This window comes from Heloderma suspectum, chromosome 5 (genome assembly GCF_057233095.1).
Source record: "Heloderma suspectum isolate Gila_16-S chromosome 5, 16-S_ref, whole genome shotgun sequence".
In the NCBI taxonomy this organism is placed as follows: domain Eukaryota; kingdom Metazoa; phylum Chordata; class Lepidosauria; order Squamata; family Helodermatidae; genus Heloderma; species Heloderma suspectum.
In genome coordinates, this window is record NC_139462.1 from 24,266,362 (window position 1) to 24,843,077 (window position 576,716).

Sequence of the window (576,716 nt, forward strand, 5' to 3'; positions counted from 1 at the left end):
AGCAAAAGCTGGTTTGAAACTCAACATTAAAAAAAATTAAGATCATGGCATGTGGCCCCATCACTTCCTGGCATATGGAAGGGGAAGAAATGGAAGCAGTGACAGATGTTATTTTCTTGGGTTCCAAGATCACCGCAGACGGTGACTGTAGCCATGAAATTAAAAGATGCTTTCTCCTTAGGAGGAAAGCTATGGCACACCTAGACAGCATAGCAAGAAGCAGAGACATCACCTTGCCGACAAAGGTTTGTATAATCAAAGCTATGGTTTTCCCAGTAGCAACGTATGGCTGTGAAAGCTGGACTATAATGAAGGCTGAGCACCGAAGAATCGATGCTTTCGAGCTATGGTGCTGGAGAAGACTCTTATGAGTCCCCTGGACTGCAAGGAGGTCAAATCAGTCAATCCTAAAGGAAATCAACCCTGAGTGCTCATTGGAAGGACAGATACTGAAGCTGAAGCTCAAATATTTTGGCCACCTAATGCGAAGAGAAAACTCCCTGGAAAAGACCCTGATGCTGGGAAAGATTGAAGGCAAAAGGAGAAGGGGACGGCAGAGGATGAGATGGCTAGATAGCATCACCGATGAAATGAATATGGACTTGAGCACACTCTGGGAGAGAGCGGAGGACAGGCAGGCCTGGCGTGCTATGGTCCATGGGGTCACGAAGAGTCGGACACGACTGAACGACTGAACAACAACAACAAAGAGAAACAGCGGGGGCATATGTGCCCTGTTGGATTCTGTCCTTAGCTAACAAAGCATAACTCCTATGTAGGCATTTGCCTGCATCCCAATTACAGCTAAAAGGTAGATGGGACATCCACAAGCACCCACACCCCTCTCCCAAATATCTCTGCGCCCCCAGCTACATTATAGACCTTAGCGTGTTGAGCACAAAGGTTTCCAGGGGCGCAATCCTATGCATGTTTAGCCAGACAAAAGTCCTACAACTCCCAGCATTCCCCAGCCAGCATAGCTGGGAATTGTAGGACTTTTGTCTGTCTAAACATGCATATATGGACTTGAGCACACTCCGGGAGAGAGCGGAGGACAGGAAGGCCTGGCGGGCTACGGTCCATGGGGTCACGAAGAGTCGGACACGACTGAACGACTGAACAACAGCCCCTTCGGAAGCTTTAATGAGCTTCCGTCGTGCATTAAAAACGTGGTTGTTCAGGCAAGCATTTGGGGTGGGTTAGGGTATTTTAGAAAATGTTTTTATGGTAGAATTTTATTGTTTTAAACTGTTTTATTGTACGTTGTACATCGCCCAGAGTGTCTGGGTGACCAGCCAGATGGGCGATTAATAAATTTAACAATAAAATGAATAAAAAACGGCCCCAACCTTTGCTAGGCGGGGTGCGTGCGTGCGTGCGTCTTCAGAGGAGGCGTCATCATGCCCTGGCAACCGGTCCAGTTTCGCTTCCCTCCCCAGCCACCCCTTTCCCTCTGCAGTGAGGCTCTTCCTCGACGCCCGCCGCGGCACTTTCCGTTTCCTAGGAAGACGCGCCTCCGCCTCCGCCCCGTGCTACGTTTCGAAAGCCACCCAAACAAGCAAAGGGAAGCCCGGAGGGCCCACGCCGCGCCTGGCTCCTCCCCTCGCCCCGACGCCGGCTCGCGGGCAGCGCGGCGAACGGACTCCGCTCCGGCTCCCGAGAGGAGCCCCGCCGCCGCCCCGCGCCCCGCCAGCCGCGAGCGCCCCTTTCCCTCCCGGCTTGCGCGCCCGGCGGTGGCAGCCCGCCCGTGTTGCCTCCCGCAGAGGCAGGGCAAGGTTAGGCTGGGCTGCGGGGATCAGGGACCGAGGCGGGCGCGCCGCGTCGGCTTCCGCCGGAGGGGCTCTCCCTGGGACTGGGGCGCCCGTGGTGAAGGCAGCTGCCCGCGGACAAGATGCCCAGGCGGGCCAGCCGCCGGGCGCCCAGGGGCGAGGTGGGCACCCCGCTGGACCCCCGCGTGGGCTCGCCGCCCGGAGCCTCGCTGCTGCTGTTCCCCCAGGGGGGCCGCCACCCCAGACTCCTCGAGGAGGCGGACGCCGGCGCCATCCGCCAGATCCGCTGCAAACACGGCTGCCTGGCCATAGTGAAGACGAACAGGACTGTGGTGGTTTTTGGCAGAGCGGAGGAGGACGGAGGGCGCGGCCAGAGCCCCCCCGGGCGTCCCAGTGAGTAGCTGATTCCCAAAAGCGGGGGGCTGAGGGGGACCTCCGGAGGTCACCTTCCTTATCCAGCGCCCTACAGCTTTGCACTCCTTGCTTGACTAACCCCCGAGGGCCTGGGTCATGGGGTTGCTAGCCCCCCCCCCCCCGCACACACACCTGGGCAGCCCGTGCCTTCCTGGCATGGGAGGGAGCCCGAACACGTCTCCAATGAAGCGTTTCGCATCTCAAATAGTAAAGTAGGCTACGGTGGGTTCTATGATGGGCCATAGAATGTACAGGCTAGAGCGGTGTTCCCAAAACATTTAATAGCTGAGGCATATTACTTTCTGACTTAAAATTGGAGGGGTGCTACACTCTTGCAACTGAGAAGGTCTACCTTTAGAGTGTTAAAGAGTAAGAAATACACCTGCCCTCAGAGGAACCGAGACAATGTGTTTGGGAGTGTTCCAAGTGTCGCTTCAGTCCGGAGTCTCATGCAGAGACATAACAGGAAGCCTCCTCTGGAGGGAGGCCGTTTTGGCCCTTCTTTGCATCAGGGTGCTTGAATTATGATAGAGACACTTTGGAGAACGACCTGCGCCCAACAGAAGCTGAGGCACAGGAAGATGTGGGGTGGGGGGGGGGTGTCATGCTCACAGGAGCCTTTAATTCATTTGCTTTTTGTAATCCTGGGACAGAGCGTCTTTTTTGGACCACAGTGGCTTTCCAAGTGTTCTTGGAAGACTCTTCCCTCTGAAGCCTATTTTTGTTGTCGTCATTGTCATCAGGGGTTCCTCAATCAGTAATGGCTGACAACTGCAGCCTTCCGCAACCTGGTGCCTTCCAGATATTTTGGACTACAACTCCCATCATCCCTAACCAGTGGCCTAACCAGTGGCCGTGTGGGCTGGTTGGATTTCGAGTCTAATATCATATGGAGGGCACCAGGTTTGGGGAAGGCTAAAGGTATAATTCTCATTGCGGGTGCAAGAGGCCCTGGGTTCAAATCCCAGACAAGTACAGCCAGGGGAGGGTAGTCTGGCTGTACCTTTGAGGATAGCTTCATAGCTTAGTGGTAGAGCAGGTGGCTGTTTGGTGCTGCAGTAGAGCGCCAGTTTGCACGTGGAAGGTCCCAGGTTACATAGTTACATAGCATCTCCAGTTACATAGTTCAGGTAGCAGGTGATGGGAAAGACCCTTTCCTGAGACCCTAGAGAATTGCTGCCTGTCAGACAGACAACCTAGTGCCCTTCAGTTGTTCTGGGCTACATTTCTCTTAAGCCTCAGCCAGCATGGTATGAACCTAGCGGTACACTACAATCATCATCTTCAGATGCCTTCTCCGAGGGAGGTTCGGATGATGGCGAGGGAGAGGGCCTTTTCGGTCATGGCCCTGCAATTATGGAACATGGTCACCCTTTTGGCACCAGGTTAAGACTTTCCTCTACTTCCAGGCATTTGACAGCATATGATAAGGTTCTAACCAGTCATGGGATTGTTGATTGTTTTAAATTATTTGTGTATGTAAATGGCTTTTATATTGTGTTTTATATTGTATTTGTAAGGTTTAAATTTTTGTAAACCGCCAAAGAACTTTGGCTATTGGGCAGTATAGAAATGTAATAAATAAATACTGTAATCTAAAATATCTAGAGGGCATTGAGTTGTATACCCCTGTTGTACATGGTTGCTTTCCACTTGGGGTATTATTATTATTTTATTTCATTTCATTTCTATACCACCCAATAGCCAAAGCTCTCTGGGCAGTTTACAACAACTCATGAAAAATGCAAACCACAACATTATTCAATGTTGTGTACACCCCTGTAGTCCCCTTGATGTGGGATCCTTTGTTTTTGACCTCTCCTTTCTTTGCCACAGTGACACCTGAGGTGATGCAACCTGTTCCTTTTGGATTTTTGTGGGGTTTTACCAGTGGAGGTTAGTGGCTCTGATGTCAGTCGGGCAGTGAATCTGCTCCAGGTTTTAGTCAGGTCCAAATATCGCACCTTGGATGGCTCCTTGAGAGTTCTGAATGGTTCTGACTGAAACCTGGAGCAGATTCACCACCCCACTGACATCAGAGCCACCAGCCTCCACTGGTTTTTACACTCCCTTCGTAACTGGCCATTTTGTCCTTTTGAATAAACTGTACTTTGTTCTTAAAATGAAATTCTGGAGTGGTTTGGAGGCTTCTGAAGCTCTTCAGCATCCTAGTTTCTGTTATCTGCAATGAGAAGTTTGCTTTGCCATCAGGTCAGTTTCAGTTTCCTTTCTACAGCCAGGGCTCACTTTGAACTCATGTCCCCTTATCCACAGACTTGTGTAATAAAAGTAATGATTTTTTTTTTTAAAGGTCAGAAAGCAGACAAGCCCTGTGGTCACAAACATTATATTGAGGGGGCTGAAGGAAGCAAGGAATCCTTGCGGAACAGCTAAAACAGAAATAAATATAGCCTAATAAGTTCAGAGTTAATTGTATTAAATATTGATAAAAGAAACGTTACTGTTACAACCATTTTTTAAAGGACTTAATGCTTGTCAGTTATCCCAGTACCTTTGTTCTCATTGGCCATAACATTATTTTTTATTGATGGATTTATTTATTTATTTATTACATTTCTATACCGCCCCATAGCCGAGGCTCTCTGGCCGGTTTACAAAGATTAAAAACATTAAATTACAGTAAAAACATTAAAATACAGTGTAAAAGTTTAAAAACTCATTACATAAAACACACAAACAAACAGTATAACCAAAGACAACAGCTATTTAAATACTTATTATTATTATTATTTATTAGCGGGTGGAATCAAGTTTATGTCTTAATAGTAAAACAATTGCAATGACAAAACGTTGCCGTGTGGAGTGCTCCTTTTCAAGGTTCTGGGCAGCCATGCCTTCTTCCAGGATACTCTATTTCATTCCCCCTTCACATTAGTTTTCCCTTATTTTCCCACCCCAACAGTCTTCATTCTGTGGCCACTGAGCATGCTCAGTCCTCACTAGGCTGTTTTGCGATTCTGCAAACCTCAGGGTATCCCTGAGCATGCTGATACTTTCCTCATGTTTGTGGATGGAGCTGTTTTGGCTACACAGTGGCCCGCACTCATAGAATTTAGTTCACTGTTAGTATTTTGGATAAAATGAGAGTACTGCTAGCATGGTTTTCCTTGTGTCTCCAGAGGGAAAAAAAAGTGCTACAACTCCTAGCATTCCCCAGCCAGCCAAACTAGCTGGGGAATGCTGGATATTGTAGGACTTTTTCCCATCTAAATATGCCTAGGATTGTGCTCTAAGGTTCTCATCATGCTAAATTTTGTGCCCAATATCAGTTTCTGCTCTTGACAGGGGCCATCATGGAATACACGCAGCCCTGCCTTAGCATCATTATGTATAAAAATCATATTGATATATTTATTTATTATTTGATTTTTACACCCAGCCTTTCCATTCACTGGAATTCCTAGAGCAGCTTACAAACTGAAATATATATAATAAAAATTCATGTAACAACAGTAAAATCATAGCAGAGTTTGTCTTCCTTTTGCCTTGCAGAGCACATCAAATTAAGAAAGAATGCCAAGGTGGATTTACTGGACTGTGAAGCATCTCATCTGCTTATTCTCTCAACAGAAGGGAAACTTTCTGAGCACAGTTTTGCATCTGGAGGTGTTAAATCAGAGCCAAGGTAGGAAAACAACAGAATGAAATTTAACAGGAATAAATACCAAGTTCTGCAACTAGGAAAAAGAAACCAAATGCACAGTTACAAGATGGGGGACACTTGCCTCAAAAATACTACGAGCAAGAAGGATCTTGGAATTGTTGCAGATCACAAGCTGAATATGAGTCAACAATGTGATGTGGCTGCAAAAAAGGCAAATGCTATTTTGGGATGCATTAATAGAAGTATAGCTGTGTCCAGTTCTGGGCACCACACTTTAAGAAGAATGCAGACAAACTGGAGAGGTTTCAGAGGAGGGCAGCGAAGATGATCAGGAGACTGGAAACAAAGCCCTATGAAGAGAGACTGAAAGAACTGGGCATGTTTAGCCTTGAGAAGAGAAGACTGAGGGGAGATATGATAGCGCTTTTCAAGTACTTCAAAGGTTGTCACAGAGAGGAAGGCCAGGATCTCTTCTCCATCATCCCACAGTGCAGGACATGGAATAACGGGCTCAAGTTACAGGAAGGCAGATTCCAGCTGAACATCAGGAACATCCTGACTGTTAGAGCAATACACAATGGAACCAATTACCTAGGGAGGTAGTGGGCTCTCCCACACTGGAGGCATTCAAGATGAGGCTGGACAGCCATCCGTCAGGGATGCTCTGAGTTGGATTCCTGCATTGAGCAGGAGGTTGGACTCAGTGGTCTAATAGGCCCCTTCTAACCATACTATTCTGTGAAAACTTCCATTATATGAGGGTGGCAAAGCAGTGGTTTGTTGTGCCAGAATATCCAAGGGCTTCTTCACATGGAGCTTTTATCCTGCTATTGAGATTGGTTACTCACAGAAGTTTGCTGGTCCTTCAGATGATGTCGTCACCCTCCAGGGCATCTCCTGCACTAAATGATTTTCATTCCATTTTTTAAAAGATCGGAGATAATGAGCTATCAAATTACAGTGTTTGAGTTCTGCTTGAGTTCCCTCCGTGAAAAGAGGAAAACGTGCAATAAGAGGAGCTAGACCACAGCGCCATCTAGCAGCTGTATAATGAAACATATGGAAGACTCAGATAAGGGGGAAAAGTGGGTGGGGGGAAGGAAACACATGTAAAGGGAGTTCGTCGTGATCTTGCATTTAAAACGGAAGCAGTAAGCCCCTTTTAAATGTGGGATTTTAGGCTGGTGTAGAGATGCTCCAAGACTCATGGGTGAGGGGTAGCCATGCATCAGCTAGGGTTGCACTGATTCCATTAATTTTGTATAGAAAGGCAGGATACAAATGCTTCTAATCATGACCAGCCCAAGTCATTTAGCTATGTGAGGCTGAGCTGCAAGTCGTCCCAGTTATTTTGGCACCTGAAGCTAGGGATGTCAGAGGAATCCGCAACGGATTCAAATGAGTTCGGATTTCTATGAATCTGACCTGCGGATTCTGCAGCAGACTGGCTTTTTCTGAGTCTGTAACAAATGATTAGCATATGGCTGAACACAACATGGGAGCTAAGCTCATCTGCTCCCATGTTCATCTTGACATACTGGTAGCAGAATAAAAACACAGAATGACTTTGTGATCCACACATTTCAGAGATTTTTTTTTTAATGCTTGAATTGCTTGCCCAAATCATACATGAGAAATGTGAAATGTTAAATGTTTGATTAACCATATTTGTATGCATTTTTGTTGGTATAAACAGGCTACTGAAAGAATTGGGAGACAAATGGATCATTGAAATTGCATGTGGCGACCATCATTCCTTGGCACTTTCAAAAGGTACTAAGCATCTTCATACAGCCGTTTGTTTGTTTGAACATATGTACCCTTGCCCAGGGGTAGGTAACCTTTTTGGCCCAGCTGGCACATTTGTCATTTTGTTTTTGGACCTGAGGGTGCATTTGTGCCAAGGTCATTTGGGCCTGTGGGCGCTTAATTTCAGGATTCTCTTTTCTGGGGACCCCTCTGTTGGATTCTCTTTTATTACCTCCTTGCTTGAACTGCCCCATTTTTCGTCCCCCACCCCTTGTTGGATTCTCTCTTTTATTGCTCCCCCTTGCTTGGATTCTTTCTTTTATTGCCTCCTCTTCCTCCTCCTCTGGAATTTCTTTCAAGGTCACTTCCTCCTGCACCCAAAATGTCTTCCCTGCTGCCAGCGCAACCCTTCTCCCTGCCACTGCTGCCATTGCACTCATCTCCTCCTGTTCCCTCCCACCACAACCCTTTCCTGCCATAGTTGCTGCCACCACGGAGGAGAAAGGAAGGGCTCCAAAAGAGTCTGGAGGGCACACTGGGGGTTGTGGCAGGTGGGAGCGCGCACGCGAGGACCGCAAAAAGAGCCTGCCCCATACTGAGACCAACGGAGGTAAACCTTCATGGCTATATTTAAAAAGTTGCATACAGCGATTCAACTTCCTTTTGTATGTCATGTTAAGGAGGAGAGCTCTTCGCCTGGGGTCAAAATGAATACGGCCAACTTGGAGTGGGAACAAAGGTCAGCTCCATTATGGAACCACAGCTGGTGCTGGCTCTTGTAGGCCTTCCTTTGGCTAAGATTGCAGCTGGATCAGCTCACAGCCTGGCCCTCTCTGTGTTTGGGACTGTCTGTTCTTGGGGAAAGAATGCTTTTGGACAGCTGGGCCTCGGAGACACAGAAGGTGAGCAGAAGTGCAGTAAGTGTTGTGGCATAGCTATCGGAGACATACTCGTAAAATGTTATAAAACAGACCATTGGTCCGTCCAACCCAGCCTGCCCACCAGTGTATTGGACTACAACCCCCATCATCCTCATCACATTGGCTGAGGATTATGGAAGTTGTAGTCCAGCACATCTGCAGGATACCCAGTTGGGGAATGGTGATTTAGCCCAATACTGTCTTCCTTGACTGACATGAGCTATTTAAGGTCTCAGGCAGCTGTTGGGTTTTTTTAGCTTTGCTCCGAGAACCCTGGAGATGCCAGAAGTTGAGCATGGGGCTTTCTTCCTGTAAAACACTTGCTCTACCACTGTACTATGGCCTCTGCTGATGATGACAGGAAGGAAAGAGGAGAGAGAGCCAAAGCTGGCTACCATCCACTGGGGAGAGCTTCTCCACAGCTGGCTACCATTGGAAGAAGTCATGAGCAAAAGAGGATAGGGACCAGATCTGGAGAACAGAGCCTGTGTTCCATTCTTGGTGCTTGCACCACCAAGAATGACTTGGCTGTGGTACAGTTTCATGCCCCACTGTCTGGCATCTGTTAAAGCTGACCAAGAGACATGTTACTTTTTGAAAAGGTTGTGATAAGAGTTATTTCTCAAATGGTGGACAAATTCACAATCACTAAAGTCAGATGACATCTTGCCAGTGCGTTTAGATTCTTGGTGAATCCAGTACGAGACAGGGTCATATTTTTCGTCATACAGTTGGCCCTCCGACATTTGATTTCCTTTAGCTTCCCCGGTATTGCAGCTGATTTAGGGCCGGGGTTGTTCATTTGTTTTTATGGAGAGGGGGATAGGTCTGGGAACCATGACTGTCAGGGCCGGCCCTAGTACTAGGTAGAGGGAAGCAGCAGCCTAGGCAGCAGATGCTTTGGACTGGGGCTGCAGCCACCCCGACTGTTCCCATCCTCCTGAGCTGGTACCCTGGGGGTGGCAATACTTGCTGGCTGCTGCTGGCTTGAGTTGTCTGTCAGTCTTCCCTAGTTTCGTTCTCCCAATGCGTCATAGACAGTGCTGTTAGGAAAGGCCCCTGTCAAATCAAGCAGACAGAGAGGCAGCTAGCTCACGCTATGTGTAACCCTGTCAAAACTGACTAATGCAGGACACAAGCTGCGTATTTCAAAGTCTCTACCCTTTGTGGGTCTAAAATCCTAAAGTTGCTTCAAAAGATATCCAGACAGACCAAATATTCAAACATAAGTGTACTTTGTCACAGATTGTGGAAATAAATAACTTCCAACAGGGATTCATAAAACAGTAAATTTCCAAGTTCTTCGGTACCTCCAAGAGGGTCCACTCCACACACAGAGAACATGGTGCAAGGTGGGGACCCACAAGAGGAGCAACAACAAAAATGCCATAAACATCCTCAGCGCACTATAGGTCCTTTTCTCCCTCTGGGATGCTGAAAAGAGCCCCTCTTACTGGTACTGCAGCTTGGGCCTGTACTTGTAAAATTAGGGACAAGTCTCAGTCAGCAAATCTTAGGCCTTCATCCATATGTGGAGTTTCTTCTGCCGGCTGGGCCGACTGAGTTATTTTGTCCCCTCCGTCTGCTACACCATAAGCCAAACCATCCATCACACTAGTTTAATAATAGCTTAAATAAAAGATAAATGATGGCCTGTAGGCCTCAGCACAGCAATTAATTTACTCTTTTCTAACAAAGTATCCCCCCCTTCTCTTCTCTCACAGGGGTGGGCAACTTGTGGCCCTGGAGATGTTTTGGCCTACATCTCCCATCTGCCCTAGCCAATAGTGTGGGATCATGGGAGTTATAGGCCAAAACATCTCGAGGGCCACAAGTTGCCCACCCCTGCTCGATAACATCACAGATAACAGCTCCTATGAAGGAGAACCTATTTAGTTCCTTATCTGGGGCCCCAACACAAACCTGTAAAATTAGGGACAAATCTCAGTCAGTAAATTCTAGGTTGATGGGCCTTCTCCCTTTTGTGGAATTTTGTCTGCCGCCGGCTGGGCTGATTGAGATATTTTGCCTCCTCCTTATAGGTGATGACATGGGTCAGCTTCAAAAGGGTCATTCATACATGTGTGTGCCATGCCACCTGCCCTGTGCCCCCTATGCTAGTTTGCTATCCTCAGCTGCAGTGGAGGACACTGTCCTGTCACCAGTGTTGAAATAACATTCACCTGTCCGGTCTGTATATGGAATGGGGAGGAGGAACGCCATCTTGTCTCAGGCAGCAAAGTCTCTTGGGCTGGCCCTGATGACCCGAGCAACTCCCCTGTGAAGAAAGGTTACAACAGCTGGGATTGTTTAGCTTAGAAAAAAGGCGAGTAAAGGGAGACATGAAAGAGCTGTACAGAATTATGCATGGTGTGAAGAAAGCGGATAGGAAGACGTTTTTCTCCCTCTCTCATAATGCTACAACCCAGGGGCATCCCCTGAAGCTGATTGGTAGGAGATTCAGGACAGATAAAAGGAAGGGCTTCTTCACACAGCGTGGAGTTAAACTATGGAATTCACTTCTACAAGGTGTAGTGATGGCCACCAATTTGGAAGGCTTTAAAAGGGGGATTTGGACAAATTCATGGAGGATAGGACTATCAGTGGCCACAAGTCCTGATGGCTATATGCTGTCTCCAGTATCAGAGGCAGGATGCCTATATACACCAGTTGCTGGGGAACATGGGTGGGAGGGTGCTGTTGCACTCATGTCCTGCTTGTGGGTTTCCTGAGGGGAGCTGGTTGGCCTCAGTGTGAACAGACTACTGGATTAGTTGGACCTTGGTCTGATCCAGCACGGTTCTTCTTATGTTCTTATAACTGTTCTTTGCCTATAAGCATTGTTCACAATAATCTCCCGCTGATATAACTGATTATAGTGAATTCATAGGTAGGTATGACATGAGCCAAGTGTGCCCTCCCCTGGTGAAAGGGAAGTACAACTGCAGATTTTAGGTCTTGAAACTGTGGTGGTGGCTTTTGCCACATGGGGGCGAGTGCTTCTACAATTTTGCCATGGAAGACAGACTCAGATGAGTTAAAAATGCACTGTTGGAAAGCTATACAGAGGAACGTTGTAAACTCATTCACTGTTTCTTCAGGATTATAAGAATCAACATAGTCTTCAGATAAAGAGCGTGTGTGCTAAATACAGAATGCAAGCATAATTGCGGCATTTGTTTGAATGGGCACAAGGAATCCCATTTTGTATTATATACAGATAAATAAATCATTTCTAGCTGTGTGATGATGAGTTATTTTGCTATCTGTTGTTTTTACAGGATCTATTAACAACCTCTCAGTGTGGATTCATATCACTTTTCATTCTCCTTTCAGATAGATACTCCCCTACATATGTGAAGGCCTTAGAGCATAAGAAGACAGTGTTCATTTCATGTGGTAGAGACCACACTGCAGTTCTCTCAAAGGTTTGCCTGGTTGTTTCCTTTTAAATTCAGTTTAGTATTTTAAAAAAATTATTATACACCCTCTTTCTCTGAGAGCTTTTTAAAGAAGGCCTTTATGCCCATGTTCATTGCCACGTTCTGCAGCAGTGAGTTCCATAGGTTGTATTGTTATATTGTGGTTTTAATGTTCTATATATTTTAAATTGTTTTATTGTGTGCCATTTGGTTTTAATTTTTGTGAACTGCCCAGATAGCATAACCATTTATGCTCTCTGGGCAGAACATAACCAGAGAGCATAACCAACTGCCATAACCGCTTCCATTTGTTTGCCTTATATCAGCCGCCGCTCAGGCCAGAACAAAACTTGCAAGAGAGACTGCATGGCTGTCATTCTTTGTTCTTTCCATCCTCTTCCTGCGAAAGTCTGGTAGAACACAGTGAACGATGTGGATTCATCATGCTGTGTGTTTTCCTCCCCCAGCTTCACATCATTGGCTAGGAGGGGCAGCTGATGATGTTGTGTCCCACATTGTGTTTTACCAGACATTATTGGGGAAAGGGAGCGATGGTGACACCATGTCTCTTGTGACATCCAGTTCACACTCAGGTTCAGTGGATGGCCTTGGGATTTTAATTCCAAGAGAATAAATGCCTTTGCCCTATTTGCTATATCTGGGATTGTGTCTATTTCGTAATTCTACACGTGCTCAGAACAACCTCTTTGGTGTAGAATTCGGCATCTCAACAGTCTCTTTCTTCCTCTTAAAAAACAAAACAAAGAACAAATCGGGTTTCTAGTCCTTGTGGCTGCGGAGATAGGATTGAAAATGCATGGGCAATATCTGGTAAAATTTCAGAAGCCAGAGGAGAACAAAGGAAGATGTCAAATAATCAAGGATAAAGTTCAGTGGCCTGTTGTATGTATTCACTTATATATATGTACAGCACCCATGTGATGCATAGTGGCTTACAGCATTACAAAGCCAAACACAGACAGGCCCCCACGTAGCTTAGAATCTAAAGCAGGGGAAAATAACAGTAAGAAGGGTGAGTAGAAGAGATGGTATGGCACAACCTTTCCCAACCTTCCCTTCCAGAAGTTTTGGACTTCCTCCCAGAATTCCTGACCATTGGCCATACTAGCTGGGGCTGATGGGAGTTAGTCCAAAGTAACTGGAGGGCATCAGGGTGGGGAAGGCAGGTATGGAAGAATGCAGGCAAATGAATAAGGTATACTTACTTAACGCTTGGTTACAGTAGGAAGTGACTAGGGGGTTCACCACATGAGGCTTTTTATTTCGCAATTTACTGTGGTTTCTGTTTCTGCATTGTAAGCAAGATAAAGATCAGCTCTTTACACAGGCAAGTTCTCCGCAGCCTCGGGGCAAAGAGCAAGCAGTGAATCTGTGGGTCTCCCAAGGGAGTCATCTCTCTCTCTGCAAAGCACTGCAGTGGGAGGCTTCGTTGCTGCCAGCTGTTTACATGGGGGGTTGCCATCTTCTTCCTCCCTCAGCCAGCTCCGCACTCACTTTGAGCCTCTCCTAGCCTGGCCCAGAAAACTCTCATCCCAGGTCAACAGAAAGACATGCTGGAGGAGGGGGGTGGGGAAGGGCAATTGTGATTTTCCTGCTCGGCCCAATGGCTTCTTTGTCCCAGGCTGTGGTTATTGCGGAATCACACATTTACACACAGCCATTAAAGCAGATTTACATTCAAATAGTGGATTATCTCAGGGTAGGGTTTTCTTGTGCGATAAAGATCTAAAAAAGCTAGATGTGCCCTGAAGGTTGACAATCGTATAAACCTTTCTTGTCCCCACTCTATCGCATGAAATGTTTGCACTGAAGTATGACACGTTTTTCCTCTTCCCCACCAAGGACGGACTAGTCTGCACCTTTGGAGCTGGCAGCCATGGACAGCTTGGCCACAACTCCACACGCAACGAGCTCATTCCACGGCTGGTGGCAGAGCTGTTTGGGGCTCGAGTGTCTCAGGTCGCCTGTGGAAGGTAAGAAATCTCCAGCTTTCCAAAGTGTTTTCTGGCAGCCTCCCCCAACCTGGCGCTCTCCAGATTGGACTGCAGTGTTGGACTGCAAAATTCTAGCTGGGAATGATGGGAATTGCACTCCAAGACATCTGGAGGGCACCAGTTTGAGGAAATGTTTTATGGTGTCAAGGAGAAAACATCCACAGCACTAAGGAAACCACAGAATACGTACAAACCCTTTGCCTTTTGTGCTCAAAGCAATTTTTTGGTTTAAGTTTGTGAGGGCCTGGTTGAGTCAATGACGCTTCCATATAATCTACTTTTCATTCTGTGAACAGATGGCATACTCTTGTCTACATCCCAGACCTGGGGGAAGTCTACTCATTCGGATCTGGAGCAGAAGGGCAGCTTGGACAGGGGGATAAATGTGACCGACGGATACCCCTTCCTCTAGGCTTGACTGTAAATGGCACAAAATTCAACCGAGGTAAATTCATGGTTAATATCGCCACATGCTGAACTTTGTGATCAGCTGGAAATCGAACAAATTCTGATAGAAATCAAGCAATAGTAGACAGGGGGCCAACAGAGACATCAGGGGATAGGACTGGGCTGGAAAAAAAAACATAAAATGTGTTTGGCTTATGTCTGTGTTGCTCATAAATTTATGTAGTATTCTTGTGTTCGGGCAAAATGTGGGCAGGGAGCATTTACAGTGTAGCATGGTTCCAATAAGTTATTCCAGTGACACAGTGTGAGCTCTCTCTCAGCTGTATTTAACTTTGCTACATTTCCTAGTCAAAATTTTATAAAGAAGACTTTCTAAAGATATAGGATGGCTGATTGAATAGTCACCTTTTTTACTATCTGTCACAGAAGGAAATGCTTCAGAGGAAGCGGTTAAAATCGTTGCTGGAGAGGACCAAAGTATTGTGCTTCTTTTAAAAGCAGAGGTAAGCAAAAAATTGGGGTATGCTTTCAAGAATATAGCTCATAATACCAAATGCCAGAATTCTTGGTTTTTTTTTTAATTATTTATTTATTTATTAAATTTATTAATTGCCCATCTAGCTGGTCACCCAGCCACTCTGGGCGATGTACTACAATAAAAACAGTTCATACAATAAAATTCAACATTAAAAACATCACATTTCTAAAATTACCCTAGCCCACTCCAAATGCCTGCCTGAACAACCACGTTTTTAATGCGTGGCGGAAGCTCATTAAAGAGGGGGAATGGCGGAGTTCCCTAGGGAGGGAGTTCCACAGAGTGAGGGCCACCACAGAGAAGGCCCTCTCCCTTGTCCTCACCAGCCTAGCTGTCCTGGCTGATGGGACAGAGAGAAGGCCATCCGAGGCTGATCTTGTTGAGCGGCCTGTCTGGTGTTGCTGGAGGTGCTCCTTGAGATATGCTGGGCCGGAACCATATAGGGTTTTAAAGGTCAAAACCAACACCTTGAATTTGGCCCAGAAAACAACTGGTAGCCAGTTTAGTTCCTTTAGCACTGGAGTGATGTGATCTCACCGGCGGCTGCCTTTAATTAGGCGAGCCACCACATTCTGTACCAGCTGCAGCTTTCAAACCATCTTCAAGGGTAACCCCACGTAGAGAGCATTACAGTAGTCTAAACGAGAGGAGACCAGGGCATGTACTACCAATGGGAGCAGATGGTCGGGAAGGTAGGGGCGCAGCCGCCATATCAGATGGAGTTGGTACAGCGCTTTCCAGCTCACAGCTGAAACCTGAGCCTCCATGGACAGCTGGGAGTTTAGGATGACCCCCAAGCTGCAGACCTGGTCTTTCAAGGGTAACCATACCCCATTCAACACCAGGTCAGCATCCCCCAACCTCCTCTTGTCTCCCACCAAAAGTACCTCGGTCTTGTCAGGGTTCAGCTTCAGCTTGTTCCTCCCCATCCAGCCACTCACCATCTCCAGACATTTGGACAGGGATTCTACGGCCAACCTTGGTGAAGATCTGAATGAGAGGTAGAGCTGTGTGTCATCTGCATATAGATGACACCGCACCCCAAACCTCCTGATGATAGCCCCCAGCGGCTTCACATAGATGTTAAATAGCATCGGGGAGAGGATGAAACCCTGTGGCACCCCACAAGTGAGCGGCCATGGGTCCGAAACCTCCTTTCCCAGTGCTAGCCTCTGGTACCTGCCAGAGAGAAAGGACCGGAACCACTGTAATACAGTGTCTGCAATGCCCAACTCCTCCAGGCGGTCCAGAAGGATACCATGGTCAACGGTATCAAAAGCCTCTGAGAGGTCGAGGAGAACAAGGAAGAAGCATTCGCCCCTATCCAGAGCCCTCCTCCTCATATCATCCACCAAGGCCGTTTCTGTCCCGTGCCCAAGCCTGAAGCCCGACTGAAATGGATCTAGATAATCGGCTTCTTCCAAGTGTGCCTTCAACAGCATTGCCACCTCTCGCTCAATCACCTTGCCCCAAAATGGCAGATTTGAGACTGGGCGAAAGTTGTTCAGAACTTGGGGATCCAAGAAAGGTTTTTTTAAAAGCAGTCTTATCACTGCCTCCTTGAGGGCTGATGGCATCAGTCCCTCCTCAAGGGAGGCGTTCACCACCGCCCTGATCCCATCACCCAGCCTCTCCCTGCAGCTCATAATGAGCCAAGATGAGCAAGGATCAAGTAAGCAGGTAGTCGGCCTTACAGATGAAAGCACCTTGTCCACTTCATCAGAAGGAAGAAGCTGGAACCAATCCCACAAAACCGGTGTGCCACAGACCGCCTCCTGCTCACTAACTGTATCCACAGCGCACGGAATAATCCTAATCCGATCAATTTTATCTGCAAAGTGCCTTGCCAAGGCCTCACAGGAGGCCTTAGAATGCTCCAGTGGTTCCAGAGCAACTGGACCGACCAGGCTCCGGACCACTTGGAACAGCCTCCTGGGACAGCACTCTGCAGACGCGATAGAGGCAGCATAATATTCCTTTTTTGCTGCCTTCACCACCACATGATAGGCTGAAGATACAGCTCTAGCCCGTGTCTGATCATCTTTGGAGCGAGACTTCCGCCACTGGCGCTCTAGCCATCTCACTTCCTGTTTCAGAGCTCGTAACTGTGGATTGAACCATGGTGCAGTCCAAGCCCTGTTCAGGGGGAGAGGGTGTTTTGGAGCCACCCGATCTAATGCCCCAGTGATTGCGGCATTCCACCCACCCACCAGGGTCTCGACCGAGTGGCCGTTGGTGTGCTCCAGAGAATCCCCAAGCGCATTCAGGAATCCATTCGGATCCATAAGACGCCTGGGGCGGACCATTTTAATGGGTCCACCCCTGCAGAGGGGTTGTGGAACCGAGAAGTCCAACGTCACCAGATAGTGATCTGACCATGACAAGGGGGTGGTGGATATACCCCCAACTTCCAGATTACTCCCCGCTTCTCCAGAAACAAACATAAGGTCTAGCGCATGACCGGCTTACATGGGTGGGCCCAGGTGGAATATGGTGCAGCTCCCAGGAAGCCATGGTCTCCATGAAGTCCCGAGGTGCGCCTGTCAGGACGGCACCCGAATGTACGTTGAAGTCCCCCAACACCAATAAGTTAGGGGACTGCACATGCCCATCAGAGACCACCTCAAGCACCTCGGCCAGGAAGTCAGTCATGCAGTGGGGTGGACGGTACACGAGCAGAATCCCCAGACTGCCCTTCGGGCCCAACCTCCAGTACATGCACTCAGCAACCTTGGTCTCCTGGAGAGGGGGTCTGGTGAAGACCAAGGACTCTCTGTAGATAACAGCCACTCCCCCTCCCCGATCCCCAGCCCTCGGCTGCTGTGCACACGAAAATCCGGCTGGGCACATGGCCACAAGAGTTGGAGCAGTGGCCTCGGCCAGCCAGGTCTCTGTAATACACGCCAGGTCTGCATCCTGATCCAGGATCATGTCATGGACAAGGGAGGTTTTCTGGGTAACAGACCTGGCATTGCAGAGCAGCAAACGAAGGCCAGAAGATGGAGTCACGCCTCCCCCAGCCATCCTTTGGCTCTGGACAGGCCCGGAGCAGGGGACAGATACTACGCATCTCTCCCTTGTTCCCCTTACTTGGCATGGCCTGTCCTAGTGCTCCGCCAGTGCCTGCCGCCCAGCCTCGGTATGTTCTGGCCCCCAACACTCCCCCCACTGCCTCCATCAGGTGGACACATGCCCCCTTGCTCCCGCCCATCAGGCAGGCTACCCACCCCTAAAATACAACAGGCTACCCCCCCCCCCCAATTTAAAACAATTTAAAAATCCCCTTTAAAAATACTGCTAGGCAGGAGTCTGAGGCGGTGGCAGCAGGCACGACAGCAGGAGGCACGCCTCTTCCCTGGTGGTGGTGGTGGTGGTGGTGGTGGTGGTGGTGGTGGTGGTGGTGGTGGCGGCGGCGGCGGCGGCGGCTTCTCCTGCAGGCCCTGGCTCTCCCAGGCCACCTCAGCCAGCCAGCTTATGTAGCCCCTCCAGGGAGGGGCAGGTGGAATAGTCAGCACAGCTGGCTCAGTACCTGGGGGCCTGGTCCTGCAGGGACTGGCAGTCCACCAGGCAGAAGTCCACGGGGAAGGACTGGTGTTGGTGATGGCGGCAGCAGCAGGTCCAGCAGCAGCAGGCAAGCCTCTTCCCTCGTGATGGTGATGGCGACAGCGGCGGCGGCGGCTTCTCCTGCAGGCCCTGGTTGTGGTTTCTTGTGTGTAGTTATTACAAAAAGCCAAAGCTTCCTTTGATTGCTTCCAAACTTGATACCGTTGCTACCTCCAGTAATAGAAGCAATGTGCCTATGCACACCAGTGGCTGGGGAACATGGGCGGGAGGGTGCTGTTGCACTCATGTCCTGCTTGTGGTTTCTTGGTCGACAGCTGGCTGGCCACTGTGTGAACAGAATGCTGGACTGGATGGACCCTTGGTCTGATCCAGCAGGGCTCTTCTTACGTTCTTAAACTTGGCCTTGCCATGGGAGGAATGGAACATATATCCAAGTCCCTGGGCCCGTGGAGAACACTCCTTTGCCATTTGTTAGCAGCTAGACATTGCTGTCTTGCTCCCAGTGCTGCCTCCAGGTTTTTGAGGGCCCTTGGGCACCCTCAAATATCCTCCCTGCCTCAGCGAGTCTCCCTTCTCACTGCCATTGTCACTAGCTGCTCTGGCTGCTCATCCTCTTTCTCCTCATTGCTCACTCTCTGTCTGTCTGTCAAGCAGGCAACTGGGCCAGAGTGAGAGGCAGGTAAACGAGCAGTGAAGGGGAGGAGCAACTCCAAGAGGCTCTTGTAAGTGGGCCCGTGCTGGAGTATGGGCCCTCAGCAGGTGCCCAACCATGCCTATCCTTAATGCTGGCTCTGCTGCCCCTGTGCAACCCAGGGGTGCATCCAGGGTTCTGAAATGAAGGTCTTGCTGGCTATCCAATTAGCAAATTGGTGTCTCAACCATATTTGGTCCTTCATGTGATGCTCCCTGTTAAAGGAATAGTACCGTGATATTCAGTTCATACACAATGGTTCTCCATCCTGGTTTTTTAAAAGACTAAAGTAGTCTTCTGTATTGAAGTTGGACAGAAGAGGAATGTCCAGCCTCCGAATAAAACTCATCAGAAATTGATAGATCTATGGTGACGTTGTGTTGCTTGTCACTGTTCACATAACATCTAAGGCCCTCCTTCAGGTGCCTCCTCCGAGGGAGGCTTGGAGGGTGGCAACAAGGGAGAGGGCCTTCTCAGTGGTGGCCCCCCAATTCTGGAATGATCTCCCTGACGAGGCCCGCCTGGCACCAACATTGTTATCTTTTCAGTGCCAGCTTAAAACTGCCCTCTTCTCTCAGGTATTTGGCAGTATATAATGAGTTTAATCAAGTCCCAGATTGCCTTTTGATTGATTGTTTATAAATTGTTTTTAGATGCTGTTGTCACTCCGTGTGCTGTCTGTTTATATGTTTTTTTTGTAAATGGTTTTACACTGTGTATAATTTATTTTAAAAGGTTTTTAATCTTTGTGAACCACCCAGAGAGCTTTGGCTATGGGGTGGTATAGAAATGTAAATAATGATGATGAAAATGATAATAATGATAATAACAGGCAACATCCAAGACATGTCTATGATGATCATCCAGATACATTCTGTGTAGCAATATTGATGGACACAGTGTCTGAGGGAGACTTCCCCAACCTGGTGCCCTCTAGATGTTTTGGGCTACAGCTCCCAACATCGTTGACCACTGACCACGCTGGCTGGGGTTGATGGGAGTTGAAGTCCAACGTGCCTAGAGGACACCAGGTTGGAGAAGGCTAGTCTGCGAGAAGAAGCACATTTCCCCAGCTACCATGTACACTCAGGCCTGGGCAAATGCGGTCTACCTCCAGCAGGAGTGCAATTTGAGTGAAGACAACTGGGCATTTATTGTACTCAAAATCAGTTTCCTATTTCCCACAGACCACCTTATCTTCCCGCAGTGTGTTTCGGAAGCCAATTTCTTTATGGGCTCCTAATGCCATAATCTCTACATTGTCCTGGTGGCATCGCTGACATGCAAGGTGACACATTCGCTCACAGATTCTCCTGGGACCCTGGTTCAATCGCAGACCACCAGAGAACATGTTTTATTAAGCCTTTGAAATCATGTTCGTGTTTTTCTTTGTTTTGTACAGAATTCATATGCAAATTTAAACCGAATGCTTACCAGAGTGGAAGAAGAAAAGGTCAAAAAGTGGCTTTCTAATTTGGATACCAAATGTTGGAAGAACATACAGCAGTAAGTACTGCTACCACCCTGCTGGATTTCTGCAGCTGATGCCAACACAACAGTTTTAAGGGATCAGTTCAAAGTATGCTCCTGTGTTATTTGAACCTTTGTGGGATAGTCTGACAAACCCCAAACCAAAGACAATGATGTGATATCCAGTCTATGCATAACAGGATGGAGTGATTGCCCTTACAGCGAGTGGGATGTAGCCTGACAGGGACTCCTGGAAATCTGATGTTCTGAGGTTGAGGCCTAGCTGAGTGAACTACCACTTCTTTGTGTTCTCAGACCTGAGAGCACTCTCCTGGCACAGAAGGGAATGGGGCACGCTACATCACATCCTGCGATTGACAGGGACGAATGAGGCCTCTCAACTGGCCAAGTAGACCAGGCCTGGTATAACTTCTAGGTCTTCTGTCCTTGCCTGGTCAACAAAGCCTCCCTGAATCCTCAGCACAGCTGAATCCTCAGCAGTGGTGCAGCTAGGGCTGAACCTCAGGACCAACGTCCAGGGCCCCACAGCCCAGGTGACCCCCAGATAACTTCAGGAGGTTCAGGGGCCACCCCCCCCCAGATCCTTCTGTGGGACGCACAGCCTGCCACCCCAGTGTTTGCTGAAAATGGGGGCGGGGGGGCAGGAATAGGAAATAAAATAAATAAAAACAAAATAGGGTTCATAGCTGCTGCAGAGTCCCAAGAGGATCAACATTAGCTTGCAAACAAGGTAATTTGATCCTTTTGGTGCGCCATAGCAGTTCCAGATGTCAGTTTGTTTGCAAAAAAGGGGGCTGTTAAAGGTTTTTTTGTGTCCCCACTAAACTTCAGGGGGTGGCAGGGGCCGAACTGGGAGGCTCCTGTGGTTGCCTACCCCTGTTTTAAAATTACCAACCCTTGCACCACTGATCTCCAGCTTCAGCCAGCTATCGCAGGGACCCTGAGCTGAAGAATAAGCACACCATGGGGGCTTCCAGACGAAGTTTTATTGCGCTGTTCCACTGCCTTATTTCACAGAATTTTACAAGGGGGTCCTTCCACTCACAACCCTCCTGTGTTTTCCCACCACTTCTTCCGACTTCTTTCTTACCACAGAAAATCCCTTAAGGAAAAAAAGACTGAATAGCTGCTCAATGGCTTTTGATCGATAGCACTGGAACCCCTCTGTCTGAAAGCACCCCGTGTCTGGATTTCGACATGTCTGTCCTTGATGGAGATTTGCTGGGTGAGGGGAGAATGGAGAAGACAGCCAAGCTGCTGTCTGTTCTCCCCAACCCCAGTATGATGCTTTATAGAAGGGTGGGACTACTCGCCTTGCAAAGTGTGTATGCACAGGGAAGCACTAAACCTGCTTAGTTAGCCTCAAAGCAGGAGCCCCTTGTCAGTTTCACCTCAGAACTAAACTATGTTCTACATTAAGTGCAGCTGATCCTCACCATTTTGTTTACTTTAGTGTAAGTGCACAGGGGGCCTGATCTGAATCAGGACCACCGTGCTCAGATAGAGGAAGTTTATATCTTCTCACCCAGCCACTCCCCCCTCCCCCCAATTTGCTTCACACACACACCCCCAGGGACTAACCCCCCCACAACAACCTGCATTTCTTTGCTTAGTCCCCAAGGTGGTGGTAGGGGAAGTGGCAGGGGGCGGGATGTTTAAACTTCCCCTGCTCACACATAGTGGTCCTGATCTAGATCAGGTCCGTGCACACTTACACTAAAGTAAACACAATGGTAAGGATCAGGAGAACTCGACAATTTTAGCATCGCACGCACTTAAACTCCCTGTTGCAAACCCAGATCAATTCTCAGTGCCGAGGCTGACAGACCACTTTGTTCCTTTCCAACAAACAGGGATGTGAAGCTGATCTTCTCATCAGCGGCTTGCATCAATGGAAGCTTTCTGGAAAAGAGGTAAATGGTGCTCCTTTGAGGACCAGTCTATTCTCTCAAGAGGTTTATAAACTGGGGAGAACATGCAGAGCAAGGCTGTTAGAGGGATGTGTGTAACGGTCAGCTCTGAAGCCCAGGCTAATCGTTGCAAAAGGGCTCCACTGACTTCTACATTCTTGTGGTCCTCACTGGGTTCTCTTCCCACCCAAATATAACCAAACGTGTTGACAATCAAAGGAAAGTGTTGTGATTTTGATCAGTCCTTTTCTTTCCAGCAGAGAGAAACATTTCAAAACATCTTGGACAGTTGCAGATGTGGATATGTCCGCTGTGTTTCTTTTCTGTGAGAAGATTGCTGCTAAGCCCAAAGTCTTCACAGCGGTAAGACACAACACTGAAATCTCACATGGCATTTTTGTCCTCAGGCCGTGGCTTCCAAACAAACCATTAAGAGCAGCCCCGCTCTTAAGGCTACAAGAAGCTTATAAGGAAGCCACTACAACCACAGTTCCCACTATCATGCGGGGATACAAGAGAGCATTGGGCTTGTTCTAGGCCAGGCCAGCAGTTCTGAAGGGGCAGGACCGACACCTTCAGGAAGTCAGCTGGAAAGGTAGACAGATCAAAAGAATGGAGGAGAACTAGAGGCAAGCGAATTGCGAAATAGCTACCGAGGAAGAAGCAGCCAAATTGGAGCCCCTGAAGTGCTTCAGTTGTTTCTCAGACAAAGCAGGTAAAGCTCAGGGTGTGAAGGCTGAATGGGAGCTGGCTGTTGAATGGGAGCCAGGGAGCTGGAGCCACTGAAATTCAGAGCCAGGGAACACATCAAGAATCAGAACAAGCCAGAGCCAGGAAATGTGCTGAGTCAGCACCCCAGGAAGAACAGAAGCTTTTATAACCCTTCCTGTTGAGGACAGCCAATGCCAGCTTGGGTGGATGGAGTCACTCCAGTACCTGGGAAAACTTTCTTGATTTGAGCCTTCCCCAAGCTCACCCGCTCCAGATGTGTTGGACTAAATCACCCATCATTCTGGAGAACACCAGGTTGGGGAAGCCTGCTTTATTGTCCTCTAGGGAGATGGTCTGGGAGTGGTAACTGTGATAGTCTGTTGCATAAAAGCACCAAAGATTCTTGTGACACCTTCACAGACTTACATATTTACCTTTTGTGGACTGCAGCTCCCTTCACCAGGTGCATGTAGTGCTGTTCTCCAATGGCAGGCGTCTGTATGTATACACACATTGGAATAGAGGAAATAATATAAACTGTGGGCCAAGTGGCCATGAAATGCAAACAGTACAGTCTGTGACAATTTTATGCATACTTAAGTTTAAATGTATGTTTAAACACAGTGACTGTCATTGGTGATCCAGCTTTGATGTGGCAATCAACACCTGTTTTGGAACAGGAAATCATTATCTTGATTCAAGCTTCAACGAGTAGAATCAAACTTTTTGATAAGTTATAATTCAGCAATTACATGGTGGAATTTCCCTTTGAGGTTCCTTTGTTGAAGCACGTGGCAATTTCCAAGTCAGCAGCAGAGGCTCCTGGGGGATTGAAATGTTCTCCCACTGGTTGGGGAATGTTGCCATTTTATATGTCCCATTTCTGGTGGGAGATGTTGCCACCTTTAGTACGTTGAGCTGCAGGTGCCTGGCAGGTGTGGTCCCTGTTAGCTCCTGCTGAAGAAAAAGGGAGTACAGTTTCCCTCGTTTTAGTGAACCGACCCTGCTGCTATAAAGTAAGCATTTCATTGCTGTCTTCTTCTTCTTCTTCTCCTCCTCCTCCTCCTCCTCCTCCTCCTCCTCCTCCTCCTCCTCCTCCTCTCTGGTTCAAGGTGATAAACGCCCTTAAGAAGCTCCTGCAGTCTCTCCCATCCTCCCCCGCCGCTCCTGAAGCACTCAGAGTCTTCCTCATTGTGCCCATCTTCTTACGGAGGCAGGATATGAAGTCGGATCATCTCCTTAGCCAACTAGCACAAGCCATCTGCCATCTCCCACAGAGAGACAAGCAAATTCTTGGTAAGGCGGATTCAATAGGATGGGGATGATTGGGTCACTGCAGTGAAATAATTCCCCCCCCCCCCGCAACAGATATACATGCCAAAAGGGCTTGCAAGCAGTCTTTTGAATCCTTATTTTATTTGCATCCCACCTCCATCCCAAAGTCTCTGAGTATCAAACACACAATTTAAAATGTTATTTTTAACGTTTTGAAGGGAGAACAAACACCTCCAGATAAATTGAATTTTCTAAGATACTCTGTGAACACCCATGGCAGTAATTCTGAGATGTTTGCTTGGAGAGCAGAGGTACAAGTTCCCAGCAGCCCTTGTTCCTCTGGCCAGTGACTGGGGTCGGACTGCTCCACTGCTTCTGCAGCCGTGGGGCACCTGACCATTGCAGCAGCGTTTCCTTGGGAGAGGGAGGCAGGGAATATAGAGTTCATTGGTAAATTATCCTCAGATCAATTCTGCAGTCAAATGTATCAAACACTGCAGTTAGAATATCAGTGCAATCCTGTCCATAAATTACACTGAGCACTGGGCAGGGATAAGAATACTTTAAAATTCCTATATGCCAGCACAAATAGCCCAGTGTAGAGAGTTTACACCAACAGAACCCTTATGCTGGTGGGACAACAATGGCACAAGGGAAGAAAGGGATTACTTACAGAGAATTTCCAGCACTGTCACATCAGTCCATATTCCAGAGTTCATTGGGGAAAGCCAAGAACAGTTTAAAACTAGGTTTAAGTTTGTGGTGTAGAGTTCCTTTACCATACACCAACTGAGACAGCCATCCTATGATCCCTGGGCGAGCATCCCCGGGAACATAGAATGGCTCAGAAAACCCCTTCTGAGATCAGGGACAGTGCTCCAACCTTGGAAGGGGGAGTTGGAGATCTTCCCCCTGCCCCCTTGCAGCTGACATGGAGAGAACCTCGCCTGCTGTCTCTCTGAGGTCAGAAAATTGACCTTGGGGAAGGGGAAAAAGGGGGCGTTCTGGTGGCAGGAAGGGGAAGAGACCAGAGAGGCCAGGATATCATTTATCCTGAGGCTCCTCCACTCCCTCTCCGAAGTGCCCTTGCTAGGCAGACTGAAAAGCCCATCTAGTGAAAAACTCAAAGATTAGAGGGCGGGAAGGCAAAGGTCACCTCCACCCCTCCTCCTGCCCTGCCAGCTTGTGCCCACCAGGGCATAGAAATCTCAGAAGCCTCCAAGTTCAGGGACTTCCAAGCAGCAAGGGTGCAGTCCATAGGATTGTGCCCAGAATGTTTTGTTTTCTTTGCAATCGTGAGGTTGCAAATATGTTTTAACAACAACAACCACTACATTAGATGACATATTCCATTAGATGGCATATTCTCATGATACATGATGGATCACAGGACAGAAGTTTGTAATTCTGCACTTTTGGACCAACATACGAGCCAAAACTTTGTTAAGCTTCAAAACTTGCACTTTTCCTAATTTTGCAACGGAATTCTCCAGTCAAAACATGTATACAAAAATGAAAGTAGCATTCACAAATGCAATTAGGAAAATTGCTTGCAAAAAATCTGTTTATTAGGCAAAACCATGTACAAAAATAATGTAGTAGGAGAAATGTACACCAAAATATGTACCAATTTTCATGTAAATGTTTTTCTTAAAACTTTGAGCCAATCCAAACTTAAGTAGTGTGTGCAAGCATTCAGAGAAAAGAATTACTGTTCATTTTAGAACAAGAGACTGAACGGCTTTATACATCTCCTGAAGAAGGAAGTAGACATTTTTAAAATGCGTAGAGCACAGTATTTTTTTCTTTTTTGAGCACCAGAGCCTGCCTCCCCCTTCTTTGTCCATATTCAGCCTCAAAAGAACCCTGTGAGGGACCTGACTAGGAACTGAAGCTGAAAATGTAATTTCACCAAGTAGTCACTTTCAGGGGCCGAGCTGGTGATGCAAAGCCAGGACACACCCCTCTGGGCTACCGTAGGCCATCTCTGCTAAGGATGGCTTTGGGTTTGGAGAATTTCAATAGATGCAGTTTTCAGGTCACTAATGCCATGTCTAAAGATGCATTGTTGAGAGCCTGTGATTATAACCTTCTCTGTGATTAATTTCATTGCAAACCACAGTGACACAAAAGGAGATACACGTCCACCATGAGTATTTTGCAGTCTTTGTAAGACCACCATATATAACCATCTGCTCTCCTTATAGAGTATCTGTGGTATAATCTAGAGGTCACCTTCTTCAAAGATCTAGTCGGCATGTATCAAAGGCTTGCCAGTGTGAAGTTAGCTTCTGCAATTAAATATCTGAGATGTTTAGAGGAGCTAAACCAGGAAGATGACTTCACTTACCCTCTTCAAGTCCTGCAGATGCTTTATGAGGTAGGGAGAAACCTTTGAACTGAGGGATTGTATGACAGAGATACAATACTGCCTAAATGTAGGATTGATGGGATATTTGCTAGGCACCTCCTCTATAGTTGCTTTCCCTTCCTAGTGGTGGCTGAAGAGGTGGCTGGGAACCACATCCTGAAGCTCTTTAACAGGTGGGCAACCTGCAAACCTAGGCTTGCAGCCCTTAGCCTAATTTCAGAAGCCCTCTGCTAGCAATCAGTTAAGACCTCGGCAGGAGAGATCTGTCAGAGAGAGAGAGAAGGGGGCAGCAGAAAGAGAGAGAAAGGGGTGTAGCCCTGTCCACTTTTGCCTATGGCCCTGTGTAATGCTGGCTTCTGACTCTCAGTAGATGACCCCTGAGGGAACGTGGCCCTCGACAGGTAAAAGGCTCCCCATCCCTGCTCCGTAGCATCCCTGTCAGCCCTGACTGGCCTCAGCAGAGTGGCCAGTCAGGATGGGAACAAAGTATTGCACCTTTGCCACTGATAGACATAGCCAAACCATGGCACATATGGGCTGGTCTACTTATTAGAAGAGCAAAAAAGATACTGCTTAAAATGGCGACCGTGATTTCAGAAGGAGTTCTCCATATGAATCGCTCCCATTGTATGTAGAGACTCCATGACTCCACCAGCTGCCGCCCGGCGTTCTTGGGGTGGGGTGGAAACACCATGCCATGGTGATGATCCACATATTGTGTCTTTCTACATAAGAAACTATTGATATGACTTATAATTTTTGATATCAAGACTTACTGGGATATTTTGCCAGTTCTTTCTGCATTTTGCTCTGTTTACGTGAAAAGCTCCCACTGCTTCAATTATTGTAGCATTCTTATCAAACAAAAGTACACCATTTTAAAGAAGTTAGACCAAAAATAATTCACTGCAAGGCTAGACCCCAGAACTGTTGTCCTAGTTTGCCAATTGCTAACTTGTTGGGCCACAGTACTAGGCAATCTACAAGGTATGGCAGCAGATCTCACATTTTTCTATTTGGGGTCTGCTTCTTTTTGTAGGTAATATTGGTTGGACTTGGAGCAAAGTTTTCATATTGCTGCTGAATTATAATGTATTACTTTTGTATTTGGAATGGGGCCCCCAAGCCCAATTAAATGTTGTTTTAATCCCTTGTTTATAAATGCAGGTAAATTGCAGAACTGGCTTCAGAATCCAGGGAAGCAACTTTTATATCCGTGAATTGAAAAAAATGCTGAGTCCTCCAAATACGAATCACATACTAAATGAAGAACAAGTAAGTAGTACAACATTCCAGTGGGTGACGATCCTGGGTTGTTCTTGCCAACTTGAGCTTCATTTTTCCAACACAGTTCTTCAAATAAGAGTGTACTATCCAATGTTAATCCTACATGGAGTAGACTCATTGAAATGAAAGGGACTTAAGTTTGTTGTGACTAATTTAAGCCTCATTCATTTCAATGGCTCTACTCTATGAAGAAGTAACATTGGGTACTACCAAGAAGATATAGCAACATCTTGCTGGACAAATCAAAGTTTCTTCAAATCTGTCATCTACATCGCTTGGCACAAATGACCCAAAACACAGCTGGAATAATTATTCTCAGTAAGGTGTAACTGTAGCGGAGATCCTGCTTCTCATTATGCACGTCCATATTTTGAGTATTTGTCTATGGAAATAAGTCTTGGAAACTTTATTTGTGGCATTGAAATTAACTGGGTCAGGACTTCCTGTCCAACTGAACTTTGAAACAGTGATGGATCTTTCAATGGGAAGGAATATAGGTTAGACTTCCAGGGAAATTTTGGGCCTGTAGGTGGAATATCAATTTACAAGGCAAACACGGGGGTCCCAACCCATGTTTGTCTAGTAACACTAAGGCAAGGGTGGTCATCTGAAGGAGAGAACTGGCAGGCAAGAACGAGTGATTACACTTTTTCCTTGCTCACCAGTTCTCCCATGTATATACCCCATTTTTTCTCCAGCCAGGCTCTGAGACATGAAATAGGTCCAGCCGGGAGAAAAACAAATGGGAATGGGTAGTATTTGAAAGGAAGAATTGATAGGCACAGAAAGAGTTAAGCACTGTCTCCTCCAGTCTGCCAGTTCTCCCTACCCCACTCACCTCAGCCAATGGTTAATTTAGGAACCTGCAGTTGCCAAAATAAAATGTAGTATCACTCTCAGATTCAGATTTATTCTATTGTACGCCAGACATGTTGGAGAAACATTTCAAAATACCATTTTGACATCTCAGACCCTTCACCCCAAAAGGAAAAGTAAATATTAAATTTTTTATATGGGTTGTGCTTGTGGTAGTGACATCTCTGGAACCAGTTGGCTGTGGTGCTGTAATGGCATGGAATCCTTATAAACATTCCAGCCGCTCAGGAACAAAGCTATTAGAATCTTGGTCATCAGTCCAGCAAGGCATTTTTAAGGCACTTGATCATAAAATGTGTTGTAAATTATTTTCTTTTTCACTTTTATTTTATCCAATTGGTGAGCAGATGCGGAGGAGACTGTATTTGAAGAAATGTGAGCTCAAGGTAAGGATTACGCACATTGAGTTTTATCATGCTTAGGTTTCTTCAGTGTCAAGTTAGATGGTTAGCTAAAGCTCTTCAATACCATCCTATACCAATATGTGCATATGTCCAGCAGGGAAGGTAGTGTTTTACTGGTATCTCCAGAAATTCTTCAGCCAGGAGCATAGAGCCATTCATACTTGTGAGAGTAAACTCCCTTAGCAGTTAAAGGGTTCTGCACATTGCTATTTCTGCACTTTGCTCCATCCTCGCTATACCAGAAGTGTACCACCTTTTCAGCCCCGAGGTTATGCATATCTGGGGTACACTGGGGAAGGGCAGGGGGCCACACATATGCATGCAGGCACGCACAAATGTAATTCTTCCCAATTTGGACATTTTCTCACCAAGCAGACAAAGCACAGGTCAGTTCTTTGCATGTCGACTCAGACGTCAGCCCCAGTGCAGCAGTTTTTAGGCATGCGAAACACAGCTCAGTTCTTTCCATGTTTATCCAGAGTAAGACCCAGTGCAACAGCTTTAAGGCATGCTACGCTGACTAGCAGCAGCTCTCCAAGGTTTCAGACAGGAGTCTGTCTCAGTCCTACTTTGAGATGCAGAGATTGAACCCAAGACCTTCTATGTGCAAAGGATGTGCCCTATCACTGAACTATGACTTGTGCCTCTTCTCCCTGGAGAATTATTCAGATCAAACCCTGGCTGGTGGTCTCCAGTCCTTGCTACATTGTTTACTTATATTAACCAGAATGGGAAAATTCCTCGGAGATGGGGAATAGGCATAGTTGTGCCCATTCATCAAAAAAGTTCCAAGGCAGACCTGAAGAATTTTAGGCCTATTAGGGCGCAATCCTATGCATGTTTAGACAGAGAAAAGGCCTACAACTCCCAGCACTCCCCAGCTGGCTGGGGAGTGCTGGGAGTTGTAGGCCTTTTCTCTGTCTAAACATGCATAGGATTGTGCCCTAAGTCTATTGAATATTGTGTCTAAATCATATTCAAAACATCTATTGGGTAAGTTGGAGTCCTGGGCTACTGAAAACTCCATTATTGCTGAAGAACAAGCAGGGTTTATGAAGGGTAAATCCACAATAGATCAATGTTTTGTCCTTCATCATTTGAGTCAAAAATATTAACAAAACAGCAGAAAATTGCTATTTGTTGCCAGATTTCAAGGGGGAAGTTTGGTTGCTCCTACAGTTGAGGTATTCTGGAAGAAGATTGTGCCACAATTTATTGTATGGTGCAGAGATCTGGGGCTACAGTAAGATCTCCCCTCTGGAAGTTGTGTAGAACTCCTTAAAATCTCCATTGTCTCTGCAGGCACACCTGCTCCTTTTTAAAGGGCTGAAACAGCGCCACTCTCATTAGAAACTGGTGTGCATGTCGCTCTAGCCCTGTACTGGCTGAAGCTGGTTAATATGAGTGATACCCATTTCCCCCAAAAATGTTTCCTAGAACAACAACAATCTTTGGCCCAAAGCTCCTGGGCAAATTCAATCAGTACGATTCTCCGTTCTTATGAGATTAATATGGGAGCCCTACCAAACTAGGCCTCCGAGTTGAAAAACTCGTTAAAGAAAAAATCCATCTTGATTCCAAATGGTGGGACCTATATCTAATTTCTGAAATGGCACAGTCCTCTTGGTACCCTATATAAAAAACATCTTTTGGGCTGGAGCAATATTTTATCAGTCTTATGCTGGCGCCACTCAGAAGAGCATTTGCAGCCCTAGGTTTTCAGTGTATGCCCTTGACCTGTTTAGAAGGAAATTTGATAACATTCCTGTGCACCAAAGGCTCTGCATCTATGAGTCAGGGGAAGTGGAGGACATTCAACATTATTTGTTATGATGCCCTTTATATACCTCGCTTAAACAAAAATCCCTTGAAAACATTATCTGCTCTTTAAATGACCTCCCCTTGATCAAATTTTATTCTGTTGGCTAATAATATATATTGCTGCTCTGGTTGCAGAATTTGCCCTGGCTGCAAGTAAGTTAAGAGCTAGGCACCAAAACCATAATGCAATCCAATGTGGAGCCCGTATAAATTTATTTGCATGTGTTGGCCTAGTATCTTGTTGTGGAGGTTTTGAGCAATGTCAACATGATCTTGCATTTTTATATTTTTTTTACTCTTGTATATCTGTTTACCATTTTTACCGTATTTTATCTTACTATTTTTATGGTATTCCATCTTAGCTTATTTTCCTATTTGTATTTTATTTTAAATATATCAAATTGCGATGGCTTATCACTTTTAGCGATAAAGAAATTACCTAAATATATTTTTAAAAAGTATACGCAAAAGGCAGCAGATAAAGGGTAGCATTCTTAAAGTTCCAGGGCATGGCCTGAAGGCACATGAGGCAGCCTCCTTGCTGAAGCTAAGCAGGTCTGGGTCTAGTCAGTGCTTGGAGGGGAGACCACCTGGAAACCACATGTAGCCACCTTGAGTTCCACAATGGAAGAAAGGTGGGATATAAATGTAATAAAATAAATAGTGGGAATTAAAAGTAATATTTAAAAAGCCCCCCCCACACACACACACACACACTCACGCCTGCTAAGATGAAAGTGTTATCAAACTTCTATAAAATTCTGATAGAACTAGACCCTGGGAGGATACAGCAGAAATAAGATTTAAACAAAAATAGATCTGATAAAGAATATCTTTGTGAAGTAGGCTCTTGTACTTCATTCTGTGTTCTTCAAAAATGCTTTCAGGTTGAAGGAAAAAATGATTCTTCCCTGATTGTATCATATGCTTGCTAAATTAAATCAGATCTACCAAGTGCTTAGTTGGAGATACAAAGTTGCATTATTAATATCTAGACGAGCAGGACCTGCATCAGAATGTTACAGTGTGGAATGCTTCAGATCAGTGTCCTGGCCAGCAAGCTATGCCTTCTTTCAGCATCCTCCATTCCATTTCATCAGCATTCCATAGCCACTGAGCATGCTCAGTCCTTACTGGTGCCCCCCCCCACATAAGGGCTTTCCCCCCACCCCAAAGTATTTTTTTACTTCTGCAAACCTCAGGGCTCCCCCAAGCCCCCCAATACCTCCCTCTTGTGTGTGGGTGGTGCTGTTTTGGCTACGTAAGGACAAATTTCGTGTTAGTATAGGATATGGTGGAAGCAGTATTCCCACATTCCCCATTGGCTTTTCAGTGCTGACTTTGAAAGGTATTTGTATCCTGTTCTAAATTAATTCTCTTTGTCATTTCAGTTGGCCATGGAGCTACTCGCCAAGTTCCCTTGCATCTTTGCGATGGAAGATAAGATTTCAGTGTTTCAAGCAGATTGCACAGAGCTGCAATTCTTACACTGCATGGTATGTACATCTAGAAAAGTTGTGCGAAACATGACAGCAAAACACACTGAAAAGATTTGTAACCCCAGCATGTGTGTCCTTATAGGCGAACCATGGTACGATCAGTAAGCTTCATGTAAGGAGACAACACCTGATTCAGGATACCTGGCAGTGTATAAGAAGTAAAAGTACAAACTGGTTTCAGCAATTCCTTAAAGTAAGAAACTGAATTTTATATCTCTAATCAAGCTGTGAAACATTCATTTGGGATCCAAGTGAAACTTTTGTTATTAGGCAATGTGTTCCCATGTCAGTTTTTCAAGCATTGTAACAGATGCTTGGCTGAGAGGCAGCAAAGCTGGTGGTTCATCACAATGGAGCCAGCTGTTGCTATCTCAGCGCTGCTTCAAGGAGCAGTTTTGACAAAATTACATCCACGTTCTGTTGGCGTTTCCTGCAGAGAACACAAAGGCCATGGTCCAACTAAATCTAGCGATGCTTAATCCTGTTGGAATTAGTATTAATAGAAGTAGTAGCCCCCATGCACGTGCCCCTATGCACCCGCCCAATGCAGCCCCTGATCGCCCAAAAAATTTGGAAAAAAGAAAATTCAGTAGCAGGTTGCTACACAGGCTTACTGAGGACTAATTCAGCTTGGAAACAAGCTAAATGTATCCTTAGTAAAACACTTATTTCCCCCTTTTTTGTCACTGCGGCAAGACTGGCCTTTTGGGGGCTCGGGGGGGGGGGGATTGGCTGCCCAAATTACCAAAATTGCCCCCCCTAGTAGTAACAGCATTTTTATACTGCCCATTAACAAGAAGTTCTCTTAAACTGCATCTAACTAAATGCCTGCTAATTTCAATGGCAATTAAATGTGACTAACTTTAGTTGGATTGGGGATTAAAGCATCAAGGGAAAAGCTGAGTCCAGGGACAAGCAACCTGGTGCCCTTGAAATGTAATTCCTGACCATTGGTCATGGTGGCTGGGGCTGATGGGAGTTGTAGTCAAGAACACTTAAAGGGCACTTGGTTGTCTGTCCCTGAATTACACACACACCAGGGAGCCTCAGCTGTGACATCCCAACGTGTATCTACCATGTGTTCCTGCATGTCTGAAGATGTGCATCCTCTCTTCACATTTTACTTGCTTGCCTAATGCCACTGCTGGTATGTGCTATGGCAAATACAACAGACATGGATAGTGTGTGAAGTGTAATGGTGTGTGAAGTGACGAGAACAAAGGTTGACAGAAAGTAAGAGGCTTTTAAGAGGAGAGATGATAGCTAGAAGTAAAATTTCAAGGCATCATCTTTATCCTTCATGGAAACATTCCGGAAGGCATGAGTGGGGGATATGTGCACAGCACCCATTCATATTCCAGTCTTACCTGCAAACAAGAGGCAACACACACACACTTTTAAACTGGATTTTAAAAGCAGGACCATTGCATGTAGCACACATCCTGCTGGGTCATGAGCTACTCCCACATGGATGGAACGGTGGATTTCAGCCAACTAGCAGTCTTCTTTAAAGCAAACTCTTGAGAGGTGTAAAATCGAAGTACAACATTAAGCAATATAAGAAGTCTATTTGGCTTTACAGGTGCTTTATTAAAAACAACAAATTGCTATTCAGTGCCATTTCTTTCCTATACTGATCTTTTTCACGGCACAGTGTGTTAAATCTCAGTTCTTTTGCACACATGAATTAAAGCATAGAGGAGACCTGCAAAACAACAGTGCAGCTTAATCGAAGCAAAATCCTGAGCACTACCCATTACCACTATGTCCAACATTCAACAGACAGTAACCTGAGAACTCAATAGTTAGCACACATCACACATGATCAAATGCTTGTGTGAAAGGCCCTTCTGCCAAGGAACTGTGCTGCACATAGGACAGAATGTATGTAAATAATTGCTTGTAGGCATTTGGTAACATGTGCCTTATTTCCTTGGGATACATCTGCACGCAGCTTTTCCCCAAAACCAGAAAGGTTGCATGAATGCATCTGCCACCCCACTCCCACAAGCTGACGCTATGGTAGTCACTGTCTGGTGTGCATGGCAGATGGTGATGGAACCAAGGCCCATGCCTTGTTTGCATGACCTAAAGGACATTGTTCAAATAAGACTTGCCTACATCTGCCCAGAGCTGACTGTTCCCATGGATCTGGTCTGGTGCTGACCCAAGAGTGGTAGAAGCGTCTGTGCAGGCATGTCCTAGAAGCCATGTGAATCTTCTAATACACTTGGATGCATTCTTAGTCCATTCTTCCTAGGGAATCATTTAAAATCCATGGGACAAAATATTAGAAGTATATAAAGGAAGCCCCACTACATTCTTTACTCCAAGGCCACTCCTGAGAGGCCCACAACATTTCAGCCAAACCTAGTTGTGGCGAAAGAGTTTAAGGCCCATCCAGGTCCAAAGGTGGAAGAACACATAAACTGGGATTGTAATGGGCAGCAGCAGGCTGTAGAAACACAGGCTGGTTGTACTCGTGCAGCCCTGGGGGAAGTTCTCATCCACACTGGCCGAATAAAACAGGCCAGCTAAAGACAACAGAGGGACCAGAACGGTCATCGTGGGGAGCGATGGGAACATCTTTTTCCCTCCACCTGCGCTTGTCTTCCCACTTCCCTTTGTAGAGGATAATGGTCTAGGTCTGCTCAGATTCCTTTTCCTGCTTGTCTTTGCCAATCATCCTTGCAGCCTGGGGGATCATATTAGGAATGCCGTCTATGATGGGGTAGGCAATGCCCAGCTCTTCATTAATTAATTCATTGGTGGATTCCTCATACCTAGTAAACAGAGCAAATATTTACATATGTTAGATTTACTGCTGTCCCTGGTTTAAGAACGTGAATTAAGAACAGTACTGACTGAAAGAACAAGAAGTAGCCAAATCAATCTTTCAAGATGTTGTTGCTTATCACATGTGGTATGCCAGTGACTTTCAGATTTCCTACCTTATTAGAACCCTTTCCACATTGATTTGTTTGAGGAATCCCCATGGATCTGCCACTGTGTGGTGCTGAGATTTGGAGGGGGAGGGGGTTGTTCAAGGTTACTCTTTGAGTTGCACAGAACCCTATGAGTAATGTCTGTTGGGCCTTGTCGTTGCCATGTGGAAATGGAATGTTCTAGAATATGCACATCACCTTATCGAGGGTGCATACTGCAGGAGAATATTGATCTTTTGGGGAAGCTTGCCCTACTATTACTGATCTTCTCATAAGTGAATTCCTGACAAGCTTCTGAGAAACTCCAAGATTCCTAGCAAGAAAGCTTCTGCCCAGTGAGTTGTCAGTTGCAGAGTGATCAATAATATACTCCAGATTACTTAATGTGAATTAGTTGCCCTCCAGCCAAGCTTGTCAACACCCCCCCAATAAAGGTTAGATCCCACCCCCTCAAATACTTTCACTGAATATTTACAGGAAAAATGGGGGTTCTAATCCAATTTTTTTATTCTAAGCACATTATTATCATAGTACAAAACTGATAATTAGGTGGTGCTAGTATCATGCTCTGCAAAAGATACGTTCAGGTAAACATTTTACTTCAGACTCATGGAAGAGGCAGTGGTAATTGCTTGAAAATAACTTGTTTTAAAAACAGTAACAAACAGACATTATCTTAGCAACCAGTAATCCCCATAGATGTTAACAAGGAATTGTGAATCCTGCAGCTATAAACACTGAGAAGTCTCTTATACATCCTCTTTCTTTTTTTCTCTGACTAATCTCAGACTTTCGCCCCTTCGGAAAAGCTTCCTCCTTGTGCATTCAGTTGATGGCCCAGTTTGCACATAATGAGAAGCCATGGTGGGTGAATTTCCCCACAGGGCTTCTTGTTGTGGTGGCGGCTGCCATTTTGAATATTCAGGGCACGGCAGGGACATGCCATAGCTTCTCATTACATGCGAACCTGGCAAGGGTGTGTTGTTAACAAGCCACCCGCAACCCTAAAACAGCCCATAGGTTCTGGGTGGCTTGTCAACCACCCCAACAACCCACCCTCACCGAGTTTGCACGTAACAAGAAGCCACCATGCCACAACCCACTGTAGCTAATAAGCCATGGTGGGCTGTACTCCTTTCTCCTTTCTAAGCAGCTCTTCATCAAAATCTTTTTCAAAAATGTAGGTATGGGGAGCACTTTATTTGAAGGGGCATGGGAAGGCCCCTTTAGTTAAGGTGAGTCACAGAAAAAAGCTTCTGCCATTATAACCCTCAACATTCTACTGCTTATAAAAATGGCATCTGTAGTGCTGATCACCTGAAACCTGGCATCCCTAATCTACCTGATGAGGCCTGCAATTGAGCAACATTTCAAACCAATCCGAAACAAATTGCAACAGATACAGCAAGTTAAAAAGTGCTGAAAATTGACACATTTGTACTTTGTACTTCAAGCCGTGGCTTCGCATATCATACATTTCTTTTAAATTATGGGGGAAATTACCAATGTTCTTTATTCAGGCTTGTTGAGGAGGTGTGCTTGTCATTGGTTTAGTGAAATTCTGAGCAGCAGTTTAAAAATGATCAAGGTGTTTCTGTCCCATGAAAGCCTATGGCAGCAACTGCTAGCAAAGTTATTTTGGGCATGCACAGTTTCACTCTGAAGCTAGAATGCTAGTAGTCCAGTATTTTGAATCCCTGTGTTCCTGTCAGCATTCTGAGAGTGGGGAGGGGTAGCAGGGAATTGTCGACTGAGATAAAAGTGAGGTAATTTTGAAGGCTGAGGGAATCACTCTCACTGATAGGCAGATGGCTGATGAAGAGAGGGAGGAAAAGGAAAAAGTTATGCTGGAATCCTCTGCAGGCTCACTCAGAAGAAAGCTATTCTGAACGTATAGGGACGTATCCATTTGCACACATCTACCCAGTTAATGACTTGTTTGTTTTTAGTTTATTCTTTCATTTTTGCAGAACACTGTAATAGTAAGTTTCCTTTTTAAAAACCAAGGAAATTCAATGATAAAAAACCCTGTCTGTTTAAGACCAGAATTTTAATTTTTTAAAGATAAAAAAACCTGCTGGGTTAAGACCAGAGTTAAGGCTATGTCATGTTGGCTCAAGCTCCACAAAGCCAGGAAACTGGAAGCTAAGGGTGATGCTTTAACAGACGTGCCCCATGATCAAACTGTATTGCTTACAAGCAACAAACAGGCCTGGGTCAATTCACAGGAGGATTCCTCTAGCAATAAGTAAGGTTCAGATGCTTTGTAAAGCAATACAGAATCAGGACAATGTGGAGGCATCTTTGCTAGTCCCAGGCACTCCATCTGGATGTGGGTCTGAAAGACCAAAGAAAAGTGTGGGTGCATGGCAGGTAAGTTGTAAGCAGGTACAATTTGTGGCACTGCACAACCATTATTTCCTAGCTTTGTGGAGCTTCAGCCAACATGACATAGCCTAAACTCTGGTCTTAACCCAGCAGGTTTTTTGATCTTTAAAAAATTAAAAGTTGGGGAGAAGCGTAATGCCTTATACTGGTGCCCTTTTAAAATGCCAGTGAGAAGCTGCTTTTGACTGACAAGAGAATTCCAAGGCACTTGGAATCTTTGGGCGTGAGCGAGAGAAGGAACCTGAGAGTGGTTGCTACCAACATGCCAGGCAGCCACGCACCCACCCACCCAGTGTTTTTTTGGCACGCTTGAGAAGTGGCTCTATGCACGTATTGACATACATACACAGAGGTTGTTCATACAAGGGGGATCCTGATTGGGCCAGGATCCCTCCCCTCATAAGGAGGATCTCTACACACACAAGTCAGTGTACATGTAAAGTCCTTTCCTAACTTGTGCCAAATGCATGGACAGCTACCCTGCACAGCCTCCCATTTGTGGAACAGGTGAGGAGAGTTATCTGAACCCCTCCTCCTTCTGTCAAGGATTGTGAAAGAAGAGAGGTTAGTCAAGGGAGAGAAAGAAAAGGAGAACTGAAGTTGCTTATCGTTTCAGGATTGGGTTATTAATTTGTTGTGAAGATTACTGGTTACTAAGGTAATACCTATTTGTTGTTTAATTTCAACAAAATATTGACAAACCCTTTAACAATCGTCATCTCAGTCTCTTTCCATGAGTCCGAGACATAAAATGTCTGCCTGGAACCTCTTCTCTGTCTGAGCAAAGAAAAGATTGAGGTGGCAAAAGGGGGCACTAAACTCAGTGGGCACGAGAATGTCAGAGACAAGCTTAAGAAAGGAAAACAAAAGGAAAGGCTGAGCTGCAAAGTCTGGAAGAAAGGCAGTTGATATGAAATCAAGGGGAGAGAAATGGTGAAGAGCAGGAGGAAGAAAGGAAGGTTTTAAGGAGGGGGGAGGAGAAAAGAATATGCAAGCTACGATGGCATAGGGACTACGAAGCTGAGCTGTCCAACCAAGAAGTATCGCTACCAAGAACTCATTAGCAAACGACCTTAGGAAAACTATCATATCTCAAGCTTAATTCTCTGCCTGCAATATGGGATAATGATGCTAACCTAGCTCAGTAGGTTATGGCTGTGTTGTAAACATTACCGAAATGGCGCTTCTGAAATGCTATGACTATTCCAAACTACTATTACAAGTGTGTGTGTGTGTGTGTGTGTGTGTGTGTGACTTTAAAAGCGAGTGCAGGCATGCAAGGAGAGAGAGTTATTGTGTTTGCACTTTTGCAAAAACAGGAAGGAAAGGTAGCAAGACCAAATGGGAAAGAAGCCTGTGGGAGGGAAGGGGGGAAATGGGTGCTGGTAGCAACCAGATAAGAGAGGGGAGGAAAGAAAGACTCACAGCGTTGGAAAGGGCCATTTGGGCCACCGGCTTAGGTAGGCGTGGGCACCGATATGGGTGAAGGGGGTTGGTGTTGAGGTGCAAGTAAAAAACCGGCGAGGGGTGGTAGTGATCATCAATGCCTCGAGTCCCCACGGTATCTGAAATGAAACGTGGGATTGGGAAGTAAGGCGGCCTTCTCCAAGCGGGCGCCCTCCGGCTGCGTTGGAGTGCGACTTCCATCGTCCCCAGCCTGCTGGCTGGGGACGATGGAAGTCGCACTCCAACGCAGCCGGAGGGCGCCCGCTTGGAGAAGGCTGGTGCAAGAGCTGCAAGCAGAAACTCGCGCGGGAGGGAGAGCCGGCCGGCAACGGCGAGGCAACCAAACAAGGAAGGGCGGGCGAGAGCAGCCAAGCTCATCGCCGGCTAACCTGAGCGGCTTCTTGGACAGGGGGCACACGAGGATCTCCAGGAGGGCAAGGTCGAAGGGCGGCCGGGGCTGCTGCTGGGGCTGCTGCCCTTGACCGCCGGCGGCGCCCTCGGTCTCCGCCGCTGCGCAGAGCGCCCGGCTGGCGGCGGCCGCCGCGCGCGGAGCTCCCTGCGCTTTCCCCCAGCGCGCCGCGCGAGTCAGGAGCCGGAGGCTGGGCAGGGCTTGCATGATCCGCGGCGTCTCTTTGCAGCAACCACGAGCCCCAAGCTCAGCCAGGAAGGGGAAGCCGCCTTTGTGGGACTGTTTCCTGGGCGAGGCGATCACGTCAAAACCGTCCCCGGGAGGCCGGGGGCGGCGCGTTAGGTTCCCAGTAGGCGCTGGAGCTGAGCGCTCGGCTGCAAGGAGAGCGTATTTAGGTCTGTGCGCGCTTACACCGGAGTAAGCCCGCTTGAACTCGGAGGCCCGGCTTCAGAGTAAACCGCTTGGCTAGGCTGCGGTAATCAAGCCAGACTTCCGGGTGAACCACCCGGAGAGGAGCAAGATGCAAATCTTACGCAGACTCGCTTCGGAGCAAGCCCTTTTGAACTCGGTGGCACTTCTGAGTTGAACGTGCGTGGGGCTGGGGCTTCACGGCTGCAAAGCGGTGCTCGCGTGCAGCGGATCCTGTTCATGTTTCCTCGGAACTAAGCCCCACTGTTTTCAGTGGGACTGCAACCTCACTTGGAAACTCAGTCCCGCTGAACAAAGCGGGAATCGTTTCTGGGTTGTTGTTCAGTCGTGTCCGACTCCTCGTGACCCCATGGACCACAGCACGCCAGGCCTTCCTGTCCTGCGCTCTCTCCCGGAGCGTGCTCAAGTTCATATTCATTGCATCGGTGATGCTATCTAGCCATCTCATCCTCTGCCGTCCCCTTCTCCTTTTGCCTTCAGTCTTTCCCAGCATCAGCGTCTTTTCCAGGGAGTTTTCTCTTCGCATTAGGTGGCCAAAATATTTGAGCTTCAGCTTCAGTAAACATGCCTAAAATTGGATTGCGTGAGTTTCAGAGCTTGTGATCACGCTAGCGGCAAGATCCTAAATATTGTTAGTCGGAATTCACCTGAAGTATACTCAGAATTCACCCCAAGTATACTCAGGAGTGCATCCTTAGCTCAGGAGTAAGACCTATTGAAATGAGTGGGGCTTTCTTCTGGGTAACATGGATAGGATCAGGCAGCATGATTTCCACAGAAGGGAGTCCTGCTCCCGTTGATTTCATCATTCCCATCTCAGCTAGGCGGCACTGGGTGAGTCACAGCCTCAGTTTCACCTCTGCAAAATGGGAATAACAGCAACTCATCTTGCTGAGCTGTGGTGGTGGTGCTGAAGACAAGGAAATGTTGCTCATTCACAGCCTGGAGAATAGAACTTACCATCCTGGGGCTATTCTTCCTGAGCTGGTGCTGTTCATGTATCAGAATGCAACTCCCATCATTCCCCACTGAGGTTCCATTTTGCCCCCCATGCTTTTTAGCATCTACATCAAAGCACTGGGGGAAGTTGTCCAGAAGTTTGGGTGGCAGCATCAGTACCATGCAGATGAAACTCCGCTCTGCCTCTCGATTCCATTTACTTGTCCCTGCCTGGAGGTGGTTTTGTGGTGAATGAGGGGGAACAAGCTGAGGCTTAATCCAGATGAGATGGAGGTACTGTGGATAGCGAAACCAATTATTCTGGATGGAAGTTTACAACATCTGAGATAGGGTGGAAGGACAGAATATGCAGTGTGGGAATTCTCCTGGACAATGGGTTGCCTGGGGAAGATGAGATAGTGCTTTTTACCAGCTTAGGCTGATACACCTATCTGGAGAGATGGACTTTGCCTCAGTTATCCATGTACTAGTGACATCCAGGCTGGACTACTGCACTACACTCTTCGTAGGGCTGCCTTTGAAGACGTTTTGGAAACTTCAGCTGGTGCACCACCAGGGTACCAGTAAGGGCACAGCCCCTATATTACACCCATACAGCACCAGCTTCACTTCCAAGATCAATTTCAGTGCTGGTTTTAATGTTTAAAGCTTTAAATTGCTTTGGGCATAAGTTACTTGAAGGACAGCAATCACCCTTATCAACCCAACTGCACTCTGAGGTCATCTTCTGAAGCCCCGCTGACTTGCATTCCTACCTCTGAGAACAACTAAGTCAGTAGGCACACTGCCTCTTGTGGTGCGCCGGACCCCTTCACTGCTGACCTTTAGGAGACCCCTAATAATGTATCTATGTTCAGTGGCTTTCTCCTAAACTAGTTTATTTATTTTATTTTTATACCGCCCAATAGCTGAAGCTCTCTGGGCAGTTCACAACATTTAAAACTACAAAGCATAAAACATAAAATATGAAATCTTAAAACCACACTATAACAGTACAACCGGAATAAAACCTAGCAGCAATGTGGAGATTTAAAATACAGATTTAAAACACCAAAGCTAAAAGACTAGGATGCTGAAATGCTGGGAGAATAAAGAGGTCTTCACCTAGCGTCGGAAGGAATACAACAAGTTTATTGGATTGCTGCGTGGAAATGATTTTAGCAGTCCCTGTTCAGGGACTTTTAATATTTATATTTTAGTTTTGTCTGCTGGTTCCTATCGTTTACTATTTGTATTTTGAAATGTGGGTTTGATGGAAGCTGCTTTGAGAGGGGTTTACTCTTAAAAGTGGCCTGTAATTTTAAATAAACCCACCTAAATTAAAATAAATAATCTGGCTGTCTTTTATTGGATTCTTCAGGTGTGTTTTGAAGGCGAACCAGCGATTGATGATGGAGCCCTGTCCCAAGAATTCTTCAAGATCCTCAGAAGGGAACTATGCACTCCAGAAGCACAGATATTCAGGCACTTTGAAGACTCGCAACTGATTTGGTTCTCCCGCCAGGTTTGTGTGAAGATGGCTCTTCTCTGCTATCTGTATATATGCTGTCTCCTATTAGCTATAAAAGTATAAGACTTGTCTTGCAGGGTAAGATTTGGTTTCCAACTGGGGCAAGGTAGATGCCTCTGGGTGCTTCCAAACAGGACTTAAAGGTGATTGCTAATCACCGTTACTGTTTGTCCCCACATCTGATATTCAGAGGTATACTGCCCCTGTCCATGGAGGTTCCATTTAGCTATCATGGCTAACAGCCATTGATAGATTTATCCTCTCTGAAGTTGTGTGATCCTTTTTTAAGGCCATATAGGCTAGAAGCCATCAGCTGGTATCATGTGATGGAAAGAGTAGCCTGCCCTCTCTCTTACGATGAACATTGCAAAACTACACTTTTTTAACTGCTCTGCAGTCTGGATTAGCCTATATTGCCATATGTCAGTAACAAATGGGGATACGTGCAAAGGGACTGTGTCTGGACATAAACTATGTGAGAAGCAAAATGGGAGCAGTGATTATGCCTTGAAATTTGGAGCCAGACTAGACATTCTCTAGATCTGTTTCATTCAGGCTTCAGGCCTGGGCATGGGACAGAAACACCCTTGATCGCTTTGGTGGATGATATGAAGAGGGCTTTGGATAGGGGCGAATGCTCCTTCCTTGTTCTCCTCAACCTCTCAGAGGCTTTTTATACTGTTGACCACGGTATCCTCTTGGACCGCCTGGAGAGGATGGGCATTGGAGACATCGTATTACGGTGGTTCCGGTCCTTCCTCTCCGGCAGGTACCAGAGGGTAGCCCTGGGAGAGGAGGTGTCGGACCCGTGGCCACTCACATGTGGCGTGCCACAGGGTTCCATCCTCTCCCCAGAGCTATTTAACATCTATGTGAAGCCGCTGGGGGCTATCATCAGGAGGTTTGGGTGTGGTGTCATCGATACGCGGATGACACGCAGCTCCACCTCTCGTTCAAATCTTCACCAGGGTTGGCCATGGAATCCCTGTCTAAATGTCTGGAGATGCTGAGTGGCTGGATGGGGAGAAATAAGCTGAACCTGAACCCTGACAAGACTGAGGTACTTCTGGTGGGAGACAAGAGTAGGGATGTTGACCTGGTGTTGAAAGACCAAGTCTGCAGCCTGGGGGTAATTTAGGCTCCCAGCTGTCCATGGAGGCTCAGGTGTCAACCGTGAGCCGGACAGTGTTGTACCAACTCCATTTGATACGGCGGCTGTGCCCCTACCTTCCCGACCATCTACTCCCATTGGTAGTACATGCCCTGGTCTCCTCTCGTCTAGACTACTGTAATGCTCTCTACGTGGTGTTACCCTTGAAGACGGTTCGGAAGCTGCACCTGGTGCAGAACGTGGCAACTCGCCTGATTAAAGGCAGCCGCCGGCATGATCACATCACTCCAGTGTTGAAGGAGTTGCACTGGTTACCAGTTGTTTTCCGGGCCAAATTCAAGGTGTTGGTTTTGACCTTTAAAACCCTATGTGGTTCCAGCCCAGCCTATCTCAGGGAGCGCCTCCAGCAACACCGGACAGGCTGCTTAACAAAATCAGCCTTGGATGGCCTTCTCTCTGTCCTATCAGCCAGGACAGCTAGGCTAGTGAGGATGAGGAAGAGGGCCTTCCCTGTGGTGGCCCCCACTCTGTGGAACTCCCTCCCTGTGGAACTCTGCCATGCCCCCTCTTTAATGAGCTTCCGCCACGCACTGAAAACTTGGTTATTCAGGCAGGCATTTGGGGTGGGTTAGGGTATTTTAAAATAATGTTTTAACATATAATTTTATTGTAAAACATTGTACATCGCCCAGAGTGGCCAGGTGACTGGCCAGATGGGCGATTAAGAAATTTAATAATAAATAAAATAAAAATGGTGTTAATGGTACAGCTGTAATCAAAAGCAGCTGCTTACCTAGCACCTTCTCATTACTACAGAACTTCTATATCAGAATGTACCTGCATTGTGATATCATAGGTCGGTCTCCTATTGTGTCTGTGTGCCACCAGGAGCAACTGTTTGCGTGACGGTGATTTTGCGGTTGTACAAGCAACCCCAAACAAGCAAAAACTATCGTTTCCAGAGCAGGGTAGGGGAGATCACAGAAGAACACTCCATTGACCTGTCCCGATCCAGAAACAAGCATTTGTGCTTGTTTCCAGCATTACTTCTAGAACCGCAAAAGCCCAGTTGTGCAAGTGGTTGCTCCCACTGGTGCAAAAGAAACAGCAGGAGTGCAGCAGCGGTACAGGATACTGCCCACAGTGTTTTGTGTTTCCTTGTCCCCCAGTGGTAGCAATGCAGAACATGGACGGGGGGTTGCTGCTGCACTCATGTCCTGCTTGTGGGTTTCCTGTGGGTAGCTGGTTTGCCCTTGTGGGAATAGAAGGCTGGACTAGCTGGACCCTTCAGCTGATCCAGATGGCTCTTCTTACGCTTTTATTGTGAATTTTAGCCACTGTAAGTAGACTTTACACTGTAGACTTTACAACGGTGCAAGGATCTGGTGTTTTTTACGCTAACCAGATACTGCTAGCATAAAATACGTTCCTGCTAAAATAGGTTGTGCAACAAAAATAAGGTGGGGATCCAGTGAATAGGTCTTGTAAGCAAGATACCCTGGGTTTGTCTCCCAATGGTGCCTTTGCGTTCCTATGGAGGGCCAAGAATGGAGTGGAGTGCTCCTCTGTGGGAAGGGCCACAGCTCAGTGGTAGAGCACATGCTTTGCATACAAGAGATCTCAGGTTCAGTCCCTGGTTTCTCTAGTCAAAGGGTCACAGGTAGTAGGGCTGGCAGAGACCTCTGTTGCTGCTAGTTGAAGTCTGCAGTATTATGATAGATGAACCAGTGGTTTGACGGTATTGGGCAAGTTACAAAATTATGCGTGGTGTGGAGAATGTGGAAAGGGAGACATTTTTCTCCCCCTCTCAAAATACTAACACTCAGGGTCATCCCATGAAGCTGATTGGTGGGAGACTCAGGACAGATAAAAGGAAGGACTGCTTCACACAGCGCATAGTTAGAGTATGGAATTCGCTACCACAGGATGTAGTGATGGCCACCAATTTGGATGGCTTTAAAGGGGGCTTGGACAGATTCCTGGCAGAAAGGCTATCAATGGCTACTAGTCCTAATGGCTATGTGCGACCTCCAGTACCAGAGGCAGTGAGCCTATGTACACCAGTTGCTGGGGGACATGGGTGGGAGGGTGCTGTTGTGCTCATGCCCTGCTTGTGGGTTCCTGGTCGACAGCTGGTTGGCCACTGTGTGAATAGAATGCTGGGCTAGATGGACCCTTGGTCTGATCCAGCATGGCTCTTCTTTTGTTCTTAAGTTCATGCAATGTGACTATCCTGTTTTTATGTATTTTATTGCCGTGAGTCGCCTTGGGAGTTGGGATGGCGGAGAATTCCACCACGGATTCCAGTGAGGCCGGATTCTACAGAATCCAGCCCCCCGGAATCTGTGGCGGAACGGCCTCCTGCCCCCCGCCCCCCTGCGGAATCCCCCGGGACGGCATTTACCTGGGGCGGATGCGGTTGCGGGTGCGGCTGGTCTCCTGGCTGGCCACGGCCGGTCGCAGCGTATGCAAATGGCAGTGGCTACGGCGGCCGCCATTTGCGTTCACTATTTTTCGCCGTTCTAGCCTACGTAAATATTTACGTAGGCTAGAACGGCAAAAAATAGTGAACACAAATGGTGGCCACCGTAGCCGCTGCCATTTGCGTACGTGGTTTTTTTTACTTTGCCGTGATAGGCTACGTAAATATTTACGTAGCCTATCATGGTTAAGTACAGGGACACAAACGGCAGCGGCTATGGCCGCCGCCATTTGCGTCCCTGCTGCCCAGCAACTGGATGTCCGGCTGCAGGCGGAGCTGGCTCGCGGCTCCGCGGAATCCCCATGGAGCGGAGCCGACCGGGCAGGACTCCGGGGGGAGGGACGGAGCGCCTCCCCCGCCGTCGAGGTTTCTGGGGGGAGGGACGGAGTGCCTCCCCCCCACCGCAAAGCAGATCCACGAAACAGTAAGTGACTTTCATACATCCCTACTTGGGAGGGCTTCTGTCCTGAAAGGCAGCCAAGAATTTTTTAAAAAATAAATAAATATCACCTGCGGATCAAATTGTGCTTTCAGTTGTGTCACAGCCCCCACACTCACTTGAGAATCCAGCAGGCCTATAGGATGTCTGGCCGCTCTGGTGTAGCAAATAGACAACACCCGTGGACAGAATGGACAAGCAGGGAGAATCCACTACACAGTCTTTGCAAAAGAGCAAAGCAGGGAGGGCGAAGAGAACCTGAACAAGCCACCTCCAGTCTAGAAACACAACGCTAAGCTCCATCCCAAGAGGAAGAAGCCACAAGTGGCTTCACTTTAAAAACGGCTGGAATAGTTGAGGGGGCTCAGAAACATAGCATCATGCACTTGATAACAGGACATGTTCTTTCTCCATTCAAACATCTACTCTATGCATTTTTCAATACATGCATATTGAATTTTCAAATTAGGTCCAAGCACAGGAAGACTTATATTTTCTAATCGGCCACCTGTTTGGAATGGCGCTCTATAATATGAAGATAGCTGCCTTCCCCTTCCCTCTTGCTCTGTTCAAGAAGATGGCAAATATTCAGCCGACTCTGGAAGATTTAAAAGAGCTCTCTCCTGTAGAAGGACGGTATGGAATAATAATATTCCTTGTATCTGTATACTGTGAAATAAGATTAACAATAACAGCGACCAAGTGTTCCTGCCATGTTTTATGATTTACATGGATTAGTTGGTTCTTGTACTTAAAAAACTATTTTGTATGTGAAGGTGATCATTGTAAATGGTTCAAAGAGCAATCATATGGTCCCAGGAGAGCATCCCAGGGACTATAGGATTCTTTGGAGTCCCCTCTCTGAGGCTGTAGAGACTGCTACAACCTCGGAAGGGGGATTCCAGATTCTAATCCCTCCCCTTGCAGCCGCTGTGGAAAGAACCGTGCCGGCTGGTTCCCAAGGTCGCAAAAGCAGCCTCTGATTGGTCAGAAAGGGGGTGTGTTAGTGGATGGGGAGAGGAGAGGCCAGGATATGAGCAATCCTAGCCTCTCCATTCCCAGTCCCACCCCCACCAGTGTGTCCTCGTTTGACGGGTTCAAAAAAACCCCCCATGGAAGATGGAGAGGTGAAAATTGCCTATGTTGCTCCTCCCAACCTGCAGGTCATTGGATACACAGAAGCCTCTGAGTTTGGAGGCTTCTATCTCACAAAAGTGCAGCCCGTGGGATTGCGCCCTTAATATATAAGACAGAGAACTAACACACATCAGTGACTTGAAGGGAAGGTTGTGGGGAGAGAACCAAGGGAAATGGAGGATGATTTTTGTACATCTTGCACCATTTACTATATAGTTGGGAAGGAGGGACCGGGGGGGGGGGGGGGGTTATTGTTAAAAACTTTTTTAAAAAACCTTTCAATAAACGATAAATAACCAAAACAATCCTTTTGTTTAGGACCTAAGTGCCAAGTAAGTTTGCTTAGCTGCATAGTATGTCACTGCCGAAAGCTGCAGACTTAAGCCTACTTACTAGGAAGCACATTTCATTGAAATTAATAAGTTCATATGCAATCAGATATGTTTTAGAATTGGGATAACAATGTGTTTCACTTTTCTCTTTTTTCCCTTAGTAATCTTGAGACAATTCTGGATGAACATTTTGATGACATCTTTGAAATCATGATGTTGGATTTCACAGTAAGAGATGTTGATACCCTTCTAATAGCCTCATATTTCTTATATGCATATGCGGGCAAGCAACTTTATTTTTGTGGCTGAACTGCATGTTTATATTTTAACAAATTATATCCCACTCCCTCCCCTCTCTAATACATCCTCAAAGCAGCTTGCAATAGATATCAGAAATCGTAACAATAAAAACATCTGAAATCTAACAAAACTAAAATATAGTAGCAGTACAGTTCTATAACCCCTTCATGGATCACTGCCTTGTTGTGGCGAAGGGGCTTGCGTAACTCAGTGAAGCCATAAGCTATGCCGTGCAGGGCCACCCAAGACGGACAGGTCATGGCAGAGAGTTCTGACAAAATGTGGTCCACTGGAGAAGGAAATGGCAACCCACTCCAGTATTCTTGCCAAGAAAACCCCATGGAACGTATCACAAGGCTAAAAGAGATGACGCCGGAAGATGAGCCCCTCAGGTCGGAAGGTGTCCAATATGCTACTGGGGAAGAGCAGAGGGTATTTCCAAGTAGCGCCAGAAAGAGTGAAGCGGCTGGGCCAAACCCGAAAGGACACTCAGCTGTGGATGTGTCTGGCGGTGAAAAGAAAATCCGATGCTGTAAAGAACAATATTGTTTAGGAACCTGGAATGTCAGATCAATGAATCAAGGTAAGCTGGAGGTGGTCAAACATGAGATGGCAAGATTGAACATCGACATCTTGGGAATCAGCAAACTAAAATGGACAGGCATGGGCGAATTTAATTCAGGTGACCATCATATCTACTATTGTGGGCAAGAATCCCTTAGAAGAAATGGAGTAGCACTCATAGTCAACAAAAGGGTGGGAAAAGCAGTACTGGGGTACAATCTTAAAAAAAATGATAGAATGATCTCAGTACGAATCCAAGGCAAACCATTCAACATCACAGTAATTCAAGTCTATGCCCCAACCACTGAGGCCGAAGAAGCTGAGGTTGATCGGTTCTATGAAGACCTACAACACCTTCTAGAACTAACACCAAAAAAAGATGTCCTCTTCATCATAGGGGATTGGAATGCTAAAGTAGGAAGTCAAGAAATCACCGGGATAACAGGCAGGCATGGCCTTGGTGTACAAAATGAAGCAGGACAAAAGCTAATCGAGTTTTGCCAAGAGAACATGCTGATCATAGCAAACACTCTTTTCCAACAGCACAAGAGGCGACTCTACACATGGACGTCGCCAGATGGTCAATATCGAAATCAGATTGATTATGTCCTTTGCAGCCCAAGATGGAGAAGCTCCATACAGTCAGTAAAAACAAGACCTGGAGCTGACTGTGGCTCAGATCATGAGCTGCTTCTTGCAAAATTTCGGCTTAAATTGAAGAACGTCGGGAAAACCACTAAACCGTTCAGGTATGACCTAAATCATATCCCTGATGAATATACAGTGGAGGTGAGGAATAGATTTCAGGGATTAGACCTGATAGACAGAGTGCCTGAGGAACTATGGACGGAGGTCCGTAACATTGTTCAGGAGGCAGCAACAAAATCCGTCCCAAAGAAAAAGAAATGCAAGAAAGCCAAGTGGCTGTCTGATGAGGCTTTACAAGTAGCTCACGAAAGAAGGGAAGCGAAAAGCAAGGGAGAAAGGGGAAGATATACCCAACTGAATGCAGAGTTCCAGAGAATAGCAAGGAGAGACAAGAAGGCCTTCTTAAATGAACAATGCAAAGAAATCGAGGAAAACAACAGAATGGGAAAGACTAGAGATCTCTTCAAGAAAATTGGAGATCTCAAGGGTACGTTTTGTGCAAAGACGGGCATGATAAAGGACAAAGAAGGCAGGGACCTAACAGAAGCAGATGAGATTAAGAAGAGGTGGCAAGAATACACAGAAGAACTATACAGGAAAGATCTGAATGTCCCTGATAGCCATGATAGTGCGGTCACTGAACTTGAGCCGGACATCCTCGAGAGTGAAGTCAAGTGGGCCTTAGGAAGCATTACTAACAACAAAGCTAGCGGAGATGACAGTCTCCCAGCTGAGCTATTTAAAATCCTAAAAGATGATGCTGTTAAAGTGCTGCATTCAATATGCCAACAAATCTGGAACACTCAACAGTGGCCACAAGACTGGAAAAGGTCAGTTTACATTCCAATTCCAAAGAAGGGCAACGCCAAAGAGTGTTCAAACTACCGCACAATTGCGCTCATTTCACATGCCAGCAAGGTGATGCTCAAAATCCTACAAGCTAGGCTTCAGCAGTATGCGAACCGAGAACTACCGGAAGTACAAGCTGGGTTTCGAAGAGGCAGAGGAACTAGAGATCAAATCGCCAACATTCGCTGCATCATGGAGAAAGCAAGAGAATTCCAGAAAAACGTCTATTTCTGCTTCATTGACTACGCTAAAGCCTTTGATTGTGTGGATCACAACAAACTATGGCAAATTCTTAAAGTGATGGGAGTACCAGACCACCTTACCTGTCTCCTGAGAAACCTGTACGAGGGTCAAGAAGCAACAGTAAGAACCAGACTTGGAACAACCGATTGGTTCAAAATTGGGAAAGGAGTACGACAAGGCTGCATATTGTCACCCTGCTTATTTAACTTATATGCAGAGTACATCATGAGAAATGCCGGATTGGATGAATCAGAGGTCGGAATTAAGATTGCCGGGAGAATTATCAACAACCTCCGACATGCAGACGATACCACCCTAATGGCAGAAAGCGAAGAGGATCTAAAGAGCCTCTTGTTGAGGGTGAAAGAGGAGAGTGCAAAAGCTGGTTTGAAACTCAACATTAAAAAAACGAAGATCATGTCATCTGGCCCTATCACTTCCTGGCATATAGAAGGGGAAGAAATGGAAGCAGTGACAGATTTTACTTTCTTGGGCTCCAAGATCACCGCAGATGGTGACTGTAGCCATGAAATTAAAAGACGCTTGCTCCTTGGGAGGAAAGCTATGGCCAACCTAGACAGCATAGTAAGAAGCAGAGACATCACCTTGCCGACAAAGGTCCGTCTAATCAAAGCTATGGTTTTCCCAGTAGTAATGTATGGCTGTGAGAGCTGGACTATAAGGAAGGCTGAGCGCCGAAGAATTGATGCTTTCGAACTGTGGTGCTGGAGAAGACTCTTACGAGTTCCCTGGACTGCAAGGAGGTCAAATCAGTCCATCCTAAAGGAAATCAACCCTGACTGCTCATTGGAAGGACAGATAATGAAGCTGAAGCTCCAATATTTTGGCCACCTAATGCAAAGAGAAAACTCCCTGGAAAAGACCCTGATGCTGGGAAAGACTGAAGGCAAAAGGAGAAGGGGACGGCAGAGGATGAGATGGCTAGATAGCATCACGGATGCAATGAATATGAACTTGAGCGCGCTCCGGGAGAGAGCGCAGGACAGGAAGGCCTGGCGTGCTATGGTCCATGGGGTCACGAAGAGTCGGACACGACTGAACGACTGAACAACAACAACAACAACAACAGTTCTATAAAGCTCAACATTACAGGATCAAAACCATTGTTACTAAAAGCTCAGGTGACAAGAATGGATCTGGCCTAGTAGTTATCATGGATAATTAGTATTAGGACTAATACTAATAATGGATAATAATAATGGTGGTGCCAGGTGAACCTCTTCAGGCAGGGAATTTCCAGAGTTCTTGGTTGCTGCTACCAAAAAGGCCTTCTCTTCAGTTGCCATCAACCTCACTTTTGAAGTGAGGGTTTTACAAGAAGGGTTTCAGAAGATGTTCTGAATTGCCAGGCAGGTTAATGGGGGAGGAGACATTCTTTCATATGGTTCATATGTCTGCATACATATAAGAGAATAATGGCATCTCTTAATGATCCATAGTAGTAGTAGTATTATTATTATTATTATTATTATTATTATTATTATTATACTATTGTCCCTCTTTAGATAATGGAAGAACATGAAGGATCCATAGTACAGATTGACCTGAAAGAAAATGGTGCCAACATTCCTGTCACCAAGTGCAACAGGCAAGATTCCATCGTTTTTCTTTTTTAACTAATTACAGTTATGCTGAAGCAGCATTATGTTAGAAATGGGTTCCCAATCCTATATTTCCCTTACGATGCTAATGCAGGACATCTGGATGTGGTGAGAATTCGTAGGCAGAATGGGTGGCTTAGCTCTTCCCCCATCCCGATTTCCCCCTGGATATCTTCCTCATGGTAGTTGTTAAAGTTGTTGCACTGCCCCCATCCCCAACGCCCAGCCAGGCTCTGAAATCAGTAGTAATCCTGGCTGGGGGAAAACAGCTGGGGGAGTGCAGGATTTGCAAGGGATAATTGGTGAGCCTAGGGCTAGTTAAGCACCCCGCTTCCCTCGCCACCAATGCTCCCTGTAAGTGGAGACACATATTTGCTGAGATAGAATCCATTCAAAATATAAAAACATAAATTGATATATTTTGGGGTCACAATGTGATTCCAGCGAAGTCAATGGCTAACTTAGGTCTTTGGTGAAAAAAGACCATGTCCAATCATGAGGCTTGTCAGCTAAAGCTGCTGGATAATGCTGGCCAAGGCTGGCCACTTACGTATCACCAAAGAAGAGGAAATACATCACCCAAAAAGAAGACATGGATTAGCATAACATTTTCATATGCTAATTGATGTGCAGAATTAGGAAGAATTACTAGAAGTTAAACAAAAATATCCTTGGAAAAGGGTGACAGGAGCAGAAGAACTAGAAGCCACTCTACACCAGTGGAAGCAGTGGAACTAGGGAACTGTTTCCAGGTACTTGAGGATGAGACTGGAGGACAGCCTGCAGAGGAAGAATTACAGGGGAACCTGCATGAGAGCGAGCAAGAGGATGTAGTTCAGTCAAGCAGAGGCAATGAAACCAAGGCCTACAACAACAAGAGAAGAGTAGTAGTAGTGGGAGACTCCTTGCTGCGTGTGATCGAAACCCAAGTATATCGCGAAGACCCATGGACTTGCCAGGTATGCTGTCTCCCATGAGGATGGATTAGAGACATGACTGAAGGGTTGCCTACACTCATAAAGCCCACTGACAGGTATCCCTTTCTTTTCATCCATGTGGGAACAAATGATACTGCCAAGCAGAGCTACGAAGAAATCACGTCAGACTTTGAAGCTTTGGGAAGGAAACTCAAGAACTTTGGGGCCCAGATAGTTTTCTCATCCATCCTTCCAGTAGTTAGAAGAGGGCTAGAGAGGGAAAGAAAAATACTCCGGGTGAATGACTGGCTACGAAGGTGGTGCCGACAAGAGAGATTTGGATTCTGGGATCGTGGGCTATACTTCCTGGAAGATGGACCGTTGGCAAGGGATGGGTTGCACCTCACAAAGGCTGGGAAGAATATGTTTGGCCACAGCATGAAGAACTTCATCAGGAGGACTTTAAACTGAATCCTACAGGGGAGGGAGACGTAAAGTTGGGGGTAACAATGGATGAAGGCTCGTGCACCACAACGGAGAGAACAACTCTAATAGCACCCAAAAATAGTCTTCACAAACATGTAGGAAGAAAGCCAGACTATAAAGCACATGGTCTTCAATGTCTATACACTAATGCCCAGAGTATGGGAAACAAACAGAACAAATCTGAACTCTTAATACAGGAGGGAAATTATGACTTGACAGGTGTAACTGAAACTTGGTGGGATGACTCCCATGACTGGAATACAGCAATTAAAGGCTATAACTTGTTCAAAAGGAACAGAAGGAACAGAAAAGGAGGTGGAGTTGCACTGTATGTTAAAAATACATATCTCTCCACAGAAATACAGGATGAGCTTGGTAGGCCCATCGAGAGCATCTGGGTTAAAATAAATGGAGCAAAGTATAAAAGGAGCTTGGTGGTTGGAGTCTACTACTGGCCACCCAATCAAGGAGAAGATGAGGATGAAACTTTTGAAAAGTAAATAGCCAATGTTTCAAGGAAGCATGATGTAGTAGTAATGGGGGACTTCAATTTCCCCGATATTTGTTGGGAGACAAATTCTGCAAAACATGGCCCCTCCAGGAAATTCCTGACTTGTGTTGCTGATAATTTCCTCCTGCAGAAAGTAGAGGAAGGAACTACAGGACTGGCTATCCTTGACTTGATCCTAACTAACAGAGATGACTTAGTGGATCAAGTAGCAGTTACAGGAACTCTGGGGGAAGTGACCATGGTATACTTGAGTTCTTGGTTCTAAAGAAAGCAAAAGCTGAGTGTAGCCAAATGTGTACCCTGGATTTTAGGAAAGCCAATTTTAATAAACTCAGAACAATGATCAGTAAGGTCCCATGGCAAGTGACTCTAATGAGAAAAGGAGTCCAAGATGGGTGGGAGCTTTTAAAAAGAAATTCTCAGGGCACAATTAGAAACAATTCCAACAAGAAGAAAAGGTGGAAGACAACAGAAGAAGCCAGTGTGGCTTCACAAAAAGCTTAGAGATGACCTGAAAACAAAAAAGGACACATATAGGAAGTGGAAAGAAGGCCAAGCAACAAAGGAAGAGTACAGGCAGGTAGCACAGAATTGTAGGGATGGCGTCAGGAAAGCTAAAGCTGAGAACGAGCTGAGGTTAGCAAGGGATGCCAAAAGGAACAAAAAGGCTTTCTTCAGCTACTTGCATAGTAAAAGACAGAGGAAAGAAATGGTGGTTCAGCTATTAAATAAGGATGGCAAAATGATAACAAAAGACAAGGAAAAGGCGTAAGTGCTCAATTCCTAGTTTGGCTCAGTCTTCTCCCCAAAGAGGGTTTATGAGCCCCCTGGCAAAGGTGAAGTACAGGCTGAAGGGGCAGGATTGCAGCTTGAGATCGATAGGCATATGGTCAAGAAACATCTAATTACTTTGAATGAGTTCAAATCTCCAGGGCCAGATGAACTGCATCCTAGAGTAATAAAGGAACTGTCAGAACCACTGTCTATTATCTTTGAGAAATCATGAAGGACGGGTGAAGTGCCAGATGACTGGAGGAGGGCCAATGTTGTTCCTAACTTCAAAAAGGGCAAAAAGGAGGAACTTGGGAACTACAGACCAGTCAGTCTGATATCAATCCCTGGGAAAATTCTGGAGCAGATCATAAAGCAATCCATCTGTAAGCACCTTGAAAACAATGCAGTGATTACTCGAAGCCAACATGGATTTGTCAAGAACAAATCCTGCCAGACGAATCTGATCTCATTTTTTGATCAAGTAACCTCCCTCTAAAGTCTTTGACTGTGTGGATCATAACAAATTGTGGCAGGTTCTTGGTGGTATGGGGATACAAAATCATCTTGTCTGCCTCCTGAGGAATCCGTATAACGACTAAGTAGCAACGGTAAGAACAGACTACAGAACAACGGACTGGTTTAAGATTGGGAAGGGTGCATGGCAGGGTTATATACTCTCACCCTACCTATTCATCCTGTACGCAGAACAGATCATGTGATGTGCTGGGCTTGATGAAGCCAAGGCTGGAGTTAAAATCGCTGGAAGAAACATTAACAATCTCAGATATGCAGATGATACCACTTTGATGCTGAAAGCGAGGAGGTGCTGAGAAACCTTATGACGAAGGTGAAAGAAGAAAGTGCAAAAACTCGGTTGCAGTTAAACCTCAAAAAAACCAAGGTTATGGCAACCAGCTTGATTGATAACTGGCAAATAGAGGGAGAAAACGTGGAGGCAGTGGCAGACTTTGTATTTCTAGGCGCAAAGATTACTGCAGACGCTGACTGCAGCCAGGAAATCAGAAGACGTTTACTTCTTGGGAGGAGAGCAATGACAAATCTTAATCAAATAGTTAACAGCAGAGACATCACACTGACAACAAAGGTCCACATAGTGAAAGCAATGGTATTCCCCGTAGTAACCTATGGCTGTGAGAGCTGGACCATAAGGAAGGCTGAGCGAAGGAAGATAGATGCTTTTGAACTGTGGTGCTGGAGCGTGCCTTGGACTGCAAGAAGATCAAACCAGTCCATACTCCAGGAAATAGAACCAGACTGCTCACTTGGGGGAATGATATTAAAGGCAAAACTGAAGTACTCTGGCCACATCATGAGAAGACAGGATACCCTGGAGAAGATGCTGATGCTAGGGAAAGTGGAAGGCAAAAGAAAGAGGGGCCGACCAAGGGCAAGATGGATGGATGATATTCTGGAGGTGACAGACTTGACCTTGGGGGAGCTGGGGGTGGCGACAGCCGACAGGAAGCTCTGGCATGGGCTGGTCCATGAAGACACGAAGAGTCGGAAGCGACTGAACAAATAAACAACAACCTCCTCCCTTGTGGACTGTGGGAATGCTGTGGACATAATATACCTCGACTTCAGCAAAGCTTTCAACAAAGTGCCCCATGATCTCCTGATGAGCAAACTAGCTCAATGTGGGCTAGATGAAACAACAATCAGGTGGATCCACAGTTGGCTACAGAATCGGACTCAAAGAGTGACTATCAACGGGATCTTCTCAAACTGGGGAGACCTAATGAGCGGGGTGCCACAAGGCTCAGTCCTGGGCCCAGTGCTCTTCAACATTTTTATTAATGACTTGGAGGAGTAGGTGCAAGGAATGCTGATCAAATTTGCAGATGACACAACACTGGGCGGGATAGCTAATATCCTGGAAGACAGAAACAGAATTCAAAGTGATGTTGATAGGCTGGAGTGCTGGGCAGAAAACAACAGAATGAAATGTAATAGGGATAAATGCCAAATTCTGTACCTAGGAAAAAGAAACCAAATGCAGTTACAAGATGGGGGATACTTGCTTCAAAAATACTACGAGCAAGAAGGATCTTGGAATTGTTGTAGATCACAAGCTGAATATGAGCCAACAACGTGATGTGGCTGCAAAAAAGGCAAATGCTATTTTGGGCTGCATTAATAGAAGTATAGCTTCCAAATCCTGGGAAGTACTAGTTCCCCTCGACTCAGCACTGGTTAGGCCACATCTTGAATACTGTGTCCAGTTCTGGGCGCCATACTTTAAGAAGGATGCAGACAAACTGGAGAGGGTTCAGAGGAGGGCAACAAAGATGATCCGGGGACTGGAAACAAAGCCCTATGAGGAGAGACTGAAGAAACTGGGCAAGTTTAGCCTTGAGAAGAGAAGACTGAGGGGAGATATGATAGCACTTTTCAAGGACTTGAAAGGTTGTCACAGAGAGGAAGGCCAGGATCTCTTCTCGATCATCCCAGAGTGCAGGACACGGAATAATGGGTTCAAGTTACAGGAAGCCAGATTCCGGCTGAACATCAGGAAAAACTTCCTGACTGTTAGTGCAATACAACAATAGAAGAAATTACTTAGGGAGGTGGTGGGCTCTCCCACACTGGAGGCATTCAAGACAAGGCTGGACAGCCACCTGTCAGGGATGCTTTGACTTGGATTCCTGCATTCAGCAGGGGGTTGGACTTGATGGGCTAATAGCCCCCTTCCCACCCTACTATTCTATGATTCTATTATTCTGTGATTCATGGGACATGTCGCATGAAGACCACCATAAGGCAGCCTTCCTCAACCTGATGCCCTCCAGGTGTGTTAGACTACAGCTCCCAGCATGTCCCAGCCAGTTGTAGTCCAACACATCTGGAAGGTGCCAGGCTGGGGAAGGTATGAAGTAGCTCTTGTCCATATGAGCAATACTCATAAACGTGAACCACCGTGTCAACATTAAATTATCCGTGGCTTCACTGGCCCCAGGATGACTCTGCTATAAGTGGAAGACTCATCATCAGGGCAGCGGGGCAGAGACCAAGAAAAGCCTTTAGTGAATATTAAATCAAAACTTCTTTAGGCCTTCAAATCTTTACAAGTGAGATTCACATTAGGAAAAAGAACATGGAGATCTGAAAGGCAAGCATGTTACTGGCCTGCAGATAGTAGTGATAGTAATATACGTTGTTATATACTATATATATTGTATAGTGCTTTCAGGTATTCAAACTACTTCACATACATTACTTTGTAATCTTGGCAACAACATGTAAGCTAACTCAGTATTATTGTCCCAGTGTAGGCTAAGAGAGTGATTTCCCCAAGGCCACCTAGTAAGTTTGCCACAAAGGTAAGATTCAAACCAGGAACTTCCCAAGTCCCGCTCAGTCTCTTGGGCTGAAGTCCTATACCCACTTAATTGGATTAAGTTCCATTGAACTGAATGGGCCTTACTTCTGAGTAGGCATGTATAGGTTTGTGTGGACATCTTCTCCCACCAGGTAGTAGTTATGTGGCCAAGAAGATGGGCAGAATTGCTGCCTCTTGTCCTTCTGCAGTCTTACTAGCAATAGCCTCTTGGAAAGCAAGTCATGCTGTTGTTAACTGCTGCTGTTTTATGAGCTGATGATGGATTATAAACAATAATTGCTTCGTGTTGCGTATTATTTTTAGATTGTGTGTACGCCACTTTAGGTGCTTCACAGAAATGCAGTCTATAAATGTAGTAAACAAATACATTAATATATTTACAGAAAAGAATATGTTGATGCTTACGTGAATTACCGGTTCAATGATTCAGTTGAGAAGCAGTTCGGGGATTTCATGCGTGGATTTGAAAGAGGCTGCCCAACTAAGAAGTGGAAATGCTTCCTTCCTGCTGAGCTCAGAATCATTCTGTTTGGATATACAAAATACAACTGGGAACAACTAGAAAAGGTAGAACATGCATTTTACCCATGGGTATATTAGCCACTCGGTGAAATGTGCTACAGAATGTATGTTCTGGTGCATTTCCATTGCAATCGTCAGTTTTGCTTTTTGAGGCATTAATCGTTGTCCACACCCAATGTACTTGGTGAGCCTTGTGTATCATACCATTTAGCATATGCATAGTATTACTATAATTTGTTCTTCTTTGCATTTGTGGGAGGGCTTAAGTGTGTGTGTGTGTGTGTGTGTGTGAGAGAGAGAGAGAGAGAGAGAGAGAGAGAGAGAGAGCTCACTAGATTTATGCTCAACCACTTACTGAGATAAAATATTGTTAATGTGATGAGTATGGGCAAAAATCAGAGAGAACAAGTAAGTGAAGATAGTGAAATATACAGAGTAGTGTACAATCGGTATAAAGACATTGACAGTGCAATCCTATGCATACTTACTTCGTAGTAAGCTCATTGAACATAGTGGGAACTACTACTGAGTAGCCATAGGATTGCACTGTGAAAAAGTTAAAGATATAGGAGCGGGTCTAGGCATGGCTCAGTTACATAAGCGATCCAAGCGGTCCTTTGGGGTAGCAGTGTTTTTGTGGGCACCCATGTAGCATTGCCTGGTCCAAAATCCACACTCCAGCATGCTCAGCAGCAGGGTAAGGGATCCCAGGATGCACCTCTCAGACTGTACAGAGCAGCTGCTTTGGGCAACAGAGGTCTTGAACTGGCTTTGGGGGGCACAAGGCCCCAAACTATAGACACTGCAAAACCTTAGTCTTACTAAGCTGCTAGACTTCTCAGTGAGTCTAGGCTTCTGAGACAATGAAAGCAGAGGGGCAGGGATGTCATCTGGCTTACTTGGACCTATCAATGTTAGTCAGCTGGTCTCCATATAGTTCCTTCCTTTGAAGAGAGCTGGATGGTAGCATACAGACCATATCCCTGCCAAATGTCCCTCAGTTCTTGAGCTCAGAAGCCACCCTTGAGTCCTAATAATTATACAGGTACAATCAACAGTCAGCTTAGGGTTGGCTGCAGCTTCCTGACTTGACAAGCTGACACTTGTTGGCAAACCTGGGTTTGCCAGGAAGAAATATGTGGAGCGCCCCTCCGATTCCATCTATAAAAACATAAGGATGACTGAAGTCTCTCACTGGATTATGCTGGGCAATGAATGTTGGTTTATATAAAGAGATATTGAAGGATTAACAGAGCAGGGCTATTTGTATTCTCTGTGACAGAATGCCAAGTATGCTGGTTATGATGAGTCAGATGAAACAATCAAGAATTTTTGGGCAGTGTTTCATGACCTTCCAGAGGAAAAGAAGAAGGATTTTCTAGGTAATAAATATTTCTTTAAAAAGATAACATTAGGGTGCAATCCTATGCAAGTTTAGATAGAAAAAAGTCCTACAACTCCTAGCATGCTGTAGCCAGCCGTGCTGGCTGGAGAATGCTGGGAATTGGACGTTTTTCTGTCTAAACATGCATAGGATTGCACCCTTAATCATTCATCTGATACTGTGCTACTCATTTTAAGTGCTTTTACAGGTAGGCCTTGCACAGGGAACCCTATTATTATTATTCACACAGTTCCCAACGTTCCTCCAAGGGGCCTAGGTGTATGGGAGTTATTCCATAGAATGTTAAAGTTAATAGTGAGTGATCTGCTGAAAGCCACCCAGTGAGCGTCAGCAATTCGAATCTATGTGTCCCTATGCCCAGAGAGCTTCGGCTACTGGGTGGTATAGAAATGTAATTAAAAATAAATGTCAAATCCAGCACTCGAGCCACGACATTACACCAACACATCTGGTGTGGGTCTTGTCACCGAGAGCCACGACCGCAACATTTGCTTAAGCACCTCGTGAAAAGCACGCCCCATGTTTATATCTTGCTCTTACATGGGGGCTTTTTGAACAGCTTCAGATGTTCCTACACCATTCACTTGGCTCCGTGCACAGAAGAAGTGGGCTGGCTCCAACTTCCCAGGGCATGTCCACTGCATATTTGCAGATGCGCTTCTTCTCTTTGAAACATTACAGTGTTCACCACATGGACATGTTGGAGGCTCGTCTGCTAGCTAAAGTGTAAAGCAGCCCTTCTTCCACATGCATTGTTCTTACTTGTTGTTGTTGTTGTTGTTGCTAATATACGTTCTGGCTGCGTAATGGTTGTTATCTCTTCAGCTTTCCTCACAGGCACTGATCACATTCCAGCTCAAGGGATGGAAAGGTTCACATGGACTATTGTGGATTCAAGGAAAGAAGGTGCAGACCAGTGGTATCCTGAAGCCTCCACTTGCTATCAAGTCTTGCTCCTGCCCAGATACACTGACAGAGATGTTCTTGAGAAAATGCTCCTGGGTGCTCTAGAGTACTGTGAAAAATTTGGTCTTCCCTAAAGCCTGGAAGTAGTTTCTGGTTGTACTTTTTCTGAAACTGCCATCATTTTCTATCTAACTCTTTTGTTCACTGAAAAGATCCCCACCACGACGCATGAGAGAGTAGATTCCCCCCACCCCCTTATAGCCAGTGTTGTGTAGTAGCTAGAGTATTCGACTACAAGTGTGGAGAGACCTGGGTTCAAATCCACACACACATGAAGCTCAATGACTTCACTCTTTCCCAGCCTGACCTACCTCACAGGGTTGTTGTGAGGATAAAAGGTGAATGCAGCCATGTGCATGGTCCCAAGATCCTTGGAGGGTAAATAAATTAATAACATATTTTCAAACAACACAGATTGGATTTGCCTTTATTTGGGGAAAAGGGTGATAAACTGATGCAAAGCTGCCTAAATATTATGTAAGTGCGTTGCATTTTGGGGGGGAAATTACATATACATACAAAATTCCACTTCTACATAATGGACACAATCTTGAGAAAGTTAGCATGCCTAATGGTTGGCGATCTGTCCCAATCCAAGCCAGCATACATTTCAGGAGAGCTTTAAAACTTTTGTCTATGAGTTAGCAGTTAATGGCCAAAGCTAAGCAAGGATGGGATAACTCAAATATGGACAGCAATCCTATTGGGATAGGCGGCTGCCTCCAAATTTGGAGGCGACCACCTATCCAATGCAGGGCAGGTGGCACGTGGAGGGTATCTTCTCCTCTGTTCTCTGGCTGCCCGACATTTGTGGCTAGACAGCTGATTTTGGTTGCCTAGCTGTGGGACATCAGAGCAGGGGGGGAGGCCGGATGACGCATAGGAAGCATCATACCAGCACTTCCACATTCCCCACTCCCAGGAACACCCCCTTTGGCCCCGCTCCATGCTGCTCATCCAAACATGGAGCCTGGGGACAACCCACGCCACCAACGAGGCAGCGGGGGAGGCGGTTTTCCGGGAGCTGACAGAGCGTGGGCTCGGAGGTCAGTTCCCAGAAATGGAACAATCCTATGGCCATCTAGCTGCTGTCTAACAGCCATTGGATTGCGCCTTTCATTGGTTATTTTAAAACTCTCCCTGGGTTGAACCCATGCCTTGTGATGTGTTCCATGTGTATTATGGGGGAGCTAGTGCAGTGTCATGGATATCGGACTAGGACCAGGAAGAGCTGGTTTCATACCCCCTCAGCCATTATTTCTTGACTTACGGCGCAATCCTATTCAGATAGGCGGCCGCCTCTGAACTCAGAGGCGACTGCCTATCCACAGCAGGGCAGGAGAAGCACGGAGGTGATTATCCCTTCCATGCTTCTCCTGCCCTGCATTTGTGGCTAGACGGCCGATTTCGGCCGTCTAGCCATGGGAGGACAGAGAGGGGGAGGAGGCTGCTGTACGACACATAGGATGTGTCTGTACAGGCATGTCTGCCCTCCCTGCCCTGGAACGCCCCAGACATGCCCCTTTTTGGCGGCTCCCTGCTCCTCTTGCGAGCAGAGGATAGGGCTGTTCCGCGCTGCCTTGGGGGCAGTGCAGAAGTGCGGGGAGGTCAGTTCTCCAGGAACTGACCTCAGAGCGCGGGCTCCAAGGTCAGTTCCTGGAAAACAACATATCCTACGGCCATCTAGCCACTGTCTAGCGGCCATTGGATTGCTCCATCCACCTACTTAGATGGTGTTGTACAATTCCAGGGCATGATCTGAAATTATTATTTTAGTCATTTCAATATTTACAGGCCGCCTTTCAGGACAGAAGCCCTCCCAGGGCAGCATGCAACATCAAAATGCATATAACAAGATTCACAATTTTAAAAACCTGCTGTGGTAATAAAAGCAGCAAAAGTTCCACAAAGCCACATACATCAGCATAAGATATAACCTACAGCATAATTGCAGCTATAACCCAGTCTGATAAAACGTAATCGGGGGAAGGCCAGAGTGAATGCATATGACGCAGCTACCTTGCTGAAGCTAAGCAAGTTTAGGTCAGATCAGAGTTTGGATGGGAACCTTGACTTCTATAAGAAAGGTGTGTGAGGGAGTCTAAATGTAATAAATCAGTTTAATCTGTTCTGACCTCCTTAGGGGAAGGGTGAGGTAAAAATGTAATAAATAAAATGTTCAGGGCCAGTGGTGCTGCTACGGCTGGATCTCAGGGCCAAAGTACGGGGGAGGAGGTGTTTCCAAGTGACCACCCACACAGTAGCAGGTGATGGGGGCAGAGGCCCAGTGTCAGCACCTTGGCTGGCATGGGCATGCTGGGGCTGATGCCGGTTACTGCAGCATCATTGTTTGTTAGTTTGTTTGTTTTAAACATTCTATAGAGCCTTTCTACATGAGGCTTTTATTGTGCACTCATGATTGCTCACTCATGGTAGTTTGCAGATCCTTTACATAAAGTCATCCTCCTCCAGGGCATCTCCCGTTCTTTATAACCATTTCCCAGACTTTCTTTTGATTGAGGAAAGTGTGGTATTATTTAGAAATAATGGAATGAGGGTCTCATCTAATTGTGCAGCTCCGCTATACTGCAGCACCATCTAGTGGCTGTATAATGAAATATATAGAAAGGCAGAGAAAGACACCCCCCCACACACACACACACACAATCATGTGCAAAGGAGCAAATCTTAATCCCACAAAGAATCTGGAAGCAGAAGCCTTAGTAAAGGTGAGGGCTAAAAGCCTCATGTAGAAATATCCATAGTCTGAGGTGGCTGGCCAGGCATATATATGGTTACAGATACTCATTTTTACTTTAAAATAAATATCCTTTTCTACAACAAAATGGTGTTTATTCCCAAGTTAAACGTGCTTGGCATCAGGGCAGTAGAAGCAAACTCCATTTTATTCCTGTAGTCATGAATGTGCTATGACTTCAGTGAGTTTAACATGTGAGCCTGCACATGGCCAGAGTATTTCTTTTTTAAAAATCAGGGTTGGCAAACAGTTTCTGGGGGGGGGGGGGTTGCGCTAACATATCAGGAATTTAGTAGCATTTGTGAAGCATGGAATGGCAGTCCTGGGGGGCGGGGGGGGGCAGGGACAGAAAATAAACGTGTGCTTTTTTTGGAGTAATACACATCGTTGTCTAAAGCAGGGGTGGGCAACCACTGTTCTCTCAAGAGCTGCATTCCCTTGCAGGTAATCTATTGGGGGCCACGTGTTGGTGGTGGGTAGGGCCAGTGTAAAAAAGGGTCACCCCTTTTCTCTTTCTGCCACCTCCTCCTCTCTCTCTCTCTCTCTACCATCCTGCCCCTCTCTTTCTTCCACCCCCTATTCTCTCTTCCTCTTCCCATAAAGTGGTCTGCCAGGGAAAGGACAAATTGCATCCTGCCAGAGGTCTGAACTGATAACATATAGAGGGCTTTTGAAATTAGGCTGAGGGCTGCATGAATCACTACCACTGCAGGTTGCCCACCCTGGAAACTCTAAAGGAAAGTCCTTGTAAGACCTTTAAATCCAGGTTCTAAAATGACCTGGCTGCACCACTGTTCAAGGCTCAGGTATGGGCTGGCAGCTAAGCACATGCAACGAAATGAGAGTATGAAAAGATTTTCCCCACACTACCACTCTGCATGGATAACTAGGCAAGTTTTGGGTTTGCAGTGCATCCCACCGATGTGTCCAGGAGGTACGGGGAAAGCAGTAAGCCTTAACTCTGCCCTTTGTGTGAACAGCCACAATACTGCCTGAGAACTTTGGTTATCGAACAGTCTAAAAGTGTGGTAAATAAAGCAGAAAATGATTTTGCATTTCCACTGCAAAAGGTAAAAAGAAGAGCATGGATGCTATGGATGCATTTCAATATAGCAGCTTCAGGTGGGGCACAGTAGGAACCTTTTCACCCCCGCAGTCACTGAAAGAAGACAGCCAGCCCTTGGCCAGTCTTTTTATGCCAGCTAGACCAGTTTGGATTAAAGTATACCTACATTTGTACCGCACAGGTCAGTGGTGCCAATCAATGAAATGAGATCCTTCCGAATCTGCCCTAAATCACAATCTGTTTCTGAAGTGGCTATAGTGTGATTGCATAGGTTTGTGCGTTCATAGTTCTCACAAATGGACGGGGCTTTCACAAGCTAATTTCAGAACTCATAATGTTAGCTCTCCAGTTGGTTATTCCCAAGCAAAACCCTTGGGGGCTGGTTTTGTGATGCCTAGAACAGGTCTGTATCAAATGTCTTCCCTGAATGGAAAGATTACATTTCAGAAAGAAAACATGTTTGAATTGGTATTGGCTACTCTGAGAAGCCAACATCTATCCCACACACACCTGGGATAAGAGAGGATTGCATCCACATGCCCTTCCTCTAACTTCCAGAATGCCCTGAATGTTGGCATGTTTCATTTTAGAAATTAAGCACTTGGTAAACTGCCTTCAGCCAATTAACTTCAAGCCCAGTCTCGGAGCTGGGTCAAACAATCGACGCATCTAAGGCAGCTTTCCCCAACCTGGTGCCCTCCAGATGTGTTGGCATGCAACTCCCATCATCCCCAGACAGTATGGCTCTGCTGCCTGGGAATTATGGGAGTTGGACTCCAACACATCTGGAAGGCACCAGGTTGGGGAAGGCGATCTAAGGGAGCCAGTGTGATGTAGTGGTTAAAGTGTTGGACTGGGACTCGGGAGATCCGGGTTCTAGTCCCCACTCGGCCATGAAGCTCACTGCATGACTTTGTGCCAGTCACTGACTCTCAGCCTACCCTACTTCACAGGGTTGTTGTGAAGATAAAAATGGAGAGGAGGACCATGTAAGCTGCCTTGGGTTCCTTGCAAGAGGAAAAAAGGCGGGATATAAATATAATAATAATAATAATAATAATAATGAGGAGGAGGAGGAGAAAAGAGAATGTATATCTGCATCAAAGTACCACATTCAATGTCACTTCTAAGCGAAAGGGTGTCTACATCAAGCCCAGGCTGCCTATTGTTTCTGACACCTATCTTGCTTCTTCACCCAAACACAAAAGAAAAAAGTAGTTGTCTCTCATGAACTAAACTGTCAAAAGTTGAAAAGTGCCAGAGATACAGTGAAGTCAGTATTGAAGGGAAATAAAAACATTGGAAGAGTCAACTGTTTATAATATAAAAGAACCTAATGCCCACGATTGTTGAAAATAATCATACTACAAAGTCACAAAATGTCCATTTATACAAAACAAACAAACAAACAAAACCACACCCTTACTTTATTCTTGCCAAGTAGCAATTAGATTTGGAACTCTACAGGATTCATTCAAGATTAAAGTGATTTGAGGGCTGACAGGTAATCAGTCCCTGAACACATTTCCGCAAAATCTTAATTGTGAGCCACGCTCTAAGTAAACCCAGCAATCTCTAAGGGTGAAATAAGAATCCTGCAATTTCTCAATGATGGTAATGGTACCAGACTTTTTAGGTCAGCCTTCCCCAACGTGGTGCTGTCCAGATGTTGTGGACAGCAACTCCCAGCATTCCTGACCATTGGCCATACTGACTGGAGTTTATGGGAGTTGAAGTCCAACACATCTGGAGGGCACCAGGTTGAGGAAGCCTGCTTTAGGAAGCCAATATCCAAATTCTGTCGCTTTAAGAACTCTTAAAACAATGAGACAGAATAGAAGGCTTCTATAGAAAACCATCTTCAAGGTTCAAAGGAACCCACAATCCCTCTAAACATGGGAACACCAATCTCCTCAAAGGTCCATAGAACCAGCTAGCTGTGAAAAGAGAATGCAGACCTGCCTCAAAGCGCCATGTGCGATGTCCTTTGCATGGGAAGCATATCTGGATCAAGCCACGACTGCCAATTATTTCTGGCACGTATCCCATTCCTTCACTAAAATAGCCATGCCCCGTTTCAGAGCTACACTTCTGTCATGGTGCCCTTCACAGTGCTTCTAAAGAAGAACGGATGAGGCTGGCTTGACAAGTCTGTCAGGTTGTGATTCATTTGCACAACCTTTTGCCCACCTCTTAATCCTAAATGTCAGTTTCTCATGTCTGAACGTATTAACATCCGCTTACAGTCACCCCCACCCCCACCCCCCATTAGACCCACAGCTGAGAACCGATGCTAAGATGCTGGTACCTGCTTGCCACATTTTAATACTCTCTGCACTAGATGTTAATTTCATTAATCAACATGTACTAAGCAAATTGAAAATGAGAAGGGCTACTAAAAGTCAAAAAGCGAAAGGTAGAGGGAGAACAGAAGAAGGCTTTCGCCCCTTCATTCCTTCAGCAGCTGTTTAGGTGCTACTGGTTTCCTTCCTTACTGATCTTCAGGTATTGGCCACAATCCAATACAGAGTTAGGCACATTTAAGTCTATTGAAATCAGTAAACTTAAGTGTACCTAACTCTGTTGGAATGTGGCCATTGTTTTTTTTAAGCATTGTTAAAAAGTAAGGATGTTTTAAAAAGTGATACAATGGTGCTTAACTCTACTGAGATTTTTTTTAAAAAGCAGTTAGATCTACACATGCGTGCACGCGCGCGCACACACACAGACACCCTCCAGGGGGAATAGAAGCTGAGTTAAGAAAGGGCAGTTCATCACTAAATCCCCCACCCAGCCACACTGAACAGGAAGCAATGAAAGGGACAGACCTGCAAGGAGAAAGTAGTAATTAACACTGCAGGGAATATTTGCAGAATGGAAGTTACTTCTGAGTAAACATGAAACAAGGAACACAGCTGTGAGAAGGGCATTGATGGTTAATATAGCACTGTATTGAGTACTGCGTGCAACCTCCATTTTAATCAGGGAAGGACCATAGCTCAGGGGCAGAATACATGCTTTGGATGCAGAACGTCCCTACTGATCCTATGTTTCCTTGGATCCCCTCTCAGCAACCACTTGATTGCAGACTTTGCAATGCTAGGGTGATTGTGTTTTCACCAATTACTGCTTTTGTGAATGGTCACTATGCTTATTTTGCATACATTTAAGCTTTCATTCAGTTGTCACAGACTGTAGTTTTTACATTTCATTGCCATGTGTTTCTACTATTTTTTCCTCTTCTCTACAACTGAAGAAGAGTTTTGTGGCACCTAAAAGACTAATACATTTATTATGACATAAACGTTAGCGGCAACTGAAGATAACACTTCATACATCTCTGATGAAGTGGACTCTAGCCCATAAGAGCTTACATCATAGTCAATCTGCTGGTCTTTAAGGTCCCACAAGACCCTCTTGTTGTTTTTGCTATCAGAGCTTAAATGATTATGGGTCTATTTACCAGCTGATTGCAGAAAAGCAATGCTTCTGTTAATGGTAAAGGACCTGTAGAAGCAATCGTCCTCCCATCTTTTGCCTCTCTGGAAATCCTGAGCTAGCAAGAAGACCAGCACTCATTACTGTTTCATCCATGCTGGGACGCTTCCACACTAGGAGCCTTTCTACATGAGGCATTCATTGTGCACTCATGATTCCTTATTCATGGTAGTTTGCAGGTGCTTTACTGCGACATAGTCATCCTCCAGGGCCTCTCCTGTGCTTAGCAACCATTATAGCAGGGAGGGGGGGGTTCTAACGAGGAAAGTCAGGTATATCCTGAATGGCGGCATGAACCTCTAGTGTATTTGCACAATTCCACCATACCACAGCACCACCTAGTGGTTGCGTAATGGAACATATAGAAAGGCAGAGGGGAAAACCCCCGGAAAAAAAACATGTGTAAAGGAGCCCATCTTAATCCCACAAAGTATCCAGAAGCACAAGCCTTGGTAAAGTAGCAGGTTAAAAGCCCCATGTAGAAAAGCCCTAGGTGTTTAGTGTGGAATTGTGACACATCGTTCACACTTTGTACAAAGCATCTACATGGCATTGTCATTCTTTTGGAAAACCTGGAAGAGTAGTGCAGTCTCCTCAGGCATCCCCACAATCCTTAGTGTTTCAAGGACTCTAATCTGCAACTCAAGCGGGCGCAGCCCGTATAGGGAAAGAGGCAACTCAGCACCCTCAGTTGGAGAGTCCTCACAGGGTCATGTTTTAAGAGAGGGGTGGGGAACCTGAGGCGTTCCAGATGTTGTAGGACTACAGTTCCCATCAACCTCAACCAGCATGGCCAATTATCAGGGATGATGGTGGTTGTAGTCCAACAATATCTGGAACAGGTTCCCCACCTCAGTAAGAGTTAAGCACCATGTTACACATAGTGAAAGCTGACACAATGCTATGTCAGTATTTCTATCTGTGTGAAGTTTGGATGAAGGCATTCAAATTCAGGTATTCCTCGGGGATTTTTTCATTTTTATTCTGGAGGAGGTACAGGGCCCCAAATCCAGACCTTGAAAGCTCCCCTACCCCACATGCTAGGGACCCAATCTGGAGTGGGGGCCCTGTGTCTCCTCTGGAGTAAAAATGGTGAAAAAAGACACATTTAAAGGAATGTTTGTTTTGGCCCTGTAAAACCTAGAACACACCTTATTTCTACCAGGTAGGCAAACATAATTTACAGATGAAAACAGAATTTCTATGCTTCTCAGTTTTTGCCCTGCCACTTAGCTACCAGCCTGTAAATATATGCTGTCCAATATTATTGAATCAAAAATAGAGATCTGTGAGGTCACTAAATGAGCAGCAGTTACTAAAGTCATGCCTTTGTGAACTCAATGGCTTATCCCTCCTTCACTTGCTGGGGTCAGAATGAAACACAGGCCTCTGTGAGGCTGGTGGCTTGGCCCGAATTTGGGAGAACATCCAGTTGTGAAGATTCCATTTCATTTTGAGCATGGCCCACATGTGGTGATGGAATAATGCATCGTCTTGTGTTCAGGTATGGGACAGCACAGGGTTGTTGTTTTTTTCAAAAGGAAGGAAGGGAAAGTATATTTAACAGGCAAGTTCTATCTCATCTGGGGTTGGATCTGGACTTAGTCATACTTATAAGAGACTCACTGGAATTACTAACTTGCTTCCAGTGGGTCTACCCTAAGTATGATTAAGGCTGAATCCAACCCCTGTTCTGTTTTCCAACAAAGGTATTCATATTTGTGCCTGAAAAAAAAAAGTGTACAGCATCATGAAGGAATAACCTCATAAGTGTCTACACAGGTGTCATTGTCAGATAACAAGAGAGCCAAATCTCCATCCTCCATGCTGGAAATAATGGGCAACATGATTGCAACCCCAGCAATGTTCTTGGAAGCAAGCACAATTGAATTCAGTGTGGCTCACTTTCAAGTACCCACGCACAGGACTGGGCTTTAAAGATACAGTTCTAATATGTACACTTACTTAGGAATAAACCCCGTTGAATTCAATGGGCTTACTTTATTCAGCTTCTTGGTCATCCATTCCTGTCCTCCTTCAGTAAAACTTTCACACCTTTGTCATCTAAAGCAAGGGCAGGAAGAAGGTAGACCTCCAGATGTTTTCGACTTCAACTCCCAGAAGCCCCTGCCAACCTGGGCAATGATCAGGAATGCTGGAACTTTAAGTCCAAATCATCTGCAGATCTACTTTCTGCCCACCCCTGATCTAAAGGTCTTGATACCTTGATATATTTAAATAACTTGCTATTGTTTGCCCTAATGTAGCGTGTGTGTTTTAGCAATATAATTCTCACCTTTCCTTTTCTCCTGCTTTCTGTGTATTGTTTCTGCTTATTATCTTCAGATATGGTTTAAAGCACTGCCAGACATATTGCAGTAGCTGCCGGCAATGACTTACTGACTTTGTTCACTGAAAGTCAACATAGGGAACTCTGACATACTGTCTCTGCGTGTTTATCTTTCATGACAGCGTATCAACATTAGGGCGGTATGAAGTGTTTGCTTTTCTTTAGCCTGTTTCTTCTCCTCTTCCTTTGATGCAAAATGCTAACCGAGCTTTCCAATAGCCACTTCTGAAAACTCAAACAGCGTCTCCCTGGCTCGAACTGTTTCCTCAGCGAGTTGCAACAAAAAATAACAAGAGTATCTTTTGGCACTTTAGAGGCTGATGCCGCTCCATTGTGCTGAATACTTGTGGACTACTGCCTAGTTTGTCAGATGCATGAAGGGTTATCCTCATTTGGCAAATATATACTCCTACAACAAGCCATTCCTGGCCATATCTTCCTTTCATTAAGGAGAATGGTGGCCAATTGTGGAGGATGATCTGTTGATGTTCCCAGTGGAAGAACCAGTGACATAGTCCAGGGCTGGCTCTACCATTAGGAGGAGTCAGGCAGTTGCCTAAGTAGTGGGGGCTGAGGGGGGCAGCAGCAGCCTCCCCAGCCTTTCCTCCTGAGTTCCCCACAGCAATTCCTTTCTGTTGGAGGACAGGGTTGTATGTACCATGCAGCCTGCCCTGCGCCCCTTAAGCTAGCCTGCTTCCCTCAGGTGTGGTGGAGAATGCTATCCCGTTGCCAGCTTCTGTACATGCAATAGGGGGTGCCATCTTGTCCTTTGCCTCAGGCCGCAAAATGTCTTGGTGCAGTCCTATGACACAGCTAAGAGGTGGGGGCTGATAGAAGGCCTTGATCTGTGGGAAGAACTGGTGGTTAAGAGAGGAAAAAAAAGAGTCCTGGAAACACTTTGGGGTGCAGTTACCTCTCTCTGGGGATCTGAGGTGGGTTAGTGGGTCTGTTAGGAATGCTATGCTGATTGCCCCCACCTCCGCACTGCAAGTATATTTGTACATCAGACAAATATGATAAAAACACTGTAATCTATAGTGATCTCTCTCCCCAAGAGGAAGCCAAAACGTTTTCTAAAAAATAGAGTAAAGTGTGTAACAATACGTACATGTGTAAAAGCGAGGTGGGGTTGTAAACTGGGATCTGAAAATGCCATGAAACTCAGAGGTACTGTGTATGATATTTCTAGGCAAGGCTCAAATGTATACAAATGACTTAGCCTGACCGATGCCTGCCACTTCTCGCCTGAAGACCACCCATCTCCAGGCTCTTCCCACCCCACCCCCACCCCACATACACAGCTGGGCTTACTTCTGGTTTTGGAGCCCAGCTGAGGGGGAAATTATTTTAAATGGGAGCATTTGCAAGGGGAAATGGCTGAGTGGGGGGGGCTAGAAAATATGGAGCTGGGGAATGTTGTAATTTCCTTGTGATTTGTAGTTCTACAACAATACTCAACAAAGGATATTGCTTCAGTTTAAGTGCAGAGGGTATTTCTCAGTCAAGTTATTTGCATCTTGTGCAACAGAAGAATTACTGACGTGCTTGATGGTGCAATATAAAATATTCTTAAAATATGTGATTATTTATTCCAAGTTTTTGAGGGCCCTTGGGCAAGACACCCTCAATGGGGCCCCTTCCCTCAGTGACCAGGTTCAGATGATCAGCGGGGGAAACAACACAACGTTGGTTGTTTCCCCACCCCCGTGCATGCCAGTCACGCGATCGGGATTACCCTAATTACCCTTGTTGCATCGTGGGTTGCTGAGCTGTCCAAACCTGGCACTCAGCGGGGTGTAGTAACTTTTCACCCACCCTACAACCCACGGCTTGCAGTAGGGGCTGTTGGGTGAGTGAAAAGTCACCATAGCCACACTGTGCGCCAGGTTCAGATGACATGGCAACCCATGTCATCTGAACGGGTGGTCCTGGTTATGCAACCGGCACATGCGGTGGCGGGGGAAACAACCAATGTTGCATTGTTTCCCCCACTGATCGTCTGAACACTCCCACTGAGTCTGTCTTCTCACTGCCATTGTCACCCATTGCTATTGCTTATTTTGAGAATTACTGCAGGGCAGTAATAACTTTGCATCTTGTCTGAGATGATGCCCTGCAGTAATTCTCAAAACGGCAGGCTTTCATAAGAGAGGCTCAACTAGACAGATACGAGAAGGCCAAGCACCAACTCTCCCCTTCCCTTTTTGATAGGGTTAAAAAATGAACAATAAAGGGATTCATGGGATAACAACACAACTCTTTCCTGCATGTTTTCTAAAGGGATTCCTACTGAGAATGAATCAAAGATATCACTTTAACTATGCTATGTTGATATACACACACACATCATTGTTTTCTGGGTTGTACTCTTAAAAAAAAAAAAAATTCAGCATATCAAGCATTGCTCTACAGAGATTAGCTGTTTGCAACCACAGCCTGTTGTTTGCTTGTGTGTCTCTGTACAGCCTCCAGCTTTTCCCTCTCGAAGTACTCTACATTATTATTAGTGTTATGTATCATTAATGAACTCCTGTGCAACTCAGTGCTTTATCAGCAATAACAGGACTAGTACATCAATCACTGGAAGCCATGACATCAGGAGAGCTTCTCATATTAATGCTGCACTCTCTTTCTCAACATCTATAGCAAAAGACTTTAAAATGGGAGTCCAGTTACCTCACAGGCATCTCCCTCCTAGCCTGACTGAAGGTCAGGGCCAGCCCCAAACATTTTGCTACTTGAGGTGAAGATGGCGCCCTCCCTTTCCATGTACAAAAGCTGACTAGACTGGCAGTTGAATCTTTCTTCAAGATTGGCAATGGTACAGCATCCTCTCCTACACCCGAAGGCAGCAGGCTAACTTTGGGGGCACAGGGCAGGCCTCTCAGCACACAGCTCTCTCTTCCAACACCTTGCTGCTGCCTCCCAGCATCTGCTGCCTGAAGCAACTGTCTTACCCCACCTAATGGTAGGGCTGGCCTTGCTGAAGGTTTAAGCAGCCATTGATGGGACTTCCTTCTGACCCAAGAAGACAAGACTGTTTGATTTTTTCACAACGTAATTCCCCCTTCTTAATATTGCTTTATCCACCCCGACTCCTGATCACAGCCCTTCCACATAGCATCCCTCTAGGTCAGCTGATGACTCCCTGTGGTTGCAGCACAGAAATATATTAAAATTCAAGGACAACTTAGATCAGTGGATAGGTTTGTACCTGAACTTTAAAAAAGGCCGTGATAAAACCAGCACTAAAGGCCAAAGGGGCTAAAGGCCCCTTCATGGATCACTGCCTTGTTGTGGCGAAGGGGCTTGCGTAACTCAGTGAAGCCATAAGCTATGCCGTGCAGGGCCACCCAAGACGGACAGGTCATGGCAGAGAGTTCTGACAAAATGTGGTCCACTGGAGAAGGAAATGGCAACCCACTCCAGTATTCTTGCCAAGAAAACCCCATGGAACGTATCACAAGGCTAAAAGAGATGACGCCGGAAGATGAGCCCCTCAGGTCGGAAGGTGTCCAATATGCTACTGGGGAAGAGCAGAGGGTATTTCCAAGTAGCGCCAGAAAGAGTGAAGCGGCTGGGCCAAACCCGAAAGGACACTCAGCTGTGGATGTGTCTGGCGGTGAAAAGAAAATCCGATGCTGTAAAGAACAATATTGTTTAGGAACCTGGAATGTCAGATCAATGAATCAAGGTAAGCTGGAGGTGGTCAAACATGAGATGGCAAGATTGAACATCGACACCTTGGGAATCAGCGAACTAAAATGGACAGGCATGGGCGAATTTAATGCAGGTGACCATCATATCTACTATTGTGGGCAAGAATCCCTTAGAAGAAATGGAGTAGCACTCATAGTCAACAAAAGGGTGGGAAAAGCAGTACTGGGGTACAATCTTAAAAATGATAGAATGATCTCAGTACGAATCCAAGGCAAACCATTCAACATCACAGTAATTCAAGTCTATGCCCCAACCACTGAGGCCGAAGAAGCTGAGGTTGATCGGTTCTATGAAGACCTACAACACCTTCTAGAACTAACACCAAAAAAAGACATCCTCTTCATCATAGGGGATTGGAATGCTAAAGTAGGAAGTCAAGAAATCACCGGGATAACAGGCAGGCATGGCCTTGGTGTACAAAATGAAGCAGGACAAAAGCTAATAGAGTTTTGCCAAGAGAACATGCTGATCATAGCAAACACTCTTTTCCAACAGCACAAGAGGCGACTCTACACATGGACGTCGCCAGATGGTCAATATCGAAATCAGATTGATTATGTCCTTTGCAGCCCAAGATGGAGAAGCTCCATACAGTCAGTAAAAACAAGACCTGGAGCTGACTGTGGCTCAGATCATGAGTTGCTTCTTGCAAAATTTCGGCTTAAATTGAAGAACGTTGGGAAAACCACTAAACCTTTCAGGTATGACCTAAATCATATCCCTGATGAATATACAGTGGAGGTGAGGAATAGATTTCAGGGATTAGACCTGATAGACAGAGTGCCTGAGGAACTATGGACGGAGGTCCGTAACATTGTTCAGGAGGCAGCAACGAAATCCGTCCCAAAGAAAAAGAAATGCAAGAAAGCCAAGTGGCTGTCTGATGAGGCTTTACAAGTAGCTCACGAAAGAAGGGAAGCGAAAAGCAAAGGAGAAAGGGGAAGATATACCCAACTGAATGCAGAGTTCCAGAGAATAGCAAGGAGAGACAAGAAGGCCTTCTTAAATGAACAATGCAAAGAAATCGAGGAAAACAACAGAATGGGAAAGACTAGAGATCTCTTCAAGAAAATTGGAGATCTCAAGGGAACGTTTTGTGCAAAGACGGGCATGATAAAGGACAAAGAAGGCAGGGACCTAACAGAAGCAGATGAGATTAAGAAGAGGTGGCAAGAATACACAGAAGAACTATACAGGAAAGATCTGAATGTCCCTGATAGCCATGATAGTGCGGTCACTGAACTTGAGCCGGACATCCTCGAGAGTGAAGTCAAGTGGGCCTTAGGAAGCATTAGTAACAACAAAGCTAGCGGAGATGACAGTATTCCAGCCGAGCTATTTAAAATCCTAAAAGATGATGCTGTTAAAGTGCTGCATTCAATATGCCAACAAATCTGGAACACTCAACAGTGGCCACAAGACTGGAAAAGGTCAGTTTACATTCCAATTCCAAAGAAGGGCAATGCCAAAGAGTGTTCAAACTACCGCACCATTGCACTCATTTCACATGCCAGCAAGGTGATGCTCAAAATCCTACAAGCTAGGCTTCAGCAGTATGCGAACCGAGAACTACCGGAAGTACAAGCTGGGTTTCGAAGAGGCAGAGGAACTAGAGATCAAATCGCCAACATTCGCTGCATCATGGAGAAAGCAAGAGAATTCCAGAAAAACGTCTATTTCTGCTTCATTGACTACGCTAAAGCCTTTGATTGTGTGGATCACAACAAACTGTGGCAAATTCTTAAAGTGATGGGAGTACCAGACCACCTTACCTGTCTCCTGAGAAACCTGTACGAGGGTCAAGAAGCAACAGTAAGAACCAGACATGGAACAACCGATTGGTTCAAAATTGGGAAAGGAGTACGACAAGGCTGCATATTGTCACCCTGCTTATTTAACTTATATGCAGAGTACATCATGAGAAATGCTGGGTTGGATGAATCAGAGGTCGGAATTAAGATTGCCGGGAGAATTATCAACAACCTCCGATATGCAGACGATACCACCCTAATGGCAGAAAGCGAAGAGGATCTCAAGAGCCTCTTGTTGAGGTTGAAAGAGGAGAGTGCAAAAGCTGGTTTGAAACTCAACATTAAAAAAACGAAGATCATGTCATCTGGCCCTATCACTTCCTGGCATATAGAAGGGGAAGAAATGGAAGCAGTGACAGATTTTACTTTCTTGGGCTCCAAGATCACCGCAGACGGTGACTGTAGCCATGAAATTAAAAGACGCTTGCTCCTTGGGAGGAAAGCTATGGCCAACCTAGACAGCATAGTAAGAAGCAGAGACATCACCTTGCCGACAAAGGTCCGTCTAATCAAAGCTATGGTTTTCCCAGTAGTAATGTATGGCTGTGAGAGCTGGACTATAAGGAAGGCTGAGCGCCGAAGAATTGATGCTTTCGAACTGTGGTGCTGGAGAAGACTCTTAGGAGTCCCCTGGACTGCAAGGAGGTCAAATCAGTCCATCCTAAAGGAAATCAACCCTGAGTGCTCATTGGAAGGACAGATAATGAAGCTGAAGCTCCAATATTTTGGCCACCTAATGCGAAGAGAAAACTCCCTGGAAAAGACCCTGATGCTGGGAAAGACTGAAGGCAAAAGGAGAAGGGGACGGCAGAGGATGAGATGGCTAGATAGCATCACGGATGCAATGAATATGAACTTGAGCGCGCTCCGGGAGAGAGCGCAGGACAGGAAGGCCTGGCGTGCTATGGTCCATGGGGTCACGAAGAGTCGGACACGACTGAACGACTGAACAACAACAACAACAAAGGCCAAAATCCTCAAAGGGTAGGACAAAGCCATTGTCCCAAATCCATATGAACTTGCCTGAATACAAAGATCTTCAACATAGACCCTACATACTTGATGGTGCAGTATAGATGATTTTTAAACTAGATGGGGCATTATCCAATGGGATGCAACTGCTAAAGTAAATTACATTGCCCTAGCACACGCCAATAGTGTTAGTTGGTGTGCTGATTTCCCTGGGAGATTGGCGTTCAGCGAATGCTATTGGTGTTGCACTAGAATAGTTTACACGAATGCAGCATAATTTACGTTAGTGGTCGCACAACACTAGATACTGCACATGATTATTTATTTGGTTTTTCTCCCACCTTTCTTCCATCACGGAATTCAAGGCAGAGTAAATAGGCAGAGATTTCCCAACTGTCAGTCTCCCATCCTGGAACAAAATGTCTTCAACTATTTCCTCGCCACAAATACAGCAGCAACTTAGATGGAAGGACACATTTTGATACCACCCATTTAGAACTGCAGAGGGCATTTCCTGAAATCTCAGTAAAGTTATCCTTTGAGCAAATTTAGGCAGACCAAGTAAAGAGCTTTCTGGGTCATGATGAAATGTTATCCTCACATGATGCCAGGATGCTGTTTCGACATTTGCTATTGGAGACAAATATCTCTGGACAAAAATGTGCCTAGGGTACTGTTTGAACTCTAGCTCAGCCTCAACAGCCCGCAGAAATAACTCCTAGAACAGCGATGATTAGATCAGGTAAGTGATTTTGTGGAAGCAGGTACTGGAACTGTCAGACATGAATTAAGATTGTTCATCTAAACATGGCCTTAAGAAACTGGTTTTCAAAATGTAACTTAACGCAAGTCTGTAATTAAATAACAGCGAACAGTGTAGACTTTTCCTTTCTGCTGGGAGTATTTAAGTTTCAGTTGTTACATAACAACACTGGGGGCTTCTTCACATGGAGCTTTTATCCTGCTATTGAGATGGTTACTCACGGAGGTTTGCGGGTCCTTTAGACGACGATGTCAACCTCCAGGGTGTCTCCAGCACTAAATGACCTTTATTCCGTTTTTTAAAAGATCGGAGATAATGAGCTATTAAATTACCGCACTTGAGTTCTGCTTGAGTTCCCTTGTAAAAAAGGAAAACTTCCAACAAGAGGAGCTAGGCCACAGCTATATAATGACAAATATGAAATACTCCAATAAGGGGGAAAGGAAGCACATGGAAAGGGAGTCTGTCATTATCCTGCATTTAAAACGGAAGCAGAAAGCCTATTTTAAATGCGGGATTTTAGGCTGGTGTTGAGATGCTGTAAGGAGTGCCCTGGCCTAGGGGCTACTAAAATAATCTTAATTTTTTAAAAATTCTGTAAGAACTCAGTTTTGTTACTCCATACAACCTGCATTTTTCAGCACCCTTCAGCAAGCATACAACATGGTTTTGAACAGGGCAATCCCATGCATACCTACTACTCAGATGTAGGTCCCACCAGGTTCAATGAAAGTTACTCCCAGGTAAGATAGGAAGGAAGGGTGGGTGACCTTTTCTCTCTTGGAAAAAGAGCAGCAGTGGGTGGGGAGAGCATAATTTTGCTAACATAGGGCAAGGGAGCCAGGTGATGGAGCTTGTGGGTTTCATTGAGGGCTGCCCTATCTTTCTTTCCGTAACTGGAACATTGAAATAGATGTGTCATGTAGAGTGGCCATTTTAAATAATATCCCTGCACAATAGTGCACAAAGTATGGTGATCAGAGCTGCGCAAGACCAGTGGCGAAGGCAGCAGAGGTGCTCACGCTGGTGGGTAAGGGAGCAGAGCCGTGAGGCGTAGGGCATAAAACATAAGATGTCTTATGGCGGGTCTTAATTCACAGAGCAATCTTGCTGGTGGTGGTGGTGGTGGTGGTGGGAGGTTTGAAGGCAGAGGAATGGCCTTATTGAAAGGGACAGAGAAACAGCACTCCCCACTGCCTCCTTCAGCTTTTAGCCCCTGTATTTTTACAATTTCCCTCCCATTGGTTGCAAATTATGTACTCCAGCTCCAACACTGACGTACATTTCCCCCATTTCCAGGAATGTGTTGTAGTGATGGGAAGGCTATGGGTCCTGAAAACCTCTCCTGCCCCCAACATGCCCACAGAACATCCCCTTTCTGCCTCTACCTACTTCAGAGTGCCGTTGTTGTTTGTTTGTTTATTACATTTCTATACTGCCCAATAGCCAAAGCTCTCTGGGCAGTTTACAAAGATTAAAAACATCAAAAATACAGTATACGGAGGTTAAAAGCAATTTACATAAAAACCACATCAACAGACAATATTCACAAGACAACATATATCTAAAACAACTTCAAGCAAGCAATCATAACCATAAGACAAATCCAGGATTGATTAAAAACTCATCATATGCTGCCAGATGCTTGGGAGAGAGAAAGGTCTAGATCTGGCGCCAAAAAAACAACAATGTTGGCACCAGGCGGTCCTCATCAGGGAGATCATTCCATAATTGAGGGGCCACCACTGAGAAGGCCCTCTCCCTTGTTGCTGTCTTCCAAGCTTCAGAATGCTGGAGAGATAAGGGTTGTAGATGTTTCTATGGCAGCTGGGAGGGGGTTGCGAGGCTGGATCTCTAGTTTGAGGTCAGACCACTCTCTCCACTCTTGGAGTAGGAGATCTGAAACATCCTATGCAGGGCTGGCCTCCCATAGACTGAATCCCCTGCTTTGGGTGGCAGATAGGGAGGAGCAAGAGATTGAGTGACATGGCAGTGGTGGTAACTGGAGCGTGTGGCAGCAGAAATTAGTGATGTGGGGTGGGGATTTCCAGTGCTTTATTTTTTCACAGAAAATTTTCCTTTTTGTAAGTTCTTTAGTAAAAATGAATGTATGCCAATTGCAATACAATATTAGGCAAGCCTGGCAGTTTCAAAGCTGCAATTAATGTTTTTCAGGTGATTATCCTTAGCAAGTCTGTGAGAGAATATATATATGTCTCAGGGTGAAATGGAATGACTAATCAGTGACAGCAAAACTGAAAGTGCCCCCAACAACCTTAGTGGAAGAGATTTGAACTCTGTTGAAATAGATGAGTGGTTGTCAGCATATCATGCACATTTCTTTGGGTTACTACAATTAATTAGTGTGTCAACAGTTTTCAGTACCTTTCACCCCCCCCCCCCAAATTTAAACAATGTAAAGGAATATATGCTATTTTCTTTAAATTTTTACAAGTATTCCAATTAAAAATTCCACACAATGCAACATTTAAATCACATTAAGGGCGTAATCCTATGGGTTGCGCCCTGGGTACAAGTAACTCTCTGAACTCAGAGGCTTATGTGTATCCAGTGCAGAACAGGAGGCACTCTGTGTTTCCTGCGCTGCATTTTAGCCAGATGGGTGATTTCGCCTGTACAGCAGAGGCTTCGGTGAGGGAAGGAGGCTGGGGCGGCGATATGAAAAGGCATAAGCCAGACACCCTGTCCCTGTCCCCTCCCCCAGGCACGCCCCTTTCACCCATCCCCACACTCTGTATATCGAGCGCGGAGAGGTAGCTGGCGTGGTTCTCTCCATGCTGGCTCTGAGGGGGAGGGGGCAGGGAGCCTGGTTTCCTGGGTCTGAGCCCTGACTTCGAGCTTGGTTCCAGGAAACCAAACTATCCTATGTCCCACAGACTCTGTCTAGGGGACACAGGATTGCTCCCTAAACGTGTTTTAATTTTCCTCCTTCAGCCCTTTCAGGTCAAGTACTTGTGGTGGATTGGGACAAAAATTAACATTGAGTTTTTTAGCTTTGTTTACTAAATACAAGTAAAACAAACATGCTAAATTAGATCTCTGTAGGGCATCAGAACATTTTCCTATGCAAATGACCCTAATTTGCATTGGAAAAATTTCTGATACAAATTGAAAATGTTCCTATGCAAATGACCCTGTGTAAATTAACCTAATTTGCATTGGAAATTTTTCCAGTTCAAAATTTTCTGGAAAACCCACATCACTGGCAGTAATGTGGGGTAGCTAGAGATGTACGAAACACCTACTTGGCTCCGTGCCGGGCAATCCGCGGTGGGGGGGAGGTGCTCCGTCCCTCCCCCCGGAATCCTTGACAGGGGGGAGGTGATCCGTTCCTCCCCCCCCAGAATCCTGCCCGGCCGACTCTGGCCACGGTGCCACCCGCAGCCAGACATCGGGCTGCTGGGCAGCCCTGCAGGGACACAAATGGCGGCTGTCGTAGCCGCCGCCATTTGCGTCCCTGTATTGAGCAGTGATAGGCTACGTAAATATTTACGTAGCCTATCACGGCAGGGGGGAAAAACCCAGCGTACGCAAATGGCGGTAGCCGCCGCCATTTGCGTACGCTGGGTTTCCCCCCCCCCCGCCGTGATAGGCTATGTAAATACTTACGTAGCCTATCACGGCCTCCGCAGGGACGCAAATGGCATCCCTGCGTTAGCCGTGATAGGCTACGTATTTACGTAGCCTATCACGTCTATGAAGACGAAGTGAATGGTGGCCGCAGGATGGCCGCCATTCGCAAAGCAGCGCGGACGGGAGCAGGTAAGTGCTCTGTTTCGTGTGCCTTTTGTGGGTTGAGGGCGGAGGGGACTTCGTCCCACGTGCCTTTCGTGGGTTGGGGAGTCGGGGGCTTCGTTCCGCAACGGATTTTGGGGGGCCGAATGCACTGGCATTCGGCCTCACCGAGTTCCATCACGGAATTCTCTGACATCCCTAGGGGTAGCAGCCGTGCCACTACTGATCCTATCGTTGCCTGGATCCCCTCTCTAGACTTTGCAATGCTAGGGTGATGGTGTTTTCACCAATTACTGCTTTTGTGAATGGTCACTATGCTTATTTTGCATACATTTAAGCTTTCATTCAGTTGTCACAGACTGTAGTTTTTACTTTTCATTGCCATGTGATTCTACTATTTTTTCCTTTTCTCTAAAACTGAAAAAAGTCTTGCAGCACCTAAAAGACTAATACATTTATTATGACATAAATGTTTGCGGCAACTGAAGATAACACTTCATACATCTCTGATGAAGTGGACTCCAGCCCCCGAGAGCTTACGCCATAGTCAATCTGCTGGTCTTTAAAGTCCCACAAGACCCTCTTGTTGTTTTCGCTATCAGAGCTTAAATGATTATAGGTCTATTTATGGGTTAAGATTGTATCCTTCTAGTCTGATGTGATGCAGCTGGCACACGAGAGATAAAGCTTGCTTGGGGAAACTTTATAGGCCATTAAAGCCTTCCTTCTATAATCCTTGTTCTTGAAAGAACTGCCTCTTTGCAAGCAAATTGAAAAGCCTGTGACTCTTTTCTCCTGAAACAGTTTTGGAATGGCTTAATCTTTGCCTTCACTAACACAATCTTTGTAGTTCAGAACAAATTAATATTGAATGTTATACTTTAGTGCATAAATGTATACAGAATATTCTGCATGATTCAGGTGCATGCTTTTCTAGCTTTCACTATATATCAAGGACGATCCCTATTTTCTGGATCCTGGCCTAGATAAATCACTGGCCTTATCTTTTCCTTTGAGGGTGCCTGGTTAAAATTTTATCAATGTGAGTTGCTAGAGGAGTTGTCATTCTTCAGGATTTAGCTTTTCCCCCCAGGGGGTCTAGGAGTTTATTGCATGAATGTAAATGCACGTACATGAGCAGTAGGAACCATAGAATACTGCAGCTGATGAGGTATATTTTGAACCATCAATAATGTATTTAGGCAATTGTGTTTTCACAAATATAGTTTTAGCCAAAAGAACATACATCTTCTCAGCTTTTCAATCCATAAAGGACAGCCTATTGCAGAAGAAACAAAGGCAGCATACAGAAGGAGCCTTCGGCAATATGTAATAACGTGTAGGGAGACTCTCAGGTTGTGATCCTTGGATGCAACAAACATGTCTCCATTTGTATCTGTGAAATGTTAGCAGGTATGCAGTGACATATTCTATTTGTAATCAATCAACATAGTAGGGCTTTTTGTTCCTGTTTTTATCCTTTCCTTAAACTTTTTCTCTCTCCCCTTTTTATTAATATTATTATTAAAATCATTATGAGATTATTATTATTACTATTCCTTGTTGGCTAAACCTTTAATGTTTATTAATACGCGTTAACTGATTGGTAATTTATGGCCAATGGAAATGGGACTGTTTGCTTCTATTCCTGTGCTATAAGACTGTTTGGATATTTGGTTTGTTCTTATTGAAGTTTAATATAAACTTCAATAAGAAGTTTATATTCTTTGTTTTTCTTTTGTCTTTTTTTGTCTTTTCCTTCTTTTGCTATCCTCCCTTTTTTCTTTTTCTTAGAATACTCTAATGTTGGAAACTGAAGATTCTGATTATATTGTTGGTAGTGTTTATTTCATTTATAAAAATATAATAAAAATAGATGTTAAAAAATCAACATAGTGAGGCTTACATCCTAGAAAGTAAGTTCAGTGGGACTTGCTGACAAGTAAACATGTTTAAGATCAGGCTACATTTTAAAAATGTACATGGGGCTGCCCTTGAAGCTTGTCAATTAGTTTCTCACAGCTGATCCATGGCAAACAGTCTGTGGTAAGCCAGGAACTGTGAACAAAGGTAGTAGTCAGGACCAAAGAGGAAATCAGGACTGAAGCAGGATAGAGGTGCAAGCTGTTGATTATGGTCCAAATTTGTACCCCAGTAGGTAAAGCTGAATCAGTGACAAGGGTCATAAATGGTTAGTGGAACAAATTAAATTGTTTGTTGATACAATGGTCAATATCACTCAAGGAGGCAGTGATAAGACCACTCTTAAAGAAGCCCTCCTTGGATCCCCAAGTTCTGAACAACTTTCGCCCAGTCTCAAATCTGCCATTTTGGGGCAAGGTGATTGAGCGGGTGGTAGCGATGCAGTTGAAGGCACACTTGGAAGAAACCGGTTATCTAGATCCATTTCAGTCGGGCTTCAGGCTTGGGCACAGGACAGAAACGGCCTTGGTGGATGATATGAGGAGGAGGGCTCTGGATAGGGGTGAATGCTCCTTCCTTGTTCTCCTCGACCTCTCAACGGCTTTTGATACCGTTGACCATGGTATCCTCCTGGACCGCCTGGAGGGGTTGGGCATTGGAGACACCGTATTGCGGTGGTTCCGGTCCTTCCTCTCCAGCAGGTACCAGAGGGTAGCACTGGGAGAGGAGGTGTCGGACCCATGGCCACTCACTTGTGGGGTGCCACAGGGTTCCATCCTCTCCCCGATGCTATTTAACATCTATGTGAAGCCACTGGGGGCTGTCATCAGGAGGTTTGGGGTGCGGTGTCATCAATATGTGGATGACACACAGCTCTACCTCTCATTCAAATCTTCACCAAGGTTGGCCGTAGAATCCCTGTCCAAATGTCTGGAGACGGTGAGTGGCTGGATGGGGAGGAATAAGCTGAAGCTGAACCCTGACAAGACCGAGGTACTTTTGGTGGGAGACAAGAGGAGGTTGGGGGATGTTGACCTGGTGTTGAATGGGGTACGGCTACTCTTGAAAGACCAGATCCGCAGCCTGGGGGTCATTTTGGACTCCCAGCTGTCCATGGAGGCTCAGGCGTCAGCTGTGAGCCAGACAGCACTGTATCAACTCCATCTGATACAGCGGCTGCGCCTCTTCCTTCCTGACCATCTGCTCCCATCGGTAGTATATGCCCTGGTCTCCTCTCGTTTAGACTACTGTAATGCGCTCTACGTGGGGTTACCCTTGAAGACGGTTCAGAAGCTGCAGCTGGTACAGAACGCGGCGGCTCGCCTGATTAAAGGCAGCCGCCAGCGAGATCACATCACTCCAGTGCTGAAGGAGTTGCACTGGTTACCAGTTGTTTTCCGGGCCAAATTCAAGGTGTTGGTTTTGACCTGTAAAACCCTATATGGTTCCGGCCCAGCCTATCTTAAGGAGTGCCTCCAGCAACACCAGACAGGCCGCTTAACAAGATCAGCCTCGAATGGCCTTCTCTCTGTCCCATCAGCCAGGACAGCTAAACTGGTGGGGACGAGGGAGAGGGCCTTTTCTGTGGTGGCCCACACTCTGTGGAACTCCCTCCCTAGGGAACTCCGCCATGCCCCCTCTTTAATGTGCTTCCGCCGTGCATTAAAAATGTGGTTGTTCAGGCAGGCATTTGGGGCGGACAGATAATGAAGCTGAAGCTCAAATATTTTGGCCACCTAATGCGAAGAGAAAACTCCCTGGAAAAGACCCTGATGCTGGGAAAGACTGAAGGCAAAAGGAGAAGGGGACGGCAGAGGATGAGATGGCTAGATAGCATCACCGATGCAATGAATATGGACTTGAGCACACTCTGGGAGAGAACGGAGGACAGGAAGGCCTGGCGTGCTATGGTCCATGGGGTCACGAAGAGTCGGACACGACTGAACAACAACAAGGGTATTTTAGAAAACGTTTTTATTGTAGAATTTTATTGTTTTAAACTGTTTTATTATATGCTGTACATCGCCCAGAGTGGCTGGGTGACCAGCCAGATGGGCGATTAATAAATTTAATAAATATAAATAAATAAACAAACAAACAAACAAACAATACAGAGACATTAAAGAAATAGTGTGGACTTAAATGACTATGTTAGGATATAGAGAAAAATCCATCAAGGCAGTAAAGTGTGGCCAAAAGAATAACAGCAGTTGCATATGGGAGTTGGCAAAGCAACTAATAAAGCAAATTGAATAAGAATAAAACCATTCTTTATATTACCAAGAGGCTTAAACATCTCGCTACAAGAATTCCCTCCATCCCAGCGGCGGGCAACTTCAGGAGGTCCTGAGGCTATTTTTATCCCCCAAACCACTGCTGTAGGCCACACACCCACGTGGGTGCCAAAAATAAATAAATAAATAAATACCTTGTCTGCAAGCTAACTTTGACCTTTTTGGAGCTTGGCAGCCATGACGAACACCATCCCCCTGTCCCATTAAAAAAAGAAAATATTAGGGGAAGTGGAGGCAACATGTAGTCTGTGGGCTGCATGTTGCCCAGCTCTGCTCCTGCCCATCTAATTTGAAGCATCCTAAAACATTCTCAGTTTCCTAGAGCACAATCCTATGCATGTTTAGACAGGAAAAAGTCCTACAACTCCCAGCATTCCCCACATTTTTCTGCCTAAACATGCATAGGATTGCATCTCTAATCATTCTAAACTGCGTAGCACCTTTGCATCAAGTCGATAGCTACCAAACCAGTGCAGCAAGTCTAAGAACCCTTTTGCCTCCAGTAGCAGAGATGAAAAAGCAGACAGAAAGGAGGAGAGAAATTGGGGAAAGGGCAAAAGAGACTAGTACCTCTCTTCTGAATATCTAAGCATTCTTTTTATAGTGATGAGAGATATGACCAGATCTTTATATCAGTTTGGAGCTGGGCCCTGAGGTGACCACTCCTGCCCTCAAGGTGTGCCCAAAATCTTCCCAGGGGAAAGTATCACCATCATCTTGACTGCAGTTTGCCATCATGTTCCATTGTTACACAAGTCACACTGACACATTTCATAGTCAGAACCCAAGTATGTTACAATTCAGCTGCTGTGCTTCCTGATGGTGTCATTCCCAGCCTCTTGGAAGGTATGCTGTTCTCATCCTTAACATCAGTCCAGATGCCAACATCTCAAACTGTCTGCCACTCTGCTTCAGCTAAAGTTCCATGTAGCTCGCACAGTGTGCTGGACTATTCCATTGCTGCCTGTCAACCATTTTATTTAGTTTAGTCTCCCCCAATTTAGCACCTTCCAGATGTGTCAGTTTACAACCCCCTGCAAGCATGGCCATTGGTTGTGTTGGCTGAGGTTGATGGGAGATGTAGTCCAACACATCTGGAGGGGCACTAGGTTGGGGAAGGCTGATTTAGTGCATCACGGCTATCCTGACGTTTGATGAATATAGTGTTCCCTTGGGCCTAATAGGGCCTCATTAAAATAATCCAGAAATCAGGCCCAAGGAGCAAATTGGGGTGGAAGGACAACCAAAGGATACAAAAATATACAGAGTTTAAGCAACTCTTGTTGCTCAAAAAAGGATCAACTGCAATAGGAAGTTCTGTTATTCTCCCTTCTGTCCAAGAAGGTCCAACGGCTAGCCTGGGTGGGCGGAGTCAGTCCAGGGCCAGAAGATATGTAAGTGAGAAGCAACCACCTACAGTTCAGCGGTTCACCACGTGGGGTGGCTGTACACTGATCCTACCAGCTCAAATGAGTTTGCCAGACTGGAGCCAGTTGACCAGATCATATGATTACACCAATCTTCCCTAGTTGCCAATATGTTTCTAGCTTCAATTCAAGGTTTTGACCTTTAATGCCTTAAATAATCTAAGCCCAAATTGTAACAAGAATTACATTTCTCCGTATGAACCTGCCTGACAACTTTATTCTCCTTCTGAGGGTCTGCTTTGGGACCCATGCTGTCAGAAATATGGCAAGTGGATACACAAGACAGGGCTTGTTCAGCTGCAGCACCCAAGATTTGAAACACCCTCCCAAGAGAGGTCCCATAGCTGCCTGTTTTTAGAGTGGAGGCAGTTTTAGTCCAGCGGGCTTTTATGTAGTTCCATTCCTAATATGTTCTTATGCTGTTGCTGCCTTTAGTCTGAGCTGGTATAAAGCGGCATCCTAGGTTCCTATGACATGCACCCTTTTGGGAGAGCAACCTTTTCTGTTTAACACACAGCCAGATCGCCTTGTATGTGAAATATACATACAAGGAGCCCTTAAGCCAGGCTCCTAACCAGTCTCCAGTAACGTCCTCGAATCTAGTATTATTCATTTATACACTGTCTATCCTGCTTCTGACAAATGCAAAGCTACCATGTCTGTCTGTGTGTGTGTAATGGCAGGCAATTTCCAGAGAAGCCTTTATGGTTTCCAGAGAAACTGGAAAGCAGGGCCTGACTGGACAAGCACCCCGAGTGATTCCTTGCAGCAATAATATTTTATGAGGGATCAGTGAAGCAGCAGGTGATCCTAGCATCCTTTGCAACACTGCAAGTGATCCTGGGGCTTCAAATTGTAAAATGTGTCTGGCCAGGTCTGCTGAAACGAGATACATAAGCAGATGTAACAATATGAAAGAACGGCTGGATTTGGCCTGGCTGGGGTGTGGTTCCTGGGAGGAGCCAGGAAGTAGTTGAGGGCAACACCCACTGCTTCTGGCCCGAGGACAGAGAGGCCACAGCCTGAGAGAGCTCTATAGAGGGGCCTCTTGTTTAAATAAAACTTGGAGGTTTGTTTATGAAGTGGCATCTGCTTACTTCTGTTGGATGCAATCCACCAATTTGAAACAACGGAAGTTATTGCCATCCCCCACTATTGCAAACAGATGTGGAAGAAGCATAACTGGTCAGAGATTACTTCAGCTCCATGCTGTAGGAGGTCCCTCCATCTAGCTGGTTAAGTGGCTGCTCAACCAATGTTTGGGCATAACCACTTCCACTAGGCATGTGTCATGGCAAGCAGTGGTGACACAGAAGGAACATCAGGGAGTCCAGATCAGGCCAAGCGCTCTCCTGCTGTACCACGGAAGCAAAGGACTGCTCATCCCTCTGTAAAGGGTTCTCTTATGCAAGGGTAAAATAGTGCTATGAGTATTTTGCTTCCCTGAGTGGTAAGAAGTTCTAGGGGCAGTGCTACTCAGGCTTTGGGTTTATCTGGAGGGGAGAGCAGTTAATGGAACTTCTGTAAAATTTGGTTTATTTCAAATGTACAAAGACAGCATAGGTGGCAGGATAGGTGCTGACCTTTGAAGCCCTGAACAGCTTGGGACTAGAGTATGTAAAGGAAAGTCTCCTCCCGTATGTCCCTGCTTGGACCCTGAGGTCATCTTCTGAGGCCCTTCACTGGGTGCCCCAGCGGAAGGAAGTTAGGCAGGCGGCTACAGGAGGGCCTTCTCAGTTGTGGTGTCCCATTAATGGAATGCCCTTCCCTAGGAGGCTCACCTGGCACCTACATTGTTATCTTTTGGGAGCCAGGCAAAATACCTTTTTTCTCAGGCATTTTAAAGTTTAGGTTTTTTAGATCTTATGGCTGTCCTTATATATTTCATATTTATTCCTGTGGTGCTTGTTTTATATTGCATTTTATTCTTTTAGCTTTTGTAATCTGCCCAGAGAGCATGTTATTGGGTGGATTAAAAATAAATATGCACCTCACCTCAGATCCCTAGAGAGAGGCACCTTGCACCCCAATGCTCACAATTCTCCCCACCCCCGCCGTGTCTGCTTGTCTCCCTCTTCTCTGTTCCAAAACTACTGCTTCTGTTGTCAACCCCCCACCCAGCATATTTGCAAGGACTAAAGCAGCTTTATCTGGTAGGGAAGGCTTTGTTTCAAGCAAGAACTCTCCCACCCAGCAGTTCTACTCATGAGTAAGCCTTGCTTATGCAATGTATGCAGCAGCTGCTGCTCTTTGCAAAGAACAAGAGCAGAACATTCCAGGAAGAGCTGGCCCTAAATCAAATGCCTTCCTACATTTGTTCGGTTTTTGAATACCTTATTTTTAATTGTATTTGTAGCCCAATTCATAACGTTGATGCCTGATTTGCATGCATGGTTTATCACTGCCATATAAATAAATCTGCATGCATGGATGTGATCACAATTACTCACACACATATCATTTAATGAAGGGGCACTGATGTTTCCTACGTGTTAACATAAACATAATACAACTCACCATAGTTCAACACTGGCCATGCAAGTCAGTGTTGCCAGCTCTATTAGTGAAGATAAACTGTTTGTAATATTTTTTTAAGCTGTTCTTCTATATCCTGCGCTGTTTGTTATGTTGTATTGTATTATATTCTTTTAACCCTTTGTAATCGGCCCCGTGAGCATCTGTTACTGGGTGGACTAGAAATACAGTAAAAAATAAATATAAATACATACACTGAGTAAATAGTTTAGATAGACATGACCAGTGCCCCTGAGTCTGGTGTGTATTTGCCCCCACACACACACACAACTGGGGGTGGGGTCACTTGGGTTGCCTTCCCCTGAATCTGGTTCTGGGATTAGGAAGGACGCATGTTTTTTTCACACACACCTTAGCCAAGAAGAACCAAAGGGCATGCTCTCTCCTAAACTGAATCGTGAAACAGGTGATTTGAGGGAAGAATGCTAAGGATCAACCAGATTCCAGCCATCCAGTGTTCAGTTCATAGTTGTACAAACTGATTAACATACAACTTTTCCTTGGCCGTTTAAAAACTTGAGACAGTAGGATGGCCATGTGCCCTACTCTATTTGGAGGACAGTCCTCTATTTGAAGGTGTCCTATATTTAAGGGCTTTCCACTCCAAGTCCAGCTTAAAGAACAACTATAAGAAGAGAGAACAAGGACTTTGTAGTTGCCCATCAACAGTTAGCAACTAGGAAACAGACTTCACATGGAGCTTTTATCCTGCTATTGAGAGTGGTTACTCATGGAAGTTTGCAGGTCCTTTACATGAGGTCATCAACCTCCATGGCATCTCCCACACTAAACGACCTTTATTCCATTTTTAAAAAGATCAGAGATAATGAGCAATCACTTGAGTTCTGCTTGAGTTCCCTCCTGAGAAGAAGAAAACCCACAATAAGAGGCGCTAGACCACAGCACCATCTAGTGGCAGTATAATTAAACGTATCGAAGACTCAGATAAGGAAGAAAAGGAGGGGAGAAAGGGGGGGAAGGAAATGTGTGTAAAGGAAGTCCATCGTGATCCTGAATTTAAAATGGATGCAGAAAGCCCCGTTCTAAATAAGGGATTTTAGGCTGGTGTAGAGATGCTCTAAGTAGGCACACAGATCACCTGGTCAGTCTTCCCCACTGTGGTGAGCTGTACAGTACTTCTATTTAAATTATAGCATTTTTTTCTAAATTTGCATCTCTATATATAAATTAGCATTTGCACAGTTTGTGCAAATCTGTGCCCTCTTTTGGCCTTTGTTGATGATGTATGTCCAGGCATGGCAACAAAGGAACTTTAGAGCAATCGTGACAAATCTTAGAGCCATCAAGGTATCTTAGTGCCATCATGACTAATAGCCACTGATACCCTTATCCCTCATGAATATCCTCCAGATGAAATATTTGCTAGGTGGATTAAGGAGGGTCATGGTTACTTTACTACATCAAAAATGGGAATAACTTAACAGTGACAAGTACAATCATACCCTACATCAAGGATGCAGAACCTCTTTCAACCTGAGGCTGGATTCTATTTCAGAGAAGCTCTCAGGGGCTGCATTCCCATGGTGGGTAGGGCTGAAGCTGAAAGGGGTGAGGCCAAGATACCAAAAACACACTTAGGGTGCAATCCTATGCATGTTTAGACAGAAAAAAGTCCTAAAACTCCCAGCATTCCCCAGCTGGCTTAGTAACGAAGCCTTAGGAGACGCATTTCAACCTTTAAAATGGGCAAAAAACTGCAGAAAGCCTGGAAACTAACAATTGGTGTGTGGAAGAAAGAGGGTGGGGGCCACCCTGGAGGGTTGGATTATAGCCCCAAGAGGGCCAGTTTCAGGCCTCAGGCCTGAGGTTCTTCACTACCTCTATTGAAAGAGCAAGGGGAAATCACTTTTTAAAACCAGCCCTGGGCACTACCCATAGCCCCCCCTTCACCCCAACATATATTGTGGCCTGCAAGGTGTATGATCTCCCCCCAGCCAGGCAGCAAAACCAAGTATCAAGCCACTTATGGGCCACTCTAATGGCTGATTGGCTACATTTCGGTTGGCAGGTCAGTATTTGCATAGGCTTGCTTTTTAATGGGTGGGCAACTTGTGGCCCTTCAGATCTTTTGGCCTACAACTCCTATCAGCCCTAGCCAGCATAGCCAATGGTGAGGCATGATGGGAGTTGTAGGCTAAAACATATGGAGGGTTACAAGTTGCTAACCCCTGGTTAAGATAAATACTGTTTAACTTCCTCACAGTGTGTGCAAAAGCCAAGTGTAGTCTGCATGCTAACACCGGAGTAATTCATTTTGATTAAATCATTTTGAAGAATGCTGACCAGCAAGCAATTCAACAAAAACATTAAAAAAAAAAACATTACCCAACAGAGTGAAGGCAAGGATGAAGGAAAAAGGGAACACATGCGCAATGGAGAATTTCTCATCAAGTATGTGGCTTACTATAATGGCTGGGGCATGCTGGGAGTTGTAGGCCTTTTATCTGTCCAAACATGCATAGGATTGCACCTCTTTTCTCAGCACTCTCAGATATCTACACACCTCTGGAAGGTTGTGAGTCATGTCTGGTCATGTTAACTGGCATTCACCTCCGATTAATTCCAGAGTGCTTGCCTTCTACTCTTCCCCTGCTCCTGGAGACTCTTGTTCTACTCTGGTTCACTTGCTGGTTGTCAAGCTGAACCTCTGGTACAAAATGACATTGTAAATCTGCCACATACTCTAATCAGAACTATAAACATATTTGCAATTTCCCTATGCTTTCTGCAGTCTTAACCTGTGGCTGTTTACTCAGACATAAGGCCCATTGGGTTCAATAGGCCTTATTCTCAAGGAACTATGCATGAGACTGCAGCCTTGCAGCACTCCTATACATGTTTACTCAGAACTAAGTCCCACCATGCCTATTGGGGCTTGCTCTCTAGTAACTTAGGATTGCAGCCTAAGTTATGGTTTAAACACCCCAGGACTTAAAAATGAATGAATAAATAAATACAAAGCTAAAAGATTGCCGCATACATCTTTAGTCTGTTGTACTGTAAAGTGCTCATCAGTTGCTGGGTACTATGTATGCGCTCAAGAGCACCTTTTACACTGTAAACCTAGGCATTTCTACTCAGAATTAAACCCTGTTGAGTTCAATGGGGCTTTCTCTCCAGTAAGTGGATATAGGACTGCAGCCTAGATCTCCTACCAATGCATCCCTTCTGAGTGAATACAATATAAACAGTGGGAAAGAGCCCTTTTAAAAGAGAATATACAGTATCATCAATGTAGCGCTCTCATTTAGTTCACAAGTACCGGAAACTCAAATACTGTTTTTAGTATCGGTTGCCAAAGTACCTAGGTGGAATGAGGCCTGGAGTTAGATTTAATGTTATCTGCATTTCAAACTCACCTGAAAGTGCATTTTCAGGATGACTTATAGCAGAACAACTTATAAAAACGTAAACGTGCTCACCATCCACTTTTATTGATCAACTTCTTTCGAACTCAGGGCCTGTGCTGTCCATTTCTGTACATCAAAGGTGTTAAACCTCAGGCCTGCGGACCAAATGTCAATTGAGTCCCAATCTGGGTCTCCAGGGTTCCCTTGTCTTGACCCCATTTCCTCCCCCCACTTCCAATCGGTTGATGGTTTCCTGGCTTCTGTGTGGTTTTCCCTCCATTCTAAAAAGTTAAAAGCCTTTCCTAAAGCTTAGATCCTGGCAGCAAGAGCTTTAAGCTACAATAGAGCAGAGGACAGGAAGGCCTGGCGTGCTATGGTCCATGGGGTCACGAAGAGTCGGACACGACTTAACGACTGAACAACAACAATGCTGGCATTTTAGTTCCATCCCTTTTGCATTCAGGCCTGCCCACCACTGGAATTTGCCCCCACCCCACCATCAGCAGCTTCTCCAAAACTGCATTTGGTCCTTGGGCTGAGAGAGGTTCAACACTCTTGCTATACATCATTCAGGCATGAATTCCATACATACATACATACATACATACATATATATGCAGTAAGATCAATACAATGATGAATAAATATAAGCCTTCACCTCTGACATCTGAACGTCAGCCTAGTGATTATTTCTGCGTAACCCCAAGCAAACAATACTTACTATGAACAGCTTCTTAGAGCTCCTCCATGCCTCTAAGGTTAACAGTCATCAGGCCTTCCTTCTACCAAATAGGATCCTCGCCCCGCCTCTCCTTCACGTCACCCTCTGAAAAGCAGCAATTGGTGGTGTGGGAGAAGTCTCTTTGGCTTCCCATTGGATGGGGCGGGGGGACACGTCAATCATGTAGACAGCGTTCTCTTTGCTGGGGGAAGGAAAACTTCCTTGTTATTGTGACACTCGCACAGCAGCAGGAGGAACCTGTGCCAGTGGTGTGCCCACATCTGGAAATCTCCGGGTGCAGCAGCCGGAGCAACAACTGGAGCCGGTGAGCATTCCGAAGTGGGGCTTTCTTTTCGTGGCACTGCGGCTTGGATGACTCCTGGTAAGCTTTGCAGGCTTATATGGGGAGTAGGAGTAGGATACCTTTACAGGCTTATATGGGGAGGGGAAGGTATGCTTCCTATGCTCAGCTTCCGGTGGTCGCGGAGGGGTTAGATACTGTACAATCCCATCCTAGCCACATTTATAAAGAAGCAACCCTTCTGAGGGCTGTGGAGATGGTTTCCACTAAGCAGTTTTAGCAGCCTTCCTCAATCTAGTTTCCTCTACATGTGTTGGGATACAGCTGGGGGATGATGGGAATTGTAATCCAACTCATCTGGAGAATACCAAGTTGGGAAGGCTGGGGTAATCATTTACAACTTTAATAGGGGCACAGCCCCAGCCACCTCCTAGAAACTACAGCAAGGTTGTGTTTTCATTCTGTGAATAAGGCCTTGTTGTCTTTTTAAAAATTTTGCTTCTTTTCCTTCCTCGCTGCAGCGGACAGGGGTGCGAGGAACAAGAGGGGCTCCTTTATTTAGCAGGGGGAAAGGGGTCCCTGTGCATTTATTTGGGCTCTTTCACTTTCTTTCCAAGTACTGGAGTGAAGGAGATTGACAGCAATCCTATACACCAGACTTCCTCAACCTGGTGCCCTTCAGATGTTTCAGGCTACAGCTCCCAGCACTCGTGAACACTGACCATGCCTGCAGGGGCTAAAGGGAACTGAATTCCAAAACATCTGGGGGGCACCAGGTTGATGAAGATTGCTATGCACCCTTCCCTGGACATGGTCTGAAAGCACATGAGGCAGGCACCTTGCTGAAGCTAAGCAGGTCTGAGTCTGGTCAGTGCTTGCAGGGGAGACACCCTGGAATTCCATGATGGAAGAAAGGTGGGATATAAACATGATAAAAAGTAATAATAAATACCTGGGACTAAATACCAATTGATTTCCCTGGCTTACCTCTGAGTAGACTTGTTTAGGATTTTGCTGTCTAAGACTGGGAAATAGGATGACACACCTCAGGATTTGCTTAGGACCCCCCCCCCCATCTCTCTTTCTGTAATTGTTCTTTTGTAATGGGGAGAAACATCCTAAACAATTGCTTGGGGGATTTTTGTGCAAAATTTTTATCTCCTTTTCTTTGCTTCTCAGCTACAAGATCTAATTTCATATGGCGCAATCCAGAAAGTTCTCCTGCGCAAATGCCATTCAAGCTGACGGGAGCCGTGGACCTAGTTGTGCAGGAGAACTTCTACCCCCGGATTATGCCCCCAGTGTCTTCATAGAATCATAGAATAGTAGGGTTGGAAGGGGCCTAAAAGACCATCAAGTCCAACCTCCAGCTCAATGCAAGAATCTAAGTCAGAGCATCCCTGACAGATGGCTGTCCAGCCTTGTCTTGAGTGCCTCCAGTGTGGGAGAGCCCACCACCTCCCTAAGTAATTGGTTCTAGTGTTGTATTGCTCTGACAGTCAGGAAGTTTTTCCTGATGTTCAGCCAGAATCTGGCTTCCTGTAACTTGAGCCCATTATTCCGTGTCCTGCACTCTGGCACTCTTCTAGGAAGGGCTTTTGAAAAAGCACCGACTACCTTCAAACTTTTTAAAAGACTTCTTAAATTATTTGCAGATGGTTGTTGGATTATCTTTAAAAAAAAATCCAAAAACCAAGCTGGAGTGATGGAGAAGCGATGAGTTCTCTCTTGGTGGGGAGGCGGGGTGCTGCTAGACAAATTGCTTTTTCAGGAACGTTGCCAAGGCCTTGCAGACTCATGGGGGGGGGTGCGCGCGCGCAAGAACTGCACGTACCGTACGCGCACTGTGTATCGGAAGGCAGAAATCGTCCGCCCGGGTGGCGCATCACTCCTGGAGATCCATTGTGGGGGTTGGGGGAGGGACGCTTTCTTATGGGCAGATCAACGGGGCGGCGGCGGCGGCTTGTTTTCCGGGACTTGGGAAGAGCTTGGGAAGATGACGCTGGTCCATGTCTCCCCCCCCCCCCCGGTCCTATTTCCCCGTTACCCAGCCCGAGCTCTATAGGACCAAGGAGGTGTGTGTCCCTGTCCCCTCCCACCAACAAGCCCGATTTCCAGTAGCTCCTGATGATCTCATTGCCGGCTCGCTCGCTTCACCGGCCAAGCCCCGTTTGCACATCATTTCGTCGGATTCCAACGGAAGGGGGGCATTTCAGGTTAAAGGCGCATTCCTATCTGTGCATGTTTAGACAGGAAAAAAGTCCTGCAAGTCCCAGCATTCTCCAGGCAACCATAGCTGGCTGGGGAATGCTGGGAGCTGTAGGGCTTTTTTTCTGTCTAAACGTGCCCTAAGAGCGTGGATCAGCATGGCGCCTTCCAGCTTTCGCCAACCCGAGGCCTTCCGGACGGGTTGGGACTACAACCCCCATCATCCCCGGCCAGCCTAAGCATTGAGCAGGGGGTTGGACTCGATGGTCTTGAAGGCCCCGTCCAACCCTACTATTCTATGATTCTATGAAGTGCGGGTAGGGGCCTCAGGGCGCCTATAAATAAATCCGAGCATGCCTTTTAATTGAGGCGGATTGGGAAGACGCAGTGTCTAAATTTACGCACGCCGGGAGGGTTGCCTATGATGGACGCCTTGCATCTCGAATCCGTCCCCGCCCTCTGGAAGGGTGGCCCGATCGCTTCTTGCTTTGGCCTGCGGCTGCTTCTCGAGGGACGCTGAAGCCGACGAAAGGGCATCAGACGCGCCCCCGCTGGCTGCGACCTCCACGGGGAGAGAGGCGGCGGCGGGCGCAGGGCCGCGCGCTCCCGCGCGCGCATGCCGCTTCTGTGGGCTTCGGAGCCGTGGGCGCCCGCGCTCGTACCCGCGGCTGTTGGGTGTACGTGCGCCAGCTGGCGTGTGCATGGATGCGCTGGGCATCCATCTGCTCTCCCGCCTCGGTGCGTTGTTCTGCAAGAGACCAAAGGAACGGGATGGAGCCAAGAAGTTAGCCGCTGAGAACGGTGTGGAGCTCCCCAGATCTTGTGCAGTCTGCAGACTGGCGGATGATCGTACCATTTTTTGTTTGTTTGGCTTATCCCACGACCATCCCTTGTCACGGAATTAACTGTATACATGGAGCGTTTGCCTCAGCTGGCAAATACATGCGCACAGGCGTTGTTATCAAACAGCCTTCCCGAACCTGCTGTCCTCCACGTGTTGGACTGCCGACTCCCAAGACATCTGGAGGGCATCAGGTTAAGGAAGGCTGTTGTAAAGGGCCGATCAGAAAGCCCGGGGTTAGAATCTCGCCTCTTCCATGAATCCATGAGGTGGCAAAGGTTTGCTGGCTTTTCCCTTTTAGGGGAGGGGTTGCTGGCAGACAAATTGCTATTTCAGGAACATTTCTTGGGCCTTGCCAACTCATTGTCTCTCTGTGTGGCTTTGACTTGATGCAATAATTGCATGCACCATATGTTTGTGTGAACTGGAAAGCGGAAATTATTTGAGCTCGGTGGCGCGCACATTCTGTGTGTGTTCCCCCACAGACAATATGGGGAAAAATACTGACTTTACAGGGTTGTTGTATAAGGCTTACAGCTTGATAATACACTAGAAAGCTATTATTATAAAATAATATGAAAGTGAGGCCAGGAGACCCAGCAATAGAAGAGTTGTATCACATTACTATGCAGTGGCATAGCATGGAAAACAATGGTTAGCATGTACCCATCCTTGCAGGAATGAGACAAGGGAACACGTTTCTGATGGCTGAGCTATGGTTTGGCTATAAGGTCTGAACTTTATTTAGCAATCCTATGGCCACTAGACAGCGTGGAACAGACCAGTCCTCCGCACTCGCAAGAGAAGTGCAGAGTGGCTGGAAAGGGGCATGGCTGGGGGCGTTCCGGGGCGGGGAGGGTGGACACATCACCAGCCTCCTTTCCTGCTCTGTGCTCCTGCGGCTAGACGGCAAAATCAGTTGTCTAGCCAAAAAAGCAGGGCAGGAGAAGCACGGAGGGAACGATCCCCTCCGTGCTTCTGCTGAGCTTTGGATAGGTGGTCGCCTCCGACTTCAGAGGCAGCCGCCTATCTCGATAGGATCGCGCCCTTATTAAACTTTATATCCTGCCTTGTATATACTTCCCCCCTCTTTTTGTGTGTGTATGTCCTGTTCTTTACATTTTAAAGAAGTGTTCTTAATTTTTGTGCCCATAGATTAAAATTTACCACCACTGATTAAAACTATCCTCAACCAGTTGATTAATGTATTGATTAAAGCTTGAGGCTAGAGGAGAAAGAAAAGAAGACAATTTTGTAGCAATCTGGCACCCATTCTTAAATGTTTTTCTGGGATCTGAATGTTGAAGATGGACCCCCAACTAATCAATTGGACTTTTGGTATAATAAATTTTAATTTCATATAGAAACAGACCAATTAATAAGAGATCTAATAATTTAATTATATTATCTACAGGTATACCAACAATGTATATGTGTGACTGTATTTAATATATTGTTATAAGTATTTTTCAGTGTTTGCGGGGGGGGGGGTCGAGTTGTCGATTGATGTACTTGTTATTGTCTGAAAATCCAAAGAAAAAAGAAAAAAAAAAGATTAAAGCCTGAGCCTCTACTTTAAATATTCAAATAGCTCCTGTTTGTCAAAAATACGAATTATAAAGGATAATATCTAATTTACTGTACTTTTAAACCACCCAGGAACTGAAGGTCTCTGGGCGGTGTACAGTACATTAAAACATACAGTACAAATATTAAAACAAAAAATAAAAACAGCACAGAATAAAACCATCAGCAAATAATAAAACCATTACAATGCCTTAAAATCAGCAGTCAAATAGAGTACTAAAAGCTGTTCTTAAAATGCTTGGGGAAAAAGGCCTTCACCAGGTGCTGAAAAGACCATAATGTAGGCATTAGGTGAGCCTGTTAGGGGAGAGCATTCCACTTCTGGGGTGCCACCACTGAAAAGACCCTCTCTTTTGTAGCCACCTGCCTTATCTCATTTGGCTGGGGTATCTGGAAGAGGGCCTCAGATGATGGTCTTAATGTCCGGATAGGTAAATATGGGAGGAGACTTTCCTTCAGGTAATTATAATGTAATTCATCAAAGTAAACAAGAAATTTGGATGTCCATGTCAAATTTTGAGTTGGTGTTTTAATAACATATTCTCTTCCCTGGCCCGCCCCTCATTACAATTCCAGTTGCTCTAGGTAGCTGTCAGTGAGTTCAGTCATACCCTTGTGTAGTATAGTCTGATGTCTTTACTCAGAAGATTCCGGAAGATCGCCTTCTCCCGTAGATGCCAGCCTGAACTTTTAAGATCCTTTTCAGTGGCCCTGCGCCATGTGCCCCTGCCAAATGACCTGGGGCAAAGTGGCTCTAGCAAGAGAGCCTTCTCTGTGGTGGCATCCTGATTGTGGAGTAGCATCTTCAGAGAGGCTCACCTGCTGCCATCTCTACGGTCTTTTTCTGGTTCTAGGTGACAACTTTTTAATTCACCTGGCCTTTTAAATCACCAGCATTTTAAATGAACAAAATCTGTCTTCTGACTCTATAAGCTGTATCTGATTTTGTACAATGAGCTTTTTACTTCATTGTTTTTTTTAAAAAAATGCTCCATTTTAGTGGGGGTTTTGGTATATATATATTTTTAATAATAAAAATAAGTCCCGCTCCTTACTAAGGATGCCATCCCATGCATATTTAGATGGGTAAAGAAAGTTGTACAACTCCTAGCATTCCCCAGCCAGCCATGCTAGCTATGGAATGCTGGGAATTGTAGGACTTTTTCTGTCTAAACATGAATAGGATTGCATCCTAAGGGCGCAATCCTATGGCCGCTAGTCAGCAGCTAGATGGTCATAGGATAGGTCGGTTCTCTGAGAACTGACCACCACCCCCTCCTGTGCTGCCTTGTAGGAGCACAGAGCTGCGAAAATGGGGTGTTCCTGGGGGCGTGCCAGGGAGGGGAGGGCAGAAGTGCTGTTCCAATGCTTCCTATGCGTCGGCCAGCGTCTGCCCCCCCCCCCCCGCCTTCCCGCAGCTAGACAGCTGCAATCGGCTCTCTAGCCATAAATGCAGGGCGGCTGAAACGCGGAGGGGATGATCCCCTCTGTGCCGCTCCTGCCCTGCATTGGACAGGTGGTCGCCTCCAAGTTCGGAGGTGGCTGCCTATCCCAATTGCGCCCTAAATGACTGTATACGTGTAAGAAGTGGTGGTGTTGAAACGTCATCTCATTCTTTGAGTACAAGCCATCCCAGTCCCAGAGGGATTCATATTACCAGTTCAGTTTAGTAACAAGGTGGGATAGAATTATTTATCGAAATTGTTTTCAGGAGATCAGGCAGGCCTTGGGAAAAAATATCTTATATTTCGGAGAACCCACATCATGAATTTTTAACTCCAGGGCTGCCCAAGTCTTAATAAATCTTTCACATGCACCTGGGTATGTTTTTTAATTCCCTGCAATTAATTAATAGTTGCTCATGGTGATTAATAAGGACGAACCAGTTAATGTTCTTAATGTCTACCTTCTAACAAGTCTCCTTGTTGTGGATCTTGTTTGTCTATGCTCTTTTCCTTCCGGGTCTGACTTGCAGCCAGTGTTTGGTCATTGAACTAATACTGCCTGGGTATGTATTGCGTCTTAATGATCTTTCAGTATTTAATTTGGTTCCAGTATTTAATTTGGCTTGTGCTGCTGGCGTGAGGGGAAACCTGATATAGAAGCCTGGCCTCACCCCAGGGCGCAGATGGAGGATGCTTCCGTGCACGTGTGGAACTGTTATGTGATGTAGAAGTACAACAGAAAGGGCCTTCTTCAGCAGAGTGCATCAGGACTCAAGTGCTCTCATCGTAAGGGGTCTACAGAATAGCCACCTCAAGGCTGGCTGAAGACATGCTGCTGCCTGAGGCAGAGCACCAAATGGCACCCCTACCCACCCACCCACGGTTCATAGTACCCAAAGCCAGCCAAGCTATTTTGCTACATAGAATCATAGAACAGTAGGGTTGGAAGGGGCCTACAAGGCCATCGAGTCCAACCCCCTGCTCAGTGCAGGAATCCAAGTCAGAGCATCCCTGACAGATGGCTGTCCAGCCTCATCTTGAATGCCTCCAGTGTGGGAGAGCCCACCACCTCCGTAGGTCACTGGTTCCATTGTCGTATTCCTCTAACAGGAGGTTTTTCCTGATGTTCAGCCGGAATCTGGCTTCCTGTAACTTGAGCCGACTATTCTGTGTCCTGCACTCTGGGATGATCAAGAAGAGATCCTGGCCTTCCTCTCTGTGACTACCTTTCAAGTTCTTGAAAAGCACTATCATATCTCCCCTCAGTCTTCTCTTCTCAAGGCTAAACATGCCCAGTTCTTTCAGTCTCTCTTCATAGGGCTTTGTTTCCAGTCCCCTGATCATCTTTGTTGCCCTCCTCTGAGCCCTCTCCAGTTTGTCTGCATCCTTCTTAAAGTGTGGTGCCCAGAACTGGACACAGTACTCCAGATGAGGCCTAACCAGTGCTGAGTAGACGGGCACTAGTACTTCCTGGGATTTGGAAGCGATGCTTCTATGAATGCAGCCCAAAATAGCATTTGCCTTTTTTGCAGCCACATCACATTGTTGGCTCATATTCAGCTTGTGATCGACAACAATTCCAAGATCCTTCTCGCTTGTAGTGTTGTTGAGCCATGTATCCCCCGTCTTGTAACTGTGCATTTGGTTTCTTTTTCCTAGGTGCAGAGCTTGGCATTTATCCCTATTAAATGTCATTCTGTTGTTTTCTGCCCAGCGCTCCAGTCTATCCAGAGCACTTTGAATTTTGTTTCTGTCTTCCAAAGTATTAGCTATCCCACCCAATGTTGTGTCATCTGCAAATTTGATCAGCATTCCCTGCACCTCCTCCTCCAAGTCATTCATAAAAATGTTGAAGAGCACTGGGCCCAGGACTGAGCCCTGCGGTACCCCACTCGTTACCTCTCCCCAGTTTGAGAAGGTCCCATTGATAAGCACTCTTTGAGTCCGATTCTGTAGCCAACTGTGGATCCACCGGATCGTTGTTTCATCTAGCCCACTTTGAGCTAGTTTGCTCATCAGGAGATCATGGGGCACTTTGTTGAAAGCTTTGCTGAAGTCGAGGTATATGATGTCTACAGCATTCCCATGGCCCACAAGGGAGGTTACTTGATTAAAAATGGCAGAACATCTCATAAGCACTTATTCCATCCCTGGCAGTAGAAATACTACAAAGTAAATAACTAACAGTTTGCTGCCCTTTTATGATACCTAAAAACTGCTGTCTGAGGCGACTACCTCATGGTAGGCCGGCCCTGAGCCAACTTAATGTTGATGTATGCTTGAGTCAGCTAGTACCTTTAGGGAGGAGGCCAGTGCAGCAGAGAGCTGTTTTCAGATGCAACACTAAACTGTGGTTTAAACTATGTGAACAAGACTTAAGGTCATGCATTCCCTGCCCATCCTCTGGCATTGCCACGGGGGAGAGATCAGAAGCATCACGATGCAACACAGGGAAATCACTTCACCTCCAGTTGCTCACAGGCTGCTTTGGAAAGATTAGATTGGATTATATGACACAGATTTACTGACTCTAAGGGCACAGTCCTATGCATGATGAGACAGAAAAAAGTCCTACAACTCCGAACATTTCCTAGCCAGCATGGGAAAATAGTAGGAAACATGCATAGGATTGAGCCATAAAGGACTTGATCTGACTGGATCATTTTCTATATCCCTAATGATCTTATTCCACTGCCTAGGAATTTTACTGTAATATATCCCTTATGTATGACCTCAGATCGTTTGTTTGTTTGTTATGATTGTCTTGTTTAGTTTCTGTTTTTATAAAATTTGTTATGCAATAAATATACAAGAAGCATCTTCCATTTTCAGCTATTCACAGTTTGTCATTTGAACCGGGACAAACTGCAGCTAGTTTGAACTGTGCTTTGTTCAAACAACTTAAGGTCAAACCGTGTTTTCTGATCCTCTCTAGTTCAGATAAACCATAGTTAAAACTAGTGCTGTGCCAAATCCTGCCACCTATTTCGGGATTTTTCTCTCTCCCTGTGAAAGAGGCATTGTTTTTTCTGCCTCTTTGGCAGGGAGGGGGAGAACTTCGCATAATATTTGCCTTGGGGAGGGGGACTGGGTTTCTACATACCTTTTAAGTTTGGAAGGTGGCGGAAGGATCTTCTTTCTATTTTTGTTTGTTTGTTTACTTGAAAAATGCCCCCAGCACTAGACTCTTTACAGGCAGGCTTCTCCAGCCCGGCTCCACTTCTTGAACTTCTATGAGACCACAGACCATGCCCTCTCCAATAGGCATTCAGGAAGAACTCCCGGCTTGCAGAAGCTTCTTTGCAAAGAGTCCTGGGCAAACAAATGGGACTTTTGGAGCTTTAGAAAAACTCTTATCTTGCTTGCTCTGTGTTGTTGCAAGAAAGAACAGACCTTTTTTAAAGCTCTAAAAGCCCCATTTATTCTTGCTTTGCAGAGAAGCTTCTCAAGCCCAAGAATGCTTCCTGAATGCCTATGGGAGAGGTCGTGTGGTCTCATGGGAGTTCAGAAATTGCTACTGGGCTGGAGATGCTTCTCTATAGAGTTCTGGGCTGCTGAAAGTACAGGGGGTGTTTTTAAAGTTAAAAAGAAAAATAGAAAGAAGACTCCTCAGCTACTGCCTACACTTAAAAAGGTAAGCAGAAATCCTGTCCTCCCCCAGCACACACACCCAAGGAGAAAGTTAGTCGAAATTCTCACTGCCGCAGTGTCTTTTGCCAGAGTTTTTGTTCCACTGCCCCCACGAAATGCCGAAAATGGAAGAATCAAAATTTTCAGCACAGCAGTAGTTAAAACTAACAGCAGCTCCAAGTTCAGGTGAAAGACAAACTGCAGTTAGTTGAAAAGGGAAGCCACTGCAGGGAAGGGTGGATATATCTGTGACTTGTTCATGTCTGAATCAGGCCAAGGTGTCCCATTCTACCTGATTTGACAGTGGACGCCGTTACTGCTCAAGCTGCAGCATGGGCCTCTGCTTATACTGCAACAGCCATGGTATGGGAATTCCATTGCTTTTTCTAACCCATCGCACTCCTCTTCCATGCCCCCCCATGTGATCAGTGCACACCGCCTGTTTGTGAGTGCAAAAAAAAATATTGCTAGACAGATCTTTGGTTGAGAGCAAGTGCTGAATGAGCAAACCAAGGATCTGGATTCAGGAGGTATCTCTTCCTGTATCAAAATGCTTGGCTATACTTTTGCAGACTGCTTCACAAAAATTGGCCCAACCATTTTGGGACATTGCTTGGATGGGCATCCATCTAATTTTCATGGATGTCCTCCATTTATTCACTGAGTTTCAGTAAAACGTGAACACTGAGAATGTGAAGTATCTTCCATGTAGAGGCTGGTGTGGAAGAAACAAGCAGTAAATTACATAATGAAGGCACTGTCAACAAAAACAAATTTGTTCTAGCGTTAATGTCCAATGAACAAAAGTACTGAAGTTTTATTTGCTACTGGGGCTGCTCTGCCAACTGGCAAGCAGCATTTAGGAAATGTTCACCGTGGAACGTGCTTCATTTTGAGTAGCATGTTTTCAACTTCCAGAAGGGGAGTTGTTCTAGCAACATGTGTGCCATTGCGTCAAGCACTGGAGGCCATAACGGGGTAGCTTGCACTCCGTTTTGTAAATTGTCTGATGTGATACAGTTTCTTCTTCTGGGTGCAACCTGGACATGGTCCTAAATGGCCATCAGAGCTCATGTCATATTTTGATGACTTCTTAATATTTCCCCCCAGTTTGGAATAATTAAGCAAGTTTATGAGATGGCGAGTAAACAGGTAAATATCTGTTTTCTCAGAGGGCAGCATGTTAGGCAGAGAAATCAGCTTCGTAGCTTCTCTTTGGCTGTGTGCCCTCAGCCCAACACAGTACAGCACATACTGTACTGCTGCTGTAGGGGAAGAAGATTGGAGACGTGCGATGTTGGACAGTAGGGGCTAGCAGATCTCCAAGTGAGCCTATGCAGTCTTATCTGAACAGTGACACCTTGAGATACCAGCTAGAACCCTTAAGAGGTCTGCAGCTATTTTTTAAAAAATTGCACTGGTTCCAGTTCTCGGGAATAGGAAGAATAAATAAAAGTACTGCTTACATCAGCACAACTGCTGTGGGATTATCTTGTCGGGCAAGCCTGTACCATAGTGCTGCCTTTCAGGGCCGCTTCTGAAGAGGTAACTAACTACACAATAGCAACTGACCCAGAGCACGTGGATGTTGCAAAGGTGGCTTTTCATTTCAGAGGGCTTGCAAGTGGGACTGTGATTCCTGATCTTACCTGGTTGCCTCCTGTGAGGACTTTGATGGGGAAAGCCTCATTGAGAAATGGCATGTGTTCTTCATACTCGACAAGGTACACCTATATTATATGTTTTGGTGCTTGCTTGTTTTTATTTTCTGCATTTTATATACCACCCTTCTTCCAAACCATTTGAGGGAGTTTACTGTTTAAAACAGGGGTGCAGAACCTGTGGACCATAGAATCTGCTTGGGTTCCTCCAGTGGCTGGGCTTGGATGTCAAACCTCACCCCCTGGAGGAATCTCTGCTGTTATTTCTGATTTGAGATCGGAGATAACAGTGGGAATGCGGACTGAGGGGGGACTTTGCTGGTCCTGCAAGCCAGGGGCTCTGCTTGTTTTAATCTTTAAAATAATGGGTTACAATCCATGATATGAAAGCAAAAAGGAATGGGGTGGCAATGGGGGCGGGGGTGGATAAGCAAATGTGGATACTAACTCTTTCATACCATTGCATAATGAAGCTGCATGATAACTAAATGGACTGGTCACTGCAGGTGATATTTCTGGGAGGGGAGGAGTCAAAATGGCAACTGGCCCTAGACAAGCTGACAGAGGGGGCCTTGCTGTCTCTCCTCTCCCTCTGATACAGCCAGGCAGAATGGCCACTGATGGAAACAGTTCTGCGGGGAGAGAATCCAGATGGAAGTTGTCCTCTGGTAGATAGAGACACCCTTGAGCTTTCTTGCCTTGTCATTGGATGTAGTCAGGCATTTGTACCCTCGCACAACAAAATGAAGCAGGGCAAAAGCTAATAGAGTTTTGCCAAGAGAACATGCTGATCATAGCAAACACTCTTTTCCAACAGCACAAGAGGCGACTCTACACATGGACGTCACCAGATGGTCAATATCGAAATCAGATTGATTATGTCCTTTGCAGCCAAAGATGGAGAAGCTCCATACAGTCAGTAAAAACAAGACCTGGAGCTGACTGTGGCTCAGATCATGAGCTGCTTCTTGCAAAATTTCGGCTTAAATTGAAGAACGTAGGGAAAGCCACTAAACCTTTCAGGTATGACCTAAATCATATCCCTGATGAATATACAGTGGAGGTGAGGAATAGATTTCAGGGATTAGACCTGATAGACAGAGTGCCTGAGGAACTTATGGACGGAGGTCCGTAACATTGTTCAGGAGGCAGCAACGAAATCCGTCCCAAAGAAAAAGAAATGCAAGAAAGCCAAGTGGCTGTCTGATGAGGCTTTACAAGTAGCTCACAAAAGAAGGGAAGCGAAAAGCAAAGGAGAAAGGGGAAGATATACCCAACTGAATGCAGAGTTCCAGAGAATAGCAAGGAGAGACAAGAAGGCCTTCTTAAATGAACAATGCAAAGAAATCGAGGAAAACAACAGAATGGGAAAGACTAGAGATCTCTTCAAGAAAATTGGAGATCTCAAGGGAAAGTTTTGTGCAAAGACGGGCATGATAAAGGACAAAGAAGGCAGGGACCTAACAGAAGCAGATGAGATTAAGAAGAGGTGGCAAGAATACACAGAAGAACTATACAGGAAAGATCTGAATGTCCCTGATAGCCATGATAATGCGGTCACTGAACTTGAGCCGGACATCCTCGAGAGTGAAGTCAAGTGGGCCTTAGGAAGCATTAGTAACAACAAAGCTAGCGGAGATGACAGTATTCCAGCCGAGCTATTTAAAATCCTAAAAGATGATGCTGTTAAAGTGCTGCATTCAATATGCCAACAAATCTGGAACACTCAACAGTGGCCACAAGACTGGAAAAGGTCAGTTTACATTCCAATTCCAAAGAGGGGCAACGCCAAAGAGTGTTCAAACTACTGCACAATTGCGCTCATTTCACATGCCAGCAAGGTGATGCTCAAAATCCTACAAGCTAGGCTTCAGCAGTATGCGAACCGAGAACTACCGGAAGTACAAGCTGGGTTTCGAAGAGGCAGAGGAACTAGAGATCAAATCGCCAACATTCGCTGCATCATGGAGAAAGCAAGAGAATTCCAGAAAAACGTCTATTTCTGCTTCATTGACTACGCTAAAGCCTTTGATTGTGTGGATCACAACAAACTGTGGCAAATTCTGAAAGTGATGGGAGTACCAGACCACCTTACCTGTCTCCTGAGAAACCTGTACGAGGGTCAAGTAGCAACAGTAAGAACCAGACATGGAACAACCGATTGGTTCAAAATTGGGAAAGGAGTACGACAAGGCTGCATATTGTCACCCTGCTTATTTAACTTATATGCAGAGTACATCATGAGAAACGCCGGGTTGGATGAATCACAGGTCGGAATTAAGATTGCCGGGAGAATTATCAACAACCTCCGATATGCAGACGATACCACCCTAATGGCAGAAAGCGAAGAGGATCTCAAGAGCCTCTTGTTGAGGGTGAAAGAGGAGAGTGCAAAAGCTGGTTTGAAACTCAACATTAAAAAAACTAAGATCATGTCATCTGGCCCTATCACTTCCTGGCATATAGAAGGGGAAGAAATGGAAGCAGTGACAGATTTTACTTTCTTGGGCTCCAAGATCACCGCAGACGGTGACTGTAGCCATGAAATTAAAAGACGCTTGCTCCTTGGGAGGAAAGCTATGGCAAACCTAGACAGCATAGTAAGAAGCAGAGACATCACCTTGCCGACAAAGGTCCGTCTAATCAAAGCTATGGTTTTCCCAGTAGTAATGTATGGCTGTGAGAGCTGGACTATAAGGAAGGCTGAGCGCCGAAGAATTGATGCTTTCGAACTGTGGTGCTGGAGAAGACTCTTACGAGTCCCCTGGACTGCAAGGAGGTCAAATCAGTCCATCCTAAAGGAAATCAGCCCTGAGTGCTCATTGGAAGGACAGATAATGAAGCTGAAGCTCCAATATTTTGGCTACCTAATGCGAAGAGAAAACTCCCTGGAAAAGACCCTGATGCTGGGAAAGACTGAAGGCAAAAGGAGAAGGGGACGGCAGAGGATGAGATGGCTAGATAGCATCACGGATGCAATGAATATGAACTTGAGCGCGCTCCGGGAGAGAGCGCAGGACAGGAAGGCCTGGCGTGCTATGGTCCATGGGGTCACGAAGAGTCGGACACGACTGAACGACTGAACAACAACAACAACAACATGTCTGACGAGAAATAGTTCCAGGTTACAAAGACTTATACCAAGGCACTGCCAAATCTGAGGTGTATGCTCCCATAGATTCCTCTGTGATCCTTTGCCCATGTTGAGCCTACTCATCATTGTGCACAAAGCCAAAGCTACACCTTCCCATCCTGTCTTAAACAAACTTATGCTCGCTCCATGGCTGGTAGGTTTTGCCAGCAAGCATGCTCTTGCTGAGAGCTGGTGTGATGAAGTGTTGGACTTGGACTGGGGAGATCTGAGGTCAAATCCCTGCTCAACCATAAAGCTTACTGGGAGACCTGGGGCCAGTTACCAGTCTCTCAGCCTAACCTCCCTCACTGGGTTGTTGTGAAGATAATATGAAAAACCCCTTATGCCCATACTGAACTCTTTTGAGGAAGGGTGGGATGCAAATGTGTTACATGAACTTGTGCTAGATTTATATTTCACATTAAAAATACTATTGCCACCCCTTTATTCAGGATAGATTAGACTGTGTTGGCATTTGAGTATAGCGTGCAGCCATTCTCCGCCGTGTGGTGCAATGGAGAGTCGTACACTTTGACAGAAGCATCAAGAGATGACTTCCAGGTGTGAGTGAGCCACCACAGATTAATTTTGAGGAAGAGTTTCTGTATCACCTGATGTCCACTTAAACACAGTGCTTTGTGGCAGAGGCAGTTCACACATTTGGCTTAAATGTCATCAAGTGATGTGCATACATGTGTGAAATAGCTCTTGGGTGGCTTTCTCATCAGTGGCCTCCTATGCTTGAGGAGGAGGAAGAAGAGAAGCAGCAGCAGCAATAATAATAACAATAACAATGTTTGTATACCACCTTATTTGTCAAAAAGCCATCAAGGCAGTATTAGAAGTGATAATTAAGCCAGCCTTGCTTCTGTCTTGTTGTGGCAAGAGTGTTGGACTGGGAGCTGGGAGATCCGGGTTCTAGTCCCCACTCGGCCATGGAAGCTCACTGGGTGACTTTGGGCCAGTCACACACTCTCAGCCCAACCCACCTCACAGGGTTGTTGTTGTGAGGCTAAAATGGAGAGGAGGAGGATCATGTAAGCTGCCTTGGGTTCCTTGCAAGAGAAAAAAAGGCCGGATATAAATGCAATAATAAAATAAAAATAAAAAGCTTTTACCCCAAAGTGTTTTGTTGTTTGAAAGATGCTGAGAAGATGCCTCTTCCCTTAGTTTTAAGTTCCTCCACAGATGAAAGTTGCCATCCATTATACCTCATGAGGAAGTGTCTCAGCAGTGATTACTTCATTAAAGTTTCTGTGTGAGTGTGTCTCAGCAATGACAAAACAGATTCTTTGGGCACATTAAATAAGCCCACAAACATTACTAGCCTGCGGAAAAGAAGAAAGAATTACTAGCCTGCTAAGAGGCTAGAAGCCTGTGTTTCCATCTTGGCCAGGAAAGAGGGAACCCCCTTCTTCCGTGGAAACACTGACTGCTAACCTCCTAGGCTAGTAAATAATTTTTACTTTGATCAAGCCTGCTGGAGGAGCAGGAGGCATGGTTGTCTCCTCTCCGCCAGTCTGTTGTGTTTCCATGTTGGTTATGAAGGAAGAGACTCCATGAGTTGCACCCAGGGTTAGTCATATTTAGAGTCGCCCCATTGAAATGAATGGGACTTAAGTTAGACTAGTATTGGATATAAATACATGGAATGTCTGGTCACATGTTGTTGTTGTTGTTCAGTCGTTCAGTCGTGTCCGACTCTTCGTGACCCCATGGACCATAGCACGCCAGGCCTTCCTGTCCTGCGCTCTCTCCCGGAGTGTGCTCAAGTTCATATTCATTGCATTGGTGATGCTATCTAGCCATCTCATCCTCTGCCGTCCCCTTCTCCTTTTGCCTCCAATCTTTCCCAGCATCAGGGTCTTTTCCAGAGAGTTTTCTCTTCACATTAGGTGGCCAAAATATTTGAGCTTCAGCTTCAGTATCTGTCCTTCCAATGAGCACTCAGGGTTGATTTCCTTTAGGATTGACTGATTTGACCTCCTTGCAGTCCAGGGAACTCGTAAGAGTCTTCTCCAGCACCACAGTTGGAAAGCATCAATTCTTTGGTGCTCAGCCTTCCTTATAGTCCAGCTCTCACAGCCATACATTACTACTGGGAAACCATAACTTTGATTAGACGGACCTTTGTCGGCAAGGTGATGTCTCTGCTTCTTACTATGCTGTCTAGGTTTGCCATAGCTTTCCTCCCCAGGAGCAAGCGTCTTTTAATTTCATGGCTACAGTCACCGTCTGCGGTGATCTTGGAGCCCAAGAAAGTAAAATCTGTCACTGCTTCCATTTCTTCCCCTTCTATATGCCAGGAAGTGATGGGGCCAGATGCCATGATCTTAGTTTTTTTAATGCTGAGTTTCAAACCAGCTTTTGCACTCTCCTCTTTCACCGTCAACAAGAGGCTCTTGAGATCCTCTTCGCTTTCTGCCATTAGGGTGGTATCGTCTGCATATCGGAGGTTGTTGATAATTCTCCCGGCAATCTTAATTCCGACCTGTGATTCATCCAACCCGGCGTTTCTCATGATGTACTCTGCATATAAGTTAAATAAGCAGGGTGACAATATGCAGCCTTGTCGTACTCCTTTCCCAATTTTGAACCACTCGGTTGTTCCATGTCTGGTTCTTACTGTTGCTTCTTGACCCTCGTACAGGTTTCTCAGGAGACAGGTAAGGTGGTCTGGTACTCCCATCACTTTAAGAATTTGCCAGAGTTTGTTGTGATCCACACAATCAAAGGCTTTAGCGTAGTCAGTGAAGCAGAAATAGACGTTTTTCTGGAATTCTCTTGCTTTCTCCATGATCCAGCGAACGTTGGCGATTTGATCTCTAGTTCCTCTGCCTCTTCAAAACCCAGCTTGTACTTCCGGTACTTCTCGGTTCGCATACTGCTGAAGCCTAGCTTGTAGGATTTTGAGCATCACCTTGCTGGCATGTGAAATGAGCGCAATTGTGCAGTAGTTTGAACACTCTTTGGCGTTGCCCCTCTTTGGAATTGGAATGTAAACTGACCTTTTCCAGTCTTGCGGCCACTGTTGAGTGTTCCACATTTGTTGGCATATTGAATGCAGCACTTTAACAGCATAATCTTTTAGGATTTTAAATAGCTCAGCTGGAATACTGTCATCTCCACTAGCTTTGTTGTTAGTAATGCTTCCTAAGGCCCACTTGACTTCACTCTCGAGGATGTCCGGCTCAAGTTCAGTGGCCGCACTATCATGGCTATCAGGGACATGAAGATCTTTCCTGTATAGTTCTTCTGTGTATTCTTGCCACCTCTTCTTAATCTCATCTGCTTCTGTTAGGTCCCTGCCTTCTTTGTCCTTTATCATGCCCATCTTTGCACAAAACGTTCCCTTGATATCTCCGATTTTCTTGAAGAGATCTCTAGTCTTTCCCATTCTGTTGTTTTCCTCGATTTCTTTGCATTGTTCATTTAAGAAGGCCTTCTTGTCTCTCCTTGCTTTTCTCTGGAACTCTGCATTGAGTTGGATATATCTTCCCCTTTCTCCCTTGCTTTTCGCTTCCTTTCTTTCTTCAGCTACTTGTAAAGCCTCATCAGACAGCCACTTGGCTTTCTTGCATTTCTTTTTCTTTGGGATGGATTTTGTTGCTGCCTCCTGAACAATGTTACAGACCTCCGTCCATAGTTCCTCAGGCACTCTGTCTATCAGGTCTAATCCCTGAAATCTATTCCTCACCTCCACTGTATATTCATCAGGGATATGATTTAGGTCATACCTGAATGGTTTAGTGGTTTTCCCTACGTTCTTCAATTTAAGCTGAAATTTTGCAAGAAGCAGCTCATGATCTGCTTCGGATTTTCTTTTCACCACCAGACACATCCACAGCTGAGTGTCCTTTCGGCTTTGGCCCAGCCGCTTCACTCTTTCTGGCGCTACTTGGAAATACCCTCTGCTCTTCCCCAGTAGTATATTGGACACCTTCCGACCTGAGGGTCTCATCTTCCGGCGTCATATCTTTTAGGCTTGTGATACGTTCCATGGGGTTTTCTTGGCAAGGATACTGGAGTGGGTTGCCATTTCCTTCTCCAGTGGACCACATTTTGTCAGAACTCTCTGCCATGACCTGTCCATCTTGGGTGGCCCTGCACGGCACAGCTTATGGCTTCACTGAGTTACGCAAGCCCCTTCGCCACAACAAGGCAGTGATCCATGAAGGGGCTGGTCACATATAGTTACCAGATAAGTTGTTAAATATGAGGCTACCTTAAATGCTAACAGATTTATTGTACTATGGCGTAGTGGAGAAAATGTTGGACTAGGACAGGGGTGGTCTGGGTTCAAATCCCCATTCAACCTCACTGAGTGCCCTTGGATAGTCACTCACATAGTTGTTATGAGAATAAAATTGGACCATAAATTCCATGCTCTACTTGTTGGAGGAAGCCAAAATAAAGATGATGATGATGTGATGTAAGCTTCCCTGTTCTTCATCAGATATGTACTCTAGCCTTCCCAACCTGGTGCTCTCCAGATGTTTTGGGCTACAACTCCTAGCGTTCCTGAGTATGCTGAGTGGGGTTGATGGGAGTTGAAATCAAAATAGGCTGGAGGGCACCAGGTTGAGGAAAGCTGCTCTAGACCATGAAAGTTTTACCACAATAAATCTGCCACAACAAACTTCTTTGTGTTCATTAGGTCTGTTTTTGAAAATGTGTTTTCACCACAAAGTAAATCAATTTTTAGTTGTCATGACTTCATTCCTCAGGTTGCAGGGGAAGTGTAGTTCAGTGATGGGCTATGGATCGTTGAGTAGTTTCTGCTCCTGGGTAGAATATCCTGAGAGTGTTTGTCCAACCACTCCTCATGACATATAACTTAGTAACACCCCCCTGTCAGGCCAACTGATAAATGGAGGAAAATATAGAACAACTTTTCTTTAAGAAAAGCTGATCATGGCTGTTCTTATTTATTTGTTTGTTTGTTTGCAGAGTCTTATACACGTCTACTCAGAATTCCCATTAAGTTCAATGGGGTGTACTCCCAGGAAAGTAGGTATAGGCTTGCAGCTTTGGAGATCTTTGAAAACTGCTTTGTCAACAGTCTGTCTGTCTGTGGGAATTCAGTGGAAAGGACAGTAGGGTGTGGTATATGAGTTGACTTCTGCTTATATGGTGGGTTTATTTATTTCCCAGACTTATAGAATCATAGAATCATAGAATAGTAGGGTTGGAAGGGGCCTACAAGGCCAACGAGTCCAACCCCCTGCTCAATGCAGGAATCCAAGTCAGAGCATCCCTGACAAATGGCTGTCCAGCCTCGTCTTGAAGGCCTCCAGTGTGGGAGAGCCCACCACCTCCCCAGGTAATTGGTTCCATTGTTGTATTGCTCTGACACTCAGGAAGTTTTTCCTGATGTTCAGCCGGAATCTGGCTTCCTGTAACTTGAGCCCATTATTCCGTGTCCTGCACTCTGGGATGATCAAGAAGAGATCCTGGCCTTCTTCTCTGTGACAACCTTTCAAGTACTTGAAGAGTGCTATCATATCTCCCCTCAGTCTTCTCTTCTCAAGGCTAAACATGCCCAGTTCTTTCAGTCTCTCTTCATAGGGCTTTGTTTCCAGTCCCCTGATCATCTTTGTTGCCCTCCTCTGAACCCTCTCCAGTTTGTCTGCATCCTTCTTAAAGTGTGGTGCCCAGAACTGGACACAGTACTCCAGATGAGGCCTAACCAGTGCTGAGTAGAGGGGAACTAGTACTTCCCAGGATTTGGAAGCGATGCTTCTATGAATGCAGCCCAAAATAGCATTTGCCTTTTTTGCAGCCACATCACATTGTTGGCTCATATTCAGCTTGTGATCGACAACAATTCCAAGATCCTTCTCGCTCGTAGTGTGGTTGAGCCACGTATCCCCCATCTTGTAACTGTGCATTTGTTTTCTTTTTCCTAGGTGCAGAACTTGGCATTTATCCCTATTAAATGCCATTCTGTTGTTTTCTGCCCAGCGCTCCAGACTATCCAGATCACTTTGAATTTTGTTTCTGTCTTCCAAAGTATTCGCAATCCCTCCCAATTTTGTGTCATCTGCAAATTTGATCAGCATTCCCTGCACCTCCTCCTTCAAGTCATTCATAAAAATGTTGAAGAGCACTGGGCCCAGGACTGAGCCCTGCGGTACCCCATTCGTTACCTCTCCCCAGTTTGAGAAGGTCCCATTGATAAGCACTCTTTGAGTCCGATTCTGTAGCCAACTGTGGATCCACCGGATCGTTGTTTCATCTAGCCCACTTCGAGCTAGTTTGCTCATCAGGATACCATGGGGCACTTTGTCGAAAGCTTTGCTGAAGTCGAGGTATATGATGTCTACAGCATTCCCACGGTCTACAAGGGAGGTTACTTGATCAAAAAATGAGATCAGATTTGTCTGGCAGGACTTGTTTTTGACAAATCCATGTTGGCTTCAAGTAATCACGGCATTGTTGTCAAGGTGCTTCCAGATGGATTGCTTTATGATCTGCTCCAGAATTTTCCCAGGGATTGATGTCAGACTGGACTGGTCTGTAGTTCCCAGGTTCCTCCTTTTTACCCTTTTTCAAGATAGGGACAACGTTAGCCCTCATCTGGCACTTCCCCCGTCCTCCATGATTTCTCAAAGGGAATAGACAGCGGTTTTGAGAGTTCTTCTGCCAGTTCCTTTATGACTCTAGGATGCAGTTCATCTGGCCCTGGAGACTTGAACTCATTCAAAGTAATGAGGTGTTCCTTGACCATATGCCTGTCGATCTCAAGCTGCAATCCTGCCCCTTCAGCCTGTACTTCGCCTTTGCCAGGGGGGTCATAGACCCTCTTTTGGGAGAAGACTGAGCCAAAGTAGGAATTGAGCACCTCTGCCTTTTCTTTGTCATCTGTTATCGTTTTGCCATCCTTATTTAATAGCTTAACCACCATTTCTTTCCTCTGCCTTTTACTATGCACGTAGCTGAAGAAAGCCTTTTTGTTGTTTTTAACATCCCTCGCTAACCTCAGCTCATTCTCCGCTTTAGCCTTCCTGACGCCATCCCTGTAATTCTGTGCTATCTGCCTGTACTCTTCCTTTGTTACTTGGCCTTCTTTCCACTTCCTATATGTGTCCTTTTTTGTTTTCAGGTCATCCCTAAGCTTTTTGTGAAGCCACATTGGCTTCTTCTGTTGTCTTCCACCTTTTCTTCTTGTTGGAATTGCTTGTGATTGTGCCTTGAGAATTTCCTTTTTTAAAAGCTCCCACCCATCTTGGACTCCTTTTCTCGTTAGCGTCGCTTGCCATGGGACCTTACTGATCATTGTTCTGAGTTTATGAAAATTAGCTTTCCTAAAATCCAGGGTACGCATTTGACTACACTCGGCTTTTGCTTCCCTTAGAACCAAGAACTCAAGTACAACATGGTCGCTTTCCCCCAGAGTTCCTGTAACTGCTACTTTATCCACTAAGTCATCTCTGTTGGTTAGGATCAAGTCAAGGATAGCCGATCCTCTAGTTCCTTCCTCTACTTTCTGTAGGAGGAAGTTATCCGCCACACAAGTCAGGAATTTCCTGGAGGGGCCATGTTTTGCAGAATTTGTCTCCCAACAAATAACTTAATAACTTCCAAACCTGTGGGGATATACACAGACATTTAAAGAGATTAAAATATAAACATCATAAATTTTAACGTGAAAAATTAAAACTGCTATAAAAAAACCTCAAAGAACCTCCATGTTCAGAGTCAATATACTGCTAAATACCAACTTCTGGAAATAGACCATTGGTCTGGGTGCTGTTGCCTTCATGCCCTTCTTGTGGGTTTCCTGGAAGTATCTTGTCCTGGATTTTAGGAAATAGTTGATCTTGCTTATTGGACTTGCTGGAAGACTATTGAAAAAATGCTAACCTACCTCTCTTAAAACAATATAAGATCTCTTATCACAAAATGCAAATACCAAATGTTTAATAATAAATAATGAAAAATTTGAAAATAGAAATAAGTACAAAGTAGTAATTGTATTAAAGGGAAGATACAGGTTCACAATGAATTCTGGGTAACTGGCATAAAAAATAATGGTCAAGTTGACCTGGATGGTATCCAAAGAGAAAATACTGAGTTAAAGCCCTATCACTTGGGCCAAAATGTTGTTTAAGTAATGAACAGGTGTGAGAGTGTTTTATTCTAGCTCACAACTTAGTTTTGCTTATCAGTTAATGAGCAAAAAAAAATTATGAAAAATATTATGAAAGGTATATACATCAAAAAGCTTGATCTACAGATGCCTAGAAGAATTTATAGACTTAATGACACAATCCCAGCATGGCTGTCTGGGGTATGCTGGAGTTGCAAGTCTTTTTTCTGTCTAAACATGCATAAGATTGCACCCTAAGTTTAATTAGCAAATTTTGAGTAAGGAGTTACCTTCTCAAATGTATAATTCAAAACTGATCTTGTCTAGCCTGAAAGGTGTACTTATAAGACTTTTTTGTACATTCTAATTTTTCAGGAATGTTTAATAACAATGCAGTACTTAAGACTGTGAGCCCTAATTTATGAGACAGTAGACAATATTAGCTATGAAGTAATTTCTATTAAAAATATATAATTATGTGCTGATTTAAGTTTGCAGGAGCTTCTTATTGGAAGCTCACCAGGGCTGTGTACCTGTCAGCTGAATAGCCTATTCAGTACTGAATGGAGAACTTGGTACTTAGAACGCGATCTCTCCTTTTAAAGATATTAGGACTAAAAGTCTTAAGAACAAGAAATGTTTAAGAAATTCTATTTCCTTTTTGAGCTATTAAAATCTAAGGATCTTTAGCAATGCTCTGTTTAACAACAAAAATGTTTTCATTTGCACAATATATTCTAATGTGATGCTATAAGTATATTTCTAATAAAAATGAAAAATGGATTTAAAAAAATTCCTTTCCTAAGTCTTGTTAGTACAGAACCGAAATTGAATCCACCTAAAACAATTTTTGGTGTGCGTGTTGTTTGAAGTATATTGATCAGCTATGGGAGGTTAACTGGCAGCCAAAGGCTTCCTAAATACTGGAACTATAGGTTGATAACACTCAGCAAAGACCCAAATCTGTAACAATCTGGCTGGCCACTGTTGGAAAGGATGCCAGCAATAGCAATTCTTGTTATTAGAAATGGATAGTGTCTATAATAATAGGGGATATGTGTCTGTCCATCCATCAGCGCCATAGTGCCAAGACCCTGAAATCTAGACACATGAAGCTTGGCGTACACATTGATGGGTGTGCACTTTGGGGTTATTGCGTTTTTTACATGCATTAATTAATTTTAATTAGTTTAAATATGTCCACATGGTTGAGGCAGTTATCTTCAACCCCTACGGGGAGACTTCTCTAACCAGCACATCACTTTGTGGTCTATACAGTTTAAAGTCAGGGGAGATTAGTAGGTTGAGGGACAGAGCTATATGCCTGCCCCTCCCCACTGCTGTGGGACAGCCCCACCCCTCAGGAAAGGAGTGGACAGACCCCTCCCTCAGGGGTGCCAGCAGGCATGGCTTCTCTCCCATGGGGCAGGCACAACTTGTCCAACTCTGCCAGCTGTGTAAGTCTGTTTGAAGGCTTCCCTGCATCAAACTGAGGGCTATTTCAGCCCGTGTGAAGCCAGGTCTGTTTGCTAGTAAATAATAAAAGCTGTAATAGTGCCACATGTTGAAATGCCTTCCTAAATAAAAAAAGGGCTTTTCACGACTCAGCAAAGGGCATAAAGTTTTGAAGATGGATGGGCATCCCTAGGATGGCTATTCCATGAACTGGAGGCCACAAAAAGAACCATAGTTCCCTTGCTCTCAGGATGGAGATAGTGTCAGACAGGAAATGGCTTCCTTCACTGGTGTAACTTCCTATTGCCGTCGTCTGGTCTGTAGGTGATTCCTAATTTTTGATGGTTCCTCCCTTCTTTTTTTCTCCCTCAGGAAACAATCAAGCTACATGTCTTGCTAAAACAAGAGAAGATGTTATGTTGGGGATATTGGGCTTTTGGACATCCCGGGGCAAGTAGTGCTCTCCAGGCTATTATCCCAGAGCCTCGGACCAGTGGGTTCATTCATGAGAGGAGTGTCAAAGAAGTGGCTTGTGGTGAAAACCATTCTATTTTCTTGCTGGAGGATGGGGAAGTATATACATGTGGCGTGAACACCAAGGGGCAACTAGGCCATGAAAGGGAAGGAAGCAAGCCAGGTATGTTGTTTTCTGAGCCCTTGGAACCAACCACTGTTTTTAGTTTAATGATATAACTCTACTGGATTGCATTGGATTTATGCCTGCTGTTTCTGTGTCTTTTTAATCTTGGTTTTTATGCTTTTATTGTAACATTTTTATCAATTGTACCCTGTCCTTGGAGTTTTGAATTTGAAGGATGGACTAGAACAGCTTTCCTCAACCTAGTGCCCTCAATATATTTTGGACTTCAACTCCCATCAACCCCAGGCAGCATGACCAATGGTCAGGAATCCTAGGAGTTGTACTCCAAAACATCTGGACAGCACCATGTTGGGGAAAGCTGGTATATACTGTATAACTCCACACACACCCCTGAGGCCCTTGTGATCTCGCCCCACACACCCCGGGGTTCTGTCCCTCCCTACACCTCCCTCATCATAATGCTGGGTATTTTGCTAGTATATATTTGCAAAATATGCACTACATTGCACAGGGTACCGGAGGTAATTCTTTGATCCAGCAGGACTATCAAATGTAACTCATTGCCTCTGTTCACTCAAAAGAGCGATGTACTCATGTGAGGGGTTGAACTCGACGGTCTTATAGGCCCCTTCCAACACTACTGTTCTATGATTCTACAAGTCAGGAGCTTACAGAGAAGAATCATGAGAACTTTTCTATCTGGAAGGTATGTGTTAGCAATTCAGAGGGAGCAGGGAGGCAAGCTGTTGCCATCAGCAACTCTACCCGTTGCTGCTTCACCAGTTAGCACTGGGTGCCTCCTCCATTCATGGAGATGATTTAGAAGCAACTTCTCCCTGCAGCGTGTTAATTTGGGTTTGACGTTCCCCCCAGTGGGTAAGACTGAACCAGGGACGAGGATCACAGACTCAGAATTATAACTACAGCAAACTAAACAACTTATTGATACTCAGTGCTCAATACAGGGATATTAAGGAACTAATGCTGTGAGTATAAGTGCCTACGTAAGAGTATAAAATAAAATCTACCCAGGCAGTCCAGTGCAATCAACAAGGCAGTGCAATGCGAATAAAGAACATTAATCAAGACAGCGAAATATGAATACAAAATTAGCAGCAGTTTGAATAAGAATAATTGACAGCAACTACTAATAAAACCAATACGATATATATGTATATAGCCAGGCTCTACATTGCATCTTCTTAGGGCACAACCCTATGCATGTTTAGACAGAAACAAGTCCTACAACTCCCAGCATTCCCCAGCCAGCATGGGTGGCTGGGGAATGCTGCACCCTTAATAGTTTAAAAGTATCCTAAGTTTCCTAGCCATTCTAACCACGTCACATTTTACCACCAAGAGAACGTCAGAGCTACCAATTCAGTGTGATAGGTTCAAGGGCGTCCCCTACTCCAACAACACACAGCAGAAGCAGGAACAACAGGAAGGAAGGAAGGAAGGAAGGAAGGAAGGAAGGAAGGAAGGAAAAAGGGGGGTGGCTGGAAGAGGAACTGCCCAAAGGAAGAGGAAGTAGCAACCCCCCCACTAATGGCATCTTGCTTAAGGACCCCCCTTTCCGTCAGCCAACCCTGGCCCTGTGAACAAGGAAAGGGCGAGAAGTGAGGTGAAGTGTTGTTGTTTCTGCCATTTCCACCTGCCTGGATTAGGCCTTTTGTACCTCACAGCAACCTGTATAGAACTCACTGTCATGTGAGCAGGAGACAAAGGGAAGCGAGCAAGTCTGTCACCATCATCACCTGATATGGCTTCTCCATCAGCTGGGACCATGGTCCCTCCACTCACAGGTGCCATTTTGAATAAACTTGGGAGTAGGAGAAGATGTGAAAGAAGTGAGCAAGGCAAATAGTCACCATCATCGTTTCTACCTGCTGTGGCGATTCCATCATCTGCGACCAAGTCCTTCCCTCTAGTAGCAGTTTATTTAAGACCCAAGTGCACCTTTTTAAAAAACATGGGAGGGGAGGGACTTCTAGGGTTGGTATTAGTTGATTTGGGTTCTTTTTAAAGGTGTGTTTTACTTTTAATTGATACTTGTGGTCTGAGAATTTGGAGAGGGAGCTGAACAGAACCAGATGAAGTGTGTGACACAGATTTCTTTTGAGAGAAGGGCAGTAACAGCAGCAAGAAAACATCAGTGAGTGGAAATACATTTGGCTGGACTGAGGAAACAATTAATACTTTGATGGCGAGCCTGTTGGGCATAGAGATGGATATTGATTAAATTGTTTTTTTGAAAAAAACAAATCAAACTGTTTTTCCATAGATACAAATGGATGCAGTCTTTTTATATCATAATGTTGGTCAAGTTTGTAAATGGGCATAATTTCTGAAGGAAAGCAGCCAATGTTATTTATATCTTGGATGAATCATGTCTGTGAGTTTGTACATTCAGGCAAAAACTGTTAATAATTGCTCCATCATCATAGGTAGGGTTGCTTATTTTCAGTGGTGGGCTAGTACAAATATGTGTGTGTGTATGTCCTGAGCCGACAGAACAGGCATATAAATATAAGCTGTGAGCGCTTGTAATCACATTTTATGTGGCTTGACCTAATAGGCCTCTAGCTAATCAAGGAAACTTCCGAAAGTAGCATGTAAGCTGTCCCTTAAAGCAGGGACATATGGGGCCTGTTTGGGCCTGTGGGACATTTGGAATTTTGAAATTATGTGCTGGGTACCACCACAAATTAGCTGCTGTGAGGGGTGGGGGCAATCACAAAAATCTTGGGAACTCATCCCCCCCATATGAATGCTATCTCACTCTGGCTTCTCTCTCTCTCTCTCTCTGGCTCCTCTTTGATTTCTCTTTTCTCTCTCTCACTGGCTCCTTTCTTCTCCCTACACACACACACACACACACACCCTTGAACTCGTCTCTTTCTCTCTTCCCCCCTAGTCAAGTGAATGGAGCAATCTCTCCATTCATTTGCATGGGTGAGAGGAGAAGCTGCCCTGCAAAAATTGGCTTCAGTTGAGGAGGAGGGGCCTACCCCCACCCAGGAGCCTGTTGCTGCAGGGGGTTCTGGATGGGGCTATGGGCCTCATCCCCCTGGAAGCCATTCTGGGCCAAGGCAGGCTTTTTTCCTTCCTCTTCAAGTGAATTGAGTGATTCCCTCATTCACTTGAATAGGGAGGGGGGAAAAATACTCTGCTAAAAATTGGCTTGAGACAGTGAGAAGCCCACCCATCCAGGCTGTTGCCCAAGGGTCCTTGATGGGACAGAGGGCTTCTGTCCCCTCAAGATGTTCTGGCCCAAGGCAGGCTTTTTTCCTCTCCATGCATGTAAATGGAGTGATTCCCCCATTCACTTGAATAGGGAGGGGAAAATCCCCTGCTGATAAACGGCTGGTGGGGGGCCGGAGCCTATTGCCCCAAGGTGGAGAGTGGTCTTTCCTCCCCTCCAGCTGTTCTTCAGCTGAGTGGGCTTTTCCCTCCTACACAACTGAATGGGGAAATTGCCCCATTCACTTGTGGAGGGGGAGATCCTGGCGGGCATCTCAGCCTGGCTTTGTGGGTGCAGTGGCACCTGTGGGTGTCACATTGGAGACCCTCGCTTTAGACCCTCATCATGTGTGTCAAGGGATTGGGTGTGGGAGAGGTGGTGGTGTGTGGTCCTGATCTTCCCCCGCGCATAGAGGATTGCTAATTTGACAACTATGTTAGGAAGCCTTAAGTGTTGTATAAAGGTTGTATAAAAACTCAATTTCAGAGGTTGGGAAACTGCTGGGTATCATAGGGTCAAACTGCACTTTCCATTAAAGACAGAGCGTACAACTACCCCTCTGCTTTTTAATAACTCACAAGTAAGCATGTTGGTCCCTAATATGGATTGGGAGCACTGTGCACAAGGAGGGAGTGCTCAAACTTTCCCGCCATGTGCTCCCCTCCTGATACCCGCCCCAAGGTTTAAAATGCGAGAAAAATCCTCTATTGGTGCCAATGGAGTTTTTTGTTCTTTTTTTTTTACATCCAGTATGTGTGTGCATAAAATATTGGGAGGGGAGGGGAAGTTCAAACATCTCCTTCTTGCACACAGTGGTCCTGATCCATATTGGGCACCTGCATGCTTATTTGTGAGTAATGCAAAAGTCGAAGAGCAGTTGCATGTTTTATCTTCAGTGTAACATGCAGTTTGGCCCGCCACAAGGTGCTTACTCTTATAGAAACCTCTTGTGCTAAATCCTGGCTTAGCTTTATGTGCAAACCAGGCCATTGTCAGGGAACCAAATTTTAAAGCCAATGCTGCACTCTGTACTTTTCCTATAATTCCCACAGAATTGAAGCATGCATACATACAGCACTGAAAATAACCAGCAAAAAGCCTCCTGCACTGGGTGAATGGCTACCAGTTTATTCATTGCTGGAGCCCGCAAAAGCTGATGGGGGAACCAATAGGTCCCTTTGTAGAGGCCTACAGAGCTGAAGCTCTAACTGTGTTTGTATCTGATGACCAAAGGGGGCTGCTGTAATCTATCGGAAGCCAGTCACTTGTCAGCTGAAGAAGAAAGAGACTCATTGTATGACACCTGAGGTTTCTGTGTCCTCATGTGTCTTGGCTATCTGTGGCATACGCACTGCTGCTGCAGAGAACAGCTTGAGACCCACACTTCCTTTGGCCAAAGGTGCTACTCAGGACAGCATTGTAGATCTGTCATAGGAGCATAGGAAGCTGCCTTATACTGACTCGGGCTCTTGGTCCACCTAGCCCAGTATTGTCAACACCGACTGGCAGCGGCTCTCTAGAATTTCAGGCAGGAGTTTTTCCAGCACTACTGGAGATGCTGGGGATCAAACCAGGAACCTTCTGCATGCAAAGCAGGTGTCCCACCACTGAGCTATGGCCCTCCCCACTAATGAAAATTCAGTGGAACATCCACACTCTGCCTAGTGCATCTACAAATGCATCCTAGCAAGTGTAATTAAGATAAAGAAAGGATTGCTGTAGTTCAGCAGCTAGGAAGAAAAGCATGTGAATGATTTATGAATTGAAGGATCGTCCTCATTATACTTGTCTCTGCTGTTCTTCAGGGACTAGAATTTCCATTGAAAGCCTTCAGGTCTTCCTGTAAAAATTCTGTTTGTCCCCGCCCCGCCCGCCCCACTTCTGCATAGGATCCTGTGATATTAAAGGAACAGACTGCTCGATCCGAAAGTACATTCCATCTGGAAAGGAACTAACCCATCTGCTTGTGAATCATCCCTATCTATGTAACTGCTTAAAATGGGAAACAGAGGCTGTTCTCCCGAACAGCTATTTTCAGTTTCACAAGCTTTTAACTGCAATATCAACCTCTTAGCTGAGCACCATCTGTACAAAAGCCTTTCTCCGCTTCCTGGTCTGCTCCTAGCATGCTGAGAACCTCCTTTTGGGAATCAGGGTAACTCAGTATTAAAACATGTACTTTATATGCTGAAGGTTCTTACCTCCAGTTCAAACATCTTTATCCTGAATCCTTAGAGAACTGCTCCCATCATAGTAGTCAGAATTGGTAAAACCATCACTGTCTGTTTCCCTCCAGTTTGTTGTGCAGATAAAATAGGGCAAAGACTTATTTGCTGCCCTGGGCAGAGGTAGACCTAATGGGACTAAGATACAGGAGGGTAGATTTTGGTTGGACAGCTGGGGGTGCTCTAGCTCTGAATTTCCTGCATCAAATGGGGTTAGACTAGATGACCTCTAAGTCCCCTTCTTCGTGATGATTCTATCAAGTGTCTGTTTTCAAATGTGTCTTGTATCTTGAAATATATTACAGAAATTAACAATCCCAAGTATAGTTTTAGTGGGAATTGTTTAAATCAGAAGTGGGCAACTTGTGATCTTCCAGGTGTTTTGTCCTATAACTCCCATGATCCCTCACCATTGGCTATGCTGGCTAGGGCTGATGGGAGTTGTAGGACAAAACACCTGGAGGACCACAAGTTGCCCACCTCTGAATGCCAGCCCACAAGTTGCCCACAAGTGGCCAGCCCTAAAAAAAAAGGTTGATAGTTTGGTCATAAAGTTTCCTCTCTCGAGAGCAATGGGAAGCAAATGCCAAAGGAGAATCAGCCTTCTCCTCATGCATAACTGACTTGGTAACCTTTTTAGAAATGCTTTTACCTTTTTATAAAGTGGAAACACGCTTTCTGTGATACGCTGATTATATATATTCATTCTCTCTCTCTTTTCAAAACAGTTCAGCACCCACAAGGCTGTGATCAAATATGTAAAACACAGCCAGAGTATGGCTGCCACTGAGGGCACTTTCATACATTCAAAGGGGAATTTTGGACTCGTCTTTCCTGAACGGCACCTCTCCATGCCCATGATAATCCACTTTTGAATCTGAGGGGAATTTCCAAGCAGTTTGTGATAAGGCATGAGGGTTCTGAGCAGGGGCGTTGCTAGGTTCTTAAAAGATCTGGGGCACAGGCCCATAACACAGATTTGCGAGTCTAAGCACACCCCTAATATATATATATATATCTGTGTGTGTGTGTGTGTGTGTGTGTGTGTGTGGTGTGTGCATGTGGTGTGCTTGCATGTGTGTATAGTTTACATACAAGTGCAAAAAAGGGCCACAGTTGTAGAAACTGTGATAATTATAATTTGTATAATAATAATAATTTGTATCTACCTGTGATACAGATGCTTCTGTTATCTACCAGTATATGTACAATTGTATCCATATGTATAATTATAATGTTCTAACAACAACCCTATTCTAAATAGATTATTTACGTTATTGTGTGTGTTTCCATATTGTTACAATGTCATATTAGTATAACCTGACCCACTTAAAGTTGTCTGTTTGTTCACTAATTTCCTATAGATTACATACATACATACATAAGAAGTGTGCACTGACCCCCACACCCCACTTCAACTCACACCCCAATTCAGTGTTTTGGAAAACATCCCGCTTCTGCTCTGGCCAATTTATAGTCGGACCATTTCAGCTCAGCACCAAACCTGAGTCAAGATTTGGAAAAATGAGTCTTTATGTTTCCTTCTGACTACCATGGGAAATTAAAGAAAAACTGTAACTTTTTCCTCTTGGTCAGAACTGGATGATAATTTCAGGCATAGTAGCCTCCTAGGAGGGATACCTTCTCAATGTCAGAAAAATAGGTGCAGGGTTTATATTTTGATTTTCTTTTAAAGGGAACTGCCAATAACATCTTTATTACTTGGAAGAATTGGATAAAATTTTCAGGATTCATTGCCGCATCAGAGAAGATCATGTCTGCCAAATTTCAGAATGATAGCCACAGGGATTTTTGTGCAAGGGTGGCCTTGACAGTTTGAGGTCTCCAAAAGAGGACATACTTATCTCCCTATTTTCTTTGTGGACCATTGTTCTGAAAATTACAGACAGCCTAGAGTTGTCCCTAAGTAAGAAGCCAGCAAAGTTTCAGAAGGATAGGTGCAGCACTTCATGTGGAAGGGGAGTTCTCCAATTTGGGGGAGGGAGGGAGTTGCTTTCCCTTCCCTTCACCCTTCCCCAATAGTTTTTAGGTAAGTTTGTATGAAAATGCACAGGTCATTAGAGGTGTCCCCCAGGCAAAAAACGTGCATGAAGGATATACATGCATGAAAATTTAGAAATACTAGAATTTATTTACATGTCACCAATGTTAGCAGCAGGGGAACATGGGTGGGAAGGTGCTATTGCACTCATGTTCTGCTTGTAAGTTTCCTATGGGCATCTCGTTGGCCACTGTGAACAGAATGCTGGACTAGATGGACCTTGGTCTGATGCAGCACGGCTCTTCTTATGTTCTTAAATATAGAGTGCCTCTGAGCATATGCAGAATGCTTTTCTTTCAGCACTGAGCACTTACATTCTCCCACTACCAATTCTATTCCCCTCTATGCAGCCATCCCTCCTCATCCTACCATCCTCCAGCATCTCTTCATAAAAACAGATGTCTTGTTTTGTGCAACTCTCCTCTACCTCCTCCTTGTTATGCACAAGGTCTCATTGTATCTTCCTCCCCATAACTTCATTTGTGCCAAGACTTCACCAGGATTCAGCCAATGAGTCTGTTTTCAAAACTAGGGTTAAGTTATGGAGAAGCTCTGAGCATGTACTAAGTGCCTTCCCTCACCAATGAAGCTAGAGTTCATGCAACCCCCCCCCCCCACACACACACAAATGGCAAAACATGCATAGAACTGAGCTGAAAGGGTAATCAATTCATTAGACGGAATTGGGTAGGCACTGTATTAAGCCTGAAGTACCACGTTCACAACGCAGGACTTATTTCTGAGTAAATATGCAGAACATCAAGGTGCAAATTTTTGTTACCCTACAAAAGTAACCTGTGCTGGAATCCCATGCACACTTCTCTTGAGGCAAAGCCTCATTAAACATAATGGGGCTTCTGAGTAGGCATACATAGATTATATAAATTAACAGTATTTATCTCCCCTCCACTTAAAAAACAAAGCCCAAAATCCTGTTTTTATTAAAGCTTTCTTATCATAGTAACATAGGAAGCTGCCTTATACTGAGTCATACCCTGGGTCAATACTAGCCCAGTATTGTTGACACTGAATGGCAGCAGTTGCTTTCTAGGATTTCAGGCCAGATTCTTTCCTAGCCCTACCTGGAGATGCTGGGGATTGAACCTGGGACCTTCTGCATGCCAAGCACGTGCTCTACCACTGAGCTATAGCCCTTCCTATTGCTGGATAACGGCAACTGACAAACAAAACAGCCCCAGATTTGTTTCTCTGCAACCATGTGGACCCACTTTTCTCAAAGACTTGAGTGAGAAGGAGAAAAACTAATCCTCTTGTCTGTTTGTATAAAGTCAAATACAGTTCAGAATTTCTCTTTAAGAATTCCTCAAGATAAGCTTTGGGTGGAATAAAGAAGAGAAAGAAAGAACAGGATAGGGGGAGGAAGAAGAAAAGAAGAATGGTGATTGGAAATGCATTGTGGCAGGGGGTAGAGAAAAAGCCATGTGGCTCCTTTCAGAGGGGTAGTTCTTCAGAGGAATTTGGGAGGCTATGAAGGGTTTGTAAGGATTACATGTACTTAAATTAACTTTATGAGGTGAGGGCTGAGGGCTTTTTCTAGCTTTTTTAAAACTGTAGAACCTATTTAAAAGCCTCTGCAGTTGTTCGATCATGACGCCACATAGTTCTAACCCTCCTTTTGGAATAATTTGAGTCCTACAGCTATTTAGGAGAAATTAAAATGGAGGGGGAGAAAGAAGTTTGTGGAGGCTGATTGGATCCTTTGCTGTACTGAAGCTACTAAACTTCTGCAGAAGCCAAAGTTTCCAATTTGGGTAGTAAAATCAGATGCAGTGTGAAATACCAGTATTTCACATGAGGCTTTTTTGTCCCTTTCTCCTCCGTCTTCAAAATTTCATTGCAAGCAAGCTCCCAACAGTGAGCATGGAAGAGCAGAAAAGGGGGGGGGGTTGCACTTCCAAAAAAAGCTACACCAGAGATTAGGGATAGTGACCTCCTAATGGTCACCTTAAACATCTTCTGATTAGGATCTCTAATCCCCTGTATGGCTTGACAGTTTTTTACTTTTTGTTTTAGTCTTTGAGAAAAGGAAAATTTATGCATGGCTAGCACAAAAGCCACTCGATCTAACTGTCTGAAATTTGGCAGGTTCAGTCAGCTCCATAGGGGCTGCCAGATCCCCCAATTCCATAAACTTATGTGGAAACACAAAAAAAATTACAGCTCTTTACTTTGACAGATTTTCTTGAAAAGAGCAGATTTTACCTGTGGCTAGCACAAAAGCCACTGGACCTAACTGTCTGAACTTTGTCAGGCTCAGTCACCTCCATAGGTGCTGCCGGATTCCCCAATTCCATACATGTATGTGGAAGCATTAAAAAATATAGCTCTTTGCTTTGGCAGATTTTCTTGGAAATAGCAAATTTTACCTGTGACTAGCACATAAGCCACTGGACCAAACTGCCTGAAATTTGCCAGGTTCAATAAGCTCCACTGGGGCTGTCAGGTCTCCAGATTCCATGCACTTATGTAGAAGAATGAAAAAATTATAGTTCTTTGCTTTGACAGATTTTCTTGAAAATAGCAAATTTTACCTGGACCTAACTGCCTGAAATTGGGCAGGTTCAATAAGCTCCATGGGGGATACCGGTTCTCCAAATGTCATGTATTTATCATACAAACTAAAAAAGTTATGTCCGTTTCTGTTTTCCGATGCAAGTCAATGAGAAAATGTAAAAAAAAAATGGCAATTAGGACAGCTCAAAAGATCTGGGGCACAGCTCAAAAAAGATCCGGGTCCCGGTCCCAGGTGGGCTTCTCTAACGACACCCCTGGTCCTGAGGAAAAACAGTCACCCCGCTGAGCATGCTCTGAAGTAGCTCTTTTGTTCCTGACCAAATGATACATATTCTCACATGGAGTTACAACCCCTTCTCTACTTAGGCTTCTCACCAGGCTCAGTATTGTTTCAAGATAGACAAAAGTGAACTGATTAGAGTAGAAGGGGAGAGACAGACTTTAAAGCTCTCATTAAAAAGTCCATCTCTCTCCTTCTACTCTTCCCTCTTGCACTTTGCTTTGAACGATAGGTACTGGGTAACAGGTGTTCTGTTGCTTAGTGTGTGCGGGCAATTTCTTTCTTATCTTTCCTCAGAGCAAATCAATGCTCTAGCTGATCAGCACATTATCCATGTCGCCTGTGGAGAGTCCCACAGCCTGGCCCTCAGTGACCAAGGTCAGCTCTATTCCTGGGGCGCAGGCAGCGATGGCCAGCTAGGCCTCACCACAACAGAAGACTCAGTGGCTGTACCAAGGTACCCATAACAACAATCAAATGCTGAGATTTCCTGTGTAGTTTATTCCATCCTAAACCTGCAGTGGAGGGTTTTAGATACCAGGGGTATTCGACTAACACTTTTCACATGTTGAGGGGGCTGTATGCACCAGCCATGCCCCTGACTGGTTGCACATTAGAGTAGGGGTGGACAGAAGGTAGATCTCCAGATGTTTTAGACTTCAACTCCCATAAGCCCTTGCTAGCATGGCCAATGGTCAAGAATACTGAGAGTTGAAGTCCAAACCATCTGGAGTTTTACTTTCTGCCCACCTCTTCATTAGAGCATGAGAAGAGGTCCTCTGTGTGTACCAGCACACCAAAGTATGTGTGAGGGGGGCGGGATCCTGGGCCAATTAGGATCTCTCTAGATGTGGAGAAGCTCTATGCTTGTACACAGGGCTTTTTTGATGCTAACTCGTTGCATGGCTGTTGGAAATGGTGGGGTACCCATGCGGGCCTGCAGCCCTCTCACACATTCTTTTAGCATGTGAGAGCATTTGTCTGGACACTTCTCCCCATACCATCAGAACAGCTAAGCAGGGCCTTCTCCATTGTGGCCCTCACTTTGGAGCAGGGGTAGGAAATCTTTCTGACTGAAGGCCAAATTCAATTTAGGATAAATTCTCAGGAGCTGCATTCCAGTAGTGGGCAGGGGGTCAAAGGCTCCAGGGGGGAAGGGAAGGGAAGGGAGCTGAAGGCAAAAGGGGTGGGGCCAAAACACACAAAAAACCCACCAGCATATTTTTGTTCAAAGCATGGCCATCTGGGGAATCCCGGAGGGCCAGATTTGGCCCCCAGACCTGAGGTTCCCCAATCTGCCCTAGAGGATGCCCACATCAATAGGTGCTGCCAGAGTCTGTCATTATTGGTTTTTTGAAAGGGGACTAAAGCTTATTTCAGCAGGGTTTGGGTTGAGGTATTTAAATATAAGGTGAAGGGATTAGAAGGTGCTTCACATTGTAAGTTAATGTGATTTGGATTGAGTATAAAGGCAGTGTATCAAATTTTAGTTTCAATTACATTAAAGAGGATGTGTGCTGAGAAACTTGAAGGCTTGCATAGACGCTCGTTAGTTCATGTTGAATTATTACATCCTCCTTCTCTTGCCGTATTGTTAGGCTGGTGTTGGTGATTTTTTAACAATTTTTTGGTCTGAGGATTTGATTGGCTTGTTCATTGCAGGCTGCTATTTTTATTTATTTCATTTATTTTATTTTGTGTCCGCTACACAAGTGGATGCTTGGAAAAACTTGAGATTATTTTGTTTATTTTTATCCATCCCTCCATTGTCTGCACTGAACTGCAATATTTTTAAAAGCAAAGCGTTAATATAACCATGTCTTCTTAAATTATAAAAACTAGATGGATTCTATTACTGTGTATTTCTCCTGTTATTTTTTTAATATATATATTTTGGTTCTTTAGGTTAATAAAAAAGCTGAACCAAGAGATGATACTACAAGTCTCCTGTGGCAGTTGTCACTGTCTAGCTCTTGCAGCTGGTATGGTAATATTAATGTATAATAGTTAAGCAATTGTTACTAGGGCTGCAGCGTTAATTTGAATTTTGAGATGGTCTCCCAAATTCATTGAGCCTCAAAGCATTGCATGTATATTATTTGAGTAATCCTCATAACTACCATGTAAGACAGATTGTTATTATTATCCCAATATTATCCTATATTGCAATGAAAAGCTGAGGCTGACAGAGAATGGTTTGTCTTTGGCCACCTAGTAAATTCATGACTGTGGTGGGATTTGAATCAGGGACTTCCCAATGTACCTTCTAATGCAGTCAATAGTACCTAAATTACTTAAGGATACAGTGTCTCCCCCACCCCCAGCCTCCCCTGGCAGAATGATCTTGTGTCAGTATGCTGCTGCTCTATAACAAGGGATTTGCTTTTCTAACTGCTGTTGCCTGTGTCTCCTTTTTTTCAGATGGGCAGTTCTTTGCGTGGGGACAGAACAACCATGGGCAGCTTGGGCTGGGTAAAGAATTCCCCTCCCAAGCCACTCCTCAGCGTGTCAAATCGCTGGACGGGATCCCTTTGGCTCAGGTTGCTGCTGGGGGCGCGCATAGCTTCGCCTTGTCTTTCTCAGGAGCTGTGTTTGGTTGGGGGAAGAATACCTCAGGACAGCTGGGATTGAGTGACGAACGAGGTACTTTTACCTATTTATGCATGGCAATAATGAGTCAAGAAATGGAACAGCTCCTTGCTCTTACTGCTTTTCCCCCTCATGCTTGACTGTTGCTGTTGCTCAGCAGTTGGAGGGGGTCTCTGGGCTGAAGAAGATTGCTGCCTCCTCCCCCCATTATTCTGAAAAAGCATAGCACTTGAGAAGGGAAGTCAAGAAAAAGAAAATCAGGAGATTTTCTCTTCCTTCTCTTCCCCTCACGCTTCCCCCCCCACCTCAGGTGGTATATACAGGGCAGCATCTTATGGAATCATAGGGTTGGAAGGGGCCTACAAGACCATCGAGTCCAGCCCCCTGCTCAGTGCAGGAAGCCTGATTCCCAGGCGGTCTCCCGTCCAAGTACTAACCAGGGCTGACCCCGCTTAGCTTCACACAGATGCCCTCACAGATTCAGTGGCATGGCAGGAGTAACATTTGTCTCAGCATGACCACGTTGACAGTTGCAGCCTTCCTGGTGGGGTTCAGTTTGAGAAAGATGGCCGAAACATTTGCTGCAGCACTCTCATACGTCCCTGCAGAGAAGCAGCTTCGGTCAGTGTGCTTTTGCTGGATAAGACATTACTTCTGCCATGCCACTACGTCCACAGGGATGCTTGGTTATGGAGGATTTTCAGTCTCTGAACACGGCCTTAGTTTGTAGTTCCCCCCACCCCCATCCTATTGTTCAAACGAGTCCATGTAGCTTTACAGGAAGATAGGCGCACAGATAAGTGTGTATTTCACAGGAGTTGACTATTTATGGCTATCCTTGGTTGTTAAGCTAAAAAACCATGATCACCTGATCATGCTCGTCCCCTCCTGCCTTTACTGATACCTGATGGAAGCAAGGTCTTCCACTGAGTTATGACTACTCCCCCCCCCCCCCGAGCCACGCTTTCCTTCAGAAGAGTAAGGCAGGGTGTGTACTGGCTTGTCCCTGCACTGCCAAAGTGCTCCAATTGCCTTGGAAAAGCAGTGGTTAAACCACTCCCAGCAGGGCTGGAGCCAGGGGTCGGCATCATTGGGCAGCAATTCAGCTACAAATACTCTTTCCAAAACCAAATAGTGAAACCCTGCACAGCCTATGTTAATTTTGTTAAATCCACTTCCGCAGTAGCTTGTTGATTTAAAAAAATACAATAATCTACACAGTCAGTTTTGTAGATGAGATTACTGAGTCTGAGGGACAAGGCTTGCCCAGAGCTGCCCTGCATATTTTAAAATATTTCTCAACCTTATACCTGCGATGCATCTATTTTATACCCTCTAATGCAGACCGGGAGTCTCCGTGCCATGTGAAGCTCTTAAGGATGCAAAAAGTTGTCTATATCAGCTGCGGAAATGACCACACAGCTGTCTTGACAAAGGTAAAGGCGCATCCTGCGGAAGCTTTGGCACTGGTGCAAGTGGGGCGGGGGTGGGTGGAAATGCTTGCAAGTTTGTAGTCCCATCTCACTTAGCTCCCTCCCTCCCTCCTTCTCAGGCCATGCTTCTTCTTTAAGGAAAGTAATCATTGTTATATAGTGAAGACAAATACCTCAGAGTGCATTTCCCTCACCGCTGAGCAACTGAGTGCACTGTCCCTTGGGTGTATGCCATCTGGCTTCAGCAACTTGTTATTTTTAATTTGTCAATTAGCTCTAAAATGTCATCCTTTGTTACCTCTATCTGACTTAGTTCTGCTTGTGTCCTCCACAAAGACATTGGTTTGAGTGTGGATATCTCAATATAATGCTTCCCTACCCAAAATGAAACAAAACAAAAAATACTCCCTGCAAGAAAAAAAGAAATAGTTGGGAGCTGGCCGATTAAAATCTTTCTCCCCAATGTCTGAGGTTTTTAAACTTCAAACTACAGGTAGAAGAAACTATTTTTCACTCTTCCCTCAGATATGACTCCCTGCAAATAAAATTTTAAAAAAATACATAGAGATTCTACTCCACCCGGTTTCCATGCTGTGCTTGTTTTGTTTGTTTGTTTGTTTGTTTACTTAGGAGAGTTCTTTTAGATAGGGGAGCATTAAAATTTAGATTTTTCCTACTTTCATTCTGAAGTCCATTCTTGAATAGACTCTACAACCTCATTCCTACGTCATTCTACTGTATGTGTAGGCCAGGACTATGTGCACGTGCTAGGGCAAGGGTGGGAGAACTTTGTGTACAACTGGAAGTGTCGTTGACACTTTTGTTGCAGCTAGTGGTTGGGCTGAAGAAGCAAGCAACATTAAAGCTGCTTGCCTCTACAGCCAAGCAGGCAGCTGCATCTGAGCGCCTGCTCTTCTCTAAGTAGAAATGTATCTCCTTTGCTCACCAGAGTGGAGGGGTGTTCACCTTTGGTGCGGGTTCCTGCGGCCAACTTGGCCATGATTCCTTGAATGATGAAGTCAACCCCAGAAGGGTTCTGGAGCTGATGGGCAGTGAGGTGTCCCAGATCGCTTGTGGTAGGTGAGTGATCTTATGTGCTCCTCCTTTGCCAGCATGGTGGACATCAGTGTGTGTTTGGTCAATAGCTAAATGGCAATTGGAACACTTGGAACCAAGTATCAAGCCGTCAGAGTTAGAAAATGGTGTTGCACACTCTTTCCTATATGTCATATATTCTTCGTATACAAAGCTGTTTTTAATTTGGGTGGATATTGCTGTTTTTATTCCTAAGAGCTTTCATAGCAAGAGGTTGGGACACGTGGTGACATCTGTGGAAGCTGCGAATTCAGATCTCAGCACACTCTTGGTATGACTTCCAAGCACATCTTCACAGCCATATGGGCCAGATACATTTCCCCCCAAATAATAACAGTATGTTGAAGAAATAAGGGTACCTTGAAGGCTTAAATAAGTTGAATGGGGGCGGGGGGTGGGAGAGAGAGTGGGTGGACTCTTTTCTGTTCAAATTTATACTGACTGTGTTGTAGCCTTCTTAAAAAAGCAACTACACATAGGAGAAAATATGTTAAGCGTCTCACACACTTTGTAACATTTGGGTTTTCTTACTTACAGACAGCACACTCTCGCCTTTGTGCCTTCTTCAGGAATTATCTATGCATTTGGCTGTGGGACCAGAGGCCAGCTGGGAACTGGGCACACCTGCAATCTTAAATGTCCTTCCCCAGTCAAAGGCCAATGGGCAGCTCATAATGAGCAGTTCTCTGGTAGAGCAGGTAAGTGTGACTAGAAAGGAACAGCAGCACTGAGACTTTGGATCATGCATGCTTCGTATAGTGGGAGCAGGTGAAAGCTGAGCCTGGTGAGGCTGCAAGTCAACCTGAAAATGCTGCTTTGACCTATGTCCCATTCTGTGGTTACCTGAGGCTGACAGGGTACCTGACAGAGTCAGATCTAGCAAGGAGAGTACAGTTGTGGTAGAACAGTCAGGTCTAGGCAGGCGAAATTGTGTCAGGCAGGTAGAGTCTGGTCAAGGTAAGTGCATCAGACACAGCAAGCTAAGTGAAGGCAGAAGCCCTTTTGTGTAAAGGGCAGCTGCATCAGGACCATGGATAGCTCAGAATGAGCTTTGCTGGCTGGAGCTCTCTCCTCCTAGAAACACAGGAAGATGTTGTCTCAGCAGCAAGCTAGAGCCAACTGAAACTATACATAGGCAACCATGATCTGTAGTGTAGTCTGCTCCAGCTCCTCTGGAGGAGCTGGCTAGACTATTAAAGGGCCCTTGCCTGATTCTGTCATCTCAGACTTGTGTGAGAGTGGGAAGATGGAGGTTCTGCCAGGAGTTCCTCCTCTGACTCAGAGGATGATGCAGGGCCGTGTCTTCTGGCCCCGTGCCCTGGTATACAGGACTGACTGTCCTTCCCCTAAAAGACCAGTCTGATCCTTGTCTTTGTCACAGTCTTCTCCTGAACCCTGAAATGCCACATATTGGGGGCCATGACAACAGAGAGCCTATTCACACATTTATTTTTGAGGCAGTACGTTTATGTGATGTACTGACATTACCACCTCACTTTACTGTTGGGAATGTTAAAGTGTGAAATGGGCCCCAGTTTCAGACTTTGAAAGTTGCCGCGCTGGAACGAGTGCTTGGAAACTAGCATTTCCCTCCTCCACCACCCCTGCTTAAGTGGTAGTTTGCCTGTTTTACACATGTCAGCACTGTTTGGTGCTTTTGGCTTCCTATATCAAAGTGAGGTGGTAAAGTTGGCATGTGAACACCCTATAATTTGAGATGGTAAGCGTTAATTTTGGCTCCATGAACTTTCCTGAAAGGAGGCTGGCCTCTCCAAGAACATTCCCTTCTCATTAGCAGGACATAGTATAGCAATATCATGCCTCTCCCTTTACCTCCCTCAGTTTCAGCTTGTCCAGCCAAAGATACCATTAATAGTTTCCTCCTCCCCACATCTGCCAGGTTGCAGCCACAACTGAGGCAGGTGTTAATGGCTCACTCCTTGTCTACCTATGAGATACCACCAGCTCATCTGTAGGTTTAGTGACTGAATTTAGTTTTATTAGGCCAACTCACATTTCCATCCATAATAATTTTTTTAAATGTTTGTGACCGGAGATGGAATGCTAGGACATTCACTTCTAAAGCACTACAGTGTTGTGTATTCAGACTACTATTGTGCTATCATAATTTTCTCTCTGTGCTGACAACAACACTCAGTATGGATGAAAAACCGGCCCCCAGTGTTCATGTGATTTTGACTCTTAGATCTGTTCAACTGGTGCAGGAAGTTTAAGGAGCCTTGAGGCCTGCAGCAAGATGTTTTCTTTTGCCTCCTGTTCCTTCCCACATTTCTGTGGTAGCACTTGTATATTTGGGCACACCTGGTTGGTGATGTTATCGCTGACTGTTTTCTTGCTCACTTTCATGTACATGTTTATGAGCCTTTTGCACCATTCCAGTTGTGGTTGCTGTTGTCTTTTGTGCAGATACTCAAGGGCCATAGCTCAGTGGTAGAGCCCGTGCTTTGCCTGCAGAAAGTCCCAGGTTCGATCTCTGGAATCTCTAAGAAGCCTGGAAAAGTTCCTTTGTCTGAAATCCTGGAGTGCTGCTGCCAGTCACTGTAGACAACACTGAGCAAGATGGACCCATAGTTTGATTGGTATCAAGCAGCTTCCTATGACTCTGCTTTGCTCTGCTTCACAGTATGCTAAATAAAATGGAGTCTTCAACTGCGTAAGAGTGTGCTGCCTGTATGAAGCTAGGGAGGTAACCCATTAGTTCACTGTTTTGGAGATAATAGTTAGTGCAACAAAGAGAAAGCAATGGCATAAACATATCTCAAACGAATGCATTTGGTCTCTGTGTTTGAGCTGGAAGAGACAGACACTGACCCCAAAGGGTCACTCCGATCTGGCTTTTGTAATCCTGGTTTCCAGGTGAAAAGGAAGTAGGATGTTTGTGACTGCTGAGCCATAACTAATTGGTATCAATTTTCTTCAACAGGTGCCTGTATGTATTACATTGTTAAACATATCTTCACTGGAGGAGACCAGACGTTTGTCCTTTGCTCTGAGACAGAGGTAATCTACAGTTATATTAATTGCAGGGCTGTGGGGGAGAATTCATATCTATGGACTTTGGGAATGTTATTTGCCTGCCTCTCCTCTATGAGTGGTCAGATCCAGGCCTCAAGCTCATGCACTTAATCCAGTAGAATGCAAACTTTATATCAGGGGTCACCAACTTTGGAGGGTCAAGAAGCCATTTTTGGCCAATCCCGCCCCCAGGCGCACTACAGCTGCCAGGACACCACCACTGAATTTGGCGGTGGTGGCAAAAAAGCTTGGTGGTTTGCTGCTGAAAATTGGCAGCAGACTGCTATGGAAACCTAAAATGGCAACATTTCACTTGTTTTTGAGGCAAACCAGCAATGCTTTTGCTGTCATGAATTTTGGCGGTGGGGGCCCACCCCCACTCTATCTCCAGGGTTAAGGCTGATCCCATGTTCATGCAGACATAGAATCACCTGGTTTGGGCATTCACTCCTACATGCAGCGAAGGAACTAAGTGAAAGTGGTGGGACAGTGACAGTGAACAGTCCCTGGGCAAGGTGGTTCTTGGAAATGATATATTACCTCTGTGTAGGTCATCCAGTATTATAAATGGTAAGTGTGGCTTGTTTAGGGGAGGGCGTTGCACATGGTAGGAACTCAGGCCAGATGACCTCCCTATAGGGGGAATTATTCCTGCACATTCACAAAAGCAGCAGTGAAGCCTCTGGCAGCCCTTTTAGCCCACTTTGTGAAATCATCTTTGAAACCTACATCCTCTTACAGAATTCTCTGCCAGCTGATGATTTCCGGACCATAAATCAAAGTGACTACACCTGTTCAATTAATGATGATACAATAGACATGTGGAGACAAAAGCTTTCAGAAAGGAACAATCCCAATTCAGTGAAGTATGTACACTTTTGTTGTGTTAAACATGCTGCATAGCATTTTCCATTGTAGTTTGGTATGAAATGGCCATACACATGTTCTCTGGTAGCGTGTTCCAATGTTTTCTTGGGGGAAAGGTTTGTTTCCCAACTTCAGTTTGTAAATCATCAGCCATTTGTTAAGCCTTCCTGTGACAGACTAAAGAACTGGTTGGCATTTCTAAAATAGCTGTGGGAAATAGACTACAAGTGTGTAAAGGCCAGAGGGCATTCAAGTAATTCATGTAATGGAGGAATGCACTAAAAGAAATGATTACAGATGTCAGTTCCCAAGGAAAGCAGTGCAATTTTTGGTTGGTTCTTGATTATTTGAAATAAAAAAAATATGTAGTGCTGTCATGCGTGTCAAAGGAAGAGGGTTCGATTTTCAGAAACATTTCAAGATCCTTGAGTGAGGGACAGTCAACAAGTTACCCCAGCCATGTGAAAAAGCTTCTGGGTGACAACTGCTCCATGCCAAAGGCATGATGAATACATAGAGCAGCTTGTGATGTGAACAACTCTGCATCGCATGGAATATTTTCATTCTGTCTTCTGAGGTCATCAGGAACATCTGACAGTGGTGTTGAAGCTATCTTTGCAATGGGTGGTGTGTGTGTGTGTGTGTGTGTGTGTGTGTAATCCATGTGTCAGTTAATACTTTTGAGGTGTGGAACAAAGTTCTATGTAGCAACTATCGCGGCCAGCTCTCACATGGGTCTGGCATAATTTAGGGCAGGTCAACATTCTACTAGCCCACTAGCCTGGGAGCAAAGGCAACTGAACTCATTAGAGAAAAAGAAAAGCAAACATAGTGTAAAAAAATAAAAGTGTACTGTGAACTCATAAGCAATATTCCTAATTTTTCTCTGTTTTTCCCACCACTCTAAGCAGTGAGGTTGTGCAGATCCTGTCCTCAGCCGCCTGCTGGAATGGGAGCTTTCTAGAAAAGAAGTAAGTGGCTTCAATTTGAACTGAGAAAAGCTCAGATAACTTTCTACCTGAGTCCTTGCTATAGCTAATCTTGATGGAGCAGATGTAAAGCACAGAACAGTGATCAGTAAGATCTAATTTAGTAATGGCTAACTCGGTGGCCACTACTGCAAGATATGGTGCTGGCCTCCAGTTTGGATAACTTTAAAAGGGGAATAGACAAATTCATGGAGCACAAGGCTATCAATGGTTGCTTGTTCTGATGACTATATGCTACCTCCTGTATCAGAGACAGTATGCCTATGTACACCAGTTGCTGGGGAACATGGGCGGGAGGGTGCTGTTGCACTCACGTCCAACCTGTGAGCTTCCTGTGGGCATCTAGTCGGCCACAGTGTGAACAGAATACTGGACTAGATGGACCTTGGTCTGATCCAGCAGGGCTGTTCTTATGTCTGTAGTTAGATTTGGGTCAGTGAAAAGGGCTGATTAGAACTGTGGCTTCATGACTCAGGAAGGTAGAGGCATAAAAAAAAAACCCAATTGGACTAAGTGCACCAGGAACGGCTTCTCTGCACATCCTGTTGAAATTAGTGAATGTTGCATAAAAAATGTTGTCGTTGTGGATAAGAGAAGAGGTGCTGGCTGGCTGAGTGGCTTATCTTTGCTGGTTGGTGCAGGCATAGAAAAAGCTCCTCCCTGGCTGAACTTGCATACTGCCAGAACCAATTCTTTGTGTTGACTCTGCGCCATTGCATGACATGAGCCTCCAGGAGATACACAGCTTAGAGGAGCCCTCCCAGCTTCCTTGTCTGTGTTGTTATGGCAATGGTAGCTATGCCATCAGAGGCTATGTTTAGCTCTGTATATCCTGTGAGCTTTAGCAATAAACTGGCACATATGGTATGTGATTAAAATGGAACCTCTTCCCCCAAGAGAGCATCTGCTGTTGTTGCAGCTTCTGTAATTTAGCTAGGTAGTGTGTGCCAGGGAGGAATTCTAGGTTGATGTTTGGGACTGATGTACTCTTGAAAGTTCATTTTCACCTGCAAGATATTCTAGGTGTTGCTTATGGTGGAGGTGGATGATACAGCTCCTTAAACATGTTCAAGCCACAGTGGAATTGATTTATTAGTAAAATTGCAGGTCCCTTGCCTGCTCCAGTTTATTAGATTACTGGGTGTCCTCCTGCATTAGGTTCCATCAGCTAGGAATCATAAGAAGAGCCCTGTATCAGGGTTGTAGCTGAGCCCATAGAGTCCCAAAGCAGCTCTGATTCTGCAGAGGAGAGGCAACTTGTGGGGAAGGAACTCTCTCAGACTTCAGAGGCGCAGCTGGAGGGGAAGCCCCCCCTTCTTACATCCCTGGGAGTGACAGTGAACCAGGCGTGGAAAGGGAGGGACAACCTGAACTTTTAGACGCAAGGCGCAGACGCAGGCACACGGGAGAGATTGCAGGGGCTGAGCTTTGGCGCTCAGCCCAACTGGCTCGACGTCAACGGCTGCGCCCAGAAGCATCACAGGAGAGGGGGAGATCTTCCCCTCCCACCCCTTAAGTTCAGAGAATTGCCACTTTTTTCCCAAACGGAGATCAACTGATGTCCTAACCCTTAGAACCCCTAGATGGCTGTTCCTTTGTAGTTTCTCTGAGTCTCAAGCAATTAGCATCTGTATGCCTCATTAGGATAAATAGAATTAAAGCCTTGGAAAGCAGCCCTTTTGTCTGACTGTTGATTTTGGCTATTGGAGTATTCAGTAGGCAACAGAGGAACCTTGACACCCTGATGGATCAGCAGGTTCTACCGTTAAAGTTGGCCTAAGAATAATTTTAAATAAAGTAAATTAAAAAATTAATTGAAGACCAAAGATCTATCTCAATCCCACAGCCAGGTGCTTTAAGGAAGTCAACAAGCAGGGCATGAAAGTAACACCCACCACTTGCCGTTGGGGGCTCGTGAGCAACTGGTATTCAGAGACACATGCTTCTGGACCTGCAATCTATGCATAACCCTAAAGCAGGCTATGGTTAGTCAACATGGGCAGCCAGATCCAATGGAAAGAGTGCTAGAGCCTCAGGTGCCTTGCCCAGGACATTTTATCTACCTAATTTGCCATGCAGGAGGGGAAATGTGTAGCTGGCTTCTCAACACTTGTAGCTGCTTCACCTACCAAAGTTGGATAGAAGCCTTTAGGGGGCATCTCAGGCTCTAAGCATATGGAGAAAGAGCTGTAGTCATTTACTGGCAGCATCTAATGAAGCTCATCAAAAGGGGGCATTACTGGATGCCCATAGAATTTGAATTCAGTGCCATCTAATCCAACAAGATGTGTGCGCGATTTAGTTTTTGGATCCTTTATTGGGGTGTATTGTCTACTAGTCCTTGCATATTGCAAGGCCTCTTGTGGGGGTATAATGTAAAACATATACAGGAATTTTATTTGCATACACATTGTAGTAATACATCAGTTGTGTACTTTATAGCACTTTTGCTTGACTGTGGCCAAATAGACAGACACGCTATTTTTGCACATGGCTGTGTACGTGTTTTTCCTTTACATGTTAGCTTTGGACTCGGGAGATCTGGCTTCGAACTTGCTGGGTGGCTTTGTAGATGCCATGCTCCTGACCTTTACTCCCCCCACCCCCAGCACTCTTTTAAAAAACTGGGTGTCGTGGTGGCTTACCTTGCACAGTAGTAAAGAAGCTGAGAAGTAAGAGAACATCGTTTGGATATTTAGCTCTTATTTATTTTTATTTATTCATTTATTTCTATACCACCCAATAGCCAAAGCTGTTTGGGCGGTTCACAAAAATTAAAACCAAAAAGCACACAGTAAAAACAATATAAAATATTAAAGCATTAAAACCACAATACAACAATACAACCAGAATAAAACCTAGCAGCAATGCAGAGATTTAAGATACAGATATAAAACAGCAAAGCTAAGAGACTAGAAAGCTTAAATGCTAAAATGCCTGGGAAAATAAAAAGGTCTTCACCTGGTGCCAGAAGGAATACAATGTAGGAATACAATACAATCTCTTATAATCCAGTGGCCCTGAAAAGTTACTACTAAACCAATGTAGGCCAATATTTGGATTGCATTTGAAGTGTGTGTCATACAGCATATAGCAACGCCTCTGAAATCTGGCAGGCAATAAGAATGTGCCAGTTTCGAATAGTCCTGTCAGTTCCAAGTGGCATTGCAGTTGGACAATGGTGAGAGAGAGATGCGCATTTAAATATGCACAGAATTTGGGAGTTTACTGCTCAACCTCTAATGATATATGGAGCTAATGAAGTCAATGGTGGTAAACTATCCTGCTCTTCCAGCAGCGCAGGCAGTGGAGTTGACAACATTCCTCCAAGTCATATTACTTGCCATTATTTCCTGAAATTACTAGCTGCAGTGGGGATGCTTAACTTGCTGAGGTCTCTGGAGGTGGTCGTGGGAACCGTGCCAGTGTTTATATAACCAAAATAATGCTGAATATTTGCAAGTCTTTATTTTAATCGGCCTTCCCCAATCTGGCACCCTCCAGATGTGTTGGTCTACAACTCCCATCGTTCTCCCATCATCCCCGGTCAGCATTCTGTCTCTAAACTGAGTAGTTCCATGTAGCCATTGTTAGACTTTGCAAACTACTTTTGAAGCTCAAGCAGGGGAAGTCTAGAATGCCATTGGGGGAAGCACAAGCCTCTTGCATGTGCTTTAGGGTGCAATCAAACAAGCTGAAATTGAATCCAGGCAAGACAGAGGTGCTCATCGTGAAGGGTCCTAATTCAGGTATTGAGGTATGTCAACCAGTTCTGGATGGGGTTGCACTCCCCCTGAAGGAGCAAGTGCATAGCTTGGGGGTGCTTCTTGACCCAACCTTGCTCCTGGCACCCCAGGTGGAGGCAGCGGTGAGAAGTGCCTGTTACTGACTTTGGCTGATACGCCAGCTATGCCCATGCCTGGAACATCTGGACCTGGTAACGGTGGTGCACACGCTGGTAGCCTCTGGGCTTGATTTCTGCAATGCACTGTACTTGGGGCTGCCTTTATATTTGGTTTGGAAACTTCAACTGGTACAAAACATGGCAGCCAGATTAGTTCCTGGGACATCCCGAGGAGACCATATTACACCTGTTTTAAATCCTTTACACTGGCTGCCAATTTGTTTCTGAGCAAAATATGAAGTGCTGGTTCTGACCTTTAAAGCCTTACATGGTCTAGGCCCAAGGTACCTTAGGGGGCAGCTTTTCCCCTACATCCCAGTCCGCCACCTAAGGTCCCGTGAGGGCTCTCTGCTGTGCCTGACTAATATGAGACAGGCAGTCACACACAGAGGGACCTTTTCCTTTGCCGCCCCTCAGTTATGGAATGACTTGCCCATTGAGATGTGCCCGTTGACCTCCTTGAAGGTTTTTAAGCAGGCATTAAAACTCTATTATTCAGATTTTTAGAACTCTTGTTCCTTTTGCTGACTTTTGTATACTACTTTTAAGCAGTGTTGTTTTAAGCTGTGTTTTATTGTTGGATTTTTAAAAAATTGTTTTTAGTTCAAAGTTGTTTTTAGTGATATGTTGTTTATATGTATTGTCTGTATGTTTTTATTGTAAATGGTTTTTAAACTTCGTATGTTGTATTTTAATGTTTTAACTTTTGTAAACTGCCCAGAGAACTTCAGCTATGGGGCGGTACAGAAATGTAATAAATAAATAATCCTATGCATGTTTAGACAGAAAAAAGTCCTGGCTGGCTGGGGAATGCTGGGAGTTGTAGGACTTCTTTCTGTCTAAACATGCATAGGATTGCGCCCTTAGTTGCTTTTTGGCTTCTGCTACTTCTGATAGGATTCTACTTCTACAGTTGCATTTAATCCTGGTATGAAGTTTGAACTTTAATCATTCAAATAGAGTCTGCTTAAGGAGCCCAGACAGTTTAGTTGCTGTTTGTAAATGCTTTGCATCTCTCCCTTTTTTAAAAAAAAAACTTCTTTTTTTAATAGAATAGATGAACATTTCAAAACTAGTCCCAAAATTCCGGGGATTGACTTGAATTCCACCAGAGTGATGTTTGATAAGCTAATGACGTCTCAGCATTCCATCTTGCTTGACCAGGTACAAACCTCCAGTGTTAACATTAAAAGAAATGTCTGCATTTTGCAGGGCTTTTAGGAGGAGTTGATTCTTTAAATGACATGTATGAAGAAGAAACCTTACATAGAGTAAAGCAGCCTTCTCCAACTTGGTGCCCTTCAAATGGCTTGGACTACAACTCCCACCATCCCCAGTCAGCAGGGCCAGTGGCTTTTGGGGGAGTTGTTGTTAAAGACATTTGGAGAGCACCAGGTCAAGAAGGCTGGAATTAAGTTTCAAAGCTACAATCCATTCATGAGTTTGAGTCGAACTGTCCTGGGGACTCGTTTTGGCAGAATCTGATTTTTTTTGTTCCCATATTTGCGCAGATTTCCCCCAAATGCACAAAATGTGCACTTTCGTGCTTTAGCCTATAGGGAAATGTTCATTTGGGCCTGATTTTTTATTTTTCTACATATTTTTGGATGACAAAATTTGCGCAAAATCAGGAAAGTTAAAAAAAAATGGTCCAAAAGTTAGCGGACTCCACCCAACAGGGGAAAAGCTGGTCCGCTCTGGAATCCACTGGTCGGATTAATCAAAATCCGAACTTGTTTGGTTCCGTTGCAGATTTCTCCAACATCTCTAGTTTTGGCAAAAATCAACTGTGTGCAGCGGGAGAACTATATGTTTTGTATCCAACGCATTTCTGAAATCTAGGCTTTTCCTGATGATGTTGAAATTTGAAACTGGAAGGTTTGGGAACCACATCCCCCCCATGTGGAATATGGTGTGTTCTTAGGATCCAGGTCTAAACCCTCCCAAACTTGGGCTCAGCCTCTCATTCTTTACCATAGCCCTGCAACCTTGCATGCGAGATTTACTCCCTGCCTCCCCAGAATGTACCCTGACTAGGGCGAGAAGAGCTGCCTGCAGGGACAGCTGGTGTGATGGCCTTCCCCCAGCACTGAAGCCCTCATGTTTAAGGCATAGACACTGGTAGTTTCCTCCCAGCATGCTCAGGATTGGCACCAGGAAACCTGGGAAGCAAAATAATAGTGTCTGTGCCTTAACCATGAGGCCTTGGATGCTGGTGGAGATCCCTCACACCAGCCCTTCTTGCTGATAATTCCTCTCCCTCTTGCCAGAGCATGTTCTGGGAAGGGTAGGAACCAGCAGGAAGGGCTGCAGCACAATGGCAAGCAATTACAACCTGAGATGAGTTGTCCCAGGCTTGGCGGTCCTTTTGAGCTTGCTCAGAGAAAGATCATGAGTTTTTCTTCAAATTCTGTGTGAAATTTGGGGGGGAAATTGGCCGATTTTGGGGTGGAGGGAGCGTTCGAATTTACTACTCTTCTGCAAACATGGGCCAGGAGGATGTGATTCTCAGTAAAGGAGCTCTGGGCAACAGGAGGGTGCTGAACTTTGATCCAGAACTTGTGCCTTGGGGAAAAACAGTGGTGGTGTGTGTGCATGTGGGTGGGGGGTGCAGAGTGGTAGGAAGGATGATCTGCCTCCCTTCTTCCCAAAGCTTCTCCACTGAAGATCATGCTCTCCTGGCCCTGATTACACAGGCAATGGTCAGGTTTTAAAGACATGAGGCTGAGGGTGTGTGAACATTCAGGCTCTTTTCCAAAAGCAACATACATGGAGGGACATGCTCATGTTCAACCACATGCAGGAGACACAGTCACACATGCATGGCTTCACAGGGATGGAAGCATTCAGATGCCAAGCAAAGCGGGAGAAAAGATGCTTGGAGTTCTGGAGCTTCAGGAGGGCGGTTCACAGTTTCCCCAGCGACCAGCAGAATACAGTATTTCTCTAGAAGGATTCAATGGAATCAGGGCCAGCGTCAGTGGTAGGCGTAGTTGGGCAACTGCCAAGGCCCACACCCCCAGCAGGGGCATCCTCTGTCAACCCCCAGAGCCTCCTGGCCCTGCTGCTCCTCCTGTTTGCTAATGCTACCTTCCGTGAGCATGCAAGCAGCAACCAAAGAATTTAAGAGCAGCTTCTTTTACTTGCATTGTGCTCTCCCTCTGGATAGTTGTACAAATTGGGTCCAGAGTGAGAGAGGAAGTGAGTGGGCAGCAGGACAGAAGCAGAGAGGCATCACTATGGGCAACTTTCCTAAGGGTCCCCCAAAACGTGGAGCTGGCACTGGATAGAATGGCCCCACCTTTCAGTTTCTGTGATCAGCTACAATGTCAGAGGCAGATGGCAAGTAGGGTTTGGGCAGATGCACCATTTACATGATGGTTCACTTCATAATAAAAGTAGTTTAACAGACCTTTGGGTATATGAGTGAATATAAGATTCCAGTCACACAACCCTTTCAGTTTCGCTTGATCTGATGAAAGTAATCCATCCCAACTGGGCTATGCAGTTGTGCCAGCACGCCTTCTCTCGATGACAAACTCATCATGACTTTGTAGAATTCCAAGAACATGGGTTGAGTTGCCATTTGGAGGCATGTTGAAATAGTCCTATGACCAGTTTGTCTACTTGGGTTGATGTCATGGTGCTGGAACTGAGTTGAAATGAGGTGTAGGAACTATAAGCAACACAGAACTCTGGTCTGTGCTTCATTATTATTTTCTTCTTTTCCCCCTTCCCAGATCTTGAAGAGCTTTGAAAGTTTTTTGATCCCACAGCTGCCCAGCTCCCCGCCAGATGTTGAAGCCATGAGAATCTATCTGATTCTCCCCGAATTCCCACCATTTCAAGACTCAAAGTACTATGTAACCTTAACACTTCCATTGGCAATGGCCATACTGCGCCTGGACAGAAACCCCAGTAAAGTCTTAGGTACAAGATGCACACCTCTTTTCTGGGTGTTTTGCTTCCTAGATTGCTTTGAGGAGAAAGTTATTCACAAAACATATTTATATATCAGCTATCTGAAATGCCAGGGAATTTTGCCACTTAATCTTCATCCTACGTAAGTCTTCTGTCTGCTTGCCTGGCTTCTCCTGCTAAATCCCTTTGCCAGTGTGGGTAGGAAAGGTCCCATCAGAAAGCTGAGAATGGAGAGAAGGTAATACACTGTGTTTGGGGGAAGCTGCACTACCTCACTTCCTGCTAGGAACTCCATAGAGTGGAGGTGGGGAACCTTTTTCAGCCTCAGGGCTCAATTCAATTTCTCAATTCAAGATCTCAGGGGCTGCATTCCAGTTGTGGACAGATCCAAAGACAAAGGTGGTGAATCCAAAAATACAAAAAATTCCAGCACGTTGTAAGTTAAAGATCTTAGTGCCCAGTAACTAAGCCCTAGGACAGGCGTTTCAACCTTTTAGAATGGGGAAAAACTGCACAAAAGCAAGGAAAAGCAAGGTGGTTGGAGGAAAGGGGTTGGGGTCAGGGGAAGGGGGTCTGGCCATCTGGGGAATCATAGAGGGCCAGATTTGGCCTCCTGTCCTGAGGTTTCCCACATCTGGCATAAGGGAAGACCAGTGCTCTTACCTGCTATCTAGGGATGGTGGAGAATTTCTCCCCGAAACTTCGGGGGGCCGAGCGCCAACGTGTTCGGCCCCCCGAACAAGTTTCGGGGAGAAATTCTCCGCACCCCCCCTGGGACGGGACTTACCTTTGCCGAATGTCCCTCCCGGCGGCAGGTCCAGCCGGCGGTTCGTCGGGTCTTCGTCAGGGGCAGGGGCGGCAGCCAATCTTTCGACCGGCTGCCGCCGCCATTGCAATAAAAGAAAAAAAAAAACGCCCCCGTGATAGGCTACGTGACGATTAACGTAGCCTATCACGGCTAGATCTGCAAAGTCAGCCGTGATAGGCTACGTAAATCGCCACGTAGCCTATCACGGGTGACTTAAAAAAAAAAAAAAAGCGCGTACGCAAATGGCGGCCGCCATAGGGAGCCGCCATTCGTGTTCCTTATTTAGTCGCTGTAGTCTACGTAGACTACAGAGACCAAATAAGGAACGCGAACGGTGGCTCCCTATGGGGGCCGCCATTTGCGTACGCGCTTTTTTTTTTTTTAAGTCACCCGTGATAGGCTACGTGGCGATTTACGTAGCCTATCATGGCTGACTTTGCAGATCTAGCCGTGATAGGCTACGTTAATCGTCACGTAGCCTATCACGGGGGTGTTTTTTTTTTTTAACTGTTTAGTTCGCGGCCGGGCGAGGCGAGGCGCCTCCTCCCTGGCCTGAATTTCGGCCAGGCGAGGTGGGAAGCCTCCCCCCCGGCCTGAATTTCGTCCAGGCGAGGCGGGAAGCCTCCCCCCCCCGGCCTGAACTTCGCGGGGGGAGCAACGAAGCGCCTCCCCCCCACCGCGGGAAATCTTCGAGGACAGGTAAGTGACTTTCGTCCACCCCTACTGCTATCACGGTTCCTTTGTCCTCCCCCTTCGCAATCAACAGACTCCAAGATAGGAGGCTTTAGGCTCACTAGTTTATTAGTTAACGACCAGGTTCCTTACAAATGCAAATTCTAGGAAACTCTCAGGCTCAAAGCAAACACTTACTCCACACAATTACTCCACACAATTACTCCACACAATTACGAATACCAATAGAGGAGCCAAAGTGGAAGTTAGAGAAGTTGCCGGCAGTTTGAACAAGAACTTCCCAGCCAGACTAGCTTAGGGGGGATGCCCCTCCCTTACAGTTGCTCCCTCCTACATAGGCTTTCACACATAGCCAACCTAGTGGAGAGTCTGAGCTCCACCTCTAACTTTTCCCACTTCACACTGTGACGGACTCTAGCATCCCTCTAGTCACAGCCCCTCACTCTCCTCTTCCCCCCGAGACGTGGATTCTCATGGAGGAGGAAAGGGGGCCCCCTTCAGGCCGAGCCATCTATGTGCCAAAGTCTTGAGAAGAAGGCCTTGCCATATCTGAGCTCACTAGGGATGGAGTCGCCCCCTGTTCTGGCTGTTCCCATTTTGAATCTGAGCTGCTAGCTATCTCCACATGCTCAGATTCATTCCTGACATCTGCTGTGGAATGTCGTCAATGCTTTTGTGATATCAGCAGCCATCACACCAATCCCCAGCCTGCTCTCAAACCTATTTGCACGTCTAGCAACCAACACACTTTCTACAAGGACAGGGGCAAAGAATGCTATGCTTAACAGGCTACAAATATTGATCGAATACGAAATATTAAATGTGGTTATTCAGGGGTGACTAGTATCCAATTCTCACCCACCTACTCAGCCACAAGTTATCGTTATGGCAACATTTCCTAACTCATTCCCACTGTTCAGTGGGCTGAGAAAAGTGCTTACACTGGCATTCCCCTAAGAGTCCAACAGAGGCTTGCATTTCACAATTATTTAGAGTTGTATTGAAGTTTTGACTTCTTAAAAATGATAAATCCAAATACCCTTTTCCTACCCCTTCCCAGATTCCTTCTAAATTACCATCCCTCCCAATGAAACTGAAGAAGAGTGAAAGACAAGAAGAGGGGTGGGGGAAGTATTCAAATATACCTATTTGTCAACATAAAATTGTTGATAGGGGAGGGGCAGAGAGTAATGTGGCACCAATAGATCCTTCTCCAAAGTTGTCAGTAAAGTTTTGCCAGATCTCCCGAAATTTCTCGTTCCTTTTGGGAACGGTTGCTTTCCCCCTTGCAGCCTGGTCAATCGTACCTGCAACCCATTGTATAGCACCTGGGTCAGTGGTTGCCTTCCATTGTTGTCAGATTATTAGGGTAGCCCTTGGAAATCAATGTAACCTTTCTAATCCCCACCTCCATGATACATGATTTCTGTTCTAATTTGCCTGATGTACTCTGCTGCTACTAACAGAGATCTGATCCATATGCACGCCTTTCTGGGCTGTGTTGCCGCTCGAAGCTGTAATGTGGGACTGCATTGCCAAACCACAAGTTGATGGGGTATGAATTGGCCTCCAATGTGTTTTCAGCCACATCACTGTAGATCCTCATTTTCAAGTGTTAAACTCATGGACAACATCTGAGTTCTGCACTGCAGTCCTCCTATGTGCGCTTACTTTGGAATAAGCCCCACTCATTTCCATGGGGCTTACTTTCCAGTAAACATGCCTAAGATTGGGGTGCACCTGTAGTTATGATTTTTCTTAAACAGCAAGTCTGATCCCACTGAAAAGTTGGGATTTTAGTCATGAAAAAAAGAGGGTATCAGCCATCATCGTTATTTTAACTATATTTCCTTCAATGGGATCATAAGGATACTGAAGCTAATTACTTGTGCTTTGTGTAATCTCTTTAGATAACTGGTGGTCTCAAGTATGCCCAGGATACTTTTTGAGGCTGGTAGATCTTTATAAAGGCGCTGTGGTTTACCTCTTGAATGGAAGGAAAACATTATTGATCCCTGTCTTGTACAGTAGTTACATCACAGCTGCACTGAGACTTCTGGAGAAACTTCATAAAGTAAGAAAACACACGCGTGCATGTGTGTTGCTCTGTACAGGTGTTCGGAACACATTTGCGCTGGAGGGTTGTGATTATGTTGCCATGCCTCTCTTAATGCGCCCAGCTCTGGTTCCCGCATTGGGTTTCTTGTTTGCATTTTGCCTGTATGTGAGGAATCCAGTGCAATCTAGGCTTGAATTATGCAATCTGTATATCTGAGTTCTCTGCTGCAGCAATGGTGGTTCAGGCCTTTGTATGTCTGGCTCTGTATAGCCCTTATACAAACATAAAAGCCCCCTGCCTTCAGTACACGCATGTTCCAACCATCAGCAAGAAGATGAGTTGGTTAGTAATTCCACTGCAATAACCTTACCATTCTCAGTGCCATAGTTTCATTGTTCCTAAGCTTGTTAGCTATTTCTGTACTAAATACTGCTTCTAGTTGCCTTCTGTTTTGGTTTTTATAGTGATTTGGTATGAAGAAACTGTTCATTGCATTTTTCTGTTTTTTTCAATTTTATTTTTCAAATCAGGTAAATCAGAAAGTTAAACATGTAGAATATGACAGGTTTTATATCCCAGAGATTTCCAGTCTAGTGGATATTCAGGAAGACTACCTGATGTGGTTCTTGCATCAAGCTGGAATGGTAAGAGACTTCATCTAACTGGAGTGGGGGTGGGGTGGAGGGGGAAGAATAGTCCAGGGTTGAACCTGCCATTCTGTGTGCATGCTTGTGTATTGAACCGAACACTGTCCAAATGCAAATCCTGCAGTTAAAAATAATTTCCATAAAACTTATTCTAACATGCATATTTAATCTGTTTTCAAGATTTGGATATCTGAAAAATGTGGAACATTTAGGGGTGATAGGGCATGTGTGGCAGATAACAGATAACAGGTGCAAAGTGAGGCAGGAAATTGTGTGGGGTATTGCAGTCCACGTGGGACCTTAGTATGGTTTCCAAGTTTGTTTTCAGAGTTTTCCTCATAAGAGGAAAGTGTGGTATAATGGCTAGAGTGTTGGACTGGGAGTTGGGAGATCCGGGTTCTAGTCCCCACTCAGCCATGGAAGCTCACGGGGTGACTTTGGGCCAGTCACAGACTCTCAGCCCAACCCACCTCACAGGGTTGTTGTTGTGAGGATAAAATGGAGAGGGAGGAGGATAATGTACACCATCTTGGGTTCCTTAAGGAGGAAAAAAGGCGGGATAGAAATTTAATTAATTAATTAATTAATTAAGAAAGAAAGAAAGAAAGAAAGAAAGGCTAGAAACTTCTTTATTGCCAGTGTCTCACAGTGCTACGTGGTGAGTATATATTTTGTTGTTCAGTCGTTCAGTCGTGTCCGACTCTTCGTGACCCCATGGACCATAGCACGCCAGGCCTTCCTGTCCTGCGCTCTCTCCCGGAGCGTGCTCAAGTTCATATTCATTGCATCCGTGATGCTATCTAGCCATCTCATCCTCTGCCGTCCCCTTCTCCTTTTGCCTTCAGTCTTTCCCAGCATCAGGGTCTTTTCCAGGGAGTTTTCTCTTCGCATTAGGTGGCCAAAATATTGGAGCTTCAGCTTCATTATCTGTCCTTCCAATGAGCACTCAGGGTTGATTTCCTTTAGGATGGACTGATTTGACCTCCTTGCAGTCCAGGGGACTCGTAAGAGTCTTCTCCAGCACCACAGTTCGAAAGCATCAATTCTTCGGCGCTCAGCCTTCCTTATAGTCCAGCTCTCACAGCCATACATTACTACTGGGAAAACCATAGCTTTGATTAGACGGACCTTTGTCGGCAAGGTGATGTCTCTGCTTCTTACTATGCTGTCTAGGTTTGCCATAGCTTTCCTCCCCAGGAGCAAGCGTCTTTTAATTTCATGGCTACAGTCACCGTCTGCGGTGATCTTGGAGCCCAAGAAAGTAAAATCTGTCACTGCTTCCATTTCTTCCCCTTCTATATGCCAGGAAGTGATAGGGCCAGATGACATGATCTTCGTTTTTTTAATGTTGAGTTTCAAACCAGCTTTTGCACTCTCCTCTTTCACCCTCAACAAGAGGCTCTTGAGATCCTCTTCGCTTTCTGCCATTAGGGTGGTATCGTCTGCATATCGGAGGTTGTTGATAATTCTCCCGGCAATCTTAATTCCGACCTCTGATTCATCCAACCCGGCATTTCTCATGATGTACTCTGCATATAAGTTAAATAAGCAGGGTGACAATATGCAGCCTTGTCGTACTCCTTTCCCAATTTTGAACCAATCGGTTGTTCCATCTCTGGTTCTTACTGTTGCTTCTTGACCCTCGTACAGGTTTCTCAGGAGACAGGTAAGGTGGTCTGGTACTCCCATCACTTTAAGAATTTGCCACAGTTTGTTGTGATCCACACAATCAAAGGCTTTAGCGTAGTCAATGAAGCAGAAATAGACGTTTTTCTGGAATTCTCTTGCTTTCTCCATGATGCAGCGAATGTTGGCGATTTGATCTCTAGTTCCTCTGCCTCTTCGAAACCCAGCTTGTACTTCCGGTAGTTCTCGGTTCGCATACTGCTGAAGCCTAGCTTGTAGGATTTTGAGCATCACCTTGCTGGCATGTGAAATGAGCGCAATTGTGCGGTAGTTTGAACACTCTTTGGCATTGCCCTACTTTGGAATTGGAATGTAAACTGACCTTTTCCAGTCTTGTGGCCACTGTTGAGTGTTCCAGATTTGTTGGCATATTGAATGCAGCACTTTAACAGCATCACCTTTTAGGATTTTAAATAGCTCGGCTGGAATACTGTCATCTCCGCTAGCTTTGTTGTTACTAATGCTTCCTAAGGCCCACTTGACTTCACTCTCGAGGATGTCCGGCTCAAGTTCAGTGACCGCACTATCATGGCTATCAGGGACATTCAGATCTTTCCTGTATAGTTCTTCTGTGTATTCTTGCCACCTCTTCTTAATCTCATCTGCTTCTGTTAGGTCCCTGCCTTCTTTGTCCTTGATCATGCCCATCTTTGCACAAAACATTCCCTTGAGATCTCCAATTTTCTTGAAGAGATCTCTAGTCTTTCCCATTCTGTTGTTTTCCTCGATTTCTTTGCATTGTTCATTTAAGAAGGCCTTCTTGTCTCTCCTTGCTATTCTCTGGAACTCTGCATTCAGTTGGGTATATCTTCCCCTTTCTCCTTTGCTTTTCGCTTCCCTTCTTTCGTGAGCTACTTGTAAAGCCTCATCAGACAGCCACTTGGCTTTCTTGCATTTCTTTTTCTTTGGGATGGATTTCGTTGCTGCCTCCTGAACAATGTTACGGACCTCCGTCCATAGTTCCTCAGGCACTCTGTCTATCAGGTCTAATCCCTGAAATCTATTCCTCACCTCCACTGTATATTCATCAGGGATATGATTTAGGTCATACCTGAAAGGTTTAGTGGTTTTCCCTACGTTCTTCAATTTAAGCCGAAATTTTGCAAGAAGCAGCTCATGATCTGAGCCACAGTCAGCTCCAGGTCTTGTTTTTACTGACTGTATGGAGCTTCTCCATCTTGGGCTGCAAAGGACATAATCAATCTGATTTCGATATTGACCATCTGGTGACGTCCATGTGTAGAGTCGCCTCTTGTGCTGTTGGAAAAGAGTGTTTGCTATGATCAGCATGTTCTCTTGGCAAAACTCGATTAGCTTTTGTCCTGCTTCATTTTGTACACCAAGGCCATGCCTGCCTGTTATCCCGGTGATTTCTTGACTTCCTACTTTAGCATTCCAATCCCCTATGATGAAGAGGACATCTTTTTTTGGTGTTAGTTCTAGAAGGTGTTGTAGGTCTTCATAGAACCGATCAACCTCAGCTTCTTCGGCATCAGTGGTTGGGGCATAGACTTGAATTACTGTGATGTTGAATGGTTTGCCTTGGATTCGTACTGAGATCATTCTATCATTTTTAAGATTGTACCCCAGTACTGCTTTTCCCACCCTTTTGTTGACTATGAGTGCTACTCCATTTCTTCTAAGGGATTCTTGCCCACAATAGTAGATATGATGGTCACCTGAATTAAATTCGCCCATGCCTGTCCATTTTAGTTCGCTGATTCCCAAGATGTCGATGTTCAATCTTGCCATCTCATGTTTGACCACCTCCAGCTTACCTTGATTCATTGATCTGACATTCCAGGTTCCTAAACAATATTGTTCTTTACAGCATCAGATTTTCTTTTCACCGCCAGACACATCCACAGCTGAGTGTCCTTTCGGCTTTGGCCCAGCTGCTTCACTCTTTCTGGCGCTACTTGGAAATACCCTCTGCTCTTCCCCAGTAGCATATTGGACACCTTCCGACCTGAGGGGCTCATCTTCCGGCGTCATATCTTTTAGCCTTGTGATACGTTCCATGGGGTTTTCTTGGCAAGAATACTGGAGTGGGTTGCCATTTCCTTCTCCAGTGGACCACATTTTGTCAGAACTCTCTGCCATGACCTGTCCGTCTTGGGTGGCCCTGCACGGCATAGCTTATGGCTTCACTGAGTTACGCAAGCCCCTTCGCCACAACAAGGCAGTGATCCATGAAGGGGGAGTATATATTAGCTATAGATAATAGCCAAAATAGAAAGAATTGCCCAATGGACCTTGAGAAATATATTTCTTGAACAGCGACCTCCGCCCACCCCCAATGTTGTATGGCAACTCTTCTTGTGAAACTGAGGAGGGAAGAGGGACTAGAAGTGAAGGTGGAGCGTTGTAGGCCAGTCTTCATGCTGGCTGGAAATTATGGGAGTTGTAGTCCAATACATCTGGAAGGCACCATTCATGACGGCTATTCTAGGCAGTGAGCTGCTTCCTTGAGAGGACAGGGTTGGGGAACCTCTTTCAGCCTGAGGACAGAATTCAATTTTGGAGAAGCTGTCTAGGGCTGCATTCCAGTCATGGGCGGGGCTGAAGGCAAAGGAGGTGGAGCTAAAGGCAAAGGGGGAGGGGCCAATATAAACAAATACCAGCATACTTTAGTTTAAAGCTCTTACTGCCAGGAAAGGAGAGGCATTTCAACCTTTTAGAATGCGGGGAAACACTCCAGAAAAGCCAGGAAACTATGAAGTGGTTGGGGGAAAGGGGGTGGAGCCAAGAGAATGGGGTGGGGCCATCTGAGAGCCAGATTGGGACCCCAGGAGGGCTGGATTTGGCCCCTGGGCCTGAAGTGTCCCTCCCCTGCCTTAGGAGAAGGCCTTGTCACTGGGTAGGAAAGAGCCCACAACCAGCAGAAGTGGTAAGATGGTGGTGAAATTCCCTGTCCTGAGAGGAGAGCTCTGAGCCACAGTGGGGGAAGTGACTCAAGGGTAAGTGGAGTTGTGAGGGATTTGAAAACTGAGAAAGACTTGTCCGTGAAGGAACAGGGGACCTGGAATAAAATGTAGCCAGCGCTTCTTTCCCACCTGTGCTGTGGGGGATATATGGAGCTACATCTCCACGGCGTGGTATTCTGTGGCTGTTAGTTTTGTGTGCATGTGTATGGATGTGCTGCAGTCTGGAAAGCATGAAAAAAAGCCCTGCTGAAACCATGTAGGGGGGTAGTGATTAGGGTTTTGGTCTTATACAGGGAAGACCCCGGGTCAAATCCCTGCTCAACCACAAAGTTTACTGGGTGACTTTAGGTTAGTCATTTTTTCTCAGCCTAACCAACCTCACAGGTCTGTTGGGAGGATAAAGGGAAGGAACATGTATGACCTCTTGAGTGCTTTGGAGGAAGGACAGGATAAAATTGTAAGTGACAATGATGATCTAATTAAAAGCTCACATATAATTAGTATTTCTTTCTTCTCCTCTCCCCTCTTCCCCCTGCACAGAAAGTAAGACCATCTATCATGCAGGTAAAAACTCCAATTACTCTTGCCAAAGTAGTTCTCAGCAGAAGGCCAGGCTGCCGCCATTAAATTGAACTGCTCCTCCTTTCCAGGATACTGTGACCCTGTGTTCTTACCCTTTCGTCTTTGATGCACAAGCTAAGACGAAGATGCTGCAGACGGATGCTGAACTACAGATGCAGGTATTCAACCATTTCTCCTTTCTGCCTGTCCTACCCCTCACTTCTCTGGCTGCCTTTTTCTGTGCTTGGAGTTGTGTTTTCTCATAGCTCAAATATCCTCCATGACATTGCTGGCGTAGTTTGTATGTAGTCTAGCAGTGATAAAATATCTGTAGAAAATCTTTGGTTGCTAAAATACAGGCCTTAAAAAGAACCATTTGTTCTGGGGCTAGAAAACTTACTATGCAGTCTTCTGTACTTCTGCCTATATTTGTAATAGGAAGACATGATACAAGCTGCGTCTTATGCCATTTCTCTCTAGGAAGGAATGTAGAGTTATTTACTGTAGTGCACGGTCTCCAGTGTAGTGCCAATGGGCGCCACTTCTCTTACAGGCCAGGCTAAGATGCCCACCAAGCTATTTTCCCCTTCTGCAAGTAAATGGAATGATTCCTCCTTGCCTAGAAATGATTGCCTATACAAGCCAATGAGATCACAGCATTGGCTTGTACAGGCAGCGAAAAAGCCCCCCCTGCTGAAATTCAGCAGGGTGTGTGTGAAGTCTACCCCTTACCAAGGACCCTTGCAGCAAGAGGGCCCTTGGTGGGAGGTGGACTTCATCCCCCCTCTAGCCAGTTTTTTTTTGGGGGGGGGCTTTTTCTCGCCCTGTGCAAATTAATTGAGGTCTTTTCATTCAGTTGCATTGGGATGAGGAGAGAGCGAGAGAGAAAGAAAGGGGAGCCAGAGAGAGGTAGGTAGGGAGAAAAAAAGAGGGACCAGAGAGAGAGAGAGAAAAGAGCAGCCAGAGAGATGGGCGGAAGGAAGGAAGGAAGGAAGGAAGGAAGGAAGGAAAAGAAAGAAAGAAAGAAAGAAAGAAAGGAGCCAGAGAAGGAAGGAAGGAAGGAAGGAAGGAAAGAAAAAGAAAGAAAGAAAGAAAGAAAGAAAGAAAGAAGGAAGAGCCAGAGAAGGAAGGAAGGAAGAATAAATAAAGGAAGGAAGGAGCCAGAGAAGGAAGGAAGGGAAGGAAGGGCAGAGAGAGAGGAGCCAGAGAGGAAGGGAAAGGAAGAAACAAAGGAAGAGGAGTGAGGAAGTTCCTGGTTCAAATCTCAGTTCAGCTATGTGCTCGCTTGGAATGTAGGGAGCTGCCTTATACCAGGTCAGACTATTTATCCATCTAGCTTAGCCTTCTCCAACCTGTTCTCCCAATATTGCTGAACTACAACGTCCATCATTCCTAACCATTGGTCATGCTGGCTCGGGCTGATAGGAATTCATGTTCAAAACATCTGGAGGGCACCAAGTTGGAGAAGGCTAATCTAGCCTAATATTGTTTACTCTGGGGTTGTTCACACAGCACACTAACCCAGACTCAGGGGTTGAGTCTGGGTTGTTTTGAACGTGGGTTGTTTGTTGAACCGTAGGTTCGTGTGTTATCTGAACGCAGCCAGGGTGGCTTGTTAACCATGAGGTGTGGCTTATTTTTCTTGAACAAACCACCTTGAGAACCTATGGTTTGTTGTTGGGTTGTTCAGGGTGGTTAACAAGCTACACCGCATGGTTAACAAGCCACCCCAGCTGGGTTCAGACAACATGATAACCCACCCTGCAGAAAACGTGCTGTGTTCATACAACATGCTAACCCATGGTTCAACAAACAACCCACAGTTCAAAACAACCCACGCTCAACCGCTGAGTGTGGATTAGCGGGTTGTGTGAACCAGCCCTTCTGACTAGTAGCTATTCTTTGGCATCTCAGGCAAAGGTTTTTCCTGTCACCTGCTAGCTGAACCTTTTAACTAGAGAGGGCAGGGATTGAACCTGGGACTTGTTTATGAAAAGCAGTCTCTACCACTGAGCTGTGGTCCCTTTCCCCAGGAGGTCTTGGGCAAGTCACTGTCTTTCCACTTCCGCTCTCTCATCCGTAATATGGGTCATAATACTGCCAACTCACTTTACAGAGCTGTTGCAAAGATTATAGAGATCACTTATGTGAACTGCTTTGCGCACTCTGGAAGAGCCACTGTATAAATATAACATATTATTATCAGTACAACTAAGAGCCACTCTACATGTTATGTGGGCGCTCTGTGATTTGGATTTCTTGACGTTTTTACTCTTACTTGAAAACAGCATTGGAGTTTGTGAGGGCGGAGGGGCGGGATCTGAAATTGATTGGGGTGCCGGTGCTGGGAAAAGTAGTGTTTATGTTTAACCCTTTTCCTATTGACCCCATCTAAATCCCTCCCAAGCCACTAAAGTTGCTACAGGGGCGTGTATTCATGCCTGTCTATGGCTAACAGCAGCTTTGGAAAGGGTGACTTGCATCAAAAAGCAGTACAAAGAGGAATGAGTTAAAACAGTCTTTTCCCCATCACCTCTTTTCCAGTCAAATTTGGAGCACCCTTTCCTTTACTCACAACTTCTTTTCAAGGGAAAAATGTGATCTACACATAGATAATATATAGCTTGGCTCTAATTCCCATGGTGATTAGCTCAACATGGCAAGCCTTCCTCTCACTTATTACTGTGTTTTGTGCATGTTTAAAATGTGCTTGTAGAAGAAGTGACTCTGTGGAGTGGAGGGCAATATTTTTGAGATACGGTACTGAGAACTGAATTCTCCCTTCTGTTTGGCAAGCACACATAAAGTAGACCTAGGCTGAAGTGTTTGTTCTTCCCAGTAGATGGCACTAGTACCAAGAATAGCTACCTTGCTTTGAGATAGGGATGTCAGAGAATTCCGCAACGGATCTCGGTGAGGCCGAATGCTAGTGCATTCAGCCCCCCGAAATCCGTGGTGGAACCAAGCCCCCCCCCCACGAAAGGCATGCAAAGCAGAGCACTTACCTGCTGCCATCTGTGCTGACTTGCAAATGGCGGCCGCATCAGCGGCCGCCCTTCACTTCTTCATTATAGCCGTGATAGGCTACGTAAATAATTACGTAGCCTATCACGGCTAACGCAGGGATGCCATTTGCATCCCTGTGGAGGCCGTGATAGGCTACGTAAGTATTTATGTAGCCTATCACGGCAAAAACAACAACAACAGCGGAAGCAAATGGCGACGGTTACGGCGGCCACAATATGCGTTCCCTTTTTTTTTGCCATTTTAGCCTACGTAAATATTTACGTAGGCTATTACGGCGGGGGGAAAAAGGGAACGCAAATGGTGTAGTGGCCGCCATTTGCGTTCCCTTCCCCCCCCCACCGTAATAGCCTACGTAAAAATTTACGTAGGCTAAAATGGGGGGGGGGAGGGAACGCGAATGGCGGCCACTACGCCATTTGCATTCCTTTTTTTCTTTTTGCCGTAATAGCCTACGTAAATATTTACGTAAGCTAAAACGACAAAAAAAGGGGACACAAATGGCAGCTGCCGTAGCCGCCGCCATTTGCGTCCGCTGTTTTGTTTTGTTTTTTGCCGTGATAGGCTACGTAAATATTTACGTAGCCTATCATGGCAAAATACAGCGACACAAATGGCGGTGGCTACGGCAGCCGCCATTTGTATCCCTGCAGGCTGCCCAGCGGCCGGATGTCCAGCTGTGGGCAGCCCTGGCTGGTGGCTCCACAGAATCTCCGTGGAGTGGAGCCAGCCGGACAGAATTTCAGGGACGGAGCGCCTCCCCCCCCACTGCAAATGTCACCCTTCAAAAAGGTAAGTGACTTTCGTACATATCATGTTTCTTCTTTTTATCTTTTGTTTGTTTTATCTCTTGTTGTTCACCACTCTGGAATGTGTTTAAATGTGGAGTGGTATACAAATGTTGTAAATAAATAAATAGTGGGGATCGGAGTGAAAGAAAGAAAGAAAGAAAGAAAGAAAGAAAGAAAGAAAGAAAGAAAAGTTGGGAGAGCCCTGTCATGTTGATCTTGATTTTTATATGTTTATAGGTGGCCATCAGTGGAGCCAATTTACAGAACGTTTTCATGCTTCTCACCCTGGAGCCCCTTTTGGCTCGAAGTCCTTTCCTGGTCCTTCATGTCCGTAGGAGCAACTTGGTTGGCGATGCTTTGAGAGAGTTGAGCATCCACTCAGATATTGACCTGAAAAAGCCTCTGAAGGTAAGGCCTTGTCACTTCCTCACTCAAATTAGTTTCATGAGGGGTGTGTGTGTGTGTGTGTCCTAGTTCTCACTGAGATGCTAAAACTACGCCTGGGTTTTTTTGGTCTGGGGGCTCACCGAGTTGAATGTTCATCCATACAAAATAGTTCTCTGCACATAGAGGCAAATTCTTCTTTGAGTCTGTCTGACCCTTGAGATCCTCTGTTAGTATTATTATTGTAACGTTGCTGTTCTTGTTGCTATTATTATGTCTTATTCATTATTGTTATTAATTAATTAAATCAATTTATATACTGGTTATCATATCAAAAAACACTTCTAAGCAGTATATAGAATCTGAGATTAAAATACATCATAGTAAATTTGAAAACGTATCACTTAGAATGAGAACCTTTCTCTAAGTTTCCCACTGCAAAACATATTGAGGCTTGTCCCTAATTCTCCTGAGTCCTCCTGTCCGGTGCAGGACATTGGCCTTGTTGAAATCAGCTTTGTGCCTTCTGGCAGGTGATTTTTGATGGTGAGGAGGCTGTTGATGCTGGCGGAGTCACAAAGGAATTCTTCCTCCTGCTGCTGAAAGAGCTGCTGAATCCCATCTATGGAATGTTCACCTGCTACTCAGAATCAAACTTGCTGTGGTTTTCAGATACTGTAAGTGTGGTTGGATTTTGCACACATGTGATTCAGTAGGGATTCTGCTAACCAATGCTGAGCTTGCAGGTAGCTGCCTGGGGCTGCAGGGGGATTTAGCAGCTTTCTAGATCCACACTTTGCAGATTGACTTCTAAAGCAACCTTCTTCAACCTGGTGCCCTCCAGACGTTGGCCGATGGCCATGCTGGCAAGAGATTATGAGAATTTTAACCCAACGCTCCTGGACACCACCCAGTTGGGGAAGCATGTATCTACACTTTCCTCCTGCTAAGGCAAAGGTGGGACACGGTTGGGGGATCTAGGGGCCACCAGAGCCACCCCCAACAGGTCGTACTCCTGTTGCTCCTTCCAAATTCGGTGGCAGCAAAACAAAAGGCGGTTTGACACCAGATTTTGGTGGGAAACCACTGCAGAGCAGTTAAAAGATCAAATTTAGCTTGTTCTCAAAATTTGGTCTAAATTTCGCAGCAAACGGCCAATATTTTTGCCACCGTGGCAAATGTTGGGGCCAGGGGGGCGGAGCGCGTACATCCCACGGGCCACGCATAGCTCACCCCAGGCTAATGCTTCTTTCCCTTTGTGTGCCTGAAGTGTTTTGTAGAGCACAATTGGTTCCACCTGATTGGCATCATCTGTGGATTGGCTATATACAACTTCACTGTGGTGGATCTTCACTTTCCATTGGCTCTATATAAGAAGCTCCTGAATGTGGAACCCTGCTTGGAAGACTTGAAGGAACTGTCTCCCATGGAAGGAAGGTAGAAAGTTTTACAAGTATGTTTTCCTGTCCATTTTGCAAAAATCATCAGCATAGAATTGCACAGAAAATTGAGAGAGGAGGGAAAGTGGGAGCTAGGATGTCGCCTTGTTATGGGAGAAGATCTAGCTGTCAGAAGAAGGGATTTCTGTTTTTAAATCCAAGAAAAGTTTAGTCTGGAATTCTGTTGCCCAAAACCACCATTAGGTTTACTTTGGGGAAGGAGGGATTTTACTGTACTTTTTAATTATGTCCGTAAAAACAAACAAATGCAAAACCAAAGCATGCAATTGTTCATGGTGCTTACAAAAGAGAAAATAATGGATAAGGTTGAACATCATCCTGAAACCTGTTGTTCTAATATGCAGTTAAATATTTTTCAATGTTTTTTTTAGTATGACTCTTCTCTTGACCTTCTATCAAAGAAATTTGATTAATCAAATGCAACATTTCAGATAACTTTTATACAAATGTATTCATGCTAGAAATGTTGCAGATTTTCAGTATAAAGTAATATATATTTTTACAGCTGTTAATAAACAATCCATTCCAAATCCTCCCACGTGAAAGTGTTCTTTACATATCTCAAACTATTTTTGGATCAGAATGGATTTTGTAACCTGTCATTTCTTCAGTCTTTCCTAAAATTTGGTTTCAGAAAACCAAATAATAATAGAAGAATAAGGGAAGGGTTTTTGTGTATGCATAAACAATGTTCCATCTGAGATTATTAATTTCTCTCTCTTGCCCTCTTATTTCTTTCTGTCTGTTGTTTACCGTATTGTAGGAGTCTTCAACAGCTTTTAGATTATCCTGGAGAAGATATTGAAGAAACATTCTGCCTCTATTTTACAGTAAGACCAATTAATATGTATTTAATTGGGAGAGGTTTCTTGTGTTTATGCAAACCAAAGCAACACCCATGTTGCTCATCTTGGCCCAACCCACCACTTTTCATTAAATGCACACCGTGGGTTTTAATTTTTGTGAACTGCCCAGAGATCTTCAGCTATTGGGCTTTATAAACATGAAAAAAAAAATCCAGGGGAAGTTTAGCTGCAGTTTGAAGTCCTATTGATTTCTGTGGCACTTAAGCTCATTTTATCCGCCCCCCCGCTCTGGCTTGTGCCCCGCTAGCCATGGCAGGAATATGCCATGGGGGCAGAAAGTTTGATGCATAAGCTCAATTGCGGGTATATACTTACTATACACATGCACCTTTTCCTATATCTCCTCTTCCCCTTGTCCTTCCCCCTGTCTGTGAGCATGTGGTAAAAGATACCTGCATGTCTGTTTTCATTTAAAGCTCTGGTGGTGAGATACAGAATAAAGCAATTTTGTCGTCTGTTTGGGGTGGGAAAAACAGATATGCAGAGAAAGCTACGGAGTGGCAGAGCAGAAGAACCTCATTGCCGATGGAGACAAAATTGCAGTACAGAAGGACAACAGGTGCGTTTGGTTTGGCGGTTACAGTCTGGAGAAGGCCTGCCTGCTGAAGTACTCTTTGTGTTGACCGCATGAGCAATACAGGGTCCTTCCCCATGGCCATTTTAGAAGGATCCCAACACTCTAGTTTAAGCCTCTTAAAGTAGACTCAGTATTCATCTCTTCAGACAGTAGGATGCAGATCTAAGAAATAAAAAATAGGGGGTTCCTGTGCAGGTGCTGCAGGTGAACATACATGAAACCAAATAGTAAAGTATGACTGAACGATGAGAAATGCAATAAAAAAGAAAAGGTTCTGTTATCTGCCCTTCATCCTTCCTTGTTTACTGACATTTGGCTTAGTCCCAGGGGAAATACAAGGCAATAAAATGGATCCAAAGTCCAACATGTTACACTGCATGCTTGATTCTGCAATATTTGCTGAAGAGTTACATAGACAAACATCACTCAGGACTTGGTTGTTTTTTGTAATACAATGGCATGGCTGAAAGACAAGGGAAAGCTGCATGTAGTATTCAGTTCATCTATGAGAATAGTGCTACTAGATCAGATCAAATGTCTGGCCAGATCATGCCTCTGGATAGCACACAAGCAGAGCATGAAGGCAATAGCTTCTTCTCCACCCACACACCTCTTCCCCGTTGTCCTGTTCTTCCTCCCCCAGCCACTGGTATACAATGCCAGCCTGCCTCTGAAAATGGAGGATCCATACAGCCACCAGGGCATCCCTTTCAGTGCTACAGCATCCAGGATTGTTTAAGCACTGCAGGAAGAAAATGTGGGGTTGGAATGCAAATTCTATATTGAGGTAGTCCAGATTGTAGAATGTAGTGTTTCTTGCTGCACAATCTGAATGCTTTTATGCATTTGAGAAGCCTGCCTACAACTGCTTGTTTTTTGCGCAATTCACTCCACTCGTGCTCACCCTGTGGGCAGGAGAACTAACGGACCTGCACAATTTCTGTCCCACCAAGCAACACAAACTGCCAACCACATATTGTGGCCTGCCAGGCACTTGGCAACCTGCCTGTTTCTGCAGGCCAGGCAGCAAAACCAGGAGATCTCTGGTTTTGTGAGCTACATTTGGCTTGGTGAGTTACAAGTTGCACCAGGCCTGAGCTGCAGAAGAGGGCCTTTCTGTGAACACTGGAAGGCCTGCGCCTTGCCCCACTGTGGGCTTCCAAAACGGCATGATGGAGGAGGAGAGTAGGTTTGCCTGTTTATATACTAAATGCTCAGGACAACTGCTTCTGTGTGGCAGGGCCAGCTCCAAGTTTGAGCTGGCAGTTGCCCGTGGGTGCCGTGCGCTGGTGCCAGGCCCAGCCATGTGGGTCTGTGTGTGCTTCCAAGCACCTTACAGAAATATCTCTCATTTTAAACTGTTCAAATAGTTTTAAAGTTTTTGATGTTTTTAAAGCTTTGAAATGTTTTAAGTGGCCTGAAAGGTGACTCATAAACTTATGAATGAATCAATGAACAAATCAGTGAATGTTCTGGGTAGAATTGGTGGCTTCCAGTCTCCCGTACCTCTCACAGTTGCTTCTACACAATACAAACAAACAGCAGTGTTTCTTCCAATCCCCCAGGCAGGAATTTGTCGATGCCTATGTGAATTACATCTTCAACCTTTCAGTACATGAGTGGTACTTGGCTTTCTCGACCGGGTTCCTGAAGGTGTGCGGTGGAAAGGTTCTAGAACTCTTCCAGCCCACAGAGCTGAGGGCCATGATTGTCGGAAGCAGCAACTACAACTGGAAGGAACTGGAGGAGGTAATTGGGCACACCTTTTCTTTCTTTTTGGCTTCTTAATCCTTTGGTGTTGCCCCTCTCATTTCTCTCTCAGTCAAATTGAACCTACCAGTGAAATTCTACAGATGCTTTGGGGCTGTCCCCATAAAATGGATATTGGTAGTTAGGGAGACATGGAGGTGCAAAGTCTCAAAATGATTCTTGATGTAAAATAATAATAGTCCCGTCCCCCCAATATGGTGTGGCCAGTATGTTCCAATGTGATACCTTCTTCATAAAAAAGGGAAAAGCTTCTTTTTACTTAAAGTTTATTTTTTCTTTTTCCACTGGCAGCGCAATCCTTTGCATGTTGATAGTGCCACCATATTAATTGAGGCTTGCTTTCTAGTAAGAGTATTTAGGACTACAGCCTTAAATGCAGCAGTTCATTTAGAGAGCACATGAAACTATTTTGAATCAACATGCTCCCTAAGTGAACTGCTACATTAAGGCTGCGATCCTACACACACTTACCTGGGAGTAAATCCCACTGAACTCAGTGGGGCTTACTTCTGAGTAGACACGCATAGGATAGCACTGTGAGTGGGAGAGGATTTTGAGAAATACTGCACTTTAAACACTGCTCTGTAAAACAATTTTGTAATTCCTGCTACACCTCAGAACCATGAAGCTTGGGATACATCGAACCATTTTTGGACAGTTGGTGAGAGTGTTCCTTGTGGAGCATTTAAAACCTGCCAAGTGCTTTACAAAGTTAAAAGCATATGTGGGTCTGCATTCTAAAATTATTATAATTGACCACTAGTTCTTAAAAAGCACTGTTGACATTTGTAACTATTTTACAGAACGCAGTTTACAAAGGGGATTACTCAGCGATGCACCCAACCGTGCAAATATTCTGGGAGACCTTTCATGAGTTTCCACTGGAAAAGAAGAAGAAGTTTCTCTGTAAGCATCTCTTTAATTTAGGGTAATAGTTGTTTTCCTCAGATTCTGGAACTGTAACCTGTTCTGGTGTGGTGATTCTGACAACCAGAACTGAAGGCTTGTTTTTGGTAGTGTGATATATAAAACGCATGTGATGCTTTCCACCAGAAGGTGCACTTCTCTTTCACCTGCTGCAGTGCAGTAGAGATGTGAAGGTTTTGAGTGGTAAAAACAGAATTTTTTTTGGAGGGGGGAACATCCCCCCCCACACACACAATTTCCCAAAAATCCCTGGGGGAAAAATGAAAAAAACCTTGTACTCTCACCAAATTTTTCTGCTCTCCCCCCCCCCCTCGCCCCATTTTTTCTGTTTTTCCCCCCAGGCCTTCACATCTCTATGCAGTGAAGAATGTGATCTCTGAGATGGGGAGTCCCCATCCAAATTTCACTTTGTGCTCCCCCCCTGTAGAAAACGAGCACACAGGGGAGAAGTTTTTGAAACTGGCCCTCTGTGCTGGTTTTCATCATGCAAGGAGCTGTTTTCTTTATAAGCGGGAGCCTTCAGTCAGAAGTAGCACAATCCCAGAAGGAGCGTTATCATGTGATTTTGCTGAAGGTGGAAATCCATCTGTGGAGGGAGAGATCTTGTAGGAATAGGCCAGTGGGGAAATGATGTGACTGGTGGCTGACCAGAACGATGTTACTATGGCTGACCAGAACGATGTTACTATGAATCGGAGGATGCTGAAGTGGTTTGGGCCTTCTGGACAGTGGCTGAAATCTTGTGAGGGTTCAGGATGAGGTCACAGCCCGTGGGCCCCAGAAGAAGGATGTGACGGTGAACATGAACAGCTTGTGCAGTCAGTTTACATAGGGAGAAGACTCAGCTCCCTCTGTGGCTTACCCGCTCGAATGCGGACAGGAGAACAGGCCAAGGAGGGGTCCCTCCTCCACACAGTCCTTGGAGCCAAGGTGCAGGGGCTAATTGGGGAGACGGAGACCCTGGCAAGGGGGACATTTGATTCCTTCCATTCTGCCCCAAGGCTGTGGTAAAAAATGTCCCTGGAAAAGATCTCCCTAATGGTCATATGTGCCCACTCCATTCCTGGCAATAAGGACCAGTATCTCCAAAGCAACTTTTAATGTGTGTGGGTCGCCTGTGATGGCGATTGTACCATTACCTGGCATTTTGCTGGCTTCCCTGCTGTTCTTTTCTTTCAACACCTGATTCAGTCCAGGCACTGAAGAGCAGGAACACCTGACTCAGCCTACAACCCCCTCCTACCCCCTGTAAGATCAGTGCTCTGCCTCAGCCTAGTTTTCCCCTTTCCCTGGCCATAGATCATCGGTGTTTTGGGTAGTGGCTGCTCCAAAGGGCACTCATGGCATAGGGAGCAGAAGAAAAGCTGCGGTGGTCCGTGTGGGGACAGCAGGGAGCGTGTGGGCATTTTAAACACAGAGCAGTGGAGTGTGTCTGTGTTTGTGATGAGCGGCCCTCTTTTCCTCTTCCAGTGTTTCTGACAGGCAGCGACCGCATCCCCATCTATGGCATGTCGAGTTTGCGCATTGTCATCCAGTCCACATCCAATGGGGAGCAGTACTTGCCCGTGGCTCACACCTGCTACAACCTCCTGGACCTGCCCAAGTACAGCAGCAAAGAAATCCTGAGCACACGACTGACTCAAGCCATCGACCACTACGAGGGGTTCAGCCTGGCTTGAGGGCAAGCGGCCGCCAACACAGACGCTTCTGTGCAGAAAGAAAATACTGTCTTGTTTTTATTTTTGTAAGGAAATGGGACAAAGATACTCAGTGGGAATGTGGGGGGTGGGGAGTGCCTAGGATAAAGAACCCCAGCAACTCCAGTCAACATTCTTTGGGATTTCAGCTTTGAAGTTTTCAACCTGTCGAACAAAATCTGTTGGAACGTCTTTTAGGTTTACTGGTTGACATTTTTTTAAAGCCTCTTCCCTGCCTTTCCAACTCATGTTAAAAAAAATACTTTCAGTATTTTGAGATATCTTCACCTTTTTCCAAAGATGGACTGTGATAACCCAGATGGAAAGTTTTCCTCTCTCACACCCCATATCCATAGTTGTGAAATCCCTTTCCAAGATGGAATCACACACCCCTTCCCCAAGTAATTTGGCTCCCACGTCCACAGGTAATTTTTGTGGTAAAACAGAAGTGTTTTCCATGTTTGTTTAATGGTACCAGACAACTGTGTGCTACATATAATCTGAAGATTGCTCTTTCACACAAAGATCAGTAGTGGGAGGAGGGGGGAAAGGAGTTGAGCTCCTTTACATATTTTCCCCCCGTTGATGGTGACAACAGAACACGAGAGACAAAGTAAATTTCTTCACCTTCTGTTTGGCCTGATGAATATCAGCACTTGGCACATAGGGAGATGGAAGTAAACAAAGATCTTGCAGACTGAATACTTTTATGCTATTTTTAAAGGGATGTATGCATGTTTAAATGCAGTGTTTTCCTATTTGCCAGTTTCTGTTCAGGGATGGGATGCAGACAGCAAGCCCACAGCAAAGTCCATATCCCCTTTCCCACCCTACTGTGTATGCAGTTGGAGTTCTTTGCAGAGCACTACTGCACCCTTCTACCCCACCCCCACCTGCCTACCCTAACCCTCAGCCAAATGGACGTAGCTTCCAGCATACTGCCACTAGGGATGTACGAACGTTCTGCCACGGATCTCGGGCAGGCCGAATGCCAGCGCATTCGGCCCCCCGAAATCAGTGGCGGAACGCCCCCCACGCCCCCCCCGGGACGGGACTTACGTTAGGCGGATCTTCCTGGCAGCGGCGGCTCCGGCAGCGGTTTGGCAGTGGCAGCTGCGGCGGCCGGTCTTCCGACTCGCTGGCGCTGCCGCCATTTCCAGGTAAAAAAAAAAAAACGTGATAGGCTACGTAAAGATTCACGTAGCCTATCACGGCTAGATTTTAAAAAAACACCATGATAGGCTATGTAAATGTTTATCACGGCTGATTAAAACAAAACAAAATGCGCATATGGAAATGGCGGCGCCCATGGGCGCCGCCATTTGCATTCCTTATTTTGGCACGTCTTAGTCTACGTAAACATTTACGTAGACTAAGACGGCGAAAATAAGGGGAACGCAAATAGCGTAGACGCTACGCTATTTGCGTTCCCCTTATTTTCGCCATCTTAATCTACGTAAATGTTTACATAGACTAAGACGTGCCAAAATAAGGAACGCAAATGGCGGCGCCCATGGGCGCCGCCATTTGCGTACGCGTGTTTTTTTTTTGTTTTGTTTTTAATCATCCGTGATAGGCTACGTAAACATTTACGTAGCCTATCACGGCTGAGTGCAGGGACGCAAACGGCGGCAGCTACGGCCGCTGCCATTTGCATCCCTGATAGCCAGCGGCCAGATGTCTGGCTGCTGGCGGAGCTGGCCAGCAGCTCCGCAGAATCCCTGCGGAGCGGAGCCAGCCAGCCAGGATTCCGGGGGGGGGGGAGGAACGGAGCGCCTCCCCCCCCAGCCAGGATTCTGGGGGGAGGGACGGAACGCCTCCCCCCCAGCATCAGCATAATCTGCAGAAAGGTAAGTACCTTTCGTACATCCCTAACTGCCACATACCAAGATGTTACGTTCGATAGGATGCCCATCTCTGCCTCCCATAGACAGAGCAAGGGCCCTGACAAACGTTGTTTACGCTGGGGGGCAAGGAAGCTAGTGAAGTAGTTTCCTATACCTCTTCCTGTCATCCTATCTCCCAAAAGAGCCTGTTCTTCCCCGCATATGTCCTGATGAACATCTCCCCTTTGTTTTCCAAGGTCCAGTGTCAATTTAACTTAAGACTCACTATTGGGAAATCAATTTTATTTATAAAACATAGATTTGAATCCAGTGTTAGTCCTACTTAGAGTAGACACTTTGAGTTAGTCATGACTAACTTAAGTCCCATTCATTTCAATGGGTTTTCTCTAGGTAAGACTGACACTGGGTACAACCCATAGAGGGCCGGGTCCAGCTAAAGTTGTTTGTGACTTAAGTCCCAAAGAAAGCAATGGAATGAGTTAGTTGGATCAGGACTTGGTTAGTTGGTGGAGGCAAAGGGTTAAAGCCCCACACACCATGGTCCTAGTTGAGCTTAGCCCCCTCTCTTGTCCCCCTGCTGGTTATTTGTTTTTGTTTTTAAAAAATCAGCCATTCAAGGTGGCCCTTAGTCACAATTTAACTTTGGTTGGCTTGGAGCCAAGGTATTTCTGTACGTTTTAACCATAGTATCAAACCATATTTTGCACCTTCCTGATGAATAAGCTGTGAAGACACTGGGGGCTTTTTAAAGATAAACACATTGATTTGCTACATGGGTAGTTGATCAGCCTCTTTGTACTACAGCATTCAATACAGCTCTATCAAAATGTTTATTTTCGATGTGTGTGTACATAGCCCAATATTATGCAATAAATGTAATGTTTCCTTCAGGTTTTATACCTTTATCACCTAAAGAAGTAAAAGAAATTATCAGCCCTGCTTAATAATGCCATGACCTGATGGTTAAAAAAAGAATAAGAACTGTCATGATCGAGCCCTTAGACATTTTTGTACCCGGAATAAAATGTCCCAGGAATGGGCGAGGCTGGGACATGGGAGGGAGAAACATTGTGCCCACCAGCTGTCCCCACATAAGATTTACGTGGGTCCTATGCAGGTAAAGAACTACATACAATCCAGAAAGCAACCAAATGGTTCAGACGTACCTGCATTGGATTTTATGGAATCCTGAAACCCACCCCAGATTCTACAACCTATGGCAGAGTGGAACCTTTCTACCTCCAGTGACATTTTCCAGAGCAGAACCAAGAGGTTCTGTTCAGGTCTAGCATCCAATAACTCCTCTTTGTAAGTCAGGGGCAGGGAAGCCCTTTCAGGCCAATTTCAATTTCAGAGAAACCCATAGAGGCCACATTCCAGTGGTGGGTGGGACCAAAGGCAAAAGTGGTGCAGCCAAAATTAACAACATATTTTAGAGTACACCTCTCACTGCCAGGTGCTAAGCTGTAACAGAGGCATTGCAACCTTTTAGAATGGAAAAAAACTGCATAAAAGCCAGGAAGCCACCAAATGGTTGGGGTAAGGGGTGGGGCCAGAGGAAGGGGGCGTGGCTATATGGGGAACCCAACAGGGCTGGATTGGGTCCCTGGTCCTGAGGTTCCCCACCCCTGTTCGAAACAGCCATTCTTCTGCCCTATTTAGCAATGTAATGGGGAGCTGGACAGGCAGATGGTACCATGGTTGAAACGTATATGAAGAGCAACTAATCCCAACTGCTAGTTACAGAAACTCAAATCAGGCCTCGCAGCCCATCAAAACTAGAGTGTGGACCATGGAATGAGTAGCTGGGGAGATCCCAGGACCATGATCAGCCTTGCATTTGGAAAGCCCCATGTGCCATAGGCCTAACAGTTGGGAGCGTTTCTGGAAATAGGTAAACACACCTCTTGGCAGAGAGTGACTCATCACATGGTTTCTGGCCCTTTTCCAAAGCCGATTTTACTGTGACTAATCCCAGAGTTGCATGCAATTTGCTAGCATTATTAAGGCAAGTTCCAGTGTGGGTTGAACTCTGTTCCCCCCTTAAACGCCAGTGCTGGGAAGTACAACATAATCCCAGCAAAGAGCCGCCTCCCCCTTTCTCCTAATACCCTTCCTGTTTTGACTTCTAGAGTCCAACAAGCCAGTGGCAGGTTTTACTTTAGAAAGCATCATTAATGTTCACTGCTGCAGTGAAGCGTCAATGGCACATGATGCACAGAAGTGCAGGACCACTGTGTAGCAAACTGCAACCAAACAAAAAGCATGAGAGCATGCCACATTGGCCAAGGCTATGATTACCACTGGATTTCTAAGAATAGTTTAAGAACCCTACCAGGACAAAACTCATCAGGGTTCATCCACAAATTATACTACTGCTGTCCAATGCATGTCATTCACTATGGTACAGAAAGCATCCTAATTCTTTTCACAGTGGCTACCAGTAACTTGCAGCAGGGAAGTTTTTCATGCGGCTCCCATCTCAACCATGAACATATCATCAAAGAATAGAGCGGAAAACAATCTCACCAGCTTTTTGCGGACATGGTGAATTATAGGGTGTGGTGGGGCTGGTAGACAATGGTGAGCTTAACTATGTACCCTTCGTTTTGTACCAATCCACTATTTTATATGGTGGCAAGGGATAGAAGATCTATCAGATGTTAAGCGAGGGGCCATAGCTCAGTAGGAGAACACCTGCTTTGCATGCAGAAAGACCCAGGTTCAAGACCTGTCATACCTACTTTAAAGGATCAGGTAGCAGGAGATGGAAAAGACACCTGGCTGAGATGCTGGAGAGAGCCACTGCCAGAGTTGACAATACTGGGCTAGATGAACAACCAGACTGACCTGGTATAAGGCAGCTTCCTATGTACTTTATAGGCCTCCCCAGAAAAAAAGAAAAGGGACCATCATTAGTTCCATGAGCATTACGTGTTCTCCAAGAAGCATACCTCTCTTATGTCAAATTTAAGACCTTAACTGAACATTTAAACCAGATGCCATCATGCTGCTTTTCTGGGGCAGTGCAATGTCACAGAGATCTGGCACCATTTGTGTGTTCTAGGATTATGCAAACCTTGGGATAATTAGTAGTTGTCAGAGCTTTTTAAATCAAAGGCAACTTGCTGCATGAGGAGGACTCTCTCCTGTCAGCTGTGTCTCCTACAGATGTTTTTGAATTTCTGTGGGTAACTTGCTCTCATCTCACAAACTGGGGGCCTGTAACAAGTTAAAAGCAGACCTACCTAGGTCAATTAGAACTGAAACAGGAACACGAGAGTCACTAAAACCCTCAGACTCAAACTGCACGGTGTGCAGGACATGTGGAAGATGGTGGCCATGGTGAACAGCCGTTCCCAACTTTTAGTTAACGATGATGCATGCTCTGATGTCATTGCAATTTCCCTGCAGCTCTTCCTCTCCATCAAACAACAGCCACTGAAGTGGAGCAAAGGAGAGGAAACGCAGAGTGCAATGTGTCATGGTGGCATGATATGTCTTGTGATTATTACAGGGGAGCTGTGCCTTAGTGGCAGGCAGGCAGGCAGGCAGGCAGGCCTCGTAGCAAATAGTTTGGCCCTTAGCCTCCTGGTTTACAGCCCAATCCTAATCACCATTACTCAGCCGTCTGCCCCATCAACTATGCCTTGGATCACAGTCTTAAAGCCAGGTTGCAACACCTGTAGTGCAATGTGAATGGACAAGTTCACATGTTCACGCAGCTGTTGTTCCTGTTTGCATGTTGAAGTGGATGCACATCACCTCATCCTCCACCATGCACATTACATGCCATGTCACATGCACAGTTCTTCCCCACCACCACTCAAAAGGGGAATGGCATCCACTAGTCCTGTTTGGTTCCCAAAGCACACAATCCTTACATCGCACATTAACGCAAGTGCATCAAGGGTGCACACATGCTGGGGGAGGAACAGCCATGCCTGCTTCTCCACCATGACACAAGAGTGTTAGATAGACATTTAGACTCACTGTGTCGTGTTGGATTGAATTAGTCTGCCTCATCACCGACCTTCCAGCTTGCATGCAGGAGCTAAGGATGGCACTGATGCCTATAATATGAGTAGCCTCCCCATGCCCCGATTGTAGAAGCCCTATTTTTGCTATTTTAACGTTTCAAAACTAAAGTTCACACATCACACTTGTGGCACGCTGGGCTCCAGATTTGAAGGCCCCTGTGCAACCTGTGGAAGGCGCAAGTGTGCTCTGTGCGTGTGTGGTGGTGGTGGGGGGGAGGCGCAGGCTGGGTCAGTCCCACTCCCTTACTGTAGGTTTCAATATCTGCACAGGGCTAGGATCAATGGCCTGGTGAGTTCAAGAACTAGCACTGTGCAGCACCTCGCCATGACAATTGAGCCATTCATTACCCTGCGGTGACTTACAATATAGCCTGACCACTTTGGCGATAAAGAGAAGCAGCACTTTTGATACAGCCACTGTGGGTCAAGTAGGGATGTCAGAGAATTCCGCCACGGATCTCAGTGAGGCTGAATGCCAGTGCATTCAGCCCCCCGAAATCCGTGGCGGAACGAAGCCCCCGTCCCCCCAACCCACAAAAGGCGCGCGAAACAGGACACTCACCTGGTGCCGTTCACGCTGCTTTGCGAATGGCGGCCGCCATTCACTTCTTCATTATTACCATGATCGGCTATGTAAATACTTACGTAGCCTATCACGGCTAATGCTGGGACACCATTTGCGTCCCTCCGGAGGCCGTGATAGGCTACGTAAATATTTACGTAGCCTATCACAGCAAAAAACAGGAACGCAAATGGTGGCTGACGTAGCCGCCGCCATTTGCGTTCCTTTTTTTTTTTGCCATGATAGGCTACGTAAATATATACATAGCCTATCACGGCAAAATACAGGGACGCAAATGGCGGTGGCTACAGCGGCCGCCATTTGCGTCCCTGTGCAGCCCAGCGGCTGGATGTCTGGCTGTGGGCGGCCCCGGCAGGCGGCTCTGCAGAGTCACTGCAGAGCCGGCCGGGGAGAATTTTGGGGGGAGGGACGGAGTGCCTCCCCCCCACCACGAATGTCACCCTTCGAAAAGGTAAGTGACTTTCGTACATCCCTAGGGTCAAGCCAATAATATGGGGCTTCTCTACACAGAGGGTTTTTATTTTGCAGCTTTACAGGGTCTTCTGCTTCTGTATTCTTTGTGGGATTAAGGTTGCCCCTTTTCACACACTTCTGCATTTTTTCCCCAGGAGAGTTCCTTTATCTGCAAGCTCTATATGTTTCATTATACAGCCACTAGATGGCGCTGTGTTATAGCACCACTTCCTCCTTTCACAGAGACATTCAACTCAGATTATTTAAATAGCTGCGATCTTTAAAAAAAGGGATAAAGGTCAGAAAACACAGGAGAAGGCCCTGGAGGTTGACGGCATCATGTAAAGGACCCGCAAACATCTGTGAGTAACCAATCTCAATCACAGAATAAGAGCTCCATGTGGAGAAGGTCGTGTATCCTGACCCTTAGTCCCAACCAGTGATGGGCAAACCTGACAAGCTTGATCTTGTCAATTTTTTCATTTTTCCACCACCAAGCCACTTCTGTCCCAGTTCCATGCAAACTCCCCCTTTTTCCCACACAGGCATTTGCATGTATTTTTGTCCACATTTTACAAATCGATGCATATTGGTACACATGCCCCTATTGATTAGAGCATGTTCATATACATTTTTCATTGAGCATTTTCCAAATGTGCACATGTTGTCGAACACGTTGGGGGAGAGCGTTTGCGGAATGTATTGCAAGCTCAGAACTGTACAGATTTCCAAAGGCAAACTGTGTTCAGTTCTGTGAGGTACAAGCTGGGTAATCTTGTACAGAAATGCAAACCCAACACAATTTCTACCCATCCCTAGTCCCAGCTAGAAGCCTACTTAAACAAATCCCTAACCATACAAAACTGGTAAATATCTGGTATATCCATGAATGGTGGCATGAAACCCTAGTGTATTTGCGCAATTCCATGGTGCCATTTAGTGGTTGTGTGGTGGGTCATATAGAAAAACCCTTTCTCTCTTGTGCAGGTTCAGAAGAGGCATACAGATTTTCCTGTTAAGAGGGCTTTCTCTCTATGCTCAGGGACTTTGGATAAATGAAGAAGGGTGGCTGGGCTAAGTCATGCCAAGAGTTGCTAACCTCCAAAAACCTTCTACCAGATATTTTTTTACTATACTGGGAGCCATAAACAATTTGAGGGATTGGATTTCTGGACTAGATAATAGGCAGAACCTAGATCTAATTACATTTTCAAACTTTTCTCAGTGGTATTATTTGTTTAAAATAGATCATGAAAGAGCTCAATACCTGCAAACTCTTATTTTTGCTTCTTCGAGAACCTCATTTACAAAACTACACTTCCAAACAACGTCCACAGCATTGCTGGATGGAAGATACAGGCATGTTCCAAGAAACCTACGGTTCTGTATCTGTGGCATGGGAGAGGTAGAGGATAGCTCACATTATTTTCTGTATTCCTAGGACAGATTTGGCATACTTACAGGGTAAAAGTATCTACGTGAAGATTTGCTGGTTACTGCCAGACTGCGACTCTTATGCTACACACAAAACAGCTTTGTTTGCGAAGGCTGCAAAACCTACTTGTGCGATCGCTCTGAACGCTACTGCCGTGGACCGTGCAGGTGAGTCGTTAACATGATTTCTGTTTGTGTTCTGTTATCGCATGATGTTTTAAGCTACATTGCTTGGAACGGCTGTTAGTCAAATACAATGAAACGTTCAAAACAGTGATTTTGGAGGTTAGGCCGGCAGCTACAAGGGAGAGAGGGTCTTTTCGTAGGGCTGGACTTACTCTTCCATGGAGTGATGAGATGGGAGGGGAGCAGCAGTGAGGTATTGGGAGGACAGAACTCTTATGAGCCACACAGCCTGCCCTGCAGCCGGTAAATTAGCCTGCTGCCTTCAGGCGCCATGGAGACAGCCAGCGTTCGGGGTTTTTTTTCCTCATTACATTTTTTCTGCATGAATATCCTCATTAATTTTTTCCTCATTTTTTTTCCTCATGAAATCGTATTTTATTTCAAAATAAAGTTAACAAAATAAAGGCAGTAGGAAGAAAATGAACATATGTAATAATAACTTATTTATGTGGATTTTATATTTCTGTTCATAGGATTTAATTGTGGAAGTTTTAACGTTGTAAGGCCGCCTTGAGCCCCAGTATTGGGAAAAGGGCGGGATATAAATAAATATAATAATAACAACAACCACAACAACAACAACTTAAGATCACTAAAGAAATAAAGGCATTCACTCATTATAATTATTAGTCTATAACCAATATGCTTAGGGAACATCTACAGTAAAAAGACCTAAGTAGGAGCTCAATACCTGATGAAAGAGTAAAAATACAATGTATACGACATATAAAAGGAGTGCGTGCGAGTGTATCTTTGTATGTTATTTTGTGTGTATGTGTGTATTAGTCATAAAAATATAGGCAACTGTACTTGGTTGGAATTTGATCAAAAGTTTGTAGAGCTTCAGCATAGGCAATAAATGGAAACTATGGTGCCATAATATCTTTCTTAAAGTTAGGATTCCTTGCTTGCAGCACTTGCTGAGTTAGTTTATACATAGTCATAGTCTCCCAAATTTGATTAGTCCACTGCTCTTTAGTTGGTTTCTTTGGAGACTTCCAGTTACACACTGTACATGACTTTGCAGCCGTATACAACTGCTTAAGAAGGTCTTTATGCAGGAATCCAGGATCGCTGGTTTCAAAAAGATGAAGAAACTTAGCTTTAGGAGTTACCAGTGGTGTAACCTGAAGAAATTCCTGACAGTAATCAGCAACCATGATCTAGAACTCCTGCTCTGTAGAACATTCCTGGCAAAGATTAAAGTATGAATCAATCTGACCACACCCCAACAATATTAACTATAATTCGGATGTATTAGGTGAAGCTTTGCGGGAATAACGTACCACCTACTGAGAACTTTGTATTCTGCTTCGGTTATATTAGCCTTGATTGAGAAAGATGCAAAAGAAGTTCAGATACACTGCCAATCCTCTTCTTCCAAAGACTCACCTAAGTCAATCTCCCCTGCCCGCACACAATGGCATTTGGAGGATTTTATAAATAGATGACATCAAACCTTTATCTGAGTAATAGCAGCTTCTATAAAAGATTAAAAAGAAGTAAGCGGGTGCTTGGCTGCTTTCTTAATGTGATTCAGGCTAAGAAAGTGACACAGTTGAAGATACTGATAAAAAGACAGCACAGTCTGTGTTCAGTTCTTTTCAAAACATCTGCATAGGAGAGAGGTCCCCTTTATCAAATAAATAAAATCTATAAACATTTCCTGCCATCCAAGCACAAAAACCTTGGGGATTGCTATGTGCTGCACATTCTGGATGTTGCAACACTGATATTAGTGGAGACAGATCAGGAGCCAATTTTTTCCCACCAGTGATCCCAAGTAACTATATTGTCTCTAATCACCGGAAGCTCAAAGATGCAATTAGATTGACTGCAACATCTCACCCGTATCAAGGCATCAGGAACATAGTTGCCCACTGCTTGTTGTTCTATGCATGTCCGCTGGTGCCCTGAGGAGGGATGCATCCATCCTACAAGAAATCTCAGTTGAGCAGCACCATAATTCCAAATTTCACGCTGCAAGATTTCCTTTTGTCTGGGGTCTGCTAAGAATTGCTCGCTTCAGCCTTGGCTTCCATCCTGACCAGATAAAATCTGACAATAGTTTGTTTCATTTGGCCAGAGCTGGAATAGATATATGAATGGAATTGTTTGAAATAAGTGTCTAGGCAAGATATTCATTCTTACCATAGCTATTCTAGCTGACCATGATAACTTATCCTTACCCAATTTTTGAATATCAGAGTGAATTCACATGTACAACGGCTGATAGTTGAGTTTATAGAGTTCATTTAGTGAGGGAGAGAATTGAACCCCCAAATGTCACCTAGGCTTAGTAACTCACACAAAAGGAAATTTCTTTTTTAGATTGGCTTGTGTAGCTGCAGATAGATTGCCATTAATCATCTCTGATTTATGATAGTTTGCTTGCTTTGTACCCCGAGGCGTGTCCCAAATTATCAAGCAGTGAGATTATTTCTGGTAGCGCCGTTATATAGCGGGTCATATCATCTGCAAACAAGCCCACTTTATGTTCTGTATGACCAACATGTATGTTTGAATCCACCAATTAGCACAAAAAGCAAGAGGTTCAACAGCTAAGGTGTAAAGGAGGCAATGGGCAACCTTGCCTTGTACCCCTCAGTAGCTGAAGAAAGATTCAGCGGCCCATCTGGTTGGCTTCTGGACACGGAATGGAGGGTGGTGTGCCACCATTTCCTTCATCCCAGGCAGCAAAAGGTCTTGGGGCTGGCCTTGTGGTGGACAGCCAAACTTGAACTTTTTCCCATGGCATGTTCAATTTCTGCAGGAGCTTTTCCATTACTATCTTTCGGCCATCAGACAAAGCATGTTGTGTTCGTACAGACTTCAGTGGCATTTAGAGGCGCTTTTTGGTTGGTTTTAGTTGCTGTTGTTAGCCTTGTTGCTTGCTTGCTGTTTTAGCTTTTACGTTTTTAAAATTTGGATCAAATCTCTGAATTATGTAGATATATTTTGTAGGCAGCCTTGAGGGCGCTGCTCAAAAGGCAGAGTATAATGAAACTTGCTACCACAAGATGTGGCAATGGATGCAAGCTTAAACCCCCAAGCAGGATAAAAGGGGGAAAACTAAAAATAGAGTGGCAATATATTATGTTAATATATTGGATCCAGAACCTGCCATCTGCAAGTGGAAATGACCTTTTGTGACAGAGTTCTCCCTGCGTAAGGTTCCTTCTCCTGGGATCTACACTATTGCTTTTTATCAGTATTGAAGTACACCGTTAACTGTTGGGGCACCTTACGTATTCTATAAAGCATTTTTCCAGTGTTATTTCCTGATTTTTATTCCGTATTATCCAAAATACTGCAAGAGTTGTGTGTGCTACAAGGTATAAATGCGTAAGAGGGATATAGCATCATTGTGATAGGACCATATCGATGTGACATAAGGTGTAGATCTGGCCCTGATATCTGGGGATCCCCCCTCCTCATCACACCACCCCTTACCCCATTCAGCATCATCCCCTGACCCTGTGTTGCATCTCAAGGGGGGCTGGAGAGGCTGCTGTGGGGATGACAGAGTGAGGAAGTTTGCTTCTGCCAGCGCAATTGATCCAGCATAAACCTACATCCAATCCTTTGATTTAAAAGGGCTCCCAAGGCACCTTACTAAAGAAAAGCTTTAAAACAATATAACAGCAAATTAAGAGCAGGGGGCGGGACAGAAATAAACTTTAAAAGCTGCTTTAGAAACAGCAACAATTCAGTTCATTAAAATCACTCAAATACAATAAGGAACGAAAAGGTTTTAATGGCCCATCAAAAACTAAACAAAAAACAAGCCAGTCTAATCTCTTTTAGAAGGGAGTTCTACACTTGATGCTGCCATCGAGAAGGCCCTGTCTCATGTTCCCACCAACCTAACTTCTCAGTGGTGGGATATACTGCAGGGCTTCCAAAGCAGACTATGGTCAAGTTTATATGGAAGGTTCATACGGGAGGAGATAGACTTTCAGATACCTTGGTCCGATGCTGCTTATTTCAAAAGTAAGAAATTGGCCTGTACTTTATACATCTATCATTTGATATCACAGGCCTTGATGAAGTATAATTTAGCTGTTCTTTGTTCCCACCGAAAGTGATGGGGCTCAAGTTAGTTGTGATTAACTTCAGTCCCATTTGCTTCCAATAGGACTGAGTCGCAGCTAACATTACCTGGATCAGGGCCGTCATGATTGCTTCTTAAATTGCAGAAATACTGGCAGCACCGTCACCTCGTTTGCAAAGATTGATAGAGACTTTTGCAGTCAAAAATAGGTTTTTTATTCTCTGTGTTTTATACAAAATACAATCATGTACAAAAATGTACACATAGAACATTTGTCGATCAGTTTACATTTTTAAAAAGACGCAGTGTTTCAAATGAACTTTGCTGACTTTAAGCGACGTAAACAAAGAGTCCATAAAGTTTCATCTGGTGCGTAAAGCAGATTATTGATCGGAGAAAATTGTGTAGTTGCTCTCAAACCAAGAATGAAGTCTGACAAAGGGATTTCCTACAGCTGTACGGTATGATCGGCAGTTATTGGCTTTAGCTTTCCAACTGTAATCAAGCTGTATATACATAAAACACAAAAGGCGCATTCTCTAGTAAATGTCTCCTGTGCAATTCTGATTGAAAAGACCAGTAGCTGCACAAGAGTGTAGTGCGGTCTAGCCATTTCGATAGGGCTCATGTGGAGTACTTTGTCAGGGTGGACACTGAGCCCATAGAATCCCAGAGTAGTTCTGATTCAGAGGAAGAGCAGTCGCTCCTGGGAGAGGAGCGCGCCCCTTTTCCCCAGGGCCTGCAGCTAACAGAGATTCCTCCCACCAACATTCCTAGATTAGAAAGCAGTCCAGGGAGTGACCCAGCACAGATAGCAGACTGGGTGGATGGGCGGCGCAGACGCAGAGAGTGGCACCAAATGGAGGGTGCGGAAAGGAGGCGTAGCGCCAGGTTGGCGCTCAAAGAATGGTTGCGCCCAGAAGATTCAAGGGAAAAGGGGAGGGATTCTCCCTAGTCCTTATATTCAGGGGTCTGCCAGTAATTGCCTTTCAAACAGGGACCAACTGTTCCAACTTAGGGCATAGGGATGCTGCTGCTCAGATCTAGTTGCTACCTGTAGAGTTGTTAAGTTGTAAAAGAAGAATAAAGCTTTGAAAAGAATCCCTTTGTCTGTGTCTGGACTTGGCTACTGGATTGAGAGAGCCCTCCAAGGAGCCCTTGACAGACTTCTCCTGGACTGTGCCCAACTATATATGTAGTTGCTATATATAGACAGAATAAGACAAATTGTCAATGCATGCAGGTGTCCATACAGATGGTTGGACTGGCACAAGAGATCACTGGGCACAAATGCTTTCAAGCAAGAAGTACTATAGAGCTGTTACAGAGGTGGAATGCAATTTGACATGTTACTTGCCACCGGAAATAGTTTGGATATACCCCTCTATAGTGAAGATCCAAGGATGTTTACTGATCTCCTGTAGCAAGTTTTTTCTGCCACCGCAAAACCCAAGATATTTCAGAAAACCTAGAGTACCCACAGGATAACTTCTATCTAGCATGATGACCTCAGGTGAGTCACCCAAAGGATAACCACTCACCTTCTTCAAGGACAAATAGAATTAAGTGCTCTTAAAAATAATGTGTGCCTTGCTTTTGTCAATGTCACAGGAGAAAAAGAAATGGGGAAAAAAGACTTCAGTGTGTGCTGCATTGGTTCTGTATATCATGATTTCCCTATAAAAATGTGGCAGAATTGTTTTGACAAAATTATTTGGCATGTGGAAAAGATGATACACTGTAACTCCAAGGACGTTCCACTGCCCTTTATTACGGGGCAGTGTGCCAGAGGATAGAGAAGACAAACCAATCTACATGACACAGCCTGGTATCCGTTTTATATCAGTTTAACTGCAGCAAACCATCCTGGGAACTGTACTTTGGCGAGGGCACTTCCGTATACATGTGGGGAATTGTTTAATTGAAATCTTAAACCTCAGGAAGAAGGAACAGGGATTATGACAAGAAATCAGCCCTTTCACATGGCACAATCCTTATTTGAGCCACCCCTGAATGCTAATATTCCTTACTATCTTTTGCATGGACAACAATGGCACAGTCTCCCACCACCCTTCTTCCCTCCATGGTAGCTACAAATACAGACTTCTTCTACAAATCATCTAAAACTGTGAAGAAAGGCAAACCACGACTTCTGACAGGGCTTTACTATCCCAGAAAAGCCTCACTGGACCCCTTGAAATGTTATTCTATCCCCCAGGACTGGCCCCAGAGAAAGATCAGGATCAGACCTCAGCTACTCCCTCCACCTGGTCTTCCCACCACAGAGAGAAAGGAAAGATCCAACTGGATTTCCCAAACCCTAGGAACTTAAACCCTGTTTCAAAGGGACTAAACTACTAGGGTCAGATAAGTTCCCATTCTCAAATAAGTGTCACATCTCCCTTTTAATGGTTCTCATTACCCAATAGAAAGGATAATGCAGGATGGGGTTTAAGAGCTTCAGGAACCTGCAGAAAGTTCTTGCTCTCAAACAATTAGCTAACCTCACCACAAGTACGTGCCTCAATAGGAAGCTGGCTTCTGTTCTGAGGCTTAATTGCCATCTTGTGCCAGTCAACCTATTAGGAATCTTAGCTGAGAAGAAGCTGTTACTCCCCCCTGGCCCCATGAACCCATGAAAGGTTTCATTTTGGTGATGGAAAAAACCATTCAGGCTATGCATAAATGTACACAAATTAAACCTGGAAGCCTAACAAAATGATCAAGAGAAGACGTGTTCTTTGCCCCACGTTTCTTTTAATGTAAAAAATGTTAATGATTTCACTGTTCACTCAAGAGTAAACCCGTAAACAAATTACAAGGTTTCCTTGAAAAAATAATTCTAGGAATCATTTATATTTGTAAGTGGTTCATTATCATTATTTTGCTGTGAAATAAACATCTCAACCTCATTAATTTATATTAGCGTTTTGTAATATATAAACATGCACTCAAATGGGAAATGAAGAGAGGCACACATCTGCGTCATTCCCATTCATACTGCACCACTCCACGAGTGCCATAGGAGAAAAACATTTCACATGAATACTTGAATCCAGACTCTGAAACTAGAGACAGCACACTTTTTTTTTTTAAGTCTTGCAATCAGAGATTTTGGTAAGAAAAACCATATTAAAAATGATGACCGAGATCCAAAGAGCTACTCACGTTGCAATTCTGTATTTACCTGAGAGTAAGTGCCACTGAACTCAATGGGGCTCACTTCTGAGTCAACATGTGTAGGAACATGCATATCGTTTGATGCACAGTAGTGGCTTGTGCTGGCCTAAGGGGAATTTTGGGCTATTTTTCATGTGAGCCTCTGCCACCCCCCTGACAGTTTGCCACATGGCATAAAGGGCTGCTCTTTGAGAAAAACACGTCTAAGCCCGTTAGGCTCACAGAACTCGTTTCTCCATTCTTTGGAACCAGGCCCACACTCTTTTGCATCCATTTTGATTGAAAAAATGTAATAATTGCTATTCAGTTTGGATGGGCATTAATTTAATGGGATTTTTGTACTTTGGAACCAAGTTTTAATTCAACAGATTTTCATGGATAGTGGGAAGCAGCTCTATGAACTCTGATCCGACATGATTCATTATATCAAACACATATTCAAAAACGTCCTAGGGCTAGTGCTTGGAAAGGTTTCTGCTGATTACGACTTCCTTTCGTATTAGCTGCTTGCTTCTCTAGATGAATCTTAAAGCTGTGTTTTAGACTTATCTTTCCTTCCTAAAAAAATGGCATAACAAAATAGTCAGGGAGACAAAATATTGTTTTTTCTTTGTTAAAGTACAGTTTTGGTTATGCTTTCTTACTATTTGTTTTCCATTTCTTAAAAAATATAAAATTATCTCTCTCTCTCTCTCTCTAAAGTGCATCATTGTACCTACGATTTTACATAAGCTATTTGAAAGTACAGCAACATCATCACCACATAAGTAGCTGTGGCTAAACAAAAAAACAAGAACAATCTCATCACTGGATTTGGTGGATCTGCCACATTTCTGGGGTCAACAAAAAGTTGTAAGGGAACAGCACAAACTGGTATTGCTCTTAAAGCCCTCCACATCAGAAAACCCAGTCGAGACGTTTTCACCCTTTCTAATTTATGGGGAACCTTTCCACATCTATTTGTCTGTGGAGGAACCCTTGCACATCTCCCACAAGCCACTGTGTGTCGCAGAAGGTTCTGGAAAGCATTGCAGGGGACCAGTTTGATGGGCCTCGCTATCACTCCACATAAACTAAGAGTATATTGTAGAATACACCACACTTGCAGGAGAAGAACTGGCTTTGGAGTCCTTCAGGAAAGCTTGTCTGCCATTCCTGATCTTCAGATTGAGGAACCCCTGTAAAGTTTCTAAGGAATTTCAGGGTCCCTCAGAACATCGTTTGAAAGCCACTGCTGAATGGCCCTGCTACCAAGATCCATTTCCTCAGATCCTCATCTTTTTGTCTGTTCAAACAAAAGTGGCAGTTGTGTGAAATAACTTCTCAGGAAAAGCCCCCCCCCAAGAAATAATGCTCTTTCTAAAAAAAACGGGGGGCATATTGAAGGCCAAGGTAGCACACAGAATTTCCCACTGTGTGCCAATTCAACATTCCATTGGGGTGAGCTAAAAAAGGTCACATACCAACAAATCAAAACTTCAATCAGATGTGAGATCCTGAGAATGTCTCTCGCTCTCTCCGTTTTAATCCACAGAATCATCTCAGAATGTGAGTCCCTCCCCATTAGAACAGACCAGGGCACTTCATTGGTCTGACAATGACAGACAATTATTTGGAGATTCATGACAACTCAAACAAGTTCACCTCTCTTACACTGATGCTCTGGAGAAGGCATAAGTCAGACTCTGTTAGTCTAAGCATTTCACAGGGTTGCAGGATGACTGAAACAAAAAGGGCCCTCTTGGAGCAGAGTCTTTTGCGTGTGTCAGAACCCCTCTCATGCTGGCTTGGATGGCCAGCTTGGAGACAGAACAGGCCACAAGTCTGAAGAAAGATGCGGGACTGTCCCTCCCTCCCTCCTCCTCCCCATCTTGTGTCAGCCACAGTCCAGGGAGGGCTGCTAAAAAGGCCCTCACAGTATAAGGCTCTTGCTGAGTTCTTCAAGCAATCATCCCTTTGGCTTGGTCAACTTCTTAACTCTATTGGCAAGGTCAAGGGTGCCATCATTACATGATCTTGGAACCAACATCTCTTTTGCTGATTAGGACCTCCAGCAATCTCAGCTTGGCCTTAATCTGCTTGTAATCGTTATATTCTTCAGCCATAGGAGCACGGTCTTCTTTCTGGACATTTCTGTAAGAAAAACAAAACAGAAGAGATGTGAGCAGCTTCCATTACAATATTATCCCCCAAGTTGTGGGGGCAGGGGGAGGGACACCTTTTGGACAACCACTCTCTAATGTTCTATTAGGAAAGATGGCAGCGATGACAAACTGCCTCCTGTATCAATAAAAGAAAACAGGAGGGGAAGAAGGTAGACAAGGTACCTTCCTTCTCTGTGTTATGCTGGTTCAACATAGAACCTTGGCTCCTATTTAAGAAACAAAGTGTCTAGACCTCATGGGGCAATCTTATGAATTACATCAATGTCCGACGTGACATGAAAATGGAATGGCAATATCCATTTGTATTTCAAACTGGAGGAGAAACTCCAAATTGGTTCTAGAAACAGTTCTGGGGTGCACAAGGGCTCTCTCAGAAACAAAACTTGCCTATCATAGTTCTCACATTAAATTTGCACATATATTTAGATACACTTGCGACTTTTGCAAAGGATCAGTCTCTTCAAAGGCTAACGTGAGAAATCCTGTTGAATTTCCCACCTATACGCTCAGCTGTATGGAAAAAGTACTTTTCCAACCCAACCTATGTCAGGAAGCAGCCTGGGTACACAAGAAAAGGTAACTTCTAAATGGGCCTACTTATGTCTGTTTGGCTCTCCAGGTACTTTTTGCAAAACAGATTTCTCAGCGATGACACATATGCTTGGATGAAATAAGATATACGTGAGGTGCCTTGTATAGTTACGGATGAATAAATGTTAATTTCTTGAAATGCTAAAATGTGAGGAGAGGTGCAAGATTTAATAAGCAGGAAATGAACAAAGGGCTACAAATAAGGGGACACAGTATTAAGCAAAGGTGGTATGTTCTAACATGGCAAGATGAAGGGGTGGGGATAAAAAAAGTGAGGAGACAAAGTTACCTTCCATTTTGTTGGAAGAAATTGTCCTCAAAATCTCTCAATTTTTTCCTGATCCTCTTTTTCTCTTCCCTGACTTCTTGAAGCTGTTCTACAAGTTCTGGCCTACAGAATATAACAGAAAACAAGCAGAGACCCAAACATTAAAACAAAGACAAAAAATATCATAGAAATCTCACCAAATCAACTAAAGTGATAATCATAATGCAATTGGACAATAGATGGGGATGAACTTTATCATATATCAGCTCTCATTGTTAAAAGGCATCACTGATGATATCTATCTGTCTGTCTGTCTGTCTGTCTATCTATCTACATATTGCCTTTCCTAAATTTAGTTACAAGCAACACACAGTACACAGAACATGAAGCTGACTGCCCAAAACCAAAACCTGACATACATAGAGGCGGCATGCAGATTGGATAGGCCCATATCCTGGCTGTTTCTTGAAGGAATTCTGTCATCCACTGGAGAGACAAAGCCATCGGTGTCATCTTCTAGCTGGTCCAAGAAACTTCTTACATTGAAGTCTGATTTTATGGTAACTGTGAAATCTGGCTTCACATTACTGTCTTCTTCAGAACCATCCTCTTCTTCCTGTGGAGACATTTTGACACCAGGGATTACCACTGTCTGGGTTGCCTTTGCCAGGCACATTCTCTCTGTCAGAAGCATGCAGCTTCACATTCGAAACACAAGAAAGAATTGGACAGACCAAGTACCTTCAGTTTAACATGTGGAAGGCCAGTCCACACAACATGGCCACCACGTGAAGGCTGCCTTAGCCTGCTCTCGTGGTCTGTGTAGTCCGTAGACTCAGAGAGAAGAATTGACTGAACTGCGGAATAAGCTGACGAACACAAACATTTAACCATGTAGACACACTCAAGACTTGCATGTGTATTAATGGCCCCTACATGGGAGGCCACTTTAAACGGCTCCACATAATAACCAGGCAAAGCTGATGTAATGAAGCTGCAGCTCATAACAGAGGGAACAGTCTCTACAAATCCCCCTTCGTTAGTGAGTGACAGTGCAGCAAAATCACCATGGCAGAGGAGGGGAATAAACAGGAGGTTAGTTTTTGCTTTCTTGGATTAAATCTAGCAGTTCCAGGAGGGCTTCCAAAGCAGGCAGCCTTGAGACACAGCACCAAAATCATACTTGTCATTTTAACCTGACAGTAAGGTTGTTATCTCTAAACAAAGACGTCTGTAGAAGATCTCCTAACATATCCTCTTTCCTCTATCCCTGGGCATTTGACGGCACAGGATGGGCTGTTCAATGCATGTCAAATTGTTTATGGTGGTTACTGATGCTTTGTGAGGTGGCTGAATTTTAATGGATAATGGTTTTAGTTGTTTTAAATTCTGTATGTTTTAATTCTATTGTAGCAGTTCGAAAGCAAGAAATTGCAAGTAGATAAATAGGTACCGCCTCGGCGGGAAAGGTAACAGCGTTCCGTGCACCTCGGTGTTCAGTCATGCGGGCCACATGACCACGGAAGCATCTTCGGACAGCGCTGGCTCTTCGGCTTAGAAACGGGGATGAGCACTGCACCCTAGAGTCGGACACGACTGGTTGGGGACACCTTTACCTTTACCTTTTTAAGGACCCTTGAGTCTTTTTCCTTTTGGAAAAAGGTGCCTAAGACTTCCATAAGCCTGTCCCTCTACACACATGGTCAAGGTGGCAAGGCAAGATGGAGAATGGGCAGAGTGCCAGGGGCCACTGCGGCAGCCTGGGAGTCAATGGATTCTGGAGGCCTATGGAAGCAATTCAGATCACACTCCTATCCTGGCACTGCAGTGAGAAAACAATGTCTGACACCCCCCCCCCCCCAGCTTAATGAAGAGGGAAAATGTTGTAGGAGAAATTGACATTTATGCCTTTAGAAAGGAAATGGCTTCAATTTTTGTATGACTTTGAACATGTGATGCTGATGATGAAGGCTACCACTGTGAGCTGGCTTTGGGGCTGATGGGGGAGCTCAGCTTCTCTCCTAATTGCAGCACTCTCACAGCAAACACTGCCAAGGTTTTACTCTCATCCAAAAAGACATGCAAAAGAGGCTTTTGCCAACTGGAATTCAGCGGGGGGAAAGAGCACAGTCTTAAGACAGCACCAAAAAACTCTCATCAGTCTGGGCCATTAGAACCTGGTATTAACATTCATGACCACATTTAATCTTCAAAGAACGTATTTCTGGGAACTGGAAGAAGAGAAGCTGATGGTCCTCGTAGAAGCAATGCAGACAGATGCCTCTACTGTATACCTAAAAGGACCAATATGACTTGTGCATAAAGATGTCTGAGAGGGCAGCAGCCTTCCCTGCCCTCTGATGGTGCTTAGCAAATGTTAAACATGGATAGGCAGTACTCGCTGGGGTTGGGGTGTGTGTGTGCTGCCACCAATGCTCCGACGGCCACATATGAACATGGAATCACACCACCCCAACTTTCCTTGTGCAAGTGGAAGAACAGGCTCAACTGAAGGCATTTTAAGGCAGAAAAGGGGTGAGGCCCAGTCTAGAGACTTCCACGTCCGGTTTGTTATATTTCAACCCCTGTATATTCAGAGTTACCAGCAAGGTATTGATGTACAAAACATGTTGTACGTCAAGAAGATGCTGGCATTGCCCTCTAATCATCATCACCACCACCACCACCACCACGGTGTACATAGCACATTTCAAGCGTTCAAGCAATCCTCACAACAACACTACAAGGAAGGCTTTTGTTGTCATCCCCATATGCTAAATGGGAGGGCCTGAAGATATGAAGCTGCCTTTTGAGTGAATCAGACCATTTGCTAACCCACTCCAGTAATGCCTATTACTCTGACTAGCAGTGCGACTCCAAGGACTCAGGCTACCTCCTGTGCATGAGATCCTTTCAACTGCAGATGCCAGCGACTGGACCTGGGACCCCGTGCAGGCAGAGCTTGCGCTCTACCACTGAGCTATAGCTCAGCGGTAGGCAACATGTGGCCATCCAGATGTTTTGGCCTACAACTCCCATCAGCCCTAGCCAGCATAACCAATGGTGAAGGATCATGGAAGCTGTAGGCCAAAACATCCGGAGGGCCAGAAGTTGCCCACTCCTGCTATAGCCCTTTAACACCTACTGGGTTTGTGGCAGAGGCGAGGTATCAGCTGGAAGGTGTGTTTGTTTGCTTGGCTCAAAGCTCACAATCCTGGTCACTACACTGATCAACTCTGAGGTTACACTGATTGTTTCCTATTAGGAGCCATATTAGGCGGCACCAGCATAAAAAAATGGGGGAACAAAAAATAATGCTTACTACTTTTTTGCCATATATACAACCTGTTGTCCCTTTGCAGAAGGCAAGTGCAATACATTCATAATGCAAAGGGGCATCTTTCTTTTGCTGGCACCAAGGTAAGAATCAAAAGCCTGCAGGTAAAAAAATCAGATTGCATATTAAGCCCCTTTATTTGTTTATTTATTGTCATAATTAATTAATTAATTAAATTACTATACCATCCAATAGTCAAAGCTCTCTGGGCAGTTTATGACAGCAGCTTTACTTTTCCGGACAAAATTTACATGGACCAAATTCATCACTGGTTTTAATCTTTGCTTGCAGTTAACGCCAGAAATAAATCTGGTCCAAAGTGATTGGAACTCCGGGAAAAATCAAACCATAGCACACAACTGGTGGGATAACTTTCCAAAGAAGCAAGCAATATTAATTGTTCCTTGGCTTCTAAAGATGGATTTCTCTACAAGCTCACTTACAAAGGTATAAAACCAGTAAGTATTGAACATAACAAAGAGGGGATCACTTGCAAAGGTACAATACCAATAAGTAGGACATATAAGCCTGCAGACAAGTCCACCCAAGGGTAGATCTGCACATGTTGCAGAATGTGTTGGCAATGAGGTAATAGAATGGACTAGGGGATGATCACAATTTTGAATAATCTACTATGTTAAATAGTCTTTGGAGCAGAAACTAGAGCAGTTGGGCTGGACTAGAACCTCTCTTCACAATGTGCTAGTTTTCCTCATGCAGGGAGTTATTCACGTGGAGGAAAACATTTGAAAATAAGATCCTACACCTGCTGTCTCCATTCTTACCAACTCAAGACTCTACCTTCTCATTTTGTGTAAGTGTAGATCTGGGCCAAGGCATTGGCTATGAGCCAAAGAATTCTGGAGAGAGGCAAACAGTCATGATGGCTGCAGAAACAGTTATCTTAAAAAGGAGACGACGATAAAAGGCGCAACGAATAAACTGTGCATTTTGCAAATCAAAAGGTGTTTATATGTGGAAGGCAAAAATAAAAAAGGGATGGGGGAAGCCAAGGAGGTACTGAAGGCGAAACTGTAACAGAGAAAGGCAGAATGTGGACAAAGATAGGCAGAAAAAAGCAGCAGCTACTGATTTTGTTTCCTGGATACATGTTAAAAAAATCAGCAATTAAGAATGAAAGAAGTCTATCGCTTTCATTGTTAGAGAAAGGAAGTGATGCAGGCTGAGGAAATTAGTCAGCAGTGGGGGGAGGTTGTTTGTTTTTTTCACCTTTATCTCCTTGAAGAAGGAAGCAGTTTCACCCTCGATAATTGGCTGCAGCAAAGGGCTTCTCCGCTTGCTGGAGGGGGAACCCTGTGACAGGCGTTAACAAGCAGGTTACATTATGACCCCTTCCTTCTCTCTCTCTCTCTCCCCCCTCTCAAGTCCCCTCTTCCTCACTCATTTCCAAATCAAAACCAAAATTCTTCCCAAGAATGCATTTAAACAAAAAGCATCAGTGTCATACCTAAGAAAGAATGAATGAATAAATAAATAATAATAATTAATGGCCTTCTATACACTGAGTAAAGAAAATCCGTCTAATGCAGACTTTCCCAATCTTGACACCCTCCAGATGTATTGGAGGAAAACTCCCATAATCCCCCAGCCAGCTATGCCGACTGGGGGATTATGGGAGTTGCATTCCAACACATTTGGAGGGTACCAGGCGGGGGAAGTCTGGTCTAATGGCTGCTTCTCCCATTATGTTTTTCAGATACAGGAAGACGGATATGTGACGCTGCCACGGCCAAAGCAGACATACAAAGCAAACGAACCTCAGTCCCAAGGCTCTGGTGAAAGCAAGCAGGAGTTCTGATGCACACACGGAGCTCCTAAGAAGCAGGGGCTTCCTCATGTCCAACATGTTCAAATAAAACGACATGGAGGTTTTGGATAATAAAGAAATCTGGATCGTTGAAGTGTTGGATACGTAGGGGTTTGTCACAGGTCATGTGAAAGATTGATTAGATTGATTACAGGAATATGGCTTTTCATTTTTGTTTTGTATGAAAACAATTCACCAGGGAACTTTCCTTGCTTAAGGCCTTGCTGAAATGAACGGGACTGAAGAGTGCATTTATGCTCTCGAGCAGCACCCCACCTTTCAATGGGACTTACAGAAGAGACATCTCTTGTTGGATTGTGTCCTAGGCCCATAAGAAATCTGTGCTTGCCAGGGTATATGTGACAATCCTGAGAAACCCCTGTGCCATCCCACCCATTCATCTGAATAGAATCTTTATTTAAAAAAACAAAAACACCGCTGCCAAGACACAGACTTGGTCTGGCAGCTGTGAAGAAGTGAAAATAAACACTCATTCATGAAAATAAAGGAAGAGGCTGAAAGTAAGAGGAAAGCATCTCATGTTTGTATTGGCTGGGATACAAATGGTCTGAAGGCCTAGGAAACAGCACTGGAATGAATGTACCACCAAGCACTAAAAGAGAAGCAGTAACCCAAAATGTAGGCTGCCACTCTCACTATTGCTCTCTCTTTAAAAAATCAAAAACAAATAATGTATCTAGTCCTCATGTTTGCAAGGGAAAGCTTAAATGTGTTCTCTTGACAATGAAAGGCCAGGTAGGTCCTGCAATTTATCAATCCAGGGAAGTGGCAGCTTCCTTGATTACAGGTCCTTTTCCCTTGTACTTCTATTGCTTCCCCTACAACACTGTCCTTTATTCTCAACTGGTCATTTCAGGCTCATGGCAAAGCATGGAACAAATAATGTCAACTCCCCTTTTCAAAATTAATAGTAGAAAAATGTTGCAACCAAAAATAGCACACACACCCTCAACAAATTGTGTCTAGCGTGCCAATTTTCTTCTCCTAACTGCAGAATTTGGAGTTTCTAGTTACAGACTTTAAAAAAAAGGGATCTTAGATCAGCCTAGAAGTCAGTCTGTGTTCTACATTTTGTATTACAGTAATTTTAAAGACCCATATAGGCTGGCTTTGTGGACATCTGTACAATTTAAAATACAACGGTAAAATATGTATTTAGGGCTAGGGAGGAACAAATGCCCTGGATTCTGCTCAATTGGGAACACTCTCTCTCTCTCTCTCTCTCTCTGAGCAAATTGTAGCTATTTGCTGTACTTTCTCCTCCAAGGGTCAAATGCCTGCTTGTCTGATCCCTTCAGCCAAAGGAGTCTCGAGAATGAGTGGCTTGGCAGGGCCAGAGGCTGCTGGGTCCCTCAAAGCAAGGACAGCCAAGACACGCTGATGTTCCTGGCACAGCTTCCATTACGAGCAGCCAAAACTCCTTAACTCCAGAGTGTCAATAGCAAATCAAGGGAGAGAAGGGGGAGTAAGTGTATAGGGCGAACTGTGCTGGATATTATTATGGACTGGGATTTTGCCCCCAGGGGTCAAACAATGCTCATTCAGCATATCCAGTCCTCTGAAGATATATGCACCCCTGAGATGGGCTTGAATTGCTTCCTGCCCAACAGTCACTTGCACGGCAGTACAAGACCATAACAGGGGGTTATAGCATGGACTATACTGTCCATGTGAACTGCAGGGCAATGTGAGCATAAGATCCACTTATGCCACAGTATGCCTCCATTTTTGGAAACTCCTTCCAAATGTTTGAGTCTGGCATCCAGGGACTGAAGCGGTAGCCACAGAAACCCCTTGCAGAAATACCCTATGCTATGGGATCAGCTCTCAATTCTTCCCATATGTTTCTGATGACACACACCTGATCAGCTGTTGCTGTATGGGGGAAGCTGGTTGTGACTGAGGCAATGGGGTCAATGCAGTGCACAAAAACGGGACTCTCACTCTTGCCCTGCCAGCAATGAGACTAAGCTGATTCAAGCTGAACACTGAGAAAAAGGTCCAAACTCACGATAATAGGGATGGTGTTGGCCCTTGACAGGATCTGCTTGACCAAGCGGTATCTGTCATATAGGGGCTTCATCATCTGTCGTTCATGTTTTGTTACCTGAAAAGAAGAAAACGCGCTTAGCTGAATGCAAGCAACGATGAAGGATTTTGCAAGGAGTAACAGGTTCTTTGTATCACCAACTGTTTTACTGTCCTCTGCTGAACCTCCTGTGAGACGGAAGGACTGATCTACTGTTTGAAGCAGTGCTGAAGCTAAAAACAGAGCAATTTTTCTCCCTTTCTGGTTATTAAGGCAGGCCTAGAAGCAGTTACCACTGGCCAGGATCTAAAATGGCACCACACATACACGAAGAGCAGCTGATATTTAGTCTTCCTCACCTCCTGACCCTCACATCTCACCTGACCCCCTTTGATCCCTATTGCCCCAGTTCTCCCAGGGGCCACAAATCAGTCCTTGCCATCTGAGTGATCAACCTATTTCATGACACCAACCCATGTCAAGAAAAAGCAGGATATACGTGGCATGCAGTCAGAGAATGGCAAGTGGAATTTACTCTCTGTATCTCACAGCTGCACCAATGTTCTGCAATATAACATTATACCCGTAAGTTCATATAGTTATTGCTATCTAAAATGATCATCATAGTTAATAATATAGTTCAGTTCTGCAGTTCTAAGGTTTTATTGTTACCAGCAACACCAACTTAGAAAAGAAACGACTTCCTATCTCTGAGTGCTCCGAGTCCAAGGTCCATTCTTGGCTCCATTTTATCTAAAAGCCTTGCACTGTTTATCTTTGCTGCTCTTATCATCAACTTAAAAAAACAAGTAGTTTTGTCTATCAAGAGGGAGACTTAAATGTTGAAGAGAGAGAAATCTAGTAAACTGTGAGATGTCACGGAATTATGACTTAAGAACATAAGAAGAGCCGTGCTGGATCAGACCAAGGGTCCATCTAGTTCAGCATTCTGTTTACATAGTGGCCAAACAGCTGTCAATCAGGAACTCACAAGCAGGGCATAAGCGCAACAGCACCCTCCTGCCCATGTTCCCCAGCAACTGGTGTACAGAGGCTCACTGCCTCTGGTACTGGAGGTAGCACATAGCCATCAAGACTAGGAGCCATTGATAGCCTTCTCCTCCAGGAATTTGTCCAACCCCTTTTTAAAGCCATCCAAATTGGTGGCCATCACTGCTTCTTGTGGTAGCAAATTCTAAAGTTTAGTGATGCACTGGGTGAAGAAGTCCTCCCTTTTATCTGTCCTGAATCTCCCACCAATCAGCTTCATAGAATGACCCTGGGTTCTAGTATTTTGAGAGAGGGAGAAAAATGTCTCCCTATGCACATTCTCTAAAGCATGCATAATTCTGTAGATCTCTATCATGTCTCATGTTACCCTCCTTTTTTCCAAGCTAAACAATCCCAGCTGTTGTAACCTTCTCTCACAGGGGGAGATGCTCAGCCCCTTGATCATTTAAGTTGCCCCTTTCTGCACTTTTTCCAGCTCTACAATATCCTTTTTTAGGTGTGGTGACCAGAACGGTACACAGTATTCCAAGTGTGGTCGCACCATACATTTGTATAAGGGCAGTATGATATTGGCATGACTTCTGGAATAAATTTGCAGTCTTACTCTGCATTTTATTAGTGCACCATCACTAGCTTCAATTGAGATTTAGATTATACCACCAGGAGAGCGGTGCTTGGCATTTGAGAGGAGGCAGACAAGTTAAATAACTTATTTGGAATTGTTTTCTTCCTGTTGCGACTGTAACACTCCTTGAAATCTATAAAGGAAGTGCTGACAGTAATAATCATGTTGTTAACTTTAGGCAGGCGCTGTGAAACGCTATTTCTAAGAAGGAAAAAGAAAGGCAATTGTAATGCTTAGACAATGGCCTGAATAGCACATATTTTAGGCACAATAGGAATAAAAACAAAAATAGGAATAAAATGGGCAAGAACAAAAACAGGAATAAAATGTTGTCTACAAAACAACCAATAATATGGCTCTGTTCATAACTTTGAGGTGTTTTCCTTACATGTCAAATCATCAACATAGTTTTGTAAGGTCAACACTAGAGGAAATGGAGAGGGGTCATGAGCAGCAGGCTTGTTGCCAAAGACAAGGTAAGCAAGTACACTATGCGGGGATGTGCCATTTCCACCCACTCAAAGCATACAGTACGAATTGGCTCTCAGAGACGTCAATTCTAAATTAACAGCTTGTTCCGATGAATGCTGAAACACTGGCAAATAATACCAGGCCAAGAGCGTAAGGCAAATAATATGGCACATTATACAAGGACAAGAACATGAGGAACAGAATATGAGACCAGGGCTGAAAAGCAAGTCTGGAGGTCTTCCACTAAGAAGAGTTTCCTCATCAGAAGAAACTGACTTTTTGTGAGGTAGAAGTCTAACTGTTATGTTTTGTTTCAATGACTAAAGGACGGAAGATGTTAACAGTACAAGAGAAAAATGTATGTCCTTTCCTCAGGGCTTGAGCATGAGGAAAGATACATTGTAAATTTAGTGTGCTGGTGTGTGGTCTTTTAAGGAACAGCCTGTTTCACCTGCTTTTTCTCCATGGTTTTTACATCTGAAATCTCAGATTTCTATTCAAAGTATTGTTTATGCTTTAACACATTTAAAAGCTTGCAGGGTTTAGAAAGTATGTTTTAACTGTCCCTTATGTTTTAGTGCATTTGGTATAGGAAAACAGAAGTTGTATTTATTTGCAGATTAAATAAACTTTGGTTGTTTATTGCTGAAATATGCTAGGCAGAAACAAGAAGAAATTAGAAAAAAAGTCTAAGTTTGGGCCCATACTAATAAAAAGCTCTAAATTTAACCCCATAAAGGTCAGATTAGTACAGTGTATTTGAGTTAGTTTTTTTAAGAGAGGAATTTGATGTATGCCTGTGTGCGCACAAACATAGTACATAATTAATCTTCATTTTTAAGGTGTGAAATTACAAATAACAGATGGACTCAAAGTCTTAAAAGGAACACAATCTTTCTAATAAACTTTTTTTTCCCTAAGAGAAAGAGAATACCAGAAATAATGTTTTATTGATCTCTCTGAAACTATACCATTATCAGAATGAATACACTTTTTAAGACTGTGAGAATATATTAACAATCTACAAGCAGGGACAAAACACTGCAGCAATGTATGGAGGGACAAGTCTTCACCCCAAAGCAACAGAAAAGGTCAGTAACTAGGGGTGGACCAACAGCAATCCTAAAATACTAACACACCTCTGTGCTGCTGCACTTTACCTCATGTTTAAGAAACAGGCAAACTTTCCTATATTTACTATTTGGTCATCTGGATTCACCCAACTTCGACCATGCTTGATATGAATGCTACCTGACTTACCGGTCTTCCGTGGATGCTTTCGTAATACAAGAGGGCTTTCTGAAGAGCCACTTTCTCTGCTGCTATCTGGTCTCTTGTCATATCCTGCATAAAACAAGCAAGGAAACAAAAGGGAGGGGGATGCAGAGAGAGAAAGAAAAGTTATAGCATAACTGGGAATGCTGCTGTTTTGCTCATTCATCCCAAGTCTTTCCCTGTCCCACCTCAATCTCTCCAAAAGTGCTAAATTGTGAAAAATCCTGATTTACAATACTTATTATTTAGGACTCTCAAGTTTTGTTTTTATTATTTTTTGTTTACAAAAGCAACAAAGAGTCTTGTAGCACATTAAAGACTAACAAATTAATTCTAGCATGCACTTTTGTGGACAATGTCCATTTCATCAGATGCATGAAGCATTATCCGGGAGAGAGCACAGGACAGGAAGGCTTGGTGTGCTATGGTCCATGGGGTCATGAAGAGTCGGACACGACTGAACAACAATGAAGCATTAACCTCAAATTTGACAGATTTATGTATACATGCTGGGGCTGGGAGGCAGGGGAAGATGTACACTGTGTTGTCAGAAGGAATTGAAATGCAAAATGTACAGATAAATGCAAAAAGTATAATTGTTGTCAATTCCCTCTGACAATGCAGATTACATCCCCTCTGCCCCGGCATGTGTGTATAAGGGTGCAATCCTATCGGGATAGGTGGCTGCCTCCGAACTCGGGAGGCGACTGCCTATCCAATGCAGGGCAGGAGCAGTGCAGAGGGGATCTCCTCCTTCGCACTTCAGCTGCCCTGCATTTGTGGCTAGACAGGCTGTGGGAAGTCGGAGTGGGGGACAGAGGCCAGATGACACATAGGAAACGTCAGAAAGGCACTTCTTCCCTCCCTGCCCCAGCCTGTCCCCAGGAACGCCCCATTTTTGCTGCTCTTATGAGAGCGGGGCCGATCCACGCTGCCTATGAGGCAGCGCGGGAGGGAGTGGAGGTCGGTTTCCAGGAACTGACCTATCCTTTGGCTGTCTAGCCACTTACTAGCGGCCATAAAATTGCGCCCTAAATCTGCCAATTTGAGAATGACGCCATGGATCTGCTTAAGTGGACAGTATCCATGAAAGCTTATGCCAGAATACATTTCTAAGATTTTAAGGTGCCACAAGACTCTTTGTTGTTTCTGCTGCACCAGACTAACATGGAGACTCCTCTAGAAGTTTTTTTTTTAGTTGATCAATTGTCAGATTAATGCATTAGTAAAGCAAATTTAAATCAGTATATATATTACCAAAACCTCAATATCAGTGCCTTTTCTGAGATTCTGAAAGAAGTGTGAAATCACTTCCACAGAATCTCATTAATATAACCTACCGTTCATTCATAAAAGGAATGGCCATCTTTTAATTCTTTGGTTTGCACACGAAACCAGCCTCAAACAAACACATATGCTCTTAATGTAAAGCTCTACTGATTAAATGTTGTCCTCAACAACATTTAGTTCTAGTTGATTCATCAGTCAGTTAAACTGCCTAAAGCCTGAAGTCTAATTATTATGAGTAAAGTGGGATGCTTGAGGGCTTTCAGAGAGTTCCGGCTGGCGCTCCTGTCGAAGCCCTGATCGCTCTGTGGAATACAGAGATGACGGGCGGTTGACATGATTACTCCTAAGCATCCTCTCCTGCCAGGCAGAGCCCATCCATCTCTGTGGTTTCCCTGAGAGCCGGAGGCTATGAAGCAGGCTGGGAGACAGCTTGGTCACAAGCAGCAGACATCTTGCTGTGAACCTGACTGAACACAAGTAGGAGCTCATTAACAAGCTCTGTGGTAGCCACGGCAGCAATGAAACCATTTCTCTGCCAACGCTGTGTCCTCACGGTGCTGCCTAGTGTGGAGCTTTTCCAAGTGGTTTGTGGCCTTCTCCAGTTTGGTCTGACTGGGAATGTCAAGGAACCCTTGGAGACATGCTGTGACATATTTTCTAAGCATTTTGAGGATACAGCAGCTCTTATCTGCCATGAAGTGGATGATACTATTTTGACAGGTCAATGTATGGATGTGCCCAGAGCTCTGTTTAGCCCAGTGTTATGGGATAATTTCAGCTGTTGAGGCTTGAGGATGGGGACAAGGTTCCTGGACAAGTACAGGTTACCATCCAGATGTTTAACCCTTGGCCCCCTTGGCTCATGACACTGAGCAAAGAGAGGCTGATTGGTTGGGTCTAGAGGTAGTAAATGCCTCCATGCAAGAGGGAGAGCAGTCCTGGCTACCTTGAAAGAGGTGACTCTGTGGTTCCTCCTAGAAAACCCTCCCAGGACCTGTAAGATTATAATACCCATCAGCCTTCCTGGGTAAGGTGCTAGTTGCTGGGTAGTTGCTGTGCAACTCCAAAATCCCTTGGGTGGTCTGGATCCATTTCAATCAATGCCTGGTTTTGGCACTGAATGTGCCACGGTTGCTACCTATGCCAGGAGAAAGAGAAGGAGAGTGCAACAATGCTTATTTTCCTGGACATCTAGGTAGTTTTCAGTACCATCAACCATGATGACTTTCTAGGGAGACTATCTGCTTTGGGACCGGGGGCACTATTTTGCAGTGTTTCCATTCCTACCCGGATGGCTGATTTTGGAAGGTGGTGTTGGGGAACTACTGCTCAGCTCTATGGCATTCATGCTATGCTTCTATCGCGTGCCCCATGCTCTTTCACGACTACATGAAACCACTGGGTGAGGTCGTCTGTGGATTTGGAGGGAGGCATCATCAGCATGCTTTACCATCCGGACTCAAGTGCTGTATCTGTGCCCAATAAGGGACTGGATGACAGCCAACAAACGGAATCTCCATCCAGACAAGATGGAGGTGCTGTTGGTGGGTGATTCATCTGCCCTAGATGGTGGTGTTCAGCCTGTTTTAGGTGAGACTGCACTCCCTTTGAAGGACCAGGATCACCATTTGGGGACGCTTATTGGTTCAGCTTTGTCACTAGAGGCCAAATGGCTTATGTGGCATAGGATACCTTGCACCAGCTTAGGCTGATTGGCCAACTGCAATGTCTTCTGGGCAGAAACAGCCTTGCCACGGTTATCTATGCTCTGGTAGCCTTCAGATTAGACTATTGCAATGTAGTGTATCTGAGGCTGCCTTTGAAGCCTGCTCAGAAACTACAGCGAGCAAGTTAGCAGCTTTGTTTTGAAGTGAATGGGACTGGGCATTAGGAGCTTATCTGCCAGGTTTTCAACAGCTGCGTTGACTCCTCCTGATCCCTTTCTGGCCATAATTCAAGTGCTGGAGCTAGCTTTTAAAGCCCTTCACAGCTTGGGATCAGGATACTTGAAGGATCACGTGGCTCCACATCAGCCTGCCTGTACATCGAGGACATTGTCAAAGGTCCCTTCATAGGTGCTCCTGCAGACTGAGGTATGTGACGCTCACCTGGGAAAAGCTCAACTGGCACACACGTTGCTACCTTTTGGCAAAGTCCTTTTTAGTTTCCCTGCCTTTTAAAAGAAATTCTAACCCTGAAGTGACTGGCTTTTATGCTGCTTTTATTTGCTGTTTCTTAATCTTACTGTATTTTTAAAATTTTGATTGTTTTACTTCTGTGTGTGGTTAAGCTGTCCTTGAAAAAATTTATTTGAAGGGTGGGGCAAAACTGTATATGGATAAATTAATGAATGAGCCAACAGCCTAAGAACATGTGAATGTTCATTAATGGCTGCTGTATCCCTGTTCTCACCTTCCCTCCATGTGTAGACTGAATGAGTGGAGTGGAAAAGCAGCATCACACCTGGGCCCAGCATTATGGCATGGCTGGGCACCTGCCAAGGGCCTACACCCCAGCAGGGGCCCACTGACAAGAGTCCTCTGGACTTGCTCCTCCTCTTCACCACTGAATCCTGCTTGTTCACCTGCCTCTCGCTCTGGCCCAGACAACGGTGGTGCTGAGGAGGAGGGCCAGCAGATGCCACAGCCTACTTGCTCAGTGGTGTCTGACTGAAGGGGCCCATTGAGGGTGTCTTGCCCAAGGGCTCTCAAAAACCTGGAACTGGCACTGATCTCACCCACTGGCCCTGGCCCTCACTGCCATGATCCATATGCACAGGTATTATGAACAGGGCTTACTTGAGAGAAGGGAATATTGGTATCAAGGCTGCTAGGAAACCCGTAGCGGAATCAACACCATCTTGCACACAACAGCATTTGCAACAAGCCATGAAAGCAAAAAAAACCCAAGGTCATCTCCATGGAGTGTGGACAAAACTCCATGAAATCTGCCAAAGGGCTTCCTACTATCCCTAAAAGAGCTGATAGTGCAGCAGTCACTGACACCAAAGTTCTCAGTGTTGTTATTGCACATCAGAGCTCTTTGCAACCATTATCTCAATAATCAGTTCAGCAATCCCATCAGGTGCTACTCAGCATCTTCATTATCCTTTTATAGATGATGATCTTTAGGCTCAAGTCACATATTAAGTCAACTGCTTAACCTGGGGTCATGCATCAAATCATGTCATGCAGATTAGAGACCCTTTGATATCCTTTAACTACCCTGTTTTACAAAAGGAGCAGATGTTTTGCCACACCATGGGGATGCTGCCAAAAACAATATCCCTGCAGCGATCTCTTCCTCTCCCCACTAGTCATAGATAAAAATCAATGGATGGAAAAAATTAAATAGCCTTTTTGTATCCAAACTGGATTTTAAAAAATTCCCATGCTGGCAAGTGTCTCTTTTTAAACATAACTTTGTTTGCATCAGATTCAAATTTGGTTGTGAGCATTTCAAAGCCTACTCTTAAGATGTCTTAAAACTGAACCCATGACCTATTATCAAAGCACACAAAGATTAAAGGCAGTTTTTCAATGTTAAAGAATGGAACTCAGAGGAAACTATTTCGCTTTCTAGCTCGAGCATTATAAAAATATATGACACAACAAATCATGTATTGCTTCTATTTATCAGTATGGTGTTACTAGTGGAACCAGGGACTGTTGAGTCATACAGGTATTAGGATCCAGAAAATGCCATCCTCCTATTACACTAGAATTATCCACTACGCTCATATGGGAGATCTTGGGTAGGATCCAATAGCTTGCTAACTCTCAGAATTTTTTAATCAGTTCTCAAATAATCAGTTCTGACTATTTACCAACCAAAGAACATGGAAATTTACTTCCCATCTCATGCTGAAACAAGGTCCTATCAGTAATGATCAGCTGTTGCTTCTGTTAAGTTCTGGGTACTTATCTCATTCTAAGCATTTATTCTGAGAAATAACTTCTCATTGAGTTAAATGGGACTTACTTCTTCCTAGGTACGACTTTCAAGTGTGTATAGGATTGCAGCCTTATGGCATGATCCTTTCATGTTTGATCAGAAGTCACACCAATTCTAAAGGACTTACTCTGAAGTAAATGTGCGAAGGATGACAGCCTTACAGCACAATCTAAACATGTTTACCCTACTATGTGCAATGGTACTTACTCCCTAGTAAATGTGTTCAGGGTTGCTACCTTAATCTTCAAATGAGTAATCTGGTTTAGTGTATTTTCATGTGTGCAGAGTCCAACAGAAATCCATTAATTTCTGGTCTGTAAGCAGGTAAAATTAATTCTTTAGTACAAAAAGGCATTTGGGATGCATAATCAAAGGATTTGAGCTTCACTTCTAGGTAATGTAAAAGGCTTTATATAATTGCAAACCAATAGGTTTTAAATTGTTATATCAACCAATCTCTATGCACATATTTTTTTAGAAAATGTAATGAACTACAAGATGGGAAGCTTGATTTAAAATCAATTAACTTAAATCCTGTCCTTTATTTTCCTGGGAGATTGAAATATTTCCACACTTTTGATTGTACCTTAATGTCCTCGGGCCGGTTTGCCTCAGTCCTTTTCTCCTGGAGCTTCTTCTGGATGGATTCCAGGGTTGCCTCCACTGTCGGCTTCGTTGATTTATCAGACATGTCCTGCTTCTTCTCTTCCTCCTTTTCCAGTTTAGACCCAAAACTTTTGGGGAGCGTATTGCTACGCTGGCGCATCACAGGGGCCAGGTCCTCCTCTGACATCTTCAGTTTTGACTCTAGTTTGGGAAGGAAGTAGGAACAAGTGTATTTTCAGCGACAGGCACACCGAAGACAGTCTGTAGAACTACTACGAAACAATGCCGATGAGTCCAAAGTCTATGTGAGGACTCTATGTCAAGTTTAGCCACCCACCTTTCAGCTGCTTTCGAAACTTTGCGAGGTCATTTGTCCACTTCAGCACTTCTAGGTTGGCTGCTTTGTCACTGTGTGATGGCTGTAAGGGCGAGGGGAGGGACAGAAATAGAGGAGTATTTTATAATTATTTTTTGTGAATGCAGGCAGCAGAAATTGAAGCCAAGGATTGCATTCAAGAAGTGTATTTGGTTTAATGCAAGCTGGATAACAGCCTGGGACCTGCTGACCACTAAGAGTCTCTTTGCATGTGATGTAGGGTGTGTGTGTGTGTGTTCGTGTGTGTCTGAATTAGAGATCTGCACATCCCTTTCTCCACACTTCTGGCAACTCATGCGCTCTGAGCGCCACAGATTAAAAAAATACTCTAAAATAATGAAGGATACTTCATATTAGAATTGCATCTGAAATGCAATACTTTTATCTGCAGATGTCAAAGAATGTCAAAGACCAGAAAACATGAAGAAAATGCTATCTTTTTAAAAAAGAGAGTTGTCCGTTGCACACAAAATTGTAACATTTCTAATCCAAATGAAAAGGCTCAACAGCTTGATCTTATACATATTCTACTCAGGACTTCATTGTTTGATCTGAATTCAATGTGACTTACTTTCAAGGAAGTGGTTGTAGGATTGCAGCCTGAGAATGAAAGATGGTGGCCAACTTGTGGCTCTCCAGATGTTTTGGTGTACGACTCCCATCAGCCCTAGGCAGCATAGCCAAAGGTGAGGGATGACAGGAGTTGCAGGCCAAAACCTCTGGAGGGCCACAAGTTGCCCACCCCAATCTAAAGGGCTGTCGACCATTTCTCTTGCTGTGCTACCAGCTGAACAAATTTGCCACTTAGCAATGCAATCTCTGAAGCTGTTGAGGAGAGTAACCATGTCATTTTGGCAACAGGGAAAGCATCTCAGATCCAGACAGCCTTGCCCGATCAATAAAACAAAGGCTTCCAATGACTTACTCTGTATTTCCTCTCCTCTTCAAATTTGTCTTCAAACCTCCTGATCTTTTTCTTCAGTCCTTGAATCCTACGGGTCAGCTGGGCAGGAGTCAAATCTTCTCGGTCATCTTCGTAGGACCCCAGAGAAGAGCTTCTTCTCCTGTAACGAAGGTGGCAGGATTATTGCTGAATTCATCAGTGTATTTATTTTATTTATTATTACATTTGTATCCTGCCTTTTTTCCTCTTGCAAGGAACCCAAGGCAGCTTACATAGTCTTCCTTTTCTCTATTTTATCCTCACAACAACCTTGTGAGGTAGGTTAGGCTAAGAGTCAGTGACGCATCCATAGTCACCCAGTGAGCTTCATGGCCAAGTGAGGATTAGAACCTGGATCTCCCAAGTCCCAGTCCAGCACTCTAACCACTACACCACACTGGCTCTCATATGTACTATAACAGGAAATTTTATTATTGCATTTTATTATTTATTATTTTACTGTTTCTAATCTGCACAGAGTACACTTGTTACTGGGCAGATTAAAGTTATAATAAATACATACATACATACATACATAGATAGGGTTCTACCTGACACAGAGAAAACCAAATCCCCAAGAAGTCAGTAAGATTCTACAATAGGAATCTACCTTATACCAGGTCATATTATTTGTCCATCTAACATACTTCGTTTATTTGAACTTGGCAGTAGCAATTAAGGGTCTCAGGTAGAGGTCGCTCATCTTACCTGGTATCTGATCCTATTAACTAGAGATACCAGGGATTAAACCTAAGACCTTCTGCATGTAAAGCAGGTGCTCTTACCACAAAGCGAAGTTCCCTCCCTGAAGCAAGTGGTACTTAAACAAGTCATGGCTTGCATATGAAGGGATGGTGCGAAAGATTTTAGTACTGCCCCAATGGGATTATAAAAGTGGGAGGATGAATTTCTAGCCACTAATCAGAACAGTTAACCAACGTAGCTTTTTGGTTAGTAAACTGGACTTTTTGATCTAGGATACCTGGCTTTGCATTTCAGCACTCCCACAGCGTTACTGTGTGGCTTTTGGTAAATCACGAACTCTCTGCTTCAGTTCTCTTTCTGTAAATTGGGTACAGTGACCAACTGTACAGGATGCAAAGGCAAACAGGATAGAAAGTATAAAAGGCTTTCAAAATTAAAACTACTATGTAAAATTATTAGTACTGGGGGCTGGGGAGGTACAAAAGAATTGGAAATAACCTGAAGAACCTTTGAGGGGGCTTCCTGACTTGAAGGTTTGCAGAGTGTCAGGGGCACAGAATTATAAACACAAATTGTGCTGATCCCTCTGTTGATGGCCAACCTGGGTCCAAAAATCAGCAACACCAACCTCTCATGCAAGGAAGCAGCTCTTCCTTGAGGTGCTGCTGGCTCTTTTTCCTGACATGCCAGTTGTGTACGTGCAGGGATTGTTTTCCTAACTGTGGGGGTGGGGAGAGAGCATTCAAACCTTTGATTCGCCCTCTTGCATACATTTCGGCGATGGATATAGCACGCTGCTGAGCCTGTGTTTTGTCTTTAAAGCTTGGTTTACGCACACACAGTGGAATAAAGTGGCACAATCTTGAAGGGGTGCAGTGGGCTGAACCACTTGAGACTAATAGGGACGGAAATACCATACCCACCTTCCCCAAGTAAAGTACTCCCTGTAAGAAGAAAACTAACACATCAAGGAGAAAACTTTTAGATCACCCCCTCTTTAATGTTCTAGTTTTATACTTACAGGGAGTTATTTTTACACAGCTTAAGTATTTTAAATTGTGGTGTCATCCCCACACAGCCTGGAGTGGCACATTCTACTATCATTCCCTCTAATAATGAACTCAGGTGGTGAGTGCCAAAAGAAAAGGGGCCAAAATGGCTACTGAGAAACAAGAGGCAGGTATCAGTGTACTTGGGGGAACCCCGAGGTTTGTAGAAGCACAAAGCATCTTTAAAAACAAACCTAAGAGGGCATCCTCCCCCACCAAAATTTAGTGCAATGAAGACTGAGTATAGGAAGAAGAAAGTGGAAGGAATGTCTGGCTGGAAACCTGGAGCATTCCTGTCAAGAGGGAGGAGATATTGCAAATGTTGCATTTGTCTCATTCTGCTGCACAAACGTTTTCTCCTGCAAACTGATGTCCTAGTTATGGCCTTCCGGAAGGCCTTCCTGGGGTCTTTTCAGAGTTACCACCTAGCAGCCTACCTCATGAATGAATGTGAGTTGGGAGGGGAAGGAGGCACTTCTGTGTCGTCCAGGTACTGCTGACTTTGCCCGTAGGCATAGAAACGAGGGGACAGCATTGGGTCGCTATCTTCATCCAAAAGCTGGCGAATGAGGCGGCCAGCCTGAGGGGAGAGGCGGGCTTCATCGGAATCTAAGCCATCACGCTGCCAGGAGGAGAAGGCAGGGACAGGCTCTGGAAAACAAATGGGAGGGAACAGCGAATGAGCGTTTGATGACTGTCACCTGTAGTTTAATACTAATTTATTATATTTATTGAATGCCTCATAAAACTAGTTCTCTAGGTATTGTACAGCACTTAAAAACATAATAATAAAACAACAGAAAACACACAAAAACACTGAAATCCAGGAGGAGATAAAAATAAGCACATACCAGCAGAACAATACAATATAAAAAGCTAAAACAAACCACCAGGAGTTCATACCACCGCCCAGAGACTAATAATTGATCTAAAATACTTTAAATGTTGAAATAAATTAAATGCCTGGGAGAACAAAAAGGTCTTGGCTTGGCCCCCCCAAAGTCAACAAAGTGAGTGCCAGGCAAACTTTCCTAGGGAGAGCATTCCAAAGCAGGAGGGCCACGATTGAGTCCTCTCTGTCATAGCCAGTCTCCAAACTCAGATTGAGGCAGCACTCGAAGAATGGCTTCCATAAATGACCTTAAGGCAGGGGTAGGTACATATGGAAGGAGGCATTTCATCAGGAACTGTGGTCCAAGCCACGTAGAGCTTTAAAGATCAAAACCAGCAGTTCGAATTGAGCTGAGAAATGAGCTGGAAGCCAGTGAAAGTGAGAAAGGACCAGCGTAATATGATTGTAACAGCTAGTCTTTGTTGAAATCCTCACTGCCATATTTAGCACTAGCTGAAGTTTGGAAACTGTCTTCCAAGGCAGCTCCAGGTACACTGCATTACAAAAGTCAATAGGTATAATTCGCTAGCATCACTGATACAGATTATTTCCCCAGACCTCTAGATTAAAACTCCTGAACTGGCACTAAATGTTGGCTTCTGATCCTGTTTAGAACTGGGAACACATCAGTGTAAAGTAGTCACCTGAACCAGAAACTAGCTTTTAAGAAGACTGAAAATTGGAAAAATGCATCTTAAAAGCTCCCACATTTTGAAAGATCAAATACAAAGAAACCATGAGGCTTGAATAGGCCCAACTCTAAATTAGACTGGGGCCAATCATGGAAAGAGTGTAGGGTTGGTATCGCTAATCAAAATCATGATTTTGAGTGTAGGGTTGGTATCGCTAATCCAGATGGAAGAGTTAGCTACACAAAAATGATCTAATTGTGGTGTATGATCTTTTGTAAACTGCCCAGAGAGCTTTGGCTATTGAGTAACATAGCAATGTAATAAACAAATAATTTATTCCTGCGCTCCCTCTTTGTCAGGGATGGCAGAAACAGTCAACCTGGTGCCCTTCAGATGTTTCAGATAACAATGTCCCATAAGGCTCAGCCAGCATGGCCAATGGTCAGGGATTATGGGAGTTGTAGTCAAACACAACTGGAGGGCACCAAGTTGGCTACCGCTGCTTTATGGGTCTGGTTCCTTTTGGGTTGATCTTGTGGGATGCTGATGAATGGGTGGATGGGTCCTGCCATACTTGTCCAAACCCTCCAACTCTAGTAGAATGGGATATATCAAAATTTTCAACTTGCAAAGTTGTTCCATTGTTGAATTATGTTAACCACAGACATAATTCAGCAGCCACCTTTCTAGTATCCAGTGCAATCTTCAGAGCATCCTTAAACTCATATTATTCCCTTCCTCTCCAAATGCTTGAGGTGGCCTATGCTTCTGAGAAACATAAGACTTCCATGAAAAGCTGTAAACTTCAAAACACAGTCCCACCAAAAACAACAGCGGCCTGATGCATTTCGAAAAGTTTGGGAGCAGCAGTAATGACCAACAAAACCACTCTAAGGGCACAATCCTATGCATGTTTACACAGCTGGGAAGAAATCCAACAGCTCCCAGGATGGCTGGCTGGGGAATGCTGGGAGGTGTAGGATTTTTTTCTGTCTAAATATGCATAGGATTACATCATAAGAGTCTCAAGTTCAATCCACATGCTCTTTGAAACAACAAGATTTAGGTCCTAACTAGGTGTTACTGGAAGCATGGGGATAACACTGACCAGGATCTCCCCAATAATGTTTAGCAAAAGGGAGTGGGAGCGTGACATGACTTCATTGTGTTTAACATTTTCCTTACTCCAGTTCAGTGGCCACTGCTTGCAGGTGGCGGGGGTAGAAACCCTGGACAGAATGAGCTGTACCCAATGTTAGTCTAATTTAAGCCCCATTCAGTTCAATGGGTTTACTCTAAGTAGTACTAACATTGGATACAACCCAACAAAGTCATATCACAAGTTTCTTTTACCAGACAGGCAAAGACAATGTGGGATGGTGGCAGCTCTGGATCCACTGTTCATTTAAGCCCTTACACTGGTCCTGAAGGGAGATAAAGGAGGAGCAGTGCCATAGCTTTTCAGGGAGACATTTACAGCCTTGGGGTAAGTGCAGAAAAGGCCATGCTCTGTATGCGCAGTGCTCTCTCATAATGACAGCACTTGGCCATGACTTCACCCAATAAGCACATTTTTGGGACCCCACAAATGCTAGCTTCTGATTTTTTCCTCCCATTATTGGATATAAGTTTGCTTCAAAGAAGCTCAAACACATTCAAGAAAGCACCAGAAGTGAGAGGAGAGGATTATGAGTAAATATTGTAAACAAGCAGCAACATAGTTTAATGGCTCTGACATTGATTTTTTTTCCTTTTGAGTTACCCACTATTTGCTTCCTATCCAACATTTAAAATGTGTTTGCTTCTGAAGAGCAAAGATTAAACTTCTTAATTTGTTTGGTGAGCTTTACATGCACCATTTTTGTAGCTGCCAAAAGGTCTTCTTCAAAAGAGAGCACGTTAAGAGACCTGGCAGAATACCTCAATGGTGATATACCACTATGTAAAGGAATGCCACCCCCATATAAGAGAACACTATTTTTGGATCCTCCCACAGCCTGTTCAGACCACCATGTAATACAGTACTGTCAAATCTACCCCATTCCAAAGCTTCTTCTGAACCTCTCTCCAAAATTCTCAGCTACCCTAGCACTTGTTCTTTCTCCTTTATTTGTTTTATTTTTTTTAAAAAGGATATACAAAATACCATCCTTCCTTATTGTGGAATACTAGCTGATATACCCGGCGTTGCCCGGGATGTAATTTTGTCATAGGCACTATTTGTTAGAAACACATTAAGGTAGGTTTACGCTTCTTGGAAAGGCCCCATAAGAAAGGTGAAAAGTTGAATCCACCAGACTTGATTAAAAAAGCACAACAATTATAATGAGCAGATTGAATAAAAAACACTACTAAAAATGCAAGAGACTGAATCTGTAAGCACTACTACAATATAATCCACACTGAATCTCATACCACTATTAAAATGTTCAGCAGAGGCTTCCTTGTTGGATATTGTAGGAACTGGGGAGAGAAACTAAATGCTCTCCACAGTCAGAAAAGAAACCATGAGTAAAGGGGAGGGAACAAACGGCAGCCAGCCAATCCAAGGTGAAGGAAGTCAGAGTGAATGGGAGAGAGACCAATAGAATGAAAGATGGCAAATACAATGACTGGTAGCTGAAATCAGAAACCTGGCCTGTACCATGATTGAGAGGGTGTACTTGTTAGTAAGGGAAAGTATAAACAAAGTAATAATGTAACCCAGTGACTCCTGTCATACACTCCGGCAAGTGAGAATGTGAACTAAAAGCAGCAGGAACCCTAGGGCCCAAATGGCAGGCTCAGTGGCCCCTGCAGTGTGATTAGGCCCAGGGCAGCTCCCCCTTATGCCCTGTCTTGCAGATGGCCCTGCAGCCAGCCACAAACACACAAACCCACACATAATTTTTGACACACACATACATACACACACACACACACACACACACACACATATATATATATATATATATATATATATATATATATATGATTACAGCAAAATAAAACAACCATTAACACACCCTGCCCCAAATATTTGCTTATTTGAACACCAGTTCTTTTGAAAGTCTGCAGGGCTCCAAGAATGTATGTACATTACACAGTCCAATGTAGCGCGGTATCTATCTTAGGAACATAGAAAGCTGCATTATACTGAGTCAGACCACTGGATCATCTAGCAAAGTATTGTTGATACTGACAGGCACCAGCTCTCCAGAGTTTCAGGCAGGAGTTTTTCCTGTCCTACCAGGAGATGCTGGGGATTGAACTTGGGACCTTTGCCGGTAAAGCATGTGTTCTATCACTGTGCTATGACCCTTCCCTGAGCCAAGGCCCTTATCTTGAGATTTGCTGTACCATTACAAAACCAGGTATTAACTATAGATTGACAAAGCCTCTTATGATTGTTGCTTTAGCATGCTTTCATCATGTTCTAAAAGAATCAAAGCTAACATCCCTCACTTTCTGAGTTGATACAGGAACATAGGTAGCTAAGTAGTGGTAGACATCCTTCGCATATCTAAAGGTTCCTGGTTCAATCCATGGAAACTCAAGATCAGAAATGTCATGCATCAGGGCTGGGAAAGAATATAGACATAGGTTACTGAAGAGCCCAAGCAACCCAAACTCAACAGCATAAGGCACCTCCATTTAACAACTGTTGGGAGACTACAGTGATCGAGAAAGGGTTCCCAAACGTCTTCTGACTACACCAAAGTTCAGGTCCCATGTCAGTCCTCCTGTATCCCCAAAGATGGAGACCTTCTACCTGACCAGGGGCCCACTTGTGCCTTCCCAGCATGCTCTGCTTAATCCTTCCTCTTTTCCATTGTGACATCATCAAACTCTGGGCTACCCATGCTTTTGAAGCCAAGCTTCTGTTACTCTGAAATGCTCAGACCACCAGGCATTTACTCCCATTGACATGCCTCTCCCTGAAGTTGTTCACCCCACTTCCCTGGAGACCTGCAAAGGACAAATTCAAGCAATCCCACTTTCATACAGCAGACACCAGGCTCCCATCTCAGACTAACACAGCAAAGCTTGAAGCAGCTCAAATCTGCTGGTGGACTTAATTGGTCAAATTTAAAGTACAATACACAGTGTGTTCTGGGGAGTGGGGGAAAAGTGGGAAAGGGAATAAACCAGAGTGGGAAGCCAGGGTGAACAGCATATTGGAACACACTGAAAGGGATCGTCTCATCTTGTGACTGTTCCCCACCAGATCCCATGAGGACTCTGATCTTCTGCATTTGGATAGTTTACTAAGCTGGTTTGCATGCTCCTACTTAGCTCCACAGGATTAGATGGTTTAAGATTTGTGGCTTTGAACTTGTAATTCTGAAAAGGAATTCTGGAGTCAAACATAACAAACTGCCCCGCAAAGGTAGAACTTTTTTGGAAGAGCGGAACTGCCGCAAAAGATCTTATAAGAGCTTTACAATAATGCTTTTCCTGCTTAGGAAAAAGTGCTTAGTTTGATCTTGCACTAGTAAAGTCACCAGATCTTTAGATTCCTGAAACTCATTCACTGTAATTAATTAATTGTCAACTTTTCCCTGTAATGTTATCAGCATTAAGGCTCAGCTTACATATTCTGCAGAATCTAGTAGTAGCAGATTTTCCTAGTCTATACCGCTGTAGCATGGTTGAATACTATTCCATGGACAAAGCTCCCTGCCTAAGAAAACTAGCATGTTAGGGAGAAGGATTCAGCCATGTCTACTCCTTGGTGTGTTACTTTTCAACATGCAGTGAGTTCTATCTCCCCCCTGCCCCCAACCGCCAAAACACTTCCAAATGAAAGCACACTCAAGCTTCCAAACCTTTACCTCTACAGTCTCAAGTGGTATGGTCAAAGAAAAGCTTTATCACTTGATTCTGATGAATGGGTAAACTAAACTACTCTCTGCCAATAATCTCGTGTAGCATTTTAACCAGAGCTGGGCGCAAATGGCCTCTTGAAATTCTCCACCTGACTTGTTGGCAGAGAAATTTGAGAGTCAATTTCACTGAACTTCTCCAGGGGAAGGAGAAATTCTCAACAATTTCTCCCAGGTAGGTCTCTCCATTGGCAAGGCTTGTAGCACAACTTCTTTTTTCCTAAGGGGTTTGGGGGTTTTCATGCTGCAACAGCATCAACTGTCTTGGCAGGGAGGCCTCCAGTTTGCATCCACCGCAATGTAGGTGCGGGCAGTGTTGTGTCCAGCTCCAGTGATGAGGTGGAGTTAGTGCTCTGCCAAAATCTGTCTTTCAGTTTCCTGAAAGTTTCCTCTCCTTGTGAAAGAGCCTACCATTGTTCTGCCTCATTCAGGATGTTTTATAATTTATTTCTGTGGTATTTTTGAGCTTACCTAACCACAGCTAGCCTCCCAGGCTGCCTGCACATCCTGATCTGAAAAAGCCCTATGGGAGGAATTACCTCATGGTGCCTTAAACTGGGCTTTAGCTGAAGCTGAGGAGGCTACAGGCAGCCAGAGATGATTGTACAATGAAAAACAGGACATATATACTCACTTCTCAGCCACCTCCTAAGTAAGGTAAGCCCAACAAACCCAAAACCAACCCATGAGAATTTCTTCAAAATTTCTTCACCATTGAATGGCTTTTCAGAAGCAAATTCTCTTCTATTGAATTGAATGAGAACGATCAAAAAAATGTGGGAGAAATTTTCAGCACAGCACTAATTTTAACACTCTGTCATAAATAGCTCAAATGGTTATCAAACTGGGATACTGGTTAGCATTTGGGAGTCACTTGACAGTTTCTTGAAAGAAAAATACCCTACAGTATCTGTCCTCTGCTCATCCCTCGCACTCCAACCGCAAACTCTCGTTCTCAGGTTTTGAGGTCGTATTCCTCAAGCAAAAGATCACTGTGCCTCAAAACATTCTACAGAGCCAGTGTGTCTCCATATTCCTCTCTCTGCATACAAAGGAAAGGAGAGGCAGTGGGTGCAATGTTTAGAATGCTATAAAGTGTATACCGACTATACTTACTGGCAATAAAAGCTTTAAGTTAAAATATGCTGGGTTTTGTATGTTGGCCCCACCCACCGAATGTGGCCCCTGTGAGCTTCTCTGCAATCAAATTTGGACCTTGGGATGAAAGGGGTTCAACACCTCTAGTATAAATGTTTGCAGAGAAGGAAGGGGAGTCTCACATGACAAGGGACTACAGCAGAAGCAGGGAGGAATTTGGGCTGGATTAACCATTTTGAGAAGGTCTCTACAGACTTATGGAATTTCCAACACAAGATGTGGTTATAGCAAATAGCTTACAGCTTTAAAGGCAGATTAGACAAATTCATGGAACCTCTATGTTCAGACTAGGAGACCTCTGACTGCCTGATGATGTGTACAACAAGGGATGCCTTGCCACGGATCTTCCAAGAGATATCTGGTTGGGCACTGTTCTAAACAGAATGGATGGGCTTTTGGTCTGATCCAGCATGGTAATTCCCGTGTGTTTAGTTGCTTGCGCTTACAAAATGTGCCAGCATAGGGTGAAGCAAAAGGTCAACCACAGAATGTATTCCACTGAAAATTAACCATGTGCTTCCAGCAGATTTTTTTAATTTAAAATATTTTTATACCACCTTTCGAGGCAAAGCCTCCTAGGAGCGACTTTATTTAACAATAAAATACAATATTTAAGTGAGAACAGCAGCATAAAACATTTAAAATAAAGGCAACAGTAAAAAAAAAACACTAATTCATAAAATAATGCTGGGATCCATTCATTTAAAAGCAGACTGGAACATTCAGGTCTTTAAGGCCCATTTAAAAACAGTAAGGGAGGGAACAATGTGCACATCCCGTGGTAGGCTACTGAGCAAGAATGGAGCCACCACAGAAAAGGCCCTCGCTCTTGTGCACACCAATCTAATAGATCTTACATGATTAGGGGCTCCATAGCCAATCTTAGGCCCCTGGCAGGTTCAAACAGATCCAGGTGCTCCTTCAAATTACCTTCTATTTCCTTCTATTTCACCTGGGATGCATTTATAAAAACAAGCAACTGGGGAAGAATGGCAGGGATTTCACATCTTGTAGCTCTAAAAACCGATTGTTCAGAAAGTTAGACTGAAGCCTATCACATGTTCATGCCATCTGTTCTACATGTTTGTCTGCGGGGGCATAGGTTCATGTTCAAGCATTAACTGTCTTAATAAAATAGTCCAAAACATGACAACCATGGAAGCGTGGAAGGCATTAAAAGCATTTGCATATTTACATATAGTGTGTAGTTCTCTCTAAACTCAAGAGGTCAGTCTGGATGGTTTTAGGAGTGAAAACACTGACTTATTTCCTGCTCACTAAGGAAAACAAGCCATTGATTACTGCAAGACAGTGACCTACTACAGCATATTTAAGGTTTAACTATCTTAAATATGCTGAACACACATATCCTATCTTAAATATCCTATATTACTACATGCAGATACCACCCGTGTCACAAAAATGTTACTCTCAAGAACAAAACAAATTATACATGGCATAAATTAAAAGCAAGTATATATGGCTAAACACATAAAAAGGGCAGAAAAAAACCACTACTCGCAATTTTTCAGAAACATTTGTAACAGTCCCAAATTAGTACAATTTGACAAGTTTTCCTCACTGCTTGTAAAAATGTTCATTTCTTTCTTTAAAGTGTTCTCATTTCCCCTCAGTGACATCATTAGACAGACAGCAGCAGCATCATATAATGTCATATATTATGTGATCCTTGATTGGCTGCGAATACGCATGTGACTAATCCAAGGAACAGGAACTTTGGGGGTGGGGAATGAAAAGGCAATTGCTGGAAATTATTGATATGAGTTTTGCTAAATTGATCAGATTTCTCTAGTGAAGGAAAAGCATATAAGATTTTTTGCTTTTGCTTTTTTTGTAAAAGGAGGCACCACACTTCTTCAGTTACATTAGATACAACTGGTGAAGAAGACGATGACCTTCAAACGCTCATGCCACAGCAAACACAGGTTTGTCTCAGGAAGTAAGGTTAAGATGACTAGCAGGGTTTGGGGGTGAGCAAGAGGGGCTCCAAGGGAAATGTAGAAGAGATTAAAGGGTTCTAGTTTGCAATTAAGGGCCGTGGGGACCCACCACCAAGTGAGGTGTGTGCACCTGGTTATGAATAGCTAAGAGGACAGGGAACTTAAGGGGCAACAGAGTTATAAGATTATGGCCCAAGGGCAGACAGAGAAGAGCACTATGCTAAAAAGAAGAGGGAACAGGGAGCTGCTCAGCTGAAAGAGATGGGATCTAACAGCATAAATCTGTGTGTGTCTCTGTGTGCAGGAATCAAGAATATTGGAGAACACGACTACAAGGGGAAGAAAAAGAAGGGCCGCTACATGTGGATACAAAAGATGATAAACTGTGCCACAAGGGCAGCTCATGACAAGAGATCTGAAGAGTCACATATTCTGACTCTGTGGTGTACGGATGGCGGTGGAGTTTAATCTTCTTAACTTCTACCTGTAAAAAAATCAAACCAGTATATGCAGATGTCATGCAATTCCCCCAGTGGCAGAATAGCAATCCCTTCCTCTGCATTCAATTAAAATGTCAGTGAGTGGGTCGTTTGGTATTGCCTACCTGTTCCTGTGGACTCTGATTTCCCCACAGTATCCTGCTGTGATAAGATGTTTAACACCAGGCTTATGCACTTTCACTTGCCATGGCAAGTGTACCAGCACCCTCTGGCAGCTGTGACAGGTGACCCGCCTTCCTCCTAACTCTGAAGCTGTAGAGACGTCTCCTCTGCAGCTCCAACAGTGGGTAGAAGGCTGGAGGGGGGGAGGGGCAGCTGTATGGCCAAGGCAACCCTGAGTGCGTTGGCCAAGCCAGGCCAAGCCATCAAGCGCCTCACCTCCAACACACTCTTTCCTGGTCCAGATCAGGAAAGGTTGGTGGGGGGCTTCCTTCACTATTGCTAGGTGGACGTGCTGCAAGCGCCTCTGCCAAGCAGGGACCAAGCTGGCAGGGGAAGGACAGGGGCAGGAACCTGGCAACCTCAATGACTGGCTTGGCTAGCAAACCCAGCCAAAACTGCAGATCCCTGCTTAATATTTCCACTAAGCATTTATCTCAGCTGGATTTGGGGATTTCCTACCATGAAATATAGCGCACATCTTGAGTTCTGAACCCAGGAACAAGAGTTCCAGGGAACTAACATGAGCGACACATGCAGCACAATCCTATGCCTGCTTACTAAGAAGCAAGTCCCACTGAGTTCAGTGTGGCTTACTCCCAAGTAAGTGTATATAGGATTGCGGCCAAGATTATTTTTAGCTATTGGAATGCAGACAGAAGCCTTCCAGGAACACACAATGATACGTGCTAGAAGTTATTTCTTGCCCGGCAAACATGAGAACCTTCTTCACAATCTGCAACCACATTTTGCTTTTCCAGACTACAAAGTACTTTATTCCTTCATTCCAATCCTCGTGAAATACGTCCCTGTGATTCTGTAAAAACTTCATGAGAAAAAGTTTGGACTCCTGTCCCACACAATTGGAAATGCACTGATGCTTACTGCCACACTTTTGGTTCTGTTAGCATCTCGTCAAGGTGGTGTGTGCGCGCACGCGCATGTGCGTTAATTTTTTCCAAGGGATTCTGGGTAATTCAACACACTGCTGCAAGATCTTCCATGACATGGTGAGTTGCAGACTGTGATCGCTAGAAGACATCTGTAGATCTGAATGTTTCACAACATGGAAAATCTCTAAAACTGTGTGTTGAATCAGTCTGGATGTATTCACGTCACTGGTTCAGGCCCCTGCCCAATAGCTGTCTTTCAGGAAAGGGACAGTCTATACTACAGATCATGACAAAGTGAAGAAAGGGGAAATGTGGGAAATGAAATGCTTCTAGGTCTCTTTATTTACCATAATACTGGGGAAGGGGGCGTCCCGATTTGGCAGCCCTCGTTCCAGGGCTACAAAATGATGAGATGAGACTACAGCTGACAGCACTTACTCTTCTGCCCTTACTTACATAATCCTCCTCCTCCATCATATCTAGTAGGTGTCAAACAAGGAGGGAGGATGACAAAGAAACTCCCTCTGGGAATGAATTTTGCTCACTGCTTTCACTCTTCCTGTTCTAAAAGGAAACCACATGATGCAACAAACTCAAGGAGGCAACGCAGCCTTCCCCAACCTGGTGTCCTCCAGATGCGTTGGACTACATCATCTCCCATTACCAGCTGCCAGCTGTCTGGGGATGATGGAAGTTGTAGTCCAATGCATCTGGAGGGTGCCAGGCTGGGGGAGACTGAGATAAGGTAAGGCTCATTTGCCCTCTAGCCTCCCCCCTCCCCAAACTCTTCCAATCCTATCACTGTTTTATATCCAGTCTTCAAAAGGGAGAAGAAAATGCTTTTGTTCAAATGCTGACAGTTGAATGTGGAACCCATTGACATGGGGCGAGTGTGGAACTCTTATCTGGGCCACTTTTGAAAAGATACAAACACAACTGTCCCTTTCCAGGGCATGGGTAATTAGAATATTAAGGAAATGCAACAAAAGAACGGCTGCCCAAGGGGCTCCTTTGAGCACTGCACCGAGGTGAGCTCTGGATGCCAGGGAAGAGCATCTAGTGAATTATCAGCCTGCAAAAAGAAATGTATGTCAGCTGGTGTCTTCCGTCAAGAACACCCACAGCTGCTGGCACTGCATGTTTGAATATTAGCTGCTGCATCTGACCGTGCTTTGGAAATTCTGAGCTGATACATAAATAGCATGTGTATATAAAGTGGCATCACCTCCTGTGTCTAGAAAGGCAGATGTATTGCCCATTTTGTTTCACTATTGTAGAGGCAAGACTGAATCAACCCCTTAGCCCTCAATTTCCAAATATGAAGACTCAATAACTAACTGCCCTTAACTAGACACAGGAGGAAAGGAGATTCCAATGTCTCTGAAGAAACAAATTCTGGAAGGTATTATACACCTTCTGCATTTCCAGAACAGGACCAGACACCTGCTTTTCAGTACCACGACTTCAGTTTTCTTTGTCATTTCAACTTTACAAAACTCTGGGAGCGGACAAGCAAAAATGACCATTTTACTCAAAAGACAAAATACCAACACAAACTTCCTTTTCTTGCAAAGATAAAAATGTGCTGTTCAGTACTGCAGCTTTCATGAATGTAAACAAGTGAAAGTGATTCTCCTCTCCCTGCAACCTCCTCCCCTCTCCCAGTGCTATCCAAAGGAGGCATGCATGTGTGAGCCCAGACAGATGAAAACCATTAAAAGGGCTAATGCAAAACATTTCTGCCCTGCCAAGTTGAGAAAGAGCAATCAGATCATCTGAAACACAATCAATTTAAGGTCTTTAAAGAAAAACAAAAAACAACAGAAAAACAGAATTTGACATAGGAACCCCCATCCCCAAAGGAAATCCAGGCAGTTCCATGAGATTACAAAAGTAGGAAACTAAGCAAGTTTTATTTTGTACTGATATTATCTGAGCTTGAGAAGACAGAGGGAAACCTCCTATAGCTGGACACAGAATATTGCTGCTCTGGGTTCTAGCTGGGTCACTTTGCAGGGGTGTCAGAGCAGTAACTTCTTAGCACCTCGAAGATCAGCCAAGTAAACAGTAAAAAAACAAAACAAAAACCAAACGAAAATGCTAACACATTCAATTTTTCTTTCCCCAAACTTATAATCCTGAAAAAGGATGTCCCAAAATGTCTTTTTCCAGTAGAAGTTTTTGTTTTTGTTTTTTGCATTGAAATAGGTTTGGTGTTGCTGTAGATCAGCTCTCCCCAACCTGGTGTTCTCCAGATGTTTCGGAGTTCAACTCCCATCAGTGCCTGTCAGCATGGCCAATGGCCAGGAAGGATGGGAGCAGTAGTCCAAAACATGTGCAGAGACCACACTGGGGAAGGCTGCAATAGGATATGTGGCATACTTGATTCCTGAATCTGCTGAAGATTCCCAAATAGCATGGCAGGGGTGGGCAGGGGACACACACACAAGGCATGACATGCACCCACATACAGTAAGAATTCTCTCATGGATGCCAATAAGAAGCCCACCTACCTACCTTCCCAGTTGTTGTCGCTGCACAGTGCTGTCAGGTCCAGCCGAGGTACTTCGGATACAAAGGTTTCCTCCTGGCCATCAGCCTCTTGGTTCTTCTGTAATTTGGCTTCGGGAATGTTTGGAGGCTCCTGGATCTTCATGCCTGAATTCTGCAACAATCCCGCCAAAACAAGAAACAGATACACAACAATGTTTTGCAATGTTCAGTGTAGGTGGGGTGGGGGGGAAGTACAGGCGTCAATACTTGCAAAAATAAAGTATACTTCTTCTTTTAGACAGATAACCACAAAACACCCATCTCTTCATATCCAAGCTCTTTGCTCAGTCCTCCCCCCGCTTGAATTCTAATTGGTTGCTCTTACTAGTAAAAAAAAAAATCCTCTTCTCCACACACACACAAGAACTTTCTCCTTGGCTAAAATGTCAAGTGAGCAGTCCAGGGGTCGATTCTCTCCAAAACTGCAAGCGGCTGATACAGTGTCCAGTTGCTGAATGGGATGAAAAGGGAGGGAAGCAGAGCGAGGAACACGACTTCCCCTTAAACATGCGACTTTTGAGACAACCAAGAAAACATAAAACACCACCCGAAGTAGTGTCGCGTTGCTAAGGCTCCTGTAGCAACCAAGTGTCGCTTGGAAGTAGACAGCACCACTGTCGTCCCTCTCCCTAGAGGATGCCAAGCCGCCTGACAAAGGGAGCAAGTGAGGGACGGTGTGTAAATGCTCTCCAGCAAGCAGTGCCGGCGTAGATCAATTAGTGCCAGCTAAGCTGGCCTGGCTGCACGTCCCTCAATTTCCTGTGGTTGTTTTCTAGCTGGGTGTGGGGGGAGAGCAGGACTATTTATGGAGGAGCTCTGGGATATTACAAGCCGCTGTTGCGCAAACCCAAATCATAGTGGGGCTTTGGCATTTGACAACTGGAAGATGAAGGGCCCTGGGAAATAAGCCAGAGACCAGGAACGCTTCCCATTCCACCCAGTCCTCATTCATTTCCCTCACTCCCCAATACCATTCCTAAGGGGAGAGCTACCGAGTAGGTGATCTATAATTTATAGCAGAGGGTTGCTCGCTCAGAAGACATCTGAGATCTGTCGTGCAATCGTGCACACAGAATGTACTGCTCTTCGTTCCCTCTGTCATTTGTTTCGCGTGCTTAACCTATCCGACTTTACCTTCTGAGTCCATAACAGTGCTCTCTCTTTCTCTCCAAAACGAATGAGGCAGAGACACTCAGTCCACAGAGACTGCCAAAGTACATCTAAACACATCAGTTCTCTACATGAACAAAGATCTTCACTTCTAATCTAGGGAGAAGGCGACTGGGGAGAGTGGGAGAGAAGAGAGAAAGACCTCTGCTCCCCTCTCCTTACTATTAGGAATGGATATAAAGTGCTGATGGAGGAGATAAGACAGATTAACAAGTGCTATTGTTACAAAAATAACAGCCATCAAATGTTAAATGGGAGAAAACTTTTAGCTGTGGGTATTTCTTTAGACAAAAGAGAATGCATTTGTAAATATGGGACCTCTATATACTATTGATGCAACTAGGTGTGCTGAAAATGTAACTGCCATCGGATGCATTTTCGAAACCTATAGTTAAAATTAAACCATATTGGAATAGGGTTGTTTAATGCTGTAAAAAAAAGGATGGTAGGCACTGAAATACATCACTCTCTGTCAGTAGCCTTGCATGGAGAGGGCAAAGGAACAATTCCAAGAAATCTTTATAATCGTCTGGGAAATGCATTAATCGATGGTTGAATTAATCTTGCCACAAATTGGAAGGGCACAAAATCATCCTCAGTAGAAACATGGATAGTTGATCAGATGAAGCAGTCTTGCCCGCTTCACGACGGGCAAGACAGCACTGCTTAATCCAACCCATACTGTCTGCTACTCTGACTTGAGCAAGGTTTCTAATGGCTCAGGCAGGGGTCTTTCCAAGCCCTGATACCTGGAAATACCAAGGATAAAACCTGGGACTTTCTTCAGGAAAAGCATGTGCTCTGCAGCTACTTCTTTTTCATTTTTACTCTAGAGTAGGCACAGGATCCCCAATCTGATTCTGAGAAAGTGCAGGATCCCCAATCTGAATCCCCTGAATCTGAGTAGGCGCAGGATCTCCAATCTGAATCTGAGTAGGCGCAGGATCTCCAATCTGAATCTGAGTAGGTGCAGGATCCCCAATCTGACCCTAGCATGGGGAGTTTTTAAGATCTGGATCAGGCCCCCTATTCCTAATCTGCAGCAGAAATGAAAAGAAAACATAGCAGCCAGACACATATTGAAAGTAATGTCTGTTTTGGGCCGCATAGTTAGGAAATAAATCAAGTTGCTTAAGTAAACAAAACCATGGAGGGATTCACCCCAGCAACCTCTTTCGATAAAGCATGGGAACTGTTGCTATATTTTTTAGATTAACAGTTATCTCAGTTGGGGCTGTTGAATCACATCTGTTCTTTAACTAAAGTTGATATATAGGAAAAGATTGTGTGTGTGTGTGTGTGTGTGTGTGTATATATAAATATATATACACACACCAAATTTAATAAAGTTTGGAAAATTAATCACCAATGACATGAATAATGACTTTTTTTTAAAGTTACTTCCAATTTGGCACGTGGGAGATAACAATGCATATGCTTAAACTGATCCATGTGTACTTTCAGCAGTGTCTGATACTCATTTTAAGCATATTTGCTTTTAAGTCAGTTTCGCTTACTCCAATTGAACCCACTTCCAAGTAACTGGGCTTAGAATGACAGTCTTGCAGCCCAAACTTAGGCATGTTTACTCAGAAGCAAGTCCCCCTGGCTTGCTTCCAAGTTAAGTCTGCATAGGCTTGTAGTTTGAGGATGCAATCTTACTTCGATAGGGAAGATTCTTGTTTTTGAATTATTGCAGCTCATTTCTGAGTTGCTCTTTTAAAAAAGGAAGATCATGCTCTAGGCAAATGCTCTTCTACTGACAACTGGTCAATCATGAAGGAAAAAGTGTAATGCTCCTCCAGAGCCTGAGTTAAATGGGTGGAAGTCTTGGTTGTGATTATAAATAATTAGCATTGTTTCCAGGTAGTCATCAACACGTACAACCCCCCCCCCAACCAATGAATCTTAGCAGTGCAATCCTATACGTGTTTGCTCAGAGCACCACTGTGTTTAGTAAGGATTACTTCCTAGTTAAGTATGTTTAGGATTGCAGCCTCAGTGAGAAATGAAAGGGACCCAGTGATGCTGCAGCAGAATCTAGGTTTCACTTCAGACCCGTAAAGCCACACAAGTCAAGCGGATTGCCGGAGCAATCTGGGAAGCAGGAAAATGCCATACAGAGTGTAAACAAGAAACCGCAGAAGCTCCAAAAATCTAAAGAGTAATAATGTACTGCATGCTTCCGTCTGCCAATGCAGCCACAAAGGGGGGGGGGGGAGAGAGAGAGAGAGAAAGAGAGAGAACACTATGTTCAAAACAGGAATATTTTCTTGGTTGAATTCATTCCCAGTTTTAAAAGCGACACAGGTGAAGTGTCAAAATCAACATGCCACACAATTGCTCCCCATAACTGCATATGGATTTGCTATCCTAAGCATAATCTTTTGTAAGATAGCCAGGACAGGAAGGCCTGACAGCAGCTATAGTAGTCTATAAAGAAGCTTCAGAAGTAAAAGAAATGCACAAAAAAGTTGGGGAGGGACGTCAGGAAGACAAGCAAACACTCATTAAAGCTCCCCCACACAACTGAAGGTACTCCCAGATGAGAATTTCACTGTACAATCACCCTGCCTCATTCATGGAATTTTGGGTGTGTGTGTGTGTGTGTGTGTGTGTGTGTCCAGACATCTTCCATTTGTAACCCCCCTGTGTAGTGGAGGCTGGTGGCTCCAATGTCAGTGGGGCGATGAATCTGCTCTGGGTTTCAGTCAGAATTCTAAAGGAGCTATCCAAGGTGCTTTGCACCACCCCACTGACATCAGAGCCATCAGCCTCCACTGCTCCTGTGTTTTCCCTCTGCTTCTTCCACCTTCTTTCTTGACTTACCGGTATCCTCAGTTATGGGAGAGATGAAACCACCCACTCACTCACCTATAGTGCATCCCATTATGTTCAATTAGGCTTATTTCCTGTTAAGCAGAATAGCAGCCTTAATGACTCACCTAAGCCACTGGCCTCTCATTTACTTAGGCATGGCTCTAAGGAGGTTGCTATATTGCATTTTAAACCCACCCCAATAATTTGGACTTTTACTATTTGCATTTAGCATAGCAAAATGCAAAATAATATGATCAACAACTGTTAAACGTAATAAATGTTTAACGATTTTACTCATATTTATTTATCAATGTATCTATAATCAAAGCTAGTTCTTAATAGTCTGTTGCACTCCAGTGTGACCAAGAGGCTAGGATGGGGACATGCAGATAGAAGGTTTGTTTTTCAATGGTCGGAATTCCGGGGCGGGGGGAGAGGCAGTAAGACGGTTTAGCCCACACCCCAACTGGATCCTGAACAGCCCCCTTTATTTTCTCCCATGGAAGTGAAAATGGTTGCTGTTCGCTCCTATGTGGCAAAAGAAAACATTGTGCTTGGGGATGCTGTTGCAGTGAGGGTGAACACCACTGGTGGCCCAGTCCATCAGTTAAGGAACCCCATACTGCATTATTTTAATTTTATTAATTTTATTTATTTATTACATTTCTATTCTGCCCAATAGCAGAAGCTCATTAAACCCCTATCCTCCAGTGATCCTTGCCATATACAAGCCCGCCACCCCACCAAACAAACAACCCCATCTGTCCTTGTCTTGGGGAGAAGAGAATAATGAATGCGCTGTCAGGCAACAGAAGATCCAGCATCTTCTGGAGAGACCCTTCTTTCAAGACCGCTGCGTTCAGAGGCACATTTGATGGCGATCCAAGAGAGGCCTTTTCAGTGGCTGCTCCCAGGCTGTGGAACTCCCTCCCAAGGGAGGCTAGGTTTGCTCCCTCTCTCTTGTCCTTCCACTGGTAGGCAAAAACTGCTTTATTTAAGAAGGCCTTTAGCCTGTAAGTGTGTCTGTTGGGTTAGGTGCTGGGTTTTATTTAAATTTTATTCTGAAATTGTGATGTTTGTATTGTATTTCAATGTATGTTATTGCTTTAGTCCATTTTAATTATCTGCGTAAGCCACCTTCAGTGCCAGTTTTTGGTAGAAAGGTGGGGTACAAATCAAATAAATAAGGATGGACACCCCCCCCCCCCAATGCCAGCAGTCAGAGGAGTGCAATAGGATAGAAGTCCATGGGTACAGCAACAATGACTTCATGAGGACTGAGTTGGGAGGGGGGATATGCTGCCGCAGAGGAATGCTGTGGGTCAGAGGAGCTACAAGTAGCTCCAATGGAATTGTTGTAGTATTTTATGTAATCTGCCTGAGGGCTACTTCCACATCGAAAAGCATGCAAAACAAACAATTTAAATTAATTAATTACTTAAAGAACTAAATAAAGGGTGAGCATTTTACTAGTACAGAAAATTTAGGAAGTCTCAAATAATATGAAGGCACGATGAAGGAAATATTTTGCTTGACAGAAGAAATGTGTATCTTTGATGTTGAAAGACCTGGTCTTTCAACTGTTATGACCCCAATCAATTGCACAACTCCTTATTTCCTTTTCCCCTCAGTTTAACGTATACAGCAATTTTTTTAAAAAGAGAAACATTGTGAAGTTTTTTTTTTTTTTTAAGCAAGCGCTTAAACCCTTGACTCTCAAATATTTCAACCAAAGCAGTTAAATGTAAAAGTGTCAATTCAAGGCATTTCTTTGCAATCCACCACTGCAACACCATGTTCTGTTCTCTTTGTTCCCATACCTTTAACCATGGAAGAAGCTGAAGGTTAAAGTAACACTTTAGGGACGTGATTCATCAGAGGGTAGAAAAGAACAATCTTATCCCCTTTCCCCATAAAACAAGCTGTACCAGCGTCTTAATCTGCACTTGTGTTGTCACCGCTGTAATTTAAGAGCGCCAATGATCTTTCGAAGCAATGCAATAAAATCAGGTCAAGAGTTGTTCTTTTCCTCCTCCCCGCAAAAGGAATCGGGGTAGAGAGGAACAGAGCGTGTACATCTAGAACATTTTCTTCAGTAACCAGAAGTAAACAGAACCAAAATATTCACAAAGCAGCAATCAACAAGCCATAATCCGCCATCAGTTTTGTTTACAATGTTGCAGAATTAAGCCTAGTTCTGCACCAACCTTAAAATTTCAGCCTAGAGCAGGTGCTCAACACACACAGACGCCACATTAGAACATTTTTATAACTCAGCCAACATTGCTGTATTTCGCTGTTACTGTTTAGGAGACTCCACTGTTTTGGAATAAAAGCGGATCTCTGTGAGTGTAAATTACACACGGTGGGCTGCTTGCTCATTCATTCAGCTCGTAATGCAATGAATAATCCATAAGGTCTTTCTGAAGCAGCTCTGACCCAAGGGAGATGCATTAAATTTGCAGCCACACATTCTGAACATACATGGACGGCTTCATCACTGTTTTCACAAATGTATTTTTACTTTTTGTTTCTGATGCCTCTGATATCCAAGCACCGTCATATATTTATTTGTGGCATCACCCTTTGCCCATGTGTGAATAGCTATGCGGGAACAGGGCGGGGAGGGTTGCCAGGAAAGCCAGGGGTCTTTCGACAGATGGTAAATGATGATCTAGCCTTGCCAGAAAATATGGCAGCACTCCCGGCCTGGTGCCCTCCAAATGTGTTGGACTGCAGCATGGCTGGGAATTATGGGAGTTGCAGTTCAATTCATCTAGAGGGCACCAGGCTGGGGAGGTTGAAATAGGGGGAGAGCACAACCGAACAGGCTAGCTTCAGGCTGCTAGGACTATCCAAGCCACCAAGGCTAGTGCGCACGGGGCCCCAGGGCATGGCCTTAAATTACATGAAGCAGCCTCCGTGCTGAAGCTAAGCAGGCCTGAGTCTGGTCAGTACCTAGAGGGGAGACTGCCTAGGAACCCTTGAGATCCATCAAGGAAGAAAGGCAGGATATAACAAACTACAGGGAAGGAGTTGGGAGCTTAGATTAGGGTGGGAGGAGGTGCAGCCAGTTTGTGACTTGCTCGCCCCACACTCTGAGGGAGTGGGCCCTCAGTTGACCAAAGTTCCCAGGCACAAAATGGTGCCGGTGGAACACAAATGTCTTGAGCTCCAAAGTAGGCGACTAGTACCCGACCACTGACTGCTGGGTCTTTCTACCCGTAGAACTACTGGGCAGATTGATGAACCCACCAAGGTAGATAAGTGCAGGGGAGGATGAAAGGTCAACAAAGCAGTGGAGGCTGGTGGCTCCGATGTCAGTGGGGTGGTGAATCCGCTCCGGGTTTCAGCCAGAACCAGTCAGAACTCTAAAGAAGCTATCCAAGCACCTTGGATAGCTCCATTAGAGTTTTGACTGAAACCCAGACTGCATTCACTGCCCCACTGGTATTGAAGCCACCAGCCTCCACTGGAGCAAAGGGAAGGAATGGTGTGTCTCCTAGGTGTGCTGATCAGATGGTTTCCCATCCTCTCCCCGCTGAAGCCCTTGTGTTCCATCCCACATTGTTCAGGAGGGCCACAAACCCACTGGAAAGGCTAGCGGGGAGCGCATAGGGGGCTGGAGGGGAGGAGAAACTTCTCTACCATGAACTTCCTTAAGTTAACTGATCTTAGGATCCAAGGCACTCTTTTTATCAGATTATTCTGCTTATTTTTTTCCCTTAATGTTATGTTTGCGATTTGGTTGTTCACTTTTCGTGACTTTTTTTTTTTTTTTAGTTTTGAAAGCTGCCTTGAGAATGTTCACCTGAAAAGTGGGCTTTAAATGAATATAAACAAATTGCTTCAGGAAGAAGAGAAGATCACAGCCAAATATTGAGTAAGGGTAATTCCTTCGGAAACACACTTGGATCTCTGTTCAGCAAGAAGTTCTAATGGTTCTGAGGAAAGAAGCAGGGCCAGCCAAATACATTTTCTGCTTCAGGTGGAACAGCAAATGAGTCTGCCCCCCTGCCCCCCGCGTCAAGCTTCATAGTATGCAAAGCCAGTCAAGTTATTTTGGTCCCTGACGCAGAAAATACGACAAGTGCCTATACAGAACAATAATAAATGAAAACAACTAACAAGTTGCCGCCCTTTTGTGAACCCCTAAACCAGCTGTTGGAGGCACCTGCCTCATTCTGTCTAATGGCGGGGCCGGCCCTGTTACATTACGAATTCTGCTTCCAAAATTCATATTTTCAAACAACTTGGAATTTTCCAGTAAGGGACAGACAGAATGCATGGGTGTGAGTGGGAAGGGGCCCCAGAAGAAAAACAAATGCAAGAATCACCACGGTAGATCAGCCCAAAGGTTAATTTAGTTCAGTATCCTACTGACAACAACAGCCAGCCAGATCTGCCCCCCCCCCCGCTATCCTACACACCCAGAGTGCTACGGTTATGGGTGAGGGGGAGAGCGAGAGAGAATCTCTTTGCTTTCTCCACTCCTTGTATTGTATATTCTAAGAGCAAACTGAATTGTGTGGAATTGTCAAAAATCCTGCCAGAACACTTAGGCCAGTATCCATCGGGGCTGCTCTACCTTTGCTGCGTTTGCAGGACCCACTGCTTGCACCGTGGGGCTATTGCACTTCTAAAAATAACCCTGGAAATGAGCAGAAACACTCATTTTCCGGACCGGGACAGGTCAGTGAAGCTCCCTTCTGCGAGCTCCACTGCCTTGCCCTGTTTTGGGAAGGAGCGTTCTTGCTTTGTTTCAGGTTATTTTTAGAACTGCAAAAGCCCTGTTGTGGAAGCAGTGGGTACCGCAAGTGCATGGGCACAAATAGGATACTACCCACACTTACATACTGCATTGACAGACTGGACATTGAGCTCTCAAAGCAGAGAGAGAGAGAGAGAGAGAGAGAGAGAGAGAAAACTATATGGTTTTAAAAATGGGGTTACAGGGAATTTAAAATTCAGTAGGTATTTTCATCACAGGAAAGGAATAGAATTTACCCTAAGATCTCATTATTTGGGTATTACAGGGTCAAGAAAATGTTACATTCTTTCGGGGTAGTTTTACATTCCATGGCCTTTCTAAGCCCATTGCTTAGGGGGGCTTAGGAACATACCTTTTATAACAAATGATGTTATTCAGAGTTAACAAACAAGAGAAGGCTTCCTTGCCTTTCCTCTGCCTGTTCTACCTTCAGATGAGGAAGGAGAAAACAGACAGCCAGAACTTGGAAATTTCCAGAGTTAGATCTTAGTGACTGGGTTGCATGGCTGCTGGTGGTTATATGTAGGACTTCAAAGCCTCTACACACCTTACCTTGTTTAACGGTGCTGATCTATGCACTACCCACTTTACTGGCCATTGGGGCCATCTCATGCCTCCGCGCTCTTCGTATTAGAAAACAGATCGAAAATACAACTTCCAGTGATGTGGTGACTTTTATAGATCTATGGTGCACCCACATTTGGAATTATGTATGTAGTTCTGCTCCCCCATTTCAAAAAGAATATAACAGAGCTGGGAAAGTGGAGAAAAAGGCAACCAAAGTGATCAGGCAATTGGAGCACCTTCCCTACGAGGAACGCCTAAACCAGCCTGGTGCACAAAAAAGCACAGGATTCAGTTTACTGAGAATATCCATTTTTTTTTTAAAGAGCATGTTTCTAGTCCACAGCTTGCAAAGCTGTGCTTGAAAGTGTGCAGGGAAACTTGGCAAAACTGCCAAACCCTGAAGAGTTGTAGCTAGAGACGGGTGCTACAGCACCCGGCGTGACTCCTTGTCTCTCCCCCCTTCCCCCCAGGGCTTGTGGAAGCAGAATAAGCTATGCAAAGTAAAACAGTTCATGCAAATTTGCATAATTTATACAAATTTGTATAATTTATTCAAAATTTGGATTATGTTGACACAGAATGTTCAACTGTTCTTTCCAGCACCGAGTACACCCAGTCATACTTACCTTCCTCTCTAAACTAGACCAAATGTGCAATTTTCCTTGGAGAAGAATGAAATCTTAAAGAATTCCTATCTCTATTCACACAGAAGGCAGCCAAATGCCTTTGCTTTCTAAGGAGTAATATATTAAAGGCGGCTTCCGTAAAGGCTGTAAGAAAGGAGCAATCACAAAAAGAAAGGAAAACGGAACTGACAGGGAACAAAGAGTTCTCATTCTAAACATCGGGCTGTCCTCTCCTAATCCCTAAGCCCTGAAGTGAAGGAACAAATTTCAATTTGCAGAAGGAAGTATTAAGGGGGAAAAGAAAACTTCCACCAGGATGAGGGAAAAACATATAGAAAAGAAAATAGTCATTTCACAAAAACAAAACATGGAACACAATTTATTTGCACACTGCAGCAAGCTAATAACGCATCACACGGCCCTCCTGACTAGGTGCTTTACGAATTCCAATAACAAGCCAGGCTGCTAACCAGTGCAGGCTCCAGGTTTCTCAGGGCCCTTGGGCAATGCACTCTCAATGGGCCCCCTTTCTCACTGAGTCTGTCTTCTCACCGCCATTGTCACTTGCTGCTATTGCTCCTCGTCCTCTTTCTTATCATCAGTATCATTTGCTTGCCTGAAAGGCAGAGAGCCAGTGAGCAAAGTAGGCAGTGGCATTTACTGATCCTTGTCACTTCCGCCATTGTCTTGGTCAGAGCAAGAGGCAAGTGAACAAGCAGGCTGCAATGGCGAAGAGGAGGCGCAAGTCCAGGGGGCTCCTATCAGTGGGCTCCTATCAGTGGGCCCCTGCTGGGATTTGGGCCCTTGACAGGTGCCTAACCATACCTACCTTTGATAACATACACTAACCATACACTAACCTTGCTAGTGTAGTGGCCAAGAGATTTAGCATCTGTAAACCACAAAGTCCCTGGTTCAAATCACACCTCTGCCAAGAACAGACTAAGTGATCTTGGGCAAGCTACTCTCAGCGTCACCCCCCCTTGCAACAAGGGGACAATAGGGGGCCAACTTCTAGAGCAGTGGTGGCCAACATGTGGTCCATGTGTGTCCCCTACCATCGTCCCCACACTGCTGAATTTGTCACAAATTTGACAGTAGCACAGAGGCAATTTTGGAGGAGGCAGGGAGGAATGAGCCTCTGACAGGGAGTTGGGGTGGGTGGGAACTGGCCCCTGGACCCCCGGAAGGTGCCCACTCCTGTCCTAGAGGGTTACTGTAAGGATTATTATTATTATTATATTTATTTATATCCCGCCTTTTTCCCCAGTACTGGGACTCACAGAGTTAATACATGTGAAGCTCTTTGAACAGTCTAAAGGGTTCAAAATTCTACACATTGTTATTTTTTGCAAATTGGGATCTGAGGAGCCTGGAGCCAGTATTAAAGTTATCACCACTACTCAACGTATCCTTTCACACAGAGAAGCAACCTCTTACTTTTTCCCTGAGCCTTTCTCCTGAGCCATTGCTATTTATTAATATTCTTTCCTATAGCATATAAAACATCCCCAAAACAAGCATATTTACTTGGAACAAGTCCCACACAGGATCAGCATCAGCAACGGGCATCCTTGGGCACCTAACAAGTCCTATCACCAGCCTGGCAGGGCCCAACAATGGCACCAGCCTGGCTGCCATGCTCTTTACATTTTTCTTCTGGCCTGGCATGCCAAGCAGCACCAGGTGGCTGGGACTAGCTGCCATTTAATTTCCCACCATGTTCCCAACCTTCTAGCATTACCCTGGGGCATTCTGGGAAATTTAAACAGTGGCCCCCAGCCATTGCTGCCAGGCAAGTGAACTATGGTCCACCAACAGAGGAGAGTTCCTTTGACTAGGTCCCCCTTCAAACATGGAGCCTGGTTCTACAGATTTCAACAGCACTGACTTTCAAGTATGTATAACACATCAGCTCTTAACTTTCTTATTTCACTGAGCTTCAAAGCAATCGTGTAAGGTTAAGTCACTATTATCCTGATTTTACAGCTAGGCAACTGATTTAGGGAACTAATTATTGTTGTTATTTATCCTATTTATTTCCTGACCTTCTTTCAAATTGCTCAGGGAAGCATACTTGGCTTCATCACATTTGTTTCTCCCTCAAAAACAGTGTGGAATAGGTTAGGCTGAGAGATGGTGACTTAGGCTCGGGGGCCCCCCCAGGGGCTTCCATGGCTGAAAGGTGAAGCAAACCCAGATCTGCCTGGGTTCAAGTCACACACACTATCTTTTGTACCACACTGGCTGCAACTTCCTCAAAATGTTTAGAGGGGTGGCTCTAAATCTGCAGTCTTCAGCCTAACCCCAAAAGCCCTCTGCAAGTGATGAGTTCAGACCACTGGCAGGACTTATCTGTCCTCAAGGGCCCAGCAGCCCACTAGGGAGGGAGAAGGGGGAGAAAGAAAGAAGATGGTAGAAAGCGAGAGAGAACCTTCCTGTATAGTATGCTAATAATCTAAGGTCCTCCTCCAGTGCTTCCTAGGAGGGAGGCTCAGAATGTGGAAATGAGGGAGAGGGCCTTCTAGATGGTGGCCCCTCAATTTTGGAATGAACTTCCCAGCAAGGCCCACCTGGCACCAATATTGTTATCTTTTCAGCACCAGGTTAAGATCTTCCTCTACTCTCAGGCTTTTGGCAGCACGTGATAAGGTTTTCATCAGGCCATGAGATTTCTTATTGTTGAAACATCTATAAATATAGACATTTGATACATCTATATTATATAGGTATGTGTGTCTGTACATATGTTTGCTGTCTGTTTATATATTTGTACAGAAACTCTTTTGATATTATGTACAATACTGTATTTTTAAGTATTTTAAACTCTGTAAAACACCCAGAGAATTTTGGCTATTAGATGATATAGAAATGTAATAAACAAATGAAATGAAAAGGGGGTGGTATCATCCACCTCTGGCCCTGGCCCATCCACCTCTGGCATGCTGCTCCAATAGATTAGCTCTGAGGGAATGTGCCTCTTGATGGAAAAAGGGTTCTCCACCCCTGGTTTAGAGCAAAAATCTGGCTCCGCTTTCTCAGGGCCCAAGCACAACCATCTAGCCTCTCAACTACACTGGTTCGTAAGGGCTTATTTCAAGCCCAGATCAGTGGCTATTTGTCTGTTATATTTAAGACAGTCTTCAAGGCAGCTTATTACAAATGTTAAAACGAATCTGTATTTTTTAAAAAACATCAAAAGCAGTAACTCAAAATCTTATAAATCCCTTTAAAATGGAACAGCCAAGAGGAAAGAAAAACCTAGCAGAAACACATTATTTATCTAATGCTCAAGAGAATAAAACCATTTTAACTTGGCAGCTAAAAGACAATGAAATTGTGCCACGAATTTCTCTGGGAAGGGTATTCCACAAAATGGAACACAAGCTTCTAATTATATGAAATGCCTGCCTTATTTTTGTCTTTTTTTTTGTCTGAGAGCTCAAATAAAAATAAATAAATTGATACTAACCTGAGAATGCCTTAATGAATCACCATCGCCTTTATTGTCTTTGCTGCAAAAGAGAAGAAAAGGTTTGGATTAAAAGCATTTCATAAAAGAAACAACATGCTCATTGTTTTATGCAATGACAACTACTGATAAAGTTACATTTTTAAAAAGGTGTCTGAAAGTAATAGCCTGATGGTCAAGATTTAAATAACTAAATGCAGGGAAGGGCTGTAACTCAGTGGCAGAGCCCCTGCTTTGCATGCAAAAGATCCCTGTTTTGATCCCCGGCATCTCCAGTAGTGCTGGAAAAACTCCTGCATGAAACTCTGCAGGGCGGCAGCCAGTCAGTGTCGACAATACTGGGCTAGGTGGACCAAGAGCCCGACTATGTTCCTAAATCGTAAGTTCTGACTTGTTCTTTGGCGACCCATATGGAAAATATTCCATTAGGGTGCAGAGCAGAGGAAGAGAAGGGAAGCAGGGCTATTCTGTTGGTTGTGTTAAGAGACCAGCTGCCTTTGGTTTTCCCAGCTGTCGCTTATGATAGCCATTCCATCAGGCCACAAAGCAGAGGCAGAGAAACAGGGTATCCCATCACCCTGCTGCAAAAGAAGTTGTCTTTGGCCCTCCCTCAACTATTACTTAGTGTAGTCATTCCATCAAGGTACCTAAACTGTTTCCATCCCAGCTGGTCGTTATTTATTTATTTTTAATAAGAACTGTAACTTTAAGAATGGGGGCCTAAGCTTGTTTTTCTCCTCTTCCCTCCCAATCCCTTTTCTGTTTTGTGTCATGTCTTTTATATTGAAAGCCTGAGGATAGGGGCTGCTGATATTTCTAAGCTGCTCTGGGAGCCTTTTTGGCTAAACAGCAGCATAAAAATACTTTAAACAAATAAATAAACAAAGCAAGCAAATAAATACATAAGTAAATACATAACATGTGAGAGATCAATCTCCAATTTACTAATGCTTAACAAAGTCAAATTCAAAGTCTTCCAGAAAACACTGCGAAGTTCTTCACACAATTTAAATATCCCTACATTCAAGAAAACCTTAATCCTAGGGCTCTCAAGGGGGATGCGTGCAAGCAAATGCAATCTGAAGCAAGACATTTTGAAGCTAATGAAACTGGCTTAAAAAGTCAGCAATGTAGTTTTAAAGTATAATTGGATTCTTAGGTATCGCAATTAACTGAAATGCTGGGCAAGAGTGATTTCTAAGCAAGTTACCTCTCTTCAGAAAACACTTCCATGTCATCTGGTCCTGTTCTGTCCACAGGTCTCAAGGAACCAAACGTTTCCATTGTCTGTCAAAACAACAAATATTAAGACAATTGCTATGAATCATCACTTCAAAAATTGGTACTTGAAATCATGAGTACATGATCTGTATTTATCTCTCAAGCAGTCAAGATTGCAGCATGCATTTTTTAGGGGACAAGGAGCAAAACACCGAGGATTGTGAAGGGCACAGAGGGAAGACCTATATATTGCAGGGATCCTGGGTTGCACTTGCAGCAATTTTGTGTAACACATGACCTTCTTGCACTACACCTCCCCACCCATGGGGAGAAGGAGTTAATGGGAAAGCAAAGGTGAAATCAGACAGAATTAGCTCTATATGAGCACAAAGCCACAGTCCTGACGTGCAGTGCCATTCCTTTCCCAAAATCCCTTTCTCCACAGGCATCACCTCAACACACACTCTCTCCACCACAGGTCACGACACCTTCTCCCTCAGCCTCTTGGAGAACCCATTGCTTGTTCCATGACTCTTAGACCCACTCACAAACTCCCTAACTTGGTTCATAACACTTATACTTCTATTGCAGCCTTCCCCAACCTGGTGCCCTCCAGGTGTGTTGGACTACATTTCCCATCATCCACAGCCTGTATGGCCATTGGCCATGCTGGCTGGGAATGATATGGGGTGGAACTTCAACACATCTGGAGAGCACCAGGTTGTGGAAAGCTGTAATATTGCATCCTCCTCTTCAACCTTCTCTGAAGCCCCTGGTTTCCGGGTCTTTGCATCAGGTGAGAGCAGAAGTCCTTGATCTATCCAATAGCTATGTCTGAAATGTTCCCAAGCTGCATCACCTCTTAAGTTCCGAGTTGGCAGCCCTGGAATCACTCACCCCTTCCCTTCTTTTGCTCATTTTTCGAAAGGTGTAAGAGAGGCAATTGGAATCTGTAATATATTAAGCTTAAGAAATAAGAATTTCAAGATTTGAACAGTGACAGAGCAAAAAACCCTTTGCAAACCTATGCCCCAATGGTAATAGCAAGGGCAACTTTGGAATCTAACCAAAAATAACTGGAAGGAGCTGTCTGCAGGACATTAACTCACAAACTAAATTAAAACGAATAATCCAGGTACTGAAACGTCTGTGGGAGTCCATGTCTTATGCTGCATGTATGACTCAAGAGCTTGTCTCTAGAGGAGAGCCTTCCTTGACCTAGTGCCCTCCAGATGTTTTGGACGTCACCTCCCCCAACCAACATGACCAATGGTTAGGAATGCTGGGAGTTGTAGTGTAAAACATCTGGACAGCACCAGGTTGGGAAAACTGCTAGAGGATAGGAGGCACAACCGATGCCTAAATCTGCCAAAGGAAGAAACTGGTCTTGCCTCAGCAATGTTCACATTTCATTGCTACAGAAAGTCATCTTCTGCTGTGAAGGTCAAAGAGGGATTTCTAGCAAGCTGTAGTGAAGAAGTGGCAAGTTGTGGAGAGTTTAATAATCCGGCCTTCCAGTCACACCCCCAGTCTCTTCTCCCATGCCTGCTATTTGCCAACATATGCTGAGGCAATCAATATAATTATTAAATCAAATATGTCAGATACTATATTTATTGCACTTCCAGCTCAAGAGACTCACAATTATGCTGTCTGGAATAGTAAAGGAGTAAAGCATGGGCTGTCACATGTGAGGAAAAATTACTTGTGTACAGTATGGTCTTATCAGCCTTTTAAAAGACAATTCAAGGCCTGGTCAGCCACACCTTTGCACATGCCCAAGCCACTGGTGAGGTGGTTTCATTTCCCCAGCCTGTGCTCCTCCTTTCCTCTTCTTTCGCCCATTACCCACCACTCCAACACATGCCAGGGCCCAATGACAATACAACGTTTCCAACCATTTAAAAAGTTCTTAAAATAAGGGGACAAATAACAGTTTAGTTTATCTATTGACTAGGCAGAACACGAAAAGCCACGGAACTTGCTACACCTGGAGCAAAGTGCCAAAAAAAAGAGAGGCAAACTGCATCGGCTTCGCCTGCCGAACACACTATCACACCGTGTTGCATTTCCAGGTTGCACAGTGCAGTGCTGAGCTATGTTGGCTGCACATGCAACCAAAACTGCACTCTCCATGCAGTGGACATGGCACGGTGCTTCTGGCTTTGAAACTGTAGCAAGAGGTGGTTTATGTCAGCTGTCCTGACATTCAATGGCATGGCGAGCAGATGATCATGGCAGCTGGCTGCCCTGCCAGGACACCTGCTCCTCCACCTTGCTCCTCACCTGCTCACTACTTGCAGCAGGCAAGCTCCAATACATGTGGTTGCTCTTAATGATCCACCCAACCTGCCAAGGGGATCTTGCAGTCATTTGTTCATAGCTTAGGGCTCAGATGAGCCATTCAGCACCAGCAGCCATTGAGGGCCCACAAAGAATGAACACCACTACGAGCAAAGCGTCCAAGTGGATCATCCCTCAAATCTCAATATGATGCCTGAAGGGGAATTCATAGGTTTGCTTACCAGAGGACTGTCCTGGTTCTCATTTAGTTCGGAAAGCTTGGTACTGGATTTCTGTCGCTTTGGTTTGCTCCTTTCTCCAATATATCCTGAGCTATTCTCCTGCAGTTTTTCCACCTCTTGAGCAGTCAGCATACACTCTTCAATGCTGTTGAAGCCAGAAGGAATATTCTCTTTATTGATGACCTCCCTACATAGAAAGAAGTTGCAGGGTTACAGATGGTTGTTTCAGCAAGTTCGTGAAAACAAACCAAGGAGTTGCCCTGACCAGAAATGTGCCCTTGCACAGTTCTGGGGGAAAAAAACTTGCAATTCGGGGCTTCTTTACATTTTAGTCAATAGGTGTACCAAGTCTAACTATTGGTATCTACCTCTAAGAAGCTTCAAATTCTACCTACAGTGTAGTGTAGCAACACATGGTGCAACAACCCAAGCAGGTCTGGGTGTGGTCAGTGCCTGGATGGGAGACTGCCTTGAATTCCACAGAACAAGGGTGAGGTATAAATGAAAATCCTAATATTCATACATCATCATCATCATGTAACATTAATAATAATAATACAGATGGCAGGATGAGATTAAATTTCCTTGAGGGTAGATCTTGCATAAATGAGAAGGGCACACAAGCCGACCATAAAATTAGCAACAGAAGTTAAATCCATTGCAAACAACCACAGTGTATGCTGAGCTAGTTTAATTCCTTTAATATGTATGAAATGTAAAAATCTGAATATTTGAAGGAACTCCCATCATAAAAAAAGCTTTATTCAAACAAGTGTATACCAAATCCCCAGATTTGTATTAGTTCTTCTGTCACTTGCACAGCAGAAATAAAGAATTTGCTTTATTGGATTTTCCCTCAGAAGCCTGTTTCTAATTTGTATGGATTATTACCTTAAAACATAATCTATTATGGCCTTGTAGGCCCCTTCCAACCCTACCATTCTATGATTCTATGGAATCAGATGCCATATATACATGGGGTTGATTCAGCTACAATATTCATTAAAATCTTAGCCACAAATCCCCTTGGTTATTAATTACTTAAAACACCTCCCACCCCTGGCAGGTAAACTGTGGATCAATTCTCAGGTTATGCCTCTGAATTAGTTCTTCACAGGACAAAATGTTTTGTGCATATTAGCAATTAAAAGTGTATTAGCTTTCAGTACATTGGAAAGCATACTTGGAACACAGGCATTCTGGCAGATGTTTCTGCCAAACTTTCTTAATGCAGGTTCAAGAAGTGAGGATAATTATGGTGCTTCAGCCCCAAATTTATTTGGGGAGGGGGGGTAGAGAAAAGCGAGAAGGAACTGACCCAGTGCTGACATTAAATATAATAGGGATTAGAGACTGAGCTGCAGGATCACACAATCCCTTCCTTTCTTGTCCACAGTTTTCCCCTACTTCCTCTATCCAGGTTTAGAATGTGTGACTGTTGACAATCTGATCCAATGTCTACATAGGGCCAAACTTGGAGTGACCTGATGCAGCAGATGTAACTTCCTCATTGGTTAGGGGATTAGAAGCAACCTGCTCTCCCTGCCTTCCTCTTGTGAGTGAATCCTTCCTCTCCCTTTCCTTTTTGGGGTTTACCAGCTCACCATGGTGCAGCACCAATATGAACACGAATTAACCACGTTTTGTAACCATGGTTAGAAGTGAGTCTGCAACCTTTTGAGGTTTGAGTTGGCTATTGTTAATGTAACTGGCAGTCAGGATATAGCACTGATGTGCTGTCTAGTTCTGAAAAGGGAAGGAAGGGGGGAATTTATGCACAAGAAAGGAAGCAGCGTGTGCCTCTAGACATAATGCACACGTCCCCTTAGCATCTAGGGCCTGGTGGACACCCTTATGCACTGGCACTTCTGCCTGTGTGTCATGTGGCATTTCTCAGCTTCCAATCCCCAAACTGCCAATGTGCCTGTCTCTGGACCTCTCCATTTTCTTAGGGCGACTTCCCATGTTACCAAACTTCTACACAGAGATGAAGGGGCTAACATGAAAAATGCCTTGTCTGAATATCTTCCAGGTACATTATTTTGCTGCATTTAAACTTTATTTATTCATTAATTAAATTTCTATACCACCCAATAGCCAAAGCTCTCTGGGCAGTTCACAAAACTTAACGCTTAACTACGCCATGGGTAGCTGCAGCCAATTACCGAGTCCCACCAAGAGATGCCGCAGAGAAAAACCTGTGCCTAAAAAACCTGACAGATGCATTTAAGATACATGCAAGTTTCATACCAGTTCCTACAGTGAAATGCTTTCCACATAGGAATTTTGTAACACGGCAAGTGGCCCTCTGTGAGCCCCATCCTGTGGAACTTCAAGCTCCAGGGAATGGCTCAATCAGAGCCACTCTCTGGATTAGGGAGTCTTGGCTGTGGTAGAACACTGTGTCATTTGCTGTATCGATTCTAAAGGACTTCTGGTGAACAGAAGGCAGGATGGCTTACTCTGATACTTGCATGTGTGTCTGCAGCCTAGTTCTCACTGAGGTGGTGAACGAGTGTTTGGGCTATTAAACTTCAGGTTGTGTGTGTGTGTGTATGTAGGGGGGTGGGGAGGGAGTATCATATGATTGAATGCTCCACCATACAAACCATAAAGAAATCCACACACACAGAAAAGTAGCACGTCAGGGACAAGGGTTCTGGCTGCTCCTTTGCCCTGACATGCTATTTTTCTATCTGCATGGATGATGATGATGATGATGATGATTATTATTTTGTATGCTTGAGCAATCAGTAATGTGAACACCTGTCCCCAGTCCCAAGCATTCTGAAGTTGAACAACCCAGACACTAATTTACCACCCCAGTGTATGTTTCACTATCAGAATCTTTCTTTTCTTTTTTAAAACTTGAACATCTGCCCTCCCTGAAGCAAAAGGCATAAAATGCTACACCAAAGAATGAAGGCTGGAATGTTGAAAAGTCAGGCTAGGAAACATTCAAAACACCAAGGAGAACTGACCTTCCTGTCAACTAGAATCTGATCCCATTAGATTTCATTTTAGCAAAGACAGAAATGAAACAGAAAGGAGCTCAAAATATTCAGGTCAAGTAGGACAGGAGCCCTTTTGAAAAGTGTCCAACTCCACCCCACCCCACCCCCAGTTCTGATTTTATAGGCCATGTATATACAAAGCTGTTCACATAGTAACAGCGATAAAAGATATTACAAGATCCAAATCTACAAAATCTGACTACTAGCAGAACTGCAGCAAACCAAAAGATCTGCCTTTATATTGTTGCTGAAGTCAAAAAAAAAGAAAAGAAAGGTGTATCAGAGATCTGTCTCAGGACATCTGATAGCCCACTTTGTAATGTGATTTTTCATAAGTTTATTTCATGCAATGAATCTATTATGTGGAACCAAAGGTTCCACCCGTAGCTAGACTCCATGCATATTAATGCCATCCACCCTTTCTCAGTCTAAAAGTCTCCTTGTTGTCCCATTTTATAGGTTCTGCTTAATGTCTGTAGTCAGTATTGCAAGACATGATCAGGCACAAAGAGTAAGCTTCACAAAAATTCTGGATTTTTAAGGCTTGTTAGAAATGGACCAACCTGCGGATAACACCCTCAATTAGGGCTTCTAATGAGTTCACATCATACCCAGTCAGTGGGTATGTTGTAAAAAGACAGAACTTGAGATTGAGCCATAGCTCAATGGCAGAGCTCATGCTTTTTGTGCAGACAGTCCCAGGATCAATCCACAGCGTCTCCAGTTGTGTGGTGAAGTAGCAAGTGATGAGAAAGATCTCTGCCCAAGACTTCCAAGAGCCACTGCCAGTCAGACTAGATCAGCGTTCCACAACATGGCACCCTCCAGATGTGTAGGACTACAACCCCTAGCATTTCCACCCAACATGGATGGCTGGGGATGCTGGGAGTTATAGTCCACACACCTGGAAGGCATTGCATCGAGGAAGGCTGGAATAGACAATACCAGGCTAAAAGGACCAACGGTCTGAGTCACTATAAGTCAGCTTCATTATGTTCATATGAGAAGCTGAAGCTAGAAGACACATAAAAAGGCAGAACTGCAAATGAACAGGAAAACTGCACAGGGGGCGGCAGGGAAGGAACCCAACTGCAGTGCTATATGCTGCCAAACACATACGCCAGCCCATCTCTGACCTGCGTACCTGAGAAGCCTTGCAGCATGAGGCGAACAGTGTCCTTTAGCCACCTCTGGGGATGGAAAACACCCCCCATTTCCCCAAGGAGGCTAACCATTTTGCTTCTACTGTAAAGAAAAACGTTCTGAATTTTTACTTGAGGATACCGATGTTATGTTCCCCCCAAGGACAGGAAAAGAATTAAGCGTTTCATCCACTGTGCGCTACAACAGCAACATGGTAGTGTCACTTTGCGTTCGTTGGCAGCATAGGAAGCTGTCTTGTACTGAGTCAGACCTAATGCCCAGACCAGCATCAGCACCAGACCATCAGCCCAGTTCAATGTCCCAAGCAGAGGACTCTTCCCAGCCCTTGTGTGTGCAAAAGCACCTGCTCTGCCACTAAACTCTAGCCCCCCCCCCGTGCCAAGGAGGATATCCAGGTCTACTTCCTTAGACGGAAACTTTGGGGAAGGAAGGAGGAGAGAGAAAAATCGGGTACCAGCAGGCCATCTGGTCCCTGAATAACTGGAGGGTTGAAAGGTTGTTCTTGGTGGATTTACACCAGGGGTGTTGGGCTGCTTTCAACCTGACGGTCAATTTTCATTTCAGAGAAGCTCTCAGGGGTCCATATTCCAGCGGTGGGCAGAGCCAAAGGCAAACTGGGCAGGGCTGCAGCAAAATGGGGGTTGGGCACAAAATACAAGCATATTTTAGCTTACAGGCCTTACTGCCAGTAATTAAGCCTTAGAAGAAGAGGCATTTCAACCTTTTAGAATGGGGGGGGAAACTGCACAATAGCCAGGAAACCACCAAACAGTGCTTGGAGGAAAGGGAGTAAAGCCATCTGGGGAACCCCAGAGGGCTGAACTGGGACCCCTGAACTGCCAGATTTGGCCCCCTGAAGCTGAGGTTCTGCATTCCTGATTTACATAGTACAGCCTCCAATCACCAGGTGGAAATGTGGAAACCTGCTGTCCCCAACTCGGCACCCTCCAATTCCCAAACCAGCTTATACCATGCCACGTTTGTAGGAAGCTCTCCTGCGAGACAGCCATGTGGCTCACTCACTGCCTGCTTTCCACTGTAGTAAAGACACAGCTCTTTGGTTTTAAAGACTCTGATGAATTCCACCCCTCTGCCACCACACACATTTTTTGTTCATTCGTGTTTTAACCATCACTGTAATTTTGATGTGGACTGCTTGAGCAGCCTTGAGGGTATTTTTTTAAGAAGGAAAGGAGGAATATAAAATATTTCAATGTTAACTATTAAAATAGTTCTGCTTTATAAATATATTCTTCCTCTGGAATACAGAATCACACTCTTCTTTATCTCTGTAGCAATCGCTAACCTGAGATGGGGTTTACGGGAGTGACGTGTTTTAAAATAATTGTGTGTTTTTAATTTTACTGGCATAATTACCATTTTATTTGTACTGTTAATGTATGTAGACAGTTCCCTACCTCAGTAGACGTCACCTGAAAGGCAGCCAGGGATTATTTACTTGCTTAATAAATAAGTTAAATATTTGCTCTGGAGCCCACCAGGTGGCTTCACCTTGGAAGTCTTGAAGTCTTGGTGGCTTCAGAGAATGAAATTCTGTCATTTCATACTATCTGAAAATTGCTGTGACAGATTTCTAAAAGGGAGGAAGAAATCACCATCGTACATATCTCTGTTCCTTCGGGCTTCATCCTGTTCTTTATGATGCCGCCTCCGCTGCCGGGCAGACACGTTGGAAGATGTTGACGAGGTCCCAGATTCAGAGTCTTCAGAACTTTGACCGCCAGAGCCATGAACGTCAAAAAGATGTTGCTCGACAGCTGACCGGATGGTTTTTTCTAAGTATCTTTCAAGCCAAAGTAAATAAATAAAATATATATTTTAAAACCCAACCTATAAAAATAACAGTCAATCAATATAAACCTCTGACAGAATGTTACTTAAAACAAAAATGCTGTCATTGCTTCCTGGGCAGAGTCTGAAGAATCATGATGCAGCCACCTTGCTGAAGCTCTGCAGGTCATTACTTGGGTGGATGTTGTCCTGGGAACACCATGTACATGCATGTAATGGTCACCAGTTTGGATAACTTTAAAAGGAGATGAGACATTCATGAAGGATAAAGCTATCAATGGCTACTACTCCTCATGGCTATATGCTACCTCCAGTATCAGAGGGAATATGCTTATGTACAACAGTTGCTGGGGAACATGGGCAGGAGGGTGCTGTTGCACTCAGGTCCTACTCGTGGGTTTCCCACAGCAACTGGTTGGCCGCTATGTGAACAGAACGTTGGACTAGATGGATCTTTGGTTTGATCCAACATGGCTCTTTTTATGGATGCACACCCACATCTCTTAACAGTTAAGACATATCTAATCTGTTTTAAGTGACCCTAAGTATGTACCCTTGCTTATGAACTTGAGGAGAGCCTTACGGAGTTGGTTTTATCCTCAAAGGTGGGATGTAAGTAAATTAAATAATAATAACATCTATGTGGTACAGCATTCTTTGCAAGAGAACCTGCAAAGCAGGTATAATGTAATCCACCAGAAATCAGCCAGTGGTCCATCAGCATACCACAGTCTGGATACCCCTGCACTACGTGCCTTCAAATATACAGGAAATATACAAAGTGTTTCAATCAAAATGTCTCAAGCGATGCATCTACATGACTACAGCTTTGTTTTCAGCACTATCAGTCGCTAATGAATTTTATCAAGGATAGGTTTGCCAAGTCAACAAAATAAACGTAATAAACATACTAAACATAATAATAGAAAGAACAACTAAAAACTAAAGGACAAGATATAAAGTTGTCACTTACTCTCCGGTAGCAGGGATGTTGTTATTGTTGACTTGTGACACGTGAGCACTGCATGAAAAGAAGTTAAAAGTTAGATCTAAAGAGCATAGAGAAAATCTTCGTAAAAGAACCTTAGTGTTTCATTTGGATGCTGAATTATCTGTTTGATGAATAAAAGTTCTCATTATCAGGTAGGACATAAGTTTCCAAAAAAACAGCACACATAGACCTTATACTTTGGCTGGGTTCACACATGTGTATGCACGCACTACTTGATTTGTGTACACTCGGGAAGCTGAATGAGTGAATTGACTCCACTGAGAAAGGTCATATTTGTGGTGCTTTGTCTATGACAGTGATTCACAGATACAAGTCACCACTTGGTGTTTTATTAAACAAGTGATGGAATATGTACGTGCATGTGAATCGGCCCTTTATAATCAAAGTTTTAGGGGGTAGCAATTCACCTCTCATTTCTGGAGAAGCTGCTGTGACTCACCCAAAGCAAAAGGATAGAATAGGTTACACACAATGCGCAAACAAAACTCCAGGCTCTGTCACAGTATTTACACAGAGCTTTAAAATGCACCTTTGAACACATTCAGCTCATAAAGAAGTGGATTGGCTTTTAAAAAAGAGAACAAATCTGTTAGCGTAGCTAAGCCGCATTTTACATGGCAGATGCATTTCTTACATGTTCACCTTCACGGGATCCCAGTCTATTTCTGAGCACAATTTGAAGTGCTTGTTGACTACACAGACATAGGGTTGGAAGGGGCCTACAAGACCATCGAGTCCAACCCCCTGCTCAGTACAGGAAGCCTGATTCCCAGGCGGTCTCCCATCCAAGTACTAACCAGGGCTGACCCTGCTTAGCTTCCAAGATCAGACGAGATCAAGCACATCCAGTGCGTTGCTTGCTCTTGTAAATACTGTAAAGCACCCTTCCTCAATCTGGCACCCTGCAGATGTGCTGGACTACCACTGCCAACATGCTCCAGCCAGGTCAGGAAAAGCTGTTGTAAAGCAAGAAGGAGAGGTGCATCCGTAAACTCATTAGTGTGGAACACATTGCCCCCCCCCCCGCTCCACACATATTTACAGGCATGTCACCCCTTCATGCTTTGTGCAGAACTCCCAGTGTATATGCAATAAAAGAACCTGTTGGCCTTTGGCATCAAATGGCTGTGAGAACCTCCATGTGCAGAGCCAGTATATCAGATGCTAGTAACAGACAACTTGAGAGGGCTGCAGACTTTATGACTGCTTTACCAACTTCCCACAGGAAGTGTCTTTCTGGCCATGAAAGTTGGACTGGGTGCATCCTTGGTCTGATCCAGCATGGCAGTTCTTACATTCTTAACACAGAGAACAGGCACCAGATACAGCCTGCTTGCACTGGGGGGCAGGGGGGGGAGTGTCCTCTGACAGTACATGAGGCAGAAGGCGCAACACATCCAGCTGAGCACACACAACGGTCTACGTGCAAATGAGCACATGGTTTCCCCGCACATAAGTGAAGCCATGTAGGAGACGTTGCCATGTGAGAGGAAGTACTTCGTTTGATTCATCCGCTATTCTGCGTAAATTGAACTCTGGGCACACAAAGAACCACAATAGCCCAGTTTAACTTCCCATAATTGCTCCCTGTCCAAAGCTTTGTCTTCCTAAGAATCAGATGTGCCATGATGCACAACGCTTCTCCAGATCTTAACCCAAGGCAAGATTATATTTGAGACCTCCGGAGCCCCGTCTCCCCCCTCCCCGCCGACTCAGCTTTGCAGATAACAGGGCCATGTGACATTTTACTGACGTTCACCCTGACTACAGTATTCATTAAACCAAGTTGTTATGAGCTTAGAACATTTCATTTGGCTTGATCCTCTTATCGGCAAGAGAATTAGTTAGCCCAGCTGGCTGGCCTGCTTATATGTAAATCAACACGACACGGTTACATTACAGGAGGGTCTAAGGGAAAGCGACGCTATGAAATGCAAGGCTCAGTGCGCCACCCTAACTGACACTTGCTGAACGAGAAACTGCTACTGCCAATGGCAGCTGTATTACTTTAAGCACCTTGATTTCTTAAAAACTTTCCCCTTCTGTTTCCTTGCTGGTACTTCAAAGTGGCATGCAAGCCCAGCCTGCCCACCTCCCCAGCATGTGTTGGATTGGCTCAGAAATAAGCAAGAGGCTAAGCACAGAGAAATGGGTTACTTTCATATAACGCAGGGGGGTGAGCAACCTCACAGCCTATGGTTCAACTGGGACTGAATGCTATTTAGTGCAGACCGCCAGGTCTTGTTAAAGAACGGACTAAAAATGGGTTAAGGACCTAGCTCTCATGATTTATCTAATCCCAGCCTATCCGTACGATAGCAGCGTGGGACAACAGCCTTATAGAAATACAACCAAGGTATACAAACGTATCGAAAAACCTACTACTCAAATAGCTCTTGCTCGTCCCTGTTTACAAAAAGATTGCACAAGCAAGCAAGACTTCCATCAGCTTAAGATGATGCTTCCAGGACTGCCTCATATATGAGATTTTTCTTACATGGGTGTCCATGACTGTGGCACGTGTGTGTGTACGTGGGGAATGCGCACAGCCATATACACCAATATATAGGAACACAGGACACTGCCTTATACCAGGTCAGACTATTTGTTCATCTGGCCCAGTACTGTCCACAATGCCTGCCAGCGGCTCCCCGTAATCTTGTGGCAGAAGTCTTTCCTATCAACTGCTACGTGCTCTTTTTTAAACTGGAGATGCCGAGGGGTGAACCTGGGACCTCGGGCATGCAAAGCCCCTGCTCTGTTACTGAGGTTACAGTTCCTTCCCAAAGATGTGATGCACTGTGGCTTAGGCACACAAATGTATGTTCACATATGTTCATGTATACGAATGTCCAAAGGCTATTTCACAACTATACACCAGGTGTGTTGAACCTCAGGCCTGCGGGCCAAATCTGGCCCCCCTGGTCTCCCAATTAATTGCACCGTTTATTTTTTTTCCAACCTAAAAGGCTGAAAAATTATTTGTTTACAATATTTATATACCACTCCACATCAACGATTTTGGTGCGGTGAATGAGATAAAAGAATAAAACTCCATAATTAAAACAATTAAAACATTTTAAAATAACAGATTCTGAACTTAATAGCCGCAGCTGGTCACTCAGGGAAGTCCACTCGCAATAACAATGTCTTCAGGAGGCACCGAAAGCAACACAACGTTGGTGCCTGCCTGACCTCCAAAGGCAGGGAGTTCCACAGGAAGAGGGCCACCATGCTGAAGGCTCTTTTCCTGGTGGACTCCAAGCAGGCCATAGATCCATGTGGAACCACCAGGAGCAAGCCCTCCGATGACCTCAGTGACTGGACAGGTTGGTAAAGAAGAAGGTGCTCTCTCAGGTATCCTGGTCCCAATTTGTTTAGGACTTTGTACACTAGTGTTAGTAGGGAGAAATGCCTCTTCCTAATGCTTGGTTACTGACAGTAAGAGCTTTAAGCTAAAATATGCTTGTATTTTTGATATTTTGGGTATGCCCCTTTGGCTCCGCCCCACCCATCACTGGAATGCAGCCTTCTCCGAAACTGAATTTGGCCCTCAGGCTGAAAGAGGTTCAACACCCAGGCTTTACACAGAGTGAAACCCAGACCTGCAATCAAGTGTACGCTTCACAGGGAGCAGCAACTTGATGAATGTACCTGTACGACACTTCTGATTATTTTAGAGCAAACTACCCTCTCAAGGCAGCTTCCATGAAAGATAAACAACGCAGTATACATAAACCTAAAATGGACTGGGCGCATGTGTTTGCAAGGTTACCGACTGATGAGGAAACAGAACTGGCTTGTCCTGATCTTGTGCATTATAACAGCAGCTTGACGTATCGAAATTAGCAGGTGAGGCTTTTTCACAGCACTGAGATAATGTCTGCAGATGCAGCTGTTTTTCAAAAAACACCAGAGAGAGTAAGACTGAAATGTGCTTTCCTACAGCATTTTCACCCTGCGACCAATCTGCCAACTTGTTTTGATGTGCCATATTTGCCAGGCTGCTGTTCCTGTTATCAAGAAAACTAAGCCAACTAGACAGAGTAATTGTTTACTTTTGCACATTCCTCTCACTTCTCTTTCATCAAGTAATCACATCAGATTGTGTACAACAATACCTACAGTTAAAAGCGCAGACTTGTGATCTAGGAGGGGCAAGAACTTCCGCTGGGAGACGGCAATTTCAGAACAGTGAGACGTGCACAAGGATCTTGACTACATGCATCATTCTGGCATTAGAAAATGATCCCAAAGAAATCAAGCGCAATGGGGCCCCTTGAACTAGTACACAAAGCACTCCCATAATCAGGCTATAAAATTTAATATTTCGGTTTTCTGCTAGGTTTTTAGGCTAGATATTTTCCCATTACATTATTGGCAGGTAAATGTTATCTATAACATTCTATAGTTCAAGTGCCTTCCCCAATGAATTGTCCTCCAGAGGTGTTAGATGACAACTCTCATAATCCCCAGCAAGCAGGTTGGAGAAGGCTGGGTTAAGTGATCCTTCCCTCCTCTGCTGTTTCTCCACTCTAAATTCCCACCATTTGAGAAGGCTTCCATTCCCAAATCAGGTGCAATGGTTCACTTGTATGCATTTATTTGAAACATATAGTTAGCCCACATCTCTCGCTTTGGCACTAGTGAACTACCTTAATACAAAATGGCAGCTGTTGGAGCCCTACAGGGTAACTAAGGCAAACCAATCTGCAATGAGGGATCAACAAGAAGCTGCTGGTTTTCACAGATATTTTCTCTTGGGTCCTTTTATTTAGACTTGGTTTACAGACAGGAAGGAGACGGTCTCTATTATCAGTGCCTCCTTAGGGAAATATTCTTGATATTTTCAAACATAGATGTGGTGCTGTCATAAGAAAAGTCCCAGCATCTCACGAATCTATCCTTCTTGCTCTATTAATTGGCCAACTGGTGGCATTTCTGGTGGCATGATAGCAATTACGCCATTTTTCTGGCTCAAGGATCAGTATAACTGTGGTTAAATTCCCTTTTGTAAAATACTCTCCTTCTAACTCCGCCAAGCATCTCTAAACTCCAGCACAGGACATGAATTTTCACCTGTCTGACTCATCATTTTTACCTGGGTAGCCAAAACATCCTTACCAATGCCCTCCTTGGATTACCTGAAACTGTGTTATCAAACCCAATTGATATTAACAATCTGTTGTTTCAAGTTTTCTGAAGTACGCCCTGCTTATCTAACAAACTTTGTGCTAATAATACCCAGCTTATCAAGTGGAATGCAAAGCACAGAACATTCTTCATGCACAAATACCTAGAGAGCTTCCAGACGGATGGCTCCTACTGCTAATAAATCATTGCTGTTTAGCTATAAGCTACTATCAGAATTGCAATTGATTTTACATGCCTTTTGGAAATATTTTTTGCTTTTTTCTGTGTGTACATCCCACTATGTTCCATTCACACCAGTGCCCTTAGAGCTACTCTTCTGTCTTTTTTAAGGGGTAGGGTTCTGATGTCGGTACTGACTTATCAGGTACCCATTCATTATAACTTTTGCAGTGGGTTCCATTTTTATTATCTGCTTACTTTTATTTATTAATCGATCTTTTCAGTATCTCTAAAACAATTTTCCATATATATATATTTTAAAGATATTAAAATAATTGCAAAACATCACATAATTGAAGGAGTGTTATAGCATGATACCCCTATGGAGAGAGAGACAGACAGACAGATAGACAGACAGAGTGTTAAAGATAGGGGAAATCTGCTTCCAGTAACCACCATTTAGCAATGTGTGGTTAACTGTGGTGACTAGACTTTTTTTAAATATATATTTAAACTAGCATGATAGGATTATAGTGCTATATCCCCTATAATGCTGTAATACTTTTTCTTTAAAGTAGCATTATAGGGAAATAGCGCTATAACCCTATAGTGCCAATTTTTTAAAAAAATGTTTTTAAAAAATCATCATTTGGAGCCATCACATCCTAGAAAAACAAGAGATTGTCTAAAAACTATATTACAGTCCACTGAAGGCACAATCCTATGCATATTTAGACAGAAAAAAGTCCTACAATCCCCATCATTCCCCAGCTGGCTGGGGAATGCTGGGAGTTGTAGGACTTCTTTCTGTCTAAACATGCACGGGATTGCACTCTAAGAGATTTTGTGGCACTGCTCGTATGTATGTATGTATGTATGTATTTATTTATAAATTACATTTATAAGAGCCTCGTGTGGCGCAGAGTGGTAGGTGGCAGTATTGCAACTGAAACTCTCCCGACGACCTGAGTTCGATCCCAGCAGAAGCGGGGTCCCAGGTAGCCGGCTCAGGCTGACTCAGCCTTCCATCCTTTCGAGGTCAGTAAAATGAGTACCCAGCTTGCTGGGGGAAAGGTAGTCACAACCCACTCCAGTATTCTTGCCAAGAAAACCCCATGGAACGTATCACGAGGCTAAAAGAGATGACGCCGGAAGGTGAGCCCCTCAGGTCGGAAGGTGTCCAATATACTACTGGGGAAGAGCAGAGGGTATTTCCAAGTAGCGCCAGAAAGAGTGAAGCGGCTGGGCCAAAGCCGAAAGGACACTCAGCTGTGGATATGTCTGGTGGTGAAAAGAAAATCCGATGCTGTAAAGAACAATATTGTTTAGGAACCTGGAATGTCAGATCAATGAATCAAGGTAAGCTGGAGGTGGTCAAACATGAGATGGCAAGATTGAACATTGACATCTGGGGAATCAGCGAACAAAAATGGACAGGCATGGGCGAATTTAATTCAGGTGACCATTATATCTATTACTGTGGGCGAGAATCCCTTAGAAGAAATGGAGTAGCACTCATAGTCAATAAAAGGGTGGGAAAAGCAGTACTGGGGTACAATCTCAAAAACGATAGAATGATCTCAGTACAAATCCAAGGCAAACCATTCAACATCACAGTAATTCAAGTCTATGCCCCAACCACTGAGTCTGAAGAAGTTGAGGTTGATTGGTTCTATGAAGACCTACAACACCTTCCAGAACTAACACCAAAAAAAGATGTCCTTTTCATCATAGGGGATTGGAATGCTAAAGTAGGAAGTCAAGAAATCACCGGGATAACAGGCAAGCATGGACTTGGTGTACAAAATGAAGCAGGACAAAGGCTAATCGAGTTTTGCCAAGAGAACACGCTGATCATAGCAAACACTCTTTCCCAACAGCACAAGAGGCGACTCTACACATGGACATCATCAGATGGTCAATATCAAAATCAGATTGATTATGTCCTTTGCAGCCAAAGATGGAGAAGCTCTATACAGTCAGTCAAAACAAGACCTGGAGCTGACTGTGGCTCAGATCATGAGCTGCTTCTTGCAAAATTTCGGCTTAAATTGAAGAATATAGGGAAAACCACTAAACCATTCAGGTATGACATAAATCATATCCCTTATGAATACACAGTGGAGGTGAGGAATAGATTTCAGGGATTAGACCTGATAGACAGAGTGCCTGAGGAACTATGGACGGAGGTCCGTAACATTGTTCAGGAGGCAGCAGCAACTCAATCCATCCCAAAGAAAAAGAAATGCAAGAAAGCCAAGTGGCTGTCTGATGAGGCTTTACAAGGAGCTGAGGAAAGAAGGGAAGCGAAAAGTGAGGGAGAAAGGGGAAGATATACCCAACTGAATGCAGATTTCCAGAGAATAGCAAGAAGAGACAAGAAGGCCTTCTTAAATGAACAATGCAAAGAAATCGAGGAAAACAACAGAATGGGAAAGACTAGAGATCTCTTCAAGAAAATCGGAGATATCAAGGGAACGTTTTGTGCAAAGATGGGCATGATAAAGGACAAAGAAGGCAGGGACCTAACAGAAGCAGATGAAATTAAGAAGAGGTGGAAAGAATACACAGAAGAACTATACAGGAAAGATCTGAATGTCCCTGATAGCCACGATAGTGCAGTCACTGAACTTGAGCCGGACATCCTCGAGAGTGAAGTCAAGTGGGCCTTAGGAAGCATTACTAACAACAAAGCTAGCAGAGATGACAGTATTCCAGCTGAGCTATTTAAAATCCTAAAAGATGATGCTGTTAAAGTGCTGCACTCAATATGCCAACAAATTTGGAACACTCAACAGTGGCCGCAAGACTGGAAAAGGTCAGTTTACATTCCAATTCCAAAGAAGGGCAACGCCAAAGAGTGTTCAAACTACCGTACAATTGCGCTCATTTCACATGCCAGCAAGGTGATGCTCAAAATCCTACAAGCTAGGCTTCAGCAGTATGTGAACCGAGAACTACCGGAAGTACAAGTGGGGTTTCGAAGAGGCAGAGGAACTAGAGATCAAATCGCCAACATTCGCTGCATCATGGAGAAGGCAAGAGAATTCCAGAAAAATGTCTATTTCTGCTTCATTGACTACGCTAAAGCCTTTGATTGTGTGGATCACAACAAACTCTGGCAAATTCTTAAAGAGATGGGAGTACCAGACCACCTTACCTGTCTCCTGAGAAACTGTATGAGGGCCAAGAAGCAACAGTAAGAACCGGACATGGAACAACCGATTGGTTCAAAATTGGGAAAGGAGTACGACAAAGCTGCATATTGTCACCCTGCTTATTTAACTTATATGCAGAGTACATCATGAGAAATGCCAGGTTGGATGAATCACAGGTCGGAATTAAGATTGCCGGGAGAATTATCAACAACCTCCGATATGCAGACGATACCACCCTAATGGCAGAAAGCGAAGAAGATCTAAAGAGCCTCTTGTTGAGGGTGCAAGTGGAGAGTGCAAAAGCTGGTTTGAAACTCAACATTAAAAAAACTAAGATCACGGCATCTGGCCCCATCACTTCCTGGCATATAGAAGGGGAAGAAATGGAAGCAGTGACAGATTTTATTTTCTTGGGCGCCAAGATCACCGCAAATGGTGACTGTAGCCATGAAATTAAAAGATGCTTGCTCCTTAGGAGGAAAGCTATGGCCAACCTAGACAGCATAGTAAGAAGCAGAGACATCACCTTGCCGACAAAGGTCCGTCTAATCAAAGCTATGGTTTTCCCAGTAGTAACGTATGGCTGTGAGAGCTGGACTATAAGGAAGGCTGAGCGCTGTAGAATTGATGCTTTCGAACTGTGGTGCTGGAGAAGACTCCTACAAGTCCCCTGGACTGCAAGGAGGTCAAATCAGTCAATCCTAAAGGAAATCAACCCTGAGTGCTCATTGGAAGGACAGATACTGAAGCTGAAGCTCAAATATTTTGGCCACCTAATGCGCAGACAAAACTCCCTGGAAAAGACCCTGATGCTGGGAAAGACTGACGGCAAAAGGAGAAGAGGACGGCAGAGGATGAGATGGCTAGCTGGCATCACCGATGCAATGAATATGAACTTGAGCACTCTCCAGGAGAGAGCGGAGGACAGGAAGGCCTGGTGTCCATGGGGTCACGAAGAGTTGAACACGACTTAAGGACTGAACAAAAACAAATTACATTTATATCCCGCCTTTTTCCTCTTTGAGGAACCCAAGGTGGCATATATAATCCTCCTTCTCCTCTCCATTTTAGCCTCACAACAACAACCCTGTTCATATTGGTGATGGAGCCTTCCGCAGCAATTGACTCACCTGCCTGTTTGTCACAGAGGGGTGGCTGAGCCTCCAGTTGCCATTTGGAGTACTCTCCTGAAGAGTACAGAAGAGCCAGGTAGTTGTAAGAGCTGATGCAAGGAACGATAGATGATGCAGGGATGTGAGCTAGCAACAGACCAGCTTCCCCGACTAGGAACCCTCCAGATGTGTTGGACTGTATCAATGGCCATACTGGCTGGGGATAATGTGGGTTGTACTCCAACACATCTGGAAGGCACCAGGTTGGGGAAGACTGAAAGAGGTCAAGGAAAATGGGGAGCGGGGGGCTAGGCAAGGAAGATCAAAACAGGAAGTGGCGTAGAACAACGTGGAAGACAAGGCAAAGGCAAGGAGTCAGAGTGGAAAGGTGACACAATGGGCAGAGAGAAGATCTGCAAATTATGGATGGCTGAAGTTTACGTACTGACTTTGTCAAGAAATCCATTTTCTTTTTGAGATTTACCTGCTGGTAACAAGCTCCATTTCGTGAGAAGAGGCTGGCACACACTTATTAAAACCACCTGTGTGCGTTATCATACGGCTATCTTATTCCCAGGTATTCAAGGTCAGAGCTGAATTTCTGCCAAAATTAAACTGACTGATTTCAGCTGGGTTGCAGTGAGAGGTTTTCACTCCCCACTCCCGTCCTAGAAGACAAGGCAGTTACCCAGCTCTACACTGAACGGCTCTGGAGGCTCGCCTCACACACCTCAAGGACCTGAGCGGGAGGTTAATAAAGCTAGGGGGGCTACTGTTGCCAGTTCATCTTTCTCTTCAGTATGGACTTCGTCTGCTAATTGGCTTTTGGGTCTGTGAGATTTTGGATCCTGAAATGGGCCCTGCCCTATGAGGAGACCCTTACTTCAGTAAAGTATAGGATAGGATGGGTACTGCTTTAACATCTTTGCCTGCAGCACTGCTTCAAAAGGTTTCTCCATTGTTTCTCTGGGTTTTCTCCGATTTTCTTTGATATTTGTACACTTTTCTATGTCTTTCTACCTTATTGTAAATTTACTTCACAACTATTTCAAAGTTTCTGTGTGGTTTATTGCACTTAAGCCTCCGTACTAAATTCAGAGCCTTCTGCTATGGTCTTGCTTCTGTTTAGAATGTTGGGCTTGGGGTGTGAAATAGAGGATGTCAGTGTGAACCCTTATTTCTGTGCCCCAAGTGTGTCCTGAAAGGTCTGAGTATCCCCGGACTCAGGCTCAGTTTGGATGTTAAAGGGTAGTGGCAATTTACTGGGTAATTTGTTTGCCTGCTGCCCACACTGCAGGGAGATGGGAGTTTGGGGGCAACCCCTCTTCACCCTCTTACTCCCCTTTGAGATTTCAAAGAATAGGCCAAATCTTTGGCTGCAGGCCTCTAGTTACTTCCCTGCCTTTTCAGAAGATGCTGCTGAAACTGCTTCAAGGTTAAGCAGATGAGTCTCTGCCCCCGCTGGGATCTACATAGGGCTATACTAGGAGTGAGGAACCTCAGGCCCATGGGCTGAATCCAGCCTTTCTGGGGTCCCAATCCAGTCTGTATGCTGCCCTGAGATCTTAATGATATAGGGTGGGATACAAATGTTTTAAATAAAATAAAATAAAATAATAACTAACAAATGGTTACTAGCTTCAAGCTACAGTATGCTGGCATAATCATAAAATACATTAGTATTTTTGGCCCAAACCCCTTTTGGCTTTGGCCCCATCCCCCTTTGCTTTCAGCCCTGTCCATCACTAGAATGTGGCCCTCAAGAGCTCCTCCAAAATTTAATTTGGCCCTTGGGCCATGCCCACATGGAGTGGAATGGAGAACAACACCCCAAGGGAATTTAAATCTAAAAGGAATGTTGGACAACTATGGTTCAACCCACTTCTAATGTCACAGATGCTCGTTCAGACATTGTGCTTCAATGTGTTATTTGGGACGCATCCCTCTGCTGAAATGGAGATGGGGAGGGGAAGAGAGGAGATCACAAGAACATACACAAGCCACTGTGCTCATCAAAAACTCTATTTGCAGCACCGATAACAAAGAAGAGGGGATATACATAATGTTCCTGCTAATTGGCAAGCATCAAGCATTGTGCAGTCCTTGGAATGGGGACAGCTCTTGTTTGCATCCACCCAACATGTTACATAACTGTCTGCTCTCAATCACCGTACTCTCTGTACTGTATAAAAGCTACAGCCCACATCCTCCACGTGTTTACATTAATTGCTTAGTTGTTCTAATCACATAAATAAGTCTACATCAAGGCAAGCTTGATTGGCAGGAAGTTGTCAAAGCAGGGAGGGGGGGAGGAACCATCCAGCAGAACAGCCCCTAGCACGGATTTGCCTGGGCCATTTCCCCTTTTTATTCCTGCAGCAAGGCAGGGAAGACAAATGGCAGAAGTCACTTAAGGGAGAACATCTGCCTCTTGCCACAAGAGCTCTCAAGCAGTGAAGCACCAGCCATTGGCCCACTTGCACTCATCCTTCCAGCCAAATTAACTCCTCTTGGCAAGCCACCCCAAAGCCGCATATTTCTAGTGTGCGACACTGAGCAGCAAGAATGAAAAATCAAGATAAAATGAACAAACTGCTAAATGTAATCCAGGGTACATTATAAAGCTCCGCAAGGTATCGAAAAGGAACAAACCGTGCATCAGGGCATGGTGGTGCTGCAAAGTTAGAGAGCTGCCTTACTTTAATTAATAGACACCGCTTTATTGGGCAAGCTACCTGTTCACTTCCATTCACACGGCAGTTTTCCCATCATTAGATTATCCCCACAGGTGCTGTCTCTGTATGAATACATTACAAGGACGATGCAAAGCAAGTCTGGAAAACAAACCCCAAGCCCATAATTTTCCAAGGTTGCAATTCCTTCATGTGGGTCACACAAGGCATTTGCACAGAAATTGTATTACATAAATAGCGGGCGGGGCACGGCAGGGCAGGGCAGGGCTGCGGGGGACGGACAGACATGTTGTATGAATTTTAGGCAATTAGTTAAATTTATATAAGGGCTTTTATTGCACTCTAGCTGCCAAGAGTTCCATGTGGCTTACAAGAAAGCAACATCGAGCCAGTCAATGGCCTGGGGCCAGCTACCTTAGGAAACACCTTCCTCCATGAAGAACACAGCTGGGAGACCTTTTTTATGTCCAGTGCCACAATCCTACTGGCAGTACGTAGAGTCAAAGCCAAAATTGGGTGGGCTACCCCTTTTCTCTCTCTTTTTCTGCCACTCCCTTCTCTCTCTCTCTCTCTCTCTGGTTTCCTTCTCTCTTTCTGACACCACCCCTGCTCCCTGCTCTGTGACACCCTTTGCTTCCCACCCAGCAGGCTACTGGGACAGGGACAGGTCACTCTTACCAGAGGTCTAAACTGATAGCGTGCACAGGGCTTTTGAAATTAGGACAAGGACTACATGAAATAGCAGCCCCAAGGCCACAGGTTGCCCAGTGTGATACAGAACCTCAACTTCCCTGCCCCAATCTGATCAGAGACGATACCTCCCCATTTTCATTCCAAAAGTAGACAAAGAATTTTACTGATGTCTGAAGTGTTGGCCTTGCAATCTTAGAATGTCAGAGTTCTGTTACTTATTTCATCTGCTTTTAATTAGGAGATTCTTCTGTTTTATTCTGGTTGTTTTGAACTCTGTCTTCTATTATTGTTATTATTATTGTTGTTCCTACTACAGCAGAAATACATGTGATAACAATGATTATAAATGGCATTTAAAACACTAAAACCAGACTAAAATCCATCTGTTTTGGAATGTATAGACGATGTCCTTCTAGACCTAATGAGACTCCCTTTCCTTCTTAAACTGCCTCTCCATCATTTCCATTTGTCTATCAGTCCTTCGGTCTTTCTCCATTTCCATTATGCCTTTCTACTGTAGACTTTAAAGTCTTTTGGATTAAGGCTTCTTTCAGATGGGTGGCTCCAAGCACTAATCAATTATTGCTCTTCCGTTGTAATCTACAATCAGAATTGCAATTGACTCCACACTATTGGGGATATTGCACTTTTTCTGTATGTTCACCCTGCTGTGGGTGGGAAAGGTGAAGTTCTAATTAGCCACTGGGAACAAACAAACAGAAATCTGAGCAATCCTCTGTCTGTCTGTCTGTCTGTCTGTCTGTCCGTCCGTCCATCCATCCATCTGCATGCTAAGTGCTTATTCCTTTTATCATAATTGCTCCTTACTCCCCATGGTATGTAAAGAAAAATGTATATTTTGGATCAGAAATGTAGATTGGAAGCGTTTAATTAGGGAAAAAAAAAGATGTTAAAATGTCTCTTCAGCAACTGGTATTCAGGGGTATACTGCCTCTGAACCTGAAGGCTCCTGGAGGATTATCACAGCTAATAGCAATTCACAGACTTAACATCAATGAGCTTGTCTGATGACTTTTAAAACCATCTAAAGCCCTGTGCAGATCTTTTAGAGCCCCATAGGCACACTAAACTTGTGGAGAGGAAATCAGGATTGTGCCTGCTGGCTAAAGATACGGGGGGCCGGGAGTGGGACATTTTTAAAATCCTGTTCTTTCCAGGATTTGGGGGATGGGGGGAATTTTTCCCCCTTGATTTTTTCTATTCCCGCCCCTCCTCGGCTTTCACATCTCTACTGCTGGGCACACCCCCTGATGTCAGCACATCCATGGGGCCTGCCCCAAATTTCCATAACATGCAGATGCTGGGGTGGGGCCACTGAAAGCTGAGGTGTCAGGGCATGCAGATGTGGTCCCTCTACTCCCTCCATGTCTTTACTGACTGCATGGCAGGGAATGTCTGAAGAGCAACTTCCACATCTGGTAGCAACTATTTCCATGGTTAACCACGTCTTATATGAAGAAATGCTTTCTTTGGTCTTTCCTGGTTTTACAGCCCATCACTTCCATTGACTAAGGAAGGAAGCATCCTGCCTCGAATTTGGTGGAATTTGCTTCTGGGCATACCATAAATGCATCTTTGGAAATGACAAATGATGTTTCCTTCTGCAGTGGTTTCTAACAAACAAAGCCCCATGAGAGAGTGTAGATAAACAAAGAGAAGTAAATACCTCAGATAGAAGGGAGACATAGGCCTTTCATCCTCTTGGGAACTAAAAACAAATAAGACATATTTGTCATTAGTATGTAAGTTTCTATACTCCTTTGCAAGTGAATTCCGTACTTCATCACTGAGATCAGAGTGAGAGTTGATGAGCGGGGGTGGGGGGCTGTGCTGATATCCCTGTTTTGCTTTATTCCTAAAGCACTGGCTTGCCATTTGTATGTGTGTGCGTGTGTGTGTGTGTGGGGGGGGGGGGTGTCAAGGAGAATAAAGTGTTAAATTACATTTTTCAAGGTTACAAAATCCCAGGTCATTTGCTAGTGCTCACCAAGGCAGAACTAGATAAACTACTGAACTGTCAGGAGCCACGGCCTCTGTGCAATAATACTTCAGGGACTATTTCTATAGCAACATTATAGCGTAATCTGGCATGCGCATATCCAGGATTTGGGGTAGGAGGGTTGGGGGCTTGTTGCGGCTCCACAAGTGAACACTTTGCTCCTAAAAAAGGTCAAAATCTCACTTAAAAAAATATGAGCGGGGGCTGGGGAGAAGTAAAAATAAGACAGTGTTGGAAATCATGCCACATGACTAAATTAAATACACTCATGATCTTCAATTGTGCTACATCAGTTTTACACAGGGAAGGCGTCAAATGAAATTCAAGGGAATTACACTGGTATAAAGCTGGACCATCTCAGTAGAGCATTAAGCTCCTATTAAAAAAGCACAACAAAACCAAAGCTGGCAAATGAACAGCTCCTTCGACATTTTCACCTGTGAGGCGTGCAATGGTGTACATGAAAGGGAGCCCTGGTATTCATTTGGAGTGCTCCCCTTTCACATACGAGTACAGGAAAAACCTGCATGTCTAAGGGCTTTGGATCTTGCCCATGAAAACATATCAGACCGAATGTCATTTGGCCAAACAAGGCTGGGAGAGATCCACCCTCCTGACAATCAAGAGTATGGATGCAAAAGAAGGGGTTCGCTAATATTGATTTATAGACGGAAACATCCAGCTAACTTTGCAAATGAGGTAAGTGAGGCTTCCAACTAACCTCCCCCCGCCCCATCCCACACACACACACAACTGGTGATGGTGGTGGGAGAGCCACAAAAGACCTTTCCATGGCCCTCCCTTCCATCTTGTCAACATTTCCAAAATGACTGACTAAGTTTCTGGATAATGAAAATGCAAAAATAACTGGATGATGCCTTTTTATTCCAGATGATCACAACCCTAATGACCAATGGTGTTTGACTGCTTTTCTTCTTGTGGGCCTGTCGAAAGCAAAAACTGGATTTGATTCCTCCAGGTCAAGTTTTCCTCCTCCTCCCACATACACTGAACACACCGGAGGAGGACTATCTGCTGGCGACCCCCATCCCCCAAGGTGACATGCCTGGTAGCCACCCCTCCCATTGGCTGTGTCTTTGGCATTCGTGACAAAGGCTTTTACGTACTCTGTTACACAAACTGGGAATCTTGAATGGCCCAAGGCTCCAGAATGCACAGGAGAGTTTTTTGCATATTGGGCTTGCTGTTAATTAATGCTGTATGCCCAACTGCTGAAGGGGCTCAACTAGCAAGTGTGTCTAGTGGTATGGTCCTACTAGTGCATGGATAGGCAACCTTGTGCCCTCCAGATGCTTTGGTCTACAGCTCCAATAATCCCTGATTTGTAGGAACGTATTAGATGTGACTTCTAGAGAAAATTTCTATCAAATAATATAGATGTGGTATTATACACCAGCCAGGAACTTTAGGATGTTTCCAGCAGTAACAGATAGATGCTAGAAGTGTGATGGTACAGCAATGTTTGCCCATATATGGTGGCATTGTAATCCTGTTAAGGAATATCGGAAGAAGGTAACAAACAGCATCAGATAAATTAAAGGCTATGAGTTGCAATTAACCCCAACAACTATACTCCTGGGTGATATTAAAGATCAGCTCTCTAGAGATTTAGTGGTGATCGTGATTTATATGCTAATGGCTTCAAGGATCCTCTTAGCAAAAGCTTGGTGATCAACATGCATGCTGTCTCTGGCACAATAGAAAAACAAGATTTGGATTGCCATGGTAATGAATAGAACAACAAGTTATAAGTTGCTGTGGGAGGGAAGAATGAACTCCAGACTTTCCAAGAAAGTTGGATACCATTTATCAATTATTGGAATAGGTTCTGGCCAGGTGATTTAGCAACTATAGATATACTATATGAGTTAAGGTGAAGTACTGTAACTGTCTTGAATGATTGTATTGGGAAACAGAATTTAAAAAATGATATAATGAAAAAAAAGAAAGAATCCCATCTACTCCAGGTTCCTCCGGATGACCACTGTTCAATGTTAGAAGAGTAAGCAGGTAGGAACATAATAAGAATGATCCATCTGTGATAGCTTTCACTTGCAATCACGAAAGAAGCATTTTAAGTATCATCTAGTAAACCTGCATGGGAAGGCAAGCCTAATCAACATTATCCTTTAGTTCAGGTTCACTTTCCCACAAAAATCTGGAAGAAGAAAAAATTCTATTTACAACAAGATTTGACTGTTGTTTTCCAATCTATGTTGTTATACCAGAAGGACATGTTCACCAATATCTACAGGAGCCTACCTGCACTGGAAATTATGACATGAGTGGCTGAATGAAGTCATTAATCAGGGGTCCTTCTTAGCAGTTTAATACCAGAAGGAGAAAGGCAGGGCGGGAAGAAAGCAAAGCAGGATAGTCTAGCAATGATTATAATGGCTTCAATCAATCAATCAATCAATCAATCACAGTAACAACTGTAATTTTATCACACAGAAGACTCACAAGTGCAACCATATAATAAACCAATTATGCTCAAAATGCTATTATTCAGCTGATGACTGCAATCAGGTATACAACTTTTTGCCTCTGCTCCTGCAGCTCAAGCCACTTCTGAAAGGGCTGCTGCTATGTTTTGCTCTTATCCAGGTAAGACTTTGAAGGTAAGGACAAGAAGCTTCACCATGGGCCTCCTGTGTGGTGTGAGACCCTTTTCAACATGGCACCAACCAAATGGAGCTTGTCAACTAAGCTTTTTGAGCAGTGCTGTAAGTGGCCATGCCATGAGTCAGCTTTCAGTCCCTAGGGCAAAGATGGTGAACCTCCAGCCCATGGGCCACCAGATTGGTCCTTCGGGCCTGTGGGGACTCAGGAGAGCCCCCGCTCCCAAGCCCTGTCCCCTGAAGAACTGCGGGGATTGCCTTCAGCATGCTACTCCCCTCCCCAATTGGGAGTGGCACGCTAAGATCTTCGCCCACTCTGCATCCTCACTGGAGGAGTGCTCCTCCAGCTGGGGCCTTGTTTGGGGCCTTGGGTGTGTTGCACATGGGCTTTCCCCAGCTGGGTCCCCAAAGAAAGTGCAGACTGGAGAAGCTCCAGCTCCAGCTGGATGATAATGAAAGCTCGGGGGAGGGGTGTCATTCAGCCCCCTACCGACAAACAGATTGACACCCCTGCCCTAGCGCAATATGGCATTTGATATGCCAATGCTGCAGCAGAATCAACTAGGATTCCTCCCCTCATCCATCTTGAGTTGTGTACCTGTGGAGAAGTTAAACATTGACCTTGCCTTAAAGTTGAACAATCCAGAAAGTCTACAAATGTCCTTCGAGAGGAGAAGGGTCAGAGCCCCCTCACCAATACAAATGTTTGCAAAGGGACTTGGCCACGGGAGCCATATGTTTGTTCTGTTCCCAGAAGTTAATAAGAAAAAGAAGAAAAAAAACCCAACCACCACTCTTTGCAGGCCATGTCATTCTCATCAAATATTTGGGTACTTAAAATATAATCATTTGTTTTGGTTGCTGAACTATATTTAATGGTGTTCTGCTTTGACCTCAGATAAAAGAACGCTGCACAAAAACAACTCCCAGGAATGGGGTGGGTGGGAATGCAAACAGTGGAGCCATACGGCCATGACTTTGACCTGTTCTAACCATGCTTGAGAATGAGTGGCAGAATGGGCAACTCCAGATCAGACTGCAAGTTGCAGGGGATTCTGGTTTTGGGTATTCCTCCAGATTAAAAAAAACCCTCCCTGCAACAGAAAACAAGCATGGCAGGGGTGGTGGGGGAGGTTCTATCTTAGCTCTTTGCCAGCTGTGCTGCTTTTCTGTTTCCATGTAATTTTGAATACAGGAGAGCATTTATAAACAGGATCTCCCTCTTGCAATTGGAAGTGGTACAGACTGGTCTACCGTCTTCGCATACTATCACTTCGTTCTGCTACAGGTGTGTAGCCCAGGCCTATGTATCATCTGCCAAATGAGGTTAACACTTAATACATTTGATAAAGTGTACTCAAGTCCATATAAACCGATGCCATAATAAACCTATTAGTCATTTGTCACAGGACTTTATATGTTGTTTTGCTGCAGGAAGAAAGAAAGAAAAAAGCTCAGTGGTTTAGTTGTACTGTCATATCAGGTGAACAGAGAGAGCTTGTTGATTTTGGTTTAACCTGACTGCAAACTTTGTTATGTTGAATCTTGTTTCCCCCTTATCGTTTAGGCACAGATTGGCAAACCAATCACTTTTGTAAACAGATAGCAACGCCTTGGCTTTTGCAGAAAGTCTTAGGAAGAGTTTTCTGAATTAGTTCAGGATAATAGAGGATTTTAGCTGAGCAAAAGTGATACCAGTTTAACCAACTGATTGCTGGAAGTGATGGTGCATAACAGGTGCTGATAATAATGCCTTGTAGCTGATATCAGGCAGGATTCCTGCTTCTAACAGGGGGGCATGACTTGACCCAAGAGGCGCTTTCCAAATACATGTGCTGACTCCCCCACCCCATTTGTAAGCTTAGACGAACTTATCCCAACCTGGTGCCCTCCAGATATTTTGAATAACATCACCCAGAATTCTTGACAATTAGCCATGCTGGCTAGGGTGGATGGGAGCTGAAATCCAACACATCTGGAGGGCACCATGTTGGGGAAGGTTGACCTAGAGGTGAAGGACATATGGAGAAAGTGCTGTATCTCAGTGGTAGAACACATGGTTTTCACACAAAACATTGCAGGTTTAAGCAACGGGTTAATTTGTCAATGTAATTTCCATTCAGTTTCTCAGTTTTCCGACCTTCTGTTTGGTTTGGCCCGGCCCAATTCCACACCAATGTACGAATTTTAAAAGTCTGCACAAAAACATGTATGGATTTGTATGCACACTTCTAATATATACATTTTTGCCCAGTTTTTCCAAATATACACTTTTTTGCTGATGTACGCATTCTTTGCAAGCTGTTCTCCCATAATAATGCATTGTGTTGCTATTTTCACTGTTGTGCACATTTTTGTGTGCAACTTTTTCATAACATATGGATTTTTGTGTGCATCCCTGATGTGTACTTTTTTTTTTTTGAGTGGAGAACTGTAGTACTCAATTCAGGAAAGTGCAAATTTTTGGTGCACAACCCTGTTCCAGTTCGTCCACTGGTATTACATTAAAATTGGGAAGGAACAAATATCTTACCCTTCTCTGGGTTTTAAGCTCCTGGCATCTAAAGGTAGGGCTGAAAAGGACTCCAGTCTGCATACCTGGAGAGCTGCTGCCACTCAGTGGACTATAGGGACCAATGGGCTGACTCAACATAAGACATGGTCCCAAGTGCTGTTTGTAATTACTGAACTTGCTGGAAGACCTATGGTGCACGTGTGTGTGTTCGAGACTCTGGTGCATCATAAGAACATAAGAACCACCATGCTGGATCAGAACAAGGGACCATCTAGTCCAGCATTCTCTTCACGCAATGGCCAACCAGCTGCCCATGGGAATCCCATAAGCAGGACATGAGTGCAACAGCACCCTCTCGCTCATGTTCCCCAGAAGCTGGTGTACATAGGCATGCTGCCTCTGATACTAGAAGCAGCATATAGCCACCAGGACTAGTAGCCACTGATAGCCTTATCCTCCAGGAATTTCCCTATCCCCCTTTTAAAGTCATCCAAATTGGTGGGCCTCACTACATCTTGTGGAAGTGAATTCTGTAGTTTTAACTCTGCACTGTGTGAAGTCTTTCCTTTTATCTGCCCTGAATATCCCACCAATCAGCTTTATGGGATGACCCTGGATTCTAGTATTATGAGAGAGCATCACCTCCCACTTCCTTCCTAACATGACCCTCCAGGAAAATGAGTTGCTGACCAGGACTCTACCATCCTTGCCTTGCTTTGCCCCTCACAATGCTCACTTCACCAACCTGTCAGTTATTGGGCACAATTCGAAGTGCAGTCCTTAAGCCCTAAATGGCTTGAGTCCCAGGCACCTAACACGTCAACTGTTCCCACATGAACCTGATCATTTCTTAAGATAATCTTCAGACGCCCTCCTCTGGCTGCCCCTGGACCTGCCACCACAAGTTAGGTGGGAGGAAATACTCTTTCGTGGGCCGCTTGCCTGGTGCTCAGTACTGAGTGTTGGGCATCAGGCTAAGACTTTTGAAGTATTTGCCCGGGCTTTAAATGTTGAATTGATGCTGTTGCTTTAACAAGAATTTGTTATAAGGGTGTTTTTGTTATCTCTGGATGCGGTGTTTTAGTGCCTGTTTTACTGTTGCTATTGTTTAAAACGACAACGGTGAAAGCCTTGGGGCAGTACTAATGCAGGCAGTCTGTCAGCACCAGTCATGTTGTGCTGGCGGGAATGCCTGGGACTGCAATGGGATGCCAGTACTTCATAGTGCAATCCCTTCTGCGAGCTTCAGGGACTTGTCCCATTCCAGAAGCACTAGAGCCCTGTTCAGGCCTTCAAAAAAAGGGTTAACGGCAACGCATGAAAAGGAACGCTCCCGCCCCCGCTCCTCTCCTCCATCACATCAGTCACCCTCTACATGTGGTAGAAGACTGTAATGGGGCACCTCCTGTATCTGTGGAGGTTCTTCACGCAAGCCAGTTCATGGATTTTGCAGTGTTCTGGCTCATGTGGCGAATCCCCACAGATACAGGAGGCTCCCCTCCACGAGTACAGAGCAACAAACTCAACGAAGGGGCAGGGCGGAGATGGAATGCTCATTCTCCTCAAGCATTGCTGTTAACCCTTTTCTAAATGCCTGAACAGGGCTTAGTTTGGGCTATTTCTGTGGTTGCATTATGAAGTACTACTGCCTGCTGCACTAATGGCCAGTCCCGCTAAGGCAAGGGCAGTGTCAGGGTGGACACTGAGCCCATAGAACCTCAGACCAGTTCTGATTCTGAGGAGGAACAGTCATCCATGGGAGAGGAGCGCGCTCATCCCGCCCAGGCCCTGCAGCTGGCAGAGATTCCTCCTGCTGGCATTCCAGACATAGATAGCGGTCCTGGGAGTGAAAGAGCATGGGAGGAGGGCTGGCTGGATGCTCGACGCAGACGCAAAGAGCGACGAGCTATGGAGGGCGCGGAAAGGAGGCGTAGCGCCTGTTTGGCGCGCAAGTAACTGTCGCGTCCAGAGGATTGAAGGGAAAAGGGGAGGGACTCTCCCAAGCCCATAAGTTCAGCGTCTGCAAGTGATTCTCGTTCAAACGGGGACCAACTGTTTCTAACCTGGGGCATAGGTTACTCTGCTGTTCATAGCTTAGTCGCTGGTGATAGAGTTATTAAGTTGTAAAAGGAATAAACCCTTGAAAAGAATCCTTTGTCTGTCTGGAGTTGGCTACTGGAGTAGACTGAAAGAGGCCGGCTAGGGCCCCCTGACAGGCAGCAGTAGATACTGCCCTATATATATGGGATATAATGTTTTAGAACAAACAAGCCTGCCAACCAGCCTTAGCTAGGACACAGGAATACTACTACCCACTTGGAAGGACGTTACAGGCTAGGAGCATCATACTGTTAGACTTCTAGCAGCCATTGATAGACTTCTGGAGGAGAAGTCTATCAATGGTTACTAGTCTGGATGGCTACGTGCTACCTCCAGTACCAGAGGCAGTACGCCCATGTACACCAGTTGCTGGGGAACATAGGCAGGAGGGTGGTGGGTAACAGCAGGATAACTGCATCCTTGAGTAGTTTGTTTTATGTTCCAAAAAATAAGCCTCGTTGTGTGGGGCATGTATTATAGGAGTAGGTTGCATATATTCCCCATCTCTACACATTTTATTTTACAATAAGGTAATTTATTTTATGATTATATACTGACATACATCCATTGATACATATGCTTTTTAACTGTGCAAACCTAGGCATGTCTGCTCAGAAGTTGGGCAGCCACCTAGATCAGCTATTTATGTTCATGTGATCAAATCAAAACCTAGTTATCCAGTAACTGAAGGTTCAACAGGGTGACTTCGATCATCACTATTATCTAAAAGATCTTGCAAAGCATTCTAATTAAGATAAATTCTGTATCTATGGAGACCTGCAATTTCCCCCTTTTTATCGTTATGTTCTTAATGACATGTTTACATGGAGAGTGCCATTCAGCTTCTGTTGCTTTATTTTTTAAAGATTAAAATCAAGAGGAAAGCATGTTAGACGACTGGGAAGAGACACATCTGTTTATTATTTGCAGTGTGGCAAGACTCCCTGGGTGGATAAGTTAGAAAATGGGTCAGGACGAGGTGGAGGGAATTACTGAAGTTGTACTCCAGCCAAAGCTGCACCCTTCCTTTGAATTCAACAGTAGCATGTTAATACAGACCAAACATAAGTTAAGTTGCATAATAAGAGTGTAAGGATTTGGTCACTAAGCAACCATGTATTCACTGCAGGACTGTTTCTAAAACCCTGGTTGAATGTCAAGAGTCTGTGGCTGCAATATTTTAGAAGGAATGCCGACATTGCCAAAATATATTAAAATATTATATGTCAGGAATTATATATAACTTGAGTACAAGGCCCAACATTTCATGATGTATGGTGTGGAAAAATTACAATTGCCATGTTCATTTTACATTATGCAACGAAGTACGCATTTTGTAGATACACCCTCAGTAGTAGTGGCCAAGAAGAACAATTTTTAGTAGCCTGCATGCTGACATATACCTGCGTTAGTGACTTGTGACACCTTATGGCCTAAAACAAAAACCAAACATCCCTCCTCCATTTTACCAAAAAAAAAAACCCTGGCCCCCCCAAACAAACCAGCCTGTTTCACTTTCTGGTCACTTGGAAGTGTTTTTTTACTCACCATAGGCAGCCAGCTGAGTGGCTGTTTTCAAACTTGTATTAAAATAGCACCAAGGTGCACAGAGCTTTGTTAAAACAAAGAACAACTGGGCTGAATGGGGTAGGAGGTGTTACCAAGATTGCAATCCTATACTCACCTATAGAATTGCACTGCACAGCAGCCCAATAGGACAAGGCTGCGGTCCATCTTATGCCAAAACGATCCCAAATTCCTGTAATCTGTATTGTTTGCTTATTTCTGCTTACAGCCTCAGGTGAATACTAGACTATGTTAAAAACCAACCGCTCTCCTCGTTATACGAATTGCTGATTATACTACTGTTTGAATCTGTAATGCTGAGCAAGCAAACTTAAATCTCACCAAAGTCAATGGAATTTAAGCAAGCTGTATGCCCGATGGCCACTTTGGACATTTTCACCATGGTTGGTGCAAATGCAGTTGCGCTGTACTTGAGTGAGCTTGAGTCTCTCAGAACTGTTGACTAGTAACGTCAGATGAAAGGCTTCATACATGCTAGGGTTTCCTAATCACTGCACACTCCCTTTGAACAAGTCAAACTGACAGCAACCATCCAACACCCCCACCCCTCCCCATGCTGTTTTCAGCCAAGTGAAGGTGGGAACAAGTAGATTAGGCTTGGGACGAACAAATAATAAAAAATGAGGCTGCCAATCCAGAAAGCACTTTCTTGCACATCCTACCTGATTCATGTATGTAAACAGCTTTAGCAAATTTCTGACTCCTGCCCCTTTACAAATGTGTGGCACAGCTTACTTCATTAAGCTGATCTGAAAAGCATTTAGAGGAGTGCCTGAGGTCCAAAGTAACAGCATTATTTCATTGGGCTTATCTATAAATTAGGTTATAAGATGCCAATCTGCAGTCCAAGTTAAAAACAAGTTAGGATAGTGGCACCAAAACAGCAACACCCTTTACACCCTATACAGATGATATTCCTCGAACAGAGAAGGCAATTAAAAAGCTGATAGGAGATTATGTATCAGTTTGACTGGTGCACAGGACAGAAAATCAGCCCCAGGAACAACACATTCAACATGAAATGGGCCCGAAGCCCTTTAGATTATCTCTCTTTCCCATTTAATTATTTGCAGGTGGTCATAAAGAGGCTTGCTTGGTCACGTACGCAAGTTTGCGAGTTTGGTATCAGCTCCTCCACCACCCAGACGCATATCACTACTGGAAGTTTCAACCCTAGGTTGTTTCACTGAAGCAAGCTCGCTGCACAATATAAAAGAGATACATCTGAAGAACTTTCGTTTCTCCAAACCATATTTTTATTCAGTTATTTTAATGTGTTACTTACAATACAGACTCATTCCCAAAGAGTAGCTGAGTAAGCAATTGAAGGCAAAGGGCTGTAGCTCAGTGGCAGAACACTTGCTTTGCATTTAAAAAGTTCCAGGTTCAACCCTTGGAAGGTTGTTCCAGGTTCAGCCCTCTTGGGAGGCAGGGCTGGGCAAGATTCCTGTCTGAAAGCTAGAACAGCTGCTGCTGTGAAGAGGTCTAAGCAGGTAAAAGCTGGCACTCTGAAAGCCTGGAACATTAGGTGTCATATGCTCCTAGCAACCAACTGCAACACCCACAGAGCATTCAAGGGCAGTAAGATGTACATCACCTGTCCTGTAACGATGCATTATTTAACAATTGGCCCCACTTTTTAATAACAGCAGATTTTCCCCTTTAAGAGTAGATGCAGTAGCCTTTTGGCATCATTAAAGTAATTGCTTAGGTTTACAGCCCCCAGGATTTGGCATGGGCCCAGGTACAGGGTTCAGAGTGCATGACTAATTGTATGATTAGTCAAGGCGGGCAAGAGCAAGAATGGCATTTTTTAGGGGCGGGGCAGGGGGGCAAGGAGATCACACTCTGAGCTTTCTATCTGATGGCCATGGGATTCACTTGTTCCCTTGTCTCTGCCCTAAGGACAACCGGATGACAGCTAGATTAGAGGAGAATGGCACACAAGCGGAATGTGCCACTTCAGACTGCAAGTGGGCATTTGCATGACTGGGTGCTCCTCCATACAAAAAAATTCCCCTGCACGTAAAGGACTAGCATGTCAAGGAAAACACTAGGCTAGAACCCTTATCCTAGTTTTCTGTGGGCAAGGAATTGGCAGGATTTAAAGATGTGGGTTTCTACCTGTGGCCTGAAGCAGTCCAGTCCAGGCATAAACTCACTACTTCATCTACAGCAGTCTTCCCCAGCCTGGTGCCCTCCAGGTATGTTAGACTACAACTCCCAGCATCCCCCAGCTGGGGGATACTGAGAGTTGTAATTCAACACATCTGGAGGGCACCAGGCTGGGGAAGGTTGATCTTCAGTTTGTGAGAACTAGGCTTAAGTCAAGGGGTCAAAGTCTATGCCTGGAACAAGTCAGAGCAACTTTGTGCCCCACTCCAAGCCCTTCCTCGGCTCAAATCTGGTAACTCCTGAAAATTAGATGCAAAGCTAATTCAGGAGACAAAACATTTTAGGTTAAAAAGCACCTGTTTTTAAATGGAAAGAGCAATAATGCTGCTCTACCACACCGCATGTCCAGGCTGACCTCTAAGCTAAACATTTCATTAACAAAACGAGATGAATAATTAAGATCTCTCAGTACAGGAATATGTTTTCTAAGAAACATATCCTCAGCGCAAATGAGAGCTGTGAATCAGCCCCTTGCTCTGTCAGCATCTGCACTGTTACAGATTTCCAAGGGATTAAGGATGCAATCCTATGCATGTTTTGAGAGAAATATGTCCTATAACTCCCAGCATTCCCCAGCCAGTTGGCTGGGGAATGCTGGGAGTTGTAGGACATATTTCTCTTGAAACATGCATAGGATTGTGCCCTAAATGGAGGAAGATGTTTCCCATGAACCAAAGCCATTCAGTTAAATAACTGGAGCAGCAATTCCTACAGTCAAAGATGGAACTCTCCTGACAGCACTATACTGCAAAACAAAGTTTGATCTACCTGCCAAGACGTGAGTTTCCCTGTTATCCCGAACCTTACTAGAGTAAGCATTAAGGAAAAATGTATGGACAGAAAGACATTGTTAAAATAATGCTTTTAAAAATAATTATAAGTGAAAGAAAATCCTGTAGGTCCTGAAACAGCATAAGAAACAGCAGTATCACAAGTGCATTCCTTTTATTTTGTAGATTAAAATCAGCACCAAATTTATAAAAACTAAGGCCACAAACACTTTTTCTCAGAAGCCATAAGTGGGAAATATTTGGATTGTGTTAACGTTTAAAAAGGTATCTCTCTCTAACAGATTTTGTTTGTTTGTTAAAAACTCAGCTTCAAAATAGTTTATTGTATTCTCTTTTGACAAAACCACACACTCTGTCACTCGCTCGCACACCCACTGGTGTAGAAACTATTGGCTTGTATTAAATAATGAAAAGCAACTATTTATCTGTCCCTGAGGCAACTCTTAAAAAGACAGTTGCTGGGAAAATTCTGCAGAGTAACTCTTCAAGGAGCAACCAGGCATTCCTAGCCTCCTATTCTGCTTGTACTGTGTTACATCATAATAAGTATTCTTTACAGCACTTCAATCCTAGGCATGTCTACTTGGAAGAGAAGCCCCATTTAATTAAAAAAGAGAACTTACTCCCAAGTAAATGTGCCTAAGACTGAAGTACAAAAGGCATGTAAAAGTACCTTAAGGAAAGGAAAAGCAAATACATGGTTTGAATTTCCCATTTATCAACAGACTGTCCCCCTTCTGTGCCCCTTATAAAAAGAAGTCCCTGCTCCAAAACATGAGAAACAGCCCAATACTAGGTATATTTACTCAGAAGTTCATCTGTGTTCAATAGAGCTTACTCTAAGATGGATGTGCGTAGGATTGCAGCTTAAAAATTCGATGCATTCTGTAAAAATCTGCCTAGGGCATCTGTATGCTTAAATCCTGAAAATCCAACTGTTTGCATTTCCACATGTGCCAGTCCACGACAGAGACAGGCTGAATTCTATCCTGAGCCAATCAAGGATTGGAGAATTTGAACTTGTGTCATTTACTAGAGAAATGCTGCACTAACATGAAACCTGCAATTCTATATGCACTTACCTGGGAATACGTCCCACTCAACTCACCGGAACTTACTTTTGAGTGGACATACCTAGGATTGCACAGTTAAAAATCATACTATCAATGGACGCAGATCAGTAAAATAAAACATGTAGAGATGGGGAATATATGCAACCTACTCCTATAATACATGCTTCACACAATGGGTCTTATTTTTTGGAACATAAAACAAACTGCTCAAGGATGCGGTTATTTCACTTCATTGCAGTATAACCCCAGATCTTTGAGGGGAAATAGGAGGAAACGTCAGGCAGGCATAGTAAATGAGTGGTTTGATACAGATTGCCCAGTCGCTATTCTTGCTCAGATCCCTCAATGTTATTCACAGTTATGTAAGTATAATATAAATACACGAACACAGAAAAACAGCAATTTACCTTTGAAGAGCCATGAGTTCACAAGCCATTCCTGAAAAAAGTTGACTCTGAAATGGAAACTAAGTGTTGCAGGATCTCTCTCTCCGCAGTGCGCCGTCTTCTTGGACTAGCCCAGCAAATAAAATAATAAAATAATCCCCTGCTGGCAGAGAGCAGCTTTGTAAAGTCTGCTGCGTTTCCCCTGCAAACTACCTTCTCCTTTCCTCTCTAACCAGGTTTCACTGGAGAGGCAGAGCTTTTCGGCTGCCAGTTACGCGCGCACATACACACCTTCCTTCCTGCTCGCGCTTTCTCACCCCTGGCAAGCTGCGATTGTTTACTACCCCCAGCGCAGCGAAGGGAGATGCTTTTAAGGTTCCAGCCCGCTTGAGGCTTCCCCCTTTCTGTGTCTGGGCAAAAGCACACACCCCTCCAGGCCACTTTGACCTTTTGTTCCCGAGGAAGCCGCTGGAGCATCCAGCCAATCAGAAATAGCAGCCGGCTGACAACCAGTTCAGTCTGCTCGCTTACCTCCTCCTCCTCCTCGCCTCTGGCTTTGCCATCCCGGGTAACTTGAAACTTTCCCCAACAATTCCGCCCGCCTGACAATCAAGAGGGGGAAAGCGACCAATGGGGCAGAAGGGTTGGCGCCAGGTAGGCAGGGCCAGGCTCTTAAGCATGACGAAAAGGGTTCCCTAGGCGCACAGCAGCAGCATTGGAGTAAGGGAAAGGGCGGGGATGGTCTATTGTAGGAGGCTGCGTGCGTGTGAGAGAGAGATCTGTGCTGCCTGCATTGAAAAGATCATTGATTGAGGGGTGATGGGAAAAGGGTGGGGGGTCCCACGCCTGGGGGGTGGGGTGGGGAATCCACACAAGCTATGCGCCAATAACCGGTTCCTCCCGGAAAAAGCACCCTACGTGCTCCTACCCTCGCATGCCACCGACACAGCTTAGATTTCACCAGCCGCGGGACTTTGCTGCGAAACATCTTGACATCACGTCGAGCACGTCGCTCTCGCTTATTAGCGATGTGCGGGAGGAGAAGAAAAAGAATTCCAACCCAGACCATCTTTCAGTACACTTGAGACACAGGCACCGTCTCCAGCCCCCTTAATTTATTTAAGGCATCCATCAATATCAATATAGATTTATTTGCATCAGCCACAGGCCATTGCGATTAATACATCTGAGCTGTCTGTATAGTGCCCTTCATAATATTTGTCACAGGGTGCTTTACAATGCTCCTGCTCAGAAGGCAGGTTTTAAACCTTCCTCTTTCTCTCCCACCCCCAAAACGGAAATGCATAGTCAGGCTACAATCTGGCGTGCAATTACTTGGGAGTAAGCACCATGGAACTCAGTAGATGGAGTTCATGGAACTTTACATGCAAAGGGGAGGATTGTGTAAGGCGTGATGCCAGTTTCTTACAAAGCAATGGTTCTGGCTTGTAACTCAGAGAGATATAAGCCAGATTCACTCATACATTGCAATAAGTTATCCAAGTATCTGCTCTTGGCCACTGATGATTTTATAATCGTTTTTGTTGTTATTAGGTTGGTTACATTACTTTCAAAGTCCTATTCTATAAAAACCACTATGGTTTTTACCTGATTCATCTGTTTGTAAGTGATAACAAGCAGGGTTTATTTTAATTGTTGACATTCTTGTTTATAGTGTTGGGTAAATGTTTATTGTATTGACCTGTTGTGTTACGCTGCACTTTTAAAAATGTATTTACCAAAATTTTAATAAAATGTGGGAGGGGGAAAATCACACAAATCAGGACTGCTTCAGAGGAAAAAGTAGTGACCTACTTTTTTTCTCATCACATAGCATTAGATTTTAAAAATCTAAATAAATAAAAATACATTGTCATAATTCAGTTAGCACATCTATCCCCCCACAGAGTTAGTTAATGGGCCAAACCAAAAACATGTACACATCTGAAAGTGATGGGTCAAACCTAATGATTTCGTCTCTCTTTAAAATTGGTGATGGATCTCTGACTAGAAATAATGCCTTTTGCTTTGTGGATTGGCCCAAACAAACTGCTTTACTTGACTAGGCATTTCTAGAAATTCTTGATCAAAATTATCCCCAAATATTTCATAGCCATTTTCTTTTGTGAACTGCTATGAATATTTGGTCACTTCTCAGTTTCTTCCAGCATATCTAGTATACATAAGATTCCAGATTTGCCAGCAACATACATAATAAAGCATGTGTTTGCATACATCACTGCCACAGCCAGAGACGCAAGTCATGGGGAGGTGTCTGAATGAAATACATAAAAAGCTTGTCTTTAGACATCGCTTTAAGCAATTCATTTCTGGATTAGTTTGGGACAAATGCCTTGTCAAACCGCACAGTGAGTCAACTGACATTTCTGCATTTGCCCAGAATCTTGGCAGTTCCTAAATTTGCTTCTCAGATATAAGATTCCCCTGTAATGGTTCCCAGTCCAGAGATCCACATTGCCAGTCAACTTTTGGAGTGGGGGGGTGTGCTTGGCATCAAACCCCCATTCCAATAGGACTGGCACTGTTAAAGTTGACAGCAATGGTCATCTCTTTTTATTTATTTATATTTATATCCTGCCCTTCCTTGCAAAGAGCTCAGGGTGGCTAAGAACTCGTATAAAAATAATACAACACATGAACACGGTTAAAATTGTAACTCTAAAAATTACAAATACACAGCAAAATACAATAGAAAACAGATAAAACACTAGCCTATACACCAAACGCTTGTACAAATAAATACATCTTTAACTGGCGCCTGAATGACAACGGAGTGGTGGGACAGCTAAATCTCTAATGGAAGGGAGTTCCACAGCTGGGGTGCTATCACTTTCGAAGTTATGCCACACGATAGCCCCATGGGTTACATTCCTCAAGAGCACCACAAACACAGCCTTCCCAGCCAATCTTAAATCCCGGGCTGGTTGGTACAGGGAAAGGTGGTCTTTCAAGTACCTGGGGTCCTGAGTCATTTAGGACTTCGTACACAAGTACTAACACCTTGAATTGGGCCCGGAAGTTCACTGGCAGCCAGTGCAGACATTTCAAAGCTACTGTAGTATGCTCTCATCTCACTGCACCTATCAGCACAGAGGCAGCGGCATTCTACACCAGCTGCAGCTTCCGGACCGTCTTTGAGGGAAGCCCTATGTAGAGCGTATTGCAATAGTCCAGTCAAGGAAGTCATCAAAGCATGGAGTATTGTTGCCACGTTATCCCAATCCAGGAACGTAGCTGGTCATAAGCACTCTTCGCACATCCTGTTGAATTTTACATACGCGCTCCAGGATGACTGCCCATGCATCTCTGGATGTAGGGGCATGGACCCTTTGGTTCAGATTAAAACTAACAGGGTCATCTCCTTTTTGTTCTCTGAATACCCATTCTGCCTAATGGAGAGCTCTGAGAAGCTTAGAAAGTGTACACCGCTGTTGAACTATTGACTAGTCCCCTGAAAGATATCATTTTTCGCCTGACTTGCATGGTAGGAAATGACTCTAGATGGAACTATGAAAAAAAAAAAAAGACCCCAGGCACTAGTTTAGCTGGAGTAATCTTTATCCAGTGGCTTTTAAACTATAGGTTTAGAGTGGTGGTGTGAACACAGGCCATATTCTTTCAGCAGAGTCTGCTCCTTTTGAGAACCAAGTGACCCCACCAAGGTCCAGCCAAACATCTGATACGGAAGCTTGAAATTTGCTCCTCCTGGGCTTGCCCAGCAGGAAAGGAAAACCTCCCATTTAGAACATAAACAATGAACTGTCATGCAGTTGTGGCCGCAGGAGAGCAGGGTGTGGAATGGAAGTACTTAAAAGAGGCCGACAAACAGTGAAGCCTCTCAGCTTTAATGTGCTGCTAAGCTGTTTGTTTAATGCTTCTTACTATGAAGAGACTAGCAAAGAAGGTCTCAACATAAGACTGCTTTAACTACCACATTACACAATTTGGTGAAATAAAACTCTCTCACCCCCGCCCCCCACCAAAGAGCCACACAGAAAAAGAGGCGTGTGTGGAGGGATGAAATGGAGGATTCTGCAGGAGATCACCGAACAGGAACACTCTACACTGCAACATTTTGTCGCAGATTCCACATGAAGGTGTTTATATCCTCTTTTTTTAAACTAGTACCATCTGTAGTGCTTCTACCACCACACCAGCACCAATTCTCATTGGTATGTCGGGCTGTGCCACATTGTAGGTGAGGGATGACATGAATGATGAATACTCTCCCTCCCTGCCTGACAACTAGTTTTTTTTTTTACAGGGAGAGAATAATTTTTGTATGGAGGAACATTTGGTCATGTGAGCTGCTGCCTCCCCTGAAAGTCTAAAGTGGTAGAGCCCAGATGCATGGTTACATTCCCAGATGTTTGTGGCACATGAACACAGGTCATGTAGGCATTACATAGAACTCAAAATCTACACTGACCCAGTTCTGACAAGGGGAGGCCACATTACTCCCACAGACTTTCACTGACATATTAATACCTACAAAATAGGGGCCGTAAGGGCCCTACTTTTGAGAGAAGCCAAAGCTCAGTGTGACAGAGCCCCTGGCTTTGCATGCAGAAGGTCCCAGGTTTGATCCCCGGCATCTCCAGGTAGGGTTAGGAAAGAATCTTGCTTGAAAACCTTGGAGAGCCGCTGCCAGTCAGTGTCAACAATACTGGGCTAGATGGACCCAGGGTCTGACTCGGTATAAGGCAGCTTCCTATGTTCCTAAAATAAACTTGAAAAACAGAAGCTGCAATCCCTGCTCTCCCTGAAGGATGAGCCTTCCCATGCTTCTGTGACAGCAGCAGCTATCGCCTGAAATTAAATCAGGATATATCAAGACTGGAGAGAAAGGGGTGTATGTCTGAGAAAATTGCCACTTCATTAGCCTAGCTATTATTATCTACTTGGTTAATTAGAGAGGAAATCAGAGATACACGTTCACGTGTTCTTTTTTAGTACTGGTAGCTGGTGAAGTGTGTACTTTCTTACCATGTAGACATTGCCACATTTCTAACACTGGCAAACTTCTATCCTTCCAAACTTGGATTTGCTCTACGTGGCAGTATTTTAAGACAGAACATGAACATTTACTTTTCTTTATTGCACAAGCCTCTGTGTATCTAGAACAACCCAGTCATCAGGTTTTACAGAAAAAGAAAGAGAGCAAGGGAAATGGAATTTTCCATTTAATCAAAAACAGACAAAGCACTGAAATTTCATCTGCAGGCTCTGCTTGACTCTTCCATCTCCTCTTAAAACAGCCAGGCCTTAGAGTGATAGGATGTCAAACACCACATATTTTCTTTGAAGTCACTTTATCTTCGTATTTCCTATGTTGCTTTAACACTTTAAGACTAGGAAATTCCACAGTTATTTTTCTCCTTTTCTTTTTAATGCCCTTTGCAGGTTTACCCAAACACAAAGGCCAAGTTCAGATGCAGTGGGAAAGAATTGTTTCCCATTATGAGAATGCACTGCATAATGCTTAAAGCTTCCACGTTGCCGCCCCCATCCCTTTCCCTCATTCATGAAACGAGAGGAAGAGGTTTAAAGTTTCCTTTTGGGATTTGAAACAAACTTTGCTGTAACCTCTGAATATGGGGAACTGTAGCCCCTATTCAGGCATTCGGAAGATCTAAGAGTGGAGGGAGACAAAGATGTCCAACACTGCCCCTCCATCCCTGACCTCCCTGTGTTGATGGGAAATTCTGCAGTGAGGCTGTAACACAGGGGTAGGCAACCATTTGGGCCCTTGGGCACATTTGGCAATTTGAGAAACTGTCCTAAGCACCACCAGACAATGGCTGCCTCAAGAGGCATGAAAAAGGACAAGTACCCTGCCCAAAAGACTGAGGATAAGTCGGTGTCTGAGTCACAACACACTAAATGACTCCTTTGAACCTACATTTTTCAGCACCAACTGAAACCTGTTTCAGAGCAATCCCAGCTGCTGGTGAGAAAACCTGTTAATTAAAAAAGAAGTGGGAGGAGTAGAGCACTTTGATGAGTATCAAGAAAGGTGTCTGGGGGCATACTGGTGCCTGTGGGCACCACGTTGTCTACCCCTGCTATAACACAATGATTCTCTATTATGAGTGTTCTGGGTGGCACTGAGGATTGGAACTGTGTTCAGCCAACCCTGGGTATGGCCACATTGCAGACCCTCCGCATCAACGTCAGGAGGTTGGGGGTAGACAGGAGGGGATAGAGTACATGCTTTCACGCTTAAATTTGCCAAGCAATGGAATAGGGCTTAAGATCTGTACAAATCAGTCATGTAACAAACCAGGGTCTAAAACCAGGGTCTTTCATCCTGGTCTGTTCTACCAATGTAATAGGCAATTGCTCCAAATGACAAAAGGGAGTTTTAGGGCACAAGTCGGACACGACTGAATGACTGAACAACAACCTATGTGTATTTAGACAGAAAAACGCTCTACAACTTTCAGCATTCCCCATGCTGGCTGAGGAATGCTGCGAGTTGTAGGACTTTTTTTCTGTCTCAACATGCATTAGATTGTGTCCTTAACTTTCTTTCGGTTGCACAGGAAGGAAGAGGGAAAAGGAGAGGTGGTGCATGTGCCTGAGGCTCACCACAGCACATTCTCATAATGGGAAATGATAGTTTCCCATCATGTCTGAACCAAGCCAAAGTCTCTTTAGCATGTTTTCTATCTCTCCCAAGTTTCTAATGCCTAAAAGTAAGCAAAAATAATTTTTAAAACAAGAATACTACATTTCAGCAATTCTGCAGCCATTTTTGTTTCAATTAGAGCAATACTTTAGAGTTCTCTCAGAGCCTCTAATGGTTGTATTCTTACTAGAGCTGTCACCCAATTTTTAAAAAATAATTAGGATGCAATCCTATGCATGTTTAGACAGAAAAAGTCCTACAACTCACAGCGTTCCCCAGCCAGCTATGCTGGGAGTTGTAGGGCTTTTTTTCTGTCTAAACATGCATAGGACTGTGCCCTTAGTATCACATCATTTTCAGCTGATTAATCAATTAATCAATCACTTACTTCTGAGTAGACTTTAAATTTTTTTTTTCAAAAAACATTTCTATACCACCCTTCATCAAATCAGATTCCAGAACAGCGCAGAAAAATAAATTATTTAAAACCTAATATAGTACAACAACAATCTGATGTCAGACAATCATAATAAAAGACAGCAGTCTGAGGCAGACTGAGGGTTTATACAAATTAAAATGCCTGGGTAAATAAAAACATCTTAATTTAGCCTGGTGCCAGAAAGATTGTAAACTAGGCACCAGGCATACATCTTTAGAGGTGCATAGGATTCCCCTGTAAATCTACATATAAGTAAAACCCACTAGTTCTGAAGCCAAACACATCGTTTGTATAATAATAATAATAATAATTTAAAAACACTTCCTCTTTGTGGATACCAAGGAGGTGTATAATGAGTACAAAACATGTCATACAAAAGTAAAATACAAACTAAAACAGTAAACAGAATATTTATAATAAAACAGAGGAGAGGCAGCTAAAACAACAGAACAGACTGATCAACATAACCCTACTTAAAATGTCTGGCCAAATAAAAATGTTTTGAGCTGGTACCAAGAAGATGCATGTGTCATGGAAATTAGAAGAAGCATTCCCCACCTGTGTGAGACAGAAGGAGGAGTGCCTCTTCTAAGATGGTGCTTGTCAACTGCAGTTTTTGTTAAGTACTTGTATTAAAAATAATATTTTTAAAAAATCTGTTACACACTCTTGAGTTGATTAAAAAGTTTTTGATCCATCAGTCCAACCCAACCTTCCCCAACCTGATGCCCTCCAGGTGTTCAAACCAATGGTCATTAAGGGCGCAATCCTATGGGTCGTGCTCCTGATAGATAGAGGGCTCTGGGTTTTGAGCCCTCCACCTATCCTATGCCCTACTGGCAAGATCCAGGGAAGAGGGATGCAATTTTGCCTCTGTTCCTGCATTTAAAATACAAAAAGCAGCTAGATGGCCCTCTGAGCCCATCTGTCTTATCTTTCAGGGGGAGGGAAGGGACTGGAGAGGCCATAGGATAGTGTGTATCTTAGCCTCTCCTCTCCCCACCCACTAGCACGCCCCCTTTTCTTCGTCTCCCAATTTCTCTCATGCAACCTAGTAAGAAAAGCTTTCCATGGAGGCTGGGAGGGGAATGGGGTGGGGAGGGAAGATCCACAATCGGATCTCCTCCTCTGTGCTCATAGCTCTGTCTACGAGTGCAGAGGAGTTCCGCAGCATCCCATGGCATGCCAAATGTTGTCTAGGGGCCAGAGGATTGCTCTCTCCATTGATTAAATGTTACAACCCAAGTTATTCATCAGTAAAAGCATTCTGAGCCAGCTTTTCTCTCTTTTTGGATCTCACGTGCTCTGCCAACACCCTGCAAGCCACAGACCCACCCCAGCATAGTCTAATGGTTATGCTTTTCTTCCCTACCCATTACTGGTGGACTATATTTTGGGAATACTTTATAGTCATTCTTCAGTGCTTCCTTTTACACATACAAAGAGAGGGAGAACTAGGGATGTCAGAGAATTTCGCCACGAATCTCGGGGAGGCCGAATGCCAGCGCATTCGGCCCCCCGAAATCGGTGGCGAAACGGTCTGCCACCCCCCCGCCACCCCCCCGGGATGGGACTTACCTTGGGTGAATCTCCCTGGTGGCAGCTCCGGTGGCGGCGGTTCGGCGGCGGCGGCTGCCGGTCTTCCGACCGGCTGCTGCCACCACCATTTCCAGTAAAAAACAAACAAAAAAACGTGATAGGCTACGTAGATTTACGTAGCCTATCACGGCTAGATTTTTAAAAAATACCGTGATAGGCTACGTAAATGTTTACGTAGCCTATCACGGCTGAGTAAAAAAACACAAAAAACCCTGCGTGTATGCAAATGGTGGCACCCATGGGCGCCGCCATTTGCGTTCCTTATTTTGGCACGTGTAGTCTACGTAAACATTTACGCAGACTACGGCGAAAATAAGGGGAACACAAATAGCGTAGCGTCTACACTATTTGCGTTCCCCTTATTTTCGCCGTAGTCTACGTAAATGTTTACGTAGACTATACGTGCCAAAATAAGGAACGCAAATGGCGGCCCACGGGCGCCGCCATTTGCGTATGCATGGTTTTTTGTTTTACTCAGCTGTGATAGGCTACGTAAACATTTACGTAGCCTATCACGGCTGACTGCAGGGACACAAAGGGCGGCGGCTACAGCCGCCGCCAATTGCAGACCCAGCCGGCCACGATTCGCGGCGGGAGGGATGGGGCGCCTCCCCCCCTGCCAGAATTTCGGGGGGGAGGGACGGGGCGCCTCCCCCCCGGCCAGAATTTCGGGGGGAGGGACGGGGCGCCTCCACCCCACCTCGAATCACATGTCGTCAAAAGGTAAGTGACTTTCGTACATCCCTAGGGAGAACACAGAGCCAAGACTTTCAGATGGAAGCTAAAGTAGTCCTGCCATAATCAAAATGTTCAAGCTTACTGCCATCCAGATTGCTACCAACGTTTTCTAAATTAGGTGTGGGCAGACTTCAGGGATCTGTTTTGTTTTGTTTTCTAGAACCCTGAGATCCACCAGTGGGAGCCAAATACAAAATGGGGGCTTGGGAGGCAGTATGCAGCCAATTAGCTACTGCTGTGGCTCAATGGTACAGCACATGCTTTGTATGCAGAAGGTCAGTTCAATCCCCAGCATCTCCAGACAGGATTAGGAAAGAATCCTGCTTGGAAACCTGGACAGCAGCTGCCAGTCAGTGTTGACAATACTGAGTTAGATGGACCAATGGCCTGACTCAGTATACGGCAGCTTCCTATGTTGCACCCCATGAGCCATATACTGGAATGACATCCGTACACACACACACACACCTAATTTACTACAGATCAGGGATTCTAAAACTTTGATTTAGGGGACATCTTGATTTGGGGGGGATGGAATGCCTTTTTTGCCGTTACTGTTGTTAAAATATGGGGTGCGGGAGAGATAAACTTTTGCTGATCTACTACAAATCATACAATGATCCACTAGTAGACCCAATCTACCATCTACCCATCAAGGCTGGATTAAAGTCTTTGTAAGAACTCTCATAATTGTAGCCCCCCAAGATAGATCTATACATAAATAATTACATTGTATAGGTCCCATCTATACACAGGGGTGGTGTGTGTGTGTTACCTTGAGCTAGTGGGGCACAGCTCTGGGAAGATTCTAGCCTCCAAAATATCTACTGGGAGCCACAAAACAGTAGTCCAAAGTCCCCAGATACTTCTGCACATTCATATATTTTCATTTAAACATACTGGGGGTTTTCTGTCCTTCTGACCTGTGTTGTTGCCATCAGTTGCTCTTACACAGGAGAGCTAATCAGAAATGTTGCTATGGTCGCCCAGAGAGGTCTTAACCCTTGTCTACAGGAGAGGAAACATTTTTCCAAGTAGTTTTCCATTTTTTTCTCCTATCAGTTTTCAAAAGGTTTGGAACATTGATCAATTAGGGCAGGACTTATGACTACACCCACCCTTAAGAAAACGTGGCAAGACTAAGCTCTGAAAGCCTTGCTTAGCCATTAGCCAATGAGAAAGATCATAGAATCAGAGGGTTGGAAGGGGCCTACAAGACCATTGAGTCCAAACCCCTGCTCAATGCATGAATGCATTGAGAATGCAGAAAATTCTCATTCTTATAAAATTCTCATTCTATGAAAATGATCATAGACTCATAGGGTTGGAAGGGACCTAAAAGACCATTGAGTCCAACCCCCTGTTGTTAAAGAACTCACACCATCCAGCTACAAGGAGACTACACAATGGAAATGACTGAGAACCTTTTTTTTTTTTTTTTTAATGAAGTGGCGATACAGGTTTGGGTTTCAGTGACAAATTCCACACACAGTCCTTCTATCCTATAATGTATAAACTTATCATTGAGAAGGGCAGATGGCAAGCAGCATACACCACACTCAACGAAGGGTTTAGTTTTCTTGTGGACAGATCCATGTCCAGTGTTGAAGTGGCCTCTAGAGCAAGGGGATTAACAGACACCTATCCATCAGATCACAAACAGGCATTCACAGATAAATTTCTATTATTCTCAGATATGCATGCAGACAGGAAATCTGTAGCAGAAATCATCACTGCACAAATAATGGACAAGCTAGTGACAGCTTTTCCAAATGTCAACATTGCTTTTGGAATGTATCTTCCCATTTTTGGGAGGCGGAGTGCTATTTTTCAAAGCTGAAATGTATAGAGAACTGTCTTAGGTCAACCATGGGACAGAAACAACTATCTGCACTTGCACTATTCTCAATTGAGAATGAGCTTTTGCAAAAAATGAAATTTAAAGGTTTCATCTGTGAATTCGCTAACAAAAGGTGCCACAAAGTTAATGTTTAATTTACATTTATTTAAGACATATTATACCTGTTTGAGTAAACTGCTAAATCAAACAATAATTTGCTTAAATTGAACTGAATCTTTTTGTAGGCCCCACATCTTTTCTAGGTCCTTGTGGGTTTCGTAGGCCCTAGGCACTGTGCCTATTGTGCCTAATGGATAATCCAGTCCTGCTACCTACCCATGGTCTGAATTATGTAGCAGATTCTTCTTTTCAGAAAGATGAGATACAAACATTTAGTTAGGATATAGGTGGAAGTCTGGCTTACATTGAAAAAAAAAGGTCACATCTAAGCTAGCATTCGTGCTTCATGTAGGATAATAGAGTGGGACTAATATTTGGCACTTTAAAATATTAGACCAGTTTTTAACATAACACTCACCAGTTTGGAATGGAGGCATTTGTGCCTGTAGCTGTCTGACTATAAAGTATGATGCTTATAATGCAAATCAGGGAAACATGATCCCTGTATGTGAAAAAGAGAAATAAGAAGAATGGAGAAAAATACACTAACTCGGCAAGGAAAACTTCACTTTGCCGTGGAAAGCAATTCTGAGATCACACCTCCAAAGGTGTGTGGATAGTATTGTTATATAGCTTAGTCACTAGGAGGAGCTAGAATTAGTTGCATCTGTGCCTGTTCTATTCTTGTTATGGAGAGACAATAGCATCTTATCTTGCCTCCTGACTGGTGTATCTCCTAAGCCTTCAATGACAAAAGGAAACTGCATATGGAAGTGTAAAGGGATTCATCAAAGAACAGCACATACCTTTGTCAGTTATAGATAAGGGGCAAATTAAGGAGCAAAAGCATTAGGTGATTAAACTAATATGAAATTTTTGATTGCTGTAATTTCTATACCTAAACCAGCCTTGAAAGTAAAAAACAAAAACAAAACCCTGTTACTTGCGAGGCTCTCCAATGCAATCAGAAGCCCCCTTTGTCTTCCCCTCCCTGGTCCATCCCTGCGGGGAGAGTTCATAGCATTGCAGCCTAACCACTTAAGGCAAAGGCCTTTGAAAAAGCTGGGAGGAGACAGTGCCCCACATCTACTTGTCCAGGAGTAATTACTGGAAGTAAGGGCTAAAATAAGTTAAAATATGCTGCTATTTTGGCCCCACCACCTTTGCCTCTGGACCTACCCACCACTGGAATGTGGCCCCTGAACGCTTCTCCACAATGCAATTCAGTTCTCGGGCTGAAAGAGGTTCTGCATCCCTGATTTAAACCATGTTATCTAAGCATGGATGGCAGAAACTGGCTCAGATGGAATGCTATTTTTACGTTTCAGAGAAACTGGCGTATCAGCCTCACCTCAGGAAGCCCCCCTGTGTCCTCACTTGTGAGTGTGACTCTGGTGGTTTCAACCAATTTATAGCAATTGTAATTGGCAGGTTTACCTTCCACTGGTAGCCCACTTACAGCTGCCTTGGGGGATGCTGAACAAGTTGAATAGATGCGACTTCATTTTATTTAGTTGCCCTCTACACTTCCTCTGCCTCAGTCAGCTTCTCTGCACTGATTTGTAAAGACATAGTACTTACAGTTATACAACAGGCTCCCTATGATGTCATTCTGCCTTCACTGACTTGGAATAGGGGCAAAGCATACAGTTAAACCAGGTGTGGTTCGGATTTACTGATAGCAGCCAATAAATAGCTGCTTGAACTTGTGTGTGTCCTAGGTGGAGTTGGATGAGAAACTATTGCTAATCTTGAAAAAGCAGCAGTTGGCCTTTACGAGAGATGCCACGTCTGACATAAGATGCATTTATTTTGCCCCACTGCCCTATCACCTTGTGAAATGAAGTACTGTTGTGATTTCCTGGCTTCCTTGGAGGCTGACTGGCGACATGTTTCTCCATGGGCTTTCTGGGAACATCTCAAGTTATTAAAAACTATGTCATTCAATCTGCCATGGGAACAAAATCTGGAACAGTTCACTTGACGCTTCCTTCACTTCCAGTGTCCAGACATACAGGGACACCTACTGAGGCAGTGAAACATAAACATTTTAATTTTAATAATTTCTTCGGCATACATTTCCCTTTCTATTGTCATGTCTAGGCTATGGATACGTGTGTGTGTGTGTGTGTGTGTGTGTGTCTTTAATTGCAACACAGCACAGTGAGTAAAAGTGCTCAGCCAGGAAGTTTTTGGTTCAAAATTTACCTTAGCTACAAACTCATTATATGGTCTCAGTTCAGCCCCTTGCCCCCATCTGTGCTGCATGTCCCAAGTTCAGTCCTAGGCATCTCCAGTTAAAAAGGCGAGCAGGTGATGTGAAACACCTACCTTTCCCTGAGAGGCACTGCCAATCACTGTAGACCAGGGATGCGCAACCTTTTTGGGCCAGAGGGCTGCATCAAGTGTCTGCTGGAGTGGCTTGACATTTAGAAGCCTACACAGAGTAGTAGAAGATCCTCAGGATTGAACAGCACTAATGCAAAAGAGTGTAATATTCAAGAAGCATCATGTTTTGGAGTTGATGTCTAAAACATCTGAAGGGCACCAGGTTGAGGAAGACGGCTCTAGAGAGTAGCATTGGAGTCTGTGGGGAGTATCTTTAACAGTGGAAGGAGAAATGAGTATGTTTGATCAGGTTTTAGGGTTCTAGAGCAGCCTGGATTACTCACTTTACTTCTCACATTGTTAGCCACTTTTTAACATCAGCTAACAATACAACTTTTCATGGCTTGAATTTTGAACTACAGCAAAGTTCTTTTCGAACTGCATGTTTTCCCCTTAACTGTACATTTTGTGTACATTTGCACATTTTTAGATAGCATCAGGGAACAGGTCTATCTTTTCTGGTAGATCTGGTGACTGAACAGCAATAAGACCTGCGCACCAAGTTTACCAAGACAATTATATAGCAGGTCTACCCCTCTGTTGTTTCTCATTGAGTGAACCTGGTGTCCAAACAATGGGCTTCTTCACACAGAGCTTTTATCCTGCAATATAGATTGCTCACTCACAGACGTTTGTGGGCTCTTTAGATGACGTCGTCCACCTCCTGCACTAAGGGCACAATCCTATGGCCGCTAGACAGTGGCTAGACGGCCATAGGACAGGTCGGTTTCCCACGTCCCGAGGTTGGTTCCCGGAGAACTGTCTCCCCTCCCCCTCCCCCTTGTAGGCGGCGCAGATTGTCCCTGGGCTCCGGGCTCATAAGAGCAGTGCAGAGTGGGGCAAAAGGGGGCGTTCCCAGGGGTGGGGAAAGGCGGGGAGTCTGGAAGTGCTGGTACAACATTTCCTATGCGTCGTCTAGCCTCCCCACCCTGTGCTCCGATGACCCACGGCTAGACAGCCGAAATCGGCCATCTAGCCGTGAATGCAGGGCGGCTGGAGCACAGGGGAGAGGTGGCTGCCTATCCCGACAGGAATGCTCCCTAAATGACCTTTATTCCACTTTTAAATAGATCGGAGATAACGAGGTATCAAATTACCCCATGTGTTCCACTTGAGTCCCCCCTCCCCCATGAAAAAGGGAAAGCCACAAGAAGAGGGGCTAGTTCAATGAAATATATGGAAGACTCAGATAAGGGAGAGAAGGAGGGGGGGAAGGGAAGGGGAAAAGGAAGCATGCATAAAGGGAGTCCGTTGTGATGCTGCATTTAAAACAGAAGCAGAAAGTCCCACTTTAAATGCGGGATTTTAGGCTGATGTAGAGATGCTCAATGTCTTTCCACCCACAGCTAAAACCCTCAGTTCTTTCCATGACTCCCTTTATCCCTGTGGCGGCCCTTTGGGCCAAAGGCCATTACAGGGTTGAAGGACATGGTTAATATTGGTGTGTGTGTGTGTGTCCTGCTCCGCTTGCAGCCTACTGCTAGGTTCTGCTCTACAAGCAACACACAATAGATTCAGGTAATTTCATAAGAGGTCTCTCTATTTCTACAATACATGAGAAAACACTTAACTTCTGTGGAGCTGCATGGCACAGTGTCTTAGCTCCAAGGCCAACACTAAGAGAGAGAGGGAGAGCTTCCACTGGACCTCCTGTAAGAGCTAAAAATGGCAGGTTTCTTAAAACTATGTATATCACAACAACCCGTTCAAACCCTTCATGAATTGCACTGCTGCTACAATCAAACACTAACAATGCCGGACTAAGCTGCAGAGTTGTCATACACTGCTTTAACACACACCCCTTCACAAAATGGGAACAACAACACTGGGCTACTTTGCAGAACTTGTGTAAGCCACACTTTCCCAGCCCCAGCCCTGCCTCCTGAAATATGGGATTAATAATGATGAACTTTATCTGCATACATTGTCAAGGTAATTTTTAAAATGTTTATAAACTCAGAATTTTTTTTTTAACAAGACCTGAGTTAGAAAAAACATGAACTTCTGTCTTTGCTGCTACTTTTTTTTTTTTTGGGTGGGCACACAATTGCCCAAACCCAGCTACAGGAAACTCCTGGATTTTTACATTGTTTATGAAGTTGCAATTACTTCCTAACAGGGAAAAGCCCCCAAAGGCTTAACACAGCCAGAAGGGTTAACACACCCAGATAGTGTGTATATTAACCGCAGCTGTGACTTCATTAATTGACTAAAAAGACTAAAAGATGGGAGCAGGCTAGTTTCTCACAAAATAAATAGGCAGAATAGTGGCTGCACATTTTGCCTCATGTCTTGGGTTCTACAAGGACTAGACATTTGCTTTTTTCTTGAAATGAAAGCTGGGAACCTGGAGATTATAGCTCATCTTCAGGGGGTCACTTGCCCCTCCTTGCAGATGCCCATGAGCACAGATGAAATTTGGAATAGCTGTCCTCATAATGCAACAGTTAGCTATCTCTTACTTTCCCTCATGTTCTCTTTCTGCGCTTTCCCAAGCTTTCTGGGTGAAAGCATAGGGTTTTAAACTGCTTACACGTACCAACATTAACAGCCCAATCCTATGCATGTCTACAGGATGGGTGGTAGTGGTGGAGAAGTCACAAAAAAAGTGTACATAAGGAGTGCATCTTCCTTTATGATTCTGGGACTGGCAGGGATTGTCCTTACAAGCAACACCACCCTACACGCACTTCCTAGATGGGTGATGTTCCTGTATTCTCCCCACACCTTAGCTCTCCTCACTGGTGGGCTGGGAAACAACTCATTATGTATTCTCAGTCAGGGGCCCATGCCAGGTGGAACAGGACGGGAAGTCAGTGATTTGCACAGACACAGTCAGCAAGGAAGCCAGTCGTACTACTGCCCGTTTGCCTTATGAGGCAGGTGCTCCCACAGGCTACCAAACTGAGGGCCTAACAGGCCGTGGTGCTGCCCGGCTGGGCCTCACCGCCCCTTCCAGGTCCACATTCTACCACTTGCATTGCAGCCCATCTCAACTGAGCACGATGGAATCCCACCTCCCCACCCCACCCCACCCCACCCCCAGGTTTAATTTACTGACCTTCCTTGGCTGGGCTTTGGCCTCCTGTGTTGCGGCGAACTAGAAAGTAGAGATAGACAGGGCAGGTGAGGAGAGCACAAGGTGCTGCTCCCGCTCTCAGAATGGAGCTGCTTTGGCACTGAGCCGGCTGGTCGTGCTGTTGCCTGCTAGTACCTCTTTGCCTGACAAGGAGGCGCTCCTACAGCGCAGGTTAAACCCAAGGGTGTTCTCCCCTCCCGTGTTTAATTTACTGACCTTCTCTCCTGTCTTGAGCCTTGCCCATGCGGCTGGAACGTAGAGACATACGGGGCAGGAGCTGCACAGCAGCCACTGTTACTGCTCTCAGAATGACATCATGACTGGAATGGGCGGGGGTACTTTCATCCCCTTGCCCCTATGAGCAGATGCCCAGGCTTTCTATGTTCAGAGGTTAAGCTGAACCATTAAGGTAGAAATGGAATTGACTAAGATAGCGGGGCTACCATCCAAAACAGCAACCATGCATCCAAGTTTCCATGAAATGTACTGATGCAGACACTGCTGTTGTGGGGTGGAGCATGGAAACACAGAGCACAATGATGACATCCCACAAGGTGATTCTCACACACTGGAGAGGAAAGGGGGAGGGGATTTGGCATGGGGTTGCTGTTTTTGGTGGCAGCCCTGCATTCTTTGTCAAGTCTAGCTCTGCCTTTAACTCAGGCACAAACACATAAACAGAACATGCCCCGGAATCAGGTCACGGTAATGTGGTGGGAGGGCATAGAGTACCCCCCCGCCAGCCTGCTCCAGTGGAATCTCACTAAATGAAAGAAGACAACTGAGTTTGGGGTGTGACTGGCAGGTGAAATGACTATGCGCCAGGCAAGGCAACACTCCCTTCCAGCAAGAAACATCCTTACAAAGCTGTATTATTACAGAATAGTATTGCCAGAGAGTAAGGAGCACTAAAAATGATCCATATTTTTTAAAATGTGTGTGCAGAACAAAAGCAAATAGGCATGCAGATCAAGTAGTGATTAAGCATGCTGTAGTGGGGTTCAGAGTGTCAGACTAGGATTCAAACCCTGACTCAGACCCAGGTTCAAATCCTGACTCAGCCACGAAGCTCTCACTGGGTGACCTTGGGCAGTTGCTATCTCTCAGCCTAACCCATCTCACAGGGTTGTTGTGAAGATAAAATAGAGGGGAGGGTGGAACCATATATGCTGCCTGCAGTTCCTTAGAGAAAGGCTGGGATGTAACAGTAATAAATAACTGTAACACACAAACAGAAACAAACAAACAAACAAACTTGCAACATGTTCTCTTTTTAAAGCAATGATCTCTGGGGACATCCTCTTTAACTGCACCTTCCTTGTGCAAAATTAACGCTCAAACTATCAGTTACATGCTCTCAAACATATCTTCCCCATATGTTCAGTCAAATTAACACTCCCTACTCATTAAGAACATAAGAAGGGCTGTGCTGGATCAGACCAACAGACTATCTAGTCAAGCTTTCTGTTCCCACAGTGGCCAACCAGATGCTCATGGGAAGCCCATGAGCAGGACATGAGCGCAGTAGCAGCTTCCCCTTCGTGTTCCTCAGCAACTGATATTCAGAGGCATACCGCATATGATACTGAAAGTTGCCCTTTTCACAAGATCGCCTCTCAGTGTGACAACAGGGGATCACGCAGAAGAAAATGAGTGAATATCCGGGGCACCGTTTTAGAGACAGTGTGAGAGGTTGCATTGACTTGACATGTAACACAACCCCTATAGCTCAGGGATGCAGAACAATATATTGGTGGAGGGCTGGATGTCCCGCATCAGGCATTCCATGGGCCCAAGACATTGGTGGGTGTGGGCTGAAGACATCGGTGGGCCTGGCCGCAGACACTGACTTCACTGCCCCGCCCATTTTAGCCTTTCTCTGTGCCGAGAGGAGCAGCTGCTTCTCCCAGCACTGGCTGTGTCCCTGGCTTCGTGTAGCACCTAGTGTCCCCACGGAGGTGTCACACGAAGCAACATGGCTGGTCTTCCCAGTGCCAGCCGAATTGTCTGCTGGCTCGCATCCCTGCTTTTATCTCCAATCCGAGATCGGAGATAACTTTCTCCTCCCAGTTGGAGAGACTGGCGGTAACAGCGGGGATTCCTGCAGGGGGAACCCCACCCGATGAAGGAACCCGTGGCTCTGTGGGCTGGATTTGGAAGCCTGGCAAGCTGGATTACGCATGCAGGGCAGGGGTTGTGCACCCCTGCTATAGCCGGTTGCTTTCGGAACGGCTGAGATAGGCATGTGGTGTGCACTGGTTGCCATTTGACTCCAACTGGAATATTTTAGGATGAGGGAAAGGTCATGAGAGGGCTGAGTGGTATGAATGCTGATTAATTTTTTTCCTTCTACCAATAACCAAAATCACATGAAGGCAGTAACAACTGGAAGTCATGACTACCTCACTGCCATATGCGGGCTCAGTCAACATGAGCAGGTGCTTTTTCCCCATATGCCCCAGCCCGGTTATTCATGGCATAAAAATACAACCAGGATATACAAATGCCCACCCTAATAAGAATAACTGGACTACCAAAAATAGTATATAAAAAGATCATATTAAATTTTTACTATGAGTAAATCTACTAGTGATATTTTATCACCATTTCAGGGTGGAAAATGAACCTTCCTGAGTAAATAAAAGCTGAGATGAATGACACAAGGCGTGTCTGAAAGTTATTCACTGAGCTGAAATATTCTACTGCTGCTTAAACTATTTGTGACAACTGAATACTCATTATTAAGACATTTCCATCAAGACAGCTTTGAGCAAACCAGCCTCCATATAACCGAGCATATAACTTACTGGAGCACCCATGTGTTCTAGAGCAAGTTCTTTTGATGCCGCTCACTCAGGACTTTTAACAGTATTTATAGTTTTCTCAGCCTCCCAGTCTGAGGGGCGGGGGGGCCCATACCTTAGACAATTTGGGAGAGCATCTCCAGTTTTAAAAAAAGACCCCAGGTAGCACAGCTAGCACGGAGGCCATGGAGAACTGCTGCCAGTCAGAGGATATTGGGTGTGGTTGACTAACGGTGAGGAACCAGTGGCATAACAGACCCAGAGTTCACAAGGACACTGCACCACCACTTTTTCATTAGCAGAGATGCTGACCTCACCTACCGCCCCCCTCAGAATTCCCTGTTCACTCTGAGCTGAGCTGCAATCCTTACAGTAGGTGCGGGGGGTGGGGGGAGAGATAAAGTTTCCCAGCAACAATACCTTGTTCCCTGTTGTGAAAGTATTTGGGGGGTGGCATAGCCTTGAATAGGCAATTAGCTTTACAAAAGACCTGCTCCTGGTGGAGAAAACACTGCTAGAACTGGCTTTGTTGCTCTGGATCAACACAACTACCTGCAATTTTAGACTCTCCATGGTGATGTGGCTATGGGGATTGCCATGATGAGCACCTGCACTTCAAAAATGAACCATTACACTCCCAGGAGGGACCATAACTCAGAGGTAGAACACACGCTTGGTATGAAGAACGTCCCTGATATCTCCCGTTTTAAAATTAGCATCTGACAATTGATGGGACCCTGGAGAGCAGCTACCAGTGAATAGACAATACTGGGCGAGAAGGACAAATAGACTAACCTAGTATAAGGCGGGTTCCTGTATTTATAGTGGATGGTTCAGATATACCACCAAACCATGAATGAGTCTTCAAGCCCCCTCACTCACAGCGATTCCTACCCTCTTTTCCTGGTTTGAGGCAAATTAATTTGCTCAAACTGGTAAACGATGGTTTAAGCTTCCCTTGTTCAAACTGGTAAACGACGGTTTGAGCTTGCCTTGGAAACTTGTTCTGGTATTATCTCTGAACCAGCCCAGAGTTGAATTCAGTGTGTGTGTGTTCAGTAATCTACTATATGTCTTTGGGTAGGTAACTACCACAGCAACTAGACATCCACCCTGTCCTCCCCTCTTTTTTGTATTTCCAATAAAAACACCATTATCACAACTCTCAAACTTGGAGTGCCAGATCTGTGCACGGGATCAAACAGGCTCCCTTCTGAGCACTTAAGAGATGAGTTTTAGTGAGACACAATGCTGAGCACAGGTTCCATCATTCGCTGGTAAGTGGACCCTTTCAGTCTCCAAGTCTCCAAGGAAAATCTGTTTCACCTGAAGACCCTAAGCCAGAGTGCTGAAATTGCTGAAATTGCAGACAGAAAGCTCAATCCCTCTAACCCTGGTCGCCTTTATTAAAAAATATTTTTGTTGTGTCATTGGAAGTTGCAGGTGAACTCCTTCAGCAAGTTCCACAGGGGGCTGAACATGAAAACATTTCAAAGCATTTGTAACTGTGGCTGAACTGAGGGAAGCATCAAGTAGTAAACAATGCCTCTTCAGAGCTAGTTCGGAATTGTAGGAGTTGTAGTCCAACAGATCTGGAGGGCACCAGGTTAGGGAAAGCAGTGCTAAACAATATGTTAGCATGATGTCCAAACGAGGCCAATGAATCAGACCAGCACCTAACTAGTCCAGTACTGTCTGCTCTTAGGTAGTATTCAACAGTGCAGCCATGGCAGTGCTAATGAAATTGCCTTAGTCTAAACCAACAATTGTGCAACCTAAGTAGCGCTTGCTAGGGCAATGGGAAAAAGTGGTGATTGGCTGCCAAAATTTGGCAGCCAATCGCCACTTCTTCCCATTTCCATGGCAAGCGCTGGTCATGATGCACGATCAGTGGTTTTGGATACACTACCCTTACTAGCAGCAGCTCTGCAAAAACTCCAGTTGAGGTGTTTTCAGCCCTGTTACTCGGTATCCTTTTAAATGGAGATGCTGAGAACTGGACCTGGGACATTCATCGTGCTCTGCTACCGAACCTTGGCCCTCCCCACAGAGAGCAGTCCTGCAAGTGCAGCTCTCAGTTCACAAATGAGAAGGCGGGTGGGTGGGGATTGGGAGAAGCAAATCCCGGCTCACGGGTTGTTAACATGGCTTCATTGTTTGCTCAGTATGTTGAATTGCTTTAAATGTTGTGCAACTTTTTAAAATTAAGAACAATATTTCACTTCCTGTCAACTCAGGTGCCTTTGTTATGGAAAGGTGATTTATATTTCTTTTGGAACACTAACTGGATACACCAGCCTTCCCCAATGGACATGCTGGTTGGGGATGATGGTAGTTGTAGTTGTTGCCTTGGGACTAGAGAGTAAAAGGGAAGCACACTCTAGCTTCTGACATCAGCCAGGGGATTCAGGGCTAGTGGGGGGCTGCACCACCTACTTCCTGGGAATAATGCCAAGTGGGAGACCACTCTGGCCCACCCATCGCCCTGAGAAGGAGTAGTTGCAGGGAGCTCGCTTCCCCCTCCCTACCAGAAAGAGCACTCAGCTTCAACTGACAATTGCTCTGGGAGCACAGAAATAAGGGGGAAAGAATGCTCTGGCCCCATCCATCAGTCAAAGGAACACAAAGAACACCAGCAAGGAAAGAGCAGCCTGGCCCAAGGTGCATTTAAAGGCCCTTTTGTAGCTCACCACCATGCTCTGGTGATCTCATTCCTCTTCCTTTCCCCCCTCCACTCCCCTTCCTTTGTGCATTTTGTCATTTTAGTTTGTAAGCAGGGCCTGTCTATCTCTTTTTATTGATGTGAGCCACCTTAGGAAAGCATCATTGTCTGAAAAGCAGGATAAAAATACAGCAAATAAGTATTAATAAATAATAATTCAACCCATCTGGGGGCACCAGGTTGGGGAAGACTGATACATAAAGATATAGTTAGCTTTTCATTCACTTTCTCCTTGCTGGCATCTCCTTCACCTTCGCAGATGGAAAAGCAAGCAGATCAAATCTCTTCCATTGTTCCTTGGCATGTGATAAAAGAGTACAAGTACTATTATATGTTGTTGACTGAACACGTCATGCAGTTTTAAGTATACCATCAGGTCAATGCACTTTTACATTCTCATCACATAGGAGAGTCTGTATCAAGTTTACATATGGGATTAGAAGAGGCCAATCAGCAATGCCTAACATATAATGAACTCAAGCTGGGGGAAAAGGTGCAATTCATTTGGGATGTAGCTAAGATTCAAGTTTAATGATACAGAGGCAAAGTGTCAGGGGAAGATACACCTTCTCCTATAGGTTTGTCGACTGTCTTGCCAACTTAAGAAGCTGAGATCCTTGCCAGCTAGTAAGTAATCATCTTGTGACCCAAAACAAATAAAACCGAGATGTGTTCTTTCTCTCTCCATGCTTTAGGCTCTTGTTGCATTCGTTTTTTCCAAGCTGACTCACTTAATTTTTGAGAAGTACATTTGTCTCCACCCTCCTATGCGATCAATCCCATTCTTTATTCCATCGTGGGATGTTGGCACCATGCTTGATGTTACATAACCACGTTTTTGAGAAATACATTCTTCCAAGAACAGGCAACAAAGGCTCTTGTGATATATGTTTTTAAGGTTTTTTTTTCTGTTCCAATGTTTTGATGGTTGCGATCATAGAGACGGAGTGTCCCTCCCTCTGCCTCACCAGTGCAAGGTTTCCCCTACCATACAAAACAAAGTCCAAAACCATACAAAGGTTAGGATTGTCACAAACTTCCTAACTACCAAAACAGGGTGGAACTTATGGGAGCAAGTACACTGGACTCATCATGTACGCTAGATTTAACTTGCTTAGGGTCCAACACAATGGAGGGTGCATTCACACAAGCATTTTACCAATGATTTATGGCTGCAACTACTTCTGAATATTCCCCTATTGCTCCATATATATCCTATTGCTCCATCCTATAAACCAATATGTGCTTGTTGCTAAAACTCTAGGTATAAGGTACAGCAATATACGTAAACCTTTTTTATGATGCTGCTGTAGGACTGTGTGATGAATAAACTCTTCAGTGTTGGAACATGAAGCCATATAATTTAGGTTGGGAAGTACAGTGCTGGCAAAAATAAAGTTTCGCTTTGGAAATTTTCATGCATACCCAAAAGGTGACACAGTGTACTTGCATTGGCAGATATCACAGCAATGTGTACTGTAACCACAAACTAGCAGTTTTAAGAATTCTGGCATAATACACTGAGAAGACATAAAATCCTGCTTACTTTCTCCACCTTTACCAAAGAACTCTGTGCCAGCAGAAATGCTACAGGGTGGACAACAGATAACAACTTAGAGATCATTCAAAAAACAGACAATGGGATGGAAGCCAATTTTTGTTTTTTATGGAATTAAACAGAGAGGGCTGGATCCAGAATTAGTCATACTTGAGTAGACTCATTGAAATCAATGGGGAGGGGCCACAGCTCAGTGGTAGAGCACATGAGACAACCCCTTCCGAATCCAGTTAAAAAGAAAAGAAAAAAGTATCTTGGGCAGGGGTCCTATCCAGCTTGACCACGTAAAACATTGGCAAGCTGCTGCCAGTCAAACATTAGTGAGTTAGGTAGACCAAGAAACTGATTTGGTGCAAGACAGATTCAGTGCATACATACATACATACAGATAGACAGACATAAAAAGAGAGAGAGAGAGGTGTAAAGTGGCACAACACCAAAGCAATGAGGAGGCTCTGGATCCTCTCTGGATGCAGTCAGTCAGGTTAAAATATGTAAGAAAGACTAACAACAGAGTAATTTCAAAATATATTTAGAGCTAAATGTTTTGCCGTCTGCTTTCATCAGTAGGTGTAATGTTAAATGGATACTAAGAGTGGCAGTTTGGAATGCTGGGAGTTGAAAATTCTTAAGGAGAAAAAAAAACAGAGGGATGACTGGTATAAAACTTATGAATTGTCCTCCATATTAAGGCCATAGGGACCAAGCATCTGCAAATCCAGAAATTTTCCTTTCTGTCAAGCATGTCACTGTCCTTTGTTCAATTGGAAGCACAGTCTATTTGATTTACAATCGCTTTCAATTGAGCAAACAAAGGCGCCAATTAGGGATTTCCTCCTAATGCAAATACTAGCTTCAGAAGAGGGATCCTCCTCAGGACCGCAGCAGGGGAGGAAAGGAGAGGAAAGGCATATATTCCCTCTCCATGCCTGGTCTGTTCCCATTAATCATCAGTCCCCCAGCTGATGCAATTTGCACTTTAAAAAAAAACTGCCTTAAGTTCTCAGGCAGGTTAGAGTAGCTTTTAATCAGCATGCGATACACAGCTAAACCAAGAGTCCAGCACTTTCCATAAGTACTTGGATATATTTAAAGGCTAGGTCAGGACACTTACATTTTCCAGGCATTTTTGTGATCATTTTATTGATTAACGACTGAGTAGTGCTTATTATTGAATGGTTTTAATCCACCATTTTATTTGGTGTTGGGTTTTATGCCATTTGTGTTTTTAGATTCTTTGCTGTTTTAATCTGCTGATTTTTCAATTTTGTCATTTTGTTTAATTGTTTCAATTGTATTACTGTGAGCCCTTAGAAGAATGTTATTTAAATTGAAAAGCAGGATTATAAATACTCCAAACAATTGGTCCATAATACAAAACATAGCTTTCGGTTGTTCCTTTTTAGCAATAGTTTCAGGTTAATGAACAGAGCTGCCAAAATTTTATTGATGCTAGCCAAGCTATGAAAATATTTTATTAATAGAATGTAGGAAGTGACTGCATTGCATTACAGATGTCTGAATATCTTTAAAGTTATCTGCCATCAAATTTTAATTTTTAATTTATTTCTTGCTGTTGAAACATTAAAATGAACTGATCTATTCCAAATAAATAAGTGAATACTAGCCAATGGTACCTTGGAGGTCCCAATGGCAGCCATGGAACAAATGATGGAAAACTTCTAGATACACACACACACACGCAGTGGCTGGGTTCACGTAACATGCTAATCCGTGCTTAGTGGTTGACTGTGGGTTGATGTTGAATTATGGGTTGTTGTTGAGCCATGGGTTATCGTGCTGTCTGAACGCAGTGTGTTTTCTGCAGGGTAGGTTATCACGCTGTCTGAATGGAGTGTTTTCTGGCTTGTTAATCACCCTGAACAACCCAACAACACACCATGTGTTCTCAAGGTGGCTTGTTCAAGAAAAATAAGCCACCCTGCATGGTTAATAAGCCACCCTGCAGAAAACATACTGTGAACATAAGTATGTTTTCTGCATACGTATAAGTATGTTTTCAACAACACAATAGCCCGCGGTTCAACAACAACCCACACTCAACCACTGAGTGTGGGTTAGCGTGTTGTGTGAACCTGGTCATTGTGTGCTCCTGCTGCCACATTCTCCTGCTTTCCCAAGTGCCAGGACAGAGCACCCCCAAATGACAGACACCACAGATAATAAGCAGCAGGAACAATAGCAGAAGAGCTGGCAATTAGTTGAGAGCTTGGGTGGCCTCTTGGGAGAAAAGCAGTGAAGAAAGGGAGGCAAACGGAAATGTTAGGGTCTCACAGGATAGGCAAGACTCTGCCTTCCTCAGCAAAGGGGTAAGTCAGTCATTGCTTAACAAGAACACCGGAATAACCCTCATATGGAGGCAAGTAAGTGCAGACCCTGGCATCAAGAAGAGAAAGAAGGGAGCTGTCCAGTTGGATTCTCCAACTCATGGTGCTGAACCCTGTCAGCAGTTCTGGGCTCCTTGCAGTGCTCTGTTCTAGAGCTTTGCACCACTGAGCTAGGATTGAAGACAGAAGCACTGCTACTCCAGATACCTTGCTTGTACCACATGAAGCAGCCCTTTTTGGCCCTATCAGCTCCACTTTCCAAATCACTGGGTGTGTTTTTTCTTCTTACTCCCACAGAAGTCTGAGAAGCAGTGAAACTAGCTTCTGGTCTAGTCATCTGTACTCCTAACAAACTTTAAAAACAAGCAAAATAACTCTTGACTGTTCTGGAAAGGGACATGCACACACAGTTCAAAGCAAAATGAAGTTTAAAGGTTAAAGAAAATGTTCCCAGAATTGTAGGACATTGCTATTGTGAAGCAAATCACCTCTCACTATTTCTATTCTTTCTAAAGGTCTCCTCATAAAGACAGAGCTTTACTATAGATTTGTTTCATGGTACAAAGAGGTGGCACAACCCTCGACTATGCGGACACCCTTGAAACTTGGTTCCTGTTTATTCCAGTCCTTCTATTTATTCTTAGTGTGTGTGTGTGTGTGTTACTGTGCTGGTGCTCAGGCACAGTTGGGGCTTCAAACAGCAACTTTTCAAGTCCATAGGCCGGTACCCCTTGCAGCAAGCCACTCAAAATGGTGGGCAAAACAGAGTATTTCTGTCCTCTCTGACTCCAGCCCTAGACAGCCCATTTGCTCTCCTTGACTTGGCCTAAATGTATATACATCCAGGTCTGGCCACGGTCTTTACCTGGATAGCACCCTAATTTAGGTCTTGCTTGCCTATTTGTCTCCATCTTCTTGTGTCGACCTTCTCTCTGCCTGCTGACCACTTCCTCTCATGATCCACCCTTTGGACAAGTGCCATTGCTTTTTACATTATAGTTTCATATGGCTATTTGGGCAGAGCTATAAGGTTCTGCTCCACTTGCTGAGTGTAAGCTGCCGCTGTTCAGGGTACTGCAGCTAAAAAAGGCTAAGAGGAATGAGAAGTTAAGAAACTGCAATGTTTTCATACAAGTACTCTAATAAAACCAAGATTTTTTAAAAAAGTATTTAGTTGATTTGTACCTCACCTTTCTACCAAGAAAATGGCACTCAAGGTGGCTTACGATCACAGCTAAATGAAAACTTAATTTAAGCAACAATAGAACAAATATATTAAAAACACAATTAAAAACACAACAATAACAGAATAAAAACAGCACCCATCCCAACAGACCAGTTTATATGCCAAAAGCTTGCTTGAAAAAACAGTATTTGTCTGCCAGTGGAAGGACAACAGAGAGGGACCCAACCTACCCTCCTTTGGCAGGGAATTCCACAGCCTGAAAGCAACCACTGGGAAGGCCCTTTCTTGCGTCACCACCACATGCACCTCTGAAGGCAGTGGTATCAAAAGAAGGGCCCCTCCTGCGGATCTTAAAACCTGGGCAGGCTCATACGGGAGAAGGCAGTCTTTCAAGTAGCCTAGTCCCAAGCTGTAGAGGGCTTTATAGGTCAGAACTAGCGCTCTGAATTGTGCCCAGAAACAGACCAGTTAAACGTGAAGCTAGAAGTCACATGCTCCCTGTAAACAGCCCCAAGTCAACATTCTGGCCCTAGCATTCTGGCCCAGCTGAAATGTCTGAACAGGTGTCAAAGGTAGCCCCGTGTGGTTGGCACATTAGCCTTAGCTGCACAAATGCACTTCTGGCCACTGCCGAAACCATGCAAGCTCCAACCCAATTTTGTTTTATCAGAAACATGTCTAAGAAATGGAAGCATTATTTTAAGCTACTCTTGCTTCCTTACAAACAGAAGTGCTGTCTTTAACCCCAAGAACCACAAAATCTAATTTGGCATAGGAATGGCCTCAGAGTGCATCTGACTATTCCACCATTCCTAAGACTTCGTTCCATTAAATTTGATGGAACCTCAAATCAGTAACCTTAAATCATGGGCATCTCTGAGCATATTTCTCACAGTCTGCCAATAGCATTCTAGAGCCCTAGGTATACATGTAAGCAAAACATCTTTTTCAGTACTAATGATAAACAGAACACATGCCTAATTTAATGTGGGAATGGCTGGCCGCTCAACACTTAAATTTTTCACAGCATTTGCAGGCTCTGCTGCAATGCTGCAGATCTGCTTTGTGCACCCAGCAAACACACAAATGGTTTGAAAAGATGATTAGAAAGCTACAGATTGCCTTTGATGGAAAAAGAAGAAACACTAACCTGGTGAAGAATGCAGCACTACTTATGAAGGAGATTTCATCAGCTAAATCCATCTCCTCCGAACGCAAACTGTCCATTAAATGGATGCTAACCCGGGGAATTCCATCTGACAGTCTCGGCTGCGGCACTAAACATGCCAGAGAAGATCCTTCTTGTTTGGACTTTGTGATCTAGAGAAACAAAGTAAAATGAAATATAAAATTGAGAAGGGGTAGAGAAATCTTCCCAGCTCATTTGCAGCAGGCAGGATTTAAAAAAAAATTAATATAGTGAGTTCACAGCAAAGAATGAGTCAGCAATTTCCCCCCTGCTAAATGAACAACAACAAAAACGAACCTCCTGCTAGACGGTGACTGTAAAGGTAGGAAGCCACAACAAGAAGTATCAAGCAGGAGTCTCACAGCATATTAAAGGAAAACATAAAAAATAAAGCTGGATATTTTATCAACTATGTAATATCACAGAAGGTTGAACTAAGGCTTTTTGTGTGTTCCCTTTCTACCAAAGAAATTACCACCTCATGTTATCTTCCCCAAATAAGTAGATGTGGATGATGATGATGTAGTTGGTAACATACATGGAGCTCAGACTGCCATTACAGCAATAATGTCATACAATTAGAGGTGTAAGCTATTATGTATATTATGTCACCAGGAGTATTCAACAGCTGAATAGTGGTGAGTCAACTATATTTATGGTACTGTAACAGGTAATACTGTTAAACTGTTTGATTTATAGGACTATTTTATTTGCACATTCAGACAAGTTTTTAAAAATATATAAAAATGCACATTTAGACAATTTTTTTTAAATCCTTCTAACACAAGAGCTTCAGAACAGCTTTACTGCAATAACTACGCGAGCATGGAAAGAACTAATAAAAAATAGCCTGGTTCCAGTCCTGAGGCTACTTGCATGTACAAGAGTGAACTCCAAAGGTATTATATTTATTACGTTTATATCCCATTTTAACTCCTAGGAGTTCAAGCTTAGGGATGTTATTATATTAAGAGGTATAGAAATATCAATAACAATAACAACAACAACAAAAACAACAGGTGGCATATAATATTTCTTCTCCTGTTCCCCCATTTTATCTTCATAATTGTCTGGTTACGTAGAGGGATAGTGACTGGCCCAAGGTCACCCAGTGAAGTCTATGACTGAGTGAGAATTTGAACCTGCGTCTCCTTTGTAGACAATGCTCATATATTCTGTCCACAAAGAGTTGACCCCAATATTGCAATGAACCGGGAAACTGTGCTTGCTGGAAGCTCCATCTGCATCCAATCACTCATGGACTTTTGTTCCAAGATCTTGGGGCCTGTTGTCCATGCAGCAAGTCTCCCCCCATCACTGGCTTCTTGCAGCTCTTCCAAGTCAAAGATACGGGGCGGGGGAAGAGTACCAGAAAATAAATGTGCAAAGTAGGGCAGAGATTTCCATGACAATCAGCATAGATCCTATTTGGCTTGCAGATGCCATGTGTTGACACTTAAAAAGGACTCCATCTCAAAGCCTCCATGTATGTCTATAATATATCCAAATGGCCAATACTTCCATGGAACATTAGCATTCTAATTCACCATAGCAAAATAACAGCAAGAACACCACCACCAAGTCTGCCCCCCCCCCACTTTTTTGCTCATTTATCTGATATTGTCAAATATGGTATGGAACCTAAATTGTGACTCAACTACAGAATGACCTGGTTCACATGACATGACAGCCCACCGTGGGTTAATTAACCCTTGGAGTGCCATGGCAAGCTCCAGTCAGGAGTTGCCATGGCTTATAGTGTCATCCAAACCCAGCTGGCAGGGGTAATTTGAGGGTTAAACAATCCTCGCAGGCCCCATGGTCTGTTTTAGGGTTCCACAAGCATTGTTTAACCCTCAAATAACCCCCACCGACGGCATGCACCATAGCTACCTGCAGGTAAATTAACCCACAATGGACTGTCGTGTTGTGCAAACTAGCCCAATATAAGTTACTGATCTGGGTTAACTTCCCTGGGGAACAATTTCTTTGCTGCTTATCCTATAATAGCATTAACTATTATACCAGGAAAAATTCCAAAGAGGTGGCCAAGTTAGTCTGTTGCAGCAAGAATCCTCTGGTACCCTAAAGGTTAACATATATATTGTAGCATAGATTTTTGTGGGCCTGAGCCCAAAGTGGGTTCTAGCCCACAAAACCTTATGCCATAATACACTTGTGTTAATCTTTTAGATGCCAGAAGAATCTTTGATGTTTAAACCACAATAAATTGTGCATTAATTGCTTCCTTTGCTTGTGCATACAGCATATGCACATCCATACAAGTGGACATTCCAATGGATTTCTTGAGTAGATGATAGAGGAGATCAAAGTTGTTCGGGAGCCATTGCTATCAACTGGTTATGTCTTTGTAGAAGGCATTATTCATTTCATTTCACTTCATTTATTATATTCCTATACCGCCCCATAGCTGAAGCTCTCTGTGAAGCCCCTTTTAAGTGTCTGGACATTAGCCTGGAGCTGTATCTAGTATGCTCTGACCAAGAATGGTGTCAAAGAGCAACCAGGAAAGACACAACTGAAGATTGTAGTTTAGATATGTCAGGAATCAGCGTTCCACATGATCTCTGAATGCGAACTCCCTTGTTAGCAACAGTGACAGAGCCTAAGTCTAGAAGCTGCTGGCCTATAAAGAAACAGCAAAAAGCCTTGTGACACCTTCAAGCAGCCTTCCTCAACCTCCAGATGTTTTGGACTTCAACATCCATCAGCCCCAGCCAGTATGTCTAAATGTCAGGAATCTTGGGAGTTGTATCCAAAACATATGGAGGGCATCAGGTTGGAGAAGGCTGCCTTGCAGACTAAAAAAAAATATTATGGCATAAGCTTTCGTGGACTGTTTCATCAAAGTGGACTGTAGTCCATGAAAGCTTATGGCATAATACATTTGTTCATCTTTAAGGTCCCACAAGCCTTTGTTGTTTTTGATGCAACAGTCTAACATGGCCTCCGAAAATTAAAAGGAAGTTCTTGCAGCAGGAGAAATTCAGGCCTAAAACAGGTAATCAAGAAAGACGAAGTTTCTCTTTCAAGGATGCAGTTATCCTTCAGTTACCATTGACTAGTATACTGACTAGTATCCACGGATAGCTATATCCTCCATGAATTTGTCTAATGCCCTTTTAAAGCCATCCAAGTTGGTGGCCATCACTATATCTTGTGGTAGCGAATTCCATGGTTTAATGATGCATTGTGTGAAGAAGTACTTCCTTTTCTCTGTCCTGAATCTCCCACCAGTCAGCTTCATTGAATGACCCCGGGTTCTAGTATGGCCAGAAAACTCTCAATGGTGGGGCCATTGCTGGGGTGTGTGGGCCTTGGTAGGTGCCCAACCATGCTGACCCCTGATACCGGCTTGTGCTAAGACACTCATTGAGGGACTCTCCGATATAGACACATACAGTCACATGGAAGAAGTAATTGACTCTCTTGGCAGATACAAATAGCAAAGCGAGAGATTTATCTAAACCGCTGTTGCTTCTTGATGGATGGAGCAAGGTCTGCTCAGGTTACCTCTTTTATGGAAGCTAAGTTTATACAAGTTGAGTTGGTGTCCCAATTTGAACTTTTCCTTGAGTGACCCTTCAGGGATGCTTCTTTAATTAAGACCCCGGAGCCACCAGAGGGGACGATAAAACACTGCCTTATCGCATCCATCTACCTGGGATTTCAGCTAAGGTGCATCAACAGCGACTAGACTAAGATACACCTACTGTGGCAATCCCAGACTATGTAAAAGTAATGAATCACAATGCTGATAAGTGAGCTAAAAGTCCTGCCTCTCCATTTGTTCTTGACACAGTTGACATTTTAAAGGATCCATGGCTGATGATTCAATGGCGCGTTTTGAATGTTTTTCTAAGCTTTAACACATCGTTCCAGCCAAGGTGTTAATTTGTAGGCCATTTCTGGAAGAACAGGGGATTCACGAATCAGTCTTAAACAATCATTTGCCCATTAGGAGATATTTTAGGCAACCGCAAAGCTAAGTCTGATGAGCCCCAATCCACCGTGCCCAGCTGCCCATTCCTGCGAGGCCTCCAGGAATTCTCAGTGTCTTGCCTGTTTTCACAAGGGGCAGCCAAAAGAATCAGAGCCTGCGTGACTTCAAGACAACAGCATATCTTTCTTTGAAAAGAGAATTGTTGACAAAGTGACCCATCCCCAGCAGTGCTGTGTACAGTGAAAGGGATTGCCCTGGAAGAGGGTCAGCCCAAGACATTTCTCTGCTTGAGGCAGAATACCAAGGTGTCCCCACCACTCATGTCAGGGTGCCTAGTGCCCAAGGCTGGTCAAGTTATTTTGGCACCTGAGGCAGTCAGTCCCAAAAGGGCCTCTTCCTGTCAGCATAAATGCAACAATAATAAATTAAATAAGCAACACTTTTCACAACAGCCTCACTCTAATTATAAGGTAAGCAGAAGCAGGCCAAAGGAGAAAAAAAGCTTCTGTAACCAGGCAGAGAAGCACGTTGTAGCACCACCAATGTGAGGCGAGAGTGGCTCTTCTCTGTAACCAGTTGTAAAATAGACACAAAGATTGTAAAAAGAGTCAGCAAAGGTTGGAGTGAAGAGCAAGAGTTTTCCATACAGCTGACCGAAGAAGTTATAGGGGTCCCCAACTTTTTGGGATGGTGGGCACATTTGGGATTTTGAGGGAGTGTTGTGGGTGCTCTCATAAAATGGGCTCCTGGGGGAGGAGGCATTCATAAAATAGCTGCCATGGTGCCTTCTGGGAAACACTTATTTCCCAGAAAGCAAACTGGTGAGACTATAAGAAAAGGAACTTAGCCAAGAACCTGAGTACCAGGCAGAGATGAGGTCTGAGTTTCAAAACACAAAATCATTATTTTGAATGCACAATTTTCTGCTCCAACATACATTTCACAGAAATCAAATTGATGTGGCTCAGAGACAAGTAACTTGGCCAAGACACTGAGTACAACTGGATGTAGGGTCTGAGTCCCAAATGCCAAATCACATATTTGCCTCCACAAAGCACAATAAAATACCCATTTCACAGAAGGCAAACTGGTGATGCTCAGAGATATACACACAAAAAACAGGCAACAACACACAGACACATCAGGTAAACTCACACAGAGAATGGGGGCAGAATACCCTGTAGTGCCCCCCCGGATGCTCCCTGCCACCCCACCCCCAGCCTACCCTTTTCTTTTTTCTGTGTGGCTGGGCACACTTCAAAACGAAGTGCTGGGCTGGATCACCCTCCATTTTTATTTTCTAAGGGCGCAATCCATGCATGTTTAGACAGAAAAAAGTCCTAGAATTCCCAGCATGCCCCAGCCATCCATGCTGGCTGGGGCATGCTGGGTTGTAGGTCTTTTTTCTGCCTAAACATGCATGGATTGCGCCCTAAGAATGCCTCTGGGGCCCGGAGGAATAAAAATGGTGCTTGAGGGTGGCACTTCCGTTTGCAGTACGACAGCTTCCCAATTATTATTATTTAAAAACAAATCTTTTAAGAATAAACTAAAAAAACAGGTGGGGCAGGAAGCCTAGTGGGCACTAGGACAGGTGTCTGGGGACACACTGGTCTCTATGGACACCATATTGGAGACCCCAGAGTTACAAGCACAGGCAAGAGCGCTGACGGGCGCTCTCCAAGGGCACGTCTAGACCAGGGAAAGATGCCTTGATGTAAAAGTTGGTAGAGTTACCAGAGGCCAGATAAAAAGTTGCTTTGTGAGCTGCCACTTCACTATCCCTGTTTTAAGTGCTTATTTTATGGCAGGAAGGATGCATACACAGACATCAGTTCAGGTGTTGGGAAAAAACCATTTGGATCCCGCAAATACTTTCCCCTCCCCAACTGCTATTGGGGCAAACTGCATTTTCACAGCAATAAAACATCAAGATTTTGTCACTAGGAAAGCATTTTTTTAAAAAAAAAATGCTAGCACAGGGGTGGACAACACATCCCCCCACAGCTGCATACAGCTCTGCAGACTTTTTTGCAGCCCCTGCCACCCCCACCCCCAAATTGCTGCTGCTGAATTGCTGCTGAATTTATGCAGAAAGGTGGCAAAAATGCTGCTTTTTCATTTTAAAATAAAGTGCATGTAAGCCTTGTTTTACTGCAAATTCGCATTCTCCCAGTTCTTCCAGGATTCTCTCTCCAAATAGCTAGAACCTAGTGCATCCCACTACATCTTGAATGCTGTTGTGTACCATGGCTGAGTGCCACCTGCAACTGTTAGTGCCTGTCACAGCAGTGATTACCCATGACTGTACTGGCTCATATTATGCCAGTACTTTTCCAGCTGCACTGGCTGCCAGTCCATTTCCGGGCCCGATTCAAAGTGCTGGTATTAACATTCAAAGCCCTGAACAGCTTGGGGCCAGGTTATCTGAAGGATTGCCTCCTCCCATATGTGCCTGCCCAGACCTTAAGGTCATCCTCAGCAGCCCTTCTCCGTGACCCCCTGCCAAAGGAAGTGGGGCGGGTGGCTACTAGAAGGAGGGCCTTTTCTGCTGTGGCACCCCGGCTGTGGAATGAGCTCCCTACTGAGGTTCGCCTGGCACCTACATTATATTATTTCCGGGACCAGGTGAAGACCGCTTCCCCCCCCCCAAGCATTTTAGCTTTCTAGACTTTTAGCTTTGCTGTTTTAAATCTGTATTTTAAATCACTGCCCTGCTGCTAGGTTTTATTCTGGTTTTATTCTGGTTGTATTGTTATACTGTGGTTTTAATGTTTTATATATTTTATATTGTTTTATTGTGTGCTCTTTGGTTTTAATTTTTGTGAACCAGCCAGAGAGCTTTGGCTGTTGGGTGGTATAGAAGTGAAATAAATGGATGAATAAACAAACAAACAAATAAATAACAGATGTGTGCGCCTTCAGTTTGCTTACAAACTTGCCTCAAATCCATCTCAAATTATATTTTTGTGACCTTTTTTGAAAAAATTGAGTGCATTCCAATATGCCACGTTAATGGGAGGGCCCATGTTGCCTTCAAACTTTACAAAAATACAGTCTGGATGAGGGCCAGCCTCCCACTGCCCCCCAGAGCATTGTCTTGTCATCTAGTGAATACTTTAGGTCTAGGCTGTGCCCCCTCCCTCCCCTGTGGTACAGCATACACCAAAAAATTAAATATAAAGCAGCAGTAAGCAAGCCCTGCACAGAGCTTTTTAGCACTTGGAAACAGCCTGAGTGACAAATCTATTAAACATCATTCCAACTGGAAAGACTCTGCTGGGAGCACCCGAAAGATCACAGAAAACCCATCTGCTGCTTAAACAGACTGAAGCCCAGTTTGGATCATATGGAGAATATTATCTTGGTTCTCCAATGAGAACTGTGACAGCGACACCCCAGCTGCTTTTCATGCTTTCACCTTTTGCCACTGCTGCCTAGGCCAGAAGAATAAGGAACAAACAACAGAGTTTTGTGACACTTTAGACTAATGCATTTATTCTGGCATAAGCTTTCATGAGCACTGTCCACTTCATCAGATGCAAGTAGACAGTGTCCATGAAAGCCTATGCCAGAATATATTTGTTAGCCTTTAGGGTGCCACATGACTCTCTGTTGTTTGTGCTACAACAGACTAACACAGCTACCCCTCTTTAAAATAAAAAAGGAAGTTATCAGTTGATTACAATGGTCATGGACATAATGTGGAAGATTGTCCCTGAAATGCATCTGGGCCTTTACAGTTCAAACCCAGCATCTTGTTTTAAGTTCCTTCACCAATTCAAGGCCAATGGTGATAGAAATAGCCTAAGAATTAATAACAGAGGCAAAGTGCCGGACATATCCATCATTCCTTTTCAGCGGCATCAGTTTGGGTATAAATATGGAAGAAGTCCTTAAGGAGTTTATTTTGCTCACAAAAGTAATGCCTGTGCCATAATAAAACATTACTCTGCTGAAGTCCATGTATGTACACCCAAATGGGCCAGCATGCTTTGCCGGGAAACCTGTCCTTCTCCATTTATGGTATTCTTACACTTAGCATCCCCGACACAGAATTACAGCCTAATGAAAGAATTTGGGTGCCTCGTTGACATCGTGGGCATTGATATACACTGCATGCTAAATCAGGCAGAAATGCACAGGTCTTTCAAGGGCCACAGACAGCTCACATAAACACCGTTGACTTCTGCTTCCCTTCATCCTGAAGTGACTGGAAATTAGAAAGTGGGGGAGAAAGAGAGCCACAGGGTTCAGCTATGGCCATCTGCTTCAATCTGTTGTCAATACTCATAGTGAACCCTGTGCCTCTTAGATTTGCAAATATTCCTTCTGAAATCTGGAAGGAACCCAATAGATTGTTTAGCTCAGCATTTCCAAAACTTGTGCCTTCCAGATGGACTACAACTCCCCAGATTCCTGACCACTGGCCATGGTAGCCAGAAGATGGTAGGAGTTGTAGTCCAACACATCTAGAGGGTACTTGAGGGCTGGGGAAGGCTGGTGTAGCCTATCCAACAGTCCTGCCTTGCCTTGAAACCTAATGCCTCTCCTGGTTTAATTTTCCCTGTGGTTCACTTGTACCACTTCAGATTGCAGGTGGGGGCTCTCATGCCTGAATGCTCTTCCATATTAAAAGAATTGCCTACTCATTGACAAGTGGCATGTCAGGGTTCATGGCTAGCTCCTTCTTCATGACATGCTAGGTGTGGCTATATGTGATTTCCTTCTTTACTTCCGTACAGAAGCATTCAATCAGATTAACTTCCACATGCTGTCTAAAGTAGAACAATCTAGACACAGGTTTAAATCCTCAATGATGACCAGATCCTTGTAATACCAGGCCTTGTAGACATCTAATGAAGCTGACTGGCAGTAGGGTCAGGACTGACCCACACAATATGTAATTAACGAATAGAATTCACCACTCACAATATGAGCTGACGGCCACCAGCTTAGATGCCAGTCAGTTTCCAGGCCGGATTCAAAATGTTGGTGCTGACCTTAAAGCCCTAAATGGCTTAGGACCCACCTATCTGAAGGAGTGCCTTCTTCCATACGTTCCTGCCCAATTACCAAGATCATCTTTGGAGGCTGTTCTCTCTGTGCTGCTGCCCACAATGGTGGCAGAGGTGGGGATGAAAAGACCCTTCTCTGTAGTGCTTCCCCTCTCCCAACCCCATGGCTGTGGGATGCCCTCCCCAGGTAGCCACCAGGTTAAGACCTTCCTCTTCCAGCAGGCATTTAATCTTTAATCTGCTGCTCTGATTATTAATTTTATTGCTGGCTCTTTAATATTTTAATGATTAACATTGTATTATGCTGATATTTTATAGTTGTGTTTTTTTCTTTTGCTGTTAATTTCTTGTTGTTCCTGCTTTATTATTGTAAATTGCCCTGAGGGCATTTGCCAATTGGGAGATAATTAAATTTAACAAATAAATAAATAAGGGTGCGATCCTATGCATGTTTGGACAGAAAAAAGTCCAATTCCCAGCACTGCTCTTGCTGGGGCATGCTGGGAGTTGTAGGACTTTTTTCTGTCTAAACATGCATAGGTTTGCACCCTACATGGCTTTTAAAAGGGACAATGGATCTGCTCTAAGTAGGGCTAACACTGGATACAACCGATAGTCTGACTGAGTAGAAGGCAACTTCCTATGTTCCCAAGTCTGGAATTTCAGATTCCTCAAGTGAGGCCTTCAATCAGTTAATTATAAAATATATAATAATATTTTTGAAATAAGGATTTAGTTATGATCCTTGAATAAACGCTTTTGTGGCCAGGCTAAAAACTGCAAGTATAACTCATCTAACCACATTTGACAAGACGTCTTTTCCCTATCTCTTCATCCAGGAAAATTTAATGAATAACCTCCCTGAGATGAACGCAATCAAAGTTTAAGCAAAACCCCCCACAACTGTTACCAAAGAGGGGAAACTTGAAAAACCTGCAGTTCAAAGAATTAAAGAGATTAAATAATTGCTCTCTTTTCTGCAGAGACGAGATGAAAGGAGACAGCTGTATATTTTGACAGTATGCTATTAAATTATTAGGACACCCACAAGGACATAACTGCAGCCAGAGTATTACACGGCTCGCATTCATAAGTAATCATAAGAGCTTAAAAGTATACAGGATTCATCTGAGAATACAAAAAAACAGCATTACCCAGGCAATTTTCAACTGTAATCTTTATATGTTTTGCACTATTATTGACAATGGCAGATTCATGTTTGCACAGGACCTTGGTAGCTGGGTACGTTTCTGTATGTTACGTAAGAGTCCAGACTGACAGCCCTTTCCACTTTTGTAAATCCAACACTCTCACCCCGTCCAGCCCTATTCCCTGCTGGTTTCCAAAATGGCAACGATCAGTCAGGTTTTTTGTTACTTGGCAAGAAGCCATGTCACTTCTAGGCTAGTTTTACCTTACAGTGTAAAGTTTAAGAGAAGCCTTCCTGGGAGAGCGAAAGGGGCTTCCTGCTGTTTAAATGCCAGTTTTTACAATGTCCAAACAGAAGGGTAGAAAGAAAATCTCAGCATGACCAAGAAGGTTTGAGAGCAGTGATTTTTCAAGATGTCTTTGTGCATTAACTATGCATGTGCCAGCAATGATGCAGCTAGGTAATTTTAGTCCTTGGACTGAATGGTCATGGGGGTAGAGGTGTGAGGGATTTAGGCAGCCATGTTGTGCTACTTCAGTTGTGAAGCACACAGCTAACCTTTACCTTTTCCCTACTCTCCATTGTCATTCCATGCTTTGCAACTGCCTCTACATTCCTGATACGCTAGAGCAAAACAAACAAGCAAAAAATACAAAACAGGTTGCCAACCCTAATAAAAGACGAAAAGCTCTGAGCATGTGCAAGTTTTGAATTTTAAACTCATTTAAATCATAGCACTATCATGACTACAGGAATAAAACGGAGTTTGCGTCTATTGCTAAACACATTTACTTGGGAATAAGCGATATTTTGTTGTAGGAAACTATATTTTAAAAGTAAAAATTAAAAAGGTGGTGTGTGTGTTTGTTTTAAATCAGGAGAGATCTATTAATGGATATTTTTTATGAAGCCTATCACAGCTCACTGGTAAAGATTGCGTGTTTGTATTTGAAAGAAATATTGCCTGGCAATACTGAGGAACACAAACAAACCAATCCTAGAATTGGTGATATGTGAAAGTTTGACAACCTGTTGAGGCCGAGAGGAGTGTGCATGTTCTTCTGCAAGCTTTATTGTCCGTACTAACAATCTCCCAGTTATTTTGTTTAGGCTAGAATAAATGTTAATAAAGAAAATGGGGTCTGCCAGTCTCCCCTTTTTTAATCCTTCATAACCCCGCCCAGCACAGCAATATATGTATGGAAGTTCAGGATTGCTGACAATATCATGTGACAATGATCAGGGCTAAGAAGGGCAGGGGGGAAAATCACAATTCTGCTCCAAGAACAGTTGAATTCTCCTACCACCATACATTAAGCAAATTTCCTTATATTCTCTTCATTTGTAAATTTCCTTTCATTTGTATAATTTTATGCTACCTCTCCCAGTTATGGGGAAGGACCACTGGAAATCTTATTCTCTGGCACTCTAGATTTCATCAGGCATTGCCTTCACAACCCATCAGGCCTAGAAACTTCCCGGGATTGTTATTAGGGGGATGGGAGGAATAAAAAGCCAAGAATCTCAGAATGCTGAATCACATTCCTGATACCAGAATCTGTGCTTTGGCTGGGCTAGTGCAGAACTGAATAATATACACAGATGCTCACACCTCACTTCCATGTCTAAGACTGTGACAGAAGTGTTACAGAGAAAGAATTTCAGGTAGACTGTGAACCCATGGACTAATATGTCACACTTAAATGTAAAAACAAGAGTGAAGGCAAAAGCCTTCTGAGCAGCTTTTTTAAAATGAACAACAACAAAAGGAGGGGTTCTCTTCTCCAAGATATAGGAACACAGAAATATAGGAAGCTGCCTTATACTGAGTACAGACCATTGGCCCATCTAGCCCAGTATTGTTGACACCAACTGGCAGCAGCTCTCCAGGATTTCAGGAAGGGGGTTTTCTGTCCTACCTGGAGATGCCAGGGATCGAACCTGGGACCTTCGGCATGCCAAGCAGGGGCTCTACCACTTAATTACTTCCCCTCCCCATAGTCGCTAAATTAACTACTAAGTTTTATATTTTAGTGAATTATCTCATAACTAAAGATGGCACTGCTGAAATAAATCTTAGGGAACAATCCTATGGACCCTAGACATTGTCTGAGGGGGCTACAGGATAGTGGGGTTCCCCCTCTGAGGAAGGGGGGACTGGAGATCCCTCCCCCTCCCACCTGGTGTGGAAAGAACTGTGCTGGCTGGCCTCTGAGGTCGGGATTGATCTCAGACAGTTGGAAAAGGGGGCGTACTGGTGGACAGGGAAGGGAGGAGATGGGAAAGACCAAGATACGAGCTATCCTGAGCCTCTTCCAGCCTTCTTCCCTCCTCTTCTGAAGCACTGTCGCTAGATGGGCAAAAATGGCAGTCTAGTGAAAAACTTATTCGCCTTCACTGCTCCTCCCTTCCTGCCAGCTGGATACAGTTTGGAGGCTTCCATCTCACAAGGGCATAACCCATAAGATTGTACCCTTAGTCAATTAAGTGTATGGATTTTAGTAAATTAACATCTTATGCAGGAAGGAATGCCTCTTGGTGCATGCTGTTGGTTGTTTTATACATTTTAAAGATCTTCTGCCCAATTGTAGGCAGCGTTTTTAGCTTCTTCTTTTTTAATTCAAGGATCAACTAAATGCTGGCAGCCCTACTTAAAAAAAATGTCTCCCAAAAAGGTGTATAAGGGCAGACTCTTTACAGTACGTGTAGTACATATGAACTCTATATATATGTTCACTAACCAAGGTCTTCCTTTTTTTTAGAACATATTATGGTAGATGGGAAAGGAGAGTTGACGTATGTCAGCCTTCCTCAACCTGGTGCCCTATGCTTACATCACTAAAAATCACACACCAGTGTTTGCATTATATTTTATGAATGCAATTCAATGTCTTTGTTTTACTCCAAGACAAGAAATGAGTCACAGTGAACCTTCGCATTATTGTATTGTAAAGGTAGATTACCGACCTCCCTTTCACCTTGAAAGGGATTGAGGCTTTTTGAGTAGTCCAACCAAACCCTCAAAATGTCTTGAAGGGCACTTCGAGCATTCGTCTGAATTCCTCCAAAAGCCCCTGTAGCCCCCTCCTCTCCCTTCCCCAAAACTTACCTTGGGGCAGGCGTTAGGTGCTCCCAATCCCCAGGGGAGTGTCTTTTTTCACCAGGGACTGGAAGTAGGACTATGAATCCCAGAATCCCCAGCAGGAACGTGATACTCAGCATGTTATTTCCACCAGGGAGGTTTTACTCTTCTCAACTTTGTGCTCTCATTAATGTAAAAAACGAACAAACAGACCCCCGCCCCCTAGAACCCACTCACCACAAGTTCATGTATAAAACAGGTCCCTATTTTTTGTGTACGTCTAGGGTGGGGTGGAAACCTGTACGAGGGTCAAGAAGCAACAGTAAGAACCGGACATGGAACAACCGATTGGTTCAAAATTGGGAAAGGAGCACGACAGGGCTGTATATTCTCGCCCTGCTTATTTAACTTATATGCAGAGTACATCATGAGAAACGCCGGGTTGGATGAATCACAGGTTGGAATTAAGATTGCCAGGAGAATTATCAACAACCTCCGATACGCAGACGATACCACCCTAATGGCAGAAAGCGAAGAGGATCTAAATAGCCTCTTGTTGAGGGTGAAAGAGGAGAGTGCAAAAGCTGGTTTGAAACTCAACATTAAAAAGCTAAGATCATGGCATCTGGCCCCATCACTTCCTGGCATATAGAAGGGGAAGAAATGGAAGCAGTGACAGATTTTACTTTCTTGGGCTCCAAGATTATCGCAGACGGTGACTGTAGCCATGAAATTAAAAGACGCTTGCTCCTTGGGAGGAAAGCTATGGCCAACCTAGACAGCATAGTAAGAAGCAGAGACATCACCTTGCCGACAAAGGTCCGTCTAATCAAAGCTATGGTTTTCCCAGTAGTAATGTATGGCTGTGAGAGCTGGACTATAAGGAAGGCTGAGCGCCGAAGAATTGATGCTTTCGAACTGTGGTGCTGGAGAAGACTCTTACAAGTCCCCTGGACTGCAAGGAGGTCAAATCAGTCCATCCTAAAGGAAATCAACCCTGAGTGCTCATTGGAAGGACAGATAATGAAGCTGAAGCTCCAATATTTTGGCCACCTAATGTGAAGAGAAAAGTCCCTGGAAAAGACCCTGATGCTGGGAAAGACTGAAGGCCAAAGGAGAAGGGGACGGCAGAGGATGAGATGGCTAGATAGCATCACGGATGCAATGAATATGAACTTGAGCACGCTCCGGGAGAGAGCGCAGGACAGGAAGGCCTGGCGTGCTATGGTCCATGGGGTCACGAAGAGTCGGACACGACTGAACAACTGAACAACAAAAAACCAGTAAGTTATTTCCACATTTAAAATCTAAAATTAGAGGTGTGTTTAGATAAGTTGATGCTTTCTAGCACAGGCTCAACAGAAGACTCCGTTTCCCTTCCACCCACCACTCACTTAGGGTGCACTACATGGAATGGAAAATCTGTGTTGGCCTACCACAGGGGTAGAGAACCTCTTTCAGCCTGGGGAGGAAATTCAGTTTCAGAGAAGCTTTCAGGGGTGGCAACTCCGGGCCAAAATACCAACGATACCAGCATATTTTAGCCGAGAGCTTTTACTGCCAGTAACTAGCTTTAGCAGAGGCATCTCAACCTTTCAGAATATAGAAAAAATGCTGCAAAGCTGGGAAAACCCAGAACAATGATTGGTAGTTGGGGGAAGGGGGCATGGCTATCTGGGGAGCCTGAGGGGGCTGGATTTGGTTCCCCTCTCCTGGCCTGCCATATCCCCAACCCAATTCTCCCAGCTCTGCATTCTGTACAATTCAAGTTATATAAGTTCCAGAGTTTCTCTCTCTCTCTCCTCACTCATATATACAGACATGCATATCCAGGGGTGAGGGAGGGAGGAACCACCCACTGATTGTTTTTCTATCGCACAATTCAGAGTGGGCTCTGTCTCAAGTTTCCCCAGCACTGGAAAATACTAAGTCTCTTTGTCATCTCAGATGACTGGAAGACTCAGCTGGGGAAAGAGGGCTTGTCACTTTTCCCAGCATTCTGACAGCGGTTTCCTGAATGTGACAGTCTGAAGGAGGCTTATCATTTAATAGGCACATGACCTATGTGGAGAAATAGATAGAGCTGAACGGATTTGGAAGGCAGAGGGCTTGTTTTGGGTGCTTACGAGGCATTTGGGTAAATTGAAAAACAAAATCTAAAATTTGGTACCATTTACATGTAAAACAAATGGCTTTTTGGCTGTATACATACCCTGGGCTCAGGCAGACATACAGGACAAAAAGCAGGAGCTCTGCTCCATTTGGGAACTCTTAGCTCAGACCTACACAAGGACTTTGTTCCATTTACAACAGGGGTGGGCAACATGGGTTTCCCTGCCAACCCCACACCCAATTGTTTTTACAAACAAAATGGTGTCTGGAGCACTACAGAGCACCAAGAAGGTCAAATTCAGCTTGTTTGCAGATGCCATTTTTTGGTAATGTTATTTAAAATTATTTTTTGGGTTATCCAGCAGACTGTGGGCTGTTTGGCCACGGGTGGTGGTGGTCAAGGTAGTGAAAATGGCTCCTGGACCTCCTGAAGTTGCCCAACCCTGCTTTACAAGTTTGTTGCCAGTCCCAAACAGTTTTCTCAGCTGTCCTTTTTACGTAGCCTTCCGTTTTCATTTCATCTACCCACGTTTGGCAAGTCCTGCAGGTCCAGCACCAGACACGAACATGGTGAACAAGGAGATGGGAGGAAATTGAAACAAAGTATGTGTACACAGCTAAAGAGAGGCGGAAAACCCCGTGTAGAACTAATCTATAATAATAGAGGATGTGTGTGTCTGTCTATCTGTCAGGGTCATACCACCAAGACCGTGAAACATAGACAGCTGAAACTTGGCATGTATACTTAGGGGAACCTAGGGGTGTGTGCCTCTGGGTTATTTTCGTTTTAAAACACATCGATTAATGTTAATTAATTTAAATGTGTCCATGTGGTTGAAGTAACATGTTCATCTACTAAGGGCAGACTTCTCTAACCAGTACATAGCTTTGCAGTCCACACAGTTTGAAGCCAGGGGAGATTAGAAGACCAAGGGACAGAATTATATGCCTGCCCCTCCCCTCTGCTGTGGGTCAGCCCCCCTGAAGGGAATGGAGTGGACAGACCCCTCTCTCAGGGGTCTACAGCAGTACAACATGACAGGGGCCATGCCTAGGAGTGCCAGCAGGCATGACTTCACTCAGACAGGGCAGGCAGACTGTGCCCAACTCTGATACCTGCGTACATTTGCTTGACGGCTCCACTTTATCAAACTAAGGGCTGTTCCAACCTGTGCGAAGCCAGGCCCTGTTCACTTGTTGTTCAGTCGTTAAGTCGTGTCCGACTCTTCGTGACCCCATGGACCATAGCACGCCAGGCCTTCCTGTCCTGCGCTCCCTCAAGTGTGTGCTCAAGTTCATATTCATTGTGCTCAAGTTCATATTCATTGCATCGGTGATGCTATCTAGCCATCTCGTCCTCTGCCCTCCCCTTCTCCTTTTGCCTTCAATCTTTCCCAGCATCAGGGTCTTTTCCAGGGACTTTTCTCTTCACATTAGGTGGCCAAAATATTTGAGCTTCAGCTTCAGTATCTCTCCTTCCAATGAGCACTCAGGGCTGATTTCCTTTAGGATGGACTGATTTGACCTCCCTGCAGTCCAGGGGACTTGTAAGAGTCTTCTCCAGCACCACAGTTCGAAAGCATCAATTCTTCGGCACTCAGCCTTCCTTATAGTCCAGCTCTCACAGCCATACATTACTACTGGGAAAACCATAGCTTTGATTATACGAGCCTTTGTCAGCAAGGTGATGTCTCTGCTTCTTACTAAGCTGTCTAGGTGTGACATAGCTATCCTCCCAAGGAGGAAGCGTCTTTTAATTTCATGGCTACAGTCACTGTCTGCAGGGATCTTGGAGCCCAAGAAAGTAAAATCTGTCACTGCTTCCATTTCCTCCCCTTCTATATGCCAGGAAGTGATGGGGCCAGATGCCATGATCTTAGTTTTTTTAATGTTGAGTTTCAAACCAGCTTTTGCACTCTCCTCTTTCACCCTCAACAAGAGGCTCTTTAGATCTTCTTCGCTTTCTGCCATTAGGGTGGTATCGTCTGCGTATCTGAGGTTGTTGATAATTCTCCCAGCAATCTTAATTCCGACCTGTGATTCATCCAACCCGGCGTTTCTCATGATGTACTCTGCATATAAATTAAATAAGCAGGGTGACAATAAACAGCCTTGTCGTACTCCTTTCCCAATTTTGAACCAATCGGTTGTTCCATGTCTGGTTCTTACTGTTGCTTCTTGGCCCTCGTACAGGTTTCTCAGGAGACAGGTAAGGTGGTCTAGTACTCCCATCTCTTTCAGAATTTGCCAGAGTTTGTTGTGATCCACACAATCAAAGGCTTTAGCGTAGTCAATGAAGCAGAAATAGACGTTTTTCTGGAATTCTCTTGCTTTCTCCATGATCCAGCGAACGTTGGCGATTTGATCTCTAGTTCCTCTGCCTCTTCGAAACCCCGCTTGTACTTCCGGTAGTTCTCGGTTCACATGGTGCTGAAGCCTAGCTTGTAGGATTTTGAGCATAACCTTGCTGGCATGTGAAATGAGCGCAATTGTACGGTAGTTTGAACACTCTTTGGCATTGCCCTTCTTTGGAATTGGAATGTAAACTGACCTTTTCCAGTCTTGTGGCCACTGTTGAGTGTTCCAAATTTGTTGGCGTACTGAGTGCAGCACTTCAACAGCATCATCTTTTAGGATCTTAAATAGCTCAGCTGGAATACTGTCATCTCTGCTAGCTTTGTTGTTAGTAATGCTTCCTAAGGCCCACTTGACTTCACTCTCTAGGATGTCTGGCTCAAGTTCAGTGACCGCACTATCACGGCTATCAGGGACATTCAGATCTTTCCTGTATAGTTCTTCTGTGTATTCTTTCCACCTCTTCTTAATCTCATCTGCTTCTGTTAGGTCCCTGCCTTCTTTGTCCTTTATCATGCCCATCTTCGCACAAAACGTTCCCTTGATATCTCCGATTAAATGACAAGTAAATAGTCAATAGCTATAGACAGATAATTTTAAACAAAACCAAATGGAAAAACTTCAGAATGGTGCTGGCATTCAATCTAGGATAGATCATATTTACCCAGCAACAGTGACTTGCTGTTTGGATGCTGTGACACTGTTATTTCCCCACAACCACAGAAATAGCTTGGGGAAAGGTGCCTGGGTGCTCCTGAAACAGATGCACTAATTTGGAGAGAACATTTGGATGCTGCGGTAAGGGAGCAGAATTGGGGAAATACTGGCACGTTATTCCTAAAATGTTTGTGCTAAGGGATGTAGCAGTAAAGTTGGTCCCTGTTTATAAGGTTCTAATTTCCCTGTTAAAAAAAAGAAAAGAAAACCGAAAAACACACTTGCAAAAGTGGAATCCAATTGGGACAAGCAATGTGAAAGCACAAACCTCTAGGAATACTGAACAGCTAAAAAATACCATGCAACCCATCAGAAAAATTATGGTGTGCACTTCACTCACATTGTACTATATGTTTTGAAGTCTATAGTTGCTATGTAAAGATTTATTTAAATACTTCATTGCCTTTCTACCAAAGTATCCAAGACAATGCACATAAACCATAAGAAAATTGAACAATTATAGTAATAAAGACAAAAACAACAAAACGGCAGCAACAGAATCACTAAACAGCATGAAACCTAAAACAAAACAACAACCTTAAAGAATTGAAAAGGTACAACTAGGAACCAGCAATAATGACCACTCAAAACTCTTTCTAAAAAGAAGACAAGTTCTAACTTGGCACCTAAAACATCACCAGTGAATGCGGGTCCAAGGAGGCTGTTCCAAAGGAGAACTGAATGGCGTTAAAGTAGCTCTTGATAAATAATTCTATGCAAGATCATGTTTAAATGTCTAAAAACCGGCATCTAAAACTGATGTGGAAAGAAGGGCAGGCATCTAAAATTGATGTGGGAAAAAGGAAAAAGCCAGCAAATAAGGGTTCGAACATCACTCTAAGCCACCTTGTGAATAAGCCAGCATGGGTTGGTTGTTCACTTGCTAACCCGATAAACGATAGGGCTTGATGTGGCTTGCTTTCCCCTTCATCCCCCCTCAGTCCTCTCGCCAGCTCCAGCATGTATCCCAGGCACATTTGTGGCAGAACTCCTCATTTCCTTGGTCCCTACCTCAGTTTTTGCCACTCTGGCTGGCCAGCTCTGCAGCCGTTCCTGACAACCTACGACGAAGTCATCCTGCCTGGTTCAGACAACACGATAAGCCACCATGGGTATCAACAACCCCAAAACAAGCCATGGTTTCTGCAGGATGACTTGTTTATGAAAAATAAGCCACCCTGGAGAAACTGCAGCAGGTTCGCACAACCTGACAACCCATCATGGGTGATCAGCCACAGTGGATCATGTTGTGCGAACCAGGTCAAAGAAAGAGGGACAGAGATGACAAGGTATAGCATGTTCCCCACCCACCCAAATCAGAGCAAACTGTGCTGCTGACAAATTCAGGCTGAGTGGAAGATGCCACAAAGGGCTAAAGTTACACTTCTATAAGCACATGCTGAGCTTGTCAATTCTGAGTTTGAATGGGGCACACCAACAATATTTCAAGGCTGGTCCTCTTTTCCCGAATGGCTTCTTAGCCGACAATACAAACATCAGAGGAAGACATTCTCTTCAGTCTAGAAGGGTAATCGCTTAGCTTGCGTTAATATGAAGTTCACCCAGCTCAAGGACGAAGACATCTATATGTAGCACGATTCCTCTCCGTTTTAGCATGCCTCTCTTTATACATTCAAGTGTCTACAGATCCAGTGCCCTTGGGAACAGACAGCAACAGCATAAATAGAACTAACGAGTACATAACGAATGAGTGCTCAAGTCCCGTATGCACTGCGGTGGGTGGAGCTGATAAGGCACCAATGTCAAAATTAAATTCAGATCCCAAACAAACATCGAGGCAAGAGAGGAACGGCTGAAATCTCTTGGCAACTGGCCAGAGGACTGGGTTTACGTGACGAAACATGCCAAGTGTGGGTTTATAGAACAACTTGGCTGAGATAGGTTCCAAGGAACCTTCACTGTTTGTCAGTGTTTAAAGAACAGGTGCCTGATTTATCTATTTACTCTAAAGCAATCCTTAATGAAAGCATACCCATAAAGAGAAGCATGGCCCAGTTATGAGAGAAAGCGAAGCTCTTCAGGCTAGCTGCTTGGGTAACTCTTGTACTGGGATGGGTGGGCACAAACGTTACAGCTTATCAAAACCCAAATATCTTCCCTATTAAACTATAGACCAGAAGCAAATTTTAACCCAGTTGAGTTTGTTTTGAAGGTGGAGGACCACATCTGGCAATCCAATGTGCCTATAAAGGTTTAATTTACAAAACTCTGCAGAAGGAATTTATGCTGTTTGTGGAGCTTCTGTGCTCTGACTTCTGGTAGAAAAGTGCCTGTCATTTTTTTGAACAGCTGAGGGCAATAACTCTGGCCCCAAGCACATCGGGCATCTGAGGTGCACCAGTTATTCCATGCAAAAGTAAAATGTAAAAAGGCACACGCCTTAAGCCTGCATTTACATCAAAGGCTCTGGCTTGTACTTCCAAAAGGCTTTTGACAAAGTCCCTCCTCCTGAGCAAAATTAGCAGTCATGGAATAAGGACAGGTCCTCTTATGGATCAGTAACTGGTTAAAGAACAGAAAGCAGAGAGTAGGAATAAATGGTAAATTCTCCCAATGGAGGGAAGTAAATAGTTGGCTCCCACGGGGAACTGTATTAGGACCAATGCTTTTCAACCTGTTCATAAATGATCTGGAATTAGGAGTGAGCAGTGAAGTGGCCAAGTTTGCGGATGACACCAAATTATTTAGGGTGGTTAAAACAAAAAGGGATTGTGAAGACCTCCAAAAGGATCTCTCCAAACTCGGAGAACAGGCATCTAAATGGCAAATGCACTGCAGTGAAAGCAAGTGTAAAGTGATGCACATTGGGGCAAAAAATCCCAACTTCAAGTATAACTTGATGGGGTCTGAGCTAGTGGTGACTGACCAAGGAAGAGATCTTGGGGTTGTGGTAGACGGCTCGATGAAAATGTCAACCCAGTGTGCAGCCACTGTAAAAAGGTAATCTCCATGTTAGGCATAATTAGAAAAGTAATTGAGAATAAAACACCCATAATATAATACTGCCTTTATACAAATCTATGGTGCAACCACACTGGAATACTGTGTACAGTTCTGGTCACCACACCTAAAAAATGGTATTGTAGAGCTGGAAAAAGTGCAGAAAGGGGCAACTAAAATGATCAAGGGGCTGGAGAATCTTCCCTATGAGGGAAGGTTACAACAGCTGGGATTGTTTAGCTTGGAAAAAAGGGGGGGGGTAAGGGGAGATATAGCAGAAGTCTACAAAATTATTCAAGGTGTGGAGAATGTGGATAAGGAGACATTTTTCTCCCTCTCTCAAAATACTAGAACCCGGGGTCATCTCATTAAGCTAATTAGTGGGAGATTCAGGACAGATAAAAGGGAGGACTTCTTCACACAGCACATAGTTAAACAATGGATTCGCTACTGCAGGATGTAGTGATGGCCACCAATTTGGAGGGCTTTAAAACAGGATTAGACAAATTCCTGGAGGAGAAGGTGATGGTTATACCCTACCTCCAGTATCAGAGACAATATGCCTATGTACCCCAGTTGCTGGGGAACATGGGTGGGAAGGAACTGTTGTGCTTGTGTCCTACTTGTGGCTTCCTGGCTGACAGCTGCTTGGCCAATGTGTGAACAGAATGCTGGACTAGATGGGCACTTGGCCTGATTCAGCAGGGCTGTTCTTATGTCTAGTTCTCAAGGCCAAAATACATGTGAAGTTCAGTCATGTGTAGTTTTTTCTCTGCTTTATTTCAGCCTTCCCCAAAGTGGTGGCCTCCAGATTTGTTGGACTGCATCCCCCCGAAATCCTTTCCCCACTGGGAGGGCTTTCAACTAAAATCTGCCCACCCACTGCTCTTACCCTGCACTGTCTCTTTTCCTGCACAAGGGGAAAAGCAACTGAGGGGCTGGGTTGTTGTTTTTTATATTGGGAGAAAGTGTTTTTCCACCCCATGTCAATCTTCTGCTGCAGCCTCCGTGTCTTTATTTTAAAAAGAAGAAAACATCAAATGGGGGAGGGGACATGACATGTGACTAAACGTTGCTGTCCCTCACTATTTTGTTAAACTTGTGTCTGGGCTGTACCACTTGCAGAAAGCAGATGTGGGCTCACAAGATGGAATGTTCCTCTATGGAAAAAAAGTAAAAAATAGAATAAAAATCTTCCACACAGAATAGTGACATATCACAGAGTAAGATTCTAACCTAGTTTTCTTCTTGATATGACAATTTTCTATGGGCAGAGATTTCTGAATACGGTGGAGTATTCAGTCATTTGAGCCCCACATGTAATACGAAATGGTAATGTCCGAACACAGGTTTACCACCTCAGTGTGGAGTAAGGCACTGTGACGGTCCTTAAGCCTATTTTTCCATTGGTCAGATAGGGTGGGCCACGGCCAGGGTCAGGCTCAAAGCCGTCAGTATGGTAGGGTCAGGGCTGGGGGGTTGCCGCAATTCTGTGTGAGTGCAAAATGAGTGCAATTTGTGGTAATGCCTGCAGGAGTTCAGCTTCCTTGTCATCTCAGTTCTCATTTTTTCCAAAACGTGCGTGCTTCTGGCCCTTATAACTGTCAAGGAAGTGTGAGGGAAATGCCTGCTGAGGTTTCAAAAGCCGGAGAGGGATGAGCTGAATAAGGTTTCCAGTCTCTGAGGTGGTGCTTCAAGTGCCCTGCATAGCTCCTGGCCCCTTTCAAGCTTAAATTTATTTGTTTATTTGTTTTTACCCTGCTCCTCGGCCAAAGAGGCACCCAGAACGGTTTATATATAATCAGTAAAACAAGACCATCCCTGACTGCAGGCTTACAATCTAAAAAGATATGACACGCAAGGGAAAAGGAATGGGGAGAGAAGAGGAGGGAAAGCTAAATGATGTCAGCACACATGGCAGAACATAACTGTGCAAAATAAGAGATATTTGGAAAAACTGTTTTAATTTGCATCATTTGTATAAGTTCACAGAATCCAGGTTATCTTGGTATACCATTTTTTAAACTTCAGGGCAGACATAGTCCTGGCTGTGGTGCGGTATTCCATGATATAAATCATCTCTACCCATGGTTCGCTCTTTGACCCAGGGCTTGGTTGTGGCTCCTCAGCTGAAGTGCTGGCCATAACAATGCAGGGGTTCTGGCCCAAGCGGGGAAGTTCATGGCAAGAATTTACGATCCGGCAAAACAGACAGCAAGGCAACGTCCAGGTTTCGTTAAGATGAAGCGGGTTCAAGCAAAGCAAAGTCTAGGCTCCAGGAAAGCAAAGCAAGGTAAAGCGAGAAGTGCAAAAGGCAGATAGCCCCAGGACAGCTCCATGGGGAGTTCAAGTCAGGACAGGGCTGGGAAACCTGTGGCCTACCAAATGTTGTTGGACTCCAGTTCCCATTAGCCCCAACTATCCCGGCCAATGGTGAGGGAGGATGGGAGTAGTAGTTCATCAAGATCTGGAGGGCCAGAGGTTCACCAGCTCTCAGACGGAGATTCACAGGAGTAGGGCTCGACTGTTGTTCAGGAACAGGTGAACCCAGACTGATCCTTAAAACAGAGCTAGATGGCAAGCACCACCTCCAGTGAGAGAGAGGTCACTTCCAGTTAAAAGGGCCGTGCTTCAGCCCTTTTAACTGACATCTAATTCTTCCTGACATCTGGACTCTAGGTCCATAACCCTGACATCACTCAGGCCTCAAATTCAGGACCTGTTGTGGGCTCCAGTTTTGACTGTATCACTAAACCTCAGCCACCCTGATCCCTCCAGCCCGGAATTAAGCATACCAAAGTCACCCAGTGAGCTTCACAGCCGAGTGGGGACTAGAACCCTGATCTCCTGAGTCCCAGTCCAACACTCTAACCACTACACCACACTGTACTTCAAAAGCACAGCTCCTAATCCTGAGAGGAGGAAACATGCGTAGGAGCAATCAAAACCAAAAACAGCAGTGGAAAGAACAATGCGTATTATGCCCATTTTTCTGTACCTTGTTTCTTGGAGTTGACTTTGGTGCTTCCCTTTCAACACTTGTCAGAATGATTGGAAGGGTCTGCTTGCCACTGGCTTCCTGTCATGAGAGATTATAAGTTAACAGAAATATCAGAAATGTGAAAATAGGAACAGCACACCATTTCTAAGCCTGATTTTGTTCATTTAATTTGACATGCACTTCTGTTTTATATCCATATTTTAAATGTAAATGCTTTAATATTCTCTTCTGTTTGCATTATAAACGAGTTCTTGACTCTACTTGCTACTAAGCTAAAAAAAATTAACAACCACTCTGGTCCCTATTACTGCCACTATTCATGTGTTTCATAAAAAATAAAGCAGCTATATGAAGGCAAAGCTTAATAGAAGGAACGTGACTATCTCATGCTAAGAAATGCCCATAGATATAACATAATGCCATTTGAGCAACATTTCAGTTCTGCATTTTTATTATTTTGCACAATTTATTCATGAGTGCTAATTGTGGGGAGTAGAAATATACAGGGAGTAACCATAGCTCAGTGGTAGAGCTTTGCATGCAGAAGGTCCCAGGTTCACTCTCTGGCAGTTCCAGTTTTTAAAAGAAGGTTAAGGAAGCAGGGTGATGGGAGAGAGTCCTACACGACTCCTGGGAGTGCCATTGCCAATCACTGGAGACGATATTGGGCTAGCTAGACCAGTGATCTGACCTGGTATAAGGCAGCTTCCCATGTACATTATGCAGGAGACTTAAACCCTGCTCCCAACTGTTCTAACTTGTGAAACTTCAGCAGGCATGTTCAGACACTCTCAGCATAACTTCATAGCCATATGTGCTAGAAACTTGCATTAAAAAAGAAGCAGCCGCTAAGATGGTAATCTAGGATCATGTACTGTGCATTTTTTGGTGATCCTGATAAAGACTGTGTCATCTTTAGAGTGACTACTTAAACTCCCTGCAGCACAACCCTATGCATGTTTTATAATTAAAAGTCCCACTGTGTTCAATGGGATTTACTCCCAGATAAGCATGCATGGAACTTCAGCCTTAAATAATGGATTTTGACTTCCCTGTCCATACTAGAGAAGGTGTGCTTGTGACTAGGTCATTGAGTGAGGTTCAAAACTGAGTGGGGAATTTTCACATGGTGTCCCCAGTCCTAGTCCAGTACTCTGTCACGCCACACTTGCATTCCAATGCTAACACTGTGCTCAGAGTGTTAGCATTTAGAGCTAATGCTCAGCACCAAGGAACCATGGATAGCTCTTAAAAAGGATTGCTCAAATGCAATACACTTTGGTTCCAGAGTTGTGCAAGTGTCCTGAGAAAGGTACACAACATGGTATAGCTCATAGGTCTCCAAACGTTTTGGGTTGGTGGGCACATCTGGAATTTTGAGAGTGTACTGTGGGCACTTTCAGAAAATGGCTGCCCTAGGGGGGCCTACCCACTCACAAAATGGCTGCCATGGTTGGTGTGGACAGTCACAAAACAAGCCTGGATTTGTAGGCCAGCTTCAAACCCTGGCTTCAAACTCTGGCTTATTAGAGGAAAGACAGGCCAGGGGTCCTTGTCAGGATGTAACACTAAGCTTGTCCACACTGGTAACTTTCTGGTTACTTTAGTCGCTCTTGCTTGCAGAAGGAGCCAAACAGGAGCAATCGGGCAACATTCATTAGCACCCTGCTGACTACCAATACGCCAGTATTCCCAGAAATTTTGGTTTAGCATTTTGTACTGTATTTGTTAACACACAGGGAAGAGTTATTTGGAGCCGCAACATCATTATAAAGGTATTGCAAAGGGATGTCCCTGGCTTGGCCACATTAAAAGTGACAAGACTCCCACCCTGGCAGCTGAAAAAGGATAGCCAAGGTAAAGGACACTGAAGCTTGTAAACTTTCACCTACAAGGGGTTGTCTTGTTCACTCCAACCCACTTAAGAATAACTTGCTGTCTCAAGTCCCTTTTGTTGTTGTTGTTGTTTTGCTTCCGTTATAAACAATACACTGCTCAGCAAAGTACAAAATGATCTGCAGGAAGAAAATGTTTTCTTGGAGAGGAAACGATCAAGGTTTTGTTAAGAGATGACTTCCCATGCCCTGCTCCACTTATACCACCCATATTTACTACTTTAATCCTGCTGGCGTGAATTTTGGTCTAGCAGTGGAGAAAGGATGCATGCTAGTGTAAAAGCAGAGGTGTCCAGCTCCCTGGGCAGATAGCGCTTCCTGGATCAGAAAGAATACATCAGCCTTCCCCAACCCAGTACAGTCCAGAGGTGTTGGACTGCAACTCCCAGCAAGCATGGCAATGGCCAATGGCCAGCTGGGAATGCTGGGAATTGATTGAGTCCAACAAATCTGGAGGGCACCAGTTTGGAGAAGGCTAGAATACGTCTTCTTGAAATTTGAAACCTGGGGTGTTTCTCAGCTTAGACTTGCAGCTAGAGCACATTCTGTATTTGACACGGGAATGTGACCAAGTAACCGCCAATGATCAAGGAGGGGCTGCCCTTACAACAAGAGTCTCCATATCTCAGCTCCCAACAGCTGCTTGCTGGGGCATAGAGAGTCACAACATGACCACAGTGCCCCATGTAATAAATGTTCTTATGTGCTACGGCAAGAGAGGAAGCAGGGAGAACCTACCACAGGGATACCATTTTTGGAACCACATGAATTTAACATGTGCCCTAGCGCACTGTCATATGCTCTCTACTTTAAGCCAAGCAAGTGAAATGAAAGAATGAAAGGCAAACAGTTTATGGACATACTATGTCTTTGCGGTATTCATCCTAGAGTAAAAATAGATTTAGATGACCCACAGCTACAAACTAAATACTTAAAAGCTAACTGAGCAGCACTGATAGCCCCTGGGTATATGGTTAGTCATCTCTAGCCTCTCATGGAGATCTCGGGGTCCAACCACCACATACTTGGAATCAGAAAACACCCCATAGGCTAACTGGGAAACCTGATGAAGCAGTGAGTCAGAAAGTGATGTCAGTTCAAGATCTGGTTATTATCTGAGGCCTGAACATGACAGGTGTTCTGACCAGGTGAGTGGCAAAATGTTTGGTCCTTGTGGTGAAGAAAGAAGATCCCAATTTCAAGGAGCCTTAGAGGCACAACTTAAATGCAGTTTTACGCAAAGGAATCTTGATATAGTTACTCCCAACTGCACAATGAAGGTCTTTCCCCCACTACGGTTACCTCCTGAACTAAACCACTCTGGTGGATCAATTCAGGTGGATATGGGTATTGAGAATCCTTTGCAGTCTGAGAAACTTTTGACTCTCAAAAGAGGGTAGATCATGGCCATGCTGGCTGAGAATGATGGGAGTTACAGTCCAACACATCTGGAGGGCACCAGGCTGGGGAAGGCAGAGGCAGATGAACATGTTTAACTGAGCTCCATGACTTGACAGGGCTTTGATGCTTTCTTCCAGAGAGGGTCCATGCCCCAGATAGAGAACACTTGTGAGAATTAAGACCAGTTGAGGGGGGATGAGTCACAGCAGGAATGGCCTATAGAAGTCAAATGTTCAAGCACTCCCAAAATCGAGTTTGGGGTTCAAAACAGAGCTCAAAACCAATATGCCAAGTAAGCTGCACACTATCAATCGCCCACACAGGCCCACATGCTACTGCATGGATTACATACACATCCCATCCACAGATGCTTGGAGATCTGGGTAACCTGAGGAGAGATAACACTGGGAACATTTCTACATGAAGCTTTTATTGCACACTCGTGATTGGTCACTCATGAAAGTTTGCAGGCATTTCCTGAGCTTTCTGACCTTTATCTCACCTTTTAAAAGATCAGGGATAACCTGATAAAAAATGTTAATCTGCTATATCGGCTGTGTGAAATTTAGGAGTGCACGAAAGCCACTTACCTGGTCTCGCAGCTTTTCGCGGTGGGGGGGAGGCGCTTCGCTGCTCTCCCCCCGAAGTTCAGGCCGGGGGGGGAGGCTTCCCGCCCCGCCCAGCCGAAATTCAGGCCGGGGGGGAGGCTTCCCGCCTCGCCCGGCCGAAATTCAGGCCGGGGAGGAGGCGCCTCGCCTCGCCAGGCCGCGAACTAAAAAGTTAAAAAAAACAACAACGCCCCCTGATAGGCTACGTGACGATTAACGTAGCCTATCACGGCTAGATCTGCAAAGTCAGCCATGATAGGCTACGTAAATCGTCACGTAGCCTATCACAGGTGACTTTAAAAAAAAAATAAAAAAGCGCGTACGCAAATGGCGGCCCCCATAGGGAGCCGCCATTCGCGTTCCTTATTTGGTCGCTGTAGTCTACGTAATCTTTAGGTAGACTACAACGACCAAATAAGGAACGTCAATGGCGGCTCCCTATGGGGGCCGCCATTAGCCGTATGCATTTTTTTTTTTTTTTAAGTCACTCATGATAGGCTACGTGACGATTTACATAGCCTATCATGGCTGACTTTGCAAATCTAGCCGTGATAGGCTACGTTAATCGTCACGTAGCCTATCACGGGGGCGTTTGTTTTTTTTTACTTTTATTGGAATGGCGGCGGCGGCAGCCGGTCGAAAGACCGGCTGCTGCCCCCGCCCCTGACGAAGACCCAACGAACCGCCGCCGGGACCCGCCGCCGGGAGGGACATTCGGGAAAGGTAAGTCCCGTCCCGGGGGGGGTGCGGGGGGCGAGGGGGTGCAGAGAATTTCTCCCTGAAACTTCTTCAGGGGGCCGAACACGTTGGCGCTCGGCCCCCCGAAGTTTCGGGGAGAAATTCTCCGCCATCCCTAGTGAAATTGCACAGTTCCACTATAACCACAGCGCCATCTAGTGGCTCTAAAATGAAACATATAGAACTTGCCGAGAACGGAATTCCCCAATTCAAAGCATGTGTTGTTGTTGTTCAGTTGTTAAGTCGTGTCCGACTCTTTGTGACCCCATGGATCATAGCACGCCAGGCCTTCCTGTCCCCCGCTCTCTCCCGGAGTGTGCTCAAGTTCATATTCATTGCATCAGTAATCTTATCTAGCCATCTCATCCTCTGCCGTCCCCTTCTCCTTTTGCCTTCAATCTTTCCCAGCATCAGTGACTTTTCCAGCGACTTTTCTCTTCGCATTTGGTGGCCATAATATTTGAGCTTCAGCTTCAGTATCTGTCCTTCCAAAGGAGCAGATCTTAATCCTGCAAAGAACCCGGTAAGTTGCGGGATAGACAGCCTGATGTGCTGAAGTCCTGGGCCTCAACCACAAGGTTTTAGGTTGATCACATCACTCAAACAAGCCATTACACTTGCCATGTAGTAAGCTTATATGAGAACAATCCTATAGTCCCTGGGTGAGCATCCCAGGGTGGCTTGGATTCCCCCAGCACTCAGACCTCAGAAAGCGGAGTCGGAAATCCGCCTCCCTCCCCTGGAGCTGGCGCAGAGAGAACTGCGCTGGCTGCCTCTCCAAGGCTGGAAAAGCAACCTCAGAGAGGGGGAAAAGGGGTTGTTTCAATGGGTGAGCAGCAGAGGAGACTGGAGAGGCAATTTATCCTGGGGCCCCTCCAGCCTCCTTCCCTCCCCCTCCGAAGCACCCTTGCTAGATGGGCTGAAAAAACCATCTAGAGAAAAACACAAAGATCGGATAACAGGGAGGAAAGATTGCCTCCACCACTCCTCCTGCCCTGACATCTTCAGCTTACAATCCGGCCCTATCAACGAACAGGGCATAACTGGAGTAGGGAAGGAGAGGGGGGAAACAAATGGGTTATAGAGTTCAGGGGCAAGCACTTGAAGGCACCCCAACTATTAATATTACAGGATCTTGTTGGGAAATAAGAGATATAACAACACAATTAGTGCACAATTTGCATGTTCCTATTAAGAGAGTATTAAAGAAGAAAAGGCGTTTAGAATTTAACATTATAAGAAAAAACTTAAGATCCCCAAAACTGGACAACTTCAGGAGTCTTGCAAGCTCAAGCAGACAATGCAAGTTTAATACAGTTCAAGAGTTGGCGATGTGCCCCTAAAGAGGGCTGGAAAAGGAAAAGGCCAGAACAGCTGTAATCCTCTCATATCGTTTTCCCAGTTAACACGGCTCGCATTATGATGCAGGATGTAGTGACAGCTGGCAGTAAAAGGGCTAAACAGTATGGCTGGAAGGACTGAAAGGGGGCAGGGAGGGAAGGAAATCGAAGAAGATACATCACACTTAGCCCTGTTTGGATGTAATGGCAACCTCCGGCAGCAACTCGTGGGTTGATCAACGAGGGCCCCGGCAAACATCCCACTGTGTCTGTTGCTGCCAAACAAATGTCTTCACCTGACACAGAGTAGGTTGTTCTAGGAAACTGGAAGCAGCTCACATGCAGCACACATCTCCAAAATTTGTGGGTTAATTCATTAATTTGCTTAATTAATTAACCCACAAAATGCCACCAGACACTGCTGCTACATCCAAACAGGGTCACAGCCAGATAGTCAGGGAGATGTTCCAGTTGTGATCATCACTGCAATATTTTCTGTCTGGGTTTGAAGTCCTCCTTAGATGCAAAAAGCAAACGAATTAACATTCAAAATCACAATTTTGAATGCAATAGTGAGCGTCATTACACTCAGTTGTTCATAACCTTCCCTTGATATTTTTTGTCATTCATGAAAAACAACGATGAGAGGCTACAAGCTTGAGTGAAGGACCAGTTGGGGATGGCAGGACTGCTTAACCCTTTCCCCTCAAGCTATTTTTTCTCTCCCAGTTGTTTTTCTTCCCAAAGCAGAAAAGGTCCAGGATATTTTCCCTTACTGGGAGAAAAGAAATGGTGGTCAGGGGTAGAATGTGAACAGACAAATGGTTATCAGGTAAAGCAGAGGCTGGCAACCTTCTCTCTGTTGAGGGCTACATTCCCTCACGGATAATTTGTAGCTGGCCACATGTCAGCAGTAGGCAAGGCTGAAGCCAGCAGTGGGTAGTGTCAGAGCCAAATGTGGGTGGGTCAACCCTTTTCTCTTTCTTTTTCTGCCACTCCCTTTTCTCTCTCTCCCTCTTCTTTCCCAACTAAGGATGTCTGTTGCTGGGAAATCCGTTTCTCTTCTGGCTCAACAGAGCTCTCCAGCGTGCCTGACTCGGCTTGCATTCATGGGCTGAGCCTCTTTTAGTGGGGGTTGGGGGGTTGGTGGCAAGCCATAATTTGTGCAAAGAGAGATCTGTGCAAGTTGTGGCTGAAATGTGTGCAAACTGCAGCAGAAATCTGTGTAGACTGCAGCTGAAATTTGTGCAGTTTGTGCAATTTATGCTAATTTGTGCAAACTTCAGCCATAATTTGTGTAACTTAAAAATACAAAACAAATTCCATGAACTGGCCCAACTCAATGCAGATTGAGTCAGGCTCCACAGTGGAAAGTTGGCCGAAGCCAGGGGGCAGGCCTGAACCAAGGGAATCCACCCACATCTTGATTCCTGAGCAGCAGGCTGCCAGGGGAGGTGCAGAATGCTCTTGTCAGAGATCTGAGCTAATCATGTGCAGAGGGCCACATGAACTTGGACAGTGGGCTACGCCCACCCTAAGGCCACAGGTTGTCCACCCTTGAGGTAAAGGGTTACGCACCTCCTCCCCACTGCCTTTTTTCCACTCGTAATAGTATTCTCTCTTAGCTGCCTTTTGATTACCACACGCACGTTACATTGAAGGATAGGTACACACAGCCATGTGGAATGTGCAGCCTGGCCTAACATCACAAAGAAAGGGGAAAATGATAGCTAAACGTATCAAACACAAAGCCTCTCCACTGCAAGGAGAGAAACTCCCATAGAGTTCACATCCATTGCCATGTTACCCATAAGCAACTACCTTGATACCGCATGGAATTACAGCTCAGAAAAGAGTTCAAAAGCAGAAGGAGAGATCTTTGAAACACTCACTTTCACCAATATGATTTTTGCTAACTCCTTGCATGGGTGCAATTCTTTCTCCTTCTTTAGGTGTTCCCATTCGAACAAGACACCATAGTTTTCCAGCATCTGGGCCATGATTTTGTTGCAGATTTCCTGCTCCTTCATACCTTCGAAGCCAGAAGACACACTGCAAAAACAAAAACAAAACTAAAGCAGGCTGTGAACATGAGAACATTAGAAATAAATACACAGTGCATAATGACCTGTAATGAGACAACTGCATGGCAGCCAAATAGGGCACCAGAGAACAGAAAGCACCCCAGGGAGCACATTACAGTAGGGCTTGGCCTGACACTAATTCTTGTTCCTGGCATGAAAAGGAGAGACAGATAACAGGTTCAGGGAGATCCCTGAACATGGCATTGTGATGGATTAGATCAGCTTTCTGCCATCAGCCTGAGCCAGCATAGCCAATGGTCAGGAATTCTGGGAGCTGCAGTCCCAAACATCTGGAGGACACCAAATTGGGAATAAGGATGTTGGAGAAATCCATTTGGGAGGTAAAGTTCAACAAATGTTCCTAGGCTTGGCCTCCTGGACTTCGTTTTGATTCCTGCTACAGTGAACGGCTCAATCTGCAGTGAGTTGGGCCAGTTCACAGATTTTCCAGGAATTTTGTGCATTTTGGGGTGGGGTGGGCAGAGGTTCCGCAATCTGCACAACTTTCTGAGCAATTTGCGCAAATTATGGCCAAATTTGCACAAATTATGGTCGGATTTGCACAAATTGCTCAGAAATTTGCACAAATTGCAGAACCCACCCACCCTCAATGCACAGAAAGTTCCCAGAATTTGGGGAGCAGCTCTCAGTTTGGCTCACAGATGCAAAACGAATTGTACACACCGTGGAACGCCGTATATCCAAAACAGAAACAGATTTCCCAGCAACAGATATCCCTGGTTGGGGAAGGCTGGATTAGATGTTATTTTCTTTCTTTCTTTCTTTCTTTCTTTCTTTCTTTCTTTCTTTCTTTCTTTCTATTAAAATTTATAAATGCTATATAACCTACTTTATACTCATTATACATTATTCAAATCACAAGACATTTACTGCAGCCTTGTAAATAAGCCCACAAAAGTTGTGAAGGAGGCTGGCAGAGGAGGGATGAAAGCTGCTTTTCTATGCTGGGTGTGAAGGGGAGACTATCCTCCTCTTGGAGCCTGCTGGGTTACTATGCTGGGTGCAGAGGACAGACAGTGAACGCTATCCCTCCTCCACTAGACCAATTACTCTCCTGCATGAATTTACTTGTCACCTGTGACTACCAGGCTACTGCTTAAATACAAGGCTGATTTACTACATCCACCACTAAAACGTACACACCTATCATCTAAAGTTAAGGCATTAAAAACAACCCACTACAAACTTACTTTCAAAACAATCTTACCTACTCTATCAATGCTGCCTATAATTTCAGTTTATACTAAAGAAAACAGATGGCCATTAACTAGACTTTGTTTAGTATTCCAACAATACCACTACACATTAAAAGCTTCACATTTGTGTAATAGGTTCGTAGACCTGGATAAAATACAGAAGGATGCCAGTCCAACTTTCTACCTTAAGACTGGATAAACTACACCTGAAGCATTCCCAATAAAGGAATGTTTTCTTCCTTGAAATCCTACAAAGATTCATGCAGCGTTTCCAATATAGTGATTCCATTGTTAGACTGCTGTTATTATTATTGGCAATTTTTCCCTAGCATTTCACGTCATCTAACTTCTTGTATTTTAAATAGGGCTCCAACATTCAATCAATTCATCGCTTATATTAATCCATTAAAAACATTTTGATGAACTAAAACAATGTCCTGATTAATAGTACAACAATTTATTTGGGAAAAACTATTGCAAATACAAGTAGTGGTACTGATAAAAACTGTAAAAGAGGTTTTCTTGCTCCTTTCACACACAAGAGGGAATGCCTCTTTAAAGTTAATGACTGTATGACGCAGACATACATCATCTAAAAACTAAGAATGCTTCTTGCTTGTTAATAAACAAAACTCATACAGTTAGGGTGCAACCCCACGCTGGGAGTTGTAGGGCTTTTTTCTGTTTAAACATGCATAGGATTGTGCCTGCAATCAATGGGGAAAGCAATCCTATGGCCCCTAGATAGTATCTGGGGGCCATAAAATTGTTCAGTTTCTTGGTTCCGAGGTCAGAGACAGGGCTCCAACCTTGGAGCCAGGAAACCATGCTCCCCTCCCCTTCATAGCTGGTATGGAGAGAACCGCACTGGTTACCTCTCTGCGTCAAGAAAATGGAGCGCAGAGATGTAGAAAAGGGGGGTGGGGCGGAGACTGGGGCAGCAGTGGTATGATGTATCCTAAGGCTGCACCAGCCTCCTTCCCTCCCTCTCTGAAGTACCATTGCTAGATGGGCAATATTGCCCATCAAGCAGATATGCAGGGCGGCTGGAGCGTGGAGGCAAAGATCGCTCCCTGCTGTCCTCCTGCCCTGTCCTCCCACCATATTCGGCAGCCTCCAAGTTCAGAGCCTGTCAACTAAGTACATAGGTCGCTCTAAAATGTCTTTCAATCAAGTTAACAGCCCCTAAAATGTCTTTCAATCAAGTTAACAGTCCCAACTTTAAAACAACCTTTCTTCTTTCCTAGCTTAGACTTCTGTCCTGTGTGCACTTACCTGGCATTAAGTCCTACTTAAAACAGTGGCATTTAGGTACAAAGAAACATGCATAGGATTGTGCAGTTTGTAGAAAAACTCAACAAAAACTAATGGCGTCCCCTTCCAAACATACTTCTTTCTGACAATCTTTTAAACATAAATAAATAATAAAAGAAAAACTCAAGCTTTTGTTCAGGAAAAAAGGGTCCCTCAGCTATCAGATGTTTGAGAAACCCTGCCATAGGCTGGAGCACAGGTGGACAACCCCAAGTCCCTGGGCTCAAATCTGGCCCTCGGGGGGGGGGGGGGGCTCCAATCTGGCTCTTTAGGGTTCCCTAGATGGCCACATTCCCTTCCCCTGGCCTCACCTCCTTCCTCCAACCACCAATCGTTTGGTGTGTTCCTGGGTTTTGTGCAGTTTTTTCCTCTTTCTAAAAAGTTGGAATGCCTCTCCTAAGGTTCAGTTACTGGCAATAAGACCTTTAAGCTAAAATATCCTGGTATTTTTGGTTGTTTGGTCCAGCCCCCTTTTCCTTCAGGCCCACCCACTGCTAAAATGTGGCCCCCAGGAGCTTCTCCAAAACAGAATTTGACCCTCCAGCTGAAAGAGGTTTTGCACCCCTAGGCTGGAGGGTGATGGAAGCTAAGATATGGTGGTTTTCCTAGTTGGTTGGTTGGTTGGTTCAGACACAGAAACAAACCATGGCTTGGTGCGATGAGGATGAGCCAGGAGGAGCATTGGGCTACACAAATGTCATGGGTGGGGGGAAATACATTGAAGCCACCTAAATTCTATACCATGTTTGCTTAACTTCATGTTGCCCACACCCCATTCTTTCTTTTCATTTTAGATCACAGTAGAAACACAGAGTTGAGCTTTCCCAGATAAAACTAGAAGCCAGAACTTTTGCTATCTCTCCGTCTCCTTTTAAAAAGTTATTAACATTTTGTAGATTTTGACTCTCTGCATTTGCTGTTGCTTTAAAAGCCATCTGGAATTCATTTGCATTATCATACTGACCTTTTCCACAACACACACTTCTCTTAACAGTTTACTCAGTGTTGTCTAATTTGACAATGGTTTGTGACTAGACTGAAAAACAGAATCCGATACCATCATTTGAAGAGGGATTGATGACCACGGTTTGTGCTAACCACGGTTTGCATGATGGCCAAACAATAGTGAAAGCGAACATTCAGCCTCTCAAGGGTGCTGCACTTCGACACTGAAGTCAGTGCTGAGCAGATGGAAAGCTAAAGCAGACAAGCACCTCCAAATTCTGGGTTGTATCCAGTCCTAATATAATTTAAATCCCATTCATTTCAGTGGGTCTACTCTGAATAGGAGTAACATTGGATACAATCCTACAGTTTGGATGTATGTTTGGAAAACTCCAGCCATTGTTAGGATTGTTAAGTTTAGAATCCTAACCATGGCTGAATTTCCAAGCATCCAATGTCTGAATAGAGCCTAAAAAATTTGCAGCACAATCCTATTAGGGATGTGCAAATCCACCCCCATCCAGGCAGCCGCCCAGTCCCTGCCCCCACTCGCCAGTCCCCAGACTGCGCTCGAGCCCCTCCCACACTTGGCAATCAGCCCATACTCACCCCAGCAGCCTCATCGAGCTCTGCAGTCTGCATTTTTTGAAATATAAAATGATTGCAAAAATGCGCATTTTTGCCAATGCGCATATTCAAGCGTGTGCAAAATGCACATTTTAGCAAAAACACACATTTTCATGCATACGCAAATACACGCATTTTTGCAATCACCATTTTATTTTTCAAAAAATGGTGACCATGGAGCTCAATTAGGCCGCCAGGGCAAGTATGGGCCACTCGCAGGCAGGGGGCAGTGGGGGCAGGGGCTTGGCGAGCAGGGCTTGGAGGTGTGGGCAGGGGGGGTTTCGCCAGATTCCCGAAGGGAATTGGACACCCACACCATCAGTACTCAGAAATGCAATATAAACACAGACCTCCCCTTCTCCATGCCACTTCAAAACACATGTTCTAGTTGCCACAAATACCTACTTTTCTCATCATTTTATTTATTTAATTACACTTATACTCCACCTTTCTTGCAAGATGGCATACATAGGGTTCCAGGCAGTCTCCCATCCAAACAACTAACTAGGCCCAGACCACTTTAGCTTCAACAAGTTGCCTGCATCATGGCCCTTCAGACCAGCCCTTGTGCATGGATAATGAATGCATAGACAACTTGAAAACCACTGCTCTCAAGCCTTCTTGATCATGCTGACAGTTACTCTGTACACTTTGGACATTGCAAACACTGGTATTTTAAGAGCAAATCTTTTCTCCATTCCCACTGTCACTGGTGTTCTGTTAAGAGCACAGAGGCTGCAATTCTAAACATATTTAGTCTCATGTATCTACCACTGAAATCAGAGGATCTTAACTTCTGAGTAGGCGGATTTAGCTTGGCGCTGTTAAAAACCAGAGGGCATTGCGAAGTCCCCACCCCACCCTGCCCCCGGCCATCTTCCATATTATTAACTATTGGGGCGATCCATTTCTTTTCTGCCTGAAAAACTCTTGCACAATGAAGCCTTCCCTGCCTAATGAAACATTTTTCCCCCATCCTACGCAAGAACTGTCATGGGGCAAGACACCATTTTGCAAGACATGGAGGCAGAGAGGACAGGAAGGATGCATGCGAATGGTACCATGTCCTCTTTTCAAAAAGCAGTGTAAAAGGTCTCCAACTACACCAGGGCAATCTGTTCAAAAATAGGTAGCATAAATATTACTGATGCTAAATATTACTGACACTCCCCTTGTAAGTTTATTTTTAGCCCAGTGCCTCACATAATTTTCCAAGAAATGAAAGGCAGAAGTCTCTTGAGTTTGAAGCTTCTTATCTTGGCTGTATTTCAACGGAGTGGAAGTTTTTGTGGGGGGTGGAGAGAAGAGAATCACTTGCTGGCTTTCAAATGTCAGTGATAATTGGCTGTTGACATACTTTGGATAATAATTCAAGCAATTTTGGATTATATGAAAAGCATCTGGCCCTGCATTGTGCACTTAAATGGACAGAAATGCCCACTAATTTGGCAATCACTGCATTTGTGTCAAAGTGAAATGGCCTAGGAGCGTGACCAACAGAGGTACATCGTTACATAAGATTAACTGGGCAACAATATCTGGCAAATTTGAGAGATGGGCTCAAGGAGAGAGAAAGCACTGCACTCATAAAACAAACGAATGCTGCAGGGTTATTTTCCACCCTTGGTCTAGAAGACTGTGACCTGTGCTTCAGTGACTGTGTCATGGTTCCCAGCAAGAGGCTAAATGTGCATTCTATGGAAATGGTTCTTCAGTAAATGGGGGCAGATGAAATCAAGGGGAATGCAATTCTGGGGAGTGGATGGGGTGGGTGTGGGAGAATGACAGAATAGAAATAACACAGAAAAGGCACACAAACAACTTTCTACATGTCCTAATTAGGACTCCCCCCCTTCACACACACCCTGGCAGGTCTCAAACTGGTAACCTGAGGGACATTAAGTGGAAATTTACTACACTCAGGCCTATCCAAAACAAGGGAACTGCTGGGTCCAGGGAGAACCTCTATGGAAGGCTCTTTATACTAGTAGGCCACAACAGGACAGGTGATACTCCTTGACATTAAAAAAACAGGCTTTTGGGTCAGGGCTGCCCTGGGTCTAAGAAAATATGGGACCCTGCTTTTTGACTATACAGCACCCTTCCCCAACCTGGCGCCCCCAATACATGTTGGACTACAACTCCCATCATCCACAGCCAGCTGACTGGGGATGGTGGCATTTGTAATTCAACACATCTGGACGGTTTAACGTGTGAAGGTTGAGTGGAGAGGTGCTCAAAAGGGTGGACTGAGAGTAAGGGAACATTATGAGGTATCCTCAAGGACCCGCTGTGTCCTTTTTTGCATCCCATGGTGAGGACAAAATCGCTGGTCTCTGCAGCAAACTTGATGCTTTTGTTAGCGCAGTTCCAGATGAGGTGTCTGACACCACCATCTGCCCAATTTTGTGAGATCAATTTCAGTTTACAGCCTGATGACATGGACAAGGTGCTTCCAGCAATGTGCCCTCTCGATCCTTGCCCCTCCTGGCTAATAGAAGCTAGCTGAGGGGGCATGACTGGGTGGGTCCAGGATGTGGTGAATGCTTCCCTTCAGGAAAGGGTAGTCCCTGCTCTCCTTAAGGAGGCAGTAGTGTGACCACTCCTGAATAAGCCCACTCTGGACCCAACAGTATTCGACAACTACCGCCCAGTTGCAATACCCCTTTCTTAGAGAAGGTTCTGGAAAGGGTAGTGGAAGAACAACTGCAGGCACTCTTGGAGGATACCGATTATCTAGACCCATTCCTGAATGCAGAGTTCCACAGAACAGCAAGGAGAGACAAGAAGGCCTTCTTAAATGAACAATGCAAAGAAATCGAGGAAAACAATAGAATGGGAAAGACTAGAGATCTTTTCAAGAAAATCGGAGATCTCAAGGGAACGTTTTGTGCAAAGACGGGCATGATCAAGGACAAAGAAGGCAGGGCCCTAACAGAAGCAGATGAGATTAAGAAGAGGTGGAACGAATACACAGAAGAGCTACACAGGAAAGATCTTCATGTCCCTGATAGCCATGATAGTGCGGTCACTGAACTTGAGCCGGACATCCTAGGGAGTGAAGTCAAGTGGGCCTTAGGAAGCATTACTAACAACAAAGCTAGCAGAGATGACAGTATTCCAGCTGAGCTATTTAAGATCCTAAAAGATGATGCTGTTAAAGTGCTGCACTCAATATGCCAACAAATTTGGAACACTCAACAGTGGCCACGAGACTGGAAAAGGTCAGTTTACATTCCAATTCCAAAGAACAGCAATGCCAAAGAGTGTTCAAACTACCGCACAATTGCGCTCATTTCACATGCCAGCAAGGTTATGCTCAAAATCCTACAAGCTAGGCTTCAGCAGCATGTGAACCGAGAACTACCGGAAGTACAAGCGGGGTTTCAAAGAGGCAGAGGAACTAGAGATCAAATCGCCAACATTCGCTGGATTATGGAGAAAGCAAGAGAATTCCAGAAAAACGTCTATTTCTGCTTCATTGACTACGCTAAAGCCTTTGATTGTGTGGATCACAACAAACTGTGGCAAATTCTTAAAGAGATGGGAGTACCAGGCCACCTTACCTGTCTCCTGAGAAACCTGTATGAGGGTCAAGAAGCAACAGTAAGAACCAGACATGGAACAACCGATTGGTTCAAAATTGGGAAAGGAGTACGACAAGGCTGTATATTGTTGCCCTGCTTATTTAATTTATATGCAGAGTACATCATGAGAAACGCTGGGTTGGATGAATCACAGGTCAGAATTAAGATTGCCGGGAGAATTATCAACAACCTCAGATACGCAGACGATACCACCCTAATGGCAGAAAGCGAAGAAGATCTAAAGAGCCTCTTGTTGAGGGTGCAAGTGGAGAGTGCAAAAGCTGGTTTGAAACTCAGCATTAAAAAAACTAAGATCATGGCATCTGGCCCCATCACTTCCTGGCATATAGAAGGGGAAGAAATGGAAGCAGTGACAGATTTTACTTTCTTGGGCTCCAAGATCACCGCAGACGGTGACTGTAGCCATGAAATTAAAAGACGCTTGCTCCTGGGGAGGAAAGCTATGGCAAACCTAGACAGCATAGTAAGAAGCAGAGACATCACCTTGCCGACAAAGATTCGTATAATCAAAGCTATGGTTTTCCCAGTAGCAACATATGGCTGTGAGAGCTGGACTGTAAGGAAGGCTGAATGCCAAAGAATTGATGCCTTCGAACTGTGGTGCTGGAGAAGACTCCTACGAGTCCCCTGGACTGCAAGGAGGTCAAATCAGTCCATCCTAGAGGAAATCAACCCTGACTGCTCATTGGAAGGACAGATACCGAAGCTGAAGCTCAAATATTTTGGCCACCTAATGCGAAGAGAAAAGTCACTGGAAAAGACCCTGATGCTGGGAAAGATTGAAGGCAAAAGGAGAAGGGGATGGCAGAGGATGAGATGGCTAGATAGCATCACCGATGCAACGAATATGGACTTGAGCACGCTCCGGGAGAGAGCGCAGGACAGGAAGGCCTGGCGTGCTATGGTCCATGGGGTCACGAAGAGTCGGACACGACTTAACGACTGAACAACAACAACAAGACCCATTCCATTCTGGGTTTTGGCCTGGTTACAGGACTGAATCAGCCTTGGTCGCCCTGATGGATGACCTTTATCGAGAGAGGGACGGGGGAGTGCAGTGCTGTTACTTCTGCTCGATCTCTCATCAGTTTTTGATACCATTGACCATGGTATCCTCCTGTATCAACTCCGTGGGATGGGTATCGGAGGCACTGTGTTACAGTGGTTCCGATCCTACCTGCTGGGCCAATTTCAGACAGTAACACTGGGTGACCATTCCTCAGCCCCTTGGCAATTGAGCTATGGGGTTCTGCAGGGTACCATCTTGTGCCCAATGTTATTTAACATCTATATGAAGCCACTGGGAACAATCAGTAGGAGATTTGGAGCCAAGTGCCATCAGTATGCTGATGACACACAGCTCTATCTCCCTGTGACATCTGAATCAGGAGAGGCTGTGCAAGTCCTGGACCAGTGCCTAGACTCAGTAATGGGCTGGATGACGGCAAATAAACTGAAACTGAATCCTGGCAAGATGGAAGCCCTGTGGGTGAGTGGTTCCCGAGTCCAGGAGAAGGCCTCATTGCCTGTTCTGGATGGGGTTGCACTCCCTCTGAAAGATCAGGCCCATAATTTGGGGGGACTCCTAGATCCATCATTGTCTCTGGAGGCCCAAATAAGCATGGCAGCTTGGAGTGCCTTTTGCCAGCTTCAGCTGGTTCACCAACTACGGCCTCTCCTGGACAGGGATAACTTGGCCACAGTGGTACAGGCGCTAGTAACCTCAAGACTGGATTTCTGCACTCTATGTGGGGCTGCATTAAGGCTGCTACGGAAGCTGGAGCTAGTGTAGAAAGCAGCAGTTAAGCTATTGTTGGGAGCTGCCAACATCCCTTTTCAGCATGTAGCTCCTTTGCTGAGGGAATTGCACTGGCTGCCTATCGGCTACCGGGCCAGGTTTAACATTTTAGTACTAGTGTACCAAGCCCTAAACATGCCCTTGGGACCAGGATACCTGAGAGAGCGTCTTCTCCCTTACTGACCTGACTGGTCACTGAGGTCATCGGAGGGCTTGCTCCTTGTGGTTCCACATGGACCTATGGCCCGACTGGAGTCCATCAGAAGCAGAGCCTCTCCCTACCCCTACCCCTAAACTCCCTACCCCTAGAGGCCAGGCAGGCACCAACACTGTGTTGTTTCTGGCGCCTCCTGAAAACAGCACTGTTCCAGGAGGCATTCCTTACTTGACCAGTCACGATTTCTATTGGCATTCTGTTTGATTGCCAATGGATAAAGGCAGGATTTTAAGGTAGCGTTTTACTCTTTTTATTCTTTTGCTGCTTTATCTTTTGTGTTCACCCCCCTGAAATCTGTTTCAGATATGGAGCAGTATACAAATATTGTAAATACGTAGGTAGGTAGGTAGGTAAGACAGGAGGGAATTGTTGGGAGCCTGACAGAAAGTGAGGGGATATCAAAGGGCCCAAAGCTAAGGTTGCTAATCTCAGGCTCCAGAAGGGCAATGGTCATCCCAACTGGAGGAAGGCTACTCTAACCACTACACTCTACTGGCTCTCCCACCCTTTGTGCCCATACAGAAGAGTATTTGGTGTATGAGCTAGTGAAAGGGTTTTATATCACATTACCAATCCCTGATTCACTCAGTTTGGCACAATCTGATTACAACAGATTAGCACTTCATTAAGTGACTCGGAGGAATTTGACTATGTGGAAGCAAAAGACCTTAATCTCAAGTGAATCAAGCCCAGTCATAGCTGCAATGGTTCAGCCAGATTCCTGTTCCTAGCCACATATAATCTCAGGGCACAACAGCCTTTCCCCAACGCACCAGGGAAGCAACAAAAACCACCTGCCCAGGTCCACAACTTTGGTTTTTAGAAGGACGCTGGACCGCAGCTCTGACTAAAGAGTGCCAAATTTTGATAAACCTTTAAAGCAATACTTGAGATTAAACCAATCCAATTAATTGACTATTTCTTTTAAATCATGGGTGGGGAATCCCATGGCCCTCTGGATGCTGTAGGACTACAACTTCCATCATCCCTGACCACTGGCCATGCTAGCTGGAGCTGATGGGATGTGAAGCCCAACAACTTCTTGAAAGCCACTCTTGTTTTAAATTATTTATCACCTTTCGCTTTCCCTGATGATTGGCATCCAACACCATAAGAATAACATATCTACCAAAGAAGGCACTGTACAGAGGTATAAATGGTAGGGTTTGTAGTTAAACATTCTCCAGAACCTTATCTAAAAATATTAGTGTGATTAAAATCATTATGCAGGATTGATATGACAACATCATCCAAACAAGAGAGCAATTAACTGCCTGCATTATTACCTTGGCCTACATTCTTGCAATTAGAGTTGGGACAAAATATGAGTGGCAGGAGTGAGCAATGAAAGATAAAAAAGAAAGAGAAGCAAAGTGCATGCAAACAGGTATACCCACCCACACTTCTCCTTGCAACAGCAGCTTGGGCATGATCTGTAAAACAGGTGGAAGGATGACTACCTCAGGAAATGTAAGTACATTGTGCCTGATCAGACCACGGGCGCTCATATTCCAGGATCCTGTCTTTGAGAATGACTAAATCTGAGGTGTTTCCCAAGACGTTGCAAAACCTCTGCAACTATTGAACAACCTCTCTCTGACGTTCTTCCACTCAGTCAGGAGGGTGAGTCATAAGCAGGTGTCCACCTTTCATTCAGGACTATTCTACACCATGCAAATGTGTAGAATAGAAATGTGTTCTACCGTTTTAATTGGCTTTTTCCCAAGCTCTACCAAAAAACAAACAAGGAAACAAACACCACTGGCATTTCAACAGCAAGATGTTCCAGAGGTATCCTGTTATTTTCTTTTGCTCTACATACTTTGGCTTCTACTGAGGCAAAAGAGAGGACTAAGATGCAGCAGCTGGGCTGTTTTTCTTGGCGATACACTGTGCACATGTCCGCTCTTGGAGAGCACTCCTTGTGGCCAAATTGTTCTGCAGAACTGCAACGCTTGAATACACAAAACACTGGCCTTGTAAAAGTGGCCACCTTGCCAATTTTGGATGGAACGTCGTACTTTCACTCCTCTAAGGGGATAGCTTGTCGCTATTAAGAATGAACTCGTTACCCTGGATTTGGGCAGCTGATTGAGCTAGGACTGTTTCTTGTCATATATTCTGTACACACTGATTCTGCCTCATTTCTTCCACTGGAAGTACACATGAGACCATGAGGGAAGGAACATGATGTGATTATTCCTTTACAGTAGGAGTGCTGAAACTCTTAGAGCCCGAGGGCCCAACCCAATTTCGGAGAAGTTCTCAGGGCCTGCATTACAGAGGTGGGTGCGGCCGAAGACAAAAGGGGCAGAACCAAAATAGTAGAAATATAAAAAAATACCAGCATATTTCAGTTTGAAGTTCTTACTGCCGGTAATTAGGAAACGCATTTCAACCTTTTAGAAAAAGGAGGGAAAACTGTGCAAATGCTGGGAAACCACCAAACGGTCGGTGGATGGTGGGGGGAAGTGCCCAGAGGGCCAGATTGGAACCTCAGGTGAGTTGGATATGCAGGGCTGGCCCAAGACATTTTGCTGCCTGAGGTGAAGGACAAAACAGCATCTCTCACATGTACAGAAGCTGGCTAGACTGGCAGATGAATCTTAATTCAACACTGGCAACAGGACAACATCCTCCACTGCACCTGAGGGCAGGTGACTAGCTTAGGGGGCACAGGGCACCCACAGATATCTGTTCCTCACCTTACAGCTTCTGCTGCCTGAGGCAGCCGCTTCATTCTGTTCAAAGGTAAGGCCATCCTTGCATTTATGGTCCCCAAGCCTGAGGTTCAACACCCCTGTTTTACAGTCTATGTTTGTCTCAGGCCTTCTAGAAGAAGATAAAAGAGAGGGGAAGACCTATAAAGCAGGGTAACACGCAGACACTTTGCTGCCTGAGCAAAGGACAAGAAGGTGCCCCCTCCTATTCCATGTACAAAAGCTCACTGGACTGGCAAACGATTTTGATGATCAGACAGCATCCTCTACTGTAGCAGCAGGCTAATGTAGGGGGCACAGAGCAGATCCCATGGGTCACAGGTGTCTCCTCCAACACTTTGCTGCTATCTCCCAGCATTTGCCGCCTGAGGTGACTGCTTCACTTCTGCCTAATGGTAGGGCTGGCCCTGGTAACAGGTCCATGAAGAAAGAACTTGACTAAGGAGGTTTAAGAAAGAAAGAAAGACAGACAGACAGACAGACAGACAGAAGACAGAACTGAATCCCTTGTTGTAGGTTGGGTTTCAGGATGCTCTTAAATTTGGAAAAGATGAAGACTCTGTTCAAGAGCAGTGCTTATAAACTATTCACCACAGCCATCTATATAACGAGCTGAACATAGAAAGTTGCTTTGAAATGAATCAGACCATTCTTCCACCTAGTTCAGTCCTGTCTACTCCCAACTGGGAGCATCTCTCCAAGATCTTTCCCAGCCTTTCTATATGGGATCTTGGGTTTGAAACCTTGAACTCAATGCATGCAAAACATGTCTGCCACCACTGAGCGATGGGTCCTCCACTTGGAAGACCGGCCCTACCAAACACCACCAAATCCCACCAAAATCCAACCGCAGATATATCGATTTAGGTGTTGAGTCAACACCCTTCTGGCTTCAGGTTGTCCTCTCATATTTCCCTTTGTTTCATCTTAGAAATGCATAGCTAGTTCCAGCAAATATCAAAACACGAGGTCATCAACAACACTATTTGCATATTGCATAAATAAAGTCCCTCAAAGATCCTTTTATTGCTGCCCACTGTTCAGCGCTCTTCAGATTCCAGAGTAACATAAACAAGCAAGTCACAAGGGGCAAGGAAAAGGCACCAACACAGGCTTACTGAGATAGGCAGCAAAACATCCTCAAAGAAAAGCATTCTTGTCCTGGAGAACAACTAGCAACCTGAAGCTATTAAAGGAATTTCAGCAGCATAAAAAAATGCAAATAATTTGGCAAGAGAAAGAAGAAAAGACTGTAAGCAAGGAGGAAGATACTATAGTACCTGTTATTTTTGTAAGAGCATCCCAATAATATGTCAGCCTTCCCCAACTTGGTGCCCTCCAGATGGTTTGGACTTCAATTCCAATCAGCCCGAGCCAGCATGGCCAGTAGTCAGGAATGCTGGGAATTAGAGTACAAGACATCTGGAGTCCACCAAGTTGGGGAAGGCTGATATAAAGACTGAAATTTAAAACTGTTCGTATCAGGATACAGGGCTTATTGCTTCTAAATTCTACAACAAAACTGATAAAAAAATACAATGAATATTGCCTGCATTTTAAAATAAACACACCACCAGCTTCGGAGGTCACATAACCTCATATAGTGCATAACCACAGCGGAAGTACAGCTTTAATATCCAAACCAATGTATCAGTCATCATGGGCTCAAGTTGCAGGAAGCCAGATTCCAGCTGAACATCAGGATTCCTGACTGTTAGAGCAATACAACAATGGAACCAACTGCCTAGGGAGGTGGTGGGTTCTCCCACACTGGAGGCATTCAAGACGAGGCTGGACAGCCATCTGTCAGGGATGCTCTGACATGGATTCCTGCATTGAGCAGGGAGTTGGACTTGATGGCCTTGTAGGCCCCTTCCAACCCTACTATTCTATTATTCTATGGCTTATTTGTTAATATAAACTCACACACCCAAACTAGTACTCTGACTAAACCATCCCAGCACACCCTGACCTGGTCCACATGGGCAATTGTTGGGTTAACTCTGGGCTGTTTAACCCATAAACAACCCAGAGTTTCCAAGTTCACACGTCATGAAACAACCTTGTAACGGGGTGTTCCTGGGTTGTTAATTAACAGCAGAAATGATGAGCCCGAGGCTCACACATACCACTCATACCCATAATTCCTGGGTTAAACAATGTGTAAACTGGGTTGGCATGCCCATATCATGCTATATCAATATGGTATTGCAGTATTACCCTGTATGCTCGACTCAGTGGTAGCTCAGGGTTTTTGGGGGCCCTTGGGCAAGGCACACTCAATGGACCCCCTCCATCAGTAAGTCCAACTTCTCACCACCATTGTCACCAGCTGTTCTTGTTCTTGCTCTTCCTCCTCTTCCTCCTCCTCCTCAGTATTGCTACTGCTTGCTTGCCTGGCAAGGAGAGAGCCAGCGGGTAAGTAGGCTGCCCCTTTTCTCACCACCACCATTGTCTGGGCCAGAGTAAGAGGCAGATGAATAAGCAGATTGCAATGGAGAAGAGGAGTCAGTCCAGGGGGCTCTTGTCACTGGGCCCCTGCTGGGATGTGGGCCCTTGGCAGGTGCCCAACTATGCCTGACCTTGATGCCAGCCTTGGCTTGACTGTTGGCCCAGCACAACAAATCTAAGGCAGGTTCAAGTGACAAGGATATTCTCCATATTTAGCTTCTTGCCCCTGATCGTTCCTGCATCTCTGATATATAAACAGGCCTGCTAGATATATGTAAATGGTCAACCTTACACTGAGTCTGACAATTGGTCCAGCTAGCTCAGTACTGTATACTCTGGCTGGCAGAGGCTTTCCAGGGTCCGAAGCAGACGGTTTTTCCCACCAGCCCAATTATCTGAGATCCTTTTAGCCAGAGAGGGCAAGGACTGAATCTGGAATCTTCTATATACAAAGCATGTGCCCCAACAATGAGCTATGGCCCCTCCTGCAAAAACTCTGAAATGCAAAGAGACCGGCAGTATGCCTGCCACTCACTTGCCCAGTTAAGAAGATCCTTTTTACAGGAGAATCATTACGCTGGATTTAAAAGTGTTGTCCCTCCAAGGGCAGAAGGCATTAAGAACGTTTGGAATCAAATGCACTGTCTAGGCACTAAGATAATAAAATGAAGGGAATGGAAGGTTAGGCTTAATATACACAAACACACTGACAGGTCTACTGAACTGTTTGTGTGTCTCCTGTGGACCTATTACAAAATAAACATCTTAAAATCTCACTGAATATTAGTGAAGTCATTAGGTGGAACAATGTACTATGCGCAAGTTCTCTAGGTGGAGAATACAGTGATCTAAAGGTTTGTATATTGTGTGTCTTAATAAAATCTAAAATGTTTACATTGTTTCCACATTTTAATACTCGTTAAAGGCGTATTGTGTTTATAAAACTCTTCTGTGTTTTAAGAATTAATTTAATAGGTTTAAAAGATTGTAAATTGTTGGTATGTTAATGGAGTCTGAGATGTTTACATTGTTTCAATGTTTTAATATCTCTGATAGAACTTAATGTTTTATGTTTCATGTTTTAAAATAATTACATTAAACATGCAGCTAGAAAGGAATTTTGTGTAATAATTATGAAAAATAAAATAAACGCATTATTCGGGGTAGAGGAGAAGAGCATGCATTCTCTTTTAGCTTTTCATGGTCTATTTCCATGGTTTCTTTCAAGATGAGCATTGCCATATAATTTCCCAGTTTTTTCAGATTCACACGTCTCTTTCCCTGACAGACCAATGAATGCTTTAACAGGTTCAGAAGTTTATAAAACTGCTGGGGACTTGAGGGCTGACCCACAGAGGTATCCAGTGGCAACTTGCACATGTGAATGGGACATCACAGATGCAACGCAACACACAGAACATTTACATCACTTCAGTGGAGTCAGCTCACACATGCTTAGTGGTTAAGATGCTGAACTGCAGACCGGAAGGTCAGCAGGACAGCAGTTCGAGACCCGAGTGCCGCGTGACAGAGTGAGCTCCCGTCTTCAGTCCCAGCTCCTGCCAACCGAGCAGTTCGAAAGCAAGAAATTGCAAGTAGATAAATAGGTACTGCTTCGGCGGGAAAGGTAACACCTCGTGCACCTCGGTGTTCAGTCATGCCAGCCACATGACCACGGAAGCATCTTCGGACAGCGCTAGCTCTTCGGCTTAGAAATGGAGATGAGCACCACACCCTAGAGTCGGACACGACTTGTTGGGGACACCTTTTACCTCAAGCATACACTAATCAAGTGTAGAGAAAGCAAGTGATTGTATGTATGTGTGAACCAGCCCTCAGATTTGTACCTTGGTTAAGAGACAATATACTTATGTATTCAATGCAGAAATGGGAACAGCTTATGAACTGATAAAACCAGAATGAAAATCAGCCACAAAAAAAGCAAAAAAAGAAACCTGGGCAAAAAATCAGCCTCTGATTAACTGTTGCAAATCCAGTCATCATACCTCATAGCAACAAATTTTGAGGGCTTAATTCTATATTGTAAAAAAGGAGAAAAAAAGAAGAAGACCAAGGATCCATGATCATGAGAACTTGTGTTTTGAAAGTTTGAGCTTATTCTTGGTTTTCATGGTATGTCCACACTGGATGTTATCCGTAAGAACTTAACCACTGATTTGTTCTAGTAAGTCAACTAGTCTATTGTTCAGTCAGCACCTAACGCTGCATCCTGGCCTAATTTCTGCTCCAAACTGGGAATTTCTCTTAAGCAAGGAACTTACCGAAAACAGTTGGGCCCAAAAACTGTAGCAAGATTGGAAACGTTCATTTTGTTCTCAGAGTGATGCTCAGCAACTCTCCTCAGGAACTGGCAAAGGTACTTAAGGAGGCAATAGTGGGCCTCTGGCAACTGCCTCAGGAGTTCTCTCAAACTATTAGCGTTCAGACCATAATTTGGGGTGTCTGTAGAGAGCAGGAAAAAAAAGGAAAAGACAGATAAAGCTATGCACACTCTGTGCGAAAGATCAAATTCAAAATGGGGAACACATAGCAGTGTTAGACCCAAAGACTGGATTGGTGCATTTTTGTTTTTGTTTTTGTTTTAAATTCATTTCTATACCACCCAATAGCCAAAGCTCTCTGGGCGGTACACAAAAATTAAAACCACAAAGAGCAGCATAAAACAATATAAAATATGAAAGCTTAAAACCACAATATAACACTACAACCAGAATAAACCCTAGCAGCAATGCAGAGATGTAAAATTGAGAAAGTAGGCTTGAGTGGGCAGTATGGGAAGTACATCACTGCACAAAGCTGCTCTCCATGGTCTCGGGCAAAGATCTTTCACATCCCCAGTTCCTTGTTCTTTCCCCTTTTTAAACTGGAGATGCCAGGAATTGAAACTGTACTCTTCTGCATGCAAAGCACGTGCTCTACCACTGAGTTATGCAGTTGTACAACTCACGTAACATAGTTGTGGTGGTGACATTCTGGGCAACTACAGTGGGGCGGAGAAGGGAGATTCTGGGCTTCACAGAAGTAATCATGTAGCCACCTCATCAGGAGCACAAATCAGCCTAAATCTAGGGATGGGGGAGAAATTCATTTGGCTCACATTTTAATGAGAACTTACCTAATTTTGCACTTTTGGATCAATATACGAACCAAAACTCAGTTATTTTTTGAAATTTGCAGTTCCCCAAATTTTGCAGTGGAGTTCTCAAATAAAAAACTTATTTATTTATTTATTATTTATTATTAAATTAATTGCCCATCTGGCTGGTCACCCAGCCACTCTGGGCGATGTACAACATACAATAAAACAGTTTAAAACAATAAAATTCTACAATAAAAACATTTTCTAAAATACCCTAACCCACCCCAAATGCCTGCCTGAACAACCACGTTTTTAATGCACGACGGAAGCTCATTAAAGAGGGGGCATGACGGAGTTCCCTAGGGAGGGAGTTCCACAGAGTGGGGGCCACCACAGAAAAGGCCCTTTCCCTCGTCCCCACCAGTCTAGCTGTCCTGGCTGATGGGACAGAGAGAAGGCCATCCGAGGCTGATCTTGTTAAGCGGCCTGTCTGGTGCTGCTGGAGGCGCTCCTTAAGATAGGCTGGGCCGGAACCATATAGGGTTTTAAAGGTCAAAACCAACACCTTGAATTTGGCCCGGAAAACAACTGGTAACCAGTGCAACTCCTTCAGCACTGGAGTGATGTGATCTCGCCGGCGGCTGCCTTTAATCAGGCGAGCCGCCGCGTTCTATACCAGCTGCAGTTTCCGAACCGTCTTCAAGGGTAACCCCACGTAGAGCGCATTACAGTAGTCTAAACGAGAGGAGACCAGGGCATGTACTACCGATGGGAGCAGATGGTCGGGAAGGAAGGGGCGCAGCCGCCGTATCAGATGGAGCTGATACAGCACTGTCCGGCTCACAGCTGACACTTGAGCCTCCATGGACAGCTGGGAGTCCAAAATGACCCCCAGGCTGCGGACCTGGGGTAGCCGTACCCCATTCAACACCAGGTCAACATCCCCTAGCCTCCTCTTGTCTCCCACCAAAAGTACCTCAGTCTTGTCAGGGTTCAGCTTCAGCTTATTCCTCCCCATCCAGCCAGACATTTGGACAGGGATTCTACGGCCAACCTTGGTGAAGATTTGAATGAGAGGTAGAGCTGTGTGTCATCCGCATATTGATGACACTGCACCCCAAACCTCCTGATGATAGCCCCCAGCGGCTTCACATAGATGTTAAATAGCATCGGGGAGAGGATGGAACCCTGTGGCACCCCACAAGTGAGCGGCCACGGGTCCGAAAGCTCCTCTCCCAGTGCTACCCTCTGGTACCTGCCGGAAAGGAAGGACCGGAACCACCGCAATACAGTGTCTCCAATGCCCAACCCCTCCAGGCAGTCCAGGAGGATACCGTGGTCAACGGTATATACAAATGTTATGCAAATATTTGTATATTAAGGTAAAGTACACACAAAAATTACACACAAAAATGGGTTAGGGTATTTTGTAAAATGTTTTTATTGTAGAATTTTATTGTTTTAAACTGTTTTATTATATGCTTTGTACATCGCCCAGAGTGGCTGGGTGACCAGCCAGATCAGTGATTAATAAATTTAATAAATAAAAATAAAAATAAATAAAAATGTATATATCTGTGGAAAAACTGTTCAAAAATGCATTATATTAGGAAGATTGTTTGCACAAATCTGGGCAAAACTGCATACAAAAATTAGTGTGCATACAAATTTCTAGTGTGCATATCAATCTGTATGTGAACTAAAAAAAATATTCTCAAAGTTCAAGACAAACTGAACTTAAGACTGGAAAAATGAGAAACTGAGAGAAACCGAAATTAACAGATTTATCCACCCTTGCCTAAATCTTCTCAAACTGTATCCACCACACTAATTTGGCCATCTGAACCAACAATGAAAGTAAGATATGTGCAATAGCACTCAAAATCTCTTGGGTGTCTCTAATATTAAGAATTAGTCCACATACAACCCTCTTGGGGGGTGTTTCGAAGACCCCAGTGCTACCAATAAAAAGGCACTGTGCAGCTATTCTATTGGATCCTTAAGGGATTTTTAATGGTAAGAAAAAAGTTAGAAGAAGCTGTGGGAAAACACGGAAGGGTTACAAATGGAAGACGACGACGACGTCTGGACCCCACATAAAATTCTCTGAATGAGAAAGGGCCATTGCACAATAAAAGCCTCATCCGGAAACACGGAAGGATAGAATGAGTGGAACCAACCTTCTTGTGATCCTCTTGATCAGGAGCAGGGTCGGGGTCAGCATCACTGGGCAATTGCCATGGCCCATGCTGCAGCAGAAGACCCACTGTTGACTTCTGCCCTGCTGTTCCTATCCTCACGGGTTCACCTGCCCTCTCCAAATGAGGAGAATGGAGACCTCATGTCTCTCTCTGGGCAATGGGGCAGATTAGGCACAGAGGGAGGGGGCAAGCAAACAGGCAGCAGCAGTGAGGTGGCAGGCCCACTGTGAGGGCCCATAGATGGAATCTTGCCAAAGGGCGCCGCCTTCCCCCAACCTGGTGCCAGCACTGACCTTGACTGTTAGAAGATGAAAGCAGACTGCAGCAATACTGGGGGTTAGTCCTAGTATATTCTCCCCCTCACTACACACACCCGGGACAGACCACCACCACCACCACCACCCTAGCCACCACCTGTCGTCACTGCTGGAATAACCGTGTAAGAATCAAGCTAGCTGTTCTGAAAAGGGCATTTTTTTTAGGATAAAAGCTGTGCTTGCAATTGATCAATACCACAATACCATCAGCTGCCATTACATCTCACGCAAGCAATATTCCTATATGCTCAGGTTTAACGCACTCTTGGCAAAAGACTAACTCTAATCTTAGGTACAATCCTAGCTTGAACACACTTCCAAGTTCTGGCAGGAAAGCCTCGTGACTTTGTGTCAGAACATTCTCAGTTCAAATTCCAAATCCCAAAGTCCACTAAATAAGCCTAAATCAAAGTAGCTGGAGAATCTGAGACAGCTACGTGTGCTGTTTTGAAAAGGGCCTAGTGCCTAGCATGCTGCAAGTGCTTATCAAATGACACAGGCGGACATTATGTTATGAGGTTGCTGTCTTGCGGCTGGAGGCTTGTGGCTACAGCTATTACATCTTCATTAACTCAATGAACTGAACAGCTGTGGTACTGATATAATATCCTCCCATTTAAAATAGGAGGATGCCCAACTCAAAACTAACAGGACAAGCCTTTTTATGGGCGGGTAGAGACATCCATTTATCACATATCTCCAGCTGATATGTGGGAAAATGTTCTTCACAAGACAAGAAGCTAGATGATTCACTTACCAAATAGCCAAATGCACACCATCCTAGACTGATAAACAGTCACATGTATTTACTCCAAAACATTGATGTCAGATGCTTTTGACTTGAGATGCCAGGGATCGAGCCCAGGACTTTTGGCATGCAAAGCATATGCTTCACCATGGAGCTACATTCTGTCCCCAGTTGAGGCTTCCTTTCTCCCCAAATCACAATGATCAAGTGGCTGGAGCAACTCCCTTATGCAGAAAGGTTACAACAGCTGGGATTGTTTAGACTGGAAAAAAGGAGGGTAACGGAGACATGATAGAGGTGTACAAACCTATGCATGGTGTAGAGAATGTGGACAGGGAGACATTTTTCTTCCTCTCATAATACTAGAACCCGGGATCATCCCATGAAGCTGATTGGTGGGAGATTCAGGACAGATAAAAGGAAGTACTTCTTCACACAGCACATATTTAAACTATGGAATTTGCTGCCACAAGATGTAGTGATGGCCACCAATTTGGATGGCTTTAAAACAGGATTAGATAAATTCCTAGAGGAGAAGACTATCAATGGCTACTCGTCCCAATAGCTATACACCACCTCCATGATCAGAGGCAGTGAGCCTATGTACACCAGTTGCTGGGAACAGTGGGAGGACAATGGGAGGACATTTGCTTTGTATGCAGGAGATCTGCATTTCAGTCTCTGGTATTTTCAGCGAAAAGGATCTCAGGTAGAAGGGCAAATCTGCCTGAGAGCATTTCTACATGAGGCTTTTATTGTCTGCTTGTGATTGCTCAGTCATGGTCATTTGTGAGTCCTTTACATGACGTTGTCATCCTCCAGGGGCTCTCCTGCTCTTTGCAACCATTTCCCTGGCTTTTTTTTTGATCAAGGAAAGTGTGGTAATATTTAGAAATTACAAAATTAGACTCTCCTGTAATTATGCAATTCCACTATACCCCAGCGCCATCTAGTGGTTGTGTAATGAAACATATAGAAAGGCAGAGAAAGAAAAACTGCATTAAAAACATTAAAAACTGCATTAAAGGAGCCAATTTTAATCTCACAAAGAATCTGGAAGCAGAAGCCTCGGTAAAGGTGTGGGTTAAAAGCTTCATGTAGAAAAGCCCAGAGAACTGTAGACCTAAGCAGAGGATACTTCACTAGCCATCTTCTTAGAGCTAGGTAGATGACATTTAGCTAGCCATCTACCTAGATGCTGGGTAAGATAGATGGTACTTTGCAAGATGGGCCTATGCTGTGACTCAGCATAATGCAATTTCATATTATCACAAACAAATATGCTGCATATCCCTCTCTTAACAAGTTGTGAAGAGCAGACGTTTGGGAACATAGCATGGGCTTCCGTGCTGCCTCTTGTACATGGTTTCCTTGCTCCACTTCATATTTTTTCTCTATGCGTAGTTTGCCGTGACATCCAGCTCTACACATTATGATTAGCAGCACCTCACCTCCAAACTGTGGTCGGCAAACCATCTTCAAACCATAGGGCTAGCGCAGCAGGAACTAGCGGTTCCTGAAACTGGAAACGAGTGGCAACTCTTGTTTCTGGAATGGGGCAGGTCAGTGGAGCTGGCCTGTTCCATTCTGGAAATGTGTGCTTCCATTCATTTCTGGGGGTTTTTCAGGAACTGTGAGTTCCTGTTGCACTAGTGGTTGGTTCTGCTGGCGCAACAGAACCAGCAGAAGCGAAGCAGCAACACAGGATACCGCCCATGGCTTCACACCATGGTTTGGAGGCAAGGAGCTAAATGTAGTTTGCCAGTTCAGATGTCTTGGCAAACTACAGTTCGAGGGAAAAAACAGAAAGTAGAGGAAACTCATGCAGAAGTGGGAAGGAGGGAGACTGTGAGCCCATAGGATGCTTCCGAATCGCCATGCCATGGCTGGGAAGACTAAGTTGGTGACATGTGAACCGGGATTTGGGTGATCATTATGTCTTTCATATATCGTTCAGAACCTTAGAGAATAGCAGGTTTAAATAAATGGGGAAGCCAGACCTATTGAGTTAGACTTCTCCAGTGCCAACTGACTGAAGTTTCTGATTAAAGCTACCTTGACTACAGAATATTTATATCCTGGAGGAGATTAACACCTTGCTGGTTTTTCCAAGGGATAAACAGGGCCTTTGTTAAAATGGAAAAGTACCAAATGGGCTGAAGTGTCAGCAGGGGGTTGTAAGAGATAATTAGCTCTCCAAGGTATTTCCTAATCAGGCAGATAGCCAAAAAACAAGCGTCTCTTAGGAAATAAGATTGGGTCTTACCATTTATAATGGAGCCTTTGTAGTAACTATGACTAATAATTCTCCTCAACGGAAGGGTGGTGTAGGGTACTGGCCAAAAGAATGACCTGGGAAGTTCCCAGTATAAATTTCATTTTAGCTGCACACCCATGATGTATCCTTAGGTAAGCCATGTGTTTATCACTTTTATTTGGCTATTCGAGAATATTTGCCAAGAATACTTCAAGACAACCCAGATATGACGTCTGGTGTTTGTAGGCAACAAGGCTATCAATTGTTCTGCACATTTGACTGGGATGGGAGAGGGGGCCTTCTTGGAGGCTGCTTCCAGGCTCTGGAACGCCCTTCCAAAGGAGGCTACCTTGGCCCCCTCTCTGTTGTTCTTCTGCCAGCAGACAGAGACGTTTTTATTCAGGCAGGCCTCTGGCATACAAGCCGAAGGGTTTTCAAACTGATGGGTGCCGTTCATTTCTTTTATTGTGCTTCTAACTTATTTGTTTTTATGTTGTGCTTTAATTAAGATTTTGTTTTTAATCTGCCTTGAGCTCCACTGTTTGGTGGAAAAGCAGGATATAAATTAAATAAATAACGATTGTTCTGGTCTCTGCAGCTTGTTAAGAGAGAAGCAGACAGGATGCGGCCTTATGAACATGTGAAACTGCCTTACATTGAGTCAAGCCATGTATATCAATTGAAATAGTTACTTTTAAAGTTATAATATGTTCTTTTCTCTCCTTTCTTCTCATTTCCATTATTTTGTTTTGTTGAAATTCACAATAAAAAATTAATCAGAAAAAACATTGAGTCGAGTCGTTGGTCCATATAGCTCACTACCAAGTACCTAGACTGACAACAACTGTCCAAGGTTGCAGGCAGACAGGTCCTTCTGCCCAAGATCCTTTTAGCTGAATAAGCTGAGATATGATCATCCGAATACCGCCAACGATCTTCTTGAGATGCTGCTCAAGTGGGGCCATAGCTCAGTGTGACAGAGCACATGCTTTGCAGGCAGAAGGTCCCAGGTTTGATCCCTGGCTTCTCCAGGTAGGGTGAGGAAAAGAATCCTGTCTGGAACCCTGGAGAGCTGCTGCTGCCAGTCAGTGTCGACAATACTAGGCTAGATGGACCAATGGTCTGACCCAGTCTAAAGCAGCTTCCTACGTACTCAACGCTGGATGGCCATACAGTCGCTAATATTTTACGGGCTTGTCACCAGTATTTAAAAGTTTTCATTCAAAGGGGAACTGAGGATTTCCATTTGTCAGGTAATAAATGAGCTAAAGAAGAGAAAGGTTATGCTACAACAGCACTTGTCCTCTCCCAACCAGCAAGTCGACTGCAGAGAATATTGGGGTCTTCTCTCAGGGTTAGGGTATATGACCAAATATAATCAGCAGGCAGGGTGGTGATGGTAGAAAAAGAGGTAGTACCAGGGTCTTCTCAGTGGTTGCTCCCAGGCTCTTGAACACCCTGCTGATGGGGGGCTAGGTTGGTTCCCTCTGTGTTGTTCTGCTGGCAAGCAAAGATATTTTCAGGCAAGCCTTTGGCATGTAAGCTGGTCTGTTGCTGATGCAGGTTCTATCTGTCTGGGTGCTGTTTTTATTTCTTTACAGCGCAATCCTATCGCAATCGACGGTTGCCTCCGAGCCCAGGGCCAACCCCCTATCCAGTGCAGGGCGGAAGGAGTGATGAGGAGCACATCTTCTCTCTGCTCCCACCACCCTGCTTTTGTGTCTAGACAGCCAATTTCGGCTATCTAGCCACAGGACTTCAGAGCATGGGGGGAGGTGGCTGGACAACACATAGGAAGTGTCGTACCGGCACTTCCGACCTACCCCCCCCCCGAGGAATGCCCCATTTCCCCCGCTCCACGCTGCTCTTCCGAAGAAAAGAGCACAGGGCTGATCTGCGCTGCCTATGAGGAAGCACAGAAGGGCGTGAGGGTGGGTTCTCCAGGAACTGACCTATGCTATGGCCGTCTAGCCGCTGACTAGCGGCCATAGGATTGTGCCCTTAATTGTTATGTTTTGTAATTGTATTTTTAAATCTATTTATTTTTATGGTTGTTTTAACTACGTTTTTATTTTAATCTTATTTTTATTATTGTTAGCTGCCTCGAGCACCATTTTTTCGGTGGAAAAGCAGGGTATATATCAAATAAATACATAAATTGAGATAATTTAAGAGTGTCTTCAGAGGATTACAGGTACAGGCTGTGCGAGCCTCTTTCCGCACCTCTGTGAAAAACAAAGTTACACTGAAGGGACACACAAGCTATGGATGACAAAACAGTTTGCACCCAACTTCCTTTCACAGATGCATGGCAAAGAATGCTTAGGGTACTATCTTGTCATGCTACCTGAAGCTGCTCCAATGCCTTAAATATCCCCTACTCTGCAAAATAAGAGCATTGCAGAAAGTCAGGCCCTTTAGCCCACTTCCTAAAGCACCAGTTGTGTTATCTGTAAACAGTACAGGAACACATGTCCCTTTATTGTTATTACTCCTTCGCAGAACATTATTTCCAACACAAAACAGAGCTTTGCACGCTTTGGTGTGTGATATGTATCTGGGACCTTTATGGACACAAACAAGTAAACCATTCTTCTTCTTCATGGTTAGCCTTGATCTTATCAAAACACAAGCTCAAGATCAAGGGACAAGTAGCCTTGGAAAAGAACCTCACCACTGAACAGTCAAAAATAGCAGACTGACAGGCCATGGTTACTGCACAGGCCTGCTCAACTGAAGGGTCAGAGTCAGAAACCATTTGCACATCTACTATAAAGTATTCAGCATTTTACTAGTTATATACAAGAGTTTAATTTGGGCTACAGCAAAAGAAAAAAGGGGGGGAAAGAATCATACTGATGAGTGGCGTGTTTTGGCCTAAAACAACACCCTAGTTCTCACTGAGGTGAGGTGAGGGAGACAGAAGAAGACAAAGGGAACATCAGGGCCTGCTCCAGTTGGTCTGTCCCCAACCCAGAAGATGAGAGGATAAGTGGGCCATTACACTGGCCCTGCTGAAAGTCTGCTTAATTTTTTCCTCTTCCCTCCCCATCCATCTTTCCTTGTGTGTGGTGCCTTTTTTTCATTGTAAGCCTGCGGGCAGGGACTGCCTTGTTTTATTGATAGGTGTAAGCCACTCTCAGAGCCTTTTTGGGTTGAGGACTGGGATAAAAATACTTTAAATAAATAAATAAACCTGCATCTGGACTGTACCACTTTAAACTGAATCACACATCTGAATGCTCCTCCATGCAAAATTATTCTCTGTAGGTAAAAGAAAACAGTCATGTCAGGAAGAAAGCTAGCTTATAAACATTTCTAACATTCAGTTTTCTATGTGAAAGCATTTATTTATTTTGGTACAGAGGAATGTTCAGTTGTGAAAACCAGGGGTAGACAACCTTGTGTCTGCTAAATGTTTTGGACTACAACCCCCATGATCCTGGACAATTGGCTGTGCTGGGGTTTATGGGATATGTAGTCTAAAACATCTGGAAGGCACCAGGTTGCCTAGCCCTGGTGTAAAGACTTAAACATAGTCTGAAATGGTACTATCCAGACACAGGATTCCCATCTGAGTGAGAAATAATCCGCTGTATCAGTGCAAAACAAGCTACTCACCAGTGTAATCCCCTTTTTTTTCTTTTCGTATATGTTTACTCATACACATTCTTTTGGAGAACAGAATTTGCATTTCTGTGATCGGGAATATGGATCCTCTCGGTTGCAGAATATGAACAGGTCCGCTTTCCAAACTGTAATTGCAACCACTGGGCCAGATAACCTGGTGCCCTCCGGATGTGTTGGACTGGCTGGGGGCTGCTGGGAGTTGTAGTCCAAGAGATCTGAAGGGCACCAGGTTGGGAAAGACTGGTGTAGGATGTCTGCTCAATGAAAGGTTGTCTGTTCAATGAAAGATCGTCACCTTGATAAAGCTGTATGAATTTGGGATGGGCTGCAGCAGTGATCACCCGCTCCGGGAGCTCTCTCAGAAATAATTTCAGCAAACTGGCCACTGAGCTGACGTCGCCCTCTGCAGCCAACTCCACTTCCTCTCCACTCTCATACTTGGCTCGCAGCTGCTCCACAGTTTTCAGGTTGCCATTCACCCTGAACAGACCTTCCTGTTTCAGCCCTGTAATTATACATTAGAAAAGAGACAAAATAACTGGCACACCCAGCTGCCCTGTGTTAAAAATGCATGGCCAGAACAGTGGAGGGCAAATGCTAAATATAACCAACCCCTCAAGTCACCTTTTTCCCCCTTTAACAGAAAACAAGGGCCAGAAACTGAGGCCGGGGGGTGTTTCTACCAGTGATTTACTCCAAGGCGGCTACGTGTTTCGGTCAATAGGGATACATGATGTCATGACCATCCAGCAGCCACCCCGGTCCTTAAAACCGGATTTCCTGAGACGGCTTAAAGTCTGATTCTTTTCCTTAAGTCAGGTTCTCCCCAGTATAGTTGCTGTGTGCCCCAACCCCCACATTTAGCTTGGGTATGCTAGTCCTGCCCAGGGGTGTGCCTTTCACCACGACCCCGGTCAGGGGGTGTTTTCTCCCATTGTGCTGAATGAGGCTTGCCCTCTCAATGACCAGAGAAATAACAGAGAAGCCCCTCAATTGACATGGCACATGTTAAAGCCCAATTCCATAAGTGCAATTAAGTGCAATCTCGAGGCTCTGATTCATTGCCTTAGGAAGCAACTACGTCACAGCTCCCTTAGAGAGATCCTGTGTATTAAAATGGGGGCTGGTTTCCATCTCTTTCCCACAACAAACCCATTAATGTCTCCTCAGAAGTAACTCCCATTGTGCTAAATGAGGCTTGCCTTTGAATGCCCACACCAGAACTTACAGATTCCCCCTCAATTGAAATGGGACACTTTAAAGTGCAATTCCTTAAGTGCGATTAAGCGACCAAGCGGGATCTAGAGGCTCTGATTAATTGCATTAGGAAGAAAGTACTTCACAGTTTCATTATAGATATCCCTTGGGTTATAATGGGGACTGGTTTCTGTCTCTGTGTTTACTGCTCTCCTTCCCACAACAAATCCATTACTGTCCCGTCAGAAGTAACTCTCACTGTGGTCAATTAGGTCCTCTGGGTTAAAATGGGGGCTGGTTTCCCTCTTTGTGTTCTCCCCGCACTTTCCCAGCACAAGCATATGTGTGTCTACTCAGAAGTAACTCCCACTGTGCTCAGCGAGGCTTGCTCCTGAAATGGAGGTGCATCTGAACTTTCAGGGGAAAGGAGAAAGGGGGGGGGAGGAAGCCTCTCTCATCGGTTGAGCAGCCCCTGCCAGTCAGATGATGTTCACCCCAGCCCCAGCCCCACCAGGAAGTATGTTCTGTGAAGCAATTTTTATTGCTGCGGAGAATCTGCTCATGGAGCCCTGCTCACAGCAAAGCTGATTCTTTTTTTAAAAATCTGGTACTCCTCCATTAGCTTCTCCTTCAGTTGGTGTGGAAACACGGCCCTGGTCTACAAAGGCAGCAGAGCGAGGTAGAAATGAAGTGGTAAAAGATCTGAGAGCCAAACTAAACTCTTGCATAGTTTTCTTTAACTTTGTGTAAGGACGTGCAGCCCCAGTTTGGACTGGGACCACAGGACTCTGGGCAGGGGTTAAAGCTTCCCCACCTGTTTTCCCCCCAAATCCCACCACCTTGTGGGGGGGGGGGTGTTAAAAGAAGGAAAAAGCCTCCATTGGCATCAAACACTCCCCCCTCCCAAGATGTCTAAGAGGGGCTGCTAATAAAAAGCACCACAAAGTCCCTCTCTTTCAGTGCCACCTCCCCACACTATAAACATGCTAATTATTAAAGATTGTCTGGAAAGGTCCTCAAACTCCTAAGACAGAAAACCTCCATGTATGCATGGAAATCCTGCTCTGACATCTGCTGGACAACAGGACATGCTGCAGAAAAACGATTTCAGTGTAAACCAGAAGTTGAGCAGTGCCGATACTCCAGCAGAGATTACGTATTACTTCATCCTCCAAACAAAAGCCCTTTTCAAAAAAAGCAGGACAGGATAAATGAGTGGGAGATGGGAGAAAGAAAGATAGGGCATTCTCAAAAGCAGCATGTTCCCACAAAGAGTTACTTCAGTTTAACCAAAAAAAGTTTAGCTTGTTGCTTTATTTGATGTTCTCATCCCACTAATAGTAAGAAGCTGAACAAAGGTAATGCATGGGGTACATTCTGTGAACAGAATCCCAGATTGTGAACAAGTTATTTGTTAGACATTTATATGGTACAACCATACTAGAGTCCATTTTTATGAACGTTTCTTTCTTTGTATTGTATAAACTTTACGATTTTAATACATTTATCGGCCAACTTCCAGGGCTATGCCAACACAAAGCGGCATACACAAAAGATAGACACATAGATACATTATTAGACACATGATATTGGTATAAACTACTATGGGTCAGCAGTTTAGCATCACTGATCTAAACCATAGCATAGGGATTCCAAAAAATAAAATAAACAGCTCAGAATCCCATAAAGCCAGTTGCACACAAAACAACCTCTCAGGCAAAGGCACCCTGGAAGAGATACATTTTTAAGCCCTATTTGAAAGCCTGTACTGGTAGGGGCCAAGCAAAATTCATTCAAAAGGGAATTCCAGAAACATGGGGCTGCCACCAAAGAGGCCCTTGCCTTTCTTGCCCACCAACCTAATAGAACTTACCAGCAGACATATGTTTATTTATTTAATAGATTTATATACCGCTGAACATATTTTTAAAGATCTCGGAGAGAGCAACCCTCTGGCCACTAGACAGCGGCTAGATGGCCACAGGATATGCCATTTTCCAGGAACTGACCTCGGAGCTCGCTCTCCGAGGTCAGTTCCCGGAAAACTGACCTCCCTGCGCTTCCACACTGCCTCCGAGGCAGCGCGGAACTGTCCCATCGTCTGAACTCAGAAGACGAGCACGGAGGGGGAGAAAAGGGGCATGGCTGGGGGCATTCCGGGGTGGGGACAGCGTAGCTGTGTGCATGACCCATCCTATCATACAGCAGCCTCCTTCTCCGTGCTCCTGTAGCTAGACAGCCACAATCGGCTGTCTGGCCAAAAAAGCAGGGCAGGGGAAGCGTGGAGGGCATGATCCCCTCTGTGCTTCTCCTGCCCTGCTTAGGATAGGCAGTCACCTCTGAGTTTGGAGGTGGCCACCTATCTCGACAGGATTGAGCCCTAAGTGGTATAAGCAGGACCCCTGAAGCTGATCTTAAAGTACAGGCAGGATCATACGGGTGACATTAGAACTAGAAGTAATGTCGCAGTTAGAGCAGCCCTTCTACAACCTGATGCCCTCCAGATGTTTTGGATTTCAATTCCCCTTATCCCCAGCCAACCTGGCAAATGATTAGGAATGCTGGGAGTTGTAATCCAACACATCTGGAGACCAAAAGGTTAAGGAAGTCTCAGTTAAGTGTGTCAAACTAGGATCAGAAAGACTAGGACAATTCTCACTCAGGCACATAGCTCACTGGGTGGTCCTGGGGCAGTCGCTCCCTCTCTGTGCCTAACCTACATCACAGGGTTGTTGTTGAGAGGATAAAACCAGTGGGAGGAACCATGTTTGCTGTCTTGAGCTCCTTGGAGCAAGCGTGGGATAAAAATAAAGTGTAAAGCTGCCTTATTTGGAGTCAGACCACCAGCATATATAGCCCTGTATTGTCTATTTCAACCTTCCCCAACTAGATGAGTTGGGACTGCAACTCCCACAATTCTCAGCCCATGGGGCCAGTGTGGTTTGACAGCAGCTCCATAAGATGTCAGCCAGAGGTTCTTCCCAACCCTGATACCTACATTCCCTTAGGGCACAATCCTATCTAGATAGGCGGCCGCCTCCAAACTTGGAAGCAACCACCTATCCAAAGCAAGGCAGGAGAAGCACGGGGGGGGGGGGGGAGATTGTTCCCTCTGCGCCTCTCCTGCCCTGCTTTTTCTGCTAGACAGATGTTTTTGGCTGTCTAGCTGCAGGGGGGCCAAGCGGGAGAGGAGGCTGCTGTACAACACATAGGATGTGTCGTGCACACAGATCCGCTCTTCCCGCCCCGGAACGCCCCCAGCCCAGCCCCTTGTCAGCTGCTCTGTGCTCTTCTTCCGAGCACAGAGCTTCTCCGCACTGCCTCTGAGGCAGCACAGACATGGGGGGAGGTCGGTTTTCCGGGAACTGACCTTGGAGCACAGGCTCCAAGGTTGGTTCCCGGAAAACAGCATATCCTATGGCCGTCTAGCTGCTGTCTAGTGGCCATAGGATTGCTCCCTTAACTAGTGATGCCAGGAATCGAACCTGGGGCCCTTACGGTGCAATCCTATGCATGCTTAGACAGAAAAACGTCCTATTATTCCCAGCATTCCCCAGCCAGCCATGTTGGGAATGCTGGGAATTGTAGAACATTTTTTGTCTAAACATGCACAGGATTGCACCCTTAGCATGCAAAGCATGGGCTCTGCAGGAGGCTGTGTCCAAACATGAGTTGCAAGAGATTATAAAGAAGGAACATAGCAAGGGAATGTATTATCCTTGCTTTATATTTGATCAAATTAATAGCTGTGTTTATACGTGTCTATTCATGAAAAAAAGGAACAAACAATACAGAAATCAAAATACCTTAACAGTGTGTTCTGATGCATGTCTACTCAGAAGTAAGTCCCACTGAGTTCAGTGAGACTCACTCCGAGGGAAGTGTATATACAAGATTGCAGCCTAACCCTATATAGATGTACCTTGGAGGTAGTCCCACTGAACTCCATGGGGCTTACATCAGAGTAGGTACACACAGGAAATGCACCGATTAAGTATTCCATTATCCCCAAAGGCAGTGGAGGCTGGTGGCTCCAATGTCAGAGGGGTGGTGAATCCACTCTGGGTTTCAGTCAGAACCAGTCACTAGAACATTAAACATTGGTAAGTGCACAATACAGTAGAGGCTGGTGATTCTGATGTCAGTGGGGCAGTGAATCCCTTTGGACAGCTTCTTTAGAGTTCTGACTGAAACCCGGAGGGGATTCACCACCCCACTGACATCAGAGCCACCAGCCTGCAGGAGTACCTCTTGCTGCCTTTATCCCCATGAATGTCTAGGAAAAAAATGATGACACATTTTCAGATGACAGGGAGTGGAATACCACTTTCCATTGCACTTCTGTATCAAAACCCCCTCGCAATGAAAGAAACTAGCAAGACGGGGAGAAAGGTCCTAGCCCAGCTTTTTGCCTGCTGTGCTGGTTTTTCTACTTCACAGGAAGTTTTTAAAGTAGGGGAGCATTTTTAAAAAATGTGATGCCCCCAGCTGCAGTCTGAAGCGGTGTGTATTCTACTCCACCACCTCAGCCTCCTACCACCTCATTCTGCTGTGTGTGTAGTCCAGGCCCAAGTCATCCATGCAAAGAAACTGTGGCAGGTGACTTACAGGTGAGGATATGGCTGAGAGAGAGAACACCAGTTCCCCATAAGCACCCAATGAGCCTGTAAGTTAGTACTTGAACTTGGCTCTCACATGCCAATATTTTAGGTTCTGGTATCCCCAACATGGTGCCTTAGGGCACCAATGTGCCCATGGATGCCTCCTCTGGCACCTGCCAGACTCCTTGCCCCTCCTAAGATATGTTTAATTTTTTTTATTAAAAGAAATAACTGGGAGGCAGGCATGCTGCAAAGTGAAGCCTCAGCCTCCAGTAGCATCTTTATTTCCAAGAATACCTCTCAGCTCCATATCAGCCCCAGAGGCATCGTCAGAAAATAAAAATGGTGAGCAGATGCAGACCTGTGCTTCATTTTGAAGTGCGCCCAGCCACCCAGAAAAAAAGAGAAATGTACGAAGGGGGTGGGGTAATTTGCCTGTGCTGTATGTGTGCGTTTCTCTGAGCATCACCAATTTGCCTTCTGAGAAATGGGTATTTTGTTGTGGCTTGTGGAGGCAGGTATGAGATTTGGTATTTGGGACTCTATTCAGTTTCATAGGCAAGCTTCTTGTCTCCAAGCCTCATCAGTTTGCCTTCTATGATATGGGTGTTGGAGCAGAAAACTATGGGTTCAAAACAGCCAATTTGTGTTTTGGAGCTTAGACCCCACTTTGCCTTGTACTTAGATTCTTAGCAAAGTTACTTTTCATTTAGACAAACTGTTTTGTTTGCCATCTGGGAAATAGGGGTTTTGTGACTGGCCATGCCCACCATAGTAGCCAAGTTGTGAATGGGCAACCCACCCACCCCCACAGCTATTTTGTGAGAGTCCCCATGTCACACTCTCAAAATTCCAAATGTACCTGCCATCCAAGCAGGTATGGGGCCTTTGAAAACACTGTGGGCTCCTTTTCCCCACTTCTAAACTATATATTGTAAATACCAAGGGCTGTCCAAGGGTACAGAATGTGGTCATCTTGACAAAGCTTGCTGATGGAGCACCTCTTCCAGCATGAACCTACCTGTGAACTATGTTCAACATCTAAGGCCCTCCTCCAGGTGCCTCCTCCGAGGGAGGCTCAGAAGGCGGCAACAAGGCAGAGGGCCTTCTCAGTGGTGGCCCCCCAATTTGGAACAATCTCCCTGACGAAGCCCGCCTAGCGCCAACATTGTTATCTTTTTGGAATCAGGCATTTGGCAGCATATGATGAGGTTTTAATCAGGTCCTGGATTTTTCTTATTGTTGATTGTTTAAAATTGTTCAGATATATGTGTGTCTCTGTGTGTGCTGTCTGTTTATATGTACGTAAAGAGTTTTTATACTATGTATAATGTATTTTTAAGGGTTTTAATCTTTGCAAACTGTCCAGAGAATTTCAGCTATTGGGCAGTGTAGAAATGTAATAAATAAAATAAATAAAATGAATGAAGCTAAGCAAGCCTAGGTGTGGTTGGTTCCTGGATAGGAAATGACATGGAATAACCCCCTCCTAGAGTTCTATGATGGAAGAAAGGTGGGATATAAGCACAGTAAGTAGATTATGGAAAAGAGATTAAGGGTGCAATCCTATGCACGTTTAGACAGAAAAAATCCCTACAACCCCCAGCATTGTGACGTTATGATGTTCCTACTCTGGATTATTCTCCCTCCAGTTTCCACCTGTTGAAACTGAAAAAAAATCCCAGGACATCTGCTTCAGCTTTGGCCAGTTGTCCTCACTAAGTCCCAAAGCTTCAGCCCTTTTACTTTGTCTCAAGGAAACACCCAATAGATTAACTGGTTTCCATTAACCAATGCAGGAGTAGTAACAGGAAAAACAGACTTTTCTATTTGGTAGCATTAATAAATTAAATTGGCAGATGGGATTAGATATATAATAAAACAACTAAAATTGTATTAAATACAAGAAGAGTTATATATATTTAATTAATCTTCCTATACTTAGTCCTAACTTACCTACCTACCCCTTCTAAACCCTCCCCAAACCCCACTCACTAGATGTACATTCACTGAATGCTGGGACGTGTAGGACTTTTTTCTATCTAAGCATGCATAGGATTGCATCCTGAATATAATTTGTTATTGTGAAGAGCCATGAAGAAAACCTCCAAGCAGCCAATGGATTCCACCTATATTTTATCTATAAAGTAAAGAGGGGAAATGTTAAATGTACTCCTCCCTGTCCATAACTAGATTTAAATTCAATACATTTTCCCCTCATTTGTCTGCTTGTCTTTATATTTGGAAAATTAATTAAAAACTTTAAAATGTACTAAGTAAAATAAAATAATATACATACATCTCCACTACAGACTTAGGCTACTTTAATAGTTTTTCCCTCACCCTGGAAAGCATAGCTCTGAAAGCGGGGCTAGGAATTCCTAAGAGAGAATTAATTCCCAGCACCACCAAACTACACTTCCCAAGATTCTCAGGGGGGCAGGGAGAGCCGTGACAGTTAGACTGAGATGAAATTGGTATAAGTTTGTAGAGCAGATATAACATTAAAGGTACACCTTCCCCTCACACTTTTTTTTAAAAAAAAACGGAAGGACTTTGCCAGCAGCTTACCATGCCAAGTCAAATATTCGACAATATCCCACACCACAGCTGGGATTCCATTCTTGCTCAGTCCCTGCTGTTGCAGTTCCTGGAGGCTGATGCCAAAGACTTTTCGGGAAGGGGTCCCCCTTGGCCTGTTCAGCGGTGCTGCTGCGATCTTCTTCATATCTTCTTTCAGCCTCACCGCCGATTTACTTTGCTTGAACGAGCACAGGAAGAAAGAACAGTCAGTCACAGTGACTACAGGGGGCTGCATGGCTCTGCCAGACCCGAGCCAGACGGGAGCGAGCGGGGCCGTTTCTGCGGGTTTCATGTAGCAGAAGCCTCTTTTTGAGGTTGAAATGCACAGCAAAACCTCTGCGGAGTATAAATGCCTCTGAAAAGATCTGGGCCAAAAAAGCACACACAATACAGACAAGGATGAAAAGGGAAAAAGACAGACAAGAGGAGGAGCCTAAATATGTAGCCAAGCAACAGAGTGGATAACTTGGAAGTATCGAAGCTACATTGCCAAAACAAATGTGGGTGGAGCGGAAATCAAAGGTACGCTATGAATGGAAGCCGTCTCCTCTGAAACGTCAGCGTAAACACAAAGGTAAAGCCCTGAATAAACCTGACACGCTCACATGCCACTGGAAAAAAAAAAAGATTTATTTTGCTTCAGTACAGAACAGCAGTGTCAAAACAAGCCACTATTCTAAAAGATGGATTTTTCCTACATGTACGCACCATAGCAAAAAGCCTGATTGGCAGATACGATGTCATCTCTTTATCTAATTAGGAAAGGGCGAAAGCTCAGTAGTCAGAACACAAGCTTTAGTGGCAAGAGTGTTGGACTGGGAGCTGGGAGATCCGGGTTCTAGTCCCCACTCAGCCATGGAAGCTCACTGGGTGACTTTGGGCCAGTCACACACTCTCAGCTCAACCTGCCTCACAGGGTTGTTGTGAGGATAAAATGGACAGGAGGAAGATAATGTAAGCCGCCTTGGGTTCCTTGCAAGAGGAAAAAAGGCGGGATATAAATGCAATAATAAATAATAATAAATAAGACCCCAGGTTCAGTCGTCAGCATCCACAAATAAGGCTGGGAAAACCTCCTCTCTGTAACCCCGGAGAGCTGCTGCCACTGTAGACAATACTGAGCTACATGGACCAATGGTCCAACTTGCTATAAGGCAGGCTCCTATGTTCTCTGGATGATGCTGACTGTAGAAAAATATATTGTAAACTGACAATCCTATGCAGGTTTACTTGGAAGTAGCTCCCACTGTGTTCAATGGGGCCTACTTCCTAGTAAGTGTATTTAGGATCACACCCTTAATTATATTTCTAGTAGACCTATAGTTACTATCCAAATGCACCGAGGGCACAATCCTATGCATCTTCGTTGTTGTTGTTCAGTTGTTCAGTCGTGTCCAACTCTTTGTGACCCCATGGACCATAGCACGCCAGGCCTTCCTGTCCTCCGCTCTCTCCCGGAGTGTGCTGAAGTTCATATATGCATGTTTAGATAGAAAAAAGTCCTACAATTCCCAGCTATGCTGGCTGGGGAATGCTGGGAGTTGTAGGACTTTTGTCTGTCTAAACATGCATAGGATTGCGCCCCTGGAAACCTTTGTGCTCAACACGCAAAGATCTATAATGTAGCTGGGGGCACAGAGATATTTGGGAGAGGGGTGTGGGTGCTTGCGGATGTCCCATCTACCGTTTAGCTGTAATTGGGATGCAGGCAAATGCCTACATAGGAGTTATGTTATGCTTTGTTAGCTAAGGGCAGAATCCAACGGGGCATGTATGCCCCTGCTGTTTCTCTTATGCCCCACCAATTCTGTCCGTGGCCGCAACTGCTTGTGCTATGGCGATTTAGCGCTTCCAGAGCAACCTAAAATGAGTGGAAACGCTCGTTTCTGGAAGGAGGCAGATCGGTGGAGCCAGCATAAGGGAGTTCTGCTGACCTGCCCCCTTCCAGAAATGAGTGTTTCCGCTAGTTTCAGGGATTTCCCTAGGAAGCGCTAAATCTCCCTTGAGTAAGCGGTGGGACCCGCTTGCGCAACAGCCTGCCCAGCTTGGTGCCCTCCAGAACTGTGAGGTTGGCAGAGGCAGCTCTATGGTGCTATCCGGCCATGTGTCAATGTTATTTATACAAGCATAACGTTCTGCAGTTTTTATTTCATTAATTCTTGCAGCACTAGTTGAGTTAAAGGCTTTATTACTCCTATGATTTTACAGACAGGAAACAGAGGCTGAGATAGCAGCTTCACCTCAAGGCTACTCGGTGTTTTGTTCCAAGACACTGGAGTCTGTGCCTCGTGAAGAGGTTTGCACCCATTTACATGCATTTTTACCCCTGTGGTTGCTACTGCCTCTGCAGCGGCTCCCACACCATTCCAAGTACATGTAAAGACTTCCACCCGCAGGGTTCTCTAACCCCATCTACAACACAGAGATATATTAGTTCTAATTTGATTACAGAGTCACCATAAAGATGACCGAGTTAATGGCCTGTTGCAGATGAAACACTCTGGGCTTTTCCACACCAGGCTTTTTAAACCACAACTTACCAGGGCTTCTGCTTCTTTATTTGTGGGATTAAGATCGGCTCCTTACACAGGCTGTTTTTTCCGGGCTGTCATTATCAGCAAGTTCTATATGTTTCATTTTACAGCCACTAGATGGTGCTGTGGTTATAATGGAACTGCGCAATTTCACACAGACATTAAAGCTGATTTACATTTATTACTGCATTATCTCAAATCCTTTAAAAAGCGGGATAATGGTCAGAAAGCACGGGATATGCCCTGGAGGTTGATACCGTTTTGTGAAGGACCCGCAAACTTCCATGAGTGCCCAATCACAAGCATGCAATAAAAGCCTGGTATAGAAATACTCTCTCAGTCTTCTAACAATGTTTAGGAAACTGGGAGCATTTCATGAGCTCACATACTTGCTCCTTTTCCTGCACTTTCCCTGTAAGAAGCTTAAAAGGCACTGTAACTGAGCTCATTGAAGACAGACGTCTATATGAACCTGCCATAAGATTTTGTTTACATACATGAGCAGCATAGAGAGCATAAGATACTACCGATAAGAACAGGAGGGATAGCTAAGAGAGTCAAAGATTGGTTCTATGGGCCTCGTTTGAGCCAGAGTGAATTTCGGGAAGCCATTGTTGGGTAGCACTCATTTGACTTTGCTAAAGAGAGAAGTCTATGGGGAAAAGCTTGTGCTTGATGTATCTTTGTTTAGACAAGTTGCCAATTGCAGGGTATAGAGACAGGATGCTTAAGAAGCTGGGGACTTTTTAAGCTTCTTTGGAATTCACAAAGGTGTCAACAATGATGTTAGTAGATGTGAGGCACTTAGATTTACAGTAAGGGTTTTAGAAGGAGCTAGGTCACCTTATAATAATCAATCAGCACGCGTAAAACATAATAGTTGCCAAGTATGGTATTATGTATAATAACTGGTATAGGACTAGCAGTATAAAAGGGAGTTCCATCTTATGGGCAAGGCCCTGCCTTCTATCCTGACTTGGAAACAGCAATCCTATGGTCCCTGAACGAGCGTCGCAGGGGCCATAGGATGGCTCGGAAAACCCCTTCCAAGGTCGGAGACAGTTGCCATGCAGTAAGCTTATAAGAGAGCAATCCTGTGGTCCCTGGGCAACTCTGGTGCTCCAACCTCAGAAGGGGAGTTGAAGATCTGACTTCTGACCCCAACTAATCACAGCTGGCATGGGGAAAACTGTGCTGGCTGCCTCTCCGAGGTCAGAAGATCTACCTCAGAGAGGGGGGAAAGGGGGTGTTCCATTGGGCAGGGAGGGGAGGAGACTGGAGAGGCCAGGATACGAGCTATCCTGAGCCTTGTCCAGCCTCCTTCCCTCCCCCTCCAAAGCACCCTTGCTAGACGGGCTGAGAAGCCAGTCTTGCAAAAATAAAAGAGATCGGAGGACGGGGAGGCAAAGATCACCTCTGCTGCTCCTCCCGCCCTGCTGTCTTCAGCCTGGCAGGGCAGAGGAATCTCAGAAGCTTCCAAGTTCAAGGGCTTCCATGCTGTGAAGGTACAGTCCACAGGACTGCACCCTAACTTTTTTTTTCAGATAGAGGGACAACAGAGACTCTGTCAACAGATTTGTTGTAAGTCTAACTGTTTTTCTTTCTATTTCTTTATTACGTATAAAAGGTGTGTGTGCATGTTACCTTTTCTCAATAAAAACATTCTATTCTATTTTAAACCATTGTCTTTCTGTGTGGAAATGAGTGCATCTCAGCATCAAGGCAGCTGCTTCTCGGAGGGAGCAATCCTATGTGGATTGACGGTTGCCTCCGAGCCTGGGGGTGACTGCCTATTCAGTGCAGGGTGGAAGGAGTGGTGAGGTGCTGATCTCCTCCCCACTCCTGCTGCCCTGCTTTTGCAGCTAGACAGCCGATTTCGGCTGTCTACCCGCGAGACCTTGGAGCGTGGGAGGGGGCGGCCGGACGACACATAGGATGTGTCATACTGGCACTTCCAACCGCCCTGCCCCCAAGAACGCCATTTCCCCAGCTCCGTACTGCTCTTCTGAGTGCAGAGCTGATCCACGCTGCCTATCAGGCGGCATGGGAGGGGGTGGAGGTCGGTTCCCAGGAACCGACCTATCCTATGGCCATCTAGCTGCTGACTAGTGGCCATAGGATTGCGCCCTTAGCCCACACCAAATTTCAGTAGACAGGAAATGGCAACCTGTCATAATTTTAAACAGGTGGAATGAGGAAAAATTACCAGTAAATTATATTTCCCTAGATCCCCATATGAATTTTCCTCTCTCTTGCCTTTTAGGAGCCTTCTATTGTTACTGTTTTGTGTTGATCAATCTTAAGAATAACCATGGTAAGTAAGCTCAAACTAGTTTGAAACGCTGTCCTAGCCATGGTTGCAATCTCTGCTTTGAAGCTAACCATGGGTAACATTAAGATCAGCGCACATGCAATACCAGCCATGGTTAGCTTAAAAAGAAAAGGGGAAATCATACCAATGGGGAAGATGCCGGATAGAACCTGTCACATGTTCCCCTAGACTGGAATAATTCTGTTTGTACTTGTAAAAGTAAGTGCAGTGCACGGAACACTCAAAACCAGGTTTGCACAACTTGAGAGCCTCCAAGCTGAAAACAGCACACCTGTTGTGTATTTCTGGCCTGCCAAGTCCTCAACAAGCTTCTGGTTTCCACAGGCAACCTGCAAAACCGGGAAGTTTATTGAGCCCCTTTGAGAAGCACCATACAAAGCTCGGTTCTGCTTGGTGGGTCAGAAACTGGCCCGGTTTGCACAGAATGACAACTCAAGTTTTTTTTAAAACTGCAAGTGGGAGCAGCTGAACAACTTAGGGATACTCTATCTTTGGGTTGTTTAGCACCAGGGTCTTCAACATGGTGACAGGTTCTCTGCCCCTCCTGATTTTTATATTATTTATTAAGGGCAAAATCCTATACATGTTTAGACAGAAAAAAGTCCTATAACTCCCAGCATGACCCAGTCAGCCATGCTGGGAGCTGTAGGACTTTTTCTGTCTGAACCTGCATAGGTTTGTGCCCTAAGGGTATTTTTTTAACTGGGAGGCTGGCATGCTACAAAGTGAAGTGCTGTCATTGTTATTTGGGCTCAAAAGGTGGTTTTGTGTTTTGGAGTTCAGTCCCCACCTCTTCTTTGTACTTAGGGTCTGGGCAGGGTGGGGGGTTACTTTTCTTTTAGCCTTACCAGGTTGTCATCTGGGAAGTGCTCAGTGTTTTGTGACCAGCCATGGTAGCCATTTTGTGAAAGCACCCACAACACGCTTTCACAATTCCAAGTATGCCCACTGACACAGGTTGGGGTCTCCAGGTTAGTGTGACATTACAAACCATTTGGCTTGTCTCTCTCCCAGCAAGCCAGAGTTCCTCCTTTGCACATCACTCTAAACAACCCATGGATGGAGCATTCCTGGGTCATTTCCCTACTCTGTGAATCATTCCTGGCTTGTTCCCAACAACCCAGGGTTTAAAAAATACCTGGGTATTTTTGTTCTGATGTGTGACTAGGCCACTATCTGGTGATACCCATAGCCACTATTATAAATGTTACTTTGTACTCCTCAAATGATGCAAATATTTCCATTCTGAAGGTTGGGGCGGGGGAGAGAAATAGCCCTGAACAAGTATTTTAAGTTCTTACAAATTCTGTGACAGAACCAAGGAAGACAGAGCAGAATGTCCATTGTTTTAAGAACTGAGGCTGCAATCCTACGCGCACTTGCCTGGGAGTAAGTCCCATTGAACTCAATGGGGCTGATTTCTATGCACAGACATGCAGAGAACTCTGCAGAAAAGGCTCAAGAGGGGGCATGCAAGAATTGGGAAAACAGAGACTAATTCTTTTGACATTATTTATGTGCATGTTCTCAGAACAGCAGGGAAGGAGGCAAGGTCTTTTTTCCACCAACCCCCTGAATCCACTAGTCTTCAGTGCTGATGAACAGGCAAAATATATGTGTGGAAGAACAAGTTTTTCACTCTAAAACATCCACTTTGGAAGTTGTTAGTTTAAAATTTTAAAACACACAAGAAATCAACCCTACATGATAATGCTGTTTGGGGTTGTTAAAAATGCCTTTACACACACAACATTATGAGTAGCTGCATTTTTAAAAAACACTGCTTCAAACATATCCATATTGGCGGCAAACATGCACATACTTGTTTAGGAGTAAGCCTCTTTTGAGATAAACTGCATCGAGGATTACAGCCATTTTCACTAACAAAGTGCAACTGAAAAAATGAAGAATCCATCACACAAAGGAAGTCCTACTTTGGGAAGCAAACTGGATTCATCTTATGTCTTTTTTTCTTTCTCTTTCTAAACACACATGGTATGGCAGTTATGCAACTATCTTAATTGTAAAACCAAACACTACAAATTACCTAACTACAGGCTATTACAGAAACAATTTTGGAAAACAGTAAAAACACACACACACAGACAGAGACACACAAATGAACAAGAGAGGTGTAAAAGCAGAATATATATATATTTTTACAGGGCGATCCTACGTGCGTTTGCGCAGAAGTAAATCCAACTGTGCTCAGTGAGGCTTACTCTCAAGTCTGTATAAGATCACAGCCTTGAACTACTACGACTGCAATCTTATACCCAATTTCCTGAGAGTAAGCCCCATTTAACTCAAACAATGGGGCTTACTTCTCAGGAGGCATTCCTAGGATTTCGCTGTTCGACGAAATTCCCAGAATTAAAAAAAAGGAACACTTAAAAAACAAAACCTCCAAGTCTCATCACCATCAATAAGAGGAAGTTACATCTCGTGGATGGGATTTTTGTTGCAATTGTGTTTGAAGCACTTATTATAAAACACGAGAGAGAGAGAGAGAGAGAGAGAGAGAGAGAAACGGATATTCAGATGATGAGTTGTGAAAGGTCCATTCATTCCATTCTCTGCCCCAGTGAAATTAAGCACAGCTTAACACCAGTAGAGCGCACAGCGCGAGACAAAAAGCCACATCAACGGGCGAGCTGGGTTTGTTTCATAGCAAAGGAGACGCACTCGTCTGCCCCGCTCAAGCATTTCCCTGCTGCTAACCCGTTTGGTGAGCTTTTACACGCAGTTCAGCCCATGCAGAGCGCTCGCCCTCGCCCTCCGCACACAAATCGCCATATGCAAGAGACGGACTGTACTCACGCAGATGGCCAAGGCTCCGGCCCCCATCCTTGCGGAAGTGTCTGGAAGAAGCGATGCAGATGGGGCTAAGGCCTTAAGCGGATTGCGGGAGGCTCCTGACCCCCCTGAGCCAGGAAAGCTTTACAGCGTTGCATGTTGTGCGAGCTCCCACGTCAAAACCCGTCCAGCGGCCCTAAACGATATTTTTCCCCCTCCAGCAAGTTAGGAGGGAAAAACTTTGCTGCTTTGGACGCGCATGGCTGAAAGCGGCGCAAGTGAAATCTGAGTCAGCGACTCTTGCACGGGCAGTCTGGAAGAGTCACATGACTCGGCGCTGAAAGTCATCAGCATTTTTTCCGTCAACTTCCAGGGATTTTGTGCAAGGAGGGCGGCCTCACAAAATGCTTCGCCATAACGTTACACAAGGCGCCGTTCCTCCTACCCGGGAATCTGAAATAATTTGGACAGAAATGCTATTAGACAGCGAGCATTCTGCCTAGGCTGTTTTAATCTGGTTATTCCACCAGCATATCAGTGACAGACTAAGCATTAGAATTAGTGAGTTTCTTCATTTCTTGAGTGATTTTGCTATATTAGTATGTATGTTGTTGTTCTTCCTTGGTGTCGCCTTTACTTCAAAATAAAATACAATAGCATAAGGGGGAAATGCTAAACTGATTTCTGAATTTGTGCCAAAAGATGCTTATTTCCTATCTCCTGAGCCCCGTTTCAAGACGGGCATGATAAAGGACAAAGAAGGCAGGGACCTAACAGAAGCAGATGAGATTAAGAAGAGGTGGCAAGAATACACAGAAGAACTATACAGGAAAGATCTGAATGTCCCTGATAGCCATGATAGTGCGGCCACTGAACTTGAGCCGGACATCCTCGAGAGTGAAGTCAAGTGGGCCTTAGGAAGCATTAGTAACAACAAAGCTAGCAGAGATGACAGTATTCCAGCCGAGCTATTTAAAATCCTAAAAGATGATGCTGTTAAAGTGCTGCATTCAATATGCCAACAAATCTGGAACACTCAACAGTGGCCACAAGACTGGAAAAGGTCAGTTTACATTCCAATTCCAAAGAAGGGCAACGCCAAAGAGTGTTCAAACTACTGCACAATTGCGCCCATTTCACATGCCAGCAAGGTGATGCTCAAAATCCTACAAGCTAGGCTTCAGCAGTATGCGAACCGAGAACTACCGGAAGTACAAGCGGGGTTTAGAAGAGGCAGAGGAACTAGAGATCAAATCGCCAACATTCGCTGCATCATGGAGAAAGCAAGAGAATTCCAGAAAAACGTCTATTTCTGCTTCATTGACTACGCTAAAGCCTTTGATTGTGTGGATCACAACAAACTGTGGCAAATTCTTAAAGTGATGGGAGTACCAGACCACCTTACCTGTCTCCTGAGAAACCTGTACGAGGGTCAAGAAGCAACAGTAAGAACCGGACATGGAACAACCGAGCGGTTCAAAATTGGGAAAGGAGTACGACAAGGCTGCATATTGTCACCCTGCTTATTTAACTTATATGCAGAGTACATCATGAGAAACGCCGGGTTGGATGAATCAGAGGTCGGAATTAAGATTGCTGGGAGAATTATCAACAACCTCCGATATGCAGACGATACCACCTTAATGGCAGAAAGCGAAGAGGATCTCAAGAGCCTCTTGTTGAGGGTGAAAGAGGAGAGTGCAAAAGCTGGTTTGAAACTCAACATTAAAAAAACTAAGATCATGGCATCTGGCCCCATCACTTCCTGGCATATAGAAGGGGAAGAAATGGAAGCAGTGACAGATTTTACTTTCTTGGGCTCCAAGATCACCGCAGACGGTGACTGTAGCCATGAAATTAAAAGACGCTTGCTCCTGGGGAGGAAAGCTATGGCCAACCTAGACAGCATAGTAAGAAGCAGAGACATCACCTTGCCGACAAAGGTCCGTCTAATCAAAGCTATGGTTTTCCCAGTAGTAATGTATGGCTGTGAGAGCTGGACTATAAGGAAGGCTGAGCGCCGAAGAATTGATGCTTTCGAACTGTGGTGCTGGAGAAGACTCTTACAAGTCCCCTGGACTGCAAGGAGGTCAAATCAGTCCATCCTAAAGGAAATCAACCCTGAGTGCTCATTGGAAGGACAGATAATGAAGCTGAAGCTCCAATATTTTGGCCACCTAATGCGAAGAGAAAACTCCCTGGAAAAGACCCTGATGCTGGGAAAGACTGAAGGCAAAAGGAGAAGGGGACGGCAGAGGATGAGATGGCTAGATAGCATCGCGGATGCAATGAATATGAACTTGAGCACGCTCCAGGAGAGAGCGCAGGACAGGAAGGCCTGGTGTGCTATGGTCCATGGGGTCACGAAGAGTCGGACACGACTGAACGACTGAACAACAACAACGAGCCCCGTTTCAAAATTAAAATTTAGAATAACATTTCCTGTGTGAAGATTTTGTCTCTTGTACTGCCTGACGCAAATCTATCAAAGGTGCAATCCTATGCATGCTTAGATGGAAAAAGTCTTACAACTCTCAGCATGCCCCAGCCAGCCATGGCTGGGGCATGCTGGGAGATGTAAGACTTTTTTTTCTATCTAAGCATGCATAGGATTGCACCCTAACTTCTTTCATAAGCATTGCAGGGTTTAGTTCCTTTAAAATGTTTTAATTGTGGGGTTATGTCAGAATCATTTTCTCATGTAATGAAGGGTGCCTCTGAGCATGTACAGAGTACATCCGGCCTCCTCAATGAGAAACCACTGCCCATTCCCCCCTGTATCTGCGAACAACCCTTGCTGGCTACAGAGCATGGCAACCTTAAGCCCAGTTACTTAACAAAATAAGGGAGCAATCCTATGGCCGCTAGTCAGCGGCTAGACGGCCATAGGTCAGTTCCCTGCCTACGAGGCAGCGCAGAACAGCTCTGCACTCAGAAGAGGGGTGCGGAGCAGAAAAACGGGGCATTCCTGGGGGCATGTCAGTTGGAAATGCCAGCACAACACATCCTATGTGTCGTCCAGCTGCTTCTTCCCGCGCTCCGAGGTCCCACGGCTAGACAGCCGAAATCGGCTGTCTAGCTATAAATGCAGGGCGGCTGAAGCGCAGAGAGGACAATCCCCTTTGCGCTTCTCCTGCCCTGCATTGGATAGGCAGTCACCTCTGAGTTCGGAGACAGCCACCTATCCCGATAGGACTGCGTCCTAAGTTTGCAATCCTATGCATATTTAGACAGAAAAAAGTCCTCTAGGGACTGCAGGGCTTTTTTTCCTGACTAAACATGCATAGGATTGCACCCTAAACAACTAATTGCAGCTTTGTAACTGGGTTGGTCTCCCTCATGCCCCTTCCCGCCTAATGCCCTCCATGAAAGGGGCGCAGGTGGAAATCCATCAGCCCTGGTTTCTCCTGCCCCTTCTAGGCCCTATTTGCAAATACAGTTTTTCACCAAAACAGATGCATGCCACTTCCCTGGCAATTCACCACCTTTGTATGCTCTCTTCTCAAGCTCTTTCCAGCCTAGCCTTAGGGATGCATGCTTGCAGACAGGGACCCTGGAACTGTTTTTAAGGTGAGGGTGCTCAAGACTGGCAGGCAGGTCATGTCATGATAATCTACTTGCAGGTGCATTTTTACATCTGCATATTTAATAGGTTAAGGGTGCAATCCTATGGGGATAGTTGTCCTCCTCTGAACTTGGAGGCAACCGACCATCCAGTGCTGGGCAGGCAGAGCACAGCGGGGATCTTCTTATTGCCATAGTGATGCCATCATGTTCTCTGATCCAAGAACATTGGAAACAAGAGAAAACTTCTGGATACAGAGACTTACCACCACATGGCCTTAACCTAGAAGGTAACACCTGACATAACTCATCCGCAGCAAATGCTGCAATCCACAGCACCCACACCTTGGACCGTTCCTTCCTGCAACTGCCACCGTGGTTACAAGGCACTTTGACTCCTATCAGAGCAGCTGAAGAAGGCAGAAACTGAAAACGTTTTGCTTTAAGATGTCAAGTTTTCTGTTTTCCTAGTCACTCATGCACCCCAGTCCTGAGAGGGCTAAACTTGTAGGGGCTTCAGCACTCACTCAGACTTTGGTTTCCAAGAAGGAGGGCACTGGAGACCTGTGACATTTCTTTTATAAAAGGCTTATTTACACTGTGCTCAGGATGGAAGGAGGCCTACAACATCACAATTCCAAGCAATCCCCGTTTCCTCTCAGCTGCCCAGTGTTCTTCCCCCAGACAAAAGCCAATCTCTCCTGTTTGTCTTAGATTTGTCCTTCCCCCAGATTCACTCCCTCCTGCCCCCTCAGGCCTTGTAGAATGAAGGTTACCAATTCAATACAACCATTAGGTAACTTGCTCAAAAGGCTGTGTTGGGGGAAATCCTCAATCTCTTTGCACTCAGCAGCACAGAGAGATTGTAAGGTACCTCTGGAGGTAATTCACACACACAAACACACACACCTCAGCCTGTTTGCCATGCTGCATTGCTGAAAGGAGCAGTAGGGGTGGCTTTTCAGTGCTCAGCGGGGAAGCAAAGAGAACGGGCCCTGAAGGAAATCTTTCAGTCCTTCCTCCATGGGCAACTTGTATTGCTTCCCTGCAGGGCACTGGAAACAGAGCTCCCTTTTGGGGGGTGCAACAGGGAAGCAAAGCCATCTTATTGGCCTGCTCCTGGTCAGCATCTCTGTCTCTCTCAGGAGAACGAGAGAGGATATTCTTTCATTCATTCCTTATATTTTTCTCCAGCTCCTCAGCCAAAAAGGCTCCCAAAGTCACTTACATGCAATCAGTTAAAAAAAAAAAAAAATTCCTGGCCACAGGCTTACAATCTAAAAAAGAAATGACAGGCGAGGGGAAAGGGATGGGGAGGGAAGAAGAAAAAAATTAAGTCTTTCAGCAGGGCTGGTGCTCCTCCTTCTCATCTCCCTCAGTGCAGCCTGGCTGTACTGGTGACCGTGGAGGGCGAGACAGCTAAGCTCTTGGTGCCGTCGTCCACGGTCGGCTTTCCTGCATTTGCCTGTTTGACTGTCTCCTGGTCAGCATCTCCATCTCTCTTAGGGGAGCGAAAGTGACAGAGACACTGACAAAGAGGATGGCAACATGGAGCATCAGCAGTTTAAAGCATGACCTCCGTGGTCCAGATTTGGGGTCCAGTCTGGAGGTTCACCACCCTTGCTCTATCTCAAAGACTTATTTTTCCATTGAAGGGATGTTTTCTTGTCACATTCACATTCACTCCCAGCTCTACAAAGCAAGCCTTTCCCTTGACGAGTTCCATCCAATGGTAATAGAAAGGAATTATTCTGTCTCCCCAAACATTTTAGAAAGAGGCCAAATCTGAGGAGAAGAAAACGTTGTCATACTCTTTGGGAACAGTTTCATAGCCACTAGGTAGTATTGGTGGCCCTCTGGCAAAAATAAAACCACCACCACAACGAATCCACACGTCTTGATCTTGGCTTATGCAGATACAAAGACTGCCTTCTTGACCAAGTTCCAGGAAATGGTGCAATAATATTTGACAGATCGCAAGTTTGTAAATACCATTTTATTGCAGGTGGTTCAATTGGCAACACACTACAAACATAACCATTTGGATTTTCTCACAGATCAGTATCCATGTGTAAGCATACAGCTGTCTTTCCCCAACACGGTGCCCTCCAGATGTGTTGGATTACAACTCCTATCATTCCCAGCCATGCCATGCTCTCTGGGAATTATGGGGGTTGCAATCCAACACATCTGGGGGGCACCAGGTTGGGGAAATTTGGTATAAAAAATGTGAATGGTTCCAATAAGCAGCATATAATTCACTATCCAGTGGGAAAAAAAGCAAGGATACCCTTCTGAAATTCATGTACTGTGTGTGAAGAGATGAATTTTTGCAAGAGACAGGTGAGAACCTCACACATTTTTATAACACACAGAAAGGACCAAGTCTGCCAAGGTGTTCAAGATGGCTCAGTCACAGACAGATGACTGATTATTTAAGTTGTGACCTAGAGGAATGTGACACAACTTAAATACACAAAATGCTGTCAAGTATTATAAGAATATATGTATAAATGTAGGTATCATTTATTAAAAATTATCTTTATGCCACCCTTCATTTTACAATCCTGGGGCATTATACAAAATGTAATTTTAAAAATCCCAATACACAGTAAACACAATAAAACAGTGTCAACTATAGCACCAAAAAAAGGCAGGAAAAACATAAACAACTTACTTAGGCAGCTTAATAAACCATTTTAAAATAGCTGGGAAAGTAAATTGGCTGAGAATATAATTTCTGTGCCAGTCACACCTTCATACAGAGCATGTTCTGCAGCTGAGATTCCACAACCGAGAAGACTCTCTTACTCTGCCATGTTGTCACATAATACCTCAATGATACTTGGAAAGGAAGTGATTTTAAAGCATTAGGAGAGATGCAGTTCTTTTCAAATCAGGGACTCACTTGTCTGTAGCAGTTACAATCCTGGTCACTGCTTTCTGCACTAGATGAAGCTTCTGAGGCATTGTCAAGGGCAGTCCCACCATACAACACATTACAGTAATCTATCTGGGTAGTTACCAGAGCATGAACAACTGTGGCCAGACTATCCCCATCTGTAATGTCATACTCAGGAGCCCAGCTACAGATGCTGCTGTCATAACCATCAGTCCAGTCAATTAATTTTCTTCCTTTTTTGTATGAGGCTGATCAACAAAGCCAGTATTGTCAATTTTCAAAATGTCTAAAGCAAGAAGGGGAACCTTCAGTATGAGACACCAACCAACCAAGTCAATGGACCCACAGATGTTGCAAGAAGCAGGTGATAATCCAAGTTTAAAAATATATAATTTATGTACTGAAAATGTAAGATACATCTACATCCAACTGAACTTGCTATTAGAAGTAAATGCATAAGGTCTCAAGTTCACATAGGAGCACTAATTTCTTGACAATACAATAAGAGGTAGTAACAACCAATACAAATAAATTCAACAATCTATATGTAACAAGGATAGATTGATTACAGACACAGCAATACTGCAGACACTCTCAAATAATAACATGCAATTAGCTATCTCAGGAATGTGAAGGGGTGTAATGTCTACCATACAATAAAGAGGACAGTACAAGAATGTCTCTTTTCAACAAATAGTACAAGCCACGGATAACCTCCCAAACACACGTTTATTTTCTTCAATAGGAGTAAGACGTGACCGGGAACATACTTGGATAATAGAAACATTATTTTTCTCTGAGTTCACATAGCTTCTGGCAAACAGATTGGTCCTATGTGAAAATGGTCCTTACATTTTCAGTACGTAAGTTATATATTTCTAAACTTGGAGTATCACCTGCTTCTTGCAATATCTATGGGTCCATTGACTTGGTTGGTTGGTGTCTCATACTGAAGGTTCCTTCTTGCTTTATACTTATAATTGAGGAGATATCATGGCCAAGTGAAAACAGACCTTTCCTTCAATGAGGCTTGCAAAATGTTGCCATAGCTCTTGGCCACAATGGCTGCACTATTCTAATGGGATCCCAAACTTTCTATGACAACGGTGAAAAACGTGTGGTCGGCCAGATACTGTTGGACACCCACTCCCATTAGTCTTAGCCAGCATAGCCAATGGTGAAGGATGATGGGAGTTGCCATCCAACATCATGTTCCCCACCGTTGCTCTATGGTAGAGGAAAGAAAAAGGCATTTGTCAGGGTGTATAAAAATGAAGCATTTCCAGATGCTGTCCGCTGAAGTTTGGGAAGACGTCACATAAAATACTTAACCTACCTTGTGCATAAAAAATAATTCTATTTCTTCTATAGGACCAGGCTGTGTCACTGTATGTTAGCGATGCCCACTGTTCTGCTTTAAAAATGAGAATGCTGCTATGCAGAACATCTTCACCTGTTCAACGATCCTCTGCCCCAGCACAGCAAAAGGATATTGGACCAAGCTGCTGTAAGGCAGCGCTGCTCCGTTATTCTCTTTAGCAGGTGTGAATTCTGCCTTTCCTTTAAAAGGCGCAAGGCGGCTAACAAAAGCGGGGTTTTAAAAAAACAGACCAAAACCACGTGCACAACCCAAGATGACAAAATTACCAAATGCAATAGAACACACGAAGGTGACAGGCAGCCATCAGTACAAGACGACAACCTCCAGCGATAAAAACTCTGCTGAGAATGTAAAAAGGGCAATCAATGGGGGATCTCGAAACGCGGGAGGGAGCTCCAGCCCACGAAGGGCTGTGAAAGGGCTCACAAACAAACTGAAAGCTCATGCAGCTGCTTCAACAAGGGACTCGCAGGATGCTCCCCAGAGACAGGTTCCCCGTTAACAGTCCGGCTGCCACATACACCGCCCAGGATTATCCTTAGTATAATACAGTCCGATCCTAAACAAAGAGAGGCGCACGTAAGCCCACCGCAATCAGCGGCTTTAGGCGAGTCTAAAGAGCGCATAGGATCGCGGCCACCGAGCGCCCGCTAAAGGGAAAGGAAACAGCGCCACCTAGAGGCCCGAGAGCGCCGCTCGGCGTCTCGACCCTGCAGACGCGGCGCTCTATTTCTCCCGCCCTGAAGATCCTCCGCCTCTCCGCGAAGGAGACAAGAGGGTTTCGGCGCATGCGCTTATGCCTTCCCTGGAATCTTGCAATAGCCAGCTGGTGCCACTCAAGAGCAGCGGAGGCTGGTGGCTCCGATTTCGGTGGGGTCGCGCATCCATTCTGGGTTTCCGTCAGAATCAGCCAGACCTCTAAAGGAGCTATCCAAGTGCTGAACCTATTTTGGGGCTAGGCTTCAGCACCTTGGATAGCTCCTTTAGAGTTCTGGCTGGTTATGACTGAAACCCAGAATGGATGCAGAGCCCCACCGAAATCGGAGCCACCAGCCTCCACTGGCAAAGAACCCTTCCAGCTGGCGGGGTGCTGAATACGAGAAAACTCCCTGGAAAAGACCCTGATGCTGGGAAAGACTGAAGGCAAAAGGAGAAGGGGACGGCAGAGGATGAGATGGCTGGATAGCATCACGGATGCAATGAATATGAGCTTGAGCACACTCCGGGAGAGAGCGCAGGACAGGAAGGCCTGGCGCGCTATGGTCCATGGGGTCACGAAGAGTCGGACACGACTGAACGACTGAACAACAGCAACAACTGCTCTAATAGCAGCGGAATCAGCTGTCTCTAGATTGCATCTGAAGAAGGGGACAGTGTCCCACGAACGCTGCCGCCGCCATCGTTTTTTATTCTTTCACCCTCATGCAGAACTTGTAAAATATATACACAAACATGTCTGTGGGGCGTTTTACTACCCCAAGCCATCTTCTAATGTATCCCGGGGTGGTAAAATGGCCCCGCTAACAAACACGTCTCTGTGCTGTCAGAAGGAATATGTTACGAACTCAAAAAATATTAGAAAAGTATCAAACTGTAAAGGTAAAGGTGCTACTAGTAATTCCTCAGGCAAGGAACCAACATCGGCATACATGGTCCTCCTCCTCTCCATTTTATCCTCACAACAACCTTGTGAGGTAGGTTAGGGTGAGAGCCAGTGACTGACCCAAAGTCACCCAGGGAGCTTCATGGCTTGAGTGGAGACTAGAACCCAGATCTCCTGAGTCCCCGGCCAACACTCTAACCACCACACCACACCCGCTCTAGGTGTTATGGAGTATTTTTCTATCCTGAAAACATATCTGTCTCTGGTGAGGTAAATGTTCCCCCATGAAATCCCAGCCTACTGATACCCAGAGTACTGAAGACCACTTCCCTAGACCAGTTTTCTTCAGAAAATCCATGGGACACATTTATACCCCTGGTACATTGCCTAGTTTTTGGAACATAAAGACAAATGGAAAAATCAATAGATTCTGGGGAATATTTTATGCCCCATGTTGGGGATTCCCCCCCCCCAAAGAAAACGGTAAGTGCTGAGAGGCTGAAATTTGGGGACATTGTGCAGGTGACAGTAGACAACATTGTCGCGGGAGGACGATGTTGTAGATCGGTGTATTTATTTATTAATTAAATTTATTAATCGCCCATCTGGCCGGTCACCTGGCCACTCTGGGCGATGTCAGGGTTCAGCTTCAGCTTAATCCTCCCCATCAAGCCACTCACCATCTCCAGACATTTGGACAGGGATTCTACAGCCAATCTTGGTGAAGATTTGAACGAGAGGTAGAGCTGCGTGTCATTCGCATACTGATGACATCGCACCCCGAACCTCCTGATGATAGCCCCCAGCGGCTTCACATAGATGTTAAATAGCATCCGGGAGAGGATGGAACCCTGTGGCATCCCACAAGTGAGCGGCCACAGGTCTGACACCTCCTCTCCCAGTGCTACTCTCTGGTACCTGCCGGAGAGGAAGGACCGGAACCACCGTAATACGGTGTCTCTAATGCCCAACCCCCCCAGGCGGTCCAGGAGGATACCGTGGTTAATGGTATCAAAAGCCGCTGAGAGGTCGAGGAGAACAAGGAAGGAGCATTCACCCCTATCCAGAGCCCTCCTCATATCATCCACCAAGGCGACCAAGGCCGTTTCTGTCCCATGCCCAGGCCTGAAGCCCGACTGAAATGGATCTAGATTATCGGCTTCTTCCAAGTGTGCTTTCAACTGCATCGCCACCACCTGCTCAATCACCTTGCCCCAAAAAGGCAGATTCGAGACTGGGCGAAAGTTGTTCAGAACTTGGGGATCCAAGGAGGGCTTTTTTAAAAGCGGTCTTATCACTGCCTCCTTGAGGGCTGATGGCATCACTCCCTCCTCAAGGCATTCACCACCGCCCTGATCCCCTCACCCAGCCTCTCTCTGCAGCTCATAATGAGCCAAGATGGGCAAGGATCAAGTAAGCAGGTGGTCGGCCTTACAGATGAAAGCACCTTGTCCACTTCTTCAGAAGGAAGAAGCTGGAACCGATCCCACAAAACCGGTGTGCCACAGACCGCCTCCTGCTCACTAACTGTATCCACAGCGCACAGAATAATCCTAATCTGATCAATTTTATCTGCAAAGTGCCTTGCCAAGGCCTCACAGGAGGCCTTAGAATGCTCCAGCGGTTGCAGAGCAACTGGACTGACCAGGCTCCGGAACACTTGGAACAGCCTCCTGGGACAGCACTCTGCAGACGCGATAGAGGCAGCATAATATTCCTTTTTTGCAGTGTAAATTCTGCAGTGAAAAGTGCAGTTGGGGAACCCCTTTAGGCCACCACATTTTAGCAGGGTTAAGGTGCCACAAGACTGTTGTTTTCACGCTGGAACAGTTTCATTTGTTTTAACAGAATAGGAATGTGCTAGCGATTAGTGTAAATTCCAGCTTAATGCAGCCTTCCCCAACCTGGTGCCCTCCAGATGTATTGGACTACAACTTCCAGAATCCTCCAGCCAGCAGATGTCCAACACATCTGGAGATCACCCAGTTGGGGAAGGCTGGCTTAATGCAAGCCACAGCTCCAGTCCAGAAAGTATTTGCTTTTCCCCAGCCACTATTAGTTTGGTGGTTCCCCCCCCCCCACCCCCATATTCTAAAAGTTTGAAATGCCTCTCCTAAGGCTTAGGTACTGGCAGTAAGAGATTAAAGGTGCAATCCTAGCATGTTTAGACAAAGAAAAGTCCTACAACTCCCAGCATTCTCCAGCCAGCATTTCTGTCTAAATATACTTAGGATTGCACCTTACTGGTTCCAGGTTCAATTCCTGGAGTCATTAGTTAAGGGATTGTAGGTGTTAGGGCTGGGAAGAACCTCTGACTGACATCTTTCCAGTGTGCCTTAGTATTTCCCCACTTCTATTCTCATTTTGCTGCCCTTAATTGAGTACATTTTCACAAAGCCTTCCAAAGGAGCTCCCCATGTGTTCTGTTGAGTACAGAAACAGACTCTCAGGAGAGAATGTTTGGGCACCATTTCTATTACTAGACATCTGAAGAGAAGGAGGAGATTACACCGGCTGAGAATTCACTGGGGATGATGGTAAGTCTATGTTTGATCATAGCTCAGGGACAGAGTGCATGTTTTGTGTGCGGAAAGTCCTGGATTCAAATCCTGACATCCCCAGTAAAAAACGGATCAGATACCAGGTGATGGAAAATACCTCTGTCTGAAATCCTGGAGAGCTGCTACTTGCCCAGTATTGTTTATTCCGACTAGATGGACAGATAGCCTGACCTAGAATAAAGCAGCTTCCTGTGTGTGTAGTTATGGGGCTACTGTAACATGGCCAGAACAGTCAGTCCTGTGAACATTTCTGCTTTTAAAGCCCTCTGCTTTCAATGACAGGTGTCTAATTGACCTGAAAGGACCTCACACTATTAAGATAGATGTAGCTGATTATTGAAAATATACTGCATGTTTTAGGGTGCAATCCCACACATGTTTAGACACAAAAAGGTCCTACAACTCCCTGCATTCTCCAGACCTTTTGCTGTCTAAACATGTCTAGGATTGCACCCATAAGCTAAAATATGCTTGGTTTTTTGTTTTTTTGCATTTTGCCCCTGCTGCTTTCATCTTCGGCCCTCAGGCTGAAAGAGGTTCAACACCCTTGATGTACAAGCATAGAGACTGGCACTGGACCAAGGACACACAATAGTTTACAAACTTGCTCACAAGTGGCCAATTTAGTAGTATCTGGTAAAGTCTTCCCTGAATTAAATAAATGAGGCTGCAACCTCAGACACAGTCTCTTAGTAGTAAGCCCCACTGAACTCCATAGTGCTTACTTCTGAGCATTGCACAGTACCCGGACACTATGATCAACTTCTGGGGCCTTCCTCCGAGTGCCTACCCTGAGGGAGGCTCGGAAGGGGCAACAAGGAGAGGGCCTTCTCAATGGTGGCCCCCTGCCTGTGGAACGAGCTCCACACTGAGGCCTGCCAGGCGCCAACACTGTCATCTTTTCGGCACCAGGTTAAGAACGCCCTCTACTCCCAGACATTTTGTGGTATATGATGGAGCACCTATGTCAACTATCTTGAACAGGTCTGTTATTGAAATTGTTTACTGAAATTGTTTTTAGCTATTTTGATAGTTTTACATTTTGTACATTAAATTTTAATAATATGTTTTATTATTATGTTGGATTATTTAATGTTGTGTGACATTTATAATGTAGTTTATATTTTTTTGTGAATTGTTGTGAACTGCCCAGACAGCCTTGGTTATTGGGCGGTATGGAAATGAAATAAATAATAATAATAAATAATAAAATAAATAAATAAATAAGTAACCCCTTCCCCATGTTGTTGTTTTTAAACCAAATATTTCCCTTTACATAGACAGTGAGAAAGTCAGGGAGAAGGATTTGAACCTAGCCATCTCCCTGAGCCATCTTTGTTTTAGTTTTATGTGGGCCGTCTTGGAGCTGCTGTCTGAACCAGGGCTGTACCACATCATATGGCTCATGATGCTTGGCTGGAAGGACTATAAAAACTGTGGCAAGGTGAATATAAAAAGCTTTTTAACAAATATCCTATGAGACAGTTCAGCTTCGCCAAATCCCCGGTAGGAATAATTATGAGCTTTATGAACAGCCAGGCAGAGCAGTTCATCTCAGCTGAGTTTTACTTTCATTATTGTTAAACTACTGAAGAGGAACTACATTATGAGCAGAGATAAATACTGACAACTGATGGCATTACTACCCATTACTAAAAGGATGTCCAGAGACAAAGTACTGGAAAACACTGGAAAAAAGATGAATACAATAGGAAGAACTTGGCCAAGGTCTCTATACTCATATACACGTGGTCCTCCAGATGTTGTTGGAATCCAGTTCCCATCAGCCCCAGCCTCCCATCAAGGATGATGGGAGTTCTAGTCCAACAACATCTGGAGGGTCAGAAGTTCCCCACCCCCGAGTTTATGAAATCTTCTTGTATTGTTTTAAGACATGTCAGAAAAGCCTTGGTAATCAGATCTTACAGTTTGTGAGCTTTTCTACACAAGGCTCTTAATCCCCTGTATCTACTTTCAGTTTCATCACAGACCTGAGATCCAAACTCTATACCAAGAGCTTTCCCTTTCCTGCTTTTCCACTACATAACCTCTAGATGGCACCATGGTATAGCAGAATAACACAATTACAGAAGTAGGAAAAACATTCTCTTCCACTTTCACAAACAACGTTCCATTTTCCATGCTCTAGCACACACACACACATGCCCCGGAAAGGGTTTTCTTAAAAAACAGAAGCAAAACTGGAGGGTCATGACATCGTCTAAAGAACCCGTAAACAACCGTGAGTGTTGAAGGAATGACGGGCACACAGTACATGCCTCCTGTAGTTGTGTTGAGGAAAAGATGTTACATTTGGACAGACATCCTTACAACTGGGGTAGCAGGCATTTTCACCCATAAGCTGGTTCTATTCTTTTTGCATTATCCCTCACTGTGATTTAAAAGGTAAGTCCCCACCCCCCTCAAAAAACCCTCATGCCTTTAGATTTCCTACCAGTATTGGAAATCCAGCCAAAGATAAGGATTTTTTCATACCGCCTTGAGTCCCAGTATTGGGAAAAAGGCGGGATATAAATAAATATAATAATAATTCATCCCATTGGTTGCAATGGGAGGGATTTAAGTCAATGTGTAAATCACCCATTGAAATCAAGAGAAATTAAAGAGATTGTGCCCCTACTGTATAAACCACAAGCAGGGTACCTGTTTTGGCCCAGGGACCACATTCCTGGATGATGTCAAAGGGGAGGGGCCCCACCCAGTCCCATGATGTCATCTGGCCCCACCCCATTCCACCCATTTCCCCCTTCTTCATGCAGAGAGAGACATGGAGCTCCGTGCCTTTCTCTGCATGGAGAAAGGGACATGACCAGTGCTGCAAGCACCTGTGTGATGTCCATTCCCATTGCGCATTGCTCGAGTCCCGCTTGGGGCGCGAGTGGTGCACAAAGGGAAGGGACTCTGCAGATTCTTGCAGAAACAATTGCTCCTGCAAGTACCTGCCAAGTTGGGAATGTCCTTTGCTGGCTTCACCATGTTTGGAGGTAGCAAAGTGACCCCCCGGCCTCTTGTCCTCCACTGGGAGGGGCAGCGGCACATACAGATCAGAGATAACAAGGGGATTCCTCTTCCCACCTCCTCTCCAAGCCCCCCGTAGCTGCCGTGCCAGGCCATAGGGCTTGGAGAGGGGCCTGTGCAGGGTGCCCAACCCTCTGCAGACCAGATTGGGAACCTCCATGGGCCGATTAGGCCCTCAGGCCGGTGGTTCTCCACCCCTGGTATAAAACTTGAGGGTCTCTCAGGATTTGAAGTACAACAATCACAGCAACAAAATGCAATGTAAGAGCACAGCCAGATTTCCTGAACACAATCATCAAGTGCAGAAATAAGATGTGCTTTTGCTTTTGGAGACTAGAAATGGATGTGAGCTAAGGGTGAAGATGGACAAAGCATTTTAAGTGTGTTGGAGCCTTGGAGGTGGTTTGAAAACACCTTGGCTGCTCTGAAAATACACCTAGGTTTCATTGTCCTGGACCAGCTCTGGGGGGAGAAAGGCATTCTGCAAGTTTCCAGGATGTTGGGGTGGGGGGAGCCAGTAGTGGTGGGCAAATATTGTTTATTTGTTTGCTTATTTAAAACATTTGTATCCCGCCCTATATCATTAACATATCATTACAGATAAAATCAATTTAAACAGTATAAAACAATTAATAATTTAAACAGCTAAAACGTATTAAACCATTAAGGAAGCAATCCTATGTCTAGAGAGCCATAGGATATGCTCATTTCGGGGAACCAACCTTGGAGCCCACGCTCCAAGGTTGGTTCCTGGAAAACTGACCTCCCCCTGTGCCTGCGCTGCCTCCGAGGCAGCGCGAAGAAGCCCCGTCCTCTGTGCTCGCAAGAAAAGGGCTGGGGCTGGGGGGTGTTCCGGGGCAGGGAGAGTGGAGCTGTGCATACGACACTTCCTATGTGTCGTACGGCAGCTTCCTCTCCCAGTTGGCCCCCGCGCTGCTAGACAGCCAAAAACGGCTGTCTAGCAAAAAATAGCAAGGCAGGAGAGGCGTGGAGGGAATGATCCCTCCCCATGCCACTCCTGTCTTGCTTTGGATAGGCGGTCATCTCCAAGTTTGGAGGCAGCTGCCTATCTAGTTAGGATTTCACCCTAAGCAAGCTAATACCAATTAAAAAATCTAAAACAATAAAACAGTTAAAACTGTGTGCAACTTTAGGGGATTCAGTTAGCCTTCAAAGGCTTTGGTGAAAAGCCAGGTTTTAGCTTGGCGCCAAATGCCAGGGGTCTAGCTCCCCAAACATCACCACCATTCTTCCCAACCCTAGAGCAGTTTTGTAACTTTTAAAAAAAACTTTGAGGGAAGGGGAAGGTAAAGCATAAACATGCATAAATGCCAATATATGGCAGACAGCCTGCCTAAAGGCATAAGGAGTAAGACAGAGGGCATCCAGAGTTTGGAGTTGTCTACCAGTATGTGCCCGAGGTGAACTGGAAGTGATATTCAAGTTGAGGCTGAAGAACCCACCATGACTGCTGTTAGGAATGCTACAATATGACGGTGATGAGAAGCAACATGACGTCAGACTGAAGCAGTGGAGGCTGGTGGCTCCGATGTCAGTGGGGCTATGAATCTGCTCTGGGTTTCACTGAGAACCAGTCAGAACTCTAAAGGAGCTACCTGAGGCCCTGAGCCCAATCCCCTTTAGAGTTCTGACTGAAACCCAGAGCAGATTTACAGTCCCACTGACATCGGAGCCACCAGTCTCCACTGAACTGAAGTGATGTAACCTGCAATACAGAGGTGGTTTTAAAGTCCTCTTCTGGGCCCCTTTCCCTCAACCACCAATCATTTGTTGGTTTCCCAGCTTTTGTGCAGCCCCCTGCCCCGCCCGCCAATTCTAAAATGTTGAAAAGCCTCTCCTAAGACTTAGTTATTGGTAGTAACAGCTTAAAGCTACACTATGCTGGTATTTGTGTGTGTGTGGGGGGGTGGTATTTTGACCTTCCCCATTTGCCTTTGCCCCCACCCATTGCTGGAATGCAGCCCCCAAGAGCTTCTATGAAATGGAATTTGGCCTCAGGGCTGAAAGAGGTTCAACACGCCTGGCTTAAAGAGGCAAAATGCACGACCACTAAAAGGGTAGAGAAGGGATATTTTAAAACAGGCAATTATAGGCAAAATATAGGCTGAACTTCAGTATTTTTGACGTGTGTGTGTGTGTGTGTGTGTGTGTGTGTAAGTCAACACAAGATGGCAGCATTTCTTTCTAATGCAAGCACCTGGTTCCCTAAAATATCTACCTGATCAAGTTATTTCTTGCAGCAGTATCTGTGGCCAGATTTGGGGGTCAGTGCTGTTCTTGGGAGTTAGGACACGATCAGTGTAACCCCATGGAAACATCACAACATACCTTGCCAAACTCAAAGTGATGTGGGCCGAAATCATGGGGAACTGGTTTTCACCTTGCTAATGTATGAACGGGCCGCGGTGGCTTAGTGGTTAAGACGCTGAACTGCAGACTGGAAGATCGGCAGGACACCAGTTCGAGACCCGAGTGCTGCGTGACGGAGTGAGCTCCCATCTTCAGTCCCAGCTTCTGCCAACCTAGCAGTTCGAAAGCAAGAAATTGCAAGTAGATAAATAGGTACCGCCTCGGCGGGAAAGGTAACAGCGTCCCGTGCACCTCGGTGTTCAGTCATGTCGGCCACATGACCACGGAAGCGTCTTCGGACAGCGCTGGCTCTTCGGCTTAGAAACAGGGATGAGCACCGCACCCTAGAGTCGGACACGACTGGTTGGGGACACCTTTAATGTATGAACAGGGCCGAAGCCCAGCCACTATTAAGGATGGCTTCTGTGACCTCAGTCAAGTAAATGTTGCCTCACCATAAATAATCAGGACTCTTTTTCATAGGGCTGTCATCATGAGGGCAATGCAGTCCACACCGTAACGCCATCTGCTAACTAAAAGCTTTATACAAATGATAAATGATAACCTGACCTCAGTAGTCTATACGTAAATCGTTGTCCAAATCCTGTGTCCTATGTCTAATTATTCGTGAGGCCCTGCATTCACCAGGAATCTACTGCTACGACAGAATAACTGATAGTCAAGAAAAAGGCCTTCATTTCTGAAGGATGTCTGAGTTTTGTGCTGGGTATTTCCTGTAAATATTAGAAGCCCCTACTCTGTTCCACCTCAAACATCTCCTTAATGTTTTGGAGCCTCGCTGAATGGAAAGAATGTTGACTTGTCACACACAGCAGAGAAATTATTTATTGCCGCCTCCCCCCACTCACCCACAGCCCTGCCATCACCACTGAAGTGCCAACTGACTTTAGTTGTCAGCACTGGCTTGGGAAATAAAGTATGTTTAATGTCTCTTTCTCACACAGCAGTCAAAGATCTGGAATCCAGAACTATAAAAGGGAACATGCTGCCAAGGAGGTCTCCTGTGAAGGGCTGCGTCCAACCGCAAGCCGAATGGTTGTGCTTATATGATTCTAAGAGGTGTAGGACTTTCTGTGTAAACATGCATAGGATTGTGCCCTGACTAAGGTGTAAACTGAGATTTGTACACAGATGCAGGTTGAAGACAGATACCTAGGCAAGTATAAGATGAAGTCAGGGCTGGGGAACCTCAGACCCTGGGTTCCCCAGATGGTTACACGCCCTTCCCATGGCCATGCCCCCTTCCCCCAAACAGCGATCATACGAAAGTTTCCCAGCTTTTGTGCAGTTTCTTCCCATCCTATAAGGTTGGAATGCCTCTCCTAAGGTTTAGGGCTTCTCTACACAAGGCATTTATTGTGCACTCATGATAGGCCACTCACGGTAGTTTGCGGTTCCTTTACAAGATGTCGTCAACCTCCAGGGCCTCTCCCATGCTTTCTGGCCATTATAGTGGCTTCATTCTTAGTGGGGGAAATGCAGCAATACATTTTAATCATGGTTTGAAGAGCTCCAACAGCTGGTAAATTTCTGGAATCCTGCTATATCACAGCTATACCACAGTGCCATCTAGTGGCTGCATAATGAAACATATAGAACTTGCAGAGAAAAGAACCCCCCCCCCCACCATACATCTCACCCTAGTGTGGAAGACAGTGACCTGTCTGCTTGCTTAGTCTGTGGTCCAGACAGTAACAGTTGGTGGGCAACTTCAAAGCCGTTGTTCTCCCTCCTTATGGTTTGTTCTCTTTCAACCGGACTTGGACTGGACAGCCCTTCAAACAGAGGACTGTCCTCTGTACAGCAGGACTCATGGCCACCCTACATACAACGACTCTGATAATCTGGTCACACTCAGTTACAGTCTGAGAGCCATGACTACATCCTTAACATTTTAATATACTCTTTAACATACTCTTTAACATTTTGGTAAATAGCAGCTTTGGGGGGCGGCGGGGGGGGGGGGAACCTGAGCCAGACTGGGACTATAGCACAGGGTGAGGGGTTTTGACCCTTTCCCCCAGTGCTATTATTTTGATAAACAAATCTCCCTCCCTGAAGCTATTTGCTCCTGTAGGAAAAGCGTAAGTGAAGCACACATATTTTCTTCCTGCCAGAGAACACAGCAGCTTTGTCTTGGGTGTGTGTGTGAGAGAGAGAGAGTGAAAGGGTTTTTGAAAAAACCCAGTCCTGATCCGGATCTCCCCCCACCCCCTGCCACCCTGGCTCTAGTTACACAGATTTTAAAGAAACAGAGGTGCATTCACACATCTCCATCACACGTCTAGTTTGGCCTTAAAACAATACAGCTCAGCAACACACTCATTGCCTGGGGTTTCTGCTAATCTCTTTGAGTTCTAAGAGCATTTATGCAAAGAGTTCTGAGCACTCTAAAGCATGGGTGGGCAGAAAGTAGCTCTCCAGATGTTTTGGACTTGAACACCCAGCATTCCTGACCAATGGCCACGCTGGCAGGGGCTTCTGGAAGTTGACATCCAAAACACCTGGAGATCCCCCTTCTGCCCACCCCTGCTCTAAAGCAGCCTTCCCCAACTTGGTGCCATCCGGATATTTTGGACTACAACTCCCAGAATCCCCATAATGGCTGGAGGATTCTGGGAGTTGTAGTCCAACACATCTGGAGGGCACCAGGTTGGGGAAGCCTGCTCTAAAGGGCGACATGAGCACTAAGTATTATTATTACTATTATAAATATAGGCGCAGTCTAAAATTGAGACTAGCGCATGAATGTTTACTTTTTTCTGGGACTTCTCACTTCTCGGGATGATAAGCGTTGCTTTTATGCTCTGGGAAGCCTTTGGCTCCTTCGTTGTACTCAGCTCTTCCCTCTTAAAGCTGGCAAAAGTCAAACTGACTGTTGGCAGTGGTTTCATCCAAGGGCTGTCAATGGTTCTGGCTGCTCAGGGCGCATTCGGATCCCAGGCAAGGTGTATTCCAGCTCTTGCTGCCTCCTGCCTTTCAGTAGCTGATCAAGCTGATGAAGGTGAGATGTCCTGGGAGGTGTTTGAAAATTCTGAGGCCAACACTACCAAGCACCCCAGGAAGACAATTGGCAGAGACAGTCTGAGTATAAAACAGCATAGAAGAAATGTGCAAAAAGAAAATATGAGCATCTAATGAAACAACACCACCACTGCGAGTGGGCATTGACGTAACCCCACTTGTGCTTATATAAGCAAAGTCAAAATGGGAATAACGAATGTCCTTTTCTGTTAATTCTCTCTCTCATTAATCGTCAGTGTGCTACTTAATCCAAACTTTTCTTAAATACACAAACCATTCACTTTGCTGGATACACCAATTGGGGAACATCCCCCTCCCCACCTTAGTTCCTAAGAAAACTACTTTGAAGGAGGGATATTGTCCACCTGCAACTTCCCAACTCTTGTCTACCAAACCCAGGTTTTGAGTGCTGTTCTATCGGTAGCAAGGTAGGTCTTTGCTTTCTGCATCCAGTTGGAAGCAAAGTTCAGATCCAAGATGAAAGAGAGATTGTAGATTGCTTCTAGATGAGGCCTTTCTTGTGTGATCACCCTGCCTCACTAACAGGATTTTATGGAGAGGGACAGTAAGGTGGCTTCCATACGTCATAATCTACCATTTGTATAGGGTTGGAAAGATCTGTCCATTTCAGTTTCTCTGATTGAATGTTTTCCAGTCTTAAATTCTGTTCACCTCAAACTTTGAGAGGTTCTTCATTCTTAGATTTGGTTAGTTTAGAATTTTTTTTAAAGTTTCAATGAAAATTCATAAGCATTTTGGTGCATATTTCTCCTAATACATGCATTTTTGCCCGAAGTACAGACTTGTTGTAAGCAATTTCCACTAATAGAATGCATTTCAGTGTTGTTTCCCCCAATGCATGGAGTTTTGTACTCATTTGTTGATTGCAGACCTCATTACAAAACTTGGTGAAGTGTGAAATTTGGCTTGCAGAGTGGTTCGAAAATGCAATATTAGGTAAGTTGGCATTAAAATGCAAACTGAACACATTTCTCCCCTATCCTTATTTGAAACTCTTTGTGTCTTCCCATAATTTCTCCTCCTCCTCCTCCTCCTCCTCCTCCTCCTCCTCCTCCTCCTCCTCCTCCTCCTCCTCCTTTTCTTCTTCTTCCCACAGAAAACCTGTTAAGGAGAGAAAGACAGAATAGCTTCACAATGGCTTTTGACTAGTATTGGTAAGAGCCATCCGCCTGGAAGCACCTGTAGATATGGGGAGAATGAGAAGAGAGGACTGGAGTTTGGTATACAGCTGAAGCCTTATAGAGGGCATGCAGGGGCTACATACAATTGGAGCTGGAGTTATTTTCTTCTTAGGACTAAGCAGATTTTTTTTTTTTAAATGTTTCAGTAGCTCTCACGGGTAAAGGTCAAAAATGTCACCCTTTCAGCTAGAAAGGAGGATATAAGTCAGATTATTTGAAAGAACATTCAGGCCATTTTGATATATTTCTGGCTGTTATCCTAAGAAACCACCGGCATCAGCCATAACAACAGACCGAGGAGTGTTTCTCTCTTTCCTATTCCCTGTCTTTACCCAACAGTCCAAGCAACCTTGATCATGCAGATATTTTTCTTGTTCGGGTGATGAAAATAATTTTTAAAATATATCAGCCAATACACGTTCCTGTTAAGTTGCTCTGACGCAATTTTAGGAATGTCATGCCATGTGGTGCAGAATCTATTCTTGACATCTTATTCCCATTGGTGATTGTGGTTGTTTCTGTTACATCCATAGGTTGGAAGGGTAAGCCATGCCCTAGCTGGGTAAGAAGCCCTGCTAGATTTATTTTATAATAATAATAATAATAATAATAATATCTGCTTTTAAACATTAAACATGAGATTGGGCCCTTTGATTGACTCATGGCTCTTAGCACAATAAGGGCGTAATCCTAGGCATATTTAGACAGCAAAAAATCTTGACTGGAGAATGCTGGGAGTTGTAGGAGTTTTTTTTTCTGTTTAAACATGCATAGGATTGTGTCCTAAAACAAATTAATGTCAATGGGGCCTAGTTGCATTTTTGAAGGGGATTCAACAGCCTTGGCCATGTTTGGTGGTCCATCAGTTATAAGCCAGAACTCCTCATGGAAGAAAACCATACAAGGAGATAGCTCTGGCAATTCATAATCATGCCAAGGCTAAAGAGAAAACAAAACAGAGGATGTTGCAATAAACTCAGCAATAAATGTCTGATGTAGCATTTCACTTGCTTGCACTTGAAGTCTACTGGCTTTGAAAGTGCTGCAACTGGCAAGGTGTTAAATTTTGCATGGGAAAGATCCCAAAGTCCTAGTAGGAAAAGAAAGGAACATATTGAGGAAAGGTCATAGATCGAAGTTTTGAGAAAGCAGTGCAAGGTGAGGAAGCCTTACCCCTTCTGACCACTGGAAAGTAGACCACCAGAGCCTGCAATCCTAAACACACTCCAAGAGAGTAAGCCCTATTGAATACAGTGGGGCTTACATCTGAGTAAATGTGCATGGCATTGTGGTGCCAGCCTTTCTTTAGTTTCTTATACCCAAAGTAGCTTGTCTCTTGGGGTATGAGAAACCCCAGAAAGGTTGGCAATGCAAGGGTATAGATGTGTACTCTGACATGAGCACCACTCTATTCACTGGGGCTTACGCTCTAGTAAGTGTGCCTGTATTTCTTAAAAGCAGTCCACTTTCTTTTTTCATAAAAAGCAGCCATGACATTTGCTCAAATTTCCAAATGTGTCCACCATCCCAAAAAGGTTGGAGACCACTGCTCTAGAGCAGCCTTTCCCAACTTAGTTTCTCCAGACGTTGTTGGACTACAACTCCCATCATCCTTGACCATTGGCCCTGCTGGCTGGGGATGATGCGAGGGGTTAACCCTTTCCACCCCATGCCATTTTCTGGCCCAAAATCGTCTCTCTCTCTCTCTCTCTCTCTCTCTCTCTCTCGAGTTGAAATATAGATTCTACCCTTAAATAAAAATGTTCTTTTTTCCTCAGCATAAATTTTAGAGCTCCTATCTGAGCTAGCATGGGGTCTCAAGCGAAGGGTAGTGAAACCCGTTCTGGCTTGAAATACCTTGCCAGAGAGACTTGCCTGCTGAAGCAGATGGGGCTGGCTTACCTCGCCTTCAAGAGTGCTGGACCAAACAGAAATGCTATAAATCACTGTGAAAAACAGCCTGACCTCTGAGGGCTTTTTGGCAAACATCTTCCTCTCTGGCTCATCTGTTATTAGAATACCGTCCAGGGAAAGACTAGCTCAGGGATGTGGCGTGAGGCACCCCTCAGGAACAGCTGGAGTGCATCAGACCAATGGTCCACGTAGCCCACGGTTTGGCAGTATCCCATATTCTACATGTTATATAATAGAAGTGGAGCCGAGGGATGTGCTTGGTGCAGGGAAGATAGCTGAGCTGTTGTTTATCTCCTTCACTGAGCAATCCTACGAGTGCTTACTCAGAAGTACAGGCCAGCACAAACATTACCTTAAGGGTGCGATAGTTTGCAAGTTTAGTCCCAGCATGCCCCAGCCAGCAATGCTAGCTGGGGCATGCTGGGAGTTGTAGGACTTTTTTCTGTCTAAACATGCAAACGATCGCACACTAAATTTTACTCTTGAGTAGGGGCAGGGTCCCAATCTGGACCTTGAAATCTCCTTTACTCCCCACACTAAGGTGCCAATCCAGATCAGGGCTCCCGTGCCTACTCTAAATGGGGGATAGCTACTTCTAAATTGGAGAAATTGGTTCAAACACTCCTTCAAAGTCCAAAAACATAGACCAAAGGTGGGCATCGTCTGGGGTCGGAGGGCCACATTGCTTCCCTGGCACCCACTAGGAGCAAACCCCTACCCCCCACTGTTGTCAGCCCATAAAATAGGTGGTGATCAGCTTGTGGCCCTCCAGATGCTTGGACCTACAACCCCCATCAGCCCTAGCCAATGGTGAGGGCTGATGAGCATTGTAGGCCAAAACATCAGGAGGGGACCAAGTTGCCATAAAACATGAATGTGCAGAAGGACAATGGAAAATTCTATCCAACTGCTGAGAGGACTGTGCATACTTCTAGCCCAGAAATATGCAGAACCTGTTAAAAAATCAAACCTTTAAAAGGTCTCATTTGTTTCTGACACCTTTTAAATAAATTTAAACTTGAGACTTGGCAACCAACATAACAAGTGGAGGAAAAACTCTATGGCAAACCATTCTTTGATCATTAATTAGAAAAGAACATAACTGGAGGCCTGGAATTAAAACAGACTCTCAGTGTGAATGACCCACGTCTTTTTCTAGGGTTAGAGGCCACAGCTGGCTAGAAAGGATCAGATTTTTCATTCCCGAAGTTATTTCAGTAGTTAACGAGGAATCACACAGGCAAATGTCTTTACAGGCTAGCAGCCACTGAGCTAGATCTCGGAGTCCACTTACTTTAATTCCTGCATTTGAAAATAATAATCATGTAACCAGGAGCAGAACTCTTCACGCAGCGTTGCCCAAGTTGAAACATATAGAGGGTATAGAGAGGCAAGGGGCATCCCTCTCAGAACTCTCTGAACTTAGTGGCGATCATCACAGTAGTTCAGGAAATGAATTTTCCCAGCAACAATATATTGTTCCCTGTTGTAATGAAAAGTATTTTGGGGTGGCTTGGTCTTGAATGACGTTTAAGACCCATTTGCTTTACAAAACACCTGATCCTTGAGAAGATGAAAAATGGTTTATTAATATGGATCATCACCACTGCCCGAATTTTTGGACTCTACTTGAGGGCATGGTTATGAGGACTGCTGTAGTGACCTGGTTCACATGTAATAACAACCCAGAGTATGGATTGTTGTTAGATGTGAACCGTGCACTATGGTCTAACTATGTGTTGTTAACCACAAACAACCCAGGAAAAGAACCAATGGCTTGTTGTTGGGTTGTGAACTCTGGGTTGTTTGTGGTTAACAACCCATAGTTAAACCATAGTGCAGGGTGCACAAGTACCGACAACCCGTGATTCAACAACTCATAATTCAACAACAATCCATATTCTGGGTTGTTGTTACGTGCGAACCAGGCCAATGATATCATGATGCGTGTGGTTTAGATGAAATAGAAGCTTATGGTTGAAGTTTGAAATTTGAACAATCGCTAATGCAGATGACTCAGAGAGGGGAGGTAAATGGGCAAGAACTAATAATTAATAGATAATTAGATCATGTGTTGTAAAATATCCAGAGAGCTTTGGCTAATGGGCAGTATAGAAATATAATTCTCCTTGGAAAAGGGTGACAGTTAGGAGAAGAAGAACTAGACGCCACTCTGCACCAGTGGAAGCAGTGGAGCTGTGGAACCGATTCCAGGTACTTGCGGATGAGACTGGAGGACAGCCTGCAGAGGAAGAATCACAGGGGAACCTGCATGAGAGTGAGCAAGAGGCTAAAGGTCAGTCAAACAGAGGCGATGAAACCCAGGCCTACAAGAAGAAGAAGAGAAGAGTGGTAGTAGTGGGAGACTCCTTGCTGCATGGGATCGAGACCCAAGTATGTCGCGAAGACCCATGGACTCGCCAGGTATGTTGTCTCCCGGGAGTACAGATTAGAGACATGACTGAAAGGTTGCCTGCACTCATAAAACCCACTGACAGGTATCCCTTTCTTCTCATCCATGTGGGAACAAATGATACTGCCAAGAGGAGCTACGAAGAGATCACGTCAGACTTTGAAGCTTTGGGAAGGAAACTCAAGAACTTTGGGGCCCAGATAGTTTTCTCATCCATCCTTCCAGTAGTTAGAAGAGGGATAGAAAGGGAACGAAAAATAGTCCGGGTGAATGACTGGCTACGAAGGTGGTGCCGACGAGAGAGATTTGGATTCTGGGACCACGGGCTATACTTCCTGGAAGATGGGCTGTTGGCTAGGGATGGGTTGCACCTCACAAAGGATGGGAAGAATGTGTTTGGCCACAGCGTGAAGAACTTCATCAGGAGGGCTTTAAACTGAATCCTACGGGGAAGGGAGATGTAATGTTGGGGGTAACAATGGACATAGGCGCATGCACTGCAATGGAGAGAACAGCTCTGATAGCGCCCAATAATAGTCTTCAGACACATGTAGGAAGAAAGCCAGACTATGAAGCACATGGTCTTCGATGTCTATATACTAATGCCCAGAGTATGGGAAACAAACAGAACGAACTTGAACTCTTAATACAAGAGGGAAATTATGACCTGATAGGTATAACTGAGACTTGGTGGGATGACTCTCATGACTGGAATACAGCAGTTGAAGGATATAACTTGTTCAAAAAGAACAGGAGGAACAGAAAGGGAGGTGGGGTTGCACTGTATGTGAAAAATACATATCTCTGCACAGAAATACAGGAGGAGGAGCTTGGTAGCCCCATCGAGAGCATCTGGGTAGAAATAAATGGAGCAAAGAATAAAAGGAACCTGGTGGTCGGAGTCTACTACCGGCCACCCAATCAAGGAGAAGACGAGAATGAAACTTTTGAAAAGCAAATAGCCAATGTTTTAAGGAAGCATGATGTAGTAGTAATGGGGGACTTCAATTTCCCCGATATTTGTTGGGAGACAAATTCTGCAAAACATGGCCCCTCCAGGAAATTCCTGACTTGTGTGGCGGATAACTTCCTCCTACAGAAAGTAGAGGAAGGAACTAGAAGATCGGCTATCCTTGACTTGATCCTAACCAACAGAGATGACTTAGTGGATCAAGTAGCAGTTACAGGAACTCTGGGGGAAAGCGACCATGTTGTACTTGAGTTCTTGGTTCTAAGGGAAGCAAAAGCCGAGTGTAGTCAAACACGTACCCTGGATTTTAGGAAAGCTGATTTTCATAAACTCAGAACAATGATCAGTAAGGTCCCATGGCAAGCGATGCTAGCGAGAAAAGGAGTCCAAGATGGGTGGGAGCTTTTAAAAAAGGAAATTCTCAAGGCACAATCACAAGCAATTCCAACAAGAAGAAAAGGTGGAAGACAACAGAAGAAGCCAATGTGGCTTCACAAAAAGCTTAGGGATGACCTGAAAACAAAAAAGGACACATATAGGAAGTGGAAAGAAGGCCAAGTAACAAAGGAAGAGTACAGGCAGATAGCACAGAATTGCAGGGATGGCGTCAGGAAGGCTAAAGCAGAGAATGAGCTGAGGTTAGCAAGGGATGTTAAAAACAACAAAAAGGCTTTCTTCAGCTATGTGCATAGTAAAAGGCAGAGGAAAGAAATGGTGGTTCAGCTATTAAATAAGGATGGCAAAACGATAACAGATGACAAAGAAAAGGCAGAGGTGCTCAATTCCTACTTTGGCTCAGTCTTCTCCCAAAAGAGGGTCTATGACCCCCCTGGCAAAGGTGAAGTACAGGCTGAAGGGGCAGGATTGCAGCTTGGCATCGACAGGCATATGGTCAAGGATCACCTCATTACTTTGAATGAGTTCAAATCTCCAGGGCCAGATGAACTGCATCCTAGAGTCATAAAGGAACTGGCAGAAGAACTCTCAGAACTGCTGTCTATTCTCTTTGAGAAATCATGGAGGACGGGGGAAGTGCCAGATGACTGGAGGAGGGCTAATGTTGTCCCTATCTTCAAAAAGGGTAAAAAGGAGGAACCTGGGAACTACAGACCAGTCAGTCTGACATCAATCCCTGGGAAAATTCTGGAGCAGATGATAAAGCAATCCATCTGGAAGCACCTTGACAACAATGCCGTGATTACTCGAAGCCAACATGGATTTGTCAAAAACAAGTCCTGCCAGACAAATCTGATCTCATTTTTTGATCAAGTAACCTCCCTTGTAGACCGTGGGAATGCTGTAGACATCATATACCTCGACTTCAGCAAAGCTTTTGACAAAGTGCCCCATGGTATCCTGATGAGCAAACTAGCTCAAAGTGGGCTAGATGAAACAACGATCTGGTGGATCCACAGTTGGCTACAGAATCGGACTCAAAGAGTGCTTATCAATGGGACCTTCTCAAACTGGGGAGAGGTAACGAGTGGGGTACCGCAGGGCTCAGTCCTGGGCCCAGTGCTCTTCAACATTTTTATGAATGACTTGGAGGAGGAGGTGCAGGGAATGCTGATCAAATTTGCAGATGACACAAAATTGGGAGGGATAGCTAATACTTTGGAAGACAGAAACAAAATTCAAAGTGATCTGGATAGACTGGAGCGCTGGGCAGAAAACAACAGAATGACATTTAATAGGGACAAATGCCAAGTTCTGCACCTAGGAAAAAGAAACCAAATGCACAGTTACAAGATGGGGGATACGTGGCTCAACCACACTACAAGCGAGAAGGATCTTGGAATTGTTGTCGATCACAAGCTGAATATGAGCCAACAATGTGATGTGGCTGCCAAAAAGGCAAATGCTATTTTGGGCTGCATTCATAGAAGCATCGCTTCCAAATCCCGGGAAGTACTAGTGCCCGTCTACTCAGCACTGGTTAGGCCTCATCTGGAGTACTGGAGTGTCCAGTTCTGGGCACCACACTTTAAGAAGGATGCAGACAAACTGGAGAGGGTTCAGAGGAGGGCAACAAAGATGATCAGGGGACTAGAAACAAAGCCCTATGAAGAGAGACTGAAAGAACTGGGCATGTTTAGCCTTGAGAAGAGAAGACTGAGGGGAGATATGATAGCACTCTTCAAGTACTTGAAAGGTTGTCACAGAGAAGAAGGCCAGGATCTCTTCTTGATCATCCCAGAGTGCAGGACACGGAATAATGGGCTCAAGTTACAGGAAGCCAGTTTCCGGCTGAACATCAGGAAAAACTTCCTGACTGTCAGAGCAATACGACAATGGAACCAATTACCTGGGGAGGTGGTGGGCTCTCCCACACTGGAGGCCTTCAAGACGAGGCTGGACAGCCATTTGTCAGGGATGCTCTGACTTGGATTCCTGCATTGAGCAGGGGGTTGGACTCGATGGCCTTGTAGGCCCCTTCCAACCCTACTATTCTATGATTCTATAATAACTAAATAAATAAATACTAATTTGGGGAGGGACCATAATTAGGAAAGGAATTGAAAATAAAACTGCCAAGATCATACCCCTCTTATACAAATCTATGGTATGACCACACTTAGAATACTGTGTACAGTTCTGGTCACTGCCTAAAAAAAAGATATTGTAGAATTGGAAAAAGTGCAGAAAAGGGCAATTAAAATGATCAAGGGGCTGGAACATCTCCCCTATGAGGAAAGATTACAACAGCTGGGATTGTTTAGCTTAGAAAAGAGGTGAGTAAGGGGGGACATGATAGAGGTGTACAAAAGTATGCATGATGTAGAGAAAGCGGATAGGGCGATGTTCCCTCTCTCCTAATACTAGAACCTGGGGTGATTGGTGGGAGATTCAGGACAGATAAAAGAAATGTATTTCTTCATACAACACATAGTTAAACTATGGAATTCACTACCACAAGATGTAGTGATGGCCACCAATTTGCATGCCTTTAAAAAGGGATTAGTTACATTCCTGGAGGAGAAGGCTAGCCATGGCTACTAGGCCTGATGGCTATATGCTGCCTCCATGATCAGAGGCAGTATGCCTATACCAGTTGCTGGGAAACATGAGTGGGGGGTGTGCTGCTGCTGCTGCTGCTGTTGCACTCATATCTTGCTTGTGGGTTTCTCATGAGCAGCTGGTTGGCCAGAATGCTGAACTAGATAGACCTTGGTCCGATCCAGCACAGGTAGAGCACATACCTCACAAGCAGAAGGTCCCAGGTTCAATCCCTGGCTTCTCCAATTTAAACAAAAGGATCAGATAGGTAATAAAACAGATCTCTACCTACAATCCCGGAGAGCCATTTCCCATCACAGTAGACAATGCTGGGGAGGGTGAACAAATTGTCTGCCCTGATATGAGTCCTCCTATGTTTTTACCCTGCAGCAGCCTTACAAATGTCCAACAGGCTCTGTCTGGAGCGGAAGTGAACTAAGTTCAAAGGGAAATGAGATAAGAGGGGGCAAGACACATGACATGGCTTAAACTAAACCACCAGAATCCACAAAGTCAATCTGCTTATCTTCGGGTGCTTTCTGTTCAAATGTGGCTTTGAGGCCAGATAAGAAAGCTACATGACTGTCCAAAAGGATGTCAAACAACACCCCGAACAGCTTCTGCCTTATTGCACTGCTGCCAGAACATAAAAACTACCTGGAAAATCAGTGTATTTTCTCAAATTTAATTTGCATTTGTATGTGAGATTTATTGTATTTTTTACACAACCTCTCCTTGCACACCATCAGTGGTTGGTAGTGCCAATGGTTGGCAAAGTATACCTTTGCCCATGGTAGTATACCTGTAGGGAGGGAATAATAGGGGCACAACAGATCTACATACTGGGGGATACCTCTCAAAGTGGGAACTATCACCTAGGTATTCTAACAACTGCTATTTTCAGTTCTACCGGATCAGATTGATGGTCTATCCAGTCCATCATTGTCTGCTAAGAGTGGGAATGGCTCTGTGGGGTCACAGGCAGAGGACTTTCATCTGATCCTAGATTAGTTGGTGATACTGTGGACTGAAAATGGGACCTTTTGGCTGCAAAGCATATGCTCTACCACTGTGCCATGGCTCACTCCCCTCGAGTAGCCTTCTGTTGGTTGTATGGACTTGCCAAAGCCATACAACTTTGGGTATTAGGGTTGGAATACCAAGCCAAAGCAAATGTTGTGTATTGCCTCTTTGACAGGCAAGTCCAGAAGGCCTTGGCATGAGCGGCCTATGTGAGGAAACTGCAATAAACAGTTTCACTTTTGGAACAGAGGCCTGGATGAGTGGTTGGGCCTACGTAATCTCCCCAAGGACTTCAGCAATCCTGGCCCTATACAGACCTTTAGCCAGGGCAGCATTTCAGTCAAGTTGCACTTGTTTTCCTCCAACCTCAGTTTTTCTGCCTTGGGTTTTCCCAGCAAATTGCAGTAATAGTTGAGTTCTTAAATGAAGTCTGGGTGCGTGCTGCTGTCCTAATTCATACAAGAGGAGGAATCAGGAAAGTATTTTGTGGCTGAAAACAGAAGGCTGTTGTCGCAGCAGCAGGTGGCTAAAAAAACCTAGGCGGCTTGCACCCTTTGTTGAAATAGCTCCAGGTGTCGAGTGTCCTGGTAAGCCATGCAAGACAATAGTGCCAGGAAGGAAGTGAATTCTGCAGAGCAGAATCTATGGGGGTTCATTAATAAAACAAGGCTTGCAGTTGTCAAAAGCAGAGTGGAAAGAGAGTAAATGGCGCAACCCCCCAAAAGGTAAGTGAAAGCAGTTTGCATCAGGCATGGGTCATAACAGCCGCCTCCTTTTAGGACACATCCATTCGGGAATGCTCTCTATATGCTCCTTTTTGGAAACTGGAGAGAGTGCAACTGTGAGAACCCTGGGGAAAGGCAAGGGGAACCCAGCTGGGTCTGCTGCCTCGCAAGCTGGTAAGGTAACTAGATGCAGAAGAGGACAGCCAGCAGAGCACGCATCAAGGGTAGGCATGGCCGGGCTCCTGCCAAGGGCCCACACTTCAGCAGGGGCCCTCAAAGCTCCCCTTGACTGGCTTCTCCTCTTCACCACTGCAGCCTGCTTATTCATCTGCCTCTCATTGTGGCCCGGACAAAAGTGATGGTGAGAAGGGCAAGCAGTTGATGCCACTGCCTTCTTTCTTGCTGGATTTCTGCGGCAGCAGCAATGAGGAGGAGGAGGAACAGGAGCTGGTGAAAATGGCGGTGAGAAGGTAGACAAACTGGGGCAGGGGGCCCACTGAGGGTGCCTTGCCCAAGGGCTCTCCAAAACAGAGCCAGCACTGAGGAGGGGGCTCCTGTGCCTTCCAAGAGTTGTGTAGAACAGGGAGATTCAGCTTGTCCTGCAATCTACACCTGCTGCAATCCCCTCTTCTACACAACTATTAACGGTGCAGGAGTTCTGCCCTCTTTTGCATCTGGCCACCTTACAAGCTGACAATCTATGGCTGCAGAAGGAGCCCTAAACCTTACCCTTTTGCAACGTAACAGGAGATGCTTTCTGCTGAGATTTGGATCTCAGAGGCTTTCATCCTTTGCATGACATCAAGAGCACGGCCATGGGTCCTCTTTTACAAAGGACAGTCTTCTGGTCGAAGAGCAGTCCTGTCCAATTCCAGAACCAGAAGAACAGTTGCTCATCAACACTGAGCACCTGAGCAGCAGGCTGAACAGGTCAGCTGGTCAAAGTCTTCCGCCCTATGATGAAATACTTCTATTTAAAGTATAATAATTTCTCCATTTGCAGTCTATATGTATAAATTAGCATACGCAAATGTTATGCAAATCACCCTCTTTTTGTTGTTGATGAATTTCTTCCTTTTTGGCGAATCGTAAGTGGCCACCAGACCAGCCAGTGCCTCGAGCTCGTAGCATATGGCACCGTTGCTCGAAGGCCAACTCCCAGAGGCCCTTTCGTAAAAAGAAACGGAAGTCACAGGGCTGGAAACTGGAAGGAAGCTCCATTGTGATCTGAGCCTGGAGAGGCCGGTAGATAGTGTCACTTAGCCAGCTGTTGTATCTCAGTCAATTCATACAGTTGGTTAGCACTTACCTCATTTCTGCTAACCTAAAGGGGATATGGATTAAAGATGGAATAGATGCACAATGTATTTTGATTATAAATGCTAGGTCATCCCCCCCCCCCCCCGGAAGAACCCAGGGATGGTGGGCAATAAGCTTTTTCCCTACCCAAGTCATCCACTGTCATCTCTGTTCAGTGGGCCCCAGTGGCGTAGTGGAACCAGGGCTCAAAAGGACGCAGTGCCAGCACTTTTTTTTTATTAGCATGGTCGTTGACGCCATTGACAACCCTGCTCAGACTTCCCAGTTCCTCTCTGGCCTTAGCTGCAGTTCTCACCGTAGCTGGGGGTGGGAAAAGAATTTTCCCAGCAGCAATATATTGCTCTCTGTTGTAATGCAAACTATTTTGGGGGGACTTGGTCTTGAATGGGAAATTACGACCCATTAGCTTTATAAACGTATACATTTTACAGTTTGTGTAATGTATCTGTAATGGTCTTCAATCTTTGTAAACTGCCCAGAAAGCTTCAGCTACTGGGTGGTATAGAAATGTAATCAACATCATCCTGTTCCTGGTGGAGATGAAAACTGCTAGAACTGCTTTGTTGATATGGATCAACATACCTATCAGCAATGTTGGCTTCTCCTTGGTAGCGTGGCTGTGGGGCCTGCCATGATGATCACCTGCACTTCAAAATGTACCACTACACTGGTGGGCCCACAACAAGGCGGTATATTCCCTTTGGAGTGCCTCCCACACCCTTCCCTGACCTGGCACCTGTGTGCTGGACTCCAACATCCATCAACAAACACAACATCCATCAACAAGCAAACTCACAAACCAGAATTAATAAAGACATTTGTTTTATTGTGTTGTATTTATTATTGTGGAAATCCAGAGATGTAAAACAGCAAAACATGGAATTTCCTAAAGGGACTTTCCGGAATCAATAATATAACTTCAGAATATCATTATAGGACTGGTCTTCACATGCAATTTTCTCTAAAGGTAATATCCAAAATAAATGCTACGGTACAGCTTGAAGGCTAAAACTAGCTCTGTTTTGTACAGTACATCACATTTAGTGATTTTTTTTAAACATATAAAAAGAATTCAGCCACAAGAATGTAAAACAGCTTTAAGAGGCTATCAATCTTCTGATTTTCAGTAGACAGGTTTGTGGCCATTTTAGAGTGATCCTTTGCAACAGTCAGGAACGTTAGGGTCAAATCCCTGCGTAATTCTGATGCTGGGGTTGAATCCCATTTGTTCTTTAATGTACTTTAAGGCTGGGTGTGTGGTTTTTTGGAGGGAGGGGGGATAATGCAGTCTTCCCCAACCTGTTGCCTTCCAGCATCCCCTAGCTGGCAGAGGATGCTGGGAGTTGTAGTCCAACACATCTGGAGGGCACAATTGGGAACCTTCCTGCCCCAACTGGGAAATTTTTGTGAGCAGCGCTTCATGTTCTAGTTCAGGACATTTTCTCCATAATGGATGTGTGTGCGTGTATCTATCTATTGAGAGAGATGGTAAGGGGCAACCTATTTACAGTAGCATGGAGAAAAATTGTGTGCAGCAGTGCCTGGCAGATCAGGCAATTTTTCTTCACAAACACTCCCTCCACCACCAATGGTCTGCAGCGGCCGAGAAAATTTCCTCATCTATGTGGTCCGATCCAGCATACATATATATGTATGCTGGCTGCATACATATAGCTGTGAAATCAGCCATGCAAGGTGGCCCTTGGTGTTTTTTGGCAAGTGGCAGTCTACAAAACCTCGTGGCACCATGCTTTCAATGGGCCCTGAAGGGTAGTTTTCTCCCACATAAACTCCCTCCTATTTCCCTCCCAGTTTAGTTGGGACATGGGAGAAGGCCTCTTCTGTGGTTGCCTCTAGGATCTGGAACTATGCAGGACATCTTGCTCCCTCCTGGGTGACCTGCTGCTGCTGCACGAATTCTTTTCTGCCAGGCATTTGGCCTGTAAATGCATTGATTTTAATTGTCCCTAGTCTTTTTTTAAAGTCTCAAAATCACTTAAAATTAGCAAAATGATCGGCTGCCTTTGTTGCCATTTATCATTTTATCAATTGTTATTGTTTAATAGTTTTATCACGGTCAGCTGCCTTGGACATTCTGACGGAAAGGCAGGATATAAATCTCTCAACTAAAAAGGAACTCTATCAATAGAACATAAAAAGAGCCCCACTGAACCAGACCAAAGGCCAATCCAGTCCAGTATTGTATTCACACAGTGGCCAACCAGCTGCCTATGGGAAGCAGGATAAGTGCAAGAACACTCCTCTGCTCATGTTCCACACCACCTGGCATACAGAGGCCTACCACTTCCAATACTGGAGGTAATATATAGCCATCATACCTAGTAGCCATTGTGCTCGAGGCAAATGTCTTGAGAACAGCAGCCTTAAGGAATAGGCTCATTTTAGACTATAAGAAAAATAGGTTTTACTTTCATCCTTGAGCTGTAGATGATGCTCTCACAGAACCCAATTTCTGCCCATTTTTAGTGTAGATGCATTGGAAGAAGCATTTTGTGGATCCTCCTTGATCTACAGTTCTGCTCTTGCATGGGGGCCCTGAGGTGGTGCCATGATTTTCCTGAACTCCTCTGCTATATTCCAGTGAAACAGGAAGGAAACTGGAGACCTTCAGAATGCCGCCATGTAATATCAGAAAAGCAGGCTTCCTCAGTAGTGGCAGCACTCTGGAACACTGTCCTACACATGGTTCGAGAGGCATAAACTGGCAAATTTCAACCATCTTTTGAGAACTTATTTCTTTACACCATCTTTGCCTGACTATGATGTCACTCTTTTACCATTTCTTGTTTTTGCTTTAAAGCTTTTAATTATTATTTTTATATTGGTTTTATATTGTATTATATATGGGTTTTTTTTATGTAAACCGCTTAAGAGATTTTATTATATGAAGTGGCATATAAGCATTATAAATAATAATAATAAATACTATTACAATCCAACTATGTGAAATCAATGAGTCGCCAAGCCTTCAGCAAAAGCAGCTAGCAGAAAATCATGATGAAAGGTATTATGGGAGAAAGACGACATGGCGAACCAATAATAGTCTTAGCCTGGAAAGACCTGACTTCATCTCCCTCTCTTGGCCATGGAACCTGCTGGATGACCAGGGGCTCAGCCACAGTCCCTCAGCCACTTTACCACATAGAGGAGAGGATAAGATAATCTCCAGATATGTTATCTGAACTCCCTGGGGGTAGGGCAGGATACAAATCTGATAAAGAAATCTAAACCATCCTCTGTAGCAGTAAATAGATCCACTCCATCTCAACTTCAAATTTGAATTCCTTTTTATTCATTCAGCATGGATTTTTTCATTAACCCATCAATTTAAAAAATTTAGATATAATTTTAATGGGTTATGTTTTATAGGCTGAAAACATCATCTCATCTGCCTAACCCTCCAAATCATCTTCCAAGTACTGGGATGCTATTGCTTTTGGCCAAATCAGTAGAGCACTGAAGTTTCTTTGAGGGCGGAGGTGGGCAACATGTAGTCTTGGTCTACAACTCCCCAGCAGTCCTAGACAGCACAGGCAATGGTGAAGCATGATGGGAGCTGTAGGCCAAAACATCTGAAGGGCCACAAGTTGCCCACTCATTTTAGAGCTTGCTTGAGATCACTCTGAAAGGCCTTTGTCAATAAAATATCAATAAAACTAGACAGTTAAAGCTGCTTACGTTCTGCCCTAATAGTCTTAAAAAATAAAGGATACTTCATAACATGACATGTGCTGGTGTTATGGACCATTTTGGGAGAAGGGGGAAGGAGAACAGAGGGCACATTATTGCTTGACTGCGAATGCATTTCAGCAGACATATGTGCCCATTGTATTTTATTCACTATTAGTCCCAATTCTTTTTAAACTTTCAACGATATATATACCTACCTTTTAAAAGAACTATACTGTGGTTGCACTCTAATAACAGCTCTGTCCACTTATGTGCTCTGCTGGAAGTCTTACCTTTTTCAGTTATTCTCAGTTTTTTTTAAAAAAATCTATCTATATGTATTGGAAACACTATAATTAGAGGCATTAAGTCAGCTGGGAGGTGAGTTGAGTTGAATTCCTCAGCTGAAAGCTGTTGCAGAACATTAAGACGGATCTCACAGTTTCTTCATGGAGCAGAAAACTTCAACTGATTTTGTCTATGTTTATATTCTTGATTGGCTTCATCCACTATTGAAAGATTTGTTGTAAATGATGCGTGTGTGTGTGTGGTGTGGAGGAATGATGTATCCAAATTTTTCTCACAAACTTCAAGTCCATCTAAATATGAAGATTTTCCCTTGCTGTTTATTCCTTATTTTCTTCCAACACATTATGAACAATCCATAGTCACAAGTGTTTAATATATTCCCTCAAAAAAATCTCTTTAGAATACTCAAAGTTCTGAGTTCATGAGGAAGAAAATGAGAGAAGATTCCTTAGTGGACATCACAATCCACGAGGACAATTTGGGTGGAAACAAAGTATCTGAAGGCACAAGAATAAACATCAAGGAATTGTGGGTCATCTGAACATGGAGACAGCTGCAAACCCATCAGCACATGTCGAGAGGGGAACACACTTTGGTGCCAACAGAGAGACAAAAGTCAGTAAGAGAAGCCAAATGGCAGTGGCTCTTACCTCACAATACCATCTATGTTTACTACCAAACAATCCACATAAAGTTCACATTTTAGACAATAATGGGAAGGGAGTAAACATTACAGACTTCTTTTGCTACCAGGCAGCTACAGAACAAGTTCCCTAACATGGCAGTTCAAATATCAACTGGAAGGATGGAAATGAATTAGAAACAAGGTGAAACATGAATCTCAACCTAAAAAGACAAAGTAAAAGTTCGTTCTAGTGGTTGACAACTAGATTGGCCAATCCAGCCCCCTTATGTACTTATGGAGCTGGAAACCCAACAGTGACATCCTGCTTTAACCTGGGAAAAATAAACACGGAGGCTACAGGAAACACACAAACAGTGTATTTCTGCCAGTCTCTTCACCTTTCTGAGGCTGGGTGTGAAGAGATTTCCTGAAGGTAATGGACTTTGCTTACACATGCCCTTCTGGCAGATAAAAGGTGAATTCACTGGCCAACTCCCAGTCCAAGAACCTGATCTGGCACACAGAAGGCCAGTTACCTACCACTGTCTTCTACTGTACTGCTGCAGTGTCTTAATATCTCCTTCTGGTCTATTCCTAAACCACTCCTCTTCAGCAAATAAATATTTAGGATAGGGCAGATTATATCAACAACTTTTTGTTTAATACAATACATAGTAAACTCAAGGAAAGATCAGGGGACCTGATGGGATTCACTTTGCTTGGTTAGGTTAAAGCTTGCTTACATTTGTCTCCCCCTGACACCATTTTCACCAGCACCAGTGCAATTTCAAAAACCAACCAAGATTTACACTGATGCTATAGGACTGGGCTCTCTAATGTGAAGCCCACAGACACCTCCCTTGGTGCCCCCAGGCTCCCTGCCCCTCCTGATTTTTATTTTATTTCTTCAGTTTTCTACAATTAATTTCTTTAAACTGGGAGGCTAGCTGGAACAATGTGCTGGTATTGTTGGCCAGGTACACAGCTGTTTTAAAAATTAGGGTGCCAGATCAACTAGTGAATAAAACAGTGATTTTGATGTCGTTTTGGCTCTACATTTTGCTTATAGCTGAACCTGTAGCTGTTGTGCTTAAATCCCATTGAAATGTATGGGTCTTGTTCACTGCGGCTAGCTTGCCCTGTTGATTTCAGTGGAGTTTAATGTGCGATCCTCTGCAAATCTACTTAGAAGCAAGTCCAACTGAGTTCAATGGGGCTTACTCCCAGGTAAGTGTGTAGAGAATTTTAGCCTTAAGCATTGCTTTCTCTGGATTAAGGGCAGGCACTTGTCCCTGAAGTTTAAAACCACTGGGTGCCATCCAACTCCCTTCTAGTCATGGGGTAGTATCCAATGTTAGTCCTACTTAGTGTAAACTCATTGAGATTAATGGGACTTATATTAGTCACAACTAACTGAAGTCCCATTCATTACAATAGGTCTACTCTAAGTAGGAATAACATTGGATACTACCCACTGTGAGTTTTTTTCCAGCGATTCAATTAGGAGTTGGAGTGCTTCTTTTGCCAGAAGCAATGACTAATATGAATGATTGTCCTGCTGCGTTCCCAGATGCTAATAAAAGATCAAAATATCCCTTATAACTACATTGACTACTTTTTCATACTGGCCCTGCTCCTCTACCTGTCTCAGTGGCTTGACTGATAGAAATTAAGGAGATATACACCATTTATCTCTATGCAAGAAAAAGCTCCATCTGCTGTCTTTCTGAAGATGCCTACTGTTAAACCGAATCAGGGCCAGCAAAAAGAAAATAAAAAGGAGGAATTCTACTCCTAATATTCACAATCTTTCAACTGGAGAGGGCAGGGATTGAACCCGGGACCTTCTGAATGCAAACCATGTAACTGACCACTGAGCTACAGATCCTCCTTAAACTTGGGTGGGTAGCAAGGTGGGCTAAATGAAGTGACCTCCTTTTCCTTTTAATGTTTTGGGGCACGCATAAGGGGGACAGGGATCTACTAATCCCTTGTGGGTGGCTGTGCAAGGTTTGTTCCAACAGTGCAATCCTATGCATGTCTACTCAGAAGTAAACCCCGCTGAGTTCAGTGGGGCTTATTTTCAGGAAAGCATGTCTAGGATCGTAGCCTTAATCTCCTTTTCCCTAGGCTTAACACATACCCAGTTCCTTAAGCTTCTATTTTTCAGTCCTATCTACAGGCACCTAAGTAACTATAGATACATACGAGTCCTCAGGAAGCATAATGGTAAAGTTAAAAGCTGGACCGTGCAAATCTTTCCAAAGATTATGCAGATAATATCTGTCCAAATACAACGGTGAAAGCTCAGTTCTTATGGTATTTTAATGCAACTAAGGGCGTAATCCTATGGCCACTGGCTAGACTGCCATAGGATAGGTCAGTTCCCTGAGAATCGAACTCCAATCCCTCCTGCACTGCCTCATAGGCAGTGCGGAACAGCCCTGCGCGCCACGATCAGAAGAGGAGCGCAGAGCGGCAAAAATGGGGCGTTCCTGGGGGCATGCTGGGGAGGTCAGAAATACCAGTATGACACATCCGATGCATCGTCCGGCTGTCGCTTCCCGTGCTCTGAGACCCCATGGCTAGACAGCTGAAATCAGCTGTCTAGCCACGAAAGCCGGATGGGGGGTGCAAGGAGGAGATCCGCTCCTCACCACTTCTCCTGCCCTGCACTGGACAGGTGGTCTCCTCCGGGCTCAGAGGTGACCGTTGACCCAGACCGGATTGCTCCCTCCAATAATTGTTTTAAGACTTGGGGGTTTTGTTTTTGTTTAAAGCGAACTTTTCAAGGAGCAGTTGTAGAACTGGCACTCCTGACAAGAAATCGCCTCCTATTGTTATTATGTGTCTTGCGTTGCCACCAGAACAGCCTGTTTTGCTGCAAGGCAAACAATAAAGCAAGGCTTGATAAGATGTACATCTGAGTACATTCCAAAAGTACTAGTGCTGATGGCTGGAAGCCAATACACAATTATGATCACAAAGCAGAGCTTTTAAATCATTTTTTCTCTTAAGAAAAAAAGCAAAAGAATGGCTTTACCCACTCACGGAACGTATAAGTACACAATACATGACAATAAATGGAAAAATTATTTCATGCTTTAAAAAAACCCACAGGGAATGGTTCAGCCAAAGTTACGTGTTTTCAAGTTCTTTTTAATTTCAATAGGAAAGAGTTACATGGATGCTTAATCTCCTGTTATAGTTAATGAGATATATGAGTGCTTAATGGTAGGAGAACTGTAGCCTATGGTCTTCCTTGTCAGTGATTTCTATCACTGTTGCTTCTAAAGAAGGCCAGATTAGGAGCACATAATTATTAGGCAATGGAACGAATCACCAATGAAGTCATAAATCCCAGGTAGTGAAATTTGGATTTATGCTGGTTTTGTCCCACTGACTTTTTCTGGGCCTCAACCAGTTTAAATCCGAGGCATTAAATCCAACGTTGAACGAGCGGATGTCTGCTCACTCAACAAGACTTCCCCCTGCACTCCCCACCCCCACCCCAAATCTGCTCTGGAGGGTTTTCCAACAGTGGTTTCCGCTGGCAGATGGCCAACACTGGCTACAACCCAACGAGTTAGGCTTAATCAATTTATGGACTTGGTTCTTAGGAGCCTTTGAAACTTTTAGTCCATATTTTACTAAATTTGTTCCATATGAATTTCTGTTATCCTATTATGGCATCTTTGGTTTTTTTTTTTTTTGAGAAAATGCAGGTAGATTTTTCTGTGCAAGCAAAAGCTGGATATTCAAGTTTTGCAGAAATAACTTGTGATCAGGAGGACCAGAGAGGCATGGGAGATTGGATGGTCAATTTTGGAACATGTCAATAGTTGAAACCAATTATATAGGCGAACTCTAGCGTGAGCCGTGAGGGCAAATACTGGAACAGGAGAGTGGAACTACACATTATAATAAACCAAGGGCTTCTGTCAAATACGGAAATCAACATGCAGGGATCTCCCACCCTGTACTTTGCAGTAACATTTCCCATGTTTCCTGACATCATAACATTATGCATTTCTGCAACCTTGCCAGCCAACTATGTGGAGTTGGAGTGGAGAAACACACAACAGGATGACATCAGAATATGGAAAGGGGGAAAACTCAATACAGTGATGCCATTTTTGGCAGCAGCCTTGTGTATTTCTCGTAACTTATGGTTCCATCCTGAAAATTCCCCAGAATAAACTTGTGTGGAAAATCCAAATTTTGGTCCTGAATGCCTTCCTTCCTACCCTGGCCAAGCAGATTCTGTTTGGATGCTTAAACCCTTGCACCATCTGACCTTGAGCAAGGATTCCCATAGAACAGATACAGTGTAGACCTTTCTACTGAGCTTGCTGACCGTACAACCTTGCACTAGGATTGTGACTTTTGCTTTTCTGAAGTGGAAAACCGTATGAAGGCTGGACAATGATCTGAATGCTGTGATTTCCCTTCCCCCATATTTTTCTTTCTTAGTCTAGCTTCCAGATCTATAATGTGACAGTTACACAACTGGAGTTACAAAAACAATTAATCTACTGAGCCCTTCCAGCTGGGTGTCACCACCAGCTGGCAGAAAGGGGGAATAATTTGCAATAGATTCTCAGTAAGAGTGTCAGGGTGGACACTGAGCCCATAGAATCCCAGAGTAGTTCTGATTCTGAGGAAGAGGAGTCGCTCCTGGGAGAGGAGCGCGCTCCTCTTTCCCAGGCCCAACAGCTGACGGAGATTCCTCCCACCAGCATTCCTAGCTTAGATAGCAGTCCTGGGAGTGACAGAGCGAGGGAAGCAGACTTGATGGACGCACGACACCAAGGCAGAGAGTGGCGCCAAACAGAGGGCGCGGAAAGGAGGCGTAGTGCCCGGTTGGCGCGCAAACAATGGCTGCGCCCAGAGGATCCAAGGGAAAAGGGGAGGGACTCTCCCTAGCCCTTAAGTTCAGGGGTCTGCCAGTGATTCCCTTTCAAACGGGGACCAACTGTTCCAACGTAGCATAAGGGCATAGGTACTCTGCTGCTCATATCTAGTTGCTAACAGTAGAGTTGTTAAGTTGTAAAAGAGGAATAAAGCTTTGAAAAGAATCCCTTTGTCCGTGTCTTGACTTGTCTACTGGATTAGACTGAGAGAGGCCTCCAAGGAGCCCTTGACAAAGAGATTCTCAGAACTGGGCCACTGAGCCTCCTTATACATGAAAACATGTTAAAATCCTACTAAGCACAACTGATACCCCCTTCTAATGTTAACGTAATGGCAAAGGGACCCCTAAAGCATGTGTTCTTCCTGTGTTGCTCCGAGGTCATGGAGGAGGAGTTGATAATATGGATCCTGGCATCATTCATTCCAGATAGCCCCAGTTTTGGTAGGAACCACATCGTGGGCTCTTCTAACCTGCATTACTGACATTCCCACCTGCCATCACTGACATTACACAGCTTCTGACATTATTGGAGTGGTACAGGGAGGATGTTGGAGTGGATCCATGCTGCTAAGTTAGTGTCAGAAGAGGTGCTCACATTTGCCTTTGACTTAGAAACAAATAGGTTAAAAAGACAGGTAAGTTGGCCATGCGGCCTTCTTTACAAGAGGACAGTCCTCTAATAGAAGGTGTCCTCTATTTGAATGGCTGTCTGATCCAACTCAAATTTAAAGATAAAATTACCATAAGAAGGGAGAGCCAGAAGGGGCCTTGAAGTTGCACATTAACAGTTCACTCCTGGACAGCAGACTGAGAAGGTACACTGCTCACAAGCTCCCCCACTATGGCGGGATGTACTGTATTTTTATTTACACTCTAGTGATGGTTTCTAAATTGGAATCTCTCTCTATAAATTAGCCTCTGCAAATTTTATGCAAATCTACGTTCTCATTTGTTTTCTTTTTTGGCAGTGCACCTCCTCTTTTTTTGACGAAGCATTAAATGGCCACCCTAGACAGACATTGTGGTGAGGCGAGTAGCAGCTCTTTTTGCTCACAACTTTCTCCAGGAGCATTTGTAGGGAATCACAATGCTTGAGAAAAATGTAGCAACATTGTCCTATTGGCCTCTAGCACTGATAAGCAACACCAGGGGCAAGGCACAGTTTCTCTGGCACTGGTTGGATGGTCATAGATTTGCACTCGAGGACCACAGACACAACGGGAGGACAGAGGCCTTTGGCAACTGGTCTTAGTTTCATCACAACAGGTTTCTAGGGATGTCCACCTGACATGGTGAGAACCCTTGCTCTAGGGCAGGGTTGGGTAACCTGTGGCACTCTAGATGCTGTTGGACTCCTATTCCCATCACCCCCAGGTCAGGGATTATGGGCACTGTAGTCCAACATCTGGAGGGCCACAGGTTCCCCACCCATGCTGTAGAACAGGATTTGGAAATCTTTTGGGAGATGTGGGCGGGCACATTTGACAATTTGAGAAACGGTCCTGGGCGTCACCCCAAAATGGCTGCCATGGGAGGTGAGGCAAAGGATACGTAACCTGCCTAAAGCAATAAGTACAAGCCAGAGGTATGGTCAGAGCCCCAACACCCTGAACTGCTCCTCTGAACCCACAATTTTCAGTACTAACAGAAACCTATCTCACAATGAGCCCTGCTACTGGTAAGAAAATGAGTTAATTTTTTTTTTTTTAAAAAAGGAAAAGTGGGAGGGGTAGGGCACCTTGGCAAATGCCAAGAAAGGTGTCCTGTGGCACACTGATGCCCAGGGGCACCATGTTGCCTACTGCTGCTCTAGAATGTAAAGCCTTTTTTATCTTCACAAGAAAGACAAATTAAATGATCTTCATGGCAATCAATGGCTTCATGAATCACAATATAGTGATTTGTATGCATTTCTGCCAATACGTTTTTTTTCTTGGCCATTTTCCCCCTCAGGCAGCTGGCAGGAAGTGAACACAAAACATTTTTGCCTCTGGCAAGCTGATGCTGCTTCCCTCCTATAGGCTAGAAATGTCTGTCTGCATGAATAGACTTTAAAAAAGGTGACAGAACATTTTAAATCTTTCTAATCCTCTCTACATTTCCATGTGTCATGGAAAATCCTAATTCTCCACTACTATGTGATGGGGAAGTACCATCTCAAAAAGACAGCATTTTACAACACCAGTTACAGGGAAAAAAGGCACAGTAATGAACAAATAACAGTCGAAATCTCACACAGGAGTCCCAAAACGCTTAAAAGACAGTTGCAATTTGTTGGGAGTTGGGTATTTTAAGGGTGCAATCCTAACTAGATAGGCGGCCGCCTCCAAACTCTGAGGTGACCACCTATCCAAAGCAAGGCAGGAGAGGCACGAGGGATCGTTCCCTCCACGCCTCTCCTGCCTTGCTGTTTTTCGCTAGACAGCCATTTTCGGCTGTCTAGCGGCAGGGGGGCCAACCGGGAGAGGAAGCTGCAGTACGACACGTAGGATGTGTCGTATGTGCAGCTCCGCTCTCCCCACCCCGGAACGCACCCCAGCCCTGCCCCCTTTCAGTCGCTCTGCGCTCCTCTTACGAGCGCGGAGGACGGGGCTTCTCCACACTGCCCCCGAGGCAGTGCGGTTGAGGAGGGAGGTTGGTTTTCCGGGAACTGACCTCGGAGCACAGGCTCCGAGGTCGGTTCCTGGAAATGAGTATATCCTATGGCCCTCTAGACAGTGTCTAGAGGGCCATAGGATTGCTCCCTCTGTCCCTTACACTCCAGTCATAAGCGGCTTTATTGTGCCAGGGCTGCCAGAGGCTTCCCAAGGCTCACAGTAAAACCCAGCTAGAGGCCCTTTGGCACAACCTAATTGTGCATTGTATAGATTATAGGTACAGGAGTTCCAATTCCCCTTTATATGTGAGGCAAAGGACAGATTGTCTCTGGACATCATCCTCTGGCTAGGCCTTGCACTCAAATTATATTCTACTGCAGCCTCCCCCAGTCTAGCGCCCTCAAGATAGGTTGGGTTACAACTCATCTGGAGGGCATCAGATTGGGGAAGGCTATCCTACTGGAATCATGCTCTAATGGAATAGTAAAGCTTACACGCAAGTATCCCCTTAGTCCTCTTTAAAGATCTCTCAAAAGATCTATAAATTTAAGAAAAAATAGTTCCCTTACACTATCCACCCAGCCCAGGTTCTCTCAATTCATGTTCTCCCTCAGCTTGGGAATATCTGCTACATTACCTGACAGCCGTTGAAATTTCCATTATCAACATTATTAAAAACACCCTGTAAAAGATCAACAATTGTTTTAAAAGGGTCTAATGTCCTCCTTCTCTTCTGTCTATTAAGCTGCCATAGGTCGTTGCAGTAAATTGGCCATTTTTATAATTGTGCTTTAATAGGGTGCAATCCTATGCATCTTTAGAAGAAAAAAAGTCCTACAATTCCCAGCCTTCCCCAGCTAGCCATGCTGGCTGTGGAATGCTGGGAGTTGTAGGACTTCTTTTCTGTCTAACCATGCATAGCGTTGCGCCTTAAGTGCTTATATTTTCACTTGCCAACAGACCGAGTCAGGGGCTTCTATGTAAACATAACTGCTGCATGTGCCATTTGAGGAAATAAGGTAGGTAAGATGTGATGACTACTGGGAATATAAACGTAGTCAATATTCCTCCCTCCTGCCCGCCACCCCACCTCACACACACACTGCCTCCCCCAGTTACCGCATCAGAATCTCAAGCAACAATGCTGAGCTTCAGGTCTTATTTTCTACAGATTTCCGTGTACACTTATACAAATGGCTACAAATGGATGTGCGTCACCTTCCCACCCACATTTCGCAACCTTTCAATCCAACACAGAAGAAGCAGCAGGGCGAACACAGCAATTTGGGCGTCGAAAATTCTGCAGCATGGACTGGATAACGTTGTGGTGCCTCCCTTTAAGTTTTTTATTTGAAGACGTATCTGAAGAAATGGATTTACGGGTCTGGGTGCTTTGGGCCTTAATCAGTTTTTCATGTTCTCTTATCTGCCTCTGCAAGTGGTTCTGGATAGCGATCCCCAACGATTCGGGGTCCAGGGATGCCCCGTAAACCTCCCAGGTCATGCCCTGTTCATCCCACACGACATCCCTGACATGCTTGGATTGCTTCAGCTGCACTTTAGTCTCAGTGGCGGACTTGGGTTCCTTCTTCTTTCCACCAAGGCTTGGCACAGGTTTAGCAGAGGCAGGAGCTGCTGGCAGATCAAGCTTTAGTCCCTTCCTAGTTTTGTTGTTCTGGGTTCCCAGGCCGGGGACAGAGTTTCTGCTCAACTCGGACTCCAGCCCAATAGCCAAATTCCGGCTGCTAGCTGTCACTGCCTCTTTGTTAACCCCTGGAAATGTATCCTGTTCTTTCTGTGCTGCAGCTGGAGCACATATGGTCTGGGGTCCAACAGCAGCTCCCATATTACTTGCCTCTTGCTCTTTAGGGTCGGGATGGATGAGCTGGTTTTCCCTCTTTGGTTTTGCATCCACATGGAAACTATCTGGGTCTGTCTCAAAATCACTAACAGTCTTGGTTGGCAGCTGCCCCCCCTGATTGCTACCATGAGCACCAGCTGTGGTGGTTACAGTGTCAGCCTGTTCAGTTACTCTGTGACACGATGGAGATGCCTGATGATCTTCTGTAGCAGAGGACCCAAGGCGGTGATGTGTGCTGTTGATTTCTGGGAATGCAGAACATGGAGGTAGCTTGGTTTCAATGTTCACAGGGTGTGAGGGAGCCACAGGCTGGTTATTGGGGTTGACAGTAATTTGGTAAACAGGTCTTGTCTTCAGCAGAACTGAACTATCTGAGAGTGGCTGAGGAACATCACTGTGGCTTCCAGCCGTGTCTGCTATTTGTACTTCTGTCCTCTGGACTGATGTTTCTTGAGGACTCCCAGATGCTGGTGGGCATGGATGCTGTGCGTTGTCCACCAAAGCTGAGTGGACAGCATCACCCGTGCCTGCCAGGTCATCTTGACGTTTGATAGCCTGAGCTCCCAACCACCCATCTACTGCAGCTGGTGCCTGAATATGCACTTCAGGCAGGACAGACGGAACTGTCTGGACAAGTGCTGCCAAGCTGTCAACAACTTCAGACTGTTCCTTCCCTCCAGCTCCTGTGTAGATGATGTGCAACTGCTCTTGCTTCTGTTTTGCCTCAGAAGGCATGCTTTCTCTTAAGAATGCCGCCAAGATACTCGGGCTGGTGGAAGCCGATTTGCTTTCCATGCTGGCCACAGCCTGGACCTCGGCATCTCGACGGGTCTTGTTCATCACCTTCCCATCTGCTGGCCCATCTTCAGGCTGCGCTGTCATTGTTCCTGTGTCTGTGAACTTGGACAGCTCTGGCACCGTCTCCTCCGCTGTCTTGTCATTGCATGAAGGCTGTGGTGGGTTCTCATGGTTGGATTTGGGTACAGCCTCTGGCCCAGTCCTAGCACTAGGATGGGAACTTGTATCTTTTGTCCCCTTCAGTTTTGCATCCAAGCAAGCAGGGGCCTTCTGCCCAAGATCAGGAATGGCTTCCAATTCCTTTGCTGAAGCTGGTGCTTGAGTTTTCTCAGGACCAAGCGTGTCATCCACAATTTCCTTTGCTGTTGGAGCTGCTCGCTGGGCATTTAGATGAGTGGGAGAAGGAGAACGATCATGGGATTTACTCTCCACAGTGCCTCCAGAAGGAGAAATTGCCTTATCAACACCACTACAGAGTTGCTCCCCAGCACCACTTTGCACATTCTGGTTGGCCTCCTGGCTAGCAGGCACCTTGACTGTGGCATGCACTGAAGTACAGCCTTCTGCTAGGGCCTGGCCTTTGGCATCATTGCTGCTTTCCTGCTCAGAGTTGTTTACTGGCTCCAGGGCTTCTAGGCAGCCTTCTTTGGAGTGGCTCAAGGACTCAGGAGAAAACATGCTGGGTTGGTTAGTGTCATACCCACAATGCTGCTCACTCTTTGGAACGTCGGCTTCTGCCGCATACTTCACTTCAAACAAGTGCTCTCCAGCGGGCTGCACCTTGGCAGGAAAAGGATAGCCATTACTGTTGCTCTCTATGCTTGCTTGCTTGTGCTGGCGTTTAGGGCACTGCAGCTCTCTTAGGCCGTTCTCCTCCTCACAAGCTGTGACCAATGAAATCTTGGCAGGCCTCAGAGGATCTGGTACAGTCCCCATGGAAATGCGATGCGTTACAAGCTCCAGGCAGCTTTGCCCTGTGTCCGTCTGAATTCTGGCTAAAAGGAGCTTACACAGCTGGAGGTATGGCTACAGGCGAATCTTCCTCACAATGAGTCTGCGAAAGGAGAAGACGAGATGGAAGCATGTTAATAATACATTCAGATAAAAGGCAATACAAATATCCTGTGTAGGCTCTGAACCCAAGCACAGTTAAGGTAGGTTTGCAGCAGGGGTATGACCTGTGGACTACACCAGGGTTCCCCCCCGCCACTGCACACCCAGTGGCTCCCTCCAGGTGGTGACCTATCGGTGGCCCGCTGTCCTAGAGGAAATGGACAGGGGAACCGCTGGCTTACACTGGCTTAGGGACTGAAGCCAGGTAGGTGTGAAGGTCCCGAGCCAAAAGAGGCTGGTCGCCCCTTTTCTCTTTCTTCCACTCTCTTTCTGCCTTCCCCGTTAAATTAAATATATCCCTTTCTTGGTTGTCACTGAATTGTTGCTTCCCTTCTAAAAGAGGTTGGGTCAGCCGTTCTCTCTTTCTAATGCCCTGGAAAGTTATCTAATTTAGCATGTTAGTTTTATTTGTATTTATTAAACAAAGACACAAAAGTAACCTGTGTTATTTTTTGTCCCAATACATCGAAAGTATTTGAGCTGAAATATTTGAGGGGGGCGGGGCGGGAAATGAAAGCACACTGTCAGGGTGGAAACTGAGCCCATAGAGCCCCAGGGCAGTTCTGATTCTGAGGAGGAACAGCAATCCGTGGGATAGGAGCTCGCTCATCTCTCACAAGCACAGCAGCTGGCAGAGATTCCTCCTGCCAGCATTCCTGGGAGAGATAGTGACCCTGGCAGTGAGAGAGCGCTGGAGGGGGGCTTGCTGGACGCTCGGCGCAGACGCAGGGAGCGACGACAGATGGAGGGTGCAGAAAGGAGGTGCTCCACTTGTTTGGCGCCCAAACAACGGTCACGTCCCGAGGACCCAAGGGAAAGAGGGAGGATCTCTCCATAGCCCATAAGTTTAGGGTCTTCCCACGGTTCTCCTTCAAACGGGGACCAACTGCCTTACCTGAAGCTTAGGCTACTCTGCTATCTTTCCCCAGTGCTGTTCCTTGCTATGTCGCTAGTGATTCATATCTGTAAGAGTCATAAAGTAATAACGGAATAAAGCCTTGGAAAGAATCCTCGTCGTCTGTGTCCTGAGTTGGCTATTGGAGGGGACTGCAAGAGGCAGCTAGCGCGCTCCTGACAGCTATTGCTGTTCTTCCTCAGAATCAGAACTGCTCTGGGGCTCTATGGGCTCAGTTTCCACCCTGACACACACTTAATGTGATTTAAATTTTCTATAATGTAGAAGATTTTACTGGAATACTCATAAAAGTTTAAAGCCAATAGCATGTACTTCCCTTACACTGTTTAAATTTAAGAAAAACACACACAAATGTACTAGAAACTGTTGACACACTAAATACTTTTAGCAAGGCAAAGAACTGTGCATGATATGCTGACAGCTATTTCAACAGAGTTCAACTCTCTTCCACTAAGGCTGATGGGGCACCTTAAGTTTTGCTGCCATTAGTTCAATTTCACACTGAGACATACATACATACATACATACATACATATTTCAGTGATATATATGAATCCTCTCATATACCTGCTAGGGATAATCACCTGAAAAACATTACTTATAACTCTGAAACTGCCAAACTGGCCCAGTATTGTATTTGCAACTGGCATTCACTCATTGCTACTAGTGAACTTATGAAATGGAAATTTTTCAGTGGAAAAATAAAGCACAGTGGACATTTTCCCACCCCATATCACTGACTGTGAGGGGCAACAGCCATGTCATTTTGCATTAAGTAGTTTTGTCTTAGGGCACCCCAGATAGCATTTCCAAGGCTCTTGGACTGACACTTGATTAACCAGAAAGGCGGGACTGGAAGAAAGCAAGCGGCTTCTTGGTTACCTGTAGCTGCTCATAGAATCCCTCATGCCACTCAGGCTGTTTGGTCGACACTGGTCTCGCTCTCTCTTATGTCTGGAACTACCTCCCAGAATGCCTCTGTGGTGCCAGCTCTCTTACTTTCTTCAAATCCTTCCTCAAAACCCACCCTTTCAACTTGAATTGGTACCTGAATTTGCTTGCTTTTCTCTTCCCTCCCAATTCGTTTTTCCTTTTGTATCGTGTCTATTAGATTGTGAGACTGTGGGCAGGGACTTCCTTGTTTTTAAATCTCTGTACAGCGTTTAGGTACTTTATACATAAATAAATGATAAGTTCATCAATATTTTCTTTAAAAAAAACCCAAATGTGGGGCAGCGAAACAGGAAAAGCGGACTACAGAGGGGCATAAATAGGCAAAACACAAAACAAAATGAAACAAAAGCACCTCCTCCCAGAAGAACTGCCAGGTGGATACACACAGTGTTTATAGTCCAGGGCAATCATCTGAGGTTTAGTTTTCTTAGAAAGGCTGCCTCTGGAACAGCTGAATAAGGTTTACAGCCAACACTCCCTAGCTGCATAAAAAGCAAACCCATTCTCATAAAACTTCACGTCCTGCCTCCTTAGTCCAAAGAATGACTAAGCAGGGCACCTGTCAGCACAAAAATGGGCAATTTCTCCTACATGGCTCAAAGAATGCCCGTTGTTAACGCAACTTCACCTGCAATCTTGGACAATGTTACTTTTCTTCCAGTGGCTAAGTGTAAACCCCTCAGGGCTGGGGAAAGGAAGTTCAGAAATGGTTTTCTTCCTAAATCTCAGCTGGTCTAAAATGTATAAATGTCTGAGGCTTGAAGTCCAAATGTTGTAAAAGCAGTTATATGAAGCTATGTATCACTGAAGCAAGAAATCAACCCCCCACATTTTGCCCAATGTCTGGGCTGACCTGTCTGATAGGTGTGGAGGACGCAAGCACAATTTTCCACATGGCCAGCAACTCCATCCACAGGTGGGCTAAGCCACAGGTGTTTGGAGCCACAACTCTTCCTTCCTCATTGATCACTCACTGCTACCAGCATATCCACAGTTGATGGCGGCTGTGGTCCCACAGCAATATTCTAGGAATAGAAGATACTACCAGAATCTTATGGACTCTGAAAAGGCTGACTAGGACAAAAAATTGTTCCTTTTAGCAACATAATCATCATCAGTGGTGCAGCTAGGGTTGGAGCTCAGAGCTGAAGTCCGGGGTCCCAACAAATGACTGCTCAGAGAGCAACAGGTAATGGGAGTCAGAAGAAAACAAGCCCAGCATTAATACCTGGGCTGGCATGAGCTTACTTCGGGCCCCACTGGGGTGGATGCTGGTCACATCAGCCTTTCGTTCTTATTTTAAAAACATTTTATAGTTGGGGGCAGCCTGCCAGGTGTGTATGTGGTTACAGATGCTCATTTTATTATTTTTACTTTCAAAATATTTTCCTTCTCTACAACAAAAGGTGCTCATTTCCAGGTAAGTGTAGTTAGCATGAGGGCAGCAGAAGCAAACTCCATTTTATTCCTGTAGTCACGATGGAGGTATGGTTTAAGGGAACTCAAAATGCAAAACTGTAGATGCTCAGAGTACTTCTTTCTTTCTTTCTTTCTTTCTTTCTTTCTTTCTTTGTATCAAGGTTGGCAAACAGGTGGTTTTTGTTTTTTGCTCTAACATATGTAGACGCAGTTGTAAAGCATGGTGTGGTGGCGGTGGAGAGAAGAGAAATGTTAGTTGTGTGCTTCATAACTGAAGTAATACTCAAGGCCATCTAAAGGTACACTCACCATCCATGTACACACAAAATTAGCGTGTCAGGGAAAAGGTCCTAGGCTAGCGTTCTCCCTAACATGCTAGTTTTGTACATGTAGGGAGGTGTTGTCCATTTTTAAAAACATGAACAAGTCTTGGAACATTCTATCTGCCCCCCACCCCCTGCATTCTTAAGTGGTACAGATACATCAGGGGAGGCTGATGATCATTTGTTATACCTCTTAATGGTGGGCCATCAGGTAGCCTTCCACGGCCCGATCTAGTCTATGTGGCAATAGTTGCCTACTGCTGCATTACACAGAGGAAGGAAGTGGCCAGGCCCCATTTATTTATGGTAGTTATAGACCATAAGGCAAGCCAAATATCAAAACAGTTTAAACCAATGTCAACAGATTAAGAACCGAGAAATAATACTTGAGCTGTGTGCAAATGGCCCCTTGAAATTCTCCACTTTGCTTGGGGGCAGAGAAATTTGAGAGATAATTTCACCAAATCTCTCCAGTAGGAGGAGAAATTCTCAACAGTTTCTCCCAGGCAGGGCTACCCATTGGCGGGGCTGGTAGCACACCTTCTTTTTTTCTTGGTAAGGGGTTTTGGGGTCTTCATGCTGCAACAGCATCACCTGTCTTGGCAGCCTGGCCCCCAATCTGCATCCACTGCAATGCAGGCGGGGGAGCATTGAGTCTACCTCCAGGGATGAGGTGGAGTTAGTGCTCTGCCAAAATCGGTCCTCCAATTTCCTGAAAGTTTTCTCCCCTCATGAAAGAGGCTTCCATTGTTCTGCCTCATTCAGGATGTTTTATAATTTATATTTGTGGTATTTTTGAGCTTGCGTAATCATGGCTAGCTTCTCAGGCTGCCTGCACATCCTCATCTGAAAAAGCCCTATGGGAGGAATTACTCATGGTGCCTTAAGCTGGGTTTTCATCGAAGCGTAGGAAGCTGAGGACACTACGGGCAGCCAGAGAGATGATTGTACAATGACAGACAGGACACTTGTGCTCACTTACCTTACTTAGGCCACCTCCTAAGTAAGGTAAGCCCAAGAAACCCAAGCCCAACCCATGAGAACTTCTCCAAAATATCTTCACCATTGAATTTCTTTTTGAAAGCAATTTCTCTTCTATCAAATTGAATGAGAATGGTCGAAAAAAATGTGGGGGAAATTTTCAGCACAGCACTAATAAAAACCTGCAAAAGGATGAAAACCAGCCACCAGCTCTTAAACGCCAACTAACTCTGACCAAAACAGAAATGCCTTTACTGTGTGCCAGAAGCTGAGCAAACAAAGGGGTAGTCTAATATACCTAGCCTTAGTATACTATTGGCTATTGGTACTTCTGCTGAGCGTTGGAACTCACTGCTGCCAGATCAGCCCAGTGGAGAACCACCTACTTTCATTCTTGTCTTAAGTCTAGTATGATTTCAGCAAAAACATTTCCTGTCCAAAAGCAGCAGCAACAACAACAAAAAGCTGAAACTAGAAGCCTATAGCCTTTTGAAAGCTTCCTTGCCCTTCTACACATGAGAAGGTTAGTGCCATTAGTGCTGGTGTGAGCCATGCCTCCTCTGGGGGACGGGGGTTGTATTGGTAGCATTGGATCATTTATTTGTGATACAGCTGTCAGCTGGATTTCTTAGAGGAAATATGGATGTATTGGACCACCTATGCATTGAGACGTGTGCCATCTGTCATGCAGCTCATGGCAGCAATAGTAGGTGTTGGTTTTGTTCATTCCAAACACCTCAGACCTAGGAATCAAGGACCAAACTACACCAGAGAGGCAAGAGTTCCGTCATTTGATCTCCTGACATTTCTATTTTAACTTAAGAGGCTGCAAGGGGTTCCAATTTTATTTATTTATTTCATTTATTCCCACCTTTTTTCCTCTTGCAAGGAACCCAAGGCGCATTACATGGTCCTTGTCCTCTCCATGTTAGCGTCACAATAACCCTGCGAGGTAGGTTAGGCTGGGAGTCAGTGACTGGCCCAAAGTCATTCAATGAGCTTCAAGGCCCCGTCAGAACTAGAACCTGGAACTCCTGAGTTGCAGTCCAACACTCTGACCACTACAGCACAGTCACTCTCAGAGCAGCAGTGTTGTGGGAGGATTCCACACCCTGACCCGCTACACCATTTCTGTGATCAAACCCCTCCCCCCACACCCAAGCTGCTATTGGTCCTATAGCAGTACATATATAGGGTTTTTTTGGTTTGCTCTCTGGGGCTGGTAGCACCTTTTGAGGGGGTGGTTTAGATCAGGGAAACAACATGAGGCTATTCCAATCCAATTTGCAATCTCTCCCTTGCAGGTGCTTTTCAGTTAAAAAAATAAAATGTCAGTAGATCTAATTATGGATCTCCCACGTTTTGCTGTTTTGGCCCTCAAACATCCTGCTGCAGGGACTTGGGGGGATGACGACTCCCTCTGCCCTCACCCAATTATGGTAGTTAGCGGGGCCCGATTCTCACGTTCCTTTTTGATGGGGTAACTTTTCCATCAGGTGACTTTACCATGTCCATTTATGCATTGCATATTTCAGTCAAGCCTTTGCAGGGCATTTTATTACACGAGGGGAAATGAAAACAGGAGCTTCCCTAACACAGCGAGGAACATCCCCGATAGGATCTCCCGACATTTCTCAGGAGACAGGCCGTGCGCAGATGTCTGCTAGGACAACAGTAAAAACTGCTCGGCTGGAATTTTTTATCTGGTCTTGGATCTAATTCTGGAAACAGGCCAGAAAGTAACAAACAAACAAAGTAAACAACAAGAAAAGCCCCATGAGCTCCAATTTCTAGTGCCGCAGCAAATAAAGGAATACACGCACACTCACACAGCTTAAAAAAAAAAAATTTGCATTGCTACTTCTCAAAACTACAGCATGTGTTAGAAGTACAACCCTTCCTTTTGTAAGGCATCAACTACTTCTTGCCAAGATCCAAGCCTTTTACCCAACACTGAAAACAGATTTATTCCTCTTCCCAAGGTGAAAGGAAAGGTGAGATTACAGGTACATATGCTAGTTAAATCAAACAATACCCCGATGAAGTGACAGCTACAAGAGCTATTTAGGCAAAAGTTGTTCCTACGTCTGTAGCTCTGGGCACCCCTTCCCCAGCAGGAGCAGAGCCAACCTGAGGGGACTCACTGTTTGCATAACACCCACTTATGGCTGCAAGTCTCTGTATCTGAACCATCTTGTTTAATATCTGAATTTAGAGGTTAATCAAAAGGCAGTGCCTAAATACAAGATTGAACTAATTGATGTTTGAAAACAGAGAAAAAAATAGTTCTACTAAAAAGCTGAATAGTTCTACCAAAAAGCTGAAGCTGAACCCTGACAGGACTGAGGTACTTTTGGCGGGAGACAAGAGGAGGTTGAGGGATGTTGACCTGGTGTTGAATGGGCTACAGTAACCCTTGAAAGACCAGGTCCACAGCCTGGGGGTCATTTTAGACTCTCAGCTGTCCATGGAGGCTCAGGTGTCAGCTGTGAGCCGGACAGCGCTGTACCAACTCCATCTCATACGGCGGCTGCACCCCTACCTTCCTGATCATCTGCTTCCATCGGTAGTACATGCCCTGGTCTCCTCTCATCTAGACTACTGTAATGTGCTCTACGTGGGGTTATCCTTGAAGATGGTTTGGAAGCTGCAGCTGGTACAGAACGCGGCGGCTCGCCTGATTAAAGGCAGCCACCGGCATAATCACATCGCTCCAGTGCTGAAGGAGTTGCGCTGGTTACCGGTTGTTTTCCGGGCCAAATTCAAGGTGTTGGTTTTGACCTTTAGAACCCTATATGGTTCTGGCCCAGCCTGTCTTAAGGAGCGCCTCCAGCAGCACCAGACAGGCCACTCAACAAGATCAGCCTCGGATGGTCTTCTCTCCGTCCCATCAGCCAGGACAGCTAGGCTGGTGAGGATGAGGGAGCGGGCCTTCTTCTGTGGTGGCCCACACTCTGTGGAACTCCCTCCCTAGGGAACTCCGCCATGCCCCCTCTTTAAGGAGCTTCCGCACGCATTGAAAACTTGGTAGTTCAGACAGGCATTTTGGGTGGGCTAGGGAAATTTTAGAAAATGATGTTTTAATGTTTAATTTTATTGTTTTTAAACTGTTTTTATTATTGTACATTGCTGAGAGTGGCCGGGTGACCGGCCAGATGGGCGATTAAAGACATTTAATCAATCAATCAATCAATCAATCAATCAATATGTGTTTTCTGAATTATTATAATGCTTGACTGTTTAGTCCACCAAAGATTGCCTTCCTAAAAATACATGATTGTGTGGATTCAGGGAGCACCCCCACCATGGAAAAATGATCGAGTGAATGAGTGGTGGGGGATTGTGTTGCCCTGTCTTGATCCTGCCCGAAATCTGTTTGTTGGATGTCACATTTGAACTTGTGTATGTAGGTTTGCCTGGTGTGCGTGCATCCAAATCCTGATCCCCCATTCTGTGTGTGTTTGAGAAGCTCTGGCTGGGGGTGGGGGGGTGTCTATTTATTTATTCTAGTGTCGTGCCTAAAATGTCTCCTTGCATTATTTTTAATCATACTCATTCAATTTAGTAGAATGAGCATCATTCTCCTGCCCCAGAATGATGCTAGGCATGGGGTATTGTGAAGAACGCAAAATGGGGGCCAGGCTGTCAACAGGCCCCCAAATCTGTCAGGAAAAAATGAAAGAAGCTGTGCTACAACCCTTGCCAGTGGTGAGCCCTATCTGTGAAAAATCGTTGGAGAATTTCTCCTCCCAATTTCTCTGCCCACAAATAAGAGTGAAGAATGTTGAGAGGTCATTTGTGCACAGCTCTAATTTATTCCAATGCCACAGTGACCTTTGTGGGCCTATGTACGATTGTCTAATACATGAAGGAAAGATGCACGCCTCCGAAGATGTGGCCAGCACACATGTGAGTGTCACATAACGTATGAACCAGGAAAAAAAGCCTTCAGCTCTGGTTTTTACACCCAGAAGGAACTGTTTGGGTTACAGGAGGTTCAGGGGTTTCCTCCTTGGCCTCTATGTCTCCCTTTGCCAGAATTACATCAGCTGCCCGACTCCCATACTCATAGGCTCGCAGCCTAAGTGTCTCTTCCATTAACTAGTGGAAGGAAACTCAGGATCTAGCCCATATTCTCTGTCCCATGGCCTGATTCACATCTGACCTTTAAAGCAACGGTGGAAAACATTTTTAAGCCTGAGAGTTTTTAAGCCTGAGAGTTGGATTCCTTTTTGGAGGAGTTCTCGGGGCCGCAGGTGGTAGGCAGGGCTGAAGGTAAAGGGGCTGGGGCCAAATGCAAAAGGAATTTGGGCCAAAAATATAAAAAATACCAGCATATTGTCACTCAAAACTCTTACTGCCAATAACTAAGCCTCAGGAGAGGCATTTCAACCTTTTAGAATGGGGAAAAAATGGCGCAAAAGCTGGGAAACCACCAAGCGACCGGTGGCTGGGGGATTGGGGGGCAGGGGAAGCGGGGTGATCATTTGGGGACCCCCAGAGGGCCAGATATGGGCCCCAGGCCTGAGGCTCCCCACCCCTATTTAAATACACCATCTGCACGAGCCATGTAGCATGGCTGCTACTTCTCCGATCTGGACTGTCAAGGCTTCTAGACTATCTCCCATCATTCCAGCATCACTCCTACTTGACAATGCTCTGGCAATAAGTCAAATTCTACTACTCATTTCCCAAGACTTCCCTCACCATTCCCTCCCCCTGGGACATGCCCCATCACCTCTACAAGCCCATTAAGCTACTGGGTCCTATGCCTAAGGGGAAAAAAAAAGGATCTGCATAGAAGAGGTCACCATATATATGAGGGGGGCCACACTATCCTACACAAAGTGCAATTTGTCATGAAATGAGGATTTCTAATATGTTAGACCAGTGCTGCACTACAGCTGTTTGTCTGCAGATTTCTGACCAAAAATCCAAGGTTCACTTGGTACCTCTAAAAGCTGTGGTTATTTCATGATTTAAAAAAAAAGACAGAACAAAATTCTGTGAGGAAAAGTCTCAGTTCTGTGACGTATATAAATTATGGAAGTTAAGCAAATATGCACAACTTCCTCCTATTTTGCACAGTCTCTTTTGCTATTTCTGCCATTTTAAACAATTTATTCTAGTTTTGCAAACCATTAGGATGGGGTGGGCAACTTGTGGCCCTCCAGATGTTTTGGCCTACAACTCCCATCAGCCCTTGCTCGCATAGTCAATGGTGATGGCTAATGGGAGTTCTAGGCCAAAACATCTGGAGGGCCACAAGTTGCCCACCCCTGCATTAGGGGCTATCAGGGCACTCAAATTCTGCCTATAACATTGTTCAGCCATCCCCTTCGCTTCGCTGAGAGTCCAAGGAAGCCGAATTCTGCACCCCATACCACATTTTCCAGGTTTGAAAAATCCTGAAAAATCACAGGATTCACACAGCCCTGTCTATATGATCCATCAGAGCTTCTGCAGAAAAGTATCCTCCAAATTTTTAGAAAAAGGAATATTCTGCAGAATTCAAGAGGCTGGCTTTGCATTTGTCCTCCCTTAAATAGGCACAGGGTGTGTGTGTGTGTGTGTGTGTGTGTGTGTGTGTGATAAGACCAAAGAGTTTGCAGCAGAAATGAACTACAATTATTGACCTGGAGGACAATAAAAAACAACAACGTATTTCTCCCTTTCTTGCTGCTCACCTCATCAATGGCTTCCCGCTTCTTTACACTTTCACTGTGTTCCCACCGCCACAGTTATCAGTCAGTGGCAATGGGCACAGTACAAACTCTGTAAATTGCTTCCTTCTTTAAAACAATAAAAACAACAGCGATAAAATCCAGCTCTCTCAAAACAAAAGTGAGAGAGACGGGGGCAACATGGTATTCTTAGATCTGCTCTCCAACAGATAAATTGGCTTAGCAGGAAATGAAGCGACTACACAGAGGTTGTGCGCTCTAGGCACAAGGAGGAAAAAAAAAGTTGAGACCAAAGAGTATGCAGCAGAAACAAATTACAATTACTGACTTGGAAGAAAACAAAAATATATTCTCCCTCTCTTGCTGCCCACCTCATCAACAGCTTCCTGCTTCTTCACACTTCCACTGTGTTCCCACCGTCACGATCGGTCAGTACAATCTCGATAAATGGCTTCGTTCTTTAGAAACAGCAACGACAAACAACCACCAAGAAGTCTTCGTTCAGCGGTTTGAAAGATTCTACCCAGCAACTCAATTAAAACCTGGTTAAACCCAAATCCTTAGTATTTATCCAGCACAGCTGTCTATTTAAGCTGAGAGACCCAACATGGAAAAAGGCCATGTGCCCTACAAAACAATAACGGAGAGCTGAGCTATACGCTTGGCAAAATTCTGCATAAGTCTGTTTGGATTGTGCTGCTATAGCACTCACTTGTCAGGATTCTAAGAATAACCCACCAAAGCAGCTTACAGGTGGTGGTGGGGAGGGATGAGGCCCAAACACTGGGGACTCCAGAGAACTGAAGAATTCAGTTGACTCTTTGCCATCCACCCAAAGACTAAGCAAGTTTCCTGCACAGACAGAGGTATTCCTCAGGGGCCTGGGCAGCTCCAAGGGAGCAGAAATTCAAACTGACCCATCCATAGCCTGGGAGGACCTAATGATGACTCCTCCAGGTGATTTCTACAGTGCCTACTTAGAGAACCAGAGTGCTGTAATGGTTAGAGTGTTGGTCTGGGACTCAGGAGATCTGGGTTCTGGTCCCCACTTGGGCCATGAAGCTCACTGGATGACTTTGGGCCAGTCACTCTTAGCCTAACGTACCTCACAGGGTTGTTGTGAGGATAAAATGGAGAGGAGGTGGGTCATGCAAACCACCTTCGGTTCCTTGCAAGAAGAAAAAAGATGGGATAGAAATGTAATAATAATTGCATTATAAATTAACAAACATAACACTGAGCCAGCCAGGAATGTGTAGTGATGTATATTTGGGGGTCTATCACAATCTGGACATGGTCTTTGTTCAGAGGGCAAGGGTGGGGGACATGTGGACCTCCAGATGTTGTTAGACTACAATTCCTACCAGCCCTGCCAGCATATCCAGTAGTGAGAGATGATGGGAGTTGCATTCCAACATCATCTGGAGGGCCCCACGTTCCCCATACCTGCCCTGTTGGAATGGCTGAGAAAAGAGGGGAAAATACACATAAGGAGCTAGGTGTCAAAAAGACACAGAAAAATACGGTTTAAATTGGTTAGTTACTCATCATGTGCCCAGAACCTTCTCTTTCTGTTTCTTGTGAAAAAGGGGCATAGAGGGTGAAAAAACAATATTTTGTCTATTAGTGATGTTAAGGAATTAAGGGTCAATAATAGGGATGCATGAGAAATAAGTTTCAGTTTGTTTATGATCAGAACTTACCCCATTTGCACCTCCCAACCTTGAACACAATCTGCAGTCAAAGCCATACATTCCTGAGCTTGCAATGCTGGGGGGGGGGGGGGGAGGAGAGAGGAATGTATTCGAAAAATGCATACATTAGAAAAATACATGTGAAAAATCGGTATTTTTTAAAAGGTGCGCACAAATATGCTTTAACCAATGGGAGAAGATGGCATACTTCTAAATGTGCACTCAAGTATGCAGCCAAATACATACGCAAGTACTTTGCAATTTCTACATGAAAAGAAAAAAAAAAGCTTGCAAACTGGTACAGACATGAGTTGGATCAGGCTTCAAGGTGAAACTTGGAGAACCTTAATGCACTCGACTTTTGCTGATTTCCACATTCCAAGTCGATAAGTTTACTAAATCTCTTTACCACAGGTTCACAAAATCTCTTTACAAATCTGAATGTTTTTTTTTTAGATTCCAGTTAGAACCTTCCTTGTGACCCAGCAAAACTGGTTTTTAAAAATCATTTTTGCGCAAAACTTACCCATCCAGCTTGGGGGTGTGTGTCACTATTGCATCGGCAAATATTCGCATGCAACCCACACCCTCACTTCAGCAGGTGGCCAGACTTAATGGCAATGCTCTGTCAGGAACCTTCACATGACCACTTTATTATAATAAAACTAAAGGTAGTACAGACACCTGTGACCAAATAATCTCTACCTACTCTTGAAAGGAGCTCTCGACTCTAGCTTGTCATCAATTCTGTATCTGGATTGACCTTCCTATGCCTCTGTTCGTGCACTCTGTCCCACCAGGATTCACACTTCAGTTCTCCCTACATTCAGCTGACATGGTCCACTGCACTGGGAAGTCTATTGCTGATGGACATAACATTAACAGAATCTCTTCCTCATTTCCTTCAGAGTACAAAACCTGATTTGCCTACAGGGGCTGTGTAGAATTAGATCATGATCTACAGGCTGATCTCCATGTGATTTGCTATAGATCAATGAGGTTTGTGAATCCTAAATTTTTAAGAGTAACACCCCAAAATAAAGCTTGTTGTCCAGTCGTTCAGTCATGTCTGACTCTTTGTGACCCCATGGACCATAGCATGCCAGGCCTTCCTGTCCGGCGCTCTCTCCCGGAGTGTACTCAAGTTCATATTCATTGCATCGGTGATGCTATCTAGCCATCAAAAAGCTTCCCTTCCCCTAAATTGGGCTGCTGAAACAAAGATGAGAAAAATAAATAGGAGTTGAAATGAGTGAAAGGATTGTGAGCTCAGCTCGTGCTCAGACACCCTGTTTGTTCTTCCTAAGACTCCAATTGTAAGCACATTTACTAAGACTTCTAAGTAAACATGCTGCAAGCATGTTTGTACTGCAAACATATGCACCCTCCGTGACCATCTGACTCTTGTGGGTGGACCTCAGGATTCTAGTAAAAATGGAGTTCTTGCAAGCCTGAAGACTTCATAGAACCCTAGAGCTGGAAAGGACCTTGGAAGTCAACTAGTCCACCCCACTCTTCAATGCAGGGTCTGCAATGCAGGATGCAACTACAACAGCTCTGACCGATGGCTGTCCAGCCTCTGCTTAAATACCTCCAGAGAAGGAGAGCCCACCACCTCCCAAGGCAGACTGTTCCATTGCCCAACAGCTCTTACTGTTAGGGTGTTTGTCTTAAAGTTTAGCAGAAATCTGCTTCTCTGCAATTTCCACCCATTGGTTCTAGTCCTACCCTCTGGAACAACAGAGAATAGATCTGCTTCAACTTCTACATAACTTCTACAATCAGATATTTGATGACCGCTGAACTACAGTATATACACCACATTGGGTTAGATCAGAGGTCGGCAACCTGGTGTCCTCCAGATGTTTCGATCTACAACTCCCATAAGCCTCAGCCTGCATGGCCAATGGTAACAGATTTTGGATGTTGCAGTTCAAAACATCTGGTGGGCACCAGGTTTCTACCCCTGGTTAGATGGCTTGGGAACAGCTTTGACATTTATTTGGAACATGAGGTCCTTCCAAACATAAGTGGATGATAATGGTTTATCATCTTGATGGTCACCATGCAACTTTATTGTCAAAGAAACCTGAATCATCTGGTCTAAAGTTTATGAACAATTCACTGTGCCTTTTGTTTTTGGTTAGTTTCTCTCTCCACACTGCCAGACACCCCCCCCCCCCGCAATAATAAGTTGTAATTAATTTTTAAACCTCACCAAAGCATGTTAAACACTTTCTGCTTTTTATATAAAAAATCTTGAGGCTTGCTGATAACTTCCATTAACTGTTAGCTAATAAATGCAATTTCCATGCAAGAGAAGTGCTTCCTTGGGGTAAGATGTCTCGATTCCACACAATTTAGTTAAGAACTACAGTTATTTGGAGGGAGCACACGGATTGTCTGGAAAAGCCTATAGCTGCAGTTCTTTATAAAAAATAGGGCAAATGGAAGGCAATGGAAGTAGTATATAATGACCTATGTTAGACAGGCATTGAGATAAGTGTGACGGCATCTCTACGATCAGAAAAGAAGTGCGTACGAGATAGGCACAGTGTTCTGATATTGGCGCTGTTTGCTGCTGAACAGAGAAGGAATTTCCTGGAAAGTGGCTTATCCTGATTTTGAACTTTGGATGCTGCGATAACTGAGGGTGGCCTGACCAGGCATAGTGAAGGCAATGTCTCTTTAGATAGTCTTTCCACACATAGACTGAATGCACCAAGGGAGAGGGAGCAGGATTGCACCCAGTGGTTCTAATCCCCATCCTTCACGTGTTCAGTGGAACAGTGTAAAAGAGGCTGTACATGCGTAGATCCTTCCATGCAAATTGGGAATCCCGCACATTCAGGGATCCTGATCATGTGGATCATGCACACGTACAACTGTACACATATCAGAAACTGCCTTTAATACTTCTGCTAAACACACGGAGATTGGGGGTATAGCCAGCAGATGTCATCCTGCTTCCTGTGTGAACAGAATGCTGGACTAGATGGACCCTTGGTCTGATCCAGCATGGCTTTATGTTCCTGTCTGTGCTTTCAGTATTGGCATGGACAGACCTTCTGGAGTGGATGTCTGATGTCTGTAATAATCTCATCTTCCAAATTTATGTTTAGATATAGTCTGTTTTCCATTTTGATTTTTCTGCTTATCAGGGCAGGTCTAATAAAATTATATCCCATTTGTCTGATTAGTGTAAAAGAAAAGCAACACAAATGAATAAAGAAAGCCTTTCCCAACCTAGTGCCCACTAGATGTTTTGGACTTCAACTCTCATCAGCTCCAGTCAGCATGGGCAATGGTCAGGAATGCTGGGAGTTGTAGTCCAAAACAGCTGGAGTACACCAGGTTGGGGGAGGCTATTTTACGTGGTATTTATTTCTACATTCTTCCCATATTATTTTACAACCGGGAAGGGAGGGTATTTGGGCAGAGTTAAAAACAATTAGGAAAGAGGTTTCTGTCTCACAGGTAAGTAGTGCTTATGCCCTAACAAACCCCTAGACTAAATAAGTGTTATTTTATGAATGTAGGAAGTTGCCATTTGCCAAGTCAGACCATCCATCTTAGTATTATCTGCAGTGTATGGAGAAAGCTAAAATGGGCAGAGGTGGGGCAATGACATCAGTGAGTGTGTCTAGGCCCACTGATGTCATCCAGGCTGCAGAGGGCTCAGTAAGGGGGCAATTTGGTCCCCCACATAAAACTTGTTCCCCACTCCTGGAGCTTTCCTACACGGGGGTGTTAATCTGCTGCATCTACTTTTGTTTTGTCACAGAATTGAGATCCGAGCACTACACGAGAAGTGTTTCTTTTGCTCCTTTTCTGCTACATAACCTCTAGGCGGCACTGTGGTATAGAGGAATAGCACAAATATACATGTGGAAACAGCATTCTCTTTTGCTTTCAGAAATTATACCTCATTTTCCTTGTTTGTTTTTAAAAAAAAAACCTTGCTGAAAGTGCTGTTTACAAATAGAAATAAAATTGGAGGGTCATGATGTTGTCTAAAGAACCTGTAAACAACTGTGAGTAGCAAACGACGAGTGCACAATAAATGCCTCTTGTTGAAAAGCTCCTGATCTAAACTGATGAGCAGTGGATCTCTAGGATTTCAGACAGCTCTACCTGGATACCCCTGGACTGAACTTGGGACCTTATGCATGCAGAGCATGAGCAATATCAATGCATTACAGCCAAAGGCTACATTTGATGAGTGCTACATTTGTATTTTGCCCTTCTTCCAAGAGCTTAAGAGTGGCAGTACACATGGCAATCTCTCCCACTTAAGTAGTTGCCAGGGCCAAGTTCAGAACTAGCTATTATTTTGTTGGCCACTTGTAGTTTCGGAAGATGGCCACTCATAGTTCAGGAAGCCAAGTCTGCAGTTTTACCAATGCCACACCATCTCTTCTCCGTCACAAGGTTTTCTTACTTATCATTGCTTACTTTATTCCTTGGCACGCTCCATCCAGCCCACATTCAAAGCCATCCCTGAATTCATGTTGTATGGCAAAGAGAGAGCTTCATGAATCATTAATCCCAGCTCCCTATTCATCATCCCTTGGGTGATTCATCATCATTGGAATCTACCGCCTTCCTTAAAAGATAACGAATGCCATCTCTTCACAAGGTTAACACTTTCCCAGGAAAACAGACCTTGATAAATACTCTTTTAAACTGGATATAGTCGTTAGGAAGTGTCTTCTATTGGGTTAAGACCTAACCAAATGCACCTGAAATCAAGTTCATAGTTATGTGCTCCCCAAGTCCTACTGGGGAGATCCTGTATACAGAGGAGTCTTACTGCTGTAATACTTTTCAGTGCTTTGCCACAAACACTTCAGCAATCTCATGATGTGTACCACTGTCAAATTTTTAATTAAAAGATGAGTCTCAAATTAAACTGGGATACTATCTTCTTTGTCAGCACCTCAGACCATACATTTTACCTGGGGTGTTCAGTTGTTCTCAGATTTCCAACACTGGAGTGTGGGCACTCAAGAGGACAGAGTGATGGAGGTATAAATCTCAGTGGTTCAGAAGGAAATGATGTAGCAGATCTGGTAGGAGTCCTAGGTATTACAGGAAGGCAAGCTGGCTGTGAGCCAAAGTTGACATGGTGGTGGCAGGCTTATCTGCCAGAAATGAAGTGTCCCTATAAAGTGGGGTGGGGAAAGAAGGGGTAAATTAAATTGTATTGGAGGCAGTAAGGAGGGAGAAGTGTTACTGATTTTGTCTACTTCCTCCCCTCATAACCACTTCTCTGCTGTTTTTCTCCCACTGGGGTTCTCAGACCAGAAATAACATACACTAGGAGGAAAAGAGCTCAGGAGAAGCAGTTCTGGGGAGTACAGTGGGTGAAGTGAGGATTCAGTCCCTGTCCCTGTAATGTGTTTCAAACCCTCACTGCCATGCATTATACATGCAGTTTGGAAATGGTAGTTGGTCCAGAAGAGGACTACAAGATTATTAACTGGGACTGAGCTGTTTGACCATATTAAGTCTGTGCTTTGTCAGCTACACTGGCTTCCAGTTTGTTTAAAGTGCTGGTTTTTAACCTTCAAAGCCCTAAACAACTCAGACCAGGTACCCTGAAAGACCACTATCTCTCATATGTGTCTTGCTGAACCTTAAGATCTTCTTCAAAGTGCTCTGTCAAATGAAGTGAGGCAGGTAACCACTTTTTGGTAGTGGCACCCTGTTTATGGAGCAGCCTTCCCAGAGAGATTATCTGAAGCCATTTTTGTGGTCGTTTCAGTGCCACATGAAGGCCTTTCTGTTCAACTCGGGTCTTTTAAATAACTCATTTAGTCTGGGCCTCTCCGTTTTAAAAATCTGTTTCAACTCTGGGGTTGTTGTGAGTTTTGTTTCCTGTTGCAGTATTTATGCTCTTTTTGAAGTTATGGTGTTATGCCTTATTTTGCATTTAAATTGCAAAGTACTTATTTATTGTAACCCACACAGAGAACTTTACGTTAGGGGGCGGCATCCAAATGTAAATAAATTTTAAAAACTTGGAAAGCGCCTAGAGAAAAACAGAGGCAAGGGCAGAATGTAGCTGTTGCCCAGGTCATGACTCTGGTCAGTCCCCAAACCATAATAGCCAGGCCAGGGGTAACCAGTGGCTTACTAAAAATGATGGAGCTATGGTGGACCCCAGAAAGATAACACCATTGTTCCAACTCTTTCTCTGTGGCCTTGAGTAAACCAGCACAAGGAATGCACTGTAACACATATCAGTAGGGCCCGAGTTCTGATCCCAAATTGCTCCTGAAGCAAGCTAGCCCAGAAGCTTCAGGAACCATACTGAACTAGAGCATTTGTACTACAAACAAAAGCTGAATTAAGTTAATTCTGGATGGTATCTGTTGAGTGAGGAATGCCTAAAGTTGCCTTTCCCAACCTAGTACCCTCCAGATATATTGGGTTACAACTCCCATTCTCCCCAGCCAGCATGGCCACATCTTCCACCTGATTGGGGAAGTCTGCCTAAAGAAGTCTCTTTAATTTAGGCGGGAAAGAGTAACATGTGTGAAGAAGCTCTCAGTGTTTTCCAAATCAGTATGATGAGAAATAATGAGTTGGCCGAGAATGAGAAAAATCATGTTTTTATGTTCAATATTCTGATATGTCCCTTGACTGTGAGATATATTAAGCTGAGCAGTGATCTACCAAGGAAAAAGGAGAAGGAAATGAGAGGCAACAGAGTCAGGACTGGCAGCACATTCAAAACACAGGTCCAGGAAGTAAAGAGGATCAACAAAGAGTTTTTCAGTAGGTGGTAATTTTAGTTGTTCTGTTATGCTTTCTTCATCCATACCCCACCCCCACCCCCTCAAAAGGCAGTTAGTTTTTTTTTTTTTTTAAGCAGAAATGTGCAGACATAGCATTCCCATCTGGTAACACTGGCGAAGATGTAACACTGTTATTAAGGAGAAGAAAGGGATTAATTCATGCATGGAGGGATGAGGGAAGAGGACGGAGCTCACAAGTCAGTGGACAGTTCATAATTTCCTAAGCATGATTAGGAGACCGGAACGATACGTCTGCATCGGGCCATTCAGAAGGATGATTCAGTGTTTCCATGCTGCAGTTGCAAAATCTACACATAACCCAGGATACCATCCTTAAGTGGGCAGAGATGGAATACATTTCTGCAGGCATCTTCCAGCCTTACATTTGAGATATATGCATTTCTGTCACTCAGAATGACTACTTCTTTCCTTCTTAAATTCTTGGTTTTAGCTAAACACTTGGACACATGTTTAATGGCCAACTGGTTAAGACGCTGAACTGCAGACTGGAAGGTCGGCAGGTCAGCAGTTTGAGACCCGAGTGCTGCGTGACGGAGTGAGCTCCCGCCTTCATTCCCAGCTTCTGCCAACCTAGCAGTTCGAAAGCAAGAAATTGCAAGTAGATAAACAGGCACCGCTTTGGCGGGAAAGGTAACAGCGTTCCGTGCACCTCGGTGTTCAGTCATGCGGGCCACATGACCACAGAAGCGTCTTCGGACAGCGCTGGCTCTTCGGCTTTGAAACGGGGATGAGCACCGCACCCTAGAGTCGGACACGACTGGTTGGGGACACCTTTACCTATTTATTTAAGAAAGAAAGAAAGAAAGAAAGAAAGAGAGAGAGAGAGAGCGAGAGAGAAAGAAAGAAAGAAAGAAAGAAAGAAAGAAAGAAAGAAAGAAAGAAAGAAAGAAAAGCTTGGAAAAGGCACCTGGAAAAGCCTCAGAACCAGATCTTAATTCTCAGGCAGATTTGTATGGGAGAAGACAGTCTTCCAGTTACTTCTGACCTAAAGCAGAGGTAAGGTATTACTTCATAATAGAAGGCGGCATGCCAGCCGGCGCTACAACTAGGTCATTTTAGATCAGGGGTGGGCAATCTCAAGATGTCCAGGGGCCATTTCTGTCCCCTCTAATGTGCCCCGCCCCCCCATCCATGGGCTGCACTTTGCTGGGTGGGAAAATGAATTTTAAAAACAACACCTTGCTTTTTTAAACCACAAGAAGTGGCATCTGGAGCACTATGGAGTGCCAAAATGGTCCAATCTAGCTAATCTACTAGCTAGATTTGACCTTTTTGGTGCTCCGTAGTGCTGCAGATACCATTTTTTTCATTAATTTCCCCCCTTTTTTCAGGGTGCGAGGTAAGTGGGAGTGGCAGGGGCTGCACGCAGGCTGTGGACTGCATGTTGCCCAATGCTGTTTTAGACCCTGGACTTAATGGTCTTACGGGGTGCCCCTTTAAGATGGTCATATTTATGACTTCAGTTGTAAAGCACACAACTAATATTTCTCTTCTCTCCCCCACCAGTTTACAACTGCTTCAACATTCCTAATATGTTAGAGCAACCCACTCCCGAAAATTGTTCGCCAGCCTGGGAAAAAAGAAATACTATGAGCATGTGCAGTGTTGCATTTTCGACCAGGCTGAGGATGAATTTCAAAAGCACCGACTGCACTGCTACTGCGGACAACACGACTGGTGTCCAGAAGTTGTCAAGTGGTTTGAACTACCTGCAAAATCACCCCTTCCAGATTAGTGGCACTTTTAATCATCTTGCCCCCCACACCTCTGCCTCAATCCAGTAAATGTACCTTGGTTTTCATCTGTAAACTGGGAATAAATGATGGTGCTCAACCTCCCAGAGTTGCTTTGAAGATAAAAATCAATAATGTTTGCAAAACACTCTGCTGCTCATTTCTTTTATGTCAATGAAACGCCCTGAGGAAGTTAATAAAATTGCTGTTGAGTGAAGAGATTGACTTCCTTTTGTTTGGGAGCCTCAGTGCAAGATTTAAAATCCTAACATCAGACAACTTTGACCTTTACTGTGTATTATATAACATGCATTCACAACTAGTGAATACTAGAGTGGTCTAGTGGAAAGATATGGACAAGGGAGAAAGCCAGGTTCAAATCCAAGCTTAGACCCAAATCTATTTGGGTACTGTGGCATTGGTATCTATAGACTATATGCAGCATGCCATTTCTCTATTTGTGTTTTGAAACCAGATGTAGGAAAAGTGAGCCAGTTGAAAACGTCAACTTCATAACGTTAGGCAGAACCCGATTCTGGTTGTCACCTAGCCAGGATTTTACTGGCCTGGACAGAATTGTATATTTTTGGCCTACTTCCAGAACTGGAGGACTTAAGAGACATCGGATCTGGCCACAGTCACACATGCCTTAGTTACATCCTGTTTGGACTACATGGGGTTGTCTTCGAAAACTGTTCAGAAACTTCAGCTGGTCCAGAATGATGAGGCCATTCTGGTGACCAGGGCCAGTTACAGGGAGCAGGCAACTCCCTTGTTACAACAGCTTTACTGGCTACTGCTCTGTTTCTAGGAGGAATTAAAAATGCTGGTTATGACCTATAAATGCGCCTTGAGACCAGGCTATCTGAAAGACTGTCTTTTCCCATATGAGCCTGCCTGGTTCCTGAGATCTTCTTTCAAACTTGCCACCTTCAGAGGTGCATTTGGTGGCAACCTAAGAGAGGGCCTTTTTGGTGGCTGCTCCCAGGCTATGGAATCTCCTCTCAAACCAAGGAAGGCTAGGGTTGCTCCTTTTTTCATGTCCTCCTGCCGGCAGGCAAAGAATGCTTTATTTAAGAAGGCCTGTAACGTATAAGTAGGTCTGGTGCTGTTTTTAATAATATTGTTTCTGTAATTATTATGTTTTTACCGCATTTTAGGGAGCTATGGCCGCTACTGAGCAGCTAGACGGCCATAGGATACATCAGTTTCCGGGAACTGACCTCCCCCCGCTCCCGTGCTGCCTTGCAGGCAGCTCGGAATGGCCCCGTGCTTGGAAGAGGAGTGCAGAGCGGCCAAAACGGGGCATTCCGGGGGGTGTCCCAGGGTGGGGAAGGCGGAAATGCTGGTACAACACATCCTATGTATCATCCAGCAGCCACTTCCCCTGCTCCACCTTCCCACAACTAGACAGCCGAAATCAGCTGTCTAGCCACAAATGCAGGACAGCTAAAGCACAGAGGGGACAATCCCCTCCACGCTTCTCCTGCTCTGCATTGGATAGGTGGTCACCTCCGAGTTCGGAGGCGGCCGCCTATCCCGATAGAATTGTGCCCTTAATGTATTGTTTTAATCAATTTTAATTAGAACTGTAAGCCGCCTTGAGTGCCATTTTTTGGTAGGAAGGTGGGGCACAAAAATAAATAAATACATAAATAAATAAAATCCAAGGAGAACTTCTGGTCAACCCATACAAGCATGTGCATCAAGGCATCATATGGGAAGCAATGGCTGTATTTGCAACATAGTGCACATGGGCATGATGTACAAGGTGTGTGTTATGAATGCTTATTATTATTATATATATTAACTTTATGTGTGGCTTCCCACTGCAAAAATGCAGAGCAAAAATGCACTGCAACTCACACAAATACCAAAATTCATAATTAATATAACAGAAAAAAACCCAAAATCTATATAAACCGGGGCACACAGAGAAAGGTCTCTGAAACTGACCACAGGGACTGGGTAGGTTCATGCTGGGAGGGGCAGTCCTTGATGCACTGGGTTCCCAAGTTATGTAGGGCCTAATAGGTTAAAACCACCACTTTGAATCTGTATGTTTAGAAGAAGCAAGAGAAGAAAATGAAGGGTGTGTGTCTTCAGCCCTTTTCTATATCTCTTCAGCCATTTACACAAAACATAGGGAAGTATAACAATGGATGAAAATTATGACTGCCCACCCCATAAGTGGTACTGTGCTCAGGAGAAGGGTTTTTAAGGATATGGCCTATCAAAAGTCCAGAAATGGTTAAAAAAAACACAATAGAAGAACTGCCTCTTGGATGTGGAGAGAAACAAAACCCTCTAAAAATTATGCCTCTGCATTACATAGCACTATTTGAGTTTAAAAGTGTCCTCCCCCACAATCCAACCCTGTAAGGAAGGTGAGCATTACTCTCCCCATAAAAAGAGAGAAGAGGCTGAATGGCAGCCTTTGCCTAAGTCTCTCTTGCCTAAATCTACCTGGCAAGTTCATATCTAGAAGTGGGATTTGTACTGTGGGCTTTCTCAGATCAGATTATTTGCTATTATATTATTTTGATCCTCTTCTTCAGTATTCATAATGAAAGACAAAGAGCTTAAACTGTCCTTTTCTCCCCGCCGCCCCTCACACAGAGTCACGTACATCTCTGTACTTATCAACCGAGATGTCTGCTCAATTTAACATTCCTTTTAAATTTTCCTTCTCGTCTGTGCTCTACAACCTACTCACTGTAAAGGAAGGCTAAAAGGAGGTTGCTGACTGGAAAATGGATGGTAGTACCTCACAGTGCCTAGATTTAAATAATGCTAGTCATTCGTCTGCCCCGTCCCCCCCGTGTGTCCCCCGGTGCCCATATCCACTTTTTAATCTGGGATTAGTAACTAAAAGAGCAGACAGGTTTTCTATCCATACCTTGACATATTCCACTCTGACTGCCTCCGAAACAGAAGCCCAAGAATTATTAGTCAACATGGCTCATTCAGAGCTGTTCTGTCACATGGTACTGAGGCACCCTTCCCGAAACCTGGTGCCCCTGATATTTTAGACTACAGCTTCCATCACCCCCAGCCAGTATAGAAGAGCTGTGGAACAAAAATAGTTAATATTGTTTGGAATAGTGGAGGGAGGAGGAGAAGAGAAAAAACTGTGTAAGGGGTTTGTTTTGGACAGACACTGAGCGAAAAACCTAAATCATACTTCTCTATGTTACATAAATATCCCATTTTAAACTATTTTGGGCCACCATGTCCTTTGCTGGCCCCTTTACACAAGTTCAGATAACAGACTGTGACTGCAGAAGAGTTCATACAACTGTCTTACATTATTTGCCATCAACAAGTGGGACAGGACCTTCTCAGTGGCACCACAAAGACACTGTTGTTATTTTAAGAGAAACATAGGAAAACGGGTTGGGGAAAAAGGGGAAAGGGAGTAAGAATATACCACTACAAATGTATAGCATTTCCACACTAATTGAACTATCATAGCTTCCCTAAAAGAATCCGGAGAATTGTAGTTTAGCGTGGGTGGAGAGTTCTTCTAATCATGCATAGTAAAGCTATGTGTGATAGATTTCTTTTCTCCAGTGTAAGCATGTGCAGCCTGATTCTGATCAGGACTGCGGCTCTCCAAGAGAGGGGTTAAACCTTTCCCCCGCACCACCAATTTTGTCCTGCGATTCCACCTTCCCTGTGTCTGTGTGTGTGTGTTAAAAAAAAAAAACCTCCATTGACTCTCTCTCTCTTTTAGTTAGTTAGTTATTTTCTATACCACCCAATAGCCGAAGCTTTCTAATTTTGGGACAACAGGTGAGGGGGAAGATTTAAGCCCCCTCCTGGAACTCTGTGGTCCTGATCAGAATCAGGGGCATGCATGCTTACACTGGAATAAAGAAACCTATCATGCATAGCTTCACTATGTGAGAATCGAAGAACATTTCATTTGGTTCTAAGAATTCTGTCGACAGGTATCTTCCCCAACTGCCCCGAACTACAATTCCCTAGGGATAAGGAATGGCTGAAAAAGGTATGAAGGAGGAGTCATCTGTACTTGTGGAGGATCCTCCACATGATCAGGAACCCCAATTGTTCAGGGCTCCCAATTGATTCTGCTAATTGTCTGGGACTGAAAAACAGGGAGCTGTCACACACCTGGAAAGCCACGACTTGTGTCTGGTGGACTGCTTTTGGCTTAGTGGCTCATACGTTGTACAGACCTGTGCTACAGGGAAAACACAGTTCTTAAAAATAAGCTCTCTCTTCCCCGCTCCAAAATAGGATGCTGCTCATTTACAAACATGCACTTTTTCCACCAGCCACCGAACTGATATACAGAGACGTCATCCATCACTGCTTCCATGGCAAACACAACATCACTCTTTCTAATTACTATTCCATCCATTAAATATACAGCAGGGGAAGGCATTCGTGGCATGATCTTCCGGGTCTGTCTATCAGAAATTTGTTTCCTGCCAGCACCGAATTCATCAGACTTCTAGAATATGATGGATGGACAAACCGCTGATGCGTGATCTTAAACATTTCTACCTCACTGACTGACCTTACTGGAAAGAAATCAAATACGGATGCTGGGGAAGATTCAACTTGAAATTGTTTGTTTGTAGTTTAGTGCGGGTGCTAAGAGTTTTGATGAGGGTATCTTCCTTCACTGCTAAGCATCAACAGTATGACATGAATACCAAAATCTAACAATTATCTCCGCCCTTTGTACCTTGAAGCAATATGGTGAAAGCCAGATAAAAATAAGTGCGTGCAGGTAGCACTGAGATCAGCAGTATATTCAGCTTCAAATCCTCATTTAGCTGCAAATAAACATCATCTCAGTTACCCATTCAATGGCCCTGCAAGGTGGGTATTCCCATATTGCCAAAGGGAAACTGAGGGCAGATCTGGATCAGGAAGTTCCACATTAAAGTTCATTCATATACCTAGCCCTCACAAACAGGAAACAAAGTGATTTTTCAAGGTTCAAAGGGCCAAAACAGACAGTACTTTAAAAGTGAGTCTAGCAGCTTCATCTTTTTAAATTTTACTCTAGCGTAGGCACAGGTATCCCAATCCAGATTGGGTCTCTAGCGTGGGGAATGGGGGGGGTGCTTTTAAGATCCAGACTGGGCACACTGCACCTATTCTAAAATAAAAATGAAAAACAAAAAGACCCAGTTGCTAAATGCATGTTTAAAGTAATGTCTGTTTTGGCCCTAAATCATGTGGGGGACCTACATGTACTGATAAGACTCCCTGCCATAGACATTTTCCCTCAACTAATGGAGGGTGATGAAAACAGCAATGGAGGGAGCGGAACTAGCACGCTTGTCCTCTACTCATGTATTCTTTAAACCAGGGTTGGGGAACCTCAGGTCTGGAACCAACAAACCCAGCCCACCTGGGATCCCTACATGGCCACGCTCCTTTCCTTTGGCTCCATCCACTTTCCCCCAATCACCAATCATTTGGTGGTTTCCTGGCTTTTGTACAGTTTTGAATCTGAGGACATGATGGAACATCACTGATGGGACAGAAGAAGACATCAGCAAGGAAGAAGCAGCTGATGGGGCAGGAAAAGTGGTAACAACTGGGGGGGGGGGAGCCTAGGGAGAGATCTGCATGCATCTCCTAAGAATTTTAGCCTCTCTCATTATAGACTGAACATCCCTCCTCTGAAAGGAGGTTCCAAAGGTTGAGGATGAGCAAGCACGAGGAGAAATCAGAGCAGAAAATGAGCAGGTAATACTGGCCTTGCAGCTGGTTTCTCAACTTGGCCTGCTACACACAGGAAAACAATCAAAAGTTCCAACACTTTTGGTGGTTGCGTTACATCCTTTCTCTTACCACATGACAGCACAAGGTTAATAGCATAGGAGTTCCCATGCTATACAGAGCTAATTTAATCCTAATTATATACAATCTTAATCAGATAAGAGTCAGCACAAGACTCAGCTGAAAAAACAAATCTGCACCACAACAAAATTCATATACCGATGGCTTCAACAAGCATCCTGGAAAATCTCTACACCAGTCTCCTCCATGGCAGTTTACCATGAGCTCCATTTGCAGCTTCAACACTAATCTTCCATCAAAGAGACTGAGTATTTATACCCTGCTTACTCAGGCTGTGTGACAAATTGTGGGATTCACAGACCAGACTCAGATGCCCATGCCATAGTTTTCAAAATAATTGGTTAGACATTAAGCTACATATATTACTATAATGCTGCCATTTTTAGAGGTGCAATGTTAGCTTTAAACTGTAAACTGTAAGAGAGGCCCTTCTCATTTGCCCACCTGTGAGAGCAGTCAGGTGGGTGATCACATATGAGAGGACCTTCTCTGCAGTGGCCCCACACCTTTGGAACAAGCTGCCATTGGAGGTCTGCCATGCTCTGTCATTGCAGACTTTTAAGAAGGCCTCAAAAACGTATTATTTTATCTTGGCCTTCTCTTGATATGACTACTATTGTTGCTGTTACTGCTGTTAACGTTGTTGCTGGTTTTATTGTTGGCGTTTATTGTTGTTTTTATTGTTTTATGTTTTTATCACTTTTAATATTTTAACTGTTTTATATATTTTATTGCTGTAAGCTGCCTTGGGAGGGCTTCTGCCCTGAAAGGCAGCCAAGAAATATTTTAAATAAATAAATAAACTCTAATCTTCTTCAGTTTGTTCTTCATACTTTTACGGACTGCCTTAATAGCCTTACTACTGATGTCTTGTTAAGCTGGTCAGCTAATAACTACTCCTCCTTGGAGCTCTGCCCTTGTAGGTATTATCTTGCTTATTTGTGAGAGCAAGGGATTAGAGAAGGATTCCACATGCATGTCCCCAGCTTGACTGGAAAGTGTTCCAAAAATCCTGCACAAACTTCTCATCTTTATTTTTAAAACTCTCCATGTTTTACCTTGCCCCCTCCCCTTATCTCGTCACTCGTATATTCTGACATATACCTGCCTGTGACCTTTTTCACATCTAGCATCCAAATATCTGATTCCACAGAATTTCTCCAAATTGAGGGATAGTGAAAACCCTCCCAAAGGGGAGGCATACATTTGGTAAAACTTCAAATATTTCGGGTCAAATACTTGTAGTGTATTAGGACACAATACAAGATAAACATGCTAAATTAGATTACTCTCTTGTGATTTTCTGATGCAAACTGATTTTTTTCCGATACAAGCTGATTTTTTTTCCATTGCAGATGACCCTATGAAAATTAGCCTAATTTGCATAGGAAATTTTTCCAATTCAAAATTTTCCAGAAAATCCACATCACTGCTCCCCACACTCCAAATTTCTCCACATTCAGAGATAGAGAAAACACTCTTAAAGAAGTGTGTGTGTGTGGGGGGGCAGAGGCTCGAATTGGAGTGGTGAAACTTCAGGTGGGGCAAGGGTAATTTGCAAATTTACAGTTAAGATGTGGTCTGAAGGCTTTTTTTCTTCATTTCATTAAAATATTTTTTAAAAGTTTGTTAAAAGTAAAAGTCACTGCAAATAAAGGTAACAAACCCCAATGCTGCCTCACACTTCCAAAATGGATTGGAAATGTCCCACTGGGAAGCCTGATGTAGTGTTGTTTCCAGGAATATCGTAGAGGAAACATGTTGATTACTTCCATGGACCACCTCATCACTCTACATCTACAGATTACTCTCCTATCCAAAAGTCAGATGTCTTTCATCAACCCCCGAAGAATGTCCCTGAAGGTCCAACCAAGGTGGACAGCGGGCGTTTGCCCCGACGTACCTCCAGTTCAGCAACCTCAGTGGTCTGAAGGCCTCCTGCTCTCTCAAATGACTCTGCCCTTTCTGCTCCCTACATCTGGAACGGCCTCCATGATGCCACCGCTCTTCTTTCCTTCTTCAAAACTCAACATTTTTGCGAAGCCTTTGGCACAACCTCCTAGCCCCCATACTCTACCACAACTAAGCCTAAGTATGTAGAGCTCCAACAATCACATATTCTTTCCTTGTTTACACGGTCTTCATTCCCTGCTTCTTCTGTTGTATCCCTTTGTGTTGAGATGATAGATAAGGTGCTTGAGGAAGGCACTCTCTTTCTTTGTACGTGGATGGTGTTATATAAATAATTGTGTATTATGAATGCTACTGCCTTCAACAAAGCTTTAGAAATATTACCTGAATGAATATCACTAGGCTAGATGGACCAATGGTCCATATTATTAAACTATATTCCATAGTTAAATGGTCCATATTTAAAGAATGGAATTCACTTCTACAAGTTGTAGTGATGGGCACCAACTTGGGACAGCTTTAAAAGGGGAAGGGATTAGACAAATTCATGGAGGATAAAGCTATCAATGGATACTAGTCATGGTGGCTATATATTACCTCCAGCATTGGAAACAGTATGTTGGGGAACATGAGGAGGACAGTGATACTGCACCCATGTCCTACTCGTGGGCTTCCCAGAGGCATCTGGTTGGCTGCATTGTGAACAGAATGCTGGACTAGATAGGCCTTTGGTCTGATCCAGCATAGCTCTTCTCATGCATAAAGCAGCTTCATGTGCTTACAAAATACCTGACTTCATTTTCTTTTGGGACACAGGATTAAGAACTGAAGTATCCTCTGTTAGACTTTTAAAACCCAGTCTAAGAACAAAAAAAGTAAGGTGTGACCACCCATTGCATCTCTAGAGGTGGAGCTTTGTACTATGCTTCAGAAGATAAATTTAAAATTATGTAGAAGGATTCTCTTGGTAATGAAATATAATTATGTTTTTTCAAACTCGCATCACTGTGCTACACGCCAATTGACCTGTATGTTAAAGATGCTTTAAAGAGCCAGTGTGGTGTAGTGGCTAGAGTGCTGGACTGGGAGTCGGGAGGTCCGGGTTCTAGTCCCCACTCAGCCATGGAAGCTCACTGGGTGATTTTGGGCCAGTCACAAACTCTCAGCCCAACCTACCTCACAGGGTTGTTGTTGTGAGGATAAAATGGAGAGGAGGAGGATTATGTATGCTGCCTTGAGTTCCTTGGAGGAAAAAAAGGCGGGATATAAATGTAATAATAAATAAAAAATAAAAATGCTGCTGAATGCCAATTAAATACTTTTTTAAAAACTTGGACTGGAGGAGGTAGAAAGAAATACAAGGTGGGGGGAAGTAAGCCATGTTTTTCAGTCATTTTAACTTTTAATATCACTTAACAGAAACCAATTTGTTGTGTGTTTGATGCTCAGGAAATTAAGCCAAGGGGAGAAATGGGAAAAAAAGTTCAGCTAGCACCAATTTTCATTGCTTTTAAAAAATATATTAAGCAAAGGAAAAGATGGCAAGAAAGAAGACTACATTCTTGGATTCTCAGAAAAGTGCGATACACAGGACACGTGAAGATTTATCTGGTAGGTGGGGTCATCCTGGTAAGTGGGAACCGAACAATCAATTTAAAAACAAAACAAAATAATTTTAAGATAGCAGCAGATGAAAATCAACTATTCTTCACCCGTTACATTTTGTGATTAGTCAAGCTCAGCCTTGCTTGGCAAAACCCAGGGACTTCTGCATGAGTCTCTGTTCTGGCTGTGCCTCCCCAAGGGCAGGTAGAATGTTTGGCTGTGTCTCTGTATCAGGAGCGATGGACACAGTGTGATCACCTACCCCCAGCAGAGGGCGATTAGAAAGATGCAAGGCGAAGATGTGACAGATACTTTCCTCCATGGGTGAGTACTTTGGACTGGCAGGAGCCTTTCGTTATAGTATTAATTATTCTGTTTGCAGTGCACTAGCAGTTTTATTTCCTGGAGTCTGGGAATTAGTGCCATGGATCACTGCCTTGTTATGGCGAAGGGGCTTGCGTAACTCAGTGAAGCCATAAGCTATGCCGTGCAGGGCCACCCAAGACGGACAGGTCATGGCGGAGAGTTCTGACAAAATGTGGTCCACTGGAGAAGGAAATGGCAACCCACTCCAGTATCCTTGCCAAGAAAACCCCATGGAACGTATGAACTTGAGCACACTCCGGGAGAGAGCGGCCTGGCGTGCTATGGTCCATGGGGTCACAAAGAGTCGGACACGACTGAACGACTGAACAACAACAATGGAAGAATTAAAAGAAGAAGGAATGTTTCCACATTTTTTAATCACTGAATTTGGAGAAGAGAAGAGGGACAACCCCTTGGCTTTCAGTTCAGCCCAAACCATTTATATCAGGGGTGCTGAACCTCAGGCCCATGGGCCAAATAACCCCAGATGGCTATACCCCTTTCCCTTATCAATCATTTGCCTTCAGCCCCACCCACCACTGGAATGGGGCCCCTGAGATCGTCTCCAAAACTGAATTCAGCCCTCAGGCTGAAAGAGGTGCAACACTTCTGATTTATACAAATGAACTTGTTCTGTACCTATTTGGCGGAACACCAGCCCAGCAGCCCTTTCAATGGCGTTCTCAGATTTGCAGACCATGGGGAGTCAGCCAGCCATCTTACCAGCCCAAGCTATTTGGGAAAGGAGATATAATATTCCCTTGCTATGCCAGCTCCACTGGTTGCTGGTCTGTTTCCTGGTGCAATTCAACATGCTGGCTAATGGTTATCATACTGAATTATTAAATTATTAAATAAAAAAAACAAAGCCCTCCCAAGGCAGCTTATATAAAGAGGATAAAAAGAGGACCATTCCAATAAGATACAATCCAAGTTAAAACAGCAGTTGAAACAGTTCAAAAGCTAGCACTCATTATTAATTTAAACAGCTAGGAAGAGCAGTTTAAAACCAGCAGCAATATAAACATTAAAAACTTAATTAAAAGTAGCTCGGAATAAATGGGTTTTCAAGGCCTGTTTAAAAGCCAGTGCTGAAGGGGCCAAAAAATGGCTTAGGACCACAGTACCTAAAAGATACTAAAGGCCTGGCGTGCTATGGTCCATGGGGTCACGAAGAGTCGGACACGACTTAATGACTGAACAACAACAACAACCTAAAGGATCTCCCCTTTCCTCCCAATATGAATCTAGACACTCTCTGAAGCCATCTGATGGGTCCCTTTGAACTTCCCCTTTGTCTTCAGAGATTTATGTAACCCAGCAGCTGTGAGGGCCTCTTCTGCTGTGGCACCAGGAATGTGGACTTCTCTGAGCACGGAGCGTATGCTTTCTCCCTCTTAGCCAGTGTTCCATTGCTCTCTGAAAAAAATTTCTTTTCCAATGAGGCTTTGATCTTTCTGCAGCCCAGATTTGATTTTTTTAGGCCTGGCCCTTTTTAGGTTTGTCAGTTTTAATGTTTTATTGCTGTTTTCTGTGTTTTAGTTGCCTGTTTTCTTATGATTTTGATTTTTGGTTTACTGTTTTTATTTGACTGGGGCACCTTCGCTTTGAAAGGGGGAACAGGATATGTAAACAAAAAATGCTTATTCCTGCCCACCCACCCACCCCAACCCCACTGGCCACATGCACAAGTCAAGTTACTAACTTTGGTGCAAGATTTTTGCAGATTTAATAAGTAACTAAATATCTGTGATTAGAATTCCAGCCATCACAAGCCTTTGTTTCAGCAAAACAGCTGCAGAGTCTAAAGTCCACAAACAGATTAAAACACACACACACACACATGCACACACAATGGTTTCACCTGACTGATAATAGATTCATCAGCTGATAATCTACCTGAAGCATTCTCCACAAGGTGATTTTGTTAAAACACATGCATGGTCACTTGTCACAACATACCATACATTTGTTTATGTTGTTTAAATATTCTTTTTTACCACTGCTTGCATTTGTTGTGAGTGAAGTCTGTTTGCCAGCCTACAACATACATATTGTATGTATGCAAAATGCATATGATCTTATCATTGTACGCACATAGGCCATGCGTGGTCGATCAATATCTCAGCTTAATAAGCTTAGATACGAACTAGGCTTTGGGCACAAACACAGCCACTTCACTCTTCTTTTCACACAAACTAAAAACAAACCAGGAAGTCTTCCATTAAGCATATTTTCCCATTTTGTCTGAACTAGGAAACTATGGTTACATGGTTCAGAACAAGCCAGGATATTAAACCGACTTCAAACCATGGTTTAAGATACTGGTGGTTCTGAAGCTGTTAACCAGTCTGAACTAAACAGGAAGCTATCATTAATGACTGCATGTGAACCACAGGTGGTCTGCAAGCTCCATTCAGGTAAACTGCAGAAAGGATGTAGAACAATTGAGAATATTTGTATTTGGCTCTACACTCCATTTATTCTTTTTCTGATGACAGAGATTGAGGGCATTTTGACCAGGGGCATTTTTAGGATACCCCTCCCCCAAAACCATCCACACTCTATAATCTCATCCATTTCTATATGAAAGAAGAAAATCGGCAAACTCGTCTCTTTGCAAAGATCAGCAAAACAAGCCAAGATAACTTTATTATCAACTGCATGGTTGTATGCCTGAATGGACTCATTAAAACCTCCTATTTTTGTAGCCATATGCATAATATCCCCACTGCGCCTGTGCTCTATCCATCATTAAAATAAAATTAAGAATTCCAATCCCTCTGCACTCTGGGCCCAAGATACAAAACGGAGTATCCATTAACAGTTTGTCCTTGACATACAAAACAGCTATGAAGCATGGCATTTTTATCCAGTCCCCCACAAGGGTTTAAGGATTCCAGCTACATTGAAAGGGCTTCCTGTTTCATGACAGCCTAATATCTACTATAATACATTGCCTAATTCCACATTCAACCTGTGCAGGTAAACTCTGGTCAACAAATGAAGCTTATTAGTTTGTTCAAGGCCAGCTCTAGAACAAGAGGCTTAACTTTCATCTGCCGAACTGGCAGGTGCAGAGACACTGCATGAGCAGGCTCTCTGGAGAGCCATGCTGGACACTCTCCAAATGTGGCAATGCCATAGCAGGAAAGTAGCTGCCTGTGCCACGGCAGCAAACGTGGTCTCCAGGGCCACCTTGTCCACAATGACCCGCTCTGTGGAAAGACCCCTCAGAACAAGGCATGGGGGCGTGGCAGGGGAGGTGGAGGGAATGGGTAGCGCATGCTTTCAGTGGGACATTTTGCACCCCCCCTGCTTGTAAGCCATATGCTTACTTTGGCTTTCTCCCCACCATGAGCTATCATTGTACTAAAAAAAAGGTAAAGGTGTCCCCAACCAGTTGTGTCCGACTCTAGGGTGCGGTGCTCATCCCTGTTTCTAAGCCGAAGAGCCAGCGCTGTCCGAAGACGCTTCCGTGGTCATGTGGCCGGCATGACTGAACACCGAGGTGCATGGAACGCTGTTACCTTTCCCGCCGAGGCGGTACCTATTTATCTACTTGCAATTTCTTGCTTTCAAACTGCTAGGTTAGCAGAAGCTAGGACTGAAGACGGGAGCTCACTCCGTCACACAGCACTCGGGTCTCGAACTGCTGACCTGCCGACCTTCCAGTCTGCAGTTCAGCATCTTAACCACTAAGCCACCGCGGCCCCCTTATCATTGTACTAGCCTCATTATATTATATTGTGTGTGTGTGTGTGCAGTTTTTGATTGTTCGTTTTTATTCTTTTGTAAACCGCTTTAGGATTTGTTTTAAATGAAAAGCAGCATATAAATATTGCTAATAGATAAATACATAAATAAGCAGCTGGCTGACAGCTGTTGGACACAGAATGCTGTTGGAGTGGACCTTTGGTCAGATTCAGAAAGGCAAATTTCTCAGAAAGGACTGAAATATGCCACTCTGAAGTTGCCACAATAGTTTAAAAACAACCACAACCGCTAATGGGGGAGAGGACTGCAAATGGCCCCAAACACTGTTAAACACTGCAAATGAGCCCCAAATAAGAACATTCTCTGCACTGAATCCACACATGAATGCAGCCTATGCTGTACAATTGGGTGAAGTGGCAGTGTTTCTATATAAAACACAAAGGATGCTTCCAGATGGATTGCTCCAAGTGCTACCAATCAAAAGGCACTGTGTAGCTATTCCGTCTTTTCCTTCTTAACAGATGTTTTCGCTGGTCAGAAAAAAAAGGAGCAATGGGGGAAAACATAGAAGTGTTAAAAATGGAAGATGATGCCTTCAGGGACTCATAACATTCTGTGAATGAGGCAGAGCAATTGTACAATAAAAACCTCATCCACAAACTCAGAAAGGAACAGTGGTATACAGGGAAAGGTCCAGGGTCAGTAGCTGAGCTCATGCATTGCATGCAAAGGTCTCAGGTTCAGTCTTGGCATCCCCGGGCTGGGAAAGACCCCCTCCCTGCAATCCTGGGGAGCATCTACCATTCACCGTAGAAAATACAGAGGTCTGATTCGGTATAAGGGAGCTTCAAAAACAGAGTTATGGCAATTTTAAAACCTGTGTAAAATTGTGAAACATTTTCTCACCTTATATGCATTCCTTTGAAAAATAATTTGTACCAACTTGGACTTTTTTCAGCCACAGGATGTGTGGTCATAGGAGGAGAGGTATAGATAAACAAGGGATGCATAAGCAGCGAGATGAATGAATGCAGGCTGCGAGGAAGAGAGATGTAGACCTTGTTTGCATGTAGCGGTGGCGTTCAGTGGCCAATCGTGGGTTAATTAATTGTGGGGATGTTTCCAGCAACAACCTACGAATGCCGCATTCATAGATAGTTACCATGATGTCCAAACCTGAGTCCTTTGGGTCATTTGTGGGTTAAACAACCCAAAGTTAACCCAAGAACAAATCATGGAGTTAACTTTGGGTTGTTTAACCCAGGAACAATGCAAAGTGTCTGGGTTAACATGTTAACATCATGTTAACAACCTACAAATACTGCATTCGTAGGTTATTGCTGGAAACTGGAACCGCCTTGTGTGCACCCCTGCAATTTGTGGATTAATTAACCCACGATCTGCCACCAAACATCACCGTTATGTGCAAATAGCCCCTATTAGCCATACAGGGCGGAGAAGCTTCACACCACGCCCCTAGGACTGCATCTTTTCAATAATATTATCACAGTCATACGGACTGGAACCTTGTTTTATTTTATTTTTACACATAGCCTGATTATACTTTTAATAGCCTGCATGACACAAAGTTCAATGGAAGCAGCTTCTGTCACCATAGGAGAAACAGCTATATCTGTTGAACCACTTCCTGTCACAAAGCTATTAAAGATACTGGGTGGTTCTGTGGGTCTTTCCTCTCGAAGATTCCACACAGAGGGGATACACTTTTCCTAGGAAGCTGCCTTATACCAGGTCAGACTATTTGTCTATCTAACCTATTATTGCTTACTCTAACTGAGAGAAGCTCTCCACGGTCTCATGCAGAAGTCTTTGCCATTATCTGCTACTTCTGATCCTTAGATTTTTAAGTTGAGATACCAGCGATTGTACCTGGGAGCTTCTGCATGCAAAGCATCAGCCCTTATAGGGTGGCCAGATGCAAAAGAGGACAGGGCTCCTGCACTTTTAATAGTTTTAATAATGCACTTTTTAAAAGAAGGAGGAATTCCTTCTTCTGCACAACTATTAAAAGTGCAAGAATCCTGTTCTCCTTTGTATCTGGTCACCCTAGTGGTATACCACAGCACTCTGGTCCCTCCTGTTCAGCAGGCAAGAGCAGAGTGGGGCAGAGAAGAAGCCACAAGACTTTCCACAGAGGCACCAGGTTCTCCCCACCACCACACACAAAATACCCACGATACCCTGGTTCTTAGATATGCCACACTGAAGGCTGGTTCATGCATGCTGGTTCAGCAATGATACAAGAGAACTAGGTGGAGACAGCCTATGAAAATCATTACTTGACGTTAGTCACCAAGGGAGAATCATGCATGTGTGAACCAGGACTTACAATGCAATCTTATGCATGCCTGTTCAGAAGTAAATCCTACAGAGTTCAGCGGGAATTACTCTAAGGTAAGAGTGCACAGAAATGCAGCTTCAGTTGATGCTGCCCACAAAGGTTGATGCTGGACCACAGAGGCCAGGCCCAAACCAGGGCGGGCGCAAATTAATGGGGAGCAGCACTGGCCTAGTGGAAAAATATACCTGCCTGGACTCGAAGATCATCTTTATTGGCCCTTCTCTGGGAGCCCTTGCCAAATGAGGTGAGGCAGGTGGCTACTAAGGAGAGGGCCTTTTCAGTTGCGGCATCCTAGTTGTGGAAGACCCTTCCTGGAGAGGCCTGCCTAGCACCTATATTGTGGCCTTTTTGGTGCCAGGTGAACACCTTTTTTCCCCCCAGGCTATTTAGTCCTTCATTAAAACAAAATTGCATTAGTGCATTTTTAGATCTTTGCACTGCTGCTGGTTTTTACTCTAGTTTTTACTTTGGTTTTATTCTGCTTTACTGTGTGTATTTTATGGTTTTAAGTTTTGGTTTGAACTGGCCAGAGAGCTTTGGCTCCTGGCTGGTAAAGAAATGTGATAAATAAAATAAAAAAATGGGGATATGGCCTCAGTTATTTCTTGCATCTCAGGTTATCCATCCCTGATCTATATTCAGAGAAAATATTGATTCACAAAGTGCCCTCTTCATGACTTGGGTTAAAAAACCACTTTCCCAGCTACTTCTGATGATGAGCACAAATGTAATGACCAAGTTTCAATATATATTATGCAGAAAAACAGAAGCATCTTTCCCTATTCCCACCCCCTACTTTGCCCTGTCTTGGGGACAGAACTTTCAAAATAAGAACTGGAAAAAAGCAATCAAAATTACAGCCTGTCCCCAAACTTCCCACTGGCTGTTTCCTTGATGGATTCAAAGAGATGGTTCAGAAACAATTTAATCATGGTCTCGTAAGTACCTGTGCAGGGAGAAAATACCATACATGAGAGAGGCCTGCTCCTATCTGGAAGACAAAGGCAGAACAAGATCAAATGGATGGAAATTACTGCAGTGATTTTCTAAGCGGGTATGAGATGTATATTTTTAACCAGGGTTAATTAGCCGATGGATAAAGAAATGCAGGGGAATATGGCGGTGCCTCCCCCAGTTGCTTGGATCAGGACTTGGAGACCTGCTGTGGCTCAACCTCACCTCCGCAGTCTGGGAGGCTTGTTGCCAGCTCAATATTTTATTTTATTTTTAAAAAAGAGGGACATTGCAGAGTGAGCCCAGAGCATTCGAGGGAACTGTGAAGCTAGGAAATATGTTGATGTTTGGCTGTTTGCAAGAAAAAGAGGAACATTGTTTTTAAAAATGGAACGGAGTTAAAAATGAATGGGGTTATGATTATGCAGACTCTTCCAGAGAATGCAACTGTCTGAGGGCCATTTCACCCACAATACAGAGGAAGACCATCATTCTTCACCAAGAACATACTCGAAATGGAGCTGCAGCCAAACCAGTCTCCTGCAAACCATGGAACTGAGCAACCCTCCCCAACTCATTGGTCTCCAGATGTGTTGGATTGCAATTCCCATCATTCCCATACAGCATAGCTACTGGAAATGATGGGCGTTGCAGTTCAACACATCCATAGGGCACCAGGTTGGGAGGCTGGATTAGTGTCAGATCAGGACTGGAAAGGTCCAGGTCTGAATCCCCACTCAGCCATTTACTTTTTAATTAAATGCATATACCACCCAACTGGAAGATGACCTCAGTTGGAGCGGTTTACAATAATTAAAAACAACAACAACAGACCCCCAAACAACAATAAAACAACCACCAAAACAATATGAAAATGTTAAAACATTTCTCATGTTAAAAATATGAAAGAGCCAGCTTAATAATCAGAGCACCAGATTAGAAATTAAGGGTGCAATCGTATGCATATTTACACAGAATAAAGTCCTAAACATGCAAAGGATTGTACAATAAAAGCCTGTTGGAAGAAGAAGGTCTGAACCTGGCATCTAAATATATACAGTGAAGACACCATGAAGCCCACTGGGTGAGCTTGAACAAGTCACCACTTCTCAACCTAACCTAGCTCACGGGGTTGTTGTGGAAATAAAATGGGGTAAGTAGGGGAAGAACTCTGTATGCTTCCTTGAGTTCCTTTCGGGAAGGGTGGGATAATAATGTAATAAATTATCAAAATGAAAATTATTATCAAATAATTCCCCAACTTTCTGCATAACCTTCCTAGGCCACTCACAACATACTAAAATAAACAACAACAACAACATACAATTAAAATAGAATCACACAACAGCAGAATGCAGTAAAACAGCAGGAGCAGAAGTAAATCATTTCTCATTAAAAGCAAAAGGCAATAGAAAGATGCCATTTCCATTAAAAGCATGGGAGAATAAAATTGCCTTCCTTGGAGCCTATAGCAGAGTAAAGTGTCTGTCTAGTGTCCTTGGGGAGAGTGCTTACAAAGGTGCTACCACTGGAAAGCCCCTGTCTCTAGTCACACCCACCTAACCTCTGAAGGTAGGGGCATGTGAAGCACATCCCCCCCCCCCAAAATATCAATCTTTGAAGTGGGCAGATTTGTATTGGAGTATGCGATTCTTTAGCTAACCTGGTCCCAAGGCATTTAGGGCTTTATAGATCAAAACCAGCACCTTGCATTGTGCCCAGAAGCAGACTGGAAGCCAGTGAGGGAATGTTTTAATACCAACGAGATATGTTCCAACTGACAACTGCATTTTGAATCAGCAAGTTCTGAGTAGTCTTCAAAGGCAGCCTCAGGAACAATACACTGCACTAATCAAGTCTAGATATTACTATGGCATGTGGAACTGTTGTGAACCATCCAGAGAGCTTTGGCTATTGGGCGGTATAGAAATGTAGTAAAACAAACAAACAAACTGTAGCAAGGCTATAGCTGTCTCGGGATGCACAAATCTATCAAGTTCCTCATTTCCTCAAAGTTAAGCTCATTCTGTCCTGTTTCTGCATCAGTCTCTAATTTGTCCTTAAGTCAACATGAACATTCATACATATTTTCATGCGTCCTTCACAAAATGTATGCTATTGTTACATTCCCACCCACCCACCCCAATTATATGTATTTCTTGCAGGCCATTTCCTCCAAGATAAAGCATTTTTGCATATATTTCTTTGTAATATTCACATTTTTGTGTGTACTTTTCTTTGAAGATTTTGGAAAACTGTGGATAGTGACATTTAAGGTGCAATTCTATGCATGTTTAGACAGAAAAAAAAAAGGTCAACAACTCCCAGCATGCCCCAGCCAGCATGCTGGGAGTTGTAGGCCTTTTTCTGTCTAAACATGCATAGAACTGTGTCTTTAATTGCTTTCTTGTTCCTGTAGCGGTCTGTGTATTTGGGTTTTTTTGTGAAACTGAATGAATTTCTCCCCCATCCCTATTTCAGTGCTCCAGGAGACTATACAGCTAGTGGTATATGAAAGATTGCAAACATGTATTTCTTGCATTCATATTCTATATTTTTAAGAGTGTGCTTAAAATATCTTATGTGGTGGTTCTTCTACCGGGATGAGTGATATTCAACCTGTTCTGGAGGGGGTTGCACTCCTCCAAAAGGATCAGGTTCGTCGTTTGGGGGAGCTCTTAGGTCCAAGACTGTCATTGGAGGCACAGGTGGCCTTGGTGGCAGTGAGAACCTTTTATCAGCTTAGGGAGCAATCCTATGCCCCCCTAGAAAGGATTGTTCAGTTTCTGGGATCTGAGGTCGGAACCAGGGCTCCAACCTGAGCCCAGAAACCGCACTCCCTGCCCCATTGTAGCTGGTGTGGTTCTCTCCAGGCTGACACTTGGAAATGGAGATGGGGGAAAGGGGGTGGTCGTGGGGGCAGGGAAGGCAGGAGACAGGGGAAGCTGTGTTACGTAGCTTCCTATGTGTGCCCCAGCCTCCTTCCCTCCTGCTCGGAAGCGCCGCAGCTACACAGGCAAAATTGCCCGTCTAGCAAAACTGCAGGGCAACTGGACCACAGAGCTGAGGATCTCCTCCATGCTCCAGCTGCCCTGTGTTGGATACTCAGCAGCCTTAGACTTTGGGCTATCTCAACAGGATTGCGCCTCAATAGAATGGGCTGATATACCAACTACAATCCTAAATCGAAAGAGCCTAGCTACTGTTATCCATACTCTGTTAACCTTTTGTTTGGATTACTGCAATTCATTATGTGTGTGGCTGCCTTTGAAAACGGTCCGGAAATTTTGGCTGGCTCAAAATAGGGCAGCAAGACTGTCAACAGACACTGGCCAATATGATTGTATTATGCCAGTGCTTTATGATCTGCACTGACTACCAATCCATTTCTGAGCCAAATTCAAAGCACTTATATTAACTTCTTGTTGTTGTTTAGTCGTTAAGTTGTGTCCGACTCTTCATGACCCCATGGACCATAGCAAGCCAGGCCTTCCTGTCCTTCGCTCTCTCCCGGAGTGTGCTCAAGTTCATATTCATTGCAGATATTAATTTACAAAGCTCTAAATGGCTTGGGGCCAGGTTACCTGAAGGATCGACTCCTTCCATATATACCTGCCTGGATGCTAAGATCATTGTTGTTGTTCAGTCGTTCAGTCGTGTCCGACTCTTCGTGACCCCATGGACCATAGCACGCCAGGCCTTCCTGTCCTGCGCACTCTCCCGGAGCGTGCTCAAGTTCATATTCATTGCATCGGTGATGCTATCTAGCCATCTCATCCTCTGCCGTCCCCTACTCCTTTTGCCTTCAGTCTTTCCCAGCATCAGGGTCTTTTCCAGAGAGTTTTCTCTTCGCATTAGGTGGCCAAAATATTTGAGCTTCAGCTTTAGGATCGGTCCTTCCAATGAGCACTCAGGGTTGATTTCCTTTAGGATGGACTGATTTGACCTCCTTGCAGTCCAGGGGACTCGTAAGAGTCTTCTCCAGCACCACAGTTCGAAAGCATCAATTCTTCGGCGCTCAGCCTTCCTTATAGTCCAGCTCTCACAGCCATACATTACTACTGGGAAAACCATAGCTTTGATTAGACGGACCTTTGTTGGCAAGGTGATGTCTCTGCTTCTTACTATGCTGTCTAGGTTTGCCATAGCTTTCCTCCCAAGGAGCAAGCGTCTTTTAATTTCATGGCTACAGTCACCGTCTGCGGTGATCTTGGAGCCCAAGAAAGTAAAATCTGTCACTGCTTCCATTTCTTCCCCTTCTATATGCCAGGAAGTGATAGGGCCAGATGCCATGATCTTCGTTTTTTTAATGTTGAGTTTCAAACCAGCTTTTTGCACTCTCCTCTTTCACCCTCAACAAGAGGCTCTTTAGATCCTCTTCACTTTCTGCCATTAGGGTGGTATCATCTGCATATCAGAGGTTGTTGATAATTCTCCCAGCAATCTTAATTTCGACCTCTGATTCATCCAACCCGGCATTTCTCATGATGTACTCTGCATATAAGTTAAATAAGCAGGGCGACAATATGCAGCCTTGTCATACTCCTTTCCCAATTTTGAACCAATCGGTTGTTCCATGTCTGGTTCTTACTGTTGCTTCTTGACCCTCGTACAGGTTTCTCAGGAGACAGGTAAGGTGGTCTGGTACTCCCATCTCTTTAAGAATTTGCCACAGTTTGTTGCGATCCACACAATCAAAGGCTTTAGCGTAGTCAATGAAGCAGAAATAGACATTTTTCTGGAATTCTCTTGCTTTCTCCATGATGCAGCGAATCTTGGCGATTTGATCTCTAGTTCCCCTGCCTCTTCGAAACCTAGCTTGTACTTCCGGTAGTTCTCGGTTCGCATACTGCTGAAGCCTAGCTTGTAGGATTTTGAGCATCACCTTGCTGGCATGTGAAATGAGCGCAACTGTGCAGTAGTTTGAACACTCTTTGGCGTTGCCCTTCTTTGGAATTGGAATGTAAACTGACCTTTTCCAGTCTTGCGGCCATTGCTGAGTGTTCCAAATTTGTTGGCATATTGAATGCAGCACTTTAACAGCATCATCTTTTAGGATTTTAAATAGCTCAGCTGGAATACTGTCATCTCCGCTAGCTTTGTTGTTACTAATGCTTCCTAAGGCCCACTTGACTTCACTCTCGAGGATGTCCGGCTCAAGTTCAGTGACCGCACTATCATGGCTATCAAGGACATTACTATCATGGCTATCAAGGACATTAAGATCTTTCCTGTATAGTTCTTCTGTGTATTCTTTTCACCTCTTCTTAATCTCATCTGCTTCTGTGAGGTCCCTGCCTTCTTTGTCCTTTATCATGCCCGTCTTTGCACAAAACGTTCCCTTGAGATCTCCGATTTTCTTGAAGAGATCTCTAGTCTTTCCCATTCTGTTGTTTTCCTCGATTTCCTTGCATTGTTCATTTAAGAAGGCCTTCTTGTCTCTCCTTGCTATTCTCTGGAACTCTGCATTCAGTTGGATATATCTTCCCCTTTCTCCCTTGCTTTTTGCTTCCCTTCTTTCCTCAGCTACTTGTAAAGCCTCATCAGACAGCCACTTGGCTTTCTTGCATTTCTTTTTCTTTGGGATGGATTTAGTTGCTGCTGCCTCCTGAACAATGTTACGGACCTCCGTCCATAGTTCCTCAGGCACTCTGTCTATCAGGTCTAATCCCTGAAATCTATTCCTCACCTCCACTGTATATTCATCAGGGATATGATTTAGGTCATACCTGAATGGTTTAGTGGTTTTCCCTACGTTCTTCAATTTAAGCCAAATTTTGCAAGAAGCAGCTCATGATCTGAGCCACAGTCAGCTCCAGGTCTTGTTTTTACTGACTGTATGGAGCTTCTCCATCTTTGGCTGCAAAGTATGTAATCAATCTGATTTCGATATTGACCATCTGGTGATGTCCACGTGTAGAGTCGTCTCTTGTGCTGTTGGAAAAGAGTGTTTGCTATGATCAGCGTGTTCTCTTGGCAAAACTCTATTAGCTTTTGTCCTGCTTCATTTTGTACACCAAGGCCATGCCTGCCTGTTATCCCGGTGATTTCTTGACTTCCTACTTTAGCATTCCAGTCCCCTATGATGAAGAGGACATCTTTTTTTGGTGTTAGTTCTAGAAGGTGTTGGAGGTCTTCATAGAACCGATCAACCTCAGCTTCTTCGGCCTCAGTGGTTGGGGCATAGACTTGAATTACTGTGATGTTGAATGGTTTGCCTTGGATTTGTACTGAGATCATTCTATCGTTTTTGAGATTGTACCCCAGTACTGCTTTTCCCACCCTTTTGTTGACTATGAGTGCTACTCCATTTCTTCTAAGGGATTCTTGGCCACAATAGTAGATATGATGGTCACCTGAATTAAATTCGCCCATGCCTGTCCATTTTAGTTCGCTGATTCCCAAGATGTCGATGTTCAATCTTGCCATCTCATTAGGGATGCGCAAACGAGCCATGTTTGAGATTGCTAGGATTCTCCGAACTTCATCTCGCAGCTTGTCTGGTGTCCGATTCCCATTGGTGTTTCAGTTTTCTGCTTGCTCTGTGCGAATGGGAAAATTGTGCAAATCAAGCTGTGATCGAATGTGAAATTTCCCCAGATTTGCACAACTCCCCCCCATGGGGGGAAATTTGCACAAGTTAGGAAAGTTGTGCAAATCAAACTGGAAACGTCACACAAATCAAACACAAGTACACATTTGGCAATTTACAAATATTTTTGTGGACACGTGAATGCACTTGCAATCCCATTTGGAAAATTGAACAGAGCACGGTCCCATGTTTTGCAAGCAAAAATGAAATTCTCATACATGCCTAAAGATCATCCTTAAAGGCCCTTCTCTAGGTGCCCTTGCTAAATGAGCGGAGGTGAGTGGCTACAAAGGAGAAGGCCTTTTTAGTGGTGGCAGTCTGGGTGTGGAATGAGCTCCACGGAGAGGCTCCATATTGTGATCTTTTCAGTGCCAGGTGAGGCCCTTTTTATTTTCCCAGGCTAGCCCTTCAGTTTTGAAAACTGTGATAGTGCATTTTTAGAACTACATGTCATGTCTGTGGACCTTAGGCTGTGTCTTATTCAGTAAAAACGTTTGTTTCATGTCTACTGGACACCGCAATGTCTCCTTAACAAAGGAATTTTCTAATTTGGCTAATTGCTGGCAGTCTAATGCAGCTAATGCTTCTTTTAAACATATGCTTTGGCAATGTCCAGAAGTTGCTTCTTTTGGGGGAGAGGCTATTACAGAAATACATTTTGTACTGGAACAGTCTTTAACATTCACTGATACACACTCCTTAAAATTTTTACTTATTTACCTGCTTCATGGGAATTAACAAATGGTCAGCATAAATAGGTTCTTTGCACCATTTTGACAGCAAAAAGACTGATATTACAACACTGGAAGGATAAACACTCACCTCCTATAATGCAATAGATGGAGGGCCTTACAACGCTTTCAGTATTTGAAAGGGTGGCATATAGATGTCACTTCCAAATGGATACTTATTTGGATATTTGGTCCACTTTTGTTGAAGCGCATGTATAATTGCTAAAAAGTTGTATACATTTCATACAAATCCATGTATGTGTATTTAAAAAAAACAGAAAAACTAAAAATAAAAAACGTTTCGAGTGCCCCCAGGCCACATACTGGGTACCCATTTGTGGGCACTATTGGAGGTGCCAAGGGGTGCCATGGCACCTGCAGCCACTGCATTGAGGACCCCTGAACTAATCGCTCCTTCCAAATGTCCTGTGGCGCTACTGCAACTTCCTACTTAAAAGAACAGGATGCTGTCCTATTTTTTGTTTACATTCTATTTGCTCAGGCACACCCACAGCATGCCATTTCTTTTCCAGTCCTCCATGTGCTTATTTACTCTTTCAGCATCATATATCAGTATTGGAACAGCCACTGTTTTGAGCCAATTCACGTGGCCAAAATCAGCATGTTCTTTCACAACACAGACTCAGTGAATCTCCAATTCTGGGCAGAACTCAACACACAGCAAAGCAGCTGCGTTTTCTCTGGCCGGCCAGATGGCAAATCACTCTCCTTTACAGAGAGCCGCTGAAAACTCGTTGTATTGCAGGTTGAGCACACAGCGAAGTTTGCTGGATGGATTCGCTGCATGCCAAAGCCTGCAGGCATCAGCTCAGCTCTGCTGTCAATTTGGTCTGAGCATTAGCCCTCGATTGAGGGCCTTTAGGGGAAATAGTCCCCCAAGTCCCCAGCATCTGAGGCTGCTCTAAGACACCAGGAAATTGCTTGTGCACGGAACAAATACCTCGCTGTTGCACTGCCACAGCACTCTGATCCAGGCAGGACAACAAAAGCATCCTTGTAAATCACCAAGGGTCAGTACACTGCAACAGCCTTACCCAGCCTGGAATCCTCCAGGTGTGTTGGACTACAACTCCCATCACCCACAGGCAGCACAGGGCAGGGATAGGTGGCGTAGCCCAAGACATCTGGGGGGTGCCAGGCTGGAGGAGCCTGCACTATACAAATATGGTAAAACTGTTCCCAGATTGTATCAATTCATGTCTCAGGTATATGTGCAGGGGGTATATGTATGTCACATGCTTGAATGTTTCCTGACCGGGGGGGGGGGGGGATTTTTGCACATGCAGCAAGGATTGGCTTTTCGTTGAATTGAATGCAAGCTGCTTTACTTGTTGTTAACCAGGGGTGGGCAACGTCGACAGGTCCAGGAGCCAATCCTGCTCCATGGGCTGCACTCCTACCACTCTTTGGTGGCAACAGCGGCAAAAAAGGTAGCAGTTTGCTGCCGAATTTCGGTGGCAAACCACTACGGACCTTAGAATGGACAAAGGTAGCTTGAAAATGACCTAATTTGTCTGTTCTAAGCCTTTGCTGCTGCTATAGAGGCTTAGAATGGACAAATATCACTTGTTTTTAAGCTCAATTAGTCTGCTCCAAGCCTCCAATGAGGTTTGCCACCAAATTTTGGCAGCAAACTGCTACTTTTCCCCTCTACTTTTTCTTTATCACTGGAGCAGCAGGTGACCTGTTGGCTGTGTGTTGCCCACCCCGTTCTAAACACACAAGTGACTCAGATTTCATGAATTAATACGGTAGAACCTTTCTTCCTAACGTGCAGTTTTTTTTAAGTGTAGGATGTTAAAAAAAATGTTTAGCCCAATGCACATTTCTCCCCCAGCCCACCCTGCATTTTCTCCTCACAAAAACCCTGTGGAGTAGGCTAGGCTGAGATGTAGTGACTGGCCCACGGTCAGGCATTGAGCTTTTTGGCTGAGTAAGGATCTGTCGTGCCTCCCTCGGACTCCTCCAGGCAGGCTCCAGACCCAGGGGAAGGGACCAGCACAGAAGGAGTGCGAGCCCCATCACCTCCTGTGGATGTTCCATGCCCAGCTACAGCCCCCCCCCCCCCGGATTTGGAGGACGAAATGCCACCAATCCCCACAGAGTGAAGGAGGCTGCATGTAAGGGAACAATACAGGTAAGCCTCTGTCCGTTTAAGATAGAAAGGCTCTCAGAGGCAGGAGGATGGATTGGATGCAGCTGCTTCCAGACGCAGCAGTTGAAAGCAGGAAGCAGGCTGGAGGAAGGTTGCTGGAGAACAATGCCAGATCTCCTGCTAGATCTTAGCCTTGGTCCTGGTCCTGGCCCCGGCCCACTGCCTTGCTCGTGTTCCTTTGTGTGTTTCGGACTTCGGACGGGAAAATGGACTTCTCTTTGCCACATCGCTTTGGATTCTACTGCCCTAGTAAAATTCCCTGCTCCAGCCGCCTTTCCCTCTTGCAGCCTAGGAGAGGTTTATGAATCAGCCAGTGATTTATCGCTGCCAGCTGTGGTCTGCTGGCAGGAGCCAACAGGACCTGAACTCTCCCAATGCCCTGTCCCCCAGAAGCTGCTTTAGGGCTGTCAAAGAACTAAAGACTGAGCCATTTCCTTTGTCATCTGCAAGGTATTATAGTAGTGCAGGAAGGTGAAGGGCATGGAGAAGTTCATTTTTTTCCCTTTTCCAAGTCCAGCTATTCTGCAGCTCTAAAAGGAGAGGGCCTGGGATTGTCTGCCTCACCTTTCTGCACTGTTAGTATTGCTGCAGGATCAGGCTGCCCAAAGTTAAAAGCTGGGCAATGGAAAAGGCCCAGCACCTTTCTTTCAACCCTTCTAGATGCAACAGCCTCCTTCTATCCAGAGGCAAGAAGCTATAATTAGCTTAGTTTTGTGGGCATATGTGATAACCATGTCCCAGTGCAAGGGGAGGAGGAAGGGCTGGTAAAGTGTTTGAGAACCACAGCGGGACAGCAATTATGAAAAACTGTAATATATACACAACAGACATACAATATACAATGTTGTAAATACAATACACATACATATTTTGAGGCAAGGGTTGGCAGACATCAGGCTTGTTGGACCTACTTTACTTTTACCAGAACTCTGAGGTCCAACAACTGGAGCTACTGCGCTCAGCCCAGGAATCTGTGATTGGTACCAGAACCAAGCTCACAAGTGCATTCACACAAAAATCAATTCCTGGTCCCCTACCCCCATGCAACAGTTCTTTTTCAGCAACATAATTTGGGCAGGGTGGGAGAGAGGAGGCAGAGCTGTTTAAATGTTGCTATTGTTAGACAATTGGGAGTCAAAAACATTTGCAAACCACCCAGAAATCTACCAGTAGATCTGGATGTACACCTGCCCCATCACTGTTTTAATGGATTTCTTACCAGCTGCAGAAAAGGGTTAGAAGCCACCAGAGTATTTCCATGAATTATTTTAGATTGTTCTAGTCCCCTCGGATATCCTTTCCCACCCACTCTAGCCTGCCCTGCTCTGGGTGAGGGAGTTTCCTGGTGCTGCCTTCCCAGAAGTGGAGAGCTAAGTTGGACATATTTAAGGAACCAACAGGTTCAACACCATAACATTCCTTGACTATCCTTTGGGGAGGAGCTATATGCATGGTGTGGAGAACATGGTTAAGGAGACAATTCTCTCCCCCTCTCATAATACTAGAACCCAGGGTCATCCCATGATTGATGGGAGCTTCAGGACAGATAAAAGGAGAGACTTCTTCACACAGCGCATAGTTAAACTATGGAATGTGCTACCACAAGATGTAGTGATGGCCATCACTTTGGAAGGCTTTACAAGGGGACTGGACAAACTCATGGAGGAGAAGGCTATCCATAGTGGCTATATGGTACCTCCAGTATCAGAGGCAGTATGCCTATGTACACCAGTTCCTGAAGAAAATGGGTGGGAAGGTGCTGTTGCTTTCATGTTGTGCTTGTAGGTTTCCTGTGGGCAGCTGGCACTGTGTGAACGGAATGCTAGACAAGGTAGTTCTTTGGTCTGATCCAGCATGGTGGCTCCTCTTACATTTTTAGTGGTAGAGCACATGCTTTGCATACAGAAGGTTCCAGGTTGAATCGCTGGCATCTGCAGTTAAAAGGATCTCTGGTAGGAGGCAATGGGAAAGACCCACAATGCTGGACTAGATGGACCGTCATGGATCTTCTTATGTTATGCCCTTACCACTGCCTGACCCTAGAGAGCCACTGTGAACAGAAAACATTGGGTTAGATCAGACTTTTCTGATCTAACTTTTCAGTCTAACTTTTCAGACTTTTCATTGGGTTAGATCAGACTGGCACCCTCCAGATGTGCTGGGCTACAACTCCCAGAATTCCCAGCCAGCAATTCTGGGATTTGTAGCATTGCTGGCTAGGGGATTCTGGGAGTTGTAATCCAACACATCTGGATGGCATCAGTTTGAGGAGGGTTAGGTTAGATGGACAAATGGTCTGGTACAATGCCGCTTCCTACATTCCTCACCTTCCTTTTGGCAAACAAACAAACAAAAAGTGATGGGGGAAAAATCTATTTATTCTCATAGCAACCCTGTGAGGTTGGTGAGCGTGACGAGACAACAACTTGACCAATGTCACTTAGGTGAGCCTCATAGCTGAGCAGAAACTCAAATCCCCCATAAGTATATCCAACAGCTTTGTATCCTGTCTTCCTATGGCTCAAACACACTTCTGTGGACTTTCACTAAATGCTTAGGCAAGCCAGTCCAAAAAATCAATGAACTAAAACAGCTAGAGTCTCGGTAAAAGGAAAATTTCACACATGGCAAAAATAACAGTAACGTGCCAAGAGATATACAGGGTTGATGGGGGAAAACAGACCATTTTGGGGCACAAATATAGACGTGGCTTTTCCTGTCTTCACCCCTCTCCCCTCCCCATTCAATCAAGGACCAAAACTATCAATACTACTCATGAGAATTAATGAAGGATGCCACAAGGCAGCATTTTGTTTTTCTGAGGCTGTTGCCTTGTTTTCCCCATCACCTGAACAGGGGAAGTATTTCTGTGCTGTGACAGTGGTGTTGCTATGGTAATGACTCTTCTCTACTGGATGGCCAGAAAGAAAAAAATCCCCACACCACCAACAAACCCAGACACACTGCACCAAAATGATGAAGGGCACACTCTAATGGGAACTTCTCCTGCACAACACTTTTGTGCAGCTCTCATTTACAGGAGAAATTCCAACTGGATTGTGCCCAGACATTTTAACCTTACAGACCCTTGGTTGGTATAAAGCCCCCAAACGAGACATGTTACTGTTATTATTAATAAATACATTTGACTTTCACCTGTTAGTGTGTTTAAACCACTCTGAAGACGTGGTTGAAAAACACCCGTCAAATAAACATGAAGTCAATAAAACAAAAGCTAATTGACTTTTCAGCACACGTACATTGCTTTGCACTGCTGAGGTTTGTCTGTAGACAAGCCACCCCTTGGAAACAGGAAGAGGAAACGTGACGTGTCTGTTTAAAGATAAAGAAGCAAAACTTTGCACCCAGTTGGAACCCTCCCCCCCAGTTCCTAAATTAAATAGTTTTGGTGGTGGGTAAAGGGGCAAAATGAATAAAGCAGAGGAAGGCTTGTTCTAGAGAAAGTGGTGATTTTATTTTAGTAGGATTCAGCATACACACAGAAAGAAGGGCTTGTTCCCCAAACAAAATATGTAACCACAGCAAGGCTGCATTCACAGAAACAAAAGCAAAGCTATTAATCACTCCTGTAAGAGTCTAATTGGGGTTAAAAAAAATTTCCTCTGCTTTGTGCACACACGCATACATATGAATGTATGAATGGAGAAAGCAGAAGGGTGGTTTGTACTTGAAATAACACCTAGTTCTATGCAGGCCTCGATTTGCTTCTCTTTTACAGCATAACCAGAAGCCGAATTAAAGCGAGTTAAGATCTTCAAGTCTCCGGAGTGATCCTTCGTGTGGATGGCACCTAAGACGGGACGAGGGGTCAGGGCCTCTCACCCTGACCTTGCATCTGGGAAAAGTTCCCTCATGTGCTTCATTTTCAGAAGAAATTAGCCAGCCATCAAAGATACTCATAAACAGTTTGTATACATGTCACGCATCTGGGCCTCAGTCCAATTGGTTTCGTCCGCTCATCCTCCCCTGCGGTAGTTCGCATATTTGTAATTGTCCTCGAATTCCTTCCAGGGGAGAATATCCCTAAAGGCACCACAGCTTTGGGAGGGGCACGGATGGGGTGGAACCAAAGTTATTAATTTATTATTATTGTTATTATTATTAATAGTAATAACAATAATAGTGGCTTGGGTATTTGCCTATCTAATTTGCAGTTGATGCAAATTAAATCAATGGAGAAGGTCAGGGAAGGAAAACATGAAATATATTCAATATATTTGCCTCTCCCTCCCCGCAGCCCAGCCTGTGCAACCCTTTTCCTGCGTCTCCCCCTGCAAAAGCCAATATGACCCCCCTGCAAAGAATAAAGGAGGGCTGAACGGGCATGCAATGCAAACAATGCAACTACTTTGCAAAGTTCACCTCTAGGACGCCGGTGATCTCTTCCTACCTAGGCCAGGGCTACTATGAAAAAGGAGCTCTACACGCACTGAAAAGGGAGGGCGCGGGGGAGAACAAGGCGGGAAACAACCAGACTGGGTGTCGAGACGTCTTCTTGTTTCAGGTGTCAATCCCACCGGGTTCAATGGCGCTGGCTCTCGGAAGTAAGGGGGCCTCGGATTGCAGCCGTGCCGTGCGCCATCTCACGGCATGTTTACTCGGAAACAAGCCGGAGTTCAACAGGGATGGCTCCCAAGGAAGCGCGCACAGGACTGCAACCGCAGGCTTGCACCCGCTGTTAGGCTGAGTTGAATCCCATTCATTTAAATGGGTCTACTCGAAGTCGGGCTAACACGGGATGCAACCATCAGACAATGTATAATCTCGCCTTTCTACCAAGGGAGGCGCGAGGCCTATTATTGATCATTATTATTCGAATACATTGTGTCCACCACCCGTCTTCCCGGAGGCACAAGGCAACCCGACTGTCCGTGCACGCAGCCGAGGCACCCCGCGCCGCGTCTCCCTTACCTAGCCAGCAGGACTCGGCTGCAGCGACAGCAGGGGCGAGAGGAGAGATGACCTTGCAGAGAAATCCCTCGCCGGAGCAGGAAACGAGCCGCCTCTCCCCGCTCGCTGCCTCGCGCGCAAAAGAAACCTCACCATCCAGCCCAGGCTCTCGAGGAGAAGCGCCAGCCAGCCAGCGCTCCCCAGCCGCCGCTCTGGCAAAGCCGGGCGCCTCGCCTCTTCCAGCTCCGGGAGAACCCGCCGAGGGACAAGGCGGAGGAGAAGGAGCCACAGACCGGACGCGCCGCCGCCGCTCCGGCTTCTCCCAGCCAGCGCTAGGCGCTGTTGGGGGCGGTGCAGGTGCCTCCTCCGGGGCGTTTCTCGCCGGGCCCGGCAGGGCGGAGGGGGCGCTGGTGCTTTCGGCTACCGCAGCCCCTGTAGCAGGCTGCCCGCGTTCGGAACAGCCGCCCCCCTGAGCTCGCTCTCGACCCGGAGAGCTCGGCGAAAGGCGCCGGCGCGTCATAGGCACAGCTGGCGGGGAAGAATCGGAGGGGAGGCAAAGCAGCCCCGAAAGTGGGGAAGGAGCCCTGCTGGCCGGAAGGGGGGTAGACGAAGGGCGATCGTCCCGTCCCCCTACCCTTACCCCAGTCCCAACCCCGGCCACGTTTTGAAAAGCTTCCCGCTGCAGGAGAGAGCTACGATCCGGATCGCATAGGTCTGGACCGTGGGGCAAAGTCAAGGGGGCCCAGAAGCAGCTCAAGGGCTCCCCAGAAGCAGTCTCCATTCATTTTTTATTCCGGTACCGATGATGGTGCTATGATTTAAGTGAGTTTAAAATGCAGAGCTGCACATGCTTAGATTTATTATTATTTTTAATCAGGGTTGGCAAACAGTCTTGTTGGCGTAACATATCGGGAATGCAGAAACAGTTCTAAATTTATTTATGTATTCATTGCATTTATATCCCGCCTTTTTCCTCTTTCAGGGAACCCAAGGCGGCTTACATTCTCCTCCTCCTCTCCATTTTATCCTCACAACAACAACCCTGTGAGGTAGGTTGGGCTGAGAGTCCAACCTACCTCACTGGCCCAAAGTCACCCAGTGAGCTTCCATGGCTGAGTGGGGACTAGAACCCAGATCTCCCCACTCCTGGTCTGACACTGTCACCACTACACGACACTGGCTCCCCCAACAGAACGGTTTGCATGTGTGCTGTGTGCTTCACCACTGAAGTAATAGGACATGGTGGTCTAAAAGGAGCCAACATAAGACCCTTAAATCCAGCATCTAAAATTACCTAGCTGCAACACTGCTGTGCTAATCAATATCTTTGTGTCCTCTCCCCATCAAGTACCAGTCAAGCCTGCTTCCCTCTCTTCCCTCCTGCTAATTCATCCCTTTTGGGGAGAAAGTATCTGAGTTCAGTTAGAACCTCCTCGGAACACCAGAGATCGGCCCTGGAACATGCTTAAATGACAAATGAAGACTGTGTCTCTGCCCACGTGCAGAGTAATGCCCATAGCTGGCCTAAACATGTCTGGATTTGTGAGATGGCGCTTCCAATTCAGAGTAGGCGGCTTCCAGAGTCAGATGGGAGTCCTGAAGCTTTTTTGTGAAATTAAATATTGTGGAGGGTTATGCATTACATAATAATAATACTTATTATTATTAGTAGTAAATGTTATAGTATTGTGATAGCAGTATTCCCTGCGGGAAATAGCTTTGTAAGACAAATTACCATTTACATGGCAAAGAAACTAGCACAAAATAAAATTTATCTATTATCTTTTATCATTCATAACGAGTCAAGTAAGTCTACAATGAGAGAAGCAAATTGGGCATGGAGGGAAGGCCTTCATATTGCTTAGATTCTACCAGGGGGTTCAAGCTGCAAACCCACTGACCTGGGAGCAAGCACCACTGAACTCATGGTTTGATTAGAAATATATAGGATTTCTCTGTCAGTGAGGTTTCCTGAAGCTGGCATTTCACCTGTTCCTCCGTTTGAAACTCTTCAGGCCTATCCCACTTCCTGTTAAAATTCTATCAATTCAGCCATTCTTTCTCTTGTGTCATTCCACTCTCCCTAGTGTCTTCCCATATGTACATGCCTGGACCTTGAGATCATCTTTCAGAGGTCCTTTTCCAGGTGCCCCCACCAAGTGAGGTGCAGTGGGTAGTTACTAGAAAGTGGGCCTTTTTGGTGGTGGCATCTGAGCTGTGGAATGCTCTCCCCCCAAAAGTTTGACTGGCACCAGGCAACCCCCTTTTTATTTTCTTAGGCCTTTTAGGGTGCAATCCTATTCAGAAAGGTGGCCACCTCTGAACTTGGAGGTGACCGCCTATCTAATGCAGGGCAGGAGAAGCATGGAGGGGATCGTTCCCTCCATCCTTCTCCTGCCCTGCACTTTTGGCTAGCCAGCCAACTGTGGCTGTGTAGCTGCAGGAGGGTGAAGCGGGGAAGGAGGCTGCTGTCTGACACATTGGATGTGTCATACAGGCATTTCTGCCCGCCCCGGAATGCCCCAGACACACCCCTTTTCGGCCGCTCCACACTCCTCTTGCAAGCACGGAGGATAGGACTGTTCTGCGCTGCCTCCGAGGCAGGGTGGAAGTCAGGGGAAGTCGGTTCTCTGGGAACCAACCTCAGAGTGCGGGCTCTGATGTCGGTTCCCGGAAAACCAGATATCCTATGACCGTTTAGCCGCTGTCTAGTGGCCATAGGATTGCTCCTTCCAGGTCTTTTAAAAATGTCTTTAACCTCTTAAATTCTGTTTAGATCTGCTATTTTTTTATGGCTGATTTCTGTATTTGAACACTTTAAAATTGATATTGTAAGCTGCCCAGAGAATGTTGTTAAGGCCTCAATCCTATGCATGTTTCGACAGAAAAAGGTCCCACAACTTCCAGCATTCCCCAGCCAGCAATACTGGCTGGGGAACGTTGGGAGTTGTAGGACCTTTTTCTGTCTAAACTTGCATAGGATTGCACCCTAAATGTGGCAAATAAAATATATATTTCAGTAATTTTGCAGCTAGATGCCTAGTTGGTTTGGATGAGATGTCTTGAATTCCTTTTTCTTTCTTTCTTAATATTTTCATACCACCATCAAGCTTAGAAGTCTGTTACAACTGCTTATGCCCACTAAGAAGATAAAATATGCCAAGGTGCAAAGTATACAAATCTTAAAAGTGAGTACAAACTCACCTAAACAACAGCCAGTACATTTGTACATTTACAAAAAAAAAGTTTTAGGACCAAGGGCTCAGCCTTCGCCTCATTAGGTCAAAAGATCAGTTTTATCTTGCCTTCTGAAAGCCAGGAGAGGCAGCTAGGATAGATGGCTGTCATACAGTAATGGCAAGGAATTCTGGGGCTGTTATTCAGGCTTGATCTACAGCTGTAGCAGAATGTTCTCCCTCCACTTTTTACACACCATACATCATGTTATGCACCTCTACCATGCCCGCCCCCTCACTTCTTTTCTAAGCTAAATAGCCCCCAATGTTGTAACCTTTCCTCATAGGGGAGTTGCTCCAGCCTCTTGATCGTTTTGGTTGCCCTTTTCTGCACCTTTTCCAACTCTGCAATACCCTTTTTGTGGTGCAGCAACCAGAACCATACACCGTGTTCGAGGTGTAGTCACACCATGGGTTGTATCCAATGTTAGTCTTAAGTCCCATTCACTTCAGTGGGTGTACTCTAAGTAGGACCAACATTGGACAGAATTTGTGTAAGGATATTATGAGATTGGCAGCTTTATTTTTGATCCCTTTCCTAACCACCACTAATGAATTCACAGTTTTCACAGCTGCTGTACACTTGGGTCAACATTTTCATATCCTGCACGACCCCAAAGTTGCTGCACATTCTTGGGCTTAATTACAAACTCGTTTACAGTACAGCAGCCTCCCCCAACCTGGTTCCCTCCAGATGTTTGGAACTTCAACTCCCAGCATTCCTGACTATTGACCATGCTGGTTAGGGCTGATGGGAGTCGAAGTCCAAAACATCTGGAGGGCACCCAGTTGGAGAAGGCTGTTGTACAGCATTGGAACTAGGGAGTTGAACCAAAGTCTTAGCAGAAAAGGTGGGCTTTGTGGAAGGATTTTAAGGAAAAGAGAGGTGGCATCACTTGGGTGCTCTGGGAGGCAGTTCCAAGCATACAGGAAAGCAAGGGAGAAAGGGCGGAGTCTGTTGAGGGGGCAGGAAACCTTCAGACTGCAGAAGCTGGTGGTGGATTCAAAGGCAGCCTCAGTGCGTTGCAGGAATCTAATCAAGAGGTTACCAAGGTGTGTGTTACTTCAACTAATCCTGAATAGTTTGCATTCACTATGTAATCATCAAATCTATGTAACTTGCCTGATCTGTTCTGTGTGCAGTGAACTTGCAGAATCTACTTTGATTATCATGAAATTGGGGTGTTCTTTTAAAAATCAGCCATGTAGATTGTTTTCTTAGATACGTGTTCCCAACCTTGCACATGTGACCCTGAGTTACACTTGGGTTTGCTTCTGAGTTTCTTCTCCGACTTTCAAGTTCTTTGACTGTCGCTGTATTATGAAAATGGAAAACCTATTACACAGCTTGCCATCAGAAGTCTATTTATATCTCAGCAGCATCCATAAACATCAGCTTCTGTTTATGTAGTAGAGTCTATTCTAGGATTCGGCTAACAGAGATGAATTTAACAAAGTAACAGCCAATGCAATAATCTCCCTCTGTTTATTCAGAAACATACCAATGATGATAATCTTCCTGCACAATTTAAAAAAATAATTCAAACTTTCAGTCCAGTCCTAAACTCAGAGGCCTCATTAGAGCATAAACCAGACGAGGCATCCATCTTTTGCCTGATTTTTCTTAAAAACCAAAAGCAGCCTTGGAAAGTTATGACTGAGTGAAGGAATGGCAGAAAGAAGGACTACATAATCCATGGATGGGGAACCTCTCACTTGCAGGCCAAGTCTTGACTCACTGAGGCTTGTGTTCCCTCCACAGGTCCCACCTACAGCTTCTACATGCTCCTCCTTCCCATGCACAGCCCCTTGGTCTGGAGGCTACCGGGAACTGTGGAACGGGCAGGGAGAAGATTCCCCTTGTACTCTCCAAGCGCAGGTTGGAGAAAACAGGCAGATTCCCTTCACTTAGTGTGCTGTTCCCCCTTCCACTTGGGCCAGTGCTGGCTGGAAAAGCTCCAGCTTGTGCTGCAGATGGGGACTCAATGATATCAGGTGGCATGGTCATGCCCTCCGATGTCATTCAGCCCACAGAGGGCTGGGCGGGGGAGGGAGGGGTAACCCTGACCTAATCCTTTCCCCTCCAACCACTTTTTTCCTCACAAAGTGGCCTCCCCCACTTCTTTGCCAGCTATGGGAGAAAAGACACACACACTCATACATTTTCTCCCATGGCTGGAAAAGCAACGGGGTGGGGCAATTTTGAGTATCCTCCCCTCCAAAAAAGAAGAGAAAAGAACAGGTGGAAGTGAATGGATTAAGCAGCCTCCCCCCCCCCCCGTTTCTCTGCTCAAAGTCAGAGCCTCCTAAAGATTCTTTTGGGTTTAAAAGCATGTTGGGGGAAGGATTCACATGCCTTCATGCCGCATATAATTTGGGCCTGAATTCAATGGGACTTAAGGTGGAGTTATTGATAAAGTGAATGCAGGACAGCAGGGCGGGGGGCAGGGGGTTTTCAGGGGAGAAGTAGTAGATGGGATGGGGCGCCTTCCCCCATTTCTCTGCAAGCCTGATCATCTGGTTATATTGCCCCCGTTCCCACAGCTCCCTCCAGCACTGGAAATAACACAGGCTGAATGAACATGGCCTGAAAGAAGGATGTGTGTGTGAATGGAGGAGAGTGGCATGGGATGGCAGCGACTGGGTTCACATAACACACTAACCCACATTCAGTGGTTGTGTGTGGGTTATTGTTGATCCGTGGGTTGTTTGTTGAACCATGAGTTAGCATGTTGTGTGAACCCAGAACATATTCCACAGGGTGGCTTGTTAACCATGCAGTGTGATTTACTTTTCTCAGACAAGCCATCTTGAGAACCCATGGTTTGTTGTTGGGTTGTTCAGGGTGGTTAATGTGCCACACTGCGTGGTTAACAAGCCAACTTGTGGAAAATGTCCTGAGTTCAGACAGCATGCTAACTCACGGTTCAACAACCACCTACACTCAACCACCGAGTTTGGGTTAGCCAAATAAAGTATAAAACACACTCCTCCCACTGGCCACTTTACCCTGAAACTCTTCCTCCCCTGCACATTCCTGTTATTGAGCAAACACAGATCCAGAAACCTTATATTTGCTGACGTAATATGGTTGTGTGCATAGGATTGAACAGGTTTAGTCAGAAGTTAAAGTCTTGCTATGCTCTGTGGGACTTATTCCCTGTTAAGTATATTTTAGGACTGCAATTGTGCAGCCTGACCTGTCACCTGTTTACTTGTCAGTTCATCCCACTGAATTGAATGGGACTTTGTGCCGACCAAGTGTGCTTAAGATTGCAGTCCGGTAGACCTTGTAAATCCTTGCCTCCATCTGGAGCCAGACATAAAGTTTTATGCACCCTGGGACAAGGTTCTGACTTTGCAATTGAGAAAGCTCAGGTTTTGCTGCAGTCAGAACTTTAGTTCAGGACCTTCAGGCTTATCTTGGTTGTATGGACCACTTTCTGTATGCATCACCTATTGATACAAAGGTGGTTACATGGAGGGGAGTGGGATGAAGGTGAGCATGTATTTATCTGAGAAAAGAGTAGCTGAAACAACGTATCATTTAAACCCAGGTCTGCCACAATCACATAAAAAGTGTGTATTGAGAGCCAGTGTGGTGTAGTGGCTAGAGTGCTGGACTGGGAGCCGGGAGATCCGGGTTCTAGTCCCCACTCAGCCATGGAAGCTCACTGGGTGACTTTGGGCCAGTCACAGACTCTCAGCCCAACCTACTTCACAGGGTTGTTGTTGTGAGGATAAAATGGAGAGGCGGAGGATTATGTACACCGCCTTGAGTTCCTTGCAAGAGGAAAAAAGGCGGGATAGAAATGCAATAAATAAATATGTGGGGAAATCTAATTTTGATGCATGCCCCCCTCTTCTCCAAATGGTGAGATTTCTAGGGTCAGAGGTAGTTGTGGTGGCCAGGTGGCCTACTTTACAGAGGGCAGTGCTCTATTTGAAGAGCTGTCAGAGGACAGTTCTCTATTTGAAGGCCTGTGCAGTCCAAGTCCAGTTTAAAGATATCAGAAGAGAGAGCAGGGGGCTTGAAGCTGCTCATCAGCGCCTAGAACCTCTAGAGCAGACTGAACAGGCACATAAGTCACCTGTTCGATTTTCCTCACTATGGCAATATGCACTGTGCTCCTATTTAACTTATAGTTATTATTTCTAATATGCAATTAACATATGCGAATTGGTTATCAACGGATACTAGTCTTGATGGCTATGTGCTGCCTCCAGTACCAGAGGCAGTGAGCCTATGTACACCAGTTGCTGGGGAACATGGGTGGGAGGGTGCTGTTGCGCTTGTTTCCTGCTTGTGGGTTCCTGGTCAACAGCTGGTTGGCCGCTGTGTGAACAGAATGCTGGACTAGATGGACCCTTGGTCTGATCCAGCAGGGCTCTTCTTACATTCTGATGGTGTCCTCGGGGTGTGTGTGTGTGTGTGTGTGATGCATTTCCTCTTTTTTAGCAATGCATAAGTGGCCGCCCTACCTGGGTTTGCTTTGCTTTGCTTTGCTTTGCTTGAGAGAGTACTAGAGGGTTAATGGGTGTCTTTGTATTATCTGCTTTATTTCCAAACATAAAAGTAGTGAGGAAGCAGAGGCAAACAAGGCAGCAGATTCACTACCCCACATGATCAGATCACCAAAGAGAGGCCCTGTACCTACAAGCAGCTGGCCTGCTCCTTCTGCCTCCCTGTATTCTAAATTGCAAATTGCTGTTTCTTCCTGCATGTGGAGGTGCCCCCCGCCCCTTGCATCAGCCTCTCCTTTAGCTCTGATGGCTTTCTCATTCAAACACAGAAAGAGGTTGCCAGGGAAGTTTCAGACATAACTCTGTGTGTGTGTGTGTGTGTGAGAGAGAGAGAGAGAGAGAGAGAGAATAGAATGTGTGTATATGTGTGTGTGTGTGTGTGCGCGCGTGCGCGTGCACACACATTGGTAGGGCAATTGTTTAATGTTTAAAAATTGGGAGAAAAAAACACTACATTTTCCACAAAAAATGAGACCTGAGTTAGAAAGAACTTTGCTGCTACCTCTTGTTTCTCAGCTATGGTAAAATCCTGAATTTCTCCATTGTGTTCTATGAGCAGCTTTCACTTCCACCCAGAGGGAGAGAAAAAAGGAAAATCTAAGGAAATTCTATCACCAGATGATTGGATTGTCATTCTTATCTTTTCCTATCTTCATGGTAGAAACATTCAGAAGACTAGTTGGAAGTGTGTGACTAGTTGGAGGTGAGTGAATCCACTAGGGATGTATGAAACACTTACTTGGTTTCGTCCAGGGACATCCGCAGTGGGGGGGAGGCGCCCCGTCCCTCCCCCTGAAATCCTCGATGGGGGGGGGGGAGGCGATCCGCTCCTTCCTCCTGGAATCCTGGAGCCACCTGCGGAGCCACCGGCCAGGCCAGGCCAGGCCGCTTTAGCTGTGATAGGCTACGTAAATATTTACGTAGCCTATCACGGGCTACCATAGGGAAAAGCAGCAGCTGGAGCCACCACCAAAGCCACCGCTAGAGCCGCAGCCAGGTGGGCTCCATTTCACGGGGCTTTCATGGGGTGGTGGGGCGGGTTGCTCCATTCGGCCACGGATTCCGGGGGGCCGAATTTACTGGAATTCAGCCCCCCTGGGATCCATGCCGGAATTCTCTAACATCCCTAGTATCCACTCGACAAATTAACATGTAAAAACAAAACCCCCCTTGTGCAAATTGACCTGTTGTCGAGCTGCAGCTTGGGTGAGCTGCAGCTTGGGTCAGCTTGGCCTGGGTCGCTGCTGCTTTTCTGGTCCTCAGAGTTAAACACTGCATGTGGCTAAGTGAATTGAGAGCACTAAGGAAGAGATGGAGCAAGAAGCCACTATCTCTTCAGACAGGAGTGGGGACCTTGTTCAGCCCAAGGGCCAAATTCCATTTTGGAGAAGCTCTCGGGGGCCACATTCTAGTGGTGGGCAGGGCTGAAGACAAAGGGGTTGGAGCCAAATGCAAAAGGTGTGGGGCCAAAAATACAAAGAAAATACCAGCATATTGTAACTTAAGGGAGCAATCCTATGTGGATAGGCGGCCGCCTCCAAACTCGGAAAGAGCGCAGAGGGGATTCTCTCCTCTATGCTCCAGCCACCCTGCATTCATGGCTAGATGGCCGATTTCAGCCGTCTAGCCATGGGACATTGGGTGGGGAGGCCAGACAACACGTAGGAAGCATTGTACCGGGACTTCCGCACTCCCTGGCCCCTGGGAATGTCCCCTTTTGCCCTGCTCTGTGTTGCTCTTACAAGCCCGGAGCCTGGGGACAATCTGCACCACCTACGAGGCAGCAGGGGAGGGGGCAGGGAGGCGGTTCTCTGGGAACTGACCAATCCTACGGCCGCCTAGCCACTGTCCAGCAGCCATAGGATTGCATCCTTAAGTTCTTACTGCCAGTAAATAAGCCTTAAGGGAGGCATTTCAACATTTTAGAATGGGGGAAAAAACTGCACAAAAGCTGGGAAACCACCAAACAATTGGTGGTTGGGGGGAAGGAGGTGTGGCCATCCGGAAAACCCAGGAGGGCTGGATTGGGCCTCTGGGCCTGAGGGTCCCTACACATTTCTTAGGATCTCTGTTTGTAGGTTCAGGTATATACTCAATTTCTTTTTAACCTCTCTCTTCCCTGCAGTGCAACTGAACACACCAGTACCGGGTGGAAAGAAGCCTCCGTCTGTGAATCCTGCAAGATGCAGCAGGATCCTAGAAGAGAATGTTCCTGATGCCTTTTTCTCTGAGGCCCCCACAGCACACACATGCTCAAATGTTTTGGCACAATCTGTCTTATATTTTCAGCGTGCCTGGGTGTTTCCCGACCTCTGTTCTCATTTTGCTTCCCTTCATTGAGTACATTTTCACAATGCGTTCCAAAGGAGCTCCACATATGTTAGATGAGACCTGGGTGAGAACATTTGGGCACTATTTCCATTACTAAACATCTGAAGAGAAGGAGGAGGTTACACCAGCTGAGAATTCAGTGGGGATGGTGGTATGTCTGTGTTTGATCATAGCTCATGGACTCGATGATCTTATAGGCTCCTTCCAACCATACTATTCTAATGTTTTGCATGCAGAAAGCCCCGGGTGCAAATCCTGACATCCCCAGTAAAAAAAAGATCAGATACCAGGTGATGGAAAATATCTCTGTTTGAAACCCTGGAGGGCTGCTACTTGCCCAGTATTATTTATTCTGACTAGATGGACAAATAGCCTGGCCTAGAATAAAGCAGCTTCCTGTGTATATAGTTATGGAGCTATTGTAACATGGCCAGAAGAGTCAGTCCTGTGAACATTTCTGCTTTTAAAGCCCTCTGCTTTCAATGACAGGTGTCTAATTGACCAGAAAGAACCTCACACTATTAAGATGGATGTAGCTAATTATTGAAAATATACTGCATGTCTTAGGGTGCAATCCTATGCATGTTTAGACATAAAAAAGACCTACAACTCCTAGCATTCCCCAGCCAGCCACGCTGTAGGGGTTTTTTTTCTGTCTAAACATGCGTAGGATTGTACCCTTATAGTATTTGGTATGTGGGGGACTATGAACCCCCAATGGGAGGGGGGATGTAGCATTATGAGCTCAAGCTTGCAATTGCAACAATCATATTACACAAGAGTATGGATAGCTCACTAATGAATATGCTCTGATATCCGCTGATGGTGTTAACTCTGGTTCTCCAAATGTTAAGAAGTTCCAAGGTCAGTATTACCCAGATTTGGTTTTCTTTAGATGAAAGTAGAAGGAAGTTCTGCACACACCACATAGTTAAACTATGGAATTCACTACCCACAAGATGTAGAGATGGCTATCAACCTGGACAGCTTTAAAATGGGGTTAGACTAATTCACAGGGCCAGCTCACCTATGAAGCAGAGTGAGGTGTCCACACAAGGCAGTGGAGCTGGAAGAGTGGCAAATTGTGCCATGCCCCAGTCCTGAGAGCCCACTGCCACCTTCAGTGGGTGCTTTGGAGAGCCCTGCCAGCAGCTTTCCTGCTGTGACATGTGCTGCAGCAAGAAAGCGGCCAGCAGGGCTGTTCAGACCAGCTGCCGGCCCTCTGTTGCTGCAGGACTCTGGGTCTGTCGTGAGATCTTGGCCACATCTCATGAGATCTTGGCCGTGTCCCATGACATCTTGTGAGATCTCGGCCATGTGTGGCAGCAAGGGTAAAGCGCGGGGGGGGGGGATGGGTGCATGTGCAGCAGTGGCAACATCAGGGAGGGAGGTTCTGCTTCAGGTGGCAAGAGAGTTTTGGGCCTGCTAATTTAGAGTGTTGGACTGGGACTTGGAAGATCCAGATTCTAGTCTCCACTCAGCCACATGAAGCTCACTGGGTGACTTTGGGCCAGTCAATGACTTTTGGCCTAACCTGCCTCATAGGGTTGTTGTGAGGATAAAAATGCAGAAGACGACCATGTAAGCCACCTTGTGTTCCTTGAAGATGACAAAAAGGTGGGAAATTAGTAATACTAATACAAAAACAATATAACGAAGAGTCGGAAGCAACGGAACGAATAAACAACAACAAGAAGTGTCATTCCCAGGAGACTTCTTTGGGGGAAAAGATGGCTGCCCCAATTGATCATTGTTAAAAAGGAATAACCCTCTGCTAGAAAACTCGCTGGAAAAGACCCTGATGCTGGGAAAGATTGAAAGCAAAAGGAGATGGGGACAGCAGAGGATGAGACGGCTAGATAGCATCACTGATGCAATTAATATGAACCTGAGCACACTCGGGGAGAGAGCGGAGGACAGGAGGGCCTGGCATGCTGTGGTCCATGGGGTCACGAATAGTCAGTCACAACTTAATGACTGAACAACAACAACATCTTGTTTTTAAAGATAAGTCCTACTCCACCTGAAAGTTCATAAATTTCATCCCCCCCAAATCAATCCAATCTTCAGGCGGCATTTTCACCCCACCCTGAAAAATCTCAAAATCTCTGGGCTTCAGCCAAATACTTCCACCCAGCACTATTTCAGACTGCTGGCGAGGACTCACTATGCAATATCCCCCACAAGAAAGTTCCTACACATTGAAAACTGGCCATGTCAGGGCTAGACTCCTCCCTGACATGCTAGTTTTCTCAGTGCAGAGACCTTTTTAAATATACATATATGAAGAAATATTCAATGATGTGCGTCCGTAGTTTGAAGTGGTGCATCCCAGACACAGGTCAACCACCTTATCAGTCGCTGGTGAGGCCCAGGCTTGAAATGAGGCCTAAGAATGGATGTGTGACCCCACTGTTCACATTCATTCCTTTCTTATTAACCTTCCACTTCCTCTTTCCCCTCCCTGTTGCCTTCTTCCCACCCCACTGTCTAACTGTATTTATTTAGGACTTTCTCCTCCACCTTTCCAGTGTAGAAAGCTTGCAAGACAGCTCACAAAATTAATAAAAACATTTAAAATAACAATGATTAAAACAAAAGCAAAACAAAAAAGAAGAAACAGTAACAGCCCAAGTAAATCCAAGAGGTTATTAAAGGCACAGGCAAACAGTACAGATGAAACCTAGTTTCTAAATGATGGAATGACAACCCCAGGATAACTTGTCTAGGAAGTGAATGCCACAATTGGGGGCAACCACAAAAAAGGCTCTATGCCTGGTTGCAGCCTACATCACCTCTCAAGGGACACCTGGGAAATGCCTCAGATGAAGAACTGAATTGACAGGCAGGTTCATGTGGGAGGAGGTGGTTCTTTAAGCTGATTGTACATTCCACACAAGCAGCCAGTCTTTTGGTTAGGCTATTTAGTGAAGCATTATGTGTAGCAGGAAATACTATTATTAATATTAATACCAATAATAATGCTAATCATACTAATAAAAAATCTGAACTTATATTGGAAATGGAATCTGCTCTGTATGTTTCAATCAAAATGTACAATTGGATATATTACTATGAGAATATAATACTAATTTTTTCACAGAAAGGGAATATGTATGTATGGTAGTTTGTTTTAAGAACAATTTATGTATCGAGTAGTTTTGTAGGTAAGATCATGGTTGAACCTTTGCATGCCTGCAAAGATAAACAGGTCAGTTCCCTGCATATCTACTCAGAAGTAAGTTCCTCTGGGTGTAATGAGATTTACTCCCAGGTAAATGTGCACAGGCTTACAACCTTACACTAATATCCCCCCCCTTTCTGTATATAACAAACAGACAATATTAGTGTAAGGTGCAATCCTGTGCACTTACCTGGGAGTAAGTACACTTAACACAATGGGGCTTACTTCTGAGTAGATCTGGACAGGATTGTACTGTTGATCTATTTTGAAAGGATAGAATGTAATAAAAAATAATAATGGTCAAATACTGCAGTCCTTACATGACAAACCTATCATACAATATGCATGCAGACATCCCAAAAGAATAGGCAGTTTTAGAATGACTGTTTATTATCTTATTCATAGTTCTTAATTCCAGCCCTGAATAAAGAGAAATATCAACAAATAGATGAACCACCTTATTTTCCTTTGCCCTAAGAGGATGACAAGAGTCCTATCAGATTATATAGCTCTCTCAGAAGATGTGGTTAATTGTACAATTAGAGACCCAGCGGTATCGAAGATGAAATTAGCAAGTAATGTGGCGCGTGTGTGTGTGCATTCCCCCCCCCGATCACGCATTCTTTTCGTGCAATCTGAGTACAGTAAATATTCATTCCATATGCTGCATCACATCTCCCAGTGCTTTTTGCTTTCCACATAATAGAGTGTTTCAGGCATCTCACAAATGGATGCACAGTTCAGTCTAATAACACCATCTTTATGCCACACTGGTCTTGAACCGAGGAGGAAACTGAAAGCGTTTTCTCCAGGTACTTGGACATTCTCCCCATTTGGATTCAGATATTAATGTACATAATGGATACTAATGCTAATGCTAAATAAACATACATTTTTGGATGTCATTTTACTCTGGTGCATTTAAATGACACTGCAGAGATACATTCTGGAGACCCAAACTGAAGAAAATGAGAAAAGTTCCTAGCTGTGGAACATCTAGAGACAAGCAACACGTTCAGCAAAATCATATGGTAGAGGCCTTCCAGCAGTGGACCACTTCAGATGGCAGGTCGGGGACTGTACTGTATGCTTCTCTGCATAAACAACTCCCTACATACACAAATATTAGCCCATCTAGGGGAAAAGTGTGAGTTTAGCCTGTTTCTTGAGGTGCTAGTTTTCTAAATGCAGGGAGGTTTAAAGTTTTTTTTTTTTAAAGGAGGGAGCACATAAAATTGAATTCCCCCTTGGGTCTGAAGTGGTAGAGCTTCAGAGGGACTCTTACAGCATGTTTTGAAGGAGAATCTGTCAAAAGACCATAGCTCAGTGGTAAAGCATGCAGAAGATTCCAGGTTCAATCCCAGGGCCAGCCCTACTTACCACCTCCCAGCATCTGCCATCTGAGGCAGCTGCCTCACTCTTCCTAGAGGCAGAGTGAGGCAGCTGCCTCAGATGGCAGATGCTGGGAGGTGGTGAGTTGTTGGAGGACAGAACTGTGTATGCCACATGACTTGCTCTGAACCCCTAAATTAGCCTGCTGCCCTCAGATGCAGTGGAGGAGGCTGTTCTGTTACCACAGTTGAAGAAAGATTCAACTGTCAGTTCAGTTGGCTTCTGTACATGGAATGGGAAGGGGTGCCCACTTGTCCGTCTCAGGCAGTACAAAAGTTCAGTGCCTTTGCAAACTAATAGCTTCATTGACTCAATTCAAAGGATCAGGCTTACAGTTTCAGAGCAAAGTGATTATTACCAATCTGCCTGGTCACTGAGGTCATTGGAGGGCTTGCTCCTGGTGGTTCCACATGGACCTATGGCCTGATTAAAGTCCACCAGGAGAAGAGCCTTCAGCGTGGCGGCCCCCTTTCTTTGGAATTCCCTGCCCCTGGAGGTCAGGCAGGCACCAACACTGCATTGTTTCCAGTGCCTCCTGAAAACACCACTGTTCCAGGAGGCATTACTTAACTGACCAGTTACGGTTTTTACTGGCCTTGTGTTTTTTTAAACAAGTATAATTTTAATGTGGTGTTTTAATCTTTTCATTCTTTTACTGTTTTATTTATTGTGTTCACCGCTCCGAAATCTGTTCTAGATATGGAGCCGTATATAAATATTGTAACTAAATAAATTGTAATTAAATAAATTATCCATTCACTTGCAGCCTTAAAAATAAAAACCTCATTAAATGTGCACAAAGAATCCAGTGCTCTGTTCTGTATGTGGAGGCACACTCACATCTCTCTGCATCTTGGCAAACAGTTCAAAGTGACAATTAGATTCCGCGTCTTGTCTTCTTTGCTAGGTCAAACTACAGTTTAAGCTGTTTGCATCCAAGATACGATCAACGACCCTCAGAACGATCATTAATGAAATTCTTTCTTTCTTTCTTTCTTTCTTTCTTTCTTTCTTTCTTTCAAAGATTCACTTTGAATCTTCCACTATAACAAAGGCAAGAGAAGAGAAGGTAGTTCATCACAGTGCACATCGTTTATGGGATTTACTCACTGCTGCAAGTTGCACTGAGGGTGTCTGGCTTAAAAAGGCTTTCAAACAGGGTGTCAGGGATGAGTTGAGATGTTTGACAGATCCGATTCTGAATCAGAGTCGGAGTAGCAGCTAGATTAGAGGCCAGGGGAGGTATCCTCCCTAGTGAGCCAAAACGTTGGAAGACCGTCCTCTCAAGACCTTAACTATCAGATGGCCCAGACAGAGTCTCTGCCCCAACCCCGTGAGAACGCAAGTTTCCAAGGAGGAAGAGGGGCGTGACTTGAGAGGCGCTAGGGCAAAGCAAAGCAGGAAAAATTAGGGGCAGGACTCAGATACTTCTCCCAGATAGCCATTCTTGAAAGCCAACGTAGGAGGGAGCCACCCTAAGGCAGAGACATCACTGCGAAGCTAGCTTGGCCAGGAGGTTCAGACCCAAATGGTCGTCTCCTCTGCTTAGAGATTGTTGATTAGTTATTTAGAGCCTGGTGGGAGCCTGAGAGTTTTCCTTGAATCTGCATGTGTAGAGAGACTAGGCTCAAACAAAATCAAGTCGTATTAGCCTGAAGCTTTGTCTATTGTGGTGTTGAGTGCGAAGGGAAAGGACGATCCATATCTCACATGGGTGCACAACCTCTTTCTTCCCGAAGTCCAAATCCCATTTCACAAAAGCTTTCAGGGGGCACATTCTAGTGGTGGGCAGGGCTGAAGATAAAGGGGGCAGGGCCTACAGCAAAAGGAGGAGGGCTAAAACACACACACACACACACACACACACGAGCATATTTTAGCTGAAAACTCTGACTGCCAGTGACTGAGCCTTAGGAGAGGCATTTTGAACTTTTAGAATGAGGGAAAACTGCACAAAAGCTGGGAAACCCCCAAATGATTGGGGGGAAAAGGGGGTATGGCCACCTAGGAAGCCCAGGAGGGCCGGATTTGACTGCAAAGCCAGAGGTTCTGCCCCCCTACTTTAAAAGATGGATTTTGGGCCTGACCCGAGGAACTCTTCCTGCCTGCTCCAGGTTTGAGAGGGCCCTGGGCAAAGTCCCCTTTGGTGAGCTGGGTTCCCTCCTCTGTCAGTGGGCTCAGGTGGGCTTATCTGGCTGTGCTAACAGTGCTGCAAGCAGAGATGGGCAGCTGCATCTTGCCACCCTTTTTATTTCCCACAATGCCCCAGTATGATGCTAGACGTACTGAAAAGCATGGGCATTGAAAAGAGTGGCTAGATCCACCCACCTGGCATTGCTTGGAAGGCTGGGCCAGAAGCATTTTTTAAGGAGGAGGGGTGGGAGCATCAGGAGTAGATGCTGATAGGGCACCAGCAGCTGCCTAGAGATGCCAGGCACTAATGCCAACCTTGCTTCTTACATTTTCTTTTCCTTAAGCTTCAGATCAGCCTCCAGATGTTTTGGGTTTCAATTCCCTTAAGCCCCAGCTAGGGATGTCGGAGAAATCCATTTGGGGGGTGGATTTCGATGAGTTTTCCTATGCTTGGCCCCCCGGACTCTGTTTTGGTTCCTGCTCTGTGCCTGGCTCGATCTGCAGTGAGTTGGGCCAGTTCACAGATCTTCCGGGAATTTTGCACTTTTTGTGGGGAAGGCTCTGCAATTTGCGTAAATGACAGCCAAATTTGCACAACTTTTGCTAATTTAGCTGTCATTTGCACAAATTGCTCAGAAATTCATGCAAACTGCAAAACCTTCCAGAAAAAAAGTGCAAAAAAGTTCCCAGAGTTGAAGAAACAGCCTGCAGCTTGGCTTGCAGGCACATAGTGAGGCACCCATGCTGCGGAGCTCCGGTGAGCCAAAAAAGAAACGGATTTCCCAGTGATGGACATCCCTAACCCCTACCAGCACAGCCAAAGATCATGAATACTGTGAGTTGAACTCCAAAATGTTAGAAGGGCACCAGGTTGGGCAAGGCTGCCCTAGATCGGCGGTGCAGAACCTCTTTCAGCCCAAGGGCCAATTCCATTTCGGAGAAGCTCTCGGGGCTGTATTCCAGTGGTTGTTATTGTTGTTCAGTCGTTAAGTCGTGTCCAACTCTTCGTGACCCCATGGACCATAGCACGCCAGGCCTTCCTGTCCTCTGCTCTCTCCCGGAGTGTGCTCAAATTCATATTCATTGCATCAGTGATGCTATCTAGCCATCTCATCCTCTGCCGTCCCCTTCTCCTTTTGCCTTCAATCTTTCCCAGCATCAGGGTCTTTTCCAGGGAGTTTTCTCTTCGCATTAGGTGGCCAAAATATTTGAGCTTCAGCTTTAGAATTGGTCCTTCCAATGAGCACTCAGGGTTGATTTCCTTTGGGATGGACTGATTTGACCGCCTTGCAGTCCAGGGGACTCGTAAGAGTCTTCTCCAGCACCACAGTTCGAAAGCATCAATTCTTCGGCGCTCAGCCTAACTTATAGTCCAGCTCTCACAGCCATATGTTGCTACTGGGAAAACCATAGCTTTGATTATATGAATCTTTATCGGCAAGGTGATGTCTCTGCTTCTTACTGTGTTGTCTAGGTTTGCCATAGCTTTCTTCCCAAGGAGCAAGCGTCTTTTAATTTCATGGCTACAGTCACCATCTGTGGTGATCTTGGAGCCCAAGAAAATAAAATCTGTCACTGCTTCCATTTCTTCCCCTTCTATATGCCAGGAAGTGATGGGGCCAGATGCCATGATCTTAGTTTTTTTAATGTTGAGTTTCAAACCAGCTTTTGCACTCTCCACTTGCACCCTCAACAAGAGGCTCTTTAGATCCTCTTCGCTTTCTGCCATTAGGGTGGTATCGTCTGCGTATCTGAGGTTGTTGATAATTCTCCCAGCATTCTTAATTCCGACCTGTGATTCATCCAACCTGGCGTTTCTCATGATGTACTCTGCATATAAATTAAATAAGTAGGGCAACAATATACAGCCTTGTCATACTCCTTTCCCAATTTTGAACCAATCGGTTGTTCCATGTCCGGTTTATACTGTTGCTTCTTGTCCTTCGTACAGGTTTCTCAGGAGACAGATGAGGTGGTCTGGTACTCCCATCTCTTTAAGAATTTGCCACAGTTTGTTGTGATCCACACAATCAAAGGCTTTAGCATAGTCAATGAAGCAGAAATAGACGTTTTTCTGGAATTCTCTTGCTTTCTCCATGATCCAGTGAATGTTGGCGATTTGATCTCTAGTTCCTCTGCCTCTTCGAAACCCAGCTTGTACTTCCGGTAGTTCTCGGTTCATACTGCTGAAGTCTAGCTTGTAGGATTTTGAGCATAACCTTGCTGGCATGTGAAATGAACGCAATTGTACGGTAGTTTGAACACTCTTTGGCGTTGCCCTTCTTTGGAATTGGAATGTAAACTGACCTTTTCCAGTCTTGCGGCCATTGTTGAGTGTTCCAAATTTGTTGGCATATTGAGTGCAGCACATTAACAGCATCATCTTTTAGGATTTTAAATAGCTCAGCTGGAATACTGTCATCTCCACTAGTTTTGTTGTTAGTAATGCTTCCTAAGGCCCACTTGACTTCACTCTCTAGGATGTCCGGCTCAAGTTCAGTGACTGCACTATCATGGCTATCAGGGACATTCAGATCTTTCCTGTATAGTTCTTAGAATAATAGAATAGTAGGGTTGGAAGGGGCCTACAAGGCCATCGAGTCCAACCCCCTGCTCAATGCAGGAATCCAAGTCAGAGCATCCCTGACAAATGGCTCTCCAGCCTCATCTTGAAGGCCTCCAGTGTGGGAGAGCCCACCACCTCCCCAGGTAATTGGTTCCATTGTCGTATTGCTCTAACAGTCAGGAAGTTTTTCCTGATGTTCAACCGGAATCTGGCTTCCTGTAACTTGAGCCCATTATTCCGTGTCCTGCACTCCGGGATGATCAAGAAGAGATCCTGGCCTTCTTCTCTGTGACAACCTTTCAAGTACTTGAAGAGTGCTATCATATCTCCCCTCAGTCTTCTCTTCTCAAGGCTAAACATGCCCAGTTCTTTCAGTCTCTCTTCATAGGGCTTTGTTTCCAGTCCCCTGATCATCTTTGTTGAGTACACATCTTCTGTGTACTCTTTGCACCTCTTCTTAATCTCATCTGCTTCTGTTAGGGCTCTGCCTTCTTTGTCCTTTATCATGCCCGTCTTTGCACAAAACGTTCCCTTGAGATCTCCGATTTTCTTGAAAAGATATCTAGTCTTTCCCATTCTGTTGTTTTCCTCGATTTCTTTGTATTGTTCATTTAAGAAGGCCTTCTTGTCTCTCCTTGCTATTCTCTGGAAATCTGCATTCAGTTGGATATATCTTCCCCTTTCTCCCTTGCTTTTTGCTTCCCTTCTTTCCTCAGCTACTTGTAAAGCCTCATCAGACAGCCACTTGGCTTTCTTGCATTTCTTTTTCTTTGGGATGGATTTAGTTGCTGCTGCCTCCTGAACAATGTTACGGACCTCCGTCCATAGTTCCTCAGGCACTCTGTCTATCAGGTCTAATCCCTGAAATCTATTCCTCACCTCCACTGTATATTCATAAGGGATATGATTTAGGTCATACCTGAATGGTTTAGTGATTTTCCCTACGTTCTTCAATTTAAGCCAAAATTTTGCAAGAAGCAGCTCATGATCTGAGCCACAGTCAGCTCCAGGTCTTGTTTTTACTGACTATATGGAGCTTCTCCATCTTTGGCTGCAAAGTACATAATCAATCTGATTTCGATATTGACCATCTGGTGACGTCCATGTGTAGAGTCGCCTCTTGTGCTGTTGGAAAAGCGTGTTTGCTATGATCAGCGTGTTCTCTTGGCAAAACTCTATTAGCTTTTGTCCTGCTTCATTTTGTACACCAAGGCCATGGTTGCCTGTTATCCTGGTTATTTCTTGACTTCCTACTTTAGCATTCCAACCCCCTATGATGAAGAGGACATCTTTTTTTGATGTTAGTTCTAGAAGGTGTTAGGTCTTCATAGAACCGATCAACCTCAGCTGCTTCGGCCTCAGTGGTAGGGGCATAGACTTGAATTACTGTATGTTGAATGGTTTGCCTTGGATTCGTACTGAGATCATTCTATTGTTTTTGAGATTGTACCCCAGTACTGCTTTTCCCACCCTTTTGTTGACTATGAGTGCTACTCCATTTCTTCTAAGGGATTCTTGCCCACAGTAGTAGATGTGATGGTCACCTGAATTAAATTCGCCCATGCTTGTCCATTTTAGTTCGCTGATTCCCAAGATGTCGATGTTCAATCTTGCCATCTCATGTTTGACCACCTCCAGCTTACCTTGATTCATTGATCTGACATTCCAGGTTCCTAAACAATATTGTTCCTTACAGCATTGGATTTTCTTTTCACCACCAGACACATGCACAGCTGAGTGTCCTTTCGGCTTTGGCCCAGCCGCTTCACTCTTTCTGGCGCTACTTGGAAATACCCTCTGCTCTTCCCCAGTAGTATATTGGACACCTTCCGACCTGAGGGGCTCATCTTCCGGCGTCATCTCTTTTAGCCATGTGATACGTTCCATGGGGTTTTCTTGGAATACCGGAGTGGGTTGCCATTTCCTTCTCCAGTGGACCACATTTTGTCAGAACTCTCTGCCATGACCTGTCCATCTTGGGTGGCCCTGCACGGCATAGCTTATGGCTTCACTGAGTTACGCAAGCCCCTTCGCCACAACAAGGCAGTGATCGAGTGTGGCCAAAGGCAAAAAGGGTGGAGCCAAAACACCAAAAGCACCAGCATATTGTAGTTTAAAACTTCCTGCCAGTAACTAAGCCTTAGGAGAAACATTTCAACTTCTTACAATGGGGAAAGAACTGCACAAGAGCTGGGAAACCACCAAAGAATCGGCAATTGGGGAAAGGCGGTGGGACCAAGGGAACTTCTGGCATGGCCTTCTGAAAACCCTGGAAGGCCAGATTGGGGCCCCCAATGGGCTGAACTTGGTCCGGGTCCTGAGGTTCAACCCTTCTTCCCTAGATGATTCTGTACACGTATTCCTTGAGGGATAGGGAATCCCATGCACAATTGAATGAGAGCTGCTCATGCCATTTCCCAGCCTAATCCAGCCCCTGGAGCTGCACACACATAGCTAAATAAAAAAACAAAACTGGATTCTCAGGTATGAGTGGATCGGGAAGGGAAGGGGGTAGTTGGATGTCTCCTGACCACATTGTTATTTCAACAGGCTTTCCTTGACTGACCAGCAGCGGTTCATTAATTTCAGAATCTGATTCTTTTAAAATGCTTAATTGTTTTAGGGCGCAATCCTATGCAGATAGGTGGCTGCCTCCAAACTTGGAGGCGACCACCTACTCAATGCAGGGCAGGAGAAGCATGGAGGGGATCATTCCCTCCGCACTTCTCCTGCCCTGCATTTTTGGCTAGCTGAGGGAGGTCAGAGCGGGGGAGGCACAGATTGGATGCGTCGTACAGGCATTTCAGCTCTCCCTGCCCCGGAACGCCCTCCGGGAACGTCCCGTTTCAGCCGCTCTGCACTCCTCTTGCGAGGCTGTTCCGTGCTGCCTGCGAGGCAGTGCGGAAGTGGGGGGAGGTCGGTTCTCTGGGAACCGACCTCGGAGCGCGGGCTCCAAGGTCGGTTCCTGGAAACCAGATATCGTATGGCCATCTAGCCACTGACTAGTGACCATAGGATTGCTCCCTTAATATGGTGCTTTATTCTTTTATCTTGTTCACTGCTCCGAAATCTTTGATGTGGAATGGTATATAAATATTGTAAATAAATAAATAAAACTAAATAATAAATCTATTTCTTTTCCTTGGCTGTGCGCACACATGATCCTGGCTGTTGTGCTCATGCTCAATCACATCAGGGCCTTTCAGTGAGAGGAGCATTTTGCATAACAGAATAGCATGGCTGCAACCTTGGTTTGAATAAGTTCAAACAGGTTAACACCTGAAATCCTCACATGCAACCCCATCTGAATGCTCCCTGGAGGTTCAATAGCTGGAGAATAAATCTGCAGGAGGGCTCAGTTGCCAGCTCTTTATCTCAGCTCACTGATCTGATTGGTAGCTACGAGAGACTCACAAGGTGGAAAAGGAGTTATTTGATAAACTACAGTGATTTAGTTCTGCTTGTGCTTCTGTGACAAGTTTCTGGGAGGGAATATATATGCCTGGCATGGTTAGATGCAACGTGAAGCCACTCATATGACAAAGGCTCGCAGAGCAACCCACTTGAAGGAGTATGTTTTCAGGTCCTCCTCAGTGACATGTTTGGGGAGGAATGAATGACTTGGAGGATGACAGTGCATTATTTTCTCAAATCCCAGGATGTCATGTTGATTTTCTGAAGCCGATCAACAGTGTTACATTGATCCTGCCTTGGAGTTTTAGGCCTTCTCTTCATGAGCTAGCTTCAGACAGATAAATGACATGTTTGGGGTTAAAGGGAAACCATCCAGAAACTTCAGCTGGCCCCAAACAGGGCAGCGACATTGTTAATGGGGAATGGCCAATGAGATCACATTACGCCAGTACTTTTCCAGCTGCACTGGCTGCCAGTCCATGTCTGGGCCCGATTCAAAGTGCTGGTATTAACAGTCAAAGCCCTAAACGTCTTGGGGCCAGGTTATCTGCCTCCTCCCATATGTACCTACCCGGAGCCTAAGATCATCTTTAGGGGTCCTTCTCTGTGAACCCCTGCCAAAGGAAGTGAGGTGGGTGGTTACCAAGAAGAGGGCCTTTTCTGCTGTGGCACCCAGCTGTGGAATGAGCTGCCTAGAGAAGCTCACCTGGTGCCCACACTGTACTCCTTTTGGCTCCAGGTGAAAACCTTTTTATTTTCTTAGCATCTTAGCACTCAAGTCTTTTAGCTCTGCTGTTTTAAATCTGTATTTTAAATATCTGCATTGCTGCCTGGTGTTATTCTGCTTGTACTTGTATACTGTAGCTTTAAGCTTTCATACTTTATATTGTTTTATGCTGTACTTTGTGGTTTTAATTTTTGTGAACCAGCCAGAGAACTTCAGCTATTGGGCAGTGAATGAATGAATGAATGAATGAATGAGGCATTTTGGCTCCCTCAAGGAGCCAGAGCTAGGGATGTATGAATTGTGCTCATACCATGCCGCTTGACTGCCGCAGTTTCCGTCCTCTGTCTCGTTCCACTGTCTGCAAGCCCCCGAAATCCTGTTTTTTTTTCTGCCTCGGAAGTTATGTAAATAAATCCGCAGCAAATGTCGAAAAATCCTCCATGCCCAACAGCAGCCCGTCCCGTTCCGCCATTCCGCGAAAGACTATTCTTCGCAAATATTTACGTAGTTTCCGTCGGCCAGAATTGACCCTATGTAACTTCCGCCGCACTGGCCATTGTTTGTTGTGATTGCTTACCTATTTCCTCCCTAGGGGGGAATCCCCCCCGTAACTTCCGCTGCACTCGCCAGTGTTTGTTGTGATTGCTGACGTATTTGTATTTTCTCCCTTGAGGGGAATCCCCCCGTAACTTCCGCCGCACTCGCCATTGTTGTGATTGCCTTGGCCGGAACTTTCCCGCTATTTTCGTAATTGTTTATGTATTTTTTTTCTTTGCCACCCAGAATGCTTCCCGCCCTCTGTGCGCTCCCCCGCTGTCTTGTTTTCTTGGACAGGGGCAGGGACTGTGATTTTATTAATTTCTGTGTATTTGTGCTTGATGTTCCTCACGTTTACTGGTCTTGTTAACCTAACCGCCTCCCAAATAAAAAAAAAAACGGGGCTGCAGCTCCGCTTCTGCAAAATCTGTCATCAACTTCCTGCTAACTTCCTGAATGTCGTCTGCATCTGCATTTGCATCTGTGTGGTGATATGTGGGTGGAGTTCTGTTGTGTGGTGGTGGTTGTGTGTTAGTGGTGGTGCTTAGTGGATTTCCTTGTGTCAGTGTTGTTTGTGCATTGTGGTGGTTTTGTCTGGTCTGTGTGTGTGTGTGTGTGTAGTTAAGTGGTGGTTGTGCATGGCTGTCTGGTGTGTGTGTGTGTGTAGTTGTGCACTGTGGTGTTTTTGTCTGGTTTGGTCTGTGTGTGTGTAGTTAAGTGGTGGTTGTGCGTGGCTGTCTGGGGTGTGTGTGTGTGTGTAGTTGTGCATTGTGTTTTTGTCTGGTTTGGTCTGTGTGTGTGTAGTTAAGTGGTGGTTGTGCGTGGCTGTCTGGTGTGTGTGTGTGTGTGTAGTTGTGCATTGTGGTGTTTTTGTCTGGTTTGGTCTGTGTGTGTGTAGTTAAGTGGTGGTTGTGCATGGCTGTCTGGTGTGTGTGTGTGTGTGTGTGTAGTTGTGCATTGTGGTGTTTTTGTCTGGTTTGGTCTGTGTGTGTGTAGTTAAGTGGTGGTTGTGCGTGGCTGTCTGGTGTGTGTGTATTTGTGTGTGTAGTAGTGTGGCTGCTCTAAAATGGCTGCACCAGTGCTTGGCAGGAGGTGGGACCATGAGGAGACCAAGGCCCTCGCAGTCGTCATTAACATTAGGAGCAGTGAGGTGGTGGCAATGCTGTTTGGCAGCTGCTCCTGCCGCAATGAAAGTTATTGGGCCCGGATAAAGAGGAGGATGGAGCGAGCGGGCCAATTGCGGTCCAAATGGAAGGCGTTAAAGCAGTCCTTCATCAGGGAGGGGATGGCTGCTGCTGAGAGGAGGGCACCGCTGTCCAACCCCCCCCACCTACTACTGGTGCATCCACAGAGTGTGGGTCAAGGCAGCCCAGCCCCCATTTTCGCAGAGGCATATGCCTGGTAAGTTATAGTTATCCCACCCCATCATCAAGCTTAACTAAATATGAAAACAAGGATGTGTACCGAAAATGAAGCTATCTCTTTGTGGTCTCATGTGGAAACAAACAAATCCTGACATTTAGCCTGCAATCCTATGCTTGTTGAACTTGCACAGAAAAAGGTCCCATCATCTTCCGGCCACTTTGGCTGGTTGAAGGGATGCTGGGAACTGCATTGCTTTTTCCTGTACAACCACATGCATAGGATTATGCGGGCCTGGCTACAACTCATATTACACACTGACACGCTGTCCATTTCCAGGGAAATGCTGCTGCTGCCGGTCTCTGCACAGTGCACACAGGGGGACTGGCACCAGCCCAGCAGCAACAGGACCAGCCTCTCGGTGTGCACGTCATCCTTCTTCATGTAGTGATTGCTGAATTTTTGCACCCCACCCACCCCACCTTTCTACCAAGACATTGGCACTCAAGTCAACTCATGAGCAAGTGTTCATCTGAGAGCTTGGAGATCTGGGTATAGTCCACTCAGCCATGGAAGCTCACTGGGTGACTTTGGCCCAGTCAGAAAGCCCCAGCCTACCTCAGTGTTGTTGTTGTGAGCGTTAAATGGAGAGGAGGAGGATAATGTGAGCCGCCTTGGGTTCCTTGTGCTAGGAAAAAAGGTGGCATTTATGCAATGCATCACTAGAATGAACAGATACCATGGCATTGCAAATGTAGAAGTGGGGTGACTAGAAGTGCAATCCTGTGCATATTTACAGAAGTCCAACAGCCCCCATCACGCCAAAACTGTCAGTACTGTATAATCTGCCTCCCTAATTATCACCTCATCATTAGACCTTGTGGTGGGAGGACAGAATCAGTGGTTCTTATGGTAGTGGGGATGGTGATAGACAGATCAATCAATGAGTGTGATTTTGTTCACTCACCGCATATATAAATGCATTCATTCTGTTACTGTGACATCCCACAGCTGCGCATCGTGCCTTGCTGGCAGAGGAGGCACTGAGGGCCGCAGAGAGGAAGAGGAAGAAGAGGAGGAGGAAGAGGAGGAGGAGGAGATCAAAGAGCCACCCTTCTTCCACAGATGAAGCCCCTCCTCTTGTGCTCCTGAGGCGTCTCTTGACAGATGTCCAGAGGCTCAGCAAGACCTGTAACTAGTAGTACAGAATGGCACTCTGCCTGCAAGATGCATATTACCATTGTGCTTTATTCCTCTTTTTCTACATACAGGTGATGACCTTCAAAGAAGGGTGGAGGCCATAGAGCGGGAACTGCATCCTCCTACTAACTGAGGCCTGCAGCCAGCCAGTGCCCAGCCCAATGTTACAATTGTTTCTGTGTTTTGTTTTGATCTGTTCTGTTTGTATATAAAGTTCTTTCTAAAAAAAAGTTAACAATTCCTTGGTTCAAGTCCACAGATATAATTTTTTAAATCTAGATCATTTTACACAATGATCTCTGTGCTTGCTTACTGTTAACCGCAACAAGAATGCTTTCCCAGCCAAACAAGCCCAGCTGCTGTAAGCTTCCCTCATAGGGAGATGGTCAGTCAGCATCCCTGATGTTATGAAGTAGGCTTTATTTTACGTGGAGGTGCATATCACATACATGTAAACTAAATGCATACCAGAGGGATCTTTTCACATAGAACTCCCGGTGCTTAGGAAAACCCAAAAGCTGAGGGAGTCCAGAGAGAGACCACAACGAGGTCTTTGAAAGCAATTCCTTGATTTATGAAAGAAGAATTTAAAATGAATTAAAAGCACACATCAAGAGAATTAGAACTATACATACATTTGGGGAATCAGAATCATACTAACATTCAGAGGGGTAAAGATACACATATACAGTCAATAGCAAAGTACACTGGGATGCATAGAAAACTGTGTGTGTGTGTGTAGTAGGGATGTACGCTGTTGCATAGTCCGCCACACACAGTCGGGCAGCGCAACTGGACTCTGCATGTGAGTTATTATAAAGCTCCGCCACATATCGCCAGTGCTTTGGGCTCTGCCCAGGCCAGACAGGGACTGCTTGTTGGACAAAGTTCTGAGGGACACCTCAGTGTGACCACACTCACAATTATATGATTCTGCCTCATTGTCCCTCAGAACTTTGGCTCACATTAGCAGCAGTATCATCAACCCAGGGGTCCTCCTTGTCACTTGATGACTGCTCTACTCTGCTGACAGCTGGTGGTGGTGGAGGGAGGTGCTGCTCGGGAATCCATCCCCTGTTGGAGCGTATGAAGGCAAGGGTGGAGACATGTTCCGGTGTGAGTCTGCTTCGGCGGGTGGTGACAATGTTGCCAGTGGTGGAGAAAAGCCTTTCAGATGACACACTCGAGGGAGGGCAAGATATATGCCAAATGGCGACTTTGGTCAGATTTGGCCAAATGCCACGTTTTGTCTCCCAGTATAGGAGAGGATCACTCTCTGGGCTGCTCTGCGTTCCCGAGAAACTCTCTGTGGCGTAAGCTTCCAGTTCCTGGATAGCGACATCATAAGCTGATCCTTTCCTGGCTGCTTTGGCACATTTCCCCTGCCCACTCCTGCTTACACCGAGCTCCACTGCCATTGAGGAGTACAGGTAGAACTTTCGAGAAGATGCCCCTGTGTCTGTATGTCGTGTTGGTGGTGCAGCTGCTGTGGCATCATCATCGCCCCTCCTACTGGTGATGGTGCTACTGCTGCAGATATCTTCAGGGGAGGTAATAGTACTACTAGCCTCACTCTTCCCCAGCTCCTTCTCATCCACAACATCTCTCTGGCAGCACTCCATGACTTTCTCTGTCAAATAGGTTTTTAGACTTTGGAAGTCAGGGTTCTGGTTTGGCAGCACTGCCCTTGTTGTGCTATCCCGGAAACATGGTTCAAGGAATGCGGCAGCAACGTATTTCATGTCCCCCCTCATCGAAGTGATGTGTTTGTTGGTGCCCAGCTCCTGCAGAAGGAATTCAGCAAGCCTAACTGCAGGATTGGGGACTTGACTGCCTATAGCACTGGTGCATTCACAAAGGTCAGCATGGCGTTTTCTCAGCACCCCCTCTATAATCTTCAGCACAGGTAGAACTTGGCCCAGTGTGGCATAGTCTGCACTCAGTAGTGTTGTTCATTCATCAAATATGTTTAAAATGTCCAACAGGTCTTGCATCCAGAGCCACTGATGTGGTGTGACAAAAAATTTGGAGTGGTGTTGTTTCTCAGTAATGTAGTCGTTTATAGCTGATCTCTGCTCACAGAGTCTCTGAAGCATATGCAATGTGCTGTTCCAGTGTGTGCACACATCCAAAATGAATTTGTGTTCTGGAAGGCCACGGCTACGTTGGATGGTGCCAATTGCCTCGATTGCTGAGCAGGACTGCCTGAAGTGAGTGCAAATGGATCGGGCCACCTGAAGTAGCATGCCTATTTTAGGAGATGCACTGCTCAATCCGGAACGCACCACAAGGTTCAAACAGTGCGCAACGCACTGAATGTGGTTTAGCCGTGCGATGCGGGCTGCTTTTAGGTAGTTGGAGGCATTGTCTGTTGCTACACAGCCCACTGTTAGATTTAAGGGGGCCAACCAGGACTAAACAACACCACTGATGCTTTCTGCTGTGTGTGTCCCTGAGAGCATTGTGAGGGCCAATGTCGCTGTTCTCTGAGTCAGTCGGCTGCTCACACTGATGGATACCCATTGCGCGTTGACACACAGATAAGATTTTGTTTGATTACTTGTCCATGTGTCACTCGTTAAATGTACACTTCCTCCAACTGCACATTTCAAATCCTGTTGGAGTACCCTTCTGATTTCAGAAGCCAGGGCTGGGATGGCAACGCCACTAATGTAGTGACGAGAGGGGACGTCCCACCGAGGGGACAATTTCATGAAGCACACGAACACCTCGTCTTCCACCAGGGAGAAGGGAAGCACACATTTTGCAATGAGCTCTGTCAGGTTGTGATTCAACCTTCGTGCCTGGACGCTGTCAGAGGGGAATTTCTGTGTCAGCGTGAGGCATTTCTCAGTTGATGCCTGCCTCTTAGCTAAGTTGCCTTCTGTGCCCTTCTCACCAGGACCACTTTGCGTGAGGTCTTTGGAAGATGAAGCAAAGAAGGCGGCAATGTTCTTTTTGGATGGTTGTGGCTTCCCGTTGCTATCTTTGGGCACAAGAAGCGCATGATGCACCTCCATGTGTCGCCTCATGGCAGATGTGCCCACTCGTCCATGGCCCCCTTCTTTTCCTAGCCGCACACGGCTTCTACAAATATCGCAAAGCACAACATAGTGGTCGTTCTCTGCATATTTGAAGACGCGCCACACATAGGAACTCACCCTGTCACCACCATTTCTCCTTTGGGGAATGGGGGTATCGGTTTCAGACGAGGAGGCATCGGGAGCTGCACGTTTCCACTCATCTGTGGATGGTGTTGTTGTTGGTGTTGTTGATGGCGCTGACCAGTGCTTAGCAGGGGATGTTTGTTCCTGAGGTTTGGGATTGCTCCCAAAGAACCCAGCAGGCTGGAAGTGGAACACAGAGTCAGAGCCAGTCTCAGCAGGGACATTGATATAGAAGGGCTCCTCATCATCTTCGCTGTCCGGATCACTGATGAAACTAAGTCCTCCGGCCTTTTTTTCCAAATCACGTGAGCTGCTGCCCACGAGGTGATTATCAGCAGGCAGCTGTGGACCTGGTTCACCTGTCCCACTTCCGCTCTCTGATGCAGGGAGGACGGTTGTGGGCATCTCTGTAAAGATTCAAAATAGAAGCAGAGTTTCATGAGAAATGCACCTTTTACACATGAGTAATAGCCAAGAGAATAAAACTGTGTACTTGTAGAAATCTATGAAACATAGCTTGGAATTGCGATCAGTCAACATGACACAAGGTGCAGATGTAAGCTACTACTGCACTAGCTAGCACTGAGAAAACACATGACACAAGGTGCAAAAAAAAAGGTACTGTACAGACTTCAAAACTCCACAAGGGTTATCTAAACGTGTCCTCACTGGTAAAAGTCTGAAAAGCATGGGGGAGGAGATATCTGGTTCCCTTGCAAGGTCCACTCCTTTGCATCAGCTCTATTATACCACTGTGTGAGACCCACCACCTACAAGGCTGGCCCAAAGTGTTTTGCTTCCTGAGGCAAAGGATAAAATGGCACCCCTCCATCCTACATAGAGTGATAGCTGAATCTTACTTGAACAGTGACAATGGGAGAGCTTCTTCCACCACACCAGAGGACAACTAGCTGGCTGAGGAGGTACAAGGCAGTCTGAGGAGCACCCACAGTTCTGTGCCCCAACACCTCACTGCTACCTAATGATAGGGCTGGTCCTGAGCACATACTTGGCAAATCCCACTGCCTTTTTCCCAGGAGCAGTTCCTGATTAGTCAGGCCCTGTTTTAAAAACCATCTTCAGAAATGTAATTGCTTAATCAATTCACATTGCAGCTCTAGTTAAAAGAGATCAAGGCCAAACAAGACAGCAAACTGATGAATCGCTTTGGAAACAAAGCAACAACAAAACACTGAAGTGTTTTCCCACCGAAAAGGTGTATCGTTTGAGAAATTATTGCAGTTCTTTTAAAGGGTTGGGGTTTTCTTTAGTACTGGAGTACCATATAACATTTTAATAATATGAAATATGTTCACAGCAATGAATATGAATGAATGTAAAACAGTCGTGTATGTTTTGTGGTGTTGAAGAAGAAGATCCCTTCCCCAAATGGTTCCCTCCAAAGGTTTTGGACTTCAACTCCCATCAGGCCCAGCCAGCAAGACCAATGGTAAAAAATGCTGGGAGTTGTAGCCCAAAACATCTGGAAGGCTGCAGGTTGCAGAAGGCTAATGTAGGGACTATTCAAATATTCGAAGATATTTATTTGTATCCAGATATTTACAAGCACCTGTGATGACAGAGTCTTACCAGATTCATCCTTTGGAATGACGTACACATCTTGACTTTCATTCCGCCACTGTAGAGTCTCCTTGGGAACGTTTTCATCCGCTTTGGAGACACTGCCCTTCTGCTCACCATCCATGAACTTTCTTCCTCTTCCTCTGGAGTTGTGGCTGGCTGTGCCTGTGCCACTTTCTGTGGCGGTAATTGGTGGTGTGCACTGCTTACGGGTGCGGGGTGGACTGGGGCTGGGGCTGCTGTCGCTGCTGGTCACACCTTGGGCTTCCTCCTCTTCCATCTCATTCTTAAAATACCATTGAAATGCAACCACAGCGGTGTATGTTCTCGCTGGGCGTCCATGCCTCTTTTGAGTGCTGGATTGACTACGGGTTCCTCTTTTCTCCATGTTCATGTCTCTAGGCAGAAGGAGACATAAATGCATGTGGCAAAGCTGAAATCATGTGAACAGCCTACAATCGCAGATATAGTGCAGTGTAAAAGTAGTTCCCCACCAATCCAGCCATCCAATGCTAACTAAATAGGGGCATACTGTACAGCAGATTAGGCTGAAAAGCCAAGGATGGAGGATGTAGTCCATCCATGCGGCCTGAAAAACACAAGCCTACAGTGCACACAGGATGCTGGAGGATGGAGTCCTTCTCAGCAGGCCTAAGCAAAGGCTGCTGGAGGATGCCTTCCCAGTTCCCCCAGCTCCTCCAACCCACCCCAAAATCACTAAGCACAGGGGCACATGGAGTTGAAAAGCACATGGATTAATTCTGGAAAGCCCAGGAGGATGAAGTCCTTCTCGGCAGGCCTAAGCAAAGGCTGCTGGAGGATGCCTTCCCAGTTCCCCCAGCTCCTCCAACCCACCCCAAAATCACTAAGCATAGGGGCACATGGAGTTGAAAAGCACATGGATTAATCCTGGAAAGCCCAGGAGGGTGGAGGATGGAGTCCTTCTCGGCAGGCCTAAACAAAGGCTGCTGGAGGATGCCTTCCCAGTTCCCCTGGCTCCTCCAACCCACCCCAAAATCACTAAACATAGGGGCACATGGAGTTGAAAAGCACATGGATTAATCCTGGAAAGCCCAGGAGGATGGAGGATGGAGCCCTTCTCGGCAGGCCTAAGCAAAGGCTGCTGGAGGATGCCTTCCCAGTTCCCCCGGCTCCTCCAACCCACCCCAAAATCACTAAGCATAGGGGCACATTCAGGTAAAGTAAACATGTGAAAGAACATACCTTCACTGTAATAAAGTTGAACTGCAGTGCCGTAGAACGGGGACACACAGAAACACACTCCTTGCAGCTGCTGGACACGGACACTCTGTCTGCAGCAGTGGCCCCTCTGGTCTCTACTCTGGACTGGAGCAACTGAGGCTGCTGGTCACTCACATACCGCCGTCCTATGTGTGAAGGTGGGAAAAGTGGTCGATGAGTTCCCTCCCCTCAATGACGTTATTTTCCTGGGGGGGGGTGGCCTGGAGGGAACTTGCTCACCTGACCACACCTGAACCTGACCTCACTGTCACAGACAATAAAAAAAAAAGATAAGGCTATGTGCACTTCGTGACTCAGCCTCAGGCAGGCTATGTGCACTTCGTGACCCCATCCCTCCCAGCGAAAGAAAGCCGCGTCGTCGCAGGAAACTGCGTATTTATTAAATAGTTTCGTAAAATCCCTTTCATCGTCTATGTCTATTTCTTTCATCCTGATTTGCAAATTTTCCTTCGTAAATATTTCTATAACATTTTCAGCAGAGGAAAAAAAAAAAGGTCTGAGTGAGCTCCGGTCCGAGTAGACCGGGGCACCCCGTTCTGGGGAGGGTTCCGCAGACCAGATGTGTCTGAATTCGATCCCATTTGACTTTCGGATGGATTTCTCTGACATCCCTACCAGAGACTGTCCTTTGGGGCCAAGCCCAGCATGAATGTGGTACCCTTGGGCAGCTACTGAGGCTTCAGCATCTCAATAGGGCACCATGGATGCTCCAGTCAGCACCAAGGGTGAAATCGAACATAAGTCTCATTTAGAGTAAACTCATTTCAATGGGGCTACTTTAAGTATGCCTCATGTTGGGTTTTACCCCAAGCGACTGCCATTTTATTTTCCCACAATGCCCCTATCTTCCTGGGGCACTGTGGAAAATTAGCGATGGCAGCCATCCAGCACTGACTGAACAATGTTACACTGGGTACACACAAGGCCAGCCCTACCATTAGGCAGAGTGAGGCAGCCACCTCACTTGGTGTGCCTGTGGGGCAATGGTGGCACCCCCTCCCAGCCATTTCTCCTGGCTCTCTGCTGGAGGACAGAGCTCTGTTTGCTTCACAGCCTGGCCTACACCCTTTAAGCTAGCTTGCTGCTCTCAGGCACGGTGGAGGATGCTGTCCCATTGCCAGTGTTGCAGTCAGATTCAACTACCAGTCCAGTTGGCTTCTGTATGCAGAATGGGGGAAGGGAGCCATCTTCTCCCTCACTTCAGGCAGCAAAATGTCTTGGTTTGGGCCTGGGTACATGCTGCTCCATTTGCCTATTGTGCCAATTTTCTATTTGCAGAGAGTTACCACAATGGGAAAATGTTCCATAATATTACATCCACTTGCAGATAGAAGTCCATTCCGCTATCTCATTCTACATCACGGGCAGTGGTTCTGAGCCATTCCTTTAGAAAATGGGTGGGCAACACAAGCCCCCCGTGTAGCCCCCACCACCCCCAAGCTGCTGCCACTGGATTATTACCAAGGTTCAGTGGCAGTGGCAAAAAAAACATTTTCACTTTAAAATAGAGCGCGTGGGAAGTGTGCCCTTTGTTTTATTCGTATTCTCCTGGGATTTCCAGGAGCGCAATTATGCATTAAAACACTTGAAAGTGAAAATGTGGCTTTTCTGCTGCCGCTGAACTGCCACTGAACTTTGGAAGTGACATTTCAGCCGCAGGGCAGGTCTGCAGCCCGCTGTGGATTCCAGAGGGCAGAAATTGCCCCCGACCCCTGGCCCTGTGAAGCTGACCGCCGCTGCTTTAAAAGGTGACACCTGCATGCTTTGCTTTTGTTCTAGGCACCGCATCCCAGAAGTGGCTCAGATGCAGGATTGGGACCTTTCCCCAGGCATCGGAGTGTCTAGCTACAGCACCGCCTGAGGATACAGCGAGAATGCATGACGCAACATCAACCGAATTCATTGACGAGCTCAGGACGAATAACATATCCGCCATATCCTGCAAGCCAAGCTCGCTTGCTGCAGCGTCTGGTTCTGGAGCGAGGGCCTGTGCATGTGACACGAGGCCGAAAACATGTGAATGGATTCATGAGGGGCTGTGTGTGCCTCCTCAGTTGCATCATGGCCACATCACTGCAGGGAAATTTGATTTATGGAGCTCTGCGCCTACGTCTGCTCTAGCTGCAGTTTTGTTGCTTAATTTAGAAACACCAGCATGGGCTCCTGATTGGCCACCTCCCCGCTCAAGGGTGCCCAGGGATTGGTTGCGCTCTCGCACTTGCTCGTGTCAGTCACACTCTTAAGAGCGTGAACGTGTTAGTGTGCTGCATACAAATCGAGTGGGAGAAAGCAAGAAGCCCTTTGAGGCAGCTGTCTGGCATCGTGGGGAGCGAAAGGCTTATGCTGCAGCTGGGAGATGCTTCCGGTGCAGCTTTTCCATAGTTTTTCAATTCATTAAAAAACATAAAAATAACCCCTTGCCTGCCACTACTGCCACTAATGTCTCATTAGTGGCAAAGCGTTAAGAGATGGGACAGGGCAGGATTTATATATTTGGAACCAAGGAGCTGGACTAAGGAATGCAGGAAGAATCAGGTGGCCCCCTCAGGCAGCTGGGTTTGGGTGTCATAAAAAGGCAGTGACTTGCTAGTTATTTACAGCACAGTCCTATGCATGTACACTCCCACTGAGTTCAGTGGGACTTGCTCCCAGGTAAATGGGTAACAGGATTGTTTTGGTGGTTGTATTTTTACTAAGAGGGATGGGGAGAGGAGCTGGTGGGATTTTCTGCCTCAGGACCCAAAGTAATACCTTGTGAGGCGGTGGCAGCAGGGGGAGGGGAGCAAAAATGCCTTGGGCTGGCCCTGTGTGATTTCACCCCGCAGAATGCAACCAGCTGCCCCAAACACTGGAAGAGTCTTTTGCAGGGCTGGTGACTATAGGGTGGGTTATACCTGCGGCAGAATGAGGTGGTTGAGTCCTGAACAGAGTCACCATTACAGATTGCAAATGGGGAGATCATCTTTTTAAATGTTGTCCCATGCAAACAAACAAGCAAACTCCTTGCAAATAGAAAACTAGACCAGCAGGAAGAGAATAGGGCTATAACCTTTCCTCCCCCCCCGCCCCCGACATGCTAGTTTTCTCCTGTCAGGGAGATGATAGTTTGTTTGTTTTTTTAATATAGGAAACATTCAAATGTGGTATCCCCCACCTGCAGTCTAAACTGGTACAATCCATTCAGAACCTCAGGATTCTGCCACCTCCTTCCCAGGACATACACCTTATTCAGTCTCAAAGGAAGGTGGCTGAAAGGTAGGGATGGCGGAGAAATCTGCCATGGACTCCAATGAGGCTGGAATCTTTAGAATCCACCCCCCCTCGGAGTCCATGGCAGAATGGACTACACCCCCCCCGCCACCCCCCGAGACGGACCCTACCTGGTGGCGGCGGCTGCTCCGGGTCATTGTCTCCATCCGCTGCCGGGCTGCAGAACGAAATGGCGGCCAGTGTAGCGGCCACCATTTGCGTCCCTGCCCATGGCCGTGATTGGCTATGTAAATATTTATGTAGCCTATCACGGCAAAGAGCAGGGACACAAATGGTGGCTGCTATGCCATTTGCGTCCCTGCTCCTTCCGTGATAGGCTACGTAAATATAAATGTAGCCTATCACAGCTAACGCAGGGATGCAAATAGCATAGTGGCCGCCATTTGTGTCCCTGCTCTTTGCCGTGATAGGCTACGTAAATATATATGTCGCCTATCACGGCCTAACGTAGGGACGCAAATGGTGGCCGCTACGCTGGCCACCATTTGCGGCTGCAGCAGCAGACGGCAGTCCGGCTGTGGATGGGCCTGGCCGGCAGCTCCATGGACTCGCCACGGAGCGGAGCTGGCCGGGCAGGATCCCGGTGGGAGGGACGGATTGCCTCCCCCCATCCAGCGGATGCCGCCACCCAGAACGGTGAGTGGGGTTCGTACATCCCTACTGAAAGGAGGCATGTCAGAGCAGAGATCTGAACTGAACCAAAACGGGGAACCTGTTCTGTAGGTAGGTCCTACTGGTTCACAGGAAACTTTCATTTTTAAAAACAAAAGTATTTCTCATGGCACGCGCAGTTTGGGAATTCCTGCAGTAGAAGTATATACATGGACACATCTTAAAAAATAAGTATGTCCTTCATGAAGCAAATTAAGGGTGCAATCCTATACATGTTGGACAGAGAAAAGTCCACATCTCCCAGCATTCCCCAGCCACATGGCTGGCTGGGGAATGTTGGGGATTGTAGGACTTTTTTTTGCCTAAACGTGAACTCTAAGTTATTTCTTTTCCTTTCTTTAAGATTATTTTCCACTGTGGGCTTTTCCTGCCACCCCCCTGACCTTTAATGTTTCAAAAGACAAACTCAGCATGATATTACAAAACAAAAAAACAAAATATTATCATACCCAAGTGCTAATGAAGAAAGACACTGTCACTGAGGGCCATGAAAACAATGTCTTGTCAATGGCAACCCACAAAGGTCTCTAGATATGGACACTGGCAGGGCAGTCTTGAGCGAGAGAGCCAGGTTTTCGAAGCCCAGCCCCTCCAGGAATGCCTAAGGTTTGACATCAGTGTGGTTTAGATCTGCTGCCAAGAGACAGACAGAGCATCACTGCACCAGTCTAGGAACCTGTATTTAAAATGGGGCTTTCTGCTTCTGTTTTAAATGCAGGATCAGAATGGACTCCCTTTACACGTGCTTTCTTTTCCCTCTCCCCCTCCCCTTCCCCCCTCCTTCTCCCCCTTATCTGAGTTTTCCATATGTTTCATTGGTCTAGCTCCTCTTCTTGCGGCTTTTCCTTTTTCATGGAGGGAACTCAAGCAGAACACAAGTGGGGTAATTTGATAGCTCATTATCTCAGATCTCTAAAAAAAATGGAGTAAAGGTTCTTTAGTGCAGGAGACGCCCTGGAGGTTGATAATGTCATCAAAAGGACCTGCAAACTTCCATGAGTAACCAATCTCAATAGCAGGATAAAAGCTTCATGTGAAGAAGCCCACAGGCTGCTCATGGTCTGACAGAGAGAAACACCAGTCATTTTATGGTGGTACACAGACAACACTGTCTTTTTACACAAGTAATCTGTTCATCATTGCAATGATATGTGTTAAATCACCCAACAACATTTTGTGAATGGCAACAGTTAAGGTAATTATCACTGTCTGTACTTTTTTAATTTCAGTTCCCTCTGACAATGCAGTTTACATTCACGTGTATGTGAATCTACCAATTTGAGTTGAACACTTCATGCATCTGATGAAGTGGACAGTGTCCAAGAAAGCTTATGCCAGATGCATTTGTTAGTCTTTAAGGTGTAAGAAGACTCTTGTTTTTAGACAATGTTATATTTTACTGAATATCTTATAGTGTTGTTGTTGTTGTTGTTTAATCGCTCAGTCGCTTCCGACTCTTTGTGACTTCATGGACCAGCCCATGCCAGAGCTTCCTGTCGGCTGTCTCCACACCCAGCTCCCCCAAGTTCGAGTCCGTCACCTCCAGAATATCATCCATCCATCTTGCCCTTGGTTGGCCCCTCTTCCTTTTGCCTTCCACTTTCCCTAGCATCAGCATCTTCTCCAGGGTAGCCTGTCTTCTCATTATGTGGCCAAAGTACTTCAGTTTTGCCTTTAATATCATTCCCTCCAGTGAGCAGTCTGGCTTTATTTCCTGGAGTATGGACTGGTTTGATCTTCTTGCAGTCCAAGGCACTCTCAGAATTTTCCTCCAACACCACAGTTCAAAAGCATCTATCTTCCTTCGCTCAGCCTTTCTTATGGTCCAGCTCTCGCAGCCATAGGTTACTATGGGGATACCATTGCTTTAACTATGCGGACCTTTGTTGTCAATGTGATGTCTCCGCTCTTAACTATTTTATCAAGATTTGTCATTGCTCTCCTCCCAAGCAGTAAACGTCTTCTGATTTCCTGGCTGCAGTCAGCGTCTCCAGTAATCTTTGCACCTAGAAATACAAAGTCTGTCACTGCCTCCACGTTTTCTCCCTGTATTTGCCAGTTATCAATCAAACTGGTTGCCATAATTGTGGTTTTTTTGAGGCTGAACTGCAACCCAGCTTTTGCACTTTCTTCTTTCACCTTCGTCATAAGGTTCCTCAGCTCCTCCTCGCTTTCAGCCATCAAAGTGGTATCATCTGCATATCTGAGATAGTTTTTTAGACACTAATTATCAGCATCCAGTGGCATCATTCAGCAAACTAAAATAGCGCTAGTGGAGCTCTGCTGAATCTCTCCACTGAGCAATCTCTTTCACATTGTACTTGCAACCAATTGTGCAACCGCACTTGCAGAAACGCAACTTTCATTGGATTGTTCCCTTGTGCATAGTTCAGAACCTAGTTTCCACTAGTGCAACATCATTTGCACTAGTGGAATGACACAATTGGATACTGCCCCAAATCTATTATTATCAGTATCACTATTACATCATGATAAAAAATATATCCCACCTTTCTATAAAATAGTCAAGGTGGTTTAGAATAAAAAATGAAAAAGCATATCATAATAAAAATAATAAAAACAACAATAATATCAACCAGCACAAGTTAAATAAACTCAAAATGTAGCAGCAAACATTTAAAGCAAAAAAAAAAAAAAAGGGGGGGGGAGCTTAGGGTGAAATAAAACGGTCTTTGCTGATCATCTAAAAGTGAGCAGCAATGGGGTCAGGGAAACCTCCCTTGGGTTACTGATCTAAATGTTGGGGGCCATGGATGAAAATACATGGATCCTGTATTAGATATCTGCCTGCTAAATGTCTGATGATGGAGAGAGCCAAAGCAGGGCCTCAGAAGATGAACAAAGCTACTACTAGTCCTGATATGGCTACTAGTCCTGATGGCTCTATGCTCCAGTATCAGAGGCAGTATGCCTATGTACACCACTTGCTGGGGAACATGGGCAGGAGGGTGCTGTTGCACACACATCCTGCTTGTGCGTTTCTACAGGGAGCAGGTTGGTCACCTTGTGAACAGAATGCTGGACTTGATGGACCCTTGCTCTGATCCAACATGGCTCTTAGGTTCTTAGGAAAGTTCGTATGGAAGTAAGCAATTCTTGAGATATTCTGGTCCTGACTGATAGGTGGCTTTAGGGTACAATCCTATGCATGTTCAGACAGAAAAAGGTCCTATAGCTTCCAGCATTCCCCAGCCAGCATGGCTGGCTGGGGAAAGCTGGGAGTTGTAGCACACCAGAACCATGAATTGAGCCTGGAAGTAAATGGGTAAGCAGTCTAACTGGTCTAAGATCAGTGTAATATGCAGGGCCAGCTCCAAGTTTGAGGGGTACTCAGCAAAGTGCCCTCTGGTGGGCCCCGTCCTATGTCAGTGTGGACCTCTAAGGGCTTACCTGGTGGTAGCAGCAGCACTTAGATTAGCATCAGGCATGACTCACTATTTAAATTTCCTACAGTATCCCAGACTAAAGCTACATTAAAAAGGTAAAGGTGTCCCCAACCAGTCGTGTCCGACTCTAGGGTGCGGTGCTCATCCCCGTTTCTAAGCTGAAGAGCCAGCGCTGTCTGAAGATGCTTCTGTGGTCATGTGGCCGGCATGACTGAACACCGAGGTGCACGGAACGCTGTTACCTTTCCTGCCGAGGCGGTACCTATTTATCTACTTGCAATTTCTTGCTTTTGAACTGCTAGGTTGGCAGAAGCTGGGACTGAAGACGGGAGCTCACTCTGTCACGCAGCACTCGGGTCTCGAACTGCTGTCCTGCCGACCTTCCAGTCTGCAGTTCAGCGTCTTAACCACTAAGCCACCGGGGGCATGGTAATAAATTACAGGCTACTAGTCCTGGTGGCTATATGCTACTTCCAGAGGCAGTATGCCTATGTATACCAGTTGCTGGGGAACATGGGTGGGAGGGTGCTGTTGCACTCATGCCCTGCTTGTGGGTTCCTGGTCGACAGCTGGTTGGCCACTGTGTGAACAGAATGCCAGACTAGATGGACCCTTGGTCTGATCCAGCACGGCTCTTCTTATGTTCTTAAATTAAAATGGCAGCTTCTAGACATTGCACTTTTCTGAGTGGTGAGAAGTTTCAGGAGCGCACTGCTTACCCATGTTTGATTTCCTGTAGGACGGGGTTCGGCCGCATGTGGCCTTTTTGGCATCCCTCACCGCTGCCGCACCACCAAATTTGCCGCCTACTGGGGCAGGGGCAACAGTTGCCTGACTCCTAGATGTTGCCTACCCCTGCTTTAGGAGGAGGCCCCTGGAAGCTTATTGGCGCTATGCAATATCTGTGTTTATTTACAAATATACAGGTTGAGATTGGTGGAGATGCAGCTTAAACATTCCAACAGCCAAGACCACTGCACCCACATCAGGTATCTAGGGAGGTGTCCAGCACCCTGCTTACAGAGCCCAAGCTGCTTAGGTCTCTCTGTTCCTCATTCTCTCTCTCCAAACTGCACTCTTCCCTTTGTTTCCTTCACAGACAACTAGATTGCATCATCCTTAGCTGGGGAGGGATGATCCCCCTTTCAGCCATTTCCTAGCCTTTCAGAGGGCCAGCTATGGAGACCCATCAGCCAATCTCCCTAACAAAAGGAAGGTATTTGGTAACTTTGCCAGGCCTAGGCACTCTCCAGCAGTGTTCCTGGATCCTTTAACCTTCTCCTATCCAAGCTTCCAATCTTACTGTAACATCACTGACCTAAAATAGGTGATTGAGGGTTCAAAATGCACCTCAGCAGCCACCTGGTGTGAAATTGCGGGCCATGCACTGCATCGTGTTTTGTAAGCTGTTCAGGGCGCATGTGTTGATGGAAGGCCATGTGCATCTAGCAGCAACATCTCCATGCACACACGGTTGCTAGCATTTTGCTCCTGGTGGTGTTGGGGCAGAGTTCCAGGGACCCAGACAGGGTCATGTCCGAAAACAGTATGCAGTCCAAAAGTCAACCACAAGGCGACCCAAGGAAACACAAAGCAGGAGTCAGTACTCAAGTGTCCAAACCCCTAACATCTGGAACTGAAGGCTTTTAAGCCTGAGCCTTCAGAACTGCACAGCTGCAGGCCATTGGTGCCACCCAAGGAAAGATCTACTTGTATACCTTTACTCACAAGGAGTCCCTATTTCCCCAGGCAGGTACTCCTGCATCTGACAGCTGACTGAGCCTTGACCTTTAGATGCTTCCGCTCCCAGGGGCCCTTGGTGTCTGCCTCTGAGCCTGAGAGGGGCTAACTATGCTGTTAGTATTCACGACTGTCTCCCTGAGGGCCCAGGTTCCCCCTGATCCATCTCCAACTCCCCAGGCACAGGCAGCTTCTCTGGGATGCTTGGCTCAGAGGCCTCCAGGTCATCCCCGAAAAGGAGTCCTCCCATGGGGGCATGACAGAGACAAGATGCAGCCCTGCTCAGAAATGTAACTTCTAGAGACCACAAGTGGGGGTGAAGGGCCTGAATATCATCCAGTGACAATTCTAGTATCTCACACTAAATTTAAAACACAGACACACACAAAACAAAGCATTCACGAAAGACAAAAGTAACAGGAACAAAGATTTACCCAGGAAAAGGGACCAGAAAATAGCAATGGTCTCTAGTAAATAGGCAGTGTCAGAGCATATGCTATTCTGGTAGCAGCAAAAGGAGATTTGATGGAGCAAAGTAATTTTCGTTGTTTGGCATGAAGGCCCCCCCCCCGCCCCCTCCTTTCCCAAATGGTAGGAAGTTCAAGGGGGCAGCCTTTTACAGAGTCAGTTCCCTTGGGAGGCAAGTACTAGTGGGGACTGATGGCATTTTAGTGTTATCTCTTTATCTACAACCATACTTACTGAGCCTGGGGGACTGTACAAAAGCATACAGGCAGACAGTGCTAGACTGTAAAGCAGTATCACTTTTGCTCATAGTAAACAGCATCTGCTCCCCCACCTCCCACCCCAGCCAGCTGCAAAAACTCAAGTTTCTTTCTGGCTCCTTGACTGGACCCAATGCAGCTCCCAACTGCTTCTTCCAGTCTCCTAGTCCTGGTGGCATCAACAGTGGGGGCTGGAGGCTCTGTTTTCGGTAGGGCTGTAAGTCCTTTCTGGGTTTCAGTCAGAACCAGCCAGAACTCTAAAGAAGCTATCCAAGGTATTGATACTTTGGGGATAGGATTTAGCAGCTTGGATAGCTCCTTTAGAGTTCTGGCTGGTTCTGACTGAAACCCAGAGTGGATGCACAGCCCCACCAAAATCAGAGCCACCAGCCTCCATCGGGGGCAGCCGTCCTGTATGCTATACAGTGTCACTGGGAACAACTCTTTGTCATCACGTAGCAATGTTCCCAATGCCATTCTTTCTAGAAGTGATCAGCAGTCAGTTGCTGAGTGCACCTGCTTAGATTTGTTTTATTTTTTTTAAGGAAAAAAGATGGAAGACAACCTGGTCACCTTGTGAAATTGTAAGCCCCCCCCCCGCAAAAAACATTCCCATCCACTTCCCCATCCCAGTCTTCAGGAGGGCCTTTGCCACCCCCACTCTGTCTTGACACCTCCCTATGGCTGGCCTGAGTGTTCGGATGAAACATCGACTGACATTAAGATGGTCAGAGAATGCATGACGGTGGAGTGGGATTCCGCCTGCTGGCAACACCTGTGTGAAAGAAATGCTGGCATGACACATCCTATGTGTCATCCAGCAGCCTTCTCCCCCGCTCTGCCTTTCCACAGCTAGACAGCCAAAATCGACTGTCTAGCCGCAAATGCAGGGCAGGAGAAGCACAAAGGGAACAATCCCCTCTGTACATGTGTAGGGCTCTTCCTTGTGATCAGGCACCCTAGGCCTTATATGGCATGACTCCTGTCCACTGTAGCTCAGCGGGAGAACACATGGCTTGCATGCAGAACGTCTCAGGTTCAGTCCTCTGGCATCTCCAGGTATGTCTGGGAAAGAATCCTGCTTGCAATCCAGGAAAGGTAATAAAGGCAACATAGGAACAGAAGCAGCTGCTTTATATCAAGATGGACCATTGATCCATCTAGCTCAATACTGTCTCCACCAGCCTTCCCCAAGCTTGTGCCCTCCAAATGTTTTGGGACTTGAACTCCCATCAGCCCCAGACAATGGTCAGGAATGCTGGGAGCTATAGTCCAAAATAAAGATCTGGAGGGCACCAGATTGAGGAAATATGGTCTATGCTGACTGGCAGCGCTCTCCAGAGTTTTAGACAGGGCTCTTTCCAAACCCTACCTGAAGACTTTTCCCAATTTAGAGAGGGAGTGGTGTGCAAAGCACTAGAGATAACACTGGGGCTTTCTCTACCTGCCCCCTCCCCAAGCCCCCGTTCATCTCCACGGAGGTAGCATGGGCAGGGATCTTACCTGGGGCCCCATAAGCTGGATGGGCTGGCCTGGCAGGCCAAATTACCATTCAGGCCGGAGGTCCCTTATTCCTGATACAGACTTAGATTATAAAAGTCTGGCTAGAAAGCCAGTACTGAGTAGTGTCAGGCTAGGACTAGGGAGACCTGAGTCCTCCTCAGCTGTGAAGCTCACGGGATGACCTTGGGCCATCTGCCAACTTCCAATCTATCTACCTCACAATGTACATTGTGAGGATCAAAGGGAAGGAAGAATGTATAATAGTCACCCTGAGCTCCTTGGGAAAAGGACAAGGTTCTTAAAAAAAAATGTAATAGATAAACAAACTCTAAAAATATTCCTTGCCTGACATTTTAGCCTTGCAATAGCCCTATCAAACGTGAGACCTGAATTGGAGTTCTATACGAACTCCGAGTTAGCAGTTTCTGGCTTTCCATCTGTCAGGGGAAGAGCTTTGCCGATTAGGATATTGGTTTGATTTGGTCCTGTTTTTCATGTTTGCATTAATTGCATGGTTACCTTTGGTGGATACGATGGCCAGAATCTCTTACAGTGATCCTGTTTTTGCCCCAGGGGTCATATCTGGAAGCCACAATTTCCTTATTGCTGTTGGCTATACCAGATCCTTTCATGGCTTGGCTTTAATCTCATGCAGCATAAAGCAATGCAGATTTCCTTGGAAGTCAATCCCACTGTTTTCCCAGGCAAGGTGGGTATAGCTTTTGGCCTAGATTTTCTTTTATGATATAATGGGAAAAAAATGATTTTAACATTTGGAAGGGTTAAAGTGATAATCTGTGATCTCGTTAAAGAAATGCCTGGTAATATAAAACTGGAACAGACAATTATTTTTAAGAGTGTTGAAGGATGGATTGCTGCATGTGATGTGTACACACACACCATGTTTGCCTCTGGTAAAAAGGTTTAGGGCACAATCCTATAGGGATAGCTGGCCGCCTCCGAACTTGGAGCTGACCACCTATCTAATGCAGGGCAGGAGAAGCACAGAGGGGATTGTTCCCTTTGTGCTTCTCCTGCCCTGCATTTGTGGCTAGACAGTCGATTGTGGCTGTCTAGCTGTGGGAAGGCGGAGTGGGGGAAGAGGCTGCTGGATGATACATAGGATGTGTCGTACCAGCATTTCTGCCTTCCCCGCCCCAGAACGCCCCCCGGAACACTCCGTTTTGGCTGTTCCGTGCTCCTCTTCCGAGCACAGAGCACAGGGCTGTTCCACGTTGCCTGCAAGGAAGCGTGGAAGGGGGGGAAAGTCAGTTCTCTGGGAACCGACCTTGGAGTGCGGGCTCTGAGGTTGGTTCCCAGAAAACCACATATCCTATGGCTGTCTAGCCGCTGACTAGCGGCCATAGGATTGCTCCCTCCATAGGCTTTTGTGTCATTTCAAAAATGTGCAAAGCCTATTTTTTGTTGTTGTTCAGTCGTTCAGTCGTGTCCGACTCTTCGTGACCCCATGGACCATAGCACGCCAGGCCTTCCTGACCAGATGGCAGTTCTGGGGCAACAGAAATGTGTGGATGCACTGTGGGAAATAATTTCTCTGCAATACCCATTTTGACATTCTCAAAAATCATTGTCTCGGTATGTACAGAGAGGCATACGTGAAAAAGATAGCTGCACTCTGGAAGTGAACTCCCTATTTTCTTATCATACTTATCTAATCCTCTCCAGGACTGCCATGACATTTGTCATGAAGTTTGCCCTTGCATCGTTGATTTTTCCTTTAATAAATAGCCAGTGAGGGTGCTTGGGAGATGAGCTGGATTTGGACCATGGTGTGTGGGGAGGGGGACTTTAACTTTTTGCCCCTACCACAAGCCTGACTGGAATCACGCACGCACATCCCTTGCCTGCTATTCACAATGGGAGGAAAGCTCTTCCGGGTTCTAGTCCCCACTTGGCCATGGAAGCTTCCTGGGTGACTTTGGGCCAGTGACAGACTCTCAGCCCAGCCTACCTCACAGGGTTGTTGTTGTGAGGATAAAATGGAGAGAAGGGGGAGGGGGATGTAAGCCGTCTTGGGTTCCTTGCAAGAGGAAAAAAGGAAGGATATAAATGCAATAAATAAATAAATAAAATAATTTTTTTAAATCCACCATTAAACCATCACAAAAGACAGTGATATTCATTCTGAAATATAAAAGGAAACATGCACAGCAAAACTGCGTTGTAAAAAGTTCATTCATAAACGTTACCAAAGGCAGACATGTGTGTCCCAATATGAGATATTTGTTATTTTTATAGAATTGAAAGGCCAAGGTAGTCACTGCCTCAATCATCTGTAAATCATTAACAGTGTAATCCCATGCATGACTACGCAGAAGAACCCCCATTGAGTTCAATGGAGCTTACTCTCAGGTAAACAGGAATAGGATTTCAGCCTAAACAATATAGCACTGAAGTTTCTGTCCAGGGCCTAAAACTGTTTTTGATGTTGTTTGGAGACTATTGTAGAGTTTAGGAGAAGACGAAATATGTTCTGAAACACAATCGTCTCCGTAGAACACATCATGTCTGTTTCATATAGTATATTTCTGCTTGTCTTTCCACAGGAATATTACTACGCACAACTGAATAATAAAGGATTGGGAATACTTCTGATCAGTCGTATGATCTGCACTCCAGATGGGTATGAGCTGTGATTGCTGTGTTGCTGTCAGGACTCACCTCTGATGATCTGGAATGTGGAACGGCTGGAAGAAATTTTTGCTGCCCCAGCTTTATTAACCCCAGCCTTCAACACTGCTGTTAGCAGAGAGAGAGAGAGAGAGAGAATGAGAATGAGAATGAGAATGAGAATGAGAATGAATGAATGAATGAATGAATGAATATCCTTACAATAAACCTGTAAGGTAGGTGCTTTTATGTGTTTTTTGGTAAATGGTTTTTAAACTTTTTATATTGTATTTAATGTTTTAACTTTTGTAAACCTCCCAGAGAGCTTCAGCTATGGGGCGGTATAGAAACTCAATAAATAACAACAACAACAACAGTAATAATAATAATGTAGGTCAGTATTATCCCAATATAGTAGTGTGTGTGTGTGTGTGTGATTTTTTATTGCATTGTATGGTTTTACCATGCTGGTTTCTTCTGGATCCACCATTTTAATTGCATTTTGATTGATTTTTGTGTTGTTTTTCAGTTAACTTCTGTAAACTGCCCAGAGAGCTTTGGCTATGGGGCAGTATAGAAATGTGATATATTATTATTATTATTATTATTATTATTATTATTATTATTATTATTATTATTATTATTCCAGTAGTTTTAAATACTGATTGGAAGGTGCCCTGGCAGTTGTAAAAAGTTAACTGGGGCATGCTGGCAGGACTCTTTTCTGTCTAAACAAACATAGCATTGTACCATCTGTCTGTCTATCTATCTATCTATCTATCTATCTATCTATCTATCTATCTATCTATCTATCATCTCCAAAGTAAATCCTATTGAATTTTAATGTGGTTTTAAGTAAGCCTGTACAAGATTGCAGCCTTGTTTTAATTCAGTTTTAATTTCTATGTAAAAAGTGCTTTTCTTTCAAAGAACCACAGGGCTCTAGCAATGGGGACAGAGCTACTTGCCTGAGTGGGGCATCATCTATGCTCCCCAAATACATCTGAAGTGATTGCATGGAACTACTGAGGGCTTCCAAGAAGCCCACCCTTTTCACCCCTCCCTCAGAGACTGAACTGGGCAAAGGTTCGATGAGAAAAAGGAACAACACAGCCAAACTTCTCCCTTTGAGATTTGATGGTTAATATCTAAATGACACAATCATAAATTACTCCAATTTTCAGTACAAAGATTAATTTATGATATCCACTAGACCATTTCCCCCATAGTTTATTTATTTAAGATTCATATCCCACCACACACTTCCTCAAAGAAGCTTCAGGGAAGAAGCTCACAACATGTAAAACAAGCAAAACAAAAACAACGCAAACCGAAGGGGCTACCAAATACAAATTCCCAGCTCTTTCCAAACCTTGCTTCCTGAGATGCTTTCAGCAGGAGATGCTGAAGAAGATGCTGATGGAGATGCTGAAAGAAATGCTGATGGACTGAGCCTGTTCTACCATTGAGCAGTGGTTCTCCTTCACTGAGGTGGAACATGGCTTCCCATTGGTTTAATAACATGCTATCTTATTTATTGATTTATTTATCAATCACATTAGGGTGCAATGCTATGCAAGTTTAGACAGGAAAAAGCCTACAACTCCCAGCATGCCCCAGCCAGCTGACTGGGGCATGCTGGGACTTGTAGGCTTTTTTCTGTCTAAACTTGCATAGGATTGCACCCTTAAAGTATTTTTTATCTCGCTCCTCAGCAAAACAAGACACTCCCTGCCCACAGGCTTGCAATCTAAAGTTGGCACACAGGGATAAAGGGATGGGGAGGGAAGAGGAAAGAATTAAGTTGGCCCTTGGGAACCTAGAAGGTGCATACATATATATTAAGCAGAGCATATGGATGACTTTTCTGAATCACTCAAGCCCTCTCCTCACTTAATGTCTCTGCATATAGCCAAAGGTGTGTGCTGGACTTGCACTCTCTGCCCCCGCCAACCTCCACATGTTCAGTGTAAGCTGAAAATGGGCCCTCAGCAATGGAGGCTGGTGGCTCCTATTTCAGCGGGCTGTGCATCCACTCTGGGTTTCAGCCAGAACAAGCCAGAACTCTAAAGGAGCTACCCAAGGTGCTGAAACCTACCCCCAAACAGGTTTCAGCACCTTGGATAGCTCCTTTAGAGTTCTGACTGAAACCCAAAATGGATTTACAGTCCCACTGAAATCGGAAGAACCAGCCTCCACTGGCCCTAGGCTTAATCACAAGCATGGGCTCCATGTGCATACAGTTGTATGTGTGTAGGGCACATTCTCCCCTTATGCTCAGTGTACAGAGGTTGTGGGGAGGCAAATGTGTGGAGGTTGGGAGGGAGCCAGCAGGCACAATCCTGCTCCCGTTACACATTTCCTGTGTGGGGAGGCATTACATAGGGGAAAGGGCTTTGGTGATCCAAGGCAACTCTGGAGGTAGGCAGCACAGATTAAGGGGCAAACCTCAAGAACAGATTCCCAGCTTCTGCCCACCAGCAAATGCCATGCAGACATGGACGGACAATTTCAGCTACTTGTCCAGCATGGTGTAGTGGCTAGAGTGCTGGACTGGGAGTCGGGAGATCCGGGTTCTAGTCCCCACTCGGCCATGGAAGCTCACTGGGTGACTTTGGGCCAGTCACATACTCTCAGCCCAGCCTACCTCACAGGGTTGTTGTTGTGAGGATAAAATGGAGGAGGAGGAAGATTATGTATGCCACCTTGAGTTCCTTGGAGGAAAAAAGGCGGGATATAAATGTAATAAATAAATAAAATACTTTGAAGCACAGGGGTGCAGAACCTCTTTCAGCTCGAGGGCCAAATTCCATTCAGAGACGCTTTCGGGGGCTGCATTCCAGTGGTGGGTGGGGCCAAAGGCAAAAAGGGGCAGGCTAAAACACACACACAGCATATTTTAAGCTTACTGCCAGTAACTACGCCTTAGGGAAGGCAGTTCAAATGTTTAGAATGAGGGAAAAACCTGCACCAGTGCCAGGAAATCAGTGGTTGGGGAAAGGGGCATGGCCTTCTGGGGACCCCAAGGAAACCCGGATTGGGACCCAAGGAGGGCTGGATTGGCACCCGGGTCCTGTGCGTCTCCACCCCTGTTGTAGTACCTCATTGCTTTCATTTTCAAAAGCTGCTTTTCCAGGAAAAGCTACTGTTTTTCAGCCAAAGAACTGCATACAAAAGCCATAGTCCTAGACTGGATTATGATATTTGGCCATGATTATGATTTTTAACTACATTTTTTTAGTTCATTGTTACTTCACACGTGCTGTTATTACAATAATGTACATGCTGCCATAAATACTACTGTGTGGGGGTTTGTTTGTTTTTTTACCCCTTTCAGTCTTCTATTGTAAATTATGGAGAATATAGTCTCTTAAGAGAAATGGACTCAGGGCAATAAAAAGAGAGAAAGACAGGACTGTTTGTCTAAATTACCCTTGAGTTGATAACTCCTAGCATTAGGGAAAGGAAAAAACAACAAAAATGGAAACAAGTAGGGCCATGGGAACCATGAATTGACTCCTCACATGGCCAAAGTGGAATAGTGTTGCTACAGGAAATAAAAGCATTATGCATTTTATAGAAATTCTTTGAGAATCGTTTTCTCAGGGAGCATCAGAAAGCTACTTTTCTTTATGGACATTAAAGGTAGTTTCAGCTTTCCACTAAAAAGATTTGGGGTCAATTGACCTGGGTTGCTTCAGACTGATTCCTTCTACAGGTTTTGGATGACTTGGGTTGTTTCTGGGTCAGACATAAGCAAGCTGCTCAGAAATGAACCCTGGTCTAGACTTGAGATTGAATAGAGAGCCTCCACAAGATACAAATGTTGGAGATCCTTCTACCTCTCAAATCCAGAAGTTTATTTCCCTGTGAGAGTTACATAATTACTATTTTTGCGGAGTGAGGGGAAGAACCCTGGGTTGTTGTGACATGCAGACTGGGCCATTAAGATTTGCCATTAAATCAGAGAAGAAAACAGACTGGAACAAATCCTGAATTTTTCAATATTCTGAAGTTTGCCGTTTCTACACCACAAATAGCAACACATTTACACCAAGAGTATTAACACAACAGTCAAGACAACAAACTGACACTTTTTTAGAATCTAGTTTAGACCATTCAAGTTGACAGAAAAGGTTCGCTTTCAGCTATATATTGTGTGTTACTACAGACAACGCTTGACAACAAAACAAGCTATACGACATTGGGAGATAGATTTAGGCTCAGCTTTGACAGAAGAAGAATGGCCAGAAGTTTGAGATTTATATCTTAAAGTCTCTCTCTGTCCAATTTCTAGATAATGTGTGTTTTTAAAGATTTATCATATTGGAGGGGACAGTCATATCTATCAAATTGTCTTAGGAGTGTCAGTGCTGTTTTTAAGGGAATTGAACTTGTCTGCATATGGGAACTGAATATCCTGTGTGTGTGTAAGTCTTGGCAGAAATTGTTGAGTTAGATCCAGATTTCAACATTCTTAGGGCGCAATCCTATCTGGATGCCTCTCAGCCTCCGAACTCGGAGGCTGACGGGCATCCTATGCAGAATGGGAAGAGCGCGGAGGCAATTGTTGCCTCAGTGTTTCTCCGCTCTGCATTTTTGCTAGATGGGTGTTTTGCCCATCTAGTTAGGGCTCTGCAGAGGAGGAGGAAAGGAGGCTGGGGAGGTCTGGGGATAGCTCATATCCCCACTTCCCCAGTCCCCTCCCCTCCCCACCCACAGAACCGCCCCCTTTCCCTCCTCTCCGAGGTTGCTTTTGAGACCTCGGAGAGGCAGCCGGCATGATTCTCTCTGCACCAGCTGTGAGAGGGAGGGCAAAGAGGGCAAAGAGCTTGGGCTCCTGGGTCTGAGGTCAGAGTGCTTTCCAGGAATCCAAACTATCCTATTCCCCCCTCCCCCGATGCTGTCTAGGGGCCATAGGATTACTCACCCTGAGTACAAGACCCATTGAAACCAATGGGACTTAAGTTAGTCATTAAGTCTAATGGCAGGGCTCTCTAGTGCACCTGCTGGAGGTAGCATGGTCTCTTGGGGCTGGAGTGAGGCTGGGGGACCAGTGCAATTCCACAGTCTCCCAGCTCCGCTGCCTCATGTGGGTGCCTCACCCTGCTTCATGGGTGGCCAGCCCTGGCCATTCCTAGTTAGGCTCCAGAGATAGAGTGGGAAGAATGTGAACCTGGTCTCTTTCTTCGTTCACAATCTTCCCCGGGAATTATTTTTGGAAAAACTAGAAAAAACAACTCTACAAAATATAGTAGAAGCTACAAAAACAGATTCCTTTTAAAGTAGACTTTATCAGCTGTCCGAGATTATGCAGTTTGAGGTCAAAACACTCCCACTCAATCACTTGAAAGCATACAGCGTGATTGACAGCTACATGCTGATAACCTGTTGTTTGTTATTTATGGTGACTATGAGGTGTCTTTATTTCACTGTATTACGTTTGCAATGATGTAGATCTTCCATTTAAAGATAATATTTAGTTATCATGCCAGGAGCGGCCAGTGTCTGGAAAGGTTTATATCGGTAAAGTAAACACGAGGCGCTGGCAAACAAAGTGTGAGCGAAATGCTGTGTGTACGTTCAGTATTGAATTTTTAATTTCATTTCCCCATTTCGTAAGGGGAAAAACCAATACAAGTTTCACAGTGAAGGTGGAACGGGAAATCCAGAACATTATGTACTCTATAGGACACCTGTCAATAGCCTTTGAATGCTCCTTCTTTGAATGCTCCTTCTTTGTTTTTGGCAACAACTTATGCCTCCTGGTCTAGTGTTGGTAGCAACAGAGGGGCTGAGAAACATTCTTCGAACAAGGTTTGAAAGGGATGAAAGAACAACGAGGACAGGCAGGAAAGAAAAAGTTCCCACTGTTCAGATAAACTCTTTCATAATTAAAGCCCTGCTAGCCCCACATGTTTGGTTTTATTCTGACTGAAGGAAATACTGGATGTAGAAGTCACATTCCAAGATGTGATACATCTACTGGCTTTTTAATCAGGGTGTTCCTGCGAGCACCCCTCACACGTGGACAGAGAGAGTGGGGTCGTGCCTGGAGGCCACACCACTCCCCAATGCACACCCTGGCCATGACCCCTGCCAGATGTGCATCTGACCAGTGTGTGAAGTGACCCGACGCACATAGCAGCCTACGTACGTAGAGTGCCTCTCCCCGTGGGGGGATCCTGACTTGAGGTGCTCTATACATGTAGGCCTGCGAGGCTGCTTCACATGCTGTCCAAAGCTGTGGGGGGCATGCTTGGCAGGGTGGCCACTTATGCATCGCCAAACAAACCAACAGTGGTTTGCATGAAATTTGCATATGTCAATTTATGCACATCGATTAAAATTTAGCCATCCTTTCTATAATTTAAATAGAAATGCAGTACATGCCACCATGAGCAGCTGACCTGTTTGCATACTCATTCTGCTCTCTGGGTGCTATGGGCAACTTTAAGACCCCCTGCTAACTCTCCCTTCTTATCGTTCCCTTCTTATCGTTGTTTATCTTTAAACTGACTTTGGACTGGACAGTGCTTCAAACAGAGGGCACCTTCAAATAGAGGACTGGCCTCTGGTGGCCCTTCAAATTCAGGATTGCCCGCTATAAAGTAGGGCCCATGGCCACCCTAAAACAGGGTGCCCACCTGCACTGCGTCCATGCATGTTTTGCCAGATGCGCATAGAAACCTTTTTCATGCCTTCAGTGCCGAACATGTAGAGCACTTCCCCCCTTTTAACCCACCCTGCTTGAACAGGGCTGCTATACGGCTGCCCTTCCTTTAAGTAACCACAGAGATGAGTAATGAGGGAAGAGTGAGATATCTGGGCAGGCCCCCATCTCGCATCAGCTAAGCCTGTCGTCAGTAGTATTCATAGAGTTTTGGCCGGGGTTGGTAAACTTCAGTCTTGAGGGGTCTACCTTCTCTTTTCACCAGAACTCCAGGGCCCATCAGCTGTAGCCCGGTTGCAAAATGGTGGCTCTGGTTGTAGTGCCATTTCCAATTACCCACTGTACCCCATGAGCCATACAGTAGGAGACCTGTCCCTACAAATTTAATTCTGAATTACTACAGATTAGGATTCTGCTACCAGACTGCAAAAATGTTACACAGAAGCTGCACAAGGACCTCGTACTACCATTTTATAGGTGGAGAAATACTGAGTCAGAGAGATCATTAACTGCAAACCAGTCATCGAATCCATGCTGGCAGAGATCTTTTCCCCCTTAGTTACAGGTGTGTGCGTTTGTGTTAAGTAACAGTGATTTGTATCAACAAATATGCCCAGAGAGTAGCACTTTCAAGAGCCTGGAGCACGACCAGAACTCCTGATGAAATTTCAGGGGAAATTGATTTTTCCACAAACAATACATTCAACAAAAAGTCTGCCTGATATTTCTGTCATGGTTTAAGTCAAGAGCTTAATTTTAGATGGCACCTAAGAGCTGAGCAATGGAACATTAGAGAATAGCAAAATAAAAGCCATGGCATCTTCCTTGAGGTGGAATTTCCTCATCTCCACTGCAAAAATAGCTTGCAGAGAGGCCAAGACACGTTGCAAAGTGCTGATTAGCTTGCAGAGGACTGAAGCTGTATAGCAAAGCTGCTTTTGCAAAATGAGTCGCCAACCGCAACTTTTTTTTTGACAACAAAAATTTGACAACAACAAAAACGTTTTAAAAAAGCAAAGTAAGGAGATAATATTTCAAAGACAGAGCAAGGCAGATTTGCCTTTAAGGGGTCTTCTATTCAAAATGGAAGAGTTGGCAGAACGAATCCACATATGGTGTGAGGGGAATATACTAGTAATAAGAACTGGCTGTGCTGTTTTAAGAATTTGTGAGTCTAATTTCAAAACCTTCACTACAAAAAAAGCCCCTGCAAACTTCAAAACATTTTGTTGTTCAGTCGTTCAGTCGTGTCCGACTCTTCGTGACCCCATGGGCCATAGCGCGCCAGGCCTTCCTGTCCTGCGCTCTCTCCCGGAGCGTGCTCAAGTCCATATTCATTGCATCGGTGATGCTATCCAGCCATCTCATCCTCTGCCGTCCCCTTCTCCTTTTGCCTTCAGTCATACATGACATTTGATTTTTGCCTCTCTCTCTCCCTCTCTCTGTCTCATACATACACAGACATATGTGTAATGTATTTTTCTCATCTTGCCTAAATCACTTAAAAGCCTTTTGGCTGGCTGCTCCTTCTTACCTAATTTTCACCCCTGTTACCTATAACAAAGGCGATGCATTTTGAAGTGACATGTCAAAATGTACTCAATATTTTTTACAAAAAATAAAAATAAACAACACACCCTCAAAACTCCTAACTACTCTGTAATCGTTGGTATATCCATTTGAACTATCATGGCTTCCACCCCAAAGAATTCTGGGAACTTGTGGAAAGGACTGAGAATTCTTTATTGGAGGTCCCATGATTTAAGAACATGATACTTCCAAAAGGCCATATACACAAATACAGTGGTTTCCTAATCTTACTTCTGGCAAGATTTTTTAGTAAAGTCAAGGAAAACATCATCACCATCATCATTATTATTTTGTTTTCCACATGAATGAAAACACAAGAGATCTCAAAATGCAGGGGTAGATTAACAAAAATAACAACAACAAAATACAACAACGCATGGTGTGCAATGTGTGACAGTTTTCAAACACAGAACTGAGAAACCCAGTCTTTTTGATAGGCCTGGGCCCCATTAAGCCCCCCTGCCTCTGTGTGTGTGTGTATGTGTGTAAGACCTTTATATACAATGACTGAAAGCTGGGAGAGCATATGGGGGAAGTGAGTATGTAATATTTTGGAGCCAGTGCTGGCTCCAGGATTGTGAGAATCTTGGGCACAGCAACGTCAGTGCCCACCTCCCCAACCTGGAAAAGGTGGGGCATGCAAACTGAGAAACCTCTTAGGCCTCATCCAATCTTCTTGTATGTACACTCTGCGCAAAGTGGGAATGGCAGCATTGTTAGGGCGGTGGGTCCTCGGTTGGTCTTGGGGCCCTGGCAAAGGCCCAACTTTGCTGTGCCCCAGAGCTAGCTCTGGTGTTATCCCAGGTCTGGAAGAATGAAAGGGCTCCATCTGGGCCTTAAAGAGGACTTGAGAAGAATCCAGGCACATAACAGTTCATAGCAGATGAGCCTCTTCTCTTTTTTTCTGCTGTAATTCATGGGGACTAAAAGCCCAAGAGTGCTTTCAGTATTCGCAGTTTGGCCAACATTGGAATGCAGTGCCACTTAGTGGTTTTATGAAAACATGATCCCAATTTTGACTAAAAACAAAAATAGGACACAGACTCATTCTTTACTTCCTGTCTACAGATATCTGTGACAGCACCAGTCTCCTTTTGCTTGCTGGCTGCTTAGGATGATGACAGAATCTATTGATCAGCTAAATGAATACTCACATGGTACAGAAGGCCACGAATAAGTGATCTTTGGGAAACATTCTTAATTTGAAGTCAGAGCACTCTTGAAGTAGTGCAGTTGAACTGGGCTTTTGTGGCACTGGGCACTGACCTCTGAAATAAGGTCATGGTTAACTTCAGCCACGTTTGAAGCAAGGTGTCTTCTGGTGGGCCACCTCTTGGTGGACTTACCTGGCGGTGCCAGTGGGCATCACTTGCAGTAGCACTCCAATCAGTGCCAGATATCTCCCAGTGAAATTCTAGGAGTCACCATTTAAACTTCGCATAATGCCTCTGATGTAGCATTGTTCTGGGGCACTGTGGGAAATTAAAATGGTGGCCTGGGACCAGGAAAGATGTGCTTAGGGGGACCCAGGGCAGATGTCAGTCATGGGCTCTTCCGAAGTGCTGGAGTTCCGGCAGCTGCCAAGGATGTCATTTTGCCCTGAAGCCTTTTCAGAAGCTGTACAGCACTTTTGTTGTTGTCTGTAAGGCAGGCTTTCCAGGGTGTCTTATGAGTGCTGTTGTGTTGGGTGATTATTTTTATATGGCCACCCTGCCTATACACTCAAAACAGATATCAGCTTTTTATTACATTAGTCTATCCTTGTTGTTCATTGTTGTTCAGTCATTAAGTCATGTCCGACTCTTCGTGACCCCATGGACCATAGCACGCCAGGCCTTCCTGTCCTGCGCTCTCTCCCGGAGTGTGCTCAAATTCATATTCATTGCATCAGTGATGCTATCTAGCCATCTCATCCTCTGCCATCCCCTTCTCCTTTTGCCTTCAATCTTTCCCAGCATCAGGGTCTTTTCCAGGGAGTTTTCTCTTCGCATTAGGTGGCCAAAATATTTGAGCTTCAGCTTCAGTATCTGTCCTTCCAATGAGCACTCAGGGTTGATTTCCTTTAGGATTGACTGATTTGACCTTGCAGTCCAGGGGACTCGTAAGAGTCTTCTCCAGCACCACAGTTCGAAAGCATCAATTCTTTGGCGCTCAGCCTTCCTTATAGTCCAGCTCTCACAGCCATACGTTGCTACTGGGAAAACCATAGCTTTGATTATACGGACCTTTGTCGGCAAGGTGATGTCTCTGCTTCTTACTATACTGTCTAGGTTTGCCATAACCTTCCTCCCAAGGAGCAAACGTCTTTTAATTTCATGGCAACAGTCACCATCTGCGGTGATCTTGGAGCCCAAGAAAATAAAATATGTCACTGGGAATTGTAGTTTGACCAGGTACTGAACTTAATCTAGTAGAGACCCCATCCACCCCTCACAGAACTACACTTGGGAAGGAAAAGCTGCTTAAGTCTATAGTAGGCCTCACATTGATGCTTTTTAGCTGCTTCTGATATTTTAATGTCTTTTAATGATGTAGCCCAGGGTGAGGAACTGGTGGCCCTTCAAATGTTGGACCACAACAACCATCATCCCTGACCATTGGCTGGGGCTGATGGGAAGTGCAGTCCAACAACATCTGGAGGGCCACAATTTCCCCATTTCTGGTGTATCTTGTTATTGTGACAGTGTGCCTCATATGTACTAAGATAAGGGCACAATATACATTTAAAATGTATATGGTTAGATCCAGATTTACTTATAATTAGAGTAGACCTTTGAAATTAGTGGTACTTAAGTTATAACTTAAGTCCCATTGATTTCAATGGATCTACTCCAGGTATGAGTAAATCTGGATCCAAAACATTATGTCCAGGACCTGGGATCTATCACTGATAATAGGTTCAGGTGTCATGCTTCTGCTAGAGGAATCCTCTTCTGAGGAGCCAGAACTCCCTGAGACACATGGAGTACCTCTGTCAGGAGACATGGGGGAGTCTGGGACCTCGGGAAGAAGACCACGGCCCTGCCTCTGCCAGAAAAGGGGAGGCAGAGGCTGAACGTCCTCCCAGTCCCAGAGAGCGCCATTGCCTTAAGAGGCAGATCAATAAGGCTCCTTTAAAATGAAGTACCCAACTCCAAGGAAGAACTCCTCAGGAGTAAGGATTATAATATATGGCAGCTGAGCTGTGGGCAGGGCTCATGAGGCCTTGGGAATAGAAGTCTGCATTTTCTGTCTGGATTTTATTTATTTTATTTATTTACAATATTGATATACCTCCCATATCTAGAACAGATTTCAAAGCGGTGAACACAAAGAATAAAACAGTAAGAGCATAAAAAGTTTAAAACACCACATTAAAATTACCCTTATTTAAAAACACTGGTGGCCCTTCAAATGTTGTTGGGTTTTGCTGAAAACAACACCGGTTCTCAGCTCCTTGTAGTCTATAACCTTAACTCATGTTTGGACCTCTGTATTGTTGACCTTGGGCTTCTGCCTGATGCAGCTCCTGGACTCTGATTATACTCCTCTGCCATCCCGTGTGCTTGACCTTGGCTACATCCCTGACTTATCTCTGCGAAATCCTTGTTTGCCAGCAAAAACTCTGCTTCACTCTTGGCCTCCTTAATTGACTCCTCCATTGTAATTAACTCTGTGTGTGTTTACATAGCAAGATGCTGAATGGGACATCAGGGGCTAAGCCCTCCTGAGTCTTAGGAGTGACAAAAGAATACCTGATTCAGTTCAAAATATATTTTTGCATTATACAAACTGGCTGTGTTCAAGTCTAATCCTGATTTCCATCATCTTAATGTGCCACATTTGTTCTCCAGATGTATGGGAAGCAGACATTAAGAGCACAGTGATGCCATCAACAGCATTTGATTTATTTCAGTTGGGCCAGATAACTGGGGCTTGAACACTAAAAGGATGTGAGTTCTTCTCAGCCCTTCTTTCATAACAATTCTGAGAAATTATTTGAATGGGAAATACAAAATCTAGTGGCTGTTGCCTAAACTAACTGCAGATCACTGCAAAAATCTTGAACATGAGCAGACTGTGTGCAAATCATTACTCATCTCTTAACTCATTACTCATCTCTTAACAGTGATGCAGAAATCTGGGAAACCATAAAAGAAGAATTGGAATCACACGTTACGCTAAAAGAGGATATGCAAAATGCTTACAGACCCACCTAGGTGGCCGTTTCTCATGCAACATCAACTTCCATCACTGCCTCGACTTCACTAGAATTTTTGGCTGTTTTTGTCTCGGTCTAGCAACACCACTGTAAATTCTCCAGCATGAACCACAGACATAGCATTGATAAGAAGAGAGAAAGCTCATGATAATGGTGTGTAATGAGGCTTTTTCCTCTCCAGAGTTGTTCTTGCAACGGCTTTTCATTCCCCTGGTAGCATCAGAAGCCCAACTGAGAACTCCTCTTTCACAATTGTTTGTCGCTATTTTCCACCCCTTCCACTCTTTTGTCTGAACTGTCAAAGATGCCAATGAGAGGCATAATATTTACCTATCAGTTCCAGGGGTGGGGTACTTATATTTATTTTATTTCATTTCATTTCCATACTGCCCAATAGCTGAAGCTCTCTGGGCGGTTCACAAAAATTTAAACCAAAAAGCACACTTATGCAGGCTTCCATGCCCCAATGGAATTTGCTTTCAGGTCAGCACTCAGCAGAGACTGGCAGGCTGTAGTCATGATTAACAGGGGTGCTGATGTCTTCTGCCACCCCTCTCAGAATTCCCTGTTCCCTCTGAGCTTAGCTGCAATTCTCACAGTAGCTGGGGGGAAATGAATTTTCCCAGCAATTATATATTGTTCTCTGTTGTAATGCAAAGTATTTTGGGGTGGCTTGGTCTCGAATGGACAATTACGACCCATTCGAGTGATGAAAACTGCTAGAATTGGTATGTTGATACAAATCAACACAGCTGCCTGCAATTGGCCACTCTGCGGGGGTGTTGCTATGGGGACTGTCATGAAGAGCGCCTGCACTTCAACTACACCATTGCACCACTACACCACTGGCAGGTTGATAAAAAGCACCCTTCCTTTTTATTATGAACAACGTATGGAAACATCTTGCAGCAAGGCTGGGCAGCTCATACAGCCTTACACTCAATCTGACATGCACACACAGAGATGGAACAAGCGAGAGCCACACCCAGTGGGACTAAACCACACCAGGCAAGTATCAGAGGGGAAACCGGACTGTCCCAAAGCAGGCCCCTTAAGATACATTTCATATACTACAGGAGGAGAGCCTGCATTTTCCCCTTCCCCTCCTGATTGCACCCCTTCTTCCTCCTCCTACAATTTCTAAGCCATCCCATCTGGATCTCTGTGGCTAGCCTCGGCCCCACAGTGATGGCCTACCATACCAAGCTGAGAAGGTGCATCTCCAGGAAGAGTTGATGGGGGCGATTTAGGCCCTACGTGGGCCCCAGTCCAGTACCTACTAGGGCTTGTAGATATAGAGGGTAGTATCTCATTACAGCATCCATTATATCACTAAGGTCACAGTCCTCTGCATTCTTCTTCATCATCATCATCATCATCATCATCACACCTCCATACTTAAGTGGGAGAAAGTCCAACTGAAAGACAGTGGGACTTAGTTCTGAGCAAACATGCCTAGGCCACCCCCACCCCTGGAATTGTTATGGGTTGTGATTGATGTTATCATAAGTTGCTTTGGGCTATGGAAAGGAAAGAAAAGATGGAAGGGATATGAATATTTTAAATAATATTATCTATCTGCCACATTTATCTCCCACCTTTCCTCCATGGAGCTCAAGGCAGTGCAAATAAATACATTTATGGAGAAGAACAGCCCAATCAGGAGTTCCTTTCCTGTGAATGAGTTCCTAGGGACCTTGCAACCCACAGTTGAAACAATGCATAAGGGGGGTTCCTGGAACCACACAGGCTAGGCCCACTCCTTACACATAGAAACAATACATAAGAGAGGGTCATGGGATCATGCAAGTTAGCCCTCCCCCCGACACGTGCCATGACCACACTTCCTGCCACTAGAATGCCTGATGGAACCGTCCATGCATTCCGATGGCCTGGGAAAGGGCGCTCCATACATACCAATGTAAATGTGTAGAGTGCCTCCTCATGAGGGAGAAACTGATTGGGCCAGGTCTCCCCACCCCACGGGGAGGAGCTCTATGGACATTCATCAGTATGTGCAGAAAGCCCTTTTCCACTTTGTCCAAATGCTCAAACCATGGGAAAGGATTTTCGACAATGGTGCCAGAAGCAGGAAACATGGCCGTGGTTTACTTCAGCAGCAGAGGGTGGTGCTAGCCATGTGCCCCCTCACATATTGTTTCAATGTGTGCAGAGGAGGCATACGAGCCTCCCTCCTGTCAGGAACAGCTGGGGTTGAGTCTTGGTTTGGGGGAACATTCTTTAGAACCAGCTCTGCTAATTTACTGAACCTAGCAGCAAGGAACATCTCTGTCTGCCCACCATCCCAGTCGGCTGGAGAAGTCATGGGTGCAAAGAGATGCAGGAAACTTTCCAAGTGTCTCTTGCCCCCAAGACTTACAGGTTCTTGGGTTACCCTCATTAGTGAGGCTTTCTTGTGGGCCACATGAACTAAAGAGGCTGGATCTCACCCAGGAAGGCCATCATGGGGCACCCAAGGAACAAAATAGTCAGATTTTATCTCACCCAAGTCTTCATACATGTTTCCAGCTTCTCCTCCTGCACCTTTTCTTCCATTTTTTTGTGGGGTGGGGGCTCAAAGTTCCTCTTCCAGGAAACACTGTCCCACTCCTGATATCAGTGTTCCATGCATGTACCCCACTTCTGAGTTGTGAGAAGTATCAGGGATTCCAGCTCTTACCCAAGATTCAGTTTCCTTAGAAGGAGGTTACTGGACACTTGTGGCATTTCTCAGATACAAGGTTTATTTACACATACTGTATATACTGGCTAATCATAAGATGAGGGTTCACAGCATCAACACTCCAACAGATTCCGGCTCCCCATTGGACGTATAGGGGAACCCATGGTGCCATAGGATTTCTTGCAGAGAGTAAGGTCAGCTCTTGACTCTACCTGCTTTTCAGATCCGGTTCCAGCACAGTCTAATTTGCTGCTACACACACAGACCTTTCTTGCCCCTCTCCTTGCCTAGTGGGAGAAAGAAAAATGAGGAATCTCTGCCCATCACCTATGCCTTCTGGGGCCAGCCTAGCTGCCATTAAAATACATTACAAGAATATTGCCAGCTATCAACTGGCTTTTTCAGATCTTAAGAGATGGTTCTCATGTAACACTAACTCATGGTTTATTTAAACTGTGGTTTGTTGCCCTACCCAGTGTTTGTAAGGCAGTTGATCGAACAAACAATGGTTTCTTTTCTCCTGGGTTATTTGTTTCCCTCCTCCTTTGCCCACTCCCTCCCTGTATCCCAACTGCCTTTGAGGCACTGCAGTACTGGCATGTAAAGAGGCTGGATTTTTTTTTTTTTTTACTGCTTTTGCCTGCTGTCTCTGTAGCCTGGTGAAATAAACAACTCATGATTCTGGATTTGCATGTAAGGACAACCCATGGTTTTAACAACCCACAGTTGACAGCCAAACAACAAACCATGGGTTCTCTTTGTGGGTTGTTTGTGGTTAACAATCCATACTTAACCCATAAAGGCAACCCACGATTCAACAAAGCATGGTTAAATAAACCATGGTTTGTTGTTACATGTGAACCACACAGGCAGCTACACTGATAGATCTATTTACAGAAACCTTAGAGTCAAGGATTACATAGTTGAAATAGATCCTTAATCTCTTTGCCATATAGTTCCTGGGTCCTAAAGGGTCATTCAGACCAACCCCAAATTCATATCAGTAATAGTAATTTACTTGTGCATAATATTACTTGTTTTATAATATCACTGACAAAGATTGTAATTGAAATGTGTAGCAAAATATGTTGTGCAGGCTAAACTACTATGCTTGCGATAGCTTCTCAGTTGCCTCATACAATGGTTGGGAAGGAGGGTGGCTTCACTTAAATGTAAAATTATTGTGAGTTATGTGCTACTGTCCGTTAATCATATTCCCAAACTGATTTTGTAAGCCCCTACTTTTTGAGTCAAAAAGGCCAGACTCTAATACCCGTCTTGGACCCTGCTGCTCTTCTCAATAGGTAACTTTGTCCTCTCTTGGCAAGTGCTGGCAGTTGGTTATTTTCATCCTCTGTCTCCCTGCTTTATTTTATTTCTTTGTCTCTCTGTGCGTAAAACGCCCTATAGAGGAAAGTGTGGAGCAAGGAGTTCTAAATGGCTTCATGCCCAGCAACTGGGACAATTTTCAAAATGGCACCCTGCAAAATGTAGCATTGATTGTAGCATCTTGCTGGGAAATGGTGTTCTTTGGGGAAATTTGCACTTACCCATTTATTTGCTAGAATGGAGAAACAAAACTTCATTTTTTTTTTAAAATATATAAGCTCTGGAGCATTGTTACCTGGGAAGGCATCTCGGCTATTTTGAGGGCCTTAAGAGTAGTTAAGCTTGGCAATTGTACTTTGGCTTTGCTGTTAGGATATTCTAACATAGAGTGGCCATGTGTCCTCTTTTACAGAGGATAGCCCTCTGTTTGAAGGGCTGCCAGAGGACCGTCCTCTATTCTGAAGGCATCTTCTGTTTGAAGGATTGTCCAGTCCAGGTCTGGTATAAAGATAAAGAACCCTCAGAAGGAGGAGCTGAGCCTTGAAGCTGCCCATCAACAGCACCGGGGGGCAGGGGTCCTCCATGAGCAATTTACTCTGAGCTGACTGCGTTTGGAGGTCCTGATGCTGGGAAAGACTGAAGGCAAAAGGAGAAGGGGACGGCAGAGGATGAGATGGCTAGATAGCATCACGGATGCAATGAAGATGAACTTGAGCACGCTCCGGGAGAGAGCGCAGGACAGGAAGGCCTGGCGTGCTATGGTCCATGGGGTCACGAAGAGTTGGACACGACTGAATGACTGAACAACAACAACAAGGGATACATGATGTTGTGACCATCCAGCAGCCATCCTGGAGCTTATCAGGGGAAAAACGTATTTCCTGAGTCTGCTGATAGTCCGATTCTTTTCCTTAAGTCAGGTTCTCCGCGGTATCGTTGTTGTGTGCCCCAACCCCCACATTTAGCTCGGGTATGCCCAGGGGTGTGCCTTTCACCATGACCCCAGTCAAGCGGTGTTTCCTGTCCCTGTGTTCCCAGCACAAACCAATTAGTGTCTGCTTAGAAGTAACTCCCACTGTGGTCAGTGAAGCTTGTCCCCTGAATGCGCACACCAGAGGTTCCCCTCAATTGAAGTAGCACATTTTAAAGCACAAATTCCCTACAGGCTGTAAAGTGCTTTCCCAAAGCTGCAGTTCTCTGTTGTTTGGTTTATTGCCTTTGGAAGGAACTTATTCTGCGCAGCATCTGGTTAGAAAGGGGGCTGGTTTCCCATCCCTTTGTTTCCCCTCCTTTCCCAGCACAAACATATGTGTGTCTACTCAGAGGTAACTCCCATTGTGGTCAATGAGGCTTGTTCCCAAAATGCACATTCCTGAAGTTACTGAGATCCCCATGAATCGAAATAATGCATTTTGAGAGCCTTAATGTCAAAGTTTCGAAGCGTCGATTGATCACAGCAGGGCAGCGAAAACACTGTGTTCCTATAATAATTGTCGCTGTAAGGAAGTAGGGAACAGAGAGAGAAAGAGAGTGATTTCTGTGGATACAGGGGAGGAAATCTCCCAGGATTTTATCAAAGGAGAAAGGGGGGGGGAGACCCTGGATGGGGGGGGAGCCTCTCTGGTTGAGCAGCCCCTGCCTGTCAGATGACATTCACTCCAAACCCCCACCCTATGTGGAAGTATGTTCTATGAAGTGACTTTTACTGGTGTGATACACTTGCTTGTGGAGCCCTGCACGGACCAAAGCCAACTCCTTGAAAAATCCGGGTAAGCCATAATTGGCTTCTCCTTCTGTCTCCTTCCATCATTGTGGAGAAACCCTCCTGGACAGCAGACTGAGCAAGTCATGCAGGTCACCTGCTCACAGTCTTCCACGCTATGGTGAGATGTCCTGTATAATAATAATAATAATAATAATAATAATAATAATAATGTCTAAATTTGGATCTATACATATGAATTAGCATATACTATTTTTATGCAAATCAATACCATCTTTTGATCTCTTTTTTTGGTGATGCGTGCCCTCTTAGATTCACAAGTGGCCACCCTCCATCAAAGGTAGATGTGTGCTGACATGTCAGATAGTTGGCTGAGAAATGAGCTAGGATCCATTTCTAGAACACAAAAACTGCTCTAGTTCAAAGGCAGATCAGTTTCAGAGGTAATCACACCAAAGACTTCTCGCCTAGTTGAAAGTGAGACTCTACCTATGTGATCGAACATCAAGTCACAATCCCAAGAGACACGTCAAGCCCAAGACACAGGTCTATTAACAGACAAGAATGATTACCATTTATAACCCATGACTCGTTTCTGAGTTACAGCCGGCTGATAATTGTGGGTGGAGTGCAAGGTGGCCCCCCAAATGAAGAAAAATAAGAGGCAAACCACAAAAACACACATTTTAATATGACTTGGAAAAAATGCATCTCTGATTATTTATCCTATTATATTTCAAACCTACAATGCTCTTCTTCACGGGATATGGCTCAGTATTCTTTTTTAATGGATTATAAAAGGAGAATCTTGCACGCATGAAACTGATCATTCTTGAAATGATCATTGGTCTGTTGTTACTTTCCATTAGTTTTTCTTTGTTGGTTTTGGCTTGGATCTTAACTTCCCTTCTGTGAAAAGAACAGAGAAAACAGAACTGGACTTGCCTGCCTCCCCCTTCCTTATGAAGCCCCCTGTGCCCCCCCCATCTTGTCCTGAGAGTTAAGGACTCTTGGGAATGGTGTGAGATCAACTTAGCATCTAAGCCATGGTTATGTTGTCATTTCTGAATATTTAGTTTCCTGTTCTGAATTCAGTTTTTTTTTAAAAGCCTTGTTCTGAGTTCTGCCGTGCTCTCTCTCTCTCTCTCTTTCTCTCTCTCTCTCTCTCTCTCTCTCTACATACATACACACACACATACATACATATATATATATATACATACATACATGTTTTGGCCTTCCCCAACCTGGTGCCCTCCAGATGTGTTGGACTACACTGCAACTCCCATAATTCTCAGCCAACATGGCCATTGGCTGGCTGGGATGGAGCCATGGGAGCTGCAGTCCAACTCCTCTGGAGGGTTCTAGGTTGAGGAAGGCGGATATATTTTATAAGTGAATGTTGCAGTCTCTTCTTTTTCAGGCTCCTTCTAAGATTTCAGTATCTTTTCTCATTGTTAAAGAGACTACAATCAGAGAAAAAGCTGGTTTTAACAAATTCTCTTGAGGGCCATTCCAGATAAGCAGTTTCACCATGACAAATCAACTGAGTGAGAGCTTTGCTATTTCTGGTGTGGACATATATAGGGAGCTTCCAAATGGAGGGTTCTGAGTGCTAACCATCAAAAGGTGATTGTGCAGCTATTCCAACTTTTCTTCCTTAATGGATGGGTTTTTTTTTTCTGGTAAGGGAAATGACAGAAGAAGCAATGGGAAAAATTAGGAGGGTTACAAACAGAAGACAATACCTGGACTTCCCCCTTAAAATTCCGTGAATGAGGGGCATTGTAATTGCAGAAGAAAAGCATTATCTGGAAGCACCCATAAATTAGCCCTAAGACTGATCTCTTCAGTAAATCCTTGCCTATGACAATGCACATAAACAGCTATGCCAGTACAATGTCTTAAAATATTATGCCAGTTTTCAGTGATGCGACATGAATATTGCACAAATGCTTGTGCAAATGTTAGGATCAGGGGTACAATATGAGAACCCCTGCCAGAGCAGGGAAAGGGGGGCTTTTATAAGTAAAATACAGTTAAAATCATATGCCTACAGCTCTGGAATCCTGACACACATTTGAAAGCTGTCAAGAAAGGAAAAAAAGAAATAGATCTGTTTGTGGCACTTTCCTGACTGTACTGTAGGTGGCACTATACAATTAAAAATGTACTACAGCTGGTTTGGCAAGACAGCCTTTCAGCTCTATTGAGATTTAATGTGACAAGTAGGAGAAAAACATAGTTACGGTGGGCTCTGCTGGTTATATAATATGAACATTTCCACTATAATTCTAAAGAAAATGAAAATGTTGGTCTGTTTTTAGGCAGGTGCTGAAGGATATTTTGGGGGAGGAAATCATTCTTTTTTGGAGGGACCATCCATAGAATATTTCAAAAAGGGTTTGAACTGCCTTTATCAGAACACTATAACTAATATCCAGCAATGTCTGTCCACTAGTACTAATGACATTGTGCTAGCAGAAACCAATGGTTTCTAGTGCTTGGTAGTGCAATAGGAAACTAGTTTCCAGTAGTGCAGCATCATGAGCACTAGTGGACGGATACCATTGGATACTACCCTTCACTTTTATCACAAATCACATTTGTATCCTGGCCTTTCTTCCAAAGGACTCAGGGCCAAACTACAGGTTCTGCTAATCACACATAACAGAGCTATGCTTACTTACTTGAGGTATTGACTTACTGGCTGTGCATGATTAGCTTACTTACTTGAGTGTAAGTGCATGTGGCCCTGATTTGCATCGGGACCATAGCAATTTGGAAGGGGGGATTAAAGCTTCCCCCCTCTCATTTTCATCCTGAAATCCCCCCCCCCCCCCGTCGGGGCGGGGAAGGAGTTAAAAAAATTAAAATATGTCCCTGTTGGAATCGGTGCATAGTTCTGCTACGCATGATTTGTAGAACGTGTAGTTGGGCCATCAGAATGGCATGTGTGGGAGCCATCCCATTTTTTCTCTACAACAGCCCTGTGAGAGTTAGGCTGAAAGGTAAGGGTAAAAGAAAACAAGTAGCCCAAGATCATTCAGTCAGCTTCATGAGTGATTTGAACCCAGGTCGCTCTAACACAGTCTTGTCCCTCCACTACACCACACCGGCTCAGCATTGCCCATAAGTGTATCACAAAACCCACCCAGGTATACAGCTTCTTCCGATCTCCTTTGGCCTTTTCGATTGGCTATATTTCTCTGGCCACCCTTGGGAACAATGGAGGGTGGAATTTTTAGAGGAGCTCTGGTTTTGAGCTCCCTTTTATGAAGGCCTTTCAAACATTTGATTCTGAGGGTGCTTCCAAAGGAGGCTTTGATTGTGCAATTGCTTTGTCTCGTTCAAGGAATTTTACAGATGTCACTGTCTTACATTTGAAACGCCCCCGTGTTTTCCCCTCTGCGTCTTATGTCTTTTCTCTTACCAGGAAAAAAAACCATTAAGGAGGAAAAGATGGAATAGCTGCACAATGCATTTTGATTGGTGGTGCTAGGTAGGGCTGTGCACTGCTTCGGCCCGAAGCCTGAACTCCGACCCAAAGGGAGGCGTTTCATGCTGCTTCGTGCCACTTCTGAGGCAGGGCGAAGGGGGCACGAAGCGGCATAAAGTGTTGTTCCGAAGTGCTTCAGTGCGCTTCACAATGATCTGGAAGCCTAGCCGCACCACTGCCCAGCCCCAGCTCCTTACCTGGGCCTTGGGACGTGCGCTGGCAGCTGTCTTCTTCCAGGGAGTCACCATTTTTAATGGTGCCATTTTAAAAATGGTGACTCCCTGGAAGAAGAAGACAGCTACTGACACACATCCTGAGGGTCCAGATAAGGAGCTGGGGGCTCACATGGTGCGGTGGGGGTGTCCAGGGGGGCAAAGTAGGACATCCAAATCCCCCTTTAGGTCTGGAGGCCGAAGCAGGTTGCCCCCCCCCATCAGCCCAAAGCAGGTTGTGGCTTCTGAGGCAGGCCCGAGGCAGCCTCTGAGGCAGGTTGGGGGGTCCCAGCACAGCCCTAGTGCTAGAAGCTCTCTATCTGAAAGCATGCTTAGATGGGTTACCCCAAACAAAGTTAGGAGTGGCAGAAATCTCAGGCAAATGGTACTCTTCATCTGCCTCGAGCAACAGGGAGATAGGAAATGAAATCAGATTGAAGTTTGTATAGACCAGGGGTGGGGAACTTCTTTCAGCCCAAGGGCTGAATTCAGTTTTGGAGACACTCTCAGGAACTGCATATATTAGGCAAAAGTGCATACAAAAATAAATGTATTCGGAGAAATGTACACAAAAATGCTTATAAATTTTCATGTGAACTTGAAAAAAAATATTTTGCAGACAGAGACTTTTGGGACTCCTGGTTGTTCTTCTTTTGAACCTTGGGGGATAAATGTGGGATGTGAATGCGTAGGAGTGTTTAAGAGTCTTGGATAAAAATGATGCTCTCTTTTATGCGTAGCACACCAACATAGCCTTTTCAGCTGAAGAGTGGGGTAAAAATGCTTTAAATAAATAAATCCCCCCTCATCCTTATTCTTAACCTGTAACCTGAATTATTTATTTAGATCCTGTTGCAGTTCTGGTTCAACATAGATTTTGAAAAGGTGTACCTAGCTTTGGGGAAATACATGACTAAAGATCTGGTCCAACTCTGGTTTGAGGGAAAACAACACCATTAAACTTTGGTCCATTTTGGGGGTAGAGGCTGACTCCCTTATTGTTATGTGGGAAGTGGGCTTTTGCCATGCTGAATTCCAGAGTAATACTGACTCACACTATTTTTCTTTATGTCTGATTCTTTTCCCTATGGCAGCAATGTGAGGGCATATCATCTTGATGAAATAAATTCTCCTCCAGGCAAAATTGCAGTGGCAACTCTAGCTGACACTTTGCCCCTGTGGGAAGGTCAGCTGAGCATTTCCTGACAAGCTCTATTTATTAAGCTTTTACAAGCATCAATAATCTTTGACCGGCATGAGCAGTTAACGACATAAATAGTGTAATCCCCTAAAATTATCACTGCACGATGAAGCCAGAGCTCCACCTCCTTAGCCTCCTAGTAATTTGCCCTTTCAGCAAGCACTCAAAGAAAGAAAGAAAGAAAGGGAAAAGGAAAAGGGGGAAAAAAAAGCAAGATGAAGGGCATAGGCTGATAGAAAGGCACTGAAATGTCCCTCAATCTATTTGTACGTTTTCTGTCAATGGTTTTTAAAAAAATTATCAATAGAATGAAGGCTAACAATAAAAGAGGGGATTAAAATGTTAGTTTACAAATTCTGCCTCCTGGTAAGGGGAACTCTGAAAGAAACGTGTACGCTATGTGCAGGCCCAGCCCAAGTTATATTGACACCTCAAGTGAGGTGGTGCTGCCATTGCTGCCTGTGCTTGCTCTCTTGGCTATGCTCACTCGCTCCCTCACTTGCTCCCTACCTCCCCTGTTGCAGCCGCTGCCACCCCCAGGGCTCCCCTCACCCTGCCCGGCCCACGCATGCCTGCCTTGGCGGTTGGCGCAGGAAGCACTGGCGAGCCCCTCTCTCACATATCGGATGGGAGTGGGGCTGGCCTAGAGCCGGGGCTGCCCTTTTGTGGAACTTCTGCAGTGCCTCCATTTCTGGGGGTTGGGGAGCGACCTCCCACAGAAGTGCTGCAGCTGGGCCACAATGTGAAAGCAGCTGGACAGGCAGGAGCAAGTGGTCACCCAGGCTGCTGGCTGGACAAGAAAGTGAGGGAGGCTGAGCAAGCGGGTGGTCAGGCGGCGGCTGTCGCCGAGGCAGCAGGGAAGCAGTTCCGGACCCTCCTGGTAGAGGTGAGGGCAGAGGGAAGAGCGGTGCAATTCACCGCTCTTTCTGCTCCGCCACCTGATGCGGGTGCATGACCTCATGTAATGGTAGGGCCCTCCCTGAGTATGGATACAACTGGGGAAATTATGAAAAACGACCACAATACTTGATGGAGTGCCTGTCCCAGTATGACCTACATTTATACTACAATCATCCTCTGAGGCCCTCCTCCAGGTGCCTCCTCTGAGGGTGGTTCGGAGGATGGTAACAAAGGAGAAGCCCTTTTCCGTGGTGGCCCCCCGATTATGGAATGCTCTCCACACTGAGGTCTACATGGGGCCAACACTGGAAGTCCTACAACTTCCAGGCTTTCTGGCACCAGGTCAAGATGATCCTCTACTCTCAGGCATTTGACAGCGTATGATAAAGTTTAAAGAGGTCCTGGGATTTTTTATTGTTGATTGTGTAAATTTGTTTGATATGTTTGTATGTGAATTATTTTGTATTATGTTACTATATTGTATCCTTAGGGTTTTAATCTTTGTAAACTGCCCAGAGAGCTTTGGATATTGGGCAGTACAGAAATGGAATGAATGAAAGAATGACTACTAAACATAGGGTGCAATCCTATGCATATTTAGACATAAAAAAGACCTACAACTTCCAGCATTCCCCAGCCAGTATGGCTGGCTGGGGAATGCTGGGAGGTATTGGACTTTTTCCCCATCTAAACATGCATAGGATTGTGCCCTTAAATGATCTGAGGGATTGAGCATCTTTACTTAAGACTTCCCTTATTTGATTTAAGATGCTAGCATTTTTTTTAAAGTACAAAAAGAATGATGGTTCATTAATGGTGGAATTCAAGAGAATATAAAATACACCTGGGACCTGCAACAAACTGTTGTAGTGCGAATGCTCCTCCTGTTCAGGGTGCCTGCCTGCCAGCCAGCCAGCCAGCCAGCCAGCCAGCCAGCCAGCCAGCATGTCCTCTTCCAGGATACTCCATCCTGTTTGCTGTACCCCCAGCTTTCCATTCTTTTCCTCCAACAGTCAATCCCATGGCCACTAAATATGTTCAGTCCTCATCGGGCTGTTGTGGCGTTTACCCCACACCCTTCAGTGGGTTTCCCCACTAAGGTGTTTTTTTTTTTGGTATTTCTGCAAACCTTGGGCTTTTCTTAAGCCTGCTGATATCTCCCTCTAGTGCATGGATGATGCCATTTTGGCTGCATAAGGAGAATTTGGAGAGCAAGGGTGCTTCCAGACAGAGGGATCCTGGTGCTAACAAAGGCGCTGTGCTTCTATTCCATCTATTTTCTCCTTAGCGAATTTTCCATGGTAAGAAAAAAGGTGGAAGAAATGGTGGGAAAACATGGCAGGGTTTCAAGTAGAAGATGATGACTTCTGGACCTGCTGAATAATTCCAATGGAAGGCAGGCCAATGGGATGATAAAAGCCTCATTGGGAAGTAGGGATGCTGGAGAAATCTGCTGTGGACCCCACTAAGGCCAAATTCCCAAGAATCTGACCTCTGGAGTCTGCAGTGGACTGTCTCCCCTTACCCCCACACCTGCCAGACTCCGCACAGGATGGCTTCCAGGTTTTAAAAAGACAAGGTCCACGAATGGTGTCCGCCATTCACAGACCCTGCGAACATTACGGCTGTAAATTGTGCATTTCACACCATTTGAAGCACTTTTACAGCTGCAATTTACATAGATGTAAGTGCTTTATGACCACAAATGGTGTAAAATGCACAATTTATGGTCGTAGTTTTCTCAAGAACTGCAAATGGCAGCTGCCATTCATGAACCTTGCCTTTTTAAAACTGGAAAGGCATCCTGCAAAATTCAGTTGCGTGCCCAGGGCTCTGGGGAAATCCAGTGAGCCCAAGCATCCTGGATTTCCCTGTGGCAGACCCCCCTCCCCCAGACCAGACTTCGGGGGGGGGGTGTCGCCCATCCTTATCTGGAAGTACCCTGTGTTTGCTATTGTTTCAAAGTGGTCACTGGAAGCCCAGGTGGCCTCGGTGGTGAGGAGTGCTTATGGTCAGTTATGACTGGTTTGCCAGCTACAGCTGTTCCTGGACTGGGATAACCTGGCAAGAGTAGTCCAATAATTTTGGTAATTATTGTATATCAGTAATTACTGATAATTGTCCAACTGGACTATTCCAGAAGACTCCAGCACAAATCTTGCAGTGGTGGTGGTGTGTGTGTGTGTGTGTGTGTGTGAGAGAGAGACTTCCTGGGATGGGGTTGGGAATGTGGTTCCCCAACCCCTGAACGTTCCCACTCCTGCCATATAGGTTGGCCTAAAAATATCTCAAATAAATAAATATATCAATTAAGTAGATTCCAAAAGCTTGAAGTGTGCTGCTCCTGCCTTAGGTGAACAGACAGTATGGGTTCTGTCCTCACCAGACCACACTGTGCTTCATCTCTGGATCTGCTAAGCTCTGACCTCAGGACCTTCATAAAATGCTGAGCTCTGCCCCAACTCCACCCCCATTCTAGGCTCCACCGCTGGACTCCATGTACTAGATTGTCAAAGTATTATATAGGAAGCTGCCTTATGCTCAGTCAGTTAATCCATTATGTTAATCCATCAAGCCCAGTATTGTCGACACTGACTGGCAGCATCTCTCCAGGGTTTCAGGCAGGAGTTTTTCCAGCCCTACCTGGAGATTTGGGGGATTGAACCTGGGACCTTTGGCATGCAAAGCAGGCGTCCCACCACTGAGCTGGCATTTTAGCATTTTAGCTTTCTAGAGTTCTAGCTTTGCTGTTTTAAATCTGTATTTTAAACTCCTGCACTGCTGCTAGGTTTTACTGTGGTTGTATTGTTATATTGTGGTTTTAATGTTCTATATATTTTAAATTGTTTTATTGTGTGCCGTTTGGTTTTAATTTTTGTGAACCGCCCAGAGAGCTTCGGCTATTGGGCGGTATAGAAATTAAATAAATAAATAAATAAATAAATAAAGTGAGTAAGTAGCTGCACCCCCTGCCTTTCAACAGTTGGCAACCCTTGCTTCACTCTACACCGTCTATTACTTTGACTTGGATTCCTGCATTGAGCAGGGGGTTGGACTCGATGGTCTTATAAGCCCCTTCCAGCCCTACTATTCTATGATTCTACTACACCAGTACTCTATGAACTACCCTACATTGGCTCACCAACCATAGGAAAAACCACTGAGAATGATTTTAATTTTAGTTAATGATTAATTAATTAATGATTAATTTTAATTAATGATTTAAATGTTTTTGTCTTTATTCTTGAAATTAATGGTGGAAAAATATTTTGGGCAGAACCTCCAAAATTATGATCACCAAGTGTTTCTTTAGCTAGTCTGGGGCCAAAACAGACATTCCTTGAAATGTGTGTCTAGCAGGTACGTCTTTTGTTCATTTTTACTCCAGATTAGAGTAGGCACAGGGCCCCAATCTGGATATTTAAAACTCCCCTACACTAGGGCCCTGATCTGAATTGTGCCTATTCTAGAGTAAAAATGAACAAATTACGTGGCTGCTAGGTGCACATTTAAAGGAATGTCTGCCTTGGCCCTTGCAGAATGCTCTCATCAGCTGTCTGAGTGGAGAGGCTGTAACTCGGTGGTCCAGGTTTTTCATTCAGAAGGTCTCAGTCTCAGTCCCTGGTGCGACCGGGCTCATGAGGCTCAGTCCTTACAGGCAGAATGGGGTGCAGAGGCAGATGCCTGGTGCCATTAATGTGGCAGCTGATGACACCACGGGGCTTCCCAAGTGAGCGTTGCCCATAGGGATGTAGCCTTTGTCATCTGCAGGATTACTGCATCCTGGTCTCCCTTTCACAATATTAAAAAACAGGGCCCCAAACCAAAGCCTGCAGACAAAAGAAAGGAGGGAGTCATCACCATGCTTCGCAGCAACAGCAACAAGAAAATGCAGGGAGCTGTCTGGCTTATTTCCCATTCCCATTGCCCCAGGGGCAGTTCTCCAAGGGCAAGGCTCTTTCGATCTGGGGCCCCTTCCCAGGCTGTTGCTGCCCAGTCTCTTGTCTCCGGCTGGGGTTCATTGGCTGGCTGGGATAAGGCTGTAGGCGTGGGCTTTCTCTCTCCATCTGCAGCTGGGGTGTTTCCTGCTGCCTTCCCTCTTGCAACGTCCCAGGCTTTCTGTTGTCCTGCAGAGTGGGTTTAAATTCCCTGTGCCCCTCCTTCTGCAGGCTCTGCTCCAGACATTTGCTGCCTGAGGCAAAGAACATGATGGCAGCCACCCCATTCCACTAGCTTGCGTTTGTGTGTTAGTGGTGATTTTTTTTTTTTTTTATAGACAATCCCCATACAGAACCAGCACAGACATTTTTGAAATATGATTGCACGTGGTCTGAAACATGGGAGGGGCTGATTCTCGCTGCCCAGCTTTAATGGATCTTTGTGCCCTACTCATATGTGTGGGGATGAATACGTACTGTCAAGTGCATACTGTCTGGGGTTGGATAGCGGGTGACTGATTACCAGCAGGAGACGGCAAGGAAGAAGGAAGTAGTGGAGGAGATGGCATGGGGTGGGGGGTAGGGAGGAGCCAGGGCCCAGGAGAGCCTTAGATATCTCCTGACCTCAGTGGAGGCTGGTGGCTCTGATTTCGGCGGGGCTGTAAATCCATTCTGGGTTTCAATCGGAACTAGCCAGAACTCTAAAGAAGCTATCCAAGGTGCTGAACCTATCAGGTTCAGGACATGGGATAGCTTCTTTAGAATTCTGGCTGGTTCTGACTGAAATCCAGAATGGATGCACAGCCCCACTGAAATCGGAGCCACCAGCCTCTACTGACTGACTTCCCAGGGAGAAGTGAGGTTCTAGCATGCCCTGCCTATAAGCACTGTCTGTTCGCGCCTGCTGTGGCTATTCTATCTGCCTGCCTTTGGCTGCGAGCCTGCGACCACTCTGGCTGGACGGGGCTCAGGAGTCTCATACCAGCTCCCAGTACATAACCTGCTTGTAGTGGATTTGATACCGGAAGAACTGAGCTCCCACAGTTGTGTCCTGTACAGTGTGCTGAATGCATAGAGACCTGTGTAGCTTAACATAGCGAGCCAATTTTAGCGGGCTGGAGGGTGCAATCCTGTGTAGATCTCGGCTGTCTCGCCGTGGGACCTCGGAGCGGGGGTGGGGGAGGCTGGATAATGCATAGGAAGCATTGTACTGGCACTTCCATACTCCCTGGACCTCCCCACCCCCAGGATCACCCCCCTTTGCCCTGCTCCACACTACTCTTGCGAGCCTGGAGCCCAGGGCAAACCACGCATCTTACGAGGTGGCAGGAGAGGGGAGGCAGTTCTCTGGGAACCGACCTTGGAGTGCGGGCTCCGAGGTTGGTTCCCAGAAACTGACCAATCCTATGGCTGTCTAGCCACTGTCTAGCAGCTATAGGATTGCACCCTTAGCTAACAAAAGTAGGTCTCACTCCGTAGATGGGCCTCTCAGATACTTTGAATTGGTACCAAGCAAGTACAGCTCCATATGCCAACAACTGTACTTATGCCTGGTGTTTTCACCCATTTGAGATAGGGAGTAGTGTCTCATCTCACCCATGAGCTTGGAGGATCTCCCTCCTCAGTTGGAATCTTGGGGCCTCTTTCTCTAAGGAAGGGCAATTAATTTCCCAGGCTGGGATGCTTGGAGAACCTTTCAGAATATGAGAGAGGGCTATAAGCTATAAGTGATAGTTATTCTCTATAAGCTGGAGAATAAAGCAATCCAATTTGGCCTTGCTCCGAGGGGGAATAGCGCTCCAGCCTGCAGAACTTCTGTCGGTCCTGAAGGGAGCATCCCATGTGTCTTGGGGACCCAGATATACTTATCAGCTGCGGTAAAGGTACCTCCTTTATCAACTGAAGGAACATGATATTTTTGCATATTCATAAATCATCTTTGTGTACTTAATAAAAGTTTAACGGCTCCATTTGTGATTTGTCTCACTTCAGCACCCACAAATCTGGTTCGATTGGGAGCTAAGTTAATTAGGGTCCCATAAATCAAGACACCGGTGCATCCGTAGGGATGTATGAGAAATTCATTTCAGTTCATTTTTGATCAGGATTTACCCAGTTTATACCTCCTGAACCAATCATAGACTCAAGCACAATCTGCAGTCGAAGTCCATGCATTTGAGAGCTTGCAATGTGGATTTGTGAACCCCCCAAATATACATTCAGCAGCATGCGTACATATGAAAAATGCACATGAAAAAATCAGCACTTTGGAAAATGCACACAAGCACACTTTAATCAATGGGAGAAATAGGTGTTCATTTCAAAGATGCATACAATTGATGTGTATAAAAATACATGTGAATTTCATGTGGAAAGAAAAAAAACAAGTTTGCAGTCTGATAACAGACATGAGACGAAAAGAGCTTTTAGGTCAAATTTGGAGAACCTTGACGAGGTTGAGATTTGTTTGTATGCACATTTATTTTATTTAGTGTGGTGTAGTGGCGAGAGTGCTGGACTGCGAGTCGGGAGATCCGGATTCTAGTCCCCACTTGGTCCTGCAAGCTCACTGGGTGATTTTGGGCCAGTCACAGACTCTTATCTCACCTCACAGGGTTGTTGTTGTGAGGATAACATGGAGGAGAACGAGGAGATAAGGAGGATTATATATGCCGCCTTGGGTTCTTTAAGGAGGAAAAAAAAGGCAGGATATAAACATAAGAAGCAAATAATAAATTTATTATTTATTATACTTTTTATTTATTATATTATTTATATAATATATATTATTATATTATATAATATATATATATAATATATATTATTATAATATATTATTATCCACACTGGAGGCATTCAAGATGAGGCTGGACAGCTACCTGTCAGGGATGCTCTGACTTGTATTCCTGCATTGAGCAGGGGGCTGGACTCGATGGTCTTGTAGGCCCCTTCCAACCCTACTCTTCTGTGATTCTATGAAATAATAAATTTATGTTTTACACTTCTATAGCTGAAGCTGGATCCCTATGCATCCATCAGACTCTTGAGAAGGTTGGTGCAGGGCTGGATTCAGGTTTGAGAGGGCTCCAGCAAAGTGCCATCTGTTGTGTGTGTCGTCCCCCCCCCCCAGCAAACACACACACTAGCACTCCTCCTGCCTTATGAAGGGTTTTTACTGATGATGAGCTTGGTGGTGGTGGAGACAGCAACAGCAGCAGTGCAATCTGAAGCAACCTGCCCACCATTTAAAATTTCCCCCAAGGTCCCGATGTAGCTTCACTCAAGGCATTTGGGAAAACATAAAATGGCAGGTGGCTTTCCAGATCTAGCTGCTACTGCCAGATAAGCCCATGGATGGAAGGCCCAAATTGGGCATCAGGGCCAGTGGCTCCTGCTGGGTGCTTGGGCCCTGGTAGCTGCCCAAACATGCTAGTTGCTAGCGCCAATCCTGGCTGGCTCCAGCAATATGCCGACTGCTAATCTGTGCAAACAAACAACCCGCCCCTGCTGACACAATTGGTTTACTCACATGAGCAGTTGGGAAAGGTGCAGAAAAGGGCAACTAAAATGATCAGGGGGCTGGAGCGACTCCCCTATGAGGAATGGTTACAACAGCTGGGATTGTTTAGCTTAGAAAAAAGGCGAGTAAGGGAAGACATGATAGAGGATTCCTGCATTGAGCAGGGCGTTAGACTTGATGGCCTTGTAGGCCCCTTCCAACCCTACTATTCTATGATTCTATGAGGTGTACAGAATTATGCATGGTGTGGAAAAAGTGGATAGGGAGACATTTTTCTCCCTGTCTCATCATCCTAGAACCCAGGGTCATCCCATGAAGCTGATTGGTAGGAGATTCAGGACAGGCAAAAGGAAGGACTTCTTCACATCGCGCACAAACTATGGAATTCACTTCCACAGGGTGTAGTGACGGCCACCAATTTGGATGGCTTTAAAAGGGGGTTAGACAAATTCCTGGAGGATAGGTCTATCAGTGGCTACTAGTCCTGATGGCCATATGCTTCCTCCAGTATCAGAGGCAGTATACTTATGTACACCGGTTGCTGGGGAAGGTGGGAGGGTGCTGTTGCACTCATGTCCTGCTTGTGGGTTTCCCGTAGGCAGTTGGTTGGCCACTGTGTGAACAGAATGCTGGACTAGATGGACCTTTGGTCTGATCCAGCAGGGCTCTTCTTATGTTCTTAAGTCGAGGGTCTAAAAGTACCTAACTGCGGCTTTGCGCCAGGGGGCTGCATAACAAAATCTAGAGGACAAATTCTGTGGGCTGACCTACTAAGCTGGTTTGTGCACATATGTGCAGTATGAAGGCAACTGGAAGGAGAATTATATGTAATATACAGGAAAGAGAACAATGTTGGATGCCTGCTGCCGAAGGCTATTCTAGAGACAAAGAAACAATCTGTTCAAATTGGCTCTCTTTCCAATATTGAGCCTGGTCCCATTATTGTTTGTGCAGCAATGGAAACGTGTTGTTTTTAATACAGCCCAACGGAAATCCACCACCCTGTGACCTCCCTCTCCAAATGCAAGGAAGAGCTTTGAAGAGGCAGATAAATCATGGGGAAAAAAAAACAATTTTAGCCGAAATCTCAGCTCTGTGTACAATTATCCCAGTTAAGAAATGATGTCATGGGATACATTGAGGGCCTTCACAATTATGCTTGGTACTCCAAGGAGTGGGAAAGCCTTAAATCAAGGGCACAATTCTTGTCCCAGTAAAGTCATGGCAGGATTCTCAAAATCAGAGGGAGAAAGATTACAGTGGCAAGTTTGCTTACGAGACTTAGGGTGCAATCCTATGATGCTTAGACAGAAAAAAGGCCTACAACTCCCAGCATGCCCGAGCCATTTAACACACATCCAATCCACTTCTGTATAACTCAAATTTTCATCTTTATTTGACATAACATAACATAAACAGTAAACAACTAATAAATACAGGATGAATGCTTAGTAAGAGAAGGATGAGGAGCGGATGAGCTCAGATGGATGAAATGGATCAACAGGATAGATGAGCTGAAATGGATTGATTTCCTTGAATACTGCCCTTGCTATTATATTTTAATTACGCTGTGTTGGTATGTATCTATTTGATTTAATGCTGTGCTGGGTTTTAATGATTATCATGATTTTGCTCTATTCTTTCTTATGTTATTAAGCTGCTATTATTATGTGTTAATTGTACAACGCCTAAAAGATCTGTGTTATGAGGCACTGATTACATGCAATGACCAATGAAAGTAAGAAAATAAATAAATATCCATCTCTCCAGTCTAGACACAGAAAAATATACCTAGTTTTTAATAAGACCTAGTTTATTGAAAACCAGCTTGTTTTCCTGATCAGAGGGTAGTGAATGCCACTCTCATGTGTTGTCAATACTTCTACATGTTGGGATCTCTTATCTTGAACATGATTTTTTTTTCTATTTTTAAACCACCCAATAAGCAACGTTTCTCTGGGCAGTGTATATTATATGCTTCTCCAGTTTGAGAACAGCGAAGTGGGATAGCTGGCTTTCAAAAAGGCCTACTTCTCAGTATATCATACCTGTATCACAGATTTTTATAATGGCATTACGATATTGGGAGTTTCCCTTTCCTGCTGTTAGCATAAGACGACTGTGACAATCTTTTTAATATGCACCAAAATATGTTGATATAATAGAATATTTATTACACTAATCACCAACCACGAATGGCCTGTTTTAATAAAAGCAAGTCTTAATTGTTCCTAAAGACTGCCAGTTTAGGACTTTGGAAGATCCAAAGGGAAAAGAGAATCCCAGAGTGTGGACACAGTGGCACCCAAAGATCTGTTATACAAAGCTGTTTCCTCTCTTGTACTTGTTTTGGGTGATGCATGTCCTCTTTTTTGGAGATCAGTTAGTGGCCACCCTAGACTCTGAGCTTAGACTCTGGGGCCCTTTTTGAAGGCCATATGTATTATTTTTGTGAAGCACACAGTTAATATTTCTTCCCACACCCCTTGCCTTTCATTCTTTGAAATTGCTTCTGCATTCCTGATTTGTTAGAGCAAAAAACAAAACAAAAACCTGTTTGCCAACCCTGATTTTAAAAAAAGAATAAGAGAGAAATATGCTGAGCATGTGCAGTTTCAAATTTAAACCCACTTAAATCATGGCACCATCACAAATACAGGAGTTTGCTTCTGCTGCCCTGATGCTAAACACAATTTACTTGGGAATAAGCACAATTTTATTGTAGAAAAAGATATTACGTTTTTAAAGTAAAAATAATAAAGTGACCATCTATAACCATGGAAATGCCCAGCCGCCACCCCCTGACTATAAAATGTTTATTAAAAATAAGAAGACAGACAGGATATTTTGGAGAATGCATCAGCCCCAGTGGATCCTGCCTTGCCCATACCAACCCAGGTGCTGCCCTCACCCTGTTTGCCAGTGTCTTTATTTATTTATTTATTTATTTATTTCATTTCTATACCGCCCAATAGCCGAAGCTCTCTGGGCGGTTCACAAAAAATAAACAGTGTCTAGCTGGCTATTAGGCCCCCCTCCCTGAGGTGTGGGGCCATGGAATACTATGTACAATTCTGGTCATCGCACTTTAAAAAGGACATTGCAGAGCTGTAAAATGTTAGGAATATTGCAACCTTGTCTGCAAGTTACTGGAAGGGGGCAGTGTTGCAGTTGGTTCATGAGAATTTTGACGATAGCTAGCCTTAGGATCTCTATAACCTACAGTGTGGTTGCCTGTGATTTCTTCCTTTTGCTCATCCCCTTCCCCCCACCTCTTCTTTCTGGCCTCCAGCATTGCTGGGAACACATGGCTTTGCTCTCTTGCTCCTGCTGGTGTAATAGAACACAAGATGGACTCTTTTGAAACTCTCCACTGTATACCAGCATTGTATATGCAAGAATATTTGTGAGTAAAACTGTTTTCTTCACTAAGAAGGGTGTGGTCTCCTTTTATTCTTCTAAGATAGCCTGCGTGCATGTGGGACTGGGAAATGCTCCTTCTGTTTTGCCTTTTTCTTTTATCTCTGCTATTTGTCTTTCTAACGGGAGGTATCATTACTAAATAATCCCATCAGAAAAAGTGCAGAAAAGGGCAACTAAAAAGATCAAGGGCCTGGAGCAACTCTCTTATGCGGAAAGGATATGACATCTGGGACTGTTTGGCTTGGAAAAGTGGTGAGTAAAGGGAGACATGACAGAGGTGTACCAAATTATGTGTGGTGTGGAGAAAGTAGATAGGGAGACATTTTTCTCCCTCTCTCATAATAACAGAACCCAGTGGGGTCATCTCATGAAGCTGATGGGTGGGAGATTCAGAACAGATAAAAGGAAAGACTTCTTCACACAGCTCATAGTTAAACTATGGCGATCAACTTGGATGGCTTTAAAAGGGAATTGGACAAATTCATGGAGGAGAAGACTATCAATGGCTACTAGGCTTGATGGCTATGTGCTACCTCCAGTATCAGAGGCACTATGCTTATGTACACCAGTTGTTGGGGAACATGGGCAGGAGGGTGCTGTTATAGTCATGTCCTGCTTGTGGTTTCCTGGTCAACAACTGGTTAGCCAATGTGTGAACAGAATTCTGGACTAGATGGACCCTTGGTTTGATCAAGCATGGCTCTTATGTTCTTAACCCTGGTGGCTATTCAGTCAAGTGTAGCATTTTTCAGCTTCTTCTCTCTGAAACATATAATTGTGGTTCATTACTCTTTCCATTTATGGAATCACCAGACAATCAAAGGTGAGTAGAAACAGCAACCCATGATGCTTCATAATTGTTCATAAACATCGTATATTTGTGTGTGGTCAAGCTTGGTTTTCTGACTGCAAAGTATATAACAGTGTGTTTGGTGGTGTCTTTTGATAGCTCAGGTCTTGATCAATCCATGCCACCCCTACCGCACTCTGAGATCAACATCAGAGGCTCTGCTTGTGTGCCCATCTGTCAAAGCAATTAGGCTGGTGGACACAAGGGACAGGGCCTTCTTGGTAGTGCCACCTTGCCTGTAGAACACTGTTCCAATTGATGTCCAGCAGGTCCCATTGTTACAGGTCTTCAAGCAGGCCCATAAGACTTATTTATTTACCATGGCCTATAAGTGGGTCAGGGGTGGTCATGTGTCCTACTTTACAGAGGACAGTCTATCTGAAGGGTGGTCAGAGGACAGTGTTCTATTTAAAAGGATGTCCAGTCAAAGGCCATTTTAAAATAGTGCTGTGCCAAACATTTCTCCCACATTTTTCAACCATCCTCATTCAGTTTGATAGAAGATACATTGCTTTCGAAAAGAAATTCAGTGGTGAAGACATTTTGGCGAAATTCTCATGGGTTGGGGTTGGGTTTCTTGGGCTTACCTTACTTAGGAGGTGGCCGAGGAGTGAGCACAAGTGTCCTGCTTTTCATTGTACAATCAACTCTCTGGCAGTCTGTAGCCTCCTCAGCTTCCTATACCTCAATTAAAGCCCAGTTTAAGGCACCATGAGGTAATTCCTGCCATAGGGCTTTTTCAGATCAGGATGCGCAGGCAGCCTGGGAGGCTAGCTGTGGTTAGGTAAGCTCAAGAACACCACAACATCCTGAATGAGGCAGAAAAATTGAAGCCCCTTTCATGGGGGGAGTAAATTTTCAGGAAATTGGAGGACAGCTTTTGGCAGAGCACTAACTCCACCTCATCCCTGGAGGCAGACTCAATGCTCTCCCACTTGCATTGCGGTGGATGCAACCTGGGGGCCGGCCTGCCAAGATAGCTGCTGCTGCTACAGCATGAACCCCCCCACAACCCTTACCAAAAAAGAGAAGCTGTGCTACAAGCCCTGCCAATGGGGTGCCCTGCCTGGGAGAAACGGTTGAGAATTTCTCCTCCCCCTGGAGAGTTTTGGTGAAATTGTCTCCCAAATGTCTCTGCCCACAAGTAAAGTGGAGAATTTTGAGATGCCATTTGTACACAACTCTAGTTTAAAGAGAAAGGGAGAACAGGGGCTTTGAAGTTGCCCATCAACAGTTAACACTTGGACAACAGACTGAGCAGGCACACAGGTTACCTGCCCATAGGCTTCCCTACTATGGTGAAATTGTATTCCTTTTTAAATAATAATAGTTATTTCTAAATTTGAAAACTGCTGAGAGGACAAGGAGAATCAACAGGGTAGCATTCCCTTCATCTCTCTCTGAAGAAGTAATCAACCAGGATGACCAAGGCTATTTCACTGCCATGTCCACGCCTGAAGCCAGACTGAACTGGGTCTAGAGAATCCACTTCATCCAGGAACCAACTGCATGTCAGCTGGGGGTAGGGATGGGCGGAAGGCTTACCTCCGGGTCCGGGTGTGTGTGTGTCCCTGTAGTGGGGGGAGGCGATCCATCTCTCCCCTCCCGGAATCCTAGCTGGTCAGCTCCGCTCCACGGCAATTCTGCGGAGCTGCCAGCCGGCTCTGGAGTGCCAGCGATATGGCCGCTATTGATTGTTGTATCGCTGGCTCAGCCTTGCTGGGTGGATTGTAGGGATGGATGAAAGTCCCTTACCTGATCCAGAAAGCTTGCTTCGCGGTGGGGGGGAGGCGCTCCGTCCCTCCCCCCGAAATTCTGGCTGGGGGGGAGGCGCCCCGTCTCCCCGGCCGTGAAACCTCGTCATCTGCTGGGACGCAAATGGCGGCGGCCATAGCCGCCGCCGTTTGCATCCCTGGCCTGCAGTCAGCCGTGATAGGCTACGTAAAAGATTACGTAGCCTATCACGGCTGACTTTGAAAAAAAAAGAAAAGAAAGCGTGTACGCAAATGGCGGTGCCCATGGGCACCGCCATTTGCGTTCCTTATTTTGGCACGGGTAGTCTACGTAACCCCTTCATGGATCACTGCCTTGTTGTGGCGAAGGGGCTCGCGTAACTCAGTGAAGCCATAAGCTATGCCGTGCAGGGCCACCCAAGACGGACAGGTCATGGCAGAGAGTTCTGACAAAATGTGGTCCACTGGAGAAGGAAATGGCAACCCACTCCAGTATTCTTGCCAAGAAAACCCCATGGAATGTATCACAAGGCTAAAAGATATGATGCCGGAAGATGAGCCCCTCAGGTCGGAAGGTGTCCAATATACTACTGGGGAAGAGCAGAGGGTATTTCCAAGTAGCGCCAGAAAGGGTGAAGCGGCTGGGCCAAAGCCGAAAGGACACTCAGCTGTGGATGTGTCTGGTGGTGAAAAGAAAATCCGATGCTGTAAAGAACAATATTGTTTAGGAACCTGGAATGTCAGATCAATGAATCAAGGTAAGGTGGAGGTGGTCAAACATGAGATGGCAAGATTGAACATCAACATCTTGGGAATCAGCGAACTAAAATGGACAGGCATGGGCGAATTTAATTCAGGTGACCATCATATCTACTATTGTGGCCAAGAATCCCTTAGAAGAAATGGAGTAGCACTCATAGTCAACAAAAGGGTGGGAAAAGCAGTACTGGGGTACAATCTTAAAAATGATAGAATGATCTCAGTACGAATCCAAGGCAAACCATTCAACATCACAGTAATTCAAGTCTATGCCCCAACCACTGAGGCCGAAGAAGCTGAGGTTGATCGGTTCTATGAAGACCTACAACACCTTCTAGAACTAACACCAAAAAAAGATGTCCTCGTCATCATAGGGGATTGGAATGCTAAAGTAGGAAGTCAAGAAATCACCGGGATAACAGGCAGGCATGGCCTTGGTGTACAAAATGAAGCAGGACAAAAGCTAATAGAGTTTTGCCAAGAGAACACGCTGATCATAGCAAACACTCTTTTCCAACAGCACAAGAGGCGACTCTACACATGGACGTCACCAGATGGTCAATATCGAAATCAGATTGATTATGTCCTTTGCAGCCAAAGATGGAGAAGCTCCATACAGTCAGTAAAAACAAGACCTGGAGCTGACTGTGGCTCAGATCATGAGCTGCTTCTTGCAAAAATTTGGCTTAAATTGAAGAACGTCGGGAAAACCACTAAACCATTCAGGTATGACCTCAATCATATCCCTGATGAATATACAGTGGAGGTGAGGAATAGATTTCAGGGATTAGACCTGATAGACAGAGTGCCTGAGGAACTATGGACGGAGGTCCGTAACATTGTTCAGGAGGCAGCAACGAAATCCATCCCAAAGAAAAAGAAATGCAAGAAAGCCAAGTGGCTGTCTGAGGAGGCTTTACAAGTAGCTCACGAAAGAAGGGAAGCGAAAAGCAAGGGAGAAAGGGGAAGATATACCCAACTGAATGCAGAGTTCCAGAGAATAGCAAGGAGAGACAAGAAGGCCTTCTTAAATGAACAATGCAAAGAAATCGAGGAAAACAACAGAATGGGAAAGACTAGAGATCTCTTCAAGAAAATTGGAGATCTCAAGGGAACGTTTTGTGCAAAGACGGGCATGATAAAGGACAAAGAAGGCAGGGACCTAACAGAAGCAGATGAGATTAAGAAGAGGTGGCAAGAATACACAGAAGAACTATACAGGAAAGATCTGAATGTCCCTTATAGCCATAATAGTGCGGTCACTGAACTTGAGCCGGACATCCTAGAGAGTGAAGTCAAGTGGGCCTTAGGAAGCATTAGTAACAACAAAGCTAGCGGAGATGACAGTATTCCAGCTGAGCTATTTAAAATCCTAAAAGATGATGCTGTTAAAGTGCTGCATTCAATATGCCAACAAATCTGGAACACTCAACAGCGGCCACAAGACTGGAAAAGGTCAGTTTACATTCCAATTCCAAAGAAGGGCAACGCCAAAGAGTGTTCAAACTACTGCACAATTGCGCTCATTTCACATGCCAGCAAGGTGATGCTCAAAATCCTACAAGCTAGGCTTCAGCAGTATGCGAACCGAGGACTACCGGAAGTACAAGCTGGGTTTAGAAGAGGCAGAGGAACTAGAGATCAAATCGCCAACATTCGCTGCATCATGGAGAAAGCAAGAGAATTCCAGAAAAACGTCTATTTCTGCTTCATTGACTACGCTAAAGCCTTTGATTGTGTGGATCACAACAAACTGTGGCAAATTCTGAAAGTGATGGGAGTACCAGACCACCTTACCTGTCTCCTGAGAAACCTGTACGAGGGTCAAGAAGCAACAGTAAGAACCAGACATGGAACAACCGAGTGGTTCAAAATTGGGAAAGGAGTACGACAAGGCTGCATATTGTCACCCTGCTTATTTAACTTATATGCAGAGTACATCATGAGAAATGCTGGGTTGGATGAATCACAGGTCGGAATTAAGATTGCTGGGAGAATTATCAACAACCTCCGATATGCAGACAATACCACCCTAATGGCAGAAAGCGAAGAGGATCTAAAGAGCCTCTTGTTGAGGGTGAAAGAGGAGAGTGCAAAAGCTGGTTCGAAACTCAACATTAAAAAAACTAAGATCATGGCATCTGGCCCCATCACTTCCTGGCATATAGAAGGGGAAGAAATGGAAGCAGTGACAGATTTTACTTTCTTGGGCTCCAAGATCACCGCAGATGGTGACTGTAGCCATGAAATTAAAAGACGCTTGCTCCTTGGGAGGAAAGCTATGGCCAACCTAGACAGCATAATAAGAAGCAGAGACATCACCTTGCCGACAAAGGTCCGTCTAATCAAAGCTATGGTTTTCCCAGTAGTAATGTATGGCTGTGAGAGCTGGACTATAAGGAAGGCTGAGCACTGAAGAATTGATGCTTTCGAACTGTGGTGCTGGAGAAGACTCTTACGAGTCCCCTGGACTGCAAGGAGGTCAAATCAGTCCATCCTAAAGGAAATCAACCCTGAGTGCTCATTGGAAGGACAGATAATGAAGCTGAAGCTCCAATATTTTGGCCACCTAATGCAAAGAGAAAACTCCCTGGAAAAGCCCCTGATGCTGGGAAAGACTGAAGGCAAAAGGAGAAGGGGACGGCAGAGGATGAGATGGCTAGATAGCATCATGGATGCAATGAATATGAACTTGAGCATGCTCCGGGAGAGAGCGCAGGACAGGAAGGCCTGGCGTGCTATGGTCCATGGGGTCACGAAGAGTCGGACACGACTGAACGACTGAACAACAAAGTCTACGTAAATATTTACGTAGACTACCCGTGCCAAAATAAGGAATGCAAATGGTGGCGCCTATGGGCGCCGCCATTTGCATATGTGCTTTTTTTTTTTTTTCAAAGTCAGCCATGATAGGCTACGTAAACTTTTGCGTAGCCTATCATGGTGTTTTTTTGAAAATCTAGCCGTGATAGGCTACGTAAATCTTTACGTAGCCTATCACGTCTTTTTCTTTTTTCATCTGCCGCCGCCGCCGAAACGCTGCCAAACCGCCGCCGGGAGCCACCGTCGCGAGGGACATTCGCCGAAGGTAAGTCCCATCCCGGGGGGGTGGCGGACCGTTTCTCCACCAATTTTGGGGGGCCAAATGCGTTGGCATCTGGCCTCCCAGAGATTCGTGGAGAAATTCTTCGATATCCCTAGTGGATTGACTGCGGACGCAAATGGTGTCCACTACACATTTTGCATCCGTAAAGGTCTTTGTTGTTGTTGTTCAGTCGTTCAGTCATGTCCGACTCTTCGTGACCCCATGGACCATAGCACGCCAGGCCTTCCTGTCCTGCGCTCTCTCCCGGAGTGTGCTCAAGCTCATATTCATTGCATCGGTGATGCTATCTAGCCATCTCATCCTCTGTCGTCTCCTTCTCCTTTTGCCTTCAGTCTTTCCCAGCATCAGGGTCTTTTCCAGAGAGTTTTCTCCTCGCATTAGGTGGCCAAAATATTTGAGCTTCAGCTTCAGTATCTGTCCTTCCAATGAGCACTCAGGGTTGATTTCCTTTAGGATGGACTGATTTGACCTCCTTGCAGTCCAGGGGACTCGTAAGAGTCTTCTCCAGCACCACAGTTCGAAAGCATCAATTCTTCAGTGCTCAGCCTTCCTTATAGTCCAGCTCTCACAGCCATACATTACTACTGGGAAAACCATAGCTTTGATTAGACGGACCTTTGTCGGCAAGGTGATGTCTCTGCTTCTTACTATGCTGTCTAGGTTTGCCATAGCTTTCCTCCCAAGGAGCAAGCGTCTTTTAATTTCATGGCTACAGTCACCGTCTGCGGTGATCTTGGAGCCCAAGAAAGTAAAATCTGTCACAGCTTCCATTTCTTCCCCTTCTATATGCCAGGAAGTGATGGGGCCAGATGCCATGATCTTAGTTTTTTTAATGTTGAGTTTCAAACCAGCTTTTGCACTCTCCTCTTTCACCCTCAACAAGAGGCTCTTGAGATCCTCTTCGCTTTCTGCCATTAGGGTGGTATCGTCTGCATATCGGAGGTTGTTGATAATTCTCCCGGCAATCTTAATTCCGACCTGTGATTCATCCAACCCGGCATTTCTCATGATGTACTCTGCATATAAGTTAAATAAGCAGGGTGACAATATGCAGCCTTGTCGTACTCCTTTCCCAATTTTGAACCACTCGGTTGTTCCATGTCTGGTTCTTATTATTGCTTCTTGACCCTCGTACAGGTTTCTCAGGAGACAGGTAAGGTGGTCTGGTACTCCCATCACTTTCAGAATTTGCCACAGTTTGTTGTGATCCACACAATCAAAGGCTTTAGCGTAGTCAATGAAGCAGAAATAGACGTTTTTCTGGAATTCTCTTGCTTTCTCCATGATGCAGCGAATGTTGGCGATTTGATCTCTAGTTCCTCTGCCTCTTCGAAACCCAGCTTGTACTTCCGGTAGTTCTCGGTTTGCATACTGCTGAAGCCTAGCTTGTAGGATTTTGAGCATCACCTTGCTGGCATGTGAAATGAGCGCAATTGTGCGGTAGTTTGAACACTCTTTGGCGTTGCCCTTCTTTGGAATTGGAATGTAAACTGACCTTTTCCAGTCTTGCGGCCACTGTTGAGTGTTCCAGATTTGTTGGCATATTGAGTGCAGCACTTTAACAGCATCATCTTTTAGGATTTTAAATAGCTCAGCTGGAATACTGTCATCTCCGCTAGCTTTGTTGTTACTAATGCTTCCTAAGGCCCACTTGACTTCACTCTCGAGGATGTCCGGCTCAAGTTCAGTGGCCGCACTATCATGGCTATCAGGGACATTCAGATCTTTCCTGTATAGTTCTTCTGTGTATTCTTGCCACCTCTTCTTAATCTCATCTGCTTCTGTTAGGTCCCTGCCTTCTTTGTCCTTTATCATGCCCGTCTTTGCACAAAACATTCCCTTGAGATCTCCGATTTTCTTGAAGAGATCTCTAGTCTTTCCCATTGTGTTGTTTTCCTCGATTTCTTTGCATTGTTCATTTAAGAAGGCCTTCTTGTCTCTCCTTGCTATTCTCTGGAACTCTGCATTCAGTTGGATATATCTTCCCCTTTCTCCCTTGCTTTTCGTTTGAAGTAAATGTAGCTGTAAATGTCTGCATTTAGCTTAAACTAAGATCTTTACGGCAGAAAATGTGTCCGTGCTTTTTTGTCCGTGCTTTTTCTGTGCTTTTTCTGTGCTTTCATCCGTGCTTTACCGTCGCATTTGCGTCCGTGTTTTTTCACGCAATAGGCTACACAAATATTTGCGCAACCTATTATGTGAAAACGCAGGGATGCAAATGGTGTAGTGGATGCCATTTGCATCCACAGTCAATCTGCCCAGCCAGCGATATGGCAATGGTGGCCGTATCGCTGGCGCTCTGGAGCCGGCTGGCGGGGAGGATCCGGCCGGCGAGGATTCCTCCTGGAGGCGGAGGTAAGTTCTCCGATCCTCCATGGACTCCGGAGGGCTGGATTCTTTTGAATCCAACCTCACTGGGGTCCATGGAGGATTTCTCTACCATCCCTAGCTGGGGGTGTGAGCCCCTTTACCCTTTCTGTATCAAACACCTGAAGTGGGCAGGAAATTACTGTTCAGCCAAACTAAGTGTTCAATGTGAATTTTCTACATGAGGCTGTTAATCTGCTGCATCTACTTTCAGTTTCATGGTAGAATTAAGATCTGAGCACTACATGAGGAGTGTTTCCTTTCCTGCTGTTCCTCTATATAACCTCTAGATGGTACTGTGGTATACCGAAATAGTGCAAATACACATGTGGAAACAATGTTTTCTTTGAGCATCAGAAATAATACGTCATTTCCCTTGCTCTAAAAAACTGACCAAAAGTGCTTTTTACAACCAGATAGGGATGTATGAAAGTCACTTACCTTTTCGAAGGGTGACATTCGTGGGGGGGGGGGAGGCACTCCGGCCCTCCCACCGAAATTCTCCCTGGCTGGATCTGTTTCACGGCAACTCCACAGAGTCGCCGGCTGGGGCCGCCTGCAGCCAGACATCCGGCTGCTAGGCAGCCTGCACAGGGACGGAAATGGCGGCTGCCGTAGCCACCGCCATTTCCATCCCTGTATTTTGACGTGATAGGCTACTTAAATATTTACATAGCCTATCACGGCAAAAAAAAAAAGGGAACGCAAATGGCGGCGGCTACGGCGGCCGCCATTTGCGTTCCCTTTTTTTTGCCGTGATAGGCTACATAAATATTTACGTAGCCTATTACAGCAAAAGACAGGGGTGCAAATGGCGTAGTGGCCGCCATTTCGCCTGTCTTTTGCCGTAATAGGCTACGTAAATGTTTACGTAGCCGATCACGGCAAAAAAAAAAGGGAACGCAGATGGCGGCCGCCATAGCCGCCACCATTTGCGTTCCTTTTTTTTTTTTTTGCTGTGATACGTAAGTATTTATGTAGCCTATCACGGCTATAATGAAGAAGCGAATGGCAGCCGCAGATGCGGCCGCCATTCGCAAAGCAGCGCGAACAGCAGCAGGTAAGTGCTCCGTTTTGTGCGCCTTTCACGGGGTGGGGGGGTGGGAGGCTTCGTTCTGCCATGGATTTCGGGGGGCCGAATGCACTGGCATTCGGCCTCACTGAGATCTGTGGCAGAATTCTCTGACATCCCTACAACCAGAAGGAAAACTGGAAGGTCACGACATCATCTAAAGAACCTGTAAACAACCATAAGTAGGGAATGATGAGTGCCCAATAAATGCCTCATGTAGAAAAGCTCCCTGAGTTTTGTGTGTACTCACAGAGTTATCAATTCTCAGATATTTTCCCAGTATATCTAATAATATATGTAATATATTATTAATATGTCTAATAATCAGTATTTTTGTCTTGGGTATTTCGTTGAATAACCCGTGTGTTTTTTGAGCCAGGCAGACCAAATGCATTTTTCTATTGACCATTTGTCCTGATTCACCAGACCCCACCTCAGACCTGCCCAAACCCACAAAGCTTCACCCCACTAACCAGTCAAGATTCCAAAGCCATCTCTGGTCCCACATATTGACCAGGTACTCTTAAAATCACAAATTGACCCACTCTCTGTAGAAGACCTGGAAAATTCACAATGTAGACGTAGCTTTACTTCCTCAGCAACAGTTCTTCTTTTCATAAATTGCATGCTAGAGGGTGACTCCTTTTCACTTATTATGTTATATCTGTGAATGTGTCTAAGTAAATCTATAATCAGGCTTCTCTTAGCATCTGATTATGTTGAATATGCCATTCTAAAGTATCCCCTATGTTTACTTCCATGTGATTCACACTGGGAGCCAGTGTAGTATAGTAGCTATAGTGCTGGAGCAGGACTTGGAAGCTCACTGGGTGACTTTGGGCCAATCACTAACTCTCAGCCTAACCTACCTCACAGGACTGTTGTCAAGATAAAACAGAGAGGAGGAGGATTATATAAGCTGCCTTGGGTTCCTTGCAAGAAGAAACGAAGTGGGATATAAATGTAATAATAAATGTAATAATAAAAATAAAGCATTCAGTTCTGTACTCAGGCTGCATTCTGTGCCTTTGTTCTGGGTAGTTCTGTGTGATCACCAGCAAAAACTACAAAATACAGAATGGCTATTGCAGTGTATCTTCTTATACAGCATACAGTTTGAATTGATTTCCCACAGACAGCTGCTGATGCTGATTCCACTGGCAGAGCATTTTATCATCATCTTACCACCTGTAGCACCTAACCATTTTTTTCTCCGCTGCTGGTGAAGGGTCAACGGTTGTCCACTGCTTCCATTCCATGGAAGGGAAGCACATAAGAGGCATCATGGAGAGATCTACCTGAGATTTAGATTGCAAAACAAATGACCCAATTCCTTTTTATCACCAGAGAGATATTCCCTACCATGAACAAGTAGTCTTGTCTTGGGGAGAGAGTCAGTTTTCGAAAAAGTATTCCCTCTCAGTTTGATATGCAGTGCAGCAATCTAGCCATGATGCTACTGACCCTTTTTTCTAGCAGAAATCGTTTGAGAAAGACGGTAGGCTTCATACAGAATATCAAATGAAGTACAATTTGTTGAACTCAAGATGAATGAACAGGATGCCTGCCAAACGTTTCTGACTCACAATAATGATATGTAAGCTAGATAAAAGATGTTCCCCCACACACACACATAGAGGGCCAGTCCCAGGACTGGCATCGAGGGTAGGCATGGTTGGGCAACTGCAGAGGGCCCACACTCAAGCAGGGGCCCGCTCGCAAGAACCCCAGGAGTTGCTCCTCCTCTTCTTTACTGCAACCTGCTTGTTCACCTGCCTCTCATTCTGGCACAGACAATGGTGGTGGTGAGAAAGAGAAACAGGAGCAGTAAATCACTGGCTCTCTCTGCCTGTCATTGCTGCCAATGGTAGCAATGATGAGAAAGAGGATGTGGAGCAACAGCAGCTGAGAATGGCGGTGAGAAGGTAGACTCACTGAGATGGAGGGGGCCCATTGAGGTTGTCTTGCCCAGGGGCCCTCAAAAACCTGAAGCCAGCACTGGCCAGCCCTACTATTAGGCAGAGTGAAGTGGCCACCTCAGGAGACAGATGCTGGGGGTTGGGGAGCAGCCTCAAGATGTTGGAGGACAGAACTGTGTGTTGGAGGACAGAACCGAAGCCAGCTTGCTTCCCCGCAACGCTGTAAGATTCAGCTGCCAGTTTGGTCAGCTTCTCTTAGTGGAATGGAGGGGCTTGTCATTCGCCTCAGGCAGCAAAATGTCTTGCGGCAGCCCTGCACGCGCAGGCATACACACACACACACACACACACATACTTAATACAATAAAACAGTAGTAACAAATGAGAATGGTAATGACAAACCCAGAAATCAGATCTGTAATCAAATAACTAAAATCTTGGGCTGGAGAGAAATAACAATTTTTCAGGGCACAATTCTGTCTTATAGACTTAAATGTATTTAAGAACCATTTCCTCTCTTCTGGAAGCTATAGTTCTGTGGCAGGCACTTGGGTTCTCTAACAGAAAGGTCTCAGATCTGTACCAGAGTAAAATTCCCAAGATTCTTTGTGGGGGAGCCATGGCAGTTAAACTGGTCTAAAACCAATCTAAGCTTGTAGTGTGTTTGTGCCCCCAAGCGAACTGAAACAGGGATGACAGAGGCACTATTTACCCATGGGGTGTGCACTAATTTATTTTGTCCCATTGTCACCTCTGGTTAAATAGGCTTTGCAGGTTTTTGTAGCTATCCAAACCTGTTTTTACAAGGCTACAATGAGATGAGTGTATAATCAGGGGGCATCAATGCCTCTTTCAATCTCCTGAAATTACTACTGGCTGGGTTCACACATCATGCTAACACACAGTGGGTGGCAAGCTATGCTGGGTAGGTGGTTATGCAAACAACCAACTGTGGTCCCATCAGACAATCAGGCAAACAAGCTACACAGAGTAGTTTATTTAAAAAACAAACAAAAAACACCTCCCCCCACTTCCTCCTGTAGTCCTTCCACCCAGCTGGGCAGGTATCCCAGGTTCCTTTGCGGCGGGAATAGAGATTGCTTGGGAGGAGCAGAGCGGCAGCAGCATTTTTGGCCACTCTTGCTGAGCAGCTCTGTAGGCAATCTCCATAACCCATGCTGGCGTGACAGACAACATGCTAACCCAGCATAGGTAAAATAATTCTTACTGCAGACCATGGGTTCTGAGGGTGGCTTAATCCAGGGAATTAACCTACCATGGGTGGGAAAAACGCCCCCCACACCACACGCTAGACCATCATGGGCACCTCAGGCTGCTTACCCACCATGGCTTAGCGTTACATCTGAACCCAGGCAGTATCTCTTTCCAGCCTCAGACATATTAAAGATGTAATTTTTAAGATACAGATACCCAGAGATAATGGATGAGTGTTATATAGAACTACAGTTTCCTGAGAGCCAGTGTAGTGTAGTGGTTAGAGTGCTGGACTGAGACTCAGAAGACCTGGGTTCTAGTCCCCAGTCTGCCATTAACCTCACTGGGTGACTTTGGACCAGTCACTGGCTCTCAGCCTAACCTACCTCGCAGGATTGTTGAGAGAATAAAATAGAGAGGAGGGGGATCATTTATACCATCTTGGGCTCCTTGGAGGGAAGGCGGGATAAAAGTGTAATGAACAAGCACACACAAATAAATAAATTGCAGTGATACATAAAGACATCACCCAGTGTCAAGACGGGAGACAGGAAGTGTCAAGATGAGAGGAGCCACACACAGTGGCAGCCCACGTATGATTTCCTTAAGAGTGGGCAGGGACGTTGCCAGGTTGGCAACTGAGCTGCATTCACATGAAGGCCTGTAACTGGCACCTGTAGAAGGTGGTCAGGCTGCGGTGTGTATACAGCCACGAAGGATTCCACAATGGTGAAGACATAATTGACATCTTGATGGCTGCAGAACATACCACACACATAGAAGTGTTAGTTCACACAAGCGTTGCCTTCCTGGCATCATTTCCAAAGCATGGTTTAAAGGCACATGATGCAGCAACCTTGCTGTAGCTAAGCAGGTCTGGTTCTGGTCAGTGCTTGGACGGGAGACCATCAGGGAACCCTATGTTGTAAGCCAGCTTGAGCTCCTTGGAGAAACAGTGGGATATAAATATTACAAAATAAAATAAAGGTAGTTAAATTGTACTTCCTCGTGAGCAAAGCTTGGGTGTCCCCATTGTGTTTCAGTGGTAATGTTTACTGAAATGTAACAGAGAAGTGGGTGTCCCACTGTACATGCCTCTGGATGTTACCCATTGGATGCTCTTGTTACTTAAACAGCTATCACACGTATCTATAGGGTCAAATGGTTGCCAAAAAGAAGCTCTCTGGCTTTTCTTCCTTTCCAGTCCCAGCAGTCATTAATTATTGCATAGTTTTCATTAATTTACATTTTTATACCACCCTTCAGCCAAGGAGCCCAGGCTAGTGTACATGGCTTAACCCCCTCGTTTTCTTCACAACATCCCTATAAGATAGGCTAGGCTGTGATATAGTAAGTAGCCAATGGTCCCCCAATGAACATCATGGCTGAGTGGGATTTGAACCCAGGTCTCCCACATTGCAGATAATGTTCTGTTCACTACAAACTGACTGTGATACATGAGGCCGGCCTTCATAAGAAACAAATGCAACATCTACCTCACTCCATCCATGGACAAAAGACATGAACTCCTCCCCACCACTATGCAGGTAACGTAACAGGTGGTGCTTGACATGAATGTCTGCGTGCACATAAGCCCAGTTTGTGTGATTGGTACCCTCTGTGTGTTAATAGGTGGAAGGAGGAGAAGTACGTGCCTTCTCCTCCACATAGAGAGGATCTCCAGCCCCAAAAATGTATGAACTGGGTCACGAAATTCATGAGCATGGGATGAATAACTGCTGGAGAATTCCTCTTTCTCTCTCCTGGAAAATGGAAGGCTGAAATTGTTTTGACAGGCTGACTTATTTTATGAGTGCATGCCAGGAAGCAAGAGGCAGAGAACATGCTCGTCCTACCAATGAGCCTGTACACAATGATGCATTTCTCTATCGTACACAACAGCAACAAGCCGTGCGTCAAAGTCAAAGGCTTCCAGCCTTGTCTTGCAGCTAGGTGTTGGCAGCTAATTTGGCTGGTGGGCCAGTCAAGGTCTGTTCACAGGAAATTATGGGTTAAGTCACTTAGACCCCTTTCTCACTTGCTAGGACCTCCCCTCCCACTTTCTTGAAGAGGAAGGGACACATTGCTAGGTCAGCGAGATCATACTGCACGTCCTTGTTTAATATCATGAATCCAAAGATCTCTGTGTATGTCTCAATTCCACAAGAGTTCAGAATCAGGTATTTGCCATAAAATTCAGCTTCCTGTGAATTCCAACTTTCATATTTTAAAGTATAAGTTTCTAGCCTTCATGCCTGTGAAGATATATTTGAAACTGCTTGGACAATAAATTTCTGCTGAAATCTCACAAGCCAAAGAAGCTATTAAATAAGATTTTCATAGATTAGATAAAGGGATTTGATGCCCTGCAGAACTCCTTGCCATAACTACCAATACCAAACACATTATGCAAAATAAGAGACAGTATATAAATCTGCACAATTTGCAGAATCTATGTTGTTGTTCAGTTGTTCAGTCGTGTCCGACTCTTCGTGACCCCATGGACCATAGCACGCCAGGCCTTCCTGTCCTCCACTCTCTCCCGGAGTGTGCTCAAGCTCATATTCATTGCATCGGTGATGCTATCTAGCCATCTCATCCTCTGCCGTCCCCGTCTCCTTTTGCCTTCAGTCTTTCCCAGCATCAGGGTCTTTTCCAGAGAGTTTTCTCTTTGCATTAGGTGGCCAAAATATTTGAGCTTCAGCTTCAGTATCTGTCCTTCCAATGAGCACTCAGGGTTGATTTCCTTTAGGATTGACTGATTTGACCTCCTTGCAGTCCAGGGGACTCATAAGAGTCTTCTCCAGCACCACAGTTCGAAAGCATCAGTTCTTCGGCGCTCAGCCTTCCTTATAGTCCAGCTTTCACAGTCATACATTACTACTGGGAAAACTTTGATTAGACGGACCTTTGTCGGCAAGGTGATGTCTCTGCTTCTTACTATGCTGTCTAGGTTTGCCATAGCTTTCCTCCCAAGGAGCAAGCGTCTTTTAATTTCATGGCTACAGTCACCGTCTGCGGTGATCTTGGAGCCCAAGAAAGTAAAATCTGTCACAGCTTCCATTTCTTCCCCTTCTATATGCCAGGAAGTGATGGGGCCAGATGCCATGATCTTCATTTTTTTAATGTTCAGTTTCAAACCAGCTTTTGCACTCTCCTCTTTCATCCTCAACAAGAGGCTCTTTAGATCCTCTTCACTTTCTGCCATTAGGGTGGTATCGTCTGCATATCGGAGGTTGTTCATAATTCTCCCGGCAATCTTAATTCCGACCTGTGATTCATCCAACCCAGCGTTTCTCATGATGTACTCTGTATATAAGTTAAATAAGCAGGGTGACAATATGCAGCCTTGTCGTACTCCTTTCCCAATTTTGAACCAATTGGTTGTTCCATGTCTGGTTCTTATTGTTGCTTCTTGACCCTCGTACAGGTTTCTCAGGAGACAGGTAAGGTGGTCTGGTACTCCCATCACTTTCAGAATTTGCCACAGTTTGTTGTGATCCACACAATCAAAGGCTTTAGCGTAGTCAATGAAGCAGAAATAGACGTTTTTCTGGAATTCTCTTGCTTTCTCCATGATCCAGCGAAAGTTGGCAATTTGATCTCTAGTTCCTCTGCCTCTTCGAAACCCCGCTTGTACTTCCGGTAGTTCTCGGTTCACATACTGCTGAAGCCTAGCTTGTAGGATTTTGAGCATCACCTTGCTGGCATGTGAAATGAGCGCAATTGTGTGGTAGTTTGAACACTCTTTGGCATTGCCCTTCTTTGGAATTGGAATGTAAACTGACCTTTTCCAGTCTTGCGGCCACTGTTGAGTGTTCCAAATTTGTTGGCATATTGAGTGCAGCACTTTAACAGCATAATCTTTTAGGATTTTAAATAGCTCAGCTGGAATACTGTCATCTCCGCTAGCTTTGTTGTTACTAATGCTTCCTAAGGCCCACTTGATTTCACTCTCGAGGATGTCCGGCTCAAGTTCAGTGACCGCACTATCATGGCTATCAGGGACATTCAGATATTTCCTGTATAGTTCTTCTGTGTATTCTTTCCACCACTTCTTAATCTCATCTGCTTCTGTTAGGTCCCTGCCTTCTTTGTCCTTTATCATGCCCGTCTTTGCACAAAACGTTCCCTTGAGATCTCCGATTTTCTTGAAGAGATCTCTAGTCTTTCCCATTCTGTTGTTTTCCTCGATTTCCTTGCATTGTTCATTTAAGAAGGCCTTCTTGTCTCTCCTTGCTATTCTCTGGAACTCTGCATTCAGTTGGATATATCTTCCCCTTTCTCCCTTGCTTTTCACTTCCCTTCTTTCCTCAGCTACTTGTAAAGCCTCATCAGACAGCCACTTGGCTTTCTTGCATTTCTTTTTCTTTGGGATGGATTTCGTTGCTGCCTCCTGAACAATGTTACGGACCTCCGTCCATAGTTCCTCAGGCACTCTGTCTATCAGGTCTAATCCCTG

At 44.9% G+C, this 576,716-nt stretch overlaps 6 protein-coding genes and 1 long non-coding RNA gene across 16 annotated transcripts; 3 read left to right on the top strand and 4 right to left on the bottom strand.

Annotated features, from left to right (window-relative positions):
- The first annotated feature begins 1,518 nt into the window (after nucleotides 1-1,518).
- Nucleotides 1,519-61,926, top strand: LOC146343708 (E3 ISG15--protein ligase HERC5-like). 4 transcript variants are annotated; one of them, XM_084855608.1, is made up of 24 exons: nucleotides 1,519-2,162; nucleotides 5,697-5,829; nucleotides 7,505-7,581; nucleotides 8,238-8,459; nucleotides 11,814-11,905; nucleotides 13,763-13,893; nucleotides 14,211-14,359; nucleotides 14,749-14,825; nucleotides 20,518-20,621; nucleotides 22,460-22,519; nucleotides 22,774-22,879; nucleotides 24,340-24,523; nucleotides 26,710-26,882; nucleotides 28,041-28,148; nucleotides 29,384-29,422; nucleotides 32,653-32,757; nucleotides 32,843-32,953; nucleotides 42,698-42,841; nucleotides 47,349-47,515; nucleotides 48,510-48,576; nucleotides 52,479-52,561; nucleotides 59,007-59,190; nucleotides 60,428-60,527; nucleotides 61,376-61,926. In XM_084855608.1, exons 1-24 carry the CDS (start codon nucleotides 1,892-1,894, stop codon nucleotides 61,588-61,590), a joined length of 3,102 nt encoding a protein of 1,033 aa, XP_084711734.1. In that variant the 5' UTR covers nucleotides 1,519-1,891; the 3' UTR covers nucleotides 61,591-61,926. The 4 variants fall into 4 exon arrangements, 3 of the variants coding, with proteins under 3 accessions (XP_084711734.1, XP_084711736.1, XP_084711735.1); XM_084855609.1 differs by having other exon boundaries at nucleotides 1,548-2,162; nucleotides 22,777-22,879; XR_014791976.1 differs by lacking the exon at nucleotides 47,349-47,515 and having other exon boundaries at nucleotides 1,542-2,162; nucleotides 61,376-61,923.
- Nucleotides 34,330-35,346, bottom strand: PIGY (phosphatidylinositol glycan anchor biosynthesis class Y). Its single transcript, XM_084855616.1, has one exon. The coding sequence runs from the start codon at nucleotides 35,344-35,346 to the stop codon at nucleotides 35,131-35,133; it is 216 nt and encodes a 71-aa protein (XP_084711742.1). The 3' UTR covers nucleotides 34,330-35,130.
- PYURF (PIGY upstream open reading frame) lies at nucleotides 34,330-40,191 on the bottom strand. Its single transcript, XM_084855615.1, has 2 exons — nucleotides 39,929-40,191; nucleotides 34,330-35,543 (listed from the first exon to the last, which is right to left on the bottom strand). The coding sequence occupies exons 1-2, from the start codon at nucleotides 40,153-40,155 to the stop codon at nucleotides 35,402-35,404; spliced, it is 369 nt and encodes a 122-aa protein (XP_084711741.1). The 5' UTR covers nucleotides 40,156-40,191; the 3' UTR covers nucleotides 34,330-35,401.
- A 32,753-nt stretch (nucleotides 61,927-94,679) lies between the features above and the next one.
- On the top strand, nucleotides 94,680-193,102 carry HERC3 (HECT and RLD domain containing E3 ubiquitin protein ligase 3). 5 transcript variants are annotated; one of them, XM_084855622.1, is made up of 28 exons: nucleotides 94,680-94,806; nucleotides 119,207-119,471; nucleotides 130,079-130,238; nucleotides 131,687-131,763; nucleotides 132,203-132,424; nucleotides 133,715-133,806; nucleotides 134,753-134,883; nucleotides 135,436-135,596; nucleotides 137,843-137,919; nucleotides 138,676-138,800; nucleotides 139,710-139,772; nucleotides 144,747-144,858; nucleotides 147,435-147,624; nucleotides 151,027-151,190; nucleotides 151,706-151,819; nucleotides 156,976-156,999; nucleotides 157,086-157,175; nucleotides 161,049-161,219; nucleotides 161,729-161,872; nucleotides 162,466-162,632; nucleotides 163,419-163,485; nucleotides 163,998-164,080; nucleotides 165,664-165,847; nucleotides 166,672-166,774; nucleotides 168,266-168,917; nucleotides 176,857-177,017; nucleotides 190,922-191,088; nucleotides 192,348-193,102. In XM_084855622.1, exons 2-25 carry the CDS (start codon nucleotides 119,246-119,248, stop codon nucleotides 168,472-168,474), a joined length of 3,156 nt encoding a protein of 1,051 aa, XP_084711748.1. In that variant the 5' UTR covers nucleotides 94,680-94,806; nucleotides 119,207-119,245; the 3' UTR covers nucleotides 168,475-168,917; nucleotides 176,857-177,017; nucleotides 190,922-191,088; nucleotides 192,348-193,102. The 5 variants fall into 5 exon arrangements, with proteins under 5 accessions (XP_084711748.1, XP_084711746.1, XP_084711744.1 ...); XM_084855620.1 differs by having other exon boundaries at nucleotides 94,713-94,863; XM_084855618.1 differs by lacking the exons at nucleotides 94,680-94,806; nucleotides 176,857-177,017; nucleotides 190,922-191,088; nucleotides 192,348-193,102 and adding exons at nucleotides 108,959-109,441; nucleotides 172,774-173,501.
- On the bottom strand, nucleotides 181,290-377,431 carry FAM13A (family with sequence similarity 13 member A). 3 transcript variants are annotated; one of them, XM_084855624.1, is made up of 24 exons: nucleotides 377,164-377,431; nucleotides 369,466-369,655; nucleotides 361,392-361,601; nucleotides 351,126-351,306; nucleotides 333,755-333,914; nucleotides 325,878-325,958; nucleotides 301,482-301,651; nucleotides 259,257-259,298; nucleotides 244,562-244,609; nucleotides 243,401-243,580; nucleotides 237,599-237,785; nucleotides 235,063-235,139; nucleotides 233,853-233,895; nucleotides 220,391-220,538; nucleotides 207,251-207,464; nucleotides 205,042-205,180; nucleotides 204,078-204,159; nucleotides 203,721-203,941; nucleotides 197,876-197,959; nucleotides 194,491-194,586; nucleotides 191,861-191,944; nucleotides 187,713-187,909; nucleotides 187,315-187,416; nucleotides 181,290-186,402 (listed from the first exon to the last, which is right to left on the bottom strand). In XM_084855624.1, exons 1-24 carry the CDS (start codon nucleotides 377,188-377,190, stop codon nucleotides 186,276-186,278), a joined length of 3,090 nt encoding a protein of 1,029 aa, XP_084711750.1. In that variant the 5' UTR covers nucleotides 377,191-377,431; the 3' UTR covers nucleotides 181,290-186,275. The 3 variants fall into 3 exon arrangements, with proteins under 3 accessions (XP_084711750.1, XP_084711751.1, XP_084711749.1); XM_084855625.1 differs by lacking the exon at nucleotides 259,257-259,298; XM_084855623.1 differs by lacking the exon at nucleotides 377,164-377,431 and having other exon boundaries at nucleotides 369,466-369,712.
- On the top strand, nucleotides 201,182-216,929 carry LOC146343713 (uncharacterized). Its single transcript, XR_014791977.1, has 3 exons — nucleotides 201,182-201,273; nucleotides 216,222-216,306; nucleotides 216,626-216,929. It is a non-coding gene; the product is annotated as an uncharacterized LOC146343713 (long non-coding RNA).
- A 46,013-nt stretch (nucleotides 377,432-423,444) lies between the features above and the next one.
- Nucleotides 423,445-478,110, bottom strand: GPRIN3 (GPRIN family member 3). Its single transcript, XM_084855626.1, has 2 exons — nucleotides 477,798-478,110; nucleotides 423,445-426,017 (listed from the first exon to the last, which is right to left on the bottom strand). Exon 2 carries the CDS (start codon nucleotides 425,897-425,899, stop codon nucleotides 423,548-423,550), a length of 2,352 nt encoding a protein of 783 aa, XP_084711752.1. The 5' UTR covers nucleotides 425,900-426,017; nucleotides 477,798-478,110; the 3' UTR covers nucleotides 423,445-423,547.
- Nucleotides 478,111-576,716: the final 98,606 nt, after the last annotated feature.

Coding starts and splice junctions, on each gene's coding strand:
- LOC146343708 (XM_084855608.1), top strand. CDS start 1,892: ATGCCCAGGCGGGCCAGCCGCCGGGCGCCCAGGGGCGAGGTGGGCACC. Junction 11,906..13,762: donor ACACTGCAGTTCTCTCAAAG/GTTTGCCTGGTT, acceptor TTCCCCACCAAG/GACGGACTAGTCTGCACCTT. Junction 52,562..59,006: donor CCTGTCACCAAGTGCAACAG/GCAAGATTCCAT, acceptor ATATATTTACAG/AAAAGAATATGTTGATGCTT.
- PIGY (XM_084855616.1), bottom strand. CDS start 35,346: ATGTTCCCATCGCTCCCCACGATGACCGTTCTGGTCCCTCTGTTGTCT.
- PYURF (XM_084855615.1), bottom strand. CDS start 40,155: ATGCAAGCCCTGCCCAGCCTCCGGCTCCTGACTCGCGCGGCGCGCTGG. Junction 35,544..39,928: donor CTGTCCAAGAAGCCGCTCAG/GTTAGCCGGCGA, acceptor TCTGTTTACTAG/GTATGAGGAATCCACCAATG.
- HERC3 (XM_084855618.1), top strand. CDS start 109,355: ATGTTGAGCCTACTCATCATTGTGCACAAAGCCAAAGCTACACCTTCC. Junction 133,807..134,752: donor ACACAGCTGTCTTGACAAAG/GTAAAGGCGCAT, acceptor TTTGCTCACCAG/AGTGGAGGGGTGTTCACCTT. Junction 157,176..161,048: donor ATGCTGAACTACAGATGCAG/GTATTCAACCAT, acceptor ATATGTTTATAG/GTGGCCATCAGTGGAGCCAA.
- FAM13A (XM_084855623.1), bottom strand. CDS start 369,712: ATGCAGCCCCCTGTAGTCACTGTGACTGACTGTTCTTTCTTCCTGTGC. Junction 204,160..205,041: donor AAGAGGAGAGGAAATACAGA/GTAAGTCATTGG, acceptor TCGCCCTTACAG/CCATCACACAGTGACAAAGC. Junction 194,587..197,875: donor AAAGCATCCACGGAAGACCG/GTAAGTCAGGTA, acceptor TCTTCTTTTCAG/GTAACAAAACATGAACGACA.
- GPRIN3 (XM_084855626.1), bottom strand. CDS start 425,899: ATGGGGACTGTACCAGATCCTCTGAGGCCTGCCAAGATTTCATTGGTC.